At 39.0% G+C, this 576,716-nt stretch overlaps 1 protein-coding gene across 1 annotated transcript; it reads right to left on the bottom strand.

Moving 5' to 3' along the window:
• Positions 1-54,747: 54,747 nt before the first annotated feature.
• Positions 54,748-322,796, bottom strand: LOC128652719 (vomeronasal type-2 receptor 26-like). Its single transcript, XM_053705651.1, has 4 exons — positions 322,101-322,796; positions 173,636-173,866; positions 168,783-168,906; positions 54,748-55,646 (listed from the first exon to the last, which is right to left on the bottom strand). Exons 1-4 carry the CDS (start codon positions 322,794-322,796, stop codon positions 54,748-54,750), a joined length of 1,950 nt encoding a protein of 649 aa, XP_053561626.1.
• Positions 322,797-576,716: the final 253,920 nt, after the last annotated feature.

The following is a 576,716-nucleotide window of genomic DNA, read 5'->3' on the forward strand; positions in this document are numbered from 1 at the left end:
GGAGACACCACTTATGTGATAGCTAGCTGCCACGACAACAATCTTAGAAAGACATTCCATGTAAACATGCTCAAGGAATATTTTGAGCGACCAGAGAACGTGACGGCCGTATGTTGTCCCCCTCAGGAAGGCCCCGACAGTCTACCCATTCCAGACCTATTAGAGAAGAGTCTCCCCACAGGTATAGTGGCTCAGGTTCAGATAGGAGACCGACTTAGCCCCACTGAAAGGGAGCAGCTCAACCAACTCCTACAGTCCAAACACCTCACCTTCTCCCCGAAGCCAGGGTACACTACTTTAACCACCCACCAGGTAGATACTCCGGGACAAGCTCCCTTGCGCCAGGCTCCGTACCGAATCCCCGAAGCAGTTAGGATAGGAATGAAGAAGGAGATCGATGAGATGCTCCAACTCAGGGTAATTGAGCCCTCCGATAGTCCCTGGGCCTCCCCAGTTGTCTTGGTGCCCAAGAAAGATGGGACCACCCGGTTCTGCGTAGACTATCGGAGGCTCAATGAAAAGACCGTGACGGACGCTTACCCTATGCCCAGGGTAGACGAGCTACTCGATCGTATAGCCAGGGGAAATTACCTGACCACTATTGACCTCTGCAAAGGTTACTGGCAGATTCCCCTGGCCCCGGAGGCTATCCCCAAGTCGGCATTCGTCACCCCATTCGGCTTATATCAGTTTAGGGTAATGCCGTTTGGGATGAAGAATGCCCCAGCTACATTCCAGCGCTTGGTGGATAGGCTCCTGGATGGCTTCCAGAGTTTTGCTTGCGCCTACCTGGACGACATAGCGATCCACAGTGAGTCATGGGAGGACCACTTAGCTCACATAGGAATGGTTCTGGATCAGATCCGGGCTGCTGGCCTGACTCTGAAGCCAGAAAAATGCCACTTTGGGATGGCCGAGGTACAGTACCTGGGTCACCGGGTGGGGTGTGGAAAGCAGCGACCAGAGCCGGCCAAGATAGAAGCTGTCGCCAATTGGCCCACCCCCATCACTAAGACTCAGGTCCTAGCCTTCCTGGGCACGGCAGGGTACTATAGACGGTTCGTACCAGACTACAGCACACTTGCCAAACCCCTGACTGACTTGACCAAGAAGAACTTACCTCGACAGGTCCTGTGGTCTCCCCACTGTGAAACGGCTTTCCAGGCTCTCAAAAATGCTCTAATTAACGCTCCTGTCTTGGCGGCTCCAGCCCTTAACAAACGTTTTATCGTCCATACAGATGCTTCCATGTTCGGGCTGGGAGCCGTCCTCAGCCAAGTAGGCGAAGATGGAGGGGAGCATCCAGTTGCCTACATCAGCCGGAAGCTCCTGCCCCGCGAAGTCAGCTATGCAGCGGTCGAAAAGGAGTGTTTGGCTTTGGTGTGGGCATTAAAGAAATTGACTCCCTATTTATATGGGCAGGAGTTCACTCTGGTCACCGACCATAACCCGTTGGTGTGGCTGAACCGGGTCTCTGGAGATAATGGCAGGCTATTACGTTGGAGTTTATCGTTGCAACCCTTCAATTTCACCATTACTTACAGACCTGGGAAACAGAATGGCAACGCCGACGGGTTGTCCAGACAAACCGACCTCAGCCCCGCATAACCAGCGGTCTGGACAGCCTTAGTCTGCCCCGAAAAGGGGTCAGACCGTGTCTGCCAGAGTGTTCCACAGAAAGGGAGCACTGTTACAGAAGCATTAGTTATTTTGTTGTGAAGAAACTTATTTCCCAGCAGCAATGCCTGAACCAGCCAAGCCAGCGCCTAAGAAGGGCTCCAAGAAAACTGTAACAAGTATCATTTCATAAAGGGTTAACTCTGTTCAGTTTTGAGAAAACTATTTTCTGAGGCAGGTTTCCTAGCATATTGTGTACTGTAATTAAGTTTGTGATAAGCATTCACTGCTAGGTGATAAGAAGGACTCAATTGTTTTCTTGTGTGTACTTGTTATCTGCGGTGGCCTGTCCAAGGGCTTTGTCTAAATGTGTGATGGGGGATTTTATGCTTCCCCCCCTGGGAGTGCCCTGTGTGCATGTAACCTAAATAAAAAGCAGGCTGGGCATCCCAGTCCTCAGTTCTTGGTTGTCCCTCAATCGCAGCGTTGACTCGTTTTTGTGGGCAGAAGGGTATCCTAGCTGTACTACAGCTAAGGGGGATTATTCTACATTTGCGAGACTCATATAGAATACTATGGAAAGCAGTTTCTCCCCTCTTCAGCAATAGGAATCCAGGCTACTAAGCGGTCCATCTCTCAGCGAGACTAAGGGTAACCGTAACAGAGGATCAATTTACCAAAAAGTTCTTTAATTCCTCAGACAAGGGTCACCTTTTTAGGTATCCAGATAGATTCAGTGTCCATGACTCTGTCTCTAACAGACAAGAGACATTTAAAATTGGTTGCAGCCTGTCGAAACCTTCAGTCTCAGTCATTCCCTTCAGTAGCTATGTGCATGAAAGTTTTAGGTCTCATGACTGCAGCATCGGACGCGATCCCCTTTGCTCGTTTTTACATGAGACCTCTTCAGCTTTGTATGCTGAACCAATGGTGCAGGGATTATACAAGGATATTACAATTAATATCCTTAAATCCCAATGTTCGACTATCTCTGACTTGGTGGTTAGATCACCATAGTATAGTTCTAGGGGCCTTTTTTGTTTGTCCAACCTGGACTGTGATCACAACAGATTTGGGTATTTCAGGTTGGGGAGCTGTTTGGGGATCTCTGACAGCACAAGGGGTTTGGAAATCTCAAGAGGCGAGATTACCAATCAATATTTTGGTACTCCGTGCGATTTTCAGGGCTCTTCAGATTTGGCCTTTGTTTTCAAAAAGACAATATCACAGCTGTGGCATATGTCAATCTTCAGGGTGGGACTCACAGTCCCCAAGCTATGAAAGAAGTATCCCGGATATTTGCTTGGGTGGAATCCCGTCCAGATGTGTTTTCTCAGGTTGTTCAGGTGTGGGGTCTTCCATAAATAGATCTGATGGCTTCTCATCTAAACAAGAAACTTCTCAAGTACCTGTCCAGGTCCAGGGATCCTCAGGCGGAAGCAGTGGATGCCTTGACACTTCCTTGGTGTTATCAACCTGCTTATATTTTCCCACCTTCTTCCAAGAGTAATCTCCAGAATCATCATGGAGCAATCGTTTGTGCTGCTGGTGGCTCCAGCATGGCCTCACAGGTTTTGGTATGTGGATCTTGTTTGAATGTCCAGTTGCCAACCTTGGCCACTACCATTAAGGCCAGACCTTCTGTCTCAAGGTCCGTTTTTCCATCAGGATCTAAAATCATTAAATTTGAAGGTATGGAAATTGAACGCTTAGTGCTTAGTCATAGAGGTTTCTCTGACTCTGTGATTAAAACTATGTTGCATGCTCGTAAATCTGTTTCTAGAAAGATTTATTATCGAGTTTGGAAGACTTACATTTCATGGTGTTCCTCTCATAAATTCTCTTGGCATTCTTTTAGAATTCCTAGAATTTTACAGTTTCTTCAGGATGGTTTGATAAGGGTTTGTCTGCAAGTTCCTTGAAGGGACAAATCTCTGCTCTTTCTGTTTTATTTCACAGAAAGATTGCTAAGCTTCCTGATATTCACTGTTTTGTTCAGGCTTTGGTTCATATCAAGCCTGTCATTAAATCAATCTCCCCTCCTTGGAGTCTTAATTTGGTTTTGAAAGCTTTACTGGCTCCTCCATTTGAGCCTATGCATTCTTTGGACATTAAAATACTTTCTTGGAAAGTGTTGTTTCTTTTGGCCATCTCTTCTGCTAGAATAGTTTCTGAATTATCTGCTCTCTCTTGTGAATCTCCTTTTCTGACTTTTCATCAGGATAAGGCAGTTTTGTGGACTTCATTTAAATTCTTACCTAAGGTTTTGAATTCTAACAACATTCATAGAGAAATTCTTGTCCCTTCCTTGTGTCCTAATCCTAAGAATTATTTGGAGAGATCTTTACATTCTTTGGATGTGGTGAGAGCTCTGAAATATTATGTTGAAGCTACTAAAGATTTCAGGAAGACTTCTAGTCTATTCGTTTTATTTTCTGGTTCCAGGAAAGGTCAGAAGGCTTCTGCCATTTCCTTAGCATCTTGGTTAAAGCTTTAGATTCATCAAACATATTTGTAGTCAGGTCAAGCCCTGCCTCAGAGAATTACAGCTCATTCTACAAGATCAGTCTCCACTTCGTGGCCTTTTAGGAATAAAGCTTCAGTTGATCAGATTTGCAAAGCAGCAAATTGGTCTTCTTTACATACATTTACTAAATTCTACCGTTTTGATGTATTTGCTTCATCGGAAGCAATTTTTGGTAGAAACGTTCTCCAGGCAGCTGTTTCAGTTTGATTCTTCTGCTTATGTTTTAAGCTGTTTCCTTTCATTTATGAGAATAAACTTATATTTTGGGTTGTGGATTAATTTTCTGCAGCGAAAAATGGCTGTTTTTATTTGATCCCTCCCTCTCTAGTGACTCTTGAGTGTAGTTCCACATCTTGGGTATTGCTATCCCATACGTCACAAGCTCATGAACTCTTGCCAATTACATGAAAGAAAACATAATTTATGTAAGAACTTACCTGATAAATTAATTTCTTTCATATTGGCAAGAGTCCATGAGGCCCACCCTTTTTGTGGTGGTTATGATTTTTTTGTATAAAGCACAATTATTTCCAAATTCCTTTGTTGATGCTTTTTACTCCTTTCTTTATCACCCCACTACTTGGCTATTCGTTAAACTGAATTGTGGGTGTGGTGGGGGTGTATTTATAGGCATTTTGAGGTTTGGGAAACTTTGCCCCTCCGTGTAGGATTGTATATCCCATACGTCACTAGCTCATGGACTCTTGCCAATATGAATGAAATTAATTTTTGAGGTAAGTTCTTACATAAAGTATGTTTTTTTAAGATTTTCTTTTAATTGTAATGTAGTATTTATTTATGTACTGTAACTAAGGGTTTAATTTAGGGGGTGTTTGGTTATGGGGCTTAGTCATTAAATTAGTTTTTTGCATTGTTGGGGTTTGTGGTTTTGGAGTTAATAGGTAAATTAGGTTTAATGCGTTGTGGGGGGTTGGCAAATTAGGGGTTAATACATGTATTAGGTAGTTTGCGATTTTGTGGTTGGCGGATTTAGGGGTTAATAATTTTATTGGGTATTTTTTTTTTCTTAATAGTTTGTGCGGGTGGTTAGTTTAATTTTTATTACTTATTACGGACGGTTAGGATTTTTTTTAATGCAGACAGTTCATTCTAATTGCAGGCATTTTTTTGTTTTTTTGGTAATGCTCCGTTTGCCTTTGCTGTATCCCGGTGGATTAGCGAAGTTGCATCCAGGTGAATTCTTTTGGCTGTGTCGCGCTGCCAACATTCCTTTGAGGATACGTGCGCAACTGCCGACGGCGACAGATGCATTACAAACACGATTATAGTATAGATACAGCAAAAGAGAGAACTCAGGGCCAAATTATTATGTGGTGGGTGGACATGATTCACTGTGGCAAATCATGTCCGCCCCACATTGCTAAATGCCGACAGCATACGATGTCTGGTGAAATGCTTGTGCAATGCTGCCCCCTGCATATTGGCCGCTAGCAGGGGCAGTCAATCATCCCAATCGGATCTAATTGGGATGTTTGCAGTAAGGAGCAGCAGTCTTATGACCACTGCTTCTTTACTTCAGTTTCTGAAGAGCCGGAAACTTCAGGGGTAGTTTGCAGCATCTGCTGCTTGGTAAATCTACCCTCTAATCTGCTTCATTACCGTGCCACAATGCAGATAGAGACATGGAAATAGCTCTCTCACAACTCATTATGGGCTAGATTACAAGGGTCACGCTAACTGTTGTGCACGAGTGGTACCGGGTTTTTGCGCAAGTTGGAAAGAGCGCTTGTATTAAATATTGAAACTAAATGCAATCATGTGAGTACAATCACATTTAGCACTTGTCGGGTTAGAGGGTCTGATAACTTTGCGTAAAGGGTAGTGTGTTAAATATAGTTGCACTAAACACAACATAAATAAAATTAAAATGATAGTTACAGTCATATAAACACTATCTGATAAAAATGATTCATATATTTAAAAAAATAAGTTATAAGGGTTTAAAGGTATATGGTATATGACAAGATGTTTAACTGCAAAGGGATATAAGACCTTTCTGTTCATGGAAGCCTATCTACAAATCAGTAACAAATTAATTCCACTTGCCTAATTTCTGCCCCCATCTAACTCCACACTAACATCATTCTCACCTTTGCAGTCCTCACCTCCTGTTTCTCACCCTCCTACCATCTAGATTGTAAGTTCCCACGGGAACAGGGCCCTCAATTCCCCCTGTATTTGTTTGTTAAACTTTGTCTAGTGTTTTATATTTTATTGTACTGTACTTTTATCTTTGTACCCATGGACAACGCTGCGGAATCTGTTGGCGCTTTATAAATAAAGAATAATAAAATAATAATAATAATATATACATGCACATGTGTAAATATGTGTGAGTATGTGTATTTACATATGTATATATGTGTATTGATGTGTTTATATGTGTATGTCTGTATGTATGTATGTGTATTTATGTGTTTATATGTGTATGACTGTATGTATATATGTGTATTGATGTGTTTATATGTGTATGTCTGTATGTATGTATGTGTATTTATGTGTTTATATGTGTATGTCTGTATGTATATATGTGTATTTATGTGTTTATATATGTATGTCTGTAAGTATATATGTGTATTTATGTGTTTATATGTGGATGTATGTATGTAGATATCTGTGTATGTATGTGTTTATGTGTATGTCCGTATGTATGTATGTGTATTTATGTGTTTATATGTGTATGTCTGTATGCATGTATGTGTATTTATGTGTTTATATGTGTATGTCTGTATGAAAATATATGTGTATTTATGTGTTTATATGTGTATGTTTGTATGTATAAATGTGTATGTGCTTATATGTGTATGTCTGTATGTATGTATGTATGTGTATTTATGTGTTTATATGTGTATGTCTGTATGTATATATGTGTATGTATGTGTTTATATGTGTATGTCTGTATGTATATATGTGTATTTATGTGTTTATATGTGTATGTCTGTCTGTATGTATGTGTATTTATGTGTTTATATGTGTATGTCTGTATGTATATAAGTGTATGTATGTGTTTACATGTGTATGTTTGTATGTATAAATGTGTATGTATTTATATGTGTATGTCTGTATGTTTATATGTGTATGTATGTGTTTATATGTGTATGTCTGTATGTATATATGTGTATGTATGTGTTTATATCTGTATGTCTGTATGTATATATGTGTATTTATGGGTTTATATGTGTATGTCTGTATGTATGTATGTGCATTTATGTGTTTATATGTGTATATGTGTATGTATGTATGTGTATTTATGTGTTTATATGTGTATGTCTGTATGTATATATGTGTATTTATGTGTTTATATGTGTATGTCTGTATGTATGTATGTGTATTTATGTGTTTATATGTGTATGTCATATGTATATATGTGTATGTATGTGTTTATATGTGTATGTCTGTATGTATAAATGTGTATGTATTTATATGAGTATGTCTATATGTATATATGTGTATTTATGTGTTTATATATGTATGTCTGTAAGTATATATGTGTATTTATGTGTTTATATGTGTATGTCTGTATGTATATATGTGTATGTATGTGTTTATATGTGTATGTCTGTATGTATGTATGTGTATTTATGTGTTTATATGTGTATGTCTGTATGCATGTATGTGTATTTATGTGTTTATATGTGTATGTCTGTCTGTATGTATGTGTATTTATGTGTTTATATGTGTATATCTGTATGTGTATATGTGTATGTATGTGTTTATATGTGTCTGTCTGTATGTATATATGTGTATTTATGTGTTTATATGTGTATGTCTGTATGTATATATGTGTATTTATGTGTTTATATGTGTATATCTGTATGTGTATATGTGTATATATGTGTTTATATATGTCTGTCTGTATGTATATATGTGTATTTATGTGTTTATATGTGTATGTCTGTATGTATATATGTGTATTTATGGGTTTATATGTGTATGTCTGTATGTATGTATGTGCATTTATGTGTTTATATGTGTATGTCTGTATGTATGTGTATTTATGTGTTTATATGTGTATGTCTGTATGTATGTATGTGTATTTATGTGTTTATATGTGTATGTCTGTATGTATGCATGTGTATTTATGTGTTTATATGTGTATGTCTGTAAGTATGTATGTATGTATGTATGTGTATTTATGTGTTTATATGTGTATGTCTGTATGTATGTATGTATGTGTATTTATGTGTTTATATGTGTATGTCTGTATGTATGTATGTGTATTTATGTGTTTATATGTGTATGTCTGTATGAAATATATGTGTATTTATGTGTTTATATGTGTATGTCTGTATGAAATATATGTGTATTTATGTGTTTATATGTGCATGTTTGTATGTATGTATGTGTATTTATGTGTTTATATGTGTATGTCTGTCTGTATGTATGTCTGTGTATTTATGTGTTTATATGTGTATGTATGTATGTATGTATGTGTATGTATGTGTTTATGTGTATGTCTGTATGAAATATATGTGTATTTATGTGTTTATATGTGTATGTTTGTATGTATGTATGTGTATTTATGTGTTTATATGTGTATGTCTGTATGTATGTATGTGTATTTATGTGTTTATATGTTTATGTCTATATGAAATATATGTGTATTTATGTGTTTATATGTGTATGTTTGTATGTATGTATGTGTATTTATGTGTTTATATGTGTGTGTATGTCTGTATGTATATATGTTTATTTATGTGTTTATATGTGTATGTCTGTATGTATATATGTGTATTTATGTGTTTATATGTGTATGTCTGTATTTATGTGTATTTATGTGTTTATATGTGTATGTATGTATGTATATATGTGTATGTATGTGTTTATATGTGTATGTCTGTATGTATAAACGTGTATGTATTTATATGTGTATGTCTGTATGTTTATATGTGTATGTATGTGTTTATATGTGTATGTCTGTATGTATATCTGTGTATTTATGTGTTTATATGTGTATGTCTGTATGTATATATGTGTATTTATGTGTTTATATGTGTATGTCTGTATTTATGTATGTGCATTTATGTATTTATATGTGTATGTCTGTATGTTTATATGTGTATGTATGTGTTTATATGTGTATGTCTGTATGTATATCTGTGTATTTATGTGTTTATATGTGTATGTCTGTATGTATATATGTGTATTTATGTGTTTATATGTGTATGTCTGTATTTATGTATGTGCATTTATGTGTTTATATGTGTATGTCTGTATGAAATATATGTGTATTTATGTGTTTATATGAGTATGTCTGTATGTATGTATAATTATGTGTTTATATGTGTATGTCTGTATGTATGTATGTGTATTTATGTGTTTATATGTGTATGTCTGTATGTATGTATGTGTATGTATGTGTTTATATGTGTATGTCTGTATGAAATATATGTGTATTTATGTGTTTATATGTGTATGTTTGTATGTATGTATGTATGTGTATTTATGTTTTTATATGTGTATGTCTGTATGTATGTACGTACGTACGTACGTACGTGTATTTATGTGTTTATATGTGTATATCTGTATTTATGTATGTGTATTTATGTGTTTATATGTGTATGTCTGTATGTATGTATGTATGTGTATTTATGTGTTTATATGTGTATGTCTGTATGAAATATATGTGTATGTATGTGTTTATATGTGTATGTTTGTATGTATGTGTATTTATGTGTTTATATGTGTATGTCAGTATGTATGTATGTATGTGTATTTATGTGTTATATGTGTATGTCTGTATGTATATATGTGTATTTATGTGTTTATATGTCTATGCCTATATGTATATATGTGTATTTATGTGTTTATATGTGTATGTCTGTATGTATATATGTGTATGTATGTGTTTATATGTGTATTTCTGTATGTATAAATGTGTATGCATTTATATGTGTATTTCTGTATGTATATATGTGTATGTATGTGTTTATATGTGTATGTCTGTATGTATATATGTGTATTTATGTGTTTATATGTGTATGTCTGTATATATAAATGTGTATGCATTTATATGTGTATGCCTGTATGTATATATGTGTATGTATGTGTTTATATGTGTATGTCTATATGTATATATGTGTATTTATGTGTTTATATGTGTATGTCTGTATGTATATATGTGTATTTATGGGTTTATATGTGTATGTCTGTATGTATGTATGTGTATTTATGTGTTTATATGTGTATGTCTGTATGTATATATGTGTATGTGTGTGTGTTTATATGTGTATGTCTGTATGTATAAATGTGTATGTATTTATATGTGTATGTCTATATGTATATATGTGTATTTATGTGTTTATATATGTATGTCTGTAAGTATATACATGTATTTATGTGTTTATATGTGCATGTCTGTATGTATATATGTGTATGTATGTGTTTATATGTGTATGTATGTATGTGTATTTATGTGTTTATATGTGTATGTCTGTATGAATGTATGTGTATTTATGTGTTTATATGTGTATGTCTGTATGAATGTATGTGTATTTATGTGTTTATATGTGTATGTCTGTATGAAAATATATGTGTATTTATGTGTTTATATGTGTATGTTTGTATGTATAAATGTGTATGTGTTTATAGGTGTATGTCTGTATGTATGTATGTGTAGTTATGTGTTTATATGTATATGTCTGTATGTATATATGTGTATTTATGTGTTTATATGTGTATGTCTGTATGTATATATGTGTATTTATGTGTTTATATGTGTATTTATGTGTTTATATGTGTATGTCTGTATTTATGTGTATTTATGTGTTTATATGTGTATGCGTGTATGTATATATGTGTATGTATGTGTTTATATGTGTATGTCTGTATGAATAAATGTGTATGTATTTATATGTGTATGTCTGTATGTTTATATGTGTATTTATGTGTTTATATGTGTATGTCTGTATGTATATCTGTGTATTTATGTGTTTATATGTGTATGTCTGTATGTATGTATGTATGTATGTGCATTTATGTGTTTATATGTGTATGTCTGTATGTATGTATGTGTATTTATGTGATTATATGTGTATGTCTGTATGAAATATATGTGTATTTATGTGTTTATATGTGTATGTCTGTATGTATGTATATTTATGTGTTTATATGTGTATGTCTGTATGTGTATTTATGTGTTTATATGTGTATGTCTGTATGTATGTATGTGTATTTATGTGTTTATATGTGTATGTCTGTATGAAATATATGTGTATGTATGTGTTTATATGTGTATGTCTGTATGTATATCTGTGTATTTATGTGTTTATATGTGTATGTCTGTATGTATATATGTGTATTTATGTGTTTATATGTGTATGTCTGTATTTATGTATGTGCATTTATGTGTTTATATGTGTATGTCTGTATGAAATATATGTGTATTTATGTGTTTTTATGTGTATGTCTGTATGTATGTATAATTATGTGTTTATATGTGTATGTCTGTATGTATGTATGTGTATTTATGTGTTTATATGTGTATGTCTGTATGTATGTATGTATGTGTATGTATGTGTTTATATGTGTATGTCTGTATGAAATATATGTGTATTTATGTGTTTATATGTTTATGTTTGTATGTATGTATGTATGTGTATTTATGTTTTTATATGTGTATGTCTGTATGTATGTACGTACGTACGTACGTACGTACGTGTATTTATGTGTTTATATGTGTATATCTGTATTTATGTATGTGTATTTATGTGTTTATATGTGTATGTCTGTATGTATGTATGTATGTGTATTTATGTGTTTATATGTGTATGTCTGTATGAAATATATGTGTATTTATGTGTTTATATGTGTATGTTTGTATGTATGTGTATTTATGTGTTTATATGTGTATGTCAGTATGTATGTATGTATGTATGTGTATTTATGTGTTATATGTGTATGTCTGTATGTATATATGTGTATTTATGTGTTTATATGTCTATGCCTATATGTATATATGTGTATTTATGTGTTTATATGTGTATGTCTGTATGTATATATGTGTATGTATGTGTTTATATGTGTATTTCTGTATGTATTAATGTGTATGCATTTATATGTGTATTTCTGTATGTATATATGTGTATGTATGTGTTTATATGTGTATGTCTGTATGTATATATGTGTATTTATGTGTTTATATGTGTATGTCTGTATATATAAATGTGTATGCATTTATATGTGTATGCCTGTATGTATATATGTGTATGTATGTGTTTATATGTGTATGTCTATATGTATATATGTGTATTTATGTGTTTATATGTGTATGTCTGTATGTATATATGTGTATTTATGGGTTTATATGTGTATGTCTGTATGTATGTATGTGTATTTATGTGTTTATATGTGTATGTCTGTATGTATATATGTGTATGTGTGTGTGTTTATATGTGTATGTCTGTATGTATAAATGTGTATGTATTTATATGTGTATGTCTATATGTATATATGTGTATTTATGTGTTTATATATGTATGTCTGTAAGTATATACATGTATTTATGTGTTTATATGTGCATGTCTGTATGTATATATGTGTATGTATGTGTTTATATGTGTATGTATGTATGTGTATTTATGTGTTTATATGTGTATGTCTGTATGAATGTATGTGTATTTATGTGTTTATATGTGTATGTCTGTATGAATGTATGTGTATTTATGTGTTTATATGTGTATGTCTGTATGAAAATATATGTGTATTTATGTGTTTATATGTGTATGTTTGTATGTATAAATGTGTATGTGTTTATAGGTGTATGTCTGTATGTATGTATGTGTAGTTATGTGTTTATATGTATATGTCTGTATGTATATATGTGTATTTATGTGTTTATATGTGTATGTCTGTATGTATATATGTGTATTTATGTGTTTATATGTGTATGTCTGTATTTATGTGTATTTATGTGTTTATATGTGTATGCGTGTATGTATATATGTGTATGTATGTGTTTATATGTGTATGTCTGTATGAATAAATGTGTGTGTATTTATATGTGTATGTCTGTATGTTTATATGTGTATTTATGTGTTTATATGTGTATGTCTGTATGTATATCTGTGTATTTATGTGTTTATATGTGTATGTCTGTATGTATGTATGTATGTATGTGCATTTATGTGTTTATATGTGTATGTCTGTATGTATGTATGTGTATTTATGTGATTATATGTGTATGTCTGTATGAAATATATGTGTATTTATGTGTTTATATGTGTATGTCTGTATGTATGTATATTTATGTGTTTATATGTGTATGTCTGTATGTGTATTTATGTGTTTATATGTGTATGTCTGTATGTATGTATGTGCATTTATGTGTTTATATGTGTATGTCTGTATGAAATATATGTGTATTTATGTGTTTATATGTGTATGTTTGTATGTATGTATGTGTATTTATGTCTTTATATGTGTATGTCTGTATGTATGTACGTGTATTTATGTGTTTATATGTGTATGTCTGTATGTATGTGTATTTATGTGTTTATATGTGTATGTCTGTATGTGTATTTATGTGTTTATATGTGTATGTCTGTATGTGTATTTATGTGTTTATATGTGTATGTCTGTATGCATGTATGTGTATTTATGTGTTTATATGTGTATGTCTGTATGAAATATATGTGTATTTATGTGTTTATATGTGTATGTTTGTATGTATGTATGTGTATTTATGTCTTTATATGTGTATGTCTGTATGTATGTACGTGTATTTATGTGTTTATATGTGTATGTCTGTATGTATGTGTATTTATGTGTTTATATGTGTATGTCTGTATGTGTATTTATGTGTTTATATGTGTATGTCTGTATGTGTATTTATGTGTTTATATGTGTATGTCTGTATGCATGTATGTGTATTTATGTGTTTATATGTGTATTTCTGTATGAAATATATGTGTATTTATGTGTTTATATGTATATGTTTGTATGTATGTATGTGTATTTATGTGTTTATATGTGTATGTCTGTATGTATGTATGTATGTATGTGTATTTATGTGTTATATGTGTATGTCTGTATGTATATATGTGTATTTATGTGTTTATATGTCTATGCCTATATGTATATATGTGTATTTATGTGTTTATATGTGTATGTCTGTATGCATGTATGTATATTTATGTGTTTATATGTGTATGTCTGTATGTATATATGTGTATGTATGTGTTTATATGTGTATGTCTGTATGTATAAATGTGTATGCATTTATATGTGTATTTCTGTATGTATATATGTGTATGTATGTGTTTATATGTGTATGTCTGTATGTATATATGTGTATTTATGTGTTTATATGTGTATGTCTGTATGTATAAATGTGTATGCATTTATATGTGTATGTCTGTATGTATATATGTGTATGTATGTGTTTATATGTGTATGTCTGTATGTATATATGTGTATTTATGTGTTTATATGTGTATGTCTGTATGTATATATGTGTATTTATGTGTTTATATGTGTATGTCTGTATGTATGTATGTGCATTTATGTGTTTATATGTGTATGTCTGTATGTATGTATGTATGTATGTGCATTTATGTGTTTATATGAGTATGTCTGTAATACCTGCTAAATACGATCACTGTCCTAATACCTACTCAGGTCAAGGTGTATACAGATTACATTCCTATATGCATCATCACTATATAAAATATTCATGTAAACACCGGGGATACACAAACCCCTGTTCCAGACTTATTCTGTTTATAAGGCTTTACAATTTTCTTAGAGGTTTATGATCACTAATAGCCCACTATCATTGATTTCTTGAGATACATGTCGCTACTACTCAACCTATGTTGCACCAACACCTGGGGACTAGTGATATCGCAAACCTAAAAATTTCGGTTCGCGAACGGCGGACTCGAACTTCCGCTACTGTTCGCAAACCGCCATTGACTTCAATAGGCAGGCGAACTTTAAAACCCACAAGGACTCTTTCTGGCCACAATAGTGATGGAAAAGTTGTTTCAAGGGGACTAACACTTGGACTGTGGCATGCCGGATGGGGATCCATGGCAAAACTCCCATGGAAAATTACATAGTTGATGCAGAGTCTGGTTTTAAGCCATAAAGTGCCTTAATCACCTAACATTCCTAAAAAATTTTTGAATAACGTGCTTTACAACATCAGGTATGATGTAGTATCGATCAGGTAGTGTAAGGGTTACGCCCGCTTCACACTGACAGACCAAACTCCCCATGTAACGCACCGCAAACAACTGCAAACAGTCCATTTGCACAACCACGAGTTAGATAGATTTGATAGTTAGATACATACATTACATAGATCAATAGATGCAATATACATATGATAGATACAAATTACATAGATCAATAGATGCAATATACATTTGATGATAGATACGAATTACATAGATCAATCGATGCAATATACATTTGATAGATACGAATTACACAGTTCAAAAGATGCAATATACAATTGATAGATACGAATTTTATTGATCAATAGATGCAATTTAAATTTGATAGATACGATTGATAGTTAGATAGATTTGATAGATAAATAGATAGATTTGATAGATATATGATTTCCCTGACAGAGTATAACAATAAGACATGCGGTCTGGGACTGGGACCCGTGGTGTGTTAAGTAGTATTTTTCTTAGCAGTTTACTACCTGTTACTCTATATGGGCTGCATTTTTGGAACAGGGAGATGGAAGAAGATGATTGGTCTGTCCTCCTACTTCAAATTTGGCCTAAACACAAGTGGCTGTCTCAAATCAGTCCCGCCACGAGATAGATAGATTTGATAGATAGATATACATAGATTGATAGTTAGATAAAATCGATAGAAGATAAATAGATCGATTTGATAGATATATAATTACCCTTACAAAGTATAATAATAAAACATGCGGTCTTGGACCCATGGTAACTAGGTTGTGTTTATATAAGTACTATTCTAAGCACTTTAATCCCTGTAACTTCCCCTATCGGGGGAGGTCTATATGGCCTGCCTGATTACCCTGACCAAATTTAACAACAAGACATACAGTTTTGGACCCATGGTAACTAGGTTGTGTTAAGTAGTACTGTTCTTATTAGTTTAATACCTGTTACTCACCCTATCGTGGGAAGTCTATATGGCCTGCATGATTACCCTGACAAAATATAATAATAAGACATGGGGTCTGTGACCCATGGTAAGTTTGTGTTAAGTATTACTATTCTTAGCACTTTAATCCCTTTTACTCCCCCTATCGGGGGAGGTGTATTTGGCCTGCATGAATACCCTGACAAAATATAATAATAAGACATGCAGTCTGGGACCCATGGTAACTAGGTTGTGTTAAGTTGTACTATTCTTAGCACTTTAATCCCTGTAACTCCCCCTATCGGGGGAGGTCTATACGGCCTGCCTGATTACCCTCACCAAATATAACAACAAGACATGCGGTCTGGGACCCATGGTAACTAGGTTGTGTTTATATTAGTACTACTCTTAGAACTTTAATCCCTTTTACTCACCCTATCGGGGGAGGTCTATACGGCCTGCCTGATTACCCTGACCAAATATAACAAGACATGCGGTCTGGGACCCCATGGTAACTAGGTTGTGTTAAGTAGCACTGTTCTTATTAGTTTAATACCTGTTACTCACCCTAGGTCTATATGGCCTGCATGATTACCCTGACAAAATATAATAATAAGACATGCGGTTAACCACAGTATATGCTGTGTAAGCCTGACACACAGGCCTGATAGAAAATGAAATTAGATTACACTAGCAAAATGATTTAAAAGTTTTGTTGTTTAAATTTACACTAATGTTAAGCAGATATCAGTGGTGGCACTAATCACAGTATATGCTGTGAGCCTCAAACACAGGCTGAAAGCCAGGCAAATGCAAATAAAATTACAAATAATAATAAAAAAAAAAACGATTGAAGTTCTAGCCCTAAAAAGGGCTTTTTGGGGTGCTGTCCTTACAGCAGAGATTAGATGAGTCCTTCAGGACTGTAGTGGACACTAAATACACTAGCCTAGCTATCTATTTCCCTATAATGTCAGCAGCAGCAACACTAAACCTCCTCTCACTAAGAATGCAGGATCATAATGAATCTAAAATGGCTGCTGCCCAGGAACTGGGAGGGTCTGTGAGGGAGTGTCTGCTGCTGATTGGCTCAAATGTGTCTGAAGGCTGTGAGATACAGGGTCAAAGTTTCCTCAATGATGATGAAAAGGGGGCGGATCGAACATCGCATATGTTCGCCCGCAGCGGCGAATGTGAACAAGCTATGTTCACCGGGAACTGTTCTCCGGCGAACTGTTCGCGACATCACTACTGGGGACTTCCTATAGTTTCAATATAAAGAATCTCTATTTATCAATATTGCTTAACCCAAGCTACTAAAGCAGACAGTTTACAATTTTAAAGTTGTCTGTATAAGCAGTCCTAGTATTTATTTTAACTGCCTTTATACCATGCAGTGCTCAGAACTCCAAATATATATTGCACTGCTTTTTCATACTGTTATAGCAATCTGTGTTAACAATCTCGTTTTAAGCATAGTTATAGTTATTATAATGGGTCAGAATGTTTATTTGGTTAAGTATATAATGTCTACCTGAGGGACTTAGTCTAATGATAATAGGGACAAAGAAAATTTCAATCCTAGGATTGAAACTAGTGTACACTTGGGAAGCACTCTGGCCTAAGATAGGAAGGCTCAGGGTTGGAACCAGGAAAGAAGAGGGAAGGAAAATGGTCTTAACCATAACAGGATAAAATTTTAAATATAACCTTTATTAAGATGCTTAATAAAACAATATAGTAGACCACAAACAAACATACATACTAAAATAAAAACACAGATGATGTTAGGGATATCAAGTGCAGCGTGGGTGATGAAATTCATTAGAAAATAGGGGTGAGAATCCCCTAATCCGGGATTTCAACCCTTAGTACTGCACACTAATTACCTACTATGAGATATTAGTGTGAATGTTTAGTACAGATACACGTAATATAAAGAGCTTCTTAATCAGTATGGTGCCCCTAATGGTGTTTTGTACTTCTATTCTTCAAATATACATATGTACCATTAAGGTATTAGATTAGGGCTTCTTTTGTAAATACACTATTATAATAACATAAGTACTGTTCTCTGGACTCAGTATAGGTTGTGATTTGTATCACTTTTACTTCTATTAATGAACTAGATGAAAACAATTACTGTGTTCATCTATGAGCCCTGGAGGAGGAATCGATGGAGGGGTAGGTGACCCCTATCCAGGCAATGGAGCAGTCTGGATGGGGGGTGGAGCTGGGGGCTAGGTTATTTATGGGGCTTGTAGGCTTGGGTCCTCCATCTTATATCCCTACAATCGCAAGGTGAAGTTAGGTGAAGTAGCAGAGCTTGCGATTGCAGAGGTATTTGACATGGAGGACCTGGTATCGGAAGTGCAGAGAGTTGCAGCGGAGCGTGGTACGGCGTTGCTAAGGGACTACTTAGCCACTGCCAAACTTACCGGAGGAGGATCGGAGCCAGAGAGGAGTGGGAACAGTAGCGGCAGGCCGCAGCGGCAGTCCAGGCCACCTGAGCGGTTATCCCCTTTGGCCGGCAGTGTCGGGAGCAGAGGTCATGGTGGTGGGCAAAGGCAGTCGGTCTTGCCTGCACGCCTGAGTGAGAAAGGTCAGAGAGGAGCGGCGGCCCAGGAGAGAGGAGCGGCGGACCAGGAGCAGGTGGCGTCGCATGCAGCCGCGTCAGGGGCCAAGAGTGGAACGCCCAGCAGGACCAGAATGGCGGCAGGTAAGAGATCTACTGATGGGCCGGGCCTCAATCTTCTTGGCGGGAATGACGGCGCAGGCCGAGGGAGAGCGGCTGCTAGGCTGGAGGTGGGAGCGGCAAGGGTGGGCACACCCCAGGCCCTTCAGGAGATGCAGGACCAGAGTGGGGAGACAGAGGGCAATGGGGGAGTGTCAGGAGGACAGATTCAGGGCCAAGGGGTGAGGACAAGGGGCAGCAAGGGAGTGTCAGGTAGGGGTAATACGGTAATGGGAAAAGGAGCAGTGAAGGGGGGTCCCAGTTAGGAGTGCAAGGGGGAGGCAGAGGGGGGAAGTGGCGCAGACTGCAGGGGGAGTGATGGTGCAGAAAGGAAGTGGTAGGCAGAGCAGTTTGGGAAAGGGTGCTGCGCAGGCTAGGAAAAGGGGAAAAGGGGTTGCAGGGGGAGGGGTAAAGGGGAAGGGAGCCAGAGGAAAAGGGAAAAAGGGTGTGAAAAAGGCAAGGGGGCTGGGAAGGGGAGGGTTGTGGTGGGGGACACTGACATGGCATGTTTATCTTTTGCAGGGACAGGGGCTGTGACACAAGAACAGGTGGGTGGTAGGGCAGAAGTCTCTGCTGAAGCCGCGGTGATGGAGATAGACGGGGATGAACTGTGGATTGACTATGCATATAGTGACCTGGAGGCAGATGATCCGGGGGAAGGAACTTCGGCGGGTCCATCTGTACCACGGCAGGTAGGGGACCTGGCTGCTTTAGAACAACTCCTTCAGGCATGGGGGGGCGGGGCAGGGAAGGCAGGAGGAGAGGGGTAGGAGTAGGGCAGGGAGTGTAAGGGCAGAGGGGCAGGGATGGCAGGAGGAGAGGGGCAGGAGTAGGGCAGGGAGTGTAAGGTCAGAGGTGAGAGATGAGGCTATTAGGGAGGTGGGAGTGCAGGATAGGGTTCTCACTGTCTCCTCTTCACAGATACGGCCGCTGGGCAGGGACTCCCAGATGCGCCATAGTCCTCGGAGGTCGGGGGCTGGACGGCGGCGGGAGAGGTCCCGCTCGCCTTGGAGGAGGGCTGGACATCAAGCGGGGAGGCGATCCCCAACATGGGGAAGGTTAGAGAAGACTGTGGAGAGGAGCAGCAGAAGAAGGAGGTCCAGATCTATGTCGCCACGGAGGAATGTACGCAGGACGAGGGAGAGGGAGCCCAGGGGGAGGCCGGAGGCCAGGGCGGTGGAGGCGACAGCTGCAGAGGCGGGAACAGCAACAGCACCCACGGTAGCAGGTGAGGGGGCTGCTAGCACTGTGGGAATGGCTGGGAGTGTGCATGGTTTAGGTGTGGCTCAGAATGCATTGGTGAGTGGATTGATGGAGTTGCTGGCGAGCTTCGAGAGGCAGATGACGGGGCCACAAGGAGAGGTGGCGGCAGCATGGGGAGTAGGAGGTGCAGGGGTCCCAGCGGCGGGACTGGGGCAAGCAGTAGGGGGACCGACAGTGGCTCAGCCTAGTGGGAGCAGCATGGCAAGGCCACAAGGAGAGGTGGCGGCAGCAGGGGGAGTAGGAGGTGCAGGGGTCCCAGCGGCGGGACTGGGGCAAGCAGTAGGGGGCAGGCAGTGGCTCAGCCTAGTGGGAGTAGCATGGCAAGTGCAGTGAAGGTCGCGGAGAGTGTGCTGCAGAGACCTTGTTTGTGTTCCATTGGTCCACTAGGGATACATTTGTCGCAGGAGGTGAAGGAGAAAATATGGAAAAGAGAGTTCTTGGAAATATTTTCGCTATTACCGCTGGAACAGATTATAGAGATCAAGGAGTATGAGAAGGGTGACAAGGAGAAGAAAGAGGAGGACGAAAGGAAGAAGAGGTACAGGAAGTTACCGAAGACGTTAACTAATTGGTCAAGGGCTTTTTGTATACTGGTGGCAGTGATTGGGGAGAAGACCCCGGAGCAGTGTTCTGCTTTATTCTGTTACTATGATGAAATTTCAGGGGCGTATAGGACGTATGGAGGCCTCGCATGGTGGCGTTATGACGGACAATTCCAGCAGAGGATGGCGGTGCGCCCAGAGATGCGGTGGGATGACCGGGACATGGGAATCTGGTTGGAGCTGATGACACCGTTGCGAGGTTCCTTTCGTGGGTCAGGAGGAGTGGGAAGTCAAGCCAGTGGAGCAGTTGGAGGGAGCGCGAGCAACGGAGCGGCGGTGGCCATTAGTAAGGGCTTGTGCTTCCAGTACAATGAAGCACAGTGTAAATTCGGAAGTGGATGCAAATACAAACATGCATGTTCGGGATGCGAAGGAAGCCACCCATGGGCCAGATGTTTCAAAAAAGGGATCGGGGCCGGAAAAGGGGGTGAGACTACTCCTAAGGGCCAAGACTCTGGTGAAGGTAAGAAGGATGGTACCTTGGTTAGAGCAATTCGCTAGAGTTAAGGGTAAGGCCGGGGACGCGGAGTTGCTCCTTACGGGATTTAGTTCAGGTTTTCGGATTCCATTTGTAGAGGGGGGTGAGGTAAAAGTCAGGGGTAATTTGAGGTCGGCTAAAGAGTTCCCGGAGGTAGTTCAAGGAAAACTAGACAAGGAACTTGCGCTGGGTAGGATGGCAGGACCATTTGAGAGGCCGCCCATGGGGAATTTGAGGGTGTCACCATTGGGGGTGGTGCCAAAAAAATCGGCGGGCCAGTTCCGTATGATTCATCATCTGTCATACCCGAAGGGCTCATCAGTTAATGATGGGATTGACCCGAAGGTGGCAGCGGTACGGTATACTTCGTTTGATAAGGCGGTGGCTCTGGTGAGCCGTGCGGGAAAGGGGGCATTGTTGGGGAAAGTGGATGTGGAGGCAGCTAGGGTGTTTTTTCCGGGGTGCCTTTTACGTAGATCTGTGCCTGCAGATGGGGTGTTCTATCTCATGCGCGTACTTTGAAAAGTTTAGCACTTTTGTTGAGTGGGTGGTGCGACGAGCGCCGGGTTTAACTTCTGTCGTTCACTATTTGGACGATTTCCTCTTTGTGGGCACGGTGGACAATGGGCATTGTCGATCGCTAATGGATTGTTTCTTCCAGGTGGCAAAGGACTTTGGGATTCCGGTGGCCCATGAGAAAACGGAAGGTCCAAAAACATCTTTGAGTTTTTTGGGGATTGAGATCGACTCCATGTCTATGGAGTGTCGTTTGCCTCAGGACAAGGTAGTGTACTTAAAAGGGTCTATTGCAAAGGCAATGGGAAAGCAGAGGATGCGGCTGAGGGAACTACAATCATTGGTGGGTACGTTGAATTTTGCCTGCTGGATTATACCAGCAGGGAGGGTTTTTTGCAGGCGGCTGTCGCTTGCGACAGCGGTAGTGACGGAGCCGAGGCAGTGGATTAGATTGGAGTCGGAGTTGCAGGAGGATTTGAAGATTTGGTTAGCCTTTTTGGATAACTTCAATGGGAGGGCGTTGGTGCAAGAGAAGGCGGTGGCGAAAAGTGACATGCATTTATTCACGGACGCATCTGGGGCAAGGGGTTTTGGGGCATACTGCAAAGGGCGTTGGTGTGTGGGTGAGTGGCCGAGGGTATGGAGGGAAAAAGGGCTGACGAGGAATCTAGTGTTTTTGGAGCTTTTCCCTATTCTGGTGGCGGTGAGAGTGTGGCCTGAGAACTTGAGAGACAAGAGGGTTGTTTTTCACACTGATAACCTAGGTGTGGTGTTCGCAATTAACAGGCTGTCATCCAGTTCGTTACCAGTGGTTCGGTTGTTGAGGCTGTTTGTCTTGGAGTGTATGCGGCTGAATGTGTATTTTCGCTCAGTTCATGTGCCTGGTTGTCAAAATGTGATTGCTGACGCTCTTTCTCAATTCAAGTGGGACAGCTGCCCGGCGGATCTTTTGGAAGCGAAATTCTGGGAATGATGGAAGTGGCAAGGGGAGCATTAGCTCGAGGTACGTGGGGGGCATATGTGAAGGTGTGGATTCAGTGGTGGCAGGTGCTAAAGAGTAAAGGGGTGATGGCTTCGGAGCAAGGGTGGTTTGAGGTTTTGTTGGAGTGGATTGGTATGTGGAAGAGAGAGGGCCTGTCTAAGTCAGTGGTGAAGAAGAGGATAGCTGCGTTGGGTTTTCTGTTTAAATTATTGAATCCGGAAGATTTGACAAAGAGGTTTGTGGTCCGCTTGGTGGTGAAAGGGTTATGTAGAAGGTGTGCAGGCGGGGACAAAATGAGGTCAGTGGTTTTTGCGATACTACAGAAGTTAGTGGACGTGTTGAAGGGTGTCTGCTCCTCTGAATTTGAGATGGCGTTGTTCCAGGCAGCTTTTGTGTCTGCCTTTTTTGGGGCCTTTCGGGTATTGGAGTTGGTGGGGGCCAATAGGTGGGATTTGGGGGGTCTTCAGGCCAGGGATATTTCGGTTGAGGAAAAGGTCTTATGGGTGTGGCTGAGGCATTCAAAAATGGATCAGGAGGGCGTGGGTTGTTGGGTGAAGATTGGGGAAACAGGAGGGCCATGCTACCCGGTGGGGTTAGTGGCTCGGTACGTGGAAAGGAGGCCGGCTGGTTTCCTCCCACTGTTTGTACATAGTGATGGGTCGGCGTTATCCCGTTTTCAGTTTTTGGCGGTGATGCGGAAAGGGTTAGGGAAGTTAGGTTATTCAGCTGGGGAGTTTGGAACCCATTCATTTCAGATAGGGGCTGCCACGGAGGCCGCCAGCTTGGGGCTTGGTGAGAGTGTTATAAAGAGGATTGGAGGATGGAAGTCTGGATGTTTTCGTTTGTATGTCAGGCCAGATTTGAAGATTTAGAGTGTTTTTTGTTTTAACAGGTCCGTTCATCTGCTGGATTGTGGGGCATTCCTACATTTATTGGGCCCGCAAGGCGGCGGCGGTGAAGGATCTGGGAGGGCAGTTGAACTTGCCTGAGGAGACAGTGAGGTTGAGGTGGCTTGGGGTTTGAGGTTTGCGATGGGTACAGCTTCTTAGAAAAGTTATAGATTATGCTAGGTTGTTTTGTCCTCTGGACATCTTATTGGTTCATGTGGGAGGCAACGATTTAGGCTTCCAGTCACAGAAGGAGTTAGTGGACAATATCAAGAGAGATTTGGGTAGGTTGAAGGTATTGTTCCCGAATATTACGCTGATTTGGTCTGATATTGAGCCTCGTTCAGTATGGAGGGCAGCATGGGACCATAGGAAGTTGGAGGTTTCTAGGAAAAAAATGAATAGAATCATCAGTAGTTTTGTTAGCAGGTTGGGGGGATTCTGTATACGGCACGTGGAATTTGAGGGAGAGACTGGGCGTTGTTTTTTCCTGAGAGACGGGGTTCACTTGAACGAGGTGGGGCTCCACCTCTTCAACTTCAACCTTAGAGAAGGGGTGTTGCAGGCCTTGGCCCGGGTGGGGCGTGCTTGTCGGTGACGCGCTGTGGCGGGGGTGCTTGTTATGGAATGGGGGATAAAGTAAAGTGGTACCTCCCTAAAAGAGGCGGGAGAGTTGTGTGGGGGAATGTACCTGGCAGTAAGCCGGTGGAAGGTACGTCTCTGGGGGCAAGCACTTTTGGTTATTTGGTTTGTTATTAAAGTTTTAAGTTATTGAAGTTTATCAAAGATAAATGTTAAATTATTAATATTTTAATAAATGCGGGCTGCGGCCTTTACACCCAATTTTTGTAGTATGTGTTTTATTTTAGTGCGGAATTTAAGCCGTATGGGGTCAATGAGCCCTGGAGGAGGAATCGACGGAGGGGTAGGTGACCCCTATCCAGGCAATGGAGCAGTCTGGATGGGGGGGTGGAGCTGGGGGCTAGGTTATTTATGGGGCTTGTAGGCTTGGGTCCTCCATCTTATATCCCTACAATCGCAAGGTGAAGTTCCCTCCCTCCCTCCCTGTTGATTGGTTTTCAGAGGTGACGGGGGTGCGGGGGTGCTTGTTATGGAATGGGGGATAAAGTAAAGTGGTACCTCCCTAAAAGAGGCGGGAGAGTTGTGTGGGGGAATGTACCTGGCGGTAAGCCGGTGGAAGGTATGTCTCTGGGGGCAAGCACTTTTGGTTATTTGGTTTGTTATTAAAGTTTTAAGTTATTGAAGTTTATCAAAGTTAAATGTTAAATTATTAATATTTTAATAAATGCGGGCTGCGGCCTTTACACCCAATTTTTGTAGTATGTGTTTTATTTTAGTGCGGAATTTAAGCCGTATGGGGTCATATATATCATGGCTTATTCTGCAAGTAATACGCGTTAAGGGGGCTCCCATCAACCTTCATACCAAATTAGATGGATGTCTATTATAGACTTATAATAATATTCTGAATTTTTCAAATTGGGTTATTATAATTAATGTTAAAATAGACAAAGTGCTTTTCTCTTGTTGCTTTCTCAGCATGATGCTGTACAGAGCTATCAAGTGTGGAAAGAGGTGTTTGGTGTGACTGAGCGTGCTCATTGGCATGCTCTTTTAGTATTCCATCTTGGTAGTATTTGTTGATTGCATTCAACAAAATTATTTTATATATCAACTTTGTTTAATGATGCACATTTGTTGAAGAGCAGGGTGTTAACAAGTCACTGCGTGGTTAATCCACCTGAACTAGTCATATTCACCTTGTTCCTATAGGTATTATCCCTTAATAGTAATTGATTATTAGCACTAAATATTCCATGATCTTTTATTCACATTTGTTGAAGAACCGGCGCTTACTCAGTCATTATGTGATTAGATGAATGTTTACTTAATATAATATCATAAAGTATATTGGAAGCAATGTTCACTATGTGGTTAGCAAACGTTCATTGTTTGCACTTAGTATTTCAGTATACTTATTTCACATTAATTGAAGAACCGGATCACTGCACAGTTAATATAAGATTTTAGGAAATGAGTGCTTATTAAGCTATCTCCAAATAAATTATACTTTGTGTTCCACTAAAGCTAGTGACTTATGCTCTACTGTATTTTGTAGTCCTGCACTTGATTATAATTTCCTCTGATCATAGTGCTATTCCTGGCTAATAAATGTAACACCAACATTTTAAATATACATATTAGTTCTATATTTCATTTTTTACCGAAGAATTTATATCAAACAACCATTACTGCTGTATACTCAATAAGTAACACTAATAGTAACACTCACGGCTGCTGAAAGTATATCCCAATTGCTCAGCTAACCAAACATTAAAGAAATAGTCCCATTATCGGCTAACTGCCGGAAATAACCTATATAGCAAGTTTGGTGGCTAGGCTATCAAGCTTTTACAAATTCCCAAGTCATCTGCTAGTTAAAAAGTTTTGCTTTTAGCTTAACAACTTACCCTAACATGTTTCGCCACTAACGTGGCTTTCTCAAAGGGTACGTACTACTAGTGATGTCCAGTTCATGAACGAATCGTTCATTTGAACTGGATCTTTTCAGTGAACTGTGTGAATCAGTTGACCAGACTGAACTGATTCGTTTGCAAACAGTTCACTTCCTGAGTCTGCAGCAGCACTGGTAATACGATCCTAGAGTGAGTTCTGCTTCTGCCAACTCCTCCTTTGCAATGAATCACACAGCAGAATCAGACATCCTCACTCTAGGATCATATTACCAGTGCTGTTACTGATTCAAGAAGTGAACTGTTTGCAAACGAATCAGTGTACTGTTAACTAAACTAACCCTTTGCAATGAATCATTCAGTTAACAGTACACTGATTCAAAGATACCCCTAACTGCATTCCTCCATAAAATTATATTTTAAAGGTATTAATGTTTAAACAGCCCCAAATTCTGTATGGCTTATAAATAAATATAAGGCTGAGACCAGCAGCTTCTGTAAGGGTTAATTTAAGGTGCAGTTAGAGGTATATTTGAATCGGTGTACTGTTAACTGAACGATTCATTGCAAAGGAGTCAGTTAACAGTACACTGATTCAAATATACCCCAAACTGCACCTTAAATTAACCCTTAGAGAAGCAGCAGGTCTCACCCTTATATTTATTTATAAGCCATACAGAGTAGATATGCATATCTGAAAATACATACAACACAGTACATAGAACAGAGTATACAGCATGCTTTGTTCTATGTACTGTGTTGTATGTATCTGTGAAGGAGCCAATGCTGCCTGTGAGGACTCAGGAGGAGCTGAACTGTCAGACACTGAATCATGAGTCATGATTCAAACATCGGATCAGCGGGCAGAGAGTCTGCAGTAAGAGAATCTGCAGCTCTGCATCACATGCTCAAGTGAACTGATGAATCGGTTCATGAATCGGTTCAGTTAATTGAACTGTCCGAAATGAACCGATTCATCTAAATGAACCGAACTTCCCATCACTACGTACTACGGCGCGGCGTTCAGCGTGATCTCTTATAGACTCGCTTACTCCCCTTTTCTGTGACGTCATAGCCATTTACAGTTCGTAGTTCAGAGAACCAATCACCATGACTTTAGTTTGTTAGGTAACTGTTATCCACTTATTTATTGGAGGATTTGACGGTATAGTAATTGTAAGCATTTATTGAATATTATTGAAACAAATGTATCGGCTATACTGTGAATCAGCTGCTCTTCAAGTCTCATCTTGAATAATTCATTAATAGGTATATTTTACAACACAGTCGAAACTGAGTATGTTTATAGGTGGATTACTGTAAGTACAATTGTTATAATAAAGAACATAGGATGTATTACTGCTGCAAATAGATTTTGATAGGATCGTTCTGTTCTTTTGGGGATATACACAGATGATATATGTCAGTGTATAGATGCCATGAATATTGGTGACAACAGGTGGATTTTCATTGGATCTTCATTTTAATTTTGGGAATATTCATAACTGGTATAAATCAGTACTTAAATAACCGACTGATGTGCTTATATTCCTCACATCAGCATTATTTACATAAGTTCCTCAGTTTAAATACTCCTGGACTCCCATCATCAGTTAGGTTTCTCACTGTATTGGCAACCCATTGCACAAATCTATGGTAATATACAATTGCCTATATGTACAAATGGCTGTTCTTTACCCAATGCTGAGGACATAATTTTAATATATAATTATCAAATAATTTGTAATAATGCTGCAAGATTCGTGATGTGAGACTGTAAAAATTAAAAGGGAAAGGAATGTGAAGTGACGTGATAAGAACACACATTAAAGTGAATGAACTACATCCGTGGATGCCACGAAAAAGCATAGTCCTGTTTTTTTAATGATAATACGGGTTAATGAGATAACCTAGCACCTAAACACTATGGAACACTTATATTCCTACAGTTGATACCTGACTTTGACGTGAACTTATTAGCTGAGGATTAGGATAATGGATGGCATGGCTCTACCGACTAACAGATGTATGGGTAGTAGAACTTTAATTTCTCTGTCGTAGGGTATAGGGCCCATACCCACATGGCAGACCTACTCTTTATTTTTCCAATAGTACAGGTTATCAACGGTGACTCATATTCTCCATACCAGGATATTCTAATAATGTACAGGGAATATAAACCCATAGCTAATTATAGAACACTATAAAGCTTCACCCTAAAATTTAACTACTTACCCTCAGTTAAGATAAGGTTATACTCTATATCGGCCTCCATATATATTTATATGTTTATAGTTTCATAAGGCGCTATCTAGAATACTATTGATATTGATCTTGTGGGACTAATATGGTTTATCATGGTGGCTCCTATTTTGTTCTGTTTTTTAATTGTTTGTGCCTTCTCCCCCTCCTCCTTATACGATTGAGATATGGTACATAATGGTTAACATAACCTGACACCAATGTTTGCTTACTCTACATTGGTTAAGATAGACATCAGTCACCAAAAAGAAAGGTATCTCCCCTTACCCTTCCCCACTCTGTAAGTCAGAGTGGGTCATATCCAATACCCATTTCTGTCTCCGTCCAGTGGTGACAGCAATCCCTGAGGGGAGATACAACACACATCCCATCCCCATATTGGTTTAGTGGCAAACAAATTTTAGAGGGGTGATACATAGAAGTGAGTACCTTATGTGGTTAAAACTTCATACATAGCTCTTATTTATCCTTACACTGTTAGGGCTCTGTCCCCCCTGCCCCCTTCTCCCCCTCCCCCATATACCATTGAGCTTACTTCTTTTGTGAATTTTGCTGTTCTTTTAAGTTACCTGTACACTTGACTGTATGACAAGCGTTCCCTTACACCATTGAGCTTACCTCATAAGCAAAGGAAAATAAATCCTATAGAAACATGTATTTATTTTTTTCTTTGCATGGCAACAACCCAATTCATTCATCAACAATTTTTCTTTTCAGTGATCGTAAAAAAATGACAGTCATCGATAGACTGTGAAGTGTGAACAACACATTATTTGTATTGAAACGGAATAGACAAATTGATAAATGATACATATACCACTGCTACTAGTTCGGTATTAATCATACGCATATGTCTGATCACTTGTATCTCTCTAGACTGTGATATTTTGTTGATGAATGTAATGCATATGTTTACAGAACAACTAAACTTTACCCATCGTTGTTGAAAATTATTACATAATCTGTTGTTGATATATCTATTTAATGTTTTATGCTCTACCAAGCCAGAAAGTGGCTATTGACTCAACTTACCTGCATATTTTTTATTTTACCGTAGTCCAATAGTGGCCTACTAATTTCAGAGGAGGTTTATATAATTATAAAAATGAGGTTACAGCTATATTTGCCTATTTCATTTTGAATCTTTATCTCCCTGACTGTACACTGTTTTAACACTGTCAATTGTGTCCCAAAATCTGTACTACTTAAGTTTTGGCAATTCTACATACACTGTATCTGTTTATAACAACCTCAATAAAAAATATTTTGAGAAAAAAAAAAAGATTAGCTTTAGAGAAATGTGCTTGTTCATGGACAGTAATGAAATGGTATAAATAAAGTTGCGAAAAACCCTACTTGACGCGTGTGTTTTTGACGTTTTTTTTTTATAAATAAGGGCATCATATGCGGATACATGTCAGCAATGTCTGGTGATGTCTGGCGAGTGTATTGACGTCGGCGTCGGCGAATGCACAGAGATTGACGCTTTAATAAATATCCCCCATTGTGTTAATAATTATAGATGTCAAATTAGGAGCGAAAGTATGTATCAAACTTTATTGTCTTAGATGAAAAATATGATTGTAGAGAAGATAGTTTCCTAAAATGCATGTAGTTCTATAAATGTTGTTCGAATAATTTAATTCAGTTCTAAATTAAATGATCAGAATCTTAGCGATTTGTGTATCCATGTGCTATTGTTTGTATGCATTACATATAAACCTTCAATGGACAAATGAATTACAGTGATCTAGGTCACATGATTTCTCTTAGATGATAATAAATATCTATCCTTGTCTAATCATAACCACAGTGGATTGAGTTTATAAATAGGGTAAATACTGAATAATAAAAATGCTTTTATTTTAAAGTGAATGTATTAAAATACTACTGAGTGATAAGATAAAATAAATTAGTACAATCATTATAAAATAAAATCTTGTAATGGCTGGTTATTTATCGCATGCCCGTAAATGGGCGAACGATAAATTAGCAATCCACTTGTAATATAGCCCTTAGTGTTTAATGTCCATTTAATATGTTATATCCCATACAGCTAACAGGATATGCAGGAAAAGTGAGAACTTTAAAATCACTGCTGTGTTATGATTTTTTTTTTTAATTCATGCTCACAATTTTGTTATTTTCAGTTTCAGAAATGAGATTTAAATTGGCAATTTCATTTTTGTGACCGGGATTTAACCTTTTGCTGTTGGATCTTGCTTTTTGGTGACCAAGATCGTCCTCATGTATGAAAATGTAATTAGCTGTGGTTACTGTTTTCTAATAGGAACTGTTTTCCATCAGTGTTCTTCTTGATGTCCGATGTACAGTACAGAGCAAAAAAATGTGACAAAATGTAAGAATGCTGTAAAAAATAGATATGCTAGTAGTTTATTTTTATCAATGAACAAAATTCAAAGTGAGTGATCAGAAGAAAAATCTTAATTAAATCAATATCTATTAAATTCTTCTTGCAACCCAAACTCTGTTCAGCTCTCAGGAAGGTATAAAGGTGTGCAAGCTATTAGGGTTAACACCTAATACCCCAAACAGATATCCAGAAGCAAACAATGCCACAGCACCCTCATTTCTTCTTAAATGTTTATTGGACGAAAGATCTAAAAACGCAACGTTTTGGACCCAAGTCCTTAATCATGTTTAATCTTCCAAGGCAAAAAACACTCTTTAAATACCCTAAGCCCCACCTCTCAATAGATCCACACACCTTTCTACTACTTAGTAAATCAGATCCACAGATTTAAAGAGACATAAATCCTAATCAAATGTTTGTTATCATCTTATCCTAATAAATAACATTCCTATATCTAGTGATGTCGCAAATTGTTCGCCGGCGAATAGTTCCCGGCAAACATTGCTTGTTTGCGTTCGCAGCGGCGGGCGAACATATGCAATGTTCGATCCGCCTCCTATTTGTCATCATTCAGTAAACTTTGACCCTGTATCTCACAGTCTGCAGACACATTCCAGCAAATAAGCAGCAGACACTCCCTCCCAGACCATCCCAGCTCCTAGACAGCAGCCATTTTAGGTTAATTCGGAAGCTGCATTGTTAGTGAGAGGAGGGAGCGTGTAGCTGCTGGTGATTTTATAGGGAAATTGATAGCTAGGCTAGTGTATTCAGTGTCCACTACAGTCCTGAAGGACTCATCTGATCTCTGCTTTAAGAACAGCACCACAAAAAGCCATTTTTAGGGCTAGAACATCATTTTATTTTTCCTGTGTAATCTAATTGCAGTTGCTTGCCTGCCAAGCAACTTGCCCAGTGCCACCACTCATATCTGGTGTGACAGTAGTGTAAATAATTAAAAAAAAAAACTTTTTTGACTGTGAAACATCAGTCTGCTAGTGTAATCTAATTGCAGTTGCCTGCCTGCCAGTGTGTGTGCCAGCCCACTTGCCCAGTGCCACCACTCATATCTGGTGTAACAGTAGTGTAAATAATTAACAAAAAAAAAACTTTTTTTGACTGTGAAACATCAGTCTCCTAGTGTAATCTAATTGCAGTTGCCTGCCTGCTAGCGTGCATGCCAGGCCCACTTGCCCAGTGCCACCACTCATATCTGGTGTAACAGTAGTGTAAATAATTAAAAAAAAAACTTTTTTGACTGTAAAACATCAGTCTGCTAGTGTAATCTAATTGCAGTTGCCTGCCTGCCAGCGTGTGTGCCAGGCCCCCTTGCCCAGTGCCACCACTCATATCTGGTGTAACATTAGTGTAAATAATTAAAAAAAAACTTTTCTGACTGTGAAACATCAGTCTGCTAGTGTAATCTAATTGCAATTGCCTGCCTGCTAGCGTGTGTGCCAACAAGGCCCACTTGCCCAGTGCCACCACTCACATCTGGTGTAATAGTAGTGTAAATAATTAAAAAAAAAAACTTTTTTGACTGTGAAACATCAGACTGCTAGTGTAATCTAATAGTTGCCTGCCTGCCAGCGTGTGTGCCAGGCCCACTTGTCCAGTGCCACCACTCATATCTGGTGTAACAGTAGTGTAAATAATTTAAAAAAAAACTTTTTTGACTGTGAAATACCAGTCTGCTAGTGTAATCTAATTGCAGTTGCCTGCCTGCTAGCGTGTGTGCCAGGCCCACTTGCCCAGTGCCACCACTCATATCTGGTGTAACAGTAGTGTAAATAATTTAAAAACAAAAAAACTTTTTTGACTGTGAAACATCAGTCTGCTAGTGTAATCTAATTGCAGTTGCCTGCCTGCCTGCCTGCCAGCATGTGTGCAAGGCCCACTTGCCAAGTGCCACCACTCATATCTGGTGTAACAGTAGTGTAAATAATTAAAAAAACAAAAACTTTTTTGACTGTGAAAGATCAGTCTGCTTGTGTAATCTAATTGCAGTTGCCTGCCTGCCAGCATGTGTGCCAGGCTCACAGTGTATACTGTGCCCACTTGCCCAGTGCCACCACTCATATCATGTTTAATAGTAGTGTAAGTGTACATTTAAAAAATAAAAACTTTTTGTACTGTCAAACATAAGTCTGCTTTTTTGTGTCAGGCTCACAGCGTATACTGTGCCCACTTGCCCAGTGCCACCACTCATATCTTGTTTAATAGTAGTGTAAGTGTACATTTAAAAAAAAAAAAAATTGGACTGTGAAACATCAGTCTGCTTTTTTGTGTCAGGCTCACAGCGTATACTGTGCCCACTTGCCCAGTGCCACCACTCATATCTTGTTTAATAGTAGTGTAAGTGTACATTTAAAAAAATAAAAACTTTTTGGACTGTGAAACATCAGTCTGCTTTTTTGTGTCAGGCTCACAGCGTATACTGTGCCCACTTGCCCAGTGCCACCACTCATATCTTGTTTAATAGTAGTGTAAGTGTACATTTAAAAAAAATGACAGGCAGAGGCAGGCCACCCCGCAGGTGCCATCGTGGTCGGGGTGCTGTGATTCCCTTTGGCCCTAGAATAGTGCCCAGTGTTCAGAGGCCACGTCCCATGAACTCAAAAAGTTCTGAGGAGGACATAGTTGACTTTTTAACACAGGACACCAAATCTTCTATAGCTTCCGCTCCGAACCTTGACGCACCATCCTCCTCCAGTTTATCTTTGGGCACCTCTCAAGTTACCACTCGCCCACCTGCTGCCACCACCAACACTAGCACCACAGCCGCTTCACTTGATGTGTCACAGGAGTTATTTACACATCAGTTGGAAGAAATGAGTGATGCGCAACCATCATTGACAGAGGATGTAGATAACAGTGATATGTCTCAGTCAAGCAGCATAACAGACATGGACGTATGGTGTAATGATGATGATGTTGTACCTGCTGCTGCTTCCTTTGTTGATTTGTCAGATACAAGTGAAGCGGTTGATGATGACGATGCGTCCGTGGATGTCATGTGGGTGCCTGCTAGAAGAGAAGAAGAACAGGGGGAAAGTTCAGATGGAGAGACAGAGAGGAGGAGGAGGAGATGAGTTGGAAGCAGGGGGAGGTCATCACAAGGAGCTAGTGGAACAGTCAGACAGCATGCATCGGCACCCGGGGTCAGCCAGACAGCACGCCAATCAACGCATGCTGTTGCCACCACCAGAATGCCATCATCGCAGAGCTCAGCAGTGTGGCCTTTTTTTTGTGTGTCTGCCTCTGACAACAGTGATGCCATTTGCAACCTGTGCCAAAAGAAACTGAGTCGTGAGAAGTGCAACACCCACCTAGGTACAACTGCTTTGCGAAGGCACATGATTGCACATCACAAACGCCTATGGGATCAACACATGAGTAGAAGCAGCACACAAACTCAAAGCCGCCATCCTCCTCCTTGCCCAGCATCTTCAACCACGTCAACCACCGCTGTCCTCCTTGCCCCCTCTCAACCATCCGCCACTCCGTCTCTCTTCTGGAGCAGTTCCTGCTCATCTGCCCACAGTCAGGTGTCGGTCAAGGACATGTTTGAGCATAAGAATCCAATGTCACAAAGTCACTCCCTTGCCCGGCGTCTGACAGCTGGCTTTTCTGAACTCTTAACCCGCCAGCTTTTACCATACCAGCTGGTAAAGTCTGAGGCGTTCAAAAAAATTGTAGCTATTGGGACACCACAGTGGAAGGTACCCGGCCGAAATTTTTTTGCACAAAAGGCAATCCCCAACCTGTACTCGATTGCACGAAAGGAAGTAATGGCATGTCTGGCACACAGTGTTCGGCCAGGGTCCATATGACCACTGATAGCTGGTCTGCAAAGCATGGTCAGGGCAGGTATATAACCTACACTGCGCATTGGGTAAACCTGCTGATGGCTGCCAAGCATGGAATGCGTGCCTCTGCAGAGGAGGAGTTGGTGACACCGCCACAACTTGAAGGCAGGCCTGCTGCCACCACCTCTACTTCTCCTACTCCATCCTCTTCCATAACCTCCTCGGCTGAGTCCTCTTCTTCTGCTGCATCTTGCTCCACATCAACAGCACCCCCAGCTCCGCAGGTACTATTCCACATTCCGGATACGGCAGTGTCATGCCGTCTTGGGGTTGACTTGCCTGAAAGCAGAGAGTCACACCGGACCAGCACTCCTGTCCGCCCTGAACGCACAGGTGGATCAGTGTCTGACTCCGCACCAACTGGAGATTGGCAAAGTGGTTTCTGACAATGGAAGTAATTTGGTGGCGGCATTGAAATTGGGCAAGTTGACACATGTGCCGTGCATGGCACATGTGTGTAATCTGATCGTACAATGCTTTGTGCATAAGTACCCAGGCTTACAGGACGTCCTGAAGAAGGCCAGGAAGGTGTGTGGCCATTTGAGGCGTTCCTAAATGGCCATGGCACACTTTTCCAATATCCAGCGGCAAAACAACATGCCAGTGAGGCGCTTGAATTGTGACAGCCCGACACGTTGGAATTCAACACACCTAATGTTCAACCGCCTGCTACAACAAGAAAAAGCCGTTAACGAGTATTTGTATGACCGGGGTGCTAGGACAGCCTCTGCGGAGCTGGGAATTTGTTTGCCATGTTACTGGGTGCACATGCGCAATGCCTGTAGGCTCATGCGTCCTTTTGAGGAGGTGACAAACCTAGTCAGTCGCACCAAAGGCACCATCAGCGACATCATACCATTTGTTTTCTTCCTTGAGCGTGCCCTGCGAAGAGTGCTGGATCAGGCCGTAGATGAGCGTGTTGAGGAAGAGGAAGAGTTGTGGTCACCATCACCACCAGAAACAGCCTTATCAGCATTGTTTGCTGGACCAGCGGCAACGCTGCAAGAGTATTGTGAGGAAGAGGAGTCAGAGGAGGAATGGGGCTTTGAGGAGGAGGAAGACCAACCACAACAGGCATCCCAGGGTGCTCGTTGTCACCTATCTGATACCCGTGGTGTTGTACGTGGCTGGGGGGAAGAAGATACTTTCAGTGACATCACTGAGGACGAGGAACGGGACATGAGTAGCTCGGCATCCAACCTTGTGCAAATGGGGTCTTTCATGCTGTGGTGCCTGTTGAGGGACCCTCGTATAAAAAAGCTGAAGGAGAACGACCTGTACTGGGTTTTCACGCTACTAGACCCCCAGTATAAGCATAAAGTGCCAGAAATGTTACCAAATTACCACAAGTCGGAAAGGATGCAGCATTTCCAAAATAAATGAAAAAGTATGCTTTACACAGCGTATAAGGGTGATGTCACAGCACAACGTGAATCTAACAGGGGAAGAGCAGAAAGTAATCCTCCTACTCTCACGACCATGCTGGCAAGGACAGGACACTTTACAAACGTGTTGTTGATGGAGGACATGCAGAGCTTTTTAAGTCCTATGCATCGCCACAGCCCTTCGGGGTCCACCCTCAGAGAACGACTCGACCGACAGGTAGCAGACTACCTTGCCTTAACTGCAGATCTCGACACTCTGAGGAGCGATGAACCCCTTGACTACTGGGTGTGCAGGCTTGACCTGTGGCCTGATCTATCCAAATTTGCAATAGAACTTCTGGCCTGACCCGCTTCAAGTTTCCTGCCAGAAAGGACCTTCAGTGCAGCAGGAGGTATTGTCACTGAGAAGAGAAGTCGCCTAGGTCAAAAAAGTCTTGATTATCTCACCTTTATTAAGATGAATGAGGGATGGATCCCGAAGGGACTGACATTGGTCGATACATTCGAGTAAAAAAGGTCTGATGAGATGAGCTGCCTTGGGCTAAAAATGGTCCACACGCTGCTGTATTTTATCTTCAAATGCTAAAAGTCCGGCGACAATTGCACGTGCAGTGCCCCAAATTTGAAGTAGGAGGACCGACCAAGCATCTTTTTCCATCTCCCGGTTCCTAAAATCCATGCCATATACACGTCCCCTGATAGGGGGCATAACAGGGATTAAACTGATCAGAATATTACTACTTAACATAAAACTCATATCTGGTGGCACAGTAGATTGCACGTGCAGTGCCCCAAATTTGAAGTAGTAGGACCAACCAAGCATCTTTTTCCATCTCCCAGTTCCTAAAATCCATGCCGTATACACGTCCCCTGGCGCCGCAACTGCCTCTGGGTACCTTACCATGGGTCTCAGACAGCACGTCTTGTAATTCTCTGTCTGGGAAATTATATATCTATCAAATCTATCTATTTATCTATCAAATCTATCTATCTATCTCTCTATCTATCTATCATATCTATCAAATGTTTATTGCATCTATTGATCTATCTATCTATCTAATCTTTGTATCTATCTAACAAATCTATTATCTCGTTGCCGGACTGGTTTGTGACAGCCACTTGTGTTTCGGCCAAATGTCCGTCTGCCAAATGTCCGTCGGCTAAAAGTCTGGCCACGATTGCACGCGCAGTGCTCCAAATTTGAAGTAGGAGGACCGACCAAGCATCTTTTTCCATCTCCTGGTTGCTGAAATCCATGCCATATACACGTCCCCTGATAGGGGGCGTAACAGGTATTAAACTGATCAGAATAGTACTACTTAACACACCACTCATATCTGGTGGCACAGTAGATTGCACGCGCAGTGCCCCAAATTTGCCCCCTAAAATCCATGCCATATACACGTCCCTTGGCACCGCAACTGCCTCTGGGAACCTTACCATGGGTCCCAGACCGCACGTCTTGTAATTCTCTGTCTGGGAAATTATATATCTATGAAATCTATATATTTATCTATCAAATCTATCTATCTATCTATCTATCTATCTATCAAATGTATATTGCATCTATTGATCTATCTATTTAATCTATCTATCTATCTATCTATCAAATCTATCTCGTGGCCGGACTGTTTTGTGACAGCCACTTGTGTTTCGGCCAAATGTCCGTCGGCCAAATGTCCATCGGCTAAAAGTCTGGCCATGATTGCACGTGCAGTGCCGCAAATTTGAAGTAGGAGGACCGACCAAGCATGTTTTTCCATCTCCCGGGTTCTAAAATCCATGCCATATACACGTCCCCTGGTGCCGCAACTGCCTCTGGGAACCTTACCATGGGTCCCAGACCTCACATCTTGTAATTCTCTGTCTGGGAACTTTTATATCTATCAAATCTATCTATTTATCTATCAAATCTATCTATCCATCTATCTATCTATCGTATCTATCAAATGTATATTGCATCTATGTATCTATCTATCTAATCTATCTATCTATCAAATCTATCTATCTCGTGGTTGTGCAAATGGACTGTTTGAGGTTGTTTGCGGTGCATTAAACGGGGAGTTTGGTCTGTCACTGTGAAGAGGGCATAACCCTTACACTACCTGATCGATACAACATCATACCTGATGTTTTAAAGCACGTTATTTCAAACAATTTAGGTATGTAAGCTGATTTATACACTTTATTAGGACACCGCAGTGGAAGGTACCCGGTCAAAATTTCTTTGCACAGAAGGCAATACCCAACCTGTACTCGATTGTGCGAAAGGAAGTAATGGCATGTCTGGCACACAGTGTTGGGGCAAGGGTCCATATGACCACTGATAGCTGATCTGCAAAGCATGGTCAGGGCAGGTATATCACTTACACTGCGCATTGGGTAAACCTGCTGATGGCTGCAAGCATGGAATGCGTGCCTCTGCAGAGGAGGAGTTGGTGACACCGCCCACGACTTGCAGCAGGCCTACTGCCACCTCCTCTACTCCTCCTACTCCATCCTCTTCCATAACCTCCTCGGCTGAGTCCTCTTCTGCTGCTGCGTCTTGCTCCACATCAACGGCACCCCCCCAGCTCTGCAGGTACTATTCCACATCCCGGATACGGCAGTGTCACGCCGTCTTGGGGTTGACTTGCCTAAAAGCAGAGAGTCACACTGGACCAGCACTCCTGTCCGCCCTGAACGCACAGGTGGATCAGTGGCTGACTCCGCACCAACTGGAGATCAGCAAAGTGGTTTCTGACAATGGAAGTAATTTGGTGGTGGCATTGAAATTGGGCAAGTTGACACATGTGCCGTGCATGGCACATGTGTGTAATCTGATCGTACAACGCTTTGTGCATAAGTACCCAGGCTTACAGGACATCCTGAAGCAGGCCAGGAAGGTGTGTGGCCATTTCAGGCATTCCTACACGGCCATGGCGCACTTTTCCAATTTCCAGCGGCGAAACAACCTGCCAGTGAGGCGCTTGATTTGCGACAGCCCGACACGTTGGAATTCAACACTCCTAATGTTCGACCACAAGAAAAAGCCATTAACGAGTATTTGTATGACTGGGGTGCTAGGACAGCCTCTGCTGAGCTGGGAATTTTTTTGCCACGTTACTGGGCGCACATGCACAATGCCTGTAGGCTCATGCATCCTTTTGAGGAGGTGACAAACCAAGTCAGTCGCACCGAAGGCACCATCAGCAACATCATACCATTTGTTTTCTTCCTGGAGCATGCCCTGCGAAGAGTGCTGGATCAGGCCGTAGATGAGCGTGAAGAGGAAGAGTTGTGGTCACCATCACCACCAGAAACAGCCTTATCAGCATCGCTTGCTGAACCAGCAGCAACGCTGGAAGAGGATTGTGAGGAAGAAGAGTCAGAGGAGGAATATGGCTTTGAGGAGGAGGAGGAAGACCAACCACAACAGGCATCCCAGGGTGCTCGTTGTCACCTATCTGATACTCGTGGTGTTGTACGTGGCTGGGGGGAAGAAGATACCTTCAGTGACATCACTGAGGACGAGGAACGGGACATGAGTAGCTCAGCATCCAACCTTGTGCAAATAGGGTCTTTCATGCTGTCGTGCCTGTTGAGGGACCCTCGTATAAAAAAGCTGAAGGAGAACGACCTGTACTGGGTGTCTACGCTACTAGACCCCCGGTATAAGCATAAAGTGCCAGAAATGTTACCGAACTACAACAAGTCAGAAAGGATGCAGCATTTCCAAAATAAATTAAAAGTATGCTTTACACAGCGTATAAGGGTGATGTCACAGTGCAACGTGAATCTAACAGAAGAGCAGGAAGTAATTCTCCGACTCCCACAACCACGCCGGCAAGGACAGGATGCTTTACAGACATGTTGTTGATGGAGGACATGCAGAGCTTTTTAAGTCCTATGCATCGCCACAACCCTTTGGGGTCCACCCTCAGAGAACGACTCGACCGACAGGTAGCAGACTACCTCACCTTAACTGCAGATCTCGACACTCTGAGGAGCGATGAACCCCTTGACTACTGGGTTTGCAGGCTTGACCTGTGGCCTGAGCTATCCCAATTTGCAATAGAACTTCTGGCCTGCCCCGCTTTATTGTCCTGTCAGAAAGGACCTTCAGTGCAGCAGGAGGTATTGTCACTGAGAAGAGAAGTCGCCTAGGTCAAAAAAGTCTAGATTATCTCACCTTTATTAAGATGAATGAGGGATGGATCCCAAAGGGACTGACATTGGGCGATACATTCAAGTAAAAAAGGCCTGATGAGATGAGCTGCCTTGGGCTAAAAATGGTCCACACGCTGCTGTATTTTATCTTCAAATGCCGGATGACTTGCGTAACCTTACCATGGGTCTCATACTGCACGTCTTGTAATTTTCTGTCTGGGATATTATCTATCTATCAAATCTATCTATCTATCTATCTATCTATCTATCTATCGTATCTATCAAATGTATCTATTGCATCTATTGATCTATCTATCTAATCTATGTATCTATCTATCTATCAAATCTATCTATCTCGTTGCCGGACTGACCAAGCATCTTTTTCCATCTCCCGGTTCCTAAAATCCATGCCATATACACATACCCTGATAGGGGACGTAACAGGTATTAAACTGATAAAAAAAGTACTGCTTAACACACCACTCATATCTGGTGGCACAGTAGATTGCACACGCAGTGCCCCAAATTTGAAGTAGGAGGACCGACCAAGCATCTTTTTCCATCTCCCGGTTCCTAAAATCCATGCCATATACATGTCCCCTGGCGCCGCAACTGCCTCTGGGAACCTTACCATGGGTCCCAGACTGCACGTCTTGTAATTCTCTGTCTGGGAAATTATATATCTATCAAATCTATCTATTTATCTATCAAATTTATCTATCTATCTATCTATCAAATGTATATTGCATCTATTGATCTATCTATCTAATCTATGCATCTATCTATCAAATCTATCTATCTCGTGGTTGTGCAAATGGACTGTTTGCGGTTGTTTGCGGTGCGTTAAACGGGGAGTTTGGTCTGTCACTGTGAAGCGGGTGTAACCCTTACACTACCTGATCGATACAACATCATACCTGATGTTTTAAAGCACGTTATTCCAAACTATTTAGGAATGTTAGGTGAGTTATGCCCTTTATGGATTAAAACCAGACTCTGCATCAACTATGTAATTTTCCGTGGGAGTTTTGCCATGGATCCCCCTCCGGCATGCCACAGTCCAGGTGTTAGTACCCTTGAAACAACTTTTCCATCACTATTTTGGCCAGAAAGAGTCCCTGTGGGTTTTAAAATTTGCCTGCCTATTGAAGTCAATGCCGTTTCCCCTGGTTCGCCCGTTCGCGAACAGTTGCGGACGTTCGCGTTCGCCGTTCGCAAACGGAAAATTTTAAGTTTGCGACATCACTACCTATATTCAGACAATATATACCTGGGGCATACCTAGTCCCTATCAGCTCAAAAAAAAATTCATGCACCACCAATATTAATTCTATATCAGCCTCTCTTATCCTTTTATTTAAAAACCACCCAGTTCACCTCTCTATTCACACCTCCAGGGGATAATGTACCCAACTCCCTAATCCCATATAATTATCTTTGTTTTAAAAGGGTCTCTGTTTCACCCCTTCTCCTTGGACAACACACCTGCTCTAGTATCTGAAAAATAAAATGTCTCAGACTGTGTCCTTCTATAATAAAATGATTTGCCACTGATCCATCTAGCAATTTAGTTGTAATATTACATTCATGCTGATTCATCCTTTCTCTAACCTCACGGGTGGTCTCTTCTACATACCCCCCCACACACACACACACACACACACAGGAATTTAATTAAGTATACTGCAAAATCCATATTGCAAGTATAAAAATATTTTTCTCAGACTTGGTGCATGAAAAACTTAGAGGTGATAGGGACTACGTATGTCCCAGGTATATATTGTCTGGATATAGGCATGCTATTTATTAGGATAAGATGATAACAAACATTTGATTAGAATGTATGTCTCTTTAAATCTGTGTATCTGATTAACTAAGTAGTAGAAAGGTGTGTGGAACTATTGAGAGGTGGGGGCTAAGGATATTTAAAGAGTGTTTTTTGCCTTGTAAGATTTACACGCGATTAAGGACTTGGGTCCGAAACGTTGTGTTTTTATGTCTTTGGTCCAATAAAACTTTAAGAAGAAATGATGGTGCTGCGGCATTGTTTGCTTATTGAACAATTATTTCAAGTAGGTGCTAATGATCATCAATTTAAAACACAATTAACTGAAAAAGGAACAGCTGTGTAGGAGGAATAAATCTGGGTGAGGAACAGTCACACTCTAAGAACAAGGTGAGATTGCTGAAAACAGTTTAATGACAAAAGTCGTACACCACACCAAGCAACACTAATTACATGTGAATGTATATGCAAATATTTAAACATTATGCATTCTACATAACAATGCATCATTTTAAATATTGAATATTTTTGTGTAGGGCCGTAGCTTCTACAGTTAGTTTCAGGTTATGGTAGATTAGCAGTCAGTGTTTAAATTATATGATTTGTCATGTACAATGCATATTGTTTAAAGTATTGTAGATATATTTAAAGGGATTTAACGGTTGCTTAAACCCTTAATGACCGGACCATTTTTCAATTGTCTTACCCTTAATGACAATGGCTATTTTTACATTTCTGCAGTGTTTGTGTTTAGCTGTAATTTTCCTCTTACTCATTTACTGTACCCACACATATTATATACCGTTGTTCTCGCCATTAAATGGACTTTCTAAAGATACCAGTATTTTCATCATATCTTATAATTTACTATAAAAAAAATATAAAATATGAGGAAAAAATTGAAAAAAACACACTTTTTCTAACTTTGACCCCCAAAATCTGTTACACATCTACAACCACCAAATAACACCCATTCTAAATAGTTTCTAAATTTTGTCCTGAGTTTAGAAATACCCAATGTTTACATGTTCTTTGCTTTTTTTTGTAAGTTATAGGGCCGTAAATACAAGTAGCACTTTACTATTTCCAAACCACTTTTTTTTTTCAAAATTAGCGCTAGTTACATTGGAACACTGATATCTTTCAGCAATCCCTGAATAGCCATTGACATGTATATATTTTTTATTTAGTAGACATCCCAAAGCATTGATCTAGGCCCATTTTGGTATATTTCATGCCACCATTTCACCGCCAAATGCGATCAAATAATTTTTTTTTTTACTTTTTCACAAATTTTTTCACAAACTTTAGGTTTCTCGCTGAATTTATTCACAAACAACTTGTGCAATTATGGTATAAATAGTTGTAAATACTTCTCTGGGATCCCCTTTGTTCAGAAATAGCAGACATATATGGCTTTGGAGTTGCTTTTTGGTAATTAGAAGGCCGCTAAATGCCGCTGCACACCACACGTGTATTATGCCCAGCAGTGAAGGGGTTAATTAGGGAGCTTGTAGGGAGCTTTTAAGTTTAATTTTAGCTTTAGTGTAGTGTAGTAGACAACCCAAATTATTGATCTAGGCCCATTTTGGTATATTTCATGCCACCATTTCACCGCCAAATACGAACAAATAAAAAAAAAACTAAAATTTTTCACAATTTTAGGTTTCTCACTGAAATTATTTACAAACAGCTTGTGCAATTATGGCAGAAATGGTTGTAAATGCTTCTCTGGGATCCCCTTTGTTCAGAAATAGCAGACATATATGGCTTTGGCGTTGCTTTTTGGTAATAATAAGGCCGTTAAATGCTGCTGCGCACCACACTTGTAATATGCCTAGCAGTTAAGGGGTCAATTAGGTAGCTTGTAGGGTTAATTTTTAGCTTTAAAGGATGTATACCCCCTCGCCAGCTAAAACCTTATATGCCCAGGGCAGTGATACCTAGCTATCACTATCGTAAATAAAAGGATAAAATGAGAATAAACCCATGCGCCAGACAAACGGAGGCTAAGGTTAAAAATAGATAAATTATATTTAATACCCAATGGTTAAAATGTATTTAAAACAAAATAGTAGTGGATCCATGCATAAATTTAAACAAAGTAGCTTAAAACTAATACAAAATAACATAAAACTTAAAACAAAATAGCATAAAAATTACATAAAAATTACAATTGATAATATGATAAATTCTGCAACAATGTATGCCTATCAAACCAATCCAGACTGGCAAGTGTAGGTGCAAGTGCAAAAAATATGTGAAGTACTCGCAAAAAATGCACAAAAATATATTCAAATAATAGTCCAAAATATAAATCCAAAATCACAAAATATCAAAAAATGGCAAAAAATATCCACAAATGGTGTGTGATAGTTAGTGGTGTTGATCCTGTGGAATAATGTAGTGAAGAGACCGCAAACAAAAAAACAATGAAAGTGATATCCAAAAAATGTGAATAAATTGTTGTGAGTGTGTTCAATGCTGATGTTGCTGGTAACTGCCCCTAGAGATGGCGATATCAACAGGGTGCTGGGCCAAAATATGAATGCTGTGAGGGAAAACCTGTGAAAAAAAGATATAACAAATGTGTAGAACTATCAAAAAGGAATCCTCCAACTGAAATAAGGCTTACCAGTGCAGGTCTACGCGTTTCGGCCCTCTCTTGGCCTTTATCAAGACTGGTTTAATGTATAAACTGATGGCCTTAAATATGCATTGATCACTAACAACCGGAAGTCTCCCTAGGAAACCATTTCCGGTTTGGCGATATTTTGTGTTGCAAAAAACAACCCTTATGTCTTTTAAAGATGCATTTACCTGTGGGCATATAGATATTAGTAAAATTTACAGAAGACAACTCAAAAAGGTATTTCGGCTAATATCATTCGTATATATTTTCGGCCTCCGTGTATCACTGACGTCACTTCCGGTGGGGGAAATTCAAGGCATAATCTTTGGATCTGTACTTCATCCAAAAAGTCTATGTCATTAATATGTATTATGGAATTATTTAATTTAATAAATCTAATCCGTTGCTAAATTTAGAGTTTAACCGCTCCAATTGAATGTCAAATATAGGCTGAGTTTTAGATGCCCCTATTGGTCGTGACGTCACGCCTATATGACTTACTATTCGCTGGCTTGGGGTATACAGGGGTGTGTTTGTTGCGTGCTCTATGATTGGATGTACTGATCATGAAAATACTTGTCATTATATGCAATAGTAATTGAGTATAACAATGTTAATCCTAAATTCCAAACTTCTAAATAAAATGCCGATAATACTTGAGGGGGATCTTTCAGACCGGAGAATGTATGCTATAATTAACTATAGTGATCGTAAGGTGCTTGTCGCTATAAGCAATATTAACTGTTTATAGCCTCCTGTAATATGGCATACATGTTAGTAGTGAGCTCGAGATTTCAAAGTGAACTACTATTAATAATTGAGGAGAATATCACTGCAAGTAGAGCAGTAGACAATATTCAGTGTGAGAAATAGGTTTCAGTGTGGGAAATAGGTTCATATCCTTAATCGAGACATAAGGATGACAAGAATAGTTGTTTCTTTACGACGTTATATATAATTATAAATGTAAATATACAAAAAATATGTGATCTTATATTCTCATGTACCCTTAGTGGTTGGTAGAGTACACTTACATATAGCCTGTGATGTTAGTTTCTAAGTTACGTTAAACTAGAGATACAGAAAAGGGGGGTCTAGCCTAGGGTTCTAACTCATGGGTCAAATACATAGTGGTGTCATAACATACTTGGTGACCTAATGTGTTTCAAACTGGAGGCGGGGATCAAAAAACTAAAAGCAGAAGACTGTTCTGATGCGATAACTAGGGGTTATAATAAATTGACAGTTTTACCTAAAACTGATTGGTAAAGATCTAATTTGCATCGGTAGGTATACTTATAGTGTCGTCACTGATAAGAATGGAGTATACAGTGTAGGCAAATTCTCACTAGTTATATCCACACGGACTTAGGTTCCAATATAGTGTAGATATTATTATCTGATTGCGAGTATGAGTTGTAAAACCTGACAAGATATGTATATAAGCCGACATGGCTCTAAGTGCCCTTACCTGAGATCTATCAGGAAATGGACTTGTATAGTAACTAACAAATGGGTGACATATACAATACATGGTGCTTGGAGCTTATGAACTTGTACCAGGTTTCTAACTTTCTGGAACTTTGGAAAATGATGGACTCTAGCGCCGATCGCCCTTAGAACTAAAACATACGGAAATATAAATACAAGTGGTAAGCTGAGGTGGCATGGATAACTCAGTAGGGATGTATCAGTGGTTAATCTTACTAGATAAACTTATTAATAAGGATAGTGAACTAGCATGGTTATCTTTTCCTTATTACTTTTATGCTTAGATCCTGAAATGCTGTGAAATTCAGGAAAGATACCTCTAAAAAGATACTGCTTAGTACCGGGTTGTAACTAAACAATCTTTGGAAAGATGGCCTTGCTTTTGCCTAGCGTGGAGGGAGAAAGGAATAGCTTAAGTATAAATTCTTAGCATTCTATAGGGATAAAAAACCAGGCCGTGTCTGTGGGCCATGTCTGTATTGGTGCCCTAAGTCTATCGCTAACTGTGCACCAAGTCTGGATTGGAACAGATTGGTCCAAATCGATCTTATTGCCTAGCGTGGAAGGAGAGAGGATTGGCTTAATGTCAACTCTTAGGAATCTGTGAGGATATGTGAAATCATCCTTCTGTATGGAAATAGGACCCTATCAGAATTGGTACCTTAAGTCTCTCTTATCGGATAGCTTTTAATGGTGTAAAATCTTATGCATATCATATGTTTAATGCTCAGCATATATATGACATAATTGTCTAAGGCAGAATATACGAAGACTGGTACTCTAAGGAGAGAGGATCAAGAATGGAAATGAATATGATGTATTTATGATACTAGAGAGGAATCAGATCACATTGAATAAGTGGGATAGATCTTCCTTATTGTTCAAACCCTTAGGGTAGAGACAATCGATATTAAAAATTCACTTTGATTCGGCAGTGAGTAATTTCTTTGTGTAGTTGCTGCCTCTCCAATCTTTTCTGATCTTTTGTATACCCATAAACGTTAGTTCTCTTATGTTGCCCTTATGTTTAATTAAAAAATGTCTATACAAGGCTGTGTCCATATTTAATTTTTCAATCAATAATAAATGTTCGCGTATCCTATCTTTCAGGATCCTTGACGTTTGGCCCACATATTGAAGACCACACCAACATTGTAACATATAGCTCACTCCACTGTCTTGGCATCTGATCAGCTTGTTAATTTTGTATTTCTCTTTGGTGTTATGACTGTTAAACGTGGTAGATTTAATACCATGTTTGCACGCCTTGCAAGACAAGCAGGGGAAAAAACCTTTCACCTCTTTCCCAAATGTATCTCTAATGCCTTGTTTCTTCTTCTTTTCTATACTCGGAGCCAATTTACTTCTCAAGTTCTCGGTTTTTCTGTAAACGAACTTTGGTTTAGGTGGCAGTCTTTCACCTATCACGTCGTCATCTTTCAGAAGTGACCAGTGTATCTGGAATATCTTCTCAATGATGCTTTTATTTTCACTATACTCTGATCATTACCACATTAAAAAGGTCATCTTCTTGTAGAGGTGTTTTTTTCTTATACTTCAAATGTTCATTTCATTCGATGTTGTCAACTTCTTGGGTCTTCTGGTTAAGCATACTTTCTTTGTATCCTCTCTCTAAGATCTTATTTTTGATGAGTTTGGCTTGTTCTTCCCATTTTTCTTTTGTTGAGCAGTTTTTCTTGATCCTTAATAGCTGTCCCTTTGGGATGTTCTCCTTCCAGCTTTTGTGATGGCAACTCATACTATGTATGTAGTTATTGCTATCTACATCTTTAAAATGCGTAGATGTCTCAATCTTGCCATCTTTGACCTCTATTCTTAAGTCTAGGAAAACTAGTTTGGTAGTACTCCACATATAGGTGAATTTTAGATTTCTGGTTTTTCTATTCATAACTTCAATAGTATAGTCTAAGTCCTCCTGAGTACCCTTCCAAATGATGATGATGTCATCTATATAGCGGCGGTATAGGACCAGGTTCGCGCCTGCTGGGCAAGACTCCCAGAAGAGGTTTTCTCACTTGCCCATAAACAAATTTGCATAGCTAGGCGCGAACCTGGCCCCCATTGCTGTACCGCAAATTTGTTGGTAGTAATTCCCTTCATTGTGGAAATAATTGTGGGTCAAGATGTACTGGATCCCATCTAGAATGAAATCCTTCTGATCTTCAGGGATTTCGAGATCCTTATCAAGGAAGAATTTAACCACTTCTAGCCCATCCTCATGGGGGATACAGGTATATAATGACATCACATCACATGTCGCTAAAATGTAGCCATCTTCCCAGGGAGTGTCTTCCAAAAGATTTAGTACCTGGGTGGAATCCTTGAGGTACGAGGGTAACTGTTTGACATATCTCTGAAGATTGAGATTGATGTATTCCGACAGGTTGCTGCTTAAAGAACCGATACCGAAATTATCGGCCTTCCTGGTGGTTTCTGCAGTGATTTATGGATCTTCGGCAGATGGTATATCACTGGTGTAATGGGGTGACATATTGATATAATTGTATTCCTTATTACTCAGTATCCATTGTTCCTTTGCTTGGTCCAATATTACCAGCACTTCCTTTTTGTATGTTCCTACTGGATTTGAAGGCAGTTTTCGGTATATCTCTTGGTCACTTAGTATTCTCTCGTTTTCCAATTTATAGTCAATTCTGTCCATGACAACGATTCCGCTCCCCTTATCCACGGGTTTAATGGTCAGATTATAATTATCTTCCAATGTTATGATCGTTTTAATCTGCTGTTGAGAAAGATTGTGTGTTCTCAATTTCAATTTCTTTGACTGTAGGTCCTTGATCTCTTTACAGACTATCGTCTCAAATGCTTCTATAGCTGCTCCCTTGCTATTTGTAGGGTAGAACGATAACTTCGGTTTCAGATCTGTATGTCTGTAACCATCAGTATATTCATATGGTTTATAAACAGATCTCTCGACTGCTGATTTGGTGAAGAATCTTTTCAATGTGAGCTTTCGGATAAATTCTTTCGTATTAATGAAAGATTGAAATTTATCCAAGCTCCTTGTGGGGGCAAATGAGAGGCCTAATTTGAGGATAGAATTCTCTTCCTTGGTTAAACTATGATAACTTAAATTAAATATTCCATCGGTGTTTACCGTGTTCAATATTTCGTTCTCTTTGCTGTTTCTGTTATTCACCTTGACCCCTCCTTGCCTTCCTCGGTGTGTCTTCTTCTTGACTAAGTTGATGGTCTTTCCGGGCCCACCTCTCTCTGTGGTCTTAGGGACCTCTCTTTCTCTCTGTTGTGTGTATGGTCCAACCCTAATAAAGATTGTGTATCAGCTGCAATGGTTGGTATGGTATTCTGAGAATCCTTATGTGGTTCCATCTTTTTAGTGCGTTGTTGAATTTTCCATTTGTCCTTCCTGCTCCCCTCATTCTTTTTGTAGGGGGTGAATCCTTCTTTCTTCATGGGTGTTTTATATGTGTTAGTATGATGCATATCATCCCTCTACCAGAAGATGACCTTTTTAATGTGTTAATGATCACAGAGTATAGTGAAAATAAAAGCATCATCGAGAAGATATTCCAGAAACACTGGTCACTTCTGAAAGATGACGACATGATAGGTGAAAGACTGCCACCTAAACCAAAGTTCGTTTACAGAAAAACCAAGAACTTGAGAAGTAAATTGGCTCCGAGTATAGAAAAGAAGAAGAAACAAGGCATTAGAGATACATTTGGGAAAGAGGTGAAAGGTTTTTTCCCCTGCTTGTCTTACAAGGTGTGCAAACATGGTATTAAATCTACCAGGTTTAACAGTCAAAACACCAAAGAGAAATACAAAATTAACGAGCTGATCAGATGCCAAGACAGCGGAGTGATCTATATGTTACAATGTTTGTGTGGTCTTCAATATGTGGGCCAAACATCAAGGATCCTGAAAGATAGGATACGCAAACATTTATTATTGATTGAAAAATTAAATATGGACACAGCCTTGTATAGACATTTTTCAATTAAACATAAGGGCAACATAAGAGAACTAACGTTTATGGGTATACAAAAGATCAGAAAAGATTGGAGAGGTGGCAACTACACAAAGAAATTACTCACTGCCGAATCAAAGTGGATTTTTAATATCGATTGTCTCTACCCTAAGGGTTTGAACAATAAGGAAGATCTATCCCACTTATTCAATGTGATCTGATTCCTCTCTAGTATCATAAATACATCATATTCATTTCCATTCTTGATCCTCTCTCCTTAGAGTACCAGTCTTCGTATATTCTGCCTTAGACAATTATGTCATATATATGCTGAGCATTAAACATATGATATGCATAAGATTTTACACCGTTAAAACCTATCCGATAGGATAGACTTAAGGTACCAATTCTGATAGGGTCCTATTTCCATACAGAAGGATGATTTCACATATCCTCACAGATTCCTAAGAGTTGACATTAAGCCAATCCTCTCTCCTTCCACGCTAGGCAATAAGATCAATTTGGACCAATCTGTTCCAATCCAGACTTGGTGCACAGTTAGCGATAGACTTAGGGCACCAATACAGACATGGCCCACAGAGATGGCCTGGTTTTTTATCCCTATAGAATGCTAAGAATTTATACTTAAGCTATTCCTTTCTCCCTCCACTCTAGGCAAAAGCAAGGCCATCTTTCCAAAGATTGTTTAGTTACAACCCGGTACTAAGTAGTATCTTTTTAGAGGTATCTATCCTGAATTTCACAGCATTTCAGGATCTAAGCATAAAAGTAATAAGGAAAAGATAACCATGCTAGTTCACTATCCTTATTAATAAGTTTATCTAGTAAGATTAACCACTGATACATCCCTACTGAGGTATCCATGCCCCCTCAGCTTGCCACTTGTATTTATATTTTCGTATGTTTTAGTTCTAAGGGCGATCGGCGCTAGAGGCCATCATTTTCCAAAGTTCCAGAAAGTTAGAAACCTGGTACAAGTTCACAAGCTCCAAGCACCATGTATTGTATATGTCACCCATTTGTTAGTTACTATACAAGTCCATTTCCTGATAGATCTCAGGTATAGGCACTTAGAGCCATGTCGGCTTATATACATATCTTGTCAGGTTTTACAACTCATACTCGCAATCAGATAATAATATCTACACTATATTGGAACCTAATTCCGTGTGGATATAACTAGTGAGAATTTGCCTACACTGTATACTCCATTCTTATCAGTGACAACACTATAACTATATCTACCTATGCTAATTAGATCTTTACCAATCAGTTTTAGGTAAAACTGTCAATTTATTATAACCCCTAGTTATCGCATCAGAAAAGTCTTCTGCTTTTAGTTTTTTGATCCCCGCCTCGAGTTTGAAACACATTAGGTCACCAAGTATGTTAAGACACCACTATGTATTTGACCCATGGGTTAGAACCCTAGGCTAGACCCCCCTTTTCTGTATCTCTAGTTTAACGTAACTTAGAAACTAACATCACAGGCTATATGTAAGTGTACTCTACCAACCACTAAGGGTACATGAGAATATAAGATCACATATTTTTTTTGAATATTTACATTTATAATTATATATAACGACGTAAAGCAACAACTATTCTGGTCATCCCTATGTCTTGATTAAGGATATGAACCTATTTCCCACACTGAAACCTATTTCTCACACTGAATATTGTCTACTGCTCTACTTGCAGTGATATTCTCCTCAATTATTAATGTTAGTTCACTTTGAAAACTCGAGCTCACTACTAACATGTATGCTATATTACAGGAGGCTATAAACAGTTAATATTGCTTATAGCGACAAGCACCTTACGATCACTATAGTTAATAATAGCATACATTCTCCGGTCTGAAAGATCCCCCTCAAGTATTATCGGCATTTTATTTAGAAGTTTGGAATTTAGGATTAACATCGTTATACTCAATTACTATTGCATATAATGATCACTACATCCAATCAGAGAGCACACAACAAACACACCCATGTATACCCCAAGCCAGCGAATAGTAAGTCATATAGGCGTGACGTCACGACCAATAGGGGCATCTAAAACTCGGCCTATTTTTGACATTCAATTGGAGCGGTTAAACTCTAAGTTTAGCAATGGATTAGATTTATTAAATTAAATAATTCCATAATACATATTAATGACATAGACTTTTTGGATGAAGTACAGATCCAAAGATTATGCCGTGAATTTCCCCCACCGGAAGTGACGTCAGTGATACACGGAGGCCGAAAATATATACGAATGATATTAGCCGAAATACCTTTTTGAGTTGTCTTCTGTAAATTTTACTAATATCTATATGCCCACAGGTAAATGCATCTTTAAAAGACATAAGGGTTGTTTTTTGCAATACAAAATATCGCCAAACCGGAAACGGTTTCCTATGGAGACTTCCGGTTGTTAGTGATCAATGCATATTTAAGGCCATCAGTTTATACATTAAACCAGTCTTGATAAAGACCTAGAGAGGGCCGAAACGCGTAGACCTGCACTGGTAAGCCTTATTTCAGTTGGAGGATTCCTTTTTGATAGTTCTACACATTTGTTATATCTTTTTTTCACAGGTTTTCCCTCACAGCATTCATATTTTGGCCCAGCACCCTGTTGATATCGCAATCTCTAGGGGCAGTCACCAGCAGCATCAGCATTGAACACACTCACAACAATGTATTCACATTTTTTGGATATCACTTTCATTGTTTTTTTGTTTGCGGTCTCTTCACTACATTATTCCACAGGATCAACACCACTAACTATCACACACCATTTGTGGATATTTTTTGCCATTTTTTGATATTTTGTGATTTTGGATTTATATTTTGGACTATTATTTAAATATATTTTTGTGCATTTTTTGCAAGTTCTTCACATATTTTTTGCACTTGCACCTACACTTGCCAGTCTGGATTGGTTTTATAGGCATACATTGTTGCAGAATCCAATGGATCCACTGCTATTTTGTTTTAAATACATTTTAACCATTGGGTATTAAATATAATTTATCTATTTTTAACCTTAGCCTCCGTTTGTCTGGCGCCTGGGTTTATTCTCATTTTATCCTTTAATTTTTAGCTTTAGTGTAGAGATCAGCCTCCCATCTGACACATCCCACCCCCTGATCCCCCTCAAACAGCTCTCTTTTCTCCCCCACCTCACAATTGTCACTGACATCTTTAGTACTGGCAGAAAGTCTGCCAGTACTGAAATAAAAATAATTTATTCTTTTTTTTTATTTATTTTTTCTTGCAATCTGCAGTGATGGATCCCCCCTTACCCCACAACCTCCCTTATCCCCCCCATACATCTCTCTAACCCTCCCCCTCTACCTATTTGCCGCCATCTTGGGTACTGGCAGCTGTCTGCCAGTACCCAATTTGCCCCCCAAAATAGTTTTTTTTTACTTTTTATATTAAATATTTGTTTTCTGTAGTGTAGCTGGCCCCCTAAATAATCTACATCCCTCCCCTACCAGATCCCTTACTAAAGAACAGAGAAACCCCCTGCTTCCACATCGGTCTTTTTTTTTCAAGTACCCTGCATATTTTGCGTGCGCGTCACCCGCGCGCACCCGCTGCCCCGCCCCCCCCCCCAACCGCAACCGCCACCCCCGGCCGCAACCACCAACATGAAAAGATCGGTTAGGGAATCAGTACCGAATGATCAAATAGCAAGAAGCAGCTCACATACAAAGAACACATGTGTAAACATCAATGGCTGATACAGAGAGGGCCACAGAGTGGCCCTTTCTGCATCAGTATGTAAAATAGGGGATTGCAGTGATGCCTCAATATTGAGGCATCACTACAATCCCTTAGAAGCAGCTGGAAGCGATTGTGATCGCTTCCAGAACTTCAGACAACAGATGACTTACCAGGTACGTCAATTGTCGTTAAGGGAAGTTTTTTCTATGACGTACCTTGTACATCCTCTGTCATTAAGGGGTTAATATTATTTGAAACATAAACATGTATTTTCAAATATATATTTATGTTTGAAATAACAGCAAGCAACCATTAAATTCCTTCTCCAATACTTTAAATAATTTACATTGTACATGACAAAGCATATTTTGTCAAGGAAATTAGGTAAACGCCAGAGGGTGGACAAAACCTCACTGGCCTAGATGGGCTCCTGGAACTCAGCACCAGACCAGAATTGAGCTCCGATCTGCCGCTTCTTAAAAGGGATGTTGATTGAGTAGGGTGCAAGGGATTAAGTTAGTCTTTTAGTAGGTTGTTGGCAATTTGATGAGGCACCTAGGGATAATAATTGTTTGGGGATGCTACCTTCTGGGAGGTTTGGGGGACCAGATGTGAAGTGTCCCCAATTCTCCCAGAAGGTAGCACCCCCAAAAAAGTGTTTTGTTATACTTCTGTTCTAGCCCTAACTCTTCACTTCAAGTCAGTCTAACTTTTTTAGTGCTCTTATGAGTTAAATGGTCCAGTGATACTGATAGTGAGCCATGCACAATCAAAAGTGCTCCACTTGTAATCTGGGCCTTTGAGAGCAAATATGACATCTTCTATATATATATTCTCATGTTAACATTTATAAAAGCCAGTGACATCAATAGCTAAATATATTAACAAATTAATGTGTACTTAGCATATGTACCCTGGTGTTAAACTCAGGTTTAAATAATATAATGTAGCACTTTGGAATGAATATACAGCCCAGTAGTCCTGCACTAGAAGCCAGGATAGCAAATATTTCTACAGCTACTATGAATTTGCCCTTGGTGCTAAGGTACGCTGGGATAAAAGAGATCCAAACACTGCAGAACACCAGCATGCTGAACGTGATCATCTGGGCTTCATTGAAAATGGCAGGTAACTTCCTAACCAGGAAAGCGACAATGAAACTGACTATAGAAAGGAATCCTATGTAACCTATCACAAGGTAGAATGCAGTGACAGAGCCCTCGTTACATTGTAATATCATTTTCTCAATGTAAGAGTGAGTGTCATAGTCTGGATATGGTGGGTAGAAAGCCAACCACAGTGTGCAGATGATAGTCTGACCTAGAGAGCAGACAAGGACCAAATGGATGGACACTCGGGATCCCACCAACTTCTTTATCTTGCTGTCAGGTTTGGTGGCATTGAAGGCAATTGCAACAGTGACTGATTTTGCCAGGACAGAAGAGACAGAAATAGTAAAAATGATTCCAAAGGCAGCTTGTCTTAGTAGGCAGGACACCTGCACAGGACGTCCAATGAACAGTAAGGAGCAGAGGAAGGACAACATGAGGGAGAGGAGGAGGGTGTAGCTGAGGTTCTGGTTGTTGGCTTTTACTACAGGAGTTGTGTGATGCCTAATAAAAATCCCAAGTACAGTGATGGTGACAATAGAGGAGAAGATGGAGACTGAAGTGAGGAAAATCCCTAATGTGTCCTCAAATGAAAGGAATTCCACTGTCTTTCTGATGCACAGAGTTCTCTTATCATTAGGCCATCGATCTTCAGGACATTTTATACAGGTTTCTGCATCTGTAAGAATTAAGAAAACCATGATTATTACCTTTAAAGGGGGTCTTTTTTTTATGATTTCTTGTTTTACTTTTTTGGACATCTTAGTCTCACTCATTATTCAATTTTTTTTCCAGAGGCAGGTGTTTTATAGGCTGCAGATGTTTCTCTTAATCTGACTGGCTCAGTAAGTGAATTCTGTAATCTGAGCTTTGATTTGTTTTAGAATTGTCTTATATCTTCCATGGATCTCCTAATTATAGAATGCATCATCATCACCCTTGTTTTATTACTTTCATTCTGCCGTCTAAAGCTGATTTCTTTCAGAATCTCTCTTTTACTACTTTTTGTTTTTCTAAAATGTCTTTATTCTCTTATCTTACTAATATGTTCTCAAGATTTGTTTTTCTTCTATTTTCTTTCTTTCTGCTGCTCACCAAAACCACAACCCACATGTGTACCCTTATAAACCATTTAAAGACATTGTTTCCCTCTTGTAGATATTTAGCTTTTTCTACATGATACAGAGCATCTATTAGATATCATAAATCATCTCAGATTACATACACAATATTCAAAGGCATCCATATACCCTGTCTAATAACTAGAAATATATATATATATATATATATACACACACACACATACATATACATAGATAGATAGATAGATAGATAGATAGATGATAGATAGATAGATGATAGATAGATAGATGATAGATAGATAGATAGATAGATAGGGAGGAAGGATGTGCACTCTCACTTTTCAAACACCTGCCAGGGTGCTAGCAAATACTAATTCAGGAATAAACAGGCTTGCCCTCTCTGGTCATTTCATTTTATTTACTGTGATAAATGTGACTTTTTGGGGACAAAGTTTGGTCTGAGGAAGGGGATAATGTAATGTTAGTGATGTTATGACTGACTTTTACTAGATCTTTATTAAAGGGAAATCTAAGTAGGAAATGGAGACAAGTGCATCCCAGATATGACATAAAAACATCCTGCTTATTTCTTTTTTACACACTACACAGGTATATATACATCACACAGAATACAGTGCAACCTACATATCACACAAAAGACATGTTAAAAAACTAACACCTTAATTTTGTTTAAATTGTGTTAGTTGTTTTGTGAGAGTGAGGAACAATTGGCGAAAAAATAAGTCATATAGATGATGGGGAAAGAAAAGGGACTGAGACATGGGAGAGAAAGCGGAAGAATGAGTCGTGTGTGAGGATGGAAAAATGAAAAGCTGAAAAGAAAGTCTATTGGCAGAATAGAAAGAAATCTGAGAATTGGAAAGTGTGCGAGGTCAAATATGAGGTCAATGGAGAGAGGCGGGAAAATACAGCGATAATAAGGATAGAAAAGTTAGGGAGATAAAACAGAGTGAGTTAAGTGCAAACTGGTACTGCTGCCAACTGTACAGAAAATCAAGCGTGGGTCTCATGGACTCTCACCATCATGAAATTAATTTTTCAGGTAACTATGAATGAATGAATGAATGGTTAGATGCTATAACCAAGCTCTGAAGTCTGTAAGACCATCATAAAAGTTAAGGCAGTTAAGGCATTAAACAGGCATGGCAACTTGTAAAACTTATCCAACAAAAGCAGCTTTAAAATAACTAAAAATATCAATATGCTAAAATTTGGTACAAGGATGCAAAGAGAACCAAGTGAGTGCCTTACAAATTTATTCAAAGGAAATTTCACTCTGGATATCCAAAGAAGTAACAACTTCTGTAGTGGAATGATCAGTAATTCACTTGGGGGGGGATACATTTTCCTGTTACCAGTATGCTTTTTTAAAGGAGTTGTATATACTTTGAGAATGCTATGTATATATACTATTTGTCCTTAGTAGCTATCATCTAGATATATATGTGAATTGATGAGTCTATTTTTTAACTCTGCTACATTGGACACTTTTTTATGCATACATAAGGGATGTGGGTTTTGAAGCTTTTTAATAATTTTTTTTATGATAATTATTTAATAATTATTTTCTATCTTTGTAATACATATTTTGTTTTTCTTTACTGAGTGCTGGGTTACTTTTTTTTTTTTATATTTTCTCAATTACTAGAGGACAGAGAGCTAATTAACCCTTGCAGTCAGTTAATTTATATAGTTGATTTATATATAAAATAACAAACGAAATCATCTAAAATAAAAACAATTACACCTAATGTAATAGCCCTATAAAAATAAAAAAGCCCCCCAAAATAAAAAAAACGTAGCCTACAATAAACTACCAATAACTCTTAAAAGGGCCTTTTGTAAGGCATTGCCCTAAAGAAATCAGCTCTTTTAACTGAAAAAATACAAATACCCCCCAACAGTAAAACCCACCACCCAACCAACCCCCCAAAATAAAAAAAACTAACTCTAACAAAAACCTAAGCTACCCATCGCCCTGAAAAGGGCATTTTATAGGCATTGCCCTTAAAAGGGCATTTAGCTCTTTTGCATTGCCCTGAAAAGGGCATTTAGCTCTATTAAAAAAGACCAAACCCTAATCTAAAAAACACTCGCCCCAATGATCCACTTACAGTTTCTGAAGACCAGACATCCAGCCGGCGAGAAGTCTTCATCCAGAGCGAGTTCTTCATTCATCCAGGCGGCGTCTTCTATCTTCATCCAGGCGGCATCTTCTATCTTCATCCTGGCTGCTTCTTCTATCTTCATCCCGGCTGCACGGAGCGGGTCCATCCTTCAAGATATCCAGCACGGAGCATCCTCTTCATACGGTCACCACTGTACACTGAATCTTCAATGCAAGTGAGCCTTTTCAAAATGGTGTCCCTTGCAATCCTATTGGCTGATTTGATTTTTGACATTCAAATCAGCCAATATGATGAGAGCTACTGAAATCCTATTGGCTATTCAAATCAGCCAATAGGATGAGAGCTACTGAAATTCTATTGGCTATTCAAATCAGCCAATAGAATTTCAATAGCTCTCATCCTATTGGCTGATTTGAACAGCCAAAAGGATTTCAGTAGCTATCATTCTATTGGCTGATTTGAATTTCAAAAATCAAATCAGCCAATAGGAAAGCAAGGGATGCCATTTTGAAAAGGTTCTCTTGCCGGGATGAAGAAAGATATGGATATTGTAATTTTAATTTTAAGTTAGGGGGTTCTTAGGTTTAGGGGTTAATAGTTTAATTTCGTTTTTTGCGATGTGGGGTTGCTGGTGGTTTAGGGATTAATAACTTTATTTAGTGGTGGCGATATCTGCTAGTTTACATCTAGCAGAATTTGTGCACGAGCGATATAGCTAAATAACTTGTCACTTGTAATCAGGCCAATCATCTTTTTGTCAGGGTATCTGTGAGTAACATCAAATAAACTACAGATGTATCATAGAATCTAATATTTAATTTTGTAGCTACAAAATCCAATTTGATATGAGATGGTCTTGGTCCTTAGTTCAGGCAATTTATTCCAAAGAGGTAATCTATATGACTGTGTATTGCAAATCTTTGATCAGACACAAGATACCTTTCTCCTGATTAATATGCCAACAGATATGATGCCTGAGAATTTCTTTTGAAGCTTAAACAGATTCAGAAAAAGAACCAGTTTTAGCTGAAGAAATGACTCATATCACCTAGGTGTAAATTGTCCCCTGCGGAGTTTCCCATATGCAGCTCCCTTACAAACTGGCATTTCAAGTCTCTGTATGATATGGGAAAAATAAATCTCAGCCAAATAAATTGTGCCTAAATCTTCAAAATAATTTAAAATACAAATACACAGATCATATTAGGACATATATATACATACATACATATATATATATATATATATATATATATATATATATATATATATATATATATATATAAGTCTGCAGTTCAATCCACCAACCATCACCTGCCTGGGTGCAATGATATAATGCAATAACCACTGTTATGAATATTATCCTTATTACTATTATTATTTTTATTATTATTATTATTATTTCAGTAGTGTACCTGCAAAGTGTATTATGTGTTTAGACCAAATAAATATTATGGAGCCTCTATATCATTCTGATAATGTAACTCAATATTTATATAATAGCGGTTACCAACTTTGCAGGGGCAATGTGTGCCATTTAATAACACTCTGAATTATATCATTTGCAAAGGATAATATATATAAAACCTGAATCCTTTTAGTTCTGATTTGTCTATTAATTAAACTGAGACCAGATCAATAAACAAACTTAGTTTATTAAAATAATTATTGGAAATAATAAGCAATATTTAAATAAAGCAAATCAATAAGCATACATCATTACAATGATTTAATGATTATCAGGTAAAAACTAATGAAAACAATCACTAAATTATTTTATTTGCCATAACTTGCGTGTATAATAGAGAAACAGAAACTTTTGTTATATAAATTCTCAGCATAGCTGGCAAGAAACAGGTAAACTAATAATCCTGAAAGACCATAAGAAAATGATATCATTACCAGATTCCTGATTGACCCAGTGTTATTGTCGACAGATAAGACCGGGTTTACAGGAATTACCTAACAAAAATATTTGTGACTATAAAGGGCAAACCAGAATTGATTAACTCACCTGATTCAATAATAAAACTTTGAATATAAATGTAAAGAGCATAAATCATATTAACAAAACTGTTTCATATAGGTTTGTTTCATACTTATCAACATTGTGGTATCCTTCACTGGGGTTCAGTGTAAAAAGACCCTCTTAGGTTACCCCTGGACCATCTCTTGCCATTATCCTGACTTGTCTGGTCAGCTTAGCCTCCCATCTCCTCTGGATAGGGTGTGGTCATCATGCATGCTCAGTGTGGCCCCTTGTGCCGTCTGCTTGTGTCCCCCTCCTCCTTTTGTGGGTGTGTATTTTATGGAAAATACTTAACTCCATCCCAACTGATAAGGTTAGGTTCACGTAATTGATTGGCTAACACTAATTACAGATTAATTAACATTTCTGTTAATAAGCTAAAATTTAGCAGTTAGAATATTTTTCCCTCGGAAGATGGCACTCGTCACTAAGCTATAACAGACAAATATGTATTTTGTAAATATATTCTGAAAAACAAGTCAGTATCTCTATTTGACCTTGAATATCATAGTAACTAAACAAATTATTTTGATAATGTACAAAAACTTCACAGTAAGCAATTATATACTGACAAGCAGCACTAGCTAATAGCTACATATTAATGCTGAAAAATAATATATATGTGTATGTGTACCTGAATATATAAGTAAATACACATGATCAAGTGTACCCCTATATTAGATAGCACAGACATATGTGATTAATATTCAATATCAAAATGGTGAATTATACTGGACAATTGTCCTGACAGCACAGAAAAGATTGCACTCTCAGGACTTTTTCAATAAGTAATCAAAAGTACTTTAATGAAACTTTTTTCGGGGATCTTGTCCCCTTCGTCAGCATAACAAGTGAGAGAAAATCACAAAATTAATGAACAAGCAAATCTCATACCTTGCGTGTAAGTGGCGCCAAAGTTCCGTGCTTGAATGCATCTTGCGTTCCACTGTCTCTTAGAACCAGAAGTGTGATGACATCACTTCCGGAACAGTGTATGTAACATATCATAGTGAGTTAAAAAAACATAAAAAAACATCAATTGTGTATACAAAGTATCACACTGTAGTGTGGAATGTAATGTTGCAATAACACAAAGCTGTGTATGACATCACAAGTGAATAGTGTTTACGAAACAGAAAAAAAACTCTGTTGCCATGGAAACAAGACACAGAGCATAAACAACTGCCGTGATCTACTTATCCTGGTATATGTGGCCGCAGAGAAATAATATTAGAACTGCACAATATCCGTATTTCAAGTAATAGTTAAATTCTCATACTTAACATGTGTCACTATATAGTAGTGCAAAGATCACATAGACAGCTGCTGATGATGTTCTTAAAGTGCCAGTACATGTCACAAAAAACTACCAACAGGTTGATATATAACCCTATGCTCATAGCATCGGTACCTGCATTGTTAGTATGGTCAACATGTACTGGTAACTAGTCAAGAATATAAATAGATAAATTAATGCAGAAGCTGTCATAACCTGACTCATAGTAAGTGCCTTTCAGTGAGGTAAAACCATCTTAGTGACTATATCGAGATCATATGATACACAAAATTGTGCTGCAGGAATATGTACTAGATCTCCTCATGATTATGTTTGGATATGTGCAATGCACACGTGAAAATGTGCAGCAATGTGAACAAATAATGTTGCAGACTATATACATTAAAAAAAATGACACTCAAAAAATTACACTTTCGGACTACACTGTGATTACGTCATACTAATTATATCTGAGTGCTATGTTGCATGCTGATTGAACCTCTCATATTACCAATGTCACCTAGGCACATACAATATCCTCTAGTATGTTAGATATATCATAGTCAAACTCACATCTGAGGATTTGTGACTAATGTATTCAATATAAGACCCATTTAGATCATAGCCCATGATATAATTCTGACCATCCTCATATACTTGATATATAAGCCAGCTCTTCACATAATTGTACAAAAATCAAAAACTGTAAGCTTATATGCTTATATATACTTGAACCACCACGTCCCAAAAAGCGCTATTTCACTGTGCTTACACATCCATACACTGATCATTTATACATCTGATTAAATACCCTTTGTTCAGTTCTAACCAAACATGCATGTACATATGTATGGGAAAAGTAGCTTGATGTCCATGATCCAGTAGTGTGTATGGATGAGTGACCACCCACAACCACCTAGACTTCCACCCAGCAATCAGGATACAAAATGTTCCCAATGCTGGGTGCTGTAGGCATAGGAAAGACAGCAGCCCCAACAAGTGGGACTACCCAGCTATCGGTCACCAAACAGAGTCCCAGTGTTATGAGGATGCACTCCCGGTTTGTGCCACACTATGCAGAGTTATATTAGTGCTTTAAAGTCCGGTGTTGTGTTCAATCCACTGGGATGTATTGTACCCAATCGATATATCGATTGGGCCTCACGCAGCAAAAGCATCCTGTTTCTGTCTCCCCCTCGATCCGAGGCAGGGACATGATCAATAAGAATATACCGGATTGAAGACACTGGGTGACCTTCTGTAGCACAATGTCTTGCTGCAGGTTGGTCGAAATCACCATGTTGTAGCGCCAATCGAATTGCAAGCCTATGGTTTGCCATGCGTTCCCTTAGTGTACCTGACGTTTTACCCACTTAAAAACTGGAAAATGGGCAAAAACAATAAGTATACAACGTGTGTGGTGGTAAATGATAAAGAATGTCTGATGACATAATTTTGGTTGGTGTGTGGGTGATGAAAGGATTTAGTGTTGATCAGTCCGTTACATGTAGTGCAACCCAAGCAACGATAGGACCCCTTTATGTTAGCCTTTACCTTGGTGGTATAGCTTAATTTGGGATCCGGCTTCACCAATAGATGCATCAAATTGGTTCCTCATTTTAAACCCACCATAGGATTTAAGTTGCTTGCAAAGTGGAGTTTTGGATCTCATGTAACAATCACCTTTTCCGGTCAGCTGGGAGATACCTGTTTGTTTATTGGAATTATTACGTATCATCCTAATCATTTGGGAACTAACAATGGCCTTCAAGAGGGCAGAAGGGTGGCAACTATTCACCCTAATGATTGAGTTTCTATCAGTGGGTTTGTCATACAATGTAGTACCCAAAGAGTGTCTCCTTAAAGATACTCAGATCTAGGAAATGTATTTCCTGTTTGCTAGTTGTCATTTTGAATCTGACCATGGTATCTGTACTATTAAACATGTGAAACCATTCTTGGAGTACTTCTAGGCCCCCACGCCAAATAAAAAATATGTCATCTATATACCTTCGGTAAAAATCAGATGTGCTCATCAATCTTGCCCCACAGGTATTTGTTTTCAAATTGTAACATAAAGATGTTGGCATATGTGAGGGCCATAGAAGAACCCATTGCCGTACCTGCAATTTGCAAGTAAAAATAATTTTCAAAATGAAAATAATTCTTTTGTAGACAAAAATCAATCAAAGACAGCAAAAATTCCACAGGGTGGGGCGTCATACAGTTGATTACCCGTGAGGTGTTCCCTGATTGCTGTAAGACCCATCTGGGGCAGGATAAAAGTGCATAAACTATTGACATCTAGGGTGACAAGAATGTCACCCTGCTGAATAGATAAAAAAATTTTTTTGAGTTTTCAAAAGAGCTTTATTAAACTTATCAAGTTTACAGGTATAAATATACGATTAATGAAAACCAAAAGAGCAATACAAATGCAAATATAACAATGCGAGGACACAGTCCGTCCTCTAAACTGCCTATAGACATACATTGTGAAATAATTGATATACTGTTCAAGGAAGTACTTATAACACCATCATGAACAAATATAATTAAAGGTACTTTATAACGCAGTTGAGGCCTAAAAGTCTCTTGGCCAAAATAGAGGGGGGAAGGGAGAAAGGTCTGAGGGTGGGATGAGGTGGTAGGGAAAAGGGTTGAGTAATAAGTCCTTGGTCGTAGGTGGGTGTTTCAAAGGAAATCCAGCTCGGTCTGGTAAGAACTATCCCTAGGTCAGATCTCTCATTCCCTCCGGGAAGAACTAGGAGGGAGTGAGGACATTAGGTCTCCAGGTTGTATCATAAGAGTCTTTCCAGTCGGTCCATGTAAGCTCAAATAGGTCAGAATTACCTAGGTTGTAAAATATACTTTTTTCCATATTATATATATAGGCCATATAGTAGCAAACTCTCGTCCAACTAGGTGAGGGCTCTGATTTCCAGTCACAGGCAATCAGGTGTTTGATGGACATGAAGAGGTATATACTAATGTAAGCATGGTGTTTGGGGAGAGAGTGGGTACCAATGTGTAATAGGGCAACTGCAGGAGAGCTACGTAAGGAGATTCCCAGTTTGGAGAGGGCTCCAAAACATTTTGTCCATAAAGGGCGTATTTCAGGGCACTCCCACCAAATGTGCAGAGCGTCCCCTTTCTGACCACAATCTCTCCAACAGTACGGAGATGCGCTAGGGAATATTTTAGCTAGCCTGATGGGCACATAGTACCAATGGGCCACCAACTTATAATAAGTTTCAAATAGGGTGGTGCAATGTACAGCTTTTTTGGTTCGTTCGAGCGCTTGTTCCCAATCGTCTACTGTGAGCGATTTGTCTAGCAGGGAGCTCCACTTGGCCAGGTGGGGGGCCGGAACTGGGTTTGGCTCCGAGTCCAACAGGGTGTAATGTCTAGAGAGGGGTCTGTATAGCCTCTTTCCTAGGTTCCAAATGGACTCCCACGGGGTCAGAGGGCGATTTAACTGAGGCTTGAAGCCCCAGGCGGTCATAAAGCTTTTGATTCTGTAATATTCAAATTTCAGGGTATGGGGTAGGGCCACATCAGCCCCCAATTGGGACTCAGTTTTAAATCCACACTCCGGTGCCGGTAGCCAGAGGTCCGAGACCACCTTTATTCCAATTTGGGTCCATCTCAGAGGGTGGGCATCCTGTAGGCCTACTAACAGGCCGGATAATGAGGTTATGGGAGAGGGGTGAGGGGCGATTTGTCTAGAGTGGCGGATTTTATCCCAAAATTTCAGGCATTCCTGGATGATGGGGTTTATCAAGGATAGTTCCCTACGGCAATGGGACGGCGTCCATATCAGGTCACGTAAACTTAGGTTATAAGGAAGTGAAGCCTGTTCGATGGAGTGCCATTTGCAGGAAGATTGCGTGACTCCCCATTGGGAGACATGGGTGAGCATTGCTCCCTCGTAGTATCTTACAACGGAGGGAGAGCCCAGACCGCCCTTAGATCTAGGTAGTTGTAGCACTCTCTGCGCCACCCTTGGGGGCTTGCCCTGCCATATATGTTTAGTTATTTCGCTCTGGAACTGTAGTAGAATGTGCCTGGGCACTCTGATTGGCAGACAGCGGAATAGGTATGTGAGACGAGGCAAAAAGGACATCTTTAATGCTGCTATCCGCCCTAACCACGAAACTTGCGAGAGGTTCCAGCTCTTGCCGAGGGAGCGAAGCTCCGATAGCAAAGGGAGGTAGTTGTCCCTGATAATCCGGGGAAAATCATTGGATAATTTGACTCCCAAGTGGGTCACTGAAGTGTCCGACCATCTAAAAGGATATTTGAGTTTTAGAGGGGCCATAGACGAGCTCTGGAAGCCTTGGGTGTAAATCTCAGTTTTGGGAATGTTTAGTTTGTAGTGAGAATGGGCACTGAATTCCTTGACTATAAGTAAGAGTCTAGGGAGGGTGGACGCGGGATCTGAAGAGAAAAGGGTGATATCGTCCGCAAATAAAGCTATATTGTGCTTGGTAATAGATACATTTTTAAGCTGTCTGATTAAATCATTGGTATCAAGGATAAAGGACCGGGTATTCCTAACTACTTTCTGGATAGATGTCCACATACTGGGCTACCGGCTGTAGTAAAGACTGTACTGCAGAGACTTTAGGGTGACCTGGGGGTTTCTCTAACCTTTCGTGGATCTTAGGGATGGTGTAAAGGATAGGAATCCTAGGATACCTGGTAGTTCAAAAGTCATTGATCTGTTCCTAAATGAAACCCTGTTCAAGGCCCAATCTTATGAGTGTATCCAGCTGTTTTTTATATACAAACGTTGGATCTGAAGGCAGTGGAGTATACGTGGATGTGTCTGTGAGCTGTTCAAGGATGTCACCTCTATAGTCAGAGTAATTCAAAAGAACAATAGCCCCGCCTTTATCAGCGGGTCTGATGACTATAGAGGGGTCATCTTGAAGGGATTTAATGGCTTTCCTTTCCTCATGGGATAAGTTGTTTCTCCATGGTGTGTGGATTCTTTCCCTGTCCAAATCCTGTGTCACCAAAAAAATAAATGTTTTAGTACTAGGGCTTCAGTTAATGGTTTCAAAATAACTTGTTTTTTTACACTTATATTCAGTGGGGGACTTCACACAATATTCTGAGATTGAGGTGATAGGCACAAACGATAAACCTTTGTTAAGTACTTTATGTTCAATGACAGATAAAGTATGTGAACTGAGATGTATCATTATTTCCTCTGCCTGCCCCTCCTGGGTGGTCTGTGCCTGGTGCCCCGCCTGCCTAATATGGGGTCTATAGATCCCCCCCTCGGGATCGTGTAATGACCCCTAAAAAATGGCTTGGTGTAGAATGTGATTTATAGGTTTGCAACAGGCTGTGTTGGTCCTGAAGACCATGTGTTCCTGGTGGGGAATGTGATGTAATTGAGAGATTTATTTCTGTATCAGAGGAATCTGCCCCACTGGTATCAACCGTATCAAATCTAACCCTCCAAATTTCTCTGCCGTCTCCTTGGCTAGCTTCCTTGTGGTAATGTTAACCATTTATATACTTTACCCTGTGCATAATCAGTATTGACTGTCTCCAGTTTCCTATTCTTAAATATTCTTAAATCATTTTGATATTTCTCTATCTGTTGTGTAATTTTAGATAACCAGTTTTCTAGTTGGTCATTTGCCAAAGTATTATTGTGGGAAGTTTCAAATGAGTGTATTTCAATCCTTACTTTAGACAGAATCTCAGTGACTACCTCAATAACCAATAGGACTAAGTCCAATGAACATTTGTTGAGAATGTAACACCACTTCTTCATAAATTCTGTGTTTTCTCTACCTATGGTTGGAACATTATGTACTCTGAAATCTCTGGGTATATGACCTGTTCTATAATACTCAGATAAATAACTACCATGTAAAGGCAGGTCCATCTCCCTCTTTTTCAATTTAAGCAAGGTATAATAAAATTAACAGGAGTCTCACCAGCTGTCCTGGCGATACGGGCAAAGAGTATTTGATTGGCATCATCCTGAGTGTATGAAGCGGTACCTGTCTGGGCAGTTTTCGCCTTGCAAACCGTATCCTCCACCTGGTTCACAGTATTACTGGCCATATCACTCTGTAAATCTGCTTGTGATGCCATGTTGAAACAGATAGAAATGACAAAGAGTAAAGGTCCTTCAAATGTAAAGACAATTAGAAAATGACAAATCCCGGAAAAGAAAGCCAGAGATACACAGTGTAGTCCACTGAGCTGAGTAGAGATAAAGGCCAAATGCTGGGGGTTCCACTGTTCAATCCAAATATACATACAAGTCTGCAGTTCGACCCACCAACCGTCACCTGCCTGGGTACAATGATATAATGCACTAAGCACGGAAAAGATTGCACTCTCAGGACTTTTTCAATAAGTAATCAAAGGTACTTTAATTAAACGTTTTCGAGGATCTTGTCCCCTTCGTCAGCATAACAAGTGAGAGAAAATCACACAATTTATAATAAGTGCTTAAACAAACAAATCTCAAACCTAGCGTGTAAGTGGCGCCAAAGTTCCGTGCTTGAACGCATCTTGCTGGAAAGCCATTAAATCCCTTCAAGAGTACCCCTCTATAGTCATCAGACCCACAAATAAGGGCGGGACTATTGTTCTTTTGAATTACTCTGACTATAGAGGTGACATCCTTGAACAGCTCACAGACACATCCACGTATACTCCACTGCCTTCAAATACAACGTTTTTATATAAAAAAACAGCTGGGTACACTCATAAGATTGAGCCTTGAACAGGGTTTCATTTCGGAACAGATCAGTGACTTTTGCACTACCAGATATCCTAGGATTCCTATCCTTTACACCATCCCTAAGATTCACAAAAAGTTAGAGAAACCCCCAGGGCACCCTATAGTCTCTGCAGTACAGTCTTTACTACAGCCGGTAGCCCAGTATGTGGACATTCTACTCCAGACAGTAGTTAGGAATACCCGGTCCTTGATCCTTGATACCAATGATTTAATCAGACAGCTTAAAAATGTATCTATTCAGCAGGGTGACATTCTTGTCACCCTAGATGTCCATAGTTTATACACTATTATCCCACAACAGATGGGTCTTACAGCAATCAGGGAACACCTCACGGGTAATCAACTGTATGACGGCACCCCTGTGGAATTTTTGCTGTCTTTGATTGATTTTTGTCTACTAAAGAATTATTTTCATTTTGAAAATGATTTTTACTTGCAAATTGCGGGTACGGCAATGGGTTCTTCTATGGCCCCCTCGTACGCCAACATCTTTATGTCACAATTTGAAAACAAAAACCTGTGGGGCAAGAGTGATGAGCACATCTGTTTTTACCGAAGGTATATAGATGACATATTTTTGATTTGGCATTGGGGCCTAGAAGAACTCCAAGAATGGTTTCACATGTTTAATAGTACAGATACCATGGCCAGATTCAAAATGACAACTAGCAAAAACAAAATACACTTCCTAGATCTGAGACACACTCTTTGGGTACTACATTGTATAACAAACCCACTGATAGAAACTTGATCCTTAGGGTGGATAGTTACCACCCTCCTGCCCTCTTGAAGGGCATTGTTAGGTCCCAAATTATTAGAACGATATTTAATAATTCCAATAAACAAACAGGTATCTCCCAGCTGACCGGAGTAGTTGACCATTTCCTACAAAGAGGATACAGACCAAGTTTGGTTAAAGAAATGATTGAGGAAATGTCACTCCTAACCCAGTCTGACTTAATCACTGTGAAACCAAAGCTCAAATCCAGGGACAAGCTGATTATGGCCACTACATTTACACCAAGAACAAGCAAAACTGGACAAATACAGTACTTCGTACCCACTGGCCCATTGTGACATCAGACCCAAAACTCCACTTTGCAAGCAACTTAAATCCTATGGTGGGTTTCAAATGGGGAACCAATTTGAAGGATCTATTGGTGAAGACGGATCCCAAATGGAGCTATACCACCAAGGTCAAGGCTAACATAAAAGGGTCCTATCATTGTTTGGGTTGCACTACATGAAACAGACTGATCAACACTCAATCCTTTCATCACCCACACAGCAACCAGAATTATGTCATCAGACATTCTTTAAAACAGACACGGATAGGGTATAGCGCTAGACAAAAAACCTACTTAGCCTCACTAAAGGTTATTGTCTCCTCCCTAGACAATAAAGAATTTAGAATGCAAAATCAGTGGATATAGGAGGCGCTATAGAGCCGTAGGATATATAGATATAAATATAAAATTCACTGTATCGTTACCAGTTAAAACAATCTAAAACTTAAAAGTCCAATGGCCCTTATGGGATATATTTAAATACTATTTATGTGCAAAATTCAGTGATAATTAAAAATATAGCAAAAATACCTACGTACATATATATATATATATAAATACAGTATATCAAAGTGAAATAAATACAATTTATCAAAGTGCAATAAATAAAGTGGCAATGTTTAGTAAAACACAAATGTGATATTTAATAAATCAATTTATAAAAGGTAAACACATAAAATCCATATAGCATTCAAACATACATAAAATAGAAACGGTTTCACCATACACACTACACACAACCTCTCAGATTTCCCAAATAAATTGTAGCTGGCGGAGAACACCTATAATGTCTGTGTTCTAATCTTAGTGTTAGTGTTTCAAGGGGATCCCCCAAAAAGGTGGTCCGGAATGACAATGTGGGTTTGAGTTAGTTATTGTAAATCCAAAGATATAAGGGTTAATGTTTCTGAATGATGCCGTTATATCCCCAGTCTCTCTTTAGTCACAATTAAAGCCGACGATGGTATAGAGCTCCTTCCTTATTGCTCTCTCAGTTAATAGGCAATCAAGTACTTATAACATATCCGGGAGGCTCCCCAACCTTCTTACAAGTGTCTGCCAGCGATCTCCTTACCTGGCCCGACACTCCGGCTGCTCCTTCAGATGTCTGATCAGCGAAAATCCCGTGAGTGACGTCACCCGGTTCCGGATCCTAGGTGACCACTTGCGCAAATGTTTGTTTCCACGAATGTATCCACAGGATGCCCTCTGTACGCCAGGGCACACAGAGTTCACTTCAGCTTCGGTCCTCCAAATAATCACAAACAGTAGCAGGTAAGTCATCTACGCGTTTCAACCCCTTCTGGGTCTTTTTCAAGATGTTACTTCCTGCAACCTTTGCCCTTAAATCCACTCTCTGCACAGATGATTCGCTACTGCTTCAACACCTTTCCACAGGTAACTACTTCCTGGGGGGAATCCGAAAACCTCACATGTCATTCTTTATTCATAGATTTCCACACCAAATTACAAGCCAGATCTCTAGTGTTTAATAAATATTCGTTTCCATATAATCAAATGTAACATTAAAAATATTGAAAATCCATAAAAATACAATTTTAATAATACATAAAAATACAATTTTTAATAAGAGTAAGAGACTATGTCAAATAGAAGAAACAATATAAGGAAAAAATACATAACAAACAGGAAAATAGAAAAATACAGAAGTATTGCGTGGTTAACCTAAGGCCAAGATCTATTCCACTTAAAATGTTATCTAAAATAACTAATGTATATAAAATTTAAAACATGAAAATCACATAAGATATAAATAGAACCTAGCTCAAACTAACCTAGCCCTGCATTCCTATCTAAATAATTCCCTGCTCTACAATCCTAATACTAGTTATTTATTGCTCTCTAAAATATCGAGTTAAAGATCCACAAGGAAGAACTCTAAACTAAAAAAGCTAAAAATTGAAATACTCAAACGCAGGGGACTAAAGATAATAAACCCCTAAGTTAAAAAGGGGGCTAATTCCAACTCTGAATTCAAACCAAACGGATGCAAAGTGTTAAACTCATAGATTAATTCTGCTTCCCTTTTGACTAATCTATTTTCAAAGTCCCCCCCCCTCCAATTATTTTGCACTACACACAATCCCCAGTATTTTAGTTCTTTAGTGTTGTTCATGTGGATTTCTCTAAAATGTGTGTATAGGTGGGTTTCCAATTTCCCCTTTTCTATGTTCCAGATATGCTCCCTAATCCGATCCCTGAGCATTCTAGTTGTCTCTCCAATGTAAAACAGATTGCATGAGCACTGTAACATATACACAACCCCTTTATTACTACATCTTATGGTGTCCTTTATAATAAACTCTCTATTCGTGCCCGGAATTGGAACCTTTTTCTTTTTTTACCCACATCTACATGCTTTGCATGTTACACAGGGAAAGAAGCCCTTAACTTCTTCCCCCCTCAAATCCAAATCTTTTTTAGTTTTTCTTTGCCTTCTAAACTCACTGGGTGCTAACAGCGATTTCAAGTTCTTAGTTTTTTTGTAAACTATCCTTGGGTAAACTGGCAATTTTTCCCCAATAACTGGGTCATTTTTTAACAAGTGCCATGCTTTCTCAGAATCTTCTTCATTAATACATGATCCTCACTATATGTATTCACAAATGGTATATCCAATGTATCCTTTCTTTGATCTTCCTTTCTTTTATATTCTTTTTTTTTTAAAATATTTTATTTTTGTTATCATTTTTCATACAATAAATGCAATTATAACAACCACGTGCAAGTGGTTAACAGTATAACAAACAACAAGTAACAGTTATTATGGATTAGCTTTCAGGGGTATTTCCCATGTTGCTCTACGCATTAGGTTTCTTTATCTTGATATTGTGATCTTGGGTAATTCCTGGGATTCATTTATAATGTTCTGAGAAATGTGTAGACGCACCCAAGTTGTGCTCAATAATGCGCAACACAAGATTTAGCTATCCCCCGAAGGTGAGGGATGAATCAAGACTCAGTTAAAGAAAACTTGTCACCGTTTGCTTCGCCTATCATATCAAATAATAAACAGGTCATTGACCAATGAAACTATAAAAAATAAAACCAAATGTAAAAAGAAGTAAAAGAAGAAAAATAAAAGAGGAAAAGAGGTTCTCACGTAATTGTGCTCTGATTATTTGCTATATTTATGAACTGTTATAAAAGAAAAAGGAGGAAGATTTATGCATGCATCTAACTATCATATGTGAAGGATTCCCAAAGGAACTGCATATCATGGAATAGTGTCAGTTGGCCTAACTTAAAATAGTAAAATCTTTCCATTATCAGAGTTTTATTAACCAAGTTTTTCCATTCTAGTATGGTTGGAGGTCTGGTTGATTTCCACATTTTCGGGATTAACTGGTTAGCTGAATTGAGCATGATTTGAAATAAATTCCTTCTAATTTTACATGTGATTGTGGGTGCGTGGTTAAGCATTATAATTTCTGGGTTGGGTTGTATGTATGTGCCTAACACTGTGTTGATGTCTTTAAACACTTCCGCCCAGTATTTTTTAATGCCACTGCATTCCCACCATAAGTGTGATATATGGCCCTCTTGAATACAGCCTCTACAGCACAAACCCGAAGATTTTTTGTATATATATTTAACTCTGGCTAGTGTCATATACCATCTCATAAATATTTTGATGTTTGTTTCCTTTGCGTGAGCAGAGTGACCTGAATGAGCTAGATTTGTAAATCTTCGACACCAGGTTTTAGAGACTGTGTTTGTGTTAAGTTCCTTGTCCCATCGTTTGGTATACAATGGAAGGTGTGGAAAGGTATTGGATAAAATAATTTTATATATCTTAGATATCACCCGATTTGTCTCTTTTTTTGGAATGCAAAGTTGTTCGAATGCAGATAGGGGACGTGTTAGATCTTTTTTGTACTTATGTGATGTTATGTAGTGACGTAATTGGTGGAATCTAAACCAAGAGGATAAGAAAGAATGCTCCAGCGTTTCGAGTTGTTGCTTAGATTTAACCTTACTTGTGGAATCCGTCAAAAGGTATATGGGAAGGTGTTGCATAGGGTCAAGCTGGTGATAGTGTTCTTGAAGTAGACCTGGTGGAAATTCTGGATTGTTTAATAAGGTGGTAAGTGGGGAATATCTAGAGGTAATTTTATTTTGTGGGATACACACTTTCCTCCAATCTGACCATGTCTCATTGGTGATTGAAGAGGATGATATTAAATGTTTATTAAAAAATGTTGGGTTCCAGCTTATGGTGCTTAGTTCATGGGGAAAGGCCAAGGCGTTTTCAATTTGTATCCACCTTCTGGAGTCAGGGCCTTCAACTCTGCACCAGTCAGAGATCCTCTGTAGAGAGATCGCAAGCTTGTAGGAAAGTAGGTGTGGAACACCCAATCCTCCCTCGCTGGGTAGTTTAAACAATGTGTGTTTATTTATTCGTGGGGGCCTTCGTCTCCAAATGTAATCATTAATTATTTTTTGTAGTGTGGCTATATCTTTTTGAATTCCTGCTATTGGAACTGTTTGTAAGATGTATAAGGCTTTTGGTAATAGAGTAATTTTTACAGCCTGGATTCTGCCTAACCACGATATATTTTTAGGAAGCCAGGTGTTTGTGAGGGTTTGGAATAAGACCACCATAATTATATTTGCGTAATTCTGATTTATCTGGGGTTATGTGTATTCCGAGGTACTTTAAATATTTCGTCTGTTGTTTGAGGGGGCATGATGACCTTAAGATTTCTAAGGAATGTTGCGCTAGTCCAATGGGTAAGTATTCCGATTTAGTCATATTTACTAGGAAGTTAGACACAGTTCCGAATTGAGTTAATTCTGAGATGGCTATTGGTAAGGAGGTATGGGGTCTGTTAAAGTCAAAAGAATATCATCCGCAAATATGGCTAGTTTATATGATTGTTCTCTAATGTCAACACCCTTAATCTGCTTATTTAATCTTATTTTAATGGCTAATGGTTCTAGGGAGAGAATAAAAAGGAGTGGAGAAAGAGGGCAGCCCTGTCTAGAGCCATTCCGAATTTCAAATGGTTCAGAAAGAGTACCGTTAATTTTAATTTGAGCCGAAGGCGTAGTATATAGAGCTAAAATCTTCTGAATAAAGGGTTCTGGGAAATTGAAGCGCTGTAAGGTGGCATGTAAATAGGACCAATCAAGCCGGTCAAAAGCCTTTTCAGCATCAGTAGATAAAAATATAGTTGGAATCTTTTTATATGTTACATATTCTAGCAGATCAAGGACCCTGACCGTATTATCCTTAGCCTCTCTGTTTGGCACAAAACCTACTTGATCTTGATGTATTAAAGACGGAAGAATCTGGTTTAGTCTCATAGCTAGGATTTTAGCATATAATTTTAGGTCTATGTTGAGCAGCGAGATGGGCCTGAAATTCGCCGGTGTATCTGGAGGTTTACCTGGTTTAGCCAAGACAGTGATAGAGGCTTGCAACATATTATCTGGGAATGGCAAATGTTCTGGGATGGTATTAAAAAGGGATGTTAAATGGGGGATTAAGTGTTTTGCAAATGTTTTGTAATACAGGCCCGTGAAGCCGTCTGGCCCTGGTGCTTTACCTTGTTTCAACTGTTTTATTGCTTCCTCAACTTCAGTTGTTCGAATCGGTAACTCTAAGGTTCTAGAATGTTCTGGGGTCAGTTGCGGAATCGGTATGTTATTTAGATATTGATTACATGATCGGAGATGGGTTTGTGTGTTTCTACAGGGGAAGAGGTTATATAGTTTATGATAGAATTCCTTAAATTCCTTAGCTATGGATTTAGTATCTTCTAAATGCTTTCCCTGTGAGGATTTTATAGAGTGAATGTATGTTTTCTGCTGCTGTTTTTTTAAGGCTCTGGCTAATAGTTTCCCTGGTTTGTTCCCTTCTCTATAAAAATTTTGTTGCAGGTGTAGTAATTGTTTGTGCGATTTTATACGCAAGATAGAGTTTAGTTTTTCCCTATTTTTTGTTAGGTTTTCTAAGATTTCTTTGCTCGTCGGGTTAAGCTTGTGTGCGAGATCTAGTTTAGCAATTTCTTTGGCTATGGTATCAACCTCTTCCCTATTTTTCTTGTTTATTTGTGCTTTGGCCTTAATGAACTCCCCTCTTATGGTACTTTTGTGGGCCTCCCATATGGTGGATATATTCACATCTGGGGTATTATTTAAGGAAAAGTATTCTTTTAATTGTTTAGAGAATAGTTTTGTCTGAGCTGGGTCTAGTAGAAGTGAATCATCTAGCCTCCACTGGAAGGCTCTAAGAGGAGCTGTCGGCCAGTTTATGGTGCATGTGACCAAGGAATGGTCCGACCCCGACGTATGCTTGATGGAGGATGATGTAGTGTGGGATAAGATCAAGTGGTCTACGAATATGTAGTCTAACCTAGAATAGTTACGATTAGGGTGCGAGAAAAATGTAAAATCTGTTTTTTGTGGGTTAAAGTATCTCTATGAGTCATGAAGCCCAAGTAACTGTAATTTCTGCCAGATAGATTTAAGATTAGGAACTTTGGCTCTTGTGGAGGGGTTTGAACAATCGACTGTAGGATCTAATGGGAAGTTAAGGTCTCCCGCCATAATGAGGGAGCCTTTAGATTCTTTAATGATTGAGTCTGTTATGGCGGCGATACATTTATCTTGGTGTGAGTTAGGGGTGTATATGTTTACTAAAGACACTGGCTTGCTATACAATAGGCCCTTAACACATAAGAACCTTCCATCTTTGTCTGAAATAATTTGAGTTTTGGTGAAAGGTATACTCTTGTGTATGAGAATGCTTACCCCATTTTTTTTTTTTTTTGAGTTGGTGCTGTGGAAGTGTTGTGGATAGTGCGGGGAGAAATATTTGGGCACGCTATTAGTTTTAAAATGTGTTTCTTGTATCATTAATATGTGTCCTCCTCTTCTATAAAGGTCTAATATGGCCATTCTTCGTTTATTAGGACAGTTAAGGCCCTTGGCATTTTGTGTGAAGACCCTGAGGTCCTGTGGGGTGTGATCACTCATTTACCTGAAGTGAAGTTGAGGACCTAGATGTAGTTATGATGATGCAGTATGTTCCGTGTTCGCGATGTAAGCACATGTGAGAATCAGAGCTAAAAGAAAATAGGAAAGGTGAGGAAAAAGAAAAGAAACATATAGTATAGAACATAACTCTTAGCAAAAACATGTAAAACATTTTAAGTATAGACAAATTTATAGGAGATATTCTCCCGTCTGAGTGAGAGCAATAAAACTGCTAATAATTATTAATCTGTAACATTTGAGGACTCATATTTTATATGCAATATACTTTGTGAGCAAAAACATCATAATATCTAACGTAAGGATCTATGAACAGTAAACACTATACTAATTTGCAAAGGCAAATATGTAGGTATAATTAGCAACATATTGAAAACAAATTGGTAAGTATAAATACCAGACAGTCAATTGCTGCGGGACTAGAACAAATTGCAGCGTGACTAAGAATTGCCACAAGGAAAGGTATTCCATCTTGGGTATAATCTTCATTGAAGAGACCATATCAGTGAATCTAGAGAGTTTCAATGATGTATCATCTGTCATCCCTCTTCTTCTGTCCGGAGGGGTGGTGCGGTGGCCATTTTTCGTGCTTTCTTCTGAGAAACTTGCCTCCATTCCCTTCTTTGTGGCAGGGGAGATGATTTGTTCAGATTTGATTGACCTTCTTGTGGGTGCTCAGTTTCTTCTGCTTGTGGAGGTGTTATATCTAGGTCTCTACAGATGGATGGAATGTCCTTGGTGGAGTTGCAAGTGAAGCATTTGCCCCTCCAGATAACCACTAGGTGGAAAGGGAATCCCCATCTATATGGAATGTTCATCTTTCTCAATAGAATTGTAAGTGGTTTAAAGTCTCTCCGTTTTGCTAGGGTTCTTTGCGACAAATCCGCAAACATCTGTATCTCTGAGTTTTCATGTCGAATAGGTTGCTGCTCCCTTGCTAGTCTCATCAGCGAATTAGTAATTCTTACTATGACATCCCTTGGTGGTTGGCCAGGCTGTGGCTTTGGCCGCAGGGCCCTATGAGCTCTGTCAATTTCAATCTTGGTCGGGTTCTCTTCTTTTCTTAAAGCTTTAAATAGGCTTTGCAGGTATTGTTCCAAGTCTGGAGGTAGAGTAGTTTCCGGTATACCTCTCAGCCTAATGTTATGGCGTCTGTTTCTATTTTCGGCGTCATCTATTTTGTCTTCAAGGTCAATAATGGTTGCGCCTTGAGATTGAATTGTATTTTGCAAGTCAGAAATGGCTTCTGTGTGTAGATCTTGAGTGTTTTCAAGGGATTCCACTCTGTGGCCTATTTCAGAAATGTCCTTTTTAAGATTGGAGATTTAATCTCTAATACATTGTTTAACTTGCGTTATTAATGAAGAAAAGTCTTTTTTGGATGGTATTGATTTGAAGAGTGCTGTAGGTATTGTGATATTGTCTGAGGCTTGGTCGTCGTCAGAGTCTGAGGAGCTTTGGCAGGAAACATGGTCTGGTATCTCCGCCTCTGTAGGTTTAGGAGATCTGGAGTCCAGAGATTTAAAAAAATTGTTTACTGTGTTTGCTGCAGGTTTTAACTGCTTCGTGCTTTTGTTGGTTTTAATTCCTTTTTTTGGAGACATTTTTTTTTTTTTTTTAAGATTTAGGTGTTATTAGACACTTTATGTAGTTTTGTGTACAGTTCACTTCTAGGCTGGTCCCTAGTACCAAGGATTTGATAGAAGAATAAAGGAAGGCTACAGGATGAGAAAATCTGTGTTTGAATACTGTCTCTGGGTGCTGATAGAAGGAGACAAAGGAGGCTGTCCCAGCATAAACTGTTGCTGCCTTATGAGATGAAAAAGGTAATTGCTATCTATAACATGGGAGCTATGAGGTAAATAACTGTCTTCATAAATGTTGGGGCAGAGTCTCTGAGCTTCCTTGTTCTGGCATGTAATGGATTAAGTGCAGCTTGATATAAGTTTGACTGCGCAGATGTTTAACCACACCAGAAAAGGGCCCCCTCAATGCTCTCTCTATATATTTATTCAATTACCCCTTCTCTTATTGCTCTTGAACCTCCCCGTTGCTGACTGCAACCGCCATTCCAGCAGTAAAGAGTGCGATCCGTTGCGCTAATTGAAAGTGCGCATTATACTAAAGAGCAGGCTGTGGTCTACTCCGGGACTCACCACAACCTCTCCGCTGCATGGAAGTCCGATGCGGTAGGTGGACAGGTGCCTGCCGGTTCGTGCACTCACTGGTAGAGGTCTTTTCTTGTCTCTGGATGGGCTGTGGGTTAGTTTGGCCAGGTGTATAACTTATCTGCATGGGCCTCTGTGAATGCTGAGTTTGGTCAGGAAGTCCGTTAGTGCCGTTAGATTAGCCCCAAATGTTACCCCGCTATGCTGCAGGAGGTGCTCTTCTTAGATTAGCCACGGTAGTGATAGAAAGGCTAAGTGGCTACTGCCTTTAACGCTCCTACTCAGAAAGGGCTCAGGAGCTCCGTTACAAAACCGCCATCTCCTAGGCTGGCTGGCTCCGCCCCCCCTTTCTTTTATATTCTAACAGTGAGTCCCTGTTGGTGGTCCTTGCCCTTGTTACAGCATTCTTTATATTATTCTCTTTATAGCCCCTTTCCTTAAACCTTTCCTCCAATATTGCTAACTGTTCATTAAAATCCTCAATTCTTGTGCAATTCTTTCTAATTCTCAGGCATTGTCCTACTGGTATGTTTTCCTTCCTCTTAAAAAAGTGGCAGCTGTTTGCGTGGATATAATTATTGAAGTCCGTCGGTTTAAAGTGCGTTCTGGTTATTAATTCCTCCTTATTTACCATTATCTCTAAATCTAAAAAAATAATTGATTCCCCACTTGATTGCCTATTAACTGAGAGAGCAATAAGGAAGGAGCTCTATACCATCGTGGGCTTTAATTGTGACTAAAGAGAGACTGGGGATATAACGGCATCATTCAGAAACATTAACCCTTATATCTTTGGATTTACAATAACTAACTCAAACCCACATTGTCATTGCGGACCACCTTTTTGGGGGATCCCCTTGAAACACTAACACTAAGATTAGAACACAGACATTATAGATGTTCTCCGCCAGCTACAATTTATTTGGGAAATCTGAGAGGTTGTGTGTAGTGTGTATGGTTAAACCGGTTCTATTTTATGTATGTTTGAATGCTATATGGATTTTATATGTTAACCTTTTATAAATTGATTTATTAAATATCACATTTGTGTTTTACTAAACATTGCCACTTTATTTATTGCACTTTGATAAATTGTATTTATTTCACTTTGATATACTGTATATATATATATATATATATATATGTACGTAGGTATTTTGCTATATTTTTAATTATCACTGAATTTTGCACATAAATAGTATTTAAATATATCCCATAAGGGCCATTGGACTTTTAAGTTTTAGATTGTTTTAACTGGTAACGATACAGTGAATTTTATATTTATATCTATATATCCTACGGCTCTATAGCGCCTCCTATATCCACTGATTTTGCATTCTAAATTCTTTATTGTCTAGGGAGGAGACAATAACCTTTAGTGAGGCTAAGTAGGTTTTTGGTCTAGCGCTATACCCTATCCGTGTCTGTTTTATTTATCTTTTGTCTTCCTGAGGTGTATTAGCTGCAAGTCCAGTATAGATATGGAAATTTTCTCGTATAGAGATAAACTGCTATCTGAAATCATGAAAAATGAATTTCAGAAACCTGAAGAATGCATTATGAATAAAGCGGAAGTACTAAAACTAGTGGGAGATTTAGAGAAAGTTCTAAATAGAGAATTAAGGCAAAACGTGGAACTGATCTTCTTAGATAAGTATTTGGATCAGAATACTATCCCTAGAGGGTTAAAATTAAAGAAAACTTGCACTTTTGAGTTAAGTGAACATTTACAAGCAGAATGGGATGATGTATTAAAGGAAGCTTCCAAAGGACTGATCAAAGTTATTAAAAAATCTAGAAATGAGAGCATAGAACAAATTAATAGTGAGATTTTGAGTATTAAAGAGAAATTGGAAGTAGTCAGAGAAGATCAGACATTGAAAGAAAGACAACAGGTGATCATTGAGAGATTAGAAAATGTGAAGAAAGAAATTATAGTCACCAAATGCAAAAAATTAGAAAGGGATATCTCTGAGTCCTCCATGACACAAGGGGCTGCTGAACAAAATAGAGAAAGAGAGAATACAGATACCCAAAGGGTTAACAACAATACATGGGAAAGGGATGATAGGAGAAGATATGACCACCAGAATAATTTTTATAGTAATAGACATAAGGATAGAAATAATTTTGAGGAGAACAGAGGATATCAGAATAGAAATTTTAGAAATAGGAACCCTGGAGGGTGGAATCGGGGTCCCGATATGAGATATAATAATCACTATGGCAACCATTATGGTTGGGGTAATCGCTTTGAAAATAGGGATCACTATTGGAGAGGAGACTATAGGGGGAATAGGAATTTCTACGGAGAAAGAGGTCCAAATAACTACAGGCAGAGGAATGGAGGTTATTTTGAGGAGGTTAATCAGTATCAAGGGAGATCAAATCAGCAAAAGAATAAGGATGAAAATAGATGGGAGTCAAGACAGCCAGAGACACCCATGACAAATAGGTTCACTCCCCTGGTTACGATAAATAAACATCAACCTGCCCCCAGTGAAACAACGGGTCATATAGACCTAACTAGAGAGGCGAAAGATTTTTTAGGCCACACCCCCCTCAGGGAGGGGGCTCTACAATTAAGAGGCATGAACGGACAAGGAAAGGAGGAAAAAGTTTTAAGATCAAGGGAAAGAAAAAGACAAATAGAGGAGTTAGAGGAGGAAGAAGAGAGAGAAGAAGAAAAAATGGAAGCCAAAAGACAGAAGTAGAAAAGAAAGTAGGGATTTTCAATTTAAGCGAAAAAAATTTAAGTAAAGAAGAAGAGAGAGTTCTGAACTTGGGACTCTCTTTTGCCCCTTCAAAAAAGCTAAATAGGTTCGAAACACATATAAATGTAAGAAAGTATGTGAGAAATCTGACCCTTAAACGTTTCTTTTTAAAGAATCCTGTTGAAAGACATATTACTAATGAATCAAGAGAACCTGATCTATATAAACATACAGAATTGAAAACTAAATCGAAGTTTTACCCTAAGAATGACAGAGGGAGCAATTTGGAAACTTTTGAAAAGATGGTTCTGGCAGATCTAAGGGAAGGTGCAGACAGAAAACATAAATTTAAGAGAGATTTAAGTAAGAAAGAAAGGGAAGTACTAGAGAATCTACAGAATGATAACAATATAACCATAAAAATGGCAGATAAGGGTGGAGGTCTAGTTATTTTAGATAGTACTAAGTATAAGATAGAAGCTGAGAGATTATTAAGCGATAGGAAAACCTATATGAAACTAGATATGGATCCAACCAATAAATTCAGGGCAAAGCTGGACAGGATTTTAAATAAGGGCAAAGAAAAAGGGATTTTGACTGATAAAGAATATTTATATATTAAACCCCAACATCCTAAGATTCCTATATTTTATTTCCTACCCAAAGTCCACAAAAGTCTTACCAATCCACCGGGGAGACCTATAGTCTCAGGGATAGACTCAATAACAGCCAATCTATCAGAATACGTGGATAAGTTCCTACAAAAATATGTGGTACAATTAGATTCATATCTAAAGGATTCTACCTGTGTACTGAGAATACTTGAAGGGAATAAGTGGGAGAAAGACTTTGTGATGGCCACTTGTGATGTATCATCACTTTACACCAATATTAAGCATAGTTTAGGATTGGAGGCGGTTGAGGGATATCTGACTAAAGATAACACGATAGTGGAAGAACAGAGGAATTTTATTTTAGAAATCATAAGTTTTATTGTAGAACACAACTATTTTTCATTTGATGGCAAGTATTTCCTACAAATTGAGGGGACAGCAATGGGCACGAGATTCACACCGAGTTACGCAAATTTGTTTATGGGGGATTGGGAGCATAGGTTCCTCCAGTTTGCGGAGCTCGGTGCGAATCTCGTGCTTTTCAAAAGATATATAGATGACATTTTGATCATCTGGCGGGGTACTGAAGATTCCCTTAAGGAATTGTTCAATTCTATGAACAACAATGACAGGGGCTTAACCTTTACGTATGAAATTAGTGGGGAATCAATTAATTTTTTAGATTTAGAGATAATGGTAAATAAGGAGGAATTAATAACCAGAACGCACTTTAAACCAACGGACTCCAATAATTATATCCACGCAAACAGCTGCCACTTTTTTAAGTGAAAGGAAAACATACCGGTAGGACAATGCCTGAGAATTAGAAAGAATTGCACAAGAATTGAGGATTTTAATGAACAGGTAGCAATATTGGAGGAAAGGACAGGGACTCACTGTTAGAATATAAAAGAAAGGAAGATCAAAGAAAGGATACATTGGATATACCATTTGTGAATACATATAGTGAGGATCATGTATTAATGAAGAAGATTCTGAGAAAGCACTGGCACTTGTTAAAAAATGACCCAGTTATTGGGCACAAATTGCCAGTTTACCCTAGGATAGTTTACAAAAAAACTAAGAACTTGAAATCGCTGTTAGCACCCAGTGAGTTTAGAAGGCAAAGAAAAACTAAAAAAGATTTGGATTTGAGGGGGGAAGAAGTTAAGGGCTTCTTTCCCTGTGTAACATGCAAAGCATGTAGATGTGGGTCAAAAAAGAAAAAGGTTCCAATTCCGGGCACGAATAGAGAGTTTATTATAAAGGACACCATAAGATGTAGTAATAAAGGGGTTGTGTATATGTTACAGTGCTCATGCAATCTGTTTTACATTGGAGAGACAACTAGAATGCTCAGGGATCGGATTAGGGAGCATATCTGAAACATAGAAAAGGGGAAATTGGAAACCCACCTATACACACATTTTAGAGAAATCCACATGAACAACACTAAAGAACTAAAATACTGGGGATTGTGTGTAGTGCGAAATAACTGGAGGGGGGGGGGACTTTGAAAATAGATTAGTCAAAAGGGAAGCAGAATTAATCTATGAGTTTAACACTTTGCATCCGTTTGGTTTGAATTCAGAGTTGGAATTAGCCCCCTTTTAAACTTAGGGGTTTATTATCTTTAGTCCCCTGCGTTTGAGTATTTCAATTTTTAGCTTTTTTAGCTTTTTTAGTTTAGAGTTCTTCCTTGTGGATCTTTAACTCGATATTTTAGAGAGCAATAAATAACTAGTATTAGGATTGTAGAGCAGGGAATTATTTAGATAGGAATGTAGGGCTAGGTTAGTTTGAGCTAGGTTCTATTTATATCTTATGTGATTTTCATGTTTTAAATTTTATATACATTAGTTATTTTAGATAACATTTTTAAGTGGAATAGATCTTGGCCTTAGGTTAACCACGCAATACTTCTTCTGTATTTTTCTATTTTCCTGTTTGTTATGTATTTTTTCCTTATATTGTTTCTTTTATTTGACATAGTCTCTTACTCTTATTAAAAATTGTATTTTTATGTATTATTAAAATTTTATTTTTATGGATTTTCAATATTTTTAACGTTACATTCGATTATATGGAAACAAATATTTATTAAACACTAGAGATCTGGCTTGTAATTTGGTGTGGAAATCTATGAATAAAGAATGACATGTGAGGTTTTCGGATTCCCCCCAGGAAGTAGTTACCTGCGGAAAGGTGTTGAAGCAGTAGCGAATCACCTGTGCAGAGAGTGGATTTAAGGGCAAAGGTTGCAGGAAGTAGCATCTTGAAAAAGACCCAGAAGGGGTTGAAACGTGTAGAGGACTTACCTGCTACTGTTTGTGATTATTTGGAGGACCGAAGCTGAAGTGAACTTTGTGTACCCTGGCGTACAGAGGGCATCCTGTGGATACATTCGTGGAAACAAACACTTGCGCAAGTGGTCACCTAGGATCCGGAACCGGGTGACGTCACTCACGGGATTTTCACTGATCAGACATCTGAAGGAGCAGCTGGAGTGTCGGGCCAGGTAAGGAGATCGCTGGCAGACACTTGTAAGAAGGTAGGGGAGCCTCCCGGCTATGTTATAAGTACTTGATTGCCTATTAACTGAGAGAGCAATAAGGAAGGAGCTCTATACCATCGTGAGCTTTAATTGTGACTAAAGAGAGACTGGGGATATAACGGCATCATTCAGAAACATTAACCCTTATATCTTTGGATTTACCATAACTAACTCAAACCCACATTGTCATTCCGGACCATCTTTTTGGGGGATCCCCTTGAAACACTAACACTAAGATTAGAACACAGACATTATAGGTGTTCTCCGCCAGCTACAATTTATTTGGGAAATCTGAGAGGTTGTGTGTAGTGTGTATAGTTAAACCGGTTCTATTTTATGTATGTTTGAATGCTATATGGATTTTATGTGTTAACCTTTTATAAATTGATTTATTAAATATCACATTTGTGTTTTACTAAACATTGCCACTTTATTTATTGCACTTTGATAAATTGTATTTATTTCACTTTGATATACTGTATTTATATATATGTACGTAGGTTTTTTGCTATATTTTTAATTATCACTGAATTTTGCACATAAATTGTATTTAAATATATCCCATAAGGGCCATTGGACTTTTAAGTTTTAGATTGTTTTAACTGGTAACGATACAGTGAATTTTATATTTATATCTATATATCCTACAGCTCTATAGCGCCTCCTATATCCACTGATTTTGCATCAGACATTCTTTATCATGTTCCACCACACACATTGTATACTTATTGTTTTGCCCATGTTCCAGTTTTTATGTGGGTTAAACCTCAGGTACACTAAGGGAACGCATGGCAAATCATAGGCATGCAATTTGATTGGCGCTACAACATGGTGATTCCGACCAACCAGTAGCAAGACATTGTGCTAGAGAAGGTCATCCAGTTTCTTCAATCCAGTATATTCTTATTGATCATGTCCCTACCTTGGATCGAGGGGGAGACAGAAACAGGATGCTTTTGTTGCGTGAGGCCCAATGGATATATCAATTGGCTACGATACATCCGGGTGGATTGAATACAACACTGGACTTTAAAGCACTAATATAACTCCACATAGTGTGGCACAAACCGGGAGTGCATCCTCATGACGCTGGGACTCTGTTTGGTGATGGATTGTCGGATAGTCCCACTTGTTGGGGCTGCTGTCTTTCCTATGCCTACAGCACCCAGCGTTGAGAACATTTTGTATCCTGATTGCTGGGTGGAAGTCTAGGTGGTCGTGGGTGGTCACTCATCCATACACACTACCGGATCATGGACAGCAAGCTACTTTTCCCATACATATGTACATTCCCATTTGTCAATGCATGTTCGGTTAGAACTGAACAAAGTGTATTTAATTAGATGTATAAATGATAAGTTTATGGATGTGTAAGCACAGTGAAATAGCGCTTTTTGGGACATGGTGGTTCAAGTATATATAAGCATATAAGCTTACAGTTTTTGATTTTTGTACAATTATGTTAAGAGCTGGCTTATATATCAAGTATATGAGGATGGTGTGAATTATATCATGGACTATGATCTAAATGGGTCTTACATCGAATACATTAGTCACAAATCCTCAGATGTGAGTTTGACTATGATATATCTAACATACTAGAGGATATTGCATGTGCTTAGGTGACGTTGGTAAGGTAATATGAGAGGTTCAATCAGCATGCAACATAGCACTCAGATATAATTAGTATGACGTAATCACAGTGTAGTCCGAAAGTGTAATTTTTTGAGTGTAAAATTTTATTTTTGTATATAGTCTGTAACATTATTTGTTCACATTGCTGCACATTTTCACGTGTGCATTGCACATATCCAAACATAATCATGAGGAGATCTAGTACATATTCCTGCAGCACAATTTTGTGTATAATATGATCTTGATGTATTCACTAAGATGGTTTTACCTCACTGATAGACATTTACAATGAGTCAGGTTATGACAGCTTCTGCATTAATTTATCTATTTATATTCTTGACTAGTTACCAGTACATGTTGACCATACTAACAATGCAGGTACCGATGCTATGAGCATAGGGTTATATATCAACCTGTTGGTAGTTTTCTGTGACATGTACTGGCACTTTAAGAACATCATCAGCAGCTGTCTATGCAATCTCATGTTAAGTATGAGAATTTAACTATTACTTGAAATATGGATATTGTGCAGTTCTGATATTAGTTCTCTGCGGCCACATATACCAGGATAAGTAGATCACGGCAGTATGCTCAGTGTGATTTCCATGGCAAAAGATTATTTTTTCTGTTTCGTAAGACACTATTCACTTGTGATGTCATACACAGCTTTGTGTTATTGCAACATTACATTCCACACTACGGTGTCATACTTTGTATACACAATTGATGTTTTTTATGTTTTTTTAACTCACTATGATATGTTACATACACTGTTCCGGAAGTGATGTCATCACACTTCCGGTTCTAAGAGACAGTGGAACGCAAGATGCATTCCAGCACGTAACTTTGGCGCCACTTACACGCTAGGTATGAGATTTGCTTTGGCTCCTAACCTTTCATTACTGCTTTTTCAAATCAAGATAACATGAGAACCAAGAAAAATTGATAATAGGAGTAAATTAGAAAGTTGCTTAAAATTGCATGCTCTATCTGAATCATGAAAGAAAAAAAATTGGGGTTGGTATCCCTTTAAGCACTTATTATAAATTGTGTGATTTTCTCTCACTTCTTATGCTGACGAAGGGGACAAGATCCCCGAAAAAATTTCATTAAAGTACCTTTGATTACTTATTGAAAAAGTCCTGTTTTGTTTATATATATATATATATATATATATATATATATATATATATATATATATATATTTATATATATATATATATATATATATATATATATATATATATATATAACAACATTTTAAATTAGGGGGAGGTAAAAGGTGAGTTTAAAATCCTCCACTACGCACGAAATATATAGAAAATAACTATATATTTTGTGCGTAGTGGAGGATTTTAAACTCACCTTTTACCTCCCCATAATTTAAAATGTTGTTGTGTTTTGCCCGAAAACAACTTCACCCAGCAGTGATTCCTTCTCCTAGCTGATTAGTAGCAATAACCACAAAACAGTCTGTCCTGGGATAGTTATGAATCACTGCACTAACCCTAGCTAAGCTTATAAGCTGTGTGAACAGCGATGCTTTGGCGTAAAGGGAATCTGCTGAAAAGCAGACATGAAGTAAAAAGGTGTGTCATTGTGAACCTAAATTGCATATCTTACCCAGAATTCCTTGCTGCATTGGAAAACAGTGTATTCCAGAGGTTTTCTGTGGGAAAAACAGGCCTACTGGCCTGTCTAGATTTGTTAATGAACTACACAATGAGTTATTTTATATATGTATATATATATATATGTATATATATATATATATATATATATATATATGGTTTTAAGTGTGCTGTATATTTTGTGATTACATGCTGACATTTGACAAAGGCACAATGCGGTGCCGAAACGTTATGTCACTTTTTTAACAATGCCTTAATACATTTTAGGATATTTTAACAAGACCAATATGTGCCTGCACTTTGTGATATATATATATATATATATATATATATATACTATAAAAATATACACGCCCATGTTAAAATGGCAGGTTTCTGTGATGTAAAAAGTTAGTCAAAGATAAATTATTTCAGAACTTTTTCCACCTTTAATGTGACCTATGAACTATGCAACTCAATTGAAAAACAAACTGAAATCTTTTAGGTAAAGGGAAGTAAAAATAATAAAATATAATAATATGGTTGCATAAGTGTGCACACCCTTAAACTAATACTTTGTTGAAGCAAACTTATGCAACCACATTATTTTAGTTTTTTTTTGCTTACTTCCCTCCACCTTAAATATTTCAGTTTGTTTTTCAATTGAGTTGTGTAGTTTATAGGTCACATTAAAGGTGGAAAAGTTCTGAAATTATTTATCTTTGTCTAATTTTTTTACATCACAGAAACCTGACATTTTAACAGGGGTGTGTAGACTTTTTATATCCACTGTATATTGATCTGAAACTGATACTATATTGGATAAATGTCTGCTATATTGAACAAGTATAATTGATTCTCAGACTGTATAAATATATATATATATATATATATATATATATATATATATATATATATATATATATATATATATATATCCTGAGAAGAAATGCCTAACAGTAACAAATTAGATAAGTTTATACTGAACTTAATGAATAGCTATATGGTAGATGTATAAATGTTTGTTTCCAAATGGTAACATTTGATTCTTTATTTTACAGACAGCAAGATGTCCTATGAATATTAGCCATAAACATGGATCTGTGTACTCAAAAATTATTAGAAATGTGAAATACGTTGTGTTTGTATGAATATAATGCCAGGATGTTAAATACTATGATTCTGGGGAGAGCAAATAATTGACAGTGCAATTGCTTATTAATATAATTTTTAAATGCATTTTTAATATATCATAAGTGAAATATTTTCAAGTTCGGTCTTAAAGTGATCAGAAAAAAAATGGTACTGTGTGATCCATGTGTATTTGAACATGTGACTTATTAATACTAAGAAATTATAGTATGTTGAATAAAAATATATCAGTTTGTTAAATTAACACTTTAAATGATATATTAAGCTTTGGCAATAATTGATTGTGAAAATGCATTTCTGGTTGTTTGCTGCCCCCTAGGGGATTAAAAATGGTATGACAGCCAAAAGGAATTGACTGTTCAAAACATATGTTTCCAGTAGGCCAATTAAATGTTTCAACTCTAAGGACTGACTAGGGAAAATCACTGGATAAAGGGCAAATCCAAATTCTGTGGGAGTGATTAAAGAAATGGGGGAGGAACTCTTTATTCTTGGAATAAAGGTCCAGACAGCTCACTGCTAAGAGACACTGACTCAAAGAAGCATTAACATTTGGAGAGAAAATAAATAGGCTTTGGGCCCAGTATATTCTTTGCCATCTTGGGGACACTTTTTTGAACTAAGAGAGATTAGCAAATTGGGATCTGTTACTTTGGTGCATTGTGAGTGAGCCCTCCATAGATGACCCATGAGTCGAGAACTCTGGAGCTGAAACATTGATTTGCTTATTTGGGTGAAGTATAAGAAACTGTTAAATATATAACTTGATATTTTAAAGCAAATACATTCAGTGTTCCTACAGTCTAATTGCAGTTAGTAAATTTAAAAGGGCACGGTTTGTATTTTAAGCTTGTGTTTCATAGCCCTGTGTAGTTTAAAACTAGTCTTTTGTATGCTAAGTAATTAATTTATTTGCATAAATAAATAGAGAGAAGCGCTCAACCTGAGAACGAACAATAGCATAATAGCTTGTTCTATGGCTAGTTACCACCCAAGAAGCAGCCTCTTTTTGCTCAACATGTGCCTTTCACAGAGAAGAACTTTCCTGAAGCATATCAGTCTGCTCCTGACTTTACAGTACAGTGCAGCCCCGAAATACCAGGCAATCCTCTGAACGAGAGAAACAGCAAAACCCCAGATGTATGTTTTGTAATTCTTTTGTTAGAAAAATAATCATATATGTATATATACCAAATAAAATCATAATAACAAATACAAACAAAATATCTCGTTACAAAACTGAAATATTGACCAAAATTTTTGTCATCAGAAAAAAATCAAAATGCAAACATTAAACTTAAATAATCACACAAAATAAAATTAAACATATTTCAAATACAGACAAAAACAAACTGGAGGAAAAAAAAAACGAAATAATCCAATCCTTCCACTTCTTTGTCTTCCAGATGCCTTCAGAATCTAATTCCCATATCGCCTCCTATCAAAAGAAAAATACAAAAACATCTTCCCACGGATCATACCCACACAATTACCTACAGTAACTACCTCTTTCTTAAAAATCAAAATATTACGCACATCCCACAACACCTCTTTCACACAACATGCCAACAACCATATCAATCTTGCTTTCTCCTTTTCCACACCACTTCCACACAAACCATACATCATCATATTAAAAGTAAAAAACTGCACTCCAGTCAAACCCTTAATCATCCTTTTCAAATTTCTCCAAACATCCCTAGCATACTCACAATTCCAAAACAAATGAATAACACTCTCGCATTGACAACAACCATCTCTAGGACACACTTCTGAAGCCACTAAACGACGCATTCTCTGAAAATCCCTTGTTGGCAAACACTTATGCACACTCATTCAACTAATATCTTTCTGCCTATTCATCAAATACTTATTACACACATTTTTCCATACCAACACACATTCATTTTCATTCAAACCCTCAATCAACTTAAGACCTTCCTTCTTCTCCAACATTTTCAACACCATTCTGTTTGCACACCACATCTCCCTATTAACATTCTCCAAACCATATTTTTTAATCCAACATTCCACCCTTACATAAAACCACGGAACAGCAAAACATACCGGTTTCTTTCTATCAATCTCAAATAAACCATAATGTCTTAAACATTTCAACAAGCATACTTTACCATACAACCAGCCATGCTATCCTTACCACTCAGAACCACACACCTACTAACATATTTCACAGCCAAAATCTCTCCACATTTGGAAAACCCTTACCAGCAACATTCTTACTCATAACAACAACATCTCTTTTCAAACGCTCCATACCAGAACTCCAGAAAAAAGAAAACAACACTCTCAAAATTCTCCGAAAAATCATCTTAGGTGGCAGAAAAACTAACGCCAAATATAACATAATAGGGATCAAAACCGATTTAATAACTAACATTTTTCCAAAGATAAAGTCCTTAAAGAACAAAACTGAAGTTTTCTACTCAATTTATCAGAAACATTCTCCCAACTTTCCAAGCCTTTCAAATCCACATCAAATTTCACACCCAACACCTCAATTGCACCTTCAGTCACAGGCCATCCACAGGAATCAATCTCCCTATCATTACCAAAAACTTTAACTTTACACTTATTCCAATTAACTCTGAAACCACTTGACATACAAAAACATTCAACTAAAGTTTTCACCCTCCTCAAACCAGCCTGAGTCTCACATACCACACTCACATCATCCATATACCCAATCACTTTTAAACACCTTCCATTACTACCAGGAACACTCACACCTCTAACTAATTTATCCTTCCTCAAACTAGTTAATAATGGCTCAAGGACATCCTTGACGCACTCCAAATTTAACATAAAATTCCTCAGTCAAAAAAACATTAACCTGGACTTGACTCACAATATCACTATACAAACATTTAAACCATCCAATAATCTTACCACAAAAACCTAAACTTTCTAAAACATGAAACATAAAATCATGCCCTACCCTATCATACGCTTTTTCAAAATCCACAATAGCAACAGCAACAGACCTCATCCTCTCCCTCACATACCACAGTACATTGCGTAGTAACAACAAACTTTCAGAAATCTGACGCCCATGAACAGCACACACTTGCTCTTAATCCACAACCTTACCAATCACTCCACGCATTCTATTTGCCAACACCTTTGCAATAACCTTATAGTTAACATTCAACAACGTAATCGGCCTCCAATTCCTCAAATCTCTCTTATCATCCTTTTTAAATAACAAAACAATCAAACATTTCCTCATTGAAACAGGCAAAACATTCATTCTAAAAACAAACTTACAAACATCCAACATATCCACCCCAATCAAATTCCAAAAACAAGTATAAAATTCAACAGGCAAACCATCACAACCAGGAACCTTCCCATTCTTAAAACTCCTAACAACCTCTGCAATCTCATCCAAACTTAGATCCCTTTCTAACAAATCATTATCATTTTTTTCCAACTTAACCTCAATGTCTTCCAACAACTCATTTTCCAATAAAACATCTCTTGTTTTTTATTTATACAGCTCACTGTAAAACTCATGAACTTCACGTAAAACACCATCCGTACCATTAACTTCACACTCAACCTTATCAAAAACACTAACAAAACCAGTCTTTCCTTCAAAAGCTTTCTTAAAAAATATTTACTACAAGACTCATCCTTTTCCATTTTCTCCAATCTTGCCATAAAACAATTTTCTTTCCTTTTTCATGCATACACTTTTTAATTATCTTTCTTGCTTCAGCAATTTCCTCATGCACATCAATACCAAAATTTCTCAATTCATACAAATACAACAACCTCAGATACCATTTATCATACAACTCCCTTTCCATTCTAGCTTTCTCACAGCCTTTCCTAATAAAAAACCTCTTTATTTCCACCTTCAACCATTCCCACCACATAAGTACAATACTAAAATCACATTTTCTTTCACGCCACCTTTCATACATCCAAACAAACTGACGCTTAAACTTCTCATCTTCTAACAAATCCACATTCAGTTTCCAAACACCCTTACCATACTTGATCTTCAAAACACAATTCACCTTACACATCAAAAGGGCATGATCCGTAAAGGGCATCCACTTTAAAGAAAAATCATCAACACATAAAAATTTAGATAAAAAACAAAAATCAATTTGAGATTTTATCCCACCACTATCACTAAAGAAAGTAAAACCCTCCCCTGAAAAAGAAACAGACCCGAAGGCTTCCTTCAAATCGAAAGATTTAAGCAAATCAAGTAAAAACTTCCCTGAGTTATCCACCCTACAATCACTCACACCCTCTCTGTCCCCATTCTTAATAATACAATTAAAATCCCCAACCAAAAAAGTTGGCTCTCGACCTGGCAGAAAAAACTTTAAAGTTTCAAAATTAAGCAAACTTTCTACCCTATTTGGAGAAGCATATACATTAAACAAACGAAAAACAGTCCCACAAAAACTAAAACTAACCAAAAGTACCCGACCTGGGACAATATGAACTACATTAAGGATAGAAAAACTAAACCCCTTAAACAAAACTCCCACCCCCCCATTCCTATAAGAAGAACAAGACTATACTTTAGGACCATATTCCCAGTCAGCACATTTAGGATGTTCAGAGAGACCACATTCCTGCAAACAAAAAATATTAGCAGAACATACAGATAATAATTTAAAAATTGCAGCTCTCCTTGCTATAGTTGTCATACACCTGACATTAAGGGAAGAAATGGTCAGAAACATCACAAAAATAAATTAAAGAAAAACAAAAAAAGAAATAACATCAGGACTTCTTCTTTCCATTCTTTTTCGTAGGACTCAAAGGAGATCCTTTAAATCTGCCTCTGTGACGTTCCGACCTCCTAGGCTCCCCCTTGCCAGCCTCATAACCAGTAATATCAGCAAGTTGGTTCACATCTCTTTTATCTAGATAACCAACAGAAGAGGCCTCAGAAAAGTTACCTATACACTGGCTTGAGTCAGAAGGAATGTCTTTAGTAGAGACAGAAGGAAACTCTGAAATTAAAGAGTCAGCATCACTTGTAGTATCTGGATCTGCACCCTTAACTACTGGAAGATCCAAATCAGGACTCTCCCATCCATCAGAATCCGCATCTTTTTTTTGCTTGGAGGCAGATTTTATCCCTTCAGTGTCCATATCCTCCTCAGAACTAGAGGACACAACAGCAGACCAATCAATGTTCTCCCCTTCACCAAGAACAGCATCAGGAGCAGGATCACAAGATGACTCAGTGAAGGAAAAATTATCTGTCCCAGGAACAGCAACAGTATCATCCACAGAATTGGGCAACAGGGCTTCAAGAACATCTGAAGCAGCTATCACATTAGATGTAGCAAGATCCACCTCCTGAAGATGAGATTGGGCTTACTCCACCTTCTCAGCCACAGGAACCACTACAGGAGCATCAGACACCTCTCCGACAGGGACCCCAACTGCAGATTTCTTACACAAAAGAGTTAATATAGAGTTCAATGCCTCATCAGAGACCTCCTCCTCATTCACAGATGGCTCAACTGCAACTGAAGATTTTTTTTGCAACATCAGCATAGGAAGGCTTCACTCTATCAAGCCCCTGCAACATCATCAAAGGACACATCCTGCACAGATGACTTGAAGAACCACACAGGTCACAGGTCCGGCGTTTACTACAGTGGGCAACAAGATGATCCTCCTCACTTTCACAATTTCGACATCTGGCACCTGGGCAATTTTCAGCAATGTGACCAAACAGGTTGCAACTACGGCAAAAAAGAGGCATGTCATCATAGTATAGGAAACCTCTATTTCCACCAATGGCGAAAGTCTGTGGAGGGTGTTTCTTTCCACCAATACCTAATTCATCTGGCACAAACCGCACCCAGAACCTGCGCTTTCCATTGAAATTCCCAAACTGATTCTTCAGCTTGCTACCTCCTTGAACATCATCAAAGTAGAGACAAAGAAACAGACGAATTTCCACATCAGTGACCCAAGGGTTGTACATATGTACTGTCACCGGGATTCTTCTCTCCCTCTGCACACAGGCAACAAATTTCATGCCAACCAACTCTGGAGCAGCAGCCATATCAATAGTCCATTGATAGCAGGTCTGTAAATAATGCTCATCGGTGAAAGCCACATCAAAAATCCCTCTTGAAGGGAATAACTGAACACAATGCAAACTTGCTCTTGGCATCTCCAAAACACCCTCCAAAACCACCTGCTGGACATGAGCCAAACCAATCTTCTCTCGAAAGTCCTCAGAAATCAACACCCGAAGTGTATGGGGAACATTTGGCACATTGGTAGCCATATCTGCCCTATTGCCTCTTTAGGCTGGATTTCAGAGTGCCTCCCCAAAAGCAGCATGTGGCTGAAGTCCAGGGATGATGCCACAAGGCCAAGGGGATGGCCCTACTAACCAGTTGCTCTATGCCTAAGGAATAGCCACCCCCCCAATAGCAGCAGGAGCCCAAACCCAAAAGGGAAAGGACCCCAGGCTGAAGGAGCAGGTCTCCAGGCAGCAAATATTTCAACCAAGACCAAGCACAGAAAACTGCACTTGATCCAAGCCAAAGGCCCGAGAAGCAACCTCAGCTGATCATTTCATAATTCTTTTATTAGAAAAATAATCATATATGCATATATACAAAATAAAATCATAATAACAAATGCAAACAAAATATCTCTTGTTACAAAACTGAAATATTGATCAACATTTTTGTCATTAGAAAACAAAACAAAATGCAAACATTAAACTTAAATAATCTTACAAAATAAAATTAAACATATTTCAAATACAGACAAAAACAAACTGGAGGAAAAAAAATAAATAAATAAAAATAAATAATCCAATCCTTCCACTTCTTTGTCTTCCAGATGCCTTCAGAATCTAATTCCCCATATCGCCTCCTATCAAAAGAAAAATACAAAAACAACTTCCCACGGATCATACCCACACAAATACCTACAGTAACTACCTCTTTCTTAAAAATCAAAATATTATGCACATCCTACAACACCTCCTTCACACAACATGCCAACAACCATATCAATCTTGCTTTCTCATTTTCTACACCACTTCCACACAAACCATACATCATCATATTAAAAGTAAAAAATTGCACTCCAGTCAAACCCTTAATCATCCCTTTCAAACTTCTCCAAACATCCCTAGCATACTCACAATTCCAAAACAAATGAATAACACTCTCGCTTTGAAAACAACCATCTCTAGGACACACTTCTGAAGCCACTAAATGACGCATTCTCTGAAAATCCCTTGTTGGCAAACACTTATGCACACTCATCCAACTAATATCTTTCTGCCTATTCATCAAATACTTATTACACACATTTTTCCATACCAACACACATTCATTTTCATTCAAACCCCCAATCAACTCAAGACCTTCCTTCTTCTCCAACATTTTCAACACCATTCTGTTTGCACACCACATCTCCCTACTAACATTCTCCAAACCATATTTTTTAATCCAACATTCCACCCTTACATAAAACCCACGGAACAGCAAAACATACCGATTTCTTTCTATCAATCTCAAATAAACCATATTGTCTTAAAACATTTCCACAAGCATACTTTACCATACAACCAGCCATGCTATCCTTACCACTCAGAACCACACACCTACTAATATATTTCATAGCCAAAAATCTCTCCACATTTGGAAAACCCTTACCACCAACATTCTTACTCTTAACAACAACATCTCTTTTCAAACGCTCCATACCAGAACTCCAGAAAAAAGAAAACAACACTCTCAAAATTCTCTGAAAAATCCTTAGAGGTGGTGGAAAAACTATCGCCAAATATAACATAATAGGGATCAAAACCGATTTAATAACTAACATTTTTCCTTCCAAAGATAAAGTCCTTAAACCATACTTTAGGACCATATTCCCAGTCAGCACATTTAGGATGTTCAGAGAGACCACATTCCTGCAAACAAAAAATATTAGCAAAACATACAGATAATAATTTAAAAATTGCAGCTCTCTTTGCTATAGTTGTCATACACCTGACATTAAGGGAAAAAAAGGTCAGAAACATCACAAAAATAAATTAAAGAAAAACAAAAAAAGAAACAACATCAGGACTTCTTCTTTCCTTTCTTTTTCTTAGGACTCAAAGGAGATTCTTTAAATCTGCCTCTGTGACGTTCCGACCTCCTAGGCTCCCCCTTGCCAGCCTCATAACCAGTAACTTCAGCAAGTTGGTTCACATCTCTTTTATCTAGATAACCAACAGAAGAGGCATCAGAAAAGTCACCTATACACTGGCTTGAGTCAGAAGGAACGTCTTTAGTAGAGACAGAAGGAAACTCTGAAATTAAAGAGTCAGCATCACTTGTAGTATCTGGATCAGCACTCTTAATTAATGGAAGATTCAAATCAGGACTTTCCCATCCATCAGAATCGACATCTATTTTTCGCTTGGAGGCAGATTTTTTCCCTTCAGTGTCCATATCCTCCTCAGAACTAGAGGACACAACAGCAGACCAATCAATGTTCTCCCCTTCACCAAGAACAGCATCAGGAGCAGCATCACAAGATGACTCAGTGAAGGAAAAATTCTCTGTCCCACGAAACAGCAACAGTATCATCCACAGAATTGGGCAACAGGGCTTCAAGAACATGTGAAGCAGCTATCACATTAGATGTAGCAAGATCCACCTCCTGAAGATGAGATTGGGCTTCCTCTACCTTCTCAACCACAGGAACCACCACAGGAACATCAGACACCTCTCCGACAGCGACCCCAACTGCAGATTTCTTACACAAAAGAGGTAATATAGAGTTCAATGCCTCATCAGAGACCTCCTCCTCATTCACAGATGGCTCAACTGCAACTGAAGATGTTTTTTTTGCAACATCAGCATAGGAAGGCTTCACTCTATCAAGCCCCTGAAACATCTTCAAAGGACACATCCTGCATAGTGATGTCCCGGACTGTTCGCCCGCGAATGGTTCACAGCGAACATAACTTGTTCGCGTTTGTGGGCGAACACATGGCGATGTTCGATCCGCCCCTATGTGTCATCATTGAGGAAACTTTGACCCTTTATGTCACAGCCGCCTGACACATTAGAGCCAATCAACATCAGACACTCCCTCACAGACCCTCCCAGCTACTCGGAATCCGCCATTTTAGACTCATAACGACCTTGCTTTCTTAATGAGAGGACGTGTTGTGTTTTTGTTCCTGACATTAATAGGAAAAACATAGCTAGGCTTGTGTATTTAAAGTCCAGAAGGACTCCACTCATCTCTGCTGCAAGCACAGCACCCCAAAAAGCCCTTTTTAGGGCTATATTTCTTGCCATTTTTTTCCCGTTTTTTTTTATTAGCATTTGCCTGGCTTTCAGGCTGTGTGTTTAAGGCTCACAGCATATGCTGTGATTACTGCCACCACTGATATCTCCCTAACAACATTAGTTTAAATTTAACTAACCAAAATATTTAATTATTTTGCTAGTGTAATTTTTTTTCATTTTCTATCAGGCCTGTGTCACACAGCATATACTCTGGTTGATTGTTCTGTGCCAGCCAGAAGCCACCAGTGTTAATATCTGTTTATAACATTATTTTAAATTTAAAAAAAAAAAAAAATATTTTGCTAGTGTAATCTAATTACATTTACTATCAGGCCTGTGTCTGTCAGGCTCACTCAGCATTAATATACCTCATTTTTTTCAGTCTTTTGGTTGATTGGTCTGTGCCAGGCAGCCACCCAGCACTCATATCTTCTTCACCTTAATTTTAATATAAAAAAAAAGTTTAAATTTGTTTGATAGTGTAATCTAATATAATTTTCTATCGGGCCTGTGTGTTTTGCTGACATACAGAGCCTACTGTGTTTACTTGCTGCCCTCCCTAGTCTATGAGCCACGACTCATATGTGTTTAACCTTTTTTTAATTTCCCCCCCAAAAAAATAATTTAACCCCTTAGTGACCAGAGCACTTTTCCATTTTCTGTCCGTTTGGGACCAAGGCTATTTTTACATTTCTGCGGTGTTTGTGTTTAGCTGAAATTTTCCTCTTACTCATTTACTGTACCCACACATATTATATACCGTTTTTCTCGCCATTAAATGGACTTTCTAAAAATACCATTATTTTCATCATATCCTATCATTTACTATAAAAAAAAATATAAAATATGAGGAAAAATGGAAAAAAACACACTTTTTCTAACTTTGAACCCCAAAATCTGTTACATATCTACAACCACCAAAAAACACCCATGCTAAATTGTTTCTAAATTTTGTCCTGAGTTTAGAAATACCCAATGTTTACATCTTCTTTGCTTTTTTTGTAACTTATAGGGCCATAAATACAAGTAGCACTTTGCTATTTTCAAACCATTTTTTTTCAAAATTAACGCTAGTTACATTAGAACACTAATATCTTTCAGGAATCCCTGAATATCCATTGACATGTATATATTTTTTTTTAGAAGACATCCCAAATTATTGATCTAGGCCCATTTTGGTATATTTCATGCCACCATTTCACCGCCAAATGCGATCAAATACAAAAAATTGTTCACTTTTTCACAATTTTTTTCACAAACTTTCAGTTTCTCACTGAAATTATTTACATACTGCTTGTGCAATTATGGCATAAATGGTTGTAAATTCTTCTCTGGGATCCCCTTTGTTCAGAAATAGCAGACATATATGGCTTTGGCATTGCTTTTTGGTAATTAGAAGGCCGCTAAATGCCACTGCGCACCACACGTGTATTATGCCCAGCAGTGAAGGGGTTAATTAGGGAGCATGTAAGGAGCTTTTTGGGGTAATTTTAGCTTTAGTGTAGTGTAGTAGACAACCCCAAGTATTGATCTAGGCCCATTTTGGTATATTTCATGCCACCATTTCACCGCCAAATGCGATCAAATTAAAAAAAACGTAAAATTTTTCACAATTTTAGGTTTCTCACTGAAATAATTTACAAACAGCTTGTGCAATTATGGCACAAATGGTTGTAAATGCTTCTCTGGGATCCCCTTTGTTCAGAAATAGCAGACATATATGACTTTGGAGTTGCTTTTTGGTAATTAGAATGCTGCTAAATGGCGCTGCGCATCACACGTGTATTATGGCTAGCAGTGAAGGGGTTAATTAGGTAGCTTGTAGGGAGCTTGCAGGGTTAATTTTAGCTTTAGTGTAAAGATCAGCCTCCCACCTGAAACATCAGACCCCCTGATCCCTCCCAAACATCTCTCTTCCCTCCCCTACCCCACAAATGTCCCCGCCATCTTAAGTACTGGCAGAAACTCTGCCAGTACTAAAATAAAAGGTATATTTGGGCTTTTTTGTGCATTTTTTGTTAGCATATTTACATATGCTTCTGTGTAGGGATCCCCCGTAGCCCCCAACCTCACTGATCCCCCACTAAACAGCTCTCTAACCCTCCCCCTCTGACTTAATGTGCGCCATCTTGGGTACTGGCAGCTGTCTGCCAGTACCCAGTTTAGTGAAAAAAAAAGCTTTTTTTAAATAAAAAATGTCCCTTTTCTGTAGTGTAGCTTTCCCCCCCCCCCCCCAAGACCAACCCCCCACCCCTTCCAGATCCCTTAGATGGTTAGAAAAAAAAGTTTATTTAATTTTTTTTTTACTTTTACTTTTTTACTTTTCTGTAGTGTAGCGGTTCCCACCCGCTCCCGCCCCGTGCACGCGCCCGCCCACCACCCCCCGTGCACGCGCGCGCGCCCGTGCGCGCCCCCGTCGGCTCCGCTTCCGATCCCGCCCCCCTCCACCTTACGCAACTCACCGATGGCCGCCCACCCGCCTCCCAAGTCGGCTCCCACCCACCAACGATACCGGCCATCGATGTCCGGTGCAGAGAGGGCCACAGAGTGGCTCTCTCTGCATCGGATGGCCAGACAGTGTTATTGCAGGATGCCTCGATATCAAGGCATCGCTGCAATAACCGGAAAGCAGCTGGAAGCGAGCAGGATCGCTTCCAGCTGCTTTCCACACCGAAGACGTGCAGGGTACGTCCTTGGTCGTTAACTGACATCCTTTAGAGGACGTACCCTGCACGTCCTCGGGCGTTAAGGGGTTAAATCATTTTTCTAGTGTAATCTAATAGTATTTTCTATCAGGCGTGTGTGTATCTGACTTACAGAGCCTACTGTTTTTAATAGCTGCCCTTCCAAGGCTATCAACCATGACTCATATGTATGTGCTTAACTTTTTTCTTTAAATTCCCAAAAAAAAGTCTTTAAATCATTATGCTAGTGTAATCTAATTTTATTTTCTATCAGGCCTGTGTCTAACTGTCTATCTGACTTACACAGCATAGTGTTGTTAATTGCTGCCCTACATAGCAGCCAGCCAGTGCGACCACTCATAGAGTCATATGTGCATTGCACTTCTTAACATAATTTTAATATTAAAATCTAAAATTTTAAAATATTTTGCTAGTGTAATCTAACTCAATTGTCTATCAGGCCTGTGTTTTTGTCACTTACACCGCATACTGTGTTAAATTGCTGCCCTACCTACCATCCACGACTCATATCTTCCAGCCTGTGTGCCAGGCCCAACTAGCCAATTAGTGGCACCAATCATAATTCTTGTAACAGTATATAAAAAATAAAAATCATAATTTTTTGGACTGCAAATATTCAGTCTCCTAGTGCCATTGAATTGCATTTACCTCCTGCCTGCCACTGCCAGCCTTTGGTGCCAGGCCGTCTAGCCAACTATTTACACCAATCATAATTGTTGTCACAGACAGTATAGTTACTAATTAAAATTAAAAAAAATTTTGATTGTTGATCTTAATCCTCAGTTTGCTCGTGCCATAGAATTGCACTTTTCTACTGCCTTCCAAGCCTGTGCGCCAGGCCTACTTGAAAAATATTTACACCAAACATATTTGTTGTCACAGTGTTCTTAATAATTAAAAATTTAAATTTTTGGTAATAGTTGTTGTGAATCCTCAGTTTGCTGGTGCCATTGAATTGCACTTTCCTCCTGCCTTGCAGCCTGCTGTGTGCTAGGCCCACCTAGCCAATTATTGCCAGCAATCATATTTCTTTTAACAGTATTGCAAAAATTGTCAATCATCACTGTTTTGACTGTCAGTAATCAGTCTCCTAGTGTCCTTGAATTGCATTTACCTCCTGCCTGCCAGCCTTTTGTGCCAGGCCGTCTTGCCAACTATTTACACCAATCATAATTTTTTGTCACAGTATAGTTACTAATTAATATTAAAAAATTCTTGATTGTTGATGATCTTAATCCTCAGTTTGCTCGTGCCCTAGAATTGCACTTTTCTACTGCCTTCCAAGCCTGTGTGCCAGGCCTACTTGAAAAATATTTACACCAATCATATTTGTTGTCACAGTATTCTTAATAATTAAAAATTAAAATTTTTGGTAATAGTTGTTGTGAATCCTCAGTTTGCTGGTGCCATTGAATTGCACTTTCCTCCTGCCTTGCAGCCTGCTGTGTGCCAGGCCCACCTAGCCAATTATTGCCAGCAATCCTATTTCTTTTAACAGTATTGCAAAAATTGTCAATCATCACTGTTTTGACTGTCAGTATTCAGTCTCCTAGTGTCCTTGAATTGCATTTACCTCCTGCCTGCCAGCCTTTTGTGCCAGACCGTCTTGCCAACTATTTACACCAATCATAAATGTTGTCACAGTATAGTTACCAATTAAAATTAAAAAAATCTTGATTGTTGATCTTAATCCTCAGTTTGCTCGTGCCCTAGAATTGCACTTTTCTACTGCCTTCCAAGCCTGTGTGCCAGGCCTACTTGAAAAATATTTACACCAATCATATTTGTTGTCACAGTATTCTTAATAATTAAAAATTAAAATTTTTGGTAATAGTTGTTGTGAATCCTCAGTTTGCTGGTGCCATTGAATTGCACTTTCCTCCTGCCTTGCAGCCTGCTGTGTGCTAGGCCCACCTAGCCAATTATTGCCAGCAATCATATTTCTTTTAACAATATTGCAAAAATTGTCAATCATCACTGTTTTTACTGTCAGTAATCAGTCTCCTATTGTCCTTGAATTGCATTTACCTCCTGCCTGCCAGCCTTTTGTGCCAGGCCATCTTGCCAACTATTTACACCAATCATAATTGTTGTCACAGTATAGTTACTAATTAAAATTAAAAAAAATTTGATTGTTGATCTTAATCCTCAGTTTGCTCGTGCCATTGAATTGCACTTTCTACTGCCTGCCAGCCTGTGTGCCAGGCCCAACTATCCAATTAGTGCCAGCAATCATATTTATTTTAACAGTATTGCAAAATTTGTCAATCATCACTGTTTTGACTGTCAATCTGCAGTCTACTAGTGCCCTCCTTGAATTGCATTTTACTCCTGCCTGCCTGCCTGTGTGCCAGTCCCAACTAGCCAATTAGTGCCACCAATCATATTTATTGTAACAGGATTGGAATTTCTGTTAATCATAACTGTTTTGACTGTGATTCTTCAGTCTCCTAGTGCCATTGAATTGCAGTTTCCTTTCTCCCAGCATGTGTGCCAGACAGGCCCATTTGCCAACTAGTGCCAAACAATCATATTTGTTGTCACAGTACTTGTAATATTTTAAAAAAATTAAAAATTTGTGATTTTTAAAACATCTGTCTTTTTTGTTGTTGTCAGTCTCACAGCGTATACTGTGCCCACTTTCACAGTGCCACCACTCAATTGGTGTAATAGTATTGTTAGTGTCCATTTAAAAAAAATTACAGACAGAGGCAGGCCACCCCGCAGGTTCCGTGGTCGTGGTGCTGTGATTCCTTTAGACCCTACAAATATGCACATTGTTCAGACGCCGGGTGCCAGGGGGGACGCAAAAACTTCTGAGGAGGACCTAGTTGAATGGCTAACACAGGACACCCAATCTTCTTCAGGTTCCGCTGCTAGTCCTCCTAACCTTTACGCACCATCTAAGTCCAGCTGTGCTTTGGGCAGGTCTCAAGTGACCAGTGCCACTCCCCCGCCTGTCGCCACCACCAACACTAGCACCACAGCCGCTTCACTTGATCTGTCACAGGAGTTATTGACACATCATTTGGAAGAAATGAGTGATGCGCAACCATCATTGACAGAGGATGTAGATAATAGTGATCAGTCTCAGTCAGGCAGCATTACCGACATGAAGGTATGGTGTGATGATGATGATGATGTTGTACCCGTTGCTGCTTCCTTTCTTGATGTTTCAGATACAAGTGAAGCGGTTGATGATGATGTGTCGGTGGATGTCACGTGGGTGCCTGCTAGAAGAGAAGAAGAAGAGGGGGAAAGTTCAGATGGGGAGACAGAGAGGAGGAGGAGACGATTTGGAAGCATGGGGAGGTTGTCTCAAGGAGCTAGTGGCACAGTCAGACAGCATGCATCATCACCAGGGGTCAGCCAGAAAGCACGCCGACGCCCATCAACGCATGCTGTTGCCACCACCATCGCAGAGCTCAGAAGTGTGGCATTTTTTTTTTGTGTCTGCCTCTGATAACAGCGATGCCATTTGCAACCTGTGCCAAAAGAAACTGAGTCGTGGGAAGTCCAACAGCCACCTAGGTACAACTGCTTTGCGAAGGCACATGGTCTCCCATCACAAAGGCCACTGGGAAGAAGACATGAGTAGAAGCAGCACACAAAGTGAAAGCCGCCCTCCTCCTCCTGCTCCAGCATCTTCAGCCACCTCAACCAGTGCTGTCCTCCTTGCCCCCTCTCAACCATCCTCCACTCAGTCTCTCTTACGTAGCAGTTCCTGGTCATCTGCCCACAGTCAGGTGTCTGTCAAGGACATGTTTGAGCGTAAGAAGCCAATTTCTCAAAGTCACCCCCTTGCCCGGCATCTGAAAGCTGGCTTGTCTGAACTCTTAGCCCACCAGCTTTTACCATACAAGCTGGTGAAGTCTGATGCTTTCAAAAAATTTGTATCTATTGGGACACCGCAGTGGAAGGTACCTGGCAGAAATTTATTTTCACAAAAGGCAATCCCAAACCTGTACTCTGTTGTGAGAAAGGAAGTTATGGCATGTCTGGCACACAGCGTTGGGGCAAGGGTCCATATGACCACGGATAGCTGGTCTGCAAAGCATGGTCAGGGCAGGTATATCACCTACACTGCGCATTGGGTAAACCTGCTGACTTCTGACAAGCATGGAATGCGTGGCTCTGCAGAAGAGTTGTTGACACCGCCATGACTTGCAGGCAGGCCTGCTGCTACCTCCTCTACTCCTCCTACTCCATCCTCTTCCATAACCTCTTCCTCGGCTGAGTCCTCTTCAACTTCTGCATCTTGCTCCACATCTATGGCACCCCCCAAGCTCCCCAGGTATTATGCTAAATCCCGGGTACGGCAGTGTCACGCCGTCTTGAGGTTGACTTGCCTGAAAGCGGAGAGTCACACCGCACCAGCACTCCTGACCGCCCTGAATGCACAGGTGGATCAGTGGCTGACTCCGCACCAACTGGAGATTGGCAAGGTTGTTTCTGACAATGGAAGTAATTTGGTGGCGGCATTGAAATTGGGCAAGTTGACACATGTGCCGTGCATGGCACATGTGTGTAATCTAATTGTACAACGATTTGTGCATAAGTACCCAGGCTTACAGGACGTCCTGAAGCAGGCCAGGAAGGTGTGTGGCCATTTCAGGTGTTCCTACATGGCCATGGCACACTTGTCCGATATCCAGCGTTGAAACAACCTGCCAGTGAGGCGCTTGATTTGCGACAGCCCGACACGGTGGAATTCAACACTCCTAATGTTTGACCGCCTGCTCCAACAAGAAAAAGCTGTTAATGAGTATTTGTATGACCGGGGTGCTAGGCCAGCCTCTGGGGAGCTGGGGATATTTTTTCCAAATTACTGGACGCTCATGCGCAATGCCTGTAGGCTCATGTGTCCTTTTGAGGAGGTGACAAACATTGTCAGTCGCACCGAAGGCACCATCAGCAACATCATACCATTTGTTTTCTTCCTGGAGCGTGCCCTGCGAAGAGTCCTGGATCAGGCAGTAGATGAGCGTGAAGAGGAAGCGGAAGAGTTGTGGTGTCCATCACCCCCTCAAACAACCAAATCAGCATCGCTTGCTGGACCTGCGGCAACGCAGGAAGAGGATTGTGAGGAAGAAGAGTCAGAGGAGGAATGTGGCTTTGAGGAGGAGGAGGAGGAGGAAGACCGAGCACAACAGGCATCCCAGGGTGCTCGTTGTTGTCACTTCTCTGGTACCCGTGGTGTTGTACGTGGCTGGGGGGAAGAAGATACCATCAGTGAGATCAGTGAGGAGGAGGAAGGGGACATGATTAGCTCGGCATCCAACCTTGTTCAAATGGGTTCTTTCATGCTGTCGTGCCTGTTGAGGGGCCCTCGTATAAAAAAGCTGAAGGAGAACGACCTGTACTGGGTGTCCACGCTCCTCGACCCCCGGTATAAGCATAAAGTGCCTGAAATGTTAACAAATTCCCACAAGTCGGAAAGGATGGAGCATTTTCATAATAAATTATAAACTATGCTTTACACAGCGTATAAGGGTGATGTCACAGCACCACGGGAATGTAACAGGGGAAGATATGACATTAATCCTCCTCCTCCCACGACCATGGCGGCAAGGACCGGACGCTTTCCTGACGTCTTGTTGATGGAGGACATGCGTACCTTTTTAACTCCCATGCACCATCAGAGCCTTTTGGGATCCAGCCTTAGAGAAAGACTCAACCGACAGGTAGCAGACTACCTAGCTTTAACTGCGGATCTCGACACTCTCAGGAGCGATGGACCCCTTGACTACTAGGTGTGCAGGCTGGACTTGTGGCCTGAGCTATCCCAATTTGCAATGGAACTTCTGGCCTGCCCCGCTTCAAGTGTCCTGTCCGAAAGGACTTTCAGTGCAGCAGGAGGTTTTGTCACTGAGAAGAGAAGTCGCCTAGGTCAAAAAAGCCTTGACTATCTCACTTTTATAAAAATGAATGAGGGCTGGATCCCGAAGGGACTGACATTGGGCGATACATTTGAATAAAAAAGGCCTGATGATGAGATGAGCTGGCTTGGGCTACAACTGGTACACAGGCTGGCCTTTTTTTTTTGTTATAAAGCCGGAGGACTTGCTTGACTTATCCGCCAACAACTAGTGTTCAAGCCACAAGCTTTTAGGGCACTTTATAAATCTTTACAAACATCAATTTTTCTGGCCGCTGCTACAGCAGTTGCTACAACAATACCCAATTTTTTCAGTCATTTGTACATTCCTAATTTTTCTTGCCTCTGCTGCAGCTCTGTGGGTACAAAACTCAAATAAAAAAAATAAGGCACCTAACACTAGTGATTAAACTGTTACGAATTGTACAACTTAGCACTCCACTCATATCTGGTGGACCATTAAATTGAACGCAAAATGCCACAAATTTGAAGGAGGAGGACCGACCAAGCATCTTTATCCGTCTCTTGGTTGCTCTAAATTATCTCTGTGTTCCATCTATGCCATACCTGTACTCTATTGTGCAAAAGGGTGGCATATGTGGTGTTTCATGCTGTTGTGTCTGTTGCGGGTCATGGCCCATGGTATAAAAAGGCTGAAGGAGAACGACCTGTAATGGGTGCCCCATCAAATTTTTAGAAAAATGTTCCTGGTTCCTCTCAATTATCTCTGGGTTTCTAAAATGGATGCCATACCTTTACTCGCTTGTGCAAATAGATGGCATATGTGGTGGTGTTTCCTGCAGTTGTTTCTGTTGAGGGTGCTGGACCCTATTATAAAAAAGCTGAAGGAGAACGACCTGGAGTGGGAGTCCAAGCATGGTTTTTGGGGCTATTTCACTTTTCCAAACAATTATCTGTGGGTTTCTAAAATCAATGCCGTACCTGTACTCTATTGTTCAAAAGGATGCCATATGTTCTCTTTCCTGCTGGTATTTTGTTTGAGGGTCCTGGACCCTCTTATAAAAAAGGCCTAAGGAGAAAGAGGTGTACTGGGTGTCCACTCAATTTTTTTTTCTATTTCACATTTGACCAAAATTATCTCTGGGTTTGTAAAATCAATGCTGTACCTGTACTCTATTGTTCAAAAGAATGCCATATGTCCTCTTTCCTGCTGGTGTTTTTTTGAGGGTCCTGGACCCTCTTATAAAAAGGCCAAAGGAGAAAGAAGTGTACTGGGTGTCCATCGAATCATTTGTTTGATTCAAATTCCCGGTTGCAACAAATTATCTCTGGGTTTCTAAAATCAATGCCTTTCCTGTAATCTAATTTTCAAAAGTATGCCATATGTCCTCTTTCCTGCTGCTGGTTTTGTTGAGGGTCCTGGAGCCTTTGCTAAAAAGGCCTAAGGATAAATAAGTGTACTGGATGTTTAATCAATGTTTTTTTAGATTTCACGGTTGCAACAAATTATCCCCGGGTTTCTAAAATCAATGCCTTTCCTGTAATCTATTATTCACAAGGATGCCATATGTCCTCTTTCATGCTGTTGTTTCTGTTGAGGCTTCGGGAGCCTCTGATAAAAAGGCCTAAGGATAAAGAAGTGTACTGGGTGTCCAATCAATGTTTTTTCTATTTCACGGTTCATATAAATGATCTCTGGGATTCTAAAATCAATGCCTTAACTGTAATCAATTTTTCACAAGGGTGCCATATGTCCTCTTTCATGCTGTTGTTTCTGTTGAGGGTACTGGAATCTCTGCTAAAAAGGCCTAAGGATAAATATGTGTACTGGGTGTCTAATCAATGTTTTTTTAGATTTCCCGGTTGCAACTAATGATCTCTGTGTTTCTAAAATCAATGCCTTTCCTGTAATCTAATTTTCAAAAGGATGCCACATGTCCTCTTTCATGCTGCTGGTTTTGTTGATGGTCCTGGAGCCTCTGCTAAAAAGGCCTAAGGATAAAGAAGTGTACTGGGTGTCCAATCAATGTTTTTTTCTATTTCCCGGTTCATATAAATGATCTCTGAGATTCTAAAATCAATGCCTTAACTGTAATCAATTGTTCACAAGGATGCCATATATCCTCTTTCATGCTGTTGTTTCTGTTGAGGGTCCTGGAGCCTCTGCTAAAAAGGCCTAAGGATAAATATGTGTACTGGGTGTCTAATCAATGTTTTTTTTAGATTTCCCGGTTGAAACAAATTATCCCCGGGTTTCTAAAATCAATGGCTTTCCAGAAATCTATTTTTCAAAAGGATGCCATATGTCCTCTTTCCTGCTGCTGGTTTTGTTGAGGGTCCTGGAGCCTCTGCTAATAAGGCCTAAGGATAAATAAGTGTACTGGGTGTCTAATCAAGGTTTTTTTAGATTTCCCGGTTGCAACAAATTATCTCTGGGTTTCTCAAATCAATGCCTTAAATGTAATCTATTGTTCAAAAGGATGCCATATGTCCTCTTTCCTTTTTTTTTTTTTTCTCTCTGTATTTTTGTTTATTTTAGAAAATTTAATGCACTTATAGGTTCACTAAGATTATGACTTTGCACACTGCCATTTTCCATGCAGCATTTTGACATGTCGTGTGATATGACTAGAAGAATGGTATGTTTTGAATCTGCTGAGCATAATAAAAAAAAAAAAAAAAATATTTAACTTGAGTTAATAACTGAAGCATGACTTCAGGAGTCAGGTGTGGTCCTAGGTAGTGGTTGTTAGCAGATTCTTTTTAATGCAAATTGCAATTGCCACAGCGTGCATAAAATGTGCGTCACTAGTCTCCAAATCTTACCTTTTTTTTTCATTCAGAATTAGTTTGGTGTCCAGCACCATATTGGAAAGGCAAAATACAGGTCTCCGTACCCGTTGATATATGGGGTGACTAGTGCTTTTCCTTCTCTTTGTCAATAGTTGTGATTAACGAGTTGTCCAGTTACTATAGAACTGGTTTGATAACCCAGGGTCCTGGGGGGGTATATTGGCGGCAGCTTTGACAGCACTATCAGGCTAGAGAGGCCTCTCAGTGTCGCGGCTAGCTGTAACGCAGTCAGCTGAGGAACATAAGTAAGCCGATATGAGTAAGGTATCTTAAGGCTCCTCTTGGATAGCCCCAGAAAGTGTGACTATGAATCCCAAAAAGAAAATTAAATTAAGGTTGAAAACTAACTCCAAAGTAACTTGTAAGACCTGGAGCTCCTCAAACACACGTCCTACCGCAACAGCTATAGGCTCCGCCCCCCAAATCTTACCTTTTTAATGCCAATTGATATTGCCACAGCTGGAACAACAGTAAATAACATGTGCGTCACCACAGTCTCCGAAGCTGTTGTCGGATGTATACAAAAACACTGATAAAGTATTCCTTTTGGGGCGCAAAGAGATGGCTACCGGAACACTCCAGGAACTTCCTAAGAGTCACTGTCTTGTGTTTCTGGAGATGTTGGAGACATCTGGGTAGTGTACAGGGAGGCCCAAAATCCTGTCCATCTCTGTGCACCACAGGACAGGACGTCCTTGTCATCCATAAGCACATGAAATTGCTTGCATTTTCCTTGCTTCAAGAAGTTCAGCTTTTGTGGTGATAGTACAGAATTAAATAAACTTTGGTTTCAGATTTTAATGAGTATATAAATGGTGTCCATATTGTTACAGAGAAGGTTAGTGTGTGCTTATGACTATTTTAACATCAGGCATGATATAATGCTGACCTAATCAGTAAGCAAGCATATAACATATATGGATATGGAAGTGACAAGTATTGCAAAGGGCTTCAAATAACTCACAATACCTAGTTTGGAACATGGCCAAAAGTGTATTGTCAGCAGTTTTAAAGTGTATAAGAATCAGGGAGAAATAATGTTAGACAGAGTTCATCTTTGGAAGGGAAACACCAACGATACAAGCTGTAACCAGGACTCCCACAAGAAACAAACGGGGTAATATTCATTTATGTATTATTTCTCTGTTAAATTGTTTTTATGTGTTTAACCTTGTAAACAATAACATGTAATTTTGTTATTTATCTGTTATTTAATAAATGTGTGATGGTTTAAATAGTTGAAGGTAGTATGGTTGTCTGTTTCTGGAGGGTTTCAAAGATATACAGTACGGTATATGAAATTCGTTTGTACAGGGCCGATTATTAATATATTTATATATTAATTTTTAGACGTTAATGGTTTTTAACATAAGATCCTTTGGTTATTTAAGAGTAATTTCTTACATTTTGGCGGTAGCAGGTAGGAAAATTGTTAAGATTCGTGTTCACAACAGATAGCTTTATTTTTAGGTTTTGTTAAAGAGAGATAGATTACTTGTGCTGAAGAATTAGTTAGCATACTTTAGATGAGTAGTTGTTTGTAACATTCACAAGGTTAAAAGGTTATTGAGCTGTTTTTGGGAAAAATCGCTTCAGTTAAAAATCAGAATGAAATTTTAAACTGTATTGAAGGAGTTTTTAATCCATGGTCTAATGTACAAGAGTATGTTAATAAATCTATTGACAATAAGATATTTTCCAAGTCTGAGGGAAAGAAAGCATTAATGTTTGGTGCATACAAAATAGCAGAAAATTATTCTAAAGTAACTGGAGAATTGCAGGATTTACAAAGACAGTTAACTGAGGTGAAATGTCGGAATGAATCTTTAACTCTAGCAAATACTTCAGCTGTTTCTTTTAGTCAAGAAACTAGAGAAGTTTTGTTGACAAATAGAGAATTGAGTGCAGAGAATGGGTCTTTACAACAAATGTTACTTGATGCTTATGGAGCAATACAAGTTTTAAAACAGTCAGGGCAAGTGTGTGTACCTGAGGATCATTCTAAATGTCATGAAATTATTAATGATTTACAAATAAAACTTGGTCAAAGAAATGCATTAATCGCTGCATGCAAAATACCAGTTAATTTTGTAGAGTCAAAGTGTGTTGAAGATGTAAGTGACAAAAAGAATGTGGAGAATGTAAAGATGGCACCAATTCTAGTTAAGGAACAGTTGGATGAAGAGAGAAAATCATTTCACGTACTAAAATTAACCAGCGTTTGTCTAGCACAGAAATTGCTACATTAAGTAAGGAACTAGGACAGTTTAAATTAGGCGATGATCCCTTAGATGTTATGATTAGGTTATCACAGTTTGAAAGAATGCACAAAGAATTGCAAACAAATACTGATATATTTGATATCATTGTAACAAGTATGGATGATGCATTAAAAGCAAACATGCCTTCACATGTTTTTCTTAGACCAAGAGTTAAACAACAGTTAGTGCATGAGTTACTAAAAACATTAGGAATTGATGAAATAGATGCTCATTCATCATATGGAAATTGCAAGCAGAGAAAGAATGAATCAGTGCAAGGATTTGCTGACAGACTGTTTGAAATTTATAAACTAACTTTGCCTGAAAATACTGAGGCAGATCATAACAATGAAATGTATAAACGTGGGTTACTAAACCGCATTAATCCAGAAATTAGAAAATTGGTTGGTTTGATTGTGTTTTCAAGTAACACTTTTAACAAAATAATTGAATGTCTAAAAAGAGCAGAGTTGTGTAATGAAACTAACAAGGGAATAAAACAGAGAATGTCTGCAGCTGGAAAGCCATTCCCAGATAACACAGAATGTACTAAAATCATTTCTAACAAGAAAATATGGGTAAAATTGAAGCATTATCTTTGTAAAAAATGGAGACATATTAATGACAAATTTGTACAAAGACATAATACTGTTGTAGCAACATCTGCTGAACAATTTGAAACTAGATACAAATTGGAAAATTTAAAAAAGGAACTGGAAAGAGTTAAATTGATTCAAATTACAAATAAAATTACCAGTTCTGAAAATGGGTAAAAAGGGTTAATTGCCTCCAAATCATGTCTGGAGTGAGGTTCAGACGTAATGTATATAGTTGCCCAGTTTTTAAAGGAGTCGTGAATGGGGGCTCATGATTGATGGAATATATTTTTAATAAATACTGGTGTACCTATATTCATTATTTATACCTCACAAAACCTCAATCTAATCCATTGTTCGTAGGGGGGAAAACAAATTGTGTTGCAAGTTTTTCAAGGTTCATATAAAGATGTAAAGCAAAAAATGATATGAATTTAATTGATAATGGTATTTTGAATTAGAAGAATATTTAGTGAATTTGTCTGATGAAATGTCAATTTTGGGTTATAAAATTCTCACAAAATATGTTTTATTTTATTATGCTAATGGTAAAAATATAGTTTAAAACAGATAATAAACATTCCGTTATCTCTGTTTCACATTATGTTTATAGTATAAAGAAACTTGACAAGTTAAGTTTACTTGCACATAAAAATGCTAAGGTTACAAATATTTTGCAGCAGTTTGCACATGCATTTGCTGAATATAAATATGATTTGGGAAATTGCAAGGGGAAGAGTTTATCACAGGAAATGTACATTTAGCTATAAAAGCAATATTCATATTATTATTATTATATTATTAAGGAAAGTGAGCCATATGTACAGCAAATTATATATTTTATTTTACTTGAATAAGGTGTATTGAGAAAATATAAATCTGTTACTAATTTTAATATTTAGTTTGTACAGAAACCTGATGGAAATTGGCGTTTAACAATTGATTAAGCTAAATTACATCCAGTGACATCTGCCTAGGCATCAAAATGTCAGAGAGGTGACTACTGTTTTTTTTTTTTTCCTTTATCCCTCCAAATGCAAAGTTTTATTTAAGCCTTGATATAGCAAACAGTTATTGGTTTGTACCTCTGCACCCAAAGTCACAGTACAAGTTTGTATTCAAGTGGAAAGAAGATCAAGTTATATTTATGTCTTCCTGTGGTCCTGAACAATTCAGCAACAATTTTCCATAAAAAGATGGCTGCTATTCTATCAAGATTGTCAAGACAATCAGCACTTCTGCAATATGTTGATGATTTGGTATGTACTACAGAAACAGAAAAATAACATTTTAAATTGTTTACAGAATTGTTGAAATTATTGGCAAATGCTGGACTAAAAGTGAATATAAAGAAATGCCAATTTTTACAGACAACAGTGAACTTTACAGGAGTGACAATATCATCTGAAAGAAAGACTCTAGATCAACAAAAGTGGATGTCATAAAAAGACTAAACATACCTCTGTCAAAGACTGTTTTAAGATCATTTTGGGATTGTTCCAATACCAAAGAGACTTTATTTAAAAATGTAAAGATTTGGCTGGACCCTTGTATGACTTGCTAAAGAAAGAAAACTTTGAGAACTTAAAAAAGGATGTAAGCAATACTATAGTGTTCTACAGACCCTAGAAAAATGTTTCACTTGGAAGTTGCTACTTAAAAAAAAAAAAAAAAAAAAAAAAAAAGACTTTATCTGTAGTGCTATGTAAAGAGAAGTTTGGAAAACTGAAACCAGTGACCTATGCATCACGACCTTTTGAAAATAACTGAAGAAAAGTATTCCTGTGTGAGGAACAGTTGTTGTCAGTATTCTGGATATAAGAACATTTTACATAACATGATTTCAAAAAGTGTTATTGCAAAGTTCACATTTTCCTTTGAACTTAATTGTGAAACTAGGAAACAGTATAATTTCATCTGCAAGATTTTAAAAGTGGTGCTAATGCTAATGAAAAGAAATATAGACATTATAATAAAGGAAACAACTTTGTTGCCAGCATGTTTGCTATATGAAGGTGAACCACATAAATAGTCACTTTTTTGTGTTATCTTTTTCCTCTCAATTCAAGTGTATATATTTTGGTGCAAAGTACAGATGTTTACTGTGATGGTTCTTTTTATCATAAGGATGGTAAAGCATATACAGGTTTTTCAATAATTTTACCTGATAAAATAGATATGCATTCATGTGAGATACATTATTCTCAATATGCTAAATTGGCTAATGTTTGTTGTACATTGGAACACTAAGCAGATATGACTATTGACATTTATAATAATAGTGCATATGTGGTTAATACACTGACAATGCTTCCTTTGTATGTATATAATGGTGGTGAAAAAATATAAAAATGCATTTAGATTACAGGTGGACTTCAAGGTCTAAGAAATTTGCATATGAACCTCCTAGGTTTGGCTTTCAACTAAGAATACCAAGAGAACAAAGCACAATTGGTGATACAAGTGAATTGGAAAGTTGTTTAAAATTACATACCCTATTTTAAACATGAAAGTTTATTTTCCCTTTAAGAATGTGTAGATTCATTTTCCAAAATGTAATTTGCTTCCTATAGGCGGACATTATTCTGCAGATAGAACAAGTGACAAAAATACAGAAAAAATTGTAATGGTGGCCACCAATGAAAGTTAATATTTTTTGTTTTTTCCAATATGTTCTAGAAATTTGCCTTGTCTGCAGTTTAATTCTTCAGTCAATATGAATCAATAATTATTAAGGTTTTTACCTTTCCCCATGACAAACCTTGGTTACAAATATAAATAGATATTATTTTGTTTTGTTGGTTTTGACCTAGAATACTAGAAGAATACATGTATAGTTTAGTGGTAATAGATTTATTTACAAAATGGATTGAGGTTTTTTTCCAAAAACAAATCAAGTAGTTTTTATAGTTGCATAGGTTATTTATTTGAGCTTTTCTCTAGATGGGAATGCCATTTGTAGTAGAAAGTAAGAATGAGCCTGCATTTCGTGGGAAAATATTTCAAGGAAATTAATTAATCATTGGGAATTAAGCATAAATTATATATTGCTTATAGACTGTAATCATCAGGAGCAGTAGAAAGGGGTAATAAATACTATAAACAATTATAAACTAAAATTTGTAGTATTAAACTTTCAACATGGAAAAAAATGTTACCTTTATGTTCAATGACCATAAGATATATCCTACATTCTACTACAGGTGTCACGCCATATCAAGTAATAACTTGTAGATTGAATAAAACATTTGGAAGGACTTTACTTTCAAATGCTACATCAAATTTACAAGGGGCAATAATAAAAATTTGGATAAAAACATAAATTATGCTTAGCTGATCATTTTCTTTCTATTTATGAAGAAAATGAGTATCACAGCATATTGACAATGTAAATATGTTTGTAGCTCAAAATATTGTAAGGAGTAAAGCTCAAATAAAAACATATTTTGACAAAATGTTAGTCCTTTTGAAATATAATGTAATAGTTTTAGTAATGATAATGAGATTTTATGTCTAAAAAAAAGTCGCTCATTTGTTCCTAAAATGAATTGTTCTTTTTGTGTTTTGGATAAAGATAATTTTATTGTTTATTTCTTTGAAATAATGTATATGAAAAAAACAAACAAAAAAACTATTTTAAATTGTATTATATTAAATAATTTTAAAAATATATGAATTAACAGATACTGCATTTGATTTTTCTTTGAAAGAATATGAAGAAATACCAAAAAGATGACAACCTATCTTCAAGTTGGGAAAATCCATGTCCTAATGTTGTTATGACTGATTATGGAGGGTTTTGCTGGACGAAATTCTTTTGCATTTTCAAAGGACTGCATGGGTATTTTGGGTTTGACTCAGACAACTTCAAGATGGAAATCGTGATTGTGGTATCAAAGTCAATGTAACTGAACTAGTTTTTGGAAGATGATCAACAACATCAAAATAAACATTATGATCCTGAACGTATTAACATAGCATTGGACAAAGGCCGGTCTAATGTTACAAGTTGTACAAAATGGATTAAACGTGGCAAAGAAACATTTCTTTTTAAGTTTATTTTTGAAAAATATGACAGTCAAGGACAATGACATTATTTTGGGAACAAAAGAACGTTACAACATCCGATTGTACGAGTTTACTTTAAAAATGTTAATTGTTGTTAAATGTATAATTATTTTGTTTATGTTAATTTCGTATAAAGAGAATAGTTTATAGAATAATGTGCTAAACCTTACCGTTACACTATAAGGCCTAGCAAAGGGGTGGACTGTAATATTTTAATGAGTATATAAATGGTGTCCATATTGTTACAGAGAAGGTTAGTGTGTGCTTATGACTATTTTAACATCAGGCATGATATAATGCTGACCTAATCAGTAAGCAAGCATATAACATATATGGATATGGGAGTGACAAGTATTGCAAAGGGCTTCAAATAACTCACAATACCTAGTTTGGAACATGGCCAAAAGTGTATTGTCAGCAGTTTTAAAGTGTATAAGAATCAGGGAGAAATAATAGTAGACAGAGTTCATCTTTGGAAGGGAAACACCAACGATACAAGATGTAACCAGGACTCCCACAAGAAACAAACGGGGTAATATTCATTTATGTATTATTTCTCTGTTAAATTGTTTTTATGTGTTTAACCTTGTAAACAATAACATGTAATTTTGTTATTTATCTGTTCTTTAATAAATGTGTGATGGTTTAAATAGTTGAAGGTAGTATGGTTGTCTGTTTCTGGAGGGTTTCAAAGATATACAGTACGGTATATGAAATTCGTTTGTACAGGGCCGATTATTAATATATTTATATATAAATTTTTAGACGTTAATGGTTTTTAACATAAGATCCATTGGTTATTTAAGAGTAATTTCTTACACTACCATACTCAAGACAATCTTGTAGTTCAAGCTTCGGACTTGCTGTGGGAAACAGTGGCCTGTCCATACCAGGAAGATGATTTAGACTGAAGTAACGAGCTCTGATTGCAGGTGACACATGTTTATCGTCAATCATCAAAGGGGTTGCATGCAGATTATGGCTTATGGCCCCTTATTCACATGTTTGTCCAGAGCCACAACATTTGCAAACAGCCAGAAGAAAGGTCGGTTCTCACCAGCCTTAAGTTGAGCTTCATTTACCAAATGCTGATATTCAAAAAATAGACAAACAGTGCCTTAAAAAACACATTTGCGATATGGATTCACCAGAGCAAGGTCATTGCAAGTACTTCCCATGATAACAAAATTAAAATGCCACAACTCCGCAATCTTCCCCTTCACATTATTATTGTCACACTCCATTGTACTCCTTTGCCCAGCTCCCTTCTCATGTTTTTGTTGAGGGTCCTGGAGCCTCTGCTAAAAAGGCCTATGGATAAAGAAGTGTACTGGGTGTCTATTCAATGTTTTTTTTAGATTTCCCAGTTGCAACTAATTATCTCTGTGTTTCTAAAATCAATGCCTTTGCTGTAATCTATTATTCAAAAGGATGACATATGTCCTCTTTCATGCTGTTGTTTCGGTTGAGGCTCCAGGACCCTCTTATTAAAAAGGCCTGAGGATAAAGAAGTGTACTCGGTGTCTAATCAATGTTTTTTTTTCTATTTCCCGGTTGCAAATAATGACCTGTGGGTTTCTAAAATCAATGCCTTTCCTGTAATCTATTATTCAAAAGGATGACATAAGTCCTCTTTCATGCTGTTGTTTCGGTTGAGGCTCCGGGACCCTCTTATTAAAAAGGCCTGAGAATAAATAAGTGTACTGGGTGTCCAATCAATGTTTTTTTCTATTTCCCGGTTGCAAATTATTATCTGTGGGTTTCTAAAATCAATGCCTTTCCTGTAATCTATTATTCAAAAGGATGACATATGTCCTCTTTCATGCTGTTGTTTCGGTTGAGGCTCCGGGACCCTCTTATTAAAAAGGCCTGAGGATAAATAAGTGTACTGGGTGTCTAATCAATGTTTTTTTCTATTTCCTGGTTGCAAATAATGATCTGTGGGTTTCTAAAATCAATGCCTTTCCTGTAATCTATTATTCAAAAGGATGACATATGTCCTCTTTCATGCTGTTGCTTCGGTTGAGGCTCCGGGACCCTCTTATTAAAAAGGCCTGAGGATAAATAAGTGTACTGGGTGTCTAATCAATGTTTTTTTCTATTTCCCGGTTGCAACTAATGATCTCTGGGTTTCTAAAATCAATGCCTTTCCTGTAATCTATTATTCAAAAGGATGACATATGTCCTCTTTCATGCTGTTGTTTCGGTTGAGGTTCCGTGACCCTCTTATTAAAAAGGCCTGAGGATAAATACGTGTACTGGGTGTCTAATCAATGTTTTTTTCTATTTCCCGGTTGAAACTAATGATCTCTGAGTTTATAAAATCAATGCCTTTCCTGTAATCTATTATTCAAAAGGATGACATATGTCCTCTTTCATGCTGTTGTTTCGGTTGAGGCTCCGGAACCCTCTTATTAAAAAGGCCTGAGGATAAATAAGTGTACTAAGTGTCTAATCAATGTTTTTCTCTATTTCCCGGGTCATATAAATGATCTCTGGGATTCTAAAATCAATGCCTTTCCTGTAATCTATTATTCAAAAGGATGACATATGTCCTCTTTCATGCTGTTGTTTCGGTTGAGGCTCCGGGACCCTCTTATTAAAAAGGCCTAAGGATAAAGAAGGATACTGGGTGTCTAATCAATGTTTTTTTCTATTTCCCGGTTGCAAATAATGATCTGTGGGTTTCTAAAATCAATGCCTTTCCTGTAATCTATTATTCAAAAGAATGACATATGTCCTCTTTTATGCTGTTGTTTTTGTTGAGGCTCCGGGACCCTCTTATTAAAAAGGCCTGAGGATAAATAAGTGTACTGGGTGTCTAATCAATGTTTTTTTCTATTTCCCGGTTGCAACTAATGATCTGTGGGTTTCTAAAATCAATGCCTTTCCTGTAATCTATTATTCAAAAGGATGACATATGTCCTCTTTCATGCTGTTGTTTCGGTTGAGGCTCCGGGACCCTCTTATTAAAAAGGCCTGAGGATAAATAAGTGTACTGGGTGTCTAATCAATGTTTTTTTCTATTTCCCGGTTGAAACTAATGATCTCTGGGTTTCTAAAATCAATGCCTTTCCTGTAATCTATTATTCAAAAGGATGACATATGTCCTCTTTCATGCTGTTGTTTCGGTTGAGGCTCCGGGACCCCATTATTAACAAGGCCTGAGGATAAATAAGTGTACTGGGTGTCTAATCAATGTTTTTTTCTATTTACCGGTTGCAACTAATGATCTGTGGGTTTCTAAAATCAATGCCTTTCCTGTAATCTATTATTCAAAAGGATGACATATGTCCTCTTTCATGCTGTTGTTTCGGTTGAGGCTCCGGGACCCTCTTATTAAAAAGGCCTGAGGATAAATAAGTGTACTGGGTGTCTAATCAATGTTTTTTTCTATTTCCCGGTTGCAACTAATGATCTGTGGGTTTCTAAAATCAATGCCTTTCCTGTAATCTATTATTCAAAAGGATGACATATGTCCTCTTTCATGCTGTTGTTTCGGTTGAGGCTCCGGGACCCTCTTATTAAAAAGGCCTGAGGATAAATAAGTGTACTGGGTGTCTAATCAATGTTTTTTTCTATTTCCCGATTGCAACTAATGTTCTCTGGGTTTCTAAAATCAATGCCTTTCCTGTAATCTATTATTCAAAAGGATGACATATGTCCTCTTTCATGCTGTTGTTTCGGTTGAGGCTCCGGGACCCCCTTATTAAAAAGGCCTGAAGATAAATAAGTGTACTGGGTGTCTAATCAATGTTTTTTTCTATTTCCCGGGTCATATAAATGATCTCTGGGATTCTAAAATCAATGCCTTTCCTGTAATCTATTATTCAAAAGGATGACATATGTCCTCTTTCATGTTGTTTTTTCGGTTGAGGCTCCGGGACCCTCTTATTAAAAAGGCCTAAGGATAAATAAGTGTACTGGGTGTCTAATCAATGTTTTTTTTCTGTTTCCCGGTTGCAACTAATGATCTGTGGGTTTCTAAAATCAATGCCTTTCCTGTAATCTATTATTCAAAAGGATGACATATGTCCTCTTTCATGCTGTTGTTTCGGTTGAGGCTCCGGGACCCTCTTATTAAAAAGGCCTGAGGATAAATAAGTGTACTGGGTGTCTAATCAATGTTTTTTTCTATTTCCCGGTTGAAACTAATGATCTCTGGGTTTCTAAAATCAATGCCTTTCCTGTAATCTATTATTCAAAAGGATGACATATGTCCTCTTTCATGCTGTTGTTTCGGTTGAGGCTCCGGGACCCCCTTATTAAAAAGGCCTGAAGATAAATAAGTGTACTGGGTGTCTAATCAATGTTTTTTTCTATTTCCCGGGTCATATAAATGATCTCTGGGATTCTAAAATCAATGCCTTTCCTGTAATCTATTATTCAAAAGGATGACATATGTCCTCTTTCATGCTGTTGCTTCGGTTGAGGCTCCGGGACCCTCTTATTAAAAAGGCCTGAGGATAAATAAGTGTACTGGGTGTCTAATCAATGTTTTTTTCTATTTCCCGGTTGCAACTAATGATCTCTGGGTTTCTAAAATCAATGCCTTTCCTGTAATCTATTATTCAAAAGGATGACATATGTCCTCTTTCATGCTGTTGTTTCGGTTGAGGTTCCGTGACCCTCTTATTAAAAAGGCCTGAGGATAAATAAGTGTACTGGGTGTCTAATCAATGTTTTTTTCTATTTCCCGGTTGAAACTAATGATCTCTGAGTTTATAAAATCAATGCCTTTCCTGTAATCTATTATTCAAAAGGATGACATATGTCCTCTTTCATGCTGTTGTTTCGGTTGAGGCTCCGGAACCCTCTTATTAAAAAGGCCTGAGGATAAATAAGTGTACTAAGTGTCTAATCAATGTTTTTCTCTATTTCCCGGGTCATATAAATGATCTCTGGGATTCTAAAATCAATGCCTTTCCTGTAATCTATTATTCAAAAGGATGACATATGTCCTCTTTCATGCTGTTGTTTCGGTTGAGGCTCCGGGACCCTCTTATTAAAAAGGCCTAAGGATAAAGAAGGATACTGGGTGTCTAATCAATGTTTTTTTCTATTTCCCGGTTGCAAATAATGATCTGTGGGTTTCTAAAATCAATGCCTTTCCTGTAATCTATTATTCAAAAGAATGACATATGTCCTCTTTTATGCTGTTGTTTTTGTTGAGGCTCCGGGACCCTCTTATTAAAAAGGCCTGAGGATAAATAAGTGTACTGGGTGTCTAATCAATGTTTTTTTCTATTTCCCGGTTGCAACTAATGATCTGTGGGTTTCTAAAATCAATGCCTTTCCTGTAATCTATTATTCAAAAGGATGACATATGTCCTCTTTCATGCTGTTGTTTCGGTTGAGGCTCCGGGACCCTCTTATTAAAAAGGCCTGAGGATAAATAAGTGTACTGGGTGTCTAATCAATGTTTTTTTCTATTTCCCGGTTGAAACTAATGATCTCTGGGTTTCTAAAATCAATGCCTTTCCTGTAATCTATTATTCAAAAGGATGACATATGTCCTCTTTCATGCTGTTGTTTCGGTTGAGGCTCCGGGACCCCATTATTAACAAGGCCTGAGGATAAATAAGTGTACTGGGTGTCTAATCAATGTTTTTTTCTATTTACCGGTTGCAACTAATGATCTGTGGGTTTCTAAAATCAATGCCTTTCCTGTAATCTATTATTCAAAAGGATGACATATGTCCTCTTTCATGCTGTTGTTTCGGTTGAGGCTCCGGGACCCTCTTATTAAAAAGGCCTGAGGATAAAGAAGTGTACTGGGTGTCTAATCAATGTTTTTTTCTATTTCCCGGTTGCAACTAATGTTCTGTGGGTTTCTAAAATCAATGCCTTTCCTGTAATCTATTATTCAAAAGGATGACATATGTCCTCTTTCATGCTGTTGTTTCGGTTGAGGCTCCGGGACCCTCTTATTAAAAAGGCCTGAGGATAAATAAGTGTACTGGGTGTCTAATCAATGTTTTTTTCTATTTCCCGGTTGCAACTAATGTTCTCTGGGTTTCTAAAATCAATGCCTTTCCTGTAATCTATTATTCAAAAGGATGACATATGTCCTCTTTCATGCTGTTGTTTCGGTTGAGGCTCCGGGACCCCCTTATTAAAAAGGCCTGAAGATAAATAAGTGTACTGGGTGTCTAATCAATGTTTTTTTCTATTTCCCGGGTCATATAAATGATCTCTGGGATTCTAAAATCAATGCCTTTCCTGTAATCTATTATTCAAAAGGATGACATATGTCCTCTTTCATGTTGTTTTTTCGGTTGAGGCTCCGGGACCCTCTTATTAAAAAGGCCTAAGGATAAATAAGTGTACTGGGTGTCTAATCAATGTTTTTTTTCTGTTTCCCGGTTGCAACTAATGATCTGTGGGTTTCTAAAATCAATGCCTTTCCTGTAATCTATTATTCAAAAGGATGACATATGTCCTCTTTCATGCTGTTGTTTCGGTTGAGGCTCCGGGACCCTCTTATTAAAAAGGCCTGAGGATAAATAAGTGTACTGGGTGTCTAATCAATGTTTTTTTCTATTTCCCGGTTGAAACTAATGATCTCTGGGTTTCTAAAATCAATGCCTTTCCTGTAATCTATTATTCAAAAGGATGACATATGTCCTCTTTCATGCTGTTGTTTCGGTTGAGGCTCCGGGACCCCCTTATTAAAAAGGCCTGAAGATAAATAAGTGTACTGGGTGTCTAATCAATGTTTTTTTCTATTTCCTGGGTCATATAAATGATATCTCTGGGATTCTAAAATCAATGCCTTTCCTGTAATCTATTATTCAAAAGGATGACATATGTCCTCTTTCATGTTGTTTTTTCGGTTGAGGCTCCGGGACCCTCTTATTAAAAAGGCCTAAGGATAAATAAGTGTACTGGGTGTCTAATCAATGTTTTTTTTCTGTTTCCCGGTTGCAACTAATGATCTGTGGGTTTCTAAAATCAATGCCTTTCCTGTAATCTATTATTCAAAAGGATGACATATGTCCTCTTTCATGCTGTTGTTTCGGTTGAGGCTCCGGGACCCTCTTATTAAAAAGGCCTGAGGATAAATAAGTGTACTGGGTGTCTAATCAATGTTTTTTTCTATTTCCCGGTTGAAACTAATGATCTCTGGGTTTCTAAAATCAATGCCTTTCCTGTAATCTATTATTCAAAAGGATGACATATGTCCTCTTTCATGCTGTTGTTTCGGTTGAGGCTCCGGGACCCCATTATTAACAAGGCCTGAGGATAAATAAGTGTACTGGGTGTCTAATAAATGTTTTTTTCTATTTACCGGTTGCAACTAATGATCTGTGGGTTTCTAAAATCAATGCCTTTCCTGTAATCTATTATTCAAAAGGATGACATATGTCCTCTTTCATGCTGTTGTTTCAGTTGAGGCTCCGGGACCCTCTTATTAAAAAGGCCTGAGGATAAATAAGTGTACTGGGTGTCTAATCAATGTTTTTTTCTATTTCCCGGTTGCAACTAATGATCTGTGGGTTTCTAAAATCAATGCCTTTCCTGTAATCTATTATTCAAAAGGATGACATATGTCCTCTTTCATGCTGTTGTTTCGGTCGAGGCTCTGGGACCCTCTTATTAAAAAGGCCTGAGGATAAATAAGTGTACTGGGTGTCTATTCAATGTTTTTTTCTATTTCCCGGTTGCAACTAATGTTCTCTGGGTTTCAAAAATCAATGCCTTTCCTGTAATCTATTATTCAAAAGGATGACATATGTCCTCTTTCATGCTGTTGTTTCGGTTGAGGCTCCGGGACCCCCTTATTAAAAAGGCCTGAGGATAAATAAGTGTACTGGGTGTCTAATCAATGTTTTTTTCTATTTCCCGGGTCATATAAATGATCTCTGGGATTCTAAAATCAATGCCTTTCCTGTAATCTATTATTCAAAAGGATGACATATGTCCTCTTTCATGCTGTTGTTTCGGTTGAGGCTCCGGGACCCTCTTATTAAAAAGGCCTAAGGATAAATAAGTGTACTGGGTGTCTAATCAATGTTTTTTTCTATTTCCCGGTTGCAACTAATGATCTGTGGGTTTCTAAAATCAATGCCTTTCCTGTAATCTATTATTCAAAAGGATGACATATGTCCTCTTTCATAATGTTTTTTCTGTTGAGGCTCCGGGAGCCTCTTATAAAAAGGCCTAAGGATAAAGAAGTGTACTGGGTGTCTAATCAATGTTTTTATCTATTTCCTCGTTGCAAATAATGATCTGTGGGTTTCTAAAATCAATGCCTTTCCTGTAATCTATTATTCAAAAGGATGACATATGTCCTCTTTCATAATGTTTTTTCTGTTGAGGCTCCGGGAGCCTCTTATAAAAAGGCCTAAGGATAAAGAAGTGTACTGGGTGTCCAATCAATGTTTTTTTCTATTTCCAGGGTCATATAAATGATCTCTGGGATTCTAAAATCAATGCCTTAACTGTAATCAATTGTTCACAAGGATGCCATATGTCCTCTTTCATGCTGTTGTTTCAGTTGAGGCTCCAGGAGCCTCTTATAAAAAGGCCTAAGGATAAAGAAGTGTGCTGGGTGTCCAAACAATGTTTTTTTTTATTTCACAGTTGCAAAAAAATTATCTATGGTTTTGTAAAATCTATGCCTTACCTGTCATCTATTGTTCAAAAGGATGCCATATGTACTTTTTCCTGCTGTTGTTTTTGTTGGGGGTCCGGAACACTATTCTAAAAAGGCCGAAGGAGAACGACCTGTACTGTACTTGGTGTCCAATCATGTTTTTGTTTTCAATTACACGGTTCATAATAAATATTGCCGTGTAACTAAAATCAATGCCATACCTGTACTCTGTTGTTCAAAAGGATGGCATATGTGGTGTTTCATTCTGTTGTGGTTGTTGAGGGTCGTGGCCATGGGACAGCGTATAAAACGGCTGAAGGAGAACAACCTGTACAGCCTTGCTCCTCTTTTTAGGCAGGCCAGCTCTTTGCATACATGCCCACAGACTCTTTAATGCATGCCTCTTTTAGGGAGAGGTGCAGCCATAATGCAGGGTCAGAACCTCTGCCTGCAACTGTTATACTCTATTTTGCGAAAGGAAGTAAGCTTACCATCGTTCTATGCACGCACGTATTGTTGTTATATTTTGGTGAGGGTAATCATGATGGCCATGTAGACCACCACCACTGAGAGTCCTGGAAGTAACAGGGATGAGATGAAAGAGCTAAGAATAGTAGAACTTGAAACAACAGAGTTAGCCATGGGTGTTAGTGCATGACCGCTTGGCTTTTTTTTGGCTTTGGGTGCGGCTATTCATGCAGGCCATATAGAGCTGCCACTATTCGTTGTTGTATCAGGTATTAAACTAATAAGAACAGTACTACCAAAATACAACCAATGAAAGGCCTTATGAAGACTGAGCCAAGGTTGGATTGTAGTATTTGGTTAGGCTAATCCTGATGGCCATGTAGACCACCACCGAGAGTCCTGGAAGTAACAGGGATGATGAGATGAAAGTGCTAAGAATAGTACTACTTGAAACAACAGAGTTAGCCATGGGTGTTAATCCAAGACCGTTTGGATTTATTTTTGTATTGGGTGCGGCTAATCATGCAGGCCATATAGAGCTGCCACCATTCGGTGTTGTATCAGCTATAAAAATAATAAGAACTGTACTATCAAAATACAGCCAATGAAGGGCCTATGAAGACTGAGCAAAGGTTGGATTGTAGTATTTTGTTCGGCTAATCATGATGGCCATGTAGACCACCCGTAACAGGGATGAAAGTGCTAAGAATAGTACTAATTGAAACAACCGAGTTAGCCATGGGTGTTAGTCTAAGACCACGCAGCTTTTTTTTGGGTTTGGGTGCAGCTAATCATGAAGGCCAGATAGACCTGCCACCATTTGGTGTTGTAACAGGTATTAAACTGCAAAGAACAGTACTACTTAACACAACCTACTTACCATGGGTCCCAGAGCATATGTTTGGTTATTATATTTTGTAAGGGTAACCATGCAGGCCATATAGACCTCCACCGATAGGGTGAGTATGAGTAACAGCTATTAAAATGCGAAGGACAATACTAATTAACACAACATAGTTACCATGGGTCGCAGACCAATAGCAGATGTCTTATTATTATATTTTGTATGGGTAATCATCCAGGCCCCAAATAGGGGGAGTTACAGAGATTAAAATGCTAAGGCATAGATTTGGAGTTCGGCGGTAGCCGTCAAAACCAGCGTTAGAGGCTCCTAACGCTGGTTTTGGGCGCCCGCTGGTATTTGGAGTCAGTGATTAAAGGGTCTAACGCTCACTTTTCAGCCGCGACTTTTCCATACCGCAGATCCACCTACGCCATTTGCGTAGCCTATCTTTTCAATGGGATCTTTCTAACGCTGGTATTTAGAGTCGTTTCTGAAGTGAGCGTTAGAGCTCTAACGACAAGATTCCAGCCGCCTGAAAATAGCAGGAGTTAAGAGCTTTCTGGCTAACGCCGGTTCATAAAGCTCTTAACTACTGTACCCTAAAGTATACTAACACCCATAAACTACCTATGTACCCCTAAACCGAGCTCCCCCCACATCGCCGCCACTCGATTAAAATTTTTAACCCCTAATCTGCCGACCGCCACCTACGTTATACTTATGTACCCCTAATCTGCTGCCCCTAACCCCGCCGACCCCTGTATTACATTTATTAACCCCTAACCTGCCCCCCACAACATCGCCGCCAGCTACTTAAAATAATTAACCCCTAATCTTCCGACCGCAAAGCGCCGCCACCTACGTTATCCCTATGTACCCCTAATCTGCTACCCCTAACACCGCCAACCCCTATATTATATTTATTAACCCCTAAACTGCCCCCCACAACGTCGCCGACACCTGCCTACACTTATTAACTCCTAATCTGCCGAGCGGACCTGAGCGCTACTATAATAAAGTTATTAACCCCTAATCCGCCTCACTAACCCTATCATAAATAGTATTAACCCCTAATCTGCCCTCCCTAACATCGCCGACACCTACCTTCAATTATTAACCCCTAATCTTCCGATCGGAGCTCACCGCTATTCTAATAAATGTATTAACCCCTAAAGCTAAGTCTAACCCTAACACTAACACCCCCCTAAGTTAAATATAATTTACATCTAACGAAATTAATTAACTCTTATTAAATAACTTATTCCTATTTAAAGCTAAATACTTACCTGTAAAATAAACCCTAATATAGCTACAATATAAATTATAATTATATTATAGCTATTTTAGGATTAATATTTATTTTACAGGCAACTTTGTAATTATTTTAACCAGGTACAATAGCTATTAAATAGTTAAGAACTATTTAATAGTTACCTAGTTAAAATAATAACAAATTTACCTGTAAAATAAATCCTAACCTAAGATATAATTAAACCTAACACTACCCTATCAATAAAATAATTAAATAAACTACCTACAATTACCTACAATTAACCTAACACTACACTATCAATAAATTAATTAAACACAATTCCTACAAATAAATACAATTAAATAAACTAGCTAAAGTACAAAAAATAAAAAAGAACTAAGTTACAGAAAATAAAAAAATATTTACAAACATAAGAAAAATATTACAACAATTTTAAACTAATTACACCTACTCTAAGCCCCCTAATAAAATAACAAAGCCCCCCAAAATAAAAAATTCCCTACCCTATTCTAAATTAAAAAAGTTACAAGCTCTTTTACCTTACCAGCCCTGAACAGGGCCCTTTGCGGGGCATGCCCCAAGAATTTCAGCTCTTTTGCCTGTAAAAAAAAACATACAATACCCCCCCCCAACATTACAACCCACCACCCACATACCCCTAATCTAACCCAAACCCCCCTTAAATAAACCTAACACTAATCCCCTGAAGATCTTCCTACCTTGTCTTCACCATCCAGGTATCACCGATCCGTCCTGGCTCCAAGATCTTCATCCAACCCAAGCGGGGGTTGGCGATCCATAATCCGGTGCTGAAGAGGTCCAGAAGAGGCTCCAAAGTCTTCCTCCTATCCGGCAAGAAGAGGACATCCGGACCAGCAAACATCTTCTCCAAGCGGCATCTTCGATCTTCTTCCATCCGGAGCGAAGTGGCAGGATCCTGAAGACCTCCAGCGCGGAACATCCATCCGGACCGACGACTGAACGACGAATGACTGTTCATTTAAGGGACGTCATCCAAGATGGCGTCCCTCGAATTCCGATTGGCTGATAGGATTCTATCAGCCAATCGGAATTAAGGTAGGAATTTTCTGATTGGCTGATGGAATCAGCCAATCAGAATCTAGTTCAATCCGATTGGCCGATCCAATCAGCCAATCAGATTGAGCTCGCATTCTATTGGCTGATCGGAACAGCCAATAGAATGCGAGCTCAATCTGATTGGCTGATTGGATCAGCCAATAGGATTGAACTTGATTCTGATTGGCTGATTCCATCAGCCAATCAGAAAATTCCTACCTTAATTCCGATTGGCTGATAGAATCCTATCAGCCAATCGGAATTCGAGGGACGCCATCTTGGATGACGTCCCTTAATGGAACAGTCATTCGTCGTTCAGTCGTCGGTCCGGATGGATGTTCCGCGCTGGAGGTCTTCAGGATCCTGCCACTTCGCTCCGGATGGAAGAAGATCGAAGATGCCGCTTGGAGAAGATGTTTGCCGGTCCGGATGTCCTCTTCTTGCCGGATAGGAGGAAGACTTTGGAGCCTCTTCTGGACCTCTTCAGCACCGGATTATGGATCGCCAACCCCCGCTTGGGTTGGATGAAGATCTTGGAGCCAGGACGGATCGGTGATACCTGGATGGTGAAGACAAGGTAGGAAGATCTTCAGGGGATTAGTGTTAGGTTTATTTAAGGGGGGTTTGGGTTAGATTAGGGGTATGTGGGTGGTGGGTTGTAATGTTGGGGGGGGGTATTGTATGTTTTTTTTTACAGGCAAAAGAGCTGAAATTCTTGGGGCATGCCCCGCAAAGGGCCCTGTTCAGGGCTGGTAAGGTAAAAGAGCTTGTAACTTTTTTAATTTAGAATAGGGTAGGGAATTTTTTATTTTGGGGGGCTTTGTTATTTTATTAGGGGGCTTAGAGTAGGTGTAATTAGTTTAAAATTGTTGTAATATTTTTCTTATGTTTGTAAATATTTTTTTATTTTCTGTAACTTAGTTCTTTTTTATTTTTTGTACTTTAGCTAGTTTATTTAATTGTATTTATTTGTAGGAATTGTGTTTAATTAATTTATTGATAGTGTAGTGTTAGGTTAATTGTAGGTAATTGTAGGTAGTTTATTTAATTATTTTATTGATAGGGTAGTGTTAGGTTTAATTATATCTTAGGTTAGGATTTATTTTACAGGTAAATTTGTTATTATTTTAACTAGGTAACTATTAAATAGTTCTTAACTATTTAATAGCTATTGTACCTGGTTAAAATAATTACAAAGTTGCCTGTAAAATAAATATTAATCCTAAAATAGCTATAATATAATTATAATTTATATTGTAGCTATATTAGGATTTATTTTACAGGTAAGTATTTAGCTTTAAATAGGAATCATTTATTTAATAAGAGTTAATTTATTTCGTTAGATAAAAATTATATTTAACTTAGGGGGGTGTTAGTGTTAGGGTTAGACTTAGCTTTAGGGGTTAATCCATTTATTAGAATAGCGGTGAGCTCCGATCGGAAGATTAGGGGTTAATAATTGAAGGTAGGTGTCGGCGATGTTAGGGAGGGCAGATTAGGGGTTAATACTATTTATGATAGGGTTAGTGAGGCGGATTAGGGGTTAATAACTTTATTATAGTAGCGCTCAGGTCCGCTCGGCAGATTAGGGGTTAATAAGTGTAGGCAGGTGTCGGCGACGTTGAGGGGGGCAGATTAGGGGTTAATAAATATAATATAGGGGTCGGCGGTGTTAGGGGCAGCAGATTAGGGGTACATAGGGATAATGTAGGTAGCGGCGGTTTACGGAGCGGGAGATTAGGGGTTAAAAAAATATGCAGGGGTCAGCGATAGCGGGGGCGGCAGATTAGGGGTTAATAAGTGTAAGGTTAGGGGTGTTTAGACTCGGGGTACATGTTAGAGTGTTAGGTGCAGACGTAGGAAGTGTTTCCCCATAGGAAACAATGGGGCTGCGTTAGGAGCTGAACGCTGCTTTTTTGCAGGTGTTAGGTTTTTTTTCAGCTCAAACAGCCCCATTGTTTCCTATGGGGGAATCGTGCACGAGCACGTTTTTGAGGCCGGCCGCGTCCGTAAGCAACTCTGGTATCGAGAGTTGCATTTGCGGTAAAAATGCTCTACGCTCCTTTTTTGGAGCCTAACGCAGCATTTGTTTGAACTCTCGATACCAGAGTTAAATTTATGGTGCGGCCAGAAAAAAGCCCGCGGAGCGTTAACAGCCCTTTTACCGCCGAACTCCAAATCTAGGCCTAAGAATGGTAGTACTTAAAACACAACCTAGTTAAAATGGGTACCAGACCGCATGTCTTATTATTATATTTTTTCAGGGTAATCAGGCAGGCCATATAGAACACCCCCGATAGGGGGGGGAACAGGGATTAAAGTGCTAAGAAAACTACTAATTAACACAAGCTAGTTATCATGGGTCCAACACCGTGTGTCTTGATGTTATACTTTGTCAGGGTAATCATGCAGGCCATATAGACCTCCCTTGATAGGGGGAGTAACAGGGATTACAGTTATAAGAATAGTAATACTTAAACACAACCTAATTACCATGGGTCCAAGACCAGATGTTTTATTATTATACTTTGTCAGGCTAATCATGCAGGCCATATAGAGCTCCAACAAAAGGGGGGGGTAAGAGGGATTCAAGTGATAAGAAAAGTTTTACTTAACACAACAAAATTACCATGGGTCCCAGACCACGTGTCTTGTTGTTATACTTTGTCAGGGTAATCATAACCGCCATATAGACCTCCACCAATAGGGGGAGTTACAGGGCTGAAAGTGCGAAGAACAGTACTACTTAACACAACCTAGTTGGGTCCAAGAACGCATATTTAATTATTAGACTTTATCAGGGTAATTATATATCTAACAAATCTATCTATTTCTCTTCTATCGATTCTATCTAACTATCAATCTATGTATATCTATCTATTCTATCTATCAATCTATCTTCTGTCCGGGATGTTTTGAGACAGCCACTTTGGGAATGTTAGTTGATTTAGGCCCAATATGGCTTAAAAGCAGACTCTGCATAAACTATGTAATTTTCCATGGGAGTTTTGCCAGGGATCCCCCTCCAGCATGCGACAGTCCAGGTGTTAGTACCCTTGAAACAACTTTTCCATCACTATTGTGGCCAGAAAGAGTCCTTGTAGGTTTTAAAGTTTGCCTGCCTATTGAATTCAATGGCGGTTCGCGCGGTTCGCGAACAATACCGGAAGTTCGAGTCCGCCTTTCGCAAACTGAAAATTTTAGGTTTGCGACATCACTAATCCTGCACAGATGACTTGAAGAACCACACAGGTCACAGGTCCGGTGTTTACTACAGTGGGCAACAAGATGATCCTCCTCACCGCAATTTCGACATCTGGCACCTGGGCAATTTTCAGCAATGTGACCAAACAGGTTGCAACTACGGCAAAAAAGAGGCATGTCATCATAGCATAGGAAACTCTATTTCCACCAATGGCGAAAGTCTGTGGAGGGTGTTTCTTTCCACCAATACCTAATTCATCTGGCACAAACCGCACCCAGAACCTGCGCTTTCCATTGAAAGTTCCAAACTGATTCTTCAGCTTGCTACCTCCTTTGAACATCATCAAAGTAGCGACAAAGAAACAGACGAATTTCCACATCAGTGACCCAAGGGTTGTACATATGTACTGTCACCGGGATTCTTCTCTCCCTCTGCACACAGGCAACAAATTTCATGCCAACCAACTCTGGAGCAGCAGCCATATCAATAGTCCGTTGATAGCAGTTCTGTAAATAATGCTCATCGGTGAAAGCCACATCAAAAATCGCTCTTGAAGGGAATGACTGAACACAATGCAAACTTGCTCTTGGCATCTTCAAAACACCCTCCAAAACCACCTGCTGGACATAAGCCAAACCAATCTTCTCTCGAAAGTCCTCAGAAATCAACACCCGAAGTGTATGGGGAACATTTGGCACATTGGTAGCCATATTTGCCCTATTGCCTCTTTAGGCTGGATTTCAGAGCGCCCCCCCAAAAGCAGCATGTGGCTGAAGTCCAGGGACGATGCCACAAGGCCAAGGGGACGGCCCTACTACCCAGTTGCTCTATGCCTAAAGTGTAGCCACCCCCCCAATAGCAGCAGGAGCCCAAACCCCAAAGGGAAAGGACCCCAGGCCGAAGGAGCAGGTCTCCAGGCAGCAAACCAAGACCAAGCACAGAAAACTGCACTTGATCCAAGCCAAAGGCCCGAGAAGCAACCTCAGCTGATCATTTCTGCCTATTGTGGGCCTCGTCAGTGAGGTGCAGCCATATCCCTTTAGGCACACTGAGAAACGGGTCCACGTCTGGATTCCCGCATCACACTTAGAGAGACTTCCCTAAGTTTCATATTTCGCATAAAAAAAAAGAGAGCAAAAAGAGGCTGTTTCTTGGGTGGTAACTAGCCATAGAACAAGCTATTATGCTATTGTTCATTCTCAGGTTGAGCGCTTCTCTCTTTTTATTTATGCAAATTAATTTATTTGCTAGATAAATATCCTTTGTGTTGCGTATTTCTAAGGCAGGCTTATTATTATTATCAAGAGTTAATCCCCCTGGTGTGTATTAAGTTATTTATATATATTTATATATTTATATATATATATATATATATATACATATATTTTAGAATTTGCCTTATCGCTGCTAAGTAATTTATTTCAGCTCAGATAAATTGGCATATAATTTGGATGTTTGCATTAATAATATATATAATTTCTGATGTATATAATTGGAGTTATATAGGATCAATTGTGGCTAAGTAACTTAAATGTACTGGTCTGAAAGTTATGGTATTTTATTGTGGTATTTTAATGTGCCTCATTGTGAATAAGGTAATTTGTAATGGTATATTTTTATAATCTTTGTATAGAATATTGTAACAGTTTAAGCTTGTATAGTTTAATTCATATCTGGTTTCTATAAATATAATTCAATGTGTTTATAACTTTAACTAATATAAAGAATTTAGGAATTTGTATTAATTTTAATTATTTTGTATATGCATTTTATTGTGGGTTTGTTTTAAAGAATAATTATTAAATATATTGTATTATAACCCGGCCATATACTGACATTTTATAACAGGATTTTAACAGTGTTCATACTGCAAAGCATCAAATCTCTTATTTGCAAGATTTACACTATGGCAATTAATGTAGATAAAACATATCACAACATTTTTAAATGTCACTGTACAGAATGAAGTTTGTTTTTGTCTTTTTTTTTCTAAAACAAGATGAGGACACAAGTTTTCAGATCTTTTAAATCACAATGTTTTAAAAAAATGTCGGCCAGATTACGAATTTTGCATTATGAGGGGTGCAGTGCTAACTTGCACGTTATTCTCACTGCTCACTTCCCTACAGCGTTGGTGTTAGAAGTTTTTGCAAACCAAGCGTTATTAGGCAAGAAGTGAGCATAGAGCAAAATTGTGCTTCATACCGCACTTCAATACCAGCGCTGCTTAAGTCAGCGGTGAGCTGGTTGTACGTGCTCGTGCATAATCTCCCCATAGACATCAATGGGGAGAGCCGACTGAGAAAAAGTCTAACACCTGCAATAAAACAGCGTAAAACTCAGTAACGCAGTGTCATTGATTCCTATGGGGAAAATAGGTATCCTAGGATTCCTATCTTTTACACCATCCCTAAGATTCACAAAAAGTTAGAGAAACCCCCAGGGCACCCTATAGTCTCTGCAGTACAGTCTTTACTACAGCCAGTAGCCCAGTATGTGGACATTCTACTCCAGACAGTAGTTAGGGATACCCGGTCCTTTATCCTTGATACCAATGATTTAATCAGACAGCTTAAAAATGTATCTATTCATCAGGGTGACATTCTTGTCACCCTAGATGTCAATAGTTTATACACTATTATCCCACACAAGATGGGTCTTACAGCAATCAAGGAACACCTCACGGGTAAGCAACTGTATGACGGCCCCCTGTGGAATTTTTGCTATCTTTGATTGATTTTTGTCTACAAAAGAATTATTTTTGTTTCTAAAATGATTTTTACTTGCAAATTGTGGGTACAGCAATGGGTTCTTCTATGGCCCCCTCGTACGCCAACATCTTTATGTCACAATTTGAAAACAAAAACCTGTGGGGCAAGAGTGATGAGCACATCTGTTTTTACAGAAGGTATGTAGATTACATATTTTTGATTTGGCATCGGGGCCTAGAAGAACTCCAAGAATGGTTTCACATGTTTAATAGTACAGATACCACAGTCAGATTCAACATGACAACTAGCAAAAAGGAAATACACTTCCTAGATCTGAGTATCTTTAAGGCGACACACTCTTTGGGTACTACATTGTATAACAAACCCACTGATAGAAACTTGATCCTTAGGGTGGATAGTTGCCACCCTCCTGCCCTCTTGAAGGGCATTGTTAGGTCCCAAATTATTAGAATGATATGTAATAATTCCAATAAACAAACAGGTATCTCCCAGCTGACCGGAGTAGATGACAAGTTCCTAAAAAGCTAAAGAAATGTTTGAGGAAATCTCACTCCTAACCCAGTCTGACTTAATCACTGTGAAACCAAAGCTCAAATCCAGGGACAAGATGATTATGGCCACTACATTTACACCAAGTACAAGCAAAACTTCCTCCCCCATTTCTTTAATCATTGTAGTGTATGGATGTGTAAGCACAGTGAAATAGCGCTTTTTGGGACATGGTGGTTCAAGTATATATAAGCATATAAGCTTGCAATTATGTTAAGAGTTGGCTTATATATCAAGTATATGAGGATGGTGAGAATTATATCATGGACTATGATCTAAATGGGTCTTACATCGAACACATTAGTCACAAATCCTCAGATGTGAGTTTGACTGTGATATATCTAACATACTAGAGGATATTGTATGTGCTTAGGTGACGTTGGTAATATGAGAGGTTCAATCAGCATGCAACATAGCACTCAGATATAATTAGTATGACGTAATCACAGTGTAGTCCGAAAGTGTAATTTTTTCTGTGTAAAATTTTTATGAATGTATATAGTCTGTAACATTATTTATTCACATTGCTGCACATTTTCATGTGTGCATTGCACATATCCAAACATAATCATGAGGAGATCTAGTACATATTCCTGCAGCACAATTATGTGTATAATATGATCTCGATATAGTCACTAAGATGGTTTTACCTCACTGAAAGGCACTTACTATGAGTCAGGTTATGACAGCTTCTGCATTAATTTATCTATTTATATTCTTGACTAGTTATCAGTACATGTTGACCATACTAACAATGTAGGTACCGATGCTATGAGCATAGGGTTATATATCAACCTGTTGGTAGTTTTTTGTGACATGTACTGGCACTTTAAGAACATCATCAGCAGCTGTCTATGCGATCTCTGCACTACTGTATAGCGACACGTTATGTATGAGAATTTAACTATTACTTGAAATACGGATATTGTGCAGTTCTAATATTAGTTCTCTACTCCTATTTTCAATTTTTCTTTGTTCTCATGCTATCTTGATTTGAAAAAGCAGTACTGTAAGCTTTAGAGCCGGACCATTTTTTGTTCAGCACCTGGGTAGCACTTCCTGATTTGTGGCTAAATGTAGCAAAACAATCAGCAAGTGCTACCCAGGTGCTGAACTAAAAATGGGCCGGCTCCTAACCTTTCATTACTGCTTTTTCAAATCAAGATAACATGAGAACAAAGAAAAATTATTAATAGGAGTAAATTAGAAAGTTGCTTAAAATTGCGTGCTCTATCTGAATCATGAAAGAAAAAAATTTGGGGTTAGTATCCCTTTAAGCACTTATTATAAATTGTGGGATTTTCTCTCACTTCTTATGCTGACGAAGGGGACAAGATCCCTGAAAACGTTTCATTAAAGTACCTTTGATTACTTATTGAAAAAGTCCTGAGAGTGCAATCTTTTCCATTGTTTTATATATATATATATATATATATATATATATATATATATATATATATATATATATATATATATATATATATATATACATACACACAACAACATTTTAAATTAGGGGGAGGTAAAAGGTGAGATTAAAATCATCCACAAAATATATAGAAAATAACTCATTGTGTAGTTCATTAACAAATCTAGACAGGCCAGTAGGCCTGTTTTTCCCACAGAAAACCTCTGGAATACAATGTTTCCAATGCAGCAAGGAATTCTGGGTAAGATATGCAAATTAGGTTCACAATGACACACCTTTTTACTTCATGTCTGCTTTTCAGCAGATTCCCTTTACGCCAAAGCATCGCTGTTCACAAAGCTTCAAAGCTTAGCTAGGGCTAAAGCAGTGATTCATAACTATCCCAGAACAGACTGTTTCGTGGTTATTGCCACTCATCAGATGGCATAAAGTTTGAATTACTGCTGGGTGAAGTGGTTTCCGGGCAAAACACAACAACATTTTAAATTAGGGGGAGGTAAAAGGTGAGTTTAAAATCCTCCACTACGCACAAAATATATAGTTATTGTCTATATTCGGTAATGAACTACACAATGAGATATTTTATATATATATATATATATATATATATATATATATATATATATATATATATATATATATATATATATATTGGATATAAAAATCTACACAACTATATTAAAATGGCAGGTTTCAGTGATGTAAAAAACGAGTCATAGATAAATAATTTCAGAACTTTTTCCACCTTTAATGTGACCTATAAACTATGCAACTCAATTGAAAAACAAACTGAAATCTTTTAGGTGAAGGGAAGTAAAAATAATAATATGGTTGCATAAGTGTGCACACCATTAAACTAATACTTTGTTGAAGCAAACTTATGCAACCACATTATTTTAGTTTTTTTGTTTACTTCCCTCCACCTTAAATATTTCAGTTTGTTTGTCAATTGAGTTGTGTAGTTTATAGATCACATTAAAGGTGGAAAAGTTCTGAAATTATTTATTTTTGTCTAATTTTTTACATCACAGAAACCTGACATTTTAACAGGGGTGTGTAGACTTTTTATATCCACTGTATATTGATCTGAAACTGATACTATATTGGATAAATAAATAAAAAGAGAGAAGCGCTCAACCTGGGAACGAACAATTGCATAATAGCTTGTTCTATGGCTAGTTACCACCCTAGAAGCAGCCTCTTTTTGCTCAATGTGTGCTTTTCACAGAGAAGAACTTTCCTGTAGCATATCAGTCTGACCCTGACTTCACAGTACAGTCCAGCCCCGAAATACCAGGCAATCCCTCCCTGAACGAGAGAAACGGCAAAACCCCAGACGTACGTTTCGGCCTATTGTGGGCCTCGTCAGTGAGGTGCAGCCATATCCCTCTAAGCACACTGAGCAACGGGTCCACGTCTGGATTCCCGCATCACACTTAGGGAGACTTCCCTAAGTGTCATAATTTGCATAAATAAAAAGAGAGAAGCGCTCAACCTGGGAACGAACAATTGCATAATAGCTTGTTCTATGGCTAGTTACCACCCTAGAGGCAGCCTCTTTTTGCTCAATGTGTGCCTTTCACAGAGAAGAACTTTCCTGTAGCATATCAGTCTGACCCTGACTTCACAGTACAGTCCAGCCCCGAAATACCAGGCAATCCCTCCCTGAACGAGAGAAACGGCAAAACCCCAGACGTACGTTTCGGCCTATTGTGGGCCTCGTCAGTGAGGTGCAGCCATATCCCTCTAAGCACACTGAGCAACGGGTCCACGTCTGGATTCCCGCATCACACTTAGGGAGACTTCCCTAAGTGTCATAATTTGCATAAATAAAAAGAGAGACTGGACTGTACTGTGAAGTCAGGATCAGACTGATATGCTACAGGAAAGTTCTTCTCTGTGAAAAGCACATATTGAGCAAAAAGAGGCTGCTTCTAGGGTGGTAACTAGCCATAGAACAAGCTATTACGCTATTGTTCGTTCCCAGGTTGAGCGCTTCTCTCTTTTTATTTATATTGGATAAATGTCTGCTATATTGAACAAGTATAATTGATTCTCAGACTGTATAAATAAATATATATATATATATATATATATATACAGGGAGTGCAGAATTATTAGGCAAGTTGTATTTTTGAGGATTAATTTTATTATTGAACAACAACCATGTTCTCAATGAACCCAAAAAACTCATTAATATCAAAGCTGAATATTTTTGGAAGTAGTTTTTAGTTTGTTTTTAGTTTTAGCTATTTTAGGGGGATATCTGTGTGTGCAGGTGACTATTACTGTGCATAATTATTAGGCAACTTAACAAAAAACAAATATATACCCATTTTATTTATTTATTTTTACCAGTGAAACCAATATAACATCTCAACATTCACAAATATACATTTCTGACATTCAAAAAAAAAAACAAAAACAAATCAGTGACCAATATAGCCACCTTTCTTTGCAAGGACACTCAAAAGCCTGCCATCCATGGATTCTGTCAGTGTTTTGATCTGTTCACCATCAACATTGCGTGCAGCAGCAACCACAGCCTCCCAGACACTGTTCAGAGAGGTGTACTGTTTTCCCTCCTTGTAAATCTCACATTTGATGATGGACCACAGGTTCTCAATGGGGTTCAGATCAGGTGAACAAGGAGGCCATGTCATTAGATTTTCTTCTTTTATACCCTTTCTTGCCAGCCACGCTGTGGAGTACTTGGACATGTGTGATGGAGCATTGTCCTGCATGAAAATCATGTTTTTCTTGAAGGATGCAGACTTCTTCCTGTACCACTGCTTGAAGAAGGTGTCTTCCAGAAACTGGCAGTAGGACTTGGAGTTGAGCTTTACTCCATCCTCTACCCGAAAAGGCCCCACAAGCTCATCTTTGATGATACCAGCCCAAACCAGTACTCCACCTCCACCTTGCTGGCGTCTGAGTCGGACTGGAGCTCTCTGCCCTTTACCAATCCAGCCACGGGCCCATCAAGACTCACTCTCATTTCATCAGTCCATAAAACCTTAGAAAAATCAGTCTTGAGATATTTCTTGGCCCAGTCTTGACGTTTCAGCTTGTGTGTCTTGTTCAGTGGTGGTCGTCTTTCAGCCTTTCTTACCTTGGCCATGTCTCTGAGTATTGCACACCTTGTGCTTTTGGGCACTCCAGTGATGTTGCAGCTCTGAAATATGGCCAAACTGGTGGCAAGTGGCATCTTGGCAGCTGCACGCTTGACTTTTCTCAGTTCATGGGCAGTTATTTTGCGCCTTGGTTTTTCCACACGCTTCTTGCAACCCTGTTGACTATTTTGAATGAAACGCTTGATTGTTCGATGATCACACTTCAGAAGCTTTGCAATTTTAAGAGTGCTGCATCCCTCTGCAAGATATCTCACTATTTTTGACTTTTCTGAGCCTGTCAATTCCTTCTTTTGACCCATTTTGCCAAAGGAAAGGAAGTTGCCTAATAATTATGCACACCTGATATAGGGTGTTGATGTCATTAGACCACACCCCTTCTCATTACAGAGATGCACATCACCTAATATGCTTAATTGGTAGTAGGCTTTCAAGCCTATACAGCTTGGAGTAAGACAACATGCATAAAGAGGATGATATGGTCAAAATACTCATTTGCCTAATAATTCTGCACTCCCTGTATATATATCCTGAGAAGAAATGCCTAACAGTAACAAATTAGATAAGTGTATACTGAACTTAATGAATAGCTATGGTAGATGTATAAATGTTTGTTTCAAAATGGTAACATTTGTTTCTTTATTTTACAGACAGCAAGATGTCCTATGAATATTAGCCATAAGCATGGATCTGTGTACTCGAAAATTATTAGAAACGTGAAATATGCTGTGTTTGTATGAATATAATGCCAGGATGTTAATTACTATGATTCTGGGGAGAGCAAATAATTGACAGTGCAATTGCTTATTAATATGATTTTTAAATGCATTTTTAATATATCATAAGTGGAATATTTTCACGTTCAGGGGCCTAGTTATCAAGCCGTCAACCTCAAATATGCTGGAATTCCGCAGCGTATTTGTAGCGAGGCTGATTCGCCTTAGTTATCAAAGGCTCGAGACCGGCAAAAGTAGAATTTTGTGACGTAAACTTTGATCCGCCGGACTCAGTCCGACACAGATTGATTCTTACGTCACTCCAGATGTTCCGCACACAAGTGCTGCACATTCTCACTACTTTTGCTAATTATCAAAAAACTAGCAGGTACGCTCGGCACTTTTCCGGCCCAGCGTACCTGGTTTTCAAACCGCCACCCCTGGAGGCGGCGGATCCCATAGGAATCAATGGGAGTCTGACCATGGCGAAAGTACAAGTTCGCTGCTGCCAGACATTCCATTCATTCCTATGGGAGCTGTCTACACCTAACACCCTAACATGTACCCCAAGTCTAAACACCCCTAATCTGCCCCCCTACACCGCCGCAACTAAATAAAGTTATTACCCCCTAAACCGCCGCTCCCGGAGCCCACCGCAACTATAATAAATGTATTAACCCCTAAACCGCCGCTCCCTGAACCCGCCGCAACCTATATTAAATGTATTAACCCCTATCCTGCCCCCCCATACCGTCGCCACCTATAATAAAATTATTAACCCCTAATCCTATTTAAAACTAAATACTTACCTATAAAATAAACCCTAATATAGCTACAATATAAATAATAATTATATTCTAGCTATTAGAGGATTTTTTTAAATTTTACAGGCAACTTTCAATTTATTTTAACTAGGTACAATAGCTATTAAATAGTTATTAACTATTTAATAGCTTACCTAGTTAAAATAAAGAGAAATTTACCTGTAAAATAAAAACTAACCTAAGTTACAATAACACCTAACACTACACTATACTTTAATAAATTAATCCTATTTAAAACTAAATACTTACCTGTAAAATAAACCCTAACATAGCTACAATGTAATTAATAATAATGATTTATATTTATTTTACAGGTAACTTTGTATTTATTTTAGCTAGTTAGAATAGTTATTAAATAGTTATTAACTATTTAATAACTACCTAGCTAAAAGAAATACAAAATTACCTGTAAAATAAATCCTAACCTAAGTTACAATTAAACCTAATACTACACTATCATTAAATTAATTAAATAAACTACCTACAAATACCTACAATTAAATACAATTACATAAACTAACTAAAGTACAAAAAATAAAAAAAGCTAAGTTACAAAAAATAAAAAAATAAGTTACAAACATTTTAAAAATATTACAACAATTTTAAGCTACTTACACCTAATCTAAGCCCCTAATAAAATAACAAACCCCCCCAAAATAAAAAAATGCCCTACCCTATTCTAAATTAAATAAATTTCAAAGCTCTTTTACCTTACCAGCCCTTAAAAGGGCCATTTGTGGGGGCATGCCCCAAAGAAAACAGCTCTTTTGCCTGTAATAGAAAAATACAACCCCCCCAACATTAAAACCCACCACCCACATACCCCTAATCTAACCCAAACCCCCCTTACAAAAACCTAACACTAATCCCCTGAAGATCATCCTACCTTGAGTCGTCTTCACTCAGCCGAGCAGCGATGGAACCGAAGTGGACATCCGGAGCGGAAGAAGTTAATCCTCCAAGCGGCGCTGAAAAAATCTTCCATCCGATGAAGTCATCATCCAGGCGGCGCTGAAGAAGTCTTCGATCCGGGCGATGTCATCTTCCAAGCCGGGTCTTGAATCTTCATCCCGCCGATGCGGAACATCCTCCTTTCCCGATGAACTACCGACGAATGAAGGCTCCTTTAAGGGACGTCATCCAAGATGGCGTCCCTTCAATTACGATTGGCTGATAGGATTCTATCAGCCAATCGGAATTAAGGTAGGAAAAATCTGATTGGCTGATTTAATCAGCCAATCAGATTTTTCCTACCTTAATTCCGATTGGCTGATAGAATCCTATCAGCCAATCGGAATTGAAGGGACGCCATCTTGGATGACTTCCTTTAAAGGAGCCTTCATTCGTCGGTAGTTCGTCGGGAAAGGAGGATGTTCCGCGTCGGCGGGATGAAGATTCAAGACCCGGCTTGGAAGATGACATCGCAAGGATAGAAGACCTCTTCAGCGCCGCCTGGATGATGACTTCATCGGATGGAAGATTTCTTCAGCGCCGCTTGGAGGATTAACTTCTTCACTCCGGATGTCCACTTCGGTTCCATCGCTGCTCGGCTGAGTGAAGACGACTCAAGGTAGGATGATCTTCAGGGGATTAGTGTTAGGTTTTTGTAAGGGGGGTTTGGGTTAGATTAGGGGTATGTGGGTGGTGGGTTTTAATGTTGGGGGGGTTGTATTTTTCTTTTACAGGCAAAAGAGCTGTTTTCTTTGGGGCATGCCCCGACAAATGGCCCTTTTAAGGGCTGGTAAGGTAAAAGAGCTTTGAAATTTATTTAATTTAGAATAGGGTAGGGCATTTTTTTATTTTGGGGGGGTTTGTTATTTTATTAGGGGGCTTAGATTAGGTGTAAGTAGCTTAAAATTGTTGTAATATTTTTAAAATGTTTGTAACTTATTTTTTTATTTTTTGTAACTTAGCTTTTTTTATTTTTTTTATTTTAGTTAGTTTATGTAATTGTATTTAATTGTAGGTATTTGTAGGTAATTTATTTAATTAATTTAATGATAGTGTAGTGTTAGGTTTAATTGTAACTTAGGTTAGGATTTATTTTACAGGTAATTTTTTATTTCTTTTAGCTAGGTAGTTATTAAATAGTTAATAACTATTCTAACTAGCTAAAATAAATACAAAGTTACCTGTAAAATAAATATAAATCCTAAAATAGCTACAATGTAATTATTAGATATATTGTAGCTATCTTAGGGTTTATTTTACAGGTAAGTATTTAGTTTTAATTGTAGTTATTTGTAGCTAATTTATTTAATTAATGTAATGATAGTGTAGTGTTAGTTTTAATTGTAACTTAGGTTAGGATTTATTTTACAGGTAATTTTGTATTTCTTTAAGCTAGGTAGTTATTAAATAGTTAATAACTATTTAATAACTATTCTAACTAGCTAAAATAAATACAAAGTTACCTGTAAAATAAATATAAATCCTAAGATAGCTACAATGTAATTATAAATTTCATTGTAGCTATCTTAGGGTTTATTTTACAGGTAAGTATTTAGTTTAAAATAGGAAAAATTTATTAAAGTATAGTGTAGTGTTAGGTGTAATTATAACTTAGGTTAGGATTTATTTTACAGGTACTTTTCTTTTTATTTTAGCTAGGTAAGCTATTAAATAGTTAATAACTATTTAATAGCTATTGTACCTAGTTAAAATAAATTGAAAGTTGCCTGTAAAATTAAAAAAAATCCTAAAATAGCTAGAATATAATTATTATTTATATTGCAGCTATATTAGGGTTTATTTTATAGGTAAGTATTTAGTTTTAAATAGGATTAACTTAGTTAATAATAGAAATATGATTAAGATTTATTTAATTAATATTTAAGTTAGGGGGGCGTTAGGGTTAGTGTTAGACTTAGGTTTAGGGGTTAATAATTTTATTACAGTGGCGGCGGTGTAGTGGGGGGCAGGATAGGGGTTAATACATTTATTATAGGTTGTGGCGGGTTCAGGGAGCGGCGGTTTAGGGGTTAAACAATTTATTTATTTGCGGCGAGGTGCGGGATCAGCAGGATAGGGGTTAATAACTTTATTACAAAGGGCGGCGGTATAGGGGGGGCAGGATAGGGGTTACTAGGTATAATGTAGGTGGCAGCGGTGTCCGGAAGTGGCGGTTTAGGGGTTAATACATTTATAAGACTTGCGGCAGGGTCTAGGAGCGGCGGTTTAGGGGTTAATACATTTATAAGACTTGCGGCGGGGTCTAGGAGCGGCGGTTTAGGGGTTAAGACATTTATTATAGTTGCGGCAGGGTCTAGGAGCGGCGGTTTAGGGGTTAGTAACTTTATTTAGTTGCGGGGGCTCCGGGGGGCGCCGGTATAGGGGGTAGAACAGTGCAGTTTAGTGTGAGTGCTTAGTGACAGGCTAGCAAAAAAGCTGTCAAACAGCCGAAGAGCAGCGAGATCGGATGTGTGATAACTCTCACAATCCGCTGCTAATCGCCCCGCTGCTTTTTGACAACTTTTTTTGATAATTTAGGCGTATTTTTTAAGGTCCGCGGCGGCGAAGGTAGGCGAACTTAGGCGGGCGTATTGGGCCGGCGAAGGCAGGACAGTAGACACGTTGATAACTACCCCCCTCAGTCTTAAAATGATCAGAAAAAAATAGTACTGTGTGATCCATGTGTATTTGAACACGTGACTTATTAATACTAAGAAATTATAGTATGTTGATTTGAATAAAAATATATAAGTGTGTTAAATTAACACTTTAAAATTATATATTAAGCTGTGGCAATAATTGATGATGAAAATGCATTTCTGGTTGTTTGCTGTGCCCTAGGGGATTAAAAATGTTATGACAAACATATGTTTCCAGTAGGCCAATTAAATATTTCAACTCTAAGGGCGGACTAGGGAAAAGCACCGGATAAGGGGCAAATCCAAATTCTGTGGGAGTGATTAAAGAAATGGGGGAGGATTTATTTATTCTTGGAATAAAGGCCCAGACAGCTCACTGCTAAGAGACACAGACTCAAAGAAGCATTAACATTTGGAGAGAAAATACATAGGCTTTGGGCCCAGTATATTCTTTGCCATCTTGGGGACACTTTCTTGAACAAAGAGAGATTAACAAATTGGGATCTGTTACTTTGGCGCGTTGTGAGTGAGCCCTCCATAGATGACCCACGAGAACTCTGGAGCTGAAACATTGATTTGCTTATTTGGGTGAAGTATAAGAAACTGTTAAATATATAACTTGATATTTTAAAGCAAATACATTCAGTGTTGCTACAGTCTAATTGCAGTTAGTAAATTTAAAAGGGCACAGTTTGTATTTCAAGCTTGTGTTTCATAGCCCTGTGTAGTTTAAAACTAGTCTTTTGTATGCTAAGTAATTCATTTATTTGCATAAATAAAAAGAGAGAAGCGCTCATCCTGAGAACGAACAATAGCATAATAGCTTGTTCTATGGCTAGTTACAACCCAAGAAGCAGCCTCTTTTTGCTCAACATGTGCCTTTCACAGAGAAGAACTTTCCTGAAGCATATCAGTCTGATCCTGACTTCACAGTACAGTCCAGTCCCGAAATACCAGGCAATCCCTCTCTGAATGATAGAAACAGCAAAACCCCAGACGTACATTTCGGCCTATTGTGGGCCTCGTCAGTGCGGTGCAGCCATATCCCTCTAAGCACACTGAGCAACGGGTCCACATCTGGATTCCCGCATCATACTTAGAGATACTTCCCCAAGTGTCATTATTTGCATAAATACAAAAAGAGAGAAGTGCTCAACCTGAGAATGAACAATAGCATAATAGCTTGCTCTATGACAAGTTTACCACCCAAGAAGCAGCATCTTTTTGTTAAACTTGTGTCTTTCACAGAGAAGAACTTTCCTGAAGCTTATCAGTCTGATTCTGACTTCACAGTACAGTCCAGCCCCGAAATACCAGGCAATCCTTCTCTAAACGAGAGGAACAGCAAAACCACAGACGTATGTTTCAGCCTATTGTGGGCCTCGTCAGTAAGGTGCAGCCATATCCCTTTAGGCACACTGAGCAACGGGTCCACGTCTGGATTCCTGCATCACACTTAGGGAGACTTCCCTAAGTGTCATAATTTGCATAATTAAAAAGAGAGCAAAAAGAGGCTGCTTCTTGGGTTGTAACTACCCATAGAACAAGCTATTATGCTATTGTTCGTTCTCAGGTTGAGCGCTTCTCTCTTTTTATTTATGCAAATTAATTTATTTGCTAGATAAATATTCTTTGTGTTGCGTATTTCTAAGGCAGGCTTATTATTATTATCAAGAGTAAATCCCTCTGGTGTGTATTAAGTTATTTGCTATATCTATCTATCTATCTATCTATCTATCTATCTATCTATCTATATATATATATATATATATATATATATATATATATATATATACTCCCACTGTGTATCTGCACTCACAATTCATAGATAGTCAGCAACCAGGGTGCTCAGTCAAAATTTCAATAATTATCAACAAGTAGGGACTGCACTCGCTGGATTTAGTTCAAATAATAACTTTTTTATTGAATGGTGTATATATATATATACATACATTTTAGAATGTGCCTTATTGCTGCTAAGTAATTTATTTCAGCTTAGATAAATTGGCATATAATTTGGTTGTTTGCATTAATAATATATATAACTGTTGATGTATATAATTGGAGTTATATAGGATCAATTGTGGCTAAGTAGCTTAATTGTACTGGTCTGAAAGTTAGTGGCCCAAATTATGGTATTTTATTGTGGTATTTTAATGTGCCTCATTGTGAATAAGGTAATTTGTAATGGTATATTTTTATAATCTTTGTATAGAATATTGTAACAGTTTAAGCTTGTATAGTTTGATTCATATCTGGTTTCTATAAATATAATTCAATGTGTTTATAACTTTAACTAATATAAAGAATTTAGGAATTTATATTAATTTTAATTATTTTGTATATGCATTTTATTGTGGGTTTGTTTTAAAGAATAATTATTAAATATATCGTATTATAACCCGGCCATATACTGACATTTTATAACAGGATTTTAACAGTGTTCATACTGCAAATCATCAAATCTCTTATTTGCAAGATTTACTCTATGGCAATTAATGTAGATAAAACATATCACAACATTTTTAAACGTCACTGTACAGAATGAAGTTTGTTTTTGTCTATTTTTTTTTTTTTCTAAAACAAGATGAGGACACAAGTTTTCAGATCTTTTAAATCACAATGTTTTTAAAAATGTCGGCCAGATTACGAATTTTGTGTTATGAGGGGTGCGGTGATAACTTGCACGTTATTCTCACCGCTCACTTCCCTACAGCGCTGGTATTAGAGGTTTTTACAAACCCGGCGTTATTAGGCAAGAAGTGAGCGTAGAGCAAAATTGTGCTTCATACCGCACTTCATTACCTGCGCTGCTTAAGTCAGCGGTGAGCTGGTTGTACGTGCTTGTGCACAATCTCCCCATAGACCTCAGTGGGGAGTGCCAGCTGAGAAAAAGTCTAACACCTGCAATAAAGCAGCATAAACGCAGCGCCATTGATTCCTATGGTGAAAATAAATGTATGTTTACACCTAACACCCTAACATGAACCTTGAGTCTAAACACCCCCAATCTTACACTTATTAACCCCTAATCTGCCACTCCGGACATCACCGCCACTATAATAAACATATTAACCCCTAAACCGCTGAACTCCCACCTCGCAAATACTGGTTAAATATTATTAATCCCTAATCTGCCGCCCCTAACATCGCCGCCACCTAAATACTTTTATTAACCCCTAATCTGCCGCCCCCAACGTCGCCGCCACTATACTAAATTTATTAACCCCTAAATCTAAGTCTAACCCTAACACCCCCTAACTTAAATATAATTAAAAAAAATCTAAATAAAACTTACTTTTAATAACTAAATAATTCCTATTTAAAAATAAATACTTACCTATAAAATAAACCCTAAGCTAGCTACAATATAACTAATAGTTACATTGTAGCTAGCTTAGGGTTTATTTTTATTTTACCCGCAACTTTGTATTTATTTTAACTAGGTAGAATAGTTACTAAATAGTTATTAACTATTTACTAACTACCTAGCTAAAATAAATACAAATGTACCTGTAAAATAAAACCTAACCTGTCTTACACTAACACCTAACATTACACTACAATTAAATAAATTAATTAAATACAAATACCTAAATTATAAAAAAAAGGGGTAAGAGTGAAAAGAAAATGATTTTTACCACCATCTTCTCACCTGAAAAACTACAATTCTCCAACATTTTGAAGGAACATTGGGACATTCTGGAGAGTGATAAATCCCTACCCTTCGCATTCTGTGTGACACCACTGGTTTGTTTCAAATGTGGGAGATCACTTAAGGATATGCTGCTAAGACGCGATAACACTGAGAGTTACATGCCAAGTACATGGTTAAAGACCACCAAAAAGGGTTGCTTCCGCTGCAGTGGATGTACTACCTGTGGTGGTTTAACCCAGAGCAACACATTTCTACATCCATGGTCTAATAAAAAGTACTACATTCAACATAGGGTCACTTGCACAACCACGTACATTGTCTATTTATTGCACTGTCCGTGTGGCAGGTTTTACGTGGGCAAGACCCAGGATGATCTCAGGATGAGGATGGCGAACCATTGGTCAGCAATTCGACTGGCAATTAAGAATGGTGATTCGGACCAACCGGTGGCTTGCCATTTTTGTACCAGTGGCCATGCTGTGTCTGATCTTCGGTATATCATCATAGACCATATACCACGAAACTCTAGAGGTGGTGACAGGGGCAGACGTCTACTACAACGGGAGTCCCAGTGGATTTTTTATTTGGATACCATGTATCCAAAGGGACTCAATGTCCAGTTGGACTATCAGTGCTTTCTGTAAGGGTTGTAGTAGATATATGCTCTCTGACTCCTATCGTCTAGTTTAGATGATAGGGGTAGTGTGTATTTAATATACATGGGCACATGTCTACTGGGCCATTTTGTGTATTGAGTTTCTGACACTGATTGGGGTATTTTTAACCTAGGGCTCCTAACAATAATGTGTATGTCAATTTGAGGAGCAGGTTATTAGATATCATGTATTGAATATGTCTAAACAGATAGTGTCTTTGGTTTGAATATAGGTCTCATAAGATGCAATATCAGTTCTGCATGTTTCAACTATGTGTTTAATTCTATTTAATTCTGTATGATGTTTACTGATGTGACAGCTTTAACTATGTACTTAATTCTAGCTGATGGCAATAGATTACCACATATGTAGTGGATTGAGTACATGTAGTCAACCCCTCTAATATATTTCGGCTTACAGGTTGGAGTGTAGGCAAGTATTAGACGTGTAGTACAATAGCCAAAGCAGGGGTTTAATGACGATTATTATAAGTGACAGTGTGCCTAGTTGAAGGCAGGAAAACTAATATGTGATTTATGTGACTTATATTAGCTGTATAGTTATACATCGATGGCTGCATTATTTTATTTGTATGTTATTTTGATGGTATTCACTTTTGCTTTGTAGTTTGTCCCTGTTGACTCTCCCTAGTTCCGGGCGCGCATGCGCAGTTGCGCTACACGGAAGCTGGGAGTCTGATGGCGGTATCTTACGGTGGGGGTAAGTAGTTATTTAAGGTGATGTGTTACTAATGTCTGTAAGTGGTCTGAGGACGGGGGAGACCCCGTAAACGTTTACTATTAAACGGCTTGATAAACGGAGAGTGCCTTCTTTGATTTGGTGATATTTGAGTGTTTGGAAGCGCACCCCGGCAGCTGAATGAGAAAAATGTGCTGGTTCCCTGCTTGTGCTTATATATATATATATATATATATATATATATATATATATATATATATATATATATATATATATATATACAGGGAGTGCAGAATTATTAGGCAAGTTGTATTTTTTGAGGATTAATTTTATTATTGAACAACAACCATGTTCTCAATGAACCCAAAAAACTCATTAATATCAAAGCTGAATATTTTTGGAAGTAGTTTTTAGTTTGTTTTTAGTTTTAGCTATTTTAGGGAGATATCTGTGTGTGCAGGTGACTATTACTGTGCATAATTATTAGGCAACTTAACAAAAAACAAATATATACCCATTTCAATTATTTATTTTTACCAGTGAAACCAATATAACATCTCAACATTCAAAATTTATAAATTTCTGACATTCAAAAACAAAACAAAAACAAATCAGTGACCAATATAGCCACCTTTCTTTGCAAGGACACTCAAAAGCCTGCCATCCATGGATTCTGTCAGTGTTTTGATCTGTTCACCATCAACATTGCGTGCAGCAGCAACCACAGCCTCCCAGACACTGTTCAGAGAGGTGTACTGGCCTCTGCCCTTTACCAATCCAGCCACGGGCCCATCTATCTGGCCCATCAAGACTCACTCTCATTTCATCAGTCCATAAAACCTTAGAAAAATCAGTCTTGAGATATTTCTTGGCCCAGTCTTGACGTTTCAGCTTGTGTGTCTTGTTCAGTGGTGGTCGTCTTTCAGCCTTTCTTACCTTGGCCATGTCTCTGAGTATTGCACACCTTGTGCTTTTGGGCACTCCAGTGATGTTGCAGCTCTGAAATATGGCCAAACTGGTGGCAAGTGGCATCTTGGCAGCTGCACGCTTGACTTTTCTCAGTTCATGGGCAGTTATTTTGCGCCTTGGTTTTTCCACACGCTTCTTGCGACCCTGTTGACTATTTTGAATGAAACGCTTGATTGTTCTATGATCACGCTTCAGAAGCTTTGCAATTTTAAGAGTGCTGCATCCCTCTGCAAGATATCTCACTATTTTTGACTTTTCTGAGCCTGTCAAGTCCTTCTTTTGACCCATTTTGCCAAAGGAAAGGAAGTTGCCTAATAATTATGCACACCTGATATAGGGTGTTGATGTCATTAGACCACACCCCTTCTCATTACAGAGATGCACATCACCTAATATGCTTAATTGGTAGTAGGCTTTCGAGCCTATACAGCTTGGAGTAAGACAACATGCATAAAGAGGATGATGTGGTCAAAATATTCATTTGCCTAATAATTCTGCACTCCCTGTATATATATATATATATATATATATATATATATATATATATATATATATATATATATATATATATATATATATATATATATATATATATAAAGTAATCCTCTTCAGCATTAGATGCTGTATATTCTGTAGTGGTTATGGTTGTCTTTTATCTTAATTGACTGCAAAATCAGTGAACAGCGAAGCAGTAATAAAGGATTATGGTTTAATAACCCCTTGTGTTAATAACCAAATACTGTATATGGATTCTAATTCTAAGTCTCCAAGATTAGCGTTATCTATAGAGTAATGAGTATCAGATTATGCTGTATTGTGCACTGTAGGACATACATGATCTATTCCAAATAAGCTCTCTAGTTTAACATACCCCTTGAACATATGTACGTATAGTTGCTGATCTTCCATCAGTTGTAATGATTTATCAGGGTGTACTTGAAAGTCCACTGGTTTATTATAGACCCGATGCTACTATATTTATGTATTGGTATTACAGGTATAGGGCTTTCTCGTGCTTGAACATTTGCATTTTCTAATACACTGTCATTTGCAGTGTGTTAGATATATTCAGTTTGCATGATGATTGTGGGATAACTAGGAAACAGGAGAGATATCTAGTGTTTAAATATGTGTGTTCATAATCACTGAAATGTTATCAGTTGTGATAGTTCCTTGTCCCTCCTAAAAGTAATTATATTTCCAGTTACACAATAGTTAAGGTCTCAGTATGGCTTAAGTACAGCTCTCTAGTGTGTAAGCACTCGTGACTTCTAATGTTTTAGTCCCTTGCAGTCTAATAATATTACTCAGTTACTCTTTTATAGATATATAGAAACCCTCTTAAGTATTGAATGCTATATATTCTATGGTTGCTAGAGACTGCAGAGTTAATAAACAGCGGAATAGTAATAAATGGTTATGGTTTAATAGCCCCTTAACAAAATACCATATCTGGGTTCAAATTCTCAGTTTCCAAGATTGAAGTGATCTAAAGAATAATAGGCATCGGATTGTATTCTGCTATATACTGTAAGACATACACAATATTTCCCAAATGGATTCTCCAAAGTAACAGTATCAATTGAGGGAGTATCCCAAAATTAACAAAGTAACATAATGATATCTTACACGCATTGTTAGTAAATATACTTCATGTATAAATAAAAGTACGAAGCCTTAGGTAATTATATCATAGGTCGATTTAAATTTACAAAAGGAGGACTTAACTATCGAGTCACTAGTAGTTTATAAATATAAAATTCATCTACACTAACCAAATGTCAGTATGTATTTTTAAGTTTTATCGCCCACCATTTACTGCGCAAAGTAAAGTTAACAGGCTCTTGTACCAATTACTGTAGACCCTCCAGGCTCAACTGCCAAACAATAAGAAACACGTTAGGTGTTAATACAGAGCTTTGTGAGCTCTTTTTAAAAAATTAGGAACGAGTAGTTCACGTATATGTAATGGTTGTTTGATAACAATGGGGTTATTTTTTGGGTGTTGAGCCTGCAGCATACTATATGACAAGGGGGGAGGAACTTGATAACTGGCAAATGCCGACTCATCATATCAACTTTTTACTGAATAGCATTATGTTCATCCTTTAACATAACTATTTCTTGTTCGAGAATACATTTTACTTGCAAACCCAAGGGACGGCAATGGGGACCACCTTTGCCCCCTCTTATGAAAATCTGTATGTTAATGCATTTGAAAATGAACACATTTGGAATAATAACCTCTTTTTAACAATATCATCAAGTATAGGAGATATATAGACAAGGTTTTAATTTTATGGAGGGGGGGCTGATACAATAGAGAATTTTATAAAGTATATTAATGCCAATAATTATAATTTAAGATTCACAAACGCATTTTCAAATGTCAAAATAGAGTTTTTGGATCCTATGTTATACAGAGATTCGAGTGAAAGAATAGCAGTTAAGAATTATAGAAAGACAACTGACAGGAATAGTTTCATACAAGCAAACAGTGAACATAAGAAATGTTTGGATGAACAATGTCCCTTATAGTCAGTTCCTACTTTTAAAAAGGAATTGTACCCATGCAGATGACTTTGAGATAGAGACGGATATCCTTGAAAATAACTTTTTGGAGAAGGGATATAGTAGAGAAACCATCAAATCAGCAAGAAACAAAGCTGTGACTAAAAATAGGAATTTTTACTTAGAACCCTTAGATGGACAAACATTTAAACCTTTAGGGACAAAAATTCATAATGAACTTATTGCATACCATTTAATAGATACTAAACCAATTAGATTCATCACCACCTATAATGAAGGGTCGAGAAAGTTGGAGAATATTTTTAAAAAACATTGGCCCCTTTTGGGTTTGTATCTGAATGAAAAGCAGATTTTTACATACAAGAAGGATAAAAGTTTAAAAAATCTGTTAGTACCAAGTAGGTTAAGAACAAAGAATAAAACAAAAGATTCTAATGTTACAGCCAAAGACAACTGGCTAACCGAATGGAAAGGTACATTAAGATGTGAAAAAGCGAGATGTAATATGTGTGAACTAGTAAATAGGTCACACACCTTCTCAAATTCGGACTTAACAGAAACCTTCAATATCTCATTTAAAAGTAATTGTGATTCCACATATGTAGTATATCTGTATGTAGTATATAATTGGTTTACATGGACCAACCTCCTTTTCCCCTAGACGAATCCATCAAGTTAGCCTTTATCTCAATGTGTACATAGTGGGACGGGCCACTTGCAATCACATAGGCATACAATGAGGGAGGGTTTTAGTAATCCCTAAGTTAGGTTAATTAGATACATTAAGGATAATGTCACTATCGTAGTTACATTTTATAAATTCTATCATCAGAACAATGCAAGGATTCATCAAATAGCTACTAATCAGGGTTTTAGTTCCATATGTGTATCACATTCTATCTTACCCGTATCTTTGTTATGAAGGGGCTGTTTTTGTCATGGCGCTAAATAGGATATTTCTTATGCAGCAATCACATATTCATTGCAGAGTCATACGACTGTATGATTATAGAATCATACCACTTTTCCTTTTATAATATTATTATTAGTGTTATGAATTTTTCCCTTTGTTTATATACTGTGTGTGGCGATCACATATTTATTGTAGATGTTTATCAATGTATGTTTATATTTCTGTCAGTGTTTTTGGAAAGGTTTTAATATTATGTGTTTCAATATCATGTTTTAATACCATGTGGTTTTAGGGTAATTTATTATTGCACTTTTGTCAACACTTAATTTGAAAGGGCAACAGCTGTTTATAAGAATTCACAGTTAGCTCTTTCAGGAACCAATGAACCAGCTTAACAGCAGCTACACGCCCTTATTTGTCATTAATGGGCGGATTTGGACACCGGTTTTTAAGCCCGAAAGGGCACATTTTTTAAATCATACAAAAAATTGAACCTCTTGAGAAAGCCCGGCCGCTGACCGGGGGAAACGTGTTGAGGACTCCACTGTATTGGGACATCTGAAGTCTCCTGTACACCTGGTCTTAAAAGCCTGTGACAGGCTCTCCGGAAGCCGAGCAGAGTTTGCAGCCAGTGTATAACATCTGATTGTGTGCATACAGTCACTCCAGGAGCGTTACCTATACATCATCTGTTTTATTGCTTGATTTTAACATATATCTAATAAGTGCAACAGTGTGTGTTGCGTGTATTTCTACGTAATTAAAATCTATAATTTAACCATACTCTGTGTGCGCATCTTCTCTTCTTGTTTTGCATATCACAGATAAATCGAGCCAAGGGAAGGATCAACCTGGCTGGCCTGAAGCAGTACCAGAGAGTTGCTATCCCTAATTGGACACAGTCTTCAAGATCCAACAATCATTAATGGTTTATGGAATGCCCTTAAATTGAAAAGTATTATAAGGTACTCATATGCTTTCACCTATTTGGGACTTTTTACAGAAAGTAAAGGACAATCTACACCTCTATTTTGACTGTTTCATCATTAGCTGTGGACTTGAACTGTCATGGTACTGGATACTTGTGTAATAGATTATCATCTATTCCCAATTAGAGGTGGGTTATCTTTGGTCCTTATAACAATCCTGTTAGATTCCTCTTAGGGGTAAATGTATAACAGGTGAACTTAGGATTTGTGGACCTCAATTTACTGAAGCTTAAAATATTATGGGCGCGGGGGCGGAGCCAAGCCGTGCTGGGACAAGGCTGTGTTTTAGTAGTGCTCCGTAGATGTTGCAGCTCAAATAACTTAAGGCGCATATGTGGAGACTAAAAATATTGCACCGGTTCCCTATCTCTACTAGCAAGGATCGGTACACAAGTTGGGGACTTTCTCATAACCTGTGAGCTAATCAGCGACCCGCTCACACTTCTAACGGCGACCCGGTCGCCATATTGGATTAAGATTGATAACCCACGCGGCATCCCTGTCGGCCCTTCTGCACCTGCCTTAGTGGGAATACTAAAAAAAACCCATCCAGCCTCCAGCCCAACGATTCAGCTACAGAGCTGAGAAGTGCACACTCGAGCCGGAGGGAGCCTTAGCAACGGCCGACACTGCCACGCGGTATACCCGTCTCAGCAAGGTAACGGTCAAAGAGAGACATTCACAAAGGGGGAGTTCTGTTTTTCCACATATGCACCTACCCAAACCAGGACCTATAAAGCTTACTAAGCTGTCTCCATACCAGATATAAGCACAGCTATAGTTTTTGGTGTATAAGTAGGGGGCAAAAGTTTTATTAACCCCTCTCTTACCGCTCAATAAACTACCAGGCCTGTCTGTATCACCAGCAGTTAGCACGTGGGGGCATATGTAATGAAACACGCAAATCAGGAGCTAAGAAAGGAAAAGTAGCTTTACTCTCTACAACTGAAACGCCCTTTATTAAGAATAGCACCATTAATATAGAAGTGTGTGTTCTTGTCAGTTTATATTAGACTTGGAGGATTATACTGTTTAAAGTGGAACTGTTTTCCCTGGAGAGCCTTACCTCTCACCACTTATTCTCAACTATCCTTCACACACTGCTAAGCCCATCCTGACTTATAATACACAGCTTCTGGCTTCCCAAAGGCTTTGTTTTACGTTTGCTCACATCATCATGTCCCAACGTAAGGGAGCCAAAATGGATAGGAATAACAAAAAAGCAATAACCACACCATCTGTGTCGGCCTTCTTTCACTCCTCAGACCCTGCTCCAGCAGATCTATCCCAACCACAGGAAAAGCTTTTATTAGAGCCACAAACAGATTCCCTACCACTGCAACACAATCCTTTACTTGCTCTGCAGTCACAAATTGCTGATCTACCGTCTAAAACTGATCTTGAATCTCTAAAAACTTTCATTAAAAGTGAAATGAGAGAGCTTAAAAAAGACTTGAACGAAATGGGTTCCAGACTCGATTACCTTGAGGAGGGGCAAGATGCTCTCAATAATATGGTAAGCTCAAACACACAACAACTGTCAATACAGGACTCAATGGTGCAATCTTTACAAGAAAAACTTGAAGATCTGGATAACAGGGGGAGGCGGAATAACCTTAGGATTAGAGGTATTCCTGAAGAAGTCCCGCTGGACCAACTAAAAGCTTATGTTAAGGACCTGTTTCATTCCTTAGCTCCCAGGGCACCACCACTCCTGAATGATGATATTGAGCGGATCCACAGAGCACTCAGACCCCCTTCTAAGCCTCCTTCTCCACCGAGAGATGTAATCATGAGATTTCTAAGGTACACCACTAAAGAGGAACTATGGCAAGCCGCGAGATCAAGAAGAACCATCACATTCAAAGACCATAACCTTCAAATATTCCAAGATCTTTGCCCACAAACCATTCAGAGGAGGAAAGAGATCAGATTCCTTACTAAAGCTTTGCAAGATAATAATATCAGATATCGCTGGGGCTACCCCTTCAGCCTAATCATTAACCACAATGGCATCCAAGTCGTGTACAGGACTTTTCAAGATCTAGACAACCTGACAAAGAAGCTGGGTATAACTATTACCCCACCTGGAGAGGATGTTCTGGAGATCTCGCAATCCCGTCAAGAAAAGAATCAAGATCTTCCCAAGGAGCAACGCTCACAATGGATCAAGTCTCAATCTAAGAGACGGAAAACAGAGTCACCCCCCATAGACCGCCCTGGACTTTAGGGTTATTATTATTCATATTTCTATGTAACTCAGAACAGAATATTTTATTTTCAGGTCTGTGTTGGCCTGAGGATAGCTAATGGACTGTTGGCGGCTTTCTAGATGAGAAGTCATTGGACTTGGGTAATGGATAAAGATCAAAATGATTCTATAAGTCCCTCAGGTACATAACATTAGGGAACCCCATAGATAGTGATCTACATTAGGGACCCTAAGACAGTATAAATTTCAGTTCACATTCCTTTCTAACCGGGGTCCCCACTCTGCGCCTTCATAAATCACAAATTTTAGTAACAAGAGCGCTATGCAACACCGTTTATCCCCCCACTAAGGTGTATAATTTTAGGAATACACTATATGTTAGTACAGTTTCAAGACAATGTTTTTTTTTTACAATGTTATTGTTGAGTTTAATATACTTAAGATTTCTCGTGCCTTTTTCTCAGTGTTGCCCTTGACATTTTCAATTTGTGAGTTCAACATGTATCAATCATTTGTAATAGTACATAAAGCTACATGCACTAATACCACCAAACATGACTACAATTAAAGTCCTTTCACATAATGTCAAAGGGTTTAATATTCCACAGAAAAGAACTATGGCGTTCAGGGATTATAAAAGACTTAAATGCGATGTTGTTATGCTCCAAGAGACCCACTTTAAGAGGGGACTTGAACCTCGTTCATCCTTCAAAAAATTTGGCCCAGCCTATTTCTGATCTAGTGACTCCAAGCACAATGGAGTATGTGTAATGATTAGCAAAAAAGTCCCCTTCACGGTTAAGTCGGTCGTTAAAGACAGGGAAGGGAGATACCTAATTATCTCTGGGATTTTATATCATAAACCCATAACTTTAGTCAACATATACGCACCTAATCTGGATCACCAAAAATTCTTTCACCAAATCTGTAATAAGATACTAGAATCAACTAAACACAGTCTATTGGTGGGAGGGGATTTTAATGTCGCGCTGGACCCCACCATTGATTGCTCCACGGGGAGATCTTCGATCACAAATAAAACTTTGAACGTGATCAAGTCCCACCTGTCAAGTCTTGCCCTACATGATGTCTGGCGTATCCATCATCCTAACCTAAAATATTACACCTTTTATTCACATCCTCACCAAACTTACTCTCGAATAGATTATTTGCTAACTGATGTCACTAGTCTATCACAAGTCCTACGTTCAGAAATATATCCTATAACGTGGTCAGACCATGCCATGATTAGCTGCACTTTTAATTTTCCAGCTCATTCCGCCCATTCAAGATCGTGGAGACTAGATGAATCTCTATTGAAAGACCCCCTAGTACGAATACAATTAACAAAATCCCTTGTGGATTATTTTGAACTGAATAATACTCCTAACACGTGTCCACAGCACATATGGAATGCCCATAAGTGCGTTCTTAGAGGAGAATTGATAGCTTTGAAAGCAGCTAAAACCAAACAACAACAGGTTTATTTAACCTCGCTGATACAAGACATGACTAAACTGCAAGAAATACATAAAGTATTCCCCAAAGATCACTCCCTTCTGGAGAGCTTAGAACATAAAAGATCACAACTTAACCTTTTTCTAGGGACCGAGGCTAAGCGTAATGCATTATTTCTTAAAAAAACTTTCTATGAGGGAGCCAACAAGCAGGGCAAGCTCTTGGCTAGACAGCTTAGGAAAAAAAACACTCAACTGATATATCTTTAGGCGATACTACGATACTACGAATCATTATATAATTTGAACCAAACTAATCCCTCTCCATCCAACACGGCCATACAAAACTACCTAGACCAAATTCACGTCCCCAGAATTACTGATGAACAGAGAGACGATTTAGACGCACCCTTTTCAGCTGAAGAGATTAAACTAGCAATCCAGTCATTGAAGGCAGGGAAGTCACCAGGCCCAGATGGCTTCAGTAACGATTACTATACTACTTTTAAGGATCTCCTTATACCACATCTCCTAACATACTTCCATAGCATAGACGAGCACAAAAAATTCCCACCTCTAGCCCTACAAGCTAACATAACCTTAATCCCAAAACCAAACAAATCTAATACATCAATACCAAATTATAGATCTATCTCCCTGTTGAATACAGACATAAAGATTTTCGCCAAAGTTATAGCAAATAGACTTAATTTAATTCTACCTAAGATTATTCACCAAGATCAGGTCGGTTTTGTCCCCTACCGCGAAGCTAGAGATAATACAGTTTGTAACATACACTTGATGTGGCATGCCAAAACTAGAAACATTCCTTCAGTGTGGCTCTCTACTGATGCCGAAAAGGCCTTCGACAGAGTCGGATGGCCTTTTCTGGAAGCAACCCTGCGGGCCTTTGGGTTAAGCGATAAGATTTTACATAGAATTTTTGCACTCTATAACAAACCCAGTGCAAGAGTGACCCTTAACGGAGTACTATCAGACCCACTCCAGATTACGAACGGTACTAGGCAGGGCTGCCCTCTGTCCCCCCTGCTTTTCACGTGTCTCATAGAAACCCTGGCAACCAAAATTAGATTAAATCAGGAAATCCGAGGCCTAATGATTGAGGGAATAGAGTACAAGATGTCTCTCTTTGCAGACGACATCCTTTTCTCCTTAACAGACCCAGTAAAAACAATCCCACCCCTCATGAAAGAATTAGAGGTATTTCGTAAACTGTCCAATTTTAAAATCAACCAGAACAAATTCGAAATATTAGGGGTGGCTATTGACCAACAAACGGAAACATTAATTACCAAAATTTGCCCTTTTACATGGAATAGAGAATCCCTTAGATACTTGGGGATACAGCTAGCGGATAACATTGATGCATTATTTAAATTAAATTACGTCCCAATTAAGTGTACCCTAATGAGAGACCTTTCCTCCTGGACTAGAAAACATTTGTCCTGGTTGGGCAGGATTAATACTATTAAAATGAATGCCTTCCCGAGACTGCTCTACATATTGCAAACCCTTCCCATTCCGCTTCCCATCAATTATACTTCTCAGATGCAACAACTGTTTGGTTCATTTATATGGAATAGACGTCCCCCTAGAATAAATAAACTTACTATGTCACGTCATACTACACAGGGAGGGCTAGGTGTTCCAGATATTGATGCATATAGAAAGGCCATATTTTTACAGAGAATTCTTGACTGGAGAATTCACAAGGACCACAAGAGATGGATTTTACTGGAGGAAAATCTAAACTCTAGTATTAACTTATCTTCTGCCTGTTGGCATCCAAACTTTCAAGTGATAAGTAAACAGACTGATAACCCAATCACACGAGAAACACTGAAAATATGGGACATCTCTAATAAGACGAACCCATATATCTCGTCATGCCCAGGCCCATTAACATCACTTCTACATAACAGTGAATTCTCTCTACTAACAGTAGTTAAAAATATAGATACATATAACGACAATAGAGAGATCTCAATCATGCAAATTACTAATAACGATCAATTGTATACACAAGGACAATTGGTTGACATAGGTCATAGCTGGGCTGCTAACTGGTTCTCCTATAGGAGAGTACATCACTATATCACAACTCACCAACATTATGCAAATATGACACGCTCGCTATCAAATATCGAAAAATTATACGCTTCCACACCCCCAATTAAACATAGTCTCTCACATATCTATAATATTATTACTCAGCCCCCACCAGGCAATCTACCACATTCTATTGAGATGTGGGAGAGGGATTTGGGGGTAATTATCACACCGCAGACCGCGACTAACATTTTTCACAACACTAAATCTGCCTCTACATCTGCATCCATTAAGGAAATAAATTATAAATTATTACATGGTTGGTACCTAACCCCCAAGAGGCTACACAAACTGTTCCCAAAGACTAATAACCGTTGTTGGCTGTGTGGGCATGTTGGAAGCAATATGGGTCATATGTGGTGGTGGTGCTCTCAGATAAACACTTTGTGGCGTAACATAATTAATGAGATAGAGAACATCTTTCAAACTCTTCTCCCCCTGGACCCTCTTATATGGTTGCTAAACAAACCAATCAAACTCCCCCAGGCCCATTTTAGACTCCTACTTAAAATTATGATTAACAGCACAAATGTTTTGATAGCTCAAAACTGGAGATCAACCGACGTTTTTTCTCTAAAACTTTGGCGTAACAAAGTTACAGATATGATTGAACTAGAGGAGTATGGTTCCTACCTGTCTGGTAAAAGAGAACAATTTATTGAAATACAACATACGTGGGAGCAATATATTAAAAACAGTACGCCCTAGATCCCCCTTTGACCAATACTAATTATACAATGGATTGTAGCTCCTACCGGCTCAACTTCTACGGGTTGAACAACTGTCAAGGCACAATAACAAACATATTATACAGGCAACGAGATATTAAGGTTATAGTTAGAATTAAATAAAAAAAAAAAAAGAGGTTAAAAAGAGAGTCCAGGGTGCATGGTATTTATTGATGTGTATTCAATTGTTTTCGTCTGTAATATTTACCAGAGTAATGTTTTTAGTCATCTTTGTATGCCTACATACTGCTATGTATCATGGATTCTTAATAAAAAGATTTTGGAAAAAAAAAATATATATATTATGAGCGCAATCACATTTTACGGCGCAGGTTTCGGTGCAAGTGTGGGAACCTGCGCCGCCCGTAATTTTACCTTGCACATCGGGGTATTACATATACCCCGCCGGCAGTTAATAAAGTGCCGTAAGTCTGATAAACTAGCGATATCCAGAAATGAGCATAAATACAAATTTCTGGAGTCGCTAGTGACTTACGGCACTTTAGAAACTGCTGGCGCCTAAGAAAAGTACAGAAAATAACAAATCTCCTGTAAAAGTCTAACATGCCTCCCAAAAATAAGCCCGACAAGTAAAACCCCTATATCCGCGATCCCCCTCTCACTACTAATAATAAATGTATTAACCCCTAGACCGACAACCCACCACAATGCAATATGCCCGACTGGAGGACCTCTTCTGCCCGGATTCGATGAAGACTTCTGCCCGGCTGGGTGAAGACGGCTCAAGGTAGGGTTATCTTCAAGAGGGTAATGTTAGGTTTTTGTAAGGGGGGGTTGGGTGGGTTTTAGAGTAATGTTGGGTGTGTGGGTGGTGGGTTTTAATGTTGTGGGGGTTGTATTTCTTTTTTTACAAGTAAAAGAGCTGATTACTTTGGGGCAATGCCCCAGAAAAAGCCCTTTTAAGGGCCTTTTGTAATTTAGTATAGGGTAGGGAATTTTATTATTTTGGGGGGCTTTTTATTTTATTAGGGGGCTTAGATTAGATGTAATTAGTTTAAACTTCTTTTTCTGTAATTTAGTGTTTGTTTGTTTTTGTACTATAGTTTATTTCATTTAATTATATTTAATGTTAGGTAATTGTAGTTAATTTAATTTATTTAATGATAGTGTAGTTTTAGGTGTAATTGTAACTTAGGTTAGGCTTTATTTTACAGGTAAAATTGTAGTTATTTTAACTAGGTAGCTATTAAATAGTTATTAACTATTTAATAGCTATTGTACCTAGTTAAAATAAATACAAAGTTGCCTGTAAAATAAAAATAAATCCTTAAATAGCTATAATGCAATTATTAATTATATTGTAGCTGTCTTAGGGTTTATTTTATAGGTAAGTATTTAGTTTTAAATAGGAATACTTTAGTAAAAAATAGTAATTTTATTTAGATTTATTTAAATTATATTTAAGTTAGGGGGTGTTAGGGTTACGGTTAGACTTAGGTTTAGGGGTTAATAACTTTATTATAGTGGCAGCGATGTTTGTGGCGGCAGATTAGGGGTTAATACATTTAATAGGCTATGTGGGCTATGGCGGTTTAGGTGTTAATACTTGAATAGGTTAATTGCGTTGTGGGCTATGGCGGTTTAGGGGTTAATAATTTAGTTATTACTTGCGTTGTGGGCTATGGCGGTTTAGGGGTTAATAATTGAGTTATTACTTGTGGTGTGGGCTATGGCGGTCTAGGGGTTAATAGAGTTTATTAGTTATTGCGGTGGGGGATTGCGGTTGACAGGTAGATAGATATTGCGCATGCGTTAGGTGTCAGTTTATTTTTCCAGGCATTTTCGGGAGTTACGGTGCTCCCATACTCAGCGCAAGGCCTGCTACGGCTGCCTTTTATGGCGAGGTAAAAATGGAGTAAGATTTCTCAATTTTCGCCACGTAAGGCCTTGCGCTGGATATTGGATACCGAATTACGATGCGGTCCCATGTTAGCCTATGGGAGTAAAAATTGCGAGCGACGGGTGAAATATACGGGCGTAACTTGTATGCTACGCCGTATATGTGATTCCAAAACAGCGCAAAAACCGGCATTGCCGGCTTTTGCGGGCGACGCTGCATATGTAATGGGGCCCTATATGTGAAATAACAATAAATAGTTTGTGTAACAGTGAACAGAGTGAATACAAAATAACTAATAATGAATTCAGGTAGCACACAGTATTGGTGTTATGCCACTTATATCTAGTGAAATATCTAGAACAGTATAGTTAGCACTATGATATATTGTGGGTATCACAGTATATATATATATATATATATATATATATATATATTCATCCAAGAGAACCCAGCACTCCCATAATGTACCAACTCCCAGGGTGCCCACCTAAACCGTACATAAAGAAATTATTTCAAAAAGGGCAAGAACTCACTGGTATTTTTAAACAACAGTTTTTACTGTACACAAAAAAGTTGTTTAAAAATACCAGCGAGTGCTTGCCCTTTTTAAATTAATTTCTTTATGTACGGTTTTGGTGAGCATATAGGAAGGTTAATGTTTGTGCCTCTGAATACTCAGGAGAGACAGCATGTGTTGCAATACTTAATGAGAGTCCCTGATCCGTATAATGTATGATTTGGCTGGAGGGGAGCCGTTCCGGTAAAGCTTACAGGCAGCAGAAGTAAGCAGAGGTGGCAGACCGGTGTCTATGACTCACAGTGCTGGGGAAGAAGTGAGCACCAGTTCAGCAAGCATGGAACAAGCAGGACGCTGCAGCTGTGAGCAAGACGGCTGAGACTCAGGCAACCCGGCAATAGCTGATGACGTCAGCAATGGTTCTGTGGCGGCAGTGAGTAAACTGTCAGGCAGACTGAAGGTGGCTTATGGAGGAGTGCAGGAAAGGTAAAATAGCCCGCATGCCCACAAGAGACCATTCAGAGCCGTAGGAGAGGAAGAGGCTCTAGTCGTTCAATGGGAATGTGCTGAATTAGCACCACAAGGAATGGCTTGAGTAGGACAGTGATAGAGAGCTGTACCAGCACCTATACGAATATATATAGGCCTGATGGGGATAGGTCAAACATCCTTAAAGAGACATGCAAGTTGTTACAGTCCTTAAGATTACTTATTATTATTATTATTATTATTATTATTATCGGTTATTTGTAGAGTGCCAACAGATTCCGCAGCGCTAATTACTTTATGAGCTGCAATATTTGTGGATAATACTTTATACTAGTGTATGTGTGCATTTTATGCAGGGAATTTTATATCTGAAGCTGGTCACCTTAATCCATCAATAGAGGTATAGCAATATTTTATATATACTATAAATATCTACACATACATTTGGTTTGGGTCTAGCGCAATATCATTTATTCTTGTTCTTTTATACATTGAAATATACCTCTAAAATGGTGTCTGTGGCAATTTCAGAGTGTATTATGCATTCTCAATATAATAGAATTATTTCAAATCATCAAGGAACACTGGCAACTAGGTCAAATGGCAGTTTTTAAAGTCCCTTTAAGTTTCAAATTAGATAAGTGAAAGGTCTCCAAAACCTGTTGAAAAGTACAGAGAAAATTGATTGAGAACATTCCAGCTTCATGCTAATAATACTAATAATAACACGTTTTAAGCTCAGAGAAACACCTAAAAGCCCACAATTGTGATTGTCTCATAACGAAATGTCCCTTTAACTGAAAACACATTTTTCCCAACGCTACTTTTTAACGTCTGCTAGTTTTACGAACCTTGCAGGTACAGGTGTACCGCTCACTTTTTTGGCCGGACTCGAAAATACAGCAAATCCATTTACGACAATTGCGTATCCTATTTTTTCAATGGGATTTGCCTAACGCCAGTATTATGAGTCTTCCAAAAAGTGAGCGGTAGACCCTCTCCTTTCAAGCCTGGTACTGCATTTTAAAGTCAGTAGTTAAGAGTTTTATGGACTAACGCTGTAGTATAAAACTTTTAATTAAAGTGCTAAAAAGTACACTAACACCAATAAACTACCTATTAACCCCTAAACCGAGCCCCCCCCCCACATCGCAAACACTAAAATAAAGATTTTAACCCCTAATCTGCCGAACCGGACATCACCGCCACTATATAAAATATATTAACCCCTAAACCGCCGCATCCCGCATTGCAAACACTAGTTAAATTTTATTAACCCCTAATCTGCCGTCCCTAACATCGCCGACACCTACCTACATTTATTAACCCCTAATCTGCCGCCCTCACCATTGCTGCAACTATATTAAATGTATTAACCCCTAAATCTAAGTCTAACCCTAACACCCACCTAACTTAAATATAATTTAAATAAATCAAAATAAAATTACTACAATTGACTAAATTATTCCTATTTAAAGCTAAATACTTACCTGTAAAATAAACCCTAAGATAGCTACAATATAACTAATAGTTACATGGTAGCTATCTCAGGGTTTATTTTTATTTTACAGGCAACTTTGTATTTATTTTAATAGGTACAATAGTTATTAAATAGTTATTAACTATTTAATAGCTACCTAGTTAAAATAAAGACAAATTTACATAGATTACAATTACACCAAATACTACACTATAATTAAATTAATTCCCTAAATTAACTACAATTAAATACAATTATCTAAAGTACGAAAAAAACAAAACACTAAATTACAAAAAATAATAAAATAATTACAAGTTTTTTAAACTAATTACACCTAATCTAATCCCCCTAATAAAATAGCCCCCCAAAATAATAAAAAGCCCTACCCTATACTAAATTACGAATAGCCCTTAAAAGGGCCTTTTGCGGGGCATTGCCCCAAAGTAATCAGCTCTTTTACCTGTAAAAAAAAAGTACAATACCCCTGCAACACCCACACACCCAACCCTACTCTAAAACCCACCCAATACCCCCTTAATAAAACCTAACACTAACCCCTTGAAGATCACCCTACCTTGAGAAGTCTTCGCCCAACCGGGCCAAAGTCCTCAACGAAGCCGGGCGAAGTGGTCCTCCAGATGGGCAGAAGTCTTCATCCAGACGGCATCTTCTATCTTCATCCATCCGGCACGGAGCGGGTCCATCATCAAGACATCCGACGAGGAGCATCCTCTTCTGTCTTCATCCGACGACTGAATGAAGGTTCCTTTAAGTGACGTCATTCAAGATGACGTCCCTTCAATTCCGATTGGCTGATAGAATTCTATCAGCCAATCGGAATTAAGGTAGAAAAAATCCTGTTCCCATCAGCCAATAGAACGCAAGCTCAATCCTATTGGCTGTTCCAATCAGCCAATAGGATTGAAGTTCAATCAGATTGGCTGGTTGCATAAGCCAATAGGATTTTTCCTACCTTAATTCCGATTGGCAGATAGAATTCTATCAGCCAATCGGAATTGAAGGGACGCCATCTTGGATGACGTCATTTAAAAAAACCTTCATTCAGTCGTTGGATGAAGACAGAAGAGGATGCTCTGCGTTGGATGTCTTGAAGATGGACCCGCTCCGCGCCGGATGGATGAAGATAGAAGATGCTGTCTTGATGAAGACTTCTGCCCGTCTGGAGGACCACTTCGCCCGGCTTTGTTGAGGACTTCTGCCCGGTTGGGTGAAGACTTCTCAAGGTAGGGTGATATTCAAGTAGTTATTGTTAGGTTTTTAAGGGGGTATTGGGTGTGTTTTAGAGTAGGGTTGGTTGTGTGGGTGGTGGGTTTTAATGTTGGGGGGGTATTGTACTTTTTTTCAGGTAAAATAACTGATTACTTTGGGGCAATGTACCGAAAAGGCCCTTTTAAGGGCTATTTGTAATTTAGTATAGGGTAGGGCTTTTTATTAATATTTTTTTTATATATTTTTTTTATTATGGGGATTAGAGTAGGTGTAATTAGTTTAAAAAACTTGTAATTATTTTATAATTTTCTGTTATTTAGTGTTTTTTTTCGGTACTTTAGATAATTTAATTGAATTGTATTTAACTGTAGTTAATTTAGGGAATTAATTTAATTATAGTGTAGTGTTAGGTGTAACTATTTAATAACTATTCTACCTAGCTAAAATAAATACAAAGTTGCCTATAAAATAAAAATAAACCCTAAGCTAGATACAATGTAACTATTAGTTATATTGTAGCTATCTTAGGGTTTATTTTATAGGTAAGTATTTAGTTTTAATTGTAGTAATTTTATTTAGATTTATTTAAATTATATTTAAGTTAGGGGGGTTAGAGTTAGACTTAGTTTTAGGGGTTAATAACTTTAATATAGTGGCGGAGGCACATTAGGGGTTTATAATTGTAGATAGATTGCGGCGACATTAGGGGCGGCAGATTAGGGGTTAATAAATATAATGTAGGTGTCGGCGATGTTGGGGGCAGCAGATTAGGGGTTCATAAGTATAATGTAGGTGGCGGCGGTGTCTGGAGCGGCAGATTACTGGTTAATAATATAATGTAGGTGTCGGCGATGTCGGGGGCAGTAGATTAGGGGTTAATAAGTGTAAGATTAGGGGTGTTTAGACTCAGGGTTCATGTTAGGGTGTTAGGTGTAGACATAAAATGTATTTCCCCATCGGAATCAATGGGGCTGCGTTAGAAGCTGAACGCTGCTTTTTTGCAGGTGTTAAGTTTTTTTTCAGCCGGTTCTCCCCCATTAATTCCTATGGGGAAATCGTGCATGAGCACGTTTTACCAGCTCACCGCTAACGTAAGCAGCGCTGGTATTGAGGTGGGATGTGGAGCAAAATTTTGCTCTCCACTCACTTTTCTGCGGCTAACGCCGGGTTTGTAAAAACCTGTAATACCAGCGTTGTCTTAAGTGAGCGGTGAGAATAAAATGCTCGTTAGCACCGCACACCATTACCAACAAAACTTGTAATCTAGCCGTCAGATTGTAAATGAAGCCATTGTTTTTACAGTCTTATGTCTTCAGATAACCTGCACTGCATTATGGGCCATTAATACAGGACTCACTCACCCGTTGTGTTGGAGATCTCTCCCTCTGCACACGGCACACAACCATAGCAGCAGACAGGATATTCCTTCCAAGGAACCTTTCTGTATCCATGGGCACAGATTTCATTACAAACTGATGTAGGTATCTATGGAGATTATACAGGAAATACAATTAGATCCCCTTGACATCCCTCATTTACCTGTATTATTCATTAACTGTTATACTGCAGACACAAAGCTCTGTGAAATTAAATGTTATTTTAAGGCCCTCACTGACTCATACACACACGTATGCACACACATTAACACATGCGCGCATACACATGTATCTACACACACCCATAAAGACATGCAAATATAGACACACGTATGCACACACATTTACTTATGTGCACATACACATATATCTACAAACAAACATAAACACATGCAAACATACACAATTGCCTATGCAAACACATCTACACATGCACACATACACCCACATGTACCCAGATATGTACATATGCACACACATAAACACTTATACACAAACACATGTGCACACACATATTAACACCCATAAACTCATGCACACATACACCCACATGTACCCAGATATTTTGCATAAATAAAAAGAGAGAAGAGCTCAACCTGGGAACGAACAATAGCATAATAGCTTGTTCTATGGCTAGTTACCACCCTAGAAGCAGCCTCTTTTTGCTCAATATGTGCCTTTCACAGAGAAGAACTTTCCTGTAGCATATCAGTCTGATCCTGACTTCACAGTACAGTCCAGCCCCGAAATACCAGACAATCCCTCTCTGAACAAGAGAAACAGCAAAACCCCAGACGTACGTTTCGGCCTATTGTGGGCCTCGTCAGTGAGGTGCAGCCATATCCCTCTAGGGACACTGAGCAACGGGTGCACGTCTGGATTCCTGCATTACACTTAGGGAGACTTCCCTAAGTGTCATAATTTGCATAAATAAAAAGAGAGAAGAGCTCAACCTGGGAACTATGAGCGCTTCTCTCTTTTAATTTATGCAAATTATGACACTTAGAGAAGTCTCCCTAAGTGTGATGCGGGAATCCAGACGTGGACCCGTTGCTCAGTGTACCTAGAGGGATATGGCTGCACCTCACTGACGAGGCCCACAATAGGCCGAAACGTACGTCTGGGGTTTTGCTGTTTCTCTTGTTCAGAGAGGGATTGCCTGGTATTTCGGGGCTGGACTGTACTGTGAAGTCAGGATCAGACTGATATGCTACAGGAAAGTTCTTCTCTGTGAAAGGCACATATTGAGCAAAAAGAGGCTGCTTCTAGGGTGGTAACTAGCCATAGAACAAGCTATTATGCTATTGTTCGTTCCCAGGTTGAGCGCTTCTCTCTTTTAATTTATGCAAATTATGACACTTAGGGAAGTCTACCTAAGTGTGATGCGGGAATCCAGATGTGGACCCGTTGCTCAGTGTGCCTAGAGGGATATGGCTGCACCTCATTGACGAGGCCCACAATAGGCCGAAACGTACGTCTGGGGTTTTGCTGTTTCTCTTGTTCAGAGAGGGATTGCCTGGTATTTCGGGGCTGGACTGTACTGTGAAGTCAGGATCAGACTGATATGCTTCAGGAAAGTTCTTCTCTGTGAAAGGCACATATTGAGCAAAAAGAGGCTGCTTCTAGGGTGTTAACTAGCCATAGAACAAGCTATTATGCTATTGTTCGTTCCCAGGTTGAGCGCTTCTCTCTTTTAATTTATGCAAATTATGACACTTAGGGAAGTCTCCCTAAGTGTGATGCGGGAATCCAGACGTGGACACGTTGCTCAGTGTGCCTAGAGGGATATGGCTGCACCTCATTGACGAGGCCCACAATAGGCCGAAACGTACGTCTGGGGTTTTGCTGTTTCTCTTGTTCAGAGAGGGATTGCCTGGTATTTCGGGGCTAGACTGTACTGTGAAGTCAGGATCAGACTGATATGCTTCAGGAAAGTTCTTCTCTGTGAAAGGCACATATTGAGCAAAAAGAGGCTGCTTCTAGGGTGGTAACTAGCCATAGAACAAGCTATTATGCTATTGTTCGTTCCCAGGTTGAGCGCTTCTCTCTTTTAATTTATGTACCCAGATATGTACTCATGCACACACATAAACACTTATACACAAACACATGTGCACACACATATTAACACCCATAAACTCATGCACACATACAGAAACATGTACACTCTCACATAAACACATGCACACATACAGAAACATGTGCACACTCACATAAACACATGCACACATACAGAAACATGCACACACTCACATAAACACAAGCACACATACAGAAACATGCACACACTCACATAAACACATGCACACATACAGAAACATGTACACACTCACATAAACACATGCACACACACACACACACACACACACATATTAACACCCATACACTCATGCACACATAGAGAAACATGTAAACACTCACATAAACACATGCACACATACAGAAACATGTACACACTCACATAAACTCATGCACACATACAGAAACATGTACACACTCACATAAACACATGCACACATACAGAAACATGTACACACTCACATAAACACATGCACACATACAGAAACATGTACACACTCACATATACTCATGCACACCTACAGAAACATGTACACACTAACATAAACTCATGCACACTCACATAAACACATGCACACATACAGAAACATGTACACACACACATAAACACGTGCACACATACAGAAACATGTACAAACTCACATAAAAACATGCACACATACAGAAACATGTACACACTCACACAAACTCATATACACATGCATAAACATGTACACACTCACATAAACACATGCAAACATACAGAAACATGTACACACTCACATAAACACATGCACACTCACATAAACACATGCAAACATACAGAAACATGTACACACTCACATAAACTCATATACACATGCATAAACATGTACACAATCACATAAACACATGCAAACATACAGAAACATGTACACACTCACATAAACACATGCACACATACAGAAACATGTACACTCTCACATAAACACATGCACACATACAGAAAGATGTAAACATTCACATAAACACATGCACACATACAGAAACATGTACATACTCACATAAACTCATCGAGACATACAGAAACATGTACACACTCGCATAAACACATGCACACACTCACATAAACACATGCACACATACAGAAATATGTACACACTCACATAAACACATGCACACATACAGAAACATGTACACACTCACATAAACACATGCACACATACAGAAACATGTGCACACTCACATAAACACATGCAAACATACAGAAACATGTACACACTCACATAAACACATGCACACATACAGAAACATGTACACACTCACATAAACACATGCACACATACAGAAACATGTACACACTCACATAAACATATGCACACATACAGAAACATGTACACACTCACATAAACTCATACACACATACAGAAACATGTACACACTCACATAAACACATGCACACATACAGAAACATGTACACACTCACATAAACACATGCACACATACAGAAACATGTACACACTCACATAAACACATGCACACATACAGAAACATGTACACACTCACATAAACACATACAGAAACATGTACACACTCACATAAACACATGTACACATACAGAAACATGTACACACTCACATAAACCCATGCACACATACAGAAACATGTACACACTCACATAAACCCATGCACACATACAGAAACATGTACACACTCGCATAAACACATGCACACATACAGAAACATGTACACACTCACATAAACACATGCACACATACAGAAACATGTACACACTCACATAAACACATGCAAACATACAGAAACATGTACACACTCACATAAACACATGCACACATACAGAAACATGTACACACTCACATAAACTCATGCACACATACAGAAACATTTACACACTCACATAAACTCATGCACACATACAGAAACATGTACACACTCACATAGACACATGCACACATACAGAAACATGTACACACTCACATAAACACATGCACACGTACAGAAACATGTACACACTCACATAAACACATGCACACATACAGAAACATGTACACACTCACATAAACACATGCACACATACAGAAACATGTACACACTCACATAAACACATGCACACATTCAGAAACATGTGCACACTCACATAAACACATGCACACATACAGAAACATGTACACACTCACATAAACGCATGCACACATATAGAAACTGATAGGCACCCACATTCACACATACATACAATAGGGTTGCCAGTTATGAGTTACCCATGCTCTAGGGTATGCAAGCAGGAACATAATAGTGCTGTCCAGGGCCACTATTTGTGTGCTGTTTATGTGCACAATGCATGTTTCTCCCTGCAGCATGTTTAACTCATAAGTATCGAGGAAAACATGGCCAAGGTGGCAAACCTAACATACAAACATAATCTAACAAAAACACACACACACACATAAGCACACATAAGCACACACACAAACACATGAACAAATACACACAACTATGGACACACATAAACACATGCACAAATACACACACATGTAGACATACATAAACACATACACATATTCAAACTCATAAACACAAGCACACATACATACATACATATTCACACTCATCAACACATTCACACATACATACATATGCACACACATAAACACATGCACACATACAGTAGATTCATGTTAAATTTAAACAGCTTTTATTAAAAAACATTCACTAAAGAAAATAACAATAATAAGAGGGAAAACAAATGGGTTCAATGTCTCTTTAAGTGCACAGTAACTTACTGTTTTTGAATTAGGGCTCCAAATGATTGCACTGTCATTGATATTAAGCTGTTTTCCCACAGGAGCTAAGGAGTTAAAGATTCCAACTTTATTAGGATCTAGTCTCTCTGGGATGTCTGATGGGATCCAGTTTATAATATCATAATGCCCTGGTACATCTCCATAATCAGTAAAGGAAATATCCTCATGTGATGCTGTCGTAAAATGTGCCTTTCTCAGGTATTTGTTAATCTAGCAACAGAGATAATTAGATAAAGATACGGGAAATTGTTATGGCAAGAATACAGTATACTTAAAACAAATATATATATATATAGTCACAAAATAAATAAACATTGTCAGCACTATGGGGTCAATTTCTCAAGACCGCTCGCTGCTCCATAACCTGTCCACCTGCTTTGAGTCAGCAGAGAGAAGGAGGCGGCATTGTCCACCTGCTTTGAGTCAGCAGAGAGAAGGAGGCGGCATTGTCCACCTGCTTTGAGTCAGCAGACAGAAGAGGGCGGCATTGTCCACCTGCTTTGAGTCAGCAGACAGAAGGGGGCAGCATTGTCCACCTGCTTTGAGTCGGCGGACAGAAGGGGGTGGCATTGTATCAGCAGTTCATGAGAACTGCTGGTGCAATGATAAATGCTGACAGCATTTATCGATGTGCAGCGGACATGATACGCTACATTGTATCATGTCCGTCCGCACTGTAATAAATAGACCCCTATGTGTAGAGGCAAACATTCATTAAACATGACAAATAGAGGCATCGCCTATGAAAATCCAAATGTCTATAAATGTATAAAGAAAGACTCTATGGTCTATACTAGACATGAGCATTTTTTCAAATTTGTGATGAAACACGAATATTCATTTTGTTTTAACTAAACGAATATCCAAACAAATGCACCAACTAAATTTAAAGACAATTTAGAAATACAGATGAAATGCATCAGTATTCATTTGTTTACTTTAAATTATCTTAGGGGTTACAATACCTAGTATGCTGAAAAACCGCGCTAAAGCCAACATGTCATGCCTGTGCCATGTAGGGACATAGCTTTCATATTTTATCCCTAGAATATTTACCTCGCTTTTTTTTTTTAAATCCATCCCCTCCCGATACACCTTAGTCTCTTAAGCCAGGTGTTTAGCCTTGTTTTTAAAGACACTCCCAAATAGTCTTTGGCTGGCATATGATAGGCCAAACTCTTTTGAATTGAGCATACCATTGAGAAGACAAATCTGTCTCACTCTCTACTTCTCTTTCCCTCTCTTGCTGAAAATGGTTGATTTTGGACAAAGAGAGAAAACGAACAATAGAGAATTTGGCTACGTATTTTACATTCTTTACCTGTGATAAAATTATCTCGCCTAGATTACGAGTTTTGCGTTAGACGGGGTGCGTTAGTTATGCGTCTTTTATTTCCTAAGCGCACTTTTTTAACGTAGGTATTACGAGTCTCAAAACAACCTCCTAACATGTCACGTAACACGACTACCGCTTTTATTTAAGAAGCATAATCAGGCCGCGTTAAACAGTCTCCCATAGAGATCAATGAGAAATCAAAGGAGCACGCATTTTTCACCTAACACTCGATCTCGCGAGAAATACGCACTGCTCTGTCATATTACATATACCACATAATGCACAACAAAAACACACAGCAAATGTACTAACAACAATCACGCAACATAGCACATACGAATTACACATTCACAAGCGAAAAAAAAAATTACACTAAACGAGGAATACAGATATAACTTACAATCTTACAACACGGAACAAAACAACATGAAAAAAAAATTGCACACTCATACACAAACAAAACACTCACATTCAACATTACGGAATATTATTACAAACAAACATTTACAACACTTCACAAATACGACACCATCACAAATAAACATTTACATTTACACATAATACTATTGGACAATTTTATGCAAAACTATCACTATGATATCATCGCATTCTTCACATTCCACAAATACTAGCTCAATATGAGCATGCGCAAATTCACACAACTAATACACATTGCACATATAATAATTACTAACAAAGCACACCTGAACATAATTTACAAGGCAAACCGGTACATCATTAAACATTTACATAGGGTATATAAGCACGCCAAAAGCATGGCTTCTTTGACTGTGTTGCTGGTGGGTTTTTGGAGATTATAGAGAGAGATTTAGTGAGTTATTGTGAGAGTTAGTGTGAGTTAGTGTTCTTGTCAGAGTTAGTTAGTGTTAGTGTGAGAGAGTGAGTTAGTGTTATTGTGAGACTTAGTTAGTGGTAGTGTGAGTTAGTGGTAGTGTGAGAGTTAGTTAGTGGTAGTGTGAGAGTTAGTTAGTGTTAGTGTGAGATTTATTTAGTGGTAGTGTGAGAGTTAGTTAGTGGTAGTGTGAGAGAGTTAGTTAGCGGTAGTGTGAGATAGTGAGTTCGTGGTAGTGTGAGATAATGAGTTAGTGGTAGTGAGCGAGAGTTGGTTTGGTTGAGTGTGCGAGTGGTTTTTCTGTATACTTAACACATTTACACGCAAACACATTCAATACATACATACACTTATCAATAACACTACATACACTCCATACCCCATCCCCTCTCATACTACACTCCATACCCCATTCCCTGTAAAACCCATTCCCTTTCATCCCATACCCCATTCCCTTTCATCCCATACCCCATTCCCTTTCATTCCATACCCCATTCCCTGTAAGCCCATACCCATCCCCTAGTTAGATTGTGTTTACATATAGTGGTGTCGCGAACCTATAAATTTGGAATGGGCAAACAGGGTGAACCGCCATAGACTTCAATAGGCAGGTGATTTTAAAACACATAGGGACTCTTTCTGGCCACAATAGTGATGGAAAAGTTGTTTCAAGGGAACTAACACCTGGACTGTGGCATGCCAGAGGGGGATCCATGGCAAAACATGGAAAATGACATAGTTGATGCAGTCTGGTTTTAATCCATAAAGGGCATAAATCACCTAACATTCCTAAATTGTTTGGTATGACGTGCTTTAAAACATCAGGTATGATGTTGTATCGATCAAGTATTGTAAGGGTTACGTGTAAGGGTTACGCCCGCTTCACAGTGCGCAGTGTAGGTGATATACCTGCCATGACCATGCTTTGCAGACCATTTATCAGTGGTCAGATGGACCCTTGCCCCAACACTGTGTGCCAGACATGCCATTATAGCAGACTTATATGGCTTTGGCGTTGCTTTTTGGTAATTAGAAAGTTGCTAAATGCCACTGCGCAGCACACGTGTTTTATGCCCAGCTGTGAAGGGGTTAATTAGGGAGCATGTAGGCAGCTTGTAGAGTTAATTTTAGCTTAAGTGTAGTGTAGTAGACAACCCAAAGTATTGATTTAGTCCCATTTTGGTATATTTCATGCCACCATTTCACCGCCAAATGCGATCAAATAAAAAAAAAAATTCACTTTTTCACAAACTTTAGGTTTCTCACAGAAATTATTTACAAACAAATTATGCAATTATGGCATAAATGGTTGTAAATGCTTCTCTGGGATCCCCTTTGTTCAGAAATAGCTTATGGCTTTGGTGTTGCTTTTTGGTAATTAGAAGGCTGCTAAATGCTGCTGCGCACCACACGTGTTTTATGCCCAGCAGTGAAGGGGTTAATTAGAGAGCATGTAGGGAGCTTGTAGAGTTCATTTTAGCTTAAGTGTAGTGTAGTAGACAACCCAAAGTATTGATCTAGGCCCATTTTTGTATATTTCATGCCACCATTTCACCGCCAAATGCGATCAAATTTAAAAAAAAAACTTAAATTTTTTCGCAATTTTAGGTTTCTCACTGAAATTATTTACAAACAGCTTGTACAATTATGGCACAAATGGTTGTAAATGCTTCTCTGGGATCCCCTTTGTTCAGAAATAGCAGACATATATGACTTTGGTGTTGCTTTCTGGTAATTAGAAGGCCGCTAAATGCTGCTGCGCATCACACGTGTATTATGGCTAGCAGTGAAGGGGTTAATTAGGTAGTTTGTAGGGAGCTTGCAGGGTTAATTTTAGCTTTAGTGTAGAGATCAGACTCCCACCTGACACATCAGACCCCCTGATCTCTCCCAAACAGCTCCCCTCCCTCCCCCACCCCACAATTGTCCCCGCCATCTTAAGTACTGGCAGAAAGTCTGCCAGTACTAAAATAAAAGGTTTTAACATTTTTTATTTTTTTAGCATATTTACATATGCTGTGGTGTAGCATCCCCACTTAGCCCCCAACCTCCCTGATCCCCCCCCCAAAACAGCTCTCTAACCCTTATTAGCGGCCATCTTGGGTACTGGCAGCTGTCTGCTATTATTTCCCAGTCAAAAAAGTTTTTGTTTTTTTTAAATGTACACTACTGTTACACCAGATATGAGTGGTGGCACTGGGCAAGTGGGCACAGTATACGCTGTGAGCCTGGCACACACGCTGGCAGGCAGGCAACTGCAATTAGATTACACTAGCAGAGTGATGTTTCACAGTCAAAAACATTTTTTTTTTTAATTTACACTACTGTTACACCAGATATGAGTGGTGGCACTGGGCAAGTGGGCCTGGCACACACACTGGCAGGCAGGCAACTGCAATTAGATTAAACTAGCAGACTGATGTTTCACAGTCAAAAAAGTTTTTTTTTAAATTTACACTACTGTTACACCAGATATGAGTGGTGGCACTTTGCAAGTGGCTTGGCAGGCAGGCAGGCAACTGCAATTAGATTACACAGGAAAAAAAAAAAAACAGACTGATGTTCTAGCACTAAAAAGGGCTTTTTAGGGTGCTGTCCTTACAGCAGAGATCAGATGAGTCCTTCAGGACTGTAGTGGACACTGAATACACTAGCCTAGCTATCAATTTCCCTATTAAATAAGCAGCAGCTACACTGTCCCTCCTCTCACTAAGAATGCAGCTTCCGAATGAATCTAAAATGGCTGTTGTCCAGGAGCTGGGAGGGTCTGGGAGGGAGGGTCTTCTGCTGATTGGCTGGAATGTGTCTGCAGACTGTGAGATACAGGGTCAAAGTTTACTCAATGATGACGAATAGGTGGCGGATTGAACATTGCATATGTTTGCCCACCGTTGCAAACGCAAACAAGCTATGTTCGCCGGGAACTATTCGCCGGCGAACAATTTGCAACATCACTATTTACATATCCTCATTTACATATCCTCATTTTAGTCTTCTTATACATTTTTGTTTGTTAAATACTCCTTACCCTCTTTAATTTATATCCCTTTCACACTTTTTGTGGGAGTATGTCGGGAGGGAGGATAAGGGGCAGATTAGCCCAGAAATATTACAGTTCCTCAGGACTGAGTTTACATAAGAGGTTATAGAGGAGGTCAGGCAGGAGTTTAGTCAGGAGAGGGGGAGAGGGAGAGGAAGAGGAACAGGACAGGAAGGGGGAAGGAAGGGGGAAGGAAGGGGGGAAGTGGTGGGTGGACCCGGCCACTTTGTTCAAGATGAACAAGTGGCTGGGCCCAGTGGCGGCCAGCATAGATCTTCATAGTCCGGGAATCAGAGGACACCATCACAGGGGAAAACCAAGCTGACTAGGGAGGTGAGGTATACTATGGAGGAGAAGGAGGACCTCGTAGAGGCTTATAATGAGAGGGCTAGGAGGCTGCAGGCTCAGAAGACCACCCCTAGGGAGAAGAGGAAGCTATTGCTGGAGATCAGAGATGCAGTTAATGCAGTGGGGGCACGTAACAGGGATGTCGAGTCTATAAAGCATCGCTACCAGGACTGCAAAATGGAACTCAAAAGAAAGCTCTCCCGGGAGTAACAATACGCAATAGGGACCAGTGACTGGCCTGAAATGACCGTTGAATATTCCCGATGGGAGGAAATGTTGCGTCCCAGCATCTCCGAGGTGGCCATAGTCGGGATCGGAGGAGTCGATACCGGGAACCTGCCACTCTCATCTGACGGTAAGCTCATGTAATAATCTCTGTACATCAAAAATAAAGAATGTATTCAAGGATATGAATAATGCAATTAAACTTTTTTACACGCATTCACAATTACCTTGCGATTACATTAATATCTAGGCTACAGGTTAGGTGTGCATTTAAACAGACTGAAAACAAATGCAAAAACACATTCAGATTGGCCAGATAGATAACACAATTTGGAAAATGCGGAAATCGTATTGATTGTTATATTGTTGTATATATTTCAAAGTGGATTAATGAGGCTGCATTTGTAATTATATTGTAAGCAAAAGCATTTACATCTTTATTTGGAACTATGCTAATATATACATTTCTTTCTTTTTACAATATACAGATTCTGGGGAGGAAGCAGCACACCAACTACAGGCTCCTCCTTCACCCAGGTATGAGAGTGGTGGAGATGACTCGCCACCTCTGGGAGACATGGAAGACATCCCTCTATACTCCACTGCAGAAGAGATCCCTGTTCTTTTGACAGACCAACATTTCAGTCAATTACTGATCAATCCAGGGTAACTATACTGTATGAGCTCAATGTTTTCTATATAAAAATGCAAAAAAATGAGCTCTAGTGGTGAAAAAGCATTCATATTTGATGCACTCTTCAAGCTCTAAGAAATGAGCAGATGAACCTCCTAGGTTTAGCTATCAACTAAGAATAACAAGAGAACTAAGATAAATTGGTGATAAACATTTGAGATATATTTTTGAAAAAATTGACTTGTTGGACATTAAAATCATTACTGTTTTTCTTGACTGTCCCTTTAAAATATAACATATGCTAACATGTACTAATCCTTAGGGATTGTTGGTATATCTACATGTACTTGTACAAACATGAAAATATTGGAATAGGATACTAAGCCTATTGACGTGTTAAATAAAGTCTATTTTCTTAAAGAGACATTATTGTGTTTGAATTATTTAAGAAAGACATTTCATTTAGAAGGAATATGGTTTCAGGTCCTTTTACGAGTTACTTTAGAAATATATGCTCACTCTAATATATTTGGAGATTAACCAATGTGGAACTCATACATGACACAATACTGAGCATTTTCATTAAAGGGACAGTATACAATCATTTTCAGAGAACTGCATGTAATAGACACTACTATAAACAACAAGATGACCACATACTGATATCAAAATCCACGAGAAAACGGTTTAAAGACTTACTTAGAAAATCTGTTTAGCTATGTTGAAAAGTTAGCTTGAAAGCCCATTCCAAGTGGGAAATAAGACAATCCCCCTTCCTTTGCATATGAAAAGACCCTTTACACAAACAGGAGCAAGCTGGAGAAGGTAGCTGATGGTACTCACATCAAACTTTGAGGCTTGGGTAGGAGTCAGAAAATCACAGCAATGTTATTTAAACATAAAAAAACTAGATATTGATTATAAAAAAGGACTATATAAATAGATCGAAAAAACAAATATGTGTTGAAAAAATGAGTGTACAATGTCCCTTTAATAAAAAATACCACAACATAACATCTAGAATAAGGAGGCATCTCATATATTTAGCATATGATAAAGGTCAATGCATATTGATTACTTGATTCAAATACAATAGCGCATCTTTAGGAATTAGATATGTAGAAAATATAACACAACACATTCATTATTTATTAAAAGGAAAATATTGTTGACAAACATATTAAACAAGATGGGCTATATTCATGGATTTGCACTTGCCTCAAAATATCTTATGCAGGAAAACATATTGCTTTCATTTGTTTATTCAACGAGACAGCCATCAAAAGAGATTTTTGTGTTCTTTATCATCTATGGTTCAACAATGTACATGATTCACACAATCCATACTCGACATGGTTTTAAACTTGTCTTCTCATTCACAAACGTGGTACGTGTAAATTCAAATATTGCGGGACTACGTAATCCAATCAGATGGTTTTTACACCTTGGCATGTGACGTCTTAATTAACATGGCGCATCGATCGCATAAAAACAGAATCCAATCAAATGCGCATCCTTGATCGCGTAAAAACGCCATCCAATAAAGGGCGCTTCCTTGATCGCGTAAAAATGCCATCCAATCAAAGGCGTATCCATGATCGTGTAAAAACGCCATCCAATCAAAGGTGCATCCTTGATCGTGTAAAAACGCCATCCAATCAAAGGCGCATCCTTGATCACGTAAAAACGTCAGCCAATACAAGGACTCATTTGACAGCTTGGCAGGTGACGTCTTAAGCAACATGGTGCATCCTTGATCGCATAAAAATGTCAGCCAATACAAGGACTCATTTGACAGCTTGGCATGTCAATAAGAAACGTATTTATATTTTCTAAACTAGTATGTGCTATATTGGTAGCTATGAATGTCACGCTAGGTAACGTAATACTGTGATATATGAAATAGAATCCATTGTTGAAACTAAGGATATATTTCATTAGAAGCAGAGGATTATTAACTATTTAGCAAGCAGAAGGGTTTAAACAGACCTGAAAACACAATTTTATGTTACACGATTATGTAGGACATTGCAATTTGAAATACATTTTCACATTGAATTTTAATCTTTGGATTATTGTGTTTCATGTCCCTTTAAATGATAAATAATGCTAGGAGATACATTATGAAAATAGGAATTGTTTATACATTATATGTTACCTATAGCTATGGTGTCCATCTTTACCATTTAAAAAGGGACACGTGAGAAATACATATGTCAGGGATGTTTTCAGATATGTTAAGATTTATTTGGAATTACAATAATGACACATGTATTGATCAAACGTTCACTTATTCAAGTTGAAATATGGTCAGCCTACCTATAACAATATATCGTAGGATAATTAAAGAGAAAAAAGAATAAGAGAAAGATATTAATCATCTAAAATATGTGCCTTACACACAGTGATTGATTTTGGTACACTACTACAATAAGATATAAGTGAAATTGGAATACATGTGCTGTCAACATTCAAATAAGAGTCTGTTTTTATAAATATGATATGTCCATGTTGATGTAAAAAGGACACAAATACATTAGAAATGCATATCCATTCCTTAAGAATTGTGGTCAGCATCACTTAAAGGGACATGAAATACAAACAATTAAGTTTCAGGATTCACAGAGAGGATACTATTTACATAAAATTTTAAATTTACATAGATTATCTGATTATATCAATCCTGGGATCATTTGTTAAAGGTGCATCAATTCACAAATAGTTTAGAAATGAACACATGGATGTTCAAAAAAAGAATATATATATATATATATATATATATATATATATACAACCAGCAATATATATAGAGAACTTCAGTCCTATGCTAATCATAATCTTGCACAGATAAACCTTTATGAAAAGTATATCAAGAAAATGACTCAAATTCAATTTGAGATGTAAATATTACATTTATTGACAATTGTATTATATTTATGAATCATGAAAGACCATTATTTTGTTTCATGTCCCTTTAAGGATTAACCACATAAACTATAGATTTCAATCAATGACATGAATAAAGACAAATAATATTGGAATGACATGTATTTTATTATTATGTCATAAAACATAAAGAAATAATATAACATTACAAAAAACATAATTAAAAATCTGCCCCATTGGAGCCATTTGACCAGGTAAAAGAGTGCATCACAGTCCTTGGAGGGAGTTGACAAGGGCCAACACAGCCCAATTGGAGCCATTTGACAAGGTAAAAGAGTGAATCACAGTCCTTGGAGGGAGTTGACAAGGGCCAACACAGCCCCATTGGAGCCATTTGACAAGGTAAAAGAGTGCATCACAGTCCTTGGAGGGAGTTGACAAGGGCCAACACAGCCCCATTGGAGCTATTTGACAAGGTAAAAGAGTGCATCACAGTCCTTGGAGGGAGTTGACAAGGGCCAACACAGCCCCATTCGCGCCATTTTACAAGGTAAAAGAGTGCATCACAGTCCTTGGAGGGAGTTGACTAGGGCCAACACAGCCCCATTGGAGCCATTTGACAAGGTAAAAAAGTGCATCACAGTCCTTGGAGGGAGTTGACAAGGGCCAACACAGCCCCATTGGACCTATTTGACAAGGTAAAAGAGTGCATCACAGTCCTTGGAGGGAGTTAACAAGGGCCAACACAGCACCACTGGAGCAATTTGACAAGGTAAAAGAGTGCATCACAGTCCTTGGAGGGAGTTAACAAGGACCAACACAGCCCTATTGGAGCCATTTGACAAGGTAAAAGAGCGCATCACAGTCCTTGGAGGGAGTTGACAAGGGCCAACACAGCCCCATTGGAGCCATTTGACAAGGTAAAAGAGTGCAACAGGCACAACAAAAAAACGAGAAAGGCCAAATGGCAACAACTTTAACAAAGGTAACATGTGGACGGAAGATTTGTATCTGTGTCCTCGGAGCATCTCCGGATCCTACACTTATGGGTCATCAGCATCAACCTCATCGTCCTGTGCATGTCCAGCACCAGATTCAAGCATTGACTCTACACGCATCATACGTCATAGAGTCAAATGCTCAACCTGTAGCTGGGCATGCATGGTGTCGTAAATTCTCCCCAGAAACAGACTGTTCCTAAGCACAGCCTGCTCTATACGCGCTAGAGTCTCCAGTGTCAGCCATGCTGAGTCACAACCTAAAATAAAGCAAATAAAGAATATTAATGATAATTACAGAAAATAATAAAAAGAGAGCAAAGATGCATTGTAATAATAAAGACAAATCATTGTTATAATTAAATATTCTATCTCGAAGATTTACACATTAAATATGTTCTTCCGACATAAAACATTAAAGGGATAGTTTATTCAAACATGTTCTCCCCTTTAATTGGTTCACAATGATCCACTTTACCAGCTTGAGTGTATTAAATTGTTTAAAAGTATTTCCATTGTCCTTACATTGGCATTCAAAATAGTTTATTTAGCATGTGGTATCCACACCTATCCTTAAACCTTGTAGCCTTGAGGTCAAGCTGTGTAAACACAGCAAGCAGAAGAAATTACACTCCCAGTGGGTTATAGAAGAGATACAGTAAGAAAAAGTTATTTTTTTCTATTGTTCTATCCAAATAGTGGTGATTGTTATATGGAGTGATATGAGATCAAATATGTTATAATGTGGATTTAGAATGATACTTACATCTGTGACTGGGAAGGACAATCCGACACCCAGGACAATGAAGGTGGGGACAGGGTGGAGGGATGGATTGGACTGGGGAGGGAAGTGGGGAGGGCTGGGATAGGCCTGGGGAGGGAAAGGGGAGGGCTGGGATTGGGCTGGGGAGGGAAGGGGGAGGGATGGGATTGAGCTGGGGATGGATGGGCTGCGCTCTGGGTTAGCCCGTACAGCTGGGTAGTCAGGGGCCTGGTGAGTTGGGGGCTGGACAGGTGGGGGAGCTGTATGGGCCAAAATATGGGGAGAGCAGTGAGTGGGGCAAAGGGGCATTTTTTGGGAGGGACAGGAGAAATGGGAAGGTCCAGGAGGAGCTTCTACCTGGGGAGGGGCTTCTACCTGGGGAGTGGCCTGGGGCGGGAAGCTGATGCCCAGAAGAGGAAGGTCCATCTGAAATATATAATAAAAATATATTAACATCTCATACATCATGAAATGAAATCAAGGCATTTAAACATGATTATGTTTTATGTATACTTAGAAGTGCTTTTGAATTTCTAAACAATGATGACATAAGGATATGGTCTGCATATATGCACTCAGATGAATAGCAATGACTGTCTGTACAATCAGAAAATGATTATTGTGGTTTGGTATGGAATATGCATGTGACATCATGATGTCATTAATGACAAATCATACATAAATGAAAGAAAAATACAAACATATGTTCATGCTGCCTGATATAGAAAGGGGGGCAATAGTGTTTTCTAAAAATAATGGAATAATAATTTTTAAAGTGCCAAAGCTGTAGACTTTGATTTTCTTCAAGATAATGTTTTAAAACAATAATACATGTTCGATACATGTTATATATATTTGACATACCATCAGACTCCAAGGGAGCCACTTCCTCCTCCATCTCACATGTTACATCAATCTCTTTAAAACATAACATGTTGTGTACACGTTAAAATCAGATATTATAACATATGTTACTGTTGCTCAAGGACACACATCAATGTTGCGTTAAAGATATACTGAGCCAAAGTTATGAACTACATCATTTTGATGGAGCATACAAATGATATTAGATTTGTTATTCTCGATGAGTAATAATTACATTTTAGTGTCTGTATTTTTACAATTATCTCAAAAGCAGAGTACATGGAACATTTAAGAGTTTACATGTGTGTACCACTTGATGATTGTTGTCTAAATTTATAATAAAAAGAAACATATGCTATCCATGTTCTGAAGAACAAAGGTTTAGACTAAGAAGCTTTGAGATCTTAATCTTCCAGATTAAAAATAAATTGATATATAATCAGAGGAGTAAATTATCTGTTTTATTCAAATGTAATGCTTCATCAGAATCATGATCATAATATTTATTACAAATACACCTTCAATGACATATGCATCAGTCAATGGACTTACCCAAAGCCTGCAAAGGCAGCTCATCATTGGTGCTGTATCCCTCTGGGCTCCCCACAAAAACTACCTCTATTAATGTTAGATATATATTAGTGAACACAGTTTGGGCATCACTAAATCCCATCAGTATCAAATTTTCAAAATAATATACTTAGAAATGTGAAGAATAGACCACTAATATGAACAATAAATGCATGAGTTAATCAAGGTGATTATAAAGAAAATTATGTCTTTATTATCATATGTTTAATTTCTTACTAAATTAGACAGACTATTCATCTCATATGATTCTATTGCATATCTAAATATACCTATCGATCGTTGTTTTTGAAATAATGCACACAAACAACACTTTGAATAACAACTGCTGAAAAATCAAACCAAAGCCATGTGACACATAGATCCGTTTGTGCAATGTACATTAATCTTTTTTAGGACACAACACATATTGATCACAATGCAAAACCGAAGTTATTATGAAAAATATGTCATCATGACATCATGTGATATGATTTTCTAATAAGGATAACACTAGACTGAAGCAATTTAGATAATCAAATACAGTTAGAAATTATTGTGAAATCACGTGTCTAAATCCTAAAAGTGAAATGTTTGTTTTCATGTCCCTTTAATGATAAGAATAAACAAAAAAACATATGAAATTTATATTTTTAGAATCGGCACTTTTTAAAAAATGTGTTAGTGTTGTCTACACATGAAATCTATATCTATCCATAATTAGAAATACCATTATATTGTCTAATCAATCTTAGAATTAAACAATAGCATTTTAAATTAGACAAAATAATGCATATCACATTATAAAAATCTATTTATGTTGTATGCTGAACATAATTGAATGTAATATTTCATGTCCCTACAAATAATATACCTCTATATCAACTATAAAATGTTATCCTTTGTCTGATTGGTCAGAATGTGAGTCCTCTCTAGCACAAAGTAGGGGTAATGTATGTAAAATAAACATATTCTAATATAGGACATGTATCTATTCATAATTCTTTTAACATTCTTCCTCCTATGATTCTTAACTAGCATGCATTTTGCAAACTAACCTGGATGTATGGTCTTTGAAAGGCAATTATCTTCAAAATAACAGTTTCTTCATTAGGTGTCTTATTCATCATTTTCAAAATAGAGGATTGTAAAATACCATCTAAAAGAAAAATAATCTAAGTGTCTCCAATAGGATGCATCTACAGCCTTAGTCCATAAAATTGTTGCCACTTACCATGTGAACGTGTCTTTGTATGGTTTTAAAGGTCAGCACATTTGAAAGACAATGCCAGACATGATCACATTGGTATTCATCACTTTCAATCTGAGATTCTTCACTTTCAGTCTTGGATACTTCACTTTCAGTCTGGGATTCTTCACTCTCAGTCTTGAATTCTTCACTTTCAGTCTTTAGATGAAGTCATTTCCCTAATGGCCGAAAAAGTGAAAATAAAAAAATTAATAGAAGTGTGTGAATTAGTTCTGCACCCCCCAATTTCTGAAACTATTTCTATCACTAGCTTACTAAGCGTGTGTAGCATCTTGTGTTATGTTCTATCAATCAAGTGTAAAGATGAGTCATTAATTTTATCGACCTAACCTCTAATGTGTGACTTTGAATATGACTTTGAAGCATATAGTCTTGCTAGAGGATCCATTTCTGAGTATCCAAATTTCTAGTAAAGTGTAAACTAAATACAACTTTGTAAAATGTATGCCATGTGATGGGTGATTATGCCAAATTCCCGCCAGCCACAGTTTATACATTATTTATACTTACCAGCTGATGTCTTTAAAAACCAGGTGGCAAAGTCGTTACAGGACCCAATGCCAGGAGCATCACCTATAATAATCCAAATAAATTTTTATAATCATTTGATGAACAATCCTAACATGTTTGCACAATTCTCTACTTCTCATTTCCCTAGAATTCACACATATTTGCAATACTCCTATCTAACTTCTATTATTTACCGTCTGAAGTGGCGGTTGATGATGTTTGCTCTGACATTGAGCCCCTCATCCCAGAATGGCCCCTCTAGAACAGGTTCGTCCTCCTCATCTTGGAGGAGGTGTTGGGGCATCTGGACGGCCTGCCGCATCCCAGCCCGCTGTGCAATGTTATGCAGGACGCTGCAGGCTATAACAATCTTTGCCACCTTACTAGGGCTGTATTGGAGGGCTCCTCCAGACCTGTCCAGGCATCTTACTCTCATTTTGAGGAGCCCAAACATCCTCTCCACAACAGCCCTAGTCCGCGTGTGCGACCTATTATAGCGCTCCTGGGCCTCATCGGTGGGGTTACGCAAAGGTGTAATGAGCCAAGGCCGGCTCATGTTACCAGAATCACCTATAAATAATGAACATAACAAAATGACAAATATTAATAATTTATTTATAATTATTATATTAAAATAATTTTCATTTGTGTACACGAAAATCCCCTAAAATAAACATTTTCCTTAAAAAAGAATTATATGTTTAAATTGCATTCTTTATCTGCACATTTAAGCTAAGACATGCTACATATCTGTTTTGAACTAAAACTAGACATTTGCGGAAAGAGACAATGACACGGTTAAATTGCATTCTGTATCTGGCCATTTAAGCTAAGACATGCTACATATCTGTTTGAAGCTAAAACTAGACATTTGCGGAAAGAGACAATGACATGGTTAAATTGCATTCTCTATCTGGCCATTTAAGCTAAGACATGCTACATATCTGTTTGAAGCTAAAACTAGACATTTGCGGAAAGAGACAATGACATGGTTAAATTGCATTCTCTATCTGGCCATTTAAGCTAAGACATGCTACCTATGTGTATTTTGCATAAAGCAGACATTTGCTAGAATAAAAAAAAATATTTAAATTGCATCCTAGAGCTGCCCATTTAAGCCAAGACATGCTACCTATGCGTATTTCGCATAAACCAAACATTTGCTAAAAGAGAAAGAAATGGTTAAATTGCATCCTAGAGCTGGCCATTTAAGCTAAGACATGTTACATATCTGTTTGGATCTAAAACTAGACATTTGCGGAAAGAGACAATGACATGGTTAAATTGCATTCTCTATCTGCCCATTTAAGCTAAGACATGCTACATATCTGTTTGGAGCTAAAACTAGACATTTGCGGAAAGAGACAATGACATGGTTAAATTGCATTCTCTATCTGCCCATTTAAGCTAAGACATGCTACATATCTGTTTGGAGCTAAAACTAGACATTTTCGGAAAGAGACAATGACATGGTTAAAGCTCATTCTATAAATGCCCATTAAGCTATGACATGCTACATAGGCGTATTTCACATAAACCAGACATTTGCTAAAATAAAAACAAAATGGTTAAATTGCATTCTCTGCCTATTTAAAATAAGACATGCTACATATCTGTTTGGAGCTAAAACTAGACATTTGCGGAAAGATAATTAAATGGTTAAATTGCATCCTATAGCTGACTATTTTGCATATTACACAAACACAACTGTTTTTTAAGTCTACAGTGGCAATTATCTAACTAATTAACCATGTTGTGCACAAGTACTCATGAACAAGCCACTCAGGTGGAAGCTCTCTGCCCTCAAACTGCCGCCATAGGGACGACTGACTGAGGATGCGGGCATCATGACAAGCCCCACCAAAATTTGCACACACGTGCATAATCTGCATCCATGTATCACAAACAAACTGCACGTTGAGACTATGGAAATGTTTGCGATTTCGGAAGGGCTGGTCATGTTCAGGGGCACGCAGCACAATGTGGGTGCAATCTATTGCTCCCAAGACATTGGGAATTCGAGCAATAGCAAAGAATTCCCTCTTCAGGCGCCTCCAATCACCATCATTCTGAGGGAATCCTATGTAACGCTTACTGACTCATACCATGGCGTCCAGAAAGTTGTCAAAAACCACAGAGAAAGTACCCTGAGCAAGCCCATGCATGTACCCCCCTCCAGATTGAAAACTCCCGGAGGCCAGGATGTGTATGCAACTAAGCATCTTGGTCATACCAGGGATTGCCGTTGCCATATGTCTACGTGGCTCCATATGAGGTCTAAGAACATCATAAAGGTCAATGAGCTGTTCGCGATTGAGCCTATACTTGTCATAAACCTCAAAATCACTCATGTTGTCCAAGGTGGGCCTCACCCTGTGAACACGAGGACCTCGAACCAAACGAGCCCTTTGTCTCTCTTGGAGCCTCCGAGCCCACCTGATTCTATTGAATGCTACTTGTGCAGCAGCACCAGCACCATCTAACTGAGCATCATCCATATTTTCCAAGCTAAGCAGCACAAAGCCAAACAGCAGAGCAAACGCACAAGGAGTAACAAGGTATGCAAAAACACAAAAGCGATTTGATACAATGTCGATCAAAAGGGACGCTTTGGCTATGTTGTTTGGGGGTTTTATAGTGCAATTAGTCCAATGGTAGGGAGTTTGTAATTATTGCTGATTGTATACACTTGTTTTTATATGAGCGGTGCAAATGCTTTCAAAGTGGGCAGTTTTTTTAGGTGTTTGCTGAAATTTTGTTTTCCCCAATGAATCGCAATGTGAAAGTGTAAAATGTAACACATACAGTGCATCTTCGTAATGTTTGTTTTGTAATAAATACTTATTAAACGTGATGTTATGGTAAAAAGCACACGTCCACGCTAACATGAATGAAAGTGCATACTTGTGTATAATGGCATAGGATGTGATCGATCAATGTTGCTGCAATATTGTTTGTAAACGATAAAGTAACAGCTGACATCTCTAGTATTGTATATATAAGTGATTGGCGAGATGTCAATATTGTATGCGTCCCTTTAAAATCGCAATAATAATGAATATCTTCCGGCTGACATCTGTAGTATTGTATATATAAGTGATTGGCGAGATGTCAATATTTTACGCGTCCCTTTAAAATCGAAATAATCATGATGTTCCAAACTGTCGTTTACATATATGTAGTATTGTAGTATTGAGTGCTAAACTTCTGAAAGGGGCGGTACAGTCCTAAAGCTTTAATGTGTATGGTTGAAGCTTCTAATGACGTCATCATATTAGCAACCTGCCTGTCTAGTTATCAAATCCTCATTCTGTTGTTGTATTTTACTACATTGTTATTGTGTGCTGATTAAAAATATAAATGTGTGCTTTGTGGTTGCGTGATGCGTGTTATGTACATATACGTATATATGGTGATTCACTCCCACATATGCCGACTTATATAAAGCAGTATAGCATTGTTGTTCCTTCCCAAAAAGTGACAGCTGTAATCTGTTCTAATGATGTTCTTATTGTACGTAATTCTTAATGGTATATTCTGAGTGAATCGTGATGTTAAAGGGACAGTAAAATCCATATTTTATGTTTCATGATTCATAGAGAGAATCTAATGTGTTTTTCCCCCAGAATATCAATGCACATCTATGAGTGAATGATAAAAGTAAAGTATGTGCATCCATTAAGGATCATGTGTTAAGCCTATGTAGATATGCTGTTCATGCAAGCATATGAATTGAATCAATGAAATGCTATAATAGAGGTAAATGAGAGGTGTTTCCAATTGTTTACTGTTTGTGAATAATGAAATGTTCAAATTATTTTTCTGTCCGTTTAAATATGATGTAATTTATTAAATATATTTTGTATTGTTGATGGTGATTTGTAGTTGATGTAATGTAAATTTCTATAACAATTTGATGTTGTAGTGAATTTCAGTAGTGAAAGCCATAACTCCATAGAGAAATAGCCATTTCTTGATCTATTTGTCATAGCGGTACTAACGCAAGAAAGAATGAGTTTGTTTTACAATTTTAAAGCTGGTATTACGAGTTTTCTTGTCTACGCTTTTTCAGCGCGTTAGGTAAATCTGCCTGTCGCGTGCACGAGCACGTCTTCCCCATTGAAGTCAAAAGAGGAGAAAAATGTGTGTAGAAATAAAATCCAATACTTGTTTTGAGCGTAAAGTGAGTGACGTCATGGTCTTGTGTGAAAAAGTAGCTAAATCGTGTTAAATTCCTATTCAAGATCTTATTTGTGTATGAAATGTGCTGTATATTGTTTGTATGTATCGATTAGTGTATGTATGTGATAATATTTGTAGTTAGATGTAGCTATATGAGTGTCTGTTCCCGTCTGTCTATGTAAGTCAATGGAAAATGGATTTGTGTGCCTTTTTTTTTTTCAAACACTCGAGATCTCATAACTTTGATCCGTTCTATTTTGACATGAAAATATAAAATCTTAAAAATAAATATAGTGTAGTGTTTGTATGAGAGTAAGTTTAGTTTGTGTAAATTTTTTTTTGTGATTCGTGGATGTTTTTTTTTGCGGTATATGTTAACTACTGGGTCTGGGTTGACGTTAATGATTTCAGTGGAGACAGATATTTTTGTGGCGTTAGGGAAACTCGTAATACCAGCGGGCGGTTAAAATGCAGCGTTAGGACTGGCCAATGCTGCTTTTTGACCCTAATGCAAAACTCGTTATCTAGGCGTTTGTGATTAAGTTTTTTTAGTTAGAAGTGTTGCACAAATTGGGCTTATGGTAGCTAATTACCATGCATTATTTGATTATTTGGACTGTTTTGTTGCGAAATATATGTGTATATAACATAAATATTCATCTTATCACAATATATATATATATATATATATATATATGTATATATTGGTTCCTAATACATTCTTTGGAAATAATGGAGACCCTTTACATTGTTTATTTCACTTAACTTAGTTGTAATGGATTTAGTGTTTTTTATCAAAGAAATATATTTAGTTAGTATAAATTAAATCCCATCAGATATATAATAACAGCATACCTGATCCTGGGACCTCCGGTCTTTGGCCGATTGCCTTCCCTCCAGAGCCAATGGGGGACTCAGGCTCTGAGAATTGCTTTCTGGCTCCACCTTACTGCTAGCTGCAGGCATTTACTCAATCAACACGCTATAAAAGCTGCTTCCTGTTTTTGCCCTTGTATAGGACTGTATTTCTCTGTGTAATAATTCCATTCCTGTTTCTGCTGTTCTCTGTATGACCACTGCCTGGTTCTTGGACTCAGCCTTAGGATTCTTATTTGGTTCTATTGTTGCCCACAAGATTCTGACCTTTTGGCATTGCATATCTCTTTTAATCCTGATTTGGCAGTGCATTTAGCTTGCACAGTATTGACGGTACTGACATTTGGCCTTAACTAACCATGATTTTGTCTTGCCCTCTGGATTTGTCAGGTCTTGGGTCTTACCCTCTGTGCTGGGGCAGTGTGTCTCATTGTCTCTTCCCAACCTCAGGGTCCTTTCCTGGACTGACTTAACTTTTCCCGTGACAAAACACTTCTGAACAGAGCTTCGGGTTGTGCTAAGAGCATGATTAGCACAGTAAAGCCGTAGGAACCATTGCACTATTGGCCTGGCCCGGGGTTCTGTGTAGGTGTCAGCATTAGGGCGGTTTTTCATTGTGCTGAGGTAAGTATAACGCTACATGTGAACTTTTTCACCTGTAGCAAAGGAACATTTACATTCATTTAATAAAATCAATTGTAAATGTTCCATGAATATTCAGTATCCATTAAGTTTAAAACAAAACAAATACTGATCAGCGCGGCAGCCAATTATTCAAAAAACATAATTTATGTAAGAACTTACCTGATAAATTCATTTCTTTCATATTAGCAAGAGTCCATGAGCTAGTGACGTATGGGATATACATTCCTACCAGGAGGGGCAAAGTTTCCCAAACCTCAAAATGCCTATAAATACACCCCTCACCACACCCACAAATCAGTTTAACGAATAGCCAAGAAGTGGGGTGATAAGAAAAAAGTGCGAAAGCATATAAAATAAGGAATTGGAATAATTGTGCTTTATACAAAAAAATCATAACCACCACAAAAAGGGTGGGCCTCATGGACTCTTGCTAATATGAAAGAAATGAGTCCATGAGCTAGTGACGTATGGGATAATGACTACCCAAGATGTGGATCTTTCCACGCAAGAGTCACTAGAGAGGGAGGGATAAAATAAAGACAGCCAATTCCTGCTGAAAATAATCCACACCCAAAATAAAGTTTAATGAAAAACATAAGCAGAAGATTCAAACTGAAACCACTGCCTGAAGTACTTTTCTACCAAAAACTGCTTCAGAAGAAGAAAACACATCAAAATGGTAGAATTTAGTAAAAGTATGCAAAGAGGACCAAGTTGCTGCTTTGCAAATCTGATCAACCGAAGCTTCATTCCTAAATGCCCAGGAAGTAGAAACTGACCTAGTAGAATGAGCTGTAATTCTTTGAGGCGGAGTTTTACCCGACTCAACATAGGCATGATGAATTAAAGATTTCAACCAAGATGCCAAAGAAATGGCAGAAGCTTTCTGGCCTTTTCTAGAACCGGAAAAGATAACAAATAGACTAGAAGTCTTTCGAAAAGACTTAGTAGCTTCAACATAATATTTCAAAGCTCTAACAACATCCAAAGAATGCAACGATTTCTCCTTAGAATTCTTAGGATTAGGACATAATGAAGGAACCACAATTTCTCTACTAATGTTGTTGGAATTCACAACCTTAGGTAAAAATTCAAAAGAAGTTCGCAACACCGCCTTATCCTGATGAAAAATCAGAAAAGGAGACTCACAAGAAAGAACAGATAATTCAGAGACTCTTCTGGCAGAAGAGATCGCCAAAAGGAACAAAACTTTCCAAGAAAGTAATTTAATGTCCAACGAATGCATGGGTTCAAAAGGAGGAGCTTGAAGAGCCCCCAGAACCAAATTCAAACTCCAAGGAGGAGAAATTGACTTAATGACAGGTTTTATACGAACCAAAGCTTGTACAAAACAATGAATATCAGGAAGATTAGCAATCTTTCTGTGAAAAAGAACAGAAAGAGCAGAGATTTGTCCTTTCAAGGAACTTGCAGACAAACCTTTATCTAAACCATCCTGAAGAAACTGTAAAATTCTCGGAATTCTAAAAGAATGCCAAGAAAAATGATGAGAAAGACACCAAGAAATATAAGTCTTCCAGACTCTATAATATATCTCTCTAGATACAGATTTACGAGCCTGTAACATAGTATTAATCACAGAGTCAGAGAAACCTCTTTGACCAAGAATCAAGCGTTCAATCTCCATACCTTTAAATTTAAGGAATTGAGATCCTGATGGAAAAAAGGACCTTGCGACAGAAGGTCTGGTCTTAACGGAAGAGTCCACGGTTGGCAAGAGACTATCCGGACAAGATCCGCATACCAAAACCTGTGAGGCCATGCCGGAGCTACCAGCAGAACAAACGAGCATTCCTTCAGAATCTTGGAGATTACTCTTGGAAGAAGAACTAGAGGCGGAAAGATATAGGCAGGATGATACTTCCAAGGAAGTGATAATGCATCCACTGCCTCCGCCTGAGGATCCCGGGACCTGGACAGATACCTGGGAAGTTTCTTGTTTAGATGAGACACCATCAGATCTATTTCTGGAAGTTCCCACATTTGAACAATCTGAAGAAATACCTCTGGGTGAAGAGACCATTTGCCCGGATGCAACGTTTGGCGACTGAGATAATCCGCTTCCCAATTGTCTATACCTGGGATATAAACCGCAGAGATTAGACAGGAGCTGGATTCCGCCCAAACCAGAATTCGAGATACTTCTTTCATAGCCAGAGGACTGTGAGTCCCTCCTTGATGATTGATGTATGCCACAGTTGTGACATTGTCTGTCTGAAAACAAATGAACGATTCTCTCTTCAGAAGAGGCCAAGACTGAAGAGCTCTGAAAATTGCACGGAGTTCCAAAATATTGATCGGTAATCTCACCTCCTGAGATTCCCAAACTCCTTGTGCCATCAGAGATCCCACACAGCTCCCCAACCTGTAAGACTTGCATCTGTTGAAATTACAGTCCAGGTCGGAAGAACAAAAGAAGCCCCCTGAATTAAACGATGGTGATCTGTCCACCACGTCAGAGAGTGTCGTATAATCGGTTTTAAAGATATTAATTGAGATATCTTTGTGTAATCCCTGCACCATTGATTCAGCATACAGAGCTGAAGAGGTCGCATGTGAAAACGAGCAAAGGGGATCGCGTCCGATGCAGCAGTCATAAGACCTAGAATTTCCATGCATAAGGCTACCGAAGGGAATGATTGTGACTGAAGGTTTCGACAAGCTGAAATCAATTTTAGACGTCTCTTGTCTGTCAAAGACAGAGTCATGGACACTGAATCTATCTGGAAACCCAGAAAGGTTACCCTTGTCTGAGGAATCAATGAACTTTTTAGTGAATTAATCCTCCAACCATGATCTTGAAGAAACAACACAAGTCGATTCGTATGAGATTCTGCTAAATGTAAAGACTGAACAAGTACCAAGATATCGTCCAAATAAGGAAATACCACAATACCCTGTTCTCTGATTACAGACAGAAGGGCACCGAGAACCTTTGTAAAAATTCTTGGGGCTGTAGCTAGGCCAAACGGCAGAGCCACAAACTGGTAATGCTTGTCCAGGAAAGAGAATCTCAGGAACTGATAGTGATCTGGATGAATCGGAATATGTAGATATGCATCCTGTAAATCTATCGTGGACATATAATGCCCTTGCTGAACTAAAGGCAAGATAGTCCTTACAGTTACCATTTTGAATGTTGGTATCCTTACATAACGATTCAATATTTTTAGATCCAGAACTGGTCTGAAGGAATTCTCCTTCTTTGGTACAATGAAGAGATTTGAATAAAACCCCAGCCCCTGTTCCAGAACTGGAACTGGTATAATTACTCCAGCCAACTCTAGATCTGAAACACATTTCAGAAATGCTTGAGCTTTCAATGGATTTACTGGGACATGGGAAAGAAAAAATCTCTTTGCAGGAGGTCTTATCTTGAAACCAATTCTGTACCCTTCTGAAACAATGTTCTGAATCCAAAGATTGTGAACAGAATTGATCCAAATTTCTTTGAAAAAACATAACCTGCCCCCTACCAGCTGAGCTGGAATGAGGGCCGCACCTTCATGTGGACTTAGAAGCTGGCTTTGCTTTTCTAGAAGGCTTGGATTTATTCCAGACTGGAGATGGTTTCCAAACTGAAACTGCTCCTGAGGAAGAAGGATCAGGCTTTTGTTCTTTGTTGAAATGAAAAGAACGAAAACGATTATTAGCCCTGTTTTTACCCTTAGATTTTTTATCCTGTGGTAAAAAAGTTCCTTTCCCACCAGTAACAGTTGAGATAATAGAATCCAACTGAGAACCAAATAATTTGTTACCCTGGAAAGAAATGGAAAGTAGAGTTGATTTAGAAGACATATCAGCATTCCAAGTTTTAAGCCATAAAGCTCTTCTAGCTAAAATAGCTAGAGACATAAACCTGACATCAACTCTGATAATATCAAAAATGGCATCACAGATAAAATTATTAGCATGTTGCAGAAGAATAATAATATTATGAGAATCATGATCTGTTACTTGTTGCGCTAAAGTTTCCAACCAAAAAGTTGAAGCTGCAGCAACATCAGCCAATGATATAGCAGGTCTAAGAAGATTACCTGAACACAGATAAGCTTTTCTTAGAAAGGATTCAATTTTTCTATATAAAGGATACTTAAACGAAGTACCATCAGACGTAGGAATAGTAGTACGTTTAGCAAGGGTAGAAATAGCCCCATCAACTTTAGGGATTTTGTCCCAAAATTCTAATCTATCAGATGGCACAGGATATAATTGCTTAAAACGTTTAGAAGGAGTAAATGAATTACCCAAATTTTTCCATTCCCTGGAAATTACTTCAGAAATAGCACCAGGAACAGGAAAAACTTCTGGAATAACCACAGGAGATTTAAAGACCTTATCTAAACGTTTAGATTTAGTATCAAGAGGACCAGAATCCTCAATTTCTAAAGCAATTAGTACTTATTTAAGCAAAGAACGAATAAATTCCATTTTAAATAAATATGAAGATTTATCAGCATCAACCTCTGAGACAGAATCCTCTGAACCAGAAGAGTTATTAGAATCAGAATGATGATGTTCATTTAAAAATTCATCTGTATAAAGAGAAGTTTTAAAAGATTTTTTATGTTTACTAGAAGGAGGAATAACAGACATAGCCTTCTTAATGGATTCAGAAACAAAATCTCTTATGTTATTAGGAACACTCTGAACATTAGATGTTGATGGAACTGCAACAGGTAATGGTACATTACTAAAGGAAATATTATCTGCATTAACAAGTTTGTCATGACAATTAGTACAAACAACAGCTGGAGGAACAGCTACCAAAAGTTTACAGCAGATACACTTAGCTTTGGTAGTTCCAGCACCAGACAGCGATTTTCCTGAAGTATCTTCTGACTCGGATGCAACGTGAGACATCTTGCAATATGTAAGAGAAAAAAACAACATATAAAGCAAAAATTTATCAAATTCCTTAAATGACAGTTTCAGGAATGGGAAAAAATGCCAAGGAACAAGCTTCTAGCAACCAGAAGCAATGAAAAATGAGACTTAAATAATGCGGAGACAAAAGCGACGCCCATATTTTTTTAGCGCCAAATAAGACGCCCACATTATTTGGCGCCTAAATGCTTTTAGCGCCAAAAATGACGCCACATCCGGAACGCCGACATTTTTGGCGCAAAAGAACGTCAAAAAATGACGCAACTTCCGGCGACACGTATGACGCCGGAAACAGAAAAGATTTTTTGCGCCAAAAAAGTCCGTGCCAAGAATGACGCAATAAAATGAAGCATTTTCAGCCCCCGCGAGCCTAACAGCCCACAGGGAAAAAGTCAAATTTTTAAGGTAAGAAAAAATGATTGATTCAAATGCATAATCCCAAATATGAAACTGACTGTCTGAAAAATAAGGAATGTTGAACATCCTGAGTCAAGGCAAATAAATGTTTGAATACATATATTTAGAACTTTATAAAAAAGTGCCCAACCATAGCTTAGAGTGTCACAGAAAATAAGACTTACTTACCCCAGGACACTCATCTACATGTTTGTAGAAAGCCAAACCAGTACTGAAACGAAAATCAGCAGAGGTAATGGTATATATAAGAGTATATCGTCGATCTGAAAAGGGAGGTAAGAGATGAATCTCTACGACCGATAACAGAGAACCTATGAAATAGACCCCATAGAAGGAGATCATTGCATTCAAATAGGCAATACTCTCCTCACATCCCTCTGACATTCACTGCACGCTGAGAGGAAAACCGGGCTCCAACCTGCTGCGGAGCGCATATCAACGTAGAATCTAGCACAAACTTACTTCACCACCTCCATAGGAGGCAAAGTTTGTAAAACTGATTTGTGGGTGTGGTGAGGGGTGTATTTATAGGCATTTTGAGGTTTGGGAAACTTTGCCCCTCCTGGTAGGAATGTATATCCCATACATCACTAGCTCATGGACTCTTGCTAATTACATGAAAGAAACTATTTTTTTGGGCCAAATTGAATTTTTCACCCATGCAGATGTCTAATCTAAACATGTATAGTTTAAATGAGAGAAGATAAAGTGGTGAACAGTAAGAAGTTATATCAGCAATAAAAATTGAATATTAAAAGACATTTAATTCCAGAAAAACATAAATAATGCTTAGCTGATTCATTAATTTATTTCATGATGGTGAGAGACCACAATCTATTACTCGCTTCCCTACCTTGGAGGAGGCGAAGATTCCCAAACCACAAGATCTCTATATTGCACCTCCCACGTCACACATATCTCAGCATAGCCAAGCATAAGTGAGGTAAGAAAAAAATCAAGAGCGAGAAAATGGAGCAGGGAGAAGATGTGATTAAAAAAGAAGCAAAACTCTTAAAAAAATCAGTGAGGTCTTGTGGACTCTTACCACTATGAAAGAAATTAATTTATCAGGAATGCTTAATTTTTTTTTTCTTCCATACTGGTGGTGAGAGTTCACGATCCATTACTCATGGGAACCCAATCTGTGGAATCCACAAGTAATAACAGAAAGGGAGGGATTAAAAAACTTATTTTTAACTGAGAGAAAAATCCAGAACCTCAATATTTTTTGTTTAAATACATAAAAAAAAAATAAACAGGCAAGAATCAAAGTAAAATGACAGCTTGAAGAACCTTTCTACCAAAAGCTAGCTCAAAGGAAGCAAAGACATCATGGTAGAATTTTGTAAAAGTATGCAAAGAAGACCAAGTAGCTGCTTTAAAAATTTGATACACTGAGGGCTCATTCTTAGAAGCCCATGAAGTTGCAACTGACCTAGTAGAGTGAACAGTTATCCATTGCGGTGGAGGCTGACCTTTCTCCAGTGACGGCTGGTGAAGTTTGAATATGGAATTAGGATAGAACAAGAGAGGCGCCTGTGTGTATCAGTAATGAAATGTAATGATCACAATCAATGATCCCTAGTCATGGTACTCACATTTGTGAAGAGCACTCAGACAGTGCTATTAGATGGCTGCATCTGATAGCACTGTCTGAGTGCTCTTCACAAATGTTAGTACCCTGACTAGGGATCAATGATTGTGATTATTACATTTCAATACTGATACACACAGTCGCCTCTTTTGTTCTATCCTAATTCCAGACTTCTTGACATCTTTATGTGAGGAGAGTGCAGCCTTATCCATGGACCAATGAACAACAGCTTCATCTACTGACCTTCAATTGGATCACCAACTACAAATGGATATTTATGCATAGAGGCCTATGCTTGTTAACATTTTGGCATTAGTATTCTTAGTATAACCATTTATTTTTGTATTTCACACACTGATACATTTATGACTAAACATACCATTGTTACTCTAATATATTATATATCCTCCATATATTAATTTATAGCGCCCCCTATCAGGAGTCAGCAATCACTGACTTTTCGATTACTTAAATTTTGAATATGGTGGGGTGTCTCTCATATAGCAGTTTATTATACTTTTATTTATGTATTTAACCTTTTTACAAGGTTTTACAAGGTTTAAACACATAGATCATTTTATTATTGCCCTATTGCTGACTTATAACTATTGCTGACATATAACACAAGGGTTAGACATAGTTACATGCCAGCAATAGGGCAATAATAAAATGCATGATAACAAGATACCTATTCCCATATTGTGTCAGTGAGCATTTAAAACATAATAATAATAATAATAATAATAATAATAATAATAATAATAATTATTATATATATATATATATATATATATATATATATTTAAATCAATGTAAATATTTGCATAGGAAATTAGCACATCTAGGCAAGAATCCCCTCTCACTTTTTCCCCAGAAATAACTCATATACAATGTTACCAATGCACAAGAGAATTCTGGGTAAGATATGCAAATCCTCAGTTTTTTTGCTTCAAAAATACTGTTTTAACACAGCTATCCTTTTAAACCAAAATTCATTAAAATTATGGGGGGAGATAAAAAACTGAAATTAAAATCCTCCATGTTTCAAAATTAAATCAATGTAAATATTTGCATAGGAAATTAGCACATCTAGGCAAGAATCCCCGCTCGCTTTCCCCCCAGAAATAACTCATATACAATGTTATCAATGCACAAGAGAAGTCTGGGTAAGATAGGCAAATTAGATATGCAAATTCTCAGTTTTTTTGCTTCAAAAATACTATTTTAAAACAGCTATCCTTTTAACAGGATTATAGCAGCAAATCAGAAATCACTCCTAGACAGCCTGTTTCATTCTATTTGGAACTCATCAGTAGGAGATAGATTTCTGGTTGCTGCATTGATAAAGCTATTTTCAAGGTTAAACCAAAATTCATTAAAATTATGGGGGGAGATAAAAAACTGAAATTAAAATCCTCCATGTCTCAAAATTAAATCAATGTAAATATTTGCATAGGAAATAAGCACATCTAGGCAAGAATCCCCACTCGCTTTTCCCCCAGAAATAACTCATATACAATGTTACCAATGAACAAGAGAATTCTGGGTAAGATATGCAAATTCTCAGTTTTTTTGCTTCAAAAATACTATTTTAACACAGCTATCCTTTTAACAGGAATATAGCAGCAAATCAGAAATCACTCCTAGACAGCCTGTTTCGTTCTATTTGGAACTCATCAGTAGGAGATAGATTTCTGGTTGCTGCATTGATAAAGCTATTTTCAAGGTTAAACCAAAATTCATTAAAATTATGGGGGGAGATAAAAAACTGAAATTAAAATCCTCCATGTCTCAAAATTAAATCAATGTAAATATTTGCAGAGGAAATTAGCACATCTAGGCAAGAATCCCTGCTCGCTTTTTCCCCAGAAATAACTCATATAGAGTGACTGCACCATTGGAAATTGTTATTACCATTGTAAATAGATATGGGGAAAATTATACCTTGCTATAATGTAATTTTAAGCGTTAATGTGACTTTTAATAGAAGCAGAAAAGTTTATTTCTGGTTTCATGGACTATGATTTGTTTAGTATGTTGAAATGGCAATTCTTCTGCACACCAGGGAATCTTGATACAGCTTGAAATACTGCCAGGGATAGCCAGTAGCAATACATTCTACAGAGGGGTGAAGCATAGGAATTAAAGCAATTAGTTTATACCTATTATTCAAATAAATAGAACTTGCAATGTGTGAAACACCATCAAACAGTGACAGTGATTTTATAGCTATGATTCACATATATGTAAAAGCTTTTTAATTATTTTAAACTACCCCCTGCCCCACCTCCTCCTAGAAAAAATAGACATGTGCATGGCGAAAAAATTCTGTTCGGTTCAGATCGATTCGGATTTTTTCGAAATTCGGTTCAGATCGATTCGAATTCGGAAAAATTCAAATCAATTCGGTTCGGATTTGTTTCGGATTCATTGGGATTTGAATAAATTCGGTTCAATTCGGTTTGGTTCGGAAATTCGGAATTTCAGTATGTGTTAGGTGGGATGTGCTGTGTATTAGACTAGTAATATGTACTATATATTAGGTGTAACCCATAGAAGAGTGATATAACCTAATATACTGTACAATACTAGTGTAATCCATGGCCATCCGAATCAACCGAATAAATATGAACTAATTCAGATTTATTCGGTAGATTCGGCACTATTTCAATTTAGAAATTCGAATAGCTCTGAATCTCTGAATTTAACGAAAAAAAATCCTAAAAAACAAACAATCTAAAACTACTAGTAACCTTACAGTCCTACCTTACATTGGCATTATATTTATTTAATTTATTTTATTTTTTGCACAACATCTTGTGAGGTTCTGCCCCTACCGCACCTATGAAGGAGCCTCCACTGCCTGACTGCAAATAAGCCTTGTGAATCAAAAGTTTCAACCAAAAAGCCAAAGAAAAGGTTAGAGCTTTCTGTCCTTTCTTCGGACCAGAAAAATGAATATACAAACAAGAAGTTTGTTTAAAGGTCTTGGTAGCTGCAATGTAATACTTTAATGCCTTTACAACATCCAAATTACATAAAGATCTTTCTGAAGCAGACTTTAAATTAGGACACAAAGAATGAACAATGATTTCTCTGCTGATTCTATCAGAAGAAACAACCTTTGGCAAGACATCAAAGTAGTTTTTAAGACTCCCTTATCCTGATGAAAAATCAGATGAGGAGGATCACAAGAAAGAGCACATAATTCAGAAACACTTCTAGCACATGAAATAGCAACAAGAAACAACACTTTCCAAGAAAGTATCTTAATTTGAATCTTATGCATAGGTTCAAAAGGTGGCGACGATACCAAGGAGGGGAAATCTGTCTTTTCAAGGAACTGGCAGATAAAACCTTACCCAAGCCGTCCACTAAAAAACGTAGAATCCTAGGAATTCTAAGGAATGTCAAGAGAAACCATGGTCTATACACCAAAAAAGGCTCTCCAAGACTGTATGGTACAGTTTCCTAGTCACAGGATTCTGGGCCTGAATTAAGGTTTCAATCACAGAATCAGAGAAACCCCTATACCTTAGAACTAAAGTTCAATCTCCATACCATCAAATTCAGACACTTACAAACAAGATGGAAGAACCAATTTAGGAATAGGAGGCTTAGCCCCAGGGACAGATAAATAATAACCAACTGAACTTCTGTACTAGATTTGGATACCAAATCTTGTAAAAACCTGTTTTTCATAGGCTCAGCTTGAAAACCATTCAGAGTAGATGTACCAACAGATAGACAGGCTGAAACAACAAGATAAGTAGTAGAACAACTACTAATACTATGTTAGGGACACTGAACCTTACCCAGTGCCTGAGATGTTTGTTCAATATCTGTTGCTAAAGTAGAAACCACCGCTCTAGGTGACAAAACTGAGGACTGTAAAAAAAATACTTTCCAAGATGATCATCCCTACAATGAGAATTACCAAAGCTAGGAAAACATATTTTTTCAGCTAGGATGGAATTCAAAATTTCACCCCTATTACCAGGAAACAGAGAAATCCCCCTCAGATGGATGACATAAGACCCTACTGTGTCCTGTCTTACTGCAAGAGGAAAATAAACTTTTTCAACAGAGGCTAAACCTAAAGAGCTTTGAAGGCTGCACAGAGACTCAGAATCTACCCTGGAAACCTGATGTATTGTACTCTTAGAAACATCTATGCAATTGACAGGATATTAAGAAGAAACATTTTGATTCCCAGTTTCAGGAGAGACTAGAAGAAAATTTTATTACATAGAACAGAAGGACATTTTTTAGAGAGTCTCTATTCTGAATTCTATCTGTTGCTCCAAAAGAAACTGGAGCAGTAGTCGGAGAATTAAGACAAACTAAGCCTCTGTATAGAGACTTAGAGGCCCAATTATCAAGCTCCGTATGGAGGTTGTGGTCCCGTGTTCCATAACCCTGTCCGCCTGCTCTGAGTAGGCAGACAGGAATCGCTACAATTCAACCCAATCGAGTACAATCAGGTTGATTGACACCTCCCTGCTGGCAGCCCATTGGTTGCGAGTTTGCAGTGGGCGGCTGTGCACCAATAGCTCTTGTGAGCTGCTGGTGCAATGCTGAATACCGAGGTCGGTTCAGGTCCGCAAGACCGTTGTTAAATAGGCCTTTAAACCTGCCCCTTACCAGAAACACTAGATCAGGGGCTGCACCTTCATGCATTTTTAGTAGCAGTAGTTTTCTTAGACTTATTCCAGTTAGCAGTGGGTTTCCAAACTGAACTAGGAGTACTTTGTTTTTGATCAGAGGGAACTTCACTCATTTGATCCTTATACTGACGAAAGGAACAGAAATAGTTATAAGCTTTTACATTTTTTATCCTGAGGTACAAAAGCCCTTTTACCCCCAGTAACAGTAGAAATAATAGAATCTAAATCTGAACCAAACAATTCCTTACCATGAAAGGAAAGAGCTAACAATCTAGATGTAAACAGCATCACAAATAAATACTTAGCATTCTTAAGTAAACCAAAAGATTGTCACAAACAGGATCATTAAGATAACCAATACGTTGAAGCAGCAGCCACATTAGTTATATTAACACCTCGCCTTAGTAAATACCTGTTTGTAAAAAAGCCCTCATTTGAAAAGACTAACATTCTGTATAGAGGATCTTTAAAATAAGTACAATCTTCCAAATTAATAGTAGCACACTTAGCCAAAGTGAAAATAACCCCATCGACCTTAGAAACTGTTTACCATAATTCAATATTAGACGCTGGCAAAGAATATCAATTCTTAAAGCCTGCAGGAGGGTTAAATTAATTTCTAGGCTTAGACCATCCCTTAGGAATCATGTCAGAGATAGCATCAGGAATAGGAAAAATTTCAGGAAGTTTAACAACAATCTTAAAAACTGAATTTAAACCATTACAAGGTTTTTCATCCGAAGTTTAGTATTTTTAACCCCTAAAGTAATTAAGACCTCATTTAAAAGAGAACGGATACTTTAAAAAAAATGAGGAAACAAAAGGCTCAACATCAGATGAAGATTTCTCATCAGCAGATGAAACGTCACCTTCTGAAGACCTAATAGTATTCCTGTCCCCAGGGCATATAAACCTGGTAGAAGGAGAAACCTGTACTCACCTTAAATGCTTGTTTGCAGGCAGTAAGGCAACCATAGCTTCAGATACTACTGCTGTAATTAACTTTCTTAATTTAGGTCAGTTCCTCAGTTTTATCCTGTAATAGTAACAGCATTAAATTGGTCTGACTGCAAACTTAAACATGAGTTACATAAATGAGCTACGGAAGGTATTTCAGTTTTATTACAGTAAGCACGCCTATTGGTTGAAAGTGATCAGGTACTCAATTTCTGGGAATGAAATAGGAACATAATAAAAATGCTCCATTGCCGCATTAAATAATGCATAAAATAATATAACCCCCCAAAACAAGCTGTTGAGAAATGGAAAAATCTATGCCCTCCTAAGTAGCTTAAGTAATAATGCGCGAAAAAACGAACTGTCAAAAAAGAGACAGACGGAATACAACATCCAACAAAGAGGAACGTGCACAAACCAATAGACAGATACAAAGGAAAAAAGAGTGGCAAAAAATGACATGCACATAACCGATGAGCATGCGCAAAACTGACAAGCATGCGCTAACCTGTGAGTGACAGCAAAAAATACCTCTAATGTAAAGTATGGAGCAAGTGTTAGCCAGACATGCGCAAAACCAACAAGCGTGCGCTAACCAGATGAATGACAGTGAAAAATACCCCTTATAGAAAACTATGAAGTGTCCTCAACCCGATGTGCACAAAACCCGACGTGCATGAACCTGAAGGCCGACATGCGAAAATCAAATCTAGGTATTAAAAAAACTGCTGTGCGCAAACTAATTATAAGGGTAATAGGAATGATTGATTCTGTTCCAGGGCCATATATAAAGGATAATATATATTTAACTATAACACATATTAAAAAAAACAAAGTTAAAGCGGGAAATAGTAAAGATAAGAATAGAAAAAGGGGAGAATGAAGGAAATAAACAATCTATTAACCCCTAAACTGCCGCCCTCCCACATTGCAAACACTATATTAAACTTATTAACCCCTAATCTGCCGCCCACCCACATCGCAACTATTAAATAAAACTATTAACCCCTAATCTGCCGGCCTCCGACATCATTGACACTAAATAAACCTATTAACCCTTAAACCACCGATCTCCCTGACACCGCCAATCTCAATGACATCTTACAGTTTATAGAGGATACTATGGGGCCTATCTATCAAGCTCCAAAAGGAGCTTGACGGCCCCTGTTTCTGGCGAGTCTTTAGACTCGCCAGAAACAAAAGTTATGGCGCAGCGGTCACAAAGACCGCTGCTCCATAACCCTGTCCTTCTGCTCTGAGCTGTCTGACAGGAATCGCAACAATTCAACCCGATCGAGTACGATCGGGTTGATTGACACCTCCCTGCTGACGGCCCATTGCCCGCGAGTCTGCAGGGGGCGGCGTTGCACCAGCAGCTCTTGTGAGCTGGTGCAATGTTAAATGCATTCAGCGATGTCTTGTGGACCTGATCCGCACTGTCGGATCAAGTCTGCAAAACATTTCTTAAATAGGCCTCAGAGTATCAGTCTAATAGTGACTTCTCAAGTTAGTAATAAAGTCGTTCAATAGTTAAAATTTTTGGGCAAAGGTGAGATTTTTTTAGTACTCAGTTCCTATTTGTGATAATAAATTGCTGGGGTATAATTTTACGGTACCTTACTGCCTTTACACACCTTTTCTTCTGCCGTGTACCCTAAGGCGTCTGAATCGGGTGTTTTTCACCTTTGGTTTGTAGTTTGGTCACGTGGACCTAACTGGCCAATCATTGTAAGTGTTACCTTAGATAGCGTGTGCACTTCGTTAATAGGTTCTTGCTGTTCACTTGTAATTCTCTGCTCCTCCCGCTATTCCTCTGAGAACCTCCGCTTTCTCTAGCAAATACGAACTGAGTACTAAGAAATCTCACCTTTACCCAAAAATTGGGACTATTGAAAGACTTTATTACTAACTTGAGAAGTCACTATTAGACTGATAATTACGCCTAGATTTAGAGTTTGGCGTTAGCCGTCAAAAGCAGCGTTAAGGGGTCCTAATGCTGATTTTTACCGCCCGCTGGTATTTAGAGTTTCCTTAATGCCATTCAAAAATTGTTTAACGCTGAAATCATTACCGACAACATATACCCAGTAGTTAACATCTAACGCAAAAAACATAATTTATGCTTACCTGATAAATTTATTTCTCTTGTAATGTATCCAGTCCATGGATCATCCATTACTTATGGGATATTAACTCCTCCCCAACAGGAAGTGCAAGAGGATTCACCCAGCAGAGCTGCTATATAGCTCCTCCCCTAACTGCCATTACCAGTCATTCGACCGAAAACATGCAGAGAAAGGAAAAACATAGGGTGCAGTGGTGACTGTAGTTTAATGGAAAAATTACCTGCCTTAAAGTGACAGGGCGGGCCGTGGACTGGATACACTACAAGAGAAATAAATTTATCAGGTAAGCATAAATTATGTTTTCTCTTGTTAAGTGTATCCAGTCCACGGATCATCCATTACTTATGGGATACCAATACCAAAGCTAAAGTACACAGATGACGGGAGGGACAGGCAGGCTCTTTATACGGAAGGAACCACTGCCTGAAGAACCTTTCTCCCAAAAACAGCCTCCGAAGAAGCAAAAGTGTCAAATTTGTAAAATTTGGAAAAAGTATGAAGAGAAGACCAAGTTGCAGCCTTGCAAATCTGTTCAACAGAAGCCTCATTCTTAAAGGCCCAAGTGGAAGCCACAGCTCTAGTAGAATGTGCTGTAATTCTTTCAGGAGGCTGCTGTCCAGCAGTCTCATAGGCTAACCGTATTATGCTACGAAGCCAAAAGGAGAGAGAGGTAGCCGAAGCTTTTTGACCTCTCCTCTGACCAGAATAAACGACAAACAGGGAAGACGTTTGTCGAAAATCCTTAGTTGCCTGTAGATAAAATTTCAGGGCACGGACTACATCTAGATTGTGTAGCAGACGTTCCTTTTTCGAAGAAGGATTAGGACACAAAGATGGAACCACAATCTCTTGATTGATATTCCTGTTAGTGACCACCTTAGGTAGGAACCCAGGTTTAGTACGCAGAACTACCTTGTCTGAATGAAAAATCAGATAAGGAGAATCACAATGTAAGGCAGATAACTCAGAGACTCTTCGAGCCGAGGAAATCGCCATTAAAAACAGAACTTTCCAAGATAACAACTTGATATCAATGGAATGAAGGGGTTCAAACGGAACCCCCTGTAAAACATTAAGAACTAAGTTCAAACTCCATGGTGGAGCAACAGTTTTAAACACAGGCTTGATCCTAGCTAAAGCCTGACAAAAAGCTTGAACGTCCGGAACTTCTGACAGACGTTTGTGTAAAAGAATGGACAGAGCTGAAATCTGTCCCTTTAAGGAACTAGCGGATAAACCCTTTTCTAAACCTTCTTGTAGAAAAGACAATATCCTCGGAATCCTAACCTTACTCCATGAGTAACTCTTGGATTCGCACCAATATAAGTATTTGCGCCATATCTTATGGTAAATCTTTCTGGTAACAGGCTTCCTAGCCTGTATTAAGGTATCAATAACTGACTCAGAAAAACCACGTTTTGATAAAATCAAGCGTTCAATTTCCAAGCAGTCAGCTTCAGAGAAATTAGATTTTGATGTTTGAAGGGACCCTGGATCAGAAGGTCCTGCTTCAGAGGTAGCGACCAAGGTGGACAGGATGACATGTCCACTAGATCTGCATACCAAGTCCTGCGTGGCCATGCAGGCGCTATTAGAATCACTGATGCTCTCTCCTGTTTGATTCTGGCAATCAATCGAGGAAGCATCGGGAAGGGTGGAAACACATAAGCCATCCCGAAGGTCCAAGGTGCTGTCAAAGCATCTATCAGAACCGCTCCCGGATCCCTGGATCTGGACCCGTAACAAGGAAGCTTGGCGTTCTGTCGAGACGCCATGAGATCTATCTCTGGTTTGCCCCAACGTCGAAGTATTTGGGCAAAGACCTCCGGATGAAGTTCCCACTCCCCCGGATGAAAAGTCTGACGACTTAAGAAATCCGCCTCCCAGTTCTCCACTCCCGGGATGTGGATTGCTGACAGGTGGCAAGAGTGAGACTCTGCCCAGCGAATTATCTTTGATACTTCCATCATTGCTAGGGAGCTTCTTGTCCCTCCCTGATGGTTGATGTAAGCTACAGTCGTGATGTTGTCCGACTGAAACCTGATGAACCCCCGAGTTGTTAACTGGGGCCAAGCCAGAAGGGCATTGAGAACTGCTCTCAATTCCAGAATGTTTATTGGTAGGAGACTCTCCTCCTGATTCCATTGTCCCTGAGCCTTCAGAGAATTCCAGACAGCGCCCCAACCTAGTAGGCTGGCGTCTGTTGTTACAATTGTCCAGTCCGGCCTGCTGAATGGCATCCCCCTGGACAGATGTGGCCGAGAAAGCCACCATAGAAGAGAATTTCTGGTCTCTTGATCCAGATTCAGAGTAGGGGACAAGTCTGAGTAATCCCCATTCCACTGACTTAGCATGCACAATTGCAGCGGTCTGAGATGTAGGCGTGCAAAGGGTACTATGTCCATTGCTGCTACCATTAAGCCGATCACCTCCATGCATTGAGCTACTGACGGGTGTTGAATGGAATGAAGGACACGGCATGCATTTTGAAGCTTTGTTAACCTGTCTTCTGTCAGGTAAATCTTCATTTCTACAGAATCTATAAGAGTCCCCAAGAAGGGAACTCTTGTGAGTGGAAAGAGAGAACTCTTCTTTTCGTTCACCTTCCATCCATGCGACCTTAGAAATGCCAGTACTAACTCTGTATGAGACTTGGCAGTTTGAAAGCTTGAAGCTTGTATCAGAATGTCGTCTAGGTACGGAGCTACCGCAATTCCTCGCGGTCTTAGTACCGCCAGAAGAGCACCCAGAACCTTTGTGAAGATTCTCGGAGCCGTAGCCAATCCGAATGGAAGAGCTACAAACTGGTAATGCCTGTCTAGAAAGGCAAACCTTAGATACCGGTAATGATCTTTGTGAATCGGTATGTGAAGGTAAGCATCCTTTAAATCCACTGTGGTCATGTACTGACCCTTTTGGATCATGGGTAAAATTGTCCGAATAGTTTCCATTTTGAACGATGGAACTCTTAGGAATTTGTTTAGGATCTTTAAATCCAAGATTGGCCTGAAAGTTCCCTCTTTTTTGGGAACCACAAACAGATTTGAGTAAAACCCTTGTCCTTGTTCCGACCGCGGAACCGGATGGATCACTCCCATTAATAAAAGATCTTGTACGCAGCGTAGAAACGCCTCTTTCTTTATTTGGTTTGTTGACAACCTAGACAGATGAAATCTCCCTCTTGGGGGAGAGAATTTGAAGTCTAGAAGGTATCCCTGAGATATGATCTCTAACGCCCAGGGATCCTGGACATCTCTTGCCCAAGCCTGGGCGAAGAGAGAAAGTCTGCCCCCCACTAGATCCATTCCCAGATCGGGGGCCCTCGATTCATGCTGTCTTAGGGGCAGCAGCAGGTTTCCTGGCCTGCTTGCCCTTGTTCCAGGACTGGTTAGGTCTCCAGCCTTGTCTGTAGCGAGCAACAGCTCCTTCCTGTTTTGGTGCAGAGGAAGTTGATGCTGCTCCTGCTTTGAAATTACGAAAGGAACGAAAATTAGACTGTCTAGCCTTAGGTTTGGCTCTGTCTTGAGGCAGGGCATGGCCTTTACCTCCTGTAATGTCAGCAATAATTTCTTTCAACCCGGGCCCGAATAAGGTCTGCCCTTTGAAAGGTATATTAAGCAATTTAGATTTAGAAGTAACGTCAGCTGACCAGGATTTTAGCCACAGTGCTCTGCGTGCCTGAATGGCGAATCCGGAATTCTTAGCCGTAAGTTTAGTTAAATGTACTACGGCATCTGAAATAAATGAGTTAGCTAACTTAAGGGCTTTAAGCTTGTGTGTAATCTCATCTAATGGAGCTGATTCAAGTGTCTCTTCCAGAGACTCAAACCAAAATGCTGCTGCAGCCGTGACAGGCGCAATGCATGCAAGAGGTTGCAATATAAAACCTTGTTGAACAAACATTTTCTTAAGGTAACCCTCTAACTTTTTATCCATTGGATCTGAAAAGGCACAGCTATCCTCCACCGGGATAGTGGTACGCTTAGCTAAAGTAGAAACTGCTCCCTCCACCTTAGGGACCGTTTGCCATAAGTCCCGTGTGGTGGCGTCTATTGGAAACATCTTTCTAAATATCGGAGGGGGTGAGAACGGCACACCGGGTCTATCCCACTCCTTAGTAACAATTTCAGTAAGTCTCTTAGGTATAGGAAAAACGTCAGTACTCGCCGGTACCGCAAAATATTTATCCAACCTACACATTTTCTCTGGTATTGCAACTGTGTTACAATCATTCAGAGCCGCTAACACCTCCCCTAGTAATACACGGAGGTTTTCCAGCTTAAATTTAAAATTTTAAATATCTGAATCCAGTTTGTTTGGATCAGAACCGTCACCCGCAGAATGAAGCTCTCCGTCCTCATGTTCTGCAAATTGTGACGCAGTGTCTGACATGGCCCTAATATTATCAGCGCACTCTGTTCTCACCCCAGAGTGATCACGCTTACCTCTTAGTTCTGGTAATTTAGCCAAAACTTCAGCCATAACAGTAGCCATATCCTGTAATGTGATTTGTAATGGCCGCCCAGATGTACTCGGCGCTACAATATCACGCACCTCCCGAGCGGGAGATGCAGGTACTGACACGTGAGGCGAGTTAGTCGGCATAACTCTCCCCTCGTTGTTTGGTGAAATATGTTCAATTTGTACAGATTGACTTTTATTTAAAGTAGCATCAATACAGTTAGTACATAAATTTCTATTGGGCTCCACTTTGGCTTTAGCACATATAGCACAGATATCTTCCTCTGAATCAGACATGTTTAACACACTAGCAAATAAACTAGCAACTTGGAAATACTTTTCAAGTAATTTACTATAATATGAAAACGTACTGTGCCTATAAGAAGCACAGAAAAAGTTATGACAGTTGAAAATTAATAAACTGAAAAGTTATAGCATCAAATCTTTGTAAAAAACACAACTTTAGCAAAGGATTGCTCCCATTAGCAAAGGATAACTAACCCTGATAGCAGAAAAAAAAAAAATACAGAAATAAACGTTTTTTTATCACAGTCAACTACAATCTCACAGCTCTGCTGTGAGTGATTACCTCCCTCAAAACAAGTTTTGAAGACCCCTGAGTTCTGTAGAGATGAACCGGATCATGCAGGGAAGACAATAAACTTCTGACTGAATTTTTTGATGCGTAGCAAAAGCGCCAAAAAAGGCCCCTCCCCCTCACACATAACAGTGAGAGAGATCAGTAAACTGTCATAAATTAAATAAAACGACTGCCAAGTGGAAAAAAATAGTGCCCAAAACATTTTTTCACCCAGTACCTCAGAAAATTAAACGATTTTACATGCCAGCAAAAAACGTTTAACATTAATAAATTGAGTGTTATTAAAAAGCCTGTTGCTAGTCCCTGCAAATTAGGCTAAAGTTTTATGCATACAGTATAATTCCAGTGAAGTGCCATTCCCCAGAATACTGAAGTGTAAAATATACATACATGACAGCCTGATACCAGTTGCTGCTACTGCATTTAAGGCTGAGTTTACATTATATCGGTATGGCAGAATTTTCTCATCAATTCCATTGTCAGAAAATAATAAGCTGCTACATACCTCTTTGCAGATTAATCTGCCCGCTGTCCCCTGATCTGAAGTTTACCTCTCCTCAGATGGCCGAGAAACAGCAATATGATCTTAACTACTCCGGCTAAAATCATAGAAAAACTCAGGTAGATTCTTCTTCAAATTCTACCAGAGAAGGAATAACACACTCCGGTGCTATTATAAAATAACAAACTTTTGATTGAAGGTATGAAACTAAGTATAATCACCACAGTCCTCTCACACATCCTATCTATTTGTTGGGTGCAAGGGAATGACTGGGAATGGCAGTTAGGGGAGGAGCTATATAGCAGCTCTGCTGGGTGAATCCTCTTGCACTTCCTGTTGGGGAGGAGTTAATATCCCATAAGTAATGGATGATCCGTGGACTGGATACACTTAACAAGAGAAATAAACATCCACGAATCACAAAAAAAAATTGCACAAAGTACACTTACACTCATACTAACACTACACTATATTCATTTTTCATTTTTCATATTTTCATGGCAAAATAGAAAGGATCAAAGTTACGAGATCTCGGGTGTTTGAAAACCCCCCCACTAATATCCTTTTTCCATTGACTTACATTGACAGACGGGAACAGACACTCATATAGCTACATCTAAATAATAATATTATCACATACATACACTAATTGATACATACAAACAATATACACCACATTACATACACAAATCACATTTTTATTAGGAAATAAACACAATTTTGCTACTTTTTCACACAAGACGATGACGTCACTCACTTTACGCTCAAAACCAGTCTTGGATTTTATTTAGACACTCATTTTTCTCCTCCATTGACTTCTATGGGGAAGATGTGCTCGTGCACGCGACAGACAGATTTACCTAACGCACGCAAAAAGCGTAGACAAGAAAACTCTAAATACCAGCGTTACAATTGTGAAACTAACTCATGTTTTCCTGCGTTAATCCCGATATGACAAATAGATCACGAAATGGCTATTTCCCTATGGACTTATGGCTTTTACTTATGTGAAATTCACAACAACATCAAATTGTTTGAGACATTCACATTACATCAACTACAAATCACCATCCCTAGTAACAAACATTTGGAATAATTACATCAGATTTAAACGGACAGAAAAATAATTGGAACATTTCATGATTCACAAACAGTAGACAATTGGAAACACCTCTCATTTACCTCTATTATAGCATTTCATTGATTCAACTCATATGCTTGCATGAACAGCATATCTACATAGGCTTAACACATGATCATTAATGGATGCACATACATTACTTTTAGCATTCACTCATACATGTGCATTCATATGATGGGGGAAAAACACATTACATTCTCTCTATGAACCAGGAAACATAAAATAGGGATTTTACTGTACCTTTAACATCACGATTCAATTACAATATACTATTAGGAATTACATACAATAAGAACATCATTAGAACAGATTACAGCTGTCACTTTTTGGGAAGGAACAACAATGTTATACTGCTTTATATAAGTCAGCATATGTGGGACACAATCACAATATATACGTATATATCTACATAAAACGCATCACGTAACCACAAAGCACACATTTATATTTTAATCAGTACACAATAACAATGTAGTAAAATACAACAACACAATGAAGATTTCATAACTAGATAGGCAGGTTGATAATATGATGACGTCATTAGAAGCTTCAACCATACACATTACAGCTTTAGGACTGTACCGCCCCTTTCAGAAGTTTAGCACTCAATACTACAATACAACATATACAGTTTGTAACATCATTATTATGGCGATTTTAAAGGGATGCGTACAAAATATTGACAGCTCAAAAATCACTTATATATACAATATTATAGATGTCAGCCGGAAAATCGTCATTATTATTGTGATTTTAAAGGGACGCGTACAATATTGACATCTCGCCAATCACTTATATATACATTACTACAGATGGCAGCCGGAAGATCTTCGGTATTATTGCAATTTTAAATGGACGCGTACAATATTGACATCTCGCTAATCACTTATATATACAATAATAGAAATGTCAGCTGTTACTTTATCGTTTACAAACAATATTGCAGCAACATTGATCGATCACATTTTATGCCATTATACACAACTATGCATTTTCATTCATGTTAGCGTGGACATGTGCTTTTTACTATAAGATCGCATTTAATAAGTATTTATTATGCATATGAACAAACATTACGAAGGTGCACTGTATGTGTTACATTTTACACTTTCACATTGCGATTCATTGGGGGAAAACAACATTTCAGCAAACACCTAAAAAAACGCCCACTTTGAAAGCATTCGCGCTACTCACATACAAACAAGTGAATACAATCAGCAATCATTATGAACTCACTACCATTGGACATATTGCACTATAAATCACCCAAACAACATAGCCAAAGCGACCCATGTCATCGACATTGTATCAATTCACTTCTGTGTTTTTGCATACCTTGTTACTCCTTGTGTTGTGTTTGCTCTGCTGTTTGGCTTTGTGCTGCTTAGCTTGGCAAATATGGATGATGATCTGTTAGACGTTGCTGCTGGTGCTGCTGCACAAGTAGCGATTAATAGAATCAGACGGGCTCCGCGGCTCAGAGAGAGACAAAGGGCTTGTTTGGTTTGAGGTCCTCGTGTCTACAGGGTGAGACCCACCTTGGAAAACATGAGTGATTTTGAGGTTTATGACAAGTATAGGCTCAATCGCGAGCAGCTCATTGGCCTTTACTATGTTCTTAGACCTCATCTGGAGCCACGTATACGAATAAGGACTGCTGTCCCTGGCATCACCAAGATGCTAAGTTGTATATACATCCTGGCCTCCGGGAGTTTTCAATCTGGAGAGATGTACATGCATGGCCTGGCTCAAGGTACATTATCGGTGGTTTTTGATAACTTTCTGGACACCATGGTACGTGTTAGTAAGCGTTACATAGGATTCCTTCAGAATTATGGTGATTGGAGGCACCTGAAGAGGGAATTCTTTGCAATCGCTGAATTACCCAATGTCTTGGGAGCAATAGATTGCACCCACATTGCGCTGCGTGCTCCAGCCGATGACTTGCCCTTCCGAAATCGCAAACATTTCCATAGCCTCAACGTGCAGTACGTTTGTGACGCACAGATGCGGATTATGCACGTATGTGCGAATTTCGGCGGGGCTTGTCATGATGCCCGCATCCTTAGACAGTTGTCCCTGTGGCGGCCGTTTGAGGAAAGACAGTTTCCCCCTTGGTATCTCGTTGGTGAGTATTTGTGCACAACATGGTTAATTAGTTAGGAACTTTCCACTGTAGTCTTAAACTGTTAGTGTAATGTGCAAAATGTGCAGCTCTAGGATGCGATTTAACCATTCAATTGTCTTTCTGCAAATGTCTAGTTTCAGCTCCAAACAGATATGTAGCATGTTTTAGCTTAAATGGGCAGCTCTAGGATGCAATTTAACCATGTCATTGTCTCTTTCCGCAAATGTCTAGTTTTACTTTTAAACAGATATGTAGCATGTCTTAGCTTAAATGGCCAGATAGAGAATGCAATTTAACCATGTCATTATCTCTTTACGCAAATGTCTAGTTTTACTTTTAAACAGATATGTAGCATGTCTTAGCTTAAATGGGCAGATAGAGAATGCAGATTAACCATGTCATTGTCTCTTTCCGAAAATATCTAGTTTTACTTTTAAACAGATATGTAGCATGTTTTAGCTTTTTTTTTTCTTTCGTGATTCAGATTGAGCATGAAATTTTAAGCAACTTTCAAACGGCTAGATTTAGAGTTTGGCATTAGCCGTCAAAACCAGCATTAGAAGCTCCTAACGCTGGTTTTGGGCTACCGCTGGTATTTAGAGTCATGTAGGTAAGGGTCTAACGCTCACTTTTCAGCCGCAACTTTTTCATACCGCAGATCCCCCTACGCCATTTGCGTATCCTATCTTTTCAATGGGATCTTTCTAACGCCGGTATTTAGAGTCTTGGCTGAAGTGAGCGTTAGAACTCTAACGACAAGACTCCAGCCGCAGAGAAAAGCCAGGAGTTAAGAGCTCTCTGGGCTAACGCCAGTTTATAAAGCTCTTAACTACTGTGCTCTAAAGTACACTAACATCCATAAACTACCTATGTACCCCTAAACCGAGGCCCCCCCACATCGCCGCCACTCTACTAATTTTTTTTAACCCCTAATCTGCCGACCGCACACCGCCGCCACCTACGTTATACTTATGTACCCCTAATCTGCTGCCCCTAACACCGCCGACCCTATATTATATTTAACCCCTAATCTGCCGCCCCCAACATCGCTGCTACCTTACCTACAATTATTAACCCCTAATCTGCCGACCGGACCTCACCGCTACTCTATTAAATTTATTAACCCCTAAAGCTAAGTCTAACTGTAACACTAACACCCCCCTAAGTTAAATATAATTTGTATCTAACAAAATAAATTAATTCTTATTAAATAAATTAATCCTAATTAAAGCTAAATACTTACCTGTAAAATAAACCCTAATATAGCTACAATATAAATTATAATTATATTGTAGCTATTTTAGGATTAATATTTATTTTACAGGCAACTTTTTATTTATTTTAACCAGGTACAATAGCTATTAAATAGTTAATAACTATTTAATAGCTACCTAGTTAAAATAATTACAAAAATACCTGTAAAATAAATCCTAACCTAAGTTACAATTAAACCTAACACTACACTATCAATAAATTAATTAAATAAAATACCTACAATTATCTACAATTAAACCTAACATTACACTATCAATAAATTAATTACATAAAATACCTACAAATAAATACAAATTAATAAGCTAACTAAAGTACAAAAAATAAAAAAAAGAACTAAGTTACAAAAAATAATAAAATAATTTACAAACATTAGAAAAATATTACAACAATTTTAAGCTAATTACACCTACTCTAAGCCCCCTAATAAAATAACAAAGCCCCCCAAAATAAAAAAATGCCCTACCCTATTCTAAAATACAAATAGAAAAGCTCTTTTACCTTACCAGCCCATAAAAGGGCCTTTTGCGGGGCATGCCCCAAAGAATTCTGCTCTTTTGCCTGAAAAAAAAACATACAATCCCCCCCCAACATTACAACCCACCACCCACATGCCCCTAATCTAACCCAAAACCCCCTTAAATAAACCTAACACTAAGCCCCTGAAGATCATCCTACCTTATCTTCACCACGCCGGGTATCACCGATCGGTCCAGAGGAGGCTCCGAAATCTTCATCCAAGCCCAAGCGGGGGCTGAAGACATCCATCATCCGGCTGAAGAAGTCCATCATCGGGCTGAAGTCTTGATCCAAGCGGGGGCTGAAGACATCGATCATCCGGCTGAAGAGGTCCATCATCGGGCTGAAGTCTTCTATCAAGCGGCATCTTTAATCTTCTTTCTTCCGGAGCCATCTTCTTCCAGCTGACGCGAATACATCCTCTTCTACCGACGCCTACTCGCCGAATGACGGTTCCTTTAAATGACGTCATCCAAGATGGCATCCCTCGAATTCCAATTGGCTGATAGGATTCTATCAGTCAATCGGAATTAAGGTAGGACAATTCTGATTGGCTGATTCCATCAGCCAATCAGATTCAAGTTCAATCCGATTGGCTGATTGGATCAGCCAATCGGATTGAACTTGAATCTGATTGGCTGATTCCATCAGCCAATCAGAATTTTCCTACCTTAATTCCGATTGGCTGATAGAATCCTATCAGCCAATCGGAATTCGAGGGAAACCATCTTGGACGACGTCCCTTAAAGGAACCGTCGTTCGTCGTGAAGTCGTCAGCCAGGATGGATGTTCTGCGTTGGCGGGATGAAGATGGATCCGGAAGAAAGAAGATTGAAGATGCCGCTTGATAGAAGACTTCAGCCGGATCATGGACCTATTCAGCTCCCGCTTGGATCAAGACTTCAGCCGGATCATGGACCTCTTCAGCCCCCGCTTGGGCCAAGACTTCAGCCGGATCATGGACATCTTCAGCCCCCGCTTGGGCCAAGACTTCAGCCAGATCATGGACATCTTCAGCCCCCATTTGGGCTTGGATAAAGACTTCGGAGCCTGGACGGATCGGTGATACCCGGCGTGGTGAAGACAAGGTAGGGAGATCTTCAGGGGCTTAGTGTTAGGTTTATTTAAGGGGGGTTTGGGTTAGATTAGGGGTATGTGGGTGGTGGGTTGTAATGTTGGGGGGTATTGTATGTTTTTTTTTACTTGCAAAAGAGCAGAATTCTTTGGGGCATACCCTGCAAAAGGCCCTTTTAAGGGCTGGTAAGGTAAAAGAGCTTTTCAATTTTAATTTTAGAATAGGGTAGGGCATTTTTATTTTAGGGGGCTTTGTTATTTTATTAGGGGGCTTAGAGTAGGTGTAATTAGCTTAAAATTGTTATAATATTTTCATAATGTTTGTAAATTATTTTTTTATTTTTTGTAACTTAGTTCTTTTTTTATTTTTTGTACTTTAGTTAGTTTATTTAATTGTATTTATTTGTAGGGATTTGTATGTAATTTATTTATTGATAGTGTAGTGTTAGCTTTAATTGTAACTTAGGTTAGGATTTATTTTACAGGTAATTTTGTAATTATTTTAACTAGGTAGCTATTAAATAGTTATGATCTATTTAATAGCTATTGTACCTGGTTAAAATAAATACAAAGTTGCCTGTAAAATAAATATTAATACTAAAATAGCTACAATATAATTATTATTTATATTGTAGCTATATTAGGGTTTATTTTATAGTTAAGTATTTAGCTTTAAATAGGAATAATTTATTTAATAAGAGTTCATTTATTTCGTTAGATTTAAATTATATTTAACTTAAGGGGGTGTTAGGGTTAGAGTTAACTTTAGGGGTTAATACATTTATTAGAGTAGCGGCGAGATCCGGTCGGCAGATTAGGGGTTAATAATTGAAGTTAGATGTCGGTGATCTTAGGGAGGGCAGATTAGGGGTTAATACTATTTATTATAGGGTTTTTGATAGTAGCGTTGAGGTCCAGTCGGCAGATTAGGGGTTAATTATTGTAGGTAGCTGGCGGCGACGTTGTGGGGGGCAGATTAGGGGTTAATAAATATAATATAGGGGTCGGCGGTGTTAGGGGCAGCAGATTAGGGGTACATAGGTATAATGTAGGTTGCAGCGGTGTATGGAGCGGCAGATTAGGGGTTAAAAAAAATATGCAGGTGTCAGCGATAGCGGGGGCCGCAGATTATGGGGTTAATAAGTGTAAGGTTAGGGGTGTTTAGACTCGGGGTACATGTTAGGGTGTTAGGTGCAGACATAGGAAGTGTTTCCCCTTAGGAAACAATGGGGCTGCGTTAGGAGCTGAACGCTGCTTTTTTGCAGGTGTTAGGTTTTTTTTCAGCTCAAACTGCCCCATTGTTTCCTATGGGAGAATCGTGCACGAGCACGTTTTTGAAGCTGGCCGCGTCCGTAAGCACCGCTGGTATTGAGCGTTGCAGTGGCGGTAAATTATGCTCTACGCTCCTTTTTTGGAGCCTAACGCAGCCATTCTGTGAACTCTAAATACCAGCGGTATTTAAAAGGTGCGGGGGGAAAAAAAACAGCGTTAGCTACGCGGGTCGTTACCGACAAAACTCTAAATCTAGCCGTAATTTACTCCTATTATCAAATTTTCTTCATTCTCTTTGTATCTTTATTTGAAATGCACGAATGTAAGTTTAGATGCCGGCCCATTTTTGGTGAACAAACTGGGTTGTCCTTGTTGATTGGTGGATACATTCATCCACCAATAAAAAAGTGCTCTCCAGAGTACTGAAACCAAAAAACGCTTAGATGCCTTCTTTTTCAAATGATAGCAAGAGAACAAAGAAAAATTGATTATAGGAGAAAATTAGAAAGTTGCTTAAAATTGCATGCTCTTTCTGAATTACAAAAGAAAAAATTTGGGTTCAGTGTCCCTTTAAATGGGCAGATAGAGAATGCAATTTAACCATTTTGTTTTTAGTTTAGCAAAGGTCAGGTTTTTTGCGAAATACGCATAGGTAGCATGTCTTAGCTTAAATGGGCATATAGAGAAAGCTATTTAACCATGTCATTGTCTCTTTCCGCAAATGTCTAGTTTTACTTTTAAACAGATATGTAGCATGTCTTAGCTTAAATGGTCAGATAGAGAATGCAATTTAACGATGTCATTATCTCTTTCCGCAAATGTCTAGTTTTACTTTAAAACAGATATGTAGCATGTCTTAGCTTTAATGGGCAGATAGAGAATGCAATTTAACCATTTTGTTTTTAGTTTAGCAAAGGTCGGGTTTATGCGAAATACGCATATGTAGCATGCTTAAATGGGCATATAGAGAAAGCAATTTAACCATATAAATCTTTTTTAATGAAAATGTTTATTTTAGGGGTTTTTCGTGTACACAAATGGAAAGTATTTCAATATAATAATTAAAACTAAAATATTAACATTTGTAATTTTGTTATGTTCATAATTTATAGGTGATTCTGGATACATGAGCCGACCTTGGCTCATTACGCCATTGGGTAACCCCACTTATGAGGCCCAGGAGCACTAAAATAGGGCGCACAAGCGGACTAGGTCTGTAGTCGAGAGGATGTTTGGGCTCCTCAAAATGAGACTCCAATGCATTGACAGGTCTGGAGGAGCCCTCCAATACAGCCCTAGTAAGGTGGCGAAGATCATTATAGCCTGCAGAGTCCTGCATAATATTGCAGAGCGGGCTGGGATGCTGCAGGCTGTCCAGGCGCCCCAACGCCTCCTCCAAGATGAGGAGGATGAGCCTATTCTAGAGGGGCCATTCCGGGATGAGGGGCTCAATGTCAGAGCAGACATCATCAACCATCACTTCAGACGGTAAATAATAGAAGTTAGATAGGAGTATTGCCAAAATATGTGAAATCTAGGGAAATGGCAAGTAGAGAATTGTGCAAATATGTTAGGATTGTTCATCAAATTATTAAAATGTTTTAATTTATTACTATAGGTGATGCTCTGGTCATTGGGTCCTGTAACGACTTTGCCACCTGGTTTTTAAAGACAACATCAGCTGGTAAGTATAAATAATGTATACACTGTTTCTGGCGGGAATTTGGCACAAACAGACATCATATGTCATACATTGTACAAACTATTATTTCTTTTACACATTACTTGAATTTTGGATACTCAGAAAGGGATCCTCTAGCAAGACTGTGGTTCAAAGTCAGATTCAAAGTCACACATTAGAGGTTAGGTCTGCTCAATATGTGACTCATCTTCACACTTGATTGATAGAACATAACACAAGATGCTACATATGCTTAGTAAGCTAGTGACAGAAATTGTTTCTGAAATAGGGGGTGGGAGAGGTGTGAATAAATAATTAACACACTTGTATTAATTGTTTGTTTATCACTTTCTCTGCCATTAGGGAGATGACTTCATCTAAAGACTGAAAGTGAAGAATTCAAGACTGAAAGTGAAGAATTCAAGACTGAAAGTGAACAATCCCAGACTGAAAGTGAACAATCCAAGATTGAAAGTGAACAATCCAAGATTGAAAGTGAAGAATCCAAGATTGAAAGTGAAGAATCCAAGATTGAAAGTGAAGAATACCAATGTGATCATGTTTGGCATTGTCTTTCAAATGTGCTGACCTTGAAAACCATACAAAGACACTTTCACATGGTAAGTGCCAACAATTTGATGGTCTAAGGCTGTGGATGCATCCTATTGGAGACACTTAGATGTTTTTTTTTTATTTTAGATGGTATTTCACAATCCTCTCATTTGAAAATGATGAATAAGACACCCAATGAAGATAAACTGTTATTTTCAAGATAACTGACTTTCAAAGACCATGCATACAGGTTGGTTTGCACAATGCATGCTAGTTACGAATTACAGGAGGAAGAGTGTTAAGAATTAGGAATAGTTACATGTCCTAGATTAGAATATTTTAATTTTACATACATTACCCCTACTTTGTGCTACAGAGGAATCACATTCTGACCAATCAGACAAAGGAATACATCTTAGAGTTGATATAGAGGTATATTATTAGAAGGGACATGAAATATTACATTTATGTTCAACATATTATATAAATGGTTTTTGAAAATGTTATATGCATTTTTTTATATTTTAAAATGCTGATATTTAAATGTAATATTGATGAGACAATATAATGTTATTTTAAATTATGGATCGGTATATATGTAATGTATGGTTTTTTTTAAATTTTTTAAATATCTATTGTTGAAAAAAAAATGTTAGAGCATAGACACAAGATGGAATTTAATTTCTTTAAATGAATATTTTAAGACATGTGTTCATGAAATAACTAATGTTTATATTTTCTTTTTTTCTTTTTCAGAGTTTCATCTGTGATGAATTAACCTATTTTATTTTATTTTATCTTTAATTTATTTTATTGTCAATAAATATTTTTTTAAAATAAATCTTTTTTTATTTATAAAATTTTAGTTTTATAAAATATTATAATAAATATATCCATATAATCTGACAAGTAAAAAAAAAAAAAAAAATACTCCCATGACTGTTAGTTGTCTATTTGAAAAGCATGTGCCTGATCTAAAAACTTTCATCATGTATTGAATTAATAATATAAAAACGGCTTATTCAGATAATGTTAAAGTCAAGTATCTTTTAAAAGTGAATTTGGATTTAAATCCACTGATGTTTTTATTGTGTAATTTATAGATGTTAAAATTAGAAAATGTTTCTGACGAGGATATGTAGTCTAAATTAGACAGAACAACTTCGTTCTTTCACTTTTAAGTAAGAAAAGTGGTTAACTTACATCAAAGTGAAAATTTTTTGTATTTTTTGTATCATCTCATGTATCTTCCTTAGGTATACATTTTTTTTTTTAAATGTTTAAAATTGTTATGAAATGTAAAATCCTTTTATTTCATATTAAGACCAAGCTAGTTACTGTATGTCATATTGATGGAGTCATTTGAAGGCTCATTTAACTATAGCTAGCTCGTAATATAATTTCCAAAAATTATTCATGTTACCTCTTGGATCGATATCACATTATCTATATATATTTTCATTCCCCTTTAGTTTATTTATACAATGTTAAAGGGACACTGAACCCATTTTTTTTTTATTTCGTGATTTCGATAGAGCAGGCAATTTTTTTTTTTTTTTTTTTTTCAATTTTTTATTTCATGATTCAAATAGAGCATACAATTTTTTTTTTTAAATACACTTTTATTGAGGTCTAATACATTAAATGATACATAAACAATGCAAAACAAACAAGAAAAGTAAATAAAGGAAAAAACAGTGAATCATAAACTTGGCAATAACATTCTTGATACAATTTGCTTCTATCTATTACATCATAGAAGAAATAACTTAACGTACCACATTATATAAGTGATAACTCATATTGCCATGTTTCATTAGTTGTGTTTGCTAAATGAATCACATTCATGACAGCAACAATCTTAATACAAATCAAGAAAAATTAGCTTTACATACCATATTATATAAATAATAGTTCATATTGCCATGTTGCATTAATTATGTTTGTTAGTACATATGATTTATATTAAGCCTCTTTTTTGTTTTCTTCCCTCCCCTCTCACCTTCCCTCCCTGGATGTCTTTCCCCTCCTCACCCCTTGCTCAAGAAAAATAAAAAAAAAGAGAAAAAAAAAAAAAAGAGGGGGGGGAAGGGGAGAGATTAACTTGGTCATATATTTAGTCCATGCACCCCTCGATTCCAACCCCCACCCCCATCCCCTACCACAGGTTAAGCAAGACCATTTCCGAGTTCCTGAATGGGAAAATTATCATTTCTATTTCATTAGTTGGATAGCCTTTGATAAAGGCTGACCATTTAAAAAATAATTTTTTTATATCCTCTTCATTGTCAATATTGGTGTCCCTTTGCTCGATCATGCATTGTTTCTTCAAACAATTTTTTACCTCGAGGATTGAGGGGATCTTTGAGCCCTTCCAATACTTGAGAATCAAATATCTTGCTGCTAGAATTGTGAGAATGGTTAATTTTTCCTGAGGTTGTTGCTGTACTTCCAGCTGAACACAAAAAATAATCTGTGTCAGGGTAAATACCAGAGGAGCAGCCATCAGATTTTTGTTATGCCAGAATTCGACTTTATGCCAAAATTGGCGTATCTTTGGGCAATTCCATATCATATGGACTAGGTCTGCCGCGACGAGGGAACATTTTGGGCAAGCCCCAAATTCTGAATTATGTATTTTGTAACCTAGGGCTGGAGTGAAATATGTTCTATGTAATATTTTAAGGTGTGCTTCCCTCCACGTGGCAGAAAGGGTGGCCCGAGAAACTTGGTCTATTGACCTCCGTACACTATTTGATTCTACCAATTCTGAGGGGATTAACCTGGACCATGTCATTGCTATATGTTCCAATAGAGAGGTTCCTTTATTGGCGTTAATAAGTGTATAGCAAGGGGTAATCGACATGCGTCCAGCTTTTATCAAAGTCAGCCAGTTCTCCAATTTTCCTAGGGTCCACGACCAGTCCATGTTCCTAGTAATCTCTAATCCATAATGTCTAAGTTGCAGATATGCAAAAAATTCTTTATGTGATAGATTGAATTCATTTTTCAGGTGTTCAAATGTTTTTATAACATTTGAATAGTTTTCAAAAATTTGCTTAACTTTTACCAGTCCTAGTTGGGACCATCTATCGAATGTGGCCATTTCTATGCCAGGTTGGAATCTTGGGTTTCCTTTTATTGCTAAGTATTGGGACACACCGCAATCCAGACTAAGGGTGTTCCCTATTTTCCACCAAGCTTTAATCAGGTTCAAAATACTTTTAAGCTTTTTGATTTCAGGGGGTAATAATTTAGGTGCGCAATGTACCAGTCCAGTAAGAAAGTATGGGTGACAGATATTTGCTTCTAATGCAGTATTTGTGACATAATCTTTAAGAAGAATCCAGTCTGTCACTGTTCTTGCAAGAAAAGACATGTTATATTGCCTGATGTCTGGCAAGGCTAGACCTCCATATTCCTTTGCCGAAGTTAATTTTGTTAGAGAAATTCTCGCCTTTTTCCCCTGCCAGAGGAATTTTTCAACTGCCCTGTTGAGCAACCTAATGTCTTTCCCATATACTATTAGTGGGGTATTTTGTAATATATATGAGTTTCGGGAGAAGAATCATTTTGTATAAGGCTATTCTCCCAGATAATGAAATAGGTAAACTTTGCCAAGATTTCAGCCTCTCACAGATCATTGTTAATATGGGTGTTATAGTAACTAGAGCAGGCAATTTTAAGCAACTTTCGAATTTACTCCTATTATTAATATTTCTTCATTCTCTTGCTATCTTTATTAGAAAGATAAGGCATTCAAACTTTTTTTTGGTTCAGAACTCTGGACAGCATTTTTTGATTGGTGGATGAATTTATCAAACAATCAGCAAGGACAACCTAGGTTGTTAAACAAAAATGGACCTGAATATAAACTTACATTCTTGCATTTCAAAAAAAGATAGCAAGAGAATGAATAAAATATTATAATCAGAGAAAATTAGAAAGTTGATTAAAATGTCATGTTCTATCTGAATCACAAATTAAAATATTTGGGTTCAGTGTCACTTTAACTCCACATTTTCCTAATGTTTTGGTCCTTAAAGGGACATTCAAAAAAGATATAATTTAGTGAATTATAGACAATACAAATTTAATTTAAACAACATTTAAATGTATTATTAGTATCTAATTTGATTCATTCTTTAAATATCCTTTGTTTTAGAAATATCAATGCACATGGCTTAGATAATGATATAAGGTATGTATGTGCAAACAACAATCAGCATCAAAAGAGCCTATCTAGCTATGCTTTTAATCCAAGAATATACATTTTAAAAAGATGAGAGAAAAAAAACAAATATAACGTGGTTTGAATATTCTATTATCCCTCAAAATGATTACAAACATATAGCTTAATGTCCCTTTAAGGTGACGATTGCTAAATACAGACTTTAGAACATATTTCATTCACAGTGGGGCAAACAATCCAGAAGTTTGAGAAAAGGAAGTGCATAGGTTTATGATCATCAAAGCATTATTTGGAAATATCTACTTAAAGGGACATGAAACCCTAATCTTTTCTTTTGTGATTTAAAAAGAGTATGCCATTTTTTAAAATCTTCAATTACTTTGATTATGTCATTATCTTAATTCTCTTGACATACTTTTCTTGAAAAGCATAACTAGATAGGCTCAGTAGTTGCTGATTGGTTGCTTCACATAGATGCCTTGTGTGATTGGCTCCCCCATGTGCATTGCTATTTATTCAATAAAGGATATCTAATGAATGATGCAAAATAGATAATAGAAGTCAATTTAAATCTTGTTTAAAATTGTCTTCTCTACTTGAATCTACTTGAATATTTGTGTTTAGTGTCCCTTTAATTGTGGCTGGCCAACAATACATATTTACAATGTTTACACAGATTTATTTAGAGCAAGATTGCATATCAGCTCATGAAAGGGACGGAAAATTAACAAGCTTTTAGTTCTGGAATATGAAATAAAATATAATTTAAAACATTAACATTTAATTTTATCATCTATTTTAAATCATTATTTTGTGGTTATTTGCTTTCCAAACATATCTAGATATGCTCAGTAGATGAAGATTGGTGGATGCACAGAGATGCCTTGTGTGATTTGCTCAACCATGTGCATTGCCATTTCTTCTGTTAAGGATATCTAAATAAAAAGATAAATTGAGTTACATTTCAAAGTCTAAAAATGTATTCTTTCTCAGGATCATTTTTTGAAACTATTTTGGTGTAATGTCTCTTTAGAAATAAAGACGCCATTGCACAATAACATATGCTAGCAGTTCAGACAAATACAAGCTCGAGGTTTATTTACTAATAGGAAACAAACGTGTAGTTTAACATTTATAAACAGATTATCCAAGTTACGGACATTAGAACCAGAAATTACGCATTTCAGAAATGTTGCGAGGGAAACGTATATCTGGCAACACAAGATTCGCATCTTTAAATATTCTAATCAATAGCACACTTTCAATGTGCATTATAAATACATTTAATAGAGCAATGTCAATACTTCACAATAAGTCACAAAATTGATTTAATTAACAATAAATACATTCAATGTAAAATTTATATTACTAAAACGTATTTGTATTAAACAAACAGAACAATATTAAACATAGAAATGTCTACAACATTTAATAATGATGCAGGATTTGATTTTTATGAGAATTGAAACATTAATATTTAATGGATCACGTATATTAAATCTGCGTCACACATATCCGCATAACAGCCCCACGAGTTACAAATAAGTCTACATGAAAAATGTAGCAACAGCACCCCCAGGAGGTATGTGTATGGAAGTTACTAAGATATGAAACATTAAGGAACGGCCAATCAGAGTTCATCACACAAACACAACTTGAGTCAGGATGGTCTCACAGACATTCTATCAATATTTCAAAATTTTATAAAATCAGATGTACAGATACCATGTCCCATGGTGCATCTCATGTTTACTTCACCATATAAAAGTCCATTACACGTTGCCATCTTTGTCAGTTCTCTAATGCCTGCAGGCGTACAGTATATATAATTTATATATATATTATCAGAAAACCCAGCAGGCATGACACCTCCCAGGTTCACCAGGCAGGAGAGTGCTGCACTGGTCAATGCCGTCCAGGACTTTTATCCGCAGCTGTTTGGGAACAAGAGGGGGTCGACAGATGTGAAGTCCCTCTGGGCGGCTATCACCAATGCGGTTCAATTGGTGTTGGGCATCCAGAGGAGCCAGGATAAGATCATGCGGAGGTTCGGAGATATGAGGTTGCGACTGCACAAAAAAGTCAACCTCATAAGGGAGTGGGTAAAAGCCCGTAAGAGAGATGGGAAGAAGACTAAGCCCAAACGGAAACTATACCTACTCCCTTATGAGGTGACTTTATGTGAGCTCCTCAATCTCCGGATCCCCAGCAGATTTATATCCTCTCCATCCTCGGCCACCTCTTCTTCCCTACCAGCTGCTGGATCACAAAGTCTGGACACGGGGGCCAGTGCAGCTGCTTCTCCGTCCGGTGGCCTGGGAGGAGCAGACAGAGATTCTGAATCAGGTAACTATCCAACTTGATCTAATATATTAATATTTGAGTAGACTTTTAAGAAATGTGTATATAGTCATATATTCAACCTATATAGATCTCACAACATATGCTACATATGATGTTTAGATATCTGAATTTAGATTAGTCACACATGAAATAGGAGTGATGTTTCTTGCGCTCTCCAGAATATTCGTCACAGAGCGAAAAGGGAATTGCGCATCCGTGAAATCACTATCATCCGCCATTTCATACATTGACTATCGAATCATAACCCAGTTAGAAATATTCTTTGTTATTGTTCAATATTAACAAATATACGATTTCCATCTCGTAATACACCCAATTGCAAATATATTTGAAGTCTTTATAAAATGATACTCATCACACTACTATATACAAATTAATTCAGATTCACGGGTGCGTAATTCCGCTTGGATTCATTGCGCAATGATCACAAAAAATAGAATTGTGCACACACGTGAACATGTGTTTGCTGTAACTGGAATCACTTTACACATGTTGCTCAAATGTATATGTTAATTAGTATATATGTGAAGAATAAAGTATCCTTATTTTCAATCTTCTAGATTCTAAAAAAATATGCTAGCAAGATCAAAATAAACAATGAACTATGTCCGGGGGGCCAGAGCCAGAGGTTGAAGCGACAGGACGTGTTTTGCTAGAGCTCCTCACTTTATTTCCTATTTCATGGGCTAATTCATCACTTTGCTGAAAGTTGGTGTATGGCAACAGTACTAAAGTCATTTAGGAGGATGCTCTTCTCACTTTGTTCTGTCAATGCTCTTCAACACTAACTAATTGGCACTGGGAGGTCTCCTGCGTAGTGCGGCCTAAGGGAGTACCGTGGAGACTGAAGCCTAGTAGAATTTGTACTAATTTATTACTATTTCCCTGCTTCAATATGGACACTATCGAACAAAAACTTCATGCCCTTCTGGCAGAATTTGAAGCGGCAATGCTCCAGCATATCGACTATATGTTTTGGACACCACAGTCGGAGGAGGGATGTTACTTAGTTGTCAGACAGCCGGATCCGGTGGTGCCGGTACCTGAGGTACATCAAGGGCAGACTGTTCAGACTACCGAGTTAGCATGGACAGATCTTACCTCACAGAGTGAGCTACAAGACAGCGCAGCCACTTCACTTAACAAGCTGAGCCTGAAAGAGATGGATTCAAGCTATTTGGCTACACCTCAGCAATTGATGGATTGGACGACTCCTAATATGGAGATAGTTAAGATCATATCAACACCAAAGAGACTGGTCACATTGATCACACTGATAGCGAGATCTGATGCCTTGGCCATCCTACATGACACACTCTTTTTTTTCGAAATGATTTTATCACTACTAATGACCGCATAGTAAATAGAGGAAATTATATATATTCACTTACTCAACAGTTTAAGATAGTTGATTTATAAATATTTGTTGGTTCATACGGTTTGAGGTTCATGGCTGTATATAAATGTTTTAAAGATATATGACGATTAAGTTATACCTATTACTAGTTGGATTTCTCCTCTTTTGTATGAAATTACAGGAAATAGGGATATCCATATATTGTATGTACTCTATGTAAAGCTATTTGTATGTATTATTTTACAGAAATTAATGCTGTGCAAGGTTCCTCATTATATTTTGTACATAAATATATTTCTATAGGTCACTGCTTAAACTATGGGATCTATCATAGTGTTTCATACGCTGTATATATGCATTGAACTTAGTCTACCTCCTGGAATATTAACAGGCATAGTATGGGACAATGTTCTTGCAGGTCTTTAGGTGGTCTTTGAAAGTGCTGATATATACCCAGAGGTTCATAAGGTAGTTGGATATATGTGGACTGGGCTGTCAGCGGCCGAGATGGCCCAGTCTTAACCTCATAGTAAATGATTATGGGGAAACTATTTAACATATTAAAACTTCAAACAGTCCAGAACATACTTATATAAGTTAACCACTACTATTGCTCTAACAACTTAATCTTTGTTTACTCATAATTTTATCCCCAAAAAGTAAATTTATTTAAAATACCTGTGAGTTATAAAAAAGCGTGAGACAGACTCTCTATAATGTTATTGACTCTCTCATGGGTGCTGTATAAATAAGGACGTTAAGCTTCTGTATACATTTATAGAAAATATGATATACCTCATTTGCAGGCGTTATAGAGTATATATGGCATGAGTCTTTTATGTTATGATAAGCTTCATTCCCCCACCATCATATAGCTTACTGGTTAAGCATAGAGGCACATACACCATATGAAAATCCCTAAATTATGGTTAAAAGTGATTATACATAGTAGTTATTGACATACCCCCCCCCCCCACCCTTTATGAGGTATTGTTTTCACAGGTTCTTTTTCCCAAATTATGGTTCCTATAAAAGCAAAGGAAACACTTTTGCAAAGATGTTTCATTATATTATAGGCTGTTTAGATGTGACTATTACTTTTGAAATTGTACCAAATATGTGCTTGCTTTATGATTTTTGGATATGAAGAATACTGTTTTTCATGTAATTTGTTTGCAATCACCTCAATAAAAAAAAATAAAAAAAATAAACAAAACTATGTCCATCAATTGATGAGAATGCAAGAACACAACAAATTAATTAAAGCTACTAGATATGTGCAGCGTCGAAAAATTTGGTTCGGTTCGGTTTAGATCGATTCGGACCGATTCGAATTTCGGTTCGGATCGATTCGAATGAATTCATTTCAGATTCATTCGGATTCTTTCAGATTCATGGGAAATTCGGTTCGAATCGATTCGGAATTTCGGAATTTCGGTCAGTGTTAAGTGGGATGTGCTGTGTATTACACTAGTATACTGTACAATACTAGTGTAATACATGGCCATCCGAATCCATCCGAATCTACCGAATAAATTCAAATTGATTTGGATTTATTCGGTAGATTCGGCACTACCGCAATTCGGAAATTCGAATCGATCTGAATCTCTGAATTCGACAAATTTGTCCGAATTTCGATTCGGACCGAATCCAATCGCACATGTCTAAAAGCTACAGTCAACAACATAACATATTGAAAATAAGAGTACAGGATATATTTTTGATGACATTAATTGAGGAAACAATGAACTCATGTGAATAAAAATCGATTATTAGTTTGTCACTGTAAATTTTTACAACAAATGTTTTTTCTCCATGGCCTGATTTGTATTAATGATATCCAATCCTCATTGAATATTTTACAGATCTGGATGTTGGTGCTGGAACCTCAAGCCAGGGCTTGTCACAGTATGGTATGTCTCATTTTAATTGACATTTGTCTTAGAAACATGGACATAACATTACATAATACATCCAAATTGATTGATATTTATATGGATATAGTAGAACCAGTCCTAAAAGACAAAAAACGAGAGGCGCTTTTGGTGCAGCAAATTCCAAACAAAGATAGACTACGAATACATAATATATTCCAGGTACTCACAAACAAAGTTGCACATGCAGTGCAATATCGTGCAAGCCGAAACTTCTGAGCCATTCGGCTGACTCACAGTGGCTGAAGCAGATGGTTTCCAAAATGAGACTCCAATCCTGATGCCAATCATCTCTCAGGAACGCCAACAGGAACCAATCAGCACTGTAGATATCTGGCGATTGACTCGGGGCCCAACCAGGCGGTTCTCTCCAACAGCGGGGAATAATAACAAGTCCAATGCAAGAGATTATTTAGATACTTTGTTGCAATGTTACAGCGTGTTGGTAAATTATGTCAGCATGAGAGCGAGAACTTTAAACATTTGATTAGCTAAATTGCTTCAGTCTATTGTTATCGTTATTCTAAAATCATATCTAGGTCGGTTTAGGTTAAGCAATGCATTACTGGGATTAACCGGCTGTTTTTTTTATGCTGAAATTTGCCTATTTTCATAGGTTCAGCTCATGTGTTCCGATAACAGTAGTACATAGTTGCTACTTTAAAAATAAAATATAACACAATGAAGCCAAAAAGTACAAAATAAGTCTATTATTCATTTTTACAAAATCACAGGCTTGATTTGAATGCAAAAATTATCCAATTACACATTTTGAGCTTCATGTCCCTTTAAGAGAGGATAATTAAAGAATCTTGATGATATCCTTAAATAACATATTATATTGTAATTGCATGCTCCATCCCATTCATTACATCAACATATGGACTCGACAATTCATTAACAGCGAAATTGTCAAATCCAGATATTTTAATATTAAAGGGAAACTGAGCACAAATTATTACTGTTGTCATTCAGCTAGAGCACGCAATATTAATCAACTTTATCATTGACTTCTTTAATCATAGTTTCATTATTCTCTTGGTATCTTTATTTTAAAAGCAAGAATGTAAGTTTAGCTGCAGGTCCATTTTTGGGGACCAACCTGGGTTGTTCTTGCTGATTGGTAGATACCTTCAACGACCAATATTTATTGATAACAATAATTGTTTAGCTGCCTTTAATATTAAAATTTAAAAATTCAAATATTATAATAGGAGTCAATGTAAAATTATTAAAAAGTTTTTTTAAAAGTGAAATCAATGATTTTGAAAATTGATATCAGTGTCCCTTTAATAAACAATAGATTCATTCATCCTTACATTCTTTGGATGAAACAATATTGATATATAAATCACATATTCACTCTTGAACTTACTTTATAGATATAAAGCATACTCTAACAGCACCATGATTACATATTTTGAAAAATAACTTCTGTTTGGTATTGTGATCAATATATGTTGTGTCCTAAACAAGATTACTGTACATTGCACAAATGACTCGTTGTGCCACATGGCTTTGTTTAGATTTGTCAACAGTTGATATTCCAAATGTTGTTTGTGTGTATTCTTTGAAGAACATTGATCAATGGGTATATTTAGATATGCAATAGAATCATATGAGATGAATTGTCTGTCTAATATAGTCAAAAATTAAACATATGTTAAAGACATCTTTTTCTTCACAATCACCTTGATTCACTCATACATTTATCCTTCAGATTAGTGCTCTATTCTTCACATTTCTAAGTATATTATTCTTAAAAATCAATACTGATGTGATTTAGTGATGTCCAAACTGTGTTCACTAATATATATCTATATCATTCATAGATATAGTTGTTGTGACAAGCCCAGAGGGATCCAGCACCGACGCTGAGCTGCCTTTGCAGTCTTCTGGTAAGTCCATTGACTCATTCATATATCATTGAAGGTGTATTTTTAATCAATATTATGATCATAATTCTGATGAATCATTGCATTTGAATAAAACATATAATTTACTCCTCTTATTATATATCAATTTTATTTTAATATTGAAAGATTAAGATCTCAAAGCTTCTTAGTCTACACCTTTGTTCTTCAGAAGATGGATAGCATATGTTTGTTTTGATTTACAATTTTGACAACAATCATCAAGTGATACACACATGAGAACTCTTAAATGTTCCATGTACTCTGCTTTTGTGATTTTAAAAATAATACAGACACTAAAATGACAATCTTAATCATTGAGAATAACAAATCTAATGTCATTTGTATGCTCCATCAAAATTATGTAAATCATAACTTTGGCTGTGTATATCTTTAATGCAACATTGATGTGTGTCTTTGAGCAACAGTAACATATGTTATAATATCTGATCTTAACATGTACACAACATGTTATGTTACAGAGATTAATGTAACATGTGGGACGGAGGAGGAAGAGGCTCCCTTGGAGTCTGATGGTATGTCAAATATATCTAACATGAATCCAACATGCTTTTTTTGTAATTATTCTCTGGAAGAAAATCAAAGTCTACAGCTTTGGCACTTTAAAAAGTAATATTCCTTTTCTTTTAGAATACACTACTGCCCCTTTCTATATCATGCAGCATGAACATATGCTTGGATTATTCTTTCATTTTTGTCTGATTTGTAATTCATGACATCATGATGTCACATGCATATTCCAGGCCAAACCCCAATAATCATTTTCTAATTGTACAGACAGTCATTGCTATTCATCTGAGTGCCTATATGCATACCATATCCTTACCATATACCATACCCATATCATGTCATCATTGTTTCTAAATTCAAACCCACTTCTAAGTATATCTAAAACATAATCATGTTGAAATGCCTTGATTTGATTTCATAGAGCATGCCATGATTTCATAGAGCATAGAGCATGCCATGTTGAGGAACACGCTGTTCCTGGGAAGGATGCAGGACACCATGCATGCCCAGCTACAGGTTCAGAATTTGACTCTACAACGTATGATGCATGTAGAGTCAATGCTTGAATCTGAAGCTGGACATGCACAGGACGATGAAGGTGACGCCCAATAAGTGGAGGATCTGGAGATGCTCCAAGGGCGCAGATAAGAATCTTCCATCCACATGTTGCTGTCTTGTTTTTGATGTTGCCATTTGGCCTTTTTTGTTTATTGTTGTGCCTGTTGCACTCTTTCACCTTGTCAAATGGCTCCAATTGGGCTGTGTTGGCCCTTGTCAACTCCCTCCAAGGACTGTGATGCACTCTTTTACCTTGTCAAAGTGCTCTAATGGGGCTGTGCTGGCCTTTGTTGGCCCTTGTCAACTCCCTCCAAGGACTGTGATGAACTCTTTTACCTTGTCAAATGGCTCCAATCGGGCTGTGTTTGCCCTTGTCAACTCCCTCCAAGGACTGTGATGCACTCTTTTAACTTGTCAAATGGCTCCAATGGGGCTGTGCTGGCCTTTGTTGGCCCTTGTCAACTCCCTCCAAGGACTGTGATGCACTCTTTTACCTTGTCAAATGGCTCCAATCGGGCTGTGTTTGCCCTTGTCAACTCCCTCCAAGGACTGTGATGCACTCTTTTACCTTGTCAAATGGCTCCAATGGGGATGTGCTTGCCTTTGTTGGCCCTTGTAAACTCCCTCCAAGTACTTTGATGCACTCTTTTACCTTGTCTTATAGCTCCAATGGGGCTGTATTGGTCCTTGTCAACTCCCTCCAAGGACTGTGATGCACTCTTTTACCTTGTCAAATGGCTCCAATGGGGCTGTGCTGGCATTTGTTGGCCCTTTTCAACTCCCTCCAAGGACTGTGTTGCACTCTTTTTACCTTGTCAAATAGCTCCAATGGGGCTGTGCTGGCCTTTGTTGGCCCTTGTCAACTCCCTCCAAGGACTGTGATGCACTCTTTTACCTTGTCAAATGGCTCCAATGGGGCTGTGTTGGCCCTTGTCAACTCCCTCCAAGGACTGTGATGCACTCTTTTACCTTGTCAAATGGCTCCAATGGGGCTGTGTTGGCACTTGTCAACTCCCTCCAAGGACTGTGATGCACTCTTTTTACCTTGTCAAATAGCTCCAATGGGGCTGTGCTGGCCTTTGTTGGCCCTTGTCAACTCCCTCCAAGGACTGTGATGCACTCTTTTACCTTGTCAAATGGCTCCAATGGGGCTGTGTTGGCCCTTGTCAACTCCCTCCAAGGACTGTGATGCACTCGTTTACCTTGTCAAATGGCTCCAATGGGGCTGTGCTGGCCTTTGTTGGCCCTTGTCAACTCCCTACAAGGACTGTGATGCACTCTTTTACCTTGTCAAATGGCTGCAATGGGGCTGTGCTGGCCTTTGTTGGCCCTTGTCAACTCCCTCCAAGGACTGTGATGCACTTTTACCTTGTCAGATGGCTCCAATGTTTCAGATTTTTCAACATGTTTTTTGTCAATGTTTTCTTTTTTCTTTATGTTTTATGACATAATAATAAAATACATGTCATTCCACTATTCTTTGTCCTCTTTATTCATGACATTGATTGAAATCTATAGTTTATGTGGATAATCCTTAAAGGGACCTGAAACCAAATAATGGTCTTTCCTGATTCATAAATATAATACAATTGTAAATTACTTTAATATTTACATCTACAATTTAATTTGATTCATTTTCTTGATATACTTTTCATCAAGGTTTATCTTTTCAAGATTAGGATTAGCATCGGAATGAATTTATATATATATATATATATATATATATATATATATATATATATATATATATATATCTGTTTGTATATATATATATATATATATATATATATATATATCTGTTTGTATATATATATATTTTTATTTTTTTTTTATATATATTTTTTTTTATTTTCACATCCATGTGTTCATTTGTAAACTATTTGTGAATTGATGCACCTTTAACAAATGATCCCAGGATTGATACAATGAGATAATTCATTTACATTTTAAATATTATGTAAATAGTATCCTCTCTGTGAATCCTGAAATTGAATTGTTTGTATTTAATTTCCATTTAAGTGATGATGAGCACAATTGTTAAAGGGACACTGTACCCAAAAATTTAATTTTGTGATTCAGATTGAGCATGAAATTTGATTCAAATTTCGAATTTACTCCTATTATCAAATTTTCTTCATTTTCTTGGTATCTTTATTTGAAATGCAAGAATGTAAGTTTAGATGCTGGCCCATTTTTGGTGAACAACCTGGGTTGTCCTTGCTGATTGGTGGATAAATTCATCCACCAATAAAAAAGTGCTGTCCAGGGTACTGAAACAAAAAAAGTGTACGCCTAGATTTAGAGTTTTGCGGCCAAAGGGGTGCGTTAGCTACACGTGTTTTTTTCCCCCTGCACCTTTTAAACAACGCTGGTATTTAGAGTTTTCTGAAGGGTTGCGTTAGGCTCCAAAAAGGGAGCGTAGAGCATAATTTACCGCCACTGCAACTCTAAATACCAGCGGTGCTTACGGACGAGGCCAATTTAAAAAACGTGCTCGTGCACGATTCCCCCATAGGAAACAATGGGGCAGTTTGAGCTGAAAAAAACCCTAACACCTGCAAAAAAGCAGTGTTCAGCTCCTAACGCAGCCCCATTGTTTCCTATGGGGAAACACTTAATAATTCTGCACCTAACACCCTAACATGTACCCCGAGTCTAAACACCCCTAACCTTACACTTATTAACCCCTAATCTGCCGCCCCCGCTATCGCTGACACCTGCATATTATTTTTAACCCCTAATCTGCCGCTCTGTACACTACCGCAACCTACGTTATCCCTAGGTACCCCTAATCTGCTGCCCCTAACACCGCCGACCCCTATATTATATTTATTAACCCCTAATCTGCCACCACCAACGTCGCTGAAACCTACCTACAATTATTAACCCCTAATCTGCCGACCGGACCTCACCGCTACTCTAATAAATGTATTAACCCCTAAAGCTAAGTCTAACCCTACACTAACACCCCCCTAAGTTAAATATAATTTTATTCTAACGAAATAAAATAAATCTTATTAAATAAATTATTCCTATTTAAAGCTAAATACTTACCTGTAAAATAAACCATAATATAGCTACAATATAAATAATAATTATATTGTAGCTATTTTAGGATTAATATTTATTTTACAGGCAACTTTGTATTTATTTTAACCAGGTACAATAGCTATTAAATAGTTAATAACTATTTAATAGTTGCCTAGTTAAAATAATTACAAAATTACCTGTAAAATAAATCCTAACCTAAGTTACAATTAAACCTAACACTGAACTATCAATAAAATAATTAAATAAACTTTCTACAATTATCTACAATTAAATCAACTAAATTAAATTACAAAAAAAACAAACACTAAATTACAAAAAAAAACCCCACTAAATTACAAAAAATAAAAAAAGATTACAACAATTTTAAACTAATTACACCTACTCTAAGCCCCCTAAAATAATAACAAGCACCCAAAATAAAAAAATGCCCTACCCTATTCTAAAATAAAAATGTTACAGCTCTTTTACCTTACCAGCCCTTTAAAGGGCCTTTTGCGGGGCATGCCCCAAAGATTTCTGCTCTTTTGCCTGTAAAAAAACATACAATACCCCCCCAACATTACAACCCACCACCCACATACCCCTAATCTAACCCAAACCTCCCTTAAAAAACCTAACACTAAGCCCCTGAAGATCTTCCTACCTTATCTTCACCACGCCGGGTATCACCGATTCGTCCAGAAGAGGGTCCGAAGTCTTCATCCTATCCTGCAAGAAGAGGGCATCCGGACCGGTAGACATCTTCATCCAGGCGGCATCTTCTATCTTCTTCCATCCGGCGCGGAGCGGGACCATCTTGAAGCAGCCTTCGTGGATCCATCCTCTTCTAACGACCTCCTAAGTCCGAATGAAGGTTCCTTTAAATGATGTCATCCAAGATGGCGTCCCTCGAATTTCCGATTGGCTGATAGGATTCTATCAGCCAATCAGAATTAAGGTAGGAAAAATTTGATTGGCTGATTGAATCAGCCAATCAGATTCAAGTTCAATCGGATTGGCTGATCCAATCAGCCAATCAGATTGAGCTCGCATTCTATTGGCTGTTGCGATCAGCCAATAGAATGCGAGCTCAATCTGATTGGCTGGGTATTTTATGTTTTTTTCCAGGCAAAAGAGCAGAATTCTTTGGGGCATGCCCCGCAAAAGGCCCTTTTAAGGGCTGATAAGGTAAAAAAGCTGTAACATTTTTATTTTAGAATAGGGTTGGGCATTTTTTTTTATTTTGGGGGGCTTTGTTATTTTTTTAGGGGGCTTAGAGTAGGTGTAATTAGTTTAAAATTATTGTAATCTTTTTTTATTTTTTGTAATTTAGTGTTTGTTTTTTTGTAATTTAGTTTAGTTGATTTAATTGTAGATAATTGTAGATAGTTTATTTAATTAATTTATTGATAGTGTAGTATTAGGTTTAATTGTAACTTAGGTTAGGATTTATTTTACAGGTAATTTTGTAATTATTTTAACTAGTTAACTATTAAATAGTTATTAACTATTTAATAGCTATTGTACCTGGTTAAAATAAATACAAAGTTGCCTGTAAAATAAATATTAATCCTAAAATAGCTACAATATAATTATTATTTATATTGTAGCTATATTATGGTTTATTTTACAGGTAAGTATTTCGCTTTAAATAGGAATAATTTATTTAATAAGATTTATTTTATTTTGTTAGAATAAAATTATGTTTAATTTAGGGGGGTGTTAGTGTTAGGGTTAGACTTAGCTTTATTGGTTAATACATTTATTAGAGTAGCGGTGAGGTCCGGTCGGCAGATTAGGGGTTAATAATTGTAGGTAGGTGGCGGCGATGTTGGGGGCGGCAGATTAGGGGTTAATAAATATAATATAGGGATCGGCAGTGTTAGCGGCAGCAGATTAGGGGTACATAGGGATAATGTAGGTTGCGGCGGTGTGCGGTCGGCAGATTAGGGTTTAAAAAATTTTAATAGAGTGGCGGCGATGTGGGGGGGCCTCGGTTTAGGGGTACATAGGTAGTTTATGGGTGTTAGTGTACTTTAGAGCACAGTAGTTAAGAGCTTTATGAACCGGCGTTAGCCCAGAAAGCTCTTAACTCCTGGCTTTTTTCTGCATAATCATGTTGAAATGCCTTGATTTGATTTCATAGAGCATGCCATGATTTCATAGAGCATAGAGCATGCCATGTTGAGGAACACGCTGTTCCTGGGAAGGATGCAGGACACCATGCATGCCCATACAGGTTCAGAATTTGACTCTACAACGTATGATGCATGTAGGGTCAATGCTTGAATCTGAAGCTGGACATGCACAGGACGATGAAGGTGATGCCCAATAAGTGGAGGATCTGGAGATGCTCCAAGGGCGCATATAAGAATCTTCCATCCACATGTTGCTGTCTTGTTTTTGATGTTGCCATTTGGCCTTTTTTGTTTATTGTTGTGCCTGTTGCACTCTTTCACCTTGTCAAATGGCTCCAATTGGGCTGTGTTGGCCCTTGTCAACTCCCTCCAAGGACTGTGATGCACTCTTTTACCTTGTCAAAGTGCTCTAATGGGGATGTGCTGGCCTTTGTTGGCCCTTGTCAACTCCCTCCAAGGACTGTGATGCACTCTTTTACCTTGTCAAATGGCTCCAATCGGGCTGTGTTTGCCCTTGTCAACTCCCTCCAAGGACTGTGATGCACTCTTTTAACTTGTCAAATGGCTCCAATGGGGCTGTGCTGGCCTTTGTTGGCCCTTGTCAACTCCCTCCAAGGACTGTGATGCACTCTTTTACCTTGTCAAATGGCTCCAATCGGGCTGTGTTTGCCCTTGTCAACTCCCTCCAAGGACTGTGATGCACTCTTTTACCTTGTCAAATGGCTCCAATGGGGATGTGCTTGCCTTTGTTGGCCCTTGTAAACTCCCTCCAAGTACTTTGATGCACTCTTTTACCTTGTCTTATAGCTCCAATGGGGCTGTATTGGTCCTTGTCAACTCCCTCCAAGGACTGTGATGCACTCTTTTACCTTGTCAAATGGCTCCAATGGGGCTGTGCTGGCATTTGTTGGCCCTTTTCAACTCCCTCCAAGGACTGTGTTGCACTCTTTTTACCTTGTCAAATAGCTCCAATGGGGCTGTGCTGGCCTTTGTTGGCCCTTGTCAACTCCCTCCAAGGACTGTGATGCACTCTTTTACCTTGTCAAATGGCTCCAATGGGGCTGTGTTGGCCCTTGTCAACTCCCTCCAAGGACTGTGATGCACTCTTTTACCTTGTCAAATGGCTCCAATGTGGCTGTGTTGGCCCTTGTCAACTCCCTCCAAGGACTGTGATGCACTCTTTTACCTTGTCAAATGGCTCCAATGGGGCTGTGTTGGCACTTGTCAACTCCCTCCAAGGACTGTGATGCACTCTTTTACCTTGTCAAATGGCTCCAATGGGGCTGTGCTGGCCTTTGTTGGCCCTTGTCAACTCCCTACAAGGACTGTGATGCACTCTTTTACCTTGTCAAATGGCTGCAATGGGGCTGTGCTGGCCTTTGTTGGCCCTTGTCAACTCCCTCCAAGGACTGTGATGCACTCTTTTACCTTGTCAGATGGCTCCAATGTTTCAGATTTTTCAACATGTTTTTTGTCAATGTTTTCTTATTTCTTTATGTTTTATGACATAATAATAAAATACATGTCATTCCACTATTCTTTGTCCTCTTTATTCATGACATTAATTGAAATCTATAGTTTATGTGGATAATCCTTAAAGGGACCTGAAACCAAATAATGGTCTTTCCTGATTCATAAATATAATACAATTGTAAATGACTTAAATATTTACATCTACAATTTAATTTGATTCATTTTCTTGATATACTTTTCATCAAGGTTTATCTTTTCAAGATTAGGATTAGCATCGGAATGAATTTATATATATATATATATATATATATATATATAAATCAATGTAAATATTTGCATAGGAAATTAGTACATCTAAGCAAGTATCCCCGCTTGCCCCCAGAAATTCTTAATATGCAATGTTTCCAATGCACAAGAGAATTGTGGGTAAGATATGCAAATTAGGTATGCAAATTCTCAGTTTTTTTGCTTCAAAATACTGTTTTAACACAGCGATCCTTTTAAACAGGAATATGACAGCAAACCAGAAATCACTCACTATACAAGCCTGTTTCGTTCTTTTTAGAACTCATCAGTAGGAGATAGATTTCTGATTGCTGCATTGGAAAAGCTATTTTCATGGTTAAACCAAAATTCATTAAAATTATGGGGGGGGAGATAAAAAACTGAAATTAAAATCCTCCATGTCTCAAAATTAAATCAATGTAAATATTTGCATAGCGGGGATACTTGCTTAGATGTACTAATTTCCTATGCAAATATTTACATTGATTTAATTTTGAGACATGGAGGATTTTAATTTCAGTTTTTTATCTCCCCCCCCATAATTTTAATGAATTTTGGTTTAACCATGAAAATAGCTTTTCCAATGCAGCAATCAGAAATCTATCTCCTACTGATGAGTTCTAAAAAGAACGAAACAGGCTTGTATAGTGAGTGATTTCTGGTTTGCTGTCATATTCCTGTTTAAAAGGATCGCTGTGTTAAAACAGTATTTTGAAGCAAAAAAACTGAGAATTTGCATACCTAATTTGCATATCTTACCCACAATTCTCTTGTGCATTGGAAACATTGCATATTAAGAATTTCTGGGGGCAAGCGGGGATACTTGCTTAGATGTACTAATTTCCTATGCAAATATTTACATTGATTTAATTTTGAGACATGGAGGATTTTAATTTCAGTTTTTTATCTCCCCCCCCCATAATTTTAATGAATTTTGGTTTAACCATGAAAATAGCTTTTCCAATGCAGCAATCAGAAATCTATCTCCTACTGATGAGTTCTAAAAAGAACGAAACAGGCTTGTATAGTGAGTGATTTCTGGTTTGCTGTCATATTCCTGTTTAAAAGGATCGCTGTGTTAAAACAGTATTTTGAAGCAAAAAAACTGAGAATTTGCATACCTAATTTGCATATCTTACCCACAATTCTCTTGTGCATTGGAAACATTGCATATTAAGAATTTCTGGGGGCAAGCGGGGATACTTGCTTAGATGTACTAATTTCCTATGCAAATATTTACATTGATTTAATTTTGAGACATGGAGGATTTTAATTTCAGTTTTTTATCTCCCCCCCCATAATTTTAATGAATTTTGGTTTAACCATGAAAATAGCTTTTCCAATGCAGCAATCAGAAATCTATCTCCTACTGATGAGTTCTAAAAAGAACGAAACAGGCTTGTATAGTGAGTGATTTCTGGTTTGCTGTCATATTCCTGTTTAAAAGGATCGCTGTGTTAAAACAGTATTTTGAAGCAAAAAAACTGAGAATTTGCATACCTAATTTGCATATCTTACCCACAATTCTCTTGTGCATTGGAAACATTGCATATTAAGAATTTCTGGGGGCAAGCGGGGATACTTGCTTAGATGTACTAATTTCCTATGCAAATATTTACATTGATTTAATTTTGAGACATGGAGGATTTTAATTTCAGTTTTTTATCTCCCCCCCCATAATTTTAATGAATTTTGGTTTATATATATATATATATATATATATATATATGTTTGTATATATATATATATATATATATATATATATATATATATATATATATATATATATATATATATATATATATATATATATATATATATATATATATATATATATATATATATATATATATATATATCTGTTTGTATATATATATATATATATATATATATATATTTTTTTTTATTTTTTTTATATATATTTTTTTTTATTTTCACATCCATGTGTTCATTTGTAAACTATTTGTGAATTGATGCACCTTTAACAAATGATCCCAGGATTGATACAATGAGATAATTCATTTACATTTTAAATATTATGTAAATAGTATCCTCTCTGTGAATCCTGAAATTGAATTGTTTGTATTTAATTTCCATTTAAGTGATGATGAGCACAATTGTTAAAGGGACACTGTACCCAAAAATTTAATTTTGTGATTCAGATTGAGCATGAAATTTGATTCAAATTTCGAATTTACTCCTATTATCAAATTTTCTTCATTTTCTTGGTATCTTTATTTGAAATGCAAGAATGTAAGTTTAGATGCTGGCCCATTTTTGGTGAACAACCTGGGTTGTCCTTGCTGATTGGTGGATAAATTCATCCACCAATAAAAAAGTGCTGTCCAGGGTACTGAAACAAAAAAAGCGTACGCCTAGATTTAGAGTTTTGCGGCCAAAGGGGTGCGTTAGCTACACGTGTTTTTTTCCCCCTGCACCTTTTAAACAACGCTGGTATTTAGAGTTTTCTGAAGGGTTGCGTTAGGCTCCAAAAAGGGAGCGTAGAGCATAATTTACCGCCACTGCAACTCTAAATACCAGCGGTGCTTACGGACGCGGCCAACTTAAAAAACGTGCTCGTGCACGATTCCCCCATAGGAAACAATGGGGCAGTTTGAGCTGAAAAAAACCCTAACACCTGCAAAAAAGCAGTGTTCAGCTCCTAACGCAGCCCCATTGTTTCCTATGGGGAAACACTTAATAATTCTGCACCTAACACCCTAACATGTACCCCGAGTCTAAACACCCCTAACCTTACACTTATTAACCCCTAATCTGCCGTCCCCGCTATCGCTGACACCTGCATATTATTTTTAACCCCTAATCTGCCGCTCCGTACACTACCGCAACCTACGTTATCCCTAGGTACCCCTAATCTGCTGCCCCTAACACCGCCGACCCCTATATTATATTTATTAACCCCTAATCTGCCACCCCCAACGTCGCTGAAACCTACCTACAATTATTAACCCCTAATCTGCCGACCGGACCTCACCGCTACTCTAATAAATGTATTAACCCCTAAAGCTAAGTCTAACCCTACACTAACACCCCCCTAAGTTAAATATAATTTTATTCTAACGAAATAAAATAAATCTTATTAAATAAATTATTCCTATTTAAAGCTAAATACTTACCTGTAAAATAAACCATAATATAGCTACAATATAAATAATAATTATATTGTAGCTATTTTAGGATTAATATTTATTTTACAGGCAACTTTGTATTTATTTTAACCAGGTAGAATAGCTATTAAATAGATATTTACTGTTTAATAGCTACCTAGTTAAAATAATTACAAAATTACCTGTAAAATAAATCCTAACCTAAGTTACAATTAAACCTAACACTACACTATCAATAAATTAATTATATAAACTTTCTACAATTATCTACAATTAAATCAACTAAATTAAATTACAAAAAAAACAAACACTAAATTACAAAAAAAACCCCCACTAAATTACAAAAAATAAAAAAAGATTACAAGAATTTTAAACTAATTACACCTACTCTAAGCCCCCTAAAATAATAACAAGCCCCCAAAATAAAAAAATGCCCTACCCTATTCTAAAATAAAAATTTTACAGCTCTTTTACCTTACCAGCCCTTTAAAGGGCCTTTTGCGGGGCATGCCCCAAAGAATTCTGCTCTTTTGCCTGTAAAAAAACATACAATACCCCCCCAACATTACAACCCACCACCCACATACCCCTAATCTAACCCAAACCTCCATTAAAAAACCTAACACTAAGCCCCTGAAGATCTTCCTACCTTATCATCACCACGCCGGGTATCACCGATTCGTCCAGAAGAGGGTCCGAAGTCTTCATCCTATCCTGCAAGAAGAGGGCATCCGGACCGGTAGACATCTTCATCCAGGCGGCATCTTCTATCTTCTTCCATCCGGCGCGGAGCGGGACCATCTTGAAGCAGCCTTCGTGGATCCATCCTCTTCTAACGACCTCCTAAGTCCGAATGAATGTTCCTTTAAATGATGTCATCCAAGATGGCGTCCCTCGAATTTCCGATTGGCTGATAGGATTCTATCAGCCAATCAGAATTAAGGTAGGAAAAATTTGATTGGCTGATTGAATCAGCCAATCAGATTCAAGTTCAATCCAATCAGCCAATCAGATTGAGCTCACATTCTATTGGCTGTTGCGATCAGCCAATAGAATGCGAGCTCAATCTGATTGGCTGGGTATTTTATGTTTTTTTTACAGGCAAAAGAGCAGAATTCTTTGGGGCATGCCCCGCAAAAGGCCCTTTTAAGGGCTGATAAGGTAAAAAAGCTGTAACATTTTTATTTTAGAATAGGGTTGGGCATTTTTTTTATTTTGGGGGGCTTTGTTATTTTTTTAGGGGGCTTAGAGTAGGTGTAATTAGTTTAAAATTATTGTAATCTTTTTTTATTTTTTGTAATTTAGTGTTTGTTTGTTTTTGTAATTTAGTGTTTGTTTTTTTGTAATTTAGTTTAGTTGATTTAATTGTAGATAATTGTAGATAGTTTATTTAATTAATTTATTGATAGTGTAGTATTAGGTTTAATTGTAACTTAGGTTAGGATTTATTTTACAGGTAATTTTGTAATTATTTTAACTAGTTAACTATTAAATAGTTATTAACTATTTAATAGCTATTGTACCTGGTTAAAATAAATACAAAGTTGCCTGTAAAATAAATATTAATCCTAAAATAGCTACAATATAATTATTATTTATATTGTAGCTATATTATGGTTTATTTTACAGGTAAGTATTTAGCTTTAAATAGGAATAATTTATTTAATAAGATTTATTTTATTTTGTTAGAATAAAATTATGTTTAATTTAGGGGGGTGTTAGTGTTAGGGTTAGACTTAGCTTTATTGGTTAATACATTTATTAGAGTAGCGGTGAGGTCCGGTCGGCAGATTAGGGGTTAATAATTGTAGGTAGGTGGCGGCGATGTTGGGGGCGGCAGATTAGGGGTTAATAAATATAATATAGGGATCAGCAGTGTTAGGGGCAGCAGATTAGGGGTACATAGGGATAATGTAGGTTGCGGCGGTGTGCGGTCGGCAGATTAGGGTTTAAAATTTTTTAATAGAGTGGCGGCGATGTGGGGGGGCCTCGGTTTAGGGGTACATAGGTAGTTTATGGGTGTTAGTGTACTTTAGAGCACAGTAGTTAAGAGTTTTATGAACCGGCGTTAGCCCAGAAAGCTCTTAACTCCTGGCTTTTTTCTGCGGCTGGAGTCTTGTCGTTAGATTTCTAACGTTCACTTCAGCCAAGACTCTAAATACCGGCATTAGAAAGATCCCATTGAATAGATAGGATACGCAATTGACGTAAGAAGATCTGCGGTATGGAAAAGTCGCGGCTGGAAAGTGAGCGTTAGACCCTTTCCTGACTGACTCTAAATACCAGCGGGCGGTAAAAACCAGCGTTAGGACCCCCTAACGCTGATTTGGACGGCTAAAACAGAACTCTAAATCTAGGCGTTAGTTTCCTTCTTTTTCAAAAAATGATAGCAAGAGAACGAAGAAAAATTGATAATAGGAGTAAATTAGAAAGTTGCTTCAAATTGCATGCTCTTTCTGAATTACAAATGAACAAATTTAGGTTCAGTGTCCCTTTAAGTAATGGATATGCATTTGTAATGCGTTTTTGTCCTTTTTACATGAACATGGACATCTAATCTTTTTTAAAAATACTATTTGAATGTTGACAGCACATGTATTCCAATTTCACTTATATCTTTTTGTATAAGTGTAACAAAATCAATCACTGTGTGTAATGCGCATATTTTAGATGATTAATATCTTTCTCTTATTAATGTTTATATTTATTTATGCAACAATATATGGCCTTAGATAGGCTGACCATATTTAAACTTGAATAAGTGACACGTTTGATCAATACATGTGTCATTATTGTTATTCCCAAAAAATAAAAACATATCTGAAAACAGCAATGACATATGTATTTCTCATGTGTACCTTTTAAATAGTAAAGATGGACACCATAGCTATAGGTAACATATAATATATAACACATCCCTATTTTCCTAAAGCATCTCCTAGCATTATAAAGCAGTTAAAGGGACATGAAACACAACAATACAAATATTAAATTTTTTTTGGAAAATGTATTTCAAATTGCAATGTCGTACATAATTGTGTAACCTTAAAATATTGATAACATGTCTATTTAAAACATGCTGCTTGCTAAATAGTTTAGTTAATAATCCTCTTCTTCTACTGAAATATCTCTTTATTTTCAATAATGGATTCTATTTCAGATATCACAGTGTTACGTTATCTAGCGTGACATTCATAGCTAGCAATACAGCACATACTAGTTTATAAAATATAAATACGTTTCTTATTGATATGCCAAGCTGTCAAATGAGTCCTTGTATTGGCTGATGTTTTTACTCGATCAAGGATGCGCCATGTTGCTTAAGACGTCACCTGCCAGGCTGTCCAATGAGTCTTTGTATTGGCTGACATTTTTACGCGATCAAGGATGCGCATTTTATTGTATGACGTTTTTACGCGATCGACGATGCACCTTTGATTGGCTGACGTTTTTACGCGATCGACGATGCACCTTTGATTGGCTGACGTTTTTATGCGATCAAGGATGCGCATTTTATTGTATGATGTTTTTACGCAATCAAGGATGCGCCTTTGATTGGCTGACGTTTTTACGCAATCAAGGATGCACATTTTATTGTATGATGTTTTTATGCGATCAAGGATGCGCCTTTGATTGGCTGACGTTTTTGCACGATCAAGGATGCACATTTTATTGTATGACGTTTTTACGCGATCAAGGATGCGCCTTTGATTGGCTGAAGTTTTTACGCGATCAAGGATGCGCCTTTGATTGTATGGCATTTTTATGCGATCAAGGATGCCCCTTTGATTGGATGGTGTTTTTTTTACGCTATCAAGGATGCGCCTTTGATTGGATGGCGTTTTTACGTGATCAACGATGCACCATGTTAATTAAGACGTCACATGTCAAGGTTGAAAAACCTTCTGATTGGATTACCTAGTCCCGCAATATTTGAATTTGCATGTAACCTACGTTTGTTAATGAGAAGCCAAGTTTAAAACCATGGCGAGTATTGATTGTGTGACTTATGTACATTGTTGACCCATAGCTGATAAAGAACACAACATTCTCTTTTGATGTCTGTCTCGTTGAATAAACGAATGAAAGCAAAATGTTTTCCTGCATAAGATATTTTGAGGCAAGTGCGAATCCATGGATATAGTCTATCTTTTTTAATATGTTTATCAACAATATGTTCCTTTATATGAATAATGACTGTGTTGGTTATAATTTTCAACATATCGAATTCAGAAATATGCCCTATTGTATTTGAATCAAGTAATCAATATGCATTGACCTTTATCATATGCTAAATATATGAGATGCCTATATTTATGTTATATATATATATGTTATGTCGTGGTAATTTTTCTTTAAGGGTCATTATACACTCATTTTTAAAACACATATATATTTTTTCTATCTATTTATATTTTTTTCTTTTTTTAAAATAAATGTCTATTTTTGATGATGTTTAAATAACATTGCAGTGATTTTCTGACTCCTCCCCAAGCCTCAAAGTTTGATGTGAGTACCATCAGCTACCAGCTTGCTCCTGTTTGTGTAAAGGGTCTTTTCATATGCAAAGGAAAGGGTATTGTCTTATTTCCCACTTGGAATGGGCTTTAAAGCTATCTTTTCAACATAGCTAAACAGATTTTCTAAGTAAGCCTTTAAACCGTTTTCTCATGGATTTTGATATCAGTATGTGGTCATCTGGTTGTTTATAGTATTATCTATTACATGCAGTTGTCTGAAAATGATTGTATACTGTCTCTTTAATGTAAATGTTGAGTATTGTGTCAGGTATGAGTTCCACATTGTTTAATCACAGACCCACATTTTCAGCTGACACTGCTCTCTGCATCAGCTGACTTAAAGTATACTTACAACAAGTCTTTAAGAACATTCACAGACCCACATTTTCAGCTGACACTGCTCTCTGCATCAGCTGACTTAAAGTATACTTACAACACGTCTTTAAGAACATTCACAGACCCACATTTACAGCTGACACTGCTTTCTGCATCAGCTGACTTAAAGTATACTTACAACAAGTCTTTAAGAACATTCACAGACCCACATTTTCAGCTGACACTGCTCTCTGCATCAGGTACTTAAAGGAAGATAGTCATCTTATTATATTTCATCCCTGTTTTCTAATAATGTGTATGTTGTAATATGTATTGGCTATTATTTGTATTCTGTATTTTAAATGCATATTGGAGCACATTGATGGACCATATATCTTGCTTTTTAAATGGTTTTATTTTCCTCAATGGATACCTCTCTTATCTTTTTAATTTGTGATCTTTCCCTGTGTTTTTTTTGCCTGCATGACCCCTAGTACCCTCCCTTAACTTTTTTGCAGACCACTCTAACACTAATTTATCTTTCCCCCAGCTGACTTAAAGTATACTTACAACAAGTCTTTAAGAACATTCACAGACCCACATTTTCAGCTGACACTGCTCTCTGCATCAGGTAGTTAAAGGAAGATAGTTACCCACCCACCCCAGGTTCATTCCCCCATTTATAGATAGTCTCCCACACACCTTTCATTCTCCTAAACTGACAGCTGCAAACACTAATCAGCACATCCTTCCATTCACTTAACCCTTTAGAATACATACCCTCTCTCCCTACAAATAGCTATATATCCCACATCAATAGTGTGTGAATATATATGTGTATATATATTTATATATTTATATTGTACTATTTTTTATTTATTTTCACCTACACACCTCGTAGCACTAACATGTATCAAAATATGACCATACTGATATTCATGACAACAGCTTTCTCACTCCAAATTTGTTCACTTCATTACCACCATAATTACCCACCTCAAACTGGAAAACAAATTATCATACACCATGGCCTGCTCTGTTGCTGTAACTTATCTGCTGAGTGCTGGTGGAGAGTTATAAAAAATAGCCCTCCTACCCCCACCTCACAAAATTATAAAGTATGCCATTCACTATATAGCCAAACAAAAACTATGTCCAAATTCCTATTCCTTATGCTACTTGCCCTTGCAAATGATGTAGAGTCTAACCCTGGTCCCCCAGCAAATTCCATTCCTAGCCTTCCAGCTAAAAAAGGCCTCTCCTTTGTGCACTGTAATATACGCAGCTTATTTCCAAAAATCGATGCATTGCAAGCTTGGTGTTTACAATACAAGCCAAAAATCATTGTTATCTCTGAATCATGGCTAACTGCAAAAATACCTGACTCTGCCATTGCAATACATGGGTATTCATGCCATAGAATTGACAGAGCAAAGAGAGGAGGCGGCATTGTAATTTATGTTGACAACTCCACAAAGTTCACCCCCATACAAAAATCTAGCTCTCCTGCCACCTTTGATTTCCTTTCTGGCAAAATTGAGATCCCGTGCAGTAAATCAATCATTGTTGCAGGAATCTACCGCCCACCAAGCTCCCCTGTGCATTCCATTTCGGACATAGCACAGCTCCTTAGTGAATCCATAACTCAAAACCCAAAAAGGGAAATTTTGGTTTTTGGAGATTTTAACATCGATTGGCTGAATCCAAAAAATAACAGTTGTCGCTCGCTGTTTAAATCTTTGCAGCTAACGCAATTAATCTCCTCCCCAACTCGCATAAACATCAAAAGCCATAATCATACCCTGCTCGACTGGATTCTCTCCACTTCTCCCAACCGAATCCAGGAGGCAGGTGTTCTCCCTAACAATTTCAGTGACCACTGCTTAGTGTACTGTGTGCGCAAAATAAAGGCTACTAAATCCTCTCCCAAGGTTAAAATCACCAGGTCCTTCAAAAAATGTAATCTTCAATCATTTCTAAATGACATCAAGAACCTCCCCTGGCACAGATTAAACCTAATCCCAGATTTAAACTCTGCAGTTGAATTATTTCAGTCTGAACTCCTACAAGTTTGGAATTTACATGCACTGCTGCGCAAGGTGAGAGTAAAAGGAGCACACTTGAATTGGATCACAGCTGACCTCATTCAAATGTACCAATTTCGGGATTCATTGTGGTCAAAGTTCAAGCATACTGGCTCTATGAATGATCACTGTGTATATAGACAATGGCAAAATATATGTACTAAACAAACAAAATTGGCTAAGGCGCAATATTTCTGTGAAAATCTGAACAATAATATATGTAACCCTAGAAAGTTTTGGAAACTCATAAATAACCTACAAAATCCACCAATCAACTCCCAACCCTCTACTGTCAATGTGGATAACCAAAACCTGCAACTCCCCTCAGAAGTAGCAAATGACTTTAACAATTATTTTGTAGGATGCTCCACCACCCTGATTGACAAACTAATAAATGGCACGCATCCTGAAGCTACAAATGTGGATCAGGCCCCACTAAAACAGCAAAGACCCAATATAGAAAAGTTCAATTTTAGACCTGTACCCTTCAATGTCATTAAGAAACACCTCGATAATCTAAAAATGAAAAACCAGTCAGGACCTGATCAAATCCCAGCAATGCTGTTGAAGCTCAGTGCGCCGGCAATTGCTAAGCCTGTCGCAACCCTAATAAACAAATCCTTGGTGTCTGGATACATACCCAAACTCTGGAAAACTGCAAGAGTAGTGCCTATTCATAAAAGTGGGGAGTTAACCTTGGTTTCTAACTATCGTCCTATATCATTGTCCTATATCATTGCTCCCTGTATTGTCAATTATGCGAGTATTATCAACTTTCTAACTATCTGACCCCAATCAGGTTTTAGACCAAATCACTCCACTACAACTGCCCTCCTAAAAGTTTGCAACGACATCCAAACTGGCATGGAACAAGGAGACCTAACTGGAGCTATTTTCCTTGATTTTGCAAAGGCTTTTGACACAGTGGACCATGACCTACTACTTCTCAAACTAAAAAACTCTGGTATTGCTGATCGCCCGTTAACCTGGTTTAAATCATATGTATCGGATCGATCACAATTTGTCTCTGTCTCTAACAGTGACTCCCTCCCTCTCCCAGTCACGTGTGGTGTTCCCCAAGGTTCCATTCTCGGCCCCCTACTATTCACATTATTTATAAATGATTTGCCTAATGTCTGCAAATCCTCAACTGTAGACATGTACGCAGACGACACGGTAATCTATGCAAACAAATCTGATCTGCTGCAGCTTGAAGCAGTGCTCCAAGACCAGTTCACAGAGGTAGAAAAGTGGATCTCGAAAAACAAACTCTTCCTAAACACTGACAAAACGGTCACAATGATCTTTGGAACGGGACCTAAAATACAAAAATTACAAAATTCCCATCTTCACATCAAAACAAAATCCAATTGCATGCTGACCGCAGTCCACTCTTTTAAATACTTAGGTATGTTGTTAGACCCCAATCTATCTTTTGGACTCCACATAGAAAAACTTGCCTCTAAACTTTATCCAAAACTAGGTGCCCTGTACAGAAAAAAATCTTGCCTCAGCCCTACAGTAAAGGAAAAGATTGTACAGCAAATGCTGATGCCTATCTTGGATTATGGGGACATAGTATATGCACCTGCTCCGCAAACTCACCTTAATAAACTAAATACGTTATATAACTCGTTCTGCCGCTTTGTGCTACAATGTAACTACAGGACCCACCATTGTGACATGCTAAAAGAACTAAACTGGCTGTCGCTGGAATCCAGACGCACCCTCCATCTTTCCTGCCTTGTCTTTAAGAGCCTTTCTGGGAAGCTCCCACCCTACCTGAGCAGAATTCTCTCCCCTGCTATTCCCACCTCCTATAACCTCCGATCCATTAACAGCACATTATTTAGCTTGCCTCAATACAAAAAGAATGCAGCTTGATCCTCCTTTTCCTACAGAGCGCCACAAATATGGAATAACCTCCCTCACACTTTAAAAACTTCCCCAAGCCTAAAATTCTTTAAGAGATCCCTCTATACATATCTCAAAACAGAATGCTCCTGTCATGGTTGATTAAATATTTCGTACCTGCTCTATGTTAAATGTTTGCATATATTGTGTATTATTATTATTATTGTTTTTGTATTTTATTGCACCCTATTGTATCAATGCAATGTTTTGTGATCCCAGGACATACTTGAAAACGAGATAAATCTCAATGTATCCTTCCTGGTAAAATATTTTATAAATAAATAAATAAATAAATAATCTCCAAATATATTAGTGTGAGCATATATTTCTAAAGAAACTCATAAAAGGACCTGAAACCATATTCCTTCTAAATTAAATGACTTACTTAAAAAAATTCAAACACAATAATGTCTCTTTAAGAAAATAGACTTTATTTAACACATTATTAGAAATCCTATTCCAATATTTTCTTGTTTGAACAAGTACATGTAGATATACCAACAATCAAAGAATTAGCATATGTTAGCATATTTAATTTTTTAAAGGGACAGTCTTGAAAACCAATAATGAATTTAATGTTAAAAAAACATTTTTTTTTATAACATTATCTCAAACGTTTCTCAAACGTTTATCATAGTTCTCTTGTTATTCTTAGTCGACAGCTAAATCTAGGAGGTTCATCAGCTCATTTCTTAGAGGTTGAAGAGTGCATGTAATCTGAATGAATTTTGACCACTAGAGGGCATTTTGTTGAAAATTTCATATAGAAAACATTGAGCTCATACAGCATAGTGACCCTGGATTGATCAGTGATTGGCTAAAATGTTGGTCTGTCAAAATAACATAAATAAGTGGTCATTTTTCAGATGCATAGATACAAGGGTAAGTCACACGTGTATTTCTCTAATTTTTGTTTAAAAAAACTTGATAATGCGTAATACAGTGTTTTCTTTGTAAACAACAATAATGTTCTGACTGTCCCTTTAAGCTGTGTTATTGGCATTCAAACAATAATATGCCATCATGTATAATTGTAATGGTCATTTTGTTTGAGATTAGGGAAACAGTTCGGACATCACATCACAGAAACCAATCAATGAAATGAACAAGGATAGGTATGTGATGATGTGGTGTCTACACACTTGTAACCCACACTCTGCAAACAATCTGCCTCCATGGACCCGGTCCCATAGAAGCAGATTATATGCAGAGTGTGGTCCACAAGTGTAAGAAGACCACATTATCACATACCTATCCATTACACATTAAATAACCAACAAATATATACCAGAAAATACTTACTTCCTCTTCCTTCCCCTCTTCCCACGAGACTGAGGCTCTGGGGGGGGGGGGCAACTGCCCCCTCCGACGAGTTCTCATGGGAGATGTTTGGGGAAGAGGGGAAGGAGTAGTACTGGGATGACCAGGCTGAGGAGGAGATTGCGTACCAGGAGCAGATGGCCCAGGTTCAGATGGCCCAGTAGCAGATGGCCCAGGTTCAGATGGCCCAGTAGCAGATGGCCCAGGTTCAGATGGCCCAGCAGCAGATGGCCCAGCAGCAGATGACCCAGCATGCGCCTCCCGGAGGAACTGAAATAGATATGTGAGAATCTCCACAAGCCGGTTTTGGCCTTGTATAATTTCTCTTTGGCCTTCTATAATTTCTCTTTGGCCTTCTTGAAGGGCACGAATATCTTCTGACATCTGGACTCGAGTTTGAATATTTTCTCTCCGGGAGGCACGCATTTGTTCTTGGAAATCCAGCAATACCTGCACCTCGGCTATCTCCTCCTCAGGTGCTGCTGGTGCACGGCGGGCTGCTGGTGCACGGCAGGCTGCTGGTGCACAGTGGGCTGCTGGTGCACAGTGGGCTGCTGGTGCACGGTGGGCTGCTGGTGCAAGAGGCTCTTCTGGTGCACTAGGCTCTTCTGGTGCACGAGGCTCTTCTGGTGCACGAGGCTCTTCTGGTGCACGAAGCTCTTCTGGTGCAGGGATCTCTTCAGCAGTGGTGGCGGCTTCTTCTTCTGAGTATAGATCGATGTCTTCCATGTGTCCCTGAGGTGGCAATTGATCCTCACCACTCTCATACCTGGGTGAATGAGGAGTCTGTGGTTGCTGTGATGGCTCCTCCCCAGACTCTGTATATTGAAAAAATAAAGAAATATATATATTAGCATATTTCCAAATAAAGATGTAAATGCTTTTGCTCACAATAGAATTACAAATGCATCCTCATTAATCCACTTTGAAATACAACAATCAATACGATTTCTGCATTTTCCAAACCGTGTTTGTGATATCTATCTGGTCAATCTGAACGTTTTTTATTTTGTTTTCAGTCTGTTTAAATGCACACCTAACCTGTAGCCTAGATACTAATGTAATCACAAAGTAATTGTGAATGTGTTTACGTAATCATGTGTAAAAAAGCGTAATAGCGTTAATCATATTCTTAATACATTCTTTATTTTTGAGGTTGAGAAATTATTAAATGAGCTTACCGTCAGATGAGAGTGGCAGGTACCCAGTATCGACTCCTCCGATACCCACTATGGCCACCTCGGAGATGCTGGGACACAACATATCCTCCCATAGGGTATACTCCACGGTCAGTGGAGGGCCGCCACCAGTTGCTGTTGCATGTTGATACTCTCGAGACATTTTTCTTTTCAGCTCCATTTTGCAGTCCCGGTAGCGATGTTTAATGGATTCGACATCCCTGTTGTGGCCCCCTACTGCATTAACTGCATCCCTGATCTCCAGCCAGAGCTTCCTCTTCTCCCTCGGGGTGGCCTTCTGAGCTTGCAGCCTCCTAGCCCTCGGCACATATGCCTCTACGAGGGCCTCCTTCTCCTCCATAGTAAACCTCACCTCCCTAGTCAGCTTGGCCTTCCCCTGTGATGGTGTCCTCCATTTCCCAGACTGTGAAGCCCGACTCTGTCCGCCACTGGGCCCAGCCACTTGTTCATCTTGAACTAAGTTGCTGGGTCCACCCACCGCTTCCTGCCCCCCTTTCCTGCCCCGTTCCTGTCCTGTTCCTCTCTCTCTCCCTCTCCCCCTCCCTCTCCCCTGACTAATCTCCTGCCTGCCCTCCTCTTCCATCTCTTCCCTACACTAACTCCTACAACAAAAAGTGAATGTGCCCAAATGAAAGGGGGTCAAAATAAATAAATAAAAAGACCAAAAAAGTGCTCAAAGTGTGAAAGGGATATGAATAAAAAAGAGGGTAAGGAGTATTTAACAAAATAAAATGTAAAAGTAGACTAAAATGAGGATATGTAAACTAAATGTAATGATGGGATGGGGATGGGATTCGAGGGAATGGGGTATGGGATTAAAGGGAATGGGGTATGGGATGAAAGTAAATGGGATTACAGGGGACGGAGTATGGAGTGTAGTATGAGAGGGGATGGGGTATGGAGTGTATGTAGTGTTATTGATAAGTGTATGTATGTATTGAATGTATTTGTGTGTAAATGTGTTACGTATACAGAAAAAGCACTCACACACTCAACCAAACCAACTCTCACTCTCTTCCTATCTCACACTACAACTAACTAACTCACACCACCACTAACTAACTCACACTACCACTAACTCACACTACCACTAACTCACACTACCACTAACTAACTCGCACAATAACACTAACTCACTCCCAATAACACTAACTCACTTTCTCACACTAACACTAACTCTCCCAATAACACTAACTCACACTAACTCTCACAATAACTCACTAAATCTCAAATCTCCAAAAACCCACCAGCAATACAGTCAAAGAAGCCATGCTTGTGTCTTGCTTATATACCCTGTGTAAATGTTTAATGATGTACCGGTTTGCCTTGTAAATTGTGTTCAGGTGTGCTTTGTTAGTATTTAGTATGTGTGCAATGTGTATTAGTTGTGTGAATTTGCGCATGCTCATATTGAGTTAGTATTTGTGAAATGTGTAGAATGCGATGATGTCATAGTGATCGTTTTCCATAACATTGTCCAATAGTATTATGTGTAAATGTCAATGTTGATTTGTGATGGTGTCGTATTTGTGAAGTTTTGTGAATGTTCGTTTGTACTAATATTCTGTAATGTTGAATGCAAGTGTTTTGCTTGTGTATGAGTGTACATTTATTTTTTCGTTTTGTTTTGTTCGGTTTTTCCGGATCGTAAGGTATATGTGTATTCCTTGTTTAGTGTAATGTTTTATTTTCCCCGCTTGTGAATGTGTAATGCGTGTATGCTATGTTTTGTGATAGTTGTTATTACATTTTCATTTGTTTTTTATTGTGCATTATGTGTTATAGGTCATATGACCGAGCAGTGCGTATTTATTGTGAGATCGAGTGTTAGTTGAAAAAAGCGTGCTTTTCGGATTTCTCATTGATCTCTATGGGAGACTGTCTAACGCGGGGAGCGTGATTACGCGTATAAAATATACGCGTTAAGAATCGCGTTAGGAGCTTGTTTTGAAACTCGTAATACCAGCGTTAAAAACAGCGTGCGTTAACAAAAAAGACGTGTAGCTAACGCACCCCTTCTAACGCAAAACTCTAAATCTAGGCAATAGTATCCGCCATAAAGCGTGAGATCAATCACACACTAAAAAGGATACAAAGATCTAGCCCCAAGAGATACATACTCTCCAGAACTGCCACAGAGGTCTGATTCATATTGACTTGTATTTTGTAACAATCAGAATCATATTGGCTTACATTTTTAAACCTTATTTTTAAAATTTTTAGACACCGGTGTCTTATTTGTGTACATTTCCCCCTTTTAACATATCATTTCATTTTTAAGAAATCATTTATAGTATCATTGTATATGTGTATATTTGTTTTTCTATATGTCTCATAGACTGTGATTAAAATTGGAATTTGAATCCTATTCAGTCCCAAACTTATACTTACGATTTAGCAACGGTTTTCTTAAACTGTAATACACTTAACATTTTAGCACTTAACATTTTAGCGCTGTATAAATTATATACCTTGTATCTTTACATTGGAGAAACATAATTTAGAGAGATTTAAAAAAACAATTCTAGTATATTAATAGAACGGTAATCATTATATTATTACTAGAAGGGAAAAATGATTACCTAAAGGCTATCAATACGTAAGAGAATTTATATTCATAAAGGGAGTTTTTCAATGTCTTAAAGGTTCGATCTTTTAAAGACACAGCGTTTTTATCGTAACACAAAATTGTCATTTTTGCACTTATATACCACAAACACAATTGTTATAGTTTGCACTTATATACCAGCGTTTTTGTAAACTTACACCCAATTGCATGTTTGCTCTTGTATACTATTAGTAAAATTGTAATTTTTTGCACTTATATAATATTAGCTCAGAATTGCACAATTTTCAATTGCACTTTAGCCCGGATTGGCACAATTTACAATCCCACTTAATCATACCAAACATATTAAAAAATTCTAAATTTGCTGGAAAAAAAAAAATGAATATCGATAACTACAACTTGTAACCTGTTTAATCTTATGTTACTAGATATTCATACTATTAGTTACACCAATTGATTAATCACTTTACACCAGACCACTGTAGGTGCCCCCTTCCCATTTTTTACAATTGCCCTAAGTTAAACAGCTCTTTTACCTTAAAAATGACTAAGTCCCCCCTAAAAGAAAACCCCCCACGCAACCAACCCCCCAAAATAAAAAAAATAACTCTAAAAAATCCTAAACTACCCATTGCCCCTAATGGGCATTTGTGTGGGCATTGCCCATAAAAGTGCATTCAGCTCTTTTACAATTGCCCAAAGCCCTTATCTAAAAATAAAACACCCCAAATAAAGAAAAAACAATCCTAACACTAACCCCATAAAATCTACTGATGGTTCCTGAAGTCCAGACATCCATCTTTATCCATGCGGCGACACCTTCATCCATCTCAGGGATGTCTTCAATCTTCATCCCGGCAGCGCAGAGCTATCCTGGACAGCAAAGACATCCTGCATGGAGCATCCTCGTCATACGGTCACCACCGTACACTGAAGTTAAATGGCGTTCCTTGCATTCCTATTGACTAATTTGATTCTTCAAATTCAAATCAGCCAATAAGATGAGAGCTTCTGAAATCCTATTGGCTGTTCAAAGCAGCCAATACGATGAGAGCTTCTGAAATGCTATTGTCTGATTTGAACATATGAACCGAATGAAGAGGACACTCCATGCAGGATGTCTTCACCGTTCAAGATAGCTCTGCTCCGTGCTGCCGGGATGAAGATAAAAGACATCCCCAAGATGGATGAAGGTGTCATAGTCTGGATGAAGACTTCTTGCCGCCTGGATGAAGATGGATGTCCGGACTTCAGGAACCATAAGTAGATTTTGTGGGGTTAGTGTTAGGGTTTTTTTAATTTTTTGGGGTGGGTTTTTTTTTAGACTAGAGCTTTGGGCAATTGTAAAAGAGCTGAAGGGCAGTGAAAGAGCTGAATATCCTTTTTGGGGCAATGCCCATACAAGTGCCCCTTTAGGGGCAATGGGTAGTTTAGGATTTTTTAGAGTTAGGTTTTTTATTTTGGGGGGTTGGTTGGGCGGGTGGAGTTACTTTTACGGGGGACTTAGTATTTTTTTAAAGGTAAACAAGCTGGATAACTTAGGGCAATGGCCTACAAAAGGCCCTTTTAAGGCAAATGGTAGTTTATTGTAGGTTAGGGGGTATTTTTATTTTGGGGGGCTTTCTTATTTTTATTGGTGTAATATTTCTTTAAGAGGTGTACTTTGAATCCCCACCCCTCTACTATTTGGTGCTTGAATATCTCACAAGCTGCAGTAGTAACTCAGTGTTTATATTGTCCTGCATTGTTCCTGTACAGATGTTCTCCTTTGAGGAATTGTACTTTACATATCATTGGGAGGATTACTTCTACCTTATTCTACTTATTGGCATCTTGTCATGTAACAGCAAGTATTAATGCCCAGTGTTTCTCTCATTGAACTGTTTGCTTAAATCTGCCTGTCATTTCATTCAGCAGTCTATCTGACCTCTCCTGTCATTTCATTCAGCAGTCTATCTGACCTCTCCTGTCATTTCATTCAGCAGTCTATCTGACCTCTCCTGTCATTTCATTCAGCAGTCTATCTGACCTCTCCTGTCATTTCATTCAGCAGTTTATCTGACCTCTCCTGTCATTTCATTCAGCACTCTATCTGACCTCTCCTGTCATTTCATTCAGCACTCTATCTGACCTCTCCTGTCATTTCATTCAGCAGTCTATCTGACCTCTCCTGTCATTTCATTCAGCAGTCTATCTGACCTCTCCTGTCATTTCATTCAGCAGTCTATCTGACCTCTCCTGTCATTTCATTCAGCAGTCTATCTGACCTCTCCTGTCATTTCATTCAGCAGTCTATCTGACCTCTCCTGTCATTTCATTCAGCAGTCTATCTGACCTCTCCTGTCATTTCATTCAGCAGTTTATCTGACCTCTCCTGTCATTTCATTCAGCACTCTATCTGACCTCTCCTGTCATTTCATTCAGCACTCTATCTGACCTCTCCTGTCATTTCATTCAGCAGTCTATCTGACCTCTCCTGTCATTTCATTCAGCACTCTATCTGACCTCTCCTATCTCAGCCTCACATGACCTTTACTAAAATTGCATTCCCGGCTCCACATCATTTCTCTCTAAACTGCCTGGTGTTTAGTAAGAGGACAAGCATTAACAGTAACAACAGTAACAAACAGATCCTGTTATTCAGAGGTGAGCCTTCCTAAAGAACTGTTCATTGTATGTTGCATTATTAGTTTGTCTCCAGCTTACCAACTCAAGCCTCTGTCACACCCTCTTATAATATGCAGCTTCTCCCCTAGGAGCTGTATATTCAGCTTTACCAATTAAAGCAATTGCAGGGAGTATATGAACAGGATTTCAGTTCCTGTTTGCTTCCACTCTCAGCATACACATATAAATCTGCAAAGTACTCACCAGCTATTTCACAGAGACTTAATACAAGTACTTTAGTATTAAGTTACTGCAACCTCTCTAACAACTGTTGCAAAAAGCCATTCTGTAATTGTGGTCTTTTATACTGGTTGTGACAATAGGGCTATTAGATCAGGTGTAATTGTTTTTATTTTTTATAATTTAATTTACTATTTTTTGTAATCCTAGAGCTTTTTTATTTTTCGTAAGTAAGTGTTTATTATTTTTTTGTAATTTTAGATTTTAAATTTTTTTTTTCGTAGTGTTATTTTTTTTTTAAATTTGTAATTTAGATTTTTTAATTGGTAGTTTGTTTTATTTTATTAGAATAGTTATGTTAGGCTAATTTATAGTTTAAACAGATTTTTTATTTTTATTTTTATTTCACAGGTATGTTTTTTTTTATTTAAAGACAGTTATATTGTAATTTAAAGTTAGGGAGGTGTTAGGTTTAAAGGTTAATATTTTAATTTAGTGTTTTGCGATGCGGGGGGGGGGGGGCAGTTTAGGGGTTAACAGGTTTAGTTTAGTAGTTACAATGTGGGGGGCTGGGGGTTTATAGGGGTCAATACTTTAATATAGTTTTGGCGATGCGGGGGCGGCGGTTTAGGGGTTAATAACTTTTATTAGTGTCGGCGATGTCGGGAAGCAGCAGAATAGGGGTTCATATTTTTATTAGTGTTGGGGAGCGGCGGAATAGGGGTGTTTAGACTAGGGGTTTATGCTAGGGTGTTTTCATTTCCCCATAGACATCAATGGGGTTGCTTTACAGCGATCTCCATTCCGCGTTCACAGGTGTTAGTTTTTTTTTTCTAACACTCTCTCCTCATTGATGTCTATGGGGGAAAGCGTGCACAAGCACATAAACTCAGCCCTTGGCTTTTGTGTGGTATGGAGCTTAACGCACCATAACGCACAGCACAAGGAGGTTTTTCAGTAACTCGTAATACCAGTAGGGATGTCCTGAACTGTTCGCCAGCGAATGGTTCCCTGCGAACATAGCTTGTTCGCGTTCGCCGCTGCGGGCGAACATATGCAATGTTCGATCCGCCCCCTATGTGTCATCATTGAGGAAACTTTGACCCTGTATGTCACAGCCTTTAGACATATTAGATCCAATCAGCAGCAGACACTCCCTCACAGACCCTCCCAGCTCCTTGGCAGCAGCCATTTTAGACTCATTACTACTTTGCTTTCTTACTGAGAGGAGCTTTTAGTGTTGCTGCTGCTGACATAATAGGGAAATAGATAGCTAGGATCATGTATTTAGTGTCAACTACAGTCCTGAAGGACTCATCTCTGCTGCAAGGACTGCACCCCAAAAAGCCCTTTTTAGGGCTATAACTGCAGTGGTTTTTTTTTTTTTCTTTGTATTTTTATTTGCATTTGCCTGGCTTTCAGCCTGTGTGTGAGGCTCACAGCATATACTGTGATTAGTGCCACCACTGATATCTGCTTAACATTAGTGTAAATTTAACCAACAAAAATTTGAAATTATTTTTCTAGTGTAATTTATTTTCATTTTCTAACAGGCCTGTGTCTCTCAGGCTCACACAGCATATACTGTGGTTCATTGCTCTGTGCCAGCCACCACTCATATCTGCTTATAACATTATTTTAAATTTAAAAAAAAAACTTTTAAATCATTTTGCTAGTGTAATCAAATTTCATTTTCTATCAGGCCTGTGTGTTTCTGACTTACACAGCATACTGTGGTTAATCGCTGCCCTACCTACCAGCCACGACTCATATCTGCTTAACATTATTTAAAAAATTTTCTAAAAAAAGTTTAAATCATTTTGCTAGTGTAATCTAATTTCATTTTCTATCAGGCCTGTGTGTTTCTCTGGCTTACTCAGCATACTGTTGTTAATTGCTGCCCTAGCAGCCACGACTCATATCTGCTTTACATAATTTTAAAGTATTTTTTTTTTTTTTAAATAATTTTGCTAGTGTAATCTAATTTCTTTTTCCATCAGGCCTGTGTGTTTCTGGCCCACATCATATAGTGTGAAACAGAATAATTTAATAGCTCTTTTTTTCCACCACTTATATCTGGTGTAACAACATTAGTGTAAATTTTATGTAATTTTTTTTTTTACATCAGTCCTCTTCTAGTGTTTTTAATTTTAGTTGCCAGGCCAGCCAGGCTGCCATTAGTGTCAGCCTGTGTGTCAGGCTGCCAGCATATACTGTGCCTACTTCCATCCTCAGTGCCAGTCCACGACTCCTATCTGTTGTAACATTATATTAAATGTTGTAAAAAAAAACTTTTACATCACTCTTCTAGTGTTATTTAATTTTAGTTAACAGGCCAGCCCACCACCACTAGTGCCAGCCTGTGTGTCAGGCTGCCAGCACATACTGTGCGTAGTTCTATCCTGAGTGCCATTACTCCTATTTGTTGTAACATTTTTGTAACTTTTTTAAAAACAAACTGTTACATCAGTCTGCATTTGCTATTTAATTGTAGTTGCCTGTCTGCCAGCGTGTGTGCCAGGCCCACTTTCCAACTAGTGCCACGAATCATATTTGTTATAACAGTAGTGTAAATATTTAAAATAAAATCTTTTTGACTGTGAATCATCAGCCTGCTAGTGCCATTAAATTACAGTTGCCTGCCTGCTAGCGTGTGTGCCAGGCCCACTTGCCAACTAGTTACACCAATCATATTTGTTCTAACAGTATTATAAATATTTAAAGTAAACAAATCTTAGATTGTGAATCATCAGTCTGCTAGTGCCATTGAATTGCAGTTTCCTGCCTGCCAGCATGTGTGCCAGGCCCACTAGCCAACTAGTGCCACAAATCATATTTGTTGTAACAGTATTGAAAATATTTTAAATCATAACTTTTTTGACGGTGAATCTTCAGTCTCCTAGTGCCATGGAATTGCAGTTGCCTGCCTGCCAGCGTGTGTGCCAGGCCCACTTGCCAACTAGTTACAACAATCATATTTGTTGTAACAGTATTGTAAATATTTAAAATCTAAAATTCTTATATTGTGAATCATCAGTCTGCTAGTGCCATTGAATTGCAGTTTTCTCCTGCCTGCCAGCGTGTGTGCCAGGCCCACTAGCCAACTAGTGCCACCAATCATATTTGTTGTAACAGTATTGAAAATATTTGAAATCATAACTTTTTTGACTGTTAATCACAAGTCTCCTAGTGCCATTGAATTGCAGTTGCCTGCCTGCCAGCGTGTGTGCCATGCCCACTTGCCAACTAGTTACACCAATCATATTTGTTGTAGCAGTATTGTAAATATTTAAAATCAAAAATTCTTAGACTGTGAATCATCAGTCTGCTAGTGCCATTGAATTGCAGTTTCCTCCTGCCTGCCAGCTTGTGTGCTAGGCCCACTAACCAACTAGTGCCACCAATCATATTTGTTGTAACAGTATTGAAAATATTTGAAATCATAACTTTTTTGACTGAGAATCATCAGTCTCCTAGTGCCATTGAATTGCAGTTGCCTGCCTGCCAGCGTGTGTGCCAGGCCCATTTTCAAACTAGTTACAACAATCATATTTGTTGTAACAGTATTGTAAATATTTAAAATAAAAAATTCTTAGACTGTGAATCATCAGTTTGCTAGTGCCATTGAATTGCAGTTTCCTCCTGCCTGCCAGTGTGTGTGCCAGGCCCACTAGCCAACTAGTGCCACCAATCATTTTTGTTGTAACAGTATTGAATTTTTTTTAAATCATAACTTTTTTGACTGAGAATCATCAGTCTCCTAGTGCCATTGAATTGCAGTTGCCTGCCTGCCAGCGTGTGTGCCAGGCCCATTTGCAAACTAGTTACAACAATCATATTTGTTGTAACAGTATTGTAAATATTTAAAATAAAAAATTCTTAGACTGTGAATCATCAGTTTGCTAGTGCCATTGAATTGCAGTTTCCTCCTGCCTGCCAGCGTGTGTGCCAGGCCCACTAGCCAACTAGTGCCACCAATCATATTTGTTGTAACAGTATTGACATTTTTTTAAATCATAACTTTTTGGACAGTGAATCTTCAGTCTCCTAGTGCCATTGAATTGCAGTTGCCTGCCTGCCAGCGTGTGTGCCAGGCCCACTTGCCAACTAGTTACACCAATCATATTTGTTGTAACAGTATTGTAAATATTTAAAATAAAAAATTCTTAGACTGTGAATCATCAGTTTGCTAGTGCCATTGAATTGCAGTTTCCTCCTGCCTGCCAGTGTGTGTGCCAGGCCCACTAGCCAACTAGTGCCACCAATCATATTTGTTGTAACAGTATTGAATTTTTTTTAAATCATAACTTTTTTGACTGTGAATCTTCAGTCTCCTAGTGCCATTGAATTGCAGTTGCCTGCCTGCCAGCGTGTGTGCCAGGCCCACTTGCCAACTAGTTACACCAATCATATTAGTTGTAACAGTATTGTAAATATTTAAAATCTAAAATTCTTATATTGTGAAACATCAGTCTGCTAGTGCCATTGAATTTCAGTTTCCTCCTGCCTGCCAGCGTGTGTGCCAGGCCCACTAGCCAACTAGTGCCACCAATCATATATGTTGTAACAGTATAGAAAATATTTTAAATCATAACTTTTTTGACTGTGAATCTTCAGTCTCCTAGTGCCATTGAATTGCAGTTTTCCTGCCTGCCAGCGTGTGTGCCAGGCCCACTAGGCAACTACTGCCACCAATCATATTTGTTTTAACAGTATAGAAAATATTTTAAATCATAAATTATTTGACTGTGAATCTTCAGTCTCCTAGTGCCATTGAATTGCAGTTGCCTGCCTGCCAGCGTGTGTGCCAGGCCCACTTGCCATTTCCAACTAGTGCCACCAATCATATTTGTTCTAACAGTATTGTCAAATTTAAAAATAAAAACCATTTTTGGACTAAGAAGCATGACTCAGCTAGTGTAATCTAATTGCAGTTGCCTTCCTCCCAGCTGTGTGCCAGACAGGCCCATTTGCCAACTAGTGCCAACAATCATATTTGTTGTCACAGTACTTCTAATATTTAAAAAATAAACATTTTTGACTTTGAAACATCAGTCTTTTTTTTGTTGTCAGGCTCACAGAGTATACTGTGCCCACTTGCCCAGTGCCACCACTGATAATTTGTTTAATATTATTGTAAGTTTACATTTAAAAAAAAATGACAGGCAGAGGCAGGCCACCCCGCAGGTTCTGTCATGGTCGTGGTGCTGTGATTCCTTTAGACCCTACAAATATGCACATTGTTCAGACGCCGGGTGCCAGGGGGGATGCGAAAAGTTCTGAGGAGGACCTAGTTGAATGGCTAACACAGGACACCCAATCTTCTACAGCTTCCGCTCCTAGTCCTCCTAACCTTGATGCACCATCTACGTGCAGCTGTGCTTTGGACATGTCTCAAGTGACCAGTGCCACTCGCCCACCTGTCGCCACCACCAACACTAGCACCACAGCCGCTTCACTTGATCTGTCAGAGGAGTTATTGACACATCAGTTGGAAGAAATGAGTGATGCGCAACCATCATTGACAGAGGATGTAGATAACAGTCATATGTCTCAGTCAGGTAGCATAACAGACATGGAGGTACGGTGTGATGAAGATGATGATGTTGTACCCGCTGCTGCTTCCTTTCTTGATGTGACAGATACAAGTGAAGTGGTTGATGATGATGTGTCAGTGGATGTCACGTGGGTGCCTGCTAGAAGAGAAGAAGAAGAGAAGGGAAAGTTCAGATGGGGAGACAGAGAGGAGGAGGAGACGAGTTGGAAGCAGGGGGAGGTCGTCACAAGGAGCTAGTGGCAGAGTCAGACAGCATGCATCGGCACGCGGGGTCAGCCACACAGAACGCCGACGCCCATCAACGCATGCTGTTGCCACCACCAGAATGCCATCATCGCAGAGCTCAGCAGTGTGGCATTTTTTTTTGTGTGTCTGCCTCTGACAACAGCGATGCCATTTGCAACCTGTGCCAAAAGAAACTGAGTCGTGGGAAGTCCAACACCCACCTAGGTACAACTGCTTCGCAAAGGCACATGGTCTCACATCACAAATGCCGATGGGAAGAACACATGAGTAGAAGCAGCACAAAAACTCAAAGCCGCCATCCTCCTCCTGCTCCAGCATCTTCAGCCACGTCAACCACTGCTGTCCTCATTGCCCCCTCTCAACCATCCTCCACTGAGTCTCTCTTCCGTAGCAGTTCCTGGTCATCTGCCCACAGTCAGGTGTCTGTCAAGGACATGTTTGAGCGTAAGAAGCCAATTTCTCAAAGTTACCCCCTTGCCCGGCATCTGACAGCTGGCTTGTCTGAACTCTTATCCCGCCAGCTTTTACCATACAAGCTGGTGGAGTCTGATGCTTTCAAAAAATTTGTATCTATTGGGACACCGCAGTGGAAGGTACCTGGCAGAAATTTATTTTCACAAAAGGCAATCCCAAACCTGTACTCTGTTGTGTGAAAGGAAGTAATGGCATGTCTGGCACACAGCGTTGGGGCAAGGGTCCATATGACCACGGCTAGCTGGTCTGCAAAGCATGGTCAGGGCAGGTATATCACCTACACTGCGCATTGGGTAAACCTGCTGACGTCTGACAAGCATGGAATGCGTGGCTCTGCAGAAGAGTTGGTGACACCGCCACGACTTGCAGGCAGGACTTCTGCTACCTCCTCTACTCCTCCTACTCCATCCTCTTCCATAACGTTTTCCATAACCTCTTCCTCGGCTGAGTCCTCTTCTGCTTCTGCGTCTTTCTCCACATCAATGGCACCCCCCCAGCTCCCCAGGTACTATTCCACATCCCGGATACGGCAGTGTCACACCGTCTTGGGGTTGACTTGCCTGAAAGCGGAGAGTCACACTGCAGCAGCACTCCTGACCGCCCTGAATGCACAGGTGGATCAGTGGCTGACTCTGCACCAACTGGAGATTGGCAAGGTTATTTCTGACAATGGAAGTAATTTAGTGGCGGCATTGAAATTGGGCAAGTTGACACATGTGCCATGCATGGCACATGTGTGTAATCTGATTGTACAACACTTTGTGCATAAATACCCAGGCTTACAGGACATCCTGAAGCAGGCCAGGAAGGTGTGTGGCCATTTCAGGCGTTCCTACATGGCGCACTTGTCCAATATCCAGCGTCGAAACAACCTGCCAGTGAGGCGCTTGATTTGCAACAGCCCGACATGGTGGAATTCAACACTCCTAATGTTCAACCGCCTGCTCCAACAAGAAAAAGCTGTTAATGAGTATTTGTATGACCGGGGTGCTAGGCCAGACTCTGGGGAGCTGGGGATTTTTTTGCCAAATTACTGGACGCTCATGCGCAATGCCTGTAGGCTCATGGGTCCTTTTGAGGAGGTGACAAACCTTGTCAGTCACACCGAAGGCACCATCAGCGACATCATACCATTTGTTTTCTTCCTGGAGCGTGCCCTGCGAAGAGTGCTGGATCAGGCCGTAGATGAGCGTGAAGAAGAAGAGGAAGAGTTGTGGTGTCCATCACCACCAGAAACAGCCTTATCAGCATCGCTTGCTGGACCTGTGGCAACGCAGGAAGAGGATTGTGAAGAAGAGGAGTCAGAGGAGGAATGTGGCTTTGAGGAGGAGGAGGAGGAAGACCAAGCACAACAGGCATCCCAGGGTGCTTGTTGTTGTCACCTCTCTGGTACCCGCGGTGTTGTACGTGGCTGGGGGAAGAAGATACCTTCAGTGACATCAGTGAGGACGAGGAATGGGACATGATTAGCTCGGCATCCAACCTTGTGCAAATGGGGTCTTACATGCTGTCGTGCCTGTTGAGGGACTCTCGTATAAAAAAGCTGAAGGGGAACGACCTGTACTGGGTGTCCACACTACTAGACCCCCGGTATAAGCATAAAGTGCCTGAAATGTTACCAAATTCCAGCAAGTCGGAAAGGATGGAGCATTTAAAAAATAAATTAAAAACTATGCTTTACACAGCGTATAAGGGTGATGTCACAACAGCACAACGGGAATCTAACAGGGGAAGAGAGGAAAGTAATCCTCCTCCTCCTCCCATGACCATGGCGGCAAGGACAGGATGCTTTCCTGACGTGTTGTTGATGGAGGACATGCGGACCTTTTTAACTCCTATGCATCGCCAGAGCTCTTCGGGATCCAGCCTCAGAGAAAGACTCAACCGACAGGTAGCAGACTACCTAGCATTAACTGCGGATCTCGACACTCTGAGGAGCGATGGACCCCTTGACTACTGGGTGTGCAGGCTTGACCTGTGGCCTGAGCTATCCCAATTTGCAATTGAACTTCTGGCCTGCCCCACTTCAAGTGCCCTATCCGAAAGGACCTTCAGTGCAGCAGGAGGTTTTGTCATTGAGAAGAGAAGTCGCCTAGGTCAAAAAAGTCTTGACTATCTCACCTTTATTAAAATGAATGAGGGATGGATCCCGAAGGGACTGACATTGGGTGATACATTTGTGTAAAAAAGGCCTGATGATGAGATGAGCTGCCTTGGGCTACAACTGGTACACACGCTGGCTTTTCTTTTCTTATAATGCAGGATGACTTGCATGACTTATCCGCCAACAACTAGTGTTCAAGCCGCAAGCTTTTAGGGCACTTTCTAAATGTTTTACAAACATCAATTTTTCTGGCCGCTGCTACAGCAGTGGCTGCAACAATACCAAATTTTTCTGGCATTTGTACATGCCTAATTTTTCTGGCCTCTGCTGCTGCTCTGTGGCTACAAAACTCAAAACAAAAAAAAACGCACATAACAGTGATTAAACTGTTAAGAATAGTACAACTTAACACACCACTCATATCTGGAGGACCATTCGATTACACGCGCAGTGCCCCAAATTTGAAGGAGGAGGACCGACCAAGCATCTTTATCCATCTCTTGGTTCCTCTAAATTATCTCCAGGTTCCATCTATGCCATACCTGTAGTCTATTGTGCAAAAGGATGGCAAATGTGGTGTTTCGTGATTTTGTGCCTGTTGAGGGTCGTGGCCCATCGTATAAAAAGGCTGAAGGAGAACGACCTGTACTGGGTGTCCAAGCACATTTTTTGTTCAATATTAACGGTTCCTCTAAATTATCTTCGGGTTCCTCAAATCAATGCCATACCTGTACTTGATTGTGCAAAAGGATGGCATATGTGGTGTTTCATGCTGTTGTGCCTGTTGAGGTTTGGGGCCATCTTATAAAAAGGCTGAAGGAGAACGACCTGTACTGGGTGTCCAAGCACTTTTTTTGTTCAATATTCCCGGTTCCTCTAAATGATCTCCGGGTTCCTCAAATCAATGCCATACCTGTACTCAATTGTGTAAAAGGATGGCATATGTGGTGTTTCATGCTGTTGTGCCTGTTTTGGGTCGTGGGCCATTGTATAAAAAGGCTGAAGGAGAACGACCTGTACTGCGTGTCCAAGCACAATTTTTGTCCAATATTCCCGGTTACTCTAAATGATCTCCGGGTTCCTCAAATCAATGCCATACCGGTACCAAGCTTCTTTTTCCATCTCCCGTTTCCTAAAAATTATCTCCGGGTTTCAAAAATGGATGCCATACCTGTACTCTATTGTGCAAAAGGATGGCATATGTGGTGTTTCCTGCAGTTGTTTCTGTTGAGGGTCCTGGACCCTCTTATAAAAAAGCTGAAGGAGAACGACCTGTACTGTACTGGGTGTCCAAGCATGGTTTTTTTGGCCAATTTCCCAGTTCCTAAAAATTATCTCTGGGTTTCTAAAATCAATGCCGTACCTGTACTCTATTGTTCAAAAGGATACCATAGGTCCTCTTTCCTGCTGTTGTTTCATATGAGGGTCCTGGACCCTCTTATAAAAAGGCTGAAGGAGAAAGAAGTGTACTGGGTGTCCAATCATTTTTTTTTGTTCAATTTCCTGGTTCCTAAAAATTATTTCTGGGTTTCTAAAATCAATGCCGTACCTGTACTCTATTGTTCAAAAGGATGCCATATGTCCTCTTTCCTGCTGTTGTTTCATATGAGGGTCCTGGAGCCTCTTATAAAAAGGCTGACGGAGAAAGAAGTGTACTGGGTGTCCAATCATTTTTTTTTTCAATTTCCCGGTTCCTAAAAATTATTTCTGGGTTTCTAAAATCAATGCCGTACCTGTACTCTATTGTTCAAAAGGATGCCATATGTCCTCTTTCCTGCTGTTGTTTCTGTTGAGGGTCCTGCATCTTCTTATAAAAAGGCTGAAGGAGAAAGAAGTGTACTGGGTGTCCAATCATTTTTTTGGTTCAATTTCCCGGTTCCTAACAATTATCTCTGGGTTTCTAAAATCAATGCCGTTCCTGTACTCTATTGTTCAAAAGGATGCCATATGTCCTCTTTCCTGCTGTTGTTTCATATGAGGGTCCTGGACCCTCTTATAAAAAGGCTGAAGGAGAAAGAAGTGTACTGGGTGTCCAATCATTTTTTTGGTTCAATTTCCCGGTTCCTAACAATTATCTCTGGGTTTCTAAAATCAATGCCGTACCTGTACTCTATTGTTCAAAAGGATGTCATATGTCCTCTTTCCTGCTGTTGTTTCTGTTGAGGGTCCTGGAGCCTCTTATAAAAAGGCTGATGGAGAAAGAAGTGTACTGGGTATCCAATCATTTTTTTTTCAATTTCCCGGTTCCTAAAAATTATTTCTGGGTTTCTAAAATCAATGTCGTACCTGTACTCTATTGTTCGAAAGGATGCCATATGTCCTCTTTCCTGCTGTTGTTTCTGTTGAGAGTCCTGCAGCTTCTTATAAAAAGGCTGAAGGAGAAAGAAGTGTACTGGGTGTCCAATCATTTTTTTGGTTCAATTTCCCGGTTCCTAACAATTATCTCTGGGTTTCTAAAAATCAATGCCGTACCTGTACTCTATTGTTCAAAAGGATGCCATATGTCCTCTTTCCTGCTGTTGTTTCATATGAGGGTCCTGGAGCCTCTTATAAAAAGGCTGAAGGAGAAAGAAGTGTACTGGGTGTCCAATCATTTTTTTGGTTCTATTTCCCGGTTCCTAAAAATTATTTCTGGGTTTCTAAAATCAATGCCGTACCTGTACTCTATTGTTCAAAAGGATGCCATATGTCCTCTTTCCCGTTGTTGTTTCATATGAGGGTCCTGGAGCCTCTTATAAAAAGGCTGAAGGAGAAAGAAGTGTACTGGGTGTCCAATCATTTTTTTGGTTCAATTTCCCGGTTCCTAACAATTATCTCTGGGTTTCTAAAATCAATGCCGTTCCTGTACTCTATTGTTCAAAAGGATGCCATATGTCCTCTTTCCTGCTGTTGTTTCATATGAGGGTCCTGGACCCTCTTATAAAAAGGCTGAAGGAGAAAGAAGTGTACTGGGTGTCCAATCATTTTTTTGGTTCAATTTCCCGGTTCCTAACAATTATCTCTGGGTTTCTAAAATCAATGCCGTACCTGTACTCTATTGTTCAAAAGGATGTCATATGTCCTCTTTCCTGCTGTTGTTTCTGTTGAGGGTCCTGGAGCCTCTTATAAAAAGGCTGATGGAGAAAGAAGTGTACTGGGTATCCAATCATTTCTTTTCAATTTCCCGGTTCCTAAAAATTATTTCTGGGTTTCTAAAATCAATGTCGTACCTGTACTCTATTGTTCGAAAGGATGCCATATGTCCTCTTTCCTGCTGTTGTTTCTGTTGAGAGTCCTGCAGCTTCTTATAAAAAGGCTGAAGGAGAAAGAAGTGTACTGGGTGTCCAATCATTTTTTTGGTTCAATTTCCCGGTTCCTAACAATTATCTCTGGGTTTCTAAAAATCAATGCCGTACCTGTACTCTATTGTTCAAAAGGATGCCATATGTCCTCTTTCCTGCTGTTGTTTCATATGAGGGTCCTGGAGCCTCTTATAAAAAGGCTGAAGGAGAAAGAAGTGTACTGGGTGTCCAATCATTTTTTTGGTTCTATTTCCCGGTTCCTAAAAATTATTTCTGGGTTTCTAAAATCAATGCCGTACCTGTACTCTATTGTTCAAAAGGATGCCATATGTCCTCTTTCCCGTTGTTGTTTCATATGAGGGTCCTGGAGCCTCTTATAAAAAGGCTGAAGGAGAAAGATGTGTACTGGGTGTCCAAACATTGTTTTGGTTCAATTTCCCGGTTCCTAACAATTATCTCTGGGTTTCTAAAATCAATGCCGTACCTGTACTCTATTGTTCAAAAGGATGCCATATGTCCTCTTTCTTGCTGTTGTTTCATATTAGGGTCCTGGAGCCCCTTATAAAAAGGCTGAAGGAGAAAGAAATATACTGGGTGTCCAATCATTGTTTTGGTTCAATTTCCCGGTTCCTAACAATTATCTCTGGGTTTCTAAAATCAATGCCGTACCTGTACTCTGTTGTTCAAAAGGATGCCATATGTCCTCTTTCCTGCTGATGTTTCATTTGAGGGTCCTGGAGCCTCTTATAAAAAGGCTGAAGGAGAAAGAAGTGAACTGGGTGTCCAATAATTTTTTTTTAAAATTTCCCGGTTCCAACTTCCTAACAATTATCTTTGGGTTTCTAAAATCTATGCCGTACCTGTACTCTATTGTTCAAAAGGATGCCATATGTCCTCTTTCCTGCATTTGTTTCTGTTGAGGGTCCTGGACCCTCTTATAAAAAAGCCGAAGGAGAACGACCTGTGCTGTACTGGGTGTCCAAGCATGTTTTTTTGTTCAATTTCACGGTTACTAAAAATTATCTCTGTGTTCCTAAAATCAATGCCATACCTGTACTCTATTGTTCAAAAGGATGGCATGTGTGGTGTTTCATGCCGTTGTGGCTGTTGAGGGTCGTGGGTTATCATATAAAATGGCTGAAGGAGAACGACCTGTACTGCCTTGCTGCTCCTTTTAGGCAGGCCAGCTCTTTGCATACATGCCCACAGACTCTGTAATGGATGCCTCTTTTAGAGAGAGGTGCAGCCATAATGCAGGGTCAGAACCTCTGCCTGCAACTGGTATACTCGATTGTGCAAAAGGAATTAACCTTACCATGGTTCCATGACCGCACGTCTTGTTGTTATATTTTGGTGAGGGTAATCATGTTTTCCATGTAGACCATAGTACTACTTTACACAACCAAGTTAGCCATGGGTCCCAGTCCAAGAACACATGTCTTGTTGTTTTATTTGGTGCAACTAATCAAGCAGGTCATATAGACCTCACACCATTAGGTGTTGTAACAGGTATTAAACTAATAAGAACAGTACTACCGAAATAAACCAAATTAAAAAGGCTTTCAAGAGCCAAGGTTCTATTGTTGTACTTTGTTAGGCTAATCATGATGGCCATGTAGACCACCCTCGAGAGACCTGGAAGTAACAGGGATGAAAGTGCTAAGAATATTACTACTTTACACAACCGAGTTAGCCATGGTCCAAGACCGCATGTCTTTTATTTTTTTGTTTGGTGCGGCTAATCATGCAGGCCATATAGACCTCCCACCATTAGGTGTTGTAACAGGTATTAAACTAATAAGAACAGTACTACTTAACACAACCTAGTTACCATGGGTCCCAGACCGCATGTTTTGTTGTTGTACTTTGTTAGGCTAATTATGATGGCCATGTAGACCTCCCCCGAGATGTGGCAGTAACAGGGATGAAAGTGCTAAGAATAGTACTACTTTACACAACCTAGTTAACCATGGGTCCCAGTCCAAGACAGCATGTCTTGTTGTTTTGTTTGGTCCGGCTAATCATGCAGGCCATATAGACCTCCCACCATTAGGGGTTGTAACAGGTATTAAACTAATAAGAACAGTACTACTTAACACAACCTAGTTACCATGGGTCCCAGACCGCATGTTTTTTTGTTGTACTTTGTTAGGCTAATCATGATGGCCATGTAGACCACCCCCGAGAGGTCTGGAAGTAGCAGGGATGAAAGTGCTAAGAATAGTACTACTTTACACAACCTAGTTAGCCATGGGTCCCAGTCCAAGACTGCATATCTTGTTGTTTTGTTTGGTCCGGCTAATCATGCAGGCCATATAGACCTCCCACCATTAGGGGTTGTAACAGGTATTAAACTAATAAGAACAGAACTACTTAACACAACCTAGTTACCATGGGTCCCAGCCCGCATGTTTTGTTGTTGTACTTTGTTAGGCTAATCATGATGGCCATGTAGACCTCCCCCAAGAGGGCTGGAAGTAACAGGGATGAAAGTGCTAAGAATAGTACTACTTTACACAACCTAGTTAGCCATGGGTCCCAGTCCAAGAACGCATGTCTTGTTGTTTTGTTTGGTCCGGCTAATCACGCAGGCCACATAGACCTCCCACCATTAGGTGTTGTAACAGGTATTAAACTAATAAGAACAGTACTACTTAACACAACCTAGTTACCATGGGTCCCAGACCGCATGTTTTGTTGTTGTACTTTGTTAGGCTAATTATGATGGCCATGTAGACCTCCCCCGAGATGTGGCAGTAACAGGGATGAAAGTGCTAAGAATAGTACTACTTTACATAACCTAGTTAGCCATGGGTCCCAGTCCAAGACCGCATGTCTTGTTGTTTTGTTTGGTCCGGCTAATCATGCAGGCCATATAGACCTCCCAACATTAGGTGTTGTAACAGGTATTAAACTAATAAGAACAGTACTACTTAAAACAACCTAGTTACCATGTGTCCCAGACCGCATGTTTTGTTGTTGTACTTTGCTAGGCTAATCATGATGGCCATGTAGACCACCCCCGAGAGGCCTGGAAGTAACAGGGATGAAAGTGCTAAGAATATTACTACTTTACACAACCGAGTTAGCCATGGGTCTTAGTCCAAGACCGCATGTCTTTTTTTTTGTTTGGTGCGGCTAATCATGCAGGCCATATAGACCTCCCACCATTAGGTGTTGTAACAGGTATTAAACTAATAAGAACAGTACTACTTAACACAACCTTGTTACCATGGGTTCCGGACCGCATGTTTTGTTGTTGTACTTTGTTAGGCTAATCATGATGGCCATGTAGACCTCCCCTGAGAGGTAGCAGTAACAGGGATGAAAGTGCTAAGAATAGTGCTACTTTACACAACCGAGTTAGCCATGGGTCTTAGTCCAAGACCGCATGTCTTGTTTTTTTTGGTTGAGGCTAATCATGATGGCCATGTAGACCACCCCCGAGAGGGCTGGAAGTAACAGGGATGAAAGTGCTAAGAATAGTACTACTTTAAGCAATCTAGTTAGCCATGGGTCCCAGTCCAAGACTGCATGTCTTGTTGTTTTGTTTGTTCCGGCTAATCATGCAGGTCACATAGACCTCCCACCATTAGGTGTTGTAACAGGTATTAAACTAATAAGAACAGTACTACTTAAAACAACCTAGTTACCATGGGTCCCAGACCGCATGTTTTGTTGTTGTACTTTGTTAGGCTAATCATGATGGCCATGTAGACCTCCCCCGAGAGGTGGCAGTAACAGGGATGAAAGTGCTAAGAATAGTTCTACTTTACACAACCTAGTTAGCCATGGGTTCCAGTCCAAGACTGCATGTCTTGTTGTTTTGTTTGGTCCGGCTAATCATGCAGGCCATATAGACCTCCCACCATTAGGGGTTGTAACAGGTATTAAACTAATAATAACAGTACTACTTAACACAACCTAGTTACCATGGGTCCCAGACCGCATGTTTTGTTTTTGTACTTTGTTAGGCTAATCATGATGGCCATGTAGACCACCCCCGAGAGGCCTGGAAGTAACAGGTATGAAAGTGCTAAGAATATTACTACTTTACACAACTGAGTTAGCCATGGGTCTTAGTCCAAGACCGCATGTCTTTTTTTTTTTGTTTGGTGCGGCTAATCATGCAGGCCATATAGACCTCCCACCATTAGGTGTTGTATTAGGTATTAAACTAATAAGAACAGTACTACTTAACACAACCTAGTTACCATGGGTCCCAGACCGCATGTTTTGATGTTGTACTTTGTTAGGCTAATCATGATGGCCATGTAGACCACCCCCGAGAGGGCTGGAAGTAACAGGGATGAAAGTGCTAAGAATAGTACTACTTTACACAACCTAGTTAGCCATGGGTCTCAGTCCAAGACCGCATGTCTTGTTGTTTTGTTTGGTCCGGCTAATCATGCAGGCCATATAGACCTCCCACCATTAGGTGTTGTAACAGCTATTAAACTAATAAGAACAGTACTACTTAACACAACCTAGTTACCATGGGTCCCAGACTGCATGTTTTGTTGTTGTACTTTGTTAGGCTAATCATGATGGTCATGTAGACCACCCCCGAGAGGGCTGGAAGTAACAGGGATGAAAGTGCTAAGAATAGTACTACTTTACACAACCTAGTTAGCCATGGGTCCCAGTCCAAGACCGCATGTCTTATTGTTTTGTTTGGTCCGGCTAATCATGCAGGCCATATAGACCTCCCATCATTAGGGGTTGTGACAGGTATTAAACTAATAAGAACAGTACTACTTAACACAACCTAGTTACCATGGGTCCCAAACCGCATGTTTTGTTGTTGTACTTTGTTAGACTAATCATGATGGCCATGTAGACCACCCCCGAGAGGCCTGGAAGTAACAGGAATGAAAGTGCTAAGAATATTACTACTTTACACAACCGAGTTAGCCATGGGTCTTAGTCGAAGACCGCATGTCTTTTTTTTTTTTTGTTTGGTGCGGCTAATCATGCAGGCCATATAGACCTCCCACCATTAGGTGTTGTAACTGGTATTAAACTACAGGGAGTGCAGAATTATTAGGCAAATGAGTATTTTGACCACATCATTCTCTTTATCAGCTAGATTTAGAGTTTTGTCGGTAACGACCCGCGTAGCTAACGCTGGCTTTTTTCTGGCCGCACCTTTAAAATAACTCTGGTATTGAGAGTCCACAGAATGGCTGCGTTAGGCTCCAAAAAAGGAGCGTAGAGCATATTTAACGCAACTTCAACTCTCGATACCAGAGTTGCTTAAGGACGCGGCCAGCCTCAAAAATGTGCTCGTGCACGATTCCCCCATAGGAAACAATGGGGCTGTTTGAGCTGAAAAAAAACCTAACACCTGCAAAAAAGCCGCGTTCAGCTCCTAACGCAGCCCCATTGTTTGCTATGGGGAAACACTTCCTACGTCTGCACCTAACACCCTAACATGTACCCCGAGTCTAAACACCCCTAACCTTACACTTATTAACCCCTAATCTGCCGCCCCCGCTATCGCTGACCCCTGCATATTATTATTAACCCCTAATCTGCCGCTCCGTAAACCGCCGCTACTTACATTATCCCTATGTACCCCTAATCTGCTGCCCCTAACACCGCCGACCCCTATATTATATTTATTAACCCCTAATCTGCCCCCCACAACGTCGCCTCCACCTGCCTACACTTATTAACCCCTAATCTGCCGAGCGGACTGCACCGCTATTATAATAAAGTTATTAACCCCTAATCCGCCTCACTAACCCTATAATAAATAGTATTAACCCCTAATCTGCCCTCCCTAACATCGCCGACACCTAACTTCAAACATTAACCCCTAATCTGCCGACTGGAGCTCACCGCTATTCTAATAAATGTATTAACCCCTAAAGCTAAGTCTAACCCTAACACTAACACCCCCTAAGTTAAATATAATTTAAATCTAACGAAATTAATTAACTCTTATTAAATAAATTATTCCTATTTAAAGCTAAATGCTTACCTGTAAAATAAATCCTAATATAGCTACAATATAAATTATAATTATATTATAGCTATTTTAGGATTAATATTTATTTTACAGGTAACTTTGTATTTATTTTAACCAGGTACAATAGCTATTAAATAGTTAAGAACTATTTAATAGCTAAAATAGTTAAAATAATTACAAAATTATTGTGCTAAGAAAAGTACTAATTAACACAAACTAGTTACCATGGGTCCCACACCACGTGTCTTGTTGTTATACTTTGTCAGGGTAATCAGGGTAAAGTGCTAAGAATAGCACTACTTAACACAACCTAGTTACCACGGGTCCCAGACCGCATGTTTCATTATTATACTTTGTCAGGGTAATTATATATCTAACAAATCTATCTATTTATCTTCTATCTTCTATCGATTCTATCTAACTATCAATCTATGTATATCTATCTATCCTATCTATCTATCTTCTGTCCGGACTGTTTTGAGACAGCCACTTGTGTTTTTGACAAATTTGAAGTAGGAGGACAGACCAATTACAGGGATTAAACTGCGAAGAATAGTAATACTTAAGAAAACATAGTTATACCGGAACCACCATGGGTCCCAGACCACATGTTTGGTTGTTATACTTTGTCAGGGTAATCATGCAGGCCATATAGACCTCCCTTGATAGGGGGAGTAACAGGGATTAAAGTGCTAAGAATAGTACAACTTAACACAACCTAGTTAACACTAGTTCCCAGACCGCATGTCTTATTGTTATATTTTGGTAAGGTAATCATGAAGGCCATATAGACCTCCCCCGATAGGGGGAGTAACAGGGATTAAAGTGCTTAGAAAAGTACTACTTAACACAACCTAGTTACCATGGGTCCCAGACTGCATGTCTTGTTGTTAGATTTTGTCAGGATAATCAGGCAGGCTATATAGACCGCCCCCGATAGGGGGAGTAACAGGGATTAAAGTGCTAAGAATAGTAAAACTTAACACAACCTTGTTAACAGTGGTTCCCAGACCGCATGTCTTGTTGTTATATTTTGCCAGGATAATCAGGCATGCCACATAGACCTCCCCCGATAGGGGGAGTAATAGGGATTAAAGTTTTATTTAACACAACCTAGTTACCATGGGTCCCAGATAGCATGTCTTGTTGTTATATTTTGTCGGGGTAATAATGCAGGCCATATAGACCTCCCCCGATAGGAGGAGTTACAGGGATGAAAGTGCTAAGAATAGTACTACTTAACACAACCTAGTTACCATGGGTCCCACACCGCATGTTTTGTTGTTATACTTTGTCATGGTAATCATGCAGGCCATATAGAACTCCACCGATAGGAGGAGTTACAGGGCTGAAAGTGCTAAGAATATTACTACTTAACACAACCTAGTTACTATGGGTCCAAGACCGCATGTTTAATTATTAAACTTTGTCAGGGTAATTATATATCTAACAAATCTATCTATTTATCTTCTTTCAATTCTATCTAACTATCAATCTATGTATATCTATCTATCCTATCTATCTCGTGTCCGGACTGTTTTGAGACAGCCACTTGTGTTTTTGACAATTTTGAAGTAGGAGGACAGACCAATCATCTTCTTCCATCTCCCGGTTCCAAAAATGCAGGCCATATAGACCTCCCCCGATAGGGGGAGTAACAGGTTGTAGTAAACTGCTAAGAATAGTACTACTTAACACACCACGGGTCACAGACCGCCTGTCTTATTGCTATACTCTGTCAGGGAAATTATATATTTTTCTAATCAATCTATTTATCTATCAAATCGATCTAACAATCAAACGTATCTATCAAATGTATATTGCATCTATTGATCGATGTAATTCGTATCTATAGAATGTATATTACATCTTTTGATTGATGTAATTTGTATCTATCAAATGTATATTGCATATTTGGATCGGTAACATTTGTATCTATCAAATGGATATTGCATCTATTGATCGATGTAATTCATATCTATCAAATGTATATTGCATCTATTGATCTATGTAATTTGTATCGATCATATGTATATTGCATCGATTGAGCTATGTAATCTATGTATCTATCTATCAAATCTATCTATCTCATGGTTGTGCAAATGGACTCTTTGTGGTTGTTTGCGGTGCGTTACACTTGGAGTTTGGTCTGTCACTGTGAATCGGGCGTAACCCTTACACTACCTGATAGATACGACATCATAACTGATATTTTAAAGCACGTTATTGCAAACAATTTAGTAATGTTAGGGGATTTAGGCCCTTTATGGGTTAAAAGCAGACTCTGCATCAACTATGTAATTTTCCATGGGAGTTTTGACATGGATCCCCATCCAGCATGCCACAGTCCAGGTGTTAGTCCCCTTGAAACAACTTTTACATCACTATTGCGGCCAGAAAGAGTCCTTGTAGGTTTTAAAGTTCGCCAGCCTATTGAAGTCAATGGCGGTTCGCGCGGTTCGCCGGTTCGCGAACAATACCGGAAATTCGAGTCCGACCGAAATTTTTACGTTCGCGACATCACTAAATACCAGAAGACGCTTGTCACCCATCTAAGTAGCAGACAGCTAAACTAGTACTGAAACATATCACTAGATATTATGGAATAGGATCCATAAAGGGAAGCAACAGACAAGTCCTGCGACTGATTGTGGAAGTATTACTTTTTAATATTGGTAGAAGATTGTGCCCAAATCCCCCTATCCCTTCCTTTATTCTCCCCTTTTTCTATTCTTATCTATTGGCTAGATTATAAGTTTTACGTTTGAGGCTATGCGGTGCTAATGAGCAGTTTATGCTCACCGCTCACTTACAGACAGCGCTGGTATTACGGGTTTTTACAAATCCAGCGTTAACAGACAAGAAGTGAGCGTAGAGCAAAATTTTGCTCCACATCTCAATCCAATACCAGCGCTGCTTACGTTAGCGGTGAGCTGGTGTAACGTGCTTGTGCACGATTTCCCCATAGGAATCAACGGGGAGAGCCGGCTGAAAAAAAGTCTAACACCTGCAAAAAAGCAGCGTTTAGCTCCTAACGCAGCCCCATTGATTCCCATGGGGAAATAAAATTTATGTTTACACCTAACACCCTAACATGAACCCTGAGTCTAAACACCCCTAATATTACACTTATTAACCCCTTATCTGCTGCCCCTGACATCGCCGACACCTACATTATATTATTAACCCCTAATATGCCGCCACGGACACCGCCACCTACATTATAGTTATGAACCCCTAATCTGCTGCCCCCAACATCGCTGACACCTACATTATATTTATTAACCCCTAATCTACTGCCCCAACGTTGCCAATACCTACATTATATTTATTAACCCCAAATCTGCCGTCCCCAATGTTGCCGCCACTATTCTAATTTATTTACCCCTAAACCTAAGTATAACCCTAACTGTAACCCCCCTAATTTAAATATAATTTAAATAAATCTAAATAAATATTCCTAGCATTAACTAAATTATTCCTATTTAAAACTAAATACTTACCTATAAAATAAACCCTAAGCTAGCTACAATATAACTAATAGTTACATTGTATCTAGCTTAGGGTTTATTTTTATTATACAGGCAAGTTTGTAACAATTTTAACTAGGTAGAATAGTTACTAAATAGTTATTAACTATTTAATAAACTACCTAGCTAAAATAAATACAAATTTACCTGTAAAATTAAACCTAACCTAAGTTACACTAACACCTAACACTACTCTATAATTAAATTAATTCCTTAAATTAAATACAATTAAATAAAATTAGCTAAAGTACAAAAAAAGAAAATCACTGAATTACAGAAAATAATAAACAAATCACAAGATTTTTAAACTAATTACACCTAATCCCCCTAACAAAATAAAAAAGCCCCACCAAAATAAAAAAAGGCCTACCCTACACTAAATTACAAATAGCCCTTAAAAGGGTATTTTGCGGGGCATTGCCCCAAAGTAATCAGCTCTTTTACCTGTAAAAAAAATTACAAATCACCCCCAACCTTAAAACCAACCACCCACACAACCAACCCTACTCTAAAACCCACCCAATACCCCCTTAAAAAAACCTAACACTAACCCCTAGAAGATCACCTTACCGGGAGAAGTATTTATCTAACCGGTCCGAAGTCCTCAATGAAGCCGGGAGAAGTCTTCATCCAAGCTGGGCGAAGTGGTCCTCCAGATGGGCAGAAGTCTTCATCCAGACGGCATCTTCTATCTTCATCCATCCGGCCCTTACAATCCGAGGGCTGAATTAATTTTTAATCCATTATTGTTAAAGACTTGAGGCTGTAATTATTACCACTATAATTTCTTATATACCATTATTTACAACAAGAGTAAGCAAATTAAAAAGACGAGCAGGAGAGACAGACCTGCTCCTGTCGGACCCCTGACGAGCGTTTCACGAACGCTTCCTCAGTGGGGGTGCTATTTTACAATCCACTGAGTTCAAGTGTTGTCACGGATACCAGATGACTAAGGCTATCCCTCACCCCCCTACAACCTCACCCCTGTTGTTTCTCAGTGGTTTTGGGCTCCTCAGAGCAATCACCATCTCTGGAAGCTGTTTGTTTGCTTTGTTTTGGCTTGTTTTGTCTTCAGAGAAGAGATGGTTTATGACCAGGAAAACCCTCCTAGGCTGGACGGGCTCCTGGAACTCCCAGTCTGCCGCCTCACAACGGACACCCGCCTAACCCCTCTCAGGCTGGCCAGGCTCCTGGAACTCCCGGTAGGCCACAGGACAGCAGAACACCTGCTAACTTTAACCCAGGTCACTCCAGCAACCATGTGCCCCAGAGCTCCTCTCTTTTGGGGATTAGTAGCCCCTGGGGAGTACAAGGGGTGGGAGAATTGCCGGAGGGGAGCTCCTTTGGGAACCTGGGGTTTTGGACACTCCTAACCCCATAACTTCAACGGACTATAACTCCTGTCCCCAGTAACAAATCATGCTGATTTTTGGACTGAGACATCTGGGGACTGAGAGCTTTAAAACGACATCCCGAAACTACCACCCCTAAGTATTGAGATTATGTGGGACTGTGGCTCCTATGGAGGCATCGGTCAGTCTGGAGGGGTGGGAATGGCGGGAAAATTGTGGGATTGTCCTTTGTGTTATCAAGATGAGCTCTGTGTATAAAAGGAGTGTATGTTTTACAATAAAACCAGTTCCTGTCTAACCTTAAGGCTAGTCTGTCTAGTTATTTGGGTTGGCCCCAGCTAAAATCACTTTTCCTGTGCTACATAGCAGCCTGTTCCAGGCAGAGTAAGGACACTCTGGCAGAGCTATCTAGTCTGGTAGCTGGAGTCTGCCACAGGGTGGGACCCTGAGTACTGGTGCTGTTGGGCATCAGGGGTGGCTACAGGCTGTGGTCACTTGCCAGCTACATAGCTGCAGTCAGCAGGGAGGAAGCAGGACCCATTTGGCAGAGCTACCCAGTCGGGGTAGCTGGGGAATCCATCACATTGGCTGGTAGCGGTGGGATCTGCTTCTATCACACAGTTTCTGCTGACAGAGGAGACGTGCCACAGTAGCCGGTAACTATGGGAACCAAGCTCCTAAAGAGAGCAGAGGAGGTGCTGGCCCAGCTGGACATTCCTAGTTCATATTGAGACATGCTGGCACAAAGGGAACTTGTCCGCCGACGACTCTGGAGGGAGGCTCTTAAACAAGAGCAGGGCTGTCGAGTAACAACCCTCTCCCCTGATGATGAAGATTACTGGCTCCAGTGGAAGTTCTGAGTACCTTGCCTGGGAGGACAGCCCCGGGCAAAATGGCTGTCTGAATTGGATGGACTGGTCCAGGAGGAGATGGTTCTGGATGACAGCTAAAGGGCCCTCCGATGGTATGCTATGCAAGTGTGGCCATGGCTGGGTGATGGTGTCCCCACAGAGGGCTTTGGCTATGGCGGCCCTGGATTACTATTTGAACTAATGGCAGAAGACCCAGATTTCGGGAGTCAGGAGGAGTGGAGACTTAAGGACATTTGTGAGTACCGAGGGAGCCTGCTGAGTCTCTCAGGGGTACCCTGGCTGCAAGCCGATTTGGATTATATATGTGGCAAGGAATTGGAGATGGAACAGAGATACAAAAGACTGATAGATTGTGTTAAACAGCATGCCACAGAGCCTGCAGGGAGCTATGATACAGCAGTCTGGGAATCATGGAGGTTGGCCTTAGAGAATTGACAACAGAGCATAAGCGACAATGAGCTGCTAGATACAGATCAGCAGTCGGGCCCCGAGCTTATGGACTTGGACAAAGGAGAGATGGATGTTGATAACTCTCCCCAGCAGCAGAATCCCATTCTGGGAAAGGAGACAGTCAGTCTCTCTCCCCAGCAGCAGAGCCATCCCCTGGGAGCGGAGGTAGTCATCCTCCCCGTAAACAGAACCCCTTCCTGGGAGAGGAGACAGTCGGTCTCTCTCCCCAGCGGCAGAGCCAGGAGCTGGGAGAGGAGACAATGGGTCTCTCTCCCCAGCGGCAGAGCCAGAAGCCGGGATAGGAGATAGTCGGTCTCTCTCCCCAGTGGCAGAGCCACCCCCTGGGAGCAGAGGTAGTCATCCTCCCTCCCCGTAAGCCGAAACCCTTCCTGGGAGAGGAGACAGTCGGTCTCCCTCCCCAGCGGCAGAGCCAGGAGCCAGGAGAGAAGACAGTCGGTCTCTCTCCCCAGTGGCAGAGCCATCCCCTGGGAGCAGAGGTAGTCTTCCTCCCTCCCCGTAAACAGAACCCCTTCATGGGAGAGGAGACAGCCAGTCTCTCTCCCCAGCGGCAGAGCCAGGAGCCAGGAGAGGAGACAGTCGGTCTCTCTCCCCAGCGGCAGAGCCATCCCCTGGGAGTGGAGGTAGTCGTCCTCCCTCCCCGTAAACAAGTTTGGGCACCAGAGTTTTGCCTGCCCCACCAAGGAGCAACCTCAACCTACAGTCTGGGGTGGGTATACCGCCGGGAAACCGGCACTGGCTTTGTTTGTGGGTGGGTCAGCCGGTTCTCAACACAGTGTCACAGAGGGATACAGTTTGGCCATGGAACTTAAGGACCCTGGAACTTGTGGAACAGCAATTGTTTGGGGGCCAGCCTTAGCAAACTTATTTGGGACTTTGCATTATGTGGCTATCCCTGCGCTCAGGGTATAAACGCCAGCACAAACCCCCCAGGATGCCCCAAGCTCAGGAGAGATTGGATAACCTCTCCCAGCAACCAAGAAGTGGAGGGCCACCATCAGACAGCCCCAGGCCGACCCGTTAAGGGTCTAGCCAGATCTGCCGAACTGGAGGGGGGAGATGTCATGGATACCAGACGGCTAAGGCTATCCCCCACCCCCCTACAACCTTACCCCTGTTGTTTCTCAGTGGTTTTGGGCTCCTCAGAGCAACCACCATCTCTGGAAGCTGTTTGTTTGCTTTGTTTTGGCTTTTTTTGTCTTCAGAATAGAGATGGTTTATGACCAGGAAAACCCTCCTAGGCTGGACGGGCTCCTGGAACTCCCAGTCGGCCACAGGACAGCAGAACACCCGCTAATTTTAACCCAGGTCGCTCCAGCAACCATGTGCCCCAGAGCTCCGCTTTTTTGGGGATTAGTAGCCCCTGGGGAGTACAAGGGGTGGGAGAATTGCTGGAGGGGAGCTCCTTTGGGAACCGGGGGTTTTGGACACCCCTAACCACATAACTTCAATGGACTGTAACTCCGGTTCCCAGTAACGAATCATGCTGATTTTTGGACTGTGAAATCTGGGCACCGGGAGATTTAAAATGACGCCCTAGAAGTGCTGCCACTCCACTGAAATCATCCTGAAACCGCCACCCCTAAGTATTGAGATTATGTGGGACTGTGGCTCCTATGGAGGCGTTGGTCAGTCTGGAGGGGTGGGAATGGTGGGAAAATTGTGGGATTGTCCTTTGTATTATCAAGATGAGCTCTGTGTATAAAAGGAGTGTATGTTTTACAATAAAATCAGTTCCTGTCTAACCTGAAGGCTAGTCTGTCTAGTTATTTGGGTTGGCCCCAGCTAAAATCACTTTTCCTGGGCTACATAGCAGCCTGTTCCAGGCAGAGGAAGGACACTCTGGCAGAGCTACCTAGTCTGGTAGCTGGAGACTGCCACAGGGTGGGACCCTGAGTACTGGTGCTGTCAGGCATCAGGGGAGGCTACAGGCTGTGGTCACTTGCCAGCTACATAGCTGCAGTCGGCAGGGAGGAAGCAGGACCCCTTTTGGTGGAGCTACCCAGTCGGGGTAGCTGGGGTATCCATCACAAGTGTTTTTAACAAATAGCCTTTGCTACTGTATGTGTGTATGTTCCGAGTTGATTCTAATAAAGGTATGAATGATAGGGAACATGTCTAATACTTAGATAATTTCTGACTCTGCAGAGTTAACCTTTACTAAAATTTGTGGAACTGCTTTTTCTTTTAAACTTTATTGTATTCTCTGTTACAATTAGTTTAACTAGTTGTTGCCAGCTCAATCCTATTGGATGATTGCATCAGCCAATAGGATTTTTTCTACCTTAATTCCGATTGGCTGATAGAATTCTATCAGACAATCGGAATTGAAGGGACGCCATGTTGGATGACGTCATTTAAACGAACCTTCACTCAGTCTTAGCTGTCGGATGAAGAGGATGCTCCGTGTCAGATGTCTTGAAAATGGACCCGCTCCACGCCGGATGGATGACGATAGAAGATGCTGTCTGGATTAAGACTTCTGCCCTTCTGGAGGAACAATTCACCCAGCTTGGATGAAGACTTCTCCAGGCTTCATCGAGGACTTCGGACCGGTTGGATGAAGACTTCTCCTGGTAAGGTGATCTTCAAGGGGTTAGTGTTAGGTTTTTTAAGGGGGTATTGGGTGGGTTTTAGAGTAGGGTTGGCTGTGTGGGTGGTGGGTTTTAATGTTGGGGGGGATTTGTAAATGTTTGACAGGTAAAAGAGCTGATTACTTAGGGGCAATGCCCCGCAAAAGGCCCTTTTAAGGGCTATTTGTAATATAGTGTAGGGTAGGGCTTTTTTATTTTGGGGGGCTTTTTTATTTTGTTAGGGGGATTAGATTAGGTGTAATTAGTTTAAAAATCTTGTAATTTGTTTATTATTTTCTGTAATTTAGTGTTTGTTCTTTTTTGTACTTTAGTTAAATTTTATTTAATTGTATTTAATTGTATGTAATTTAGGGAATTAATTTAATTATAGTGTAGTGTTAGGTGTTTTTTTTTTTAATATGTTTATTTATTTTTCCATCAGTATCAGTATAACTGTAACAGAGCTCATTTGCTCACATTGTGCACCACGCAGGGTAAGAAAGAATTTTTTTTTCCAATCATGTATACAGGAATAGAAAGATAATTATCTAACATTTATGCCTACATAATAACCAGGTTCCGTGCCCATTACCTTATGGACATCACACAGTAAATAAACATTATAAGTAGGCAAAAAGAGAAAAAAAAAAAAACAAGATGCTGTGTTGCATCTAAATACAATTGTTACATTTTATTCTCATTAACCAGATCGGAAGGTAAAAGGAAGAGGAAAAAGAAAAGAAAAGAAGAAAGAGAAGAGAGGAAAAAAAAAAAAAAAAAAGCCTCCTTCTCCTCCACCACACCACGTAAAGGTGTCTTAGTATCTTAGGGTCCCCCATTTTTCAAAGCCAGGATGCTGGAAATAATTCTCTTAATATCAGACCTTCAAAGTAGTCTGTTTTGTGGAATGCCTTAGTAAGTATATATTGCATGGGAAGCGGATATGTCTGAATAATATTTTCCCATTTGTTAAAAAAGCGTTGGGTTGGTTTATTGTGTAGGTTTGAAGTATTATATTGTTCGAATATGATCTGTTGTCTCACTGCTTCTAGGAATATCTTAAAAGATAATGTTCTGGTCTGCTTCCAGTTTCTTAGAATTAGATTACGACCTATAAGTATAATAGTATTGATCAGATCATAGTTCTGGACTGTTATGTTTAGGAAAAATTTTTTTATAGGTTCCAGGACTAGATGTTCATGGCAAAATTTATTTAGCCAAAAGTTAACCTTCTTCCAAAATTGCCTTATTTTTGGGCATGACCAGAAACAGTGCATCAGATCTGCCCTAGGCATTGAGCATTTGTAGCATATTCCCGTATTTTCTAAAGACCATGCTGCCAATCATTTTGGCGAAATATAAGCATTGTTGAGTAGTTTTAAAAAAGATTCATGCCAAGAGGAACGGAGGGGAGCTTTAATCAGCCATTTGATACCCTTCTTGATGTGATCCCCACTAAGTTCTGGAAAATGTTTTGCCCAATAACCTATGTATTGCTCATTGTTTAATTGTCCTTGCTTTGCCAATAAAATTTTGTATAATAATGATATTGAGTGCTTTCCTTGCTTATATACATTGATGTAATCTCCAATTTGTTTAAAACCTACTGGCCAACTCCCTAACTTAGCTTTCTTGTTAGCAAAGTGGCGTACCTGAAGATATGCGAAAAAGCTCTCCTTCTTGGGGAGATCAAATTCTCTGACAATACTCTCAAAGGTTCTTAAATTAAACCTTTGATCAAAGACTTGTAGTAACTTCTCAAATCCTTTATCTGCCCATTCTTTAAATACCTGATGGTCGCATCCGGCTATAAACTCGGGGTTCCCTCTAATCGGAAGATAGGGGGAAATAGAAAAATTAATTTTAATATATTTACATGTCATTTGCCATGCTTTAATCACGTTGTATATACTGATAAACCTTTTGATGTTGTCTGGGAGTTCTATAAGAGTGCAATGTAAGATTGCTTTACATACAAACGGATATATTACTCTCTCTTCCAAGATTAAGTTAGTTAGTACCTCGGTTGACAGAAGCCAATCCACCGCATTTCGTGCCAAAATGGCCATGTTATATAATTTAATGTCCGGAAAAGCTAGCCCCCCATGTTCCCTCAGTTGTGACAATTTTTTAATGGCTATCATATGTCGCGACTTGCTCCAAAGAAATTTAGCACATAATTGGTTAAATATTTTAATATCTTTTACCTTAATGAATAATGGTAAGTTATTCATAGTATAAATTATCTGAGGGAATAAAATAGATTTAATCATAGCTATTTTAGCTGACAGAGAAATGGGGAGTAATGCCCATCTTTGCAACTTACTTTTAAGTCGGGAAAAGAAGGGCGTTAAGTTGAGTCTATACCAACAATTAGGATCTTTATGTAACGTGATTCCTAGATATCTAATCTGCATGACCTCTCTTAACTCATATTGTGTCTTACTATCCATGTTTTTGTATATCCATAGAATCTCCGATTTAAGCGTATTGACTTTATAGCCCGAAATACTACTAAATAAATCTAATGCCTTGAACGCAATAGGGATATTTCTATGTGTTTGTTGGAAATAGAGAAGTAGATCGTCGGCATATAAGGCAAGCACAAACTTCTGAGATCCAATCTTTATTCCCTCCAATTCTTGTCTGAGATAAATTGCTAGTGGCTCAATGGCCACATTAAATAGGAGGGGTGATAGGGGACACCCCTGACGCGTTCCCTTCTCTAATTTAAAAAAATCTGATTGAGTATTATTAACCAGTATCGAGGAGATGGGGTAGTTGTATATGGCTTTAATAAATTCAATCAATTTACCTGAGAAGTCAAACTTTTCAAGGGAAGTGTACAAATGTTCCCATATTATAGAGTCGAATGCCTTCTCCGCGTCGACCACAACCATAGCAAGATCGTCATGATACGCTGGTTTTTCCTTATGCAATTTGTTCCAAAAATATTCTATTAGCATATATGTTTTACGAATGTTTTTTGTTGGTGATCTGTCACACATAAAACCGGCCTGATCTTGATGTATAATTTTACGTAATATTTCCTTCAGACGATTTGCAATTATTACTGTTAATAGTTTATAATCTGTATTCAACAGAGAGATGGGTCTATATGACCCGGGATCTGATAAGATTTTGTCTTTTTTTGGAATAAGGGTTATGATCGACATGGAGAAGAATCGAGACATTATTTTCCCATCTATGAAATATATATTAAATAAACAAGTCAGTATGGGTGCTATATCTGTCTTCAACATTCTGTAGAACTCCATGGGTATTTGATCAGGCCCGGGCGCTTTTCCAAGTTTAGAATCTTCAATTGCTTTTATAACTTCGGCTAACGATATGGGAGCGTTTATTGACTTAGCTTGCTCTGCTGTAATCTGTGGACACTTAATCTTATCCCAGAATATCTTACTTGCTTCTGTATCTATAATTTTGGCAGCATATATGTTCTTGTAATAGTCTAGGAAGACCTTACTAATATCACTTGTTTGGGTGAAGTTCTGACCTCCCCAGCTAATATTCCCGATCACATTCTTCTGATTCCTAGCTTTGTCTAGCCAAGCCAAATATTTAACAGATCTCCCATAGTGTCCGCCGTAAATGGCGCTCATTCTAGCTTCCTGTTGTATATTTTTTGCAGCCATAAATAGGTCTCTTTCTTGACGTGCACTATGATACTTGTCCCAGTACTTTTTTAGTGGATTGTTTATATAGTTTTGATATGCCCTCGAAACCGTTTTTGTCAATTGATTTTCCCGAGCTCTAGTCTTTTTTTTTATTGACCATGTATAATTTGATCTCCCCCCTTAAAAAGGCCTTTGCTGCCTCCCAAAACACCTCATGTTTATTCGCATAACCTTGATTATTTATACAATACTCACGCCACTTGCTCTTTATCCACATTTGAAATGTTTTATCATTTATCATATACTTTGGAAAATAAAAATTATTTCCGTTGATCCCCTGGCATCCTCTATTCCCTACTGATAAAGTTAATATAGCATGGTCCGATAATATAATTTCACCGATTTCTGCACTCACATCATCTCTTAAAAGGGCGTTGGAAATTAAGAAAAAATCAATACGGGAGAAGGATCTGTGCGCATGTGACTCGCAGGTAAAACTTTTACCCGCAGGATGGTGGATACGCCATATGTCGTGAAGTTTTAATACCTTGCATATTTGGGAAAACAATCTAGAATTCTGTATTGACCTACCCCTCTGCCTATAAGGGAATCTATCCAATAAAGGTACTGGGGTTAAATTGAAGTCGCCCGCAAGTATTACAATAGGTGATTCGTGCAGAATTAATCTTGCAATTATATCATTCCAAAACAATTGGTCTGAGGTGTTAGGGCCATAAACATTGCACAGTACATATTTTACATTAAAAATTTCTATGTTAAGGATAATCCATCTATTATTAACATCTAATTGTATATCATGAATTCTATATTCCAAATCCTTGCTAATTAGGAAAGCAACCCCTCTTTTCCTCCCGGCACAGTCTGATGCTATAACTTGTCCAACCCAATTACACTTAAGTTTCTGAGCTTCAATACTTTTGAGGTGTGTTTCCTGCACCCATGCTATATCAGGATTCAGTTTGGCAAGATGCTTAATCACTAATTTCCTCTTTTTGGGTGACGTGATTCCGCCTATGTTCCATGAAACGAACTTAATCATCCTCATCTTATTTGTCTGAGTGTATTAGTACCCCTCTAGTACACAATTTAAACTTTATGTATATTTGGGGGAGGAGGGGGGTAATAGAGAGTGCAAGAGAAAGAGAAGCAGAGAAAAGGAGGCAAGAGGAAGAGAGAGAGGAGAAGAAAGAAAGAAAAAAAAAAAAAAAAAAAGAAAAGAGCAATAAAACTCCCTAAGTATTAAAAACATTTTTGGACTCGGAAACATTTGCTTAAAGGTCCTAGATAGATTACAGAAAAAACCAAAGACAACCTTTGTTGTGTTCAAGATATTTGTCGCATTTTACAAATTTCTCTAGCTTCGGTTATATTATTTATAGTGATATTTCCTCCTGATTCCTCCAAGATTATTCTGGCAGGGTACATTAATCTAGCCTTGAGCCCTGCATTGATTAGTTTAGAGCAATATGGGGCCAGATCTTTTCTTTTCATTGAGGTTTCACTAGAATAATCTTGGAACATCAAAATTTTTACTTGGCCCAGAAAAAAATTCCCTAGTTTCCTATACGCTCTTAAGATGTTAATCTTATCTTGATAACTTAAATACTTTATTAAAACAGGTCTATAGTGATTTTCTCTCATGTTGCTTCTAGTTGTACCTAATCGATGCACCCTTTCAACTACAATGGGGGCTTTATCAATGGAAATACCCAGAGCGAGAGGTAGTAAGGAGCTAGCAAAGTTATTAGGTCTAGGTAATCCTCATTCTCTGGAAGGCCAATAATTTTTAAATTATTTCGTTTTGAACGATCTTCTAATTCATGTATTTTGTCTTGTAATGTAGTCAGTATTTTGCTATTATCTGCTATGCTTTTTTCTTGTTTATATAATATGTCTTCATTACTAGACACTCTCTCCTCCACTTCAGTGAGGCGGGTAGAGAATTGTTTAAATTCTATCATTATGTTTGCCATTTGATTTTTAAGCATTTCAAACTGTGGCAAAAAAAAATCAGACATTTGGGCTAACAGGGGCTGAGTATCATTTTTAGGTGTTGTGAGTTCTAAGGCACTATCTAGATGTGTTTCAGATGTTCTTAATCTTCTATCTTTTTGTTTGGCGGGCATGGCCGGGGAATAGTGTTTATTGTGAGTGATATATTTATCCATGTACTGTGAACAGTGACACTTATATACCTGTGTTTTTTTTTTTTTTTTTTTTTCTTTTATATATTCCCCTATTTAGTATAGGTGAGGATAAGATAATATTATGAACTATTTAGTACAGGGTAGAAGTACACACCCATATACGTGAGAAAATGAATTAAACAAAACCACCAAAAGTGATCTGTGTGTGTGTGAAAAGAGAAAAAAAAAAAAAAAAAGGCAAAAAAGAGAAAAGAAAAAACTATGTGACTATTATAGACCGTGACGTTTCTGAGTAGGGTCATAAATTAACCTTACATTAATCAAAAAATCATATTCCGTGCATCAACAAAACTTAAAATTAGAATTTCCCCGCTGTCCTTAAACAGAGCTATATAATCTTATATCTTTTAGCCTTAGAAGAAAAATTGTGGCTGGAAATAATTTTAAACTAGAACCATTGGCCAAAGTTACCTTGCTGGACCACTAATTGTGAGAGAGTAAAGTGAAGAGATACTGTTTATTGCAGCAATAAAGTTCTTGACTATGAGAATTTCATAGCAAACCCTTCTAGGATATATATATATATATCTTTGGCTCTGTTTTGTGTAGTATAATGTGCAAACCCTTTGGACCCCTTCAGGCCTCTTCTAGCATAGCAATCAATGTAAATAACTTTTTATGACATGACATTCAACAATAGAAAGAAAGATAAAAGGGACATTCAAACAATTTATACTGTAAGGCAAGATATTTTTCTTTGCTTGTTCTATGCAGACTACCACAGCCCTATCTTAAACCATGCGTGTTGTCACCGCACTTATTAAACACTTATTATGTCCTCTTATGGTTTGAATCAGTGACACACAAATTAAAGTGATTGCCTTAGAGCTTAAGCAAAATTCCTTGAAGAAAGTTCTTGAATTTTTTCTGCTTAAACTCTTTCTCTTTTTTTTTTTTCTCTCTTTTTTTTCTTTTTATAGGGTATAGAGAGTTCCTTTTGTAGGACTATTAGCAACCGTTATTTTATGTAGTGTAGAGTATGATGCACTACAGGGAGTGCAGAATTATTAGGCAAATGAGTATTTTGACCACATCATCCTCTTTATGCATGTTGTCTTACTCCAAGCTGTATAAGCTCGAAAGCCTACTACCAATTAAGCATATTAGGTGATGTGCATCTCTGTAATGAGAAGGGGTGTGGTCTAATGACATCAACACCCTATATCAAGTGTGCATAATTATTAGGCAACTTCCTTTCCTTTGGCAAAATGGGTCAAAAGAAGGACTTGACAGGCTCAGAAAAGTCAAAAATAGTGAGATATCTTGCAGAGGGATGCAGCACTCTCAAAATTGCAAAGCTTCTAAAGCGTGATCATCGAACAATCAAGCGTTTCATTCAAAATAGTCAACAGGGTCGCAAGAGCGTGTGGAAAAACCAAGGCGCAAAATAACTGCCCATGAACTGAGAAAAGTCAAGCGTGCAGCTGCCAAGATGCCACTTGCCACCAGTTTGGCCATATTTCAGAGCTGCAACATCACTGGAGTGCCCAAAAGCACAAGGTGTGCAATACTCAGAGACATGGCCAAGGTAAGAAAGGCTGAAAGACGACCACCACTGAACAAGACACACAAGCTGAAACGTCAAGACTGGGCCAAGAAATATCTCAAGACTGATTTTTCTAAGGTTTTATGGACTGATGAAATGAGAGTGAGTCTTGATGGGCCAGATGGATGGGCCCATGGCTGGATTGGTAAAGGGCAGAGAGCTCCAGTCCGACTCAGACGCCAGCAAGGTGGAGGTGGAGTACTGGTTTGGGTTGGTATCATCAAAGATGAGCTTGTGGGGCCTTTTCGGGTTGAGGATGGAGTCAAGCTCAACTCCCAGTCCTACTGCCAGTTTCTGGAAGACACCTTCTTCAAGCAGTTGTACAGGAAGAAGTCTGCATCCTTCAAGAAAAACATGATTTTCATGCAGGACAATGCTCCATCACACGCGTCCAAGTACTCCACAGCGTGGCTGGCAAGAAAGGGTATAAAAGAAGAAAATCTAATAACATGGCCTCCTTGTTCACCTGATCTGAACCCCATTGAGAACCTGTGGTCCATCATCAAATATGAGATTTACAAGGAGGGAAAACAGTACACCTCTCTGAACAGTGTCTGGGAGGCTGTGGTTGCTGCTGCACGCAATGTTGATGGTGAACAGATCAAAACACTGACAGAATCCATGGATGGCAGGCTTTTGAGTGTCCTTGCAAAGAAAGGTGGCTAAATTGGTCACTGATTTGTTTTTGTTTTGTTTTTGAATGTCAGAAATGTATATTTGTGAATGTTGAGATGTTATATTGGTTTCACTGGTAAAAATAAATAATTGAAATGGGTATATATTTGTTTTTTGTTAAGTTGCCTAATAATTATGCACAGTAATAGTCACCTGCACACACAGATATCCCCCTAAAATAGCTATAATTAAAAACAAACTAAAAACTACTTCCAAAACTATTCAGCTTTGATATTAATGAGTTTTTTGGGTTCATTGAGAACATGGTTGTTGTTCAATAATCAAATTAATCCTCAAAAATACAACTTGCCTAATAATTCTGCACTCCCTGTATATAGATAGTGACACTTTTAGATAGTGCAGCAAAAGAAAAAAAGGAAAACTCGTGCACAGTTAAAATATCTTAATCACTTCTAAGATACTTGCTCAGTTCCTTTGGATATTCCTGGTGCGATCTCGGTTTCCTTATTTACCAGGACTTCTTTGTTTTATATTCTACACGGTAACATTGATTCTCTGTTAAGCTCTACTGTGTTAGCACTCGTCCTGCACCTGGAGTGTGGCAATCAACCATCCGCTAGGCCGCTTGTAACCTGGACTATGGTAGGTACCGTTCCAACCCTCATGCGACTTGCGGTTTGCTGCTTGCGGCTCCTATATCAAACTGAAGCTATCACCTGGAGCGTGGCATTCAACCACCTGCATGCCAACCTGTTATGTTGTAACTGCCGCTGACCCTCCGAGTGGTTTGCGGCTTACAGTTCCTGCAGCAGGGTAATGTCTCCGGCTCAGAGCTTCAGCTCCGTCTTGACCGGCCACTTGATCTTTTGAAGTTGCTCTGGCCTCCCACGACCTCCTCCACGGTTCTTGGCCTCTGGGGTCGCCGCCCCACTCTGTACACTTCCGACCTCCTATGCCCTCCTCTGTATCTCTCGGGCTCTGCTGCCGTCGCCCCTCTCTGTAAAACAGGTCGATTTGGGCAGTCTTGAGGGATCGATTCTTGAACCTTGCTTGTGTTTCCGAATTCGGCTCTTGCAACTGAGCCACTTTGCTTGTTCCACAGTTCCGCCACTGGCACTTCTGACTAGTGCAGTTGCCCTAGGAAGTAGTCCCACTCCAACAACGGGCATATGGCAGGGAGAAGTTCAATACGAGCCCTCAGCATGCACGCTCAGTTACCACGAGCGATGCGTGGCTCCTCCCACCGGAACCGGAACCAGTGTAGTGTTAGGTGTTAGTGTAACTTAGGTAAGGTTTTATTTTACAGGTACTTTTGTATTTATTTTAGCTAGGTAGTTATTAAATAGTTAATAACTATTTAGTAACTATTCTACCTAGTTAAAATAAATACAAACTTGCCTGTAAAATAAAAATAAACCCTAAGATAGCTACAATGTAACTATTAGTTATATTGTAGCTAGCTTAAGGTTTATTTTACAGGTATTTAGTTTTAAATAGGAATAATTTAGTTAATGATAGGATTTTTTATTTAGATTTCTTTTAATTATATTTAAATTCAGGGGATTAGATTTAGGGGTTAGTAACTTTAGGTTAGTGGCGTTGACATTGTGGGCGGCAGATTAGGGGTTAATAAATGTAGGTAGGTGTCGGCGATGTTAGTGACAGCAGATTAGGGGTTAATAATGTTTAACTAATGTTTGCTAGGCGGAAGTGTGGCGGTTTAGGGGTTAATATATTTATTATAGTGCCGGCGACATCCGGTTGGGCAGATTATTGGTTAAAACATTTTTTTTTAGTGTTTGCGATGCGGGAGGGCCTCAGTTTAGGGGTTAATAGGTAGTTTATGGGTTTATGGGTAGTGTACTTTTTAGTTAAGAGTTTTATGCGACGGCGTTGTAGTGTAAAACTCTTAACTACTGACTTTAAAATGCGGTACCAGTCTTGACAGGAGAGGGTGTACCGCTCACTTTTTGTCAGACTCCTAATACTGGGGCTATGCAAGTCCCATTGAAAAAATAGGATATGCAATTTACGTAAGTGGATTTGCGATATTTACAAGCCTGGCCAAAAAAAGTAATACCAGCGGGCTTTAAAAAGCAGCGTTAGGACCGGCCAATGCTGCTTTTTAAGCCTAATGCAAAACTCGTAATCTAGGTGTATATTATTTCCCACTTTACTCTTTTTTAATTATCTTATTACTAGGTAGGAAGGCTGCATCGGTTAGAGGAAATTAAATCCTCATACGTTATTTTCACCTAATAATTAACCCAGTGCCAGTTATATACCTTAGTTATTTCATTATAACACACATTGCTCATAGCATAGCCAAAGAGTGTCTCATATAACAATAAAAAACAATACTTAACAGAAGACGCTCGTCCACCATTTAAGTAGCAGACAGTTAAACTAGTACTGAAACATATCACTAGAGATTATGGAATAGGATCCATAAAGGGAAGCAACAGACAAATCCTGCGACTGATTATGGAAATTTATGAAGAAATTCCCATGAGATAAATAAGAGAATTATAAACAATACCCCAAATACATCCCTTTGGCAAGCACTGCACACTGAGGGGAAACTGGGCCTCAAAATACACTGAAAGGCATTCTTTCTGAAGGAACACATGCACATATTCAACAAGAAAAGACAGAGGTATATGTGAGGTGGGAATGGTTATATAGAGATCTTAGGGTAAGGTAATCGTTGCCTCCTCCAAGTGGTAGGGGACGTAATTCCAATGATTAATGGATCATGGACTCTGACCACCTGTATGAAAGCAAATATGTTTTACTCAGCAAAAAGTAAAAAAATGCACTTTGGTAAAACTATAAAGCGGTGGCTACTGTCTTCTATTAAATACTAATATCCCTGGGGTGGAGTTAACTGCCTAACTGAGCAGACATGCTTTGTGTTAGCTCTCTGATACGAAGCGCCTAAAACTTGTTTTTCTGGGCAGAAAGAGGTCCGTGTCTTGTGAGTGGCGGGTGCTATATTCCATTTGTTTGTTTCCACAACCTCAGGCCCCTGAGTGACATAGGGAGCCGACCGCAGCTATACACCCCCGTAACTCGTCATAGCCTTCCACATCAGAGCGACCGTCATACAGAGTCTACCCCCTCCTCTACCCCCTCCTGCCAAGAACGTTTCCATTGGATACTTAGGGAGGCCCCAAGAAGCAAAGAAGATAGTAAAGGCCACTGTTAGGGGAACCAGGAGGTGTAAAATTATAAAGAATAGGGTGCTAGGCGCTAGACAAGAAGTATAACCAGCAGATGCAGAAGAGAAAATAGCACAATCTGTAAAAACAGTGACAAAACCTTCTTTAGATATATCAGTGAAAAGAGAAAAACTAACAGAGGAATAGTTAGACTCAAGAATGATGATATAGTAGTGGAAGAAGATAAACAAATAGCAAACTGTTTAAATGATTACTTTTGTTCAGTCTTAACAACAGACGGTAAAGATAGTGAAATTCTATTAAGGGATGTAACTGTAAATAAATGTGATAACAAAAATCATAAAAGGAAAACCAAATAAAGTTCTGAATCAAGGATATGTCTGTGTCCTCTGAATGAGTTTTTCAGCTCGTTAGCATTCCTCAGTGAGATCCCATAAAAAAGGAAACAGAAAATTGCAACATAGTGTGAATCTGTAACGGCACTTTGAGGAAGTAGTTGTTTTGTAACAAATGACTATTCACATTTGTTGGAGCTTTCGACTAAGCTCAAGGATATGCGCACTCCCACTTTATACTGATGGGAAAACAGTACACTAGGCAAAACTTGGATACAAATTTATTTTAAAATATATAAAAACGTCACATAAGCCTTGATAACACCACAATGTAAGGGTACAAAAGCAGATATGCTGTAACAAACAAATGTAACGAAACCAAAACCTCTTTAGTAGCAAGACAATAGCGCTAAGCCCCCAGGTGTCCTGGCTAGTGTATAGACGCGATAAAACTCAATATAGAACAGTTCAGTTCCGACATACGTTTCGCTGGTATGCTTTGTCAAGGAATGTTAGTGCGCATGTCCAAGAGTCCTTTTAAACAACTTCTTTCAGTTTTATACATTTTGTTGATATATGCATAGATGTTAAGATGGATAACCAGAATTGGGAAATTATGCATTATAATGTTATAGCATTATACATATATGCAAAACTTCAAAAAACATAATCACATTGTGCCTGCAATTAGTGTCTATACTGATGATATATGTAATTTTACATTTGGGGTTCCATATATTGAAAATAAGTTTGTGAAGCATTCTAAAACTACCTAGCACTGACAATATAAGTGTGGACAAAAAAAAAGTAAAAAAAATAAAAAAAATAAAATATTAAAAATTAAAAAAAATAAAATAAAAAAAAAAAAATTAAAAATTAAAAAATAAATAAATAAATAAATAAAAAAATTATTAAAAAAAAAACAAAAAAAAAAACTCCCACTTTTTATATACTGCCGAAAATACACAAGGATCCATCTAACCCCCCGGGTAGACCCATAGTGTCAGGGGTTAATTCCCTCACAAGCAACTTATCGGCATATATAGACCAATTTTTACAGACTTATGTCGTAAAGACAAAATCATATTTGAAAGATACCTTAAGTATCCTTAACCATTTAGAAAAACTCGAGTGGAATCCAAATTGGTGGTTGGTGACTAGTGATGTCACATCACTTTATACCATAATAGATAAAAATCTTGGCATAGCATCAGTTAAAAACATCCTAGAAAAAGATGATTCTTTGGATAAAAAACAACTTGAGTTTATATTAGACAGCATAGCTATAATTCTAGAAACCAACTACTTTTGGTTCAACCACCAATATTATTTGCAAGTAGGAGGCACAGCGATGGGCACCAGATTTGCGCCCAGCTATGCCAATTTATATATGGCCAATTGGGAAAATTAATATATTTACAACTCTAGCTGAGCGCAATATCTGGTGTCTTATCATCGCTACATAGATGACCTTTTCTTCATATGGTCAGGAAGTGAGAACCAATTACTTGAATTCATGGAATATTTGAAAACAAATGAGTTCAAAGTAGCTCTAACTTGGAATTATAGTCAAACCAAGGTAGAATTTTTAGACCTTGAAATATACATTGAGAATGAAATGTTGAAGTCGAAAAACTTTTTTAAAAGCATAGACGTAAACAATTACATAAGCCTCGGAAGTTGTCATCAAAACATTGGCTTAAAAATGTCCCTAAAGGTCAATTTGTTCGACTGAGACGTAATTGTAAAGAACAAGATATGTATAAGGTTCAATCTCAAATCCTAAAAAAAACGTTTTTTAGAGAAAAATTATCCAGCTAATTTTCTAGATGAAAAAATAGAAGAAGTAACCAACATGGACAGGTCAGATTTATTAAAATATAAAATCAAAAATAAGAAATTCACTGATGATAAACTAGCAAATAGACTTATCTTCCAACATAGCACTCAGAGTGGAGAACTTAGGAACATCATACAAAAACACTGGGGAATTCTCACAAGAGATGCAGCATTAAATGAATTTTTAGGCGATGGACCTAACATAATTTTTAGAAAGGTTCCCAATCTTAAGTTTCAACTATCCCAATGTATCAAAGAAGTAGACAACAACAAAGTAAAAAATTGGTTGCTACCATCTGAAATGGGTTTAAAAAGTGTCAATTCTGCAATGCTTGGAAATTTATGAAAAAAACTCCAAAATTTTGTAAAATTTTTTTTCTGGAGATAACAAAAGGGAGTACAGTATAGATCAATTTATTACTTGCAATAGCAAAAACGTAATTTACATGTTACGATGCTCATGCAATTTAATCTATATAGGGCTTACCTCTAGACTTCTAAAAATTAGTATGAATGAGCATATTTACAATATTGAAAAGGGTTATGCTAATCATACAGTATTGTCTTACTTTGATAAAAAGCACAATAGAAATGTAAAGGATTTGAAATTTCTGGGCATTAGGAAATTAGAACAAAATTGGAAGGGAGGAGACACACAGAATAGATTGGGACAATTGGAAATGAAGTGGATCCATATTATGGATAGCTTCATACCCAATGGTCTTAATAAAGATTTTGAAATCCATCACTTTTTGTGAAAGTTATTTATAAGTACAGCTACGAAGGCTATAAAATCTATATGTTTTTTCATAATTTTTTTTTTTTTTTTTTAATTTTAATAATTTATTTTTTTTTTTTTTTTTTTTTTTTTATTTTTTTTTTAATAATTTTTTTTTAAAAATTTTTTTTAATTTTTAATAATTTTTTTTTTTTTTAATTTTTTTAATTTTTTTTAATCCAATCAGCCAATCAGATTGAGCTCGCATTCTATTGGCTGTTCCGATCAGCCAATAGAATGCGAGCTCAATCTGATTGGCTGATTGGATCAGCCAATCGGATTGAACTATATTCTGATTGGCTGATTCCATCAGCCAATCAGAAAATTCCTACCTTAATTCCGATTGGCTGATAGAATCCTATCAGCCAATCGGAATTCGAGGGACGCCATCTTGGATGACGTCCCTTAAAGGAACCGTCATTCGTCGTCTAGTCGTCGGAAGAAGAGGATGGATCCGCGCTGGAGGTCTTCAAGATGGAGCCGGTCGTCATCGGATGGAAGAAGATAGAAGATGCCGCTTGGAGAAGATGTTTGCCGGTCCGGATGTCCTCTTCTTGCCGGATAGGAGGAAGACTTTGGACCCTCTTCTGGACTTCTTCAGTGGATGTCTAGCCCCCGCTTGGGTTGGATGAAGATCTTGGAGCCAGGACGGATCGGTGAACCTGGCATGGTGAAGACAAGGTAGGAAGATCATCAGGGGGGTAGTGTTAGGTTTATTTAAGGTGGGTTTGGGTTAGATTAGGGGTATGTGGGTGGTGGGTTGTAATGTTGGGGGGGGGGTATTGTATGTTTTTTTTTACAGGCAAAAGAGCTGAAATTCTTGGGGCATGCCCCGCAAAGGGCCCTGTTCAGGGCTGGTAAGGTAAAAGAGCTTGTAATATTTGTATTTTAGAATAGGGTAGGGAATTTTTTATTTTGGGGGGCTTTGTTATTTTATTAGGGGGCTTAGAGTAGGTGTAATTAGTTTAAAATTGTTGTAATATTTTTCTTATGTTTGTAAATATTTTATTATTTTCTGTAACTTAGTTCTTTTTTATTTTTTGTACTTTAGATAGTTTATTTAATTGTATTTATTTGTAGCAATTGTGTTTAATTAATTTATTGATAGTGTAGTGTTAGGTTAATTGTAGGTAATTGTAGGTAGTTTATTTAATTATTTTATTGATAGGGTAGTGTTAGGTTTAATTATATCTTAGGTTAGGATTTATTTTACAGGTAAATTTGTTATTATTTTAACTAGGTAACTATTAAATAGTTCTTAACTATTTAATAGCTATTGTACCTGGTTAAAATAATTACAAAGTTGCCTGTAAAATAAATATTAATCCTAAAATAGCTATAATATAATTATAATTTATATTGTAGCTATATTAGGATGTATTTTACAGGTAAGTATTTAGCTTTAAATAGGAATTATTTATTTAATAAGAGTTAATTTATTTCGTTAGATAAAAATTATATTTAACTTAGGGGGGTGTTAGTGTTAGGGTTAGACTTAGCTTTAGGGGTTAATACATTTATTAGAATAGCGGTGAGCTCCGGTCGGCAGATTAGGGGTTAATAAGTGTAGGTAGGTGTCGGCGATGTTAGGGAGGGCAGATTAGGGGTTAATACTATTTATGATAGGGTTAGTGAGGCGGATTAGGGGTTAATAACTTTATTATAGTAGCGCTCAGGTCCGCTCGGCAGATTAGGGGTTAATAAGTGTAGGTAGGTGTCGGCGACGTTGAGGGGGGCAGATTAGGGGTTAATAAATATAACATAGGGGTCGGCGATGTTAGGGGTAGCAGATTAGGGGTACATAGGGATAACGTAGGTGGCGGCGATTTGCGGTCGGAAGATTAGGGGTTAATTATTTTAAGTAGCTTGCGGCGACGTTGTGGGGGGCAAGTTAGGGGTTAATAGATATAATACAGGGGTCGGCGGTGTTAGGGGCAGCAGATTAGGGGTACATAAGTATAACGTAGGTGGCGGTCGGCAGATTAGGGGTTAAAAATTTTAATCGAGTGGCGGCGATGTGGGGGGACCTCGGTTTAGGGGTACATAGGTAGTTTATGGGTGTTAGTGTACTTTAGGGTACAGTAGTTAAGAGCTTTATAAACCGGCGTTAGCCAGAAAGCTCTTAACTCCTGCTATTTTCAGGCGGCTGGAATCTTGTCGTTAGAGCTCTAACGCTCACTGCAGAAACGACTCTAAATACCGGCGTTAGGAAGATCCCATTGAAAAGATAGGCTACGCAAATGGCGTAGGGGGATCTGCGGTATGGAAAAGTCGCGGCTGTAAAGTGAGCATTAGACCCTTTAATCACTGACTCCAAATACCAGCGGGCGGCCAAAACCAGCGTTAGGAGCCTCTAACGCTGGTTTTGACGGCTACCGCCGAACTCTAAATCTAGGCCATAGTTAGAAACAGTAACCTCAACATCCTATCATAACTTTTCAGCGCAAACACACATAAGTACAATATATGTTTTTAAACATGTTACATGCTAACAAATAAAATCTATTTTTGAAAACATTGCGACACAACTAGGTGTATGATAAGGCTAGTAGTTTAATTATGGTCAATAGGACATATAGTCAGTAACATCACTTAAACTAAAAAAGATATAACTAATACCTTCACAATAAGGGGTTAAAAAAACAAATACCTACATATATCATCAGTATAGACACTAATTGCAGGCACAATGTGATTATGTTTTTTGAAGTTTTGCATATATGTATAATGCTATAACATTATAATGCATAATTTCCCAATTCTGGTTATCCATCTTAACATCTATGCATATATCAACAAAATGTATAAAACTGAAAGAAGTTGAAAAACATACTAGTTGTTTAATGACAAATTACCTAAATGCCATGTAACCACAAACCTGGCAGAAACTCATCAATGGATTGTTTAAAAGGACTCTTGGACATGGGCACTAACATTCCTTGACAAAGCATACCAGCGAAACGTACGTCGGAACTGAACTGTTCTATATTGAGTTTTATTGCGTCTATACACTAGCCAGGACACCTGGGGGCTTAGCGCTATTGTCTTGCTACTAAAGAGGTTTTGGTTTCGGCGGTCACACTCCTGCTGATCCATTTACCTCTTTGCAAGTCTGGCGATTTGAAGCATTTGTTACAGCATATCTGCTTTTGTACCCTTACATTGTGGTGTTATCAAGGCTTATGTGACGCTTTTATATATTTTAAAATAAATTTGTATCCAAGTTTTGCCTAGTGTACTGTTTTCCCATCAGTATAAAGTGGGAGTGCGCATATCCTTGAGCTTAGTCGAAAGCTCCAACAAATGTGAGTAGTCATTTGTTACAAAACAACTACTTCCTCAAAGTGCCGTTACAGATTCACACTATGTTGCAATTTTCTGTTTCCTTTTTTATGGGATCTCACTGAGGAATGCTAACGAGCTGAAAAACTCATTCAGAGGACACAGGCATATCCTTGATTCAGAACTTTATTTGGTTTTCCTTTTATGATTTTTGTTATCACATTTATTTCACATTTTTTTCTTTGTGACATTCGGTATATTTATTGTAAATGTAACTGTAAATAATAATGTGAGTAGTAATTTTCTTTTTACAGAGGAAGAGGTTTCAATGGCTTTATCAAAAATAAAAGTAAATAAGTCAGTAGGTCCAGATAATATTCATCCAAGGGTTCTAAGAGAACTTGGATCCGTAATAGCTACTCCATTAGCTGATTTATTTAATCAGTCACTTCTACTAGGAGTTGTTCCAAAAGACTGGACAATTGCCAATGTAGTCCATCTTCATAAAAAGGGTAGTAGGGAAGATTCTGCTAAGTATAGGCCAGTCAGTTTGATCTCAATTGCAGGGAAATTAATGGAAACTATTTTCATTTCCATTGTATCTTTCATTCAGACAAACAACTTAGAAGAGAAAGGACAGCATGGTTTCACTGCTAGAAGATAATGCCAGACTAATCTCATTGATTTCTTTGACCATGTAACTCAAATAATAGACCAGGGAAGAGCCGTAGCTGTTGCATATCTAGACTTTAGCAAAGCATTTGACACCATCCCACACAACAAACATTCACAAAATGTATTGCCTTGGAATAGATGCTAAGATTGTTAAGTGGGTAGAATTCTGGCTTAAAGATAGACGACAGAGAGAGGGTTTCAATTAATGGAGTACATTCAAATGAGGAATCCGTTACTATAGGTGTTCCCCAAGGGTCAGTTCTCGGGCCTGTTTTGTTTAACATGTTCATAAGTGATATTGGAAGTGGGCTTAAGGGGAAGATGTGCTTGTTTGCTGATGATACAAAAATTTGTAACAGGGTAGATGTTCCAGGGGGAGTTGATCAAATGAACTGTGATATTAATAAACTAGAGGACTGGTCAAATAAATGGGATCTGAAATGTAATATTACCAAGAGCAAAATTATTTATATAGGATCCAAAAACCCAAAGGCCAATTATAGTCTCAATGGTACATTACTGACTGTAATTAAAGAAGAAAGGGACTTGGAAATTATTATTTCAGATGATTTAAAATTTGATACACAATGCAGCAATCCAGCCAGCAAGGCCAGTCAAATGCTTGGTTGCATTGGAAGAGGTTTTAGTAGCAGAAATAGCAAGGTTCTTATGCCACTTTACAGTTCATTAGTTAGAACTGTGTACAGTTCTGGAGACCATATCTTCAGAAATATAGAAATAAACTAGAAGCTGTCCAAAGGAAGGCTACTAAAATGGTACATGACCTAAAATATAAAACGTACAAAGAAAGACTCTGTGATCTAAATATGTATAGCTTAGAGGATAGAAGGGAAAGAGGTGACATAATAGAAACCTTAAAATATATGAAGGGACTAAATAAAATAGAAGCTGGAGTTCAATCCTATTGGCTGATCCAATCAGCCAATAAGATTGAGCTGGCATTCTATTGGCTGTTCCAATCAGCCAATAGAATGCCAGCTCAATCCTATTGGCTGATTGCATCAGCCAATAGGAATTTTTTCTACCTTAATTCCTATTGGCTGATAGAATTCTATCAGCCAATCGGAATTGAAGGGATGCCATCTTGGATGACGTTATTTAAAGGAACCTTCATTGTAGAAGAAGCCATCAGATGAAGAGGATGCTCCGTGTTGGATGTCTTGAAGATGGACCCGCTCCACACTGGATGGATGAAGATAGAATATGCCATCTGGATTAAGACTTCTGCCCGTCTGGAGGACCACTTTGCCCGGCTTGGATGAAGACTTCTCCCGGCTTTGTTGAGGACTTCGGCCCGGTTGGGTGAAGACGTCTCCCGGTAAGGTGATCTTCAAGGGGTTAGTGTTAGTTTTTTTTTAAGGGGGTTTTGGGTGGGTTTTAGAGTTTTAATGTTGGGGGGGATTTGTAATTTCTTTTTTAGAGGTAAAAGAGCTGATTACTTTGGGGCAATGCCCCGCAAAAGGCCCTTTTAAGGGCTATTTGTAATTTAGTGTATGGTAGGGCTTTTTTTTTATTTTTTTTTTTGGGGGGGGGGGCTTTTTATTTTGTTAGGGAGATTAGATTAGGTATAATTAGTTAATGTGTTTATTTTTTCTGTAATTTAGTGGGGGTTTTTTTTTGTACTTTAGATAATTTAATTTAATTGTATTTCATTTATTTAATTATAGTGTAGTGTTAAGTATTATTGTAACTTAGGTTAGGTTTTGTTTTACAGGTACTTTTGTATTTATTTTAACTAGGTAGTTATTAAAAAGTTAATAACTATTTAATAACTATTCTACCTAGTTAAAATAAATACAAACTTACCTATAGTTAATGATAGTTATTTTTATTTAGATTTATTTAAATTATATATAAGTTAGGGTGTGTTAGGGTTAGGGTTAGACTTAGGTTTAGTGGTTAATATGTTTTTTATAGTGGCGGTGGCGTTGGGGGCGGAAGTTTAGAGGTTAATAAATATAATGTAGGTGGCGGCGACATTGGGGGCAGCAGATTAGGGGTTAATAAATATTATGTAGGTGGTGGCGATGTTGGGGGCAGCAGATTAGGGGTTCATAACTATAATGTAGGTGGCGGCGGTGTCTGGAGCGGCAGATTAGAGGTTAATAATATAACGTAGGTGGCGACGATATTGGGGCAGCAGATTAGGGGTTAATAAGTGTAAGATTAGGGGTGTTTAGACTCGGGGTTCATGTTAGGGTGTTAGGTGTAGACATAAATTTAATTTCCCCATAGGAATCAAGGGGGCTGCATTAGGAGCTTTACGCTGCTTTTTTGCAGGTGTTAGGTTTTTTCAGCCGGCTCTCCCCCATTGATTCCTATGGGAAAATCGTGCACGAGCACGTTTTACCAGCTCACCGCTAATGTAAGCAGCGCTGGTATTAGAGTGAGATGTGGAGCAAAATTTTGCTCTTCACTCACTTTTCTGCGGTTAACGCCGGGTTTGTAAAAACCCGTAATACCAGCGCTGTCTGCAAGTGAGCGGTGAGCATAAACTGCTCGTTAGCACCGCATAGCTTCTAACGCAAAACTCGAGCAAGAAATGCAGAACTCAACCTCACTGTACTAAGCTAGTTTCATCTGATCGCGTTGGGAAATTCTCACAAAAGGGCAAAACGAAGTTCAGTAGCGATAACATCTAGAAGATGGCTTCACACTGGTTGGTTAACAAATATGGATTATAACACTGATAACATCATTACACCCAAACAAGGTGGATTCATGAATGTGGATTAAAGTTATAGCCTTAATGGGACAAAAAAACTCAATTTTTTTTCTTTCATGATTCAGATAGAACAAAAATGTTCAAACCACTTTCTAATGTACTTCTATTATCACATTTTTTTTTGTTTTCTATTTATCCTTTTTTCAAAAGCCGGAAGGTAAGTTCAGGAGCGTGCACGTGTTTGCAGCACTATATGTCGTTTTGCAACAATGCTATACATTAGCAGAAGCACTAGTTGGGAGCATGATTTCCTGTCATGTAGTGATCCAGACTCTTCAACAAAAAATAACATTAGAACAAAACAAATTTGATGATAAAAGTAAATTGGAAAACATTTTAAAATTGTATTCTCTATCACCTAGGTTACCAGTTGTGTGCTAAACCCGGTGCGCAAATAACGCAAAAAATGTAGCGGTGCCATTACAAGTTACCAAAAAACTTCTTGTGTTTTGCGATATGGTGCGATTAACTCCATACCACACAAAAGCCAAGTCCTGACTTTATACATATATCTATAGTGGATATAAAACGTCTACAAATCCCTGTTAAAATGTCAGGTTTCTGTGATGTAAAAAAATGAGACAAAGATAAATCATTTCAGAACGTTTTCCACCTTTAATGTGACCTATAAACTGTACAACTCAATTAAAAAACAAACTGAAATCTTTTAGGTAAAGGGAAATAAAAATAAAAAACTAAAATAATATGGTTGCATAAGTGTGCACACCCTTAAACTAATACTTTATTGAAGCACCTTTTGATTTTATTACAGCACTCAATCGTTTTGGGTATGAGTTTTTCAGCATGGCACCTCTTGACTTGGCAAGATTTGCCCACTCTTCTTTGCAAAAACGCTAAATCTGTCAGAAGGCAAGGGCATCTCCTGTGCACAGCCCTCTTCAGATCACCCCACAGATTTTGAATTGGATTCAGGTCTGGGCTCTGACTGGGCCATCCCAAAACTTTAATCTTCTTCTGCTGAAGCCAATCCTTTGTTGATTTGGATGTATGCTTTGGGTCGTTGTCATGCTGAAAGATGAAGTTCCTCTTCATGTTCAGCTTTCTAGCAGAAGCCTGAAGGTTTTGTGCCAATATTGTCTGGTATTTGGAACTGTTCATTATTCCCTCTACCTTGACTAAGGCCCCAGTTCCAGCTGAAGAAAAACAGCCCCAAAGCATGATGCTGACACCACCATGCTTCGCTGTGGGTATGGTGTTCTTTTGGTGATATGCAGTGTTGTTTTTGCACCAAACATATCTTTTGGAATTATGGCCAAAAAGTTCAACTTTGGTTTCATCAGACCAGAACACCTTTTGCAACATGCTTTTGGGAAACTTCAGATGTGATTTTGCAAAATTTAGCCGGGCTTGGATTTTTTTTTGTATGAAAAGGCTTCAGTCTTGCCACTCTACCCCATAGCCCAGACATTTGAAGAATACGGGCAATTGTTGTCACATGTACCACACAGCCAGTACTTGCCAGATATTCCTGCAGCTCCTTTAATGTTGCTGTAGGCCTCTCGGCAGCCTCCCAGACCAATTTTCTTCTCGTCTTTTCATCAATTTTGGAGGGACATCCAGTTCTTGGTAATGTCACCGTTGCACCATATTTTCTTCACTTGATGATGGCTGTCTTCACTGTGTTCCATGGTCTATCTAATGCCTTGGAAATTATTTTGTACCCTTCTCCTGACTGATACCTTTTAACAATGAGATCCCTCTGATGTTTTAGATGCTCTCTGCAGACCATGGCTTTTGCACTTTAAATGATGACAGGTGTGTACTGACTCCTATTTAACATGGTTTTGAATGTGATTGCTTAATTCTGAACACAGTTACATCCCCAGTTATAAAAGGGTGTTCACACTTATGCAACCATATTATTTTAGTTTTTTATTTTTATTTCCCTTTACCTAAAATATTTTAGTTTGTTTTTCAATTGAGTTGTACAGTTTATAGGTCACATTAAAGGTGGAAAAAGTTCTGACATGATTAATCTTTGTCTCATTTTTTTACATCACAGAAACCTGACATTTTAACAGGGGTTTGTAGACTTTTTATATTATATATATATATATATATATATATATATATATATATATATATATATATATATATATATATATATATATATATATATATATATATATATATATATGTAACAATATACTGTATATCAAAATAAGGGGGCACTAATAAAGTATCAATATCAGACTGGAAGAAAAAATTAAGAGGTTAGGATAAGATCATATAAAATGAACAGTCAAAATGATCTAAAAATGTCACCACAAGAGTGGTATACAAACACTGAACATACAATCCCGAGTGGAAGGCCAATATATGCAGTCCAATATCCCACTCGTAAAGATGATACGTGTAAACTTTCCGGCTGTTCCTCAGGCTGCCATCTTCTTAAACTCTAAATCAAAGTCACTGAAATCAGAAAAGAAAACAAAATGGTGCCCATTTGTGTATCAGTCTTTAAAGGTGTAAAATATATGCAATGGGAGTAAGGGTACTCGCGTTTGGAAAAGCACTCTCCTGTGCTATTAGGAGCAAATTAAGAACTCACAGCCTGTTGGCTGGCTGGCTTCCAAATCAGAACGCTGTGTGTCCAATGGTCCAAACTGTCTTCCAAAAGAAACCCAGCTCAAGAAGTCAGCAATTAAAAACATTTATTAAAAAAGTAAATTAAACCAACATTAACAATAATGAGCTGAATAGGAGTACATCTATTACAGATGTCTCCAGATTGTATGCAACGCGCTTCTTGGCATCTATCTCCGCCGTCTCATCAGGCGTAAACAAACTGCCATGCTTGTGGTCTTTAAAAAGGGAAGAACAGTGACGTATAGGTGTTTGATGGGTCACTACCAAGGGTGTGTGTGTCTCCAGCGCCAAAATGGGAGGAAGCTCAACGTATAAGAAATCTGCAAAATGCCATCTATAACTAAGGGGACGTATAATAATATGCAGAGGTAATTAATACCGTATGGAATTAACTATACAGCAATCAAATAGCCAATCCAATACTAGGGCATGCTCAAGTGAAAAATATAAACATACTGACAAGTCATCAAATTTTGAGAGGGGAGTATACAGACCAACAAGATGTGGTTGGTGCCTAGAGTGACAGATGCACGTGACAATTTTCCCCGGTCACTAATCCAAACGCCAATAGCATACTAAAGCATGGTCATACATTGAGCCAAAACATAAAGTGAATGAAAACAAGCCGATCAATTGTTGAGGGTTTCCATTGCCAAATTTGGGAGCGGCCAATAACTAACATTATTCCATAAATGTTGTTACCTTAAGATTCCTCCAAACTCCGACACACCCCCATGTGAATAGGGACTCCTCCAACACAAAGTTACAAGTCGACATTAGTAATACCTCCAGATCCAAAAATGTAATGGGCAAACCTCTGCAAGGAGAACACATACACTAGTGTTGCCAGACATCTTTGCCAACCCAATGTACTACAACAACGGGAATGACTCAATTTTCATTTTACTAATGGTATCCTATCCGATGGTGAATGGATCCATAGTACACACTAAATCTCAAAATATATATTGTCAACAAAAAAATAAAAGAAATTAAGAAGGTTATGTGACAAATTGCTATAAACAAACAAAAAAAAACCCCAATAATCAGGTGAATAAATCAAGTACAAAATTTTAATAGCTATACAGGTGTCATAGTGACCATAAACAATGTGAACTCCTATTGGATGGTGAATACAATCCCACTTAACACGGGAAGTTAAGTAAAAATAAAATACTATAACTATAAAATACTATAATTATAGAAGAGATGTCAAAGGCCATCCTGTGTGGAGAAGAGTTATACAATGCTAATTATTCATTGTATCGAACCAACAACCTCACAATGCAGAAGTGTAAATCACTAATACTACAGAGTCACTATATGCAACTCTGAAAAAGTAGTTGTAATAAACATAACATAAAACCACAAACCAAACACCCTAAACGTGAGGAAAAATAGGAGGGGCAATAACCCTAGTAGTGAAAATATTACTCTATATTTGTGTAGTGTATAGGAGGATAAATAGTAGTGTATGCCCTATGGCAATGTGATTAATAGGTGAATTTACTAGTGTGTATAATGTTGGAAAGTAACATGTCAAAAACAAAAGAAATGTTTAGTGATGGGGAAGTGAAAGTACATGTAAAAATAAATGTATGGTGGTAGGGATAATGAAGGTACATGTAAAAATGATTATGTAAATATAAGGATACTACTAATTAGGCCAAAGCTTATGGGAAATCTGCCAAATCCACAACTTCATTTAGCCCCAAGGGAAACAATTATCTAAATTGATGTATCCAGAAGGTTTCCCTCTGGCGTAATTTCTGAAATATATTCAAACCATTGCATACTCCTATGTTCTCTAAAGGAGTAATAGTAAAGTTGCAAACTCCCCTGTCATGGTGGCAAACACTATGTCTAGAAACACTGTGCTTCAAGGAACCATTCTTAATATTTCTCAGATGTTCACTCCAACATGTTCTGACCTTGCAAGAGGTGCGCCCCACATATTGAATCCCACATTGGGATGATAATACATAAACCACATAGCTAGAATTACATGAGAGATTATGTGTAATTTTATGGCATACCCCAGTGGCACTAGCCACAATCTTTCATGCTCCATGTGTGATGTATTTGCTCATGAAGCACCACTTGTGGTTGCACTTATATGTGCCCACTCTACTTTTTCCCAAAGTGTTGATTCTTTGAACTTCTCGCTTCTTGGACACTACACTCTTACTAGGCGCTAATTTCTGCTTTAAATTTGGAGCCCTTAGGAAGGTGCATCTAGGTCTTTGTTCAAGAATGTTTTTCAGAACAGGATCTTAGAGGATAGGCCAATGTTTTGATAGCACCTTTTTAATAGATCATTAGAAATGTATTGTATTATGAAAGCAGGGGGAAAATTATTGCTGTCTTCCTTGAATGTATGACCATGCCTTAGTATGCTATTGGTGTTTGGAATGGTAACCCGGGGAAAATTGTCACACCCATCTGTCACTCTCAGCACCAACCACATCTCGTTGGTCTGTATACGCCCCTCTCAAATTTTGATGACTTGTCAGTATGTTGATCTTTTTCACTTGAGCCCGCCCTAGTATTGGATTGGCTATTTGATTGCTGTATCGTTATTTCCATACGGTATTAATCACCTCTGTGTATAATTATAAGCCTCCTCAGTTATAGACAGCGTTTCACAGATTTCGTATTTGTTGAGCATCCTACCACCTCTGAATTTCGGCTGCAATAAGGGTGCCGACTAAGAGGGCTCTCATCCTATGATTTTGGCACTGGAGACCCCCCCCACCCTTTGTAGTGACCTGCCAAACACCTATACAACACTGTTCTTCCTTTTTTTAAAGACTGCAAGCATGGCAGTTTGTTTTATTCATGCCTGATGATACGGTGGAGATAGATGCAGATAAATGCGTTGCATACAATCTGGAGACATCTGTGATAGATGTACTCCTATTCAGTTCTGTATTTTGAACGTTGGTTTTTAATTTTATTTTTTAATAAATGTTTTTAATTGCTGACTTTTTGAGCTGAGATTCTTTTGAAAAGACAGTTTGGACCATTGGACAGACGGAGTTCTGATCTGGAGGCCAGTCAGCTTACAGGCTGTGAGTTGTTAGTCTGCTCCTACAAGCACAAGAGAGTGCTTTTATAAATGTGAGTACCCTTACACCCAGTGCATATATTTTCCACCTTTGAAGACCGATACACACATGGGCGCCTCTTTGTTTTCTTTTGTAAGTCCTGACTTGATGTGCTCGTGCACGCTTTCCCCCATAGACATCAATGGAGAAAAAGTGTTAGAAAAAAACTAACACCTGCGATTGCGGAACACCCTAACATAAACACCTAGTCTAAATACCCCTAATCCGCCACCCCCCAACATCGCTGACACTAAATTAATCAATTAACACCTAAACCACTGCTCCCCGACATTGCCAACACTAAAAAAAGCAATTGACTCCTAAACTGCTGCCCCCGACATCACGAACACTAATTAAAGTTATAAACCCCTAATCCGCAGCCCCCCCCCCACATTCCAAATACTAAACCAAACCTATTAATCTCTAAACCGCCAAACACCAACATCGCAAATACTAAACTAAACCTATTAACTCCCAAATTGCCAAACACCCACATTGTGACTATCTAAATTAAACTATTAACCCATAAACCTAACACCCCCATATTTTTAAATTAAAGTTACAATATAACTACCTTAAAAAAACTTACTATTTAAAAAAAATAAATTACAAAATTTAAAAATCCTAGCACTATGAAAAAATAAATAAAACTAACATTACAAAAAATAATAAAATAAATTATCCAAAATAAAAATAAATAAATCTAGTACCCCTTTATTTGAAGGTAGTTTTATTGTAACTTTAATTTAAAGTTAGGGTGGGTGTTAGGTTTAGGGGTAATAGTTTAATTTAGGTAGTCACTATGTGGGTGTTTGGTGGTTTATGGGTTACTAGGTTTAGTTTAGTATTAGTGATGTGGGTGTTTGGCGGTTTAGGGGTTAATAGGTTTAGTTTAGTATTTGTGATGTGGTGGATTAGGGGTTAATAGTTGTATTTAGGTGTTAGCGATGTGGGGGGTCGGTGGTTTTGGGGTTAATAGGTTTAGTTAGTGTTGGCGATGTGGGAGGCTTGGCGGATTAGGGGTTAATACTTTAATTTAGTGTTGGCGATATGGGTGGGCAGCAGGTTAGGGGTTTTATAGGTGTATTCAGTGTTGGCAATGTGGGTGGGTGACGGATTAGGCGTTAAAAGTTTTTTTTTATAGTATTTGTGATGCGGGGATGGCGGTTTAGGGGTTAATAGGTAGTTTATGGGTGATAGTGTACATTTTTGTTTCCAAAAATCCATAACTACTGGTCTTAACTGGTAATAGCGGAATGGATCATGGCAGTATAAGCTCTATAAAATGCTAGCCGTACTGCACAACTTGTAATCTAGGTCTATCTAAATATTTAACTTTAGCATAAACATTTTGGTATAACGTAAAGGGACACTAAACCCAAAATTATTCTTTCATGATTCAGATAGAGCATACAATTTTAAGCAACTTTCTAGTTTACTCCTATTATCAATTTTTATTCATTCTCTTGCTATCTTAATTTAAAAGCAGGAATGTGATGCATAGGAGCTAGCCCATTTTTGGTTGAGAACCTGGGTTATGCTTGATTATTGGTGGTTAAATGTAAGCCTCCAATAAGCAAGCACTATCCATGGTGCTGAACCTAAAATGGGATGGCTGCTAAGATTTACATTCCTGCTCTTAAAATAAAGATAGCAAGAGAACAAATAAAAATTGATAATAGGAGTAAATTCAACAGTTGTTCACAATTTCATGCTCTATCTGAATCATGAACGGAAAAAAATTGGGTTCATTGTCCCTTTAATAAAAGATATAACAATTAATACAATGCTCTGTGTAAAAGACAGCGGGATCAGCACTATCACTGCTGTATATCTTCTGAATGTTAGCTCATAAATGTCCGGTGCAACACCAGAGAGACCACCCTCATAAGTCTCGGGGTAATAGTACAGCAACGAATGAGGTGGCACACAGTATGCAGGCTATACCTTTTATTAAGAGCAACACTTCAGGGCACCTGTCCCTTTCTCAAGCTTGAGAAAGGGGCAGGTGCCCCGAAACGTTGCTCTTAATAAATGTATAGCCTGCATTCTGTGTCAACTCATTCTTTGCTGAATTAAGACAATGCTCTAATATCTAAATGGGATATTCAATTGGTAAAAACAAAACAATCTGAGCTATTTTCTGTGCTTTGTTATTATCATTATTATCAGTTATGTGTAGAGAGCCAACAGATTCTGCAGCACTATAAACATAGGCATGGTTTGCAAGGTAACATTTGTATGGAGATTCGAGGGGATAACAACTGGGGTTAGGAAAGGTTAGTGTAGGTTGTATGCATTCCTTAACAGTAGAGTATTTAAGGAGCCCTTGAAGCTATGAAAACTAGGAGAGAGTCTTGTGGAGCTAGGCAAAAAGTTCCACAAGATATGGGACAGCCTGGAAAAGCCTGTAGATGGGAATGTGAGGAGGCAACTAGAGAGGAGAAGAGCAAAGGGGACAGGAGGGAGAGTGCCTGGAGACAAGGTCTGAGATATAGGGAGGAAGCAGTGCAGTTGAGGGCTTTGTATGTCAGTTAGACTTTTGTGTTTAATTCTGGAGGCAAGAGGAGGCCAGGTAAGGAATTGGTAAAGAGGTGCAGCAGATGAAGAGCAACATGTAAGGAAGATGATTATATTAAAGTAAAAGGGAGTCAGGCTATAATAAATAATTATTTTTAGAGCAACCTAAGTGCCACTAACATTTGCTTAGGACTTAAACCTTATATGAAGGTCAGAAGTGCAGACCCTTAAAATTACATATAAATCTAAGTTATAGAAAGAGAAGGTAGAAACTGAATAAGTGACTACACACAAGACAGGGATTTCAGCACTTCATTTTTATTATAAATAGCTCTATGAGCCTTACCATTAAAATGGTTTACCCCAATGCTTCTTAGATTGTGTATATACAATACAGGCAGGGTATCCACATAAAGTTTGTCAAGACAAATGAACCAAAAAATACTCAGAGCCGTAAACCTAAGCATCAACGGTAAAATGAACAAGCAATTGCTAAAACCCTTAATAACTTAACATGCTATTGAAATGTAGAGCAGATTTGAGAGGATATTCTAAAAGGAATTTAAATTATGCTGTGAACAGAGCTAGGAGAGAGATTAGGGATGACTTGCTCTATAAGAGTAAAATGAAACCTAGAGATCAGAAAATATGCTTTGTTACTGAATTTAACTGTCACTGGGAGAGGATTTGTGGAATCCTTAGAGAGAAATGGCAATTTTTACAAGCTCATGAAGGAATTGAGAAATTAGTGGGTGATAAGCCCTCTCTAGATGCCAGGAGGGCTCCTAATCTGAAAGACAAACTTGTTAAAAGTTTTTTTGTTAAAAGCCCTAACACAAAAGATTGGTTGGGGGAACATAGGAAGGTTAAAGGTAGCTTCCAATGTGGACATTGTGTCCTATGTAAATATATTGTTTGCGAAAAAACTTTTTCGACAGGCTCTGGGTCATTCCCTATTAAGCAGTTTATTAACTGCAAAACTGAGAATGTCATCTATCTATCATACGTTTTTTTACGTAGGAAAAACTAGACGTATGCTAAAATATAGGGTAACTGAACATAGGGATGACATTAAAGCTACAAAAGATGGGGAGATAAAAAGTGGTGTGGCTCTGCATTTTTTAATACACCATGATTGGTCCCCTATTTCAGTTTCTACCTTCTCTTTCTATAATGTAGGTTTATATGTAAGGAAGATGAGCCTGAAAGAGGGATTCATTGTGGATTGTAAAGGATCTAGGCAGCAGCTAGGTAGATTTGATAGGATGGAGTTGCAGTAGTAAATGCTGGAAATGGTGAGAGAGTAGATTTAAATCTTAGTTGTGTCTTGTGTAAGTAAATGTCAAATTTTAGATGTTTGCAACGGTGTTTCAAAGGTTACAGACAGATTGAGGAGAATTAGCAGACAGAAGTGGCCTTTCGATTTTGCTGTAAGTACGTAGTTGGTAACCTTAATGATTGCTGTTTCTGTGAAGTGTTGGGGGTGAAATCCAGATTGCAGTGGGTCAAGGAGGGAGTTTAATGCAAAGAAATGTTATAGACTTGCATATACTAGCTTGTCAAGAAGTTTTTAGGCATGGGGAGGTAGGCAAAAAAGGCAATAGTTGGATGGGAGGTTGGTTTAAGAGAAGTTTTTTTGAGGATAGGTGTGACCAGTGGATGTTTTAGAGATGAGGGAAATATACTGGTGCTGAAAGAGGTTAAAAATGTGTGTAAGTTGTATGGGTATGGGTAGAATAGAGGGAGAGAAGTAGCTGTGAGGGGATGGATTGAGGGACAGGTAGTGAGGTGAGAAGACAGTATAAGGGCAGAAGCTTCTTCCTCAGTAACAGGGGTGAAAGAGTTGAAGAATTTATGGCTAAGTGGGTTTTGGATGATTGCAAAGCTTTTGAGGGAGTAGGAGACTGGTAGTATGGTGAGAGATTATTTTGTTTCTGATGGAATACATTTTAGTATTGAAGTGGCTGGCAAAATCTTGAGAGGGAAGTTGGGTGGAGAAGAATATTGAAAGTAGAGAAAAAAATATATTGGGATTGAAGATAGAGTAGAGAAGTAATCTTGCTTAGAAAACTTAAGGGTAGCAAAGTACAAGTTCATATTGAACTTGTAGTGAAAATTTTCTCCAGTGTTGCTCGGCAAAATGGGAACATCTGCGTAGGTAGCATGTCAGAGGAATATGCTAGGACTGAGGATAAGTGTTTGACTTCTGAGCTATAGTAGGAGGGGACAAATTGTCAAGTACCGCTATAAGGGTGGAATTATAGTGTCAGATTGGTCAGGGCAGGAAAAGGAAGAGATGGAAGAGACCAAAGGTTTGAGAGAGCTTGAGAGCTGTTGCTGATCTAGTGACTTAATGCTTCTGTGGAGTTTAGTGTGAGGGGTAGAAAGATGGGGAGTTGTAGGGAGTGGTGTGATGTTGTAAATGAGGAGATGATGATGGTCAGAAAGAGGAAAAGGTGAGTTTGTGAAGTTTGATGCATTGATAGCTGAAAATCAGATCAAGAGAGTGAACATTTTTGTGAATGAGACAGTCAGTCCATAGTGACAGACCAAAAGAGGAAGTGAGTTAAAGAAGTTGTTTTGCAAAACAGGCAGCAGGATTCTCAACAAGGAGGTTGAAGTCATTAAAGGGGCACTGAACCCTGCAAATTTAAGCAACTTTCTAATTTACTCCTATTATCATTTTTTCTTCGTTCTCTTGTTTTCTTTATTTGAAAAAGAAGGAATCTAAGCTATTTTTTTGGTTCAGAACCATGGAAAGCACTTGTTTATTGGTGGGTGAATTTATCCACCAATCAGCAAGAACAACACAGTGTGTTCACCAAAAATGGGCCGGCATCTAAACTTACATTCTTGCATTTCAAATAAAGATAACAAGAGAATGAAGAGAATTTGATAATAGGAGTAAATTAGAAAGTTGCTTAAAATTGCATGCTCTATCTGATTCACAAAAGAAAAAAATTGGGTTGTGTCCCTATAAGAATGAGGGCAGGGATGTCTGAGATGAGGAAATAAAGTAGCCAGGCAGCAAAATGATCTAGAAATTGAGTTGAGGATCCAGGAGCCACTTGTATTCCATATATGAAAACACCATCTTAAATTAAAGTGTTTCTTGCTTTTATGCATCTAGTAACTGCCATAACTCAGGATACTGCAGGATTTATCCAGCCATTGTAATATAAAGTGGCAAAACTGTATAAAATAATAGAACAATCTCCTAGAATCATTAGCTATGGTAATTTATCTAAACTCACCTATCTTTATTTTTAATTTTTTTTCTGTAATCAATATGGGACTCAAAAATAAATGGTGTCATTATTGTATATTATAGAAACATTTTTATCTTACCTGCAGTAACTGTTGTCTGTTCTCCATAGGATCATGGTTTAGGTTAATTCCAGTGTAAGTTTTGTGTGATAACGTTTTATGAAAAGCAGAGGCCAACAGGTAGATCGCTACATAAATGCTGTATGTATAACGGAAATCCTTTGTGTCAAACACATACACATCAATAGACTTAAGCGTTTCATTACCTAGACACAATTGATAAATGCCTAGATTATAACTATTATTAGTATTTGCTTCACATGAAAATAACAAATTCCATAGTTTTTTAAGAACATTATCATCAGGGTATTTGTAAGGACTCGCAGTGTAGATAAATTCCTTTAATCCAAATATCTCACCCTTTGATAATAAAACTGATAAACCCCCCTGTAAAGGAAAACTATCTTGAATTTTAAAATTAAATGAGAATATCCAGACTTTTTTCGGGAGATGCATCACATAGTAATTAATAAGAAACTCAGGAAAATATTTTGACACACATCTGGTTATTAAAACAACATTTGCAGCTGAGTTTCCAACTTCTGATAATAATTTTTTCTTGTTATATAAATGTTTAAGTTGCACTAAAAAGGCTACACAGCCCCCATGGGTGATTATCAGGTTTTTTATTTCCTGACTTTCCCGTTGGCAGCTGTCATCATCTGTGGCTAATATTCCTACCCAAGTCCAGCCAAAGTGATTTAGTAACTGAACCATAGCTTGATGTAGATAGCGCTCATTAGGGACAGTACGATACAGATACGGAAATAGTAATCGGTCATTAAAGACAACATCTTGTGAGCCATAGCTGATCTGTAGAGATAAACATTATTTATTATTTATCTGACATTCATTAAAATAAATTACTGTATAATATATTGAGTTTAAAATAATAATAATAAATATAGGGTTAGATTATAAGTGGATTGCTAATTTACTGCATGACCACAAACGGGCAAATTCACCCATTTACAGGTGTGCGATAAATAACCAGCCATTACAAGTGGTTGGTTATTGTTAGAGCAAGCTCACAATATCAATTAGAACTTATAAAATTAACCAGAGATCAGAACTCAGGGTAATTTTCTCAAAGTGCCCCAAATGCCCCCCAAAAAAGTTGGTAATGTTATTTATTAAAAAATAAAGATAGTAGCATCTTTATTTTTAATAAAGTGACTGCAAAAACAGTTATAAGGGGCTAAAAGTGGCAGCAGAGGGGTGACTTTACATAGTAGTCTATGGGAACTGTGTGTTGACCATAAATAAATGCTTATATGATAAATATATATTTATATATTCTTATACATATATTTACAAAATGCTGCGCTAGTTCTCATGCCTTGTCTCATTGGAGCCTATGGAAGTGTTTTGATATAACTAGGTTGAGCGCAAATATCACTTTTTGCTGAAACAATATTTTGTGCTCAATGTATAATTTGCCCCATAACATTTAATAGGTAAATAAAATGTGACCTGTTTGAATTAAAGGAACAGTCTAGTCAAAATGAATGACTCAAATAGGGCATGCAATTTTAAACAACTTTCCCATTTTACATTTGTTATCAAATTTGTTTTGCTTTTCTTGGTATTCTTTGTTGAAAGTTAAAGGGACAGTATACTGTAAAATAATTTTCCCTTAATGTGTTTACAATTGCTTTTTTTTACCAACTGCAGAGTAAAAAATGTATGAAAATTAGCTTTTTAAGGTTTATTTGTGAATATTAAAGCTCTGATTTTGTGTTTTGAAGCCACAACCTAATAAAATGGGTTGAACTTGTAGGTATAATCAGATCTCATTACTGTATCACTTTGTCTACATATACATGTTTCTTAATCTTATATCTGTCCGTAAAACAATCACCAGTACTTGGAGAGAACAATGGAAAATCAACATTTTATTACCTTATCTCTGCTATATCACACTGGGAGTATAATTTCTTCTGCTGGCTGTGTTTACAAAGCTTATCTATAGCTGGGACCTGCGGCCACAAACTTTCAGAATAGGTGGGGATACCACATGCTAAATCAACTATTTAAAATGCCAATATAAGGGTAAAGGATCTACTTGTAAACAATTTAATACACTCCAGCAGGTAAAGTGGATCATTGGGAACAAATTAAAGGGGAGAAATGTTTTGAGTAAACTGTCCCTTTAAATCTAGGTAGGCTCATATGCTAATTTCTAAGCCCTTAAAGGCCGCTTTATATCTGAATGCATTTGACAGTTTTTGCATGCCATATAGATAACATTGTGCTCATGCCCGTGTAGTTACATTTGAGAGGGCAAGTCTGTCAAAAGATCTGAAATAAGGGGGCTGTCTGCAGAAGTTTAGATACAAGGTAATCACAGAGGTAAAAAGTATATTAATATAACTGTGTTGGTTATGCAAACCTGGGGAATAAGTAATAAAGGGATTATCTATCTTTAAAAAAATAGCAATTATGGAGTAGACTGTCCCTTTAAAAATGTATAAATAACAATGGGCCTAAAGTGTCAGTCTCCACCTTAGTCTTACAGTAGATTAAGCTGCAAATAGTCTCTTGCACCCTCTCTATATCATGCAGCAGAATAGTAAAAAATGTATTTTTAAAATGAATATTGTTTCTGGCCACTTTAAAATGGCTGCCAATCTCACTGATGATATCACGATCTGGGCTACATCTTTGCAATCTGCTGAATACCATTGACAGTCTTTTGAATCCAACTACTGAGCCTTTTGTGATTGGACACCATATGCAGCCCAAATTGTGATGTCATCAGTGGGCGGAACATATCAGCCATTTAAAAGTATCCAAAAACACTATTTTAAAATATTTTTTTAACATTCCTATAGCATGATATAGAAAAGGTGTAGAAGGCTAGTTGCAGCTTAGTCTAAGGTAAGAATTTAAGATGACTAAGGTGTAGACTGTCACTTTAAATTACACTAGAGTTTTTTTGAAATATGTACATTTTTATTAGAGCTTTGCAAATAAAGATAAATAATATGTTTACAATACAAACAAAATATCATAAATTGCTTATAGGAAGGGACGGACAAGTCAATAAATGCTTCATGAAATTCCATAACATGATATAAAAATCATCAGGGAAGTAACTAATAATAGAGAGAATTCAAGGAAATCTTTCTCAGATGCTCTAATGTCATAGATAAAGAGACAACAAGCCATATATGGTCTATTTTTCAAAGGGGGACATTGCTTAAGAGCATTTGGCAGTTTGGGAAGAGAAATAAATGAAGGCATTTGGGGGAGAAGAGGAAGTAAACTGTAAAAAGAGGAAAGAGGGGTAAAGATCACAGCCCTGTATTCTTACAACTAAATCCACTTCTTTAAAGGGCCCAGCTTAGGGAGAAATCATAGTGCATACTTTGCAGGGCCTGAACTCAGTGACGTGCGGTGAGGTCAGAGGTTGGTGAGGCAATGGCTATTATACGCATAAGAAACACATATATGCACACACACACATGCGCTCTCATAATTACACATGCACATACAGATCTCTCTCTCACAAACACACATGCTTTGTCACTCACACAAACACACATGCTCTCATACTTACACTTCCAGAAGATCTCTCTCACACACACATATGCTTTGTCACTCACAAAACACACAGGTGCTCTCTCACATTTACAGATGGAGATAATCTCTCTCTCTTACACACACGCTTTGTCACTCACAAAAATACATGCTCTGATACATACATATACAGATGATCTCTCTCTCTCTCACACACACACTCACATGCTTTATCACTCACACAAACACACAGGCTCTGATACTTATACATTACGATCTCTCTCACACACACACACACGCTTTGTCATTCACACAAACACACTCTCTCATACTTACACATGCAGGCGATTTCTCTCTCACACAGTCACACACACACGTGCTTTGTCACTCACACAACACACAGGTGCTGTCTCATACTTACACATACAGGTGATGCCTTACACACAAACACACACACACACATGCTTTGTCACTCACACAAACACACACTGTCATACTTACACATGCAGATGATTTCTCTCACACACACAGATGTTTTGTCACTCATACGACACACAGGTGCTGTCTCATACTTACACATACAGATGATGTCACAGTCTCACACACACACACACACACTTTTTCACTCTCACAACACACAGGTGCTTTCTCATACTTAAATATACGGGTGATGTCACACACACACATACTTTGTCACTCACACAAACACACAGGTGCTTTCTCTTACTTATATATGCAGGTGATGTCACACACACACACACACACATGCTTTGTCACTCACACAAACACACATTCTCAAACTTATACATGCAGATGATTTCTCACACAACACACAGGAGCTGTCTCATACTTACACATACATGTGATGTCACAGTCTCACACATGCTATGTCACTCACACAACACACAGGTGCTTTCTCATACTTACACATACAGGTGATGTCACAGTCTCACACACACACACACGCTTTGTCACCCACACAAGACACAGGTGCTGTCCCATATTTACACATACAGGTGATGTCACAGTCACACACACACACATATGCTTTGTCAGTTACACATACCGGTGATGTCACAGTCTCACACACACACGTTTTGTCACTCACACAACACACAGGTGCTGTCTCATACTTACACATACTGGTGATGTCACAGTCTCACACACACACACACACACACATGCTTTGTCACTCACACAACACACAGGTGCTGTCCAATACTTACACACAGGTGATGTCACAGTCTCGCACACACACACACATGTTTTGTCACTCACACAACACACAGGTGCTTTCTCATACTTACACATACAGGTGATGTATCTCACAAGAGGATCATCCAAGATATTTGTTTCCTAAACTTTGCACTCCTGTTAGAAGTGCAGCTACTGTTCATGTGACATACCAAGCAATGTCGCAGGAGAGAGACAGAAGGAGAGGCAGAAAGAAAGAGAGAGATAGTGGAAGTAGAGAAGAAAATGAGAAAAAGAAAAAAAGAGGGAGAAAAGTAGAGTGCCAGAATGACAGGGGGTTAAGGAGAGAGGCAGAGAGACAGTAGGAGAAAGAAATAGAAGAAAGAGGTCAGAAGGGAGAGAGGCAGATAGAGAGGGGGAGAAAGAGATAGTGAAGAGGGGAGAAACACAGAGGGAGAAAGTGGGAGAGAGGGTGAAAGAGATAGAGAAAAGGAGCAAGAGGAAATAAGAAGAGATAAAAGTAGTGAGATGTAGACATGTGCAATTCGGTTCGGTTCGATTCAGAAATTCGGAAAATTTCGCAAATTCAGAGATTTGGATCGAACCGAATTTCCGAATTAAAATAGTGCCGAATCTACCGAATAAATCCGAATTAGACTAGTATTATGTACTGTATATTAGGTGTAACCCATAGCAGAGTGATATAACCTAATATACTGTACAATACTAGTCTAATCCCACCTAACACTTACCGAAATTCCGAATTTCCGAACCGAATCGAACCGAATCCAGCCGAATTTATTCGAATACGAATGAATCCAAAACAAATCCGAAACAAATTTATTTGAATCCAAATGAATCCGAAACAAATACGAACTGAATCGATTCAAATTTTTCCAAATTCGAATCGCTCCGAACCGAAATTCTAAAAAATCTGAATCGATCCGAACCGAACCAAATTTTTTCGCCATGCACATGTCTAGTGAGATGAAGAAAAGTATAGAGAAAGTGAGAGGGAAATAAATAGAGAGATCATATTAAATGTTATATAAGATTATAATATTTACCTATTTCAAAATACTTCAAATTTTTTTGACTGTTATAAAAAATGACTCTTAAGCTGTGACCTCTATTTTGAGCATTATAAAATAAAGCAATGACAATTGAAATTAGATCTGGTGCCAATGGAACTATAAATTAAAAAAGCAGCTTTATTTTTTTTATTAGTAACAGCTACAGACAATAGCCTATTAAGTGAGTTTTATCTAAATTCCCATTAAACACAAGTGAAATATTAAACATCTAATCTAACATGAAGCCTTTTACACTGTTTTACTGGTACAAAGATCACTAGTTTATATATATGTGACTGTGTGTATATATATATTTATATACACACACACACACACATAATATCAGCTAGTTAATGAAACCTATCATAAAGTGTATCATCCCCCTCCAAGAACAATAATCAGGGAAATATGGTGCACAGGAAACACAGGACAATTATAACATGCAACAGCAACAAAAAGAAGCCAAACTCATATACAAGATTTGATGTAAAAAGTGTAGGCAAAGAAATGTAGGGCTAAAAACATCACAGTGATTTCAGTAACAATATGAATATTTATTTGCAGATCAACAATAATCTATGCAGCAGAAATGCTACAGTTTTAATGACTGTAAATGTTGCACCTACATTATTTCTTGCATTCTATTTTAGGCAGCATTACATACTTATCTAATTTAGTCACAGGCAGCATATAAAAAAAGATTATATGTAAACATTTAATCCCAATGCAAAACTTGAACATACCTTCCAGACTTCACTTTCCATAGGAGAAACTCAGACAACAACAAGCAATTTTGTTGATGTTTTACTTCCTCATAAACTGACAGGCATTTCTCCCAAACACTGACATTGTGTGCTATGCTGTCTTTGTCTCTGGAGTGGCGTGCAAGGGTCGCTGTGTGCTGGATTAATGACCTTGATTTATGTTTGTCAGGTGATCAGGAGGAATATCTGTGAACTGCTTCTACAAGGTGGAAACTTGTTAAGTAAATGAAAAAAACTACTTTTTTTTTTTACTTTTAACCTACCTTTAAAAGCAAATGCTTTCACAGCACTATCAATCTGACAGCATTTCTCTGTAACTCTGCACAGTGCTAAGGAACCCCCACCACTTCTGGTAAGGCTGCTTGCATCCTCCCGATAGCAGCTAAGGGCAATGACATTCTGAGTTACTCCAGTATGCAACTGGCAGATGCCACTGACATCCCCTAGCTGCCACATGCTGCTGAGCTCTGCAGGTTTCATCTTGCTCCCCAGACTGACTCCAACTAACAACCCCAATTCGGTACTTCATAGAATTAACGTCACATGACTCATCTCACTCTGCGACACTCTCTCTTATCGCCCAGTCACCTAGCTCAGTAGCTCACTGGCTGAGTCCTAGATGTGAGTCCTAGATTGGCTCCCGAGGCTGCTTAGAGAGCAGCCTCTTTGGGAGCAGTATGGGCCGCGAAAAGACTTAAGTGCCACTGGGTGGCGCAGTCTCTAGTGGCTCATACAAAAAAGTCACTAAGAAATCCATATTGCGCAATGGATGGGGAGCTGAACAGTTCACAGCCTCTCCTTCTTTGCGCAATATGGATGGATCCAGCATAGCCTTAGTTAAATGTTTGGGTATGGTGGCAGAATTGGCAGCGGGGGGTGGGGGGGCTGGGGGGTACCTTGGCTACAAAAAAAAAAATTGTATATTAACTTTAAACTTTTTTTTTTTTTTTTAAATTTAAATATAATAAAAAAAAAGTGCTGCCTCACATGCCTCCTATGACAGCACGTCACTGCCTGAACTCCCCGAATAATTCTGTAAGAAAATAAGTGGAACCTTGATGTCCAAGAGAGATTAGAGCTGTCTATCTTAGGAAGTAATACAAATAATACAGCAAATACACATTAAACTGAAATGTTTTCACTACAATTTAACTTGAATTTGAACTTGAATTTGCTTCTAGTTTAGCATACATTATTTTACTTTCAATTAAATAATTATCGGCTAGATTACGAGTTTTCCATAAGAGCTGCTCGGTAATAACTTGCAAGTTATTGCACCGCTAACTTCCCTACAGGGCTGGTATTACAGGTTTATAAAAACCTGGCGTTATCAGACAAGAAGTGAGCGTAAAGCAAAATTGAGCTCCATACCGCACTCCAATACGGTAATTTATGTAATTGTATTTAATTAATGTAATTGATTTAATTGTAGTTTAATGTTAGGTGTTAGTGTAAGACAGGTTAGGTTTTATTTTACAGGTAAATTTGTATTTATTTTAACTAGGTAGCTAGTAAATAGTTAATAACTATTTACTAACTATTCTACCTAGTTAAAATAAATACAAACTTGCCTGTACAGGCAAGTATTTAGTTTTAAATAGGAATTAATTAGGTAATATTAGTAGGTTTTATTTAGATTTATTTTAATTATATTTAAGTTAGTGGGGGTTAGGGTTAGGGTTAGACTTTGGTTTAGGGGGTTAATAAATTTAGTATAGTGGCGGAGACGTTGGTGGCAGAAGATTAGGGGTTAATAAATGTAGGTAGGTGGCGGCGATGTTAGGGGCGGCAGATTAGGGGTTAATAATATTTAACTAGTGTTTGCGATGCGTTAGTATGGCGGTTTAGGGGTTAATATGTTTATTCTAGTGGCGGCAATGTCCGGAGCGGCAGATTAGGGGTTAATAAATTTATTTTGGTGTTTGCAATGTGGGGGGGGGGGGCTCGGTTTAGGGGCTAATATGTAGTTTATGGGTGTTAGTGTACTTTTTAGCACTTTAGTTATGAGTTTTATGGTTACACTTTTGTAGCGTAAAACTCATAACTACTGACTTTCAGTTTACGGTATCGATCTTGGCGTTATAGGGTGTACTGCTCACTTTTTGGCCTCCCAGGCAGACTCACAATACCGACGCAAATGAAGTCCCATTGAAAAAGGACTTTTTGAAAGCTGCGGTATTTACGTTGTGTTACGGACAAAAAAGTGTGCGGTACACATAAACCTGCTCGTAATACCAGCGGTAGTGAAAAAGAGCCTTAACGCTGCTTTTTCACTCATACCGTAAAACTTGTAATGTAGCCGTATGTTTGCAAATTTTGTGCAACTTCATCTCCATAAACTGATGAGATAAGTCACTGAGACAAGCAGGTGTAAACAGTTTTGAGAATATAATGTTGTGTGAGAGCTTCAGGAGCGCAAAGGAAGCACCCCAGCCCCCCTGCCAGAGTTATTTCAGATAGAACAAAAAAGTGCCATGCAAAGAAATACAGAAATATACAAAGTATATTCCAGATTTGTTAAAGTCATACAGAAACTTAGAAAGCATGACCAGAATTTGTTCAAATCACAACTCTAATACTGCTTTATACCAAATATAAGTGCATAAATGTAACAAAACTTAAACAAACCTAAAGTAATATAAAATACAAAGCACAAAGTGTAAATGAAATAAAACTCTCCTGTCACACAGTGCTGTTTTGTACAGTGCTTGTTTCTCTTATACATCCAGAAATGCAGGGAACACCTCTTAAATGGATAGAAAGGTCAACAAATAAATGTGCATGAATGAATTTTATTGTGAAAGAGAAGCATTTTGCATTATATATATCCTTAACAAAAATGCTTCTAGTAAAAGTTATTACTGGGTTTTTATTTAACCTGTGAAGGCTTGTGCACCAGTATTCAAAAACTATGGCTGCTCAGAGAGTCACCAGTGACTTGTATAACACAAAGTATGTCTTCAGAAGCAATATACACCATCTCCAGCTCTTTGAGAAGGTGTGGTGATTGAATGCCAGTGCACGTGCCATCACAGAATATATGCGTATGCTGCAGAAAAACAATAATAACTTTTACTGGAATTTTTTTTGCTAATGACAGCATATCACAAAGATGCTTCTTATTCAAGTTGAAATAGACTGATGAAATTAAATTTTTACAATTGTATCCCTTTAAAGAAGTGTAGCAAAGTGTGCCTTTCTAGATTCTTTTGAGGGATCTCAGTTCTGGCAATTGATTTAGTTAATCTAATCAGAGCTGAGATCTTTAGAGAATCTGGCCATAAGTATCAAGATTTAGTCTCAAAAAAGTAGTGTCCATGGGTGTCATCTGCTTGTTGCGTGACTTAGCTGTGTAAAATGCACTGCTGATTGGGTCAGTATTGGTTTCCATTCTGGACCAGCAATGCTCTGTGGGTCTTGATCACTACTTCTACTACTGTGTGTTTAACAAATTTGCAGAGGTTAAATGCACAGTAGTGCAGGGTCAATAGTCTTAAAACTAGATACTCTAACGAATTAGAGCATGTAAATTGTCCATATGGCCCATTAACTCTGCAAACAAATGGAACAGGGCAAATATTTTATTTCACAGAGATTATATCCATGGGCACTCCTACCAAGGACTAGAGTACAAGTGGACTGTAACTGTTGCACGTGAGCAATAAGGGGTATTTCCTGGCTCTTTCCATCCGTCGGAGGTAGCGCGCTTAGTAAGTGTTGAAAGTAAAGCTGTTGCTTGAGTGCAAATGAATTGAACGCACAGCTGTCTAGTGCAACAGTTTTCTATGACATAATATCCTGAAAAAAAATCACCTTTCATCTAAAGAAATGCAAAAATAAAAATAAAACCTTAATAAAGTAACCAAAATACTTAAAAGGACAGTCAACTTAAAAAAGTTATTGTTTAAAAAGATAGATAATCCCTTTATTACCCATTCCCCAGTTTTGCACAGAAAACGTGGTTATTAATATAGTTTTTACCTCTGTGATTACCTTGTATCTAAGCCTTTTCTGACAGCCCCCTGATCACATGACCTTTTATTTATTCTCTATTGACTTGCATTTTATTAAATAAGTGTTGCGTCTGCCACAAGCAACAGGCGTGAGCACAAAGTTATCTATATGGCTTACATGAACTAGTACTCCCCTGTTGTGAAAAGCAAATAAAAAAGCATGTGATAAGAGGCTGTCTTTAGTGGCTTTAGAAACAGGCAGACAATTAGAGGTTCACAGGTTATAAAGTTTATTAATATGACAATGTTAGTTATGCAAAGTTGGGGAATTGGTAGTAAAGGCGCTATCTATTTTTTTAAACAATAACAATTTTGGTGTTGGCTGTCCCTTTTAAAATACATATTTTTGCATGATATAAAACATTGTTATATACAATTATGTATTTACTAGACCTAAAGCCCGTTCACACGGGCCATTTTTTGCAGTACAGTGGTCCCACCCCTTGCGCTCTCTCCCCCTTTCTTTTGTGCTCTCTCCCCCTCTTTTTTGCACTCTCTCCCCCTTTCTTTTGTGCTCTCTCCCCCTCTTTTTTGCACTCTCTCTCGCTCCACCTCTCTTTTGCTCTCTCTCCCCCTCTCTTTTACGCTCTCTCTCCCCCTCTCTTTTGCACGCTCTCTCCCCCCCCTCTTTTGCGTGCTCTCTCCCCCCCTCTTTTGCGCGCTCTCTCCCCCCCCTCTTTTGCGCGCTCCCCCCCCCCTCTTTTGCGCTCTCTCCCCCCTCTCTTGCGCGCTCTCTCCCCCCTCTCTTTTGCGTGCTCTCTCCCCCCCTCTCTTTTGCGCACTCTCTCTCCCCCTCTCTTTTGCTCTGTCTCTCTCTTTTTTTTGCTCTCTCTCTCCATCGCTCTCTCTCTCTCCCCCTCTCTTTTACGCTCTCTCCCCCCCTCTTTTGCGCTCTCTCTCCCCCCTCTTTTGCGCGCTCTCTCTCCCACCCTCTTTTTTGCGCTCTCTCTCTCCCCTCTCTTTTGCTCTGTCTCTCTCCTTTTTTTTTGCTCTCTCTCTCCATCCCTCTCTTTTGCTCTGTCTCTCTCCCCTCTCTCTTGCTTGCTCCACCTCTCTTTTGCTCTCTCTCTCTCCCCCCCTCTTTTGCGCGCTCTCTCCCCCCTCTCTTTTGCGCTCTCTCCCCCTCTCTTTTATGCTCTCTCTCTCCCCCCTCTCTTTTACGCTCTCTCTCTCTCCCCCCTCTCTTTTGCGCTCTCTCTCTCCCCCTCTCTTTTGTGCTCTCTCTCCCCCCTCTTTTGTGCGCTCTCTCTCTCTCTCCCCCCCTCTTTTTTGCACTCTCTCTCTCCCCTCTCTTTTGCTCTGTGTCTCTCCTTTTTTTTGCTCTCTCTCTCCATCCCTCTCTTTTGCTCTGTCTCTCTCCCCTCTCTCTTGCTCGCTCCACCTCTCTTTTGCTCTCTCTCTCCCCCCACTCTTTTATGCTCTCTCTCTCTCTCCCCCTCTCTTTTGCGCTCTCTCTCCCCCCTCTTTTGCGTGCTCTCTCCCCCCTCTCTTTTGCGCGCTCTCTCTCCCCCTCTCTTTTGCGCTCTCTCTCTCCCCCATCTCTTTTGCTCTGTCTCTCTCTTTTTTTTGCTCTCTCCATCGCTCTCTTTTGCTCTCTCTCCCCCTCTCTTTTGCTCTCTCTCCCCCTCTCTTTTGCTCTCTCTCCCCCTCTCTTTTGCTCTCTCTCCCCCTCTCTTTTGCTCTCTCTCCCCTCTCTCTTGCTCGCTCCACCTCTCTTTTGCTCTCTCTCTCCCCCCACTCTTTTACACTCTCTCTCTCCCCCTCTCTTTTGCGCTCTCTCTCCCCCCTCTTTTGCGTGCTCTCCCCCCCTCTCTTTTGCGCGCTCTCTCTCCCCCCTCTCTTTTGCGCTCTCTCTCTCCCCCATCTCTTTTGCTCTGTCTCTCTCTTTTTTTTGCTCTCTCCATCGCTCTCTTTTGCTCTCTCTCCCCCTCTCTTTTGCTCTCTCTCCCCCTCTCTTTTGCTCTCTCTCCCCCTCTCTTTTGCTCTCTCTCCCCCTCTCTATTGCTCTCTCTCCCCCTCTCTATTGCTCTCTCTCCCCCTCTCTATTGCTCTCTCTCCCCCTCTCTTTTGCTCTCTCTCCCCCTCTCTTTTGCTCTCTCTCCCCCTCTCTATTGCTCTCTCCCTCTCTATTGCTCGCTCTTCTCTCTCTTTTTCTCTCTCTTCCCTTTCTTTTGCTCTTTCCCATCTAGTTTGCTCTCTCTCCCCCCTCTCTTCTGCTATTCCCCTTCTCTTTAGCTCTTTTCTATCTCTTTTTGTCTCTCCCCCTATTTCTCTCCTGCCGACCATGCCCGACCATGCCCCCGCCGGCCACGCTCCCACCCGGCCATGCCCACTTTCGCGGCAAATGCAGACAGCATGTCAAGGCCAGGTTTGTTTGTCCTTGTGCTGTCTCTACTGCGCATGACAGCTTCGGACAAACACACTTGGCCCTTTATATTATAGGATATGTAAGTATCATAATCCCCAAAGCAACCTAACACATCTATACAATTAGCCCCTTAAGTGACTGAACCCGCAACGCAACCAGCACATCTATACTATTAACACCTTAAGTGACATAACCCTGAATGCAACCTAATGCCTCTATGCTGTTAACCCCTTAATTGCTATAACAACCAACACAACCTAACCCATCTACACTATTAACCCTTATGTGCCATAACCCCCAACACAACCTAAACCCTCTACACTATTAACCCCTTACATGCCATACCCCCAAAGCAACCTAACCCCTCTACACTAATAACTACATTAATAAACCCTTAAGTGACCTAACCCCCAATATTTATTGTTTAATGCTGTTTTTACTGCTGTTTTGTTTAATATTTTATTTTCTTTCTGCATTTTTGGTATTGTGCTTATCTTTTTATGTGTTTATTGTTTTGTACTTAAGTTAATTTGTGGTGTAATTATTGTTGTGTACTTATGTTTGTTGTGTAATTATGGTTGTTTATTTAGGTACTTTGTTGTGTAATTATAGTTGTTTATTTAGGTTAATTTGTTGTGTAATTATTGTGGTGTTCTTAGGTTAATTTGTGTAATTATTGTTGAGCACTTAGATTAATTTGTTGTCTATTTATGGTTGTGTACTTAGGTGATTTTCTTGTGTAATTATCTTTGTGTACTTAGGTTAATTTGCTGGGTAATTATGGTTGTGTACTTAGGTAACTTTGTTGTGTAATTATCTTTGTGTACTTAGGTTCCTTACTAGTGTAATTATTGTTGTGCACTTAGGTTTATTTGTTGTGTAATTATTGTTGTATACTTAGGTGAATATCTTGTGTAATTATTGTTCTATATTTAGGTTAATTTGTTGTGTAATAAATGTTGTGTACTTAAGTTAATTTGTTGTGTAATGTTGTGTTTTTAGGTTAATTTCTTGTGTAATTATTGTTGTGTACTTAGGTTAATTTGTTATGTGTTATTGTTAATTTATAGGTTAATTTGTTGTGTAATTATTGTTTTAAACTTAAGTTGCGGCCAGATTCCGAGCGAATAATTCTATCAGCCAATCGGAATTAAGGTAGAAAAAATCCTATTGGCTGATTGGATCAGCCAATAGGATTGAGCTTGCATTCTATTGGCTGTTCCAATCAGTCAATGAAATGCAAGCTCAATCCTATTGGCTGATCCAATCAGCCAATAAGATTTTTTCTACCTTAATTCCAATTGGTTGATAGAATTGAGGACATCTTGCCATTTGGATGAAGACTTTGGGGGTTAGTGTTAGGATTTTTTTAAGGGTGTATTGGGTGGGTTTATTTTTTAGCTTAGGGCTTTGGGCCTGCAATAGAGCTAAATGCCCTTTTAAGGGCAATGCCCATCCAAATGCCTTTTTCAGGGCAATAGGAGGCTTAGGTTTTTTTAGTTAGGCTTTTATTTGGGGGTTTGGTTGTGTGGGTGGTGGGTTTTACTGTTGGGGGGGGTTGTTTGTATTTTTGTTTACAGGTAAAGGAGCTGATTTATTTGGGGCAATGCCCAGCAAGAGGCCCTTTAAAGGGCTATTGGTAGTTTAGTTTAGGCTAGTTTTTTTTTTTTTTTTTGGGTGAGCTTTTTTTAATTTGATAGGGCTATTAGATTAGGTGTAATTAGTTTAAATATCTTGTAATTTGTTTTTTATTTTCTGTAATTTAGTGTTTGTTTTTTGTGATTTAGCTAATTTAATTTTTTTAATTGTAGTGTAGTGTTAGGTGTTAGTGTAACTTAGGTTAGGTTTTATTTCACAGGTCAATTTGTATTTATTTTAGCTAGGTAGTTAGTAAATAGCTAATAGCTATTTAATAACTATTCTACCTAGTTAAAATAAATACAAACTTGCCTGTAAAATAAAAATAAACCCTAAGCTAGATACAATGTAACTATACGTTATATTGTAGCTAGCTTAGGGTTTATTTTATAGGTTAAGTATTTAGTTTTAAATAGGAATTATTTAGGTAATGATAGTAATTTTATTTAGATTTATTTAAATTATATTTAATTTAGGGGGTGTTAGGGTTAGACTTAGGTTTAAAGGGTTAATAAACTTAGAATAGTGGCAGCAACGTTGGGGACAGCAGATTAGGGGTTAATAAATATAATGTAATTGGCGGCGATGTTGCGGACAGCGGATTAGGGGTTAATAAATATAATGTAGGTTCCGGAGTTGTTAGGGGCGGCAGATTAGGGGTTAATAATATTTAACTAGTGTTTGCGAGGCAGGAGTGTGGCGGTTTAGGGGTTAATATGTTTATTCTAGTGGCAGCGATGTCCAGAGCGGCAGATTAGGGGTTCAAAATTGTATTATAGTGTTTGCGATGCGGGAGGGTCTCGGTTTAGGGATTAATAGGTAGTTTATGGGTGTTAGTGTACTTTTTAGCACTTTAGTTATGAGTTTTATGCTACAGCGTTGTAGTGTAAAACTCATAACTACTGACTTTAGAATGCATTAGGAATCTTGGAGGTAGAGGGTGTACCATTCACTTTTTGGCCTCCCAGGACAAACTCGTAATACCAGCGCTATGGAAGTCCCATAGAAAAAAGGGTTTACGAACTTTATGTAAGTCGGTTTGCAGTAAGGCCAAAAAAGTCTGTGGTGCCCCTAAACCTGCAAGACTTGTAATAGCAGCGGTAGTGAAAAAGCAGCGTTAGGACCTGTTAACGCTGCTTTTTCAGCTTACCGTAAAACCCGTAATCTAGCCGTTTATTTGTTGAGTAATTATGGTTGTGTATTTAGGTAACTTTGTTGTGTAATTATCATTGTGTACTTAGTTTAATTTGTGTATTTTAATATTGTGTACTTAGGTTAATTTGTGGTATAATTAACTTTGTGTACTTAGGTTTCTTTCTTGTGTAATTACTGTTGTGCACTTAAGTTTATTTGTTGTGTAATTATGGTTGTGGATTTATATCTTGTGTAATTACTGTTGTGTACTTAGGTTAATTTGCTGAGTAATTATGGTTGTACATTTAAGTTACTCATTGTGTACTTAGGTTAATTTGTTTAATTATTGTTGTGCGCTTAGGTTTATTTGTTGTGTAATTTTTTGCATATTTAGGTTAATTTGTTGTGTATTTATTGTGCACTTAGGTTTATTAATTATTGTTGTGTACTTAAGTGAATATCTCCTGTAAATATTGTTGCATATTTAATTAAATTTGTTGTGTAATTATTATTGTATACTTAGGTGAATTTGTTGTGTAATTATGGTTGTTTATTTAGGTTAATTTGTTATGTATTATTGTTAATTTATTGTATAATTACTGTTGTCTACTTAGGTGAATTTGTTGTGTATTTTTTGTTGTGTATTTAGGTTCATTTATTGTATAATTACTGTTGTGTGCTTAGTGAAATTTGTTGTGTAATTATTGTTGTGTACTTGGGGTAATTTGTTGTGTAATTTTGTGCTTAGGTTAATTTGTTGTGTAATCAATATTGTGTATGTAGGTTACTTTGTTGTGTAATTATAGTTTTGTATTTAGGTTACTTTGTTGTGTAATTATAGTTGTGTAATTATTATGTGCTAAGGTTAATTTGTTTAATAAATACTGTGAATTTAGGTTAATTTGTTGTGTAATTATAGTTGTGTATTTAGGTTACTTTGTTGTGTAATTATTGTTCTGTACTTAGGTTACTTTGCTGTGTAATTATAGTTGAGTACTTAGGTTAATTTGTTGTGTAAATGTGGTTGTGTATTTAGGTGATTTTATTGTGTAATTACTGTTGTGTACTTAGGTTAATTTGCTGGGTAATTATGATTGTGTATTTAGGTTACTGTTTTGTGTAATTGTGGTTATGTACTTAGGTTAATTTCTGTAGTTATTGTTGTGTACTTAGGTTAATTTGGGGTATAATTATAATTGTGTACTTAGGTTCATTTCTTGTGTAATTATTGTTGTGCACTTAGGTTTATTTGTTGGGTTATTATTTATTGTTGTATATTTTGTTTAATTTGTTGTGTAATTATTGTACACTTTTAGGTTTATTTGTTGTGTAATTATTGTTGTGTACTTATGTTTTTTATTTAGTTTAATTGGTTGTGTAATTATTGTTGTGTACTTAGGTCAATTTGTGTAACTATTGTTGTGTACTTAGATTAATTTGTGGTATAATTATAATTGTGTACTTAGGTTAATTTCTTGTGTAATTATTGTTGTGCACTTAGGTTTATTTGTTGTGTAATTATGATTGTGTATTTAGGTGAATTTCTTGTGTAATTATTGTTGTGTACTTAGGTTTATTTGTTGTGTAATTATGGTTGTGTATTTAGGTGAATCTATTGTGTAATTACTGTTGTGTACTTAGGTTTATTTTTTGTATAATTATGGTTGTGTATTTAGGCAAATTTCTTGTGTAATTACTGTTGTGTACATAGGTTGATTTGCTGGGTCATTATGGTTGTGCATTTAGGTTATGTTGTTGTGTAATTATTGTTGTGTACTTAGGTTAATTTGTGCAATTATTGCTGTTTATTTAGTTTAATTGGTTGTGTAATTATTGTTGTGTACTTAGGTTAATTTGTGGTATAATTAACTGTGTGTACTTAGGTTCATCTCTTGTGTAATTATTATTGTGCGCTTAGATTTATTTGTTGTGTAATTATGGTTGTGTATTTAGGTGAATTTCTTGTGTAATTACTGTTGTGTTCTTAGGTTAATTTGCTGAGTAATTATAATTGTAAATGTAGGTTAATTTGTTGTGCATTTATTGTGCACTTAGGTTTATTAATTATTGTTGTGTACTTAAAGGGACACTGAACCCAATTTTTTTATTTCGTGATTTAGATAGAAAACATAAATTTTTAAGCAACTTTCTAATTTACTCCTATTATCAATTTTTCCTCGTTCTCGCTATCTTTATTTTAAAAAGAAGGCATCTAAGCTAAGGAGCGATATATTTTTTGGTTCAGAACACTGGACAGCACTTGTTTATTGGTGGGTGAATGTATCCACCAATCAGCAAGAACAACCCAGGTTGTTCACCAAAAATGGGCCGGCATCTAAACTTACATTCTTGCTTTTCAAATAAAGATACCAAGAGAATGAAGAACATTTGATAATAGGAGTAAATTAGAAGGTTGTTTAAAATTGCATGCTGTATCTGAATCCCAAAAGAAAACATTTTTGTTCAGTGTCCCTTTAAGTGAATATCTTCTGTAGTTATTGTTATATATAAAGGTTAATTTGTTGTGTAATTATTATTGTATACTTGTTTAATTTGTTGTGTATTTAGGTTAATTTCTTGTGTAATTATTGTTGTGTACTTAGATTAAGTTGTTGTGTAATTACTGTTGTGTACTTAGGTTAATTTGTGGTATAATTAGAATTGTGTACTTAGGTTAATTTATTGTGTAATTATCATTGTGTACTTAGTTTTATTTGTTGTTTAATTATGGTTATGTACTTAGGTGAATTTCTTCTGCACTTAGTTTTATTAATTATTGTTGTGCACTTAGGTTTGTTTGTTGTGTAATTATTGCTGTATATTTAGGTTAATTTGTTTTGTAATTATTGTTGTATACTTGGTTAATTTGTTGGGTAATTATGCTTGTATATTTAGGTTAATTTGTTGTGTATTTATTGTGCACTTAGTTTTATTAATTATTTCTTGTGTAATTACTGTTGTGTACATAGGTTAATTTGCTGGGTAATTATAGTTGAGTAGTTAGGAAAATATATTGAGTGAATATTGTTGTGTACTTAGATTAATTTGTGCACTTACTGTTGTGTACTTTACTTTACTCGAGTGTACTTTGCTGAGTAATTATGGTTGTATATTTAGGTTAATTTGTTGTGTATTTATTGTGCACTTAGGTTTATTAATTATTGTTGTGCACTTAGGTTTGTTTGCTGTGTAATTGTTGTTGTATATTTAGGTTAATTTGTTTTGTAATTATTGTTGTATACTTGGTTAATTTGTTGTGTAATTATTGTGCACTTAGTTTTATGTTTTGTATACTTAGGTGAATATCTTGTGTAATTATTGTTGTATATTTAGGTTAATTTGTTGTAATTATTGTTATGGGCTTAGTTCAATTTGTTGTGTAATTTATGGTTATTTAGGCACTTTGATGTGTAATAAATATTGTGTATTTATGTTAATTTGCTGGGTAATTATGATTGTGTATTTAGGTTACTTTGTTGTGTAATTATTGCTGTGTAATTAGGTTAATTGTTTATATAATTAACTTTGTGTAATTTGGTTCATTTCTTGTGTAGTTATTGTTGTGCACTTAGGTTAATTTGTTGTGTAATTATGGTTGTGTAGTTAGATGAATTTATTGTGTAATTATTGTTGTGTACATAGGTTAGTTAATCTATTTATCATTGTGTACTTAGGTTAATTTGTGTAATTATTGTTGTGTAGTTAGGTTAATTTGTGGTATAATTAACTTTGTGTGCATAGGTTAATTTGTTGTGCAAATATTGTTGTGTACTTAGTTTTATTTGTTGTGTAATTATTGTTGTATATTTAGGTTAATTGTTGTGTAACTATTGTGCACATAGGTTTATTAATTATTGTTGTGTACTTAAGTGAATATCTTCTGTAATTATTGTTGTATATTTAGGTTAATTTGTTGTTTAATTATTATTGTATACTTGGTTAATTTGTTGTTTAATTAATGTTGTGTATTTAGGTTAATTTGTTGTGTAATTATCATTTTGTACTTAAGTTAATTTCTTGTGTAATTTTTGTTGTGTTCTTAGGTTAATTTGTTATGTTATATTGTTAATTTGTTGTGTAATTACTGTTCTCTACATAGGTTCAGTTGCTGTGTAATTTTTGTTGTGTATTTAGGTTTATTTGTTGTGTAATTATTGTTGAGTATTTAGGGTAATTTGTGTAATTATTATGTGCTTATTTTAATTTGTTGAGTAATAATGGTTGTTTATTTAGGTATTTGTTGTGTAATAAATATTGTGTATTTAGGTTCATGTGTTGTGTAAATATAGTTGTGTATTTAGGTCAGTTTGTTGTGTAATTATTGTTGTGTACTTAGGTTAATTTTTGGTATAATTAACTTTGTGTTATTAGGTTAATTTCTTGTGTAATTATTGTTGTGCACTTAGGTTATTTTTTGTTTAATTATTGATGTGTATTTAGGTGAATTTCTTGTGTAATTAATGTTGTGTACTTAGGTTATTTTGCTGGGTAATTATGGCTGTGTATTTAGGCTACTTTGTTGTGTAATTATTGTTGTGTACTAAGGTTAATGTGTGGTATAATTAACTTTGTTCACTTTAAGTTCATTTCTTTTTTTAAAAATATTTTTTTATTTTTCAACACTCAAAAAAAAAGCTGACTTACATTTGTCATATGGCAACACAACATGATGTAACAAACACAATTACAGAGAAAATCATAAGAGTGTTATTTATACAACAGGTTATATCAGTCAAATCTGCGTATTAACAAGATCTGAACTGCAGATCGAGTAATTTCTAAATAATTTTTTTTTTTGTGTAATTATTGTTGTGTATTTAGGTGAATGTCTTGTGTAATTAATGTTGTGTACTTACATAGTAGATAAGGTTGAAAAAAGACTGAAGTCCATCGAGTTCATCGAGTGATTAATTTGCTTGGTAAATATGGTTGTGTATTTAGGTTACTTTGTTATATAATTATCATTGTGTACTTAGGTTAATTTGTGTAATTATCGTGTACCTAGGTTAATTTGTGGTATAATTACGTTTTTGTGACCTCTTGCTGTGAGACATTTCAACGGATCCTGCCTCCCTCATGTGAATTAGAGACTATGTACAAAACATCACACTGGATTTGCCATGCAGAATTTACTTTGAGTGAGTACGCCTTCAAGTTAAATCTGTTGTTTGGCTTTACCGCTTCTTGCTATTTTTTTCTGCTTGCTTGTAAACTGCTGTGTACTTGGGTACTCCTCAATGGAGGTCTCTATTTCTAATAATGAACTCTCTTTAGATATGCACCTTATCCACTCCTTTTGTAGTTTTTGGTGTGCACATTTAGGAGTGTTACAGATTTAGTTTACGCTCCTGTTTTGCATACAGACATGGCAGGTGTGGACACTGACTCAGAGACCAATTATCAGACAATATTGACAATACTATTAACGAGAATCATACTGCAACTATTAACCCTGATGAGTTTTTTTAACATAGGGAATAGAATTTTTTTTTTTTTTACCTCATGTTTTCTATGGAGGAGGTGGGTAAAGAAAGCGCTGAAATGAAACTTCAGTTCAAAACTTTGGAACACACTATGCTAAATGACTTAAGGTTAATGTGGGACATTGTGTGTCTAAATACTTATTAAAAGCCACTAAGGATCCCAAAAGGACTACGTATTAAAAATTATCCCTCCTTCCAATTTGAGGATAATGAGGATACTGAGGATTGGAATAAGGCCCTTTCTGACTGTTCGTTCAACCTTATCAAAATTTTGATTTGTGTTAAAGATAAAAAGCGATCCAAACTAAATTAATTAATAACTGAACTTAAAGAAGATGTAAAACAATATTCTGAAAATCCCAAATATGGCACATAGAACAGGAGAATAAGTGAAGCCATAGCTAAACAGGATCAGGAACAGGCTAAACATAAAGGTGAAACATTTATTAGAGACAAGGAGGACTATGACCAACAGAGAGTTTACAATTGGGCTGCACTACGCAGACAACAAAGAGCCAATAACAATAAGAATAAGTGTAGACATCATAAAGGCAATAATAACTAAAATCAAACAACCAGATGGTTTCATACAGCAAGTGCCAAAATGTATCTTGAAAAAGGATAAAAGAAAAATGGTTTTCAGTGGTTTTGAGGGAGACACCTCAGATACAGATGCATCCTTCTCAGGCACCTCTATGCCTCCACCTGTTCCCCCTCTCCCCCCTCTCTCCCCCTCTCACCTTCCCCCTCCTCTTGTGTTTTTTTTACAGGGCACGTCAGTGGACAAACCAGAAGAAGCCCCTCCAATAGTGAGACCAAAACCACAACAAATGACCCTACAAGAAATAGGAGGAGAAGAAGATGGAGGAGCAAAAGGAAAGGGAAAATACAAAAAAGCACAATAACTGATGATGTCTCTATTCAACATTTGGACTGTTTGGACAAGGACTCTCTTGATGGGTATAGTGTTATTAACCTATCCAAACACACTCTCTCAATCCTTGAAAATAGTGTATTGTCTAAAGAATTAGGGTTTTCCCCTACATCTAATTTTTCAAGCTTTAACACACTGCTGGACATTAACAAATTAATACGTAAATTGTCTTTGAAACGTTTCTTTTCTCTCACCAGAGGTTCCAATGAGGACTTTTCAGATTTGTATGAGGAATCTATCTGTAGTATCCCCCATTACCCAGATACAGCTCACTTGCCTTTTAGTGAAGCCTATTCTGTGGTCAGCCTCATTGACTTATACAGTGGTGAGACAAAATGGTAATTTCAAATGTATTAGCAAGAACTGTCACATGTGTGCACACATATGTCTAGGGACAAGTTTTACTAGTAGCAATACTCAACAAAGTTACAATATGAATTTTTATTCCAATTGCAGTAGCTCTTTTGTGGTTTATTTACTTACCTGTAACTTATGCCATTGCCAGTATGTGGGCCAAACCTCTAGGGAAATAAGAAAGAGGTTTGGGGAACACACACGGGGTGTCAAAAACTATGTGAAAGAATCCACTGTGGCTAACCACTTTAATAGTAAGCATTTCACAAATGTAGCGGATATGACCATACAGGTAATAAACTTAGCAGTAGTTCCCCCTAGAGGTGGCAATAGGTATAAAATCTTAGAAAGAAAGGAATTATCTTGTATGTTAAAAGTAAAAACTCGTAATCCACTGGGCATGAATAGGGAGTATGATATTAAATTATTTATTGATTAGTGAGCTCCTATTTGATTTTTATTTCAAATTATTTCCCCAATTTTCTTTTATTTGTTCTTGAGTTGGTTCCTTTTAGTATGGAGCACACATTCCTTTCTTTAAGTGTTCAATTCTGATGTATATTGTATTAATTTCTGATCCTTACTAAGCATATTAGCTTAGTTCAATTAGGTTGTCAGTGTAGTTTTCTCAGTTTTCTTTATTTATTTTTATAAACATTCCATTTTTCAATTGCAATTTAGTTAGTGAGTATTATTGTCATTACAAATTATGCCTTAATTATTGGTATGGGTCTCTTAGTACATAACAATTTTGTTTCTTGTATTCTCCAGAAAGCATTTGGTTGGTTTGTTTTTAATGCACACTGGTCATTTAATAGTTAATGTTGTCTGGGTAAGGGTATAAGTAGCACATCTTTCCATGTACGTGATATGTCTATGATTAAGCGCCTGTAGGGGGTGCAAAACACGTCAGATGTCTGTCTCTGTCCCACTGTCGTTGTCTGTACAGTCATCTTTTCATCTGTCTTGCCATTTTTGTATTTTTTAGATACATTTTGGACATTTTAATACACACCATCGTGTAGTGCCTGATACTTTCCTCTACCTAATCTGTTTTTACAGATTTGGTTCTTCCGCAGCTACGGTACTCCAGGAGGAAGTGGAGATTCAGGTGACCTTTTACTCCCCGGTAGTTCTTCTGGTTTGGGGCATTCTTTTTGCTAATGTTGCTAAAGTTGTGTATTTAGGTTAATTTCTTGTGAAATTATTGTTGTGCACTTAGGTTTATTTGTTGCGTAATTATGGTTGTGTATTTAGGGTAATGTCTTGTGTAATTATTGTTATGTGCTTATGTTTATTTGTTGTGTAATAATTTATTGTTGTATATTTATGTTCATTTGTTGTTTAATTATTGTGCACTTAGGTTTATTTGTTGTGTACTTAGGTGAATATCTTTTATAATTATTCTTGTATATTTAGGTTAATTTGTTGTGTAAGTATTGTTGTATACTTCGTTAATTTGTTGCATAATTAATGTTGTGTATTTAGGTTAATTTGTTGGGTTATTATTATTTTGTACTTAAGTTAATTTGTTGGGTAATTATGGTTGTGTATTTATGTAACTTTGTTGTGTAATTATTGTTGTGCACTTAGGTTTATTTGTTGTGTAATTATGACTGTGTATTTGGGTGAATTTCTTGTGTAATTACTGTTGTGTACTTAGGTTAATTTGCTAGGTAATTATGGTTGTGTATTTAGGTTACTTTGATATATAAATTAATAGAGGGTGATACCTAATAGCTAGTGAGTTCAAATGTGGGTATTTTTTTATATCAAATAATGATCTAATATTAAACAATTATAGTATGCAAAGAAATATAAATGATATATAAAACAATTGAGTATGGGTAAGATAATGAGTTTATTCTTAACAATACTGTATTACAATAAAATAATTATATAGATCCGGATCCTCTACACATAAAAAATGAGACTATTGCAATAGTCTATGATGGACCAAGTGGTATAAAATATATGTACAATATCTAAAAAATATATGTACGATATCTAAAAAATATGAAATATATATAAAAACAATGGGGAGATGAAATGTATGCCAGCAAAAAAGGGAAAAATGTGTCCAAGTGCTATTTGTTCATTTTAGTTTCCAAAAATATAAGTAACAGGGTCACTGATAAAAATATTTGATTTTCCAATGGTTGTGCACATACATAGGAAGGTGTCCTTTAAGTGATAGGAGTGTTATTCCAAATGTGATAAAGTGGTGATATAAAGTACCTTCACACCGCTTGGTGAATAGCACTGAAGTTTCCTATTTTGCTGAGAGCTGCTTAAATTCTATTGGCTGATTTGAACAGCCAATAGGATTTTAGCAGCTGTAATTCCTATTAGCTAATTCAAAATTTTCAGCCAATAGGAATGCAAGGGACGCCATCTTGAATCGCGTAACTTGCATTGAAGATTCAGTGTACGGGGTCAACAGTATGAAGAGGATGCTCCACGCCGTATGTCTTCAGGATGGACCCCCTCTGCACTGCCGGGATCAAGATAGAAGATGCCGCCTGGATGAAGATAGAAGAGGCCGTCTGGATGATGACTTCTCGGTGCCTGGATGAGAACTTCACCGACTGGATGAAGATCGTTCTAACGGGACTTCAAAAACTGTGAGTGGATCTTCGGGGGTTAGTAATAGTTTTTTTTTTTTAAGGGTTTTTTGGGGTGTTTTTTTTTTTTTAGTTTAGGGTTTGGGCTTGTAAAAGTGAAATGACATTTTAAGGGTAATGCCCATACAAATGCCCTTTTCATGGCAATGGTTAGCTTAGGTTTTTTTAGATAGTTTTTTTTATTTTGTGGGTTTGGGAGGGTGGGGGTTTGTAATGTTAGTGGGTCTTTGTATTTTTTTTTTCAGGTAAAAGAGATGTTTAACTTAAGGCAATGCCCTACAAAAGGCCCTTTTAAAAGCTATTGGTAGTTTTATTCTAGATTTTTTTTGGGGGGGGGTGTTTTTTTTTTTTTTTTAAATGTTTATTAGAATAGGAATATGTATTATTTTTGATAATTTGGTTGTTATTTTGTTTAATGTATTTTTTTTCTTCCTTTGGGGTGGGTTTTTATTTTTAGATTAGGGCTAGGGCAGCAAAGGAGCTAAATGTCCTTTTAAGGGCTATGCCCATACAAATGCTCTTTTCAGGGCAATGGTAGATTCGTTTTTACTATATTTTTATTTTTTGAGTTTTGGGGTTGGGGTTTGTATACTGTTAGGGGGTGTTTGTTTTTCTTTTGTAGCAAAAGAGCTATTATCTTTAGGGAAATGCCCTACAAAAGGCCCTGTATTTATTTTAACTAGGTAGATAGTAAATAGTTAATAACTATTTACTAACTAGTCTACCTAGCTAAAATAAATACAAACTTACCTGTGAAATAAAAACAAAACCTAAGCTAGCTACAATATAACTATTAGTTATATTTTAGCTAGCTTAAGTTTTATTTCACAGGTAAGTTTGTATTTAGTTTTAAATAGGAATTATTTAGTTAAAGGGCCATAATAGCCACATGTTTGAACACTTGAAAGTGATGCAGTATAGCTTTAAAAAGCTGACTAGAAAATATCACCTGAACATCTCTATGTAAAAAAGAAAGATATTTTATTTCAAAAGTTCCCCAGTAGCCACATCCCATTGTAAAGGATTTCTAAGCAGCAAATCAGTATGTCTGTCCTGGGACAGCAGAAGGGATGAGCCTCGTGCACTCTCATCTTATTTCCCTATTCAGTTTAAAGGAAGTTTACTATGAAATCTACTAATAACCTCAGCACTGTTGATGCTGATTTGCTGCTGTTCATTTATTCATTTTTTTTAAAACAAATTTTACCTGCAGCTGGGAGCAGCTGTGTATAACTTTTTACACAGAACTTACTCTGCTGAGCTGAGGAAGTTGTGAGGTAAAATATCTTCCTTTTTTACATAGAGATGCTCAGTAGTGATGTCGCGAACCTAAAATTTTCGGTTCGCTAACGGCGGACTCGATCTTCCGGTATTGTGCGCAAACCGCCATTGAATTCAATAGGCAGGCGAACTTTAAAACCTACAAGGACTCTTTCTGGCCACAATAGTGATGGAAAAGTTTTTTCAAGGGTACTAACACCTGGACTGTTGCATGCTGGAGGGGGATCCCTGGCAAAACTCCCATGGAAAATTACATAGTTGATGCAGAGTCTGCTTTTAAGCCATAATGGGTCTAAATCAACTAACATTCCCAAAGTGGCTGTCTCAAAACATCCCGGACAGAAGATAGATTGATAGTGATAGATAGGATAGATAGATATGCATAGATTGATAGTTAGATCGAATCGATAGAAGAGAAATAGATAGATTTGTTAGATATATAATTACCCTAATAAATTCTAATAATCAAACATGCGTTCTTGGACCCAACTAGCTTGTGTCAATTAGTACTTTTCTTAGCACTTTAATCCCTGTCCCCCCCCCTATCGGGGGAGTTCTATATGGCCTGCCAGATTACCCTGAAAAATTATAATAATAAGACATGTGGTCTGCTACCTATTTTAACGAGGTTGTGTTTTAAGTACTACCATTCTTAGCACTTTAATCTCTGTAACTCCCCCTATTTGGTGAGGTCTATACGGCCTGGATGATTACCCATACAAAATATAATAATAAGACATCTGCTCTTGGTCTGCGACCCATGGTAACTATGTTGTGTTAATTAGTAATGTCCTTCGCATTTTAATAGCTGTTACTCATACTCACCCTATCGGTGGAGGTCTATATGGCCTGCATGATTACCCTTACAAAATCTAACAACCAAACATATGCTCTGGGACCCATGGTAAGTAGGTTGTGTTAAGTAGTACTGTTCTTTGCATTTTCATACCTGTTGCAACACCAAATGGTGGCAGGTCTATCTGGCCTTCATGATTAGCTGCACCCAAACCCAAAAAAAAGCTGAGTGGTCTTAGACTAACACCCATGGCTAACTCGGTTGTTTCAATTAGTACTATTCTTACCACTTTCATCCCTGTTACGGGCGGTCTACATGTCCATCATGATTAGCCGAACAAAATACTACAATCCAACCTTTGCTCAGTCTTCATAGGCCCTTCATTGTCTGTATTTTGATAGTACAGTTCTTATTATTTTTATAGCTGATACAACACCGAATGGTGGCAGCTCTATATGGCCTGCATGATTAGCCGCACCCAATACAAAAATAAATCCAAGCGGTCTTGGATTAACACCCATGGCTAACTCTGTTGTTTCAAGTAGTACTATTCTTAGCACTTTCATCTCATCATCCCTGTTACTTCCAGGACTCTCGGTGGTGGTGGTCTACATGGCCATCATGATTAGCCTAACCAAATACTACAATCCAACCTTGGCTCAGTCTTCCTAAGGCCCTTCATTGGCTGTATTTTGGTGATACTGTTCTTATTAGTTTAATAGCTGATATGACACCGAATGTTGTCAGCTCTATATGTCCTGCATGAATAGCCGCAGACCAAAGCCAAAAAAAAGCCAAGCGGTTTTGCACTAACACCCATGGCTAACTCTATTGTTTCAAGTTCTACTATTCTTAGCTCTTTCATCTCATCATCCCTGTTACTTCCAGGACTCTCGGTGGTGGTGGTCTACATGGCCATCATGATTAGCCTAACCAAATACTACAATCCAACCTTGGCTCAGTCTTCCTAAGGCCCTTCATTGGCTGTATCTTGGTAGTACTGTTCTTATTAGTTTAATAGCTGATACGACACCGAATGTTGTCAGCTCTATATGTCCTGCATGAATAGCCGCACCCAAAGCCCAAAAAAAGCCAAGCGGTTTTGCACTAACACCCATGGCTAACTCTGTTGTTTCAAGTTCTACTATTCTTAGCTCTTTCATCTCATCATCCCTGTTACTTCCAGGTCTCTCGGTGGTGGTGGTCTACATGGCCATCATGATTAGCCTAACCAAATACTACAATCCAACCTTGGCTCAGTCTTCCTAAGGCCCTTCATTGGCTGTATCTTGGTAGTACTGTTCTTATTAGTTTAATAGCTGATACGACACAGAATGTTGTCAGCTCTATATGGCCTGCATGAATAGCCGCACCCAAAGCCAAAAAAAGCCAAGCGGTTTTGCACCAACACCAATGGCTAACTCTGTTGTTTCAAGTTCTACTATTCTTAGCTCTTTCATCTCATCATCCCTGTTACTTCCAGGATTCTCGGTGGTGGTGGTCTACATGGCCATCATGATTAGCCTAACCAAATACTACAATCCAACCTTGGCTCAGTCTTCCTAAGGCCCTTCATTGGCTGTATCTTGGTAGTACTGTTCTTATTAGTTTAATAGCTGATACGACACCGAATGTTGTCAGCTCTATATGTCCTGCATGAATAGCCGCACCCAAAGCCCAAAAAAAGCCAAGCGGTTTTGCACTAACACCCATGGCTAACTCTGTTGTTTCAAGTTCTACTATTCTTAGCTCTTTCATCTCATCATCCCTGTTACTTCCAGGTCTCTCGGTGGTGGTGGTCTACATGGCCATCATGATTAGCCTAACCAAATACTACAATCCAACCTTGGCTCAGTCTTCCTAAGGCCCTTCATTGGCTGTATCTTGGTAGTACTGTTCTTATTAGTTTAATAGCTGATACGACACAGAATGTTGTCAGCTCTATATGGCCTGCATGAATAGCCGCACCCAAAGCCAAAAAAAGCCAAGCGGTTTTGCACCAACACCAATGGCTAACTCTGTTGTTTCAAGTTCTACTATTCTTAGCTCTTTCATCTCATCATCCCTGTTACTTCCAGGATTCTCGGTGGTGGTGGTCTAAATGGCCATCATGATTAGCCTAACCAAATACTACAATCCAACCTTGGCTCAGTCTTCCTAAGGCCCTTCATTGGCTGTATTTTGGTAGTACTGTTCTTATAAGTTTAATAGCTGATACGACACCGAATGTTGTCAGCTCTATATGGCCTGCATGAATAGCCGCACCCAAAGCCAAAAAAAAGCCAAGCGGTTTTGCACTAACACCCATGGCTAACTCTGTTGTTTCAAGTTCTACTATTCTTAGCTCTTTCATCTCATCATCCCTGTTACTTCCAGGACTCTCGGTGGTGGTGTTCTACATGGCCATCATTATTAGCCTAACCAAATACTACAATCCAACCTTGGCTCAGTCTTCCTAAGGCCCTTCATTGGCTGTATTTTGGTAGTACTGTTCTTATTAGTTTAATAGCTGATACGACACCGAATGTTGTCAGCTCTATATGGCCTGCATGAATAGCCGCACCCAAAGCCAAAAAAAAAGCCAAGCGGTTTTGCACTAACACCCATGGCTAACTCTGTTGTTTCAAGTTCTACTATTCTTAGCTCTTTCATCTCATCATCCCTGTTACTTCCAGGACTCTCAGTGGTGGTGGTCTACATGGCCATCATGATTAGCCTAACCAAATACTACAATCCAACCTTGGCTTAGTCTTCCTAAGGCCCTTCATTGGCTGTATTTTGGTAGTACTGTCATCCTTTTGAATAATAGATTACAGGAAAGGCATTGATTTTAGAATCCCAGAGATCATTTATATGACCCATGAAATAATAAAAAAAAAATCATTAGATACCCGTTACACAATTATTTATCCTCAGGCCTTTTAAATACGAGGGTCCCGGAGCCTCAAACGAAACAACAGCATGAAAGAGGAGATATGTCATCCTTTTGAATAATAGATTACAGGAAAGGCATTGATTTTAGAAACCCACAGATCATTATTTGCAACCGTGAAATTAGAAAAAAACATTGATTACACACCCGTGACACTTATTTATGCTCAGGCCTTTTTAATACGAGGGTCCCGGAGCCTGAACCAAAACAACAGCATGAAAGAGGAGATATGTCATCCTTTTGAATAAAAGATTACAGTAAAGGCATTGATTTTAGAAACCCACAGATCATTATTTGCAACCGTGAAATTAGAAAAAAACATTGATTACACACCCGTGACACTTATTTATGCTCAGGCCTTTTTAATACGAGGGTCCCGGAGCCTCAACCGAAACAACAGCATGAAAGAGGAGATATGTCATCCTTTTGAATAAAAGATTACAGTAAAGGCATTGATTTTAGAAACCCACAGATCATTATTTGCAACCGTGAAATTAGAAAAAAACATTGATTACACACCCGTGACACTTATTTATGCTCAGGCCTTTTTAATACGAGGGTCCCGGAGCCTGAACCAAAACAACAGCATGAAAGAGGAGATATGTCATCCTTTTGAATAAAAGATTACAGTAAAGGCATTGATTTTAGAAACCCACAGATCATTATTTGCAACCGTGAAATTAGAAAAAAACATTGATTACACAACCGTGACATTTATTTATGCTCAGGCCTTTTTAATACGAGGGTCCCGGAGCCTGAACCGAAACAACAGCATGAAAGAGGAGATATGTCATTCTTTTGAATAAAAGATTACAGTAAAGGCATTGATTTTAGAAACCCACAGATCATTATTTGCAACCGTGAAATTAGAAAAAAACATTGATTACACACCCGTGACACTTATTTATGCTCAGGCCTTTTTAATACGAGGGTCCCGGAGCCTCAACCGAAACAACAGCATGAAAGAGGAGATATGTCATCCTTTTGAATAAAAGATTACAGTAAAGGCATTGATTTTAGAAACCCACAGATCATTATTTGCAACCGTGAAATTAGAAAAAAACATTGATTACACACCCGTGACACTTATTTATGCTCAGTCCTTTTTAATACGAGGGTCCCGGAGCCTCAACCGAAACAACAGCATGAAAGAGGAGATATGTCATCCTTTTGAATAAAAGATTACAGTAAAGGCATTGATTTTAGAAACCCACAGATCATTATTTGCAACCGTGAAATTAGAAAAAAACATTGATTACACACCTGTGACACTTATTTATGCTCAGGCCTTTTTAATACGAGGGTCCCGGAGCCTTAACCGAAATAACAGCATGAAAGAGGAGATATGTCATCCTTTTGAATAAAAGATTACAGTAAAGGCATTGATTTTAGAAACCCACAGATCATTATTTGCAACCGTGAAATTAGAAAAAAACATTGATTACACAATCGTGACATTTATTTATGCTCAGGCCTTTTTAATATGAGGGTCCCGGAGCCTCAACCGAAACAACAGCATGAAAGAGGAGATATGTCATCCTTTTGAATAAAAGATTACAGTAAAGGCATTGATTTTAGAAACCCACAGATCATTATTTGCAACCGTGAAATTAGAAAAAAACATTGATTACACACCCGTGACACTTATTTATGCTCAGGCCTTTTTAATACGAGGGTCCCGGAGCCTGAACCGAAACAACAGCATGAAAGAGGAGATATGTCATCCTTTTGAATAAAAGATTACAGGAAAGGCATTGATTTTAGAAACACTGAGATAATTACTTACAACCGGGAAATAAAAAAATCATTGAACAGACACCCAGTACACTTTATTATCCATAGGCCTTTTCAGCAGAGGCTCCAGGACCCTCAACAAAAACAAGAGCAGGGAGCTGGGCATAGGAGTACAATGAAGTGTGACAATAATAATCTGAAGGTGAAGATTGCATAGTTTAATTGTGTTATCGTGGGAACTTAGTACTTGCAATGACTTTGCTCTGGTGAATCCATATCGCAAATGTGTTATTTAAGGCACTGTTTGTCTATTTTTTTGAATATCAGCATTTGGTAAATGAAGCTCAACTTAAGGATGGTGAGAATCGACCTTTCTTCTGGCTGTTTGCAAATGTTGTGGCTCTGGACAAACATGTGAATAAGGGGCCATCAGCCATATTCTGCACGCAACCCCTTTGATGATTGACGATAAACATGTGTCACCTGCAAGCAGAGCTCGTTACTTCTGTCTAAATCATCTTCCTGGTATGGACAGGCCACTGTTTCCCACAGCAAGTACGTATTTTGAAATACAAGATTGTCTTGAGTATGGTAGGAAACCAAAGTTTATTTAATTCTGTACTCTCTATCACCACAAAAAATGAACTTCTTGAAGCAACAAAAATGCCAGCAATTTCATGTGCTTATGGATGACAAGGACGTCATGTCCTTTGGTGCACAGAGATGGAGACGATTTTTGCCCTACCTGTACACTACCCAGATGTCTCCAACATCACCAGAAACACAATACAGCCACTCTTGTAAAGTTCCTGGAGTATTCCGGTAGCCATCTCTTTGCGCTCCTAAAGGAATACTTTATCAGTGTTTTTGTATACATCCGACAACAGCTTCGGAGACTGTGGTGACGCACATGTTATTTACTGTTGTTCCAGCTGTGGCAATATCAATTGGCATGCAAAAGTTAAGATTTGTGGGTTGGGGAGCCTATAGCTGTTGCGGTAGGACGTGTGTTTGAGGAGCTCCAGGTCTTACAAGTTACTTTGGAGTTAGTTTTCAACCTTAATTTAATTTTCTTTTTGGGATTCATAGTCATACTTTCTGGGGCTATCCAAGAGGAGCCTGGTAAAAGCAGTAGTAGTCACCCCTTATATCAACGGGTACCGAGACCTGTTTTTTGCCTTTCCAATATTGCGCCGTACCCAAAAATAATCCTGAATGAAAAAAAAAAAATTTGGATTAGTGACGCACATTTTATGCACGCTGTGGCAATTGCAATTTGCAATAAAAATAATCTGCTAACAACAACCACTACCTACGACCACACCTGACTCCTGAAGTCATGCTTCAGTTATTAAGTCAAGTTAAATACATTTTTTTTTTTTTTAAGCTCAGCAGAGGCTCCAGGACCCTCGACAAAACCAGCAGCAGGAAAGAGGACATATGGCATCCTTTAGAAAAAATGATTATAGGAAAGGCATTGATTTCAGAAACACAGAGATCATTAGTTGCAAACGGTAAATAGAAAAAAAAATTGATTAGACACCCAGTACACTTATTTTTCATTAGGCCTTTTTAATAAGATTAAGAGGCTCCCGGAGCCTCAACAGAAACAACAGCATTAAAAAGTACATATGTCATCCTTTTGAATAAAAGATTACAGGAAAGGCATTGATTTTAGAAACACTGAGATAATTACTTACAACCGGGAAATAAAAAAATCATTGAACAGACACCCAGTACACTTTATTATCCATAGGCCTTTTCAGCAGAGGCTCCAGGACCCTCAACAAAAACAAGAGCAGGGAGCTGGGCATAGGAGTACAATGGAGTGTGACAATAATAATCTGAAGGTGAAGATTGCATAGTTGTGGCATTTTAATTTTGTTATCGTGGGAACTTAGTACTTGCAATGACTTTGCTCTGGTGAATCCATATCGCAAATGTGTTATTTAAGGCACTGTTTGTCTATTTTTTTGAATATCAGCATTTGGTAAATGAAGCTCAACTTAAGGATGGTGAGAATCGACCTTTCTTCTGGCTGTTTGCAAATGTTGTGGCTCTGGACAAACATGTGAATAAGGGGCCATCAGCCATATTCTGCACGCAACCCCTTTGATGATTGACGATAAACATGTGTCACCTGCAAGCAGAGCTCGTTACTTCTGTCTAAATCATCTTCCTGGTATGGACAGGCCACTGTTTCCCACAGCAAGTACGTATTTTGAAATACAAGATTGTCTTGAGTATGGTAGGAAACCAAAGTTTATTTAATTCTGTACTCTCTATCACCACAAAAAATGAACTTCTTGAAGCAACAAAAATGCCAGCAATTTCATGTGCTTATGGATGACAAGGACGTCATGTCCTTTGGTGCACAGAGATGGAGACGATTTTTGCCCTACCTGTACACTACCCAGATGTCTCCAACATCACCAGAAACACAATACAGCCACTCTTGTAAAGTTCCTGGAGTGTTCCGGTAGCCATCTCTTTGCGCTCCTAAAGGAATACTTTATCAGTGTTTTTGTATACATCCAACAACAGCTTCGGAGACTGTGGTGACGCACATGTTATTTACTGTTGTTCCAGCTGTGGCAATATCAATTGGCATGCAAAAGTTAAGATTTGTGGGTTGGGGAGCCTATAGCTGTTGCGGTAGGACGTGTGTTTGAGGAGCTCCAGGTCTTACAAGTTACTTTGGAGTTAGTTTTCAACCTTAATTTAATTTTCTTTTTGGGATTCATAGTCACACTTTCTGGGGCTATCCAAGAGGAGCCTTGTAAAAGCAGTAGTAGTCACCCCTTATATCAACGGGTACCGAGACCTGTTTTTTGCCTTTCCAATATTGCGCCGTACCCAAAAATAATCCTGAATGAAAAAAAAAAAAAAAAAATTTGGATTAGTGACGCACATTTTATGCACGCTGTGGCAATTGCAATTTGCAATAAAAATAATCTGCTAACAACAACCACTACCTACGACCACACCTGACTCCTGAAGTCATGCTTCAGTTATTAAGTCAAGTTAAATACATTTTTTTTTTTTTTTTAAGCTCAGCAGAGGCTCCAGGACCCTCGACAAAACCAGCAGCAGGAAAGAGGACATATGGCATCCTTTAGAAAAAATGATTATAGGAAAGGCATTGATTTCAGAAACACAGAGATCATTAGTTGCAAACGGTAAATAGAAAAAAAAATTGATTAGACACCCAGTACACTTATTTTTCATTAGGCCTTTTTAATAAGATTAAGAGGCTCCCGGAGCCTCAACAGAAACAACAGCATTAAAAAGTACATATGGCATCCTTGTGAATAATAGATTACAGGAAAGGCATTGATTTTAGAAACCCGTGGATAATTTTTTGCAACCATGAAATCTAAAAAAACATAGATTAGACACCCAGTACACTTCTTTATCCTTAGGCCTTTTAAACATAGGCTCCAGGACCCTCAACAAAAAACCAGCAGCAGGAAAGAGGACATATGGCATACTTTTGTAAATTAGATTACAGGAAAGGCATTGATTTTAGAAACACAGAGATCATTTATATGACCCGTGAAATAGAAAAAAAAATTATTGGACACCCAGTACACTTCTTTATCCTTAGTCCTTTTTAATACGAGGGTCCCGGAGCCTCAACAGAAACAACAGCATGAAAGAGGACATATGTCATCCTTTTGAATAATATATTACAGGAAAGGCATTGATTTTAGAATCCCACAGATCATTTATATGACCCGTGAAATAGAAAAAAACATTGATTAGACACCCAGTACACTTATTTATCCATAGGCCTTTTTAGCAGAGGCTCCAGGACCCTCAACAAAAACAAGAGCAGGGAGGTGGGCATAGGAGTACAATGGAGTGTGACAATAATAATGTGAAGGGGAAGATTGCGGAGTTGCGTCATTTTAATTTTGTTATTGTGGGAAATACTAGCAATGACCTTGCTCTGGTGAATCCATATTGCAAATGTGTTTTTTAAGGCACTGTTTGTCTATTTATTGAATATCAGCATTTGGTAATTGAAGCTCAACTTAAGGCTGGTGAGAACCGACCTCTCTTCTGGCTGTTTGCAAATGTTGTTGCTCTGGACAAACATGTGAATAAGGGGCCATCAGCCATATTCTGCATGCAACCCCTTTGATGATTGACGATAAACATGTGTCACCTGCAAGCAGAGCCCGTTACTTCTGTCTAAATCATCTTCCTGCTATGGACAGCCCACTGTTTCCCACAGCAAGTCCGAAGCTTGAACTACAAGATTGTCTTGAGTATGGTAGGAAACCAAAGTTTATTTAATTCTGTAATATCACCACAAAAACTGAACTTCTTGAAGCAACGAAAATGCCAGCAATTTCATGTGCTTATGGATGACAAGGACGTCCTGTCCTGTGGTGCACAGAGATGGAGAGGATTTTTGCCCTCCCTGTACACTACCCAGATGTCTACAACATCACCAGAAACACAAGACAGACACTTTTGTGAAGTTCCTGGAGTGTCCGGTAGCCATCTCTTTGCGCCCCAAAAGGAATTCTTTATTGTTGTTTTTTTATACATCCGACAATAGATTCGGAGACTGTGGTGACGCACATGTTATTTACTGTTATTCCAGCTGTGGCAATATCAATTGGCATTAAAAAGGTAAGATTTGGGTGGGCGGAGCCTATACCTGTTGCGGTAGGACGTGTGTTTGAGGAGCTCCAGGTCTTACAATTTACTTAGGAGTAATTTGTCAACCTTAATTTAATTTTCTTTTTGGGATTCATACTCACACTTTCTGGGGCTATCCAAGAGGAGCCTGGTAAAAGCACTAGTAGTCACCCCTTATATCAACGGGTACGGAGACCTGTTTTTTGCGTTTCCAATATTGCGCCGTACCCCAAACTAATCCTGAATGAAAAAAAAAAAAACCTTAAAATTTGGACTAGTGACACACATTTTATGCACGCTGTGGCAATTGCAATTTGCAATAAAAATAATCTGCTAACAACAACCACTACCTACGACCACACCTGACTCCTGAAATCATGCTTCAGTTATTAAGTCAAGTTAAATTATTTTTTTTTTCTTTATTATGCGCAGCAGAGCCTCCAGGACCCTCGACAAAACCAGCAGCAGGAAAGAGGACATATGGCATCCTTTTGAAAAAATGATTATAGGAAAGGCATTGATTTCAGAAACACAGAGATCATTAGTTGCAAACGGTAAATCGAAAAAAAACATTGATTAGACACCCAGTACACTTATTGTTCATTAGGCCTTTTTAATAAGAGGCTCCCGGAGCCTCAACCGAAACAACATCATCAAAAAGTACATATGGCATCCTTGTGAATAATAGATTACTGGAAAGGCATTGATTTTAGAAACCCGTGGATAATTTTTTGCAAACGTGAAATCTAAAAAAAACATAGATTATACACCCAGTACACTTCTTTATCATTAGGCCTTTTTAGCAGAGGCTCCAGGACCCTCCACAAAACCAGCAGCTTGAAAGAGGACATATGGCATCCTTTATAAAATTAGATTACAGGAAAGGCATTGATTTTAGAAACACAGAGATCATTAATTGCAACCGTGAAATAAAAAAAACTTTGATTATACACCAAGTACACTTATTTATCCTTAGGCCTTTTTAGCAGAGGCTCCAGGACCCTCCACAAAACCAGCAGCATGAAAGAGGACATATGGCATCCTTTAGAAAATTAGATTACAGGAAAGGCATTGATTTTAGAAACACAGAGATCATTAGTTGCAACCGTGAAATCACAAAAAACTTTGATTATACATCAAGTACACTTATTTATCCTTAGGCCTTTTTAGCAGAGGCTCCAGGACCCTCCACAAAACCAGCAGCATGAAAGAGGACATATGGCATCCTTTAGAAAATTAGATTACAGGAAAGGCATTGATTTTAGAAACACAGAGATCATTAGTTGCAACCGTGAAATCACAAAAAACTTTGATTATACACCAAGTACACTTATTTATCCTTAGGCCTTTTTAGCAGAGGCTCGAGGACCCTCCACAAAACCAGCAGCATGAAAGAGGACATATGGCATCCTTTAGAAAATTAGATTACAGGAAAGGCATTGATTGTAGAAACACAGAGATCATTAGTTGCAACCGTGAAATCTAAAAAAACATAGATTATACACCCAGTACACTTCTTTATCCTTAGGCCTTTTTAGAAGAGTGTCCCGGAGCCTCAACAGAAAGAACAGCATGAAAGAGGACATATGGCATCCTTTTGAAAAATAGATTACAGGAAAGGCATTGATTTTAGAAACACAGAGATCATTAGTTGCAACCGTGAAATCTAAAAAAACATAGATTATACACCCAGTACACTTATTTATCCTTAGGCCTTTTTAGCAGAGGCTCCAGGACCCTTCACAAAACCAGCAGCATGAAAGAGGACATATGGCATCCTTTAGAAAATTAGATTACAGGAAAGGCATTGATTGTAGAAACACAGAGATCATTAGTTGCAACCGTGAAATCTAAAAAAACATAGATTATACACCCAGTACACTTCTTTATCCTTAGACCTTTTTAGAAGAGTGTCCCGGAGCCTCAACAAAAAGAACAGCTTGAAAGAGGACATATGGCATCCTTTTGAAAAATAGATTACAGGAAAGGCATTGATTTTTGAAAGACAGAAAAAAATTGTTACAACCGGGAAATCTAAAAAAAAATTGAATAGACACCCATTACACTTCTTTATCCTTAGGCCTTTTTAGCAGAGGCTCCAGGACACTCAACAAAACCAGCAGTAGGAAAGAGGACATATGGCATCCTTTGTGAAAAAAAGATTATAGGAAAGACATTGATTTTAGAAACCCGGGGAAAATTTGTTGCAACCGTGAATTTGAATAAAAAAAAATGATTGGATGGACACCCAGTACAATTCTTTCTCCCTCGGCCTTTTTATAAGAGGGTCCAGGACCCTCAAACAAAACACCAGCAGGAAAGGGGACATATGGCATACTTTTGAACAATAGAGTAAGAGTACAGGAAAGACATTGATTTTAGAAACCCATAGATAATTTTTTGCAAATGTAAATTTGAATAAAAAAAATGATTCCATGGACACCCAGTACACCTCTTTCTCCTTAGGCCTTTTTATAAGAGGGTCCTGGACCCTCAAAAAAAAACACCAACAGGAAAGAGGACATATGGCATACTTTTGAAAATTAGATTACAGGAAAGGCATTGATTTTAGAAACACAGAGATCAGTTATATGACCCGGGAAATAGAAAAAAAACATTGATTGGACACCCAGTACACTTCTTTATCCTTAGTCCTTTTTATAAGAGTGTCCCGGAGCCTCAACAGAAAGAACAGCATGAAATAGGAAATATGGCATCCTTTTGAAAAATAGATTACAGGAAAGGCATTGATTTTTGAAAGACAGAAAAAATTTGTTACAACCGGGAAATCTAAAAAAACATTGAATAGACACCCATTACACTTCTTTAACCTTAGGCCTTTTTAGCAGAGGCTCCAGGACACTCAACAAAACCAGCAGTAGGAAAGAGGACATATGGCATCCTTTGTGAAAAAAAAGATTATAGGAAAGGCATTGATTTTAGAAACCCGGGGATAATTTGTTGCAACCGTGAATTTTAATTAAAAAAATGATTGGATGGACACCCAGTACAATTCTTTCTCCCTCGGCCTTTTTATAAGAGGGTCCAGGACCCTCAAACAAAAAACCAGCAGGAAAGAGGAAATATGGCATACTTTTGAACAATAGAGTACAGGAAAGGCATAGATTTTAGAAACCCATAGAAATTTTTTTGAAAATGTAAATTTGAATAAAAAAAAATGATTCGATGGACAGCCAGTACACCTCTTTCTCCTTAGCCCTTTTTATAAGAGGGTCCTGACTCCTGGACCCTCAAAAAAAAACACCAGCAGGAAAGAGGACATATGGCATCCTTTTGAACAATAGAGTACAGGTACAGCATTGATTTTACAAACCCAGAGATCATTTTGGTCAATTGTTAAATAGAAAAATAAAAATGAGTGGCCAACCAGTACACCTCTTTCTCCTTAGGCCTTTTTATAAGAGGGTCCTGGACACTCCAAAAAAAAAACACCAGCAGGAAAGAGGACGTATGGCATCCTTTTGAACAATAGAGTACAGGTACGGCATTGATTTTACAAAACCAGAGATAATTTTGGTCAAATGAGAAATAGAAAATAAAAATGAGTGGACACCCAGTACACCTCTTTCACCTTAGGCCTTTTTATAAGAGTGTCCAGGACCCTCAAACAAAATACCAGCAGGAAAGAGAACATATGGCATACTTTGGAACAATAGAGTACTGGTACGGCATTGATTTGTGAAACCCACAGATAATTGTTTGTAAAAGTGAAATAGCCCCAAAAACCATGCTTGGACTCCCACTCCAGGTCGTTCTCCTTCAGCTTTTTTATAAGAGGGTCCAGCACCCTCAACAGAAACAACTGCAGGAAACACCACCACATATGCCATCCTTTTGCACAAGCGAGTACAGGTATGGCATCCATTTTAGAAACCCAAAGATAATTGAGAGGAACCAGGAACATTTTTCTAAAAACTGGATGGGGCACCCATTACTACAGGTCGTTCTCCTTCAGCCTTTTTTATATCATGGGCCACGACCCGCAACAGGCACAACAGCATGAAACACAACATATGCCACCCTTTTGCACAATAGAGTACAGGTATGGCATAGATGGAACACGGAAATAATTTAGAGCAACCAAGAGATGGATAAAGATGCTTGGTCGGTCCTACTCTTTCAAATTTGTTGCATTTTGCGTTCAATTGAATGGTCCACCGGATATGAGTGGTGTGTAAAGTTGTACAATTCGTAACAGTTTAATCACTAGTGTTATGTGCCTTATTTTTTTTATTTGAGTTTTGTACCCACAGAGATGCAGCAGAGGCCAGAAAAATTAGGAATGTACAAATGACTGAAAAATTGGGGTATTGTTGTAGCAACTGCTGTAGCAGCGGCCAGAAAAATCGATGTTTGTAAAACATTTATAAAGTGCCCTAAAAGCTTATGGCTTGAACACTAGTTGTTGGCAGATAAGTCAAGCAAGTCCTCCGTCTTTATAACCAAAAAAAAAAGGCCAGCCTGTGTACCAGTTGTAGCCCAAGGCAGCTCATATCATCATCAGTAGTTTTTTATTCAAATGTATCGCCCAATGTCAGTCCCTTCGGGATCCAGCCCTCATTCATTTTTATAAAAGTGAGATAGTCAAGGCTTTTTTGACCTAGGCGACTTCTCTTCTCAGTGACAAAACCTCCTACTGCACTAAAAGTCCTTTCGGACAGGACACTTGAAGCGGGGCAGGCCAGAAGTTCCATTGCAAATTGGGATAGCTCAGGCCACAAGTCCAGCCTGCACACCCAGTAGTCAAGGGGTCCATCGCTCCTGAGAGTGTCGAGATCCACAGTTAAAGCTAGGTAGTCTGCTACCTGTCGGTTGAGTCTTTCTCTAAGGCTGGATCCCGAAAAGGCTCTGATGGTGCATGGGAGTTAAAAAGGTACGCATGTCCTCCATCAACAAGACGTCAGGAAAGCGCCCGGTCTTTGCCACCGTGGTTGTGGGAGGAGGATTAATTTCATCTCTTCCCCTGTTACATTCCCGTGGTGCTGTGACATCACCCTTATACGCTGTGTAAAGCATAGTTTTTAATTTAGTATGAAAATGCTCCATCCTTTCCGACTTGCGGGAATTTGGTAACATTTCAGGCACTTTATGCTTATACCGGGGGTCGAGGAGCGTGGACACCCAGTACAGGTCATTCTCCTTCAGCTTTTTTATAGGAGGGTCCCTCAACAGGCACGACAGCATGAAAGAACCCATTTGAACAAGGTTGGATGCTGAGCTAATCATGTCGCGTTCCTCCTCCTCACTGATCTCAATGATGGTATCTTCTTCCCCCCAGCCACGTAAAACACCACGGGTACCAGAGAGGTGACAACAACGAGCACCCTGGGATGACTGTTGTGCTCGGTCTTCCTCCTCCTCATCCTCCCCAAAGCCACATTCCTCCTCTGACTCCTCTTCCTCACAATCCTCTTCCTGCGTTGCCGCAGGTCCAGCTAGCAATGCTGATTCGGCTGTTTGCGGGGGTGATGGACACCACAACTCTCCCGCTTCCTCTTCACGCTCATCTACTGCCTGATACAGCACTCTTCGCAGGGAACGCTCCAGGAAGAAAACAAATGGTATGATGTTGCTGATGGTGCCTTCGGTGCGACTGACAAGGTTTGTCACCTCCTCAAAAGGACGCATGAGCCTACAGTCATTGCGCATGAGCGTCCAGTAATTTGGCAAAAATATCCCCAGCTCCCCAGAGGCTGTCCTAGCACCCCGGTCATACAAATACTCATTAACAGCTTTTTCTTGTTGGAGCAGGCGGTCAAACATTAGGAGTGTTGAATTCCACCGTGTCGGGCTGTCGCAAATCAAGCGCCTCACTGGCAGGTTGTTTCGACGCTGGATATCAGACAAGTGCGCCATGCAACACCTGAAATGGCCACACACCTTCCTGGCCTGCTTCAGGACGTCCTGTAAGCCTGGGTACTTATGGACAAATCGTTGTACAATTAGATTACACACATGTGCCATGCACGGCACATGTGTCAACTTGCCCAATTTCAATGCCGCCACCAAATTACTTCCATTGTCAGAAACAACCTTGCCAATCTCCAGTTGGTGCGGAGTCAGCCACTGATCCACCTGTGCGTTCAGGGCGGTCAGGAGTGCTGGTGCGGTGTGACTCTCCGCTTTCAGGCAAGTCAACCCCAAGACGGCGTGACACTGCCGTACCTGGGATGTAGCATAGTACCTGGGGAGCTGGGGGGGTGCCATTGATGTGGAGCAAGACGCAGAAGTTGAAGAGGACTCAGCTGAGGAAGAGGTTATGGAAGAGGATGGAGTAGGAGGAGTAGAGGATGTAGCAGAAGGCCTGCCTGTAAGTCGTGGCGGTGTCACCAACTCTTCTGCAGAGCCACGCATTCCATGCTTGTCAGAAGTCAGCAGGTTTACCCAATGCGCAGTGTAGGTGATATACCTGCCCTGACCATGCTTTGCAGACCAGCTATCCGTGGTCATATGGACCCTTGCCCCAACGCTGTGTGCCAGACATGCCATAACTTCCTTTCTCACAACAGAGTACAGGTTTGGGATTGCCTTTTGTGAAAAGAAATTTCTGCCAGGTACCTTCCACTGCGGTGTCCCAATAGATACAATTTTTTTGAAAGCATCAGACTCCACCAGCTTGTATGGTAAAAGCTGGCGGGCTAAGAGTTCAGACAAGCCAGCTGTCAGACGCCGGGTAAGGGGGTGACTTTGAGAAATTGGCTTCTTACGCTCAAACATGTCCTTGACAGACACCTGACTGTGAGCAGATGACCAGGAACTGCTACGTAAGAGAGACTGAGTGGAGGATGGTTGAGAGGGGGCAAGGAATACAGCACTGGTTGACGTGGCTGAAGATGCTGGAGCAGGAGGAGGAGGGCGGCTTTCACTTTGTGTGCTGCTTCTACTCATGTGTTCTTCCCATCGGCCTTTGTGATGGGAGACCATGTGCCTTCGCAAAGCAGTTGTACCTAGGTGGCTGTTGGACTGCAAATGGCATCGCTGTTGTCAGAGGCAGACACACAAAAAAAATGCCACACTGCTGAGCTCTGCGATGACGGCATTCTGGTGGTGGCAACAGCATGCGTTGATGGGCGTCGACGGGCTGTCTGGCTGACCCCTGGTGACGATGCATGCTGTCTGACTGTGCCACTAGCTCCTTGAGACGACCTCCCAGTGCTTCCAAATCGTCTCCTCCTCCTCCTCTCTGTCTCCCCATCTGAACTTTCCCCCTCTTCTTCTTCTCTTCTAGCAGGCACCCACGTGACATCCACCGACACATCATCATCAACCGCTTCACTTGTATCTGAAACATCAAGAAAGGAAGCAGCAGCGGGTACAACATCATCATCATCATCACACCGTACCTCCATGTCGGTAATGCTGCCTGACTGAGACTGATCACTATTATCTACATCCCCTGTCAATGATGGTTGCACATCACTCATTTCTTCAAAATGATGTGTCAATAACTCCTGTGACAGATCAAGTGAAGCGGCTGTGGTGCTAGTGTTGGTGGTGGCGACAGGCGGCGGAGTGGCACTGGTCACTTGAGACCTGCCCAAAGCACAGCTGGATGTAGATGGTGCGTCAAGGTTAGGAGGACTAGCAGCGGAAGCTGAAGAAGATTGGGTTTCCTGTGTTAGCCATTCAACTAGGTCCTCCTCAGAAGATTTTGCATCCCCCCTGGCACCCGGCGTCTGAACAATGTGCATATTTGTAGGTGTAAGGAATCCACTTCGCATTTTCCACTTGTTCCATGTTTTCACAAGTCAGCTGACTTAGGCTATTTAGGTGTTCACCTGTGTGCAAACAGGTGCTTAGTTATTTTCCTTGTAGCAGTTTACAGCTCTCCTGCTCAATGCAGCTACTCACCTTAATACCAAGCTCTCTCTTTTGGATTACAATTTGTTCATTCAAAATAGAACCAGTTTTTCCTACTGCAAGTTTCTACAATGTTACCTCTCTAAGAAACCAGCTACAAATTATCTGCTGCTTGTTGCTTTATATCAATCTGTGCTACACACATCCAAGCCTCTCTCACTAAATGGCAGTCTCACTGTAACTGAACAAACAGGATTGGCGTAACATTCTAACTTGGTACATTGCTGAACTGATTTCAACGATCTATAGTAAGTTGGGACTGTTTTCCTCTCACTCCTTACCTGCATGCACAAGATTTGTTTGTTTCTCAGCATCTGATACTTTTGTCAGATCTCTCCGCTTGTGCCGCTGTCACTCAGCACATTGACTCCTCCCACACATATTAAATATACTAAAGTTTCTTATGCATCCAGTACTTATCTCTCACATTTGGAACTTCCTTTACTTTATGTACTGAACAATATAGTATACCTGAAGCCTTTTGTTCTGCTTCCTGTTATTTACCAAATTTGATAACAGAGACAGCTATTGAATTTATACATTACTTTATTTACAAATATTAATTTCCTTTCACTTTCAGGCATACAGTCTATGCTATTTAATAGCCTGTTTAAGAAAGTGATACAAATACATTTTTTCTCAAGTCAGCAGTTGTGATCTTTTGCTCCTTCTTCGTCAGGCATTACATAATAACTAAGCCTCTCATATGGATCCAGCAGACCTTCCTAATTTAGTCTATAACCTTTCCCAAAGGGTAGACGAACTCACTAATGGTTTGAGGGAGTTGAGGGTTGAAAATGAAACTTTAAGAAAAGTTATCAAGGACATTGCTCCAGCTAAACAACAAGGAACTGAATCAACTGTTGAACCTCATATCTCTCCACCGGATATCTTCAATGGCGATAGATCTCTATACCGCCAGTATAGGAATGCTTGCCTTCTAACTTTCAATTTAAGGCCTCACACATATCCAAATGATAGAGTAAAGGTACTTACCATGATCACTTATTTACGCAGCGAACCCCGCATTTGGGCTGATACCCTATTCGAATCCAATAGCCCATTATTATCTTCTTTACAGTCATTTCTTGCTGTAATGGATGAATTATATTCTGACTCCAATCTACAGCTTACAGCGGAAGGTAAACTCAGAAAATTGAAACAAGGCAATCGGCCTGTTGAATCATACATTACAGAGTTTAAGCTATATGCTATAGATAGCCAATGGAACTCCATTGCGTTAAGGAACCAGTTTCGTCTGGGCCTGTCTGATAATGTAAAGGATGAGCTGGCTCGAACTGAACTTCCAGATTCCCTGGAAGCCCTAATCCGACTCTCCATGCAAATAGACCGCAGGTTGAGAGAAAGAAGATCAGAAAGGCAATTTGGGGAATCCACACCTAAAAGGTCGAGTCTTACTAACCCTCAGCCAGTCTCCCAGCCTACAAGATCTATCAACCCTGAGGCAATGGAAATTGGTTTCATGCGTGGACCACTTTCTTCTGAAGAAAGATTCAGACGCAAATCCAGAGGTTTATGCATGTATTGTGGTTCGCCGTCCCACTCTATCAAAGATTGCTCAACACTACACAAGAATAAGAACAGTAAGCCATATTACAATTTGAGTTCTATGATTGTGCATGACCAACCTGTTCATTGCCTTTTACCTCTCTCATTACAGTGGGACTCCAAGACCATCAAGGAAGAGGCCATAATTGACACTGGAGCTCAAGCAAACTATATTGATGTTTCCCTTGTCACTAAGAATAAAATACCTCTGATTAAAAAAATGTCTCCTGTTTCCATTCGGGTAGTAGACAGCACTGAAATTTCCTCAGGTCCTATCTCTCATCACACGATGTCTATTCTGGTCACCACTCATGAATCTCACCAGGAATACATCACATTTGATGTTATCTCTTCTCCTCTCTTCCCTATTGTTTTGGGGTTACAGTGGCTGCGCTTACACGAACCTGTTAGTTTGTGCAATACTTTGAAGTTGCATTTCTCTTCTCCCTTCTGTAAACAATCCTGTTTCTGGGACATTCCCCTACTACAATTGTCAGAAACTACGCAAATACCCCTTGCCTATCAGAAGTTTACAGAAGTGTTCAGTAAAAAGGAAGCAGACTGCCTACCTCCACATCGGTCCTACGACTGTCCCATTGAACTTAAGCCTGGCACCACTCCACCTTTTGGTCATCTTTATCCACTCTGCCAACCAGAGCTGGACCATTTGAAGACATACCTGGATGAAAATCTAAAAAAAGGCTTTATACACCCATCTGTTTCACCGGCTGCTTCAGGATTCTTCTTCGTTAGGAACAAGGACAACTCTCTACGCCCTATCATTGACTTCAGAGAATTAAATAAAATCACAGTGAAAAATAGGTACCCCTTGCCACTTATCCCTGAACTTATTGAAAGGCTTCAACATGCAACTATATTCACCAAATTGGATCTCAGAGGGGCGTATAATCTTGTCCGGATTAGAGAAGGTGACGAGTGGCTCACTGCGTTTCGGACCCGCTACGGTCTCTTTGAATACCTAGTGATGCCCTTTGGCCTAACGAATGCACCCGCCACGTTCCAATACTTTGTCAAAGACATTTTCCACGACCTTCTTGACATTTGCGTAGTAGTGTACTTGGATGACATTTTAATCTACTCTAACAGCCTTGAAGAACATATAAAACATGTGAGTTGGATACTCTCTAGACTTCAAGTACATCGCCTTTACGCAAAATTAGAAAATGCGTATTCCATACTACTCAAATCGACTTCCTTGGCTATACCATTGGTCCACATGGAATTAAGATGCAAGAAAATAAAGTCGACGCAGTTAGAGACTGGCCACAACCAAAAAAATAGAAAGGACCTGCAACGTTTCCTGGGTTTCAGCAACTACTATAGGAAGTTTATCAAAAATTTCTCCCTTACAACCAAACCACTGACCAGACTCACTAGCACTTCTATTCCCTTCCAATGGAATGCTTCAGCTACTCAGGCCTTCAATTCATTAAAAGATTCATTCACTTCAGCACCCATTTTACAATTCCCAGATCCCTCACTTCAATTTGTGCTCAAAGTGGATTCTTCTGACTATGCACTTGGCGCTGTTCTATCCCAAAGAAAGTCTTTAACCCAACCACTCCATCCAGTGGCTTTTTACTCCAAGTCCCTTTCTCCTGCAGAGATTAACTATTCTATTGGTGATAAGGAGCTCCTCGCCATTAAAAGGGCATTCGAGAACTGGAGACATCTTTTGGAGGGTACGGAATCCCCAGTCATCATCTATACTGACCACCGCAATCTAGAGTTTCTGCAAAAAAAATAAAATCCTCTCTAGCAGACAAGTTCATTGGAGCTTATATTTTAGTATGTTCAATTATCAAATTATATATAGACCTGCTCCAGCATATGCAGTCGGAGATAGAGTGTGGCTTTCCACTAAAAATATAAAAATCCCAGTTCCCTCAAAGAAGCTTTCTGGTTTGTACATTGGCCCTTTCACGATTACTCATGTTATCATTGTTAACGCAGTCACTCTGGACTTACCTCCTTCAATACCTATCCACCCAACCTTCCATGTCTCGCTTCTTAAACCAGCTACTAACACTAGCTCTACTTCCATTGTTCTCCCTTCTCCAGCTCTACCCTTGGATTCTGATGTCTTTGAAGTCCAAGACCTCCTTGACTCCAGAATTTGCAATGGGGAATTGCAATACCTCGTAAGGTGGAAGGGTTACTCTCCTGATGAGGATACTTGGGAGCCACATAACCTGATTAATGCACCTCGCCTCCTCTCCCGATTCCACAGACGTTACCCTACGAGACCCAGGCATCAAGCCGAGGATCAGCTTCCTTGAGGGGGGGCATATGTAAGGAATCCACTTCGCATTTTCCACTTGTTCCATGTTTTCACAAGTCAGCTGACATAGGCTATTTAGGTGTTCACCTGTGTGCAAACAGGTGCTTAGTTATTTTCCTTGTAGCAGTTTACAGCTCTCCTGCTCAATGCAGCTACTCACCTAAATACCAAGCTCTCTCTTTTGGATTACAATTTGTTCATTCAAAATAGAACCAGTTTTTCCTACTGCAAGTTTCTACAATGTTACCTCTCTAAGAAACCAGCTACAAATTATCTGCTGCTTGTTGCTTTATATCAATCTGTGCTACACACATCCAAGCCTCTCTCACTAAATGGCAGTCTCACTGTAACTGAACAAACAGGATTGGCGTAACATTCTAACTTGGTACATTGCTGAACTGATTTCAACGATCTATAGTAAGTTGGGACTGTTTTCCTCTCACTCCTTACCTGCATGCACAAGATTTGTTTGTTTCTCAGCGTCTGATACTTTTGTCAGATCTCTCCGCTTGTGCCGCTGTCACTCAGCACATTGACTCCTCCCACACATATTACATATACTAAAGTTTCTTATGCATCCAGTACTTATCTCTCACATTTGGAACTTCCTTTAATTTATGTACTGAACAATATAGTATACCTGAAGCCTTTTGTTCTGCTTCCTGTTATTTACCAAATTTGATTAAAGAGACAGCTATTGAATTTATACATTACTTTATTTACAAATATTAATTTCCTTTCACTTTCAGGCATACAGTCTATGCTATTTAATAGCCTGTTTAAGAAAGTGATACAAATACATTTTTTCTCAAGTCTGCAGTTGTGATCTTTTGCTCCTTCTTCATCAGGCATTACAGTAGGGTCTAAAGGAATCACAGCACCACGACCACGACCACGGAACCTGCGGGGTGGCCTGCCTCTGCCTGTCATTTTTTTTTAAATGGACACTAACAATACTATTACACCAATTGAGTGGTGGCACTGTGAAAGTGGGCACAGTATACTCTGTGAGACTGACAACAACAAAAAAGACAGATGTTTTAAAAATCACAAATTGTTAATTTTTTGAAATATTACTAGTACTGTGGCAACAAATATGATTGTTTGGCACTATTTGGCAAATGGGCCTGTCTGGCACACACGCTGGGAGAAAGGAAACTGCAATTCAATGGCACTAGGAGACTGAAGAATCACAGTCAAAACAGTTATGATTAACAAAAATTCCAATCTGTTACAAATAAATATGAGTGGTGGCACTAATTGGCTAGTTGGGACTGGCACACAGGCAGGCAGGAGGAAAATGCAATTCAAGGGCACTAGTAGACTGCAGAATTGACAGTCAAAACAGTGTTGATTGACAAATTTTGCAATACTGGTTAAAAGAAATATGATTGCTAGCACTAATTGGAGAGTTGGGGCCTGGTACACAGGCTGCAAGGCAGGAGGAAGTGTGTTTCAATGGTACCAAGCAAACTGACGATTCAAATCACAGCAACTATTACCAAAATTTTAATTTTTAATTATTAGAATACTGTCACAAACAAATATGATTGGTGGTAAATATTTTTTAAGTAGGCCTGGCACACAGGCTTGGAAGGCTGTAGAAAAGTGCAATTCAAAGGCACGAGCAAACTGAGGGTTAAGATCATCAACAATAAAAGATTTTTATAATTGTAATTAGTAACTATACTGTGACAAAATATTTGGATTGGTGTAAATAGTTGGCAAGACGGCCTGGCACAAAAGGATGGCAGGCAGGAAGGGAGATGCAATTCAAGGAAACTAGGAGACTGATTACTGACAGTCTAAACAGTGATGATTGACAATTTTTTAAATACTGTTAACAGAAATAATGATTGCTGACAACAATTGGCTAGGTGGGGGCCTGGCTCACAGCAGGCTGCAAGGCAGGAGGAAAGTGCTATTCAATGGCACCAGCAAACTGAGGATTCAAATCACAGCAAATATTACCAAAAATTTTAATTTTTAATTATTAGAATACTGTCACAACAAATATGATTGGTGTAAATTATTTTTTTAAGTAGGCCTGGCACACAGGCTTGGAAGGCTGTAGAAAAGTGCAATTCAAAGGCACGAGCAAACTGAGGGTTAAGATCATCCAACAATAAAGATTTTTTTAATTTTAATTAGTAACTATACTGTGACAAAAAATTTGGATTGGTGTAAATAGTTGGCAAGACGGCCTGGCACAAAAGGATGGCAGGCAGGTGGGAGATGCAATTCAAGGACCACTAGGAGGACTGATTACTGACAGTCTAAACAGTGATGATTGACAATTTTTGCAATACTGTTAACAGAAATATGATTGCTGACAACAATTGGCTAGGTGGGGGCCTGGCTCACAGCAGGCTGCAAGGCAGGAGGAAAGTGCTATTCAATGGCACACCAGCAAACTGAGGATTCAAATCACAGCAACTATTACCAAAAATTTTAATTTTAATTATTAGAATACTGTCACAACAAATATGATTGGTGTAAATATTTTTTAAGTAGGCCTGGCACACAGGCTTGGAAGGCTGTAGAAAAGTGCAATTCAAAGGCACGAGCAAACTGAGGATTAAGATCAACACTAAAAAATTTTTTTATTTAAATTAATAACTATACTGTGACAAAAAATTGGGATTGGTGTAAATAGTTGGCAAGACGGCCTGGCACAAATGGATGGCAGGCAGGATGGAGATGCAATTCAAGGAAACTAGGAGACTGATTACTGACAGTCTAACAGTGATGATTGACAATTTTTGAAATACTGTTAACAGAAATATGATTGCTGACAACAATTGGCTAGGTGGGGGCCTGGCTCACTGCAGGCTGCAAGGCAGGAGGAAAGTGCTATTCAATGGCACCAGCAAACTGAGGATTCAAATCACAGCAACTATTACCAAAAATTTTAATTTTTAATTATTAGAATACTGTCACAACAAATATGATTGGTGTAAATATTTTTTAAGTAGGCCTGGCACACAGGCTTGGAAGGCTGTAGAAAAGTGCAATTCAAAGGCAACGAGCAAACTGAGGGTTAAGATCATCAACAATAAAGATTTTTTTAATTTTAATTAGTAACTATACTGTGACAAAAAATTTGGATTGGTGTAAATAGTTGGCAAGACGGCCTGGCACAAAAGGATGGCAGGCAGGAGGGAGATGCAATTCAAGGACACTAGGAGGACTGATTACTGACAGTCTAAACAGTGATGATTGACAATTTTTGAAATACTGTTAACAGAAATATGATTGCTGACAACAATTGGCTAGGTGGGGGCCTGGCTCACAGCAGGCTGCAAGGCAGGAGGAAAGTGCTATTCAATGGCACCAGCAAACTGAGGATTCAAATCACAGCAACTATTACCAAAAATTTTAGTTTTTAATTATTAGAATACTGTCACAACAAATATGATTGGTGTAAATATTTTTTAAATAGGCTGGCACACAGGCTTGGGAAGGCTGTAGAAAAGTGCAATTCAAAGGCACGAGCAAACTGAGGGTTAAGATCATCAACAATAAAGATTTTTTTAATTGTAATTAGTAACTATACTGTGACAAAATATTTGGATTGGTGTAAATAGTTGGCAAGAGGGCCTGGCACAAAAGGATGGCAGGCAGGAGGGAGATGCAATTCAAGGAAACTAGGAGACTGATTACTGACAGTCTAAACAGTGATGATTGACAATTTTTGAAATACTGTTAACATAAATATGATTGCTGACAACAATTGGCTAGGTGGGGGCCTGGCTCACAGCAGGCTGCAAGCAGGAGGAAAGTGTGCTATTCAATGGCACCAGCAAACTGAGGATTCAAATCACAGCAACTATTACCAAAAATTTTAATTTTTAATTATTAGAATACTGTCACAACAAATATGATTGGTGTAAATATTTTTTAAGTAGGCCTGGCACACAGGCTTGGAAGGCTATAGAAAAGTGCAATTCAAAGGCACGAGCAAACTGAGGGTTAAGATCATCAACAATAAAGATTTTTTTAATTTTAATTAGTAACTATACTGTGACAAAAAATTTGGATTGGTGTAAATAGTTGGCAAGACGGCCCTGGCACAAAAGGATGGCAGGCAGGAGGGAAATGCAATTCAAGGACACTAGGAGACTGATTACTGACAGTCTATAACAGTGATGATTGACAATTTTTGAAATACTGTTAACAGAAATATGATTGCTGACAACAATTGGCTAGGTGGGGGCCTGGCTCACAGCAGGCTGCAAGGCAGGAGGAAAGTGCTATTCAATGGCACCAGCAAACTGAGGATTCAAATCACAGCAACTATTACCAAAAATTTTAGTTTTTAATTATTAGAATACTGTCACAACAAATATGATTGGTGTAAATATTTTTTAAGTAGGCCTGGCACACAGGCTTGGAAGGCTGTAGAAAAGTGCAATTCAAAGGCACGAGCAAACTGAGGATTAAGATCAACACTAAAATTTTTTTTTATTTAAATTAATAACTATACTGTCTGACTGTGACAACAATTATGATTGGAGTAAATAGTTGGCTAGACGGCCTGGCACAAAAGGCTGGCAGTGGCAGGCAGGAGGTAAATGAAATTCAATGGCACTAGGAGACTGAATATTTGCAGTCCAAAAAATTATGTTTTTTTTTTTTATTACTGTTACAAGAATTGTGATTGGTGCCACTAATTGGCTACTTGGGCCTGGCAGACAGGCTGGCAGATATGAGTCGTGGATGGTAGGTAGGGCAGCAATTTAACACAGTATGCTGTGTAAGTGACAAAAACACAGGACTGATAGAAAATTAAGTTACATTACACTAGCAAAATATTTTAAAATTTTAGATTTTAATATTAAAATTATGTTAAGAAGTGCAATGCACATATGACTCTATGGCCTAGATTTGGAGTTCGGCGGTAGCCGTCAAAACCAGCGTTAGAGGCTCCTAACGCTGGTTTTGGCCGCCCGCTGGTATTTGGAGTCAGTGATTAAAGGGTCTAACGCTCACTTTTCAGCCGCGACTTTTCCATATCGCAGATCCCCCTACGCCATTTGCGTATCCTATCTTTTCAATGGGATCTTTCTAACGCTGGTATTTAGAGTCGTTTCTGAAGTGAGCGTTAGAGCTCTAACGACAAAATTCCAGCCGCCTGAAAATAGGCAGGAGTTAAGAGCTTTCTGGCTAACGCCGGTTCATAAAGCTCTTAACTACTGTACCCTAAAGTACACTAACACCCATAAACTACCTATGTACCCCTAAACCGAGCTCCCCCCACATCGCCGCCACTCGATTAAAATATTTAACCCCAAATCTGCCGACCGCCACCTACGTTATACTTATGTACCCCTAATCTGCTGCCCCTAACCCCGCCGACCCCGTATTACATTTATTAACCCCTAACCTGCCCCCCACAACGTCGCCGCCAGCTACTTAAAATAATTAACCCCTAATCTTCCGACCGCAAAGCGCCGCCACCTACGTTATCCCTATGTACCCCTAATATGCTACCCCTAACACCGCCGACCCCTATATTATATTTATTAACCCCTAATCTGCCCCCCTCAACGTCGCCGACACCTGCCTACACTTATTAACCCCTAATCTGCCGAGCGGATCTCACCGCTACTATAATAAAGTTATTAACCCCTAATCCGCCTCACTAACCCTATAATAAATAGTATTAACCCCTAATCTGCCCCCCACAACGTCGCCTCCACCTGCCTACACTTATTAACCCCTAATCTGCCGAGCGGACCTGAGCGCTACTATAATAAAGTTATTAACCCCTAACCCGCCTCACTAACCCTATCATAAATAGTATTAACCCCTAATCTGCCCTCCCTAACATCGCCGACACCTAACTTCAATTATTAACCCCTAATCTGACGACCGGAGCTCACCGCTACTATAATAAATGGATTAACCCCTAAAGCTAAGTCTAACCCTAACACTAACACCCCCCCTAACTTAAATATAATTTACATCTAACGAAATAAATTAACTCTTATTAAATAAATGATTCCTATTTAAAGCTAAATACTTACCTATAAAATAAACCCTAATATAGCTACAATATAAATTATAATTATATTATAGCTATTTTAGGATTAATATTTATTTTACAGGCAACTTTGTAATTATTTAACCAGGTACAATAGCTATTAAATAGTTAAGAACTATTTAATATCTACCTAGTTAAAATAATTACAAAATTACCTGTAAAATAAATCCTAACCTAAGATATAATTAAACCTAACACTACCCTATCAATAAAATAATTAAATAAACTACCTACAATTACCTACAATTAACCTAACACTACACTATCAATAAATTAATTAAACACAATTGCTACAAATAAATACAATTAAATAAACTAGCTAAAGTACAAAAAATAAAAAAGAACTGTTACAAAAAATAAAAAAATATTTACAAACATAAGAAAAATATTACAACAATTTTAAACTAATTACACCTACTCTAAGCCCCCTAATAAAATAACAAAGCCCCCCAAAATAAAAAATTCCCTACCCTATTCTAAATTTAAAAAGTTACACGCTCTTTTACCTTACCAGCCCTGAACAGGGCCCTTTGCGGGGCATGCCCCAAGAATTTCAGCTCTTTTGCCTGTAAAAGAATAAATACAATACCCCCCCCCCCCAACATTACAACCCACCACCCACATACCCCTAATCTAACCCATACCCCCCTTAAATAAACCTAACACTAAGCCCCTGAAGATCTTCCTACCTTGTCTTCACCATACCAGGTTCACCGATCCGTCCTGGCTCCAACATCTTCATCCAACCCAAGCGGGGGTTGGCGATCCATCATCCCGGTGCTGAAGAGGTCCAGAAGAGGCTCCAAAGTCTTCCTCCTATCCGGCAAGAAGAGGACATCCGGACCGGCAAACATCTTCTCCAATCGGCATCTTCGATCTTCTTCCATCCGGTGCGGAGCGGGTCCATCTTGAAGCAGGCGACGCGGATCCATCCTCTTCTTCCGTTGTCTCCCCGACGAATGACGGTTCTTTAAGGGACGTCATCCAAGATGGCGTCCCTCGAATTCCGATTGGCTGATAGGATTTCTATCAGCCAATCGGAATTAAGGTAGGAATTTTCTGATTGGCTGATGGAATCAGCCAATCAGAATCAAGTTCAATCCGATTGGCTGATCCAATCAGCCAATCAGATTGAGCTCGCATTCTATTGGCTGATCGGAACAGCCAATAGAATGCGAGCTCAATCTGATTGGCTGATTGGATCAGCCAATCGGATTGAACTTGATTCTGATTGGCTGATTCCATCAGCCAATCAGAAAATTCCTACCTTAATTCCGATTGGCTGATAGAATCCTATCAGCCAATTGGAATTCGAGGGACGCCATCTTGGATGACGTCCCTTAAAGGAACCGTCATTCGTCGGGAGACAACGGAAGAAGAGGATGGATCCGCGTCGCCTGCTTCAAGATGGACCCGCTCCGCACCGGATGGAAGAAGATCGAAGATGCCGCTTGGAGAAGATGTTTGCCGGTCCGGATGTCCTCTTCTTGCCGGATAGGAGGAAGACTTTGGAGCCTCTTCTGGACCTCTTCAGCACCGGATGATGGATCGCCAACCCCCGCTTGGGTTGGATGAAGATGTTGGAGCCAGGACGGATCGGTGAACCTGGTATGGTGAAGACAAGGTAGGGAAGATCTTCAGGGGCTTAGTGTTAGGTTTATTTAAGGGGGGTTTGGGTTAGATTAGGGGTATGTGGGTGGTGGGTTGTAATGTTGGGGGGGGGGGCATGGTATGTTTTTTTTTTACAGGCAAAAGAGCTGAAATTCTTGGGGCATGCCCCGCAAAGGGCCCTGTTCAGGGCTGGTAAGGTAAAAGAGCTTGTAACTTTTTTTAATTTAGAATAGGGTAGGGAATTTTTTATTTTGGGGGGCTTTGTTATTTTATTAGGGGGCTTAGAGTAGGTGTAATTAGTTTTAAAATTGTTGTAATATTTTTCTTATGTTTGTAAATATTTTATTATTTTTTGTAACTTAGTTCTTTTTTATTTTTTGTACTTTAGTTAGTTTATTTAATTGTATTTATTTGTAGCAATTGTGTTTTATTAATTTATTGATAGTGTAGTGTTAGGTAAATTGTAGGTAATTGTAGGTAGTTTATTTAATTAATTTATTGATAGGGTAGTGTTAGGTTTAATTATATCTTAGGTTAGGATTTATTTTACAGGTAAATTTGTTATTATTTTAACTAGGTAGCTATTAAATAGTTCTTAACTATTTAATAGCTATTGTACCTAGTTAAAAATAAATACCAAGTTGCCTGTAAAATAAATATTAATCCTAAAATAGCTATAATATAATTATAATTTATATTGTAGCTATATTAGGATTTATTTTACAGGTAAGTATTTAGCTTTAAATAGGAATCATTTATTTAATAAGAGTTAATTTATTTCGTTAGATGTAAATTATATTTAAGTTAGGGGGGTGTTAGTGTTAGGGTTAGACTTAGCTTTAGGGGTTAATCAATTTATTAGAATAGCGGTGAGCTCCAGTCTTCAGATTAGGGGTTAATAATTGAAGTTAGGTGTCGGCGATGTTAGGGAGGGCAGATTAGGGGTTAATACTATTTATGATAGGGTTAGTGAGGCGGGTTAGGGGTTAATAACTTTATTATAGTAGCGCTCAGGTCCGCTCGGCAGATTAGGGGTTAATAAGTGTATGCAGGTGTCGGCGACGTTGAGGGGGGCAGATTAGGGGTTAATAAATATAATATAGGGGTCGGCGGTGTTAGGGGTAGCAGATTAGGGGTACATAAGGATAACGTAGGTGGCGGCGCTTTGCGGTCGGAAGATTAGGGGTTAATTATTTTAAGTAGCTGGCGGCGACGTTGTGGGGGGCAGGTTAGGGGTTAATAAATGTAATACAGGGGTCGGCGGGGTTAGGGGCAGCAGATTAGGGGTACATAAGTATAACGTAGGTGGCGGTCGGCAGATTAGGGGTTAAAAATTTAAATTGAGTGTCGGCGATGTGGGGGGACTTCGGTTTAGGGGTACATAGGTAGTTTATGGGTGTTAGTGTACTTTAGGGTACAGTAGTTAAGAGCTTTATGAACCGGCGTTAGCCAGAAAGCTCTTAACTCCTGCTATTTTCAGGCGGCTGGAATTTTGTCATTAGAGCTCTAACGCTCACTTCAGAAACGACTCTAAATACCGGCGTTAGAAAGATCCCATTGAAAATATAGGATACGCAAATGGCGTAAGGGGATCTGCGGTATGGAAAAGTCGCGGGCTGAAAGTGAGCGTTAGACCCTTTAATCACTGACTCCAAATACCAGCGGGCGGCCAAAACCAGCGTTAGGAGCCTCTAACGCTGGTTTTGACGGCTACCGCCGAACTCCAAATCTAGGCCTAATTCAGCAAAACACACAGGCCGGATAGAAAATTATATTACATTACACTAGCAAACAAATTTAAACTTTTTTTTTTTTATATTAAAATTAAGGTGAAAGAAAAATAGATATGAGTGCTGGGTGGGTGGCTGCCTGGCACAGACCAATTAACCAAAAGACTGAAAAAAAAGAGGTATATTAATGCTGAGTGAGCCTGACAGACACAGGCATGATAGTAAATGTAATTAGATTACACTAGAAAAATATTTTTTTGTGTTTTTTTTTTTAATTAAAAATAATGTTATAAACTGATATTAACACTGGTGGCTGCTGGCTGGCACAGAGCAATGAACCCAGAGTATATGCTGTGTGACACTGGCCTGATAGAAAATGAAAAAAAATTACACTAGAAAAATAATTATATTTTTGGGTTAGTAAATTTAAACTAATGTTGTTAGGGAGATATCAGTGGTGGCAGTAGTCACAGCATATGCTGTGAGCCTTAAACACACAGCTGAAAGCCAGGCAAATGCTAATAAAAAACAAAAAAAACGGGCACAAAAATATAGCCCTAAAAAGGGCTTTTGGGGTGCTGTGCTTGCAGCAGAGATGAGTGGAGTCCTTCTGGACTGTAAATACACTAGCCTAGCTATGTTTTTCCTATTAATGTCAGGAACAAAAACACAACACGTCCTCTCATTAAAAAAACAAGGTCGTTATGAGTCTAAAATGGCGGATTCCGAGTAGCTGGGAGTCTCTGTGAGGGAGTGTCTGATGTTGATTGGCTCTAATGTCAAATATATGGAAGAATGAAAACAGCATCAATTTGTAGGGAGGTGCACGTACCCAGGTCCTGCCAAAAACCTTCAATAATGTCCAATCCACAAAAAGAACAGCACCATCCAAAGGTAAGTTAAAAGTGTATCTTTATTGGGACATCTCCAAACACAGCACAAAACACGACGTTTCGGTCAGATGACCTTAATCATGTGATTAAAAACAAGACCTGTAACCACTCCTTATATACCCACCTTGGGGGAGGTGATAATTACCTATACAGGTGAATTTTATACATTCTATTTCAACATTGAACTCTTTAGCACCCTCTAGTGGTAAAACAAGGTCATTTATCATTCTTACATATTACTTGGCAAAATCACAGAAAAAAACAGAAAAAAAGGATGACAGTATATATACATACATAATTACTTATAACATTTCAATAGATATATGGAAAGATGCAAACCCCTGAGAAAAAATATACTAATATCCCACACATATATGATTAATAAATCTTTTCAACCACATAGCAAATATGTTAACAGAAATGAATAAATCTCAAGTGGAACTAGCTCACATTGTAATGTTCCAATCTATCTCTTTATTCATTCCACATGGAACGAGGGATTGCAGCGTATAAATCCAAAAAGTCTCTCTACTTTTTAATAATTTTTGTCTATTCCTCCCTCTTCTTGGTCTCTTAACTTGCTCAATTATCTGGAATCTCAATTGAGAAATATTATGTCCTGCAGTCAAAAAATGATTTGCAACAGGGGCTTCTTTAATGCCACACCGTATGTTAGATTTATGTTCATTTATTCTATCTCTTATTCTCCTAGTCGACTCTCCTATGTAAATTTTAGAACAAGGACATTTAATTAAATAGATGATATAATCAGAGTTGCAAGTAAAGAAGCCCCATATATGGAGATGTCCCAATAAAGATACACTTTTAACTTACCTTTGGATGGTGCTGTTCTTTTTGTGGATTGGCTCTAATGTGTCAGGCGGCTGTGACATAAAGGGTCAAAGTTTCCACAATGATGACACATAGGGGCGGATCGAACATCGCCATGTGTTCGCCCACAAACGCGAACAAGCTATGTTCGCTGTGAACCGTTCGCGGGCATCACTAATGCTCAGGCGATATTTTCCTGTCAGCTTTTTACAGTTACACTGCATCAGTTTCAAGTGATTTAGCATATGAGTATTATGTCCCTTTAATAATTGTAAGTTTAATGTACCTCTATTTTAATTATGTTAAAATTAGAGGGTGCTAGGGCTAGGGTTATGTTAGGGTTATGTTAGGGTTAGGTCTAGGGGTTAATATAGTTTAATTTAGGTTGTTGCGATGACGCATTAGGGGATAATAGCTTTATTTAGTCGCGGCAATGTCGGGGAATGGCGGAATAGGGGTTAATAGATTTATTATAGTGTGGGCAATGTTGGGGTGCAGGGCAATAGGGGCTAATAACTTTAGTATAGTGGCGGTGATATCGGGAGCGGCAGATTAGGGGTTAATAGTTTTATTTAGGAGGCGGCGATATCAGGGGCAGCAGATTAGGAGTGTTTAGACGTGGGATTTATGTTAGGGTTTAAACATAACTTTTTTTCACTATAGACATCAATGGGGCTGCGTTACGGAGCTTTTCTTTCGCGCGATCGGCAGATGTTTTTTTTTTTTCTAACCCGCTCTCTCCATTGATGTCTATTTGGAAAGCGTACACGAGAACATCAAAACAGCACTTATTTTGGTGTGGTATGGAGCTTAAAAGCACCATATCGCACGCACAAGCTGGGTTTTTGAAAACTTGTAATGGCTGCACTATAGGGGGTTAAATAACGCAACTTTTGTTGCATTCGTTTCTCTATAGCGCACATAGCTCGTAATCTAACAGCTTATTACCTATGAGTTTAATGTTGCATGAGATGTAGCAGAGCAATAGGCTGTACCAGCATACTTGATTTCAAGAGCTTTGCTTTGTCAGTTCAAGAGTTATGGGCAATAGAAAAAGCATCAGAATATTAAAAATAATAATAATAAAAAAATGTGCCGAATGCTAGTGACAGGAGGGGGCAATGCAGGACTGAAGAAGGCAGTCTCCCCGGGACAGAAGGAAAGACCTGAGACCTCTTAATTCGAACCTGTCCCACACAACCCGAGACTATTGGGAGCATGGATGTCTAATTTGTTTAATTCGATATTGATTTCACAAGTATAATGTGAGCATAGGCATTGCTACAGAGGGGCATGGGGGCAATAGCCCCCTCTAATTTATTCCTTAACCCCCGTGTGCCCCCCATCGCCCGCTCTGCAGCAATGACTATGATCACATTATACTTGTGAAATCAATTTCACTAGAGCGCAAATGCCTACTCTGAATTTTCCTTTGGCACCATTGAGATTTACAGAAATGGTACCTTGGAACCGCTGGTATAAAATGTTTTTGAAGATTGGTGCATTATTAGAATTTTAAAGATGTTTTGGGGTGTTTCTTTTTTTCTCTAATGTTATTTTAAATTTATTTATATCTTTCGACCTGATAAGTAATATTGTGTCTTGCATATGAAAGAACAGTAAATAAACACATTTAAATACATTTTGCATGACATAAAAGATGAAAAAGTTATATTTAAACTTTAAAAAAAATTGCATTTCTGGGCGATACTTATGCTGGGCCAGATTACAATTATTTTTTCACTTGCGCGATCAATAAGCTCAAAGCATGCATATTACAAGTTGAAAATAGAAAGTGCAAGAGAGAAAGACCAATGCAAGATAACTTCAGGATTTATAGACACTGCGTTAGAAAAACTGCGCTAAAGCCGAAAGTGTTAGTAATACTTTACTATGTTCTTCACAAAGAAGAAAATTTTATTTTTTAATTATATATAATATATATATAATATATATATATATATCTGTGTGTGTGTGCGCATTGGAGCCCTTGCAGTTAAGTAGATGAAAACACGTAAAAGCATATTTTATGCAATATTCATTTTTAATAAGTGTTATCATGTGCATTTACTGTAAATTTTCATCATTTTAATGTTCTTCACATAAGGGAATATGTTCTAAGTATTTAAAAAAAAATAATTATATATATTATATATATATATATAATATATGCAGGTAAAGTCAGCTATTGGGTAGATCCTATGATTACATGGGGTAAAATGGACATTATCCAAGCGGCTGTGGGTAAATCCTAATGAATGATCATAAATCCCCTCAGATTGCGGAATCACAGCATCAAACATACATAGCATGCACTGTAATTCCCCATTTTCATTAACTTTTTTGCCTCTGCCTGGGGGTTTCAAGGGAGGGGGTGGATGCCAGAGGATTGGTGGAGCGCCTCCTGACCCCCCATGTGGAGGCAAAAGAAATAGTGTACATGGGGGAATTATAGTACATCCTCTTCGTAATGTCCATTTTAACACAAGTAATCCTATGATTACCTGAGATGTCTTACTTTATCCCTAACACACATATATATATATAAAACCAAAAAAAACATCAATAGTGATATGTAGAAATATGTATTTATAAATAAATAGCACATAGTCTGCAAACATTGAAATGTGAAGTATTCATATTTTCATGTTGGGTGTTTTGTGTGCTAGTAGGGGTGTTAGATTCCCCCCCAGACTTTTTTCTTACATTGACTTCTATGGGGGGGGAATGCTTTAGAGTGCACAATATTTCAAAGTTCACCTTTTGTGCGCATTGGGGGCGAGATTACCTATGCGGCGCAAACATCAGTGTAATCAATGCTGAAACCTGTGTCGCCCGTAATTTCACCTTGCACATCAGGAAATTCAATAAACCCCCCGCCGCAGTTTCTTAAATTGCTGTAAGTCGGATAAACTAGCGTTGTCCAGAAATGAACGTAAGTACTAATTTCTATAGTCGCCAGTGACTTATGGCACTTTAGAAACTGCCGGCGCCTAAGAAAATAAACAAAAGTAAAATCTCCCATAAAAGTCTAACTCGCCTCCCAAAAAATAAAAGCTGACACGTAAATCCCCTATATCCGCCATCAAACCCACATTGGAACTAATAATAAAAGGTATTAACCCAAAACCGCCAACCCTTCACAATGCAATATGCCTAATTAAACTATTAACCCCTAATCTGCCATTTACACACATCACAATCTACCTAATAAAAGTATTACCCATATATCCGCCAACCCCAACATCGCAAACTACCTAATAAAAGTATTAAACCCTAAATCCGCCAACCCCAACATCGCAAACTACCTAATAAATATATTAACCCCTAATCTGTCATTCACCCACATTGCAAAGTACTTATTAAAACTATTTACCCCTATACCACCTTTAAACCCACATCACAACAAACCTTATAAATCTACTAACCCCTAATTCCGCCAAACCCACACAATGCATAATACTAATAAAACTATTAAACCATAATCTGCCAACCCCCCCCCCATGCAAATAACTCATTAAATTCTAACACGCCCTAACCTAGCACCCCCTTAACCAAACACCCCCTAAATTATTCCCAATTATCGAAATTAAAAATACTAAATTACAAACAAATAAAATAAAAGATAACCATTACTTAAAAAAATAATCTAAGATTAAAAAAAATAAAAAAGTCTAAGATTACATAAATTAATAAACCAAATTATCAAAAATTAAAAGTTTAACCCAATTCCTATGAAAATAAAAAGCCCCCCCAAATTAAAAACCACCCCCTAATCTAATACTTAACTAATAATAGCCCTTAAATGGGCTTTTTGTAGGGCATTGCCCTAAGTTAAACAGCTCTACTCTCTAACATTAAACCCCCCCACCAAACCCCCCAAAATAAAAAACCTAACACTAAAAAATCCTAAACTACCCATTGCCACAAAAGGGGGCATTTGTATGGGCATTGCCCATAAAAGGGCATTTCAGCTCTTTTTACTGCCCTTAAAATGGGTCATTCAGCGCTCTTTAAGAATGCCCAATAAATTCCTATTCTAAATAAATCCTAGCTCTAACCCCCAAATAGGGTACTCACCATTCTGGTGGAAAAGAGTCCTACTCTAGGTGGTGAAGTCTTCTTCAAAGCGGCCGACATCTTCTTCCAAGCTGAGACCTCTTCCTTCTTCATCCAGGACCAAGCCGCGTGGAGCAGAGATGAGCGCGGGGCAGGACCGGCGACTGCGGAGCCATGGAGCGTGGAGAATCCTCCCTATGAGTCAACGCTGTACACTGAATAGTGAATTCAAGGGGGCATATTTATCAAGGGTCTGGCGGACCTGATACGACACTGTGGATCAAGGTCCGCCAGACCTCGCTGAATACAGCGAGCAATACGCTCGCCATATTCAGCATTGCACCAGCACTCACAGAGCTGCTGGTGCAACGCCGCCCCCTGCAGACTCGCGGCCAATGGCCACCAGCAGGGGGTGTCAATCAACCCGATCGTACTCGATCGGGTTGAATGTGGCGATGTGTTGTCCGCCTGCTCAGAGCAGGCGAAAAGGGTTATGGGAGCAGCGGTCTTTAGACCGCTGCATTCATAACTGCTGTTTCTGGCGAGTCTGAAGACTCACCAGAAACAGGGGGCCATCAAGCTCAATACAGATCTTGTAAATTAGAGGCCCATGTACGCGTTTAAATATGGCGTCCCTTGCATTCCTATTGCTGATTTGAATCTTCAAATTCAAATTCTATTGGCTGATTTGAATCCTTCAGATATTTCGCTAGTCAAACCAAACTTGGCCAGTAGCCTTGTTTATCCCAGCGTCAAGTGGGAGTGATAATGAAACATCTTTGGGCTAGAAGCGTTAGGTACCCAGGAGGGGATAGACTGAGCACCAGGAGGAAAGCCAGGAGTAATAAACCATGGAAATAACCAGAAAGGTCAAGGCAGAGTTGACAGGCCAGAAGTCGAACCAAAACGGTAACTGGAAACAGAGTCCAAAAGCTTAGTCAGGGAAATTCCAAGGTCAGAACCTATTGGGCAACAAACAAAGTAGAATCAGCAGGCAGGAAGAATGGTCAAAAGGAGGTCCAGGTCACAAGCCAGAATTTGATATCCAAATATATAGTTCAAGGCACACCCACAAGATTCACTCAATACTAGGGCAATGAGACAGAGAAACCAAATTGCATTTAAAAGAAACAGTGTGCCAAAGGTGATGCAATGCATCACAGGTGACGCTATGCATCACAGGTGATATGAGATGGAGCAATCTGGCATCAAAACAGTGTCATGGGCAACCAGAAGTCATAACAGTACCTCCCCCTCAAGAAACTTAGGAAGAAGGACCCAGGGCTATTGGAATGGGAATGGTGGAAGGAACAAACCAGCCTAGAGAGCATGAACATTGATAGCAGGTATCCAGGTACGATTCACCACCTAATAACCTTCCAGTCTATCAGATACCACAACTTGGAGCCACGTAGCTTGATGGACTGGACGAGAGTACTGAGTAAATACTGCAGGGTTTAGAGCAGTGAGGCATGAAAGACAGGGGTGTACTCGAAATGTTGAAGGCAAGGCTAATTTAAAAGTATACAGGGACCCACTTTTTTGGAAGCCATGGAAAGGTCCAACATATTGTGCACCAAGCTTGGCAGAGGGTTGTTTCAGCTTCAAATGTTGGGTAGAGAGCCACACTTTAATGCCAACCCAAAGATAAATACAGTCAGATCTGTGTCGGTCAGTGAATGCCTTGGCTTAAGTAAGGGAGTAGGAGTATGGTCTGACGAATGCTTTGCCAATGTCTAAGGAGAGAGTGTACTCTTAAAGGAAGCAGAATGTAACTCTGGATATAAAGTCACCAGGGGAAAAGTTTAAGGTATATATCCAAGGGCTGCTTTTGCGGGAGTAGTTTTAGAGAGGCATTTCATTGTCAGTTGTGAGCTAATTCAGCCAGAGGCAACAAAGAGGACCATTTGTGGTAAGCATTGACATATTGTCGAAGATAGACTTCTAATGATTGATTAATACGTCCAGTAAGTCCATTAGTTTGCGGATTAAAGGCTGTAGAAAGGTTATATGTTAATTCCCAACTGTTTAAAAAAAGCTCTCCAGGGGGCGTGGTGTCTAACCACCGACTATGATGGCGGCCTTTTGTACAACGGCTGAACACTGAAGTCAATAAATCTGCTGTTTATTGCTTCCCCTAGAGTGCCAGTCCGAGTTTGCTTTCATGGGATTAGTGAGGATAAATACCCGTACAACTGAGTGTGACACCAAATATTCATATCCTCAGCCGGGGACAGACCACTAACGAGGAGATACGCAGCGAGAGGCCTTCTAGCGGCCTGGATCTACTCTCACCCCTCCCATAATCCTGAGGTATCAGGCAACGCAGCTATATATGCTGTACTGAATGTGCTAAAGAACGAGCCTTTACTGTATGAGCTTCGTTTTATGGCCATTACTTTCTTTTTTTATTGTTTGGTAACCACATCACGACCTGCTTTTCTAGTCTATGAACTGTCTAAGGTCCTCCTCAACATAGCAGGAAGCCAGTGTTGCGTAGTGAAGAACCATGTGGAAGCAGCGCCGTACAGAGTTTGTGAACGTTTAGCTCTGTGGGAGCAGAGATTGGAACAGACGTTTGCAACACATTTTGAAAGTCTTGTACAAGCAACTTCGCCAGGCTTTCATAACTATACCACCCGATTGCTGATAAGCCACAGTAATATTGAGTATTCTCCGTCATTAGCGATCACCGTATGTCCACTGATGTTTATGAGAGAGTGCCCGGAGATCGTGAGATCTATAATCCCCTGATACATGGGAGGTAGCTGGACGGCAGCAGAGTCGCGAGAGCCCGCTTCTAAATCAGCAGGAGGAGGAGACCGATATCAGGACACATACCGCTCAGGTGACATCCCGCAAGAACTAAAGACTTACCCCAGGATGGCTGACTCAGACCCACTTATCTTCAGCCCTGTGGGGATTCGACGGCTGCATGCGATTAGTGTCCACGGCAGAAGTGAGATGCCTGGCTTGCGCCGCCGGCTCCTATTGAGAGCAAGACCCTAGCAGCCCTCAGTGATAGAGGAGGGCTAACAGCTCGTGAAGGGTGCCTGGTTTCACTTGCAGCGTGTCAAAAATCCCTACATCTGCGATCTACAGGGCAGATGCCAAGCACAGGCTGTCTCTTCCACCTCACTTGTGTTAATGATCAAGTCGCTCAAATTGGGACAAGGGCCCTTTACAAATATTCCGTACCGATACGATGATGCCCTCACAGAGGGAGGAAGCATTGCGACATCGACCCTTCCCTGCACGCACAGAGCTTTTGGGACTGAAGGTGAACTATAGTGTTTTCCCTCTGGATAAGTTGAGAGTTGGGGTGGGATAAATGAGTGATATTTCCTCCAAAAAAAAAAAAAGTCACCCCTAAATTTAACTTGAGCTGGGACAGTTTGTGACGCTGGTCACTTTATTTTACAGTGAATTCTGTGGACTATGAAAGCATTGCTTGCCATATCTCTTGCTAACAATATTTTAATCCCTGTAGTGTCTAGAATGAGGCAAAGAGCACATATAGAACGCTATTTAGGTTCCAGTAACAGGACTTTTTTTCTTTTATATCATTTCTGATGAGCTCACGCATACAATGTTTATTCACATAATTCCGGCGAAACATCTGAACTATGCACTGTGTTTAGCAAAATCAAATACAGGCAGGTGTGAACTTTGTTTGTTTGTTAGAGCCCACTTTATAGTAGATGATGTACCCAGGCAGAGTGGAGATCCACCTTTATAATCCCTGCAATCTCGCTCAATATCTACCCTTTCGCCATAATGTTCTATTATGGTATTGTACTGTGAGCGGTTTCTTCTAGTCTGATCTGCAAAACTTATATTTGACTCATGCTGGTTAGTGAAAGGGTTGACATAATAAATCCATCTCTGTGTCCCTACAGACATTTATTACTGCTATCCTCAATCTATATTCAGCTGTTTTTTTTGCTAAGACATATGATTGACCTAATATTGCTGCTACATCTATTTCCCCTGTCAGTCCCTTGCTCTCTTGTTCAGAGTGACCCCTATTTACCATATGCAGGGACTCTTCCTCTGGTATTCCTTTAGACCAGTTACCTACTGGGGACAGCTAATTTCTATATATACTATAATATAAGTTGTTGTGTTTTAATAGTGTTCACTAGGTCCAAAAGTGGCCATACATTAATATACAATATATGAAGCGCTACTATTTTAATTTTAATATGCCTCTGAAACTGTATATAAGCTAACAGGAACTTCATTTTGCATAAGAGCCTTCTTAATGTGCTCAGCAGCCTCCTTATAGAGAGCATATACACTTACTATTTTATTAGCTCTTTAACTTTTCTCGGTCCATAAAAGGTACAAGGAACGTTTAATTATACACTAATTATAAGGTACAAATTGTGATGTGTTTATATATGCTGTATAAGTTATACTCATGTGAATATGTTATCTTCATAACTGATATAATTTCTGAAGGTCCATAAGTGGCCTTATATAATTATAATCCTCCAAATATCCATTCTGCTTACTATGTTGAAGGTCCAAAAGTGGCCTCACCTGCTGCAAGGAGGTAAGAAAAAGAAAAGAAAATGAGGGTTGGAATTTGATTTATTCTGTTTTATGCTAAAGGTACTACTTATGTAGTGGGCTGTATTAATATATTTCACACTATCTTGTATTAGCTCCAATTATTATCTTGTATCTCATTATGTCACTATGGTCATGGAGTGTAATGACTGTTTACTTTTTCTTTGATGATGCATATGTATTTGTTTCTTTAACCCTCAATAAAAATCTTTAAAAAAAAAAAAAAAAAAAAAAAAAAAAAAAGCTCTCCAAAACATAGTCACAAACTGAGATCCCCGATCAGAGACAATGTCAGTAGGGAGACCATGATGACAGAAGATATGGTGGATGAAGGGACCGGATAATCTCTGTGCAGTTGGTAAACCAGGTAAGGCAATGAAGTGAGTTATACGGGAGAACTGGTCAACAACTACCCATACCGTAGAGTTTCCATCTGAGAGAGGTAGATCAGTGATAAAGTCCATAGTTAAATGGGTCCAAGGAAGATGATGAATAGGGCGCGGATGGAGGAGACCTGGAGGTGGTTGTCTGGAAGTCTTGTTGGAAATGCAGACAGGACAGGAAGAGACATACATTTTAGCATCATTCTTTAAAGTCGGCCACCATACATGCCTTTTAACCTCTCTAGGGTATAGTTTATGCCAGGATAACAAGAGATCTTATTGTCTTGTGCCCAAGTAAGAAGTTTGACTCGCAGATTCTAAGGTACGTAAAGACAATTTGTAGGAGGATGGATTCCAGAAGGGAGTCAAGTTTGTGCTGTTTTAATTGTCTAGAGAATACAAACAATAACATGAGTGACAACTCTGTCTGGTGAGATGATAGTCTCGGAGGAAGACATATATCGTTTAGTAGGGTATTGTCTGGATAGTGCATCCACATTGACATTTTTAGTTCCCGGAGCAAAAGACAAAACAAAATTGAAAGTGAGAAGAACAATGACCATCTGGCTTGCCTGGCATTAAGTCTTTTAGCAGATTGTACATAAAGAAGATTTTTGTGATCAGTGAGAATCACAAAGGAAACGGTTGTCCCTTCAAGCAAGTGCCTCCACTCCTCCAAAGCCATCTTTATAGGTAAAAGTTCTTAATTACCAACATTATAATGTTGCTCAGGTAGGGAGAACTTTCGAGAAAAGTAGGAAACAGGATGTATTCGGGAGGTTTTGGGATCTCTCTGAGAAATAATTACTCCAGCTCCTAGCTCAGATGCATCAACTTCTAGGATAAACTGTTTAGCGGGATTGGGATGGTGGAGAACTGGAGCAGAGCAAAAAGCCTCCTTTAGGAGTTTGAAAGCTTGGACAGCAGTCTCTCATACCAATTCTTAACATCTGCTCAATTGCGAGTTAGTGTAATATCCCTTTAAGTTGTCTCTTCCTTCCTTATACACAGCTATTTAAGCCATCATCACGTCATTCTCATTGCCTGAATATTGAAATATACCTGTGAACTTAATTCCTTGGAGCTCTTACTTTTGCCTTATTTTAGTTTTTTGGATTAAGCTAAGGATTTTATGGCCCCTAAACAAGTTTCATCACCTGAACCTAATATAAACTACTGTTTCTGGTAAACGCACTGAATTTAGAGATTTCAGAAATGTAATATTTTATTTACCATGAGACCACACACTTATCACACAGTAAAAATAAAAGTTTGCACAACCATTTCCTTCTTTCCAGGTGAACCCAGGACATGGACCAACTGTTTCTTTAGATCCAAAGATCCCATATTAAACTTATTGGATGATTTATTTTTCTGCAATGGCCAGTTTATATGAAGATTGCAATAAGCAATTCAATGCTGAAACTAAACTATGTCCTCTAAAACAGGGTAAAAGAACCATCAAGGAATATTTAACAGAGCTCCAGATGTGGTCTTCAGAGTCTCTCTGGAACCAGATAAGTCTAAAAAAAAATTTAGACTGGGACTCTCTTAATATTTAAAATATGAACTTTGTTGGATGGAAATGCCTGAGACACATGGGGCGCGATCTGATATATGGCGTAGTTTTCGGCGCAAGCGAGAGAATCCGCGCCGCCCGTAATTTCACCTCGCAACTCGAGCTATCACATATACTGCGCCGTCAGATGCTAAACTGACGTAATTATGAAAAACCGGCGATCAACTAAAATGTGCACAAATACACATTTTAGTCGTCGCAAGTACTTACGCCAGTGTTTTGTTCACGTAAAGTCTCAATAAAGAGTAGTTTTATGCAAATTAGGCTAAGAATCATAAAAATAACTGCTAGTTCTAAGATGCGCCACATAATTACGCGATTCAAAATTCATACATAAACCCATGCGCAGCCGCCATTTTCTTTAGTGTGTTTGGTTGGTTCTTGGAGCTACAGCGCACTACAGTGAGTTCAGTTATTTAGTAAGAGCAGTGAGAGAGGCGCAGATCATAAAAGTTAGTTAGGTCGGATTTTTGTTTGGGTAATCCTGTACATTTACTTACACTTTTTTTTACATATTGCACACATTTTGCATACATACATATACAAAATACACAACACTTTTTTTCTAACACCTCACACATTTTTTTTATATTTTACAATGTTATAGGCCGAGTGTTTGGTTGTGATTGTGTGTGATTGAAGTGGGAGGGAGTGTGAGTGTGTGTAGTTTAAGGATGGCAGGGAGAGGTAGGGCGGAGGGGAGGAGGGGAGCGGAGTTGCAGGGAGAGGATTATTGTAGTGGACAGGAGGAGCAGCAGGGTCCTCGTCAGGGAGTAAGTGGAGTGGGGAGAGGGAGAGCCAGAAGGGATGATGGGAGTGGGGTTGCCCCAAGACCAGGCACACTTAGAAGAGGGACAGAGGGTGTACATGGGGACAGAAGGGGGGAGGAGGGAGAGGATAGGGAGGAACCCACACCAGGGACATCACAGGGAGGAAGCCAGGCAGCCACAGACGATGAGCACATGAGATGCCCGAACTTCTCATTTGATGAGAATGTTGCGCTAGTCCAGGCCGTCATGGACAACCACAGTGCCCTCTTTGGCCAGGAGAAGGGCAAAGGAGTTGGCCGAAGGTGTAAGGCTGCATGGCTGTTGGTCGAGGATGCAGTAAACAGCGTGACCCCGCAGAGGAGGACTGTCGAGGGCCTTAAAAAAAGGTGGAACGATTGTAAGAGGCGGGTGAAGGAGAAGATGGGCCAAGAAGCCATGCACCAGAGGGGAACAGGTGGTGGTCCACCCCAGGAAGCTGAATACAACGAATGGCAGGAGATGATACGCAGGTCCCTGAGTATCACAGCAGTCCGTGGACTTCCAGGGGCTCGTGACTCAGGGGCTGAAACATCAGCACAGCATGCTGGTGAGTAACATCCCACACACCAGTATTATATGTATTTGAGATATAACATCCTTTAATGTCACACATTCATGTACACAATGAGGAGCATGGTATTTGGCCTACTAACAAAAACATCTACAATTATATTTCACATTAAAGGGACATTAAACCAAATCTTTTTATTTAATTATTCAGATAGATAATACAGTTTAAAACAACATCCCAATTTACTTCTATTATCTAATTTGCTTAATTATTCTGATATTCTTTGTTTATGAAATATCAATGCACATGGGTGAGCCAATCACATGAGGCATTGATGTGCAGCCACCAATCAGCAGCTTCTGAGCCTATCTAGATATGCTTTTAAGCAAAGAATATCAAGAGAATGAAGCAAATTAGGTAATGGAAGTAAATTAGAAAGTTGTTTAAAATGGCATGCTTTAGCTGAATCATGAAAGATTAAAAATGGGTTTAATGTCCATTTAATGCTACTTAACACATTGAAATTCATGACATGAGATGGAATAGTGAAATACTAACATGTCTCAGAATAACACAGGCCACAAGCCACATGTAGAGTTTTCAGTAAATGGACACTTTCGCCATCACAATACTTTTAGCTCAAGAAAGCACGTTATGTGCCTACATCGGGCTAAAGGAAATTGTGTGACCATAGTGTCACTTAAAGAAAACATTTTATCCATCACTGACATGTACACATAACTATTGTATGAAACACATACATGTATATTTTGCATATTAAAATCCCTCATATTACAAATCACAATGTGCACATGCATGTTATAGAGTTTGACATGAGAATGAGTATAGGCCCTAGCATGTATCAATGTACATTGTATGCCCACATGGACATATATATGATTGTACTAATCCCTCTCATCATTTGACGCCTCCACAGAACCTCCTGTCACCAGGGTGCAAACAGGCATGTATCCACCTCCACCACCAGTCCGAGGAATGCATCCACCTCCACCACCAATCCAAAGAATGCATCCACCTCCACCACCGGTCAGAGGAATGCAGCAACAAGGACAGTATGCTCCCAGGCATGAGCTGGATTGGATTGCCTCTGTTGAGGACCCAAACATGATGCCACCAACATTTTCAGACGAGCCCTGGCAAGATACCTGGCCAGAGGATTATTCTTTTGGCTTTGAGGGGGAGCCAAGTCAGCCCCAAAGGGTACATGTCTTTACCCCCCCCCCCCCCCAATATCAGGCCAGTCATGGCTTTTACGCACAGGAAATGCAAACTGGGCAGGCTGAGTGGTCGCACACTAGTCGTCAATGGGACTACCAGTCCACCCGGAGAGCTCCACCATCCTCTTCCCTTGGAAGAGCTCCACCATCTGAAGAGGAGCATATAGCTGTAGTTGTCCCTGATGCACCAGCAGCTGTAGTTGTCCCTAATGCACCAGCAGCTGTAGTTGTCCCTGATGCACCAGCAGCTGAGGATGTCCATGATGCACCAGCAGCTGAGGATGTCCATGATGCACAAACAGCTGAGGATGTCCATGATGCACCAGCAGCTGAGGATGTCCATGATGCACCAGCAGCTGAGGATGTCCATGATGCACCAGCAGCTGAGGATGTCCAAGATGCTTCAGCAGCTAGAGCTGAACCTGCACCTAGAATCCCTGCTGTTCAAGAGCCTATAGATCCAATGTATTCTCCCCTGGGAGATGAATACATTTCCCTCCAGAGGAGGCTCATAGCAAGATGTGAGAGCTGACAAATAGACCAACACAGGATTCACAGGAGCCAACAGAGGTTACTCCAGTGTACCATCGAGCTGCAGAGGGACATGGCAGCATCCTTAAATGGACTAGTCCAAAACCAGTCTCAGATGATGAGAGTTATTTCTGATATGCAGATGCAGATTGACAACAGATGGCGGGAACAAAACCAACTCCTGGGTGTGTTGGTTGAGCACTTCACACACCAGCAGGACACTGCCTCCAGCCTCTCATCTGTGGCCAGCACTCCAGCAGAATCTTCTGAATCCACACAACCCAGGAGAAACAGGAGATCCACTCCGGTCACCTCAGCCCCCTCATCCAAGAAGCCAAGAAAAAAAAAAAATATTATTACCATATAATTGTCATTCACATCCATGTGAGGTGTATTTTAGTACAGTAATATTGTTAAAACATATAATAATACCTGTGTAGAAATGTCCAAAAAAGGTATTATTATCATGTTTATGACATATTCATGTTCTATAAACCACATCACATAGTTGTGTATGAAGGGTACATATAGTAATATTCACTTATAAGATGTAAATCAAGGTTTCTCACATCCAATATAAATTGACACATGGGTATATCTAACTAATAATGTATTTACAGAAGGTGTAAACATAAGGTATAAACATCCATTTTCATCATTCTTAATGATAGTCAATAAATCATAGTGACTTAAACATGAATTAAAAAATGAGAAATATACAGTAATTAGGGTGGTTAAGGGAAGGGGGTTGGGATGTAGTAGTTTCACTTACATGCAGTTTAAATCCGCAGTATGTAATTCTGCAAGACATGATATATACACATGCAATGGTTGGTGAGGTACAGTCACACATCATAATACATGTGAATGTTACGGTTTACTGTACTTATGAACAAGTAACTTACAGGTGAAGTATTGCCGGATGACAGAATCCCTCACTTCATTCCCCCTCAGTGTCCCCCTGCCCACATCCTCAGGTACAGGAACCAGCTGCTGCTGCTGCTCTTGGTCTGGTTCCATGTCCCCCAATATATGTGTGTCCACAGCAATGTTGTGTAGAATAGAACAAGCATTGACAATGGAACACACTTTGTTGGGGTTATACTGTAGAGCTCCGCCTGTAACATCCAGACACCTGAATCTGGATTTTAATAGGCCAAAGCTCCTTTCGATTACATTTCTTGTTCGTATGTGGGCCTCCTGGTACCTGAGTTGTGGCTCTGTAAGGGCGTGCACCAAGGGGGTTGATAGCAATGGTCTGCAGCCGTACCCTGCGTCACCTGTCATGTAACATATGTATTCTGATTACTACAGGTACATCATGTGCTTAAAGGGACATAATATGGATTTCATTTAAAATATATATTTAACCAAAACATTAAATTGGTGCATTGTAAGCAATCTACTTTTATGCCAGGATTAGTCTAGACCAAAATTCTATTTTAAAGGGACATGAAATACAATTTTTTTATTTCATGATTCAGATAAAACATGCAATTTTAAACAACTTTCCAATTTACTTATATTACCTGATTTGCTTCATACTCTTGCTATCTTTTGTTGAAAAGCATATCTGAATAGGCTCAGTAGCTGCTGATTGGTGGCTGTACATAGATGCCTTGTGTGATTGGCTCACCCATGTGCATTACTATTTCTTCAACAAAGGATATATGATGAATGAAGCAAATTAAATAAAAGAAGTAAACTGGAATGTTTTTTTAATATTTTATTTTATAACTGAATCATGAAAGAAAAATATTGGGTTTCATGCCCTTTTAATGATTCAGATAGAACATGCCATTTTAAGAAAATGTCCTTTTAAGTGAAAACCTATTTATAGTATACTGTCCCTTTAAAGGGACATGAAACACACATTTCTTGTTTCATGAGTTAAAAAGAACCTGCAATTTTCTTCAACTTTATAATTTACTACTATTATGTCATTTGCTCCATTCTCTTGATATAATTTGCTGACAAGCATAATAGATATGCTCATTAGCTGCTGATTGTTGGCTGCACAAAGATGCCTCATATGATTGGCTCATCTATGTGCATTGCTATTTTTTCAACAAAGGATATCTAAAGAATAAATCAAATGAGATAATAGAAGTGAATTGTAATGTTGTTTAACATTGTATTCTCTATCTGAAACATGAGGTAGTTATTTTGTGTTTAGTGTCCCTTTAGTAGAAATATACAGACAGAATGAAGGTAGTGCATACTCACCAAGCAACCAACCTCCCGAGAGTGTTCCATTTTCAAACAGCTGGAATAAGGAGGTCTGGCGCAGGATGTAGGAATCATGTGCACTCCCTGGAAAGCCTGCATACACATGTGTGAATTTCAGAGTGGTATCGCAGACCATCTGGCAATTCAATGAGTAAAACCCTTTCCTGTTAATTTAGAGGAGTGGCTCCTCATGTGGGGTCACAATACGCACATGTGTGCAATCAATTGCCCCCATGACATTGGGAATACCCCAGTCCATAAAAGCCTTGTTTAAGACGGTTCCATTCCTGGGGGGTACGGGGGAAATTAATGTTTCGCTCTGTCTGGTTATCTAGAGCAGTCAAAACCTCCACTAGAATCCTGAAGAAGGTAGACTGCGCTAGGCCATACACAAGCCCCTCTGTTGACTGGAATGAGCCAGATGCCAGGAAGTGTACAACAAACAACAGCTTCTGCATACTAGTCAGAGCTTGGTTCCTATTCGCTTGAGGGTCAATATCATCCTTCAAGATCTCATATAGGTCAATGAGGCTTGCAGAAGTCAAGCAATATTTTTCCCTGACCTCCACTTCTGTCATCCCAAACAGGGTGACCCTAACCCTGTGTATCCTTGGTGCTCTTCCCCTCTGCTGATGCCTTTGTCTTAAAGGCCCTGTTGGCCTATGACCAGCTGCAGCAACAGCAGCAGGGGCAGCACCAGGAACAAGGACAACAGCAGGAGGAGCAGGGACAGCAGCAGCAGCAGGAGGAGCAGGGACGGCTACAGCACCATGACCAGGGACCTCAGCAGCAGGTATATCATTAAAAACAGGGGCTTGTAGGGCTTCCAGCACCCCTTGTGCCCCACAATGCTGTCTCTCTAGGTATGCAATATAATGCAGGGGAAACATGGTGGCTAATGAGGGTGTGCATTGGTAGGTGTTTTAAGGGTGCAGGTGAGAGGTTGTGCTGTTTGTGATTGATTTGACACACTTGCAGGGGGGAGGAATTATGAATGCTTAGAAGAGGTTTAACTGTTTGAGATATGTTACTGATATGTATGTGATTATGTATGTATTTGCTAAGCCCTCAGAGAGTTATGTTGGTTTTTTAGTCAGTGCAAGGGTTACTGTGCCTGCAATTTGTAGCGAGATGGAAATGAAGTAGATTTTCAGAAATCTGTGCACGTAAGTCCTTATGCTGTATATTGGATACCAAACTGCGCGTGTTTTGTATGTCAGTCTATGGGCCAAAAAACTACGGGTGAAGGCAGAAATATACGAGCGTAACTTCTATGTTACGCCGTATATGTGATACCAAACCCGCGCAAAATTTGGCAACGCTGCATATCAGATCGGGCCCTTGAAGGGCTCATCAAGTTATCTATTACCTTGGACTGAAGGCTCAGAGAAAGGAGAATGGAAAAATTTGGTTCTGATTCTACCTCAAAAAGATCCTATGTCTCCACTCCTGAAAAATCACTTCCATACCCCACTCCAATGGAGATTGGCACCATTAAAGGGCCTTTGTCCCAAGAGGAAAAATCAAGACGTTGACTAGCCAATCTATGTTTATATTGTGCCAACAACGACCATATTGTCTCCTCTTGTCTTTTACTCGCCAGACAAAAGAAGTGTAAGAAAACATTAATTAACAGTCTTTCACCTTGCAAAAATATAAGTCATCTCACCATCTTGTTCTCATTAGAGTGGGACCAGCAATATACACAGACTGAACCAATTATTGATTCTGGAGCCTGTGGCTTATGTATAAATGCTGAATATGTTAAAATAATAAAATACCCACTGTATGTAAGCAAGATCCGATATTCATACAATTTATTGATGGTACCTTTATTCAAAAAGGGCCATTCACATCATCCCTTTACTCCTTTCTACGACTGAAGGTCAACAGAGTATATTACATTTGATAATATATCCATTTCTTTACATGCCATCATGTTAAGTTATCCCTGGCTAACTAAACATAATACAACAATATACTGGTTGGGAAGTAAAGTTGCTTTCCAATCTGATTATTGCATCAAAACTTGTTACCCTCATTGCCTACTATCCAGTCATGAGGTTGTAATTCCACTGGTGTATCAGTATTTACTAGATGTTTTTGAAATGAAGAAAACTGAAAGCTTGCCTCCATGTAGGGTCTATGATTGTCCCATTTACATTATCCCGGGTTAACAAATTCCCCATGGGAAAATTTGTCCACTCTCACAAAAGGAGTTGACTTATCTATGCCAATATCTAGATGAAAACCATAAAAAAGGATGTATCACTCCCTCAACCTCACCTGCCACTGCGGGCATGTTTTTTTGTAAAAAAATAAAGATAATACCTTAAGACCAATAATCAATTACAGAGCCTTTAATGCTGTTACCATTAAAAACCGATACCCACTTCCGCTCATACCCAAATTGCTAGAACACCTCACTAATGCCACCATATACACCAAATTAGACCTGAAAGGGGCATATAATCTTACTTGTATAAAGAAAGGTGATGAGTGGAAGATGGCATTCAGAACCAGGTATGGTTTGTTTCAGTACATGGTAATGCTTTTTAGGCTCTGTAATGCCCCATTAACTTTTCAATATTTCATTAACGAAATATTCAGAGACTAAACAGATATCTGCATAGTTATTTATCTCAATGATATTCTCATATATTCTAATAATTTACATGAACATGAAAAACATGTACGTTGGGTCCTAACTCATCTTCGAGAACATAGACTTTTTGCAAAACTAGAGAAATGTCAATTCCATGTTAACATGTTTCTTGGTTGTATAATTTCCCCTAACAACATTCAGATGGATCCAGATAAAATATCAGTAATCTCTAATTGGCCACAACTTACATCTGTAAAATCTCTCCAGAGGTTTTTAGGTTTTTCAAATTTCTATAGGAAGTTTATTTTCAATTTCTCTACAATAACAAAACCTCTAACTAATCTTACTAAAAAAAAACTTCAAAGATTCACCTAGACTCCTGAAGCTCAACAAGCTTTTGACCATCTTAAACACAGTTTTACTACTGATCCCATTTGAAGTCTCCCTATTTATAAATTCCAATTTGTTGTGGAAGTAGATGCTTCTAATTCTGGGATTGGAGCTGTTCTGTCACAATGAAGTGAGGTCACTTCTAAACTGCATCCTGTGGCTTTTTATTCAAGAACACTCCAACCTGCGGGGATTAATTATTCTATCAGTGATAAAGAACTTTTGGCAATCAAGTGAACATTGGAAACTTGGAGACATATATTGGAAGGATCATAAGTACCATTTCTGATCTATACAGATCACAAGAACCTAGAATTTTTAAAAAGGAACAAGACTTTGTCCTCTCGACAAGTAAGATGGGCTTTATTTTTAGACAGGTTTGATTTTCGCAGACATCTACGTAGTTATTTATCTCGACCCGGGTCTCACAAAACTAAAGCTGATGCATTATCCAGAATGCAAGATTACAGCCCAGAAAAAGACCCTTTTAATCTAATAATTCCAGTTGAGAAATTTATAGCTGAGATCACTTTATTTGAGAAAGAAATATTTAAGGCTCAAAATGCTGAATCTATTCCTCCTATAAATTGGACACTAAGACCTTCATCTGGTCTGTACTTCCACAAAGATCAACTTTATTTACCTGGTATTCTCAGGAATTCCATACTATCTCATTTCCATGACAATGCCTTATCAGGCCATGTAGGGGTTAATTAATCAGAAGACATTTTTGGTGGCCCCAAATGGACCAAATGATCCACAAATATTTCACATCCTGTGAAATATGTGCTAGGAACAAACTTGACCATAAAAAACCTATTGGATATTTAACTTCTATTCCTTTTCCTAAAAAACACCCTGGTCTACAATTTCAATGGATTTTATAGTTGATCTTCCAAACTCCCAACATTATAACACGATTTTAGTAGTTATTGATCACCTCACAAAACTGGCACATTTCTTTCCACTAAATCATTTACCTACTGCAAAGGAAACAGCAAAAGTTTTTCTTGACCACATAGTAAAATTACACGGACTACCCACAACCATTATCACTGATCAAGGGGCTCAATTTACCTAATCTTTTTTTAGATCCCTTTGCAACATCTTGAAAATAGAGCAGTATTTAAGACAACTAGTTATCCTACTTAGCACTGGCAGAATTTTCATACAATAACTCTATGTCTTCATCCTCAAAGATGACTCCTTTCTTTACCACTTATGGCTTTCATCCAACAACTATATCCATCTCTAAAACTACGGTCAATTCATCATCTTACAGAGGACAAGTCTAGACAAAAGTAATATTATGATCAGCGACATAGACCAAGTCCCAATTACAAGGTTGGAGACTTGGTCTGGTTATCTACAAAATATTTGAGATTTCATCTGCCTTACAAAAAACGGGCTAATCAATTCATTGGTCCTTTTCCATTTAAAAGAATTATAAATTCCAATGCTGTAGTACTGGACCTTCCAACCTCCTATAAGATACAACTCTTATTCCAACCATATCTTAGTACCACCCTCACCAGTTACACTCTACGACCATGATGAGTTTGAGGTTGAGGCAATTTTGGATTCTCGGATCAGACAAAGTAAGTTGGAATACATAGTTGCTTGGAAGGGCTGATGAGACCTCCTGGCAACTCCTCTCTGACGTTCATGCTCCTCAGTTGATAGCTGCATTTTATCGCAGATACCGCCTGAAACCCCGCTCTCCTTTAAGTTGTCTCCTCCTTCCTTATACATGGCTATTTAAGCTGCCATCACATCGTTCTCATTGCCTGAATATTGAAGTATACCTGTGAACCTAATTCCTTGAAACTCTTACTTCAGCCTTATTTTTGTTTTTTGGATTAAGCTAAGTTCTGCTCTTTATAGCTTATTCATCATAGCTGACTTTTACTTTGATCTGATCTATCTCAACACATGCTTTGTTTGCAAAATTAGCTGTTTGTCAGATCTCCTGACCAGAACTTTCTCTCTCTTCGTACGGCTATCATTCAAACAATAGCAGGAGCAGTCTATAGGGAGAACGCTGTTCTCAAAATATTCCTGAATTCCCAGGCAACTCCAGAGGAGCTAATCAATCAGCCTGGTGTCTCTCTCTGTCTTTCTTCTCTCTGCTGTCAACTACTGTGTTACAGAGTTCATGAGGATCAACTTTCACAACGTTCCGTGCTGCATTAACTGCTTGCGTATCTCCTGAACTTTATCTGATGACTGCACCATTCCTCCTGAACCGCAAGTATTATTGCTGAACTTTGTATGGGAAATCACTTAACCTCTCTATTTCATTGTTGGATTATCTCCATTCAAACTGAAAATTTGGCATATGAGAATTATCAGCTAAGACTATTTCCTACTGCTATCCATGGTCACAGCATTTTCCTGTATACTATTCAATTTAAAAAAGGGGGGGGGGTAGAGTGGTTGCGCCTATGTGGTTAAGAAAAAAATCTAAAAATGCATAACACTAAGATCAGTACTTGCAAAAAAAATAATAAGAGTAATTCAAATAATTCTGATAAAGCAAAAGTGTAAAAAATAAAGTTTACTAGTTGAAAAAATCGAACATATTACTCGAATGACATAATATAATATATAAATAGCAATAATAATAGAATAATCTATAATCTGCAATATATGTCTATAGCCTAAAATTTATCTTTTAGAGCTAATACAAAATCTATGATATATATACTCAGCAGCCTGCTGGATACCTAACACACCTATATGACTGGCCAGTCAAAGACTAAAAACTAATAAATAAGAGACAAAAATGTGTCCCAATTATATAAATTAATAGTAAAAAATAAGATCTGTATGATGTACCTAAAATTCATCAAAGAGAGAAAATGGTTTCTTTAAAAAAGAATGCTCCAACGTTTCAAATAAGAATGTTGTAATTTGTATAAATCAGAGTATCATGATTTTTTGAAAAAATATATATTAAATAGTCCATTAGTTAATCTGTATTTATATCCACAAATTTCCTTAGATTAAACATTCAGTAAAAAAATCTAGCAGTTACCGGTAACAGTCTTTTTTTTCAGCTATGAGCATTTGTTCAGATAACTTGTGGTTACAACCGCAGAGTGTATATCTTACTGTGAGCAGTATTTCTTTCCGAACGGTCTCCTTGTGGCTCCTCCGATCCTGACTAAGCCCTGGGAGCTGGAGCTGTGCAGGTAGCTGCATCTATCTGTTGGTTTTCTGTATACAGATGAGTGCAGTTTGTGAGTGCAGATAGAACAATATCCATCACAAATGGCAAACTGCACTCATCTGTATAAGGAAAACCAACAGATAGATGCAGCTACCTCCACTGCTCCAGCTCCCACCCCAATCACATTAAAAAATCCATAATCTACTGTCAGGCTACAAGATACCACAGAATTTGCTCACATACCAAGGACCGTGACAACACCTCATCACACTGCCCCAATCATTCAGAGAAAAAGGTTACAAAACAAGGATTATAAATAAAAAAAAAAAATTTGCCCTCAATACTCCACGTGAACACTTACTACAATACAGGGAAAAGAAAAACATATCACATATCCCACTAGTAGTCAAATACAACCCTGCTGTGGAAGGGATACAAAAAAGCATAAAAGACTTACAGATCTTAGAGGATCCCACACTCAAAAAAATCTTTCCAAAACCCCCAATCCTGGCATACAGACAACCACCTAACCTAAAGCAGAAACTGGTACATAGGAAGCTACCCCTTGAGAAAAAGAACACTCAGAATGGAACCAAGTGCTGCTATAAAGCTCTCTGCAAACTGTGTCAACATGTTTGTGAAAGCATCACAGCAAATTACAATAATAAATCCTATAAAATTAAAGGGGCATATTCATGTATATCTGCAAATGTGGTATACATGATACATTGCATTGCATGTGAAGTGGGATGCTATATTGGATAAACAAGCCAAAAACTGCACCTTCAGATGAACTTACACAGACACTCAATCAAAAACCACTGTGAAACAAAATACTGCACCCCTGTTGGTCACCATTTCACCCAACCTGACCACTCCATCCAAAACCTCAAAATCAAAATTCTCAGAGGCAACTTCAAAATCACCATGGAAAGAAAAACCTTTGAAATGAAAATGATAATGCACTTCAACTTGTTTAATTCTGGACTAAATGTGGATTCTTAACACATTATCAATTTTTTTGTAATGTACTTTCATTTAGTCAATTACATTGTATATTCCACATTCTTTATACATAGGTACACAGGTAAGACTATGTCCACACTTTTGTCTTTTTTAACTTTTGTATTCCCCCTGTATATACAATTTCACATCTTTATAGATATTGATTCAATGTCGATATATAACTTTATGTCAGTATATGCTCTACGTATAGCTATATATTTCCCCTGTCTGTTCTCCTACACTGGACACTGTCTGCCTGTTACCTAAGCCCCCCTCATGATTTTTACGACACCTCCTCCTCTCCCTGCACTTTCTGTCTTCTTAGCTATTCTGTGTTTTAAGATATAATCTGTAAATTCCATTGAATTGGTTAGTATTGATTCAGACTTGATAAAGGAAGGAACTCTTCCGAAAGCTTGTCATCTTATAAATGTATAGTTAGTCCAATAAAAAAGTATCATTGCTCAATGCAATACTCTTGTTATTTTGATATATATATATATATATATATATATATATATATATATAGTCTCTTTAGGTTTAGCACTCTCAACTCAGTCCGGGGTGCTCAACAAAACACAAATATTCCAAATAAAGAAGGCACTCTCCGTTTTTTCTTCACAAATTTTTACTGTGTATTCAAGTGACGTTTCGGGGTTTCACCCCCGTCCTCAGACTTACAGACAATGTGAACAAAAATACCTTACTATATACCCATCCTATCCACCATTTACATAATTAATTAGTCAATTCAAAATACTTAACACTTATCAATCTATCATACTATACCACCTCGTGCATATCCGGCTTACAGCGGTATGTACCAGGCGCCATGTATACGTCATCTAGAAAGTGACGCCGCACGTAGTTAGGTATCACCTTTGGAAGCCACCAACCACCTACCAAAGAAAATGACAAATTGGGAACAACTCTGTTCCGGAAGAATACAGACAGAAACTCTCTCTTAGAGGCTACCAGCTGTCATCCTCCAGCACTAAAGAGAGCTCTACCGAAATCCCAATTTGTTAGGGTAAAGAGGAACAACACTGATGAAGACAGAGCGAGGACACAGAAGGAAGAGATGAGAGAACGTTTCCTAAGAAGAGGATATCAGAACCGGCTATTAGAACAACATATAATAGAGGTGAATTCACAAGAGACAACAGATAAACAAGGAGATCGGGGAACAGAAGCAGAAAAAATGACACTGGTTACCACATATGCAGCAGACAAGAATGGCCTAAATACCATCCTAAAAGAAAACTGGAAGATACTGAGCCTGGAAGATAATCTCCCATTCAAAACAATGGAGAAACCAAGGATAGGATACCGGAGGGGAAAATCCCTCAAAGATATACTGCAACTAACGGACCCAGTACATTGCTATTCTGCAAGAACGTGGTTGGAGGAGGCAAAGCCAGGATGTTTTAGATGCAGTGGGTGTACTACATGTAATGGATTGATAGCAGGGCAGTTCTTCCATCATCCTAGAAATAGGAAGACATTTTTTCACAAATACAGAATGACATGTACCACGACACATGTGGTCTATCTATTACATTGCCCGTGTAGTCTATTCTATGTAGGCAAGACGGTTGATGACCTACGAGTCAGAATGGCCAACCATAGAAGTTCAATAAGGGCAGCTTTAAAGAATCAAAAGTCTGACCTACCGGTGGCCCGCCACTTCCTACAGAGTGGACATAATGTTTCGGATCTCCGATATACACTAATAGACCATGTCCCAGTCCCTAGGAGAGGAGGAGACAGGGATACGATCCTGCTACAAAGGGAGAGCAGATGGATATATGAACTGGAAACTCTAACACCAAAAGGCCTGAATGTGAAAGTGGACTGGCAATGTTTTTTCTGAAACTAAAACCAACAATGTTTGTTCTGAAACTAAAACCAACAATATTTTTTCTGAAACTAAAACTAAAAATTATTTTTTATAGAGTTGGATTGTTCTAGAGCTAAATTTTCTAAAGCTGAATATTTTGTTTAAATTAAGCTAGTTTAGAATCAATAGTGTTGGGTTAAGAAAAGAGTCTCCTATTAAGAATTTTTAATTTAATTTCTGTGCTTATTAACTAAAGATGGATACTTGTGCCCTTTAGATAGTAATATGGAACAAAAATGAGATATCCAGAATCTTTATATTAAGAAATAGCGATGCATGATAGCAATAGTCATATAGACAAAAGAATTAGAGTGGCGATAAGGTGTTACACTACATGCTGTATGTTGTTTTTAACTGAATAGTTTTTTCCCTTTTTTCTGTTTTCAATAGATACACTGAGTTAGCACACGATCACTGTATATACGTATCCTAGCAACAAGCGGCGTCTGAATGACGATGTTACGCTAGGGTTGGCGGCGGTAGGTGGTTGGCGGCTTTCAAAGGTGATCCTAACTACGTGCGGCGTCACTTTCTAGATGACTGTTACAGAAGCATTAGTTATTTTGTTGTGAAGAGCTTATTTCCCAGCAGCAATGCCTGAACCAGCAAGCCAGCGCCTAAGAAGGGCTCCAAGAAAACCGTAACAAGTATCATTTCATAAAGAGTTAACTCTTTTTTTTTCAGCTTTTAGAAACTATTGTCTAATTACACGTTTGCTGGCCTAGCTCTAAGTTTAGTGATAACAAATCCCATTGTCTAATCACCTCTGGAGCCAGACTGCTAATTGATAAGATGAACTTGTAAACTTGTTATCTTAAGTACTGTAATCCTATTGTGGCCTGTCAAAGGACAGTGCTCTCTATCTAAATGTGTGATGGGGGATTTTGTGCTTCCCCCCCTCTCCCCCTGGGAGTGCCCTGTGTGCATGTAACCTTAATAAAAAGCAGGCTGGGCATCCCAGTCCTGAGTTCTTGTTTGACCCTCAATCGCAGCGTTGACTCGTTTTTGTGGGCAGAAGGGTATCCTAGCTGTACTGCAGCTAAGGGAGATTATTCTATATTTGCGAGACTCATATAGAATACTATGGAAAGCAGCTTCTCCCCTCTTTAGCAATAGGGATCCAGGCTACTAAGCGGTCCATCTCTCAGCGAGACTAAGGGTAACCGTAACATTTGGCGGCAGCGGCGGGATTTTCCTGGATTTCCTAGGAGAGGTACAGAACGGATGGAGAGCGCTTACGAAAAATTGAAGCGTACAACCCTAAAGGATTTACTTGAAAGCAGAGGGGGGTACGCCAGCAACCGGCCGAGGAGAGAGCTGATCGCAGAATTGACCGAACTGGATCAGAGCTTCACAATGGCGGAAACACCGTCCACGATTAGTGACGAAAAAACCAGGATTGTTCGGGAAAGGCTCTCATTATACGGGCCGAACCCCTCCATGGAATTGGTACAGCAGTTGATGGCGGAGGCGGACGAGGATATACGAGAGACTCGAGCCCACGAACTCAACCTAGCGAACGCACACCACAATGCTGAAGCCCCGCAGGTAATCATCCCTGTCGAAAATGCTGGGAGGCCCAAGATACCCTATGCGGCATTTCGACCCTTCCTAGAGAGCGAGACAGGGATTGATGAATATTTGGCGGACTTCGAAAGGCAATGTGCCCTGCACCAGATTCCCAACAGAGAGTGGCCCACGATATTGTCTGGGAAACTATCCGGGCGAGCCCTGGAAGCCTTTCGTACTCTGGGTGCTGAGGAAGTGACACAGTATGAGCTAGTTAAGGAGACACTGTTGCGACGGTACGCTGTAACTCCGGACACGTATCGCCGACAGTTTCGGGGCACGGAAAAGAAGCCTAACGATACCCATATGGAATGGGCGCACCGAATGCGGAGAGCGGCAAATCACTGGCTGAGCGGAAGTAAAGCGGTGACTGGGGAGGAAATTTTACAATTGTTTCTCTTAGAACATTTTTATAATGGCATGGAACAGCAAGGGAAGGAATGGCTGCGAGACAGGCGGCCTTCTACCTTAGAAGAAGCAGCCAAATTGGCCGATGAACATTATGACTCCCGTCTTCACGAACCCATGAACTACCGAGCTCCAGCACGGGTCGAACCCAGAGAGGTTTACCGTGCACCCCCTCGTGCTGAATTCCGAGCCCCGGTGCCCACAGGGCCCGTCCGACACTCAGGACCACCCAATAACAGCTCTGAGCGTCCCAGACCGACTTGCCACCGATGCAAGCAACCAGGGCATTTCATGGCTAGCTGCCCCCTTAATACGCACCAGACACCCAGGAATTACAATTACCCCTCTGGGTCCTATCGTCCGGCCCGGGCCCTCTGTGTTAACCAAGAGGCCCCTATGGAGGGATATGTGGGGCCACTTCACGAGGCAGACCCTGTATATGCTGCCTCAGATAACCGCCAGCACCATCGGCAGAGGGTATGGCTCGAGGGGCGATCTACCGAGGGATTGCGAGACACAGGGGCTACTATCACGCTGGTACAGAGTCATTTGGTGCCAGAGCACAAGCGATCCGGACAGACTGTGGCCATTAGAGTGGCGGGGGGGGATGTGTACAAAATTCCAACAGCTAAAGTGCATCTTGATTGGGGAGCGGGAAAGGGGGCTGTGAACGTGGGCCTAATGGATAATTTACCTGCCGAAGTACTACTGGGCAACGATTTGGGCCCCATGACTTCTGCCTATGCTCCAGTATGCAACAACGAGGCGGACCCAGTGACTACACGGGCCCAAGCCCGGACGGAGCGAGAGCTCTCACCAGTGCGGGAGACACAGGTAAGACCTACCCCGACCTTGCCTGACAGGTTAGGCCCCATACCCTGGGACACCCCAGATGCTTTCGAGGCAGAGTCTAAGACTGACCCGACCTTACAAAAGTACCGGGAACGAGCAGAGACCGGAGGGGGCGGGGCAGATAACGAAACATTCTTATGGGAAAAAGGGAAACTATACCGCTGGACAGAGAAAAGGGGACAGCGTAGGCGACAGCTGGTAGTGCCCCACAAATACCGTCAAGAAATCCTCAAAATAGGCCACGACATCCCCTTAGCAGGCCACCTAGCCGTTACCCGTACCCTACACCGCATTACTCACACGTTCTTTTGGCCAGGGGTGCACGCTGACGTTAGAACTTACTGTAACACCTGCGATGTGTGTCAACGAGTAGGAAGGCGAGGCGATCACCCTAAAGCCCAGCTAGTAAATATGCCCATTGTAGAGGAACCCTTCAGCCGGGTTGCTATTGACCTAGTGGGACCACTGGCTACCCCTAGTCCCTCCGGTAAGCGATACATTCTTACCGTAGTGGACTACGCTACCAGGTACCCAGAGGCTGTCGCCCTATCCAACATACAAGCGGATACGGTAGCGAATGCACTAGTACAGGTGTTCTCCCGGGTAGGATTTCCAAAAGAAATCCTATCCGACCGAGGCACCCAATTTACGGCTGAATTGACCCAACAACTCTGGCAGGTTTGCAAAATTAAGTCCCTCCTGAGCTCCCCATACCACCCCCAGACGAACGGGCTGTGTGAGAGGTTCAATGGGACCCTCAAGCAAATGCTCAAGACGTTCACTCAGGAATACCGAGACTGGGAACGCTTCCTGCCGCACCTCCTATTTGCTTATCGGGAGGTGCCCCAGGAAACGACAGGGTTCTCTCCCTTCGAGTTGCTCTACGGACGAAAGGTACGGGGACCCCTAAACCTGATCCGGGAGCACTGGGAGGGAGAGATGGAGGCTGACGGTGTCCCCATTGTGCCATACGTGCTGGAACTCAGGGACCGAATGGAGCAATTAGCCAAATCCGTGCGGGCTAATCTCCAGTTGGCCCAGAGAAGACAGAAAGTATGGTACGATCGGGGGGCCCGAAAGAGAATCTTCACCATAGGACAAAAGGTGTTAGTACTTAAGCCGGTGAAGACAGACAAATTGCAGGCGTCCTGGCAGGGTCCCTACCAGATCGTAGAGAAAAGGGGAGACACCACTTATGTGATAGCTAGCTGCCACGACAACAATCTTAGAAAGACATTCCATGTAAACATGCTCAAGGAATATTTTGAGCGACCAGAGAACGTGACGGCCGTATGTTGTTCCCCTCAGGAAGACCCAGACAGTTTACCCATTCCAGACCTATTAGAAAAGAGCCTCCCCACAGGTATAGTGGCGCAGGTTCAGATAGGGGACCGACTTAGCCCCACTGAAAGGGAGCAGCTCAACCAACTCCTCCAGTCCAAACACCTCACCTTCTCCCCGAAGCCAGGGTACACTAGTTTAACCACCCACCAGGTAGATACTCCGGGACAAGCTCCCTTGCGCCAGGCTCCGTACCGAATCCCCGAAGCAGTTAGGACAGGAATGAAGAAGGAGATCGATGAGATGCTCCAGCTCAGGGTAATTGAGCCCTCCGATAGTCCCTGGGCCTCCCCAGTTGTCTTGGTGCCCAAGAAAGATGGGACCACCCGGTTCTGCGTAGACTATCGGAGGCTCAATGAAAATACCGTGACGGATGCTTACCCTATGCCCAGGGTAGACGAGCTACTCGATCGTATAGCCAGGGGAAATTACCTGACCACTATTGACCTCTGCAAAGGTTACTGGCAGATTCCCCTGGCCCCGGAGGCTATCCCCAAGTCGGCATTCGTCACCCCATTCGGCTTATATCAGTTTAGGGTAATGCCGTTTGGGATGAAGAATGCCCCAGCTACATTCCAGCGCTTGGTGGATAGGCTCCTGGATGGCTTCCAGAGTTTTGCTTGCGCCTACCTGGACGACATAGCGATCCACAGTGAGTCCTGGGAGGACCACTTAGCTCATGTGGGAATGGTTCTGGATCAGATCCGGGCTGCTGGCCTGACTCTGAAGCCAGAAAAATGCCACTTTGGGATGGCCGAGGTACAGTACCTGGGTCACCGGGTGGGGTGTGGAAAGCAGCGACCAGAGCCGGCCAAAATAGAAGCTGTCGCCAATTGGCCCACCCCCATCACTAAGACTCAGGTCCTAGCCTTCCTGGGCACGGCAGGGTACTATAGACGGTTCGTACCAGACTACAGCACACTTGCCAAACCCCTGACTGACTTGACCAAGAAGAACTTACCTCGACAGGTCCTGTGGTCTCCCCACTGTGAAACGGCTTTCCAGGCTCTCAAAAATGCTCTAATTAACGCTCCTGTCTTGGCGGCCCCAGCCCTTAACAAACGTTTTATCGTCCATACAGATGCTTCCATGTTCGGGCTGGGAGCCGTCCTCAGCCAAGTAGGCGAAGATGGAGGGGAGCATCCAGTTGCCTACATCAGCCGGAAGCTCCTGCCCCGCGAAGTCAGCTATGCAGCGGTCGAAAAGGAGTGTTTGGCTTTGGTGTGGGCATTAAAGAAATTGACTCCCTATTTATATGGTCAGGAGTTCACTCTGGTCACCGACCATAACCCGTTGGTGTGGCTGAACCGGGTCTCTGGAGATAACGGCAGGCTATTACGTTGGAGCTTATCGTTGCAACCCTTCAATTTCACCATTACTTACAGACCTGGGAAACAGAATGGCAACGCCGACGGGTTGTCCAGACAAACCGACCTCAGCCCCGCATAACCAGCGGTCTGGACAGCCTTAGTCTGCCCCGAAAAGGGGTCAGACCGTGTCTGCCAGAGTGTTCCACAGAAAGGGAGCACTGTTACAGAAGCATTAGTTATTTTGTTGTGAAGAGCTTATTTCCCAGCAGCAATGCCTGAACCAGCAAGCCAGCGCCTAAGAAGGGCTCCAAGAAAACCGTAACAAGTATCATTTCATAAAGAGTTAACTCTTTTTTTTTCAGCTTTTAGAAACTATTGTCTAATTACACGTTTGCTGGCCTAGCTCTAAGTTTAGTGATAACAAATCCCATTGTCTAATCACCTCTGGAGCCAGACTGCTAATTGATAAGATGAACTTGTAAACTTGTTATCTTAAGTACTGTAATCCTATTGTGGCCTGTCAAAGGACAGTGCTCTCTATCTAAATGTGTGATGGGGGATTTTGTGCTTCCCCCCCTCTCCCCCTGGGAGTGCCCTGTGTGCATGTAACCTTAATAAAAAGCAGGCTGGGCATCCCAGTCCTGAGTTCTTGTTTGACCCTCAATCGCAGCGTTGACTCGTTTTTGTGGGCAGAAGGGTATCCTAGCTGTACTGCAGCTAAGGGAGATTATTCTATATTTGCGAGACTCATATAGAATACTATGGAAAGCAGCTTCTCCCCTCTTTAGCAATAGGGATCCAGGCTACTAAGCGGTCCATCTCTCAGCGAGACTAAGGGTAACCGTAACAATGACGTATACATGGCGCCTGGTACACACCGCTGTAAGCCGGATATGCACGAGGTGGTATAGTATGATAGATTGATAAGTGTTAAGTATTTTGAATTGACTAATTAATTATGTAAATGGTGGATAGGATGGGTATATAGTAAGGTATTTTTGGTCACATTGTCTGTAAGTTTGAGGACGGGGGTGAAACCCCGAAACGTCACTTGAATACACAGTAAAAATTTGTGAAGAAAAAACGGAGAGTGCCTTCTTTATTTGGAATATATATATATATATATATATATATATATATATATATATATACTGTATATATATATATATATATATATATATATATATATAGTATCTCACAAAAGTGAGTACACCCCTCACATTTTTGTAAATATTTTATTATATCTTTTCATGTGACAACACTGAAGAAATTACACTTTGCTACAATGTAAAATAGTGAGTGTACAGCCTGTATAACAGTGTAAATTTGATGTCCCCTCAAAATAACTCAACACACAGCCCTTACTGTTTAAACCGTTGGCATCAAAAGTGGGTACACCCCTAAGTGGAAATGTCCAAATTGGGCCCAATTAGCCATTATCCCTCCCCAGTGTCATATGATCTGTTAGTGTTACAAGGTCTCAGGTGTGAATGGGGAGCAGGTGTGTTAAATTTGGTGTTATCTCTCTCACACTCTCTTATACTGGTCACTGGAAGTTCAACATGGCACCTTATGGCAAAGAACTCTCTGAGGATCTGAAAAAAAGAATTGTTGCTCTACATAAAGATGGCCTAGGCTATAAGTAGTTTGCCAATACCCTGAAACTGAGCTGCAGCATGGTGGGCAAGACCATACAGAGGTTTCCCCGGACAGGTTCCACTCAGAACAGGCTTTGCCATCGTCAACCAAAGAAGTTGAGTGCACATGCTCAGCGTCATATAGAGAGGTTGTCTTTGGGAAATAGAGTGCTGCCAGTATTGCTGCAGAGGTTAAAGGGGTGGGGGTCAGCCTTTCAGTGCTCAGACTATACGCTGCACACTGCATCAAATTGGTCTGCTTGGCTGTCATCCGAGAAGGAAGCCTCTTCTAAAGATGATGCGCAAGAAAGCCTGCAGTTTGCTGAAGAAAAGCAGACTAAGAAAATGGATTACTGGAACCATGTCCTGTGGTCCGATGAGACCAAGATAAACATATTTGATTCAGATGGTGTCAAGCATGTGTGGCGGCAACCAGGTGAGGAGTACAAAGACAAGTGTGTCTTGCCTACAGTCAAGAATGGTGGTGGGAGTGTAATGGACTGGGCCTGCATGAGTGCTGCTGGCATTGGGGAACTACAGTTCATTGAGGGAACCATGAATGCCAACATGTACTGTGACATACTGAACCAGAGCATGATCCCCTCCCTTTGGAGACTGGGCTGCATGGTAGTATTCCAACATGATAATGACCCCAAACACACCTCCAAGATGACCACTGCCTTGCTAAAGAAACTGAGGGTAAAGGTGATGGACTGGTCAAGCATGTCTCCAGACCAAAACCCTATTGAGCATCTCTGGTGCATCCTCAAATGGAAGGTGGGGGAGCGCAAGTTCTCTAACATCCACCAGCTCCGTGATGTCATCAAGGAGGAGTGGAAGAGGACTCCAGTGGCAACCTGTGAAGCTCTGATAAACTCCATGCCCAAGAGGGCAGTGCTGGAAAATAATGGTGGCAACACAAAATATTTGACACTTTGGGCCCAATTTGGACATTTCCACTTAGGGGTGTACTCACTTTTGTTGCCAACGGTTTAGACATTAATGGCTGTGTGTTGAGTTATTTTGAGGGATTCAAAAAATAAAGAGGGATACTGGCGCTAAAAGCTAGGGAGAAAGGATATAGCTATATAGATGGTCATATGACAAAAAATACAAAATAGTAAATAAGGAAAATAACCTAAAAATAATAACCTATAATCTAAAGATTAGCTCGAAATAAGCAGATTGCAGTCGATTTAAGTTTAATAGTGCCATATATAATATATAAAATAATGCAATATCCTAACCACGATATTAATAGGTTAATATTTAGACAGTATATATCGATAAACTAAGGGCTAGATTACAAGAGGCAAATCTGCCTGTTTGTGGGCGTGAGATAAATAACCAGCTATTACAAGTGACCAGCTTGCGGTAGGTTAATTTTCTAAAAGTGCCCCAAATGCCCACAAAATAGAGGCTATTATACTTTTTTAATAAAAATGTAGCATTTTTTTTAAAATAAAAAAACTGCACTAAACAGTTTGGGGGCTTTAAAGTTGTTGGTGTGGGGTATCCACCAATCAGCAAGTTCTGCCCAATGTCTGAACCAAAAATGGGCCAGCTCCTAAGCTTACATTCCTTGAATGCTCTGTCTGAATTCTGAAAGAAAAAGTTGAGTTTCATATCCCTTTAAGTTGTAATACCAACGCACATTAGCTTGTGCTGGTATTACAAAGTGGAGCTCTCCACTTGTAATATAGCCCATAATTGCCCTTCCCATTCAAATACCTTGTCATATACCTTATCCCTTTTAACCCTTTTAAAACATTTGTATTAAAATTATATATCTTGATTACAAACTGTATACATGTTTGTAATACTTTATGGGCAAAAAAAACAAGTCCTACTTTATGAGTTTTCCGTGCACAATATGGTCTTTTCACAATCAGTTTCCATTGTGCAGCTATAACAAGTCTTGAAAACTCACGATTGCGCGTCCACAATCACCTTTTATGCAAAAAATCTTTTCTGCACTCAAAGAGCTGTAGCTAACAGTTTTGCACAACATAAAAGTTTCACAAAACACATTACAAAGTATATTACAAAGTACAGTTACACTCATAATAACACTGTCTAATAAATATACATAACACAGTACAGTTACAATCATAATAACACCATCTATTAAATATACATTACACAGTACAGTTACACTTATATTAACACTGTCTAATAAATATACATTACACAGTACAGTTACACTCATAATAACACTGTGTAATAAATATACATTACACAGTACAGTTACACACATAATAACACTATCTAATAAATATACATTACACAGTACAGTTACACTTATATTAACACTGTCTAATAAATATACATTACACAGTACAGTTACACTCATAATAACACTGTGTAATAAATATACATTACACAGTACAGTTTCACACATAATAACACTATCTAATAAATATACATTACATAGTACAGTTACACACATAATAACACTCTGTTCCGATCAGCCAATAGAATGCGAGCTCAATCTGATCGGCTGATTGGATCAGCCAATCGTATTGAACTTGAATCTGATTGGCTGATTCAATCAGCCAATCAGATTTTTCCTACCTTAATTCCGATTGGCTGATAGAATCCTATCAGCCAATCGGAATTTGAGGGACACCATCTTGGATGACGTCATTTAAAGGAACCTTCATTCGGCGAGTAGGCGTCGGTTGAAGAGGATGGATCCACGTCGGCTGGGAAGAAGATGGCTCTGCTCCGGATAGGATGAAGATAGAAGATGCCTCTTGGATGAAGATGTCTGCCGGTCCAGATGTCCTCTTCTGCCCGGATAGGATGAAGACTTCTGCTGGTCTGGATGTCCTCTTCTGCCCCATCGGATGAAGACTTCGGCCCGGCTGGGTGAAGACGACTCAAGGTAGGGAGATCTTCAGGGGGTAGTGTTAGGTTTATTTAAGGGGGGTTTGGGTGGGTTAGAGTAGGGGTATGTGGGTGGTGGGTTGTAATTTTGGTGGGGGGGTTGTATTTTTTTTACAGGCAAAAGAGCTGATTACCTTGGGGCATGCCCCGCAAAAAGCCTTTTTAAGGGCTGGTAAAAGATGCTGATTACTTTGTAATGTAGAATAGGGTAGGGACTTTTTTTTTTTAATTTTATTTATTTTATTAGGGGGCTTAGATTAGTTGTAATTAATTTAAAATTCTTGTAATATTTTTTTATTTTCTGTAATTTATTGTTTGTTTTTTTGTAATTTAGTTTAGTTTATTTAATTGTTTTTAATTGTAGGTATTAGTAGCTAATTCAGGCCTAGATTTGGAGTTTGGCGTTAGCCGTGAAAACCAGCGTTAGAGGCTCCTAACGCTGGTTTTGGCCGCCCGCTGGTATTTGGAGTCAGTGATTAAAGGGTCTAACGCTCACTTTTCAGCCAGAACTTTTCCATACCGCAGATCCCCTTACGTCAATTGCGTATCCTATCTTTTCAATGGGATCTTCCTAACGCCGGTATTTAGAGTCGTTTCTGAAGTGAGCGTTAGAGCTCTAACGACAAAACTCCAGCCGCAGGAAAATAGCAGTAGTTAAGAGCTTTCTGGGCTAACGCCGGTTCATAAAGCTCTTAACTACTGTACCCTAAAGTACACTAACACCCATAAACTACCTATGTACCCCTAAACCGAGCTCCCCCCACATCGCCGCCACTCGATTAAACATTTTTAACCCCTAATCTGCCGACCACCACCTACGTTATACTTATGTACCCCTAATCTGCTGCCCCTAACACCGCCGACCCCTATATTATATTTATTAACCCCTAATCTGCCCCCCTCAACGTCGCCGACACCTGCCTACACTTATTAACCCCTAATCTACCTGAGCGCTACTATAATAAAGTTATTAACCCCTAACCCGCCTCACTAACCCTATAATAAATAGTATTAACCCCTAATCTGCCCTCCCTAACATCGCCGACACCTAACTTCAATTATTAACCCCTAATCTGCCGACCGGAGCTCATCGCTACTATAATAAATGGATTAACCCCTAAAGCTAAGTCTAACCCTAACACTAACACCCCCCTAAATTAAATATAATTTAAATCTAACGAAATTAATTAACTCTTATTAAATAAATTATTCCTATTTAAAGCTAAATACTTACCTGTAAAATACATCCTAATATAGCTACAATATAAATTATAATTATATTATAGCTATTTTAGGATTTATATTTATTTTACAGGTAACTTGGTAATTATTTTAACCAGGTACAATAGCTATTTAATAGTTACCTAGTTAAAATAATAACAAATTTACCTGTAAAATAAATCCTAACCTAAGATATAATTAAACCTAACACTACCCTATCAATAAATTAATTAAATAAACTACCTACAATTACCTACAATTAACCTAACACTACACTATCAATAAATTAATTAAACACAATTCCTACAAATAAATACAATTAAATAAACTAGCTAAAGTACAAAAAATAAAAAAGAACTAAGTTACAAAAAATAAAAAAATATTTACAAACATAAGAAAAATATTACAACAATTTTAAACTAATTACACCTACTCTAAGCCCCCTAATAAAATAACAAAGCCCCCCAAAATATAAAATTCCCTACCGTATTCTAAATTAAAAAAGGTAAAAGCTCTTTTACCTTACCAGCCCTGAACAGGGCCCTTTGCGGGGCATGCCCCAAGAATTTCAGCTCTTTTGCCTGTAAAAAAAAACATACAATACCCCCCTCCAACATTACAACCCACCACCCACATACCCCTAATCTAACCCAAACCCCCCTTAAATAAACCTAACACTAAGCCCCTGAAGATCTTCCTACCTTGTCTTCACCATCCAGGTTCACCGATCCGTCCTGAAGAGCTCCTCCGATGTCCTGATCCGAGCCCAAGCGGGGGGCTGAAGAGGTCCATGATCCGGTCAAAGTCTTCATCCAAGCGGGGCAGAAGAGGATCTTCCATCCGATTGAAGTCTTCATCCAGGCGGCATCTTCTATGGTCTTCTATCCGGAGCGAAGCGGCAGGATGCTGAAGACCTCCAGCGCGGAACATCCATCCGGCCCGACGACTGAACGACGAATGACTGTTCCTTTAAGGGACGTCATCCAAGATGGCGTCCCTCGAATTCCGATTGGCTGATAGGATTCTATCAGCCAATCGGAATTAAGGTAGGAATTTTCTGATTGGCTGATGGAATCAGCCAATAAGAATCAAGTTCAATCCGATTGGCTGATCCAATCAGCCTATCAGATTGAGCTCGCATTCTATTGGCTGATCGGAACAGCCAATAGAATGCGAGCTCAATCTGATTGGCTGATTGGATCAGCCAATCGGATTGAACTTGATTCTGATTGGCTGATTCCATCAGCCAATCAGAAAATTCCTACCTTATCAGCCAATCGGAATTCGAGGGACGCCGCTTGGATGAAGACTTCAATCGGATGGAAGATCCTCTTCTGCCCCGCTTGGATGAAGACTTTGACCGGATCATGGACCTCTTCAGCCCCCCGCTTGGGCTTGGATCAGGACATCGGAGGAGCTCTTCAGGACGGATCGGTGAACCTGGATGGTGAAGACAAGGTAGGAAGATCTTCAGGGGCTTAGTGTTAGGTTTATTTAAGGGGGGTTTGGGTTAGATTAGGGGTATGTGGGTGGTGGGTTGTAATGTTGGGGGGCTTGGGTATTGTATGTTTTTTTTTACAGGCAAAAGAGCTGAAATTCTTGGGGCATGCCCCGCAAAGGGCCCTGTTCAGGGCTGGTAAGGTAAAAGAGCTTTTACCTTTTTTAATTTAGAATAGGGTAGGGAATTTTTATTTTGGGGGGGCTTTGTTATTTTATTAGGGGGCTTAGAGTAGGTGAAATTAGTTTAAAATTGTTGTAATATTTTTCTTATGTTTGTAAATATTTTTTTATTTTTTGTAACTTAGTTCTTTTTTATTTTTTGTACTTTAGCTAGTTTATTTAATTGTATTTATTTGTAGGAATTGTGTTTAATTAATTTATTGATAGTGTAGTGTTAGGTTAATTGTAGGTAATTGTAGGTAGTTTATTTAATTAATTTATTGATAGGGTAGTGTTAGGTTTAATTATATCTTAGGTTAGGATTTATTTTACAGGTAAATTTGCTATTATTTTAACTAGGTAACTATTAAATAGCTATTGTACCTGGTTAAAATAATTACCAAGTTGCCTGTAAAATAAATATAAATCCTAAAATAGCTATAATATAATTATAATTTATATTGTAGCTATATTAGGATGTATTTTACAGGTAAGTATTTAGCTTTAAATAGGAATAATTTATTTAATAAGAGTTAATTTATTTCGTTAGATTTAAATTATATTTAACTTAGGGGGGTGTTAGTGTTAGGGTTAGACTTAGCTTTAGGGGTTAATACATTTATTAGAATAGCGGTGAGCTCCGGTCGGCAAATTAGGGGTTAATAATTGAAGTTAGGTGTCGGCGATGTTAGGGAGGCCAGATTAGGGGTTAATACTATTTATTATAGGGTTAGTGAGGCGGATTAGGGGTTAATAACTTTATTATAGTAGCGCTCAGGTCCGCTCGGCAGATTAGGGGTTAATAAGAGTAGGCAGGTGTCGGCGACGTTGTGGGGGGCAGATTAGGGGTTAATAAATATAATATAGGGGTCGGCGGTGTTAGGGGCAGCAGATTAGGGGTACATAGGGATAACGTAGGTTGCGGCGGTTTACGGAGCGGCAGATTAGGGGTTAAAAAAATATGCAGGGGTCAGCGATAGCGGGAGCGGCAGATTAGGGGTTAATAAGTGTAAGGTTAGGGGTGTTTAGACTCGGGGTACATGTTAGAGTGTTAGGTGCAGACGTAGGAAGTGTTTCCCCATAGGAAACAATGGGGCTGCGTTAGGAGCTGAATGCTGCTTTTTTGCAGGTGTTAGGTTTTTTTTCAGCTCAAACAGCCCCATTGTTTCCCATGGGAGAATCGTGCACGAGCACGTTTTTGAGGCTGGCCTCGTCCGTAAGCAACTCTGGTATCGAGAGTTGTATTTGCGGTAAAAATGCTCTACGCTCTTTTTTTTGAGCCTAACGCAGCATTTGTTTGAACTCTCGATACCAGAGTTAAATTTATGGTGCGGCCAGAAAAAAGCCCGCGGAGCGTTAACAGCCCTTCTACCGCAAAACTCCAAATCTAGGCCTCATTTAATTAATTTAATGATAGTGTAGTGTTAGGTTTAATTGTAACTTAGGTTAGGATTTATTTTACAGGTAAATGTGTAATTATTTTAACTAGGTAGCTATTAAATAGTTAATAATTATTTAATAGCTATTGTACCTAGTTAAAATAAATACAAAGTTGCCTGTAAAATAAATATAAATCCTAAAATAGCTACAATTTAATTATTCGTTATATTGTAGCTATATTGGGGTTTATTTTACAGGTAAGTATTTTGTTTTAAATAGGAAGACTTTAGTTAATAAGAGTTAATTTATTTTGTTAGATTAAAATTATATTTAATTTAGGGGGGTGTTAGGGTTAGGGTTAGACTTAGCTTTAGGGGTTAATACATTTATTATAGTAGCGGCGAGGTCCGGTCGGCAGAGTTAGGTTAGGTGGTGGAGACGTTGGGGGGGGGCAGATTAGGGGTTAATAAATATTATGTAGGTGTCGGCGATGTTGGGGGCAGCAGATTAGGGGTTCATAGGGATAATGTAGGTGGCAGCAGGGTCCAGAGCGGGAGATTATGGGTTAATTGTGTAATGCAGGTGTCAGCGATAGCGGGGGCAGCAGATTAGGGGTTAATAAGTGTAAGGTTAGGGGTGTTTAGACTCGGGGTTCATGTTAGGGTGTTAGGTGCAGACTTAGAAAGTGTTTCCCCATAGGAAACAATGGGACTGCGTTGGGAGCTTAATGCTGCTTTTTTGCAGGTGTTAGTTTTTTTTCATCCCAAACTGCCCCATTGTTTCCTATGGGGGAATCGTGCAAGAGCACGTTTTGCCAGCTTACCGCTACCGTAAGCAACGCTGGTATTGAGGGTTTAAGTGGCGGTAAATTCGGCTCAACCCTCCCTTTTTGAAGCCTAACGCAGCCCCTCAGACAACTCTAAATACCAGCGTTGTTTGGAAGCAGCGGTAGGAAAAAAAGTTGCGTTAGCTACGCGGGTCTTTACCGACAAAACTCTAAATCTAGCTGTAAGATAGCTACAATATAACTAATAGTTACATTGTAGCTAGCTTAGGTTTTATTTTTATTTTACAGGCAACTTTGTATTTATTTTAACTAGGTGCAATAGTTATTAAATAGTTATTAACTATTTAATAACTACCTAGATAAAATAAATACAAATATACCTGTAAAATAAAACCTAACCTAAATTACACTAACACCTAACACTACACTATAATTAAATTAATTAATTAAATTAACTACAATTACATTTAAATAAAATAAAATTGACTTAAGTACAAAAAAACCAATAAATTACAGAAAATAATAAAATAATTACAAGATTTTTAAACTAATTACACCTAATCTAATCCTCCTAATAAAATAAAAAAGCCCCCCAAAATAAAAAAAAATCCCTACCTTATACTAAATTACAAATAGTCCTTAAAAGGGCTTTTTGCGGGGCATTGCCCCAAAGTAATCATCTCTTTTTCCTGTAAAAAAAATACAATACCCCCCCAACATTAAAACCCACCAACTACACACCCCGTCCTCCAGACTGGCAGAAGTCTTCATCCAGGCGGCATCTTCTATCTTCATCCATCCGACGAGTAGCGGCTCCATCTTGAAGACATCCGACGCGGAGCATCCATCCAGACCGACGACTACCCGACGAATGATGGTTCCTTTAAATGACGTTATCCAAGATGGCGTCCCTTGAATTCCGATTGGCTGATAGAATTCTATCAGCCAATCAGAATTAAGGTAGGAAAAAGCATCAGCCAATAGAATTGAAGTTCAATCCTATTGGCTGATCCAATCATTGAAAACCAGGTACGCTGGGCAGGAAAAGTGCCGAGCATACCTGCTAGTTTTTTGATAACTAGCAAAAGTAGTCAGATTGTGCCGAACTTGCGTTTGGAACATCTGGAGTGACGTAAGCATCGATCTGTGTTGGACTGAGTCCGGCGGATCGTATGTCACGTCACTGACTTCTACTTTTGCTAGTCTGTAGGGTTTGATAACTAAGGCAAATCAGGCTGGCCACAAATACGCTGCGGAATTCCAGCGTATTTGAGGTTGACAGCTTGATAAATAATAATCATATACCTTTAAATAACAATAAAAAACTTAAGAACAATCTCACGCAGGAGTTTAGATTAAATAACTGTACGTACCTGTGGGTATTGGTACAGCCCTGTGAGTAGATACATTAAGTAGGTGTTTTCATATCCCAGACTTCCAATAAAACCAGCCAGGAATCCTCTCCGTGCACAAGAGTAGTTTGGGATAGATTTAGAGTCACCAGATAATATAGCCATGGTGCCGTCTAATGCTGCAAAACCATCATTTAGTGGGTTATAAATCTCATATCCCAATGTGATGTTGGGTAAAATGTCATTCCTTTTATTAATCTCTTCTATTGCAAAAATAGCAGCCAAGTAGTGTTTGTAAAAGTCTGCATCTGGCCTGAAAGGTAAAAGGAACATTATTATTAACCAAAGTTTTTTTTTCCTTTTTTTAATTAGAGCCAGACTGATCCTCTGACCCCTCCCCTTCAAAAAACTATAATAAAAAACAATAAACAAATGACAGCCATTACTGTAGACAAGGTGTTGTGTCACTTTTTTTTTCTTCTTTTTTTTTCTATTTCTTTCTTTTTATTTTTTTGTAGGTTTCTTTCTTTTTTTTAATCTTTTTTTTTTTAAAAAAAATCAGGGCTGGAATCAGGGCCAATAGGGTGTTTGGTGCAACTGAGTTTTGAGAGAAGTTAAGGTAACAGGAATTGCCCCTATCTATCTTTACCTTACTCCCTTAGTTAACCTGCAATAATATACTCAGTGTAGGGATCAGAGAGACTTAGGAAGCATGTTCAAAGTGGGTGCATACACATGATTGATATAATGGCCCTTTGTTCATGCCAGCCCTAAGTATTTATATATATACAGTTCCAGTGTGAATCCGCCCTCACCCGGTTGTTCTGTGTAAGTATAATAGCTCCAACAGAAGCTGAAATGAACCAGGATTTTTCAAATGAAAGAGTCAAGTTTATTGACGTTTCAGGGAATAAAACTCCCCTTCCTCAGAACATACAGTGTACACATAGAACCATGCTTAAATACAGTGAAATAGCAAACAGTTACCTCATTCTTCCTGTTAAAAAAAAGCGCTAAACATACATCATTTCCGGTATAGTTTAAAGTGAACTCGGAAGTTAACAACCTTCTCTTCCGGTGTAAATATAAATATTAATACTCAATCAGAAATATACAGAATTATACAAAAACCCACAATTCTTATTCCCTTATGGGGGTTATCATCATGTTTATAAATCCATCAGTGTTGGATATGACATTGTACTGTGCCCAAACATATCGTGTCATTTTTATCACCTATGTGATAACGTGCCATCAATCTTTCATAGTCACTTGCACTTTATATATGACATCACTTCTGTAGTATTTCTATTACAAATGTACACATGCTTACTAGTGTTAAGGATCTCTCAAGCATCATGTCTATACCTAGATGATGTACCTCCAGAAAAACAGGTAGCTAGAAAATACAGAATAAACTCGTGAAAAACATGGCGTGATAGGCAAATATCAAATTACAAAAACAATATGGTGAAAATTCAATTTGATTAAAACATAGAGGATGGGCTACAGTGAAAGATAACAAAGCTCATATATACAAATATACTAGTGGCAAGAGGTCTAATGGACATATCTCATAAAGCAATATGATGTAGGCAATACAAAAATCGATTAAACTACCACACGTGTTACATTATTACATTGTTACCACTTAGGACATAGCGGTACCCCAACATGGGACATGGTGCAGTCAGTTATCAGATGAAGATCGAAAGACCACATGCATTAGACCTCTTGCCACTTGCATATTTGTATATATGAGCTTCAATATCTTTTGCTGTAGCCCATCCCCTATATTTTAATCAAATTTAATTTTCACCATATTGTTTTTGTAATTTGATATATGACTATCACGCCATGTTTTTCACAAGTTATTATTCTGTATTTTCTAGCTACCTGTTTTTCTGGATGTACATCATCTAGGTTTAGACATGATGCTTGAGAGATCCTTAACACTAGTAAGCACGTGTACGTTTGTAATAGAAACACTACGGAAGTGACGTCATATATGAAGTATTTCCAACAAGACCGGAACCGGAAGTGACGTAACTTCCGGTTTTCTGGATATGAAAGATTGATGGCACGTTATCACATAGGTGATAAATATGACACAATATGTTTGGGCAGAGTACAGAATACAATGTCATATCCAACACTGATGGGTTCATAAACATGATGATAACCTGCATAATGAAATAAGAATCTTGGCTTTTTGTATAATTCTTTATATTTCTGATTGAGTATTAAGATTTATATTTACACCGGAAATGAAGGTTGTTAGCTTCCGAGTTCACTTTAAACTATACCGGAAATGATGTATGTTTAGCGCTTTTTTTGAACAGGAAGAAGGAGGTAACTGTTTGTTATTTCACTGTATTTACGCACGGTTCTATGCGTACACTGTGGGGCAATTTAACAAAGGTCTTGCGGACCTGATCCGACAGTGGGGATGAGGTCCGCAAGACCTTGCTGAATGCGGAAAGCAATAAGCTCTCCATATTCAGCATTGCACCAGCAGCTCACAAATATCAGCTTGTGGTAGCTGACATAAAATGTCAAGTATTATGCCGTATTATTGATACAAGATATCAGATTTCTAGTCCGTTTATACTCTGTACCCCTCTGTAATAGTATCCAGTATTGCTGCACCAATATTAACTATAATCTTTATCTCTCTAGTTTAAGTTAATGCAGTGTTACCAGAATTATGCTATAGAGACGCACCAGTTAACAAATTTTTACGCTAAGATAAGTCACAGTTGTAACTGCTAATGCCTGTAAAGAGCCACAAATTATTAAGTGCTGAATTTAAAGAAATAATTTTTTAAGCTAAAGTATCCTAAATTGTTTTTTCAACAAGAGAGGCTATTTAAAATAACGAGGACCCCTGACGCAGCATTTCACTAACGCATCCTCAGAGGGGTTACCCGGGCCGGCATACTTCCGGAAATGTATAGGTTTCTTATGCCCCACCTTCAAAGTCTGATAGGTCGGGGATTGCTATTCCGATTGGTAGAGCCCATGTCCATCTCTGGATAGATGACGTCACTTTAGTTGCTATGGAGACAGCGTGTAACCGTCATGGTTACTGTGTAACAAAGGAATTGTTATTGGATTGTAAAGTATGAACATGTCGATGTTAAATGATAGTTTGACACTCGCATATGCTTTTTAAACTTATTACCATTTATACCAATTTTGCTAGCGCATGTAGTTATTATTGCGAAGAGGAAATGAGAAACTATTTCTGAAATATTGCAAGATTAATGTGTAGATTTATTAAATGCAATTTAAAGTTTAAAATATCAACTGTGCATATATTGAATCCTAGAGTGATTGAAATGTGGGATTTGTGACATAAGAGCAAAACTATAAACGAAAATGGTGTAAGGCGTGACAATTATGTGATTCAAAGGGAAAAAGCTTAAAATAAAAAGTTGCTATTGTGAAATTGAATTTCAAATTGGGCTATAGTGAAAAATTATGTCATAAAAGGGCCATTAAGAGATTGGCTTGGAATAATTATAAGAAATAAAAGGTGATGCATAATGATGTGAAGAAGTGATGTTAAAGTGTTGTGTTATAGACATTGTAATTATAACTTAAAACAAATTATCATACTAAAAGTAGAGCTATATTATTACTCAATCACTGATAAAGTGGGAATATGTGGAAAAAGGTATGATAAGTGATACCTGGAAGTGCTGTATATTGAAAAAAAAAAAAAAAATATTATAATTTATTTTGTTGATTATAAGTGAGAGTTAAAATTTAAATTGTGTATATTATAACACATTTGTTGTGGGCAATCTTACTATAGCTGACTATGTCCTCTTTGTTTTGTTATATTAAGCTATATGATATTTGGACATATGCTAAGTGGTTTATTCCAAATATACATGATAGTTATTGTTGTCATTAAGTCCATGTGGTTTCACACTATTCAGTAGGTGTATCCATCTACACTCCATTTTGAGTAGTGTTTGCTCTAAGTTGCCTCCTCTAATGCCTAAAGTTGCCTTTTGCAGTACTGCAAATTTCAGCAAAGAATCATTACTGTTGTGTTTATGATAAAAGTGCCTAGCTACACTGGTTATCAGTTTGTTTTTCTCCATGTCCTTATGAGCGTTTCTAATGTTCCTGCTATGTTCCATTATTCTTGTCCTTACTTGTCGTGTCGTCATTCCGACATAGAACAACTTACATGGACACTGGAGGACATAGACAACACCTGTTGTGGTACAGGAGAAATGATCAGGTAATATATGTTTGTTTGCATATTTATCATCGATGTCCTTAATTTTCCACACCTTGGGGCATGTACTGCATGTTCCACATGGGAACATCCCTTTAGATTGGCAGGCTCTTTTAGGCATATGAATGTAGTGACTTGTGACCAGTGTGTCTTTCAGATTTTTCGGTCTTTTGTATCCAATTGAGACTCTATCCCCGATCTGGGTTGCTAGTAGGGGATCATTTTTTAAGATATGCCAGTGATCATTTATTATAGTTGTTATCTGTTTTATTTGAGGGTTATATGTCGTAATTAATCTTGGTTTGTTGTCCTGCTTTTTCTGACGTGGTTGTAAGAGTCTTTGTCTGTCTTCCTGTAAGGCCTGTATTTTAGCTTTTTTTATGGACCTTTTACTATAGCCTCTGTCTTGAAGCCTGTTGGACAGTTTAGATGCTTCTTGCTTGAATGTACTTAAATCAGAACAATTCCTTCTCAGCCTTGTAAATTCTCCTTTTGGGATGGCCTTAAGAGTACAGGGGGCATGGGCACTAGTGTGATACAACAGGGTATTGGTGGCTGTTTTTTTTCTGTATATAGTTGTGCTCACTCTTCCTTCTAGATCTACTTGTATTTGTAAATCTAAGAAATTAACCGATTGTTGACTGTATTCATATGTGAGTTTGATGTTTAACTTATTGTTGTTTAAGACATTCATAAACTCGCATAGTGTTGGTTCAGGGCCATCCCAGATAAACAGTATATCATCTAAATACCGAATCCAATAGGGGATGTACTGTGTATATCTGTCATTATCACTTGTGAATACTGTTAGATTCTCCCACCATCCTAGGAACAAATTTGCGTACGTGGGTGTGCAGGCTGTACCCATTGCGGTACCCTGTGTTTGTAAAAAGAAGCGATCTTTAAATGTAAAATAATTATGATGAAGTACAAAGTGTAATAAACTGATTGTGATCATGATTGTCATTCACATTTGTGCTTAAATAATAGGAAATTGCCTGTTCACCCAAATGATGTTTTATGTTGGTGTACAATGATTCCACATTGGCTGTTATGATAAAGGAATTAGGAGATAGTATCATGTTGTTTAATTTTTGCAACACCTCCATAGTATCCTTAACGTACGAAGGTAGTGTGTACAGATACTCCCTCAGTCGTTGGTCTATGTATTGACTTGGTTTTTCAGTGAGACTGCCGTTGCCTGACACTATGGGACGGCCTGGAGGTTTCTGAATATCTTTATGTATCTTGGGAATCATATAGAATGTGGCCGTAGTTGGATGTTGTTGAGATAGAAATTGTTTCTCAGTATTGTTGATGATTTTATCCTTATAAGCCTTATCTATAATCTTGTTGTACTTTTCACTGTACATAGCAGTGGGATTGCCAAATAGTTTTTTATAGCAATATTTATTGTCTAGTTGTTTAGTAGCTTCTTCAAGATACATGTTCTTATCCCAAAGAACTATATTACCACCTTTATCAGATTGCTTTATGATGGTGTCATGCCATGTGTGGATTTCTTTTAATGCTTTTTGTTCTTGTTTTGTAAGGTTGGGACTTGTTTTGAGATCTGGTAATTTTTCTATTTTATCACAAACAATTTCATTGAACACTTGGATCTGAGGTGATAAATGGCTAGGAGGAATGTATTTTGATTTATTTTTGATTTGTTGTCTCCAGTCAGTTTCTGGGGATGTGATTTCTGAATTGTCATTTAACAAGTCTTGTAGATCTTGCAAAGCCAGTTGATCTGTCATAGTCCAATCTTCTACAAGTTCTTTTTTGGCATATAGTTTTTTCAACAGTAGCTTTCTAGTGTACAGATTAATATCTTTAACAACTTCAAATTTGTTTAATTTGTTTGTAGGACAAAAACTAAGACCTTTAGACAAAACAGAGATGTGGGCTTGATCTAGAACATGGTCAGTTAGATTTACTATTTTTAAGTGCCCACCCTGATCTTTGAGAATGGGCTTGGCTGTCTCCTTCTTGTCTCTCTTTGAGGAGTGGTTGATGGCTTGCGCTTGTTGGGTCTTGAATCTTGTACCTTGTTGCTGCCCGGTATCGTGCGCTGCCTGTCCGTTGAAATGCCTAAAAAAGAGGAAGGGCCAGTAGATGTTGAGGGAGCTGATGGGTCATTAGGGGTTAAGGCTTGTGTTGTAACCTGGTATATACTCTGGGTTGAATGTTCATTTCACTGTTGATGCTTTCTATAGAAGTGTCAGAGTCAGATATTTCAGTTTCACTGTCATTTTGTAGTGTTGTGTTTTGATACTGATTGTTGTTTCGTGAGCGAGTGTTGTACCTTTTCTGCCATTTATACACTCTTTTATTTAAATAATCAGTTTGATCTATTTGGTATTTCTGTTTTTTTGTTTGAATGAGTTCATTTTCTAGTTTGTCCAGCTCCGATTGGTATTGAGTATAGAGATTTGTAAATTTTTCTAAGTTTTCAAAGTTTTTTAGATTATCATTGTAAATTTTTATTTCTTCTTCTAAGGAAGCTACTTCATCTTCATCTGCTTCTATTAGTATCTGTATTAGTGTAAATGAGCAGGTTGTCAAGGCCTTTTCCCATCTTTCTATGTGTTCTGGTTTTTTTAGATCAAACCCAGGAAACATTTTGATACGTAATCCTCTAGGGATCATTTTATCTTGTAAGTACTTTTGAAAAAAATGTAAGTTCCACCATCTCTTTGTGTGTTTGTATAGTGTCGTATGTGACTGGCATAATAGGTCATTGATCTGATCCTCACCTACATTTTGAGGTGGTTCATTTGACGTATTGAAAATTGAATTTAGATCTTGCAATCTTTTTTGTTGTCTTAATAATAGATCATTCTGTAAACTCATTGTAATAGTTCTCAGTAATAGGTTCTTTGGAAAACCTAGTATTAACACTAGGTGATACGTACAAATGTGTTAGGGAGAAGTTTGAACCTTTATTCTTTGAGGCTTGAGGAATTATCTGCCTAAGTGTTTTGTTTCTTAACTTTGATTTTTTGCTTTAAGTAATGCAATTTTAGATTTATACCTGAACACTTAAGAAGCAGTGCGTAAGCATATGAAAAACTTTATTTACAAGAATGGACTGGCCCTGCTGTATAAGCAAGTTAGTCCAAAAAGAATGCTTTTTTACACTTTAAATAAATTATGTAGATTAGTTCGGTTGATTACTGGAACTTGAGACAGAAAAATATACCAGAACTTAAAATATAACCTTTATTAGTTTAATTTTAAAAAAGACAGCATAAAGTATGTGTGTATGCTATATGTATTGTTGAAAAAACAATTTAGGATACTTTAGCTTAAAAAAATATTTCTTTAAATTCAGCACTTAATAATTTGTGGCTCTTTACAGGCATTAGCAGTTACAACTGTGACTTATCTTAGCGTAAAAATTTGTTAACTGGTGCGTCTCTATAGCATAATTCTGGTAACACTGCATTAACTTAAACTAGAGAGATAAAGATTATATTTAATATTGGTGCAGCAATACCGGATACTATTACAGAGGGGTACAGAGTATAAACGGACTAGAAATCTGATATCTTGTATCAATAATACGGCATAATACTTGACATTTTATGTCAGCTACCACAAGCTGATATTTTGTAACGCTGCAGCACCACTTAAGCGTAGGTAGTGTGACAAGATATAATAGTTCACACTGTAATAAAGTGGTATAAGTAAAAAGTAATCGAAGTATATATTTGATACAGATATTGATAGCTTGTGAAGTCTTAAAACTTAATATAATGCCAAGCGATAATTATTAGACACAACAACGTGTAGTATTCTTAAGTGCAGACTATCGCTAATCAAAACCAGCACATGTCTGTCAACCCCCCTCGTAGTTGTAGACGTACAAATACACAGAATTTAATCTATACTCGTCAGAGTTACAAGTCAACAAAGTAATAAAGCATGAGTCTTATACTGTAGTAACTTACAATGTGGTAATCTACAAAACCTAGAGTGACATACATATGTATATATTTGGTTGATTGTAGATTTGTACTCGAGTACTGTGTGCAGTTTTCCTGCAAAGATCCATCAGACAAGAACCTAAACTTACGCAGCAAATATCTAAAATCAATAGCTGTGCTATACACTCTTGCTGAAATACCTTAAGAGCAAACTGACAAATAAAGACCACAGAGCTAAATTGAAATAGGTATACAACGCATTAATATCCCCTAGTGGTAATCTAATAGATTGGCCATACATAAGGCCACATAGCCCTACGGTAGATCAACAGATATATATACCTAGAATACAATCTTGGTCTTATAACAGAACTACTAAGTGTTTCATATACCTAGCACTGCAAAGGCTAAGGATTGAATAAATTCAACAGAGAGTGTGTTTTTAACACTTCCAAAGGGTAGCATACACACATACTTTATGCTGTCTTTTTTAAAATTAAACTAATAAAGGTTATATTTTAAGTTCTGGTATATTTTTCTGTCTCAAGTTCCAGTAATCAACCGAACTAATCTACATAATTTATTTAAAGTGTAAAAAAGCATTCTTTTTGGACTAACTTGCTTATACAGCAGGGCCAGTCCATTCTTGTAAATAAAGTGTGTGTGGTGTGTGTGTTGTATGTGAGTGTGTGTTTTGTATAAGAGTGCGTGTTGTATGAGAGTGGTGTGTGTGTGTTGTATTTGTGTGTGTGGTGTGTGAGTGTGTTGTATGAGAGTGTGTGGTATGTGAGTGTGTTGTATGAGAGTGTGTGTGGTGTGTGAGTGTGTTATATGAGAGTGTGTGGTGTCTCTGTTTTATGCAATTGTATGTGTTATGTAAGAGAGTGTGTGTTGTATGAGAGTGTGTTTGGTGTGTGTGTGTTGTATGGGAGTGTGTGTGGGTGTTGTATGAGAGTGTGTGTGGTGTGTGTGTTGTATGTGAGTGTGTGTTTTGTTTAAGAGTGCATGTTGTATGAGAGTGGTGTGTGTGTGTGTGTGTTGTATGAGAGTGTGTGTGAGTGTGTTGTATGAGAGTGTGTGGTGTGTAAGTGTGTTGTATGAGAGTGTGTTTGGTGTGTGAGTGTGTTGTATGAGAGTGTGTGGCGTGTGTGTTATATGAGAGTGTGTGGTGTCTCTGTTTTATCCAAGTGTGTGTGTTGTGTGAGAGTGTGTGTTGTTTGAGAGTGTGTTTGGTGTGTGTGTGTTGTATGGGGTTGTGTGTGGTGTGGGTGTTGTATGAGAGTGTGTGTGGTGTGTGTTGTATGTGAGCATGTGTTTTGCATAAGAGTGCATGTTGTATGAGAGTGGTGTGTGTGTGTTGTATGAGAGTGTGTGGTGTGTGAGTGTGTTGTATGAGAGTGTGTGGTGTGTGAGTGTGCTGTATGAGAGTGTGTATGGTGTGTAAGTGTGTTGTATGAGAGTGTGTGGTGTGTGTGTTATATGAGAGTGTGTGGTGTCTCTGTTTTATGCGAGTGTGTGTGTTGTTTGAGGGTGTGTGTGTTGTATGAGAGTGTGTTTGGTGGGTGGGTGTTTTATGGGAGTGTGTGTGGTGTGGGTGTTGTATGAGAGTGTGTGTGGTGTGTGTGTGTTGTATGAGAGTGTGTGGTGTCTGTGTTGTATGCAAGTATGTGTATTGTGTGAGAGTGTTTGTGGTGTGTGTGGGTGTGTTGTATGTGAATGTGTGTTGTGTGTGTGTGTTGTATGTGAGTGTGTAGTATGTGAGTGTGTTGTATGAGAGTGTTTGTGGTGTGTGTGTGTGTTGTATGCGAGTGTGTGTACTGTATGAGAGTGTGTAGTGTGTGTGTTGTATGCAAGTGTGTGTTGTATGAGGGTGTGTGTTGTATGAGAGTGTGTTTGGTGTGTGTGTGTTTTATGGGAGTGTGTGTGGTGTGTGTGTTGTATGAGAGTGTGTGGTGTCTGTGTTGTATGCAAGTATGTGAATTGTGTGAGAGTGTTTGTGGTGTGTGTGGGTGTGTTGTATGTGAATGTGTGTTGTGTGTGTGTTGTATGTGAGTGTGTAGCATGTGAGTGTGTTGTATGAGAGTGTTTGTTGTGTGTGTGTGTGTTGTATGTGAGTGTGTGTGTTGTATGTGAGTGTGTAGTATGTGAGTGTGTTGTATGAGAGTATTTGTGGTGTGTGTGTGTGTTGTATGTGAGTCTGTGTACTGTATGAGAGTGTGTAGTATGTGTGTTGTATGCAAGTGTGTGTTGTATGAAAATGTGTGGTGTGGTTGTGTACATATATACAGGTTTCTAATTTACTAATTATTTTTCTTCATTCTCTTGCTCCCTTTATTTGAGAAAGCAGGAATCTAAGCTAAGAAGCCAGACAATTTTTGGATAGCACTTGCTAATTGGTGGCTACATTTAGTCACCAATCAACAAGCGCAACCCAGGAGCTGAACCAAAAATGGGCCGGCTACTAAGCTTACATGCGTGCTTTTCAAATAAAGATAGCAAGTGAACGAACAGAAATTGATAATTGGAGTAAATTAGAAATTTGCTTAAAATTTGCTGCTCTATCTGAATCATGAATGGAGAAAAAATGTGGGTTTAGTGTCCTTTTAAATGTAAATAATGCAATTTACTTGGTCTGTCACATATCTACATACTGATACTAAAATAAAAGTATTGCATTTTGGTTTTGTTTTAGTCCTACTAGGGCCTTTAACCTTTTTCAAACTGTCATGGATGTTAAACAATTTATTAGAAAGTTACTTTGAAAAAAATCTTTTTGGTCCTGACTCTAACCCATTATGTTTACAGCTCCCCATTCTTACCATCCTACTATACAGAATGATCTAGTGTCTTTTCAGGACGTGGGAGATTTGGTGGTCTTTGAGGGCCAAGTCCAATGATGTACATCAAATTATTGGTTCAAGTAACTTTCCAAAATTGTCAAATTGTCTTCCTCTTTCTATCCAATACATAGTAAAGGGATTTTTTTTTCCTATTATATCATTATAATTGTGTGGTGAATACAACGCTAAAAGTGAGGGGTGTGTTACCCATCAACCAGAAAAAGTGTGAAGACTATTATGACCGAATGTCTATGGTTACAGCAATATGCTCAAATGAGTAAGACCAGTCTATCTCCTGTTCCTGCAATTATGTGTGTGCTTTTTCATTTTTGGAAATAACATTTTTTGGTTTTATACAAGTTCGATCCAGGAAATCTTCTCCTTTTTTCTAACTAAATGCTCAAAGGTAAGACATCTCCAGCACTGCAATATCTCTCTCATTTCTATACAAGACCACAGTGCAAAGCTTCATGATATGAGAGTTTTGTTACACTATACAATTTTATGCATTGTATTTTATATTACTGTTCACTTAAGATTGGGTCCATGCAGTATTAATGCATTTAAGCTTTGCACGTTCTATTTTATATTTTAATACATTTATATTTAGATTTATACCCAGCAGTGATTTTACACATTCTGATTATGTTTGAAAATCTCTATGTTATTTTAACAAATATGGATCATACTTTCAATATTATCTGTATATATTTTACAAAGTACATTGCTACTCTGTATTTTCTCTATTATAAAAATAAAACAACAGCTTTAGAAAGTGGGATGGACAGGGGAGTTCACTGGGCGGAACAGGGAATTTCAAGGGTATGTCTGAAGTAGATATATGCGACTCGTTTCGGATCGATTCGGAAATTCGGAAAATTTGGCAAATTCGGCGATTCGGATCGAAAGCGAATTTTCCGAATTATAATACTGCTGAATTTACCGAATAAATCTGAATTAACTTCGGATTTATTTGGTAAATTCGGATGGCCATGGATATAAACTAGTATTGTACAGTATAAATCCAATCACAACCTAACACTTACCGAATTCCGAACCGAACCAAACCAAACCGAATCGAACCGAATCCATCCCGAATTTAGTACATAATACTAGTCTAAATCCCACCTAACACTTACCGAAATTCCGATTTTCTGAAACCGAACCGAATTGAACCGAATCCAGCCGAATTTATTCGAATCCGAATGAATCCGAAACAAATTCGAACCGAATTTATTCAAATTCGAATGAATCCGAAACAAATCCGAACCGAATTGATTCAAGTTTTTCCGAATTCGAATCGCTCCGAACCGAAATTCGAAAAATACGAATCGTTCCGAACCAAACCGAATTTTTTTGCCATGCACATGTCTAGTCTGAAGCACTCTTACAAGTCACAATACACATATTTAAGTGACAGAAAAGTAATATATATTAAACTATAGGTGAAAGCAAGTTAAACTGTAGTGAAAGTTTAATTTGTAATTGATGCAAACTGAGCCTTTAACCTCTTAATAACCAGCATCATATCCTGTACGATGCTGGTCTTTATGCCCTTAAAGAACAGCGATGTACCCTGTATGCCTCTGCATTCCTGGGCTTCTCTCTGCTGTGATCTTGCTAAAAATAGCGACATTGCATTATTTCTGCATGAGCCATGAGTGGAGCACTGCAGAAATAGAGTTGCAGGAGTTACCACTCTGTGGCCCCTCTCTGCATCGAACAGCGGTGGTGCCGATTGTTGGTGGGTGGTAGGGTAAGGAGGGAGGCAGGTGGATGGCCCATCACTGGAGGAAGAAGAAGGAGGTCGGGAGCAGGTGGGAGACCGCTACGCCTACGCTACATGGTGATAAAAAAAAGTAGCCAGCAGTGAGGGGTGAGGAGGGAGGTGGGGCAATGAGGGGGATCCTATGTGGGAACCTGTTGAGGGAAAAGGAGGGAAAGGGATCTGGGAGGGGCGTAGGGTATTGAGGGGGGACAGCTTTCACTACAGAAAGAAATCTGTATTTTATTTTATTTTTTTAATAAAAAATTGCCTAATTTGTTGCCATACTTGGTACTGGCAGACAGCTGCCCAGTACCTAAGATGTTGGTAAATAGGTAGAGGGGAGGGTTAGAGAACTGTTTGGGGGATCAGGGAGGTTGGAAGATAAGGGAGGATACTACCCCACAGAAAATATATAATAAAAAAAATCCTCACTTATTTTTATACTGTCAGACTTTCTAAAGATTTTGGGTGACTTTTGGGGGGTGAGGGAGGGAAGATAGCTGCTAGAGAGGGGTCAGGGTGGGTATCGAGAGTGGGATGTGTAAGGGGGGAGGCTGAGCTCTACACTAAAGCTAAAATTAACTTCACCGCTGGGCATAATACAAGTGTGGTGTGTAGCAGCATTTAGCGGCCATTCTAATTACCAAAAAGCAATGCCATAGCCATATATGTCTGCTATTTCTGAACAAAGGTAATCCCAGAGGAAGCATTTACACCATTTGTGCCATGATTGAACAAGCTGTTATAAAGAATTTCAGTGTGAAAACCTAAAATTGTCAAAATGTTAAAGATTTTTTTTTATTTGATCGCATTTTGGCGGTGAGAAATGGTGGCATGTGTCCACACTTTTAGTATAACCATGTCTGTTCTTTAAGGAGAGAATTACCTTGATGCCTGGAGCTATTTAACCCATCCTCCTCTATGCTTCATTGCTTGAGTATTTTATCTTGGAGTAAGCGATTCCTCCATTCTTCTCTACTGAAGCCATACCTTGTGTATTTCCTATGATAACCCCCTCTCAGCTTGTACCTTTGTCTCGTATCTCTCACTTCATTCCACTGTACTTCACATATATCCTCTGCGTTTCCAGCCTCCTGTTAGACTAACCTGCCTGACGTCATCTACAGCAGCCGAGTGTAGCATTCATTGGGGCCTAGTTATCAAGCCGTCAACCTCAAATACGCTGGAATTCCTCAGCGTATTTGTGGCGAGGCTGATTCGCCTTAGTTATCAAAGGCTAGAGACCGGCAAAAGTAGAATTTTGTGACGTAAACTTCGATCCGCCGGACTCAGTCCGACACAGATCGATTCTTACGTCACTCCAGATGTTCCGCACACAAGTGCGGCACAATCTGACTACTTTTGCTAGTTATCAAAAAACTAGCAGGTACGCTCGGCACTTTTACGGCCCAGCGTACCTGGTTTTCAATCCGCCGCCCTGGAGGCGGCGGATCCCATAGGAATCAATGGGAGTCTGACCATAGCGAAAGTACAAGTTCGCTGCTGCCAGACATCCCATTGATTCCTATGGAGCAGTCTACAATCTAACACCCTAACATGTACCCCGAGTCTAAACACCCCTAATCTGTCCCCCCTACACTGTCGCAACTAAAAAAGTTATTACCCCCTAAACACCACTCCCGGAGCCCACCACAAGCTACTCTATACATATTAACCCCTAAACCGCCACTCCCGGAGCCCACCGCAACTATAATAAATGTATTAACCCCTAAACCGCCACTTCCGGAGCCCACTGCCACCTACATTATACCTAGTAACCCCTATCCTGCCCCCTATACCGCTGCCCTCTATAATAACGTTATTAACCCCTATCCTGCTGATCCCCGCACCTCGCCGCAAATAAATAAATAGGTTAACCCCTAAACCGCCGCTCCCTGAACCGGCCGCAACCTATATTAAATTTATTAACCCCTAATCTGCCCCCCCTACACCGTCGCCACCTATAATAAATGTATTAACCCCTATCCTGCCCCCCACTACACCGCCGCCACTGTAATAAATTTATTAACCCCTAAACCTAAGTCTAACACTAACCCTAACACCCCCCTAACTTAAATATTAATTAAATAAATCAAAATAATATTTCTATTATGAACTAAATTAATCCTATTTAAAACTAAATACTTACCTTTAAAATAAACCCTAATATAGCTACAATATAAATAATAATGACATTGTAGCTATCTTAGGATTTATTTTTATTTTACAGGCAACTTTCAATTTATTTTAACATAGCTATTAAATAGTTATTAACTATTTAATAGCTTACCTAGCTAAAATAAAGAGAAATTTACCTGTAAAATAAAAACTAACCTAAGTTACAATTACACCTAACACTACACTATACTTTAATAAATTATTCCTATTTAAAACTAAATACTTACCTGTAAAATAAACCCTAAGATAGCTACAATGTAATTAATAATTACATTGTAGCTATTTAGGATTTATATTTATTTTTACAGGTAACTTTGTATTTATTTTAGCTAGTTAGAATAGTTATTAAATAGTTATTAACTATTTAATAACTACCTAGCTAAAAGAAATACAAAATTACCTGTAAAATAAATCCTAACCTAAGTTACAATTAAACCTCACACTACACTATCATTAAATAAATTAAATAAATTAACTACAATTAAATACAATTACATAAACTAACTAAAGTACAACAAATAAAAAAAGCTAAGTTACAAAAGTAAAAAAAATAAGTTACAAACATTTTAAAAATATTACAACAATTTTAAGCTACTTACACCTAATCTAAGCCCCCTAATAAAATAACAAACCCCCCCAAAATAAAAAAAATGCCCTACCCTTTCTAAATTAAAAAAGTTCAAAGCTCTTTTACCTTACCAGCCCTTAAAAGGGCCATTTGTGGGGCATGCCCCAAAGAATTCAGCTCTATTGCCTGTAAAAGAAAAATACAACCCCCCCAAACATTAAAACCCACCACCCATATACCCCTAATCTAACCCAAACCCCCTTTAAAATAACCTAACACTAATCCCCTGAAGATCATCCTACCTTGTCTTCACTCAGCCGGAGCAGCGATGAACCGAAGAGGGACATCCAGAGCGGCAGAAGTGATCATCCAAGGGGCGCTGAAGGAAATCTTCCATCCCGATGAAGTGATCCTCCAAGAGGCGCTAAAGAAGTCTTCCATCCAGGCGATGTCATCTTCCAAGAGGCGCTGAAGAAGTCTTCTATCCGGGCGATGTCATCTTCCAAGCCGGGTCTTCAATCTTCATCCCGCCGACGCGGAACATCCTTCTTTACGGACGGACTACAGACGAATGAAGGCTCCTTTAAGGGACATCATCCAAGATGGCGTCCCTTCAATTCCGATTGGCTGATAGGATTCTATCAGCCAATCGGAATTAAGGAAGGAATAATCTGATTGGCTGATGGGAACAGCCAATAGAATGCAAGCTCAATCTGATTGGCTGATTGGATCAGCCAATCGGATTGAACTTGAATCTGATTGGCTGATTCCATCAGCCAATCAGAATTTTCCTACCTTAATTCCGATTGGCTGATAGAATCCTATCAGCCAATCGGAATTCGAGGGACGCCATCTTGGATGACGTCCCTTAAAGGAACCTTCATTCATTGTCTAGTCGTCGGAAGAAGAGGATGGATAAATAAGCAACACTACTTCTCTACTATTATCTCTAATCTTTCTTCAAATCCAAAATGTCTGTTCTCCACGTTCAATACTCTACTCTGCTCTCCCCCACCTCCAAATACAACTTCTCTGTCAGTTCAAGACTTTGCCAGCCACTTCAATAACAAAATTGAATCCATCAGAAATGAAATCAGCTCTCAACATAATTCCATCCCCCCCCCTCAAATGCTCTCAATCAACCATAACCCACATAGCCTTAAACTTAGCTCATTCTCCCCTGTTACTGAGGAAGAAGTTTCAGTGCACTGGTCACACCTATCCTCAAAAAACCTTCCCTTGATCCTACCTCCCCATCCAACTACTGCCCTTTCCATCCTCCCACTTTCCTCAAAGCTTCTCGAAAAACTAGTATATGCACGCCTATCCAATTTCCTTACGTTAAACTCCCTTCTTGACACACTGCAATCTGGATTTTGTCCCTATCACTCCACAGAGACAGCATTTGTTAAGGTTACCAATGACCTACTTACAGCAAAATCAAAAGGCCACTTCTCTCTGCTTATCCTCCTTGATCTGTCCGCAGCCTTTGACACTGTTGACCACCCTCTTTTGCTCCAAATCCTCCAATCCTTTGGCATCTGTGACACAGCCCTTTCGTGGCTCTCTTCCTACCTGTCTAACTGTACTTTTAGTGAAGCCTTCTCTGGGGCCTCCGCTGTCCCATCACCACTTTCTGTCGGAGTACCGCAAGGCTTTGTCCTAGGTCCCCTTCTATTCTCAATCTACGCGTCATCACTTGGTTCCCTAATAAAGTCCCACGGTTTCCAATATCATTTGTATGCTGACAACACCCAAATCTACTTCTCTGCACCAGACCTATCTCCTTCCTTGCTAACCCGTGTCACTAACTGTCTTTCTCACATCTCTTCCTGGTTGTCCTCTCACTACCTCAAGCTAAATCTCCCCAAAACTGTGCTCCTCATTTTCCCCCCTTCTTCCAAAAGCTCCACCCCCTATCTCTCTATAACTGTCGACAACTCCATTACCCCTACCCCGCATGCCTGATGTCTCAGGGTCACATTTGACTCAGATCTTTCTTTCACTCCTCACATTCAGTCCTTGGCTAAAGCCTGATGCTTCCACGTTAAAAACATCTCTAAAATTAGACACTTCCATAAACAAGACACAGCTAAGATTTTCATCCACTCTCTCATTCTTTCCCACCTTGATTACTGCAACTTTGTCCTCTCTGGTCTCCCCATCTGCTGCCTAGCTCCTTTACAATCCATAATGAATGTCTCTGCCAGACTCATCTTCCTTACATGTCACTCTTCATCTGCTACACCACTCTTCCAATCCCTTCACTGGCTTCCTCTTGCCTAAACTGCACTGCTCCCCCCTATATATCTTACCTTGTCTCCAGATACTCTCTCTAACGTCCCCTTCGCTCTGCTCATGACCTCCTACTCTTCTCCTCTCTGGTTACCTCATCACACTACCGTTTACAGGACTTCTCCAGACTGGTTCCCATCTTGTGGAACTCTCTGCCTCACTCCACAAGACTCTCCCCTAGTTTTGAAAGCTTCAAGCGCTTCCTAAAGACTATACAACCTACGCTAATCTTACTTTATACCAGTTCCACTCCTCCATTGCTATCCCCTGAACCCCCTTAGCATGTGGCAGGACCCTCTACCCATTTGATCCCTATAATTGTTTTGTTGTACTCCCTCTTTGTTCATAGCACTGGGGAATCTGTTGCCACATAACCGAAAATAAATAAATACATAAATAAATGACATTTGGTATTACATTGTTCTATATTTATACCACTTATTTCTTATGAGACTCAGACCCTAGCAGCTAGAACTTATACTGATAGGGCGAATAACAATGGTGATAAAGGGGAGCCCTGTCGAGTATATATATGTATTTAGAATTTATGTGAGAATGTATTATTAACTATAACTTTTGTATTTGGGGAAGAGTAAATCGCTAATATTTTATCAATAAACATTTGGGAAGGCCAAATTTGTGTAGGGTGGACCACAAGAATTGCCAATCCACACTATCAAATGCCTATTCCGCATCAGTTGACAATATGGTGAGGGGAAATAGATCTATTGAAGAATGAGAAGGCACATTCCAGCCAATCAGCAGCAGACCCTCCCTCCCAGACCCTCCTACCTCCTGGACACTTGCCTGCCTGCCAGCGTGTGTGTCAGGCTCACAGCGTATACTGTGCCCACTTGCCCAGTGCCACCACTCATATCTGGTGTAACAGTAGTGTAACTTTAAAAAAAAAAAACTTTTTTGACTGTGAAACATCAGTCTGCTTGTGTAATCTAATTGCAGTTGCCTGCCTGCCAGCGTGTGTGTCAGGCTCACAGCATATACTGTGCCCACTTGCCCAGTGCCACCACTCATATATTGTTTAATAGTAGTGTACATTTAAAAAAAACAAAAAACTTTTTGGACTGTGAAACATCAGTCTGTTTTTTTGAGTCAGGCTCACAGCGTATACTTTGCCCACTTGCCCAGTGCCACCACTCATATCTTGTTTAATAGTAGTGTAAGTGTACATTTAAAAAAAAAATACTTGTTGGACTGTGAAACATCAGTCTGCTTTTTTGTGTCCGGCTCACAGCGTATACTGTGCCCACTTGCCCAGTGGCACCAATCATATCTTGTTTAATAGTACTGTAAGTGTACATTTAAAAAAAAAAAAAAAAAACTTTTTGGACTGTGAAACATCAGTCTGCTTTTTTGTGTCCGGCTCACAGCGTATACTGTGCCCACTTGACTAGTGGCACATATCATATCTTGTTTAATAGTAGTGTAAGTGTACATTTAAAAAAAAAAAAAACTTTTTGGACTGTGAAACATCAGTCTTCTTTTTTCATTCAGGCCCACAGCGTATACTGTGCCCACTTGCCCAGTGGCACTAATCATATCTTATTTAATAGTAGTGTAAGTGTACATTTAAAAAAAAAAAAAAAAAACTTTTTGGACTGTGAAACATCAGTCTGCTTTTTTGTGTCAGGCTCACAGCGTATACTGTGCCCACTTGCCCAGTGGCACCACTCATATCTTGTTTTAATAGTAGTGTAAGTGTACATTTAAAAAAAAAAAAAACATTTTGGACTGTGAAACATCAGTCTGCTTTTTTGTGTCAGGCTCACAGCGTATACTGTGCCCACTTGCCCAGTGGCACCACTCATATCTTGTTTAATAGTAGTGTAAGTGTACATTTAAAAAAAAAAAAAACTTTTTGGACTGTGAAACATCAGGGCACCACTCATATCTTGTTTAATAGTAGTGTAAGTGTACATTTAAAAAAAAAAAAAAAACTTTTTGGACTGTGAAACATCAGTCTGCTTTTTTGTGTCAGGCTCACAGCGTATACTGTGCCCACTTGCCCAGTGCCACCACTCATACCTTGTTTAATAGTAGTGTAAGTGTACATTTAAAAAAAAAAAACTTTTTTGACTGTGAAACATCAGTCTGCTTTTTTGTGTCAGGCTCACAGCGTATACTGTACCCACTTGCCCAGTGGCACCACTCATATCTTGTTTAATAGTAGTGTAAGTGTACATTTTAAAAAAAAAATTTTTGGACTGTGAAACATCAGTCTGCTTTTTTCTGTCAGGCTCACAGCATATACTGTGCCCACTTGCCCAGTGCCACCACTCATATCTTTTTTAATAGTAGTGTAAGTGTACATTTTAAAAAATATGACAGGCAGAGGCAGGCCACCCTGCAGGTGCCATCTTGGTCGTGGTGCTGTGATTCCCTTTGGCCCTAGAATAATGCCCAGTGTTCAGAGGCCACGTACCATGAACTTGAAAAGTTTTGAGGACATAGTTGACAGGCTAACACAGGACACCCAATCTTCTACAGCTTCCGCTCGGAACGTTGACGCACCATTCTCCTCCAGCTTAGCTTCGGGCACCTCTCAAGTTACCACTCGCCCGCCTGCCACCACCACCAACACTAGCACCACAGCCGCTTCACTTGATCAGTCAGAGGAGTTATTTACACATCAGTTTGAAGAAATGAGTGATGCGCAACCATCATTGACAAATGATATAGATAACAGTGTTTTGTCTCAGTCAGACAGCATTCCAGACATTGACTTACGGTGTGATGATGATGATGTTGTACCCGCTGCTGCTTCCTTTGTTGAGTTGTCAGATACAAGTGAAGCAGTTGATGATGATGATGCATCTGTGGATGTCACGTGGGTGCCCACTAGAAGAGAAGAAGAACAGGGGGAAAGTTCAGATGGGGAGACAAAGAGGGGGAGGAGGAGGAGGAGACGAGTTGGAAGCAGAGGGAAGTCGTCACAAGGAGCTAGTGGCACAGTCAGACAGCATGCATCGGCACCAGGGTTCAGCCAGACAGCACGCCAATCAACGCATGCTGTTGCCACCACCAGAATGACGTCATCGCAGGGCTCAGCAGTGTGGCATTTTTTTTGTGTGTCTTCCTCTGACAACAGCGATGCCATTTGCAACCTGTGCCAAAAGAAACAGAGACGTGGGAAGTCCAACACCCACCTAGGTACAACTGCTTTGCGAAGGCACATGATCGCACATCACAAACGCCTATGGGATCAACACATGAGGACAAGCAGCACACAAACTCAAAGCCGCCATCCTCCTCCTGGTCCAGCATCTTCAGCCACGTCAACCACTGCTGTCCTCCTTGCCCCCTCTCAACCATCCGCCACTCCGTCTCTTGCATTGAGCAGTTCCTGCTCATCAGCCCACAGTCAGGTTTCTGTCAAGGACATGTTTGAGCGTAAGAAGCCAATGTCACAAAGTCACCCCCTTGCCCGGCGTCTGACAGCTGGCTTGTCTGAACTGTTAGCAGTTAGCTTTTACCATACAAGCTGGTGGAGTCTGAGGCGTTCAAAAAATTTGTAGCTATTGGGACACCGCAGTGGAAGGTACCCGGCCAAAATTTCTTTGCACAAAAGGCAATCCCCAACCTGTACTTGATTGTGCAAAAGAAAGTAATGGCATGTCTGGCACACAGTGTTGGGGCAAGGGTCCATCTGACCACTGATACCTGGTCTGCAAAGCATGGTCAGGGCAGGTATATCACCTACACTGCGCATTGGGTAAACCTGCTGATGGCTGCCAAGCATGGAATGCGTGGCTCTGCAGAGGAGTTGGTGACACCGCCACAACTTGCAGGCAGGCCTCCTCTAGTCCTCCTACCCCATCCTCTTCCATAACCTCCTCGGCTGTGTCCTCTTCTGCTGCTGTGTCTTGCTCCACATCAACGGCACCACCCCAGCTCCCCAGGTACTATTCCACATACGTGATACGGAAGTGTCACGCCATCTTGGGGTTGACTTGCCTGAAAGAAGAGAGTGACACCGGAACAGCACTCCTGTCCGCCCTGAACGCACAGGTGGATCAGTGGCTGACTCCGCACCAACTGGAGTTTGGCAAAGTGGTTTCTGACAACGGAAGAAATTTGGTGGCGGCATTGAATTTGGGCAAGTTGACACATGTGCCGTGCATGGCACATGTGTGTAATCTGATTGTACAACGCTTTGTGCATAAGTACCCAGGCTTACAGGATGTCCTGAAGCAGGCCAGGAAGGTGTGTGGCCATTTCAGGCATTCCTACACGGCCATGGCGCACTTTTCAGATATCCAGCGGCGATACAACATGCCAGTGAGACGCTTGATTTGCGACAGCCCGACACGTTGGAATTCAACACTTCTAATGTTCGACCGCCTGATCCAACAAGAAAAAGCTGTTAAGGACTATTTGTATGACCGGGGTGCTAGGACAGCCTCTGCGGAGCTGGGAATTTTTTTGCCATGTTACTGGACGCTTATGCGCAATGCCTGTAGGCTCATGCGTCCTTTTGAGGAGGTGACAAACCTAGTCAGTCACACCGAAGGCACCATCAGCAACATCATACCATTTGTTTTCTACCTGGAGCGTGCCCTGCGAAGAGTGCTGGATCAGGCCGTAGATGAGCGTGAAGAGGAAGAGGAAGAGTTGTGGTCACCATCACCACCAGAAACAGTCTTATCAGCATCACTTGCTGGACCTGTGGCAACGCTGGAAGAGAATTGTGAGGAAGAGGAGTCAGAGGAGGAATGTGGCTTTGAGGAGGAGGACCAACCACAACAGGCATCCCAGGGTGCTCATTGTCACCTATCTGGTACCCGTGGTGTTGTATGTGGCTGGGGGGAAGAAGATACCTTCAGTGAGATCACTGAGGACGAGGAACGGGACATGAGTAGCTCGGCATCCAACCTTGTGCAAATGGGATCTTTCATTCTGTCGTGCCTGTTGAGGGACCCTCGTATAAAAAAGCTGAAGGAGAACGACCTGTAATGGGTGTTCACGCTACTAGACCCCCGGTATAAGCATAAAGTGCCTGAAATGTTACCGAATTACCGCAAGTTGGAAAGTATGCTTTACACAGCGTATAAGGGTGATGTCACAGCACAACGGGAATCTAATAGGGGAAGAGGTGAAAGTAATCCTCCTCCTCCCACGACCACGCCGGCAAGGACAGGACGCTTTACAGACGTGTTGTTGATGGAGGACATGCAGAGCTTTTTAAGTCCTATGCATCGCCACAGCCCTTCGAGGTCCATCCTCAGAGAACGACTCGACCGACAGGTAGCAGACTACCTCGCCTTAACTGCAGATCTCGACACTCTGAGGAGCGATGAACCCCTTGACTACTGGGTGTGCAGGCTTGACCTGTGGCCTGAGCTATCCCAATTTGCGATAGAACATCTGGCCTGCCCCGCTTCAAGTGTCCTGTCAGAAAGGACCTTCAGTGCAGCAGGAGGTATTGTCACTGAGAAGAGAAGTCGCCTAGGTCAAAAAAGTCTAGATTACCTCACCTTTATTAAGATGAATGAGGGATGAATGAGGGATGGATCCCAAAGGGACTGACATTGGGCGATACATTCGACTAAAAAAGGCCTGATGAGATGAGCTGCCTTGGGCTAAAAATGGTCCACACGCTGCTGTATTTTATCTCTGAATGCCGGATGACTTGCGTGACTTATCCGCCACCAACTAGGGTTCAAGCCGCAATGTTTTAGGTCACTTTCTCCCTGGGAAACAAACATCAATTTTTCTGGCTGCAACAATACCTCATTTTTCAGGCATGTGTACATGCCTAATTTGTCTGGCCTCTGGTGCAGCACTGTGGCTTCAAAAACCAAACCAATAAAAAAGGCACATAACAGGGATTAAACTGATAGGAATAGTACTACTTAACACATCTCCCGGTTCCTAAAATCCTGATAGGGGACGTAACAGGGATTAAACTGATAAGAATAGTACTACTTAACACACCACTCATATCTGGTGGCACAGTAGATTGCACGCGCAGTGCCCCAAATTTGAAGTAGGAGGACAGACCAAGCATCTTTTTCTATCTCCCGGTTCGTAAAATCCATGCCATATACACGTCCCCTAATAGGGGACGTAACAGGGATTAAACTGATAAGAATAGTACTACTTAACACACCACTCATATCTGGTGGCACAGTAGATTGCACGTGCAGTGCCCCAAATTTGAAGTAGGAGGATAGACCAAGCATCTTTCTCCATCTCCCGGTTCCTAAAATCCATGCCATATACAGGGGACGTAACAGGGATTAAACTGGTAAGAATAGCACTACTTAACACACCACTCATATCTGGTGGCACAGTAGATTGCATGCGCAGTGCCCCAAATTTGAAGTAGGAGGACCGACCAAGCATCTTTTTCCATCTCCCGGTTCCTAAAATCCATGCCATATACACGTCCCCTGATAGGGGACGTAACAGGGATTAAACTGATAAGAATAGTACTACTTAACACACCACTCATATCTGGTGGCACAGTAGATTGCACGTGCAGTGCCCCAAATTTGAAGTAGGAGGACCGACCAAGCATCTTTTTCCATCTCCCGGTTCCTAAAATCCATGCCATATACACGTCCCCTGATAGGGGACGTAACAGGGATTAAAATGATAGGAATAGTACTACTTAACACACCTTATAATAATGCAGAGAGAGGCAATGCAGAGAGAGGAGTGTGAAGAAGAGGAGTCAGAGGAGGAAGGTGGCTTTGAGGAGGTGAAAGACCAAACACAGCTGGCGTCCCAGGGGGCTTGTTGTCACCTTTTGGGGACCCTGTTGTACGTGGCTGGGTGGAGGAAGAGACCTTCAATGACATCAGCGAGGACAAGGAACGGGACATGGCTAGCTTGGTATCCAACCTTGTGCAAATGGGGAGTTTGCGGTTGTGCAAATGGACTGTTTGCGGTTGTTTGCGGTGCGTTAAACGGGGAGTTTGGTCTGTCACTGTGAAGCGGGTGTAACCCTTACACTACCTGATCGATACAACATCATACCTGATGTTTTAAAGCACGTTATTCCAAACAATTTAGGAATGTTAGGTGATTTATGCCCTTTATGGATTAAAACCAGACTCTGTATCAACTATGTAATTTTCCATGGGAGTTTTGCCATGGATCCCCCTCCGGCATGCCACAGTCCAGGTGTTGGTTCCCTTGAAACAACTTTTCCGTTACTATTGTGGCCAGAACGAGTCCCTGTGGGTTTTAAAATTTGCCTGCCTATTGAAGTTAATGGCGGTTCGCCTGGTTCGCCCATTTGCGAAAATTTTATGTTCGCGACATCACTACTGATGTGTGTTTTTAACATATGTATCATATGTATTTTTGTGTAAGTAAAGGAATTGAGTACTCATTCATATATCGCTATTTCTTTATTCCCAAATTCCACACGCCTATATATAATTTTAACTGAATTTTTATTTCTTAATTAGTTCCATCAACTTAAGCGTACTCTTTTGCACAAATAAGGTTTTATTTATTAACATTTTCCATTGTTTTTTATGGTGTGGGAGTACCTCTGTTTTTTTTTGTTTGTTGTGGACCTTTTTGTGCACTGGTCTTTTTCAGTTTGTTTGTTCTCATCTTTGACTGATCCAATAAAAGACTTGTATGTTTTCCTTTTTAAAGATCTGGCCATTAATTTGCTGGTTTAGTTTTTTTCCGCAAAATATTTGGCTTTTAGAGCAAGTGCTTGGCGATAGGGGTTAATAGTTTTTTTTTAGTGTTGGCGATGTCAGGTGGAAGCAGATTAGGGGGCCTATCTATCAAGCTCTATCTATCAAGCCCGTATTTCTGGCGAGTCTGCAGACTCGCCAGAAACAGCAGTTATGAAGCAGCGGTCACAAAGACCGCTGCTCCATAACCCTGTCCGCCTGCTCTGAGCAGGTGGACAGACATCACCGGAAATCAAGCCGATCAAGTATGATCGGGTTGATTGACACCCCCTGCTGGTGGCCAATTGGCGCGAGTCTGCAGGGGCAGCGTTGCACCAGCAGCTCTTGTGAGCTGCTGGTGCAATGCTGAATACGGAGAGCGTATTCCTCTCCGTATTCAGTGAGGTCTGGCGGACCTGATCCGCATTGTCGGATCAGGTCCACCAGACTTTGATAAATAGAATCCTAGGGGTATTTAGACTAGGGTTTTATGTTAGGGTGTTAGAGGTTTTTACATAACCTTCTTTTCCCCATAGACATCAATGGGGATTGCATTATAGCGATCGCCATTTCATGATCGCAGATGTTCATTTTTTTCTAACTCTTTCTCTCCATTGACGTCTATGGGGGAAAAAGTGCATGAGCACGTCATGTCAGGCCTTGGGTTTTGTGTGGTATGGGGCTTAGCGCATCATACCTCACAACGAATGTTTTTAGTAACATGTAATGGCAGCGCTATGGAGAGTGCAATACCGCTCATTTCTTTGCATTATTTCTGCACTAGTTGGCAAGTGGGCCTGGCACACACGCTGGCAGGCAGGCAACTGCAATTCGATTGCACTAGCAGACTGATGTTTCACAGTCAAAAAAGTTTATTTTTTTAAATATTTACACTACTGTTACAACAAATATGAGTGGTGCCACTAACTTGGCAAGTGGGCCTGGCACACACGCTGGCAGGCAGGCAACTGCAATTAGATTACACTAGCTGACTGATGTTTCACAGTCAAAAATTTTTATTTTTTATTTTTACAATACTGTTATAACAAATATGATTGGTGGCACTAGTTGGCAAGTGGGCCTGACACACACGCTGGCAGGCAGGCAACTGCAATTAGATTACACTAGCTGACTGATGTTTCACAGTCAAACGTTTTTTTTTTAAATATTTACAATACGGTTATAACAAATATGATTGTTGGCACTAGTTGGCAAGTGGGCCTGGCACACACGCTGGCAGGCAACTGCAATTCGATTGCACTAGCAGACTGATGTTTCACATTCAAAAAAGTTTTTTTTTTTAAATATTTACACTACTGTTACAACAAATATGAGTGGTGCCACTAACTTGGCAAGTGGGCCTGGCACACACGTTGGCAGGCAGGCAACTTCAATTAGATTACACTAACAGACTGATGTTTCACAGTCAAAATTTTTTTTTGTTTTAAATATTTACACTACTGTTATAACAAATATGATTGGTGGCACTAGTTGGAAAGTGGGCCTGGCACACACGCTGGCAGGCAGGCAACTGCAATTAAATAACACTAGCAGACTGATGTAAAAAAATTTTTTTTTTTAATTTACACTAATGTTACAACAGATATGAGTGGTGGCACTGAGGATGGAAGTAGGCAGAGTATATGCTGGGAGCCTGACACACAGGCTGGCACTAGTGGCAGGCTGGCCTGGCAACTGCAATTAAATAACACTAGCAGACTGATGTAAAAGTTTTTTTTTAAAAAAGTTACACTAATGTTACAACAGATATGAGTGGTGGCACTGAGGATGGAAGTAGGCACAGTATATGCTGGGAGCCTGACACACAGGCTGGCACTAGTGGCAGGCTGGCCTGGCAACTAAAATTAAATAACACTAGCAGACTGATGTAAAAGTTTTTTTTAAAAAAAAGTTACACTAATGTTACACCAGATATGAGTGGTGGTACTGAGGATGGAAGTAGGCACAGTATATGCTGGGAGCCTGACACACAGGCTGGCACTAGTGGCAGGCTGGCCTGGCAACTGAAATTAGATCACACTAGCAGACTGATGTAAAAGTTTTTTAAAAAAATGTTTACACTAATGTTACACCAGATATGAGTGGTTGAAAACAGAGCAATTAGTCACAGTATATGCTGTGGGCCTGACACACAGCCCTGATGGAAAATGAAATTAGATTAAACTAGCAAACTGATGTAAAATTTTTTTTTTTAATTTACCCTAATGTTACACCAGATATGAGTGGTGGCAAAGAACAATTAATCATGATATGCTGTGGGCCTGACACACAGGCCTGATGGAAAATGAAATTAGATTACACTAGCAAACTGATGTAAAAGTTTTTTTTTTTTTTTAAATTTACACTAATGTTACACCAGATATGAGTGGTGGCACAGAGCAATTAATTGCATGATATGCTGTGGGCCTGACACACAGGCCTGATGGAAAATGAAATTAGATTACACTAGCAATAGCAAACTGATGCAAAAGGTTTTTTTTTTAAATTTACACTAATGTTAAACCAGATATGAGTGGTTGAAAACAGAGCAATTAGGCACAGTATATGCTGTGGGCCTGACACACAGCCCTGATGGAAAATGAAATTAGATTACACTAGCAAACTGATGTAAAAGTTTTTTGTTTTTTTTTAATTTACACTAATGTTACACCAGATATGAGTGGTGGCACAGAGCAATTAATCACAGTATATGCTGTGGGCCTGACACACAGGCCTGATGGAAAATGAAATTAGATTACACTAGCAAACTGAACTAAAAGTTTTTTTTTTTAATTTACCCTAATGTTACACCAGATATGAGTGGTGGCAAAGAACAATTAATCATGATATGCTGTGGGCCTGACACACAGGCCTGATGGAAAATGAAATTAGATTACACTAGCAAACTGATGTAAAAGTTTTTTTTTTTTAAATTTACACTAATGTTACACCAGATATGAGTGGTGGCACAGAGCAATTAATTGCATGATATGCTGTGGGCCTGACACACAGGCCTGATGGAAAATGAAATTAGATTACACTAGCAATAGCAAACTGATGTAAAAGTTTTTTGTTTTTTTTTAAATTTACACTAATGTTACACCAGATATGAGTGGTGGCACAGAACAATTAATCACAGTATATGCTGTGGGCCTGACACACAGGCCTGATGGAAAATGAAATTAGATTACACTAGCAAACTGATTTAAAAGTTTTTTTTTTTAAATTTACACTAATGTTACACCAGATATGAGTGGTGGTACTGAGGCTGGCAGTGGCAGGCTGGCCTGGCAACTGAAATTAGATTACACTAGCAGACTGATGTAAAAGTTTTTTTTTTTAAATTTACCCTAATGTTACACCAGATATGAGTGGTGGCAAAGAGCAATTAATCATGATATGCTGTGGGCCTGACACACAGGCTTGATGGAAAATGAAATTAGATTACACTAGCAAACTGATGTAAAAGTTTTTTTTTTTAATTTACCCTAATGTTACACCAGATATGAGTGGTGGCACAGAGCAATTAATCACAGTATATGCTGTGGGCCTGACACACAGGCCTGATGGAAAATGAAATTAGATTACACTAGCAAACTGATGTAAAAGTTTTTTTTTTTTAAATTTACACTAATGTAACACCAGATATGAGTGGTGGCACAGAGCAATTAATCGCATGATATGCTGTGGGCCTGACACACAGGCCTGATGGAAAATGAAATTAGATTACACTAGCAAACTGATGTAAAAGTTTTTTTTTTTAAATTTACACTAATGTTACACCAGATATGAGTGGTGGCACAGAGCAATTAATCACAGTATATGCTGTGGGCCTGACACACAGGCTGACAGGCAGGCAAATGCAATTAGATTAAAAAAAAAAAAACACTGAAGTTCTAGCCCTAAAAAGGGTTTTTTGGGCTGAAGTTCTAGCCCTAAAAAGGGCTTTTTGGGGTGCTGTCCATACAGCAGAGATCAGATGAGTCCTTCAGGACTGTAGTGGACACTGAATACACTAGCCTAGCTATCAATTTCCCTATAAAATCACCAGCAGCAGCACTATCCCTCCTCTCATTAAGAATGCAGGATCGTAATGAATCTAAAATGGCTGCTGCCCAGGAGCTGGGAGGGTCTGGGAGGGAGTGTCTGCTGCTGATTGGCTGAAATGTGTCTGCAGACTGAGAGATACAGGGTCAAAGTTTACTCAATGATGACGAATAGGGGGCGGATCGAACATTGCATATGTTCGCCCGCTGCGGTGAACGCGATCAAGCTAAGATCGCCGGGAACTGTTCTCCGGCGAACTGTTCGCGACATCACTAATAACGAGCAGTTTTCAGTCACCACTCACCTACAGACAGCGCTGGTATTACAGGTTTTTTTAACCCCGGCGTTAGCCGCAGAAAAGTGAGCGGAGAGCAAAATTTTGCTGCACATCTCACTGTAATACCAGCGCTGCTTACGGTAGCGGTGAGCTGGCTAAACTTGCTCGTGCACGATTTCCCCATAGGAATCAATGGTGGAGAACCGGCTGAAAAAAAATCTAACACCTGCAAAAAAGCAGCGTTCATCTCTATACGCAGCCCCATTGATTCTTATGGGGAAAGAAAATTTACAGTATGTCTACACCTAACACCCTAACATGACCCCCGAGTCTAAAAACACCTAATCTTACATTCATTAACCCCTAATCTGCCACCCCCAAATCTGCCACCCCCAACATCGCCGACACCTGCATTATATTATAAACCCCTAATCTGCTGCTCCGGACACCGCTGCCACCTACATTATACTTATGAACCCCTAATCTGCTGCCCCAACATCGCCGACACCTACATTATATTTATTAACCCCTAATCTGCCGCCCCCATAGTCACCGCAACCTAACTACATTTATTAACCCCTAATCTGCCGCCCCCAACGTCGTCGCCACTATAATAAAGTTATTAACCCCTAAACCTAAGTCTAACACTAACCCTAACACCCCCTAACTTAAATATAATTTAAATAAATCTAAATAAAATTACTATTATTAACTAAATTATTCCTATTTAAGACTAAATACTTACCTATAAAATAAACCCTAAACTAGCTACAATATAACTAATAGTTATATTGTATCTAGCTCAGGGTTTATTTTTATTTTACAGGCAACTTTGTATTTATTTTAACTAGGTAGAATAGTTATTACATAGTTATTAACTATTTAATAACTACCTAGCTAAAATAAATACAAATGTACCTGTAAAATCAAACCTAACCTAAGTTACAATTACACCTAACACTATACTATAATTAAATTAATTCCCTAAATTAACTACAATTAATTAAAATAAAATAAAATAATCTAAAGTATGAACCCCCCCCCCCACTAAATTACAGAAAATAATAAAATAATTACAATTTTTTAAAACTAATTACACCTTATCTAATCCCCCTAATAAAATAAAAAAGCCCCCCGAAATAATAAAAATCCCTACCCTATACTAAATTACAAATAGCCCTTAAAAGGGCTTTTTGCGGGGCATTGCCACAAAGTAATCAGCTCTTTTACCTGTATAGAAAAAATACAATAACCCCCTTCAACATTAAAACCCACCACCCACACACCCAACCCTACTCTAAAACCCACCCAATCCCCCCTTAATTAAACCTAACACTAACCCCTTGAAGATCACCCTACCTTGAGAAGTCTTCACCCAACTGGGACGAAGTCCACAACGAAGCTGGGTGAAGTGGTCCTCCATACGGGCAGAAGTCTTCATCCAAGCCGGGCAGAAGAGGTCGTCCAGACGGGCAGAAGTCTTCATCCAGACGGCATCTTGTATCTTCATCCATCCTGTGCGGAGCGGCTCCATCTTCAAGACATCCGACGTGGAGCATCCGCTTCAAACGACGTCCAACTGAAGAATGAAGGTTCCTTTAAATGACATCATCCAAGATGGCATCCCTTCAATTCTGAATGGCTGAGAGAATTCTATCAGCCAATCAGAATTAAGGTAGAAAAAATCCTATTGGATTGGATCAGCCAATAGGATTGAGCTGGCATTCTTTTGTCTGATTGAATCAGCCAATAGAATGCAAGCTCAATCCTATTGCCTGATTGCATCAGCCAATAGGATTTTTTCTACCTTAATTCCGATTGGCTGATAGAATTCTATCAGCCAATCGGAATTGAAGGGAAGGCATCTTGGATGACGTCATTCAAAGGAACCTTCATTCTTCCGTTGGACGTCGTTTGAAGAGGATGCTCCGCGTCGGATGTCTTGAAGATGGACCCGCTCCGCTCCGGATGGATGAAGATAGAAGATGCTGTCTGGATGAAGCCTTCTGCCCGCCTGGAGGACCTCTTCTTCCCGGCTTGGATGAAGACTTCAGCCTGTCTGGAGGACCACTTTGTCCGGCTTTGTTGAGGACTTCGGCCCGGTTGGGTGAAGACTTCTCAAGGTAGGGTGATCTTCAAGGGGTTAGTGTTAGGTTTTATTAAGGGGGGATTGGGTGGGTTTTAGAGTAGGGTTGGGTGTGTCGGTTGTGGGTTTTAATGTTGGGGGGTATTGTACTTTTTTTCCCCATGTAAAAGAGCTGATTACTTTGGGGCAATGCCCCGCAAAAAGCCCTTTTAAGGGCTATTTGTAATTTAGTATAGGGTAGGGCTTTTTATTATTTTGGGGGGCTTTTTAATTTTATTAGGGGGATTAGATTAGGTGCAATTAGTTAAAAAAACTTTTATTTTATTATTTTCTGTAATTTAGTGGGTTTTTTTTTCATTATTTAGTTAATTTTATTTAATTGTAATTAATTGTAGTTAATGTAGGGAATTAATTTAATTATAGTGTAGTGTTAGGTGTAATTGTAACTTAGGTTAGGTTTTATTTTACAGGTAAATTTGTATTTATTTTAACTATGGAGTTATTAAACAGTTAATAACTATTTAATAACTATTGCACCTAGTTAAAATAAATACAAAGTTGCCTGTAAAATAAAAATAAACCCTGAGCTAGATATAAAGCAACTATTAGTTATATTGTAGCTATCTTAGGGTTTATTTTATAGGTAAGTATTTAGTTTTAAATAGGAATAATTTAGTTAATTGTAGTAATTTTATTTCGATTTATTTAAATTATATTTAAGTTAGGGGGTGTTAGGGTTAAGGTCATACTTAGGTTTAGGGGTTAATACATTTAATATAGTGGCGGCAACGTTGGGGGCGGCAGATTAGGGGTTAATAAATGTAGATAGGTGGCGGCGATGTTAGGGACAGCAGATTAGGGGTTAATAATATTTAACTAGTGTTTGTGAGGCGGGAGTGCGGCGGTTTAGGGGTTAATATATTTATTAAAGTGGCGGCGATGTCCGGTTCGGCAGATTAGGGGTTAAAATTGTTATTATAGTGTTTGCGATGTGGGGGGGACCTCGGTTTAGGGGTTAATAGGTAGTTTATGGGTGTTAGTGTACTCTTTAGCAATTTATTTAAGAGTTTTATACTATGGCATTAGCCCATAAAACTCTTAAAGGGCCACTAAACCCAAAATCTTTCTTTCATGATTCAGATAGAGAATAGAAATTTAAACAACATTACAATTTACTTCCATAATTTATTTTGCTTAATTTTTTAAATATCCTTATTTGAAGAAAAAACAATGCACATGGTGAGCCAATCGCATGATGCTTCTATGTACAGCAACCAATCAGCAGCTGTGAGCATATCTAGATATGCTTTTCATCAAAGAATATCAAGAGAATAAAACAAATTAGATAATATAAGTAAATTAGAAAGATGTTTAAAATTGCATTCTCTTTCTAAATTATCAAAGAAAAAATGTGGGCGGCATGTCCCTTTAACTACTGACTTTTAAAAGTGATAGGAGTCTTGACAGGAGAGGGTGTACCGCTCACTTTGAGGAAGACTCGTAATACCGGCGTTAGGAAAATCCCATTGAAAATATAGGATACGCAATTGACGTAAGTGGATTTGCGGTATTTTGGAGTCGCGAAAAAAAGTGAGCGTTACACCTATACCTGCCAGACTCGTAATACCAGCGGGCGTTAAAAAGCAGCGTTGGGACCTCTCAACACTGCTTTTTAACCCTAACGCAAGACTCGTAATCTAGGCGGAAATTTTTATGTTCTATTACATATGTTATAGATGGCTCAGGACACGTGCACACTCCTGAGCTCACCTAGAATCTATAATTACAAGCCAACGGCTAGATTACGAGTCTTGCGTTAGCCTTAAAAAGCAGCGTTAAGGGGTCCTAACGCTGCTTTTTAAGGCCCGCTGGTATTACGAGTCAGGCAGGTACAGGTGTACCGCTCACTTTTTTTCCACGATTTTAGCATACCGCAAATCCCCTTACTTCAATTGCATATCCTATCTTTTTAATGGGATTTGCCTAATGCCGGTATTACGATCGCTGGAAAAAGTTGAGCGGTACACCCTCTCCTGTCCAGACTCCTAACACATTTAAAAGTCAGTAATTAAGAGTTTTATGGGCTAATGCCGGAACATAAAACTCTTAACTAAAGTGCTAAAAAGTACACTAACACCCATAAACTACCTATTAACCCCTAAACTGAGGCCCCCCCTCCACATCGCAAACACTATAATAAAATTATTTAACCCCTTATCTGCCGACCGGACATCGCCGCCACTTTAATAAATGTATTAACCCCTAAACAGCCACACTCCCGCCTCGCAAACACTAGTTACATTTTATTAACCCCTAATCTGCCGTCCCTAACATCGCTGACACCTACCTACAATTATTAACCCCTAATCCGCCGCCCCCAATGTCGCCGCCACTATAATAAATTTATTAACCCCTAAACCTAAGTCTAACCCTAACCCCCCTAACTTAAATATAATTTAAATAAATCTAAATACATTTACTATAATTAACTAAATAATTCCTATTTAAAACTAAATACTTACCTGTAAAATAAACCCTAAGCTAGCTACAATATAACTAATAGTTACATTTTAGCCATTTTAGGATTTATATTTATTTTACAGGCAACTTTGTATTTATTTTAACTAGGTACATTAACTATTTAATAGCTACCTAGTTAAAATAAGTACAAATTTACCTGTAAAATAAATCCTAACCTAAGTTACAATTACACCTAACACTACACTATCATTAAACTAATTACCTAAACTACCTACAATTATTTACAATTAATTTAAATAAACTAAATTATGGAAAAAAAACACAATTACAGAAAATAAAAAAAGAATTACAATTTTTTAAAGCTAATTACACCTACTCTAATCCCCCTAATAAAATAAAAAAGCCCCCCAAAATAATACAATTCCCTACCCTACACTAAATTACAAAGAGCCCTTAAAAGGGCATTTTGCGGGGCATTGCCACAAAGTAATCAGCTCTTTTACCTGTAAAAAAAAAATACAACAGCCCCCCCAACATTAAAACCCCCCACCCACACACCCAACCCTACTCTAAAGCCCACCCAATCCCCCCTTAATAAAACCTAACACTACCCCCTTGAAGATCACCCTACCTTGAGACGTCTTCACCCAGCCGGGCACAAGTGGACCTCCAGAGGCAGAAGTCTTCATCCGATACGGCCAGAAGAGGACACCCAGACCGGCAGAAGTCTTCATCCAGGCGGCATCTTCTATCTTCTTCCACCCGGAGCGGAGCGGGTCCACCTTGAAGACATCCGACGTGGAGTATCCTCTTCCTTCTTGATCCGACGACTGAATAAAGGTTCATTTAAGTGACGTCATCCAAGATGGAGTCCCTTCAATTCCAATTGGCTGATAGAATCCTATCAGCCAATCAGAATTAAGGTAGGAAAAATCCTATTGGTTGATGCAATCAGTCAATAGGTTTGAAGTTCAATCCTATTGGCTGATCCAATCAGCCAATAGGATTGAGCTCACATTATATTGGCTGTTCCAATCAGCCAATAGAATGTGAGCTCAATTCTATTGGCTGATTGCATCAGCCAATAGGATTTTTCCTACCTTAATTCCCATTGGCTGATATGATTCTATCAGCCAATCAGAATTGAAGGGACGCAATCTTGGATGACTTCACTTAAATGAACCTTCATTCAGTCATTGGATCAAGAAGGAAGAGGATGCTCCGCGTCGGATGTCTTCAAGATTGTACCTAGTTAAAATAAATACAAAGTTGCCTGTAAAATAAATATAAATCCTAAGCTAGCAACAATGTAACTATTAGTTATATTGTAGCTATCTTAGGGTTTATTTTACAGGTAAGTATTTAGTTTTAAATAGGAATAATTTAGTTAATTATAGTAAATTTATTTTGATTTATTTAAATTATATTTAAGTTAGGGGGGGTTAGGGTTAGACTTAGGTTTAGGGGTTAATAAATTTATTATAGTGGCAGCGACGTTGGTGGCGGCAGATTAGGGGTTAATAAATTTATTATAGTTGCAGCAACGTTGGGGGGGGGGCAGATTAGGGGTTAATAAATAAAATGTAGGGTTCGGCAATGTTGGGGCAGCAGATTAGGGGTTCATAGGGATAATGTAGGTGGTGTCGGTGTCCGGAGTGGCAGATTAGGGGTTAATAAATATAATGTAGGTGTCAGCGATGTCGGGGCGGCAGATTAGGGGTTAATAAGTGTAAGATTAGGGGTGTTTAGACTCGAGGTTCATATTAGGGTGTTAGGTGCAGACATAAAAAGTATTTCCCTATAGGAAACAATGGGGCTGCGTTAGGAGCTGAAGGCTGCTTTTTTGCAGGTGCTAGGTTTTTTTTCAGCCAGCTCAGCCCCATTGTTTTCTATGGGGAAATCGTGCACGAGCACGTTTAGCCAGCTTACCGCTACTGTAAGCAATGCTGGTATTGAGGTGAGATGTGGAGCTAAATTCTGCATTATGCTCACTTTTTTACGGCTAACGCAGGTTTTAAAAAAAACCTGTAATACCAGCGTTACTTTAGGTGAGCGGTGAACTGAAACTAAGCGTTAGCAATGCACCCCTGTTACCACAAAACTCGTAATCTCGCCGCAAGAGGACTAAGTAAAAATGACAATAGCTGTAAAATGGAAAATTTTTAAACATATGTTTTATCTGAATTATGAGCATATAATTTCGACTTCATAGACTATACTAGAATGCATACTGTGCAATGCCGTTTTGAAAAGAAGCCTTCTTGCAATGCACATGTATTAGAAAAACTGTTTCTAATAAAAGCTAGATGTTTTAAGAGTGTATTTATGTATGAAGTGAAGAGTCTATGAGTAAGCAACACTAGGGGGCGTGAAACGCGTCAGACTGTCTGCTCACCTTGTCCTGCTGTCTGCTTGTGGACTTTTTAATTTATATCAATAAAGATTTTTGTATTTTACCTATGGGCTCTATGTGCAGTGCCTGCTTCCAGTTTTGTGCATGTATTTATGTATGCCCTGTGCACCAGCATTTTAAACTCAGCACTTGCTCAGACAGCCCAATTTTTTTTTTTATTATTATTATTATTATTATTTTCAGTTATTTGTAGAGCACCAACTAATTCCACAGCACTGTTTGTATCATCTGGTAGTGACTAGATTTTTATCATTGCTGAGAAGATACAAACCCTTACTGGCTCGGAGCAGCTGCAGTAGTTAAAATGCTGGTTCACTGAGAATATCTAACTATGCTCCACGTGCATGTGCAGAGAAAATTTTTAACACTGAAACAGTGATAAGTTTTACTAGAAGCATTTTTGCCAGTATATTGTAAATACAAAGGTGTAATTCATCTATTTGCATTTCAGTTTTGACCAGAATGTCCCTTTAAGGTAAAACCAATAGTGAGTAAAATGCTAAAACTAAGGGGTTAAAGGGGAATAAAACACAAACGTAAGATGTACATTAATGCATTTAAATTTGTATTATAAATATTTATGCAACAGACCCTGCGTCTCCTCAAGCAGCAGATATTCTAATGACACATTCATTTTCATTCTTCCATGACCAATGTAACTTACCTGTGACTGAGCATATACAGGGCATATTTACATATGATCTGTGCACAGTAAAAAGTCACTGAAACCATTATAACTGACTAGAAGACTTTTAGACAAATACATTTTTACTGCACAAAACCTATTTATAACTCAGATGCATTCAAATTAATACATTTAGGTCACTAGATATTACACTGCAAGGATGAAGCTGTAACCTTATGTTTATTAAAATGTATATCTACAGCTCAGCGCACTGACATTTGTACTTACCACAATATAGAGTAATGTTTTGGTTTTTCTATATATTTAGGTGGGTAATATTCAGTGTCCATCTCATCCTGCATTTGTATAATACCCCCCAGTATGATATCACCAGGCTTGTAGTAGTTGGCTGTTTCAGTGTGAAGACCCTGCTCAAGGTAACAGGAGTTTGCAAACCTCATCTCTTCTCCAGCAGCAGGGACCATAATTAGCATCCAGTGCAGAGGCAGAAGCCGGTACTTCAGTATCAGCAGAATCCAGATGGTAAAAATGTACTTTATAGGCTGCATTAAAGCAAACTCACTAGTGAATCAGCTGTAGGAACTGCACAGTGTATAGTGAGATAGCATTAGCTGGCAGTAATGGTGCAGATACCTGAGACAACAATCTTCCTTACAAATGTACAAACACTATACAATATTAGACACTAACAGCAAGTAAATAATAATGCTGCTTGTGTCTGATGATAAAATATATTGTACAGAGTTACAAGCAATGACTTGTAAGCAGATCTCTGTTTGCTTTCAGTAGTGAGACTGCATCTGGCAATAAGGATCCTCTGATTATATAATCTCACACACATTTAAATAAATAATGACAACATTCTGATTGTGCAAATATATTTTTCCTATAATACAAATGTTACAGCTGCATGAGAGGCATAAATAAATAATGACAACATTCTGATTGTACAAATATAATTTTCCTATAATACAAATGTTACAGCTGCATGAGAGGCATAAATAAATTAAGTACATAAGAACCTAAGTACATTCTTGAGAAAATAAACTCGCTGGAGGTTTATGCCTGTTTGGTATTTAGAGAGAATTTCCCACAGGAAAAGCCTCACATACACAAATCTTTACTCACTATGTTTTCAAGAGCTGCAGTTTTGTAACTTACATTTTTTTTACAAATATCTAACACATAAATTTCTTTAACCAAAAATGAAAAATAAAACTATGTTTATGTATATGTATTACATAATAAACACACACATTTATCTGTGTGTGTTTAAGTTTTCTATTAAGCATTACAAAGTAAGGAAATTCCTAACTTAAACTGCATGACATCACAATGACATCAGTAGAACAGTGTTAGTAGAATTAACAGCCTGCATCAGGTTACATCAGCCCAGTGGACCGCTTAGAGAGGCAGGGTCAGTCAATAAATGTAAGGTGAGACTACAAGTGACATGCTATATCAACATCAAGATGAAATTAAGTAGCAAAATCCCATAAGGAGTAATCTGGTACTCAGAATGCAGCAAAGACGGGTATACGGCTAATCACACGCCAGTGCAATAGATAACAAAATCCCGGCATCCAGCGTATAAGCTACCTCTGTTAATGTGCTTACAAAAGGACATAAGCAGTCAATCCTTCACTCGCCCTACAGAAGACGGCACGTAGCCAGCTCTGTCGTAATTAGTGATCACAAACGGTAAAAGTAAATCCTCTGCAGATGCTGTTAATAGCAGTAGCAGCCCAGGAAGTCCACGTGGTATCCCTGCAACTGATCGCTCCCAAACTTGATCCGTAACACCTGAAAGCCAACGTCACAGGCTTGAAAGAATGCAGCAAAGTTTAAAAGGCACAACTGACAAGAGGCAGTAATATGGAGTGGAATTCCTGTAATCCACAATTATTTACAAGAAAAAAAGTTCCCAAAGCCTCTAGTATCAAAAATAAAAATATATAGCTTTATTTCATTGATGTTAAAAACAGGAGGAAACATGTAGATTCATTGGGGCCTATTTATCAAAGCGTCAATTGAAAATATGCTTGAATTCCGTATCATAATTGTCGCGAGATTGATCCGCCGTAATTATCAAAGCATCAGGATCAGCAAATGTTAAAATTTGTGAGGCAAAATACGATGTGAGTTGAAAAACATAATTTATGTAAGAACTCACCTGATAAATTAATATCTTTCATATTGGCAAGAGTCCATGAGCTAGTGACGTATGGGATATACAATCCTACCAGGAGGGGCAAAGTTTCACAAACCTCAAATCTTTAATAAATAATAATAAATCTTTCTAGAAACAGATTTACAAGCCTGTAATATAGTATTAATCACTGAGTCATAGAAACCTCTATGACTAAGCACTAGGCATTCAATTTCCATACCTTCAAATTGAATGATTTGAGGTCATAATGGAAAAACGGACCTTGAGACAGAAGGTCCAGCCTTAATGAAAGTGGCCAAGGTTGGCAACTGGCCATCCGAACAAGATCCGCATACCAAAACCTGTGAGGCCATGCTGGAGTTACTTGCAACACAAACAATTGCTCCATGATGATTTTGGAGATAACTCTTGGAAGAAGAACTAAAGTCAGGAAAATATAAGCAGGTTGATAACACCAAGGAAGTGTCAATGCAATCCACTGCTTCCATCTGAGGATCCCTGGACCTGGACAGGTACCTGGAAAGTTTCTTGTTTAAATGAGAAGACATCAGATCTATTTCTGGAAAACCCCACATCTGTGCAACCTGAGAAAACACATCTGGATGGAGGCTCCCCCGGATGTAAAGTCTGACGGCTAAGCTAATCAGCTTCCCAATTGTCTATACCTGGGATATGAACTGCAGAATTTAGACAGGAGCTGGATTCCGCCTAAGCAAGTATTTGAGCTACTTCTTTCATAGCTTGGGGACTGTGAGTCCCACCCTGATGACTGACATATGCCACAGTTGTGATATTGTCTGTCTAAAAACAAATTAACGGTTCTCTCTTCAACAGAGGCCAAATCTGAAGAGCCCTGAAAATCGCACGGAGTTCCAAAATATTGATTGGTAATCTCACCTCTTGAGATTTCCAAACCCCTTGTGCTGTCAGAGATCCCCAATCAGCTCCCCAACCTGAAAGACTTGCATATGTTGTGATCACAGTCCAGGTTGGATGGACAAAAGAGGCCCCTAGAACTATAAAATGGTGATTTAACCACCAAGTCAGAGATAGTCGAACATTGGGATTTAAGGATATTAATTGTGATATCCTTGTATAATCCCTGCACCATTGGTTCAGTATACAAAGCTGGAGAGGTCTCATATGAAAACGAGCAAAGGGGATCGCGTCCGATGCTGCAGTCATGAGACCTAAAACTTCCATGCACATAGCTACTGAAGGGAATGACTGAGACTGAAGGTTCCGACAGGCTGAAACCAATTTTAAAGTCTCTTGTCTGTTAGAGACAGAGTCATGGACACTGAATCTGTCTGGAAACCTAAAAAGGAGACCCTTGTCTGAGGAATCAAAGAACTTTTTGGTAAATTGATCCTCCAACTATGTTTTCAAAGAAACAACACTAGTTGATTCATGTGAGATTCTGCAGAATGTAAAGACTGAGCTAGTACCAAGATATTGTCCAAATAAGGAAACACCGCAATAACCCGCTCTCTGAATACAGATAGTAGGGCACGAGAACCTTAGAAAAGATTCTTGGAGCCATCGCTAGGCTAAAAGGAAGAGCGACAAATTGGTAATGCTTGTCTAGAAAAGAGAATCTCAGAAACTGATAATGATCTGGATGAATCGGAATTTAAAGATATGCATCCTGCAAGTCTATTGTGGACATATAATGCCCATGATGAACAAAAGGCAGAATAGTCCTAATAGTCACCATTTTGAAAGTTGGTACACTTACATAATGATTCAAAATTTTCAGATCCAGAACTGGTCTGAATGAATTTTCTTTCTTTGGGACAATGAATAGATTTGAATAAAACCCCAAACCCTGTTCCTGAAACAGAACCGGCATGATTACCCCTGAAAACTCCAGGTCTGAAACACACTTCAGAAAAGCCTGAGCCTTTACTTGATTTGCTGGGATGCGTGAGAGAAAATATCTTCTCGCAGGAGGTACCACTGAAAGACTGATTTTGGAGAGAACTTGTCCAAACATCTTTTGAAAAATATTAATCTGCCCCCTACCAGTAGAGCTGGAATGAAGACTGCATCTTCATGGGGACTTGGGGGTTGGCATTGGTTTCTTAAATGATGAAGAAACAGTGGTATTCAAGTGGAATTGTGTTCATTCGCCCTCCTATTCGACATTATTTAAAGCTCTCACTAAGTTATCTAAAATTCTACATTTACGCTTGCGTCTTTTCTGACTCAGTGTACCTAGTTTTCAATTATCCACCCTTGAGGTCGTGGATGCCATAGAACTCAATGGGAGTCTGAAAACACAGAAAACTTATGTTCAATGCTGCAAGAGAATGAAGTATATTTCATAATAAAAGTAAATTAGAAACTATATTAAAAGTGTATACAATGTAGACAAATCTCAGAATCCATTGATTTTGGACAGAACTTGTCCAAACATCCTTGAAAAATCTTAATCTGCCCCCTACCAGCAGAGCTGGAATGAAGACCGCATCTTCATGTGGACTTGGGGGTTGTCTTTGGTTTCTTAAATGGCTTGGATTTATTCCAATTTGAAGAAGGTTTCCAACTGGAAACAGATTCCTTGGGGGAAGGATTAGGTTTCTGTTCCTTAATTTGTTGAAAGGAATGAAAACAGTTAGAAGCTTTAGATTTACCCTTAGGTCTTTATCCTGAGGCAAAAAAAACTCCCTTCCCCCCAGTGAAAGTTGAAATAATCGAATCCAACTGAGAACCAAATAACTTATTACCTTGGAAAGAAAGAGATAGCAATCTAGACTTAGAAGTCATGTCAGCATTCCAAGATTTAAGCCACAAAGCTCTTCTACCTAAAATAGCTAAAGACATAGATTTAACATCAATTTTGATGATATAAAAATGGCATCACAAATAAAATGATTAGCATGTTGAAGCAAGCAAACAATGCTAGACAAAACAGAATCCAATTCTTGTTGCGCTAAATTTTCCAACCAAAAAGTTGATGCAGCTGCAACATCAGCCAAATAAATTGCAGGCCTGAGAGGATGACCAGAATATTAATAGGTTTTCCTTAGATAAGATTCAAGTTTCCTATCTAAAGGAGCATTAAAATAAGTACTATCTTCCATAGGAATAGTAGTACGTTTAGCAAGAGTAGAGATAGCCCCATCAACTTTGGGGATCTTTTCCCAAAACTCCAATGTAACTGCTGGCAAAAAAGATAATTTTTTTTAAACCTTGAAGAAGGAATAGAAGAAATACCAGGCCTATTCCATTCCTTATAAATCATATCAGAAATACCATCAGGAACTGGAAAAACCTCTGGAGAAACCAACATCTTTCAAATTTACTTCTATTATCAAATTTGCTTCATTCTCTTGTTATCCTTTGCTGAAGGAACAGCATTGCACTACTGGTAGCTAGCTGAACACATCTATTTAGTCAATCACAAGAGACAAATGAAAATAGAAGTGAATTTTAAAGTGTTTTAAAATTACATGCTCAATCTGAATCATGCAACTTAAATTTTGACTTTCCTATCCCTATCTTAAAATATCAATTGATTGCAAATAAATACAAACACAGAGATATGACAGACTACATTGTTTATTTATAACAAAAAAGGAACTTAGGGACATGTAAATATGTTTGCAAAACATTTCTGACATAACACACACACACATATATATATATATATATATATATATATATATATATATATATATATATATATATATGTGTGTGTGTGTGTGTGTGCAAGGGTATATGTACAAATTCTAGCGTTAATAATAATAAAAATAATAAAAAATATGAATCCTAGAAATACAAATATACATTAATTTCTGTGAAAGTATCATATAACAAATAAATATAAAAATAACTTTCTATGAGATTTTGTTTGTTGAGGTATAAATCAATCTATTTCTTGGACATTAACAGATGAAAAATAAAAGATTAGTTTTAGAGAAATGTGCTTGCTCATGGACAGTAATGAAATGGTATAAATAAAGTTGGGAAAAACCTGAATAACTGCAACATCGATGACTGTTAGTTAACACCAGTCCGATGCTCTTCTCACCATACTTGATGGGCATGGTTTTTACAGGTTTTTTTGCTAAATAAGGAGATCGTATTATGGTCAGCGGCATGGTGAATGCAACATAGTTGACGCTTTGATAAATAGGCCCCATAGCCACAACAGTCAGACTGTTGTGTCTATGGGACCGATTTATGAAGCGCCGTATGGAACTTGATGCCCCTGTTTTTGCTTGAGCCTTCAGGCTCGCCGAAAACAGAATATAGGAAGCAGCAGCCTAAAGACCACTGCTCCATAACTTGTCTGCCTGCTCTGAGGCCGCGTACAGAAATTAACCAGATTAAATACGATCGGGTTGATTGACACCTCCTGCTAGCTGCCGATTGGAACTGCTGGTGTAATGATAAAGGCAGACAGAGTATGCTGTCGACATTTATTGATGTGCGGCGGACATGATACTCTACATCGTATCATGTCCGCTTGCACTATGATAAATCTACCTCTATGAATCTACATGTTTCCTCCTGTTTTAATGCTTAACGCTTTGAGAACTTTTTTCTTGTATCACACAAGATACTTATAATGACATCACTATGACATCACGCAAGATAAATATAATGACATCACCAATTATATAGTATAATTGCACCATCTGATCTCACTCTTGCTTACATAAGACCCTGGGCACCTTTTCATGCAGCCTCCTCCTCCCTCCTAACACACAATCTTCTCTTCACACTCTCACCTCCATTTCCCCTCCACACAATGTTTCTTTACCTCTCACTTCCTCAAACTTATCTTCTCAGCAACCTCATACTCTGCTCACCCTCTCAGCCAACTAACCCTCACACACCAGCTTCTGTTCATCCCTTTAGCCCTCCATCCTCAAACACAGCCGTCTCCTCAGCCTCTCTTCCTACCTCCCTGATATGTCCTTCTCACAGCTACCTCTTCACCTTGTCTACTTCACACCTTCTTGTTCTCCCTCACACACAGCTCCCCGCTCAGCCTCTTTTCCTACCTCCCTGATATGTCCTGCTCACACCGCTTCCTCTTCACCTTGTCTACTTCACTCCCTCTTGTTCTCCCTCACACACAGCTCCCCCCTCAGCCTCTCTTTCTACCTCCCTTATATGTCCTTCTCACACAGCTTCCTCTTCACCTTGTCTACTTCACACTCTCTTGTTCTCCCTCACACATAGCTCCCCCCTCAGCCTCTCTTTCTACATCCCTGATATGTCCTCACACAGCTTCCTCTTCACCTTGTCTTCTTCACACTCTCTTGTTCTCCCTCACACACAGCTCCCTCCTCAGCCTCTCTTCCTACCTCCCTGGTATGTCCTTCTCACACAGCTTCCTCTTCACCTTGTCTACTTCACACCCTCTTGTTCTCCCTCACACACAGCTCCTCCTCAGCCTCTCTTCCTACCTCCCTGATATGTCCTTCTCACACAGCTTCCTCTTCACCGTATCTACTTCACACCCTCTTGTTCTCCCTCACACACAGCTCCCCCCTCTGCCTCTCTTCCTACCTCACTGATATGTCCTCCTCACACAGCTTCCTCTTAACATTGTCTACTTCACACCCTCTTGTTCTCCCTCACACACAGCTCCCCCTCAGCCTCTCTTCCTACCTCCCTGATATGTCCTTCTCACAGCTTCCTCTTCACCTTGTCTATTTCACACCCTCTTGTTCTCCCTCACACACAGCTCCCCCCTCTGCCTCTCTTCCTACCTCCCTGATATGTCCTTCTCACACAGTTTCCTCTTCACCTTGTCTACTTCACACCCTCTTGTTCTCCCTCACACACAGCTCCCCCTCAGCCTCTCTTCCTACCTCCCTGATATGTCCTTCTCACAGCTTCCTCTTCACCTTGTCTATTTCACACCCTCTTGTTCTCCCTCACACACAGCTCCCCCCTCTGCCTCTCTTCCTACCTCCCTGATATGTCCTTCTCACACAGTTTCCTCTTCACCTTGTCTACTTCACATCCTCTTGTTCTCCCTCACACACAGCTCCCCCCTCAGACTCTCTCCCTACCTCCCTGATATGTCCTTCTCACACAGCTTCCTCTTCACCTTGTCTACTTCACACCCTCTTGTTCTCCCTCACACAGAGCTCCCTCCTCAGACTCTCTCCCTACCTCCCTGATATGTCCTTCTCACACAGCTTCCTCTTCACCTTGTCTACTTCACACCCTCTTGTTCTCCCCCACACAGAGCTCCCTCCTCAGACTCTCTTCCTACCTCCCTGATATGTCCTTCTCACACAGCTTCCTCTTCACCTTGTCTACTTCACACTCTCTTGTTCTCCCTCACACACAGCTCCCCCCTCAGACTCTCTCCCTACCTCCCTGATATGTCCTTCTCACACAGCTTCCTCTTCACCTTGTCTACTTCACACCCTCTTGTTCTCCCTCACACAGAGCTCCCTCCTCAGACTCTCTCCCTACCTCCCTGATATGTCCTTCTCACACAGCTTCCTCTTCACCTTGTCTACTTCACACCCTCTTGTTCTCCCTCACACAGAGCTCCCTCCTCAGACTCTCTTCCTACCTCCCTGATATGTCCTTCTCACACAGCATCCTCTTCACCTTGTCTACTTCACACTCTCTTGTTCTCCCTCACACACAGCTCGCCCCTCAGCCTCTTTTCCTACCTCCCTGATATGTCCTTCTCACAGCTTCCTCTTCACGTTGTCTACTTCACACCCTCTTGTTCTCCCTCACACACAGCTCTCCCCCTTTAGCCTCTCTTTCTACCTCCCTGATATGTCCTTCTCACACAGCTTCCTCTTCACCTTGTCTACTTCATACCCTCTTGTTCTCCCTCACACACAGCAACCCCCCCAGCCTCTCTTTCTACCTCCCTAATATGTCCTTCTCACACAGCTTCCTCTTCACCTTGTCTACTTCATACCCTCTTGTTCTCCCTCACACACAGCAACCCCCTCAGCCTCTCTTCCTACCTCCCTGATATGTCCTTCTCACACAGCTTCCTCTTCACCTTGTCTACTTCACATCCTCTTGTTCTCCCTCACACACAGCTCCCCCCTCAGACTCTCTCCCTACCTCCCTGATATGTCCTTCTCACAGCTTCCTCTTCACCTTGTCTATTTCACACCCTCTTGTTCTCCCTCACACAGAGCTCCCTCCTCAGACTCTCTTCCTACCTCCCTGATATGTCCTTCTCACACAGCTTCCTCTTCACCATGTCTACTTCACACCCTCTTGTTCTCCCTCACACATACCCCCCCCTCAGCCTCTCTTCCTACCTCCCTGATATGTCCTTCTCACAGCTTCTTCTTCACCTTGTCTATTTCACACCCTCTTGTTCTCCCTCACACATAACCCCCCCCTCAGCCTCTCTTCCTACCTCCCTGATATGTCCTTCTCACACAGCTTCTTCTTCACCTTGTCTACTTCACACCCTCTTGTTCTCCCTCACACATAACCCCCCCCTCAGCCTCTCTTCCTACCTCCCTGATATGTCCTTCTCACACAGCTTCCTCTTCACCTTGTCTATTTCACACCCTCTTTATCTCCCTCACCCACAGCTCCCCCCTCAGCCTCTCTTTCTACCTCCCTGATATGTCCTTCTCACACAGCTTCTTCTTCACTTTGTCTACTTCACACCCTCTTGTTCTCCCTCACACACAGCTCCCCCCTCTGCCTCTCTTCCTACCTCCCTGATATGTCCTTCTCACACAGCTTCCTCTTTCCTTGTCTACTTCACACCCTCTTGTTCTCCCTCACACATAGCTCCCCCCTCAGCCTCTTTTCCTACCTCCCTGATATGTCCTTCTCACACAGCTTCCTCTTTCCTTGTCTACTTCACACCCTCTTGTTCTCCCTCACACATAGCTCCCCCCTCAGCCTCTTTTCCTACCTCCCTGATATGTCCTTCTCACACAGCTTCCTCTTCACCTTGTCTACTTCACACTCTCTTGTTCTCCCTCACACATAGCTCCCCCCTCAGCCTCTTTTCCTACCTCCCTGATATGTCCTTCTCACACAGCTTCCTCTTTACCTTGTCTACTTCACATCCTCTTGTTCTCCCTCACACACAGCTCCCCCCTCAGCCTCTTTTCCTACCTCCCTGATATGTCCTTCTCACAGCTTCCTCTTCACCTTGTCTACTTCACACCCTCTTGTTCTCCCTCACACACAGCTCCCCCCTCTGCCTCTCTTCCTACCTCCCTGATATGTCCTTCTCACACAGCTTCCTCTTCACCTTGTCTACTTCACACTCTCTTGTTCTCCCTCACACACAGCTCCCCCCGTCAGACTCTCTTTCTACCTCCCTGATATGTCCTACTCACACAGCTTCCTCTTCACCTTGTCTACTTCACACCCTCTTGTTCTCCCTCACACACAGCTCCCCCCTCTGCCTCTCTTCCTACCTCCCTGATATGTCCTCACACAGCTTCCTCTTCACCTTGTCTACTTCACACCCTCTTGTTCTCCCTCACACATAACCCCCCCCTCAGCCTCTCTTCCTACCTCCCTGATATGTCCTTCTCACACAGCTTCCTCTTCACCTTGTCTATTTCACACCCTCTTTATCTCCCTCACCCACAGCTCCCCCCTCAGCCTCTCTTTCTACCTCCCTGATATGTCCTTCTCACACAGCTTCTTCTTCACTTTGTCTACTTCACACCCTCTTGTTCTCCCTCACACACAGCTCCCCCCTCTGCCTCTCTTCCTACCTCCCTGATATGTCCTTCTCACAGCTTCCTCTTCACCTTGTCTACTTCACACCCTCTTGTTCTCCCTCACACACAGCTCCCCCCTCTGCCTCTCTTCCTACCTCCCTGATATGTCCTTCTCACACAGCTTCCTCTTCACCTTGTCTACTTCACACCCTCTTGTTCTCCCTCACACACAGCTCCCCACTCAGCCTCTCTTCCTACCTCTCTGCTATGTCCTTCTCACACAGCTTCCTCTTTCCTTGTCTACTTCACACCCTCTTGTTCTCCCTCACACATAGCTCCCCCCTCAGCCTCTTTTCCTACCTCCCTGATATGTCCTTCTCACACAGCTTCCTCTTTCCTTGTCTACTTCACACCCTCTTGTTCTCCCTCACACATAGCTCCCCCCTCAGCCTCTTTTCCTACCTCCCTGATATGTCCTTCTCACACAGCTTCCTCTTCACCTTGTCTACTTCACACTCTCTTGTTCTCCCTCACACATAGCTCCCCCCTCAGCCTCTTTTCCTACCTCCCTGATATGTCCTTCTCACACAGCTTCCTCTTCACCTTGTCTACTTCACACTCTCTTGTTCTCCCTCACACACAGCTCCCCCCGTCAGACTCTCTTTCTACCTCCCTGATATGTCCTACTCACACAGCTTCCTCTTCACCTTGTCTACTTCACACCCTCTTGTTCTCCCTCACACACAGCTCCCCCCTCTGCCTCTCTTCCTACCTCCCTGATATGTCCTCACACAGCTTCCTCCTTACCTTGTCTACTACACACTCTCTTGTTCTCCCTCACACAGAGCTCCCCCCTCTGCCTCTTTTCCTACCTCCCTGATATGTCCTTCTCACACAGCTTCCTCTTCACCTTGTCTACTTCACACCCTCTTGTTCTCCCTCACACACAGCTCCTCCCTTAGCCTCTCTTCCTACCTCCCTGATATGTCCTACTTACACAGCTTCCTCTTCACATTGTCTACTTCATACCCTCTTGTTCTCCCTCACACACAGCAACCCCCCCAGCCTCTCTTTCTACCTCCCTAATATGTCCTTCTCACACAGCTTCCTCTTCACCTTGTCTACTTCACATCCTCTTGTTCTCCCTCACACACAGCTCCCCCCTCAGAATCTCTCCCTACCTCCCTGATATGTCCTTCTCACAGCTTCCTCTTCACCTTGTCTATTTCACACCCTCTTGTTCTCCCTCACACAGAGCTCCCTCCTCAGACTCTCTTCCTACCTCCCTGATATGTCCTTCTCACACAGTTTCTTCTTCACTTTGTCTACTTCACACTCTCTTGTTCTCCCTCACACAGAGCTCCCCCCTCAGCCTCTCTTTCTACCTCCCTGATATGTCCTTCTCACACAGCTTCCTCTTCACCATGTCTACTTCACACCCTCTTGTTCTCCCTCACACACAGCTCCCCCCTTAGCCTCTCTTCCTACCTCCCTGATATGTCCTTCTCACACAGCTTCCTCTTCACCTTGTCTATTTCACACCCTCTTTATCTCCCTCACCCACAGCTCCCCCCTCAGCCTCTCTTTCTACCTCCCTGATATGTCCTTCTCACACAGCTTCTTCTTCACTTTGTCTACTTCACACCCTCTTGTTCTCTCTCACACACAGCTCCCCTCTCAGCCTCTCTTTCTACCTCCCTGATATGTCCTTCTCACAGCTTCCTCTTCACCTTGTCTACTTCACACCCTCTTGTTCTCCCTCACCCACAGCTCCCCTCTCAGCCTCTCTTTCTACCTCTCTGCTATGTCCTCACACAGCTTCCTCTTCACCATGTCTACTTCACACCCTCTAGTTCTCCATCACACAGAGCTCCCCCCTCAGCTTCTCTTCCTACCTCTCTGATATGTCCTTCTCACACAGCTTCCTCTTCACCTTGTCTACTTCACACCCTCTTGTTCTCCCTCACACACAGCTCCCCCCTCAGCCTCTCTTTCTACCTCCCTGATATGTCCTTCTCACACAGCTTCCTCTTCACCTTGTCTACTTCACACCCTCTTGTTCTCCCTCACACATAGCTCCCGCTTAGCCTCTTTTCTTACCTCCCTGATATGTCCTTTTCACAGCTTCCTCTTCACCTTGTCTACTTCACACCCTCTTGTTCTCCCTCACACACAGCTCCCCCTCAGCTTCTCTTCCTACCTCTCTGATATGTCCTTTTCACAGCTTCCTCTTCACCTTGTCTACTTCACACCCTCTTGTTCTCCCTCACACACAGCTCCCCCTCAGCTTCTCTTCCTACCTCTCTGATATGTCCTTTTCACAGCTTCCTCTTCACCTTGTCTACTTCACACCCTCTTGTTCTCCCTCACACACAGATCCCCCCTCAGCCTCTCTTCCTACCTTCCTGGTATGTCCTTCTCACACAGCTTCCTCTTCACCTTGTCTACTTCACACTCTCTTGTTCTCCCTCACACATAGCTCCCCGCTTAGCCTCTCTTCCTACCTCTCTGATATGTCCTTCTCACACAGCTTCCTCTTCACCTCGTCTACTTCACACCCTCTTGTTCTCCCTCACACACAGCTACCCCTTAGCCTCTCTTTCTACCTCCCTAATATGTCCTTCTCACACAGCTTCCTCTTCACCTTGTCTACTTCACACCCTCTTGTTCTCTCTCACACACAGCTCCCCCCCTTAGCCTCTCTTCCTACCTCCCTGATATGTCCTTCTCACAGCTTCCTCTTCACTTTGTCTACTACACACCCTCTTGTTCTCCCTCACACACAGCTCCCCCCTAAGCCTCTCTTCCTACCTCCCTGATATGTCCTCCTCACACAGTTTCCTCTTCACCTTGTCTATTTCACACCCTCTTGTTCTCCCTCACACACAGCTCCCCCCTCTGCCTCTCTTCCTACCTCCCTGATATGTCCTTCTCACACAGTTTCCTCTTAACCTTGTCTATTTCACACCCTCTTGTTCTCCCTCACACACAACTCCCTGCTTAGCCTCTCTTCCTACCTCCCTGATATGTCCTTCTCACACAGCTTCCTCTTCACCTTGTCTACTTCACACCCTCTTGTTCTCCCTCACACACAGCTCCTCCCTTAGCCTCTCTTCCTACCTCCCTGATATGTCCTACTTACACAGCTTCCTCTTCACCTTGTCTACTTCACACCCTCTTGTTCTCCCTCACACACAGCTCCCCCCTCAGACTCTCTCCCTACCTCCCTGATATGTCCTTCTCACATAGCTTCCTCATCACCGTGTCTACTTCACACCCTCTTGTTCTCCCTCACACACAGCTCCCCCTCAGCCTCTCTTTCTACCTCTCTGATATGTCCTTCTCACACAGTTTCTTCTTCACTTTGTCTACTTCACACCCTCTTGTTCTCCCTCACACACAGCTCCCCCTCAGCCTCTCTTTCTACCTCCCTGATATGTCCTTCTCACACAGCTTCCTCTTCACCTTGTCTGCTTCACACCCTCTTGTTCTCTTTCACACACAGCTCCCCCGTCAGCCTCTCTTCCTACCTCCCTGATATGTCCTTCTCACACAGCTTCCTCTTCACCTTGTCTACTTCACACCCTCTTGTTCTCCCTCACACACAGCTCCCCCCTTAGCCTCTCTTCCTATCTCCCTGATATGTCCTTCTCACACAGCTTCCTCTTCACCTTGTCTACTTCACACCCTCTTGTTCTCCCTCACACACAGCTCCCCCCTCAGCCTCTCTTCCTACCTCCCTGATATGTCCTTCTCACAGCTTCCTCTTCACCTTGTCTACTTCACACCCTCTTGTTCTCCCTCACACAAAGCTCCCCCCCTTAGCCTCTCTTCCTACCTCCCTGATATGTCCTTCTCACACAGCTTCCTCTTCACGTTGTCTACTTCACACCCTCTTGTTCTCCCTCACACAAAGCTCCTCCCTTAGCCTCTCTTCCTACCTCCCTGATATGTCCTTCTCACACAGCTTCCTCTTCACCTTGTCTACTTCACTCCCTCTTGTTCTCCCTCACACAGAGCTCCCCCCTCAGCCTCTCTTTCTTCCTCCCTGATATGTCCTTCTCACAGCTTCCTCTTCACCTTGTCTACTTCATACCCTCTTTATCTCCCTCACCCACAACTCCCCCCCCTCACCTGCTGTCTATTAGACACAGCCTCCACCTTATATTCTCAACTCCGACCCTGATTGTCCTCTTAGCTCACTGATACTGTGATGCCACTGATGCCAGCCTTTCTCACCCTCTTAGACCCCTACCCCTTATACACAGTATCCTCATCCTCTCATCCACTCTCCCTTGTATATAACTCATGCTCCTTCAACACAATACTGACACATTTATCTAGTGCCATTTCCTACACTGTTACAAAATAAAAACTGCATATTGGGCTAGATTACAAGTGAAGCACACTTGTTTGCGCCATAGCTATAAGAAATACATTTCGAGGGTTTGCACTCATCGGGCTTACCTCTAGTATTACAAATTGAAGGTTATCATGATTTCTAGAATCATTACTGTTATTTCAGAGCTGTGGTTAACTGTTTGTCAAAAATAAAAAGTTGCACTAAACACTTCAAAAAATACATTAGAAAGTAAAGTTACACATATAATAACACTGTCTAATAAAACATATTCTTAAACATTAATGCACAAAAAAATTATAAGGGCTCAAAGATGAGATCTCTGGTGTTAGAGAATATATAAGCTGCCAAAGCTCATTAACATTGAGATACATACATATACACGTTTAATGATGTATATGTCTCTCTCTCTTTGTATATATATATATATATATATATATATATATATATATATATATATATGTTACGGTACCAACTGTGTACCAAGGGTTAACCCCAGATGAACAATGTCCTGCATAGACAATCAGCAATTCACAACCCAGCCAGTTTCAGGTTTAAAACAGAATGACAACTTTATTTGAAGGCAGCACACAGATTTATACAGGTTTTTGACCCCCCCTCAGATGGGGGTTGAAAGAATGTTGTACATTAGATAAAAGGGAGAAGCGCCCTTGACATGATACAATAGAATTATATTACTTAAATACTTTACTTAGGCAGATAACAACTTAAACACATTTGGCTTGTCTTATCACCTAGCGTCTGTTCTCTGAGGGTGATTAAACAATGGCCTGTTTATTACTTAAATGTAATTATAGCACACAATAGCTGAGGCCAGAAAACCTGTCTTTAGAAATTAGATTCTTAAAGCTAAACACAGTTAACTCTTTCAGTCCTGACAGAAGGGTCTGTCACATAGCTCCCCCCTTGTGGAACACTCCGGCAGACCCGGCTTGACCCTTTTGCGGGTCAACCTGGGGATGACCGGACTAGGAGGTGGTAGGCATGTCAGTTTGCTGGGACAATCCATCTGTATTCCCGTTATGAGAGAGAATCCCTGTCTGTATAAATAAGGGTTCAACCTCTTCAGTGCCCCGACTAGGGCTAAACAGTCCTTCAAAATATCATCGGCTTCTTTACGTGGTTTTTGTACCTGCTCTTTATAGGTATCCACAATCCCATACTGACATAGGGTGCCCTTGAGTTGCTGCACCTCCCTATGAGCCAGTGTCAGCTTCTCCTCCAGTGTCACTAAGTTTGTCCTTAATGTTTCATGTTCCACTCTCAAGCTGGTGTTTTCTGCAGTCTGTCGGTGCAGCTTGTCTAGCAGAGATTCCTGTTCTAAACGTGCTTTTTCCTCTGCACTCCTCTTCTCTCCCGCTAGCACTGTTACATGATTATTTAACGTGACCATTTTATCCTCTACGTGACTCTTCTCCTTCATCAGCGCATTGTAACGGGACTCCCACATATCAATAGCGGATAGAGATTTACTGAGCTCAGCGTCCTGGGGCTTAGCAGCAGGGGGGTCAGTCTCTGCTGCACGGATCTGAGCACGGGTAGTCACAGGGTTAACATCAGCGGGACCCATGGGAGCATAGGCAGAAACAAGGGGGACCAAGGTATTTCCAAGGAGAACATCAGCTGGTAAATCCTTCATGACCCCCACATTCACAGGTCTAGCGCCCCCTCCCCAATCCAAATGCACCCTGGCAACAGGTAGGCGGAACACAGTGCCCCCTGCTACCCTCACAGCCACAGTGTCTCCTGTGTGCTGTTTCTCAGACACCAAGTTCTTTCGAAGCAAGGTCATGGTAGCACCAGTATCCCGTAGACCACTGACCTCCTTCCCATTCACTTTAACCAGTTGCCGGTTATTCCGGTGGGCAGCTTGCACAAGGTCTGCCTCATGTAGGATGCCCCAGCATTCTTGCGCCTCTACATAGCGGGCCGCAGGCTGAGGGTTACGTGTGATTCCGCCGGCAGGTCTTCTCCAGGACTGTGCTTGGTTCGCTGCATTTAGGGGACACTCTGGTCTTTTGTGCCCTAGTTGCTTACATCCAAAGCACCGAATAGGTTGTGAGTAGCCCCGCGAATTGAACCAGGCTCTCTGAGGGTAGTTCGTGGCCCGAGACCGTGTGGTATAGCGGTGTGCTGGGGGTTGGTAACTGGCAGGTGCTGGGGTGACTGGGGGTCTGTACTCCACTCTGGCAGGGGGCTTAGTGGTAGCAGTGTCCAGTTTGCGGGCATCCGTATACTCATCTGCCAAGCGAGCCGCTTCATGCAGGGTGGAGGGTTTACGGTCCCGAACCCACTCTCGAACTCCTGCGGGTAACTTGTCGAAGCAATGTTCCAACAGGAATAGCTGCAGCACCTCTTCCCCAGATACGGCTTGGCACCCCGCTATCCAGTGAGCTGCTGTGCGGTGCACCTTACATGCCCACTCAAGGTAGGAATCACCAGCCAATTTAACAGTGTCTCTGAACCGCCTCCGGTATGCCTCCGGTGTAACCGCATACCTGGAGAGCAGAGCCTCTTTTACAGTATTATAATCCCCGACTTCCTCATCTGGAATGGCCCGAAAAGCCTCACTGGCCCGGCCGGATAATTTTCCGGATAATATCGTGACCCAGTCCTCTGCGGGTACCTTGTGTAGTGCACATTGCCTCTCAAAATCTGCAAGGTACCCATCAATCTCTCCTTCTGTTTCCAGGAAGTTTTTAAAAGCTGCAAAATTTACTTTTCTCTTTTCCACTGGGTTTGCTGCAGCGCCGCTTTGGCGAAGTAGGTTGGCCTCCACAGCTGCTATGACCCGGTCGATAATTTCCGCAGATGGGTTGGGGCCATAATGTGCCAGTCTTATTTTAACCGCCCTATCAAAGCTTGCTTCTTCAGGGGTTCTGTCTGATATGCTGGGCCCATTGGTTCCTTCTGTCCCTGGTACTCTTTCCATCTTAGTCAGTATTGTAATAATCCCCCTCTTCCTGAGGTTACTGGCTTGTGTAGTTGCTCTTCTGGGCGATAAGGATTCTCCCGTCGCTTGCCACCAATGTTACGGTACCAACTGTGTACCAAGGGTTAACCCCAGATGAACAATGTCCTGCATAGACAATCAGCAATTCACAACCCAGCCAGTTTCAGGTTTAAAACAGAATGACAACTTTATTTGAAGGCAGCACACAGATTTATACAGGTTTTTGACCCCCCCTCAGATGGGGGTTGAAAGAATGTTGTACATTAGATAAAAGGGAGAAGCGCCCTTGACATGATACAATAGAATTATATTACTTAAATACTTTACTTAGGCAGATAACAACTTAAACACATTTGGCTTGTCTTATCACCTAGCGTCTGTTCTCTGAGGGTGATTAAACAATGGCCTGTTTATTACTTAAATGTAATTATAGCACACAATAGCTGAGGCCAGAAAACCTGTCTTTAGAAATTAGATTCTTAAAGCTAAACACAGTTAACTCTTTCAGTCCTGACAGAAGGGTCTGTCACAATATATATATATACATATTTATTTCTGCATTTATTTGAGTATATATGTATTTACGGACATACAGTATATACACATAAATACATATGTATATACATATACATGCATATATATCAAGCAAACAGAGGGGCGCCTCATGTGTGTATCGATCAGTGTATCTCACATCAAATACAATGTATGCATAAAACTGGGTACTCACATTTATCGAAATAATCCTTATGTGCTTATAGAAGCAGGCTGATAGATTTGGGCATATCAGCTCACCCTCTCCCGGTATCAGGAACAATTAGAAAGATTTCCAAACTCCAACAATGCTGTGCAAATTAGCAATGATAGATCTCCAGACTGCTTGTGACAGCTTGAACTCACAAAAGGCTGTATAGAAGTGGCTTCAACAAACCACTTAGGTTTAAAAAGGCTTTTAAGTAAAAACACATTAATACAATAGCACCAACCATATGGGGGCAATATTGGTTCCCCTTAAATTTATGAAATCGCTGATAAAAAAAAAGCAACATGTGTAAACTGATTACCTATGTATTTGTAACATTGGATAAAAGATAGCACAGATGTGAAAATATATAGATAAAATAAACGTAAAAACATACAAAAATAGCATCACAATCATATCGCATGTGCACACATTATAACTGTGAATACCCTTATCAACATTCGACTTGAAATGATTTTTACCTTTTCATGTATAATCATTCATACTGATCATATGAGTGTAATGCTTATGTGATAAATATTAGCCGCAGTTCATTGTTGCCAGAAAGTAGCGGTTACCACTAACCGATACATACTTCCTGGTTGTGGTGTTGTTGGCTGTGGTCACATGGCTAAGTTGCACCAATAGGTATAATGGGATTGTTACAGAATTGTGAATATTATAAAAAACTTAAAGAAGATCCCACAGCTAAGTTTAGTAAAACACTTATATTCATCAGCAGAGCAGAGCAAAGAAGATTTTGAATAAAAAAGAAAAGATTTATCTTCTCCCAGACCACCCCAATATCTCATTTTACTTTCACTTTCCGAAAATACACAAAAACCTTTTACAACCACCAGGAAGACCAAATATTGCTGGGATTTGTAGCTTAACAGACAGATTATCAGAATACGTTGATTTATATTTACAGAAATATGTTATTAATCTGTCATCAAATATTAAAGATATTACGGGTCTTTTGAACAAATTCCTAATAATCAAAAAGGAAATAATTATAGGTGGTTAACCTGTGACATTGGTTCCCTATATTCCAACATAGACCACACTTTGGGTATCCAAGCTGTCAATAGTTATCTAGAAAATGATTTATATTTTCCCACAGTACAACAAGATTTAATTTTAGAACTAATAGAATTTATCTAAACCCATAGCTATTTTAAATTTCTGGACAAACACTACTTTCAAATAAAAGGTAAGGCCATGGGTACCAGATTTTCCCCCAAGTTTTGCAAATGTATTTATGGATATATTCGAAGACAGGTATATTTACTAGTCAGACAGGAGGGGAATCTGGTATTCTATGGCTATTACATTGATGACCTTATCTTTAGTTGGCAGGGATCAAGAGATGAGATCATGACATTTCTGAATAATCTAAATACAAATGAGATGGGTTTGTCATTTACATATAACATATAACGTTCCAAAATTGAGTTTTTGGATGTCACTTTGGAATAGGATAATGATGGCTATGTAACATCCTAAAAAAAACATAAATTATCTGAAACAATAAATACTAATCAGAGAATTGGATCTTTTAGATGCCAAAATAGGAGCTATTTCATGTGTAACCATGTTTCCCATGTAGATCAAATACTACTGGTGAAATAATAAAGATTAAATCTCATATTACATGCAATTACTTGTAATATACATATTAACATGTAAATGTGGTCTTCAATATTTAGGCCGCATGGCCATAAAAATATGGACAAGATGGAGTCAACATCTCAGGAACATTAAAAAAGGTTCCCTTCTACAGAGTGTATCTAGACATAACACTGTGAAACACAAGAAAGGAGAATGTTCTTTCATCATAACTCCACTCGAAACTATCCCTTCCTCTGTTAAATACAATAGATTTAATAGGTTACACCAAAGGGAAACATGCTGGATATACAGATTTCAGGCTTTATTTCCCTTAGGACTCAATAAGGTAATTGATACTGCTGCCTTTCAGAGATTACAGTCTACAGTAATGATGGTGGAACCATAAGTACAATACTCACTAAGATGTGTCCAGTCACCCCCTATTTATCCCATAACACACTTAGGTTATTTATTTAATCATATAGTACATACACAGTTTAGTCTAAATTATATTCACACACCATAAGGATTATATCTGAGATTTGTGATATGATATCATTAGTATTTGTATACATATAAACACTGTCCATGTCTTTATAGCATAGTCCTATTAACAAATCTACACTATTGTCATTAATATATAACTACCTCCTGTAAAAGACTACTTCCCTCTGTCTAGAGCTTCCAGTCATTTCCATTACAATGAACTTCATTAACAGATAGTCATTTTTTATCAAGTATAGTCAAACTTGTTATACATGCCACAACAAGCTCATACACTCCTAACATTGCCTTGCAAATTACACTAAGAGTCAGTCACCCCATATTTTAGTATAGCGACACCAGTCCTTCTTAGCTTATCATTATTTACATTTGTCGCGCATAGAGTTTATCGCATACATCACTGTAGCTAACACAAATATATAGCAGGTCTTTTTGAACACTTAAATCTTAATAGTAAATTTCTGACACCCCCATTGTAGCATCTATTGGTGCCATACATTTATGTGACCGCACTCAATATTCCTTCTAACTAGTATCCTATCTTACTAGGGTCATTTTACATTTTTGATTTGTTGCTGTTTACACATAGTAATATAGTTGTTCCCAATAGCTGGTAAATATCGTAGCTTGTGTATACACACACTTCACACTTTTTTTGAAGTTGTTCTATCACATTAGTTAACTTTAGTATAATGACAAGATATAATCCCGTTGTACTGATAAGTGCAACTTGGCCATGTGACAATAGCCAACACCATAACCAGGAAGTATCTAACGGTTAGTGGTAACCCCTACTTTCTGGCAACATAATAACAATGAATTGCGGCAACTATTTATCCTATAAGCATTACACTCAGACTATCAGTTTTAATGATTATAAATGAAAAGGTAAAAATAATTTCAAGTCGAATGTTGCTAAGTGTATAATGAAATGTAGTCACAACGTTGTTTTTGCAATTATAATGTGTGTACATGCAATATGATTGTAATGATATGTTTGTATATTTTTAAGTTTGTTTGATCTATACATTTTCACATCTGTGCTATCTTGTATCCAATGTTCCAAATACATAGGTAATCAGTTTACACATGTTGCTTTTTATCAATCAGTGATTTAATTTTTCATTGTGTCTTTTAAATAAGAGCTATATAGTTTGGATTATTATGCCTGGTGAAATGGCCATGTATGAGAGCCGAGAACCACGTTGCATGTTATAACGGGAACCTATATTGCCCCCATATGCCTGCTGCTATTGTTTTAATGTCTTTTTAAACCTAAGCAGTTTGTTTAAGCCATTTCTTTACAGCCTATCACAAGCAGTCTGGAGATCTATCATTGCTTCCTGATTGTTCCTGATACTGGGAGAGGCTGAGCTGATATGCCCAAATCTATCAGCCTGTTTCCATAAGCACATCAGGGTGCTTTTGATAAATGTGAGTACCCAGTTTAAGGCTTAGAGGGTCCATTTTACTTCCCTAAACCAGACCCCTAAAACCCGGCCCCCCGTGGCCAGCCCATCACAAATACCTGAAATAAATACACAACACCAATTTTGCCAATAAAAAATGGAAAGGTCACTTTTATTTATATAGATTTTGCTATTGTAGCCAAAATCAGATGAGAGCCATAAATCAATTCCAGCAATTTCAACACAAAAAATCAACATAATGCCCAAGCATTTCAATTGAACATGAGCCCACGTATTCCGGGGGGGTGACCACAATAAACCCCCCCGTGGCGAGGCCCGAGGAATTGCTCGAGACAACCCGCTGCACTATCTGCACATCAGCTAGACCACCGGATCACGGCCCCGAGCCGAGTGTGCAGCGGGATCCTCCCGCCTCCTTAATGCCCCGCCCATGTGCCAGGCTCAATTCACCGCCACCAAAAGGCTCCCTTTCCGCCAACCCAGCTTAGTGACCTTTCCTTACCTTAAACATTTCTGCCACCATCATCCTGATATCTTCCAAGAACTGGTCATTCCCGACCTCATTCAAGTGCACTCCATTGGCCCAAAATAGCTCTTCCCTTTTTGCCGCAATCAGGGGGTACTCCATCACTCTGCCCCCTGTCTCTTTTACTATTCGCCCTGCTACCTGATTAACTCTTCTGCGCAACCTATATCTTGCCCTCTGCGTATCCGTATTGCGCCAGTGATTCTAGATATTATATTGGACCATATGACTCACACCTGCGGCCAAGCCACCCTTAACCAACTGATCACTTCCTTTATCTTATCTTCCAATTCCTTTAACGGCATTGCACCTATATCATTGCCCCCTAGGTGAATTATCAGGGCATCTGGGGGGACCCACCTTCTCCTTGCCTGCTGTTTGGTCTTGACTAACTCGTCCCAGAGCATACCCCTTTCCCCTAGCCATCTTATACTCGCTTCTCTGTGTGAGCAGCCTAGATCCGACCCTAAACCTGTTGCAATTGCCCTTGCCCAGGCCCAATGTACATATGAATGCCCTACTACCCATACACGTAATGCTCTTCCTGAAATGAGAAAACAATGAAAATTCCATGAAACTCACAAATTGATAAACATTTTTCCAGTTGTTATGAACGATACAACTATTTGCACTGATAACATTTGTTTACTCCCCCTTCATTCTCCTTTTATTCTAATGTAGGATCTGAATGCCTGGGATTTCCATCTCCCCAAATTCTTTATCCTGTCTTCTGAATACCCTTTCTCTGCCGCGCTAGTCGCCGCCCCTATTCGAAATGAATGCGCGCAAACCGCATGTGATCCCATCCCAGCTTTTTTGTCACCATTTCCAACACCTTTTTCAACTGATACTTTGTCAGGTTGGACCCGTCCCTGTGTCTTAAAAACAGCCTACCCTCCTCTCACTTTGTTCCTAACATCTCTGTCACCGCTGCTACTGGGCATGAGAGGCTTCCTGTTTCCCTCATTGATACCCACACCCCTTTTCCTACTCTGTCTTGTTTTTTATTTCCTTACTAGCACCATTATGTTGTCCCCATATACCCTTACCTCTGAGTTTTCCACTCCATTTTTTTGCGTCCACCTTACTTGTTGCTATTAATTCCCCTATCCTAAATGCTCCCCAGAAGGCCATACCAAATGCGGCCTTAAACAACCTAGCTTCCCCCCCATCTCTGCAAACCACCTCCAGTATCATTATCATTCTTCCCAACCTTTCCTCTGTGATTGGTTCCCTGTCATCTGATTTTGTCATGTCCTCCTTGTCTCTTAGCTTTGCAAAGAAAGATACTCCTGCTAACGCAATGCTGACCTGACCCTTCTTCATGCCCTTCACTTTTAGGGACCAAAACCATTCCAAGAACCTACTTCGCTCTCCCCCTATCGTGTCACCCTTAAATCGTATCCACTGCTTCCAATAGGTATCGTATGCCCTCCAGGTTCTTGAGGCCAAAGATTTTCCAACCAGTTCTCTTATACCTTCTATGCGTTCCCAATCTGCCAAAGAAAGATGGGGCAGCATTCACCTTCTTTTCTAGCGGCAGGCGCAGCCCTCCTAAACACCACCCAATTAAACCTCGACAAAGCGTCAGCTATTACATTTTTATATCCTGCAATGTGTTTCGCTTTAAAACAGATGTTCAGCTGCAAGCATTTTAGTACTAAGTATCTCAAATAATTTATTACCGGCATTGAAAATGCTGAAAGGTTGTTAATCACGTCTACTACTCCCTGATTATCCGACCCAAACGTAATGTTTTTATTTTTCAGTGTTTCTCCCCACAGCTCTACTGCTACCACAATGGGGACTAATTCCAATAAAGCCAGGTTTCTCACCCATCCACTCCTTTCCCAATCTGCTGGCCAGTTGCCCACACACCATCTTCCCTGTAGATATGCACCGAAACCTGCGCTCCCTGCCGCATCTGTGTAAAGCTCTAACTCGTTGGCTGCTGCTCTTGGCCATATTCTGATTCCTTCTTGCAAGAAATTGTCCCATACTTTCAAATCCTGATTTATCTCCCCTGACACCCTAATCATGTGTTCTGTTTTTTTTGCGCACTTCGTGCTTAGCTACAAATGCCTTTTAAAAATCCTCCCTACTGGTATGACTTTACATGCAAAGTTCAGTAGAAAGAAAAAAGGTTAGTGATCCTTGCTTTCTGTCTCACCTGCCCTTTATGCCTACCCCCAGCCCCCCTCCTGAGCGATATTTTTATCCTCCCTACAGTTTCCCTTATCAGATCTCTGGCCTTTTCCCCCTTCTCCATTGTTAACCCACATTGGCCCTTCATGGAGTCTATGACTATATCTAAAAAAGGCTAGGCTGGTACAAGGCCACTCTCTCTTCTCCTTAACTTCTGGTACCCCTAAGTATTCCAACATTCCTAACAAATTCACCTTTAACTTTTCACAATCGTTAGCTCCTGCTAATCCCATCAACAAAAAATCATCAAAATAGTGAACAACAATGTCCATACCAGACTTCTTAATGCTTAACTAATGCAAAGAAGAGCTACATTTTTCAAACACTGAACACAAAATTGAACACCCCATGGGTAAACTTTTATCAACATAATAGTTACCATTGAACTTGCAACCCATTAAATTAAAACTCTCTGGATTAAGGGGCAATAACGGAAATGCTGATACTATGACAATTTTTTATAACAAAGCTCCCTTACCCAAGGCACGCACCATATGCACTGCCTTGTCAAAAGACTAGTATTCCACCTATGAATATTTTTTTTTTTTTGCTATTGCATAATTTACTGACCATTCCCTAGGGTACGATAGGTGTTGGATCATCCTGTACTTGCCCTGCTCCTTCTTTGGGACTACGCCTAAGGGCGACACTACTAAATCCTCAATTAGTTTTTCTTTAAATGGGCCTGCCATCCTCCCTAATTTTACCTCCTTGTCCAATTTCTCTTGCAGCACCTCTGAGAACTCTATGGCTGATTTTAAATTTCTTGCCTTACCTGCCCCTTTCACCTCAAATTGAACTGGTACCACAAAAACCCTCAGACAAACCATGCTCTAGAATTTTTCTTTTTTTATCCTCTATCTTCTCATATGCCTGTAATTCCTATAACAACCTATCTATTTTCAGCGGTGTTTTGGCCAACCCCCAATCCAACTCCACTGCTGGACTGCTGGTATTATCCTGCCCTCGAAAGGAATACCTGGGACCATTCACATTGCCCCTTTTATAATCCATGCCAGGGTGACTTCCATTACAATATCTACACCCATGCCTATATTTACAGGAATTCCCTCTAACACACCTCTTATCAACCCCTATGCAACCCCTCCTCCTAGTGACATCACGCATATTAATTAATCAATCCAGGAGAAGCATGACCAGCTGAAACTGTAAACCTGGCTTACTCCCCCACTCCTTATCTGGTTACTATAGCTTCTAAACATTGCCCAAGCTTAAAACAACAAACCACTCCTTACTTCCCTTTGCTAACAAAGTAAATTCCTTAAGCTGTTCTCTTGGTATTCTTTCAGTACACTGTACTAAGGAATTTAAACTTTAGTTTTCCATTCTCTGTACTCCCATTAATTTATAACCTTCCCTTCTCCCGACTTATTTTCTTTATTTATTATTAATAATAATAATAATAATAATAATAATAATAATAATAATAATAATAATAAAGACTGACACAAAAATTTGGTGTTCTCTCCCCTCCATTAGATATTTTGTTTGTTAGAATATCTCAGCTGTGTATTCAATAAATATTAGTACAGTTAAGGAGTGCCCTCCTAATGAGATTATTTATGGATTATAAATATTAATAACAATACAATTTTCATCGTCAATACCTCCAACTCATATAGTAGAATTTTAGCAGAGCACCCCAGAAAAATGTTATATAATCTCAGCAGCGCACTCCAAAATAATACTATTGAGATATTTAGCAATTAATGACAATAAGATTATTATCAAATATTAATATTTAATCCCAAATTAAAATATTTCCTAATTTCTGAACAGGTTATTTTTTTTTAAACACAGTGATTATATTTATGCAGTAAATAGAATATTGATTATGACCAGATATATATTAATTGATTATTACCATATTAAAATTATAATATAAAGCAAGGTATAGAAATATTTAGCTTAATTTATATTAAATTAAATCATCTTTATCCTGGATATGGTCACAATATTATTAGGAATTAACTTTAAATCAAATTGAATTAATTATCAAATATCACAATTTAATGTTACTAGATAGAAAAATGTATAATTAGCCAGTAACATTAACCCATTCGGCATAATGCTTATTTAACAACGTTTTGCTAGCAAATACCAAACCTAACCTAATAGGTATAATATAGCTATCTAACAAAAATAGTCTTATATTACTTAAATAATCAACAAGAACAATTTATACCTTATTAACAATTAAATATATCAACCTGTACAGCCTTAATAAGTCTGATCAATGAATTAGGATATATAGGAGCGCCAATGGCTTAGATATACCACAGGGAATAAAAAGTCAAAAATGGTCTCCAATAATTTCTATCAACCAAATATTTAATATATAAAACCAATATAATTCTGATCTCCAGAATCATAAAAACACAAAATACATATAGCAAAGCTTAAAATACAATACAATAAATGATTTGAAATACAACAGATAACAGATCCGGTTGGTTAAACTGGATGACCAATATCTAATGTTCCAGTTTTCATGAGCCCTCTTAAAAACCTTCTAGTAGGTACATGGTATTGTTAGATACACGTATAAATAAATCTAGTATTCAATGAATAATATAATATTAGCTCAAATGTTCTTATCGAGGTGATAGGATCATTAATATAGTGATACGAGACCCACTAATAGGTCAACAGTGCATACAAATATTGCAATATTTAAATCATATGATGAACACCGTGAAAAATCAAAAATAAGAAATAAGATACAAAGTGTTGGATTCCTTAAAGTGTCAAATAAACCAATATGGAGAAAGGAAAAAAACAATCGAGGATATAATCAAGAGACATTGGCACCTACTCAAAAATGATGATATTCTGGGCGAACATCTAACAGAACGGCCCAATTTTATCTATAGGAAGGCCAATAATTTAAAATCAATTCTGGCTCCAAGCATACCCAAACAGAAGAAAGATAAGAACCCTTCAGATATCTTGGGTAAAAAACTATTTGGTTTTTATCCATGTTACTTCTGTAAAGCATGTAAACATGGAAAGAAAACGAACATAATAAAATCTAAAGTTTCCAATGAAATATTCCATATCAAACAAACAATAAGATGTACTGATCAGAACATTGTTTACTTGGTCGAATGTGGGTGTGGCCTGCAATATATAGGCCAGACCTCTAGGAAACTAAAAGACCGAATTCGAGAACATTTGTTACAGATCAAATGGAAGAAGGTCGATTTACCAATTTACAAACACTTCAAAGAAGTACATGGTGGAAGCGACAAAAGTTTCAAATATATGGGTATATGCAAAATAAACAAGGATTGGAGAGGAGGAGACATGGAATCAAAATTACTAAAAACAGAATCTAAATGGATTTTTAATTTAGACTGTATTCATCCAAAAGGTCTCAATGCCAATTTTGAGATTGTCCATCTGTTTTAGAAAAAGCTCCAGTATTTTATTTTATTTGATTTTTATCCCTAAAGTGGTCAATATCAACATCACTATAGTCTATTTATCAAGTCATATGTACTTTGAAGTTAGTGAGCACAATCCCTTAGAAACATATTTCAACTATTTAGTCTAGTCGATCTGACCCAAAATCTGATCGTCTAAAGCCATTTAAGAAACCACACTTCTATATAAGTTAATGGGATTTTAAGATTTTAAGATTTTATATATGTTTTTATCCGGTTTGGTCGAGCTGACCCAAGAATTTTAAAGCATTTTCAAAATACGTCAATCTTAGACAAGTCTATGTGATTTTATAATTTTATTATTTTGTATATAATTTTATATATAAATCTATATATATTTTTATATAAATATCTAATATAACGATCCCATTGGTGGATACTAGATCACGTGTGAGAACACCAGTTCAAAATATTGCTTTTTATATATATGTTGTGCATTGTGATAGTGACAGATTTGTATAAAATGTATAAACATTGTGATAGTGACAGATATGTATAAAATGCATAAACAATCCTTATGTTAGGTCCTGGATATATTAGCCCCAACTAGATGAACAAAATTTAGAATTAACGTTTATTGGTAATCACTAACAAATACCAATCGAAATAGTCAGATATAAAATTCACACTTTGATTTTAAAGTAGGCCATCTGATGGCCGATTTTGTCTAATTATCATGGAAATTTAGTTTTCCAAAATATTGTAAGCCCATTACGATTTTGCCCTTTTCCAAAATGGCTCCGGGAAACCGGAAGCACAAGAAACCGGAAGCATTACAAGCTCTAACTTCCGGTCCACTATTGGAAGTGCGTGTTTTCGGCGGGATTCAATCCGTCAACATCCGCCTAATTTGGCGCAATTTTTTCAAACAAACGCCCACATAGAAGAGTATATAAGGTCAGTATTAATGTAGCCTCCATATGTCTTGAGAAAGGCCCGGTACGAGGGCCGAAACGCGTAGACGAAACTTTGTATCAGAGTTGGAGAGGCTCATTATATCCAGGACCAGGATTTGAATGGTAAGACTATTTCCAATAGTCCATACCCGTTAGCGCTGTTTGTTTAGTGCGCTTTTTTCCATTTCTTTCAGGTATTTGTCTTAACATAGGAATAGGACTTGGGACTCTACTACACATTGAGGATTTCTCTCACCGGATTTTTACCAGACTTTTAAGGATTTACCAAAAGACTCTCAAAGGACACTATTATTGTCTTATCATTATTTTAAGTTATTTAAAGTTGTGGAAACACACCTTTAGGAGTTTGTGGACTAGTTTTGGCCAAACTATACACACTCTCTGTTTTTATGTCGTTTATATATTTTTATAGCTTGTCATAAGTATACAGCTTGTGGTATAGCTGGTGTTATTTGTTTACTGCTTTTAAGATAATAACGCATTATCGGACCATCGAGTCCATCACCCAGATTGAATCAGGAGAATTGAGGTATTAGCTGGTACCAGTTTAGTTTAAATTCCATTGGTAGGATCTTACATTTAATTTTGTTATTATATATATTATTTTTTCTGCATTTTCCCATCACTTTATCTTATTATTTTTTGATTTATTGATTTTTAAGACCACATTCACTACTTATTTTTATTGTGTGTCATATTCTACAAATCCACAATATGGTTTATTTGACACTTTAAGGAATCCAACACTTTGTATCTTATTTCTTATTTTTGATTTTTCACGGTGTTCATCATATGATTTAAATATTGCAATATTTGTATGCACTGTTGACCTATTAGTGGGTCTCGTATCACTATATTAATGATCCTATCACCTCGATAAGAACATTTGAGCTAATATTATATTATTCATTGAATACTAGATTTATTTATACGTGTATCTAACAATACCATGTACCTACTAGAAGGTTTTTAAGAGGGCTCATGAAAACTGGAACATTAGATATTGGTCATCCAGTTTAACCAACCGGATCTGTTATCTGTTGTATTTCAAATCATTTATTGTATTGTATTTTAAGCTTTGCTATATGTATTTTGTGTTTTTATGATTCTGGAGATCAGAATTATATTGGTTTTATATATTAAATATTTGGTTGATAGAAATTATTGGAGACCATTTTTGACTTTTTATTCCCTGTGGTATATCTAAGCCATTGGCGCTCCTATATATCCTAATTCATTGTTCCGTTTCTAGACCTATTAGGGGGTCTTCTTTATAGTGAGCAGATATCAGTCCTGGGCGCTGGTTACTTCGTCTTTTTCAAGTAATAAGTCTGATCAGCCACAATACAATTTCTAAAACATTTACCAGTAACTAAAAATTAACTTATGAGTATAAAATCTTAAAAAAAATTTCTACAGTGATAAATTTACTAATGCTAGTATAATTATTATATAGGATACACAAATATAGTTAATATTAATTTATATACCTAAAATTACACCTTTAAATCACAACTTCAGCATATGCTATTGCAATAAAAAAAAATAAACCTATTTATACGTTACCAGCTATCAATTTAGCAGTGATTGAGACTTCAGCATTAAAAAGTTCTTTCCCAATTTCTTATCAATTACCCTGTTCCTTGGAGCCATTTCTGCAACAGAGAAAAAATGTTCTGCTCTGAAACAAGAAAAATGTATTAATGTGCTTCCCTTCCTGCTACTCTGAATTATACTATATGTTTTAAGTGCCGCCCCCTTTTCCCCTAACCGCCCATACCTTTGTTCCTTATCTTTCCTCCCCTATCCTACTATCTCCTATTTCAGCTTCCCCCTCTCTACTCCTAATCCTAAAATTAACCCTTTTATGTCCAGCATAGGAGCCCCCAGCCTTAGTGTTGTTCCAGTCATATTCATTCCTTCCTCTTATTGTTCTGCATACATTGTATTTGATGTGAGATACACTGATCGATACACACATGAGGCACCCCTCTGTTTGCTTGATATTCCAGAACCACCACATCCATGTTTGGAGGAGGAATGCAGCCAAGCTATAAGAATTCTGTTTGAAAGACTTTCTAAATCTTTTTGGATTCTATATTGTTTTATATTAGTCCTTTTCCTCTTGGTCCTAATACCACTATATTTGAATAATATCATATTATATGTCTGAGATATTTATATCTTTTTAAAGAACCCCCTTCTTAAATGTATCTATACATGCATATATATAAGTGCATTAGTGGATTTTGCCATTAAAGGGACACTGAACCCAATTTTTTTATTTTGTGATTCAGATAGAGCATGCAATTTTATTTTAAACTTTTATTTACAACCAGCATTATTTTGAGAAAAATTAAATTACAAATTTTGTGCCACGCAGGGCTCGATATTACATATTGCAATGAACATAGACAAAACAAGAAAAAAACAAAAACAGAGGCAAAGATAAGAAAATTGTCAATATATCACAAAATTATGCCAATACATAGATTCAAAAATAGATTATATACTCTGCTGGGATTTTTTTTTGGTCTATTTTTTTAACATCACAAAAAATAGACATTTTACTACACAGTAATCTGAAAAATTTTAAAGAAAAAAAAAAAAAAAAAAAACATAATATAACAAAACAAAACAAAAAAAAAAAAAAAAAAGGGAGGGGAGAGGAGGAATCCTGATCCACCGGTTTGAGGCCTGAGCAGAGCGGATTACAAAGCCCCCAACAAGACTAGCTCTGAGTTTCTGAAAGGATAGATAATATATTCTATCTCATTCGGTGACAGCGTTTTGATGAATACTGACCATTTTTTGAAAAAACCTTCAATATCTGTTACCTTTTCCATATTGGTATCTTTTTGTTCTAACATACACTCGGCTAGATTTAGAGTTTGGTTGGTAACGACCCGCATAGCTAACGCTGGCTTTTTTCTGGCCGCACCTTTTAAATAACTCTGGTATTGAGAGTTCACAGAATGGCTGCGTTAGGCTCCAAAAAAGGAGCGTAGAGCATATTTAACGCAACTTCAACTCTCGATACCAGAGTTGCTTACGGACGCGGCCAGCTTCAAAAACGTGCTCATGCACGATTCCCCCATAGAAAACAATGGGGCTGTTTGAGCTGAAAAAAAACCTAACACCTGCAAAAAAGCCGCGTTCAGCTCCTAACGCAGCCCCATTGTTGTCTATGGGGAAACACTTCCTACGTCTGCACCTAACACCCTAAAATGTACCCCGAGTCTAAACACCCCTAACCTTACACTTATTAACCCCTATTCTGCCGCCCCCGATATCGCTGACCCCTGCATATTATTTTTAACCCCTAATCTGCCGCTCCGTAAACCGCCGCTACTTACATTATCCCTATGTACCCCTAATCTGCTGCCCCTAACACCGCCAACCCCTATATTATATTTATTAACCCCTAATCTGCCCCCCACAACGTCGCCTTCACCTGCCTACACTTATTAATCCCTAATCTGCTGAGCGGACCGCACCGCTATTATAATAAAGTTATTAACCCCTAATCCGCCTCACTAACCCTATAATAAATAGTATTAACCCCTAATCTGCCCTCTCTAACATCGCCGACACCTAACTTCAAACATTAACCCCTAATCTGCCGACTGGAGCTCACCGCTATTCTAATAAATGTATTAACCCCTAAAGCTAAGTCTAACCCTAACACTAACACCCCCCTAAGTTAAATATAATTTAAATCTAACGAAATTAATTAACTCTTATTAAATAAATTATTCCTATTTAAAGCTAAATACTTACCTGTAAAATAAATCCTAATATAGCTACAATATAAATTATATTTATATTATAGCTATTTTAGGATTTATATTTATTTTACAGGTAACTTTGTATTTAAATAAAATGCCTACAATTACCTACAATAAAACCTAACACTACACTATCAATAAATTAATTAAATACAATACCTACAATTAAATACAATGAAATAAACTAACTAAAGTACAAAAAATAAAAAAGAACTAAATTACAAAAAATAAAAAAATATTTACAAACATCAGAAAAATATTACAACAATTTTGAACTAATTACACCTACTCTAAGCCCCCTAATAAAATAACAAAGACCCCCCCCCCCCAAAAAAAAAGGCCCTACCCTATTCTAAATTACTAAAGTTCAAAGCTCTTTTACCTTACCAGCCCTGAACAGGGCCCTTTGCGGGGCATGCCCCAAGAATTCAGCTCTTTTGCCTGTAAAAAAAACACATACAATACCCCCCCCAACATTACAACCCACCACCCACATACCCCTAATCTAACCCAAACCCCCCTTAAATAAACCTAACACTAAGCCCCTGAAGATCTTCCTACCTTATCTTCACCATACCAGGTTCACCAATCGATCCAGAAGAGCTCCTCCGATATCTTGATCCAAGCCCAAGCGGGGGGCTGAAGATGTCCATGATCAGGCTGAAGTCTTCATCCAAGCGGGAGCTGAAGAGGTACATGATCCGGCTGAAGTCTTCTATCAATGGCATCTTCAATCTTCTTTCTTCCGGATCCATCTTGCAGACCTCCGACGCGGAACATCCTGCTGGCCCGACGGACTACCGACGAATGAAGGCTCCTTTAAGGGACGTCATCCAAGATGGCGTCCCTCGAATTCCGATTGGCTGATAGGATTCTATCAGCCAATCGGAATTAAGGTAGGAAAATTCTGATTGGCTGATGGAATCAGCCAATCAGAATCAAGTTCAATCCGATTGGCTGATCCGATCAGCCAATCAGATTGAGCTTGCATTCTATTGGCTGTTCCGATCAATAGAATGCAAGCTCAATCTGATTGGCTGATCGGATCAGCCAATCGGATTGAACTTGATTCTGATTGGCTGATTCCATCAGCCAATCAAAATTTTCCTACCTTAATTCCGATTGGCTGATAGAATCCTATCAGCCAATCGGAATTCGAGGGACGCCATCTTGGATGACGTCCCTTAAAGGAACCGTCATTCTTCAGTTGGATGTCGTCGGAAGAAGATGGGTCCGCGCTGGAGGTCTTCACGATGGAGCCAGTCCTCATCGGATGAAGATAGAAGATGCCGCTTGGAAGAAGATGGTTGCCGGTCCGGATCTACTCTTCTTCCCGGTTAGGATGAAGACTTTGGACCCTCTTCTGGACTTCTTCAGCCATCGGATGATGGATGTCTAGCCCCCACTTGGGCTTGGATGAAGATTTTGGAGCCAGGACGCATCGGTGATACCCGGTGAGGTGAAGATAAGGTAGGAAGATCTTCAGGGGCTTAGTGTTAGGTTTATTTAAGGGGGGTTTGGGTTAGATTAGGGGTATGTTGGTGGTGGGTTGTAATGTGGGGGGGTTATTGTATGTGTTTTTTTACAGGCAAAAGAGCTGAATTTCTTGGGGCATGCCCCGCAAAGGGCCCTGTTCAGGGCTGGTAAGGTAAAAGAGCTTTGAACTTTTGTAATTTAGAATAGGGTAGGGCATTTTTTTATTTTGGGGGGCTTTGTTATTTTATTAGGGTGCTTAGAGTAGGTGTAATTAGTTTAAAATTGTTGTAATATTTTTCTAATGTTTGTAAATATTTTTTTATTTTTTGTAACTTAGTTCTTTTTTATTTTTTGTACTTTAGTTAGTTTATTTAATTGTATTTATTTGTAGATATTGTATTTAATTCATTTATTAATAGTGTAGTGTTAGGTTTAATTGTAGATAATTGTAGGTATTGTATTTAATTAATTTATTGATAGTCTAGTATTAGGTTTAATTGTAACGTAGGTTAGGATTTATTTTACAGGTAATTTTGTAATTATTTTAACTATTTTAGCTATTAAATAGTTCTTAACTATTTAATAGCTATTGTACCTGGTTAAAATAAATACAAAGTTACCTGTAAAATAAATATTAATCCTAAAATAGCTATAATATAATTATAACTTATATTGTAGCTATATTAGGGGTTATTTTACAGGTAAGTATTTAGCTTTAAATAGGAATAATTTATTTAATAAGAGTTAATTTATTTTGTTAGATTTAAATTATATTTAACTTAGGGGGGTGTTAGTGTTAGGGTTAGACTTAGCTTTAGGGGTTAATACATTTATTAGAATAGCGGTGAGCTCCAGTCAGCAGATTAGGGGTTAATGTTTGAAGTTAGGTGTCGGCGATGTTAGGGAGGGCAGATTAGGGGTTAATACTATTTATTATAGGGTTAGTGAGGCGGATTAGGGGTTAATAACTTTATTATAATAGCGGTGCGATCCGCTCAGCAGATTAGGGGTTAATAAGTGTAGGCAGGTGGAGGCGACGTTGAGGGGGGCAGATTAGGGGTTAATAAATATAATATAGGGGTCGGCGGTGTTAGGGGCAGCAGATTAGGGGTACATAAGTATAACGTAGGTGGCGGTCGGCAGATTAGGGGTTAATTATTGTAGGCAGGTGGAGGCGACGTTGTGGGCGGCAGGTTAGGGGTTAATAAATATAATATAGGGGTCGGCGGTGTTAGGGGCAGCAGATTAGGGGTACATAAGTATAACGTAGGTGGCGGTCGGCAGATTAGGGGTTAAAAAAATTTAATCGAGTGGCGGCGATGTGGGGGGACCTCGGTTTAGGGGTACATAGGTAGTTTATGGGTGTTAGTGTACTTTATAGCACAGTAGTTAAGAGCTTTATAAACTGGCGTTAGCCCAGAAAGCTCTTAACTACTGACTTTTTTCTGCGGCTGGAGTTTTTTCGTTAGATTTCTAACGCTCACTTCAGCCACGACTATAAATACCGGAGTTAGAAAGATCCCATTGAAAAGATAGGATACGCAATTGACGTAAGGGGATCTGCGGTATTTAAAAGTCGCGGCTGAAAAGGGAGCGTTAGACCCTTTCCTGACTGACTCCAAATACCGGCGGTAGCCTAAAACCAGTTTTAGGAGCCTCTAACGCTGGTTTTCACGGCTACCGCCAAACTCTAAATCTAGGCCACTGTTTCTTAAAACAGTTTTTAAGCTCATTTATACTGGGATTCCTACTTCCTTTCCATTTCTTGAAAATCAAATATCTTGCCGCTAAGATTATCATATTCACTATTTTATTATATTTTTATCCCACAGAAAAATTACATCAGCCACTTTTAATTTTAAAGGGGAAATTTTTAATACTTGATTAATCCAATATTCAATCCTAAACCAAAAGTGTTTGATTCTGGGGCATTCCCAGATCATATGAATGAGATCTGCCGATGATAATGAACATTTTGAGCATTTACAGAAATTAATGTTCCCATATCTAGACTCCTTCCTCGGAGTGTAGTAGGTCCTATATAGTAGCTTGATATGAGACTCTATCCATGTAGCTGATAAAGTAATTTGTCAGACTTTTAAAATGGAGACATGAATTTTATTTACATTTATATCATCTTGGGGTATTATTAAATTCCATGCGGTTGATATATTTCCTAAATTCTTTTCCCCTTTGTTGGAAATCAGGAATTGATAACATGGGGAAACTGACATGAACGCATTCCTTGCTAACACAAGCCAATTCTCCAATTTTCCCAGGGACCAATTCCAGCCAGATTCATTTACCATCTTGGAGATAAAATGTCTTATTTGTAAATATGCAAAAAATTCTTTGTTACAAAGGTTAAATTCTCTTTTCAAGCTCTCAAATGTTTTAATGCAATGTCTGTTCCTATCTATCATCTGAGACATATTATGCAGACCTAGAGTATGCCAATTCTGAAAAGAAACCGATTGTAATCCTGCTTGGAATTTAGGATTTCCTTTAATTGGCATATATTCAGAGATACTGCCTTTAATAGATAGTATCTTACAAATCTTCCACCATGCTTGTAAGGGGTACATTAATGTTTTGAGTCTCTTAATTTCTTGGGGAACTAATTTGAAATTACAATGTAATAAGGCTAAAGGAAGAAAAGGGAAGCTTACACTTTTTTCAAGTTTATTATTTAATACAGAATCTTTATTTAAGATCCAATCAACCACTATTCGGGCAAGAAAAGCCAAGTTATATAGATGTATGTCTGGGAGCGCCAGTCCCCCATACTTTCTAGGTAGTGACAGTTTCAGTAGCGATATTCTGGGCTTTTTATTCTGCCATATAAAGCTTCTTATCATACTGTTAATTTTACCAATGTCCTTCCGCTTAAGCATTATTGAGGTATTCAATATATAGTAACTTCGGAAGAAGGATCATTTTGAATGCAGCAATATGCCCTGAAATTGAAAGTGGAAGGTTCTGCCATACTTTCATGCTATCCCTGATCTCATTCATCACTGGTATTATATTGAGATCATAGCATTTGTCTATGTCAGATGATATTATTATCCCTAAGTATTTGAAAGATTCAGAGACTCTGAAGGGTATTTCTAAAAGGGAACCAGGGGTTTTTCTAACCCAGAGTAACTCTGACTTAGACGCATTGATCTTATAGCCCGAGAAGGATCCGAATTGTTCTATGATTGACATAATTATGGGTATGTTATTTTGTGTATTGGAAATATATAAAAGAATATCATCAGCGTACAACGCAATTTTAAGCTCTGTTTTACCTATTTTTATACCTTCCATTTGATCCCTTATCATTATTGCCAGGGGTTCAATTGAAATATCAAAGAGGAGAGAGGGGGCACCCCTGTCGCATCCCTCTTTCAAGTGGTATCTCGAGAGATAATATATTATTAACAATTATCTTTGTATGTGACTTATTATATATGTTCTCAACGAATTTAAGAAAGTTTCCTTTAAGACCAAATTTAACTAGAGACGTGACCAGATGATCGTGATGGATTGAATCGAACACTTTCTCAGCATCAATAGAGACAATTGCTAAATCTGAGGGGTCCTCCTCTCTCCCCAGCCCCATCCTCTCTGCGGACTTAATAATAATCTATTGTAATTAAAACTTCTCTAACTTTTGCTGATGAGTTCCGTTTCTGCAGGAACCCTGCTTGATCTTTGTGAATTATTTTGGGGAGTACCATTTGCAATCTCTTGGCTATGATGGAGGTCAGAATTTTATAATCAGCATTCAATAGTGCTATAGGCCTGTAGGACTCTTTATTGATAGGATCCTTCCCGGGCTTCAGGATCAGAGTTGTATAGGAAGCACAACATTGAGAAGAAACTGCATTCCCTTCTACATAAATATAGTTTAAAAGCTTACTCAGGGATGGAGCAATCAGGGGCGTGAGAATTTTATAAAATTCATTAGGAAGTGCATCCGGTCCTGATGCTTTATTTAATGGGAGATCCTGGATAGCTCTTAAAATTTCTACCTCAGAGATTGGAGAATTTACTATTGACATTTTTTCACTATTAAGTGTCGGGTGAGTAATTTTACTCCATAATTCTTCAGATTTGACCTTGTCTGAATTTTTCAAGGAGTAAATCTTTCTAAAGTAATCTAAAAAGATATTAGAGATATCTTCCGTGTTTATATGAGTTTTCTCTTTGTGATGGAGTTTATCTATTAATGGGGATCTTCTTTCCCTTCTCATCAGATTAGCCAATAGCTTTCCGGCTTTATTACCGTGTCGGTAGAATCTTGCCTGAAGCTTTAGCTCCTTCTGTGTCTCTTTGTAAATTTGAAATGTGTCTCTTTCACTTTTTGATCTATTATACTTAACCCAATTTTCTTGAGAATTATTAAGTAAGTAATTATTATATGAGTTAATTACTGATTTTGTCACTTCTGTTTCTCTCATTTTTAGTATTTTAAGTCTATTAGCGCTATATGAGATTATTTCTCCTCTGAGAACTGCCTTTGCGGCCTCCCAGAAGATGTCCGGGTGATCAACATAATCTTTGTTTATCTCCGTATATTCTTGATATTTATTTTTCAGCCAGATTTTAAATTTTAAGTCATTTGCCAACCATACAGGAAAGAAAAAGCGAGAAGATCTTGGTTTAAGATTTTTATATAAAATTTCTATTGTAACAGGACTATGATCTGATATATTGATAGGGAATATTTTAGCTTTAATTTGCATTTTACAAAGTCTTTCGTCAATAAGGATTAAATCTATCCTGAATAGAGTTTTATGAGCTCTGGATAAGCAGGTATAATCTCTTACCTCTGGATTCTGCAATCTCCATATATCCCTTATTGATAAATTTTGAAATATTTTCTTAAACATTTTGGATCCAAGTTATCTCGCTTGTTCTTCCCTGCCATTGGCTTCTGTCTTAACCTGTCTAATGGATAATGTGGGGCCATGTTATAGTCCCCACCTAAAATTAGATATCCTACTGATTCAGTGAGAATTTTTGCCTGCAAATTATCCCAGAATATTGGGTCAAACACATTGGGTGCGTATAAATTGCAAAGTGTATATAAAGTTCCCTCTATTTTTAATTTTAAGATTACATATCTCCCTTCTGGGTCTGAAATACTATGAAGAATTTCATAATTAATATTTTTCCCTAGCAGGATTGCCACATCTCTCTTCCTTTCTATGCCTGTAGCAGCAATTACCTCTTTTACCCATGAGGACTTCAGTTTCAGCACTTCTTCTAGATCTAAATGAGTTTCTTGCAGTAGGGCTATGTGAGTATCAATTTTTCGTAAGTGTGCTAAGATTAACTTTCGCTTAATGGGGGATGTGAGACCTCCAATATTGCAAGAGGTTATTTTGCATTTATCCGCTCTGCTCCTCCCTCACCCAACTAGGCCAAAAAACCAACAGAAACAGGAAACAATAAACGTCAAACAAAGTAACACAAACAGCACAAAAAAAACAAAAAAACGAAGAAGAACAAAACTGACCCAGAAACACAACATAACAGAGCAAGGATAAACCAAAACAAACAGCACCCCACAGGTGCGGGAGATTCCCCAGGGGCCCCGCATAAACCCTTATTGGCCCTTAAGCCCTGTATCATGTATCTAACGGTAAGGTCTAATGAACAAATATGAAGCTACTTTACCTTCTGTTACCTATTATCTTGGTTCCCTAACTCATCTACAAATTTTTCCGCTTCTTTGGCAGATGCAAAGAAATGAGTTTCATCATTGATTATGATCTTTAACTTAGCCAGATAGATTATCGTAGCACGATATCCCCCTTGGATAAGTTTTGTGCAGATTGGGGATAGCTCTTTTCTTTTCCCCGCTGTTTCTGCGGAGAAGTCTTGGAATAAATATATGTTGGTTGCCCCTAGTATAATGGGTTAATTTTTCCGGTAATACTGAAATAGTGTAATTTTATCTTGAAAGTTCAGTAATTTTGCTATAACTGGTCTCGGCCTTACATTCCCTCTACCCTCCTCTGTCTGTCACCCCAACCTGTGGGCCCTTTCTACTATTATTGGGGGATAAGATGGAGGCAGGCCTAATAATTGCACTAAGGTTCTAGATATAAATTTTCCCAAATCCTCGTATTGTTTCCCCTCTGGGACCCCAATTGTTCTTACGTTGTTCCTCCTGGACCTGTTCTCTAGGTCCTCAATTTTAACTTGCATTTTAGATAGAGTTGTGTCTATGGCTTTTAACTTAGAGCTATGTATCGTGCTATTGTCTCTTTGTTCGGCTTCTTCGAGCCTGTTTGAAAATAGCCTAATTTCAATAGTTAAAGAAAGGATATCTTGTTTAATTTCAAATTGCATAGAATCAAATCTTGGAGCAAGCGCCTCTGTTATACTGGCTATTAGTGTTTGCATATCTGGTACTTCTTTGTCATAGTAAAGATTGGAGCGGGCTGAATGAGTGTCCATCTGAGTTTCTGTGGTATTTTTTATTTTTTCCTATCTCTGTGCTTCTATCACTTTAGCCTCTGTGCTTCCTATCACTTTAGCCTCTTTTGGGCTGTGTTAATAAGGTGCAGGGATTTAACATTGAGATACAAGCATATCTAATGATGTATATGTATATATGCAATGATATATATATATATATATATATATATACACATATAAAATTTGTCAGTTTCTGAGCGCTGAAGCTAATAAACATCTAATCTAGTGATGTCGCGTACTGTTCGCCAGAGAACAGTTCACGGCGATCTTAGCTTGTTCGCGTTCGCTGCGGCGGGTGAACATATGCGATGTTCAATCCGCCCCCTATTAGTCAGCATTGATGAAACTTTGACCCTGTGTCTCACAGTCTGATGACACATTTCAGCCAATCAGCAGCAGACACTTCCTCCCAGACCCTCCCAGCTACTGGGCAGCAGCCATTTTAGACTAAAAAAGTGAGAGTGATACAAAGATTCTACACTCAGACTCTTTGCTGATCCCAAAGGTGATGTAACCTCGAAACAAACTATTTAACAGCACTGATCAGGACTAGAACACAAGCACAGCTCTTCTTAGGCTTAAGCTATAGCTAGAATACAATTTTTCACGTTTTCTAAGTAACTAAATTTAGATCACATTCTAATTAATCAAAAGACTTCTATTAAGGAATTGGAATATAAGGAAGCACACGTAATATAATTGTATAATAAGATAAAAACGGATAAAGTCAGCTCAAAACACAGAATTATGAAAACAAAGAATGGAGTAAAAAGTTGCGTAATCGTTATATCTTACAAATGGTATATCACATTGTATACCCTCTTACAAATAGACAACAAGTATAACAGTAGAATATGTTAAGAAATAACAGGTCCAGATGTAAGATTATCCTCTACCAACGCTGTAAAGAGAGGGTTAAGAAACAACCCTCCAGGAGGAGGAACAAAAAACAGACAACTGCGATTGGTCAAAAATAGGATCCAATCAGGATGATGGACACGATATTTAAAATCGGACTGAACAGCACACAAGCATCTTGATAAAGGCCTCAGGCTGAAACGCATAGAGATTGCTTACAGTTATCCGATAACCAAAGAACTGAAGCCAGCAGGTGAGAGGCTTTCTTGTGTTCGAGCTGGCTAGGGCAGGTACATCGAGCCATATCCCACATACAAGGGACAGACTCCATATGTATAATCCCTGCCCCAGGACCCAGTAAACGTTCCAGCCTCAATCAACAGCTAAGGGTAACACAGACACAAAGGAAAATTTAACAACTCGATCCGGGAAAGACCTCAAGGACCACAATCCAACCCGGATCTAAAACCAAAAGAAGGACAGCACGGGAGAATATACGGAGCCACTTCACAACTAAGAGACCGGCCAGTCACACACTTAGATTGAGGAATCCAGAATACGGACATTGTATCAAGGTTTTTAAAATAAGAGACACTTTGTCAAAGAACATTAATATAAAGAAATAACAGATAAATCTGAAAAAAACTATTTACGACTGTGAGAACCACTATATACCTGGAATACTAATGTATGTTTGCAAACACACGGTATTAACACACATATATAGTTAGTATACCCTAAAATTGTATTTGCAACATTATATCAACATTTATCACGAGAGAGATACAAATAAGATCACATGATACATGCGTATGAGAAAAAGTAACCAATTGTTCTGAATGTAATGTTCCAAACAAAAGTCTTTTCTTAAACTGTAATCGGAGCATAGAATCAGCAGAAAGTTGATATTGTGGAACATTTATATAAGAATACAAATTTTAACGATGTTTTAAAACATAGATCCAGATGCCGGCATCAATGTGTTAGATTTTATTGTTTATTAATTTTTGCTAGGATTCTTTTCTGTATGGGAATAAAATATATATATATTTTTAACACTATACTCCTTTTTTTTTATTTCATATTTTATAAATATATCTGTGATTTATAAGTCATAAGGTATAAGGCTAAAACATTTTTCTTAGACATAGCAATTATTTTAGATTCTTAACTATCATGGTCTAAGACCAAGTTAAACCGGATATTACTCTTTAATATACCAAGGCAGATATCTCAAAATTTGAGAACCCTAATCAGGGACACTCCCGAGTATTGGAAAGTATAGATACAAATCTATCTGAGACTACATACACCAAATTTATCTAACAAGACTCACAGCTGTGTATTTAGTGTCCACTACAGTCCTGAAGGACTCATCTAGTCTCTGCTGTAAGGACAGCACCCCAAAAAGCCCTTTTTAGGGCTAGAACTTCAGCCCTTTGCCTGCCTGTCAGCCTGTGGCTCACAGCATATACTGTGATTAATTCTTCTGTGCCACCACTTATATCTGCTTAATATTAGTGTAAATTTAAAAAAAAAAACTTTTACCTCATTTTGCTAGTGTAATCTAATTGCATTTTCCATCAGGCCTGTGTGTCAGGTACACAGCATATATTGTGCCTAATTGCTCTGTTTTCCACCACTTATATCTGGTGTAACATTAGTGTAAATTAAAAAAAACAAAAAACTTTTACATCAGTCTGCTATTGTTATTTAATTTTAGTTGCCAGGCCAGCGTGCCACTAGTGCCAGCCTGTATGTCAGGCTCCCAGCATATACTGTGCCTACTTCTATCCTGAGTGCCACCACTCCTATCTGGTGTAACATTAGTTTAAATTTTTTTGAAAAAAAACTTTGACATCAGTATGCTAGTGTTATTTAATCGCAGTTGCCTGCCTACCAGCGTGTGTGCCAGGCCCACTTTCCAACTAGTGCCACCAATCATATTTGTTATAACAGTAGTGTAAACATTTTAAATAAAAACTTTTTTGACTGTGAAACATCAGTCTTTTAGTGTAATCTAATTGTAGTTGCCTGCCTGCCAGCGTGTGTGCCAGGCCCACTTGCCAAGTTAGTGGCACCACTCATATTTGTTGTAACAGTACTTTAAATATTTAAAATAAAAACTTTTTTGACTGTGAAACATCAGTCTGCTAGTGCAATTGAATTGCAGTTGCCTGCCTGCCAGCGTGTGTGCCAGGCCCACTTGCCAACTAGTGCCACCACTCATATTTGTCATAACAGTAGTGTAAATATTTAATAAAACAACTTTTTTGACTGTGAAACATCAGTCTGCTAGTGTAATCTAATTGCAGTTGCCTGCCTGCCTGCCAGCGTGTGTGCCAGGCCCACTTGCCAAGTGCAACCACTCATATCTGTTGTAACAGTAGTGTAAATTTAAAAAAAAAAACTTTTTTGACTGTGAAACATCAGAGGGTGTTAGTTCACGTATTTCATATAGATAACACTGTGCTCGTGCACATGAAGTTATCTGGGAGCAGGCACTGATTGGCTAGACTGCAAGTCTGTCAAAAGAACTGAAAAAAGCTGCAGTTTGCAGAGGCTTAGATACAAGATAATCACAGAGGTTAAAAGTATATTATTATAAATGTGTTAGTTATGCAAAACTGGGAAATGGGTAATAAAGGGATTATCTATCTTTTAAAACAATAACAATTCTGGTGTAGACTGTCCCTTTAAACGGGGAGTTTGGTCTGTCACGGTGAAGCGGGAGTAACCCTTACACTACCTGATCGATACAACATCATACCTGATGTTTTAAAGCACGTTATTCCAAACAATTTAGGAATGTTAGGTAATTTATGCCCTTTATGGATTAAAACCAGACTCTGCATCAACTATGTAATTTTACGTGGGAGTTTTGCCATGGATCCCCCTCCGGCATGACAAAGTCCAGGTCTTAGTACCCTTGAAACAAGTTTTCCATCACTATTGTGGCCAGAAAGAGTCCCTGTGGGTTTTAAAATTCGCCTGCCCATTGAAGTCAATGGCGGTTCGCCCGGTTTGCCGGTTTGCGGACATTTGACAAAGTTCGCTTTTGCCGTTCGCAAATGCAAAATTTTAGGTTTGCGACATCACTAATCTAATCCACTCTCTGGTAATTTCCAAACTGTACTACTGTAATAACCTACTAACTGGCCTCCCTCTCTCCTGCCTCCTTCCCCTTCAATCCATCCTTAAGGCATCTGCCAGGCTAATCCAACTCTCTCGGTGCTCTATTTCTGCTGCACCTCTCTGTGAGTCCCTTCACTGGCTCCCTATTCACTGCAGAGTTAAATTCAAAATTCTCACCCTCACCTACAAAGCCATCACTAATGCTGCCCCACGCTACCTGTCCTCTCTCATCAACAAATATACTCCAGCATGACCCCTAAGATCCAAGAATAATCTGCTCCTTGCGTCCTCTACCATCACCTCCTCACATGCTAGACTACAGGACTTCTCTCATGCTGCACCAACCCTCTGGAATGCACTTCCTCGAGCTGTCAGACTTTCCCCTAACCTCTCCTCCTTTAAACGTTCCCTAAAGACCTTTTTGTTCAGGGAAGCTTATCACCCGAATCATTAACAAATTAACTTCACCTACCTAGATAGATGAGTTGCCTTCATCTATCTCCTCACTAATATCATTTTCACCTTTGCAGTCCCCACCTCCTGTTTCCTATCCTCCTACCCGTCTAGACTGTAAGTTCCCAAGGGAACAGGGTCCTCAATTCCCCCCTGTATTTGACTGTAAAATATTGTTGTTGTTTTTTTCAAATCATTTTCTTATTGAGGTTGTGCGAAAATAATACAACGTATATGAGTTGCTATATAACAGAAACAGAAATAATACATGTCAATGCAATAAAAGCCATACATACAAGTAAAATTCATACTATGAGTAATAATAGGCAGATGACTGGAACCTCTTTTTTTATAACCTGTGCTTAATGTGTTTCCTCACTTGAAACTGGAGGCAACTCTTGTATCTTCTAAAACTAAAAGGTCTAGAAGAGGAACATTAGCAATTGGAGTCTAATGATAACAATGAAGAAACTCTAGTGATAATTACGGTCACTTTAGGACCTAGAGACTTAGTGAAGAACTAGAATGATATATAGGGGTCAATTTATCAAAGCGTCAACTATGTTGCATTCGCCAGCGTCAATACGCTCACGAGACATCGCTGCCGCAGATCTGAATATGATCTTCTTATTTATCAAAAAAGCAGTCAACAATATGCTCGTCAAGTACGGTGCGAAGAGCATCGGACTGGTCAGTGGTGTCACTAGGGGGTGTGGGGGGTGCAGACCGCACCAGGGTGACACCCTCCAGGGGGTGACATCAGCTGTCCTGTAAAATTTGTAAACAAAAAATATCCGTTTTTTTTTGTTTTTTTTTTAAGCAACTGTTTATTCAATGGCTCCTGCAGTGCTCAATATTCCTGTTATGCAGGGCACATAAGGAATACAAATTCCATAAGGAATACAGCTGACCCTTGAACCCGCGCTGCACAAATATTTTTTCCGGCTTCTACTTATTTATTTTTACTATGCGATGCCGTGCGATCGGCATCTCATAGTACTTTGCTCCTCCCCTGCGCCACGTAGCACGGATAGGTATGTACACCCGCAGAAGTTATCTCCACAGGCACAATTTGCAGCAGAACGCAGATGTCAAGGGCTACAGGTGAGACTATGAGGCCTATCTATCAAGCCCTGAACAGAGCTTGAAGGGCCGTGTTTCTAGTGAGTCTTCAGACTCGCCAGAAACAGCAGTTATGAAGCAGCTGTCTAAAGACTGCTTCTCCATAACCCTGTCCGCCTGCTCTGATGAGGCGGACAGGAATCGCCGGAATTCAACCCGATCGAATATGATTGGGTTGATTGACACCCCCTGCTGGCGGCCAAGTCTGCATGGGGCGGCGTTTCACCAGCAGCTCACAAGTGAGGTCTTTAATAATTTGGCCTCATTGTGTTATGTCCTGCATCTAGTAGTGATTCGATCTCTAGTATGTTGTATGTACCAGTACTGTTGTGCTCTCTTAGTTGCATATCCCAGGGCAGCATTTAAAACCAAAAAAGAGTTTGAAGCACCACATTTTATTTAAGCACTGAAAGGCTTGCCCATTGAAAGTAAGGGCCCTGGTATATATGGTATGGGGGTGATTCGTAATCTAGGAAAGTAAAAGAAGCTGAAACAAATGTTTTACTTAATATACAATATAATTTGACACCTCTCATAAATTGGTTTTATCACAACAGGAATGTTTGCTTTCATAAAAGGCAATTGTTGTTTAAATGTTTGTACCTTCTAATGTTTCATTTCAAAACTAAAATTTACTTTACAGCTACATATTTCCAAACCTATTAGTACATTTTGCATTTACTTTGCTTATTTAATGGCTAAAGCAACAAGGGCCAGGATCCACTGACACTAAATAAACATATTAACCCCCAAAACTCTGGCCTCCCACATCACTACCACTAACTAAACCTATTAACCCCTAAACTGCCAGCGCCCCACATTGCCATAAACTAAATTAAGCTATTAACCCCTAAACCTAACAAACCACTAACTTTAAATTAAAATTACATCATCCCTATCTTAAAATAAATTTAAACTTACCTGTAGAATTAAAAGAAACTATTTTTAAACTATTCATTAACCCACCGTAAGTATTATACTACTTTTAAATTAAACTAGCAATTAAAGTGAATGTAAATTTTGATGCTAAAGTGCCCGTTTTTTAAAAATTCGATTAAAAAGGGGCACTTTAATTCATCAAAATTTAGATTTCACTCTTGTTGTGAAAAAAAAAATGTACCTTTTAAACTTGACAGCAGCTGTTTTTAATCAAATTTTGAAAAACCGTGCACTTTAGCATCAAGATTACATTCACTTTAAATAAACTAAATTACATATTAAAAAACCTAACCCTATTAAAATTATTTAAATCTACTATTAAAACCTTATTACAAATTACTAAATTACCAACAATAAAAAACACTTGTGTGGGGCATTGCCCCTAAGAAATCAGCTCTTTTACCTGTAAAAAAAAATACAAACCCCCACAACAGTAAAACCCACCACACAACCAACCAAACTCCCCAAATAAAAACCCTATCTAAAATAACCTAAGCTCCCCATTGCACTGTAAAGGGCATTTGTATGGGTATTTCCCTTAAAAGGGCATTTAGCTCTTTTACCTGCCCAGACCCTAATCTAAAAATAAAACCCACCCAAAAAACCCTTGAATAAACTTAACACTAACCCCCGACGATCCACTTAGAGTTATTGAAGTCCCGCTTAAAGGATACATCCAGCTGGCTAGAAGTCTTCATCCGGGTGGCAAGAAGTCTTCATCCAGGCAGCCTATTCCATCTTCATCTAGCCGGCAAAGTCTTCATCCAGACGGCATCTTCTATCTTCATCCATCCGGCGTGGAGCGGGTCCATCCTGAAGACATCCGCTTTGGAGCTCTTCTTCATTGTGGTCAGTGCCGTAATCTGGAACTTCAATGCAAGTGACGTAATCCAAGATGGCATCCCTTGCATTCCTTTTGGCTGAAAGATTTCAATCAGCCAATAGGATTAGAGCTGCTAAAATCCTATTGACTGATTGTAACAGCCAATAGGATTTTAGCAGCTCTCATCCTATTGGCTGTTCCAATCAGCCAATAGGATGAGAGCTCAATCCTATTGGCTGATTGGAACAGCCAATAGGATGATAGCTGCTCAAATTTTAGCAGCTTTAATCCTATTGGCTGATTGAAATCTTTCAGCCAATAGGAATGCAAGGGACGCCATCTTGGATGACGTCACTTGCATTGAAGTTCCAGTTTACGGCGGCTATCGTATTGAAGAGGAGATCTGCGGCGGATGTCTTCAGGATGGACCCGCTCCACGCCAGATGGATGAAGATAGAAGATGCCGTTTGGATGAAGACTTCTTGCTGCCTGGATGAGGACTTCGCTGGCTGGATGAAGATGGAACAGCCAAAAGAATGTGAGGTAAATCCTATTTGCTGATTGGATCAGCCAATCAGATTGAACTTCTATCCGATTGGATGATTACATCAGCCAATAGGATTTTTCCTACCTTAATTCCGATTGGCTGATAGGATTCTATCAGCCAATCGGAATTCAAGGGACACCATCTTGGATGACGTCATTTAAAGGAACCTTCATTCTTCGTTAGGACTTCGTTTGAAGAGGATGCTCTGCGTCGGCTGGATTGAAGATGGACCCGCTCCGCTTCGGAAGGATGAAGATAGAAGATGCCACCTAGATTAAGCCTTCTGCCGTCTGGAGGACCTCGTCTGCTCCGATCGGATGAAGACTTCTGCCGTATGGAGGACCACTTGTGCCCGGCTGGGTGAAGACAACTCAAGGTAGGGTGATCTTCATGGGGTTAGTGTTAGGTTTTTTTAACGGGGGATTGGGTGGGTTTAAGAGTAGGGGTGTGGTTGGTGGGTTGTAATGTTGGGGGTATTGTATTTTTTTTTACAGGTAAAAGAGCTGATTACTTTGGGGCAATGCCCCGCAAAAGGCCCTTTTAAGGGCTATTTGTAATTTAGTATAGGGTAGGGTATTTTATTATTTTGGGGGCTTTTTAATTTTATTAGGGGGATTTGATTATTTGTAATTAGTTAAAAAAAAATTGTAACTCTTTTTTTATTTTCTGTAATTTAGTTTTTTTTTTTTTCGTAATTTAGTTTATTTAATTGTAATTAATTGTAGGTAGTTTAGGTAATTAGTTTAATGATAGTGTAGTGTTAGGTGTAATTGTAACTTAGGTTAGGATTTATTTTACAGGTAGTTTTGTACTTATTTTAGCTAGGTAGTTATTAAATAGTTAATAACTATTTAATAACTATTGTATCTAGTTAAAATAAATACAAAGTTGCCTGTAAAATAAATATAAACCCTAAGGCCTAGATTTGGAGTTTGGCGGTAGCCGTGAAAACCAGCGTTAGAGGCTCCTAAAGCTGGTTTTAGGCTACCGCCGGTATTTGGAGTCATTCAAAAACGGGTCTAACGCTCACTTTTCAGCCGCGACTTTTCCATATCGCAGATCCCCTTACGTCAATTGCGTATCTTGGCCTAGATTTGGAGTTTGGCAGTAGCCGTGAAAACCAGCGTTAGAGGCTCCTAACGCTGGTTTTAGGCTACCGCCGGTATTTGGAGTCAGTCAAAAAAGGGTCTAACGCTCACTTTTCAGCCGCGACTTTTCCATACCGCAGATCCCCTTACGTCAATTGCGTATCCTATCTTTTCAATTGGATCTAACTCCGGTATTTAGAGTCGTGGCTGAAGTGAGCGTTAGAATTCTAACGACAAAACTCAAGCCGCAGAAAAAAGTCAGTAGTTAAGAGCTTTCTGGGCTAACGCCGGTTCATAAAGCTCTTAACTACTGTGCCCTAAAGTACACTAACACCCATAAACTACCTATGTACCCCTAAACCGAGGCCCCCCCACATCGCCGACACTCGATTAAATTTTTTAACCCCTAATCTGCCGACCGCCACCTACGTTATCCTTATGTACCCCTAATCTGCTGCCCCTAACACCGCCGACCCCTATATTATATTTATTAACCCTTAATCTGCCCCCCACAACGTCGCCGCCAGCTACCTACACTTATTAACCCCTAATCTGCCGTCCGCACGCCGCCGCCAGCTACATTATAACTATGTACCCCTAATCTGCTGCCCTAACATCGCCGACCCCTATATTATATTTATTAACCCCTAATCTGCCCCCCTCAACGTCGCCTCCACCTGCCTACACTTATTAACCCCTAATCTGCCGATCGCAAAGAGCCGCCACCTACATTATAGCTATGTACCCCTAATCTGCTGCCCCTAACACCGCCGACCCCTATATTATATTTATTAACATCGCCGACACCTAACTTCAATTATTAACCCCTAATCTGCCGACCGAATCTCGCCGCTATTCTAATAAATGTATTAACCCCTAAAGCTAAGTCTAACCCTAACACTAACACCCCCCTAAGTTAAATATAATTTAAATCTAACGAAATAAATGAACTCTTATTAAATAAACTATTCCTATTTAAAACTAAATACTTACCTGTAAAATAAACCCTAATATAGCTACAATATAAATCATAATTATATTATAGCTATTTTAGGATTTATATTTATTTTACAGGTAACTTTGTATTTATTTTAACCAGGTACAATAGCTATTAAATAGTTAAGAACTATTTAATAGCTACCTAGTTAAAATAATTACAAAATTACCTGTAAAATAAATCCTAACCTAAGTTACAATTAAACCTAACACTACACTATCAATAAATAAATTAAATAAAATACCTACAATTACCTACAATTAAACCTAACACTACACTATCAATAAATTAATTAAATACAATACCTACAAATAACTACAATGAAATAAACTAACTAAAGTACAAAAAATAAAAAAGAACTAAGTTACAAAAAATAAAAAAATATTTACAAACATAAGAAAAATATTACAACAATTTTAAACTAATTACACCTACTCTAAGCCCCCTAATAAAATAACAAAGCCCCCCAAATTAAAAAATGCCCTACCTTATTCTAAATTACAAAAGTTCAAAGCTCTTTTACCTTACCAGCCCTGAACAGGGCCCTTTGCGGGGCATGCCCCAAAAAATTCAGCTCTTTTTCCTGTAAAAAAACACATACAATACCCCCCCCCCAACATTACAACCCACCACCCACATACCCCTAATCTAACCCAAACCCCCCTTAAATAAACCTAACACTAAGCCCCTGAAGATCTTCCTACCTTGTCTTCACCTCACCGGGTATCACACTGATCCATCCTGGCTCCGATATCTTCATCTAAGCCCAAGCGGGGGCTAGACATCCATCATCCGACGGATGAAGAAGTCCAGAAGAGGCTCCAAAGTCTTCATCCTATCCAGGAAGAAGAGTAGATCCGGACCGGCAACCATCTTCTTCCAAGCGGCATCTTCTATCTTCATCCGATGAGGACCGGCTCCATCTTGAAGACCTCCACCGCGGACCCATCTTCTTCCGACGACGACTTCTAGACGAATGACGGTTCCATTAAGGGACGTCATCCAAGATGGAGTCCCTCGAATTCCGATTGGCTGATAGGATTCTATCAGCCAATCTGAATTAAGGTAGGAATATTCTGATTGGCTGATGGAATCAGCCAATCAGAATCAAGTTCAATCCGATTGGCCGATTAGATCCTTATATTTAAATCGTATGTTTAAAGGAAAGAGGGGGGATATTCTAATGTATAACATTAACATGTGTGTTAGATAAACCTTGAAATCAAGTGGTTTCGTGATGTGCTCTAATCCCACTGTCTACTGTTAAGCAGAGTGTGGGTGGGTTTACTCTGAGTGCCATATCTATTTGGATCCCACGTCGATAACTCTTTAACTGGAATTCTGTGTTTACACACAGGGACCGTACTGTATAAACCATTCTTATTGGTTTTGGAAAACAACCGTGAACACCTGACAAAGAACATGCTATTGTATATGTAGAGGGAGTTATACTCCCTTGTAGGGCAAATCTAATGGGACATTAGTGTATTTGCGAATACGCATCCGCCTTCTGTTATGGTCTGTTCGTTAGCAGAGTCATGAACGTTGTCACTGGGTTTAGAGTGTGTATATATCATGGGTAGTTCAATCTTGACTCCAAGGACTCTTAGTCCATAGTTGTCTGGTATTTGGCAATGTACAATTAGAGTAGATAGACATTATTCTATCAATTAATGTATATTACATTATCTTCTATCACTCTCGCCATAAGATGGGATCTAATTTAGTAAGACCCCAAACCGGATTAGGTTATGCTAGTTGATCCTTAAAGAGAGCCTATAATGGATCTAATAGTTACAGTCTGGATGTGGATCAGTGCTGTCTCTCTGTCAATTTGCGTTTCTGTGAAATTTCTATCTAGATGATGATAGATAATATCTCGATGTCAAAGATACTTGCGTATCTACTGCCCTCATTTTGAGGAGGATAATAAATATTTAATCCTAAAGATACTATAACCTGGGAGTCAGACACAAGTATATATGTATATACAAAAATAAAAGTAAAATAAAAATAAAATAAATAAAATAAGGGTGAATTAAAAGATTGGCCAATAGTTAACAGGCGAGAACCTATTAAAACTATCTTATCTCTAAGAAAATTTCGATAATGATCTCCTTTCTAGAGAGTGGGAGGTCTCTACTTAATCTTTCTCTCGATTTACTTCCTTTTGTGTATCAACCACTTAAATAGATAGAAATTATCAGGATAATCCTATATAAATGTTAACTTGATATTGTATTCTGAGCATGGAATGTGTCATGTATGATACTCTATTTGGGGGGGTAAAGGGATCAAGGTGGTGTCTAAAATGGAGTTCCATCTGTCTAGTAATCACTGCTTAAAGTCATAACTGGACAACATATTTTCCTAGGGGGCTGATTGTTTTATAATATTTGAGGATATATATGAATGAGACGTTTTGTTCTTATTGTGACTTTGGATATTTGGATGATATAAGAATGCACATCATCTTTGGTTCTGACTTTGTCTAAATCATATTAAATAAATGAGATAGATCTTCTTTATTGTTAAGACCTTTGGGGAAAAGGCAGTCCAGGTTAAAAATCCACCTTGACTCGGCAGTTAATAGCTTTTTTTCATAATTGCCGCCTCTCCAGTCCTTCTTCACCTTCTGTATCCCCATGTAGGTCAAATCTTTTGTGTTTCCCTTATGTGTGGTCGTAAAATGTCTATATAGGGCTGTGTCCATGTTGTTTTTTTCTATTAACAATAGATGTTCCCGGATCCTGTCCCTCAAGAGTCTTGAGGTTTGCCCAATGTATTGTAGACCACAGGGGCATTGTAACAGATATATGGTGCCTTTATCCTGACATCTGACGATATCATGGATTTTGTAGGTTTCTTTCGTTTGGTGACAGACAAATTTCGTTGATTTCTTCCCATGCTTGCAGGCTTTGCAAGTCAGACATGGAAAGAAGCCTGTGATTTTCATTCCAAACACATCTTTGGTATCGGGGTTTCTTCTCCTTTGGATGCTCGGTGCTATATGGCTCTTTAGATTTTTCGCTTTCCTGTAAATAAACCGAGGTTTATTTGGAATCTTCTCTCCTATTACATCATCCTCCTTTAACAAAGCCCAGTGTTTCTTGAAGATGTTCTCTATGATGTTCTTATTAGCACTATATTGCATGATCATTGGGACATCAAAAGTCCTTTCTTCTGTTATTATAGACTTCTTTTCCCTGTATCTTGTCAATTCTGCTCTATCAATAGCACCGACTTCTTCCTTCTTTTGGTTTAGCATCGTCTCATTATATCCTCTATCCAAGAATTTCTTCTTTATCAGCTCCGATTGTTCATCCCATTTTTCTTGTGTGGAAGAGTTTTTCTTTATTCGCATTAACTGCCCCTTCAGAATGTTGTTCTTCCAATTTGGATGATGGCAACTGGTCTCATGAATGTAATTGTTACTATCCACTTTTTTGAAGTGCGTTGATGTCTCAATTCTCCCATTGTTAATCCTGATGCTAAGATCTAGGAATGTCGCTTCCACAGTGCTCCATTCATAGGTGAATTTCAGATTATTTCTATTTTGGTTCATGACCTCGAATGTGTAGTCTAGATCCGGCTTAGACCCCTTCCAAATGATGAGTATATCATCTATATAGCGTCGGTAGAGAACCAGGTCCGCGCCGGCTGGGCAGGAGTCCCAGAATATACTTTCACACCTGCCCATGTATAAGTTGGCATAGCTCGGCGTGAACCTGGTCCCCATGGCCGTACCGCAAATCTGTTGGAAATATCTTCCATTGTAGCAGAAGTAGTTATGATCCAGGATGTACCTGATACTCTCTAGGATGAAGTCTCTCTGTTCTTCCGGGACTTGAGGATCTTTTGTGAGGAATGATTCCACTGCTTCTATTCCTTTATCATGTGGAATACAGGTGTAAAGCGATGTGACATCACACGTTGCCAAGATGTACCCTTCTTCCCAACTGATTCCTTCTAAGAGATTCAGTACCTCAGTGGAATCTCTGAGGTATGATGGAAGCTGTTTCACATATTTTTGCAGCATCAGATCCACATATTCGGACAAGTTGCTACATAAAGAACCAATCCCCGATATAATCAGTCTTCCAGGTGGTGATTGTAACGATTTATGAATCTTGGGTAAGTGATATATCACTGGAGTAATTGGATGACTGGTGTAAATATAATTGAATTCCCTCTCATTGAGTATCCCTAATTGTCTGGCATCTTCTAGTATCACCAGTAATTCTTTTCTGAACCTTTCAACAGGGTTGGAGGGTAGTACTTTGTATGTCTCCCAATCTTTGAGAATCCTTTCATTTTCCTGTGTATAGTCTGCTTCGTTCATAATCACAATTCCTCCACCTTTATCTGCGGGTTTGATGACAAGTTTGTGATTTTTCTCCAGATCTTTAATATTTTTAGTCTGCTGATTGGTCAGGTTATGATTCCTGATCTTTAGCTGTTTTGATCGAATATCTTTCAGCTCTTTACACACTACCGCCTCGAAGGCCTCAATGGCTGTTCCTTTACTATTAGTAGGGTAAAATACAGATTTTGGTCTTAGTTCAGTGTGGTTGTAGACATCCCTTGATACTGTATCTTCTTTTGTTACCCATGATGGTCCATCTGCTGATGCTTTGGAAAAAAACCTCTTTAAGGTCAGTTTTCTAATAAATTCCTTTGTGTTTACAAAGGTCTGGAATCTGTCCATACTTTTTGTAGGGGCAAACGAAAGCCCTAACTTTAGAACAGAATGTTCATCCTTGGTTAGTGTGTGAGTGCTTAAATTGAATATTCCATTAGTGTTCTCAGGATCAGGTTCATTCAAAACCTTCTTCTTACTTATTTTAGAGCCCCCTCTCCTTCCTCTGTGGGTCTTCTTTTTGCTCCTGATGTTGATGGTATATTTATTTCCACATTCAGTCGAGGTCTTAGATTTTTCTCCCTTGTTCTCTCTTGTGGGGGACCTGACTCTAAAAAAGATGGGGAATCTATTATCATAGGGGTGGTGGGGATTGTATCGTTAGCTCTTGTGCCAACCCCTTTATTATAGGATCCTGATTCCCAATTCTCTCTCATATTCACATCACGGCGTTCTTCTCTGTGAGATCTATCTTTACTTTTCCATGCAGGAGTATGGTAGAACTCCCTATTTCCAGGATAGTAATTGGTTCTTCTTCCATACTCTTCTGGATAGTCGCTGGAATAATAATCCCTCTCGTCAAGATCGTAACCGCGTCCATAGCCCTCTTGCTGTCTTCGATAGTTTCCTCTGTCGTGCTCTCGTCTCTTTGGAGCCTGATGATAATCTCTCCATTCTGATGTATAGATAGGTGTATGTTGTGGACCTTGATATCTTCTGTTATATCCAAACTCCCTCCGCCTGTCTGTGCGGTAGTGGTCTCTAGGACTAAGCCTTTTATTATAATTCTGCTCCCAATCTTGACTACTATGTTGTCCTGTATAGTTATGATTGTAAGCACGATCTGGCCTATTCCAATTGTTTTTAATTGGGTGATGTTGTTGTGTATAATTTCCCCTATGTGTGTATTGCCTATTGTGATAATTCCTATGTGGATAGTTGGTTTTGTTTCTATACTCGTCTTGCCTATTCAGATGGGTCCTATATCCATGCTTGTGTGCATCCTTATATTGATTTTCATTACTGTTCACATCACTCCTTATATGACTCTCAGTGTTTTCAGTGGTGGTTGTGTTTTTAATGTCTTTATCATCTGGGTTATTCTCTTTATTTTCTTTTACTTCCCTGTTTTCTAACTCCCTTATTAGTTTTCTTGTCTTCTTACTGATAACATCATCCCTAGTTTTTTTCACTTTTCTAATGAGGCTCTCCCTTTTTTCAGTGAGATCCTCGGATTCTTGTCCCAGATTTTCCAGATTCAATAAAATTTCTTTGTGTTCCTTAATCTTACGGTCCATATCGGCCGCAAGGGATTCCCTATATTCCACAATTAATTTCATTAATTATCTTGATGTGTCAATAAGGACATTTTTCTATTTATCAGAAATAGCTTCTGATAATGGAAAAACACACTCTTTGTGTGTCACTAAACCCTTCGGTATGATATCCAATTCTAAGCATTTTTTAAGAAAGGATATTTCTGCTTTGAATTTTACTTCGGATATTTTTCTAAATCTCTAAAGATTGATGTTATATCTAATGTGTCTTCCTCATCTGATTCAACATTATTTGGACTAATATGGATTTTAATTTCTATGCATATATCCTTTCTTAGAGAAGATATAGAGGTCATAGTTAAATGTTAATAAGGTCTATAGATGAATGACAGTCCATGTATGCCTATGGGGGAAGTGCTGTCTGGGAACAAAGTAATGAGACTAGAATAGTGGCTGCTTAAACCTGCTAGGAGGAAGTTTCGAATAAAAGTGACAAGTGGAGAAAGCGCCTACTGTGTACCTCAGCCCGGGAAAAGGTGCACCTAGCAGACACAGAGAAGGCAAACTGTGTGAGAGGAATGCCCAGGCGCCTACCAAAAGGAGGCAGGTACTAAACAATCACTAATAGATAAACTAATTGGATTAAAATGAGATATTTAATACATATAAAATGACATAAATTACGAATTATCATGGATCCATGAAACCTAACAATATTTAAGTTAAAAACATAGGCAAATAAAAACAATCAACAATAAAATCAGAAATGGAATCAGTGAGGTCACTGGTGAGGAGAATTAAGGAGGGTTTGTCCTTCCGCCCTTGCTATTTGATGAAATTGTGTTCCTAATGTGCCATAAATTGTGTAAAAAATATTGAGTGGTGAAATCCAATAAGTGATGCTGAATGTTCAGAGTTCAAATAGTGTCCTTGAAAAACTTAAGGACAAACAGTGTCAACCTTCGATATATAAATCCAAAATATGTAGAAAATATTAAAAATGTGTCCGTAGTTTAAAAACCTCAGTCTTTTTTTCAAAACTCTCAATAAAAAATCTGTGTAAAAAAGTGATCTCCAAATAAGAAGTGGTTAACTCCAAAGTAAAAACAGCAGTGGATGTTGAATAAACAGTGCATGGATTGAGTGCCAATCCCGAATAGAAAGAAGTGTAACTCAAAGGAAAAGTTTAAAAAAGTTAAAAAATGGTGTTCAGAAGAAATGTCAAAAAATAATTCAGTGTTGGAAAAAAATATATAAAAAATATATATATATAAACAGAGTGAGTGATATACACTGTCCTTGTCAGACAGTGTCTATCAAATAACTTGATTGTAGTGATCACCGCAACAGTGTATGAAACTAATAGGGCTTGGGGTGTAACGATCTCCTCCTAAAAAAGAAAATACAAATAGTGTAGATTGTATAACAATGTGGAACAGATAGGAATAAGGCTTACCAGTGTCTACGTGTTTCGCCCCGTATCAGGCCTTTCTCAAGACTGGTTTTTACATTCTGGAAGGTGCCTTATAAAGGATGCTTGACCCCAGGTATGATCATCAATCTCTTCCGGTTGGTGAACTACCGGCGTCTGTTTACTTATCCCAGACCCTTATGTATTTGTATGCATATTGTATTTTTCGTATGTTTTATTCTGAACAGTAATGTATAATATTCTGAACACTAGTGTATAATCAAACATTCTAATAGGGGATTGTTAGTCTCTCTCCTAAGAGTGGCCCGTAATGTCACTTCCGGTTAGAGACGTGCCGAAGCAGTGGATTTTGACATTCTCAATCTCAATCGATGACTGTAACTATTAGATCCATTATAGGCTCTCTTTAAGGATCAACTAGCATAACCTAATCCGGTCTGGGGTCTTACTAAATTAGATCCCATCTTATGGCGAGAGTGATAGAAGATAATGTAATATACATTAATTGATAGAATAATGTCTTTCTACTCTAATTGTACATTGCCAAATACCAGACAACTATGGACTAAGAGTCCTTGGAGTCAAGATTGAACTACCCATGATATATAAACACTCTAAACCCAGTGACAACGTTCATGACTCTGCTAACGAACAGACCATAACAGAAGGCGGATGCGTATTCGCAAATACACTAATGTCCCATTAGATTTGCCCTACAAGGGAGTATAACTCCCTCTACATATACAATAGCATGTTCTTTGTCAGGTGTTCACGGTTGTTTTCCAAAACCAATAAGAATGGTTTATACAGTACGGTCCCTGTGTGTAAGCACAGAATTCCAGTTAAAGAGTTATCGACGTGGGATCCAAATAGATATGGCACTCAGAGTAAACCCACCCACACTCTGCTTAACAGTAGACAGTGGGATTAGAGCACATCACGAAACCACTTGATTTCAAGAATTATCGAACACACATGTTAATGTTATACATTAGAATATCCCCCCTCTTTCCTTTAAACATACAATTTAAATATAAGGATATAGCGTAGAATATAAGACGGGTCAGCCAGAATAAACTGGTATGGTAACATCCAATAAATATCAAGAACCCGACAACACCTTCTTAGTGGGCCAATAAGGTCTGTCTAAGGTATTTTTCATTTGTTTACACAGAGCAATCCCCTCGTCCAATTAAAGGTGCATCTACCCGTGACGTCATGACCAATCAGAGTTGGTTATTATCGGAGCAGTAGGAAGTGAGAAATCTTCCTATATCAAATGCTCTATCCATAATTAACATATATACAATAAACTACGAGTATTTCGAAACCACGATACTTATTTAAATACAAATAACAAATTTACATCGATTGAGATCGTCAAAATCCACTGCTTCGGCACGTCTCTAACCGGAAGTGATGTTACGGGCCACTCTTAGGAGAGAGACTAACTATCCCCTATTAGAATGTTTGATTATACACTAGTGTTCAGAATATTATACATTACTGTCTAGAATAAAACATACGAAAAATACAATATGCATACAAATACATAAGGGTCTGGGATAAGTAAACAGACGCCGGTAGTTCACCAACCGGAAGAGATTGGTGATCATACCTGGGGTCAAGGATCCTTTATAAGGCACCTTCCAGAATGTAAAAACCAGTCTTGAGAAAGGCCTGATACGGGGCGAAACGCGTAGACACTGGTAAGCCTTATTCCTATCTGTTCCACATTGTTATACAATCTACACTATTTGTATTTTCTTTTTTAGAAGGAGATCGTTACACCCCAAGCCCTATTAGTTTCATACACTGTTGCGGTGATCACTACAATCAAGTTATTTGATAGACACTGTCTGACAAGGACAGTGTATATCACTCACTCTGTTTATATATATATATATTTTTTATATATTTTTTTCCAACACTGAATTATTTTTTGATATTTCTTCTGAACATCATTTTTTAACTTTTTTAAACTTTTCCTTTGAGTTACACTTCTTTCTATTCGGGATTGGCACTCAATCCATGCACTGTTTATTCAACATCCACCGCTGTTTTTAATTTGGAGTTAACCACTTCTTATTTGGAGATCACTTTTTTACACAGATTTTTTATTGAGAGTTTTGAAAAAAAGACTGAGGTTTTTAAACTACGGACACATTTTTAATATTTTCTACATATTTTGGATTTATATATCAAAGGTTGACACTGTTTGTCCTTAAGTTTTTCAAGGACACTATTTGAACTCTGAACATTCAGCATCACTTATTGGATTTCACCACTCAATATTTTTTACACAATTTATGGCACATTAGGAACACGATTTCATCAAATAGCAAGGGCGGAAGGACAAAGAGGGCTATGGACGCGGTTACGATCTTGACGAGAGGGATTATTATTCCAGCGACTATCCAGAAGAGTATGGAAGAAGAACCAATTACTATCCTGGAAATAGGGAGTTCTACCATACTCCTGCATGGAAAAGTAAAGATAGATCTCACAGAGAAGAACGCCGTGATGTGAATATGAGAGAGAATTGGGAATCAGGATCCTATAATAAAGGGGTTGGCACAAGAGCTAACGATACAATCCCCACCACCCCTATGATAATAGATTCCCCATCTTTTTTAGAGTCAGGTCCCCCACAAGAGAGAACAAGGGAGAAAAATCTAAGACCTCGACTGAATGTGGAAATAAATATACCATCAACATCAGGAGCAAAAAGAAGACCCACAGAGGATGGAGAGGGGGCTCTAAAGTAAGTAAGAAGAAGGTTTTGAATGAACCTGATCCTGAGAACACTAATGGAATATTCAATTTAAGCACTCACACACTAACCAAGGATGAACATTCTGTTCTAAAGTTAGGGCTTTCGTTTGCCCCTACAAAAAGTATGGACAGATTCCAGACCTTTGTAAACACAAAGGAATTTATTAGAAAACTGACCTTAAAGAGGTTTTTTTCCAAAGCATCAGCAGATGGACCATCATGGGTAACAAAAGAAGATACAGTATCAAGGGATGTCTACAACCACACTGAACTAAGACCAAAATCTGTATTTTACCCTACTAATAGTAAAGGAACAGCCATTGAGGCCTTCGAGACGGTAGTGTGTAAAGAGCTGAAAGATATTCGATCAAAACAGCTAAAGATCAGGAATCATAACCTGACCAATCAGCAGACTAAAAATATTAAAGATCTGGAGAAAAATCACAAACTTGTCATCAAACCCGCAGATAAAGGTGGAGGAATTGTGATTATGAACGAAGCAGACTATACACAGGAAAATGAAAGGATTCTCAAAGATCGGGAGACATACAAAGTACTACCCTCCAACCCTGTTGAAAGGTTCAGAAAAGAATTACTGGTGATACTAGAAGATGCCAGACAATTAGGGATACTCAATGAGAGGGAATTCAATTATATTTACACCAGTCATCCAATTACTCCAGTGATATATCACTTACCCAAGATTCATAAATCGTTACAATCACCACCTGGAAGACTGATTATATCGGGGATTGGTTCTTTATGTAGCAACTTGTCCGAATATGTGGATCTGATGCTGCAAAAATATGTGAAACAGCTTCCATCATACCTCAGAGATTCCACTGAGGTACTGAATCTCTTAGAAGGAATCAGTTGGGAAGAAGGGTACATCTTGGCAACGTGTGATGTCACGTCGCTTTACACCTGTATTCCACATGATAAAGGAATAGAAGCAGTGGAATCATTCCTCACAAAAGATCCTCAAGTCCCGGAAGAACAGAGAGACTTCATCCTAGAGAGTATCAGGTACATCCTGGATCATAACTACTTCTGCTACAATGGAAGATATTTCCAACAAATTTGCGGTACGGCCATGGGGACCAGGTTCGCGCCGAGCTATGCCAACTTATACATGGGCAGGTGTGAAAGTATATTCTGGGACTCCTGCCCAGCCGGCGCGGACCTGGTTCTCTACCGGCGCTATATAGATGATATACTCATCATTTGGAAGGGGTCTAAGCCGGATCTAGTCTACACATTTGAGGTCATAAACCAAAATAGAAATAATCTGAAATTCACCTATGAATGGAGCACTGTGGAAGCGACATTCCTAGATCTTAGCATCAGGATTAACAATGGGAGAATTGAGACATCAACGCACTTCAAAAAAATGGATAGTAACAATTACATTCACGAGACCAGTTGCCATCATCCAAATTGGAAGAACAACATTCTGAAGGGGCAGTTAATGTGAATAAAGAAAAACTGTTCCACAGAAGAAAAATGGGATGAACAATCGGAGCTGATAAAGAAGAAATTCTTGGATAGAGGATATAATGAGATGATGCTAAACCAAAAGAAGGAAGAAGTCGGTGCTATTGATAGAGCAGAATTGACAAGATACAGGGAAAAGATGTCTATAATAACAGAAGAAAGGACTTTTGATGTCCCAATGATCACGCAATATAGTGCTAATAAGAACATCATAGAGAACATCTTCAAGAAACACTGGGCTTTGTTAAAGGAGGATGATGTAATAGGAGAGAAGATTCCAAATAAACCTTGGTTTATTTACAGGAAAGCGAAAAATCTAAAGAGCCATATAGCACCGAGCATCCAAAGGAGAAGAAACCCCGATACCAAAGATGTGTTTGGAAAGAAAATCACAGGCTTCTTTCCATGTCTGACTTGCAAAGCCATCAAGCATGGGAAGAAATTGACGAAATTCGTCTGTCACCAAACGAAAGAAACCTACAAAATCCATGATATCATCAGATGTCAGGATAAAGGCACCATATATCTGTTACAATGCCCCTGTGGTCTACAATACATTGGGCAAACCTCAAGACTCTTGAGGGACAGGATCCGGGAACATCTATTGTTAATAGAAAAAAACAACATGGACACAGCCCTATATAGACATTTTACGACCACACATAAGGGAAACACAAAAGATTTGACCTACATGGGGATACAGAAGGTGAAGAAGGACTGGAGAGGCGGCGATTTTGAAAAAAAGCTATTAACTGCCGAGTCAAGGTGGATTTTTAACCTGGACTGCCTTTTCCCCAAAGGTCTTAACAATAAAGAAGATCTATCTCATTTATTTAATATGATTTAGACAAAGTCAGAACCAAAGATGATGTGCATTCTTATATCATCCAAATATCCAAAGTCACAATAAGAACAAAACGTCTCATTCATATATATCCTCAAATATTATAAAACAATCAGCCCCTAGGAAAATATGTTGTCCAGTTATGACTTTAAGCAGTGATTACTAGACAGATGGAACTCCATTTTAGACACCACCTTGATCCCTTTACCCCCCCCAAATAGAGTATCATACATGACACATTCCATGCTCACAATACAATATCAAGTTAACATTTATATAGGATTATCCTGATAATTTCTATCTATTTAAGTGGTTGATACACAAAAGGAAGTAAATCGAGAGAAAGATTAAGTAGAGACCTCCCACTCTCTAGAAAGGAGATCATTATCGAAATTTTCTTAGAGATAAGATAGTTTTAATAGGTTCTCGCCTGTTAACTATTGGCCAATCTTTTAATTCACCCTTATTTTATTTATTTTATTTTACTTTTATTTTTGTATATACATATATACTTGTGTCTGACTCCCAGGTTATAGTATCTTTAGGATTAAATATTTATTATCCTCCTCAAAATGAGGGCAGTAGATACGCAAGTATCTTTGACATCGAGATATTATCTATCATCATCTAGATATAAATTTCACAGAAACGCAAATTGACAGAGAGACAGCACTGATCCACATCCAGACTGTAACTATTAGATCCATTATAGGCTCTCTTTAAGGATCAACTAGCATAACCTAATCCGGTTTGGGGTCTTACTAAATTAGATCCCATCTTATGGCGAGAGTGATAGAAGATAATGTAATATACATTAATTGATAGAATAATGTCTATCTACTCTAATTGTACATTGCCAAATACCAGACAACTATGGACTAAGAGTCCTTGGAGTCAAGATTGAACTACCCATGATATATACACACTCTAAACCCAGTGACAACGTTCATGACTCTGCTAACGAACAGACCATAACAGAAGGCGGATGCGTATTCGCAAATACACTAATGTCCCATTAGATTTGCCCTACAAGGGAGTATAACTCCCTCTACATATACAATAGCATGTTCTTTGTCAGGTGTTCACGGTTGTTTTCCAAAACCAATAAGAAAGGTTTATACAGTACGGTCCCTGTGTGTAAACACAGAATTCCAGTTAAAGAGTTATCGACGTGGGATCCAAATAGATATGGCACTCAGAGTAAACCCACCCACACTCTGCTTAACAGTAGACAGTGGGATTAGAGCACATCACGAAACCACTTGATTTCAAGGTTTATCGAACACACATGTTAATGTTATACATTAGAATATCCCCCCTCTTTCCTTTAAACATACGATTTAAATATAAGGCTATAGCGTAGAATATAAGACGGGTCAGCCAGAATAAACTGGTATGGTAACATCCAATAAATATCAAGAACCCGACAACACCTTCTTAGTGGGCCAATAAGGTCTGTCTAAGGTATTTTTCATTTGTTTACACAGAGCAATCCCCTCGTCCAATTAAAGGTGCATCTACCCGTGACGTCATGACCAATCAGAGTTGGTTATTATCGGAGCAGTAGGAAGTGAGAAATCTTCCTATATCAAATGCTCTATCCATAATTAACATATATACAATAAACTACGAGTATTTCGAAACTACGATACTTATTTAAATACAAATAACAAATTTACATCGATTGAGATCGTCAAAATCCACTGCTTCGGCACGTCTCTAACCGGAAGTGACGTTACGGGCCACTCTTAGGAGAGAGACTAACAATCCCCTATTAGAATGTTTGATTATACACTAGTGTTCAGAATATTATACATTACTGTTCAGAATAAAACATACGAAAAATACAATATGCATACAAATACATAAGGGTCTGGGATAAGTAAACAGACGCCGGTAGTTCACCAACCGGAAGAGATTGATGATCATACCTGGGGTCAAGGATCCTTTATAAGGCACCTTCCAGAGTGAAAGGCCTGATACGGGCCAAAATGCGTAGACACTGGTAAGCCTTATTCCTATCTGTTCCACATTGTTATACAATCTACACTATTTGCATTTTCTTTTTTAGGAGGAGATCGTTACACCCCAAGCCCTATTAGTTTCATACACTGTTGCGGTGATCACTACAATCAAGTTATTTGATAGACACTGTCTGACAAGGACAGTGTATATCACTCACTCTGTTTATATATATATATATATTGTTTATATATTTTTTTCCAACACTGAATTATTTTTTGACATTTCTTCTGAACACCATTTTTTAAATTTTTTAAACTTTTCCTTTGAGTTACACTTCTTTCTATTCGGGATTGGCACTCAATCCATGCACTGTTTATTCAACATCCACCGCTGTTTTTAATTTGGAGTTAACCACTTCTTATTTGGAGATCACTTTTTTACACAGATTTTTTATTGAGAGTTTTGAAAAAAAGACTGAGGTTTTTAAACTACGGACACATTTTTAATATTTTCTACATATTTTGGATTTATATATCGAAGGTTGACACTGTTTGTCCTTAAGTTTTTCAAGGACACTATTTGAACTCTGAACATTCAGCATCACTTATTGGATTTTACCACTCAATATTTTTTACACAATTTATGGCACATTAGGAACACGATTTCATCAAATAGCAAGGGCGGAAGGACAAACCCTCCTTAATTCTCCTCACCAGTGACCTCACTGATTCCATTTCTGATTTTATTGTTGATTGTTTTTATTTGGCTATGTTTTTAATTTAAATATTGTTAGGTTTCATGGATCCATGATAATTCGTAATTTATGTCATTTTATATGTATTAAATATCTCATTTTAATCCAATTAGTTTATCTATTAGTGATTGTTTAGTACCTGCCTCCTTTTGGTAGGCACCTGGGCATTCCTCTCACACAGTTATACTTATGTACCCCTAATCTGCTGCCCCTAACACCGCCGACCCCTATATTATATTTATTAACCCCTAACCTGCCCCCCACAATGTCGCCGCCAGCTACCTACAATAATTAACCCCTAATCTGCCGACCGCCACCTACGTTATACTTATGTACCCCTAATCTGCTGCCCCTAACACCGCCGATCCCTATATTATATTTATTAACCCCTAATCTGCCCCCCTCAACGTCGCCTCCACCTGCCTACACTTATTAACCCCTAATCTGCCGAGCGGACCACACCGCTACTATAATAAAGTTATTAACCCTTAATCCGCCTCACTCCCGCTTCAATAACCCTATAATAAATAGTATTAACCCCTAATCTGCCCTCCCTAACATCGCTGACACCTAGCTTCAATTATTAACCCCTAATCTGCCGACTGGAGCTCACCGCTATTCTAATAAATGTATTAACCCCTAAAGCTAAGTCTAACACTAACACCCCCCTAAGTTAAATTTAATTTTAATCTAACGAAATTAATTAACTCTTCTTAAATAAATTATTCCTATTTAAAGCTAAATACTTACCTGTAAAATAAATCCTAATATAGCTACAATATAAATTATAATTATATTATAGCTATTTTAGGATTAATATTTATTTTACAGGTAACTTTGTATTTATTTTAACCAGGTACAATAGCTTTTAAATAGTTAAGAACTATTTAATAGCTAAAATAGTTAAAATAATTACAAATTTACCTGTAAAATAAATCCTAACCTAAATTACAATTAAACCTAACACTACACTATCAATAAATTAATTAAATAAAATACCTACAATTACCTACAATTAAACCTAACACTACACTATCAATACATTAATTAAATACAATATCTACGAATAAATACAATGAAATAAACTAACTAAAGTACAAAAAATAAAAAAGAACTAAGTTACAAAAAATAAAAAAAATATTTACAAACAGGGCCCTGTTCAGGGCTAATAAGGTAAAAGAGCTTTGAACTTTAGTAATTTAGAATAGGGTAGGGAATTTTTTTATTAGGGGGCTTAGAGTAGGTGTAATTAGTTTAAAATTGTTGTAATATTTTTCTGATGTTTGTAAATATTTTTTTATTTTTTGTAACTTAGTTCTTTTTTTTTTTTGTACTTTAGTTAGTTTATTTCATTGTATTTATTTGTAGATATTGTATTTAATTAATGTATTGATAGTGTAGTGTTAGGTTTAATTGTAGGTAATTGTAGGTTTTTTATTTAATTAATTTATTGATAGTGTAGTGTTAGGTTTAATTGTAACTTAGGTTAGGATTTATTTTACAGGTAATTTTGTAACTATTTTAACTATTTTAGCTATTGTACCTGGTTAAAATAAATACAAAGTTACCTGTAAAATAAATATAAATCCTAAAATAGCTATAATATAAATATAATTTATATTGTAGCTATATTAGGATTTATTTAATCAGGCAAGTATTTAGCTTTAAATAGGAATAATTTATTTAATAAGAGTTAATTAATTTCGTTAGATGTAAATTATATTTAACTTAGGGGTGTGTTAGTGTTAGGGTTAGACTTAGCTTTAGGGGTTAATAAATTTATTAGAATAGTGGTGATCTCCAGTCGGCAGATTAGGGGTTAATGTTTGAAGTTAGGTGTCGTCGATGTTAGGGAGGGCAGATTAGGGGTTAATACTATTTATTATAGGGTTAGTGAGGCGGATTAGGGGTTAATAACTTCATAATAATAGCGGTGAGGTCCGCTCGGCAGATTAGGGGTTAATAAGTGTAGGCAGGTGGAGGCGACGTTGTGGGCGGCAGATTAGGGGTTAATAAATATAATATAGAGGTCGGCGGTGTTAGGGACAGCAGATTAGGGGTACATAGGGATAACGTAGGTTGCGGTGGTGTACGGAGCGGCAGATTAGGGGTTAATAATAATATGCAGGGGTCAGCGATAGCGGGGGCGGCATATTAGGGGTTAATAAGTGTAAGGTTAGGGGTGTTTAGACTCAGGGTACATGTTAGAGTGTTAGGTGCAGACGTAGGAAGTGTTTCCCCATAGGAAACAATGGGGCTGCGTTAGGAGCTGAACGCGGCTTTTTTGCAGGTGTTAGGTTTTTTTTCAGCTCAAACAGCCCCATTGTTTCCTATGGGGGAATCGTGCACGAGCACGTTTTTGAGGCTGGCCGCGTCCGTAAGCAACTCTGGTATCGAGAGTTGCAGTGGCGTTAAATATGCTCTACGCTCCTTTTTTGGAGCCTAACGCAGCCATTCTGTGGACTCTCAATACCAGAGTTATTTTAAAGGTGCGGCCAGAAAAAAACCAGCGTTAGATACGCGAGTCGTTACCGACAAAACTCTAAATCTAGCCGTAAGCTAGCTACAATGTAACTATTAGTTATATTGTAGCTTGCTTAGGGTTTATTTTATCGGTAAGTATTTAGTTTTAAATAGGATTAATTTATTTAATTATGTTAAATTTATTTGTTTAATTTAAATTATATTTAAGTTAGGGGGGTTAGACTTAGGGTTAGACTTAGGTTTAGGGGTTAATAAGTTTATTATAGTAGCGGCGACGTTGGGGTCGGAAGATTAGGGGTTAATACATTTAATATAGTTGAGGCGACGTTGGGGGGCATATTAGGGGTTAATAACTATAATGTAGGTATCGGCGATGTTGGGGGCAGCAGATTAGGGGTTCATAAGTATAATGTAGGTGGCGGCGGTGTCCGGAGTGGAAGATTAGGGGTTAATAATATAATGCAGGTGTCAGCGATAGCTGGGGGGGGGACATTAGGGGTTAATAAGTGTAAGGTTAGGGGGTGTTTAGACTCGGGGTTCATGTTAGGGTGTTAGGTTCAGACATAAATTTTCTTACCCCATAGGAAACAATGGGGCTGCGTTAGGAGCTGAACGCTGCTTTTTTGCAGGTGTTAGGTTTTTTCAGCCAGCTCAGCCCCATTGTTTCCTATGGTGAAATCGTGCACGAGCACGTTTTGCCAGCTTAACGCTGACTTAAGCAGCGCTGGTATTGAGGTGAGATGTGGAGCTAAATTTTGCTCAACACTCACTTTTATGAGGCTAACGCCGGCTTGCAGAAAACCTGTAATACCAGCGTTGTCTTAAGTGAGCGGTAAGAAAAAAAGGCTCGTTAGCACCGCACAGCCTTACCGACAAAACTCGTGATCTAGCCGTAAGTTAACTAACAGTCATCAATGTCGTGGTTATACAGGTTTTTCCCAACTTTATTTATACCATTTCATTACTGTCCATGAACAAGCACATTTCTCTAAAGCTAATTTTTTATCTTTCATCTGTTAATGTCCAAGAAATAGATTTATACCTCAACAAACTTTATATTGAGTTGTTATATGATATTTTCACATAAATTAATGTGTATTTGTATTTCTAGGAGTCATATTTTTTGTTTAATTTTTAAATTATTATTAATGCTAGAATTTGTACATATATCCTTGCACATACTTGTGTATATATATATATATATATATATATATATATATATATATATATATATATATGTGTGTGTGTGTGTGTTATGTCAGAAATCTATTGCAAACATATTTACATGTCCCTACGTTCCTTTTTTTGCTCTAAACAATGTTGTCTGTCATATCTCTGTGTTTATTTATACCACTATATGTATACAGTGTAAATGTATTATTATTCTGAGCAGGAATAAATGTGAATATAACATGTAATCAGGGTATCATATGTATTTATTTGCAATCAATGGATATTTTATTTAAAATAGTTTTTATTGGAAGAATTTTTACAAAATACATAAAAAAAAAAAAAAAAAAAAAGGAAAAGAAAAGGTATTTTTATCATTACATACTCATTCTTTCTGAGATATAGGTATTCAAATCATATCAAAAATCAGTGCTCCTATGTGCATACCTACTTGTAGATCCAAAGCCCATAGTTGGGAAATGAGTAATAATTTGATCTTAACAGAAAAATGTGAAACTTCAAAATAGTAACGATAAATAAACCAACTGCTCCCCCCTTCTCATGCAGAGCAGCGTCTCAATTTGTAAATAGTACAATACCTGAAAAGTAGAGATGCCTCTTCTTACGGCGCACCCCCGACAACCCAACATCGGCTCATGTTAAATTTGGACTGTAGATGTTTGTTCCTGCCTACCTATCCAGTAGAACCATACCTTTTGTAATGTTTCCCTATTATTTAGAATTCCTGCTGCTTCTTCATACATAGTGTATGTGAAATGTATTTTATTATATATCTCCAGCCATGTTGGAGCTCCTATCTTCCAGTATTTCGCTATACAGATTCTGGTAACTGTGCAGAGAATTCTAATGAAAGTATTTAGGTGCCTATGGTAACTTTCTATGGGTTCATGCAGTAATGCCTGCTGTATGTTGAAAGTAAACTCCTCGTCTATCAGCTGACCTATAAATGCCTATAGCCTCCTCCACACCTTCTGTACCACCCCACAATCCCACCACATGTGTTTATATGTGCATCTCTGTCCACAGCCCCTGTAACACAGGCTGCTTCCCTGGGGACTAATGTGTGCGGACCTAACTGGGGTTAGGTACCATCTAAAGGCTGTTTTCAGTGTGTTTTCCTTTAAATTGATGCTTAGTAGGCCCTTGTCTCCCGATTGTAATATCAGTTCCCACTCCTGTTTATCTTTTACTATTTCCAATTCTCGGTCCCATGCTAGCATTATGTGTGTTTTTGATGAGGTTGGTGGGGATTGAATTGCTCTATATAGTTTGGATATTGAGTGTTTGGGTCTTTGTGGGCATGCTGGAGACTTCTAATATCGTGGCCACCTCACCTGGTGCCTTTTTGAGAAATTATCGAAGAGAGGATTGTAATTGTAAATATATAAACTAGTGTAGCTTCAAAGGTGCAATCCTCTCTTGTAGTTGAGAAAAGGCTAACATCATTCCCTTCTCTAAGAAGTCTGCCACTCTATAAAGGCCTTTGTTTTCCCATTTCTGAACATGTTTATGTGTGTCCCCCTGTAAGAGGTATCTAATTGGCATCAGCCAGGAGTTTTTAGGAATTATGTCCTCTCTTTTCCTTATTTTTGACCCTAGGCATACTGTAAGTTCATTTGTGTGCGTTTCTGAGCAGTGGTCCTCAGTCTTACTCTGTTGTGTGTTCCACAAAATGAAATCTGGGTATCCCCTCCCCTCTAATTCCGACTCTAGGGTAATCCAAATAGCTTCACCCTCCCTCTTCAGTATCATAGCATCTTGTGTTGTCCTAGCTGCTCCATAATAGTCCTTCAAATTGAGGCCTACGATCCCTCCTATTGATCTATGTCTATGTACTAAGTATTTAGAAATCCTTGCTAATTTTGTCCCTCTAATGAAGGCTGAGATATCTGTCTGAAGCTTTTCTATATCCGCAGTAAAAATCTTTATTGGTAGTGCCCTAAATAAATACAGTAATCAGGGTAAAATGGTCATTTTAACTGCCACCAGTCTTCCCAGCCAAGAGAAGTTGTATTTTCGCCATTTTGCGATATCTTGTCTGGTTCTTTGGAATAAAGGTGGGTAATTGTATTTGTATAGGTATTGTATCTGTTGTGGAAGATTAATCCCCAAGTGTTTAAGTGTATGCTTGACCCATCTAAAGTCAAAGTTTAGCTCTAATAATTTCTGAGTCTGATGGGGAATGGCAATGGGGAGAACCTCACATTTATCTTAGTTAATTTTGTAGCCTGAGATGCTCGAGAAAGATGCCAACACCTCATATAGATTGGGTAATGATATGAGAGGTTTTGAGATTGTTAATAAAATATCATCTGCGAATAGGGCCAATTTGTATTCTGACTGTGCTATCTTAACTCCCTCTATGTCTGGGTTTGTTCTTATTCTCGCTGCCAATGGTTCAATGCAGAGCGCAAATAATAAGGGTGACAGTGGGTACCCCTGCCTCGTGCCATTAAGTATGGGGAAGGTTGCCGACCTATAGCCCCCCGCCGTCACCTGAGATTGGGGCTGCGAGTAGATTGCTCAAATAGCTGTCATAAAGGCACCCTCAAAGCCCATCCTCTGTAAAACCATGGTCATGTACTCCCAGTCAATTCTGTCGAATGCCTTCTCTGCATCTAGCGATAATAGCAGAGAAGGCGTCCCCTGTCTTTCTAAGTGGTGAATAATATTAGTAATTCGGTGTATGTTATCTGGGGATTCCCTATCCTTGATAAATCCCACCTGGTCCGGGTGAACCAAACCAGGGAGGATCTCTTTCAGTCGGTTTGCTAATACTTTAGTAAAAAGTTTCAAGTCTTGGTTTATCAATGAGATTGGGCGGTAGTTTTTACATCTTTTATGGTCCCTATCGGGTTTAGGGATCACCACTATGTTGGCTAGCTGCAGCTCACACGGAATAGAATTCCCCTCTAGGATGTTGTTGCAGAATTTGGTCATATGTGGGATTAAGGTGTCACGAAACAATTTATAGTATTCACCCGAAAAACCGTCTGGGCCTGCTGCCTTACCAGGTTTAAGGCCTTTTACTGCTTTCACCACCTCCTGGGTAGTGATTGGGGCATTAAGACTATTGATTTGATCTTTGGTAAGTACTTTAAGTGGGCAAATATCAAGGAATTCCTCCGTATGTTTTTCTGTCTCTAAACTATGGGAAACTTTTTGGCCATCATACAGTTTGCTGTAGAAAGTAGCGAATGTGTCCACTATGGTTTGTGGGTCAGTTGTCAGGGTCCCTTGTTCTGTTTCTATCTGAGGGATAAAGGAGGCCTTGCCTCTCTCCCTAATTTTGTGTGCCATATATTTATCAGGCTTGTTAGCATAGATGAAATAGTGAGCTTTCAATTTTTGAATTGCTCTTGCAGCATGAGATTTTAATATTTTTGCTAACATGGTTTTCTTAGTTTGAAGAGTCTGTAATATCGATCCCCTCCCTGTTAGTTTGTGTTGTCTCTCTAATTTTTCTATCTCTCCCTGCAACTGGTCTAATAAGTGTCTATTTTGACGATTTAACTTGGCTTTCTCTTGTATAAGCTGACCTCTGATTACCACTTAATGTGCTGCCCATATGTTTATAGGGTTGATTGTGGTATCCACATTTATCCCCCAGTACTCCCTCAGTTACTGCAGAATCCTTTCGTGTCTTTGTGGGTCTTTCATAAGGGATGGATCAAAAGTCCATGACCTTTGTCTTTTAATATCTTGTATCCCACTCAACTCTAGTGATAGAATCGAGTGGTCTGACCACACACATGCGTGTATGGATGAACTCTGCAGCAATGGGTTGAGAGCTTGACTAACATAAATGTAATCCAGCTGTGTGTAGGTTTTATGTGCCGTGGAATAAAACGTGGTGTCGTTCGTCACCCCATATAGCGTGTACCATGAGTCCATCATGGAATGTGATGCTAGAGACTCTTGTATTGATTTGACTAATCTATTATGCCTGTGTTGTTTATTGGATAAGGAGACCTTCTTAACCATTGCATGTGGGACCATATTTATGTTAAAATCCCCTGCTTGTATAATTTTAGTTTGGGACCATTGAGTTAGGAGAAGGGAAATGCCTCTAAAAAAATAATGCTGATTTTCACTGGGGGCATAAATATTACATAAGGTAACTTCAGTGTCCAGCATCCGCCCTCTGACTATTAGGTATCGACCCTCCGGATCCGCTAAAGTGCTTTCCATCGTGAATGTATAAGGATTGAAACTCCCCTCTTTTTCATATCTGCTGTAGCATGATAGTGTGCTGAAATGTTTTGCCCAATATTTTGGGACGTTAGTTTTGAGGAAATGTGTCTCCTGAAGGAACAGTATATTGGCGTGTAGGTGTGTGTATTGGGACATAGCTACCCTCCTTTTAGTGACAGTGTTGAGTCCTCTGACATTATTTGAGACTACATGTATGCTAGTAGGCATAATTATGTTCTCTATCTCCTATCCTCGCTCTGAGCATGTGATGTGTGTCAATTGTTACCTTCAGATGAAAGGTTGTATCTGATGTATTGCCATCCTTTGAAGCATGGGTTCTACAGGGGTGCGCCACCGAGACATCTCTGAAAAGAAAAAAAAGAAGAACAACATTTGGGGGGGTGGAGAACATGTCCCACTAGTGGGAACCAAAACCAAAACTTGATCCCCATCTTTGGGGGTGAACCTTTGAAAAAAATAACTGGTTAACTTTTGCATTGTCCCTGTTAATCCCTTTATTAGAGGTAGGGCTGGGAGGGCCCGTCTAGACATATCAACATTATCCTAGTATAAGAAAAGGAAAACACTAGAAAGTATTAGACATATATCAATCATGGAAACAAGACAATAATGTAAACTTAAGCCTTGTCTATGATATTCAGGATACATGTTTGAGTGACAATCAACCTATTACTCTAAACTGTCACTAATGGAGTATACAAAGCCTGAGTCACTCTGTTTCAACATCTTCTTCCTCTAAGATGCCTCAGCCTTGAAGACCTGTACATACGGATTATAACCTCAGCTTTCCAGAGGTTTAAAAAGAATGTTGTAGTTAAAGTTCTTTATCTCTGGGTTCCCTTGTCTTCATCCTCTTGTGTTTTGCTTTGTGCCACTTTGATTGGTCCACTGTATGTGTGGCTGTCGGCCTAGGTGCTGAAGTTGTTTCTCTCTCAGGTAGTGGAGGGGTCTCTAAACCCAATGCCTCACATACTTCGGGGATATCTTCTGGTTCCTTAATATTTATAACTTTAGTGTCCTTTGTTATAATTAATGCGAAGGGAAAACCCCATCTATATTGTATCTTATTTTTCCTCAGCAGAGAGGTAAGGGGACGCAGAGCACCACGCCTCTGCAGGGTCCAAAGGCTCAGGTCCTGATAAAACTGGATCACATTGCCTTGGAACTTGAAGGTGGGTTGTTTCCTAGCGGCCTGGAGGATTTTTTCTTTGTCTGGAAAGAAAGTCATTTTAATCACGATATCTCTTGGTGGGAGGCCCGCTTTTGGTTTGGCTTTTAGCACTCTATGTGCCCTCTCTATATGGAAGATATAATCTGAGGGTGAGTTTGTGATCTGAGTGAAAAGCTGTGTTAGGTAAGCCGGTAGCTCCCCACCTGTGATCTCTTCTGGAACTCCCTTCAGCCTGAGATTGTTCCTCCTGCTCCTGTTCTCCAGGTCATCTAATTTGTCCTGAAAATCTAGTAATTGTTTTTGTTGTGTTGAGACCACTTGTGACATTTCATCCACATTCTCCACCATGGCATCCTTCTTGTCCTCGAGTGTGTCTATCCTGTTCCCCATATCTGTAAAATCAGATTTAATCTCTGCTAAGCTATTGGTTACAGATGAATGAATGGAATCAATTTTCTCCCAAAGCTTCTCAAAGTTGTCAGCAATGTCTTTCTTGGAGACCAAAGTCTGCAGGTCGGCCTTAGTTAGTGGGGTATTATTCTCTATTTGTGGGATGGAGTCAAGGTCCTAATCCTCTTCTGCCTCCCTGTCTTTATTGGATTTAGTAGGTTGGGATGACTTAAAGAAGGAGGACACCGTGGGAGGTTTAGTGATTGACTTATCTCCCTTCATTACTCTCCTAGAAGACATTTTGTTGTGAAAGGGCGTGCATTGTTCCTTTGTATTGTGTGGTTAAGCCCCACCTGTGAAAAATCTTAGTTAGTATGTAAGTCTTTTGGACCTTTACATGTGGCGTTGATGTAGTATTTCGGAAGGCAAGTGGATACTATTATCCCATAGACCCGGCGGGTTTAACTTTGCCATGTTTTATTTTGCTAGACGGACTCCTCCCTAAAGCCCTGTCATGCAGACTACATGTCAGTACTTATAGGTCGGAGGTGTGAATTAAATGTTGCTTTACAGTTGCTTTTATTTGCGAGACTGGGGTGTCAAGTGAGTAAAGTCTTCAAACAATATTACTCCCGGTATCCCTCCTTCTGCTGCAAAAAGGCCTAGCTCTCTACATATACCCTTCTCCCCAGGGCGGTTGTCCTCACAGGACGATCATGGGAAATGGTATAAGGGATATGACCTGTCACCCCTAGGGGTTGGCAGGAAAAGGAAGGGGAGAAGGTATTAAATATATTCACTTCTGTGGAGTTTGGGCAATATTTAGCCTTACCGCCGATCCCAACTGTATGTTTAGTTCGCTAGACGCTATATCCCTGCTATGCGGAGGAGGAACCAGATGTAGTGCTTAGACAGATCTCTCTTCCTTAGCTGCTCAAACCTTATTGAGGGAGATATAATCTTTAATTCACTTTCAGTTAGGTGTGTGGGGCATTAGGAGCTTGGGTTGGACGCAGGAAAAAACTTTATTAAGCAAGAGGCTCCCCCAAAATACTCTTATTGGTAGATCCTATGTCAGTAGATCTAGGGATACTGCCCGCGACACCAGGCCTGCAAGAATTGTGAGAAACTTGGCTCCAGTTAATCCTCAGTCCCAGTAATCCCCCTGTCCTTAACTCTGTGCTATTATTATATCCAGAGGGGGTATGTGGGAGATCAGTGTCTGGGAGGCAAGCAGGGGTCGCCTCTCATCTCTATTGCAGTGTTATTAGTTAGCTGGCAAGGCTCTGAGTGAGGTCTGTGATGCTGCTGTGTTAGTCTCCTCTAGATTCTCCTCGTACCCTCACCCAGTTTCCCTGCACCAGGAATTCACCACAACCCCTCAACTTGCACCCAGGGGGCCCTCTTCTGATATTGGGTTTGAGGAGTCCAGAATTTACAAATCAAAACTGCCCAGCTTCTTATCCATTTTGTTAAATGTGCCCTCTGAGATTGCCCCCTCCTCTCTCCCATTCAACAGGCTTTGCGGTGTGAGATGCAGAAGCTTGTCTCTTTCAATCCCCTCTCTCCCCCACAGAGTCTCTGAGAGTCTTTATTGTAGTATGGCCTAGAAGGGAGGTAGATTAACAGTTGTTTAGGCCCTTACTGTATATGGGATGTGCCCAGATGTGCGTGAGACCAGGGAGTCTAGTTACATGTAGGAGGGCAATAGGGGAGTTTGAGCTGGAGTAGCGCTTTACCTGTGAGCAACTGAGAAGCGGGTGTGTTGGGATTGTCCTTCCGTGTCCACCTCTCATGTACTCCTTTGGCCCTGCAGAAATACAGTCTGGGGTATGGCGGCTAAGATGGCGGTTGTTCGCACCAATACTGAGCCGGTGGAGATAGGCTCGGCTGTCGGTCCCCCTCAAATACCACTGCTCTGCCGGGCTCTCGTCACCTATGTCTCTTGCAGGCTGTGAGTATCCGGGTGCCCGTATCCCTCTGCTGTAGACACTGATTCCCCAAAGGTCAACCATCCCACTGCTTGCTGTGTATACTTCTTCTGGGGTGTGTTTATGGGCTAGGAGACCCCGAGGATCAATTCTTTAGGCTCCCGGAACGGATCTCCGACCCTCTGGGGGGCAATAGCCTAGCACCCCCCACGAGGAGGTTTACCGGTCAGTCACCATCAGATGCGGTCTCAGATCAGCAGGCCGGGTACTTGTCAGCTCCGTGCAGGGGTTATTAAATGTTCCAATCCACAGAATTATTAGATCTGCTGTGTGAGCTGGACCCAAGGCTAGGGTATTTCAGTGTTCTGGCTACCAGTAATTAGAATTTTTAAAAGTAGTCTATGGAATTAGCCAGGAGCTCTCTCAAAACACAACTTCTCTGTTTGGTGGTTAACTCCGCCCCCCCCCCCCCCATCAATGGATATTTTGAAGGGATAGGAAAATACAAATTTAAGTTGCATGATTCAGATAGAGCATGTCATTTTAAAACACTTTAAAATTCCCTTCTATTTTCAAATGTGCTTTGTTTTCTTGGTATCCCTTGTTGGATAATAATACGTACATATCCTACACTAGTGGGAGGTAGCTGCTAATTGGTGCCTGCACACATTTGTCTCTTGTGATTGGCTAAATAGATGTGTTCAGCTAGCTGCCAGTAGTGCAATGCTGTTCCTTCAGCAAATGATAGCAAGAGAATGAAGCAAATTTGATAATAGAAGTAAATTAGAAAGTTGTTTAAAATTGTATGTTCTATCCAAATCATGAAATAATATGTTGGGGTTTCCTGTCCCTTTAAGAGCTGGGCCAGGTTTCTCTCTGCACCTGTCTAACCCCTCCTGATTGCAATCTATTTTAAAAAAAAACACCCCTACACAGGCGTTAAAAAATGGGCTGGCATATAAGATGATATTTCTTACTGAAAAATAAATTCAAGAGAAGGAAGAAATACACTAAAATACCATGCCAATTAAGAGGTGATTTTAATTTCTGCTGTATCTGAATCATGACAGTTTTAAGTTAGGTGGGCATTCCCTTTGAGCTATCAACTTAAGATTATATTGAATCAAACATCAATTCAAATTTTAAAATACTTGTCTAAAATATTACACTGTGTGTCCTAATGGCAGCATCAATGTGTATCTTTAATACTAAATTCACATATACTTACTTTCAAAGTATAATACACAATGTAATAAACGGCACTTACAAGTTCTGATGAGTGATCAATGACACAAGTATCAAGCAATTTGATTCATTAGTGATAGTTTAAAAAAGTATTGAGTCAAATATGGCGCGAAGTGGAGAGTGGGACTTGTATTGCATGGCTCAAGCATGGTGTACATAGATTTTTCCAACAAATAAAAAGGAAGTTAGCTATATTATCTTGTGCATTTATTTAATTTTTATCTCTATATCTATTAGTGCAACAAGTTTGGGGCAAAACTTTGCACAAAATTTGTAGAAATAATATTGTCCCCTTGCTTTGTAAGTAGTAATGTATTTTTCATTTTATCCCTATATCTACTAGTGCACCAAATGTGAAGCAATAATATTGTTTGATTTAGAAAGGGTATAAAAATGTAATAAAGTATATAATTTACTTTTATTATGTAATATACTTCATTCTCTTGCAGCATCGAACATACGCTTTCTGTGTTTTTAGACTCCTATTGAGTTCTATGGCATCCGCAACCTCAAGGGAGGTGGATTGAAAACTAGTATGCTGAGTCGGAAAAGACTTGAGCATAAATGTAGAATTTTTGATAACTTTGTGAGAGCTTCAAATAGTGTCGATTAGGAGGGCGAATGAGCATGATTCCACTTGAATACCACGTTTTTCAACTTGCATAGTTCTGCGTCAGATTGAGATCACAGAATCGTATTTTACATCACAAATTTCAACATTTGCTGATCTTGATGCTTTAATAACTACAGTGGATCAATCTCGCGACAAATAGGATGTGGAATTCCAGCGTATTTTCAGTTGATGCTTTGATAAATAGACCCCATAGCCACTCTTGGGCATGGCACATTAACATAAAAAATAATTCCTAGCTTCTGCTATAGCAATATGATACAATATAAAGGAGCAACTTTAAGGAAGAGAACAACTGCTTACATGGACAACTTGAAATGGAGCCCCCTCTATTAAATGTGTGGAGTAAGTATTAATGTACAGGACATTATATGTGCTCCAATTAAGGCAGGCATACATAGGGGGTTAAGGAGACATCCTTTATATCATAATAAGTGAATCTATTGGAAGGTAAAGCTAATCTCTATTGTACTACTACATGTGCTTAACCTAGGGAATCTAAGGGAGGTTAAAATACTATGTTATATAAGTGGAATTTAATAGGAAAGTCTATAGAGGATACAAAAGAAGAGATGCAGAGATCCTCTCAAGAGGTGCGCTCGGGACCAAACGGGAAAGCAGTCGTAGGCGGTGATAGGCAGCTCTCTTAAAACATAGCAGTGCACAGATAATCATGTAGCCTGATAAAACAGCTGGTATTGTAAGCTGAGAAACGCGTCGCTTTGCTATTGTCACTGTGTACATAATAAAGAATGTACTTTTAAAATATTCATGCTCCTTTGTGATCTCTACGAATCTGACATCCAATGACCTTCTGCCTCTGTAATGAACCCACAATACAGACCATGCAAAAGTTTGTTTTGTTGCTCCTTTGTGAACACACCTTGTAATATGCTGAGTTGCAAGGATGTGTCACTGTGAGCTGATTTAATGCACAACAATGAGGTTTTGCTGTGAATAAAAAAGATTGGATTGCTGGACTTCACTATAATAAAGTATAATAAGTCCCAGAGGTAGTTTGTTAGGATTTGTATTCAGTTTCTTATAAGTTCAATTTGAATTTCACACACACTCACTCACATAAAATATATACATTCCAAGCACACCAATGGAGATCACCAAATGCGGTATTCCGAGATTATGCAGTTACTGGTATATGATATTCCGTATATATACAGTAGAATGCAATCGAGTCTCTGAAGCATAAGAGTATTAATGTGATAGAGGAGCCTGGAGTAAGGTTATGCAGTGAAAGAGGATCAACGGCTGTTAACAGGAAAGTTTGTTTTACCTTGCTGGGAAGCGCTTCTCTGTGCGGTGACTGCTGCGGCTCCAGTGAGAGAGTGTGTGACTCACTTCCGGTATAGCGCAGCGGCGTCAGTGAACAGGTCTTACAGTTTGGAGGTTCAGCAGAGACTAACCTGAGTAACAGCACAAAGAGGTGAGATCCGAGCGGTATTAGATCTGAGGATATCCCAAAAGTTAGATGAGGATGAGGATTCACTCTGAAAGTCAAACGTAACTTAGACTTAGGAAAGTGTGACCTGGAGACTGAGGATATACAACCTCAGCAGGAGGTTGCTAGACTTCAATAATCAGGCACTGATTAAGAGAAAAGGTCCTCCTTATAAAGGATAGAGGAGTGGGAGGGATATACCTTAAAGGTATATCACAGCCTCTTGGCTCTTCTGACTGGATAATAAGCCCTGACACCTGCTCCATTGAGACGTACCCAAGTTGCCGCTGTGTCCTACGGGCGACTAAAGGTCTCGTGCTGTCTGGTCTGGCACTCCAGTTGTGCCGCTACGTATGGTAAGAGGCTAGTATATAGGGATATCGGGTCTCCTATGGATATATCTGCCCTCGACTGTACTACTCTATGTGGTGCCTCTATAGAGGAGATGCTTATATATAATGATGAATACCTAGGTAAAAATGGTAGATCTAGATTTATTCATACCATAACACAAAAAGCAGTTATAGGCGCTAATAATGTACTTTACTGTGAGTCTAACCCAGGAATGACTACTGAATATATTTTCAGAGACATTTCCCAATAATTAACTAAATGTCTGCAGATTACAAGTTTAGTATAGAAAAAACAATAAAAATGAGCTAATCTTAGTCAAAAATAAATATTTGAAGTACTGTTTTTATTACAGGGCAAGTCTATGGGGCATAGTTATCAAGCTCCATATGGAGCTTGATGCCCCATGTTTCCGGCGAGCCTTCAAGCTCGCCGGGAACAGAAGTTATGAAGCAGCGGTCTAAAGACTGCTGCTCCATAACTTGTCCACCTGCTCTGAGGCTGTGAACAGAAATCAACCAGATCGAATACAATTGGGTTGATTGACACCCCCTGCTAGCGGCCGATTGGCCGCGAATGTGCAGGAAGGCGGCATTGCCCCAGCAGTTCACCAGAACTGCTGGTGCAATGATAAATGCAGAGAGTGTAAGCTGTCGGCATTTCTCGATGTGTAGCGGACATGCTCCGCAATATCAGATCATGTCCGCTCGCACCATCATAAATAGGGATATGTCAATTAGGGCCTGCTGTCTAAAAAAAAGGAATAGCTGATTCTAGGATGCCTTGTCTCGGCCACTGACAACTGAGCTCTAAAAGAGACAGCATGGTGATATATAATGATACAAAATAAACATAACCCTGTGCAATAATTATAGCAAGCTTGATCTGCAAATTGTTATAATGCATCTGTCAGCATGAATATATTACACTATAGTTAAGTAATATAATGTGCAGAACATACATTTATTATTTTCCACATCACCCCATGTGTAACAAGAATAGTATTATTTATTGCGTTACTATGCTTAATTTACCCTACTGTATTGCTCCTTCTACTATATCCTAATATTATGAATAAGGTTCAATAGGGTGTAAAGTTAATTTAGTTAATATATTCCTCCCCAAGTTCAAACTTATGAGTCGTCATCAAGGGATTTTCATAGATATGGAGAAGTTAAGTCTAGATAAATTCCATAGTTGGAAATGTGCTAGATTACCAAGTACCTATGATTTGTCACCAAGTGATTTTAGCCGACTCCAGTTTTCATGCCACAGTGAGGTGGTAAACATTCCAAATTTGGTGACTCCTGGTGTAACACGTTGATGATCAAAAGAGCCCACCTATGCATGTGCGAGTTTCTGCAAGGATCAGACAGCATGCAAGCATTCAGATAGCACTCAAATTGTTTAGTACCGACCCCCTGTGGTGAATGGAGATCGATATCCATCCGTCATTGTCATTCAAAAGATTTTAAATGCGCCTCCATTAATTTACCATGCAGACAATACAACACTCCCATCTGGTCTACAGGGCAAACCTGAGACAGTAAGTTATGACTCTTTTATTTTAATCAGAAGGTCTCCTCTTGGTTAGTTTCAGCTGGGGTGTTTGGATTACCTCACCAGTGAATGCTCATACTCTGGCTACATCAGATATAGGTGCTTGCTCCAGCAGAACCTCCTTGTGCATGCAAGCCTGGAGTATCTAAAATTGTATAGCCAGCCTGTACTTCATGTTTCATAGTAAAACCAGCTCCATATTCACCATTACAGCAGACACTCCTTCAACTGCAATTGAAAAGGGTTTAGTAGAGACAGAGCTATGTTAAGGCTTTCGCAAACGCGGCCACCGCAGGTCTCAAAGGTCCAGATCTCCTCGCAGTCAAAATGTTCAATATTCATAGTCGTTGAAGTCAAAATATATTAAAAAATCTAAATTGATGAGTTTCAGCTCTGGATGGCTAAGGAGAAAGCCGATAGTCGATGGCTTATCAGGATCACTCTCAGCCAGCTCAGCAAATGCTGCCAGCCATGACAGCAGAATGGACAACCCCCAAAATGTTGTATTTTATTGTATTGTTTCTCCGTTGTACTTTTATCTTTGTACCCATGAGCAGCACTGTGGAATCTGTTGGTGCTTTAAATAAAGAATAAAAAAATAGTAATATGTGTACATATGTATTTATATATGTATATATGTAATTACAGGCATATATAAACATATTAACACATCTATACATATTTATACATATATTATTATTTTTATTATTCTTTTTTTGTAAAGCACCGACAGATTCCGCAGCGATGTCCATGGGTACAAGGATAACAGTACAATGGAGAAACAATATGATAAAAGACAAATATTTTACAGACAAATACAGGGGGGATTGAGTGCCCTATTCCCTTGGGAACTTACAATCAAGATGGGTAGGAGTATGGGAAACAGGAGGTGAGGACTGCAGAGATGAGAATGATATTAGTGAGGAGATAGAGGGCAACTGTTAGTTAAGTGAAGTTAGTTTGTTAATAAGTCGGGTGATAAGCTTCCCTGAACAGAAAGGTCTTTAGGGAACGTTTAAAGGAGGAGAGTTTAGGGGCAAGTCTGACAGCTTGAGGAAGTGCGTTCCAGAGGGTTGGTGCCGCACCAGAGAAGCCCTGTAATCTAGCATGAGAGGAGGTGATGGTAGAGGACCCAAAAAGGGAATTGTTGGATCTTAGGGGATGGGCAGGAGTATATTTGTTGATGAGTGAGGACAGGTGGGGTTGGGCAGCATTGGTGAGGGCTTTGTAGGTCAGAGTGAGAATTTTGAATTTAACTCTGTTGTGAATGGGAGCCAGTGAAGGGACTCACAGAGGCGCAGCAGAAACAGAGCGTTGAGAGAGGTGGATTAGCCTGGCAGATGCATTTAGGATGGATTGGAGGGGAGAGAGGTGGGAGAAAGGGAGGCCGGTTAGTAAGTTGTTACAGTAGTCAAGTCGGGAAATTACCATGGAGTGGAATAGCTGTTTAGTAGTTTCAGCACTCAGAAATGGACACATTTTGGAGATATTGCGTAGGTGGTTGCAGCAGGATGAAAAGAGCAGTTGCATGTAGGGAATGAAGGACAGATTTGAGTCAAGCGTGATTCCGAGGCAGCGGACTTGGGGTGATGGGGAGATAGCAGTGCCGCCAACAATGATAGAAAAATTAGAAATGAGTAGAGTTAGAGGGGGGAATTAGAAGTAGTTCGGTCTTGGACATATTTATGTTTAGTTGGTGAGAGGCCATCCAGGAGGAAATGCCAGATAAGCAGTCACTGATGTGAGAGTTGACAGAAGGGGAGAGTGAAGGGGTGAAAAGGTTGATCTGGGTATCATCAGCATAGAGGTGATAGCTGAGGCCATAGCTGTTAATAAGTTTACCCAGTGAAGAAGTGTAAATAGAGAAGAGTAGAGGGCCCAGGATGGAGCCTTGAGGTACTCCAACAGACAGGGGCAATAGAGAGGAGGAGTCACCAGCAAAAGAGAAAGAGAAGTATCTGTTAGAGAGATAAGAGTGAATCCAGGAGAGGGCAGTGTCACAGAAACCAAGAGAGCTGAGAGTCCGTAGGAGAAGGGGATGGTCAACAGTGTCAGAGGCAGCAGAGAGGTCAAGTAAGATGAGTATAGAGTAGTAGCCTTTGTTTTTAGCAGAAAGGAGATTGTTAGTAACCTTGGTGAGGGCAGTCTCAGTTGAGTGGTGAGGATGGAAGCCAGATTGCAGGGTGTCGAGCAATGAGTTGGAGGACAGGAAGTGGGATAGGTGATTGAAAACTAGTTTTTCAAGGAATTTTGAAGCTAGCGGGAGCAGTGATATGGGGCGGTAGTTTGCAGGGGAGATAGGGTCAAGGGAGGGTTTTTTGAGGATGGGGGTTACCTTCGCATGTTTGAAGGAGGCAAGGAATGAGCCGGTAGAAAGGGATAGGTTAAATATGTGAGTAAGAGCCGGAGTGAGGGTTGGAGACAAAGAAGGAATAAGATGTGAAGGAATAGGGCCAAGTGGGCAGGTAGTGAGGTGTGAGGAAGAAAAAAGTGAAGCCACTTAACCCTCAGTGGTTGGGAGGAGGGTGCAGAGAGTGGCAGAGGGGGTGACTGGGAGTGGAGTTGGGAGATTGCAGGTTTGTGTTGCTATGTTTCCTCGGATTGCAAGTGTTTTTTTTAGAAAATAGTCAGCAAGGTCTTGAGCACTGAATGCACTGAATACAGACATATTTATAAGTGCATTAGAGATTTTTGCCATTATGTAAATTAAAACATGTAAAACATATTTATGCAATATTCATATTTAATAAAGTATCTAGCTATGTATTTACTGTACATATTTCAAATTCCAATGTTCTGTAAATAGCAGAATGTGTTCTAAGTATTTCTAAATAGATATTCCGATTTATATCATATCTGTAAATATCTAAACCTATATATAATACTATCTATATATAGGTATAAATATATTTGTTTAGTAACCAAATATTTACTTATGAATAAATTGAACATATTCCATAACATAAAGAACATTGGCATATGAAATATTCATATTTTCATTTTGTGTTAGTGCTAATGAGAATATGTTATGGTGTTTGATTTCTATGGGGGAATAAGTGGACGCACGTGCGATATTCTAACCCCAGATTTTTGCACTAGTTGGGTTACTGCTAGAGCAAAAACAGTAATGCCAGCGCAACCCGCCTGGCGCAAAAATCTTAATTCTAGCGGAGCTATCGCTCTAGTATAAACACAAAATACTGCTCCACTTGTAATCTAGCCAATGATTTTCACTAGTGATGTAATTGATGATTCCAACAACAATGTCATGCATGATGCCATCGGTGATGTCATTGATGATGTCATGCAAAAAAAGTTTGGAATCGCCTTTCTTTCACATGTTTCAAAGAAAACTTAACCCCCTTGCACTAATTGGACGTAGATCTACTCATGCTTTATAAAGGGCAAAGTACTGTAATGACCTTCAAGCAGCCCATACAGTCTTGGTTGTCAAGTGGCAACTGAGACTTGCTGTTCCTGGGCTGCAGGCATCTGTCTAAATATGGTAAAAGAGCATGATCAGTGTTCCATTACCATATGAAGGTTGAGTGCCAAATTGTTACCGACAGTGACACTGTCTGTAACAATCATCTGTTGGTGCCAGTGGGAGGTGTGGGAGGGAAGGCGGTAGGTGGGTGGTTGGCCCAGCAACAGAGAGGTGAGGAACCCTTTGCTACAGAATTTTTGCTGAGGGAAGAGGAAGGGATGGGTTTGCTACTCTACAAAAAATGGTGGAATCAGAGGTTGACCATATATGGCAATCATGGGGAGGGAGGAGGTGGGGGCCCTACACTACAGAAAAAAATTACAATGAAAATTAATAAAAACTGGGTACTGTCAGTCAGCTGCCATTACCTAATATGGCTGCCACTAGTAGGAAGGGGGAGGGTTAGAGAGCTGTTTGGGAGGGATCAGGGAGGATTGAGGAGGGATAAATCCACTGCAGGTATCAGGGAGGTGTCAGGTGGAAGGGTAATCCCTACATTATAATACTATTACCCTTACCAGCTAAGCAATTAATAGAAAGTTCAATGTCCACAGCACTAAAGTTAAAAATGTATCCTTTTTTTGACAGACATCAAGCAACGTTTCGGATATACTTAACCCTTACTCAAGAATGAGTAAGGGTTAAGTATACCTGAAACGTCACTTGATTACTTGATATCTGTCAAATACATTTTTAACTTTAGTGCTGTGGACACTGAACTTTCTATTGTATATTGTTTGGGGGCATTGGACAGAGCCCCGGTCTGCACTGGCACTATCACTCAATATGGCTGCTGTTCAAGATTGTGTTACAGCAAACCTTTTAAGGGCTAGATTACAAGTGGAGTGCTAAATTATTGCGCTCTCGCAAACTGGCAAATTTGCCATTTGCGGGAGCACCATAATTAACTAGCCATTACAAGTGGCTGGTTATTGCTACTGGAACTTTAGCGCTCCGAAAATTAACCAGAAATTAAATCTCTTGGTGATTTTCTAAAAGTGCCCCAAATGCCATCAAAATAGAGGGCATTGTAGTTTTTTATATAAAAAAAATCTAGCATTTTTTGTTGATAAAAAATGTACTAGGCAGTTTTGGGGCTTTAAATTTAGTTGGAGTGGGGTGTTAGAAAGAAAACGTTACTTTACATTGCTGTCTATGGGAACTGTGTGTTCCCACAGAACGCAATGTAATTATATATGTTGTTAACCTGTTTGCCTGAGTGAGTTAAAGTTGGTGGGCTCCAATTTACTCAGCTTGCCTGACTTGCGCTGCAATATAGTGTGCCACTTTTGTGTGTATGTACACATATTAACACATAAATACATAAGTATATATATGATTGCGATTAACTTGTATTACCAGCGCTGGTATTACAAAGTGGAGCACTAATATCCCTTGCATGCAAGCGATATGTAGAGCTCACTTGTAATCTCGCTCTAAGTTCTATACTGCCGGAAAGTGTGGTGCACAGCTGCAATTAGCAAAAAGCAAAGGAAAAGTCATGTGTGTCTGCTATTTCTGAACAAAGGGGCTCCCAGAGAAAAATGTACAACCATTTGTGTCATGATTCCACAAGAGGTATGTAATTAATTTCAGTTAGAAAATCAGTTTGTGAAAAGTAAATCTTTTTTTTATATGATCACATTTTGAGGCAAAATGGTGGCACGAAATATAGCAAAATGAACCTAGATCAATACCTTGGGTTGCAACTTAAGAGAAATATATAGATTTGAATGGTAAATAAATAAATAAATAAAACACCTGGGAGCCAATTTATCAATGTCTGGCAGACATTGGGGCCCATTTATCAAGCTCTGAATGGAGCTTGTTGGCCCGTGTTTCTGACGAGTTTTCAGACTCACCAGAAACACCAGTTATGAAGCAGCGGTCCATAACCCTGTCCACCTGCTCTGATGAGGTGGACAGGAATCGCCAGAAATCAACCTGATGGAGTACGATCAGGTTGATTGACACCCCCTGCTGGCGGCCCATTGGCCGTGAGTCTGCAGGGGGCGGCGTTTCACCAGCAGCTCTTGTGAGCTGCTGGTGCAATGCTGAATACGGAGAGCGTATTGCTCTCCGTATTCAGCGACGTCTTGCAGACCTCCGTATTCAGCGAGGTCTTGCGGTCCGCAAGACCTTTGATAAATAGGCCCGATGGTCCACTGTATCGTATCATGTTCACCAGACATCGCTGAATGCCGACAGCATACGCTGTCAGTATTTAACATTGCACAAGCAGTTCTGGTGAACTGCTTGTGCAATTCCACCCCATGCAGATTAACGGCCAATCAGACGCTAGCAGGGGGTGTCAATCAACCCGATCATATGCGATTGGATGGATTGATGTCCGCAGCCTCAGAAGCAGTGGACGAGTTAGAGAGCAGCGGTCTTTAACTCCTGTTTCCGGAGAGCCTGAAGGTTTGCACGGAAACAAGGGTATTCAGGGCCTTTCGACCCTTGATAATTCAGCCCCCAGGGCTCTATTCCTGTTTAAATGGAGTGATAGCAAAAATCAAACATGCTTTTTTGTCCTTAAAAAAATATAAAATCTACATATGCGTTTTAGAGTAAGAAAATATGTTTTCATATACTTCTAATAGTAACACAATTTGTTCAGTAAGGATGGATTACACCTGAATGACATGAGTGCAGGTGTGTTGGGGGAGAGGATTTTATAGCACACCTGAGAATATTTTAAACTAGCCAAAGAGGGGGAGGGTTAGTCCAAGCTTAATAGAACAGATTGATGAATATGTCCCACCTAGAATATCTCAAGGAATGGATGACAAAAGGGTACATTTAGAAAATGTCACATTAGAAAGTTTGGAGGAAAGAGCACCAAGTAGCAGCAGAAAGCACATGAAAGCTAAATGTGTGACAGCAAATGCAAGAAGCATGATGGATAAAATGGGGGTGCTGGGGGTGCGGAGCTAGCCAGCCTAGGAGATGGCTTCTTTTCTGTAGAGCTCCTGAGCCCCATCTGAGTGAGGACGTCTTTGGCTCTTGCCAGCTAATATTTTGAAGCCAAAAACGAACAGAGATGTGAGGGAACATAACGTTGCTCAAAACAGAGGAGTCCCACTTTAAATTTCAAACGCAGCATCCGCTGCTCTGGACGGGTAGTGTGCTTCTACAGGCATCCCCTAACTGTGTGACTCATGGAGCTCACGATTGCAGCCCTACAATAAGAGGCTAACCCTTCTAAGGAACACAACCACGTATCTGCTTCCTGGCAGCCGCACGGCTAAACGGATGGTCGCATATAAGGAAGAGAGACGAGCTCCATGGCGGGCCACAGCCTAAACTAAAGTTCATTGTGCAGCAGCCGCGCGGTGCAGGGGAAAGGATCTATCACTAAGTGGAGAGGCTAGAATCCGGTAGGGAAACATGTTGTGCATAAAGTGACCGCTTGAATCACCAATATAAAAGAGGACTTATAAAATGTAAACATAAGCTTGTGCAATATAATCAAAGCATCGGTGGCATGTTATTAATACATTCCTGAAGGGAAGAATCACTGGGCCTCTATCACACATATCCCTAGCTATATAGCTATATGGATTGTGAACTAGTGAATAATCAAGGGCCAGCATAATTAGCAAACACTAAATCCCCTCTTTTGAAGTTAGGGTGTGCTTTGGAGTGTTGTATAACATACTGGAAGTCTTTAAAATCTCTCAGCTGATAACATCCAAAAACTCTAAAGATTATTTGCTTCTCACTTCTTATACAAAGCTATATAGGTGTTGGAGATTCCTGTTTCTTCTACCTGAGGCTAACAATGTCGCCTAAAAAGGGTAGCAAACCCAGCAAAAGCAATAAACAGGGGGGGGGCGGAGCTAACCGTCGAGCTGAGTAGCAGCACAAGAAAAGAGCTCCACAAAGAAAAAGAGATAAAGTTGATTTAATCTTGTTTTTTAGCAAGGGGAACACTATTATTTCAACCCCAAAACACTATAATTAAGCAGAGGATTATCCCAAAGTCAGCAGGATAGCGATTAAAAAGTCTCTGAACAGCTCACACCCCACTGCCAGGGCAGCTTGCTGCGGCCTAGCTGCGAAGAGGCTGAATCATGGTGGATCCCTGCATGACTATTTTAGCCCTCCTTGAGGAATACCACAATAAACTGCTGCACAGGCTAGACCGGCTTATTCTAATTGCCAGTCACCGGGATGCGGAAGAAGATGGCACTGAGACCTATGAACCCGCGGCAGTGGAACCCGACATACATATGGGGCCTACTCAGGAGACTTCAACCCGCTGTCACCTGTTGGAGTTAGCCTGCCTGTCAACAACCGTCTCAGTACACGGGAGCGGCGGTCACTTGACACACACTTCAGACCAGGGAGCTGTGATTGGAGCCCGTGCACTGAATGCAACCTGTGCATCCCCGCAAGAGGAGACAGCTGGGGGCAGAGCTGTAGCTGAGGTCCCTAAGTGGAGTGGAGAAAAGCCCGCGATTATACCTACACAGATGGGGCTCTTTTCTCCCGCTGCCTGGATTTGCAGTGCTGTTACTCTGTTGTAATACTGCCTTTGCTATCATTACGGCGTCATGCTCCTCAGGGTCTCCGGACTGGCATTGGATAGGTGAGGGATAGTGGCTTTGAAAGTGTGTTGGTGTCTGAGGGAACAGCTGCGGATGGGACACTCTCTCTATGAACACACTGTTATGTTCCCAATTAATAATAATTTTTGATGATACCTGTTGTGGCTCGCTATGGAGGCCTAGGGGCCTGATACTTGAACTTGCACCTTGATCCTGTTCATTTGCTTAGGACACGCTTGTGAGCTCCATAAATTTCTTGTTCAATGTTAACATGTTTCCCATTTTTGTGTGCCTAACCTTCATTAGGTGCTGTATTTTATTATTGGGTCCTCTCTACTATGAAGTTTTGCTACCATGTGTATTTTTGCAAATTGTTTGTACTATAAGATATACTGTTGGGTCTGGTAGGGGTGGCGATCCTGCATTCATAATAATGTATGCCCTGAAACCATGCAGATCCCACACCTTATTTATTCCTATATAAGCTTTGCCATTTAGCTAAATACCCTAAACTACAAGCCTGTCAGAAATTTTTGTGTACCAGTGCCTGCTTTTGTATTATCATTTTGGATTGATCATTACCCATACTGCAGTGCTTTATTTCAAGTAATAAGATTGTACTGTCACTTAGCTATTTTGTCTGAACTAGTGTTGGATAGAATGTTTAGGTAACCACCTGTTTTTGCATGTGTAGGATATCTCTCTTACAGTTGTTTTACTGACTAATGTGAATTCATGGTTATTTAATTGTATTGTAAACGCAGGAGTTTCGCTTTGTTCTGCTTACGGTGCGAGTTTCCTGCAGACATATTGTATTGCCTCTGCATCTCAAAGCCAGGCTAAGTAACTATGATTTGAAGTGTGTTAAACTAGTTAATTCTTCTGTGTGAATTGATGTTAAATCTGCATGATAATACTCTATTTTTCTCTTGGGTGCATTTAGGACTGTTTAATGTGTTGGATATACTAACTAGCAACAGAAAAATATGACATTGCTGGACTGCTCTCTGCCCCCCCCCCCATTTTTGTGCGGTTAGGGTTGAGTCTTCTCTCCTCCGCATACCTCTTTGACAGAGTGTAGTAGTCGCTGTCCAACCCGCAGAGCCATGACCCTGTCTTTCCCATGCATTCATGTAAAATGGCTCTCGGGGTTTCACTACAGGAAATTTAAGCTTGTTTATGTTTCCTGCTCCCCTGTAAAGCATCCATGATAATAAGCTTATTTATGTCTATACTTATATACTTGTTCAGTGTTGATAGCTAACTAGGTTTATATTTCTCTATTTTGATATTGTGTGTTCACTCCAGAATTTGTATTAACTCTGTGAATGCTGAATCTGCAACTGTCTACTATTATCTCTGTTAACATGCCCTCAATTGTTTTGTTAGCCTTTTGGTCCCTTGATTGGACCTGTTTACCTGAGGACACTGCGAACCTACAAGATTTCAAAACTGAGGTGCCTAAATTGTCATGTCATGTCAGTTCAATATGTATTGTGAAGTGTAACCTGTTGCTGAGACTGTTGTATATTTGCTATTTCAACCTCAATAAAAAAATAAATTATAAAAAAAAAAAAAGCAATAAACAGCTAAAAGCCACCTCTCACACAGTTAATAACTTTTTCAAGACCTTAGAAACAAAGACCAATAGTTCTGCAGAAGCTGACCTCCCAGGCCAAGCCTCATGTCAAAGTCTGACTGTGAACAACCCTCTGAAAGTATTACTATTCCTACAGCTCTTTTCAAATCAATCCCCTCAAAAAAAGACTTTTCCTCATTGATCACTCAAGTTAAACAGTGTATTAAAGATGAAATCTCAGACCTTAAAAAAGACATCTCAGAGATAGGCCACAGAGTTGAATCTCTTGAAAACACCCAAGACTCCCATGCAGAGGCTATTTCTGTTCTACATAACACTATTCAGCAACAAGGAGCAAGCATAACTGATCTGGAGGACAAACTAGAGGATGCTGAAAATCGTAGTAGGCTTTATAACATCAGATTAAGAGGGATCCCTGAAGCTATCCCAACAACGGATCTAGATCAATACCTGCAGGATTTTTTCAGCACATTAAAAAAAGAGTAGAAACCAACAAGGGTTGACATTGATAGAGCTCATAGAGCTTTAAGTCCTAAGCCACAAATTGACCAACCACCAAGGGATGTCATAGTCCAAATCACTAACTTCCAGGTGAAGGAGGAACTAATGAGATTGGCCAGGGAACAACAACCCATCAGACATGAGAATGCAGAGATTCAGGTATTCGCAGACCTATCTCAAAGAATGCTCTCAAAACGTAGAGATCTTAAACCACTTACAATGCTTCTGAGAAAAATGAATATACCCTACAGATGGGGATTCCCCTTTCACCTGATAATACTTTGAAAAGGCAGATGCTTCTCCTGCTCCTCCATTAAGGACATACCATCTGTCTGTAAAGATTTAGACATTCAACCCCCTCATCTGGATGACACTTCATCTCAACAGGATATCCCACAAAGGCCAAGTGGCATTTCACCGCTTCCACAGAGGAAATAATGGATCCAAGCTCGCCAAAGGAAAGCACAAAAATGTATGCCTACCCGGGAGTCTCCAACGGGAGAAAAAGGATAACATTAGTCTAAATTTGCAAATCTCTTATCTCCCAATTGTTACTTTTGTCAGCTTGTGTTGGCTCTTCTTTCACCAAGATCAATTATCTTTGCACAGTTACACCACCTGAACTATACTGAGCTCACCCCATCACAAAATCTAACCGTTATTAGGACCACTCCGTATCAAGGTAATACCCATCATGTCACCCTTACTGACCCCACTCCGATGACCCATTTGCCTGTTAATTGCTAAATGTTTAAATGCATAACATTGTTTTATTGTTCTCACTCAGTTGGGAGATTTTCTCCTGCAAGTTTGGAATGTATTGTCTAATGACAGTTAAAAATGTATTTTTTCTACTATGTTTTTCTTTCTCTTTTCCTACTTTTTCTATCCTTTCCCACTCAAATCATGCTGTGCTCGCTCTAAAACACTCTAGTTGTCCTCTGCTACCAGGTCTACCAATTTTTTTCAACTTTATACCATACTAATGAGTAATCACACAACACAAGGTTTAATTATCTTCACACAAAACACTAAGGCCTAGATTTGGCGTTTTGTCGGTAACGACCCGAAAAACTAACGCCGGCTTTTTTCTGGCCGCACCATAAAAATAACTCTGGTATTGAGAGTCCACATAAAGGCTGCGTTAGGCTCCAAAAAAGGAGCGTAGAGCATTTTTAACGCAGCTTCAACTCTCGATACCAGAGTTGCTTACGCAAGCGGCCAGCCTCAAAAACGTGCTCGTGCACGATTCCCCCATAGGAAACAATGGGGCTGTTTGAGCTGAAAAAAAAACAAACACCTGCAAAAAAGCCGCGTTCAGCTCCTAACGCAGCCCCATTGTTTGCTTTGCGGTAACCCTTCATACGTCTGCACTTAACACTCTAACATGTACCCCGAGTCTAAACACCCCTAACCTTACACTTATTAACCCCTAATCTGCCGCCCCCGCTATCGCTGACCCCTGCATATTATTATTAACCCCTAATCTGCCGATCCGTAAACCGCCGCTACTTACATTATCCCTATGTACCCCTAATCTGCTGCCCTAACATCGCCGACCCCTATATTATATTTATTAACCCCTAATCTGCCCCCCACAACGTCGCCGCCAGCTACCTACACTTATTAACCCCTAATCTGCCGACCGGACCTGAGCGCTACTATAATAAAGTTATTAACCCCTAATCCGCCTCACTAACCCTATAACCCTATAATAAATAGTATTAACCCCTAATCTGCCCTCCCTAACATCGCCGACACCTAACTTCAATTATTAACCCCTAATCTGCCGACCGAATCTCGCCGCTATTCTAATAAATGTATTAACCCCTAAAGCTAAGTCTAACCCTAATACTAACACCCCCCTAAGTTAAATATAATTTAAATCTAACGAAATTAATTATCTCTTATTAAATAAATTATTCCTATTTAAAGCTAAATACTTACAAGTAAAATAAATCCTAATATAGCTACAATATAAATTATAATTATATTATAGCTATTTTAGGATTAATATTTATTTTACAGGTAACTTATTTTAACCATGTACAATAGCTATTAAATAGTTAAGAACTATTTAATAGCTAAAATAGTTAAAATAATTACAAATTTACCTGTAAAAGAAATCCTAACCTAAGTTACAAATAAACCTAACACTAGACTATCAATAAATTAATTAAATAAACTACCTACAATTACCTACAATTAACCTAACACTACACTATCAATAAATTAATTAAATACAATTGCTACAAATAAATACAATTAAATAAACTAGCTAAAGTACAAAAAATAAAAAAGAACTAAGTTACAAAAAATAAAAAAATATTTACAAACATAAGAAAAAAATTACAACAATTTTAAACTAATTACACCTACTCTAAGCCCCCTAATAAAATAACAAAGCCCCCCAAAATAAAAAAATGCCCTACCCTATTCTAAATTACTAACGTTCAAAGCTCTTTTACCTTACCAGCCCTGAACAGGGCCCTTTGCGGGGCATGCCCCAAGAAATACAGCTCTTTTGCCTGTAAAAAAAAACATACAATACCCCCCCCCAACATTACAACCCACCACCCACATACCCCTAATCTAACCCAAACCCCCCTTAAATAAACCTAACACTAAGCCCCTGAAGGTCTTCCTACCTTATCTTCACCATACCAGGTTCACCGATCCATCCTGAAGAGCTCCTCCGATGTCCTGATCCAAGCCCAAGCGGGGGGCTGAAGAGGTCCATGATCCGGCTGAAGTCTTCATCCAAGCGGAGCAGAAGAGGTCTTCCATCCGATTGAAGTCTTCATCCAAGCGGCATCTATCCGGAGCAAAGCGGCAGCATCCTGAAGACCTCGACCGCGGAACATCCATCCTGGCCGACGAATGACGGTTCCTTTAAATGACGTCATCCAAGATGGCGTCCCTCGAATTCCGATTGGCTGATAGGATTCTATCAGCCAATCGGAATTAAGGTAGGAATATTCTGATTGGCTGATGGAATCAGCCAATCAGAATCAAGTTCAATCCGATTGGCTGATCCAATCAGCCAATCAGATTGAGCTTGCATTCTATTGGCTGATCGGAACAGCCAATAGAATGCGAGCTCAATCTGATTGGCTGATCGGATCAGCCAATCGGATTGAACTTGATTCTGATTGGCTGATTCCATCAGCCAATCAGAATATTCCTACCTTAATTTTATTTTGGTAGGAATTTGTTATTTTATTAGGGGGCTTAGAGTAGGTGTAATTAGTTTAAAATTGTTGTAATATTTTTCTTATGTTTGTAAATATTTTTTTATTTTTTGTAACTTAGTTCTTTTTTATTTTTTGTACTTTAGCTAGTTTATTTAATTGTATTTATTTGTAGCAATTGTATTTAATTAATTTATTGATAGTGTAGTGTTAGGTTAATTGTAGGTAATTGTAGGTAGTTTATTTAATTAATTTATTGATAGTCTAGTGTTAGGTTTATTTGTAACTTAGGTTAGGATTTCTTTTACAGGTAAATTTGTAATTATTTTAACTATTTTAGCTATTAAATAGTTCTTAACTATTTAACAGCTATTGTACATGGTTAAAATAAATACAAAGTTACCTGTAAAATAAATATTAATCCTAAAATAGCTATAATATAATTATAATTTATATTGTAGCTATATTAGGATTTATTTTACAGGTAAGTATTTAGCTTTACATAGGAATAATTTATTTAATAAGAGTTAATTAATTTCGTTAGATTTAAATTATATTTAACTTAGGGGGGTGTTAGTATTAGGGTTAGACTTAGCTTTAGGGGTTAATAAATTTATTAGAATAGCGGCGAGATTCGGTTGGCAGATTAGGGGTTAATAATTGAAGTTAGGTGTCGGCGATGTTAGGGAGGGCAGATTAGGGGTTAATACTATTTATTATAGGGTTAGTGAGGCGGATTAGGGGTTAATAACTTTATTATAGTAGCGCTCAGGTCCGGTCGGCAGATTAGGGGTTAATAAGTGTAGGCAGGTGGAGGCGACGTTGAGGGGGGGCAGATTAGGGGTTAATAAATATAATATAGGGGTCGGCGGTGTTAGGGGCAGCAGATTAGGGGTACATAAGGATAACGTAGGTGGCGGTCGGCAGATTAGGGGTTAAAAATTTTTTTTCGAGTGTCGGCGATGTGGGGGGGACCTCGGTTTAGGGGTACATAGGTAGTTTATGGGTGTTAGTGTACTTTAGAGCACAGTAGTTAAGAGCTTTATAAACCGGCGTTAGCCCAGAAAGCTCTTAACTACTGACTTTTTTCCTGCGGCTGGAGTTTTGTCGTTAGATGTCTAACACTCACTTCAGAAGCGACTCTTAATACCGGAGTTATAAAAATCCCATTGAAAAGATAGGATACGCAATTTACGTAAGGGGATCTGCGGTATGGAAAAGTTGCGGCTGAAAAGTGAGCGTTAGACCCTATTTTGAGTGACTCCAAATACCGGCGGTAGCCTAAAACCAGCGTTAGGAGCCTCTAACACTGGTTTTCACGGCTACCGCCAAACTCCAAATCTAGGCCTAAGGGTCTAAATTGTCCCAACAAAAGGAGAATGGCCATAAAGGATTTACAAAATAAAGGAGGTCACATATTGATGCTTCAAGAAACTCATTTTAAATAAAAAAATATTCCCAAGTACTTCTCGCCACACTACCCCCAACACTTCCACAGCACCAACCCAAATAAAAAAATTAATGGGGTTAGTATTCTAATCCACAAATCCATTCCCTTCACCAAAACACATATTGTTTCAGACAAAGAGGGAAGATACTTTTGCCTAAAGGGCCTATTATACGGTAAACCGGTGACACTGGTGAACGTATATGCACCCAACTTACATCAAGACAAATTCATATCCTTAATTACAGATCTTATAGTTAAAGAAAGTACAGGTTCCCTGATAGTCTCAGGAGATTTACATTTTCCGTTAGACTCCACAATAGATTGCTCAAACCCAAGCACTAGAACTAAAATTCAGAACCTCAATAATATTTGGCGGAAGTTTAAAACCTTAGGATTACATGATGTCTGGAGATACTTCAATCCCCAAAAAGCAGACTATACTTTCTTTTCACACCCTAATCATAACTATTCCAGGCTGGATTAAATCTTAGTAGACCACTTGGTTCTATCCCATACCAAACAATCACACATAAAACATACATCCTGGTCAGACCACTCCCTGGTCTCCTGTGAAATACATTGGTCATCAGCACCCCTTTAGAGCCTTTCAATGGAGATTAGATTAATCAATGCTTCTAGACCCGGTACAGACAAAGCTCTTCTCGAAACATATAACATCTTACTTTGCTTTAAATAATACCCTGTATGTGGACATTGCTACCCTTTGGAAAGCTCACAAGTGCACCATTAGGGGGGAATTTATCAAAGCTAAAGCACAAATAAAAAAAAAGAGTAGAGCAGAGATAGAACACCTAACTAATGACATTGCAAACTTAGATTATGCGCACAAAGTTAATCCAATAGATGACACTATTCTACAGCACCTTAAAATAAAAAGAGAAAAACTAAATTCTATCCTACAGATTAAATTACAAAGACAGCTACTCTTCCTCCAGCAAAACTATTATACAGAGGGAAACAAGCCAGGAAAACTCCTGGCTAGAGCTCTAAAAAAACAACAGCAGAAAACCTATATCCATTCCATATAGACATCTCTGGGAAAACATCTAGAGGATACCAACTCCATAGCAAACAAATTTAAAACATTCTACCACAAACTTTGCAATCTTTTTCCCAATAGAAACTCCCAAACACACCTCCGCTTGTGTAACTAATACTTAGACAAAATACCAATCCCTCAAATAACCTCAGAACAGTATAAACTTCTAGACCAGCCCATTCTCTCATCTGAAATTCAGGACACAATAAAACAGCAAAAACAGAATAAAGCCCCTGGTCCCGATGGTTTTACAGGTCTTTACTATAAAACATCTGCAAGATATTTAATCCCACACTTAACAACCCTATTCAACTCAGAAATCCATCCATTTCCCGATAATATGCTACAAGCCAATATTTCCCTCATAGCTAAACCCGGTAAACCCCCAAATTCTCCTGCAAATTTTAGACCAATCTCGCTACTTAATGTATACCTAAAACTGTATGCCAAAATCCTAGCCACTTGCCTGAATCAAATCCTATCGTCAATAATACACCAAGATCAAGTCGGTTTCATCCCCAGTAGAGAGGCCAAAGATAATACGGTTAAGGTCCTCCACCTCCTAGACTATATCACACAAAACAAAACCCTGACTATATTTTTATCGACTGACGCTGAAAAAGCTTTCGACCGACTTGACTGGACGTATCTACAGGAGACGTTTCCATTTCCCTGACCCTTTTATTAAAAAAATACTTGCGTTATACACTAACCCCATGGCACAGTTAAAAATAAATGGTACACTCTCAGACCCATTTGAAATTGAAAACGGATCCAGACAAGGCTGCCCTCTATCCCCTCTCCTCTTCATTCTGTCCCTAGAACCATTAGCCATTAAAATTTGATTAAATAAGCAAATTCATAGAATTACCCTCGACAATCAGTCACAAAAATTAGCCATTTTTGCAGACGACTTACTATTAACTCTCACAAATCCTCTCCCCTCACTCCAATGAACCATCTCTGAATTGGAACAGTATGGAGCTGTTTCAAATTTCCTTGTGAATATGACCAAGTCAGAATATCTACCTATAAACCTCTCTAACCAGTCCCTAGATGCCCTAAAATTATCCTGTCCCCTCAAACAACAGACAAAATATCTAAAATACCTGGGTATTCGCATCACTCCAAATAAAGCGGATTTATGCCTTCACAATTATGGTAGCTTAATTTCAGAATTTAAGACCCTCACGTTCACCTGGCTCCCCAAGAATATCTCCTGTCTGGGTAGAATACATGCAACAAAAATGACCCTACTCCCAAAAGCTTTATACATCCTACAGACAGTGCCCATCCCAGGTATCCAAAAACCTCAATATCCTACAAAAAATTATTAATGATTATATTTGGAGATGCAGACCTCCGCGAATCAATAAAAATACACTATTTAAGCCTCCCAATGAAGGTGGTCTGGGAGTCCCCCATCTTCAATCCTATAAGCTTGCGATCTCCCTACAAAGAATTACTGATTGGTGCAAACTGGAAGACCCTAATGCCAAAAGATGGTTACAAATTGAAAATGCCTTAACAACCTCGCATAACTTAAACAGCATTTGTTGGAATCCTGCGTATTTCAATAAATACACTGTTTCGACCTCCTCAATTACCAATGAAACCTGGTCAGACTGGAGGCTGATATGTAAATCGCCAAACAAAATATCCTCCTGGTACTCCCCACTCACCTCGCTTATAAATAATCCAGAGTTTCACCCTCGTATGCATCAGATATTTCCACACCTTATGACTCCCATTAAAGATCTCCCTATGTATTCATTCACTGACAGATAACCCACATATCATTAAAACTAAAAACCAGCTAGACACTTTGAACCATCCTTTCCTGTCGTCCTGGTTTAGAATACATCAAATTCGACATTATATATCCACACATAAATGTAAGAAAAATCTGACACGCCTACTTACCACCTTTAAACAAATATGCATCTCTAGGGAAAACATTGCTGGAACGATTTCCAAACTACATAAACTTATTCTCTCAAATACCTCCCCGCACCTTCCTTCGTATACAAATAGATGGGATAAAGAACTCAGTGCAAATACTAATTCAAAAACTTGGTTCCGGAAGTTTGAGAACCTATCTCATTCTGCCCACTCAATAAAAGCAAAAGAGACTAACATTAAAATAATGATGAGATGGTACTTAACTCCAGCGCAAATTAAATTTATCTACAAAAACTCCTCCTGCTCTTGCTGGAGAGGATGCTCACAAGAAGGCCACATATCTCACATTTGGTGGGACTGCGACCACATAATCATACTGGTCTAAGGTCTTTAATAGCATCAACTCTGTACTGCATTCACATATATCCCCTAGTCCAGAACTAGTTCTACTAAGCCAACCGCCAGGTATCACATGCAAAATAAGAAAACATTTATATCAAATTATGCTTAACGGAGCAAACCAATTGATCCCAAAAAAGTGGAAATCCACACAGGTGCCCACTTTACAAGACTGGAAAACTTTAGTGCATAAGAATTTGATATTAGAAAGATTATATTATCTTAAATTAGGCCAACTTTCCTTATACCAGGACATGCAGTTCCTTTGGTAATCTTTTACCTTTGAAGACAAGCAAGCTCTAGACGGCTAGGTATTTATACGCCCGTCTGACTGGCTGCCTTTTTATCGACCAACCATAGACATTCATACTACTTAGCAGAGAGAGACCTCTACAACATTGTTAATGAGCAAACCTATGATTGGGGCTGGGCTGAAGTGAGTGTCGCACTCTAATTACTTTTCTTCTTTCTTTACTTTCTGTTTTATTTTTTTAGTACACCCTAGTACAATTCCTTGAAAATGACATCTTCATCACCACAAAATAGATGTTACTTATGGACAATCTAGACATGGAACATATACTTCAGTCCAGAACAGAATCTGTACCCAGATGCCCTCTCTTTGATACACATGGGGTCCACCTTTGCATAACTCTTTATGACTTGCTAAACTGTATAAGACCCAAGAGTCTTAGCACAAGATGAAGAAATTGATAGCGAAGGGCATTTGGGGAATAGCTCCTAGAAATATGTTCCCATAATATGACAATGTTCATTATTATGTCTTAAAATATCAAAGATGTATTTGTTGTGACTATTTTCTTTATTGTTGTACCGCCTTTATTCGAAAATAAAATAAAACATATTTAAAAAAAAAAAATGGGGGTGCTGGAGCTCGTAGTTGCAGAAGAGGACTATGATATTATCAGTATAACTGAAACTTGGTGGGATGATTCCTGTGACTGGTTAGTTAACTTAGAGGGTTATACTTTATTTAGGAGGGACAGAAATAATAAAAGGGGTGTAGGAATCTGTATGTATAATAGACCAGATTTTAAACCTAAAATAAGGGAAGATATTTATGATGATACAGCTGATAATGTAGAGGTCCTGTGGGCTGAAATATGGAGTGGGGAAAAAAAAAAATCTAAAAATATATTACTAGGAACATGCTACAAGCCCCCAACATTAGTAACTTGGAGGAGACTCAACTACTAATGCAAATATAAAAGGTCGCTAATAATAACAGGCACCAATAGGAGAATGAGGCTCCCATAGGAGCCTATGGAAGCACGCTCTCGTGAGTGCAATACCTCCTAGCAATGCATTGTGATTTACTTGTAATACCAGCGCACATTATCATGCGATGGTATTACATAGTGAAGAACTAATATCGCTTAAATGCAATAAATATTTAGAGCTCCACTTGTAATCTAGCCCTTAGTGTTTTTTTTGTTTTTTTGGTGGGTTCTTCACACAAACACTGCATTTTCCTGGTTTATATCATTACCTTATATAGTTTATTGCTACAAAAAAAACATAGTTGTGTTCAGCAAACTCCCACAAGCACAACAATACCCCCCATGTACAGGTTTTATGTGGTTTCAAAAAGTTGCAGGTCAAAATATGGTGCCCGTCCATTTCAGTCTTCATATATGGATATTTGGCACATTGATTTTCTGGGTCTACAGTGCCTATGAGACAATACAGAACCCCAGGAGGAATTAGAATGACCCACATAATAGCATGCAATTTGCAAAACTAAACAACCCAGGTTATTTAAAAATGGGCATATCCAGTCTTTTTTTGCCACTTAGTCACAAAACCTGGCCAAATTTAGTGTTCGTGTTTTTTTTTATTTGGGTTTTTTCCACACATACACTGTACTTTCACTGTTTATATCCTTATATGTTTTACTAATATAAAACACCCATATTTGTGTTCAACAAAATCCCACCAGTAGAACAATAGCCCCATGTGCAATCTTTTATGGGCTTTTAGGAATTTTTGGCGCCAAATATAGAATGTATGAAGAACAGTCCGACTCAGATGAAGACTGTCAGACTGTGTTACCCTCACAGTGATGGGAGCCAGGGTTGCTTTCAAGATTGACAAAGGAGCAGACATCACAGTTATGTCCCTTGCAGCATATATGAAACTGCCTCGATGGCCTGAGAACGTCACGACTAAAGTTCACAGTCGTAGAGGCCGCATTTATCATGGCAGAAGTTTATTGCTACCAATGAGTACAAGCAGAAGAAATGAATAACCTTTTTAGTCGGAGACTTCCGGTAGGCGGTGATCTAAGATGGCCACAGAAGCTTGAAGCTCTGTTCAGCTTGGAGTCAAGGTGGACAAAGATCTTGCCATCCTCTTATCCCTTGGCAATAACTGTGCCCGGGAACTCTCTGGGATCAAGGCACATCATCCCTTGGCCGCCGAGAAGCAATAAAATAAGCCGCTTGGCACTGCGGCAGGAGAATTGCCGCCACGTTGTAAATAATTCTACTGCAACCTAATCTATGTTTGCACCAACCCCTGATCTCACGGAATGGAGTCACCTACCCTTAAATACCACAACATCGATCCCTGTATCCTAGCTGAAATAACAGCTACGTTCCTGCCTAAACTGGATAAATTATTGCATTCCTGCTATGATCTATCTGCCGTACTGAAAGCTAAGGATCCATATTATCAACAAAAGAAACCTGCTTCCAATTTTGCTTCATGGAGTGCGGTGACCAGATTCAATCCACATCCACAAACGGATGATAATCTCATGGCCCCAGAACTTCCACAGAACAATGAAGCAGCAGTAGCAATGGTGACTGGGACAAGTGACTCCAACACTAACTTACTGAACCCTGTCATGGAGTCAATTACAGCACCGGCGGAGAGCTCACTGATTTTGTTGTTGGCATGTCCGATGTCTGCTGCAGCTCCAGATCTGGATTTTGGACCGAGTTGTAAAGAAGTCACTCACAACTCAGGCAGCTTCGTACTAGATTAGTGGGAGTTTCCTGGTATGGAGCACTTGCCTGTTGGTGCACGGGTGGAGCAAGATGGCCATCATACAGACAGAATTTACGCCATGCCTACGCGTGAAGCCCACCAGTTTGATAGGGACAGGCTTCATGGCAGAAAAAAGGCATACTCCAACAGAAAGCAATATATGGCAATAGTGAGAGGCTCTTATAGTTACCGTCCTCTGCAAACAGGATATGTTCTTCTGAGACATGGATATCAGGCTTCAGCCTGTGAAGGAATAGGGTAGCCTACCTATTTCTAGGGGAACGGGAGGTGTGCTTTAAAGACGTTATTCTGTGTAATAATGAGCTGAATATTGAAAAAATCCTTAGTACTTGGTGGATCAGTATCCAATATTACAGCTGGTGTTTTGAGAAACTTGGAAGGATTTATAATAGAGACTGTTCACTGTCAGTTTTAGCCCTGTTGGCTCTTATGATTTGTTTACTAGATTGGTTTATTTGCTACAGCTCATGCTGGTAATAATGATGTTCTGTGTGACCAGTTGTTCTGCCCATGCATTGATAACACTTTGTTTCCGGGTTGGATTATTGCTACAAGCGTGAGATCCATTCTCTCTTTTAACCAAGAAAACACTTCATTTTGAGCGCATATGCCGTCTATGCAATATAACATTCCAATCTTTGCTCATTTAGACTTTGCAGGCTTTTTTTGTTTGTTTGTTTTTGTTGCTTTTTCAGAGCCATATCCTGTGCTAGACTAGTGTTTCAATATTTATTTAAAATATGTACACTCCCATCAAACTTAGCAAATGCCTTATTTCACAAACTACCTTTTTAGTACTGCCCTCCAATCTTAACTACCTTACCCTATAAGGCCAATTGATAGCTCCCGGGGATACACGCCCAGCACCCGTTAACTTGGCGGTCCCTGATAGATCTACAGTATGTACCAGCAAAGGTCTAGTTTAAATACTTTTGATCTCACGACTTTCGTATACACTACAAACCACTCTTCCAATAATACCTGCACCATTTATTTTGCCTAACTTCACAAAGCTGATTGAAAACTCCCAGAAATGCACACTCAGTATCCACTTACTTGTTAACCCTTGGTGGGTTCCATACGAATCAAATTCTTTTTATATATTCGCACCAACATTAGAACAGCTACATATCATGTTTGTTTGTACCTATTAATGCAATAATAGTTATGGCGGTATGAACTGTCACCTCCCTAATGTTTATTTCAATGTTAGGCTGTGTAGTTTATCTTTGCCTAAAATTTCTTGTCAAGCTGCTATTTTATTTTATTTCATTTTATTTTAACTTATACTCCGCTTCTTGTATGCTTAAAAAATTGAGTTTACTATACCTATTAGAAAGCATAATTTCTCACCATTATACACAGAGGTTGAAAACATTTTGGAGCAGCTGCTGAACTAATCCACTGTTATGCATATCAACCTCTCTACTCTGCCTCTGTGTTGTTTATTTGATTTGTCAGGCAATGGTATACAGCCTATTAGTAGCACTTTGCTTGATTGGCAACTAACAATATGATCATTGCTAACACTTCTTTTATTAGACGTATCTTGGAGAACCAAAATGTTTCTGCAAACTGAGGTCTCAACACATATATAAGCTCCTGCTTTGAATTATAGCCAGACATCCTTAATCATTTTAAGTAGCATATGCACATCCCACTCATATTTACCAAAAAAACATTAAGTAATTGCGTGCATGCAATATTAAGGCAGCCACACTTTTCATACTGGTTCATTTGCACAGTCAGTCTCTAGTCCGATGTTTATTAGAAGATATTTGCCTGGCAGTATAATTTGTTAGTCAATTAAGGCTGAGTATTTTGTGTATTGATATTTTTCTCATACATATCTAGTAGGGGATTACTTAAAGGGCCACTAAACTCAAAATCTTTCTTTCATGATTCAGAGAGAGAATAGAAATTTAAACAACATTACAATTTACTTCCATAATTTATTTTGCTTCATTTTTTAAATATCCTTATTTGAAGAAAAAGCAATGTACATGGTGAGCCAATCACATGATGATTCTATGTGCAGCAACCAATCAGCAGCTAGTGAGCATATCTAGATATGCTTTTCATCAAAGAATATCAAGAGAATAAAACAAATTAGATAATATAAGTAAATTAGAAAGATGTTTAACATTGCATGCTCTTTCTAATTCATAAAAGAAAAAATGTGGGTGGCATGTCCCTTTAACTCTGATTTTTTCCTATTAAGGCAGCTGTCCACATACCTACTGAACCTATTTGGGATCTGTCTTGTTTTTGTTTAGTTTATATGTGTAGTTTAGATGCTTTATTTTATTGTTTTGTTATGTGTTGTGTTGTTAGTTATGGTTTGTGTTTCTAATATTTAAAAACTAAGAAGTGCAGGTGCAATATGAGATAAAGATCAACTCATTTTGCCATAACTCTCATTGCAAGGATTATTTCATATTAAAACGTGGCTTTAATGTCAAATTTGTAGAATACATGTGTACTATGCTTTATGAAAAGAAGTTGCAGTTTCTCATTGTATTGGATGACAGCAACAGTTCCACTATTGATATTGTATTGATATTCAACATGTTATGCTCATTCCATGATATTAATTGTATTGTTGCTGTGACTCTACATGTCAGTGTATGCACTTGATTAATTGTACCTGTGCTTCTTTAATAAAAAGAATTTAAAAAACCTTTTGAGTCGGAGATAAACCTGTAGTCTGGGCCTTGTTGCAAGGGTGAATGAGATCATGGAAGATATGATTGGAGAATAGGGCCTGCTGAATTTTGAGCCAGTCTGAATATCACTAAAAATATATCACTAAAAATAGATGCTAATGAGGCTGCTCAGATTCAAAATTCAGGCAGTGCATATGCCGGGGAAACCACTGGTGGTGGCAGACACACTTTCCAAGCTCCCGCTGGATGCAGCTGAAGGGTCCTTGACTGAGTCAGAAGTAAAGGTGTATGTGGATTCAGTACTGGCTTCCAAATCTATCTCTTCAAGGAAATTAGAGCAGATAAAAAGTGAGACATGACAAGATCCTGATCTTCAGGAAGGTATCAAGTACATAAAGGATAGTTCGCCTACGAGCCGGGCAGCTTGGATGTCGCTGAGTTCTTATTAGTCAGAAAGGGCACATCTGTTAGAATTGAACAGTCTAGTTATGTTTCAAGGTCATATTGTCATACAGTACCTATTAGCCTGCAGCAGGAAATGCTGGGCAGAATCCATGATGGCCACTTGGGTATTTCAAAGTGCAGAGAAAGTGCAGCTATGGCAGTGTGATGGCCTGGGATAAGTATGGATATCACATCATATGTTTCAAAATGTGCCTTTTGCTGGGAAAGCTGGCTTACTCAAAGATTAGAACCCCTGATTTCTACATCACTGCCTGCTGGCTACTGGCAGAAGATTGTCGAAGATCTCTGTGAGCTCAACAGAAATAAATACTTGGTGGTTGTCGACTACTATTCCAGATATCTAAAGATTGCAGCCCTGAATGAAGACACTAGTCTGGCTGTCATCACCCGCCTCAAAAGCATTTTGGCCCCATGGGGTATACCGTTGGAGTTAGTGAGTGATAATGGGATTTAGTTCACTTCCTTGGAGTTCAGTTCCTTCTGCAGTGAATATGACTTCTTCCATTCAACTTCAAGTCTGCATTACCCATAGGCCAATGGAATGTCTGAAAGGGCAGTTAAAATCACAAAGTTTATCTTGAAGCAATCAGAACCCTTTTTGACCCTCCTAGCTTATAGGGTGACCCCCACCCAAGCCACAGGATATAGCCAAGAACAGTTGATAGAAGGGCGACAGATTTGTGCCACCTTGCCTTCTGTGGGTACATTTCAGCCTGTCTCCCCAGTTCCCCAGGTGGAAGTTCTTATGAACTATCGATTATTTTAGGACTGGAGACATTCAGTACGGTCCTTGCCAGAGTTGAATGCGGGCCAAAGTGTCCGAATAAAATTGGATGATGAGAAGAAATGGAAGACACCAGCCACAGTAGTAGGGCACTCCCCCTGAGCCTAGGTCATATGTAGTCATAAAAGGGGGAAATGTCGCCCATCGGAACAGGAGACACCTATTGTCAGTACCGGAGGGATTGGGAACCAAAGTCCCAAAGCCCCGGTGGGATCCCCCAGTCATAAGAGGTGCACCCTCTGCACATCAAAATTCTAGTGGGAAGAACCCACTACCTCCATTGAACTCTCAATTACCTGCCACAGCATTGGAAGACAGCTCTTGCAAAAGGACATCAAGTGGAAGAGTTGTGGAACTTCCAGCTCACTATAGAGATTGATGCTGTAGTTAGAACAGTGGCCAGAATAATGGGCAGAATAATCTCATGGTCACTGTGGACTAGGGTAGTCTACCCCAATTTCCAGTCAGGATTGTATTTTTGTTATGTATTTTTATGTATTTATTGTTGTTTGTTGTATTCAGAAAAACAAATGTATTTGTTCTTTGAAAAGAGGGGAGATCTGATGAGAGCATGTGTATGACACTATCGGAAGTGGGTGTGGCTGTAGAGACCATTATATATTTTCAGTTATATTAATCAAGCTGCATGCATGGTGAAGTTTGTTAACTATGATGCTACAATAAAATCGAGTTGTACCTTTTTCTTTGTGTCCTGCATCTCATGACAAAGGGTATATCCAGTATTTTTTTGTAGCCACTTAATAACAAAACCTGGCCAAATTTAGTGGTAATTTTATTTTTTTGCATTTTTCACGAAAATTAATGCACTTTTTTACTGTTTATATCATCATCCTTAACTTTTTTTTGCTATAAAACATATACAGCTAGATTAGGAGTTGTGCGTTTGTCTTTTAAAGCTGAAAATATGGCATTTTCAGCGTTAAAACAGCACCACAGCCATTACAAGTCTTGTCGGTATAGCTGTACCGCAAGCCTATTAGTCTGTAATGCAACGTCAGTACCGCCCTCGTTAAAATTATTCCCATAGTGTTGCCATTCTGAGTTTTGCGGTGAAGCTAAAAAAACCTGCGTTACAGCCTAAAACAACAAGATCCGTAATGCTATCTAAAAGCAGTAGTTATGAGTTTTACGCTAATAATCTGTTACATAAAATTCATAACTAAACTGCTGCAAAGTACACTAAAAACCCATAAACTACATATTAACCCCTAGACCGAGGTCCTCCCACATCACAATTATTATATTAAATGTATAAACCCCTAATCTGCCGCTCCCGACATCGCTGCTACTAAAAATAATTATTAACACCTATTCCGCCACTACCCCAACATCATCACCACTATAATAAACTTATTAACCCCTAAACCACCATCCTCCCACATCACAAACACTTTTTAAATATTATTAACCCCTAATCTGCCGTCCGCCCACATTGCCCCCACTATACTACAGTTATTAAGCCCTACACCGCCACCACTATAATAAACCTATTAACCCATAAACCGCAAGCCCCCACAACAAAATATACTAAATTAAACTATTAACCCCTAAACCAAAAGCCCCTCACATCACAATAAACTAATTTAAACTAGTAACCCCTAAACCTAACACCCCCCTAACTTTAGATTAAAATTACAATTTCCCAAGCACTAAAAATAATGGCAGTCTGAAGTGAGATACTACTGTGAACTTCAATTGGGAGCATAATTAAAAAAAGTTTTCGCTGGGATTATACCGCTTCTGTTATGGAGGACTGCACCTACATCGAGATACAGGCTCTGCTTCTGGAATATGAGCAACTAATACTCAACAGATTTGACTGCCTAATTGCAGTGATAGAAGCAGTAAGCTCAAAAAATAAGCTCAATGAACTTGGTGAGACGGGAGAGGCAGTTTGCTGTGTGCAGCTTGATGTCATGCAGTTGGTTGCGAGAGATGCTCCCTTCGTGCCTGTCCTATCTAAGAGAGAGTGGGGGCGGACTGAGCCCAGGAGAGACAGAGCCGACTCCCCTGTCGTGCTGGATTACAACTCACAGGCACCCGAAAGAACCGTTCACGTGAGCAGTGAGGCTCTCACTGAAAGATGTGAGTTGGCGGGAACTGTCGATGCCTGCCCCTGGAGGGCTTTACGTATGTATGATTTGCAGTTCTTCATGGTTGGGGGCCCAGAGTCGCTCTGCACAGGGGTACTACTCCTGGACATAGCCACAATGATCTTGCAAGACGAGGGCACGTGGCGTTCTGGCACCCATGTCAAAAGTGGTGTTGGGTGATGTTTCAGGCACGACAGAGGATGCCAAATGCTCAGGCCCAGTATCTCCTTTTGACCCTAGCATGCACTCCTTAATGAGTTAAGAACATTGATACTTACCTGAGAATCTCCACTGTTGGATTTGAGGATTCTGCACGCATGAAAACTAATGCCTGAAGCTGTGTAGATTTTGCATCCACAATCAGATCCCCCATCGCAATAAAGTTGGAGTAGATTGATATCTCTTGCCCACCACATGGCTATAGATTGCCATCCTAGTGAACTGTGGAACCCTTGTGCTGACTGTCCATCTCTCCTGCTTCATGACGGCAATGCGGCCTGAGACTTTATTAGGGAGACTTTATAATTTTCCTACTGGTGCACATAGCCCTTGGTCCCAGAGTGCCTGCAAGTATGGTCACGGTGGGACTTCTTGATCTAAGTGGCACTGGGCATAGGAGGTTTAATGTGGGACAAATGTATGAGGGACTACCTTTACTACTGAGACTCAAGGGGATTAATCTTTACTGCCCCATATATGCATGGCTTTGAAGTCCCTAACACAGTCTTATATAGTACTTAATTATATGCATATTTAAGATAGAATGTTTATTTTAGTTTATTCTTACTTACAGTGTATGTTTAGGTTGTTTAAGCACTCACGCAGAAATTAGAGTCCTTGAGTGATCTTCTGGAGGGGTGAGTAGGACCATACATGCAATTTCCCTAACATGTTACAAGGTCTATTTCGCTTTACCATTATATTTTGAGGTCCAGGATTACTTGCAGTGAAATGTAATATTTTTTTAGGACCAAAGCAATGTTGTATATGCTCCGAATTTACTATAGCTTCTGGACCCATTAAATATCTGTATAATAGTTGAAGCTGAGAAATCTATATTAATGAAGATTAATATCTAATAATGTGTGGATTTTGATGACTGGGTCCCCTGTGTTTCTCTTTTGTGTAGAACTAAAGGAGTTTCTGTGTGTATTATATGCGCTAGTATTTTATATCGCATCATTACTTGTTTCTGCCCTTTATTATTCCTTCTATTATAGGAAACTATCTGTTTTTGCATGTGTGGACTATCTCTCTCACATTTGTTTTTACTGGCTAATGTGTGGATCTGTGTTGAGAAGTGTTAACTTGAGTGTCTGACCCTTTTCATGCTTGGCTCTGACAATTTATAAATGTAAGGCGATCTACCTGTATACTATTCGTGAGTTAATTCAGTTAATTATATCATATTAATAGATAGATACTAAGCCCAGCATCCTTGGAGTCTTTATTGTGTGAATTTTGCATACTTTTGGCTTTTTGATCCCCCCCTGAGAGGTAAGGTATAATTAGCTTATCCTCCATACTCTCTTTTTGGCAGAGTTTTGCAGTCTCTGCCCTATTCGTGGAACCTTTGTTTTAGTTTGTATCTGTCTTAGAGTGAAATAGGCTCTCCGGATCATAATACTGTAAGGTTCAGCATGACTATTCTTGTGTGTCCCACTGTCTGCAGCTTGTTCATCCCTATAGGTTAGATATAACTGTCAGCTCAATATATATCTGAGGTATGTGTTTGACTTTGTGGTATGATGTTTGTGGTTCAAGGGTTATAGGTGTGGTCAATATATTTGTTTCATATGTACTTCTGGGAGTTGAATCCTGTTGACGGGCCTAGTTGGTATAGGTGACAAGGTGGTATCTTATTAGAAATGAATGCCCTGGGTGACATATTCGCTCCTTAACTACAAGCTTTTGCCAGGCTAACCAGGGTTTATAATTTCAGATTCAATTAATTACTGCTAGCTGCAGCAACTCTTATAGTGACTACCATCTAGGATGATATATTTACTTAATTGCCCTCAGGCGATTTCAGAGTCATATAATCCTGATTGCCTTCTATATCAAGCTAGTCTACTAATCCTTTGGACCTGTGATCTCTATTTTTAGTTTCTCTGACCCTGTGTTACTCTTAACAAGGTAAACATTTATATTCCTATATATATATATATTGGTACTCAGCTTTATATGGGAAGTAACCCTTGCACTCTTGTTTTTCTGACACAGTGGTGATTACTTATATTTCTAATAATGTCATGTTTATTTCTATGACCTCCTCCAATCTTACTTTTAGTTTTTCGGGCCTACCCATGGCCTTGGAAGGTATGGGAAGGAGAAAGCTGAGTGTAGGCCTAAAGGGGCCTGTACTACCCAAAAATCCTCTGATTAGTAATTTATATTTATTGGGGTTCTAAAGTGGCCTCAGCTATTTATGAGGAAAAAGAGGGTGTTTTTTGGTTTGCTCCTCAATTGCCTTTTATATGACTTATGTTTCACTTATTAACGCTATGAAAATGTTATAATAAGAGATATACTCGTCAATAGGATTTTATGTATCTGTATATGTACGGTATCTGTATTACCATCTAATATGCCTCTTGTGTTTAATTGAGCAAACTGTATTTTGTTGTAATTTTGTTATACCCTCAATAAAAAACTTTATTAAAAAAAAAATTACAATTTCCCTATCTTAAATTAAATTAAAAATTACCTGTCAAATTAAAAATACTATGTTTAAACTAACAATTAAACTAATATAATTATTAAACTAAAATTAAACTAACTATAAATTAAAATAAACTAAACTAAACATTAAAAAATCCTAACACTACTCCAAAAATTACAAACTATCTAATTACAAAAAACAAAAAATACTAAATTACAAAAAATAACAAACACTAAATTACAGAAAATAACAAACAAAATTATCAAAAATAAAAAAGAATTACAACTAATCTAATAGCCCTATCAAAATAAAAAAGCCCACCCAAAATAAAAAAAAAACGTTAGGCTACAATAAACTACCAATTTTTCTTAAAAGGGCCTTTTGTAGGGCATTGCCCTAAAATTAAACAGCTCTTTTACCTTAAAAAAAAAATTACAAAGACACCCAAACAGTAAAACCCACCACCCAATCAACCCCCCAAATAAAATACCTAACTCTAAAAAAAACCTAAGCTACCCATTGCCCTGAAAAGGGCATTTGGATGGGCATATAGATCTTTTACAAGCCCAAACCCTAAACTAAAAAAAAACCCACCCAAAAAACTCTTAAAAATACCTATCACTAACCCCTGAAGATCCACTTACAGTTTTTGAAGTCCCGCTTGAGCGATCTTCATCCCAGCGGCGAAGTCTTCCTCCAAGCAGCCTCTTAATTATTCATCCCGGCTGCAAAGTCCTTATCCAAGCGGCGAGAAGTCTTCATCCAAGCAGCCTCTTCAATCTTCATCCAGGAGGCATCTTCTATCTTGATCCCGGTGGCGCGGAGTGGGTCCATCCTGAAGACATCCGGTTCGGAGCATCCTCTTCATAAGGTCACCGCCGTACACTGAATCTTCAAAGCAATCTTCAAAATACTATTGGTTGTTTAAATCAGTCAATAGGATATAAACAGCTCTCATTCTATTGGATAATTCATCAACCAATAAAATGAGAGCTGCTTAAATCCTCGGAATGCAAGGGATGCCATTTTGAAATGGCTTCCTTGCTTTGAAGATTTAGTGTACGGCGGCGACCGTATGAAGAGGATGCTCTGTGCCGGATGTGGATCTTCGGGGGTTAGTGGGGGTTTTTTTTTAGTTTAGGGTTTTGGGCTTGTAAAAGAGCTAAATGCACTTTTAAGGGCAATGCCCATCCAAATGCCGTTTTTAGGGAAAAGGGTAGCTTAGGTTTTTTAGATAGTTTTTTTTTTTTATTTTGTGGGTTTGGGGGGGGTGAGGGTTTGTATTTTTTATTTTTTTTTTATTATTTTTTTTTTTCAGAAAAAGAGCTGATATCTAGATTAGTTTTTTTTTATTTTGGGTGTTTTTTAAATGGGTATTAGAATAGGAATATGTTTTATTATGTTTGATAATTTGTTATTTTGTGTAATGTATGTTATTGTTCGTTTTGGGGTGGGTTTGAATTTTTATATTAGGGCTTGGGCAGCAAAATAGCTAAATGCCCTTTTTAAGGGCAATGCCCATACAAATGTCATTTTCAGAGCAATTGGTAGATTAGGTTTTACTTTATTTTTATTTTGTGGGTTTGGGGGGTGGGGTTTGTATAATGTTATGGGGTGTTTGTTTTCTTTTGTAGCAAAAAAGCTGTTAACTTCAGAGCAATGCTCTACAAAAGGCCATTTTAAGGGCCCCCAAAAGGCCATGTAAAGGGCCCTTGGTAGTTTTTTCTAGATTAGGATTTTTTTTGGGGGGGTGGTGGTAAAAAAAAAATAGTGATGTTGCGAATTGTTCGCCGGTGAATAGTTCCCGGCGAACATAGCGGGCAAAACATATGCGATGTTGGATCCGCCCCCTATTCATCATCATTGAGTAATACTTTGACCCTGTACCTCACAGTCAGCAGGCCCATTCCAGCCAATCAGCAGCAGACCCACCCTCCCAGACCCTCCTACCTCCTGATCTCTGCTGTAAGGACAGCACCCCAAAAAGCTTTTTAGGGCTGCTTTTTTTTTTTTTCCTGTGTAATCTAATTGCAGTTGCCTGCCTGCCAGCGTGTGTGTCAGGCTCACAGCGTATACTGTGCCCACTTGCCCAGTGCCACCACTCATATCTGGTGTAACAGTAGTGTACAAATTTAAAAAAAAAATCAACACTTTTTTGACTGTGTTAAATAATAGCAGTCAGTTTCCTTCACACGTGTGCGTTTAAGTGCCTGCCTGCCAGGGCACAGTGTCACCCCAGTGCAACTCATATGTGGTGTAACAGTAGTGTAGATTTAAAAAAAAAACAACACTTTTTTGACTGTGTTAAATAATAGCAGTCAGTTTCCTTCACACGTGTGCGTTTCAGTGCCTGCCAGGGCACAGTGTCACCCCAGTGCAACTCATATCTGGTGTAACAGTAGTGTACATTCCTGATGTTTTAAAGCACGTTATTCCAAACAATTTAGGAATGTTAGGTGATTAATGCCCTTTATGGATTAAAACCAGACTCTGCATCAACTATGTAATTTTCCATGGGAGTTTTGCCATGGATCCCCCTCCGGCATGCCACAGTCCAGGTGTTAGTCCCCTTGAAACAACTTTTCCATCACTATTGTGGCCAGAAAGAGTCACTGTGGGTTTTAAAATTCGCCTACCTATTGAAGTCTATGGCGGTTCGCCCGGTTTGCACGTTCACGAACAGTAGCGGAAGTTCAAGTCCGCCGTTCACGAACGCAAAATTTTAGGTTCGCGACATCACTATTGATAACTAGGCCTCACAGACTCTCATTTTTAACCCTCCGTTGGATACGAACTTCATTGTTTTCACCATTTGGATTTATATATCATTCCTATAAACATTTTTTTTTAACTCCATTACATCTTTTCAGACTTTATCACTCTTTACAGATAGGATATCAGAGACTTCAAGATATATTTTTTCTTAAATGCTCTTATCTTGCATGTTTGATCTATACAGAAATTGCAACTGTTATTCGCACTTTAAACTGGGTATACTTTTAACCTAAATTGTGTGTGCTTTTAGCCAGATCGATCTGACACGTAAGATATACACCATCTGCAAATGTTTTATATTTTTTAGAGACATTTTACTTATTATTTACAGTATATACTGTACTGATTGGCAAATCCATTTGTTTTTGTCAAACATTGTATCTTAATGCCTATATCAGGTTAAAGTGAAAAAAACTTATTCTTCAATGGTTCACTTTTGATACAGCCGACACTGCCCTTGGCAACGAGCAGGAAGGAGACGCCGCACCCCTAGCAATGACTAGCATGACGTGACAAAAGGCAAAATAAATAAATTAATTAATTAATTAATTAATCATGTGTCATAAAAATGAATATATATCCTGGAGTGTTCATGTGGCCTACAGTACAAAGGTCGCAGCTCTAGAAAATCACAACATAGCTACAAGAACACATTTATAATATTTAAAAAGGATATACCAAACACACCCTATCCAATATCTTTAAAGAAGGACATAATATTGATACTAAACACATTATAAA

This window comes from Bombina bombina, chromosome 3 (genome assembly GCF_027579735.1).
Source record: "Bombina bombina isolate aBomBom1 chromosome 3, aBomBom1.pri, whole genome shotgun sequence".
NCBI lineage: Eukaryota > Metazoa > Chordata > Amphibia > Anura > Bombinatoridae > Bombina > Bombina bombina.

Bases quoted from the DNA above. Each gene is read 5' to 3' on its own strand.
- LOC128652719 (XM_053705651.1), bottom strand. From the start codon at position 322,796: ATGGTTCAGTTACTAAATCACTTTGGCTGGACTTGGGTAGGAATATTA. The intron at 168,907-173,635 runs GTAAGTTACTGT...TAATCTCCATAG, and splicing joins GGAGCCCTAATTCAAAAACA to ATACCTACATCAGTTTGTAA. The intron at 55,647-168,782 runs GTGAGTGAGTCC...TAATTCTTACAG, and splicing joins AGAGATCTCCAACACAACGG to ATGCAGAAACCTGTATAAAA.